The sequence below is a fragment of the Leuciscus leuciscus genome (assembly GCF_965113295.1).
Source record: "Leuciscus leuciscus genome assembly, chromosome: 23".
Classification (NCBI taxonomy): Eukaryota; Metazoa; Chordata; class Actinopteri; order Cypriniformes; family Leuciscidae; genus Leuciscus; species Leuciscus leuciscus.
The window spans coordinates 13322677-13831691 of record NC_138747.1 but is presented as its reverse complement, the minus strand read 5'-3'; the positions used below and the strand labels follow the sequence as shown (position 1 = coordinate 13831691).

General features: G+C 37.4%; 9 protein-coding genes and 2 long non-coding RNA genes across 35 annotated transcripts; 4 read left to right on the top strand and 7 right to left on the bottom strand.

Moving 5' to 3' along the window:
* Window positions 1-59284: 59284 nt before the first annotated feature.
* Window positions 59285-95967, bottom strand: tfeb (transcription factor EB). Of its 6 annotated transcripts, XR_014202012.1 has the most exons (11): window positions 95745-95967; window positions 81180-81272; window positions 73528-73781; window positions 69047-69334; window positions 68211-68303; window positions 65148-65265; window positions 64242-64298; window positions 63647-63722; window positions 63395-63542; window positions 61046-62850; window positions 59285-60994 (listed from the first exon to the last, which is right to left on the bottom strand). XR_014202012.1 is itself a non-coding variant. In XM_082156138.1 (10 exons), the coding sequence occupies exons 3-10, from the start codon at window positions 73714-73716 to the stop codon at window positions 62341-62343; spliced, it is 1479 nt and encodes a 492-aa protein (XP_082012264.1). In that variant the 5' UTR covers window positions 73717-73781; window positions 81180-81272; window positions 95745-95967; the 3' UTR covers window positions 59285-62340. The 6 variants fall into 6 exon arrangements, 5 of the variants coding, with proteins under 5 accessions (XP_082012264.1, XP_082012267.1, XP_082012265.1 ...); XM_082156138.1 differs by having other exon boundaries at window positions 59285-62850; XM_082156141.1 differs by having other exon boundaries at window positions 59285-62850; window positions 64242-64289.
* A 1639-nt stretch (window positions 95968-97606) lies between these two features.
* On the bottom strand, window positions 97607-104173 carry tmem183a (transmembrane protein 183A). Its single transcript, XM_082156645.1, has 8 exons — window positions 103962-104173; window positions 103775-103864; window positions 102550-102714; window positions 101460-101619; window positions 100848-101028; window positions 100659-100739; window positions 100422-100577; window positions 97607-98988 (listed from the first exon to the last, which is right to left on the bottom strand). The coding sequence occupies exons 1-8, from the start codon at window positions 104023-104025 to the stop codon at window positions 98803-98805; spliced, it is 1083 nt and encodes a 360-aa protein (XP_082012771.1). The 5' UTR covers window positions 104026-104173; the 3' UTR covers window positions 97607-98802.
* A 684-nt stretch (window positions 104174-104857) lies between these two features.
* On the top strand, window positions 104858-199999 carry ppfia4 (PTPRF interacting protein alpha 4; the record flags this gene model as incomplete). 11 transcript variants are annotated; one of them, XM_082156088.1, is made up of 30 exons in its annotated part: window positions 104858-105814; window positions 162476-162577; window positions 163648-163812; window positions 165050-165124; window positions 167900-167983; window positions 172092-172313; window positions 173351-173485; window positions 174872-175006; window positions 177086-177169; window positions 179606-179737; window positions 181266-181328; window positions 182207-182298; window positions 182456-182588; window positions 182946-183172; window positions 185567-185795; window positions 185933-185968; window positions 186229-186359; window positions 188411-188529; window positions 188655-188736; window positions 189883-189964; window positions 190160-190360; window positions 191161-191223; window positions 191603-191629; window positions 192301-192476; window positions 192565-192662; window positions 193304-193479; window positions 193606-193674; window positions 194705-194885; window positions 195148-195244; window positions 198044-199999. In XM_082156088.1, the coding sequence occupies exons 1-29, from the start codon at window positions 105566-105568 to the stop codon at window positions 195207-195209; spliced, it is 3630 nt and encodes a 1209-aa protein (XP_082012214.1). In that variant the 5' UTR covers window positions 104858-105565. The 11 variants fall into 11 exon arrangements, with proteins under 11 accessions (XP_082012214.1, XP_082012216.1, XP_082012212.1 ...); XM_082156090.1 differs by having other exon boundaries at window positions 173339-173485; window positions 182967-183172; XM_082156086.1 differs by having other exon boundaries at window positions 173339-173485; window positions 195151-195244.
* A 211-nt stretch (window positions 200000-200210) lies between these two features.
* On the bottom strand, window positions 200211-202732 carry myog (myogenin). Its single transcript, XM_082156157.1, has 3 exons — window positions 201914-202732; window positions 201057-201162; window positions 200211-200901 (listed from the first exon to the last, which is right to left on the bottom strand). Exons 1-3 carry the CDS (start codon window positions 202448-202450, stop codon window positions 200783-200785), a joined length of 762 nt encoding a protein of 253 aa, XP_082012283.1. The 5' UTR covers window positions 202451-202732; the 3' UTR covers window positions 200211-200782.
* Window positions 202733-213868: 11136 nt separating this feature from the next.
* On the top strand, window positions 213869-222007 carry LOC309488086 (uncharacterized protein). Its single transcript, XM_082156113.1, has 6 exons — window positions 213869-214132; window positions 214462-214907; window positions 215365-215429; window positions 216598-219188; window positions 219675-219772; window positions 220314-222007. Exons 1-5 carry the CDS (start codon window positions 213952-213954, stop codon window positions 219740-219742), a joined length of 3351 nt encoding a protein of 1116 aa, XP_082012239.1. The 5' UTR covers window positions 213869-213951; the 3' UTR covers window positions 219743-219772; window positions 220314-222007.
* A 300-nt stretch (window positions 222008-222307) lies between these two features.
* LOC309488098 (uncharacterized protein) lies at window positions 222308-422665 on the top strand. Of its 3 annotated transcripts, none has more exons than XR_014202013.1 (6): window positions 222308-222622; window positions 222952-223397; window positions 223770-223834; window positions 225697-225813; window positions 226746-227779; window positions 422267-422665. XR_014202013.1 is itself a non-coding variant. In XM_082156144.1 (6 exons), the coding sequence occupies exons 1-6, from the start codon at window positions 222442-222444 to the stop codon at window positions 228919-228921; spliced, it is 1326 nt and encodes a 441-aa protein (XP_082012270.1). In that variant the 5' UTR covers window positions 222308-222441; the 3' UTR covers window positions 228922-229555. The 3 variants fall into 3 exon arrangements, 2 of the variants coding, with proteins under 2 accessions (XP_082012270.1, XP_082012271.1); XM_082156144.1 differs by lacking the exons at window positions 226746-227779; window positions 422267-422665 and adding exons at window positions 228267-228403; window positions 228542-229555; XM_082156145.1 differs by lacking the exons at window positions 225697-225813; window positions 226746-227779; window positions 422267-422665 and adding exons at window positions 228267-228403; window positions 228542-229555.
* lrrn2 (leucine rich repeat neuronal 2) lies at window positions 292876-342889 on the top strand. Its single transcript, XM_082156131.1, has 2 exons — window positions 292876-293250; window positions 338675-342889. Exon 2 carries the CDS (start codon window positions 338988-338990, stop codon window positions 341154-341156), a length of 2169 nt encoding a protein of 722 aa, XP_082012257.1. The 5' UTR covers window positions 292876-293250; window positions 338675-338987; the 3' UTR covers window positions 341157-342889.
* LOC309488114 lies at window positions 308168-311215 on the bottom strand. Of its 2 annotated transcripts, XR_014202018.1 has the most exons (4): window positions 310116-311215; window positions 309748-309804; window positions 309184-309252; window positions 308168-309105 (listed from the first exon to the last, which is right to left on the bottom strand). It is a non-coding gene; the product is annotated as an uncharacterized lncRNA (long non-coding RNA). The 2 variants fall into 2 exon arrangements; XR_014202019.1 differs by lacking the exon at window positions 309184-309252.
* mdm4 (MDM4 regulator of p53) lies at window positions 348135-358520 on the bottom strand. 4 transcript variants are annotated; one of them, XM_082156135.1, is made up of 11 exons: window positions 358153-358519; window positions 357677-357774; window positions 356443-356517; window positions 356202-356335; window positions 355685-355734; window positions 355154-355218; window positions 353899-354004; window positions 353633-353793; window positions 353303-353491; window positions 353147-353215; window positions 348135-350272 (listed from the first exon to the last, which is right to left on the bottom strand). In XM_082156135.1, the coding sequence occupies exons 2-11, from the start codon at window positions 357758-357760 to the stop codon at window positions 349709-349711; spliced, it is 1497 nt and encodes a 498-aa protein (XP_082012261.1). In that variant the 5' UTR covers window positions 357761-357774; window positions 358153-358519; the 3' UTR covers window positions 348135-349708. The 4 variants fall into 4 exon arrangements, with proteins under 4 accessions (XP_082012261.1, XP_082012260.1, XP_082012262.1 ...); XM_082156134.1 differs by having other exon boundaries at window positions 358354-358518; XM_082156136.1 differs by having other exon boundaries at window positions 353303-353476; window positions 358354-358518.
* Window positions 362427-492889, bottom strand: atp2b4 (ATPase plasma membrane Ca2+ transporting 4). Of its 4 annotated transcripts, XM_082156097.1 has the most exons (22): window positions 492258-492889; window positions 435307-435650; window positions 415200-415397; window positions 411676-411933; window positions 411057-411182; window positions 409557-409676; window positions 407546-407581; window positions 403879-404058; window positions 402774-402988; window positions 402350-402592; window positions 400502-400746; window positions 397311-397539; window positions 393261-393440; window positions 393093-393180; window positions 392784-392890; window positions 390007-390198; window positions 387493-387706; window positions 386542-386753; window positions 385626-385733; window positions 384125-384307; window positions 373511-373600; window positions 362427-367428 (listed from the first exon to the last, which is right to left on the bottom strand). In XM_082156097.1, exons 2-22 carry the CDS (start codon window positions 435500-435502, stop codon window positions 367186-367188), a joined length of 3663 nt encoding a protein of 1220 aa, XP_082012223.1. In that variant the 5' UTR covers window positions 435503-435650; window positions 492258-492889; the 3' UTR covers window positions 362427-367185. The 4 variants fall into 4 exon arrangements, with proteins under 4 accessions (XP_082012223.1, XP_082012220.1, XP_082012221.1 ...); XM_082156094.1 differs by lacking the exon at window positions 373511-373600 and having other exon boundaries at window positions 492258-492888; XM_082156095.1 differs by lacking the exons at window positions 373511-373600; window positions 492258-492889 and adding an exon at window positions 488523-488711.
* LOC309488112 lies at window positions 370206-373384 on the bottom strand. Its single transcript, XR_014202016.1, has 2 exons — window positions 370983-373384; window positions 370206-370939 (listed from the first exon to the last, which is right to left on the bottom strand). It is a non-coding gene; the product is annotated as an uncharacterized lncRNA (long non-coding RNA).
* Window positions 492890-509015: the final 16126 nt, after the last annotated feature.

Genomic DNA, 509015 nt, shown 5'->3' with positions numbered 1-509015 from the left:
ATATTGTTGAGTTAATTTGAATTACAACACAAGTACCAGAGGAACATCTTAAATTAGATATGAGGGCCTTTGAATATTGCCTTTGGTCAAAAAGGTCTTTTCATGCAGGGAAATACATCAGTTCTCTAAACGGTGTCTGCTTTATTTGCTCATAACCGAATCACATTATCCCTATTGGCATCTTGTTAGCATTTGTTACGCATAATCCTCATATTTTCATACTGCTGCATGGACAGGCATTGCTTCCAGCCTCTTTTCTGTTGCCCAAGAAAGCTCTGTGAGGTTTGGGCAACAGAAAACAGTGTGGTTTAATAGGCTCTAAAAGGGCTGCCAAAGTCGTTGAAGAGGAATGTCTGTTCCAGGCAACAGTGCAATATGTGATAAGACCTTCTCTGTTACATCTCTTCCTCACTTTGCCTTTCTCTCTCTCTCTCTCTCTCTCTCTCTCTCTCTCTCTCTCCCCTTGTTTTTTCTCTTTCAAGTGTATGTTCTATAAATATGGTTGTGGGTGGTAGATTCTATCCCTGGTTGAGTTTTAACCACACACATTTATAGATAGGCGAGTTCACAGTTTTAACCTGGTGGTCAGAGCTCTGGTCTCTAAATGTTTGCATGAAACAGAGGAGCCAATCAGTCGAGAGGAAAGGTTAAACATATTCTTGAACATCTGCATCTGTTTTGAGGAATCCAGTGTGTTCATGCACAATGCATTTGTACAGTTTCTCGTTTTCTCACGACTCGCGTATTCATTCTCGGACACAAATCCTGTCCAGATATTCTCACAATTCAGCAACAGAGGACAAGTGGCTATTGAATATTAACTATGAAATTACAAAGAGCGCATTATAATGGAGGTGAAGGGGTCGCCAGCTGTGATGAAAATCCTAGATTAATAACCCTGGTGTGAAAACGCCACGGAACTCAAGCTCTGAGAAAATTCTGATTCTCTTTTCTTTCTGAAGTCACAAAGATGCCAAACAGAAGACATAGTGTCTGTTTTATTAATGCAGGGGTCAATAGAGGGCAACAGCGGCCATATTTCCATTGTTTTTCCAAGTAGTCCAGTTCACGCTGGGAGTTTGACTGTTTTATGAGAGTGAACACTTTATCATGACTTTTTTTTTAACTTTTGTTCACAAAATCTCCAATTGCGATTTAAAAAAAATGCAACAGAGAATTATTAGGGCCCGAGCACCGATGGTGAGAGTTGGCCCAAAATTGAATGATTTTATATCAATGATTAAATAATAATTATTACTACTACTACTACTACTAATATATATATATATATATATATATATATATATATATATTTTTTTTTTTATAATATTAATATAATAATATAATAAATTGTAATATTTCACTGTACAATAAAAAATAATTATTTGAGAATTATTATTTATGGCTGTCTTAATTCATTTCCAATGTTAAACAATCAAGCTTTTATTTTGTTGGAAAAACTTTAGGAAGCCCTTAAAGCTTCTCTTTTGTTGACAACAGCCAGTTTAAGTTTGGGAAGACAGCTGGCTTCTCTGACACATGGAAAACACTGGATCATAAGCTGTTAGGCTGCGTAAATATGATATTTTACTCGCATTTGACACAGATCAGAATTTGTTGCACACGTATAAACACAAAAATCCGCACGAGATCCGATTTTTCCGCATCCGTTCTGAGCCACTTCCAAATGTGTTTTTAAATCAGATACATATTCGATATCTGGACATCTTACCGCACACACACATAAACATTCAGGAGCATAGAAACTGTTTCAACATCTGCCCTGTGCATTTTAAAAATAAAATGGCTTCGCTACTGAAAGCTATGACGGCTATTTCTCAGCTATGAGGTGATAACTTCATATGATAACTAGTTTTTGTAAATAAACTAACAAGCTTTACTATTACATACAGACGCACACAGGTAATTCACACTCACATTCTCTCTCTCTTGTTAATTTCTTCCAATTCATTCAAATAAATGAAATGTTAGTTTATCCTAAAATAACAAACGAAAATTACCATAATTTTTTTCAGTCTATATCCGTTCAGTCAGATTTTGCGCTGCAAACTTCCATGACAGCTTTTAACATATCCATGCTGGCAAATAATCGTGGCCACTCAACGTGAATTATAAAATCATTTTAGTGCAGCCAAAACCCAAGGGTCAACCATGTCTCATAGTAAAGCGATCACCAACAGATTCATTTTGGGCGGCGATTAATATAAACACAGATATAGGATACCAGTCCTGTCTAAAGTGAATGTAAACAGGCGGGACAAAAAATCGGATATGGTCAAAAGATCAGATCTGTGCATTAAGACCTGCAGTGTAAACTCAGCCTAAATGAACACAGTGCCATGCTTCACTCTGAAACATGCAGCGCATATATTTATATAATTAAATCGCAGACGGCAATTTGATAATTGCACTAAGCCATTTATTCCGTTTTCTTTCGGTTAATCATGCAGCCCTAGTTCAGAGTGTTAGTGAAGTGTTTAGAGGATACTATAGAGCACTTAACAGTAATGCCTGTGAAACAATGGTCTCCTTATTTTTCACTCTGCTCATCCAAACCAAACCGGATCAAATAGAGGAATGTCGGTTATACTTAATGCATCCGGCCTCACTAATCAAACCAACTGCAAATGTATATCTAAGAGAGTAAAATAAATGTTTTGCGGAGAGAGTGGGTATATTCAGAGCGTAATATAATATATTGGTCAGGTTCTTTTGGTTTTTCTTAATGAGGACGGCTCTCAATGGAGCACATCTTTCTGTTTGGATTTCACTAATACCCAAGGTTGAGCACGGTTGGTGGTTTTATGATCATTTTGTGGGATCCATGCACATGTACTGTACACGCAGAACCACAGTCACACATACCACACACACACACACACACACACACACACACACACACACACACACACACACACACACAGAGACAGAGGGATCTGTGCTGAAGAGGCCTGGTGAGTCACCAGATATGTGGGACCAGAGCCAGTTGCTCTCTCTACAGTGAAGCATCTTGTCCTCCCACTTACACACTCGACTCACAGGCCTGTCTTCAAGCCATCGTTGTGTCTCAAACACACACTGTAGCGAGATTCACAATCACAACAGCATGTGAATTTACAATAAATCATATTTTAGAAACAATAATTGTTTATTTTCTCAAAACGGTCATGTTTTTTTGTTTTGTTTTAATTCAACCACAATTTTATTTTTAAATAATTAATTTCTTTTTTCAGCAAGCACGCATTAAATTAATCAAAAGAATCAAATTAATCATTTTTTGAATATGGTTTCCACAAAAATATTAAGAAGCACAACTGTTTCCAACACAGAAAATAAGAAGAAATGTTTCTTGAGCACCAAATAAGCATATCAGAATGATTTCTGAAGGATCATGTGACTCTAGAGGATCATGTGACTCTGAAGACTGGAGTAATGATGCTGAAAACTCAGCTTTGCTTCACAGGAATAAATTAAATATATTAATATATAAATATATTAAAGCATAGGAGGCAAGAGACAACATTTGGAATAGTAGTGTATTGTTTACAAAAATGAAATTGCACATTCCACAAATGTACTATATTCTTAATTCCTAAATAATAAAAGCTTTTTTGTTTTTACTCTCTTCACACATGCACACATTACACCCATGTAGACAATAATCAGATCAGCCAACGAAATATTCATGACTGCGTTACATATATATATTATTCCAAACTGAAGCAGTCAGGAAAGCACAGCTGCGTACTGTATGCGCAGCTTCAGCACGACACATCACATAAATGTGCTCAGAATTACTTCACACACAATGGAGCTTATTACAAGAAATACATCCGAGAAGAAAATTATTTAAAATGAAAGGGAAATGTGTATTTTATTGTGGCTCCTATAAACTGCCTCAGCCTGGCAAAAGTGATGGATTTGATTGGGTCTGGATTTGTTTAACTTGCACAATGAAGCTTGAACATAACATGACGGACTGAAATGGCCCCTTATGGACTCACTTCTGCGCTGGTGTTCAATTGACTTCCAATAACAGGTAAATTGGCTTATGATGAAACTATTAAGTGGATGTCTGGACTGGACGTTTGGACATTGACATAACTTCCTATTGTTTATACTGAAAATGAATGACATCGAATCTAATTCCTACCAAATAGATGAATTTCCCATGGCACCGCATAGTAGCACTACTGCAGAAAGAAAAATTAGATCTGAAAAGTTCTTATTGAGAGCTCAACTTCCTCTCTAATGACCTCAGCAGAGAGAACAAGAGATGCTCTTGTGTTCGACGAGACGAGTTCTGCAATGTCATAAAGCAATGAATATGAAGGAATTTGCCTAAGGAAATCATAAGCTTTTGTAACATGCCTCTTTTGCTCTCTCTCCCTCCCTTCATGGTTGTGTCACTCTCAGTTTGTTTCTGAAGTTCTGCGGTGCGCTGATGCCTTGATCAGAAACACATGTTGAGCACAATGCTTCCCTTTAGACCCAGCAAACAATGAGGCAGCTTCTGCAGCTGAGGCTTCAACGTCAGCAGAAATACGTCTTCGCCTGGTCAATCCAACACATTTTTCTCTGATAATGCCAACGGGCACCGCACAAACACTTAAATGCAATCAAAGATGATAATAAGATGGAATTTCACCCTTTCGATTTGCTCTAAAACAATCATTTCAATCTGGAGAATGTGATTCAGAGCGCTTTTCGGAAAACCAATCTTTATGAAACTCTGGTGATGCCTTGATGATGGTTTTTTTCTTTTCTTTTTTTGATATGTAATCATCATATATCTTTATAGATGCATGACAGAAAGATTAATCAACCTATCCAAATAACCACGATGGGAGACGGATTGCAGAATAATGAATCAGTTGATGAATGCCCAGATATATTCGTCCTCTTTTAATTGAAGTTTGGTAGTTGGACAATGGGGCTACGTGACTGCACAATAAGAGCAGGGGGATAACAGTGGTTTGAAGATGAAGGGGGAAGATTATTTCCGGTGGACTGGAGCAACCCAACACTGCAAAGTTAAATTAAAGGCAGAATTTGCACAACAGATGGGGGGAGCGCAGTCAGACGAACGGAGAGGAGGGACCGGCTGGGTTTAATGACCTCTCCTCTGTGTTGATTCAGCTCTCGCATCAGACCCATGCAATTAACAGCCATATCCATCCCTTCGGCTTTTTATTTAATCAAAAACCAGCCTCAAGAAAGAAAGAAAGAAAGAAAGAGAGAGAGAGAAGGGGAAAAAATTAAGAAGCGGGAAAAAAATTAAAAGATGGATGAGATTACTGTAAGTGGCTTTAATAATGAACCTGCCATACATCCAGTGAATATTAGAGATAATGCAACAATGAGATGAGTGTAAGGAAGCTTATGGAGTTCAGTGACGTTCTGTTCACTAATGCAACTTTAAACGTTTCTCAAACAAACACCTCAAAATAACATTCTAAACAGGAATTTTGTTTTATTTGAGTTGAGATTATGCAAAATAAAATAATTGTATGTATGTATATACAGTATAATATATTAGTGCTGTCAAATCGATTAATCGCGATTTATCGCATATAACAAACGTTTTTGTTCACATATGTGTGTATTACGTATATATACACAGACATACAGACACACACGTATAATATATATAAATATAATACATATATGCACACACATATTATGTAAACAAACTTTTGTTAGATGCAATTAATCGTGATTAATCAATTTGACAGCACTAATTTACAGTACATATATTTCTTATTTGTGTTTTTATTTATAAATGTACTTTTGCACAAAAAAACTATATTTTAAAATATTTTTAAGTATTTCTTTCTATTCACAAAAGACACTTTATTTTACTTCAATGGGGCCGATATTTTTAGATCACATGACCAGTTGAAATCTACTCACTTTGCATCTGTCACAAAGCTGAAAAAGATGAAGATGAGAATCCACAGGTTCCAATGTCTTTAATAATAAAGTAAACTCAGGTAAATACATAATGCGTAACACAAACACGATTAACAAGCGACCACTGGGAGTGAACAGCGAGGAACTTAAATACCTGGAGCTAAATGACAAGCAGCTGTGAGAAGAAACAGTGTCCATAGAAGCTAATGAGTGGCGAGAAACAAAGACAAAGAAACACATGACTAGTGAAAACAAAACTAAAAGCCCTTGAAAATGAAAATTACTGAACAGAAAAGTGACAGTATCAGTAACCCTTCGGGTATTGGACCCAATTGCTCACAGAATAAATGAATCTGGCTTACTCTGTGTCTCCACCGGACGCGAGCGGAGAGACGCGACTGAAGACAATAGAAACCATTATAATGAGCGAAGCTGTCTACACTGGATGTGGCGTGACACTACAAATCTCTGACAGTAAACTGATGCCGCTTTCTATTTCTGACATACTTCTGACACAAAGAACAAATGGATTTCCAATGATGGCTTTGTCGCATTCAGTGTAGACAGCCTCAAGCTGTTGTGGCACTTGTTACTGTGAATAGCCGCTTCTACAATGGCATCGACAGCTGAATGGCATCAGTAACTAAAAACAAAAACGTTTGTGTGCATCCAAATCACTAGGTGTCAGTATAATTTGACCGGTGCATGCAACAAACACAATATTAGTGCCTAGTCTTCTTTTATGGTAGTGCTAAATAAGAGCATTGTAATATCTGAATGTGTTGAGGATGCTTTAATGAGCTGATGAAATCCATTAGAAAATCCCTCTAAAAATTGCTTTGAATTTTATAAACTGATTTATTTGAAGGAATAACATTTTTATTATTATGCATTAAGTTTTTACATCCACAAAGATCTCAAGGCATTAAATATGAAGTCTGGTGTGTATTTCTGGGTTATGAAAAGGAGGCAGTGGTGTAAAAACAGACAGAACAGCTTTGATCTTGGTGGGTGGGTGTTCTCTGATGTAAGGTTGTCTGCTTCACAAACTTCCTCTCAGTGTGTCTGCCGTTAACAGACGTGGATGTCTGCGACAAAAATGCAGTTCAATAAGCACCCTGCTGTTTTATTATACTGTTACGCAACTGCTGGTCTACAGCCAAAACTGCATCAGCGAATGTAGCAACACCGGCACCTGGTGCATGAGTGCCCCCGTGTCCCGAGTGCAGTGCCCTCTTGTTCTGGACCGCCCTAATGGACCCTTTTCACATTTATAGGGTTCTCAGAAGCGGAAGTCTTAGTTGGGTAAACTTCTCTAGTGGTGAATGGAAGACGACAGCAAAAGTCATTTTTGTATTCCCATTTGCTCCAACAGCAAAAGAAAAAATACACGATAGGGATTCCACGAATTTTTAAAAGAGATTAGTAATATAAAATATAGGGATATTGATTACAGCAGAATGATGTGAAATCTGGTGTCATTCTCTCAGATGTTATATTAAGAACTCATGCAGCAGTGTTGACACAAAGTATAGCATTATAAATATACTCTTTTGTATATATATATAGTTTGAGGTCGTTAAGATTTCTTAATATTTTTTTGAAAGAAGTCTCTTATGCATTTATTTAAACGGATTTAAATACAAAAATAGATTTTTACTAATTGCTACTAATATTTTTTTAAATGTCTTTTTTGCCTGTGATGGCAAAGCTGAATTTTCAGCATCATCACTCCTCAGTGTCACACGATCCTTCAGAAATCATTCTAATATGCTGATTTGATGCTCAAGAAACATTTTATTATTATCAATGTTGAAAATAGTTGTACTGCTTAATATTTTTGTGGAAACTGTGGAACAGCATTTGAAGATGAATGTCTGGTAACACTTTATTTTACAGTGTCCTTGTTACATATGTTACATGTACTTACCATAGTAATAACAGTAAATGATGCATAATTACATGCAACTAACCCTCAGCCAAATCCTAATCCTACCCTAACCCTATAGTAAGTACATGTAGTTGCTTAATATTACTCAGTACTTAAATATATAATGACACTGTAACAATGACACCTTAAAATAAAGTGTAACCGAATGTCCTTTTTTTAATCAATCAAATGTTTTGAATAAAAAAAAAAAAAGTCATACTAACCCCAAATTTTTGAACGGTAGTGAATTACAGAAGATTATGCAAAGTTTAAAATGATCATCAAAGACCAAGCCTTATCAAAATGGAATCAGCAACTAATGCAAGACAACTGATCATTTATTTGCTTTAAATAACCAGTACTGTAATCACTGTACTGCAATCTCATATGGTATCGTCCCCTCAAAAGTGTGCTTTGTGAGAGTCTAAGCCCAACAGAACACAGCATTTTATGTATCAGAGCTAAATGTCAAAGGGGTGCTAGGCAGAGCATGAAAACAGCCCCCTGTTTAACCCACAGTGACTCAGTGCAGCTTGCTCAAATAAGGAGCACAGACCGTGGCCTTGTAGGACGTCGCAGCCCTTCATGGAGGCTTGCCACAAGTAAACATTTTTCAGGGCTAACTGGCTCTCTGATTTCACCTTGAACTCCAGCTCATCTTAAACACTTGGAGATTTTTGTCTTCTCTAATATTTACACATGCTTGATTTGAAATATTTCACTGTGCGAAATGCTCACCGGACTCCAAAATGGCAAACGAAATATACCAGGTGAGTCAAATTAGCATCTGTCTGGCTAGTCTGGCACACAGGCCGGTACGTTGACTGGAGTGCTGTGTATTGATTCTGGAAGCGTGAGAATGAGTTCATTTCTTTCAGTCTTGAGGTCCCAAAACGGTCTGAAATTAAGCATGTATTTGCACAGCTTGGTGAAGATGTGTCTCAGATCAGCAGCATGTGAAGCCCAGCGCAGCGAGACCCGGAGCAGGTGTGTCTGCAGCGGGACAAAAGCACAATAGGAACCCAAGCATCAAGGACGCCCCTGGGAGTCTACAGGAAGAGGCTCCACATCAGTCAAAAAAAAAACTTCTTTTAGGATGGCGGAGGAAAAATAAAATAATTTGAAAAATAATAAAACAAAGTACAGTTCAGTGACACCCTGTTCACGAACACACTTTCAGACGTTTCTAGATTTTATTTCATTTTCATTTAATAATTTATTATTACTATAATATATAATATATATATTTTAAATATTTGTTTCTCACAATCTCAGTCACTCTCCGTTCACTAATGCACCTTTAGACTTTAATTCAAATATACATTTAAAAAAGAAACTGTTATAGAGATTAAACTATGTTTAATAAAATATATTTTCAATATGTTTTTCATATACAGTAAACACCTTAATTCTTACTTTTTTAATAATTTAAAAAGTGAAATATTTGTATATTTATACAGAAGCATGACAATATTTTTGATTTTATTTATAATTGTAGTTTTACAAATACAAAAAAAATTGTAACAAAAACGAAATATTAAAATTAACTAATAAATAAATAAAATGAAATGGCCCCTGGGACTCTAAAGTAAGAGGCTCCACATAAAATCCTGTTGCCTTTTCCTCCAGTCTCCTTTTAGGATGGTTGAGGGATAGGCATAAAATACAATAATTTTTACTATTATTTTATGGAGTCCACTAAACTGCAGCATGGTACATTTTAGTTTTCAGAAGGGGCCCGTCATGACTCTTGAGCACCCCTTCTATGTGCTCTCGTCCCTTTTCCCGAGCCTGCCCGGAGCAAAATTGAGGCATTAGTTCATCAATGTGTGGCGGACCACAAGGCCGTCCTTTGAAGAAAGCTATAAGGAAGGAAGGTCCGAGGGCTGAACTGATTATCAGGGTCTCTCTTAATAGAAATCTCCACTTTATCCCTCACCCCCAAAATACTGCTCCCTCCTCTCAGATTTAGAGGGGCGCTGGGAGAGTGTTTGGGTCATTCAGAGACTCAGAGCCCAGCCTCCTGCTGTCACCCCATTGTTTTGCTACAGGCAACACGTGAATAAACAAAACAAGAGTGGAAATTGATTATTAAGACAATTTAACAACATTTGCTTTTATTTACATAAGAATATTCTACATGGAATATTCATTTGACACGTTAATATTTAAATATCTTCTAGTTTAAGAAGCTACTAAGTTCATACCGAAGTCCACCCAGTGCCAGTCAAAGGGGATGTTTAATGGTAATATCAAATATTTGGAGCACATTAATTTTAAAGTATGATCAATGTCTGAATGGAAGATTTTGTGGGAAAATCAAATAGCAAATGGTAATATAGCTGCATGCAGCAATTATCGGGGCGAAGCGCAAGAAGACGACAAGACATGCCAACATGGCTGAAAGTGTCAGACCAACTGCAACAATGAGCAATTAAAGACATTTAAAGAGGATTTTGGGCAAATGGCTGAAAAATCATATACAGTAACTTATAAGATGATTTAATGGATTATCACTTTCGACCAATAGATGGCACAGTTACTAAATCGATGTGATGTGGCCAGAGTGAAGTGACAATGACACATACAAAGTTTGGTGTCAATATGTGAAGGCATTGCAGAAATAAAGCCTGAAAAGTCATTTTGGCGTAATGCTTCCACTTTGCTGCTGCGCTATACGAAAACTGTTTCGTCTATCAACACGAAATCCATAACTTTTAGTCGGCACAGTCTGGAGATGATACTATTCAATTTTGGTGAAAATTGGACAAAACGGTCTAGGAGGAGTTTGGAAAAAGTAGGTATTGAATGAAAATCAAGATGGCGGAAAGGAAGTTCGGGCAAATAAGGTAAACTTGGTATCTATGTTCTCGAAATAATTTTGTTGATAGGCCTTAAGGTTCAAAAGTTATTATCACAAATATGAGTGAAACTTTGGACAGGTGGTGGCGCTAGAGGGAATGAGTTAGACACACCAAAATTGGTGTATTTAATGTTGGGACTGTCCTCTATCAGAATGTCAAACCGTTACAACTTTCCCGCAAACGGTTCTATTGGCTGCCATAGACTTCCATGGCGGAAGAAGCGGAATAATAATAATAAGAAGAACGGGAACAGATACAAATAGGTGCCTACACACCTTCGGTGCTTGGCCCCTAAATATAGTGTTGAGCATGAGACTGGGTAACAGTGGCCTAAATATTGCTCTTTCTGGGAACAAATCTAATAAAATCATACCTTAATTTTATTAGACATCTTAAATGAGAGTAACGTAGATGTGTGTGGAAAATGCTGATTGCTGGCATCTGTCCTTCTGTGCAAATAAATGAATGACAGCTGGCAAGTGGAAGCCAGTGCAAAAAAGACGGAAAAAATGTCAGGACTCAAGTTTGCGCAAGAGAGATAAACACAAGTTTATTTCTCTCAGCCTCACGTGTCAAATTTCGTTCTGCATTTGGTACAATGCTGCCAGACTAAAAGTGCAGATTTGGCAAATGTTTTGGAAAATGTGGGCTCAATGATATTAGAAAGAACTACTGACATTGAACATCTTGTTAAACAAGAAAAAGTGTCACTAAAGGGCATCTGGAAAGCATCATCAGCGTCTTAGCCAATAAACTTGTAGCTAATGCTATCAAATGAATTGATAATTGAACAAATTTTTTTTTTTTTTTGCTGATTGTGAATCGTAGCTGGAAATGAATCACAACTCCCTTTGCAATAATTCTGCAAGAGAAAATGTGACAGCCACAGTAAAAAATGGACCACCTATCAAAACATGGCAGTGTAAACACAAACAGTACAGTAAATGAAGTTATCAGTTTAACCCTTCAAAAGAAAGGTCTACAATGCTGGTTAACTTCATTATCTGTACTTGATAGCTCTATCGCTTAAGGAAGTTCACAAAAGACCAGTCCATATTCTGTCTGTAAACTGATCCCATAAGCTTGCTTGCTTAGCTGTGTTTCGGGAAACGCATACACATGGGATGGACTATTCATCTTGTAGGGCCATATAAGGACTAAGAGAAATTTCAGACTCAATTTTTTTGGCAGTATTGCACTATGGCTATCATATGGCACAGAGTAACTTTAATATATAACAATACATATATTGCAATTCAATAAATTACATTTTACATTATAGTATTAGTAACTAATAGGCTACTATAAAAATAAATAAAACTCTGTATGATACATCAGTAAATCAACTATTTAAAACCACACATGAGGTCAATAATGCTGTCACAAATGGTCAGAACAGATGCAAAATACATTTATCACAGTCAAAAGTTTTTGATCGGTAAGATTTTTAATGTTTTTAAAAGAAGTCTCTTTTGCTCACCAAGGCTGAATTTATTTGATTAAAAATACAACAATAAAAACAGTAATATTGTGAAATATTATTACAATTTGAAACAGCTGTTGTCCATGTGAATTATGTTAAAATGTAATTTATTCCTGTGATCAAAGCTGAATTTTTAGCATCATTACTCCAGTCTTCAGTGTCACATGATCCTTCAGAAATCATTCTAATATGATGATCTGATGCTCAAGAAACATTTCTCATTATTATTAATGTTGAAAACAGTTATTTACATTTTTATTTCAGGATTCTTTGATGAATATAAAGTTCAAAAGAACAGCATTTATCTGAAATAGAAAGCTCTTGTATCAATAAGCAATACCGTTCAAAAGTTTGGGGTCAGTTTTGGGAGAAATAAATCAAATAAATCAATAATTGTATTCATCAAGGATGAATTAAATGATTAAAAGGTACAGTAAAGACATTTATAATGTTGCAAAAGATTCTATTTCAGATAAATGCTGTTCTTTTGAACTTTTTATTCATCAAAGAATCCTGAAGAAAAAAATTGCACACAACTGTTTTCAACATTTATAATACTAATGAATGTTTTTTGAGCATTAATCCGCATATTAGAATGATTTCTGAAGGATCATGTGACACTGAAGACTGGAGTAATGATGCTGAAAATTCAGCTTTGATCACAGGAATAAATTACATTTTAAAATATATTAAAATAGAAAACAGTCATTGTAATAATATTTAACAATATTACAATTTTTTTGGTGTTGTTGTTTTTGTTGTTGTATTTTTAATCAAATAAATGCAGCCTTGGTGAGCAGAAGAGACTTCTTTTAAAAACATAAAAAATCTTACCGATCAAAAACTTTTGAATGGCAGTGAATATATACATCCAGTTATATTCAGTTAGAACTTGCATGAAGACGACCACCTTCCCCAATTCTCAAAACTCTGGAAAAGTCTTCAAGGTTGTCCAGAGGAGGAATGAGTAATGACAGCCATTGTCCAACTTCACATTAGAAATGACTCTATGGTATTCAGCACTATCTGGGGCAGGGCGAAGAACATATCCAATCTGTCCCTTTGTCAGGTGGGAATTAGGCTTTTCTCACCTCACAGAGAGAAGCTCCAGAGAGCTGGAGGAGAGAGATAATTCACATACCTCCCCACCAGAAGCCCTGACCCATGATTGTCTCTCATATGGACAGTTCCAATGGATCAGAAAATCATCCTTAATCAAATTTATACCAAAAATGGCCTGCTTTTTTTCCCTTTTTATCCTACATATCTTAAATATGATCATTTACTCTTTGCACTTGAAAATTACAGGCATAATTTAGCTGTTTGTGCGAGGCGTCACTGATGCTGATAGCAAATTAGTCGCAGCGCAGTTGACCAGAGGTTTTAAATTGGCCAGCGAGGGCATATCCCTACCTTTTAATGAGGTCTGTATTGTTGCGGATGTCAAGCCTCTTGAAAGGTAAGCCACTTTGTGCCAAACCTCACCCCTCCCCAACCCCGCTCTCGTTGGTTCAGGCTGAATGGCTCTGTGATGTGCGCTGCTCTAGTGTAGTACAGAAGAATTACTTTGTCTTATCTTCCAGTGGACAGGGGTGACCTTGTGGAGAAAAGGGAGAGGCAATTAATACGGCAATCACTTGTGCCGCTCAGTGAGTGCCTCGTCGAGTCCTCTCTGTTAACCTTTTAAGGGAACAGGTAAAAACAGAGGAAAAACAGGGTTGACGAATGCTCACCTTCACACTATTGGTGAGATCTCTGTGTGGTAGAGTTTCTGTTGTACAGGAATGGTGCTGTTGCAAGAGTAGGGCAAAGCATAATGTTCTGATAAATTAGTGTTATAAATTGCTTCTTTTTTTAACAGTGCAACAATTATTTTATAAATTATTATTTTTGGGCAAAAAATACACTATGTAACTTTTTCCCCTCTAGAGGTTTAAAAACAACAACAACAAAAAGACCATTGTTTTGGTTGTGCATCCGCGTGAATGAGCGGATGAATATGGTTATCTTTTTGCTCATAAAACATTCACTACTAGGCTTAAGAGATCTAACCAGTTTAGATGGGAAGGATCTCAAGCTGACTAGCTAAAGACGTCACTGTACCTTTACCCATTAATATACACTGTACTTCCTTGAAAATAAATTCCAGCACAGCGCTACAACAACCATAATGAAATGACCCTTCACTACACAATAGATAATTCTTTACAAATGCACTCTGCATTAGCACTCGTTTTAATAAAATAAAATCGCCATCTCTGAGTCGTTTTTACAACATTTCAAACCCCTCAGTTCTCCAGAAAGCCAAGCCAATGTTGATTTCTCGCATTCTCTTTTTACCAGCAGACTCTTCTTTGTTTTTTTGTTTTTTGTTTTTTTTTATGGGTAATTCCCCAGAGGTTTGAGATTTAGCGGGTCAACTTTTCTCATTTGTATATGCCACTATACTGTACATGCATCAAATTAGCCGGAGCAACTTTTCTCTATTTGCGAATATGACAAGGCACACATCAATGACCATTTTTCAGAAAAACATAATTTGAAAAGATGATGTTTTAGACAGAGATATATTTTTGCTGTGGTCAGTCACTCACAAGTGTGGTCTATCAATACCTGAGGGTATTTTGTAAAACTGTAGAATGAACGACTTCAGTATAATTTCACTCTGAACTTAAGACTGCTCATGTTACTTTCGACCCCGTCAGTTGGGTCAAAAGTAACACAACAATATACAAGCTAGATTTTTGTGTTACTCTTGTTTTTGTTTTTTAATTAGCCTAAATATACCTGAGTATGACTTTGTTAACATGTAACTGCAAACATATTTTGGCCTTTATCTTTGCAATGAATTATATGAAAATGTAATTAAATTAGCATGATATAAATTCTCAACATAATGTAACAATAGTCATGTTTCCAACCAGCTGTTTTTATGCATACATTTAAAATGTGCATAAAAACATCTGGATGGAAACCCTGCAAATTCATAGGTGGAGGTGGAAAAGCGATAAGGTATGGCTAAAACCTAAATGTGACTAGGGTAAATGTAAACAGATTGAGGGAAAGAAATGGTGACAGAAATCAGCTGATTTAAATGTGACTTAAGCTTTAAACGCCCTCTCATTAACATCTGGCTGAATCAGACTTCTATCTGTCTTTCTGACCCTCACTCTTGCCATATTCTGTTGGTATAATATGACATAAACATGTTTTAATAAATGCTGCAATACATAGAAAGTCACCACATTAGCAGCAGGACAAAAGAAACACTTGTTTTCACTATAGTGGGACAAAAGTAACAAGTGCAGGAACTCCTGACATTTAAACCCGATTTACTTTTATACTGAAAAACTTACATAAGTTACAGCACTTAATAACCTGTAGATTGATCATTACTGTGTGACGAAAAACACAACTTGTAATTAGAAAAAAAGTACCGCTTCAGTAAATTACTTATCGTACTCGAAAAATGCTTTCCGGACCTAACCGCGGGAAAGGATGAAGTAACCGCGTTACTTTCGCCCCGGTTCTCCCCCACCTTTAATCAAGATAAATTTACTTAAACAAATTGCATAGAATCTACTTGTTTTCAGAGAATGTATCTTGACAGCCTAAATGTAAAACTGGCAAACCATTTTTGTCTTTTATAAGCATATGATTAATCTATACATGTTTATTTTATTGTGAAAATAAGATAAATGTGTTAGGATGTCCTCTTTCCCATAAAAAGACATCTAGATATTTAAAAAAAACAACATTATTTGACTGCACTGACACTACAGAGCTGCTTTATGGCTAAATTGAAATCATTTCATAATTGATTATCTTTACACAGTTATTAAACTGAACTTAATCAACACTGAAATTATTTTAGCTGAACAATGACTTTGAACACTATTGACTTTTTGGAGCTACTTTACAGCAGAATTATGTTTGCAACATTGATCATTGTATTCCTGTGTATTACTGTAAAGCTGCTTTGAAACAATCTTTACTGTATAAAGTGCTATATAAATAAAGACGAATTGACTTAACTTGGATTATTTATTTATCTTCAGTTTAACTATTTAATACACTACAGTATAACTATTTAGTATTTTCACTGTAACAACGGTCTGCAGTTAAATGAAAAGGTGTCAAGAGACAAATAGAGAAGGAGCCGTTGTGGCAACAGTCATGGAATACTGAATACCGTCAGTCTTGGGAAAGTAGTAATTTTCCAATTGCCAGATATACCCAATGCTGATTTAGATTAAAATGATCCATGTAATCTGTCATGTTCTCCATCTTTAATGCTGTTCAATCTCTGTTCCACTGTACTCCCCAAAATAAACACACTCTCTTATTCAACAGTCCCTAAGCGACACTACACAACACTAATCTCTGAATGCAGACAGCACAGATCAGGTATGCATCGACAGACACCGAGATTATTCCCTGTGCACACAGAGGTTCAGTCGCTTCGCTTCAAATGAGACACAATCACACCGAGGGGAGAGAAGATGAAATGTATGAGAACTGAACTGCATGCTTTTCACAACAGAATAATAAGCTATTTAATGCACAGTTTTTATTTACTGCATCCTGTTGGTTAGGATCTATTTGAACCACGTACTGAAGTGCTGGCTTTGCTGTAAAAAGGGTCAATTTCTAACAAGAGAAGATTTTACTTGCCCTGTGTTTACACAACTGTACAGCAAGGAAATGTGAAGCTATAATAAACCTGTGACAAGGAAAAGAGCACAGAAATAGACCAGTTTGAAGTTTCAGAGTTGAATATCACACAAGCAGAATTTCTGTTGTTCCAGTATTCACACACAGTCTAAAATTGCTGATCTTACAAATAAAACAGCATGATTGCAAGTGTGATATTGCTTTTGCAACAACAGATCAATACACATACTACTAGGTATCAGAGTTTGGAGCTGCAGAGCGGCTGGGTTGGGGAGTTATAGCCAACTACCGATTACTTTTTAGACAGAATATTGCAATATTGTACCGACAGTACCGCCAATGAAAATAGTTCCAAAACAAAGCCACAATCCAGATGTTACACATCTCTGAGCATCACAGTCAGCGTTTTTGACTGAATTGGTAAAAATAAATGATTAAATGACTCGCTCGTTCCTGAAAGAATCGGTTGAGTGAATATTTCAATGACTCACTCATAAAAACACTTCTTTAGTACCTGAATGAATCTGTATTTTTTAAACTAATTGGTTTAATGAATGATTCAAATGTTGAGCAAGAGTAACACTAGCATACTTCCTGTGTAGTAGTTGTTTTTGCTCTTAACTAGCCACCATTAACTAAATAACCATTAGGTATAGACGTTTGACTAAGAGCTCAGCACTCATTGCTAAATTGAGCACAATTAGTTCTTCAGACCCCACATAGGGTCTCCTAACCCAAAGGCCACATAAAGCTGAGCGAGGCAAGCCAGCTCTCATTAATCTCAGCCCACTGAGTGCTGGCCTGCGAGCGGAAGTGACCGTGAAACACGTGTGTCGGAGGAACACAAGCTGGCGCTTTTGCGTGACTGAGGAGAGCAAGAGACTCAAGCCAATTATCCAGTCCCCACTCTGCCTTTAATTTTATGCAACGCATGGAGCCCATGAAACTGCGTCTCCCTACCAGGCGGACACCCAGGGCCTGTCTAGATGATTGCAATTAAAGGCAATTCCACTACATTGCTGCCGTTAGGTGGAAACACTGCTGGGGAAGGAGATGGGGAAAATACTCAAGGTGGTCTTAATCATTGACCGGTGTAACAGGCTATTCTTGACATCCTTTTTCACATGCTTTAATTAGGCTCTGTGAAAAAGAGAGATAATTCTATGCAAAATCAAAGAAGGATGGTAGGTAATAATGCTGGACGCACTGGTGAAGGCAGAAGAACATAGTGTGTAGTGCATAGTGCTGTGGTGCTCATGTGGGAAATGCAGGTTTGAATTAGCTATATTCCCGCTCATCTGTTCCTAACATGTTTGTAACCATCATTGAGGACATGTCTCCTTAAATGTTCGCATGAGTGGTTAATCAGTAGTTTTTAAGGCAGTTTTACATCATTTGGATGTAAACAGAAATTAAGGATTGAATATTCATCCAAATGGTCAGAATTTAGCTGGTTAGCATTAGCCCCTGCTAATACCTATAAGATAAACTTTCTTTCTCCACTGATGGCTATTTAAAAGTAGCTGTGGATTCTGGTCTTAAGTTATTAAGTTAAAATTAAATAATAATAATAATAATAATAATTTTTGATTTTATTCTTCAGATTTTATTTATTATTTAGGCTAAATAATTTTTTTGGGGGGATTTTAATTTTATTTAAAAATTACCCAAAAAAATTGTAAATGTTTTTTTATGATATATATATATATATATATATATATATATATATATATGTATATATATATATATATATATAAATAAAACATAAAAAAAGCATTTAAAAAAATATTTTTGTAATTTTTAAATAAAATTAAAATCCCAAAATTTGTTTTATTTAGCCTAAATAAAATTTAAATATATACATAAAGAGCCACGATTCATATATATTTTAATAGTGATAATTTTTCCATCTATATATACACATATGTAATGAGTAATGTCAGACTTCTGTAAGCCGTCCTAAAACATTAAATTAACACAAAAAATTTAAATTTAAAATAAAAAATTGGGGGAAAAGTGGCAGATTTCAAGTTGCATACATCCAACTTCTGAGTTATTGCCACTGAGATTAATGGAAATACTAATGCATAGTTTTCTCCAAGTATTACATAGATGGGTATTACTTAAAAGTGGCTAAATAAAAAATAAAAATGAAATAGATAAAATAAAGTGTACAGTTGTCATTCAGATGAGCCCCATATGGTTTGGTAAACAGAAACGCACTTGCTGAATATGAGCTCTAAACTCTCACCTACTAAATCTATGATATTTCTGAGCCTTAGGAAGTTTCCACCCAACCCAACTCTCTCTTCTCCAGTGCCACTCTGATCCGCCACAAGCAGACACACTGCTCCCCCTGCCGGGAGAACAAAGAAGCAGAGATGGAAAAACTAAAGGTTGCCAAGCCCTGTTTCAATATTCCTTCAGCACACTGCCCCAGCTGTTTCATAATTAACACTGGTGTAGGGAGATGCTCTTCATCTGCTTGATTAGATAATTAAATAATTAATTAACCAGAGGCTTACACAACCTCTTCAGATCTGTCTTTCTCTGTAGAGAGAAAAGAAGCGGGCGGGAGGGAGAATAAGAGGAGGACAGATGAGCGTGCAGTTAGCCTCCCATCCGGAGAGCTTCTCAATGGACAGCAAAACATGTTCTGCTGCACCTCATTTCATTTAGTTAGTTAGTTATACTCACCCAACAAAATGTTAGAACGTATAAAAACATTTGTCTTTTGTTGTGAATTGTCTTTCCAATTGGAGATTTACTCATGTCCACGAAGGGAGATTTGCTGGGGGCAAAAAAAAAGAAAAGGAAAAACACATTTAAAAAACTTTGCAACTAACCCTGATTCAAATTATATGATGATAAAAAATAATACATATTATTTTTAATACATTAATATACAAATATTAACACATAATAACATACAATATTTCTTTTTTAATTTAATTAATTATTTTTTATTTAATAACTATCAAAATTGCAACTAATACCTCCTTTAATAACAAATGACTTTGGAGCAACATGAGAGTGTAAAGATGAAAGCAGAATTTTCCAATTAAGGCGAATGATTTACAGAAGGTGCCACTGACCAAATTTATACATTAAAATGTGATATTTAATTATCGAAGACACCATTCAATGTTTTTCGGAAGTTGCTTTCAAGAGGACGTCGTGTAAGTGATGTAGAAATTCGCTCTCGACTGTTTTGGTTTTACTCACAATGATCTAGATCCTCAGCTGACATTTATGGTTTCAACGGAGGATGTGACCATCGATATTCTCCTAAAAAATAAAAATCAAGGCATGACCAATGTTTGAATTGCCAGATGCTTCTCATAACAGACTGTCAATGTGAGAAGACACATGGTATATTACATACCTCATTGTTTAATTAGGTACGAGAGGGTGGAAATCAGTTTTGAAAGAGAGAGGAAAAGTAATAAAGTCAATGTTTCTGCCTGGTTGTCGGTCTGGAAGCTGAAAACCAGTAAAAATGTAATAATAATAAAGGAGCTCAAATGCGGATGTAATGGCCTGTATTTATGTGTTTCATTTTATCTTCAAAGACGGGCTGAAATTAAACAAACGTGCAAGTATAAAGGGCCATTTTAAAAATAGCCCCTTTTTTTCAGAGAGCGATCTCATCTCGGGTCCCACAGAGAATATTGCTACCGTCAGCACTAGCGCACATTAAGGGATGAATCAGAACAGAAGGAGCGAGAGAGAGGGGCGAACAGTGACAAAAAGACATTTTAATCACCGTTATTTCCGCCAGCGCCCAGGCGAACGAGGGCCGTGCCAGGGGTTGCGTGATTGAACAGTACCCTGCACCTTTAAACAAAGCCCACACAACTTCCTCACCGGCTTCATTTTAAAGACTCCTTTAGCCATAATCATTTTCGTATAATTCACTTTCATACAATTCTTTCTCCTAATCATTATCAGGGCCACTAACGTCTTAATGACTTCATAAATTTAAGCTATAAAAAGTAATGGAGAAAGACAAATGAGATAATTAGGAATAAATCTTAGTGGAAGCCCATTTATCAAAACATCGAGAGCCACTGAATATTCAAAATCATTAGGCCCTGTGTGTAATTAACAAAGCCCCTCAGTTATGAAGGAAACCTGTTTCCAAAGATATTAAGATCCAAAAGACTGCATGTTATTAAATTGACCGATGAATCTACGGTGTATAATATGATGTGGATTATTAGGATCCTTTTTAATTAAAAAGTGCGTTCGTTTTCTCTCTCTCTCTCTCTCTCTCTCTCTCTCTCTCTCTCTCTCTCTCTCTCTCTCTCTCTTTTTATTATTTAAATTTTTTAACACTTTAATGGGAAGTTGAATTCGGGTCTTTAGTCACAAGGCAGTAAGAGACTTATCTCTCTCTCTCTTTCGCTCCTTCTCTCTCTCCCTCATGAATAGGATGGAGATGATATAATGGACAGAAGACTAGCCCTCAGTCCCAATATTTTATTCTCCTCCAGTACTGTTGTATAGCACATGGATGGAGAGCGTATTTTAATTTAACACACTTTGAATTCCTATTATCTTAAAAACTATGTGTAATGAAATCATTGGGCCTGATTAGCTAAAGTGAGAGTAAGACTCATGTTAAGTGTCTGCGGAATTAAAAACAGATTTTTTTTTTTTCTGAGGACAGACCGAGCTTAACAGCTAATTTAAAAAAAAGAAGCTATTTCCTGAATTTGAGCTATTATTACTGCTACTGTCTTAAAATAAAAAGTTGATATTGCCACACATATGTGATAAGAAGTTTGATATGTGAGTGTGTGTGTGTGTGTGTGTGTGTGTGTGTGCCTAACTATATTTTGGGGACAAATTTGTACCCAGAAGTGACCAAATCCTGACAAAATCTCCAAAAACCTTTAGGGACATCCTCATTTGTAAATCTGGTATAAAAATAAAGTAATTAAAGGTTTTTTTTTATGTAAAATGCAGAAAGTGTTCTGTGACGGGTAGGTTTAGGGGAAGGGTTGGTGTAAGGGGATAAAATATACAGTTTGTACAGTATAAAAGCCATTACGTCTATAGAATGTCCCCAGTTAGATAGCTAAGTAAATGTGTGTGTGTGTGTGTGTGTGTGTGTGTGGGAGTCAGTAGAATATATTTTAGCATATTAAAATATTTTCTGAGAGAACAATTCAGCTTTGCCATCAATAAAAAATTATAAAAATAAAATAAATAAAATAAAAATATTTTTGATCAAATAAATGCAGCTTTCAAAAACATCTTTACTGAAAGATTAAATATTATTCATTATTTATATATTACTGACACCTATTTTTGAACAGTGATGTACATATATCATTAATTATTACATTTCTAAATATTAATATTGTATATCTTCAGGGGATGCAATTTGCCATCTCCTGTCAAATAAAAGATGAGCATTTTTTCTGGATCCTCATCAATGCCCAGACCTTCAAATCAAATTAATCAGAATAATTATTCGAAATGCAGACAACATGGAAAATTCTGTGTTGCTTGCCTACACACAGATCCATGTGGCCGGGTCTTCAGTGGTCAAGGCAGACGTGACTCGTCTATCTGGCTCTATTTACCTCGTCAGGTGTGAAATATTATTTCTTCGCGTGCCATTATCTCCCCTATCAGCCCCCTTGACACATAGATTATACATGCTTATCGCCAGAATACACAACAGTTCGTCATTAGAACATTAATTGAAAAAAGTGTAATTAATCTGCCTCGGTCCAGCTCCTGGACCCCTGCCAGCATCATCTGGGTAAGAACTGAACGCAAAAGATGAGACGGCCACACAAACAGAAGAAACTATTGTGACTCAATACTGCCCCCTGTTGTCCATAAGCAGCTCCATCCACCAGGGAGAGGAATCTCATTTGTTCATCGATGGCAGCGAGCACGCCTCTGTTGGGCAGACTGACACCCCAACGGCCTGCAATTACCCCACAGCAAAACCTATTGTCTGCGTGTCACCCCCCTGATGAGTGCACACTGTAAGCAATCGTCTCTTTTCTCTCGCAGCATCTGTACAAATAGCTTCCAGAGGCACTAAAAGACAGAGCAATTTGGTATTTTCTGTCATTTGACAGGTGAATAGAGAATGCTGGCGGATACACTAACAGAATCATTTTGCGTCCGTTTAAAAGGACAACGGGAAAAAGAGAATGTGAAAGAAGTATCGGCGGAGAAATTAGTGTTGCTAAAACAGCGGTTCAGAAGACTTCAGTCACATGGATGGAAGCTGTGATTAGTCCAATCTGTCATTAGTATCTCACTGACGGAGAGCCATTAGCCCTGACTCAGAGGAGTAAAACGCTGCTCGTGAGATCTTTACATCAAATACCTCACCCCTTCATCTCTGATCTAGGACAATGTATCAAGGAATAGTTCACCTAAAAATTTACGCACTCTCTTGTCATTCCAAACCTGTACAAATGTGAAGCAAAAAATGAGGTATTTTGAAGAGTGTGCTTGTTGCTCTTTACAGTGCAGTTACAATTAAAGTGATATTTCACCGCTGGAAAGTTGAATGTGTATTTAAATTGGGTCATTTATGTAGTAGAATTGTGAAATTATTTTAGAAGTTGGTGCCTTCTAGACTGAGAAAAGCCAGAAAATTTATTTTTGGCTCATGTGGATGAAAGACAACAACTCCCAGAATGCACTTGCTTCACTGCCCTGCGAGGCCACTCCCAAGCCACGCCTACCGGTTACAGAGGGCAGTACGGAAGAAATGATAGAACTACATGTAGGTTACTAGTTGATTTGTAATCCATCAGCCGGAAACCGGAAGCTTCCCCGGGGGCCGCCATTGATTAGCAGACCATCACCTGTGGTTAGCATTCCATTGACTCCCATTCATTTTGGCATCACTTTGACAGTGAATAACTTTACATCTGAGGCGTTTAAAGACTATTTATCCATTGTTTATTTCTAAAGAAACACGACAATGTATAAAAGGCTCCATTACCTTGTATCTTACGTTATGGCCCCATAGAAGCAGTTTTTGTAAAAATAGGCTAACGATTGCGTCCTAACCACGTGACTCTCTGTCGCACAGTAGAGAAATTACCGTATGAACAGGAGGAGAAGCTCGCGGGCAATCGGGAGGACGTGGAGGCAAAATGACAAAATAATTAATCAGAATACTTGGCAAAAGTTGCTCCTGCTCCTTCTCACGCTCTCCGTCTCTGCAAGTTTCGGAAGGGAATGATTCAGATTTCTCTTGGCACAGCTAGTAGAAGACAGACGGGTTGCTCACGTCACATCTACGTCGTCTAGCTCAGTTTGAGTCTGCACAGTACGGCCAGCCATCAGGAAGTGAGTGCTTCTAATTGAATTCACTTTTCTCCGTTGAAGTCTATGGGGTCGGTGTGTCCATTTCTTTTACTGTCTAGGCTCGAAACAGAAAAGACGGCGTTTTATCGTGAACCCCCTATGGGCGGGTCGAAAACATGCGGAACTAGCTCCTACTACTGGCTGTAGTCTCTAGCCTCTGGCCAAAAAAAGCCTCCAATGACACAAAATGATGATTTTTGCGTCATCTGAGGTTTTTTTCCAGACACAAAATACAGAAATCTCTCGTCTCAGGGGGACGTGAGGGAGGGAAGCACGGTCATTCGACAATACTAACGGGTTTCTACTGATACAAAGCTTAATGCTAATCGGTGAAGTATCCCTTTAATGTGAACTGGGGCTTACAAGCTTCAAAAAGAGAGAGAAAAAAAAAAACATGCACCATATAACTAGTGCACTATATGCCAAGCAGGGTTTCTGCAGGTTTTATGGAGGTAAATTTTACGATTTATTAGGAAAATGTAATTAATAATTTGAAGGAAAAACAATATATCAATATTTTCTCTAAATGTAAATGTCTAGGGAGCAACAACTTAAGAGTTCAGAATACAACTTCCAACAGATATCTATTACTTTTTAATTAATTTTACAATAAAAAAGTAGCTCTAATTGCTCAGCTCCCAACCATTAGAATATGGAAATATTGATGTTGAAAAAGTGATGTTCTTCCTCAGTATTTTTGTCTTGTTTTTTTTAGATTCACATCTATTTTCTAAAGAGCAATTGTCTAAAGATTCTTAAATCAAGATGCATTTACTGAAGATACAAAATAACATAAAATGTGAAGTCTTGTTTTCTGTGAAATTTATCAAATTGATCACTAGTTTATGATTACAAGTACAAAAAAATATGCAAAGGGGCTCATAAAAATCTACTTAATTCAAAGGAAAGTTTTCATAACTCATTGACAGATGTTTGTTTTAAGCATACATTTTTCCAAGACTTTTTTTAAACATTTGCATGTGATTTAAACAGGTTAAGATATCTGTATTGGTAACAGTACAAAAAAATATACTGAGGAAGATATGATTTATTTATAATTTTTTTTGGCAGTGTATGCAACATGATATTTAATGCAATGACTATGAATTTAAGATTTTCTGCTCAGATTTAAGACCTTTTAAAGACTTTAATTTGTGTAAGGGTGAATTAAGAATTAAGACCTTTTTAAGACCCGCAGAAACCCTATCCAAGTATTCTGAAGCCATACAAGGTGTATGAGAAAAGAAACTAAATTTAAGTCATTATGCAGTGATTCACCTAACGTTTTCAACAATTTGTGAACGAATCATTTAGACTGCTTTTGTGAATCAGATCAAATGATTCACTGAAAAGTTTCTACTCAAAAGAACAATTTGTACCGTAATCATCTTATGAATGCAGCAAGGAGAGCTAGATTTTCAGTATGGATGACATTTATGATACTTAAATAGTTTTTTTGTGTTGTCTTAGAATCTTAAAAGCTTCACTCCGCATTTACTGTAATTGCATGGAAAAGAGCAACAAGCACAATATTTCAAACATCTTTGTGCGTGCATCCAGTGTTTTTGGGCATTGGACTCGGTTACTGTCCGTTCAGTGTTCCCATCCTCCTGTCTCCCTGGAGAACCCTTCATAACAGACGCATATAGATGAGGCTGTAATTGGCTGACCCTGGGCATCTTTCCCCAGGCTTAATTAGGCTGCCAGTCTGTCCCCAGATTGTCCCTATTCTCACCCAGTTTCAGAACTTGGAAAAGAGAAGCAGGAATGTGTGGGATTTGACACCCATGAGGACACATTCAGAACGATTCTTAATATAAGAGCTGTTTTAAGATCTCTTTTGCAGCTTTAGCACATGACAACATGTTTTACCATTAAACAGAGCAAGTTCATGTAGTTCAAAATTTAAACGCAAATGCAGTGTGAATGAAGGTTCCTGTGGTTGAGTGACAGTTTGATCAGGTGCAGTGATGAGGTGATGTCATATCCAGTCTTTATGGATGCTTGCTAATGAGGTGTCAAAAGTAATCTGACACTTGGCACAGTCCAGCGGTAAATGTGCGCTCTCATGAACTTACTGCAATCTACCTGAAATGGACAAACTGAGTGATTCATTAAAACTCACATTAAAGGATTACAACTTTTTACTATCATTTTTTGTAATGGATTAACTTTATAAAAAGTGAGTATGTCAAGATGGTTTCAGTGTAACTGCACAGTAGGCTACATATAGATTAATTTGAAATATTCCTTTATTTTATGTCATAACTTTTCTTTGTTTTGCATCATAAAAAAACTATATTTTAAACAAATAAAATAAATATATTCATTTTTCCATGACTTTTCTTTGTTTACTTTTAAACCTGTAAAAAAAAAACAATTCAACTAAATATTTCATAACATTTCTTTGTTTTGCATCTTTCATAATCTTAAAACTTTCATTTAAAATTGAAAATAAACAAAAAATAACATTTGATGCCTTCTTTGTTTTGCACCTTTTTTAACAATAATAAAATGTTTATTTTCAGGTTTAAATTAGAATAAATTCAAATGGATTTTAGTGTGGTATAAAGACGTAAAATTCTCTATAATGTAACCGTTGAAATAATCACTTGTTATGGTTGTGAAAAATAATTAACACTCTTAAGGGAGAGTATCCATCTGTGATTTAAGAAAGAGAAAAAGAGACTAAATGAGATCGAAAGACAGAGAGAGAGAGAGAGAGAGAGAGAGAGAGAGAGAGAGAGAGAGGGAAAAAAAGAAACAAAGAAGACGTTCTTTAGCCAATGTTCCTGAGTTCCTTGAGTAAATTAGTGGAAGAGCAGGGTGGCTTACTTTATTATTGTAATCCACAGTGCTAGCGCCGTGACCTTTAGCAAGATGATTGTTTCTCATTTATGAGTTTGAAGGTGCAATTTACTGAACGGTTTGATCCATAGGACCTGACCTTTGTAAATTGGCTGTTAAGCATATCAGGACTCGACCAACCTGCCCCACACATGCTCCAGAATGAACACAACATCCGCCCTCGCCCGCCTTCCCACACACACTCATAAAGTTAAACTTACTGTTACAGATGGAAACTTCCTCTAATTCTAAATCAAAGACTTCAAATCAAAGCACAATGCGTTATTAATGAGAGACATCAATATCTGCACATTTAAATAGCAATAGCAATTTGCTCACTCAATTTTGTTTCTCAATTTAATTAAAGGGTTAGTTTAACCAAAAATGAAAAAATTGTCATCAAATACTTACCCTCATGTCGTTTCAAACCTGTTCACACTTTCGTTCATCTTTGAAACACAAGTGATGATGTTTAAAAGAAATCTGAGAGATTTCTGTCCCTCTATTGACAGTCCATGCAACTACCACTTTGATGCTTCAAAAAAATCATAAAGAGATCGCAAAACTAATCCATATGAATCAAGCGGTTTAGTCCAAATTTTCTGAAGAGACACTATATGCTGAACAAATTTAATTTAGGCTTTTATTCACACTGATCGGCATTTGAAACATTGATCAGAAAACAAAAACAGAAGCTCAACTGTACTTGCTTGATGCGTGAGAACAAACCTCATTGGTTCCTGCGGAAGCTCAAACATGCTGCGTAACATGAGAATGAACCTCATTGGTTCCTGCGGAAGCTCAAACGTGCTGCGTAACACGAGAATGAACCTCATTGGTTCCTGCGGAAGCTCAAACGTGCTGCGTAACACGAGAATGAACCTCATTGGTTCCTGCGGAAGCTCAAACGTGCTGCGTAACACGAGAATGAACCTCATTGGTTCCTGCGGAAGCTCAAACGTGCTGCGTAACACGAGAATGAACCTCATTGGTTCCTGCGGAAGCTCAAACGTGCTGCGTAACACGAGAATGAACCTCATTGGTTCCTGCGGAAGCTCAAACGTGCTGCATAACACGAGAATGAACCTCATTGGTTCCTGCGGAAGCTCAAACGTGCTGCGTAACACGAGAATGAACCTCATTGGTTCCTGCGGAAGCTCAAACGTGCTGCGTAACACGAGAATGAACCTCATTGGTTCCTGCGGAAGCTCAAACGTGCTGCGTAACACGAGAATGAACCTCATTGGTTCCTGCGGAAGCTCAAACGTGCTGCGTAACACGAGAATGAACCTCATTGGTTCCTGCGGAAGCTCAAACGTGCTGCGTAACACGAGAATGAACCTCATTGGTTCCTGCGGAAGCTCAAACGTGCTGCGTAACACGAGAATGAACCTCATTGGTTCCTGCGGAAGCTCAAACGTGCTGCGTAACACGAGAATGAACCTCATTGGTTCCTGCGGAAGCTCAAACGTGCTGCGTAACACGAGAATGAACCTCATTGGTTCCTGCGGAAGCTCAAACGTGCTGCGTAACACGAGAATGAACCTCATTGGTTCCTGCGGAAGCTCAAACGTGCTGCGTAACACGAGAATGAACCTCATTGGTTCCTGCGGAAGCTCAAACGTGCTGCATAACACGAGAATGAACCTCATTGGTTCTCGCACGTCAAGCGAACATGCTTTAGCTTCCGTTTACCATATCTGATGTGTGAGATGATGAATGTTTATATGTTAATAAAAGACTAAATCAAATATGTTCATCATATACAATCTTCAGAAATTTTTGACTAAATCGCTCGATTCACATGGGTTAGTTTTATGATCTCTTTGTGAACTTTTTAGAAGAATCACAGTGATAGTTGCGTAGGCTGTAAATGGAGGGACAGAAATCTCTCAGATTTCATTACAATATCTTCACTTGTGCTATAAAGATGATCGAAAGTGTTACGGGTTTGGAACGACATGAGGGTGAGTAAATGATGAAAGAATTTTCATTTTTGGGTGAACTATCCCTCTTAACTTTTTGTCCATTTTTGGAGCATGACAGCCATGATTAAAATAAAAAAACTAAATAAATAAATAAATACTATCAGTAACGAATAGAGCTTTACCGGATGGTTGAATGAAATGCTTCATTAATTTTTTTCTTCGTTTTTATTGCTTTAACGAATCAAGTTTCCATGAATAATGCTATTTGATTTTAAATGAATCATTGTTCATTATGAGTCAATGGAACGCTTCACATGTTCACCTGTATAAGTGAAATTTAGATAAAAGAAGATCATTTAATGCTGTTGATGTTGCGTTGAGTAATTCGAGGAAAAGGGTTTCATTATGCAAGAATGCAAAATTATCATTATGCAAATCAATCTAGATTTAAATGAGCGCTCTTTTACCAACACGCTGTGGAGCAGAACATTACCAAAGCTGGAGGCTACCTATTTAAAACACAGTAGTGAAATCATTTAACTGAGCAATAGATTCAATTAACATCTGAGTCTCAATTCCACCGATCCATTTGAGAGGATGCCAGTGTCTGACCACAATTAAATCTCATCATCATTCTCATTCTGATCAAGGCTGAGTGAAGGATGGTGACAGTTATCCTCTTCAACCATCTCTTTCTAGTGGTGACTTGTCAACACCAGCACATTTTCTAAATGGGATCCACACATCCACAGATCTCACCTAAAGCCGCTAGCTCGGCCATCGCCTGGGATAAAAAGACATTATTTTATTATGAATCCATGGGTGTCAGATTTCATTTCATGGCTTAAATTTCACAGATTAAGCTGTTAGAGATATTCCAGCGCATCTCATTAATATCTGAAAGCGGTAATGTGTAATTTGTGGTGGTAATCATTTAAATAATTTCTGTGAATGTATGCAGCAGTACAATTCAGGCTTAGGACGCTGCGGGACCCTTATATTTGACAATTAACTTATAATTCCAAACAGGGATTTGTCCTCTGTCCACGGTTATTTCTCAGACAGACAAGAGACCCAAGGCCATCGACAGGGGGTTACGAATAAGGGGGAGCTCACTATGGTCCTCGATGGTATTGAACCGTTTTTTTAATTCATTTATTAAATTTCAGATACGGTATATGGAAAATATGGATAATATCTTAACGATTTGATGTACTGCAATTACATTCCAAAAATGTCATTTTGGAAGCAATCATTAACTTTAAATTATTTACAATGTTTTCTTTATTATTTTACATTGTAGAAATCAAAAAGTCTTTAAATACCCCAGTATAGCATACTCGTTCAGCATTTGCTGCCCTTGTAAAAATGTTGTCCAGTGAGTGACCGTGAATTTTTGCGACCACCCAGCAGAGACCAATATGTAGGAGAGACACATCACTGAATGACACTCATCCAAACAAGGTACATTTCAATATTCACACACCTACATGAACGGCTGCAGGCAAACATCAGATTTCCTCCCCAGACATTGAGACCTTCGGACTTTGTCCCCCTCTGTGACGTGACCCTCGTTTGCAGCGGAGCAAATTTTCCTGACTGGCGTCCCCTCCATGCTCTCGCGTGAAGGACAGATGAGAGATGGAGCGAGGGCAGGAGGGAGGAGAGAAGAGGCAGTGAAGCCGCTCACTTGTAGGTTGTCTATAAAGAAGCAAAGGCACATGAAATTAAAGATGATCATCCCAGTGTCAGAAACAGAGCTCTGCTGGCGTATTTCGGCCCATTCTAAGTCCCCATAGAGATATGTTATAAGGCATATGCCTCTTGCCAATCAGAGCAGCCCCGAGCTCTATGGGATCACTGATGAAATATGGACAATGGCGTGCAAGGTGGGCACAAGGGGAGGCAGGCAACTTAATGAGGCAATTTCTCAGATAATAAGATTGGAAGATATGCTAATATTTCTACCTTAAGGAGATAATTATGATGTAGAAGATAGAATATTTTATCTTAAAGCGACAGTGCACTGGTCCCAATCCTGATGCTCTCGTGCAATTTATTTTTTTGGTTGATGTTTTCTACGTGTGCACTGGGACGGGGGAAAAAACAATGCTAGCTAGGCCAGTTTTTTCCTCTTTGTGCTTTCTTCGATTGTTTTGATAGGGACTTTATATCGAATGTTCACTTGGGACTTCAAAAGAAAGCATCAAAGCTTATAAATATTTATGTTGCTTGGGAATTAAGTGGAAAAGAATAATAATAATAATAATAATAATATATAAATAAACTCATACACATAGATCTTTATTTTTAATTAAAACAAAAAATAGATAATTGAAAATTAATGTTCTCAACCTCACGAGTTTTTTTTTTTTGTCATAATCATAACTTTATTGTTTGCCCATTTTGAATATGTTTGCCAATTTTCAAATAAGATGCAAGGTTGCTGTATGGGAAAGAAGGGCCCGGGGCTTTAGAGTATTCCCCAATTTTCTGCTTATTTTATTTCTCTTTCTCTCTCAGAGGATACAGGCACCTCCAATTACAGCTTATAATGAGCTCTATCAGATTATTACAAGCTCAGCTGGCCTGAAAAACAAGTTAATACATATGGCAGTCCGTGGCAGCCACAGAGGAAGTTTCAGTGTGAACTCGCAAGGTCTGTGAGTTTTGTCCCTAGACAGGGAAACTCGAGACCTGAACAGAGATGGTCATCAGGAAGTATGTTTAACCACATGTCACTGCTGAACAAAAGTAGGACACATCTGGAGGCTTTAACCAGGCAATCTACAGAATCCACATTTTGGCTTTCTGAGGATGGAGGAGTGATGAACACAATGTTCCCTTGTCAATGACTGCTAGACATCTGGCTCATCTCTGAACTTTTCTGTGCTGTTACCAATGAAGATTCAGCCAGAGATAGTATAAGGGGTAGAGAAGGACCAGTTAATGAATGGGACCAGTCTTAACACTAAAAATAAAATAAAATAATAAAATAAAATAAAATAATAAAATAAAATAAAATAATAAAATAAAATAAAATAAAATAAAATAAAATAAAATAAAATAAAATAAAATAAAATAAAATAAAATAAAATAAAATAAAATAAAATAAAATAAAATAAAATAATGTTGTTCCAAAGCTGTCATTTCCAACAATCCACTGATCCACTAAATTTAGGAAAATGACATGAATATTCATAATATCATCGTTGTAATTCAGGATATGCTCAAGTTAAAATTGTGTTTGTTGATATCTCTAAAATATTTTTTAGTAATTGACAAAATAAAATGTAACACACAAACTGGATTAAAAATGATTTACAACAAATTAAATTATGCTGGAATAAAAAATAAAACAAATCTTATTCAGAAAAGTATTTAGCATTTTCAGCTTCTTTTTTTTATTACTTTGTTATTCAGCCAAGAATAAGGGTAAAATGCGACACATGTACATGTTAGCTCCCTCTTTAGCATACTGATTAATCTATGCCCAGTGTGGGCGTCATGGACCATCTGAATAGTGGGTAAATGCCATCTCCGGGCGGGCGGGAGTCTTTGTGATATTTCTTCTCTCTGTCAAATAGAATTCATGTATATTTTGCTATCCTTGCATCCTATTATGTGCAATAAACTAGGTACTTTATCCATGACAGCACCTGGCTGGCGGTAAAAATATGCAGAAGCCAATCTGCCAAACACACCCTTTCAAAATCAAATTTATTTAGTTAGAAACGGTCTCAACGACACTCTTGTAAGCTATCATGTAACATTGTGATTAGAATACAGACAAGCAGAAATTTAATTCATTTCAAATTCAAACCTGCTCCGCTTCCTATTATGCCGCTGTATCAGTAAATTGTAAACCCTCCGTTGCGGCATTACAATTCAAACAAGGTTAGTTTTCAAACACCTGATTTGAATATGCTGAAAAAAGGAAAGGAATATGAAGGAAGAACTGCTTCGACAGCCTTTGTGTCAATGCACGGCGAAAGATGAAGAAGTGAAGGCATGCGAGCAGAGGAGAGGCACTTTTGGATGCGATGGCTGAGCGATAACGCCCTAGGAAGTGTCAGCTAATTTCAATGCAGCACCTACAGCACAATTATTATTATTATCACCAAATCATGGAAATAAATTAAAAGAGCGAGATCCGAAAATAGCACATCTGGGCCTTACACTTCACAGGTACACCCAGTGGGGATTCAGAAGGAGATGACTTTGCCTCATTATGTGCTTGGGTGGCGTGCGTGCGTGTGTGTATATGTGTGAAGGGAGATGGTGGACTCGCTGTAATGCCAGATCTCAACAGATGAGATAGGGTCTGTAATTTGAATGCCAGTGGGAGGCAATTTAAACACATGGCAGTCAGAGAACGCCTGAGTATGGTGACACTGATCAGCGGCAGGGCTGTTCGGGTCTCGGCAAGGTCAGTGTTTGGGCCTGCTCCTCAGAGAACACTGTTGGTCAAAGAAGGAAAGACTCTGACAGGTTTAATTAATTGGCTTGAACTCTGACAGAAATTACACTTCTACATTTCTTCATAAATGATTTCAACACTTGGGTGACATTATTGAGGTTGAAAGAATGCCAAATGCGTCGTAAAACAAACTCATAGTGTCACTGCGAACCGATCAAGCAGAACAAACCAAAGGAAATGTGGAAAGTATAGCGTTAGCCAAGTGCAAACAAAAACACCCGTCCTCTGTGTGAACTAAAAGCTTTCCCAGTTTATAATGTTACTCCATTTGACATGTCCTGGATCATCTGCCAGGGAACAAGAGTGACAGGATATTCCTGTAACTTTAGTGAGGAAAGCAACCAAGTGAAGAATCTGGCATGAGATGGACCGACATAACCAAGCAGGGTTCCTTCCTTCCCTCTGAAACAATGCATATCTCAATCAGTGTCATTGAACGCTGATTTGAACATCACAAGTGCTACAATCATATCCGAATGTGGATGATAACCAAAGTACAGTAATTTCCACCAAATGAGAAGCAGAACAAAAATCAAGCGATTTCCTAATCAAAAATGCTTAACGGCGGACGATGCGAGAGGTGCAGTGGGGGCCCTCGCTCTTCTCCATCCAGGAGAGCCAGTGACTCATCCTTCACTCTTTCCATCCCTCCTCCTGTCCTATGATTCATGGGCTCGGGGGGGGCCCCATCTCCCTGGAGAAATTAACAGTGATTTTAATTGCGTAGACATCTCCAATTCATTACTGCCCACTCGCACAAATTTTCACCCTCTCAGGTGTCAAATGGCACTTAACATCTCTGCCAATCACGGCAGCACTAGAGGAGAGCTGAAGGAGATGGGAAGCGTGTGGCGGGTGCGTCGGGCCCCCCCGGTGCCGAGACGACGTGGAGGACCCCTCTTATCCCCTCACTTTGACTCCTGCAACCCCGCACACACACACAGATCAGTCTAAATGGTCGTATATGTGTTGAATCAAAAGACATGTGCGGCGCCCACTGTAGCATTTCTTTCAATTACATCAATGATTAAAGCTTTAAGAGAAGATGATGACATCAATTTTATTTTCAGTCTTGAGGCAGACGCGTGACTCGCTCACACCCTTATTATCAAGATCCTGCCAGATCGTAATATCCAAAACCGAATATGAAAATGACGAGGGGCAGTCAGCTTCACGTGGTGAAAATCCCTGATGTGCTCGTGAGTCTATTTACAGCAGGCTGCCCTCGGGGCTTTGATTAATTTCAGATAATCAGCGGCAGCTCCTTGACCTTGGAGTTCAATATGAATGCTCCTCATATCCTGACAATACTTCCACAAAACACCACTGGGAAATGCCAGTTTGGTGGTTGTTTCAAAAATAAGATATTAGTCCTTCCTTCCTTCCTTCCTTCCTTCCTTCCTTCCTTCCTTCCTTCCTTCCTTCCTTCCTTCCTTCCTTCCTTCCTTCCTTCCTTCCTTCCTTCCTTCCTTCCTTCCTTCCTTCCTTCCTTCCTTCCTTCCTTCCTTCCTTCCTTCCTTCCTTCCTTCCTTCCTTCCTTCCTTCCTTCCTTCCTTCCTTCCTTCCTCATCCATGGCCCTGTTTACACCTGTTACTAAGATGCGTTTTGGTTGATTGGATCACAAATGGATGACGCTAAATACAGGTATAAATTGGGTCTAAAATGTTTTGAGCTTGTCCACTTTCGACCACTTCCAGAGGTAGTCGAAGACGCATTTGACCGGATTTCTTTCGTAGTGTAAACGCTCATATGGTCGGATGTGTTTGAACAGCCACAAAAGACCGCCTACTCTCCGCCTACTGAATTAATGCGTACACATTATGGGAAGCGAGCTAGCCATACGAGATTTAACCTTTGTCGGAGGTAGATTGAAGACCAAAAACGTACCAATCACAATGTTCTCTCACCATTCCTAATTTCTAACACGCACTCACAAGCATTCGCTGTGGTCTTGCGACTGCCAGAGCAGAGATCAGTGTTTTCCATCATCTTCCGTCACATTCATATGTAAATTGCGTGAGCTTATTTCATCCATTTGATCAAAATATCTGAAAAAGGCCATTCATTTACTCACCCATAGACCCTTCCCCTCGAAGAGATCGGGACAGAAGTGGTTGAAAGTGGACAAAAGAGACAGATTTAAATACCAGGTGTAAATGTGTCTGCCTCATCTACTTGGGATCCGATTGACTAAAACGCATATTAATAACAGTGTCTGCCTATCTATCTATCTATCTATCTATCTATCTATCTATCTATCTATCTATCTATCTATCTATCTATCTATCTATCTATCTATCTATCTATCTATCTATCTATCTATCTATCTATCTATCTATCACAATACATGTAATGAGATGTTCATAGCACAAAATCATAAACATTGTAATATAAACAGAAATTTCATGACACCTCAGCTGATGTGGAGTAGAAAACTGTGAGATTAGTGGCCTAATTGAATGAATTTAATTTGCTGTAATGGGAGAAATATGTCACAAGAAAAAAAACGGCTGTCGACTGCCTTTTTCTCATTCAAATGTAATTTTTTTTTCTTAGACCTCTATCCCCACCCCCACCCGATCATCTTTTTTTTTTATATATAGTCTCAGTCATACTTTTGAGTTACATAAAGAGATTTGTGTAAAGCAAAGAACTGAGAAAGTGTGCGTCAAATTATTACACTGTAATTACTAGGATTAGACTTGGATTTAAATTTGAGGGGGGAAAAATGAAATGAAGGCATTATTATTATTATTAACATGTGATTTAAAAAAAGCCAAACTTAGAGCTTGTGTATATTGCATATACACATTATTCAATTTAAAACGGTCACGTTCACAGTAAGAAAAATAATAATATTTTATTGTTATTATTTTAACATGTGAATGTGACAGTTCACATTAGGCAAGTAGACTGACAACAGATACATTTTTTTTTTTTTGAAAAGTTGAGCCGTTAAATAACATCAAACCACCCCATTATTGTCTGCAGTCCAAAGTCAAGTTTTCTATTGTTTGCTCTGAATTCATTTTTTAAGAATTACATACTAAGTACCTGCAATGTAAATGTTGCCTTCCAAACAATTCAACCATCAAAAATGACTCATAAAAACTTGTTTTGTCAGGTCTCTTTCACAATATGTGAAAGACCACTTAAACTATGAAAATGGCAGCTGGATAAACAGAGTGACTCATATTTAAAACTTTTCTGACCTTCTGCAACCTTTAAACAAAATATGCATAAAAAAACTGAATAGCTACACACAATCTATCTATCTATCTATCTATCTATCTATCTATCTATCTATCTATCTATCTATCTATCTATCTATCTATCTATCTATCTATCTATCTATCTATCTATCTTTTTTTTTCTCTTTTAATAAATGGAAGCATGTAAGACTGCAGAGAAAACTTCAGTATGTCTGGATAACTGTACTTTCATTGTGGTCTTAACCGCCCTCAAACGCAGAGGAAAATACACTTCTCTAGGGTGGCTTTGAAAGGTCATGAGGTGTTTGTCTTGGAGACAAATTTTTATTATTTCCTTCATTAGTAGGGAAAGGCATACTATTTGAGGTTCTCAATTTAAAGCATCTAGTCTAATGGAAAGAGCTGTTTCATGGACTGTTTACAAAGACATGTCTTTCATTTGAACAATGCTGACATGCATTTTTCACTTTTTCACTCACACAAATAATATTATAAATATTCATCTTTTTTTAACAAGCTACCATCTTCAAACACAGCTACATGGTTAAGATGGATTCTTAACACACACGTGATGGACACACACACACACACACACACACACACACACACACACACACACACACACACACACACACACACACACACACACACACACACACACACACACACACACACACACACACACACACACACACACACACACACACACACACACACACACTCCTTTCTTTGATCTTGCCAAATAATCAAACTAATGCATGTGTATAGATGGCTCCTTTACAAACAATATCGCACTTTACTGTGGGTTTAATGAAAGATATGAGATCTCCACAGTGGGCGGTAAGCAGTAATATGTGGTGCGGGGCAGACCAAGAGCATGCTGGGACTCAAAAGCGGGACCACAAATGTGGTAAGTCATAATAGCTTAAATAGTACTCATCCAGAGCTGAAGGAGTCTAGCAGAATGCACTTTGTAAACATCAACCCTTCTCTCTGTTATCCTGCTATGGTACCTGCCTCTGTGCTTGACTTCAGAAGGAACTGATGACATGAAAAAGAATCAGAGCCATATCATTTGAATCACACACAACTACATTTGCTTTTCTGAGCTTTTCAAAAAGCTTTTTTAAAGGTTTAAAAAAAGAGGCAGCACCTGCAACAGTTCATATAACATACAATTGAGTATGGCTTTTTAAATTCTAGTCTATAATATCATGCCTATTAATGTATTTATTTTACTTTATGATACACTGTAAAGCCATAACTATAATTAATTTCAAATACTTGTCAATTTGTTACAAAAATTAAAATAACTTTAAAATCTTAATTTCAAATGTGTAACAATGTAATTATAATATAATTAAATATATATATATATATATAACATTTTAAATAGTGATTTAATTATTTTATTTGCTTTATGTATATTATATATATATATATATATTAATTACATATTCAATATTTTAATAACTTTAAATTATATAATTATTGGTGGCCACTAATATGTTTTTTTTATTTAAAAATGATCAAAATATTAAATATATAATCATCCATCCCTTGATGTTCTTTCATTTTTATTCTTTATTCATTATAATCTTATATTCTTGCTATTAACAATGAAAATGGAACATCAATGCACAACAAAGTGCACAACATCATAATTTCTATCACACATTTCATTATCACTCCAATCTGAACAAAGAATATGGACACGGCTGACTGTGCTATACATTTAAATGGCACTTTCCATTTGCCCTTCTAACCCATTACTGCCAGTCAATTACTGTATATGTGAATCCATTTACCCCTGAACCTCAGATGCCCTGCGTGTACATGACACATCAGCGTTCTTTAAAGGGGACCTTGTGGATTCTCTGATGGTGACCTCCCATGGGCTTACCAGCTAAAATGTCAGACCCCTGTATGAAAAATGGCACCCCTCACCACAGAATGCCCTGTGGGAGGAGCGCGAGAAAGCAGACGACAGAGAGGCCTCTACAAAAGTCCGCCAAGGTACATCCCTGACAACAGACGCCTGCTAATTAACCATTGTGCGGCACTTTTACAATTAATTAGCCCCTTAAGCTGCTTTTGTCAAAGGCGGTAAACAAGGCGAAGTGAAGTTAATGACTTACTCAGATCAAAGGATGAGTTATTGTCTTTATTTTTCAGCAGTACCTGTGGGAGGTTCAGTTGCGCTCCAGCAACATGGAGATGTTTCCTTTCATCAGTTCGTCATCAGGGGCAGCGGAGCCACTTCTGGGGGACAGGGATGCTGGATGGAGAGATTTCTAGGGAGAGAGGAAGAACCAGCATTGAGATCCAGCTCAAGGGAGGATTTATGAAATCTTATTTTCCTCTTCAATTTAACTGTATCAATTCCCACGGGCATTCCTCAAAAGTGAGTTAATGATATGATGCAAATAATTTTTTGATCGGTTCAACTGAAGGTATAAACAACAACAAGGACACGCTGGCACATTTTCGGTGGATAGCTCTTGAGGGCCAAGTATTTTTAATTCCAATGAGAGCAAATCCAAGGTCAGACTCTGAACTTCCTGGCCATTAAGAGATCACAAAGACTAGCAAGTGAGAGTGCATAATATCCACACAGCTATTTTTGGCCTCAAATTAAAATATATGACATGTTGAAATGACTGCAATGTGCAAGAGAGGTATTCAAACTAGACACTAATGATGCTTATTAATGGCGTGAATGAAGTCTTGACAGGTCGTGTGTCATTTTCCAAGGAATGCTTCACTGGCATAATGGCTAATGTAAGTGGGTGTAATTATATATATTATACCCTGTCCTATTGTATTTTGGCAGCGGTTTGAGGGAGTCAGACAGTTAGGATGAAAATCAAAGCCGTTATGCGGAAGGAACAGGAGAGCTAGAGGAATTGTAGGCCGCTGCCAATTTTTGCTCGTTTCATGTGGACAATGTTTAAGCCAATAGCATCTATTAGTGGTCAATTGCAGAGTTTGCCAGAACAGGTTTCACATATACATGCATAGAATTGCATAGTATGTTGCAGCATTAGTGGAAACTAAACGTCACAGATTAATCTCCTCCAACAGATGACAAAATCCTATAGGCTCTTTTTAGCAAAAAAAAAAAAAAAAAAAGATCTCTAATTGGAGGCCCTGAGGTAAAGCCTTTCATTAATCATTAAGCTTTGCAGTCTTGATAACAGATCTGGGAAGCTCAAACACCTCTCTCATTTATTTTTATTTACATATTTCCCCTCTCTCTCCTTTTTTATCCAAAGGGAACGAGGTATGGAAAACCCGTCAAAAGAACAGACAGGCAAAAGGGTCGGAAAATGGTAACTTATGCTCACTGGGAATTACCAAAGCACTTAGTAATTAAATCTAAATTGACATTCTAGTAATTAGCCCCTTAATTACGAGGAATAACACAATTAGCCACCGAGTCTTTGCTAATTGTTAATTAGCACAGGGAAAGTTATTGTGTGTGGCAGAAAGAAGCACGCAAAAGAACAAATGTTCATTTGTCTCATTCAACATCCTTTTTTATTCTGTTCATTCACATATTCTACATGTTCAATTTGAGTAGTGATTTAAAAATGATCATTATCATCATGAACAGTTTATAAAATTTCTATTGTCCTGTTTCTGCTTAGCTGAGAAAGAAGAAAGTTGCCGTCATGTCCAGACAGTTTTTGTTAATAGATTGCACTTTCTTTGAAAAAGTGATATCAATACAATATATGTATATACAGTGTGTGTGTATATATATATATATATATATATATATATATATATATATATATATATATATATATATATATACTCATTTTTAATCATTATATTTCGTATTATTATTTTTTATTTACGCATGTTTACCTGATGTATGGGTGGTGGAAGAAAAAACACCCCTGAAGGTGTCCTGTGATATCTGGCTCCAAGACGTTAGCTGCAGATCCTTTAAGTCCTGTAGGTTGCGAGGTGGAGCTGCAGTGGATCAAACTTGTTGGTCCAGCACATCCCACAGATGCTCAATTGGATTGATTAAACCATTCCTGAACAATGTGTGCAGTCTGGCAGGGTGCATTATGCTGCTTAAAGACGCCACTTCCACCAGAGAACACCTTTATCATGAAGGGGTGTACCTGGTCTGCAGCAATGTTTAGGCAGGTGGAATGTGTCAAATTTCCTTTTGCAAAATGTCCAGATGAATGGCCAGATCCAGGGTTTCAAAGCAGAACATTGCCCAGAGCATCACATTCCCTCCACCGGCTTGTCGTTGTTCTACAGTGCATCCTGTTGCCATCATTTCCCCAGGTAGACGTACACAACCATACACGTTATGTAAAAGAAAACGGGACTCATCGGACCAGACGACCACGGCTCTAAGGTCCAGTTTCGACGCTCGCGTGCCCATTATAGGTAGTTTTGACGGTGGACAGGGGTCATCATAGGCGCTCTGATTGGTCCGCGGCCACGCAGCCCCATGCGCAGCGGAGTGTGATGCACTGTGTGTTGTGACACATTCCTCCCATAACCATCACTACAATTGTATGTGACTTGTGCCACAGTAGACCTTCTGTTGGCTCAGACCAGATGGGATAGCCTTCGTTGCCCTCGTGTATCGATGAGCCTTGGGCGTCCAACACCCTTCCGCCGGTTTGTCCCTAAATACCTCCTTGGACAACTGTTGGTAAATTCTCCCCACTGTTGACAGGGAGCAATGCACAAGCCTTGCCATTTCAGAGATACTCTGACCCAGTTTCCTTGCCATATCAATATGGCTCTTGTCAAAGTTATTCCTGCCCATTTCTTAACATGTGGCCTTAACATGTGGCCTGGATAGAAGATGATCAACCATATTCACTTTACTGTGACTGGTCATGTTTTGGCTCATCAGTGTACACACATACACACATAATCTTACCACATTATTTGGATCTAAAATAAAAACAAACATAAATAGAATTAGAATACACAGCAAAACAAAGGGCCTGCTTGCATTTTAGTCTACCACAGCACCACCATACCAGCACCCCATTGCAAACCCTGAGGTTCCTTTTAAAGTGGTCTCAAAGAGTGGATTCAGCCCTAATGCCTCATGGTTGAAGCAGTATTGGCAGTGCAGAGGATTTAACCAAATGCTGTTATCACAGGGTTCAGCATGCACACAACCTCCTGCCCTCCATGACTCCAGTGTCCTTCCTTTCCGGTGGCAGCTTCAAAGATAAGTGTATGTACTCAGCCACAGATTACCCCGCTGACTCACAACAAATATTTGGCTGGCGGATGAGCCATCTTAGAATCCAACCGAACATGAAATTAAGCGGTGTGCAGACGGGCAGGGGTGCAGAGCAACCAAAAACATGATTTAGGCCTCTGTAAATACAACAGAGTGGGTGGCAAAGGTGTGGAGCAGAGGAGGTCGAAGGTGACATATGAACATGGCTGTGAACAAAAAAAGAAAAAGAAAAAAGAATTAACTCATGTAATGCTATGACATTTTAAACAAAAAGACTTTAAAAATAAACAGTTGTGTATCTTAAAAGTTACATTTCAACAGCACGTCAGAGCATATTGTGGCAAACTAAGCGATTCCGCTTCTTTATCTCACTTGCCCTCGCTGCAGTCAGAGTGCAGTGTGAATCTAAAGCCCCCACTGCTCTTTTCCTACTGTGTCTTTAATTGGATCCTTATTACCATTCCGGCTCCCTGAGAATGATGAATTTGTATGTGTGAGAATTTCATTAATCATTCTTATTCACAGTCCACCCAGACGAGAAAAGAGACGGAGAGAGTGAGAGGAGATAGAGAAGGAAGAAATTAATAATTTTTCGAGACTGGGATATATTTCGTAATGAATATTCATGCCTGTAGGATATTTGGGGTCAGCCATAATCAGGCAGGTAATTTGTAATTTGCTGTGTTTTCACCAAGGACCTGCCGCATAGGTTAATATGCATCTATTTGAACAGAACTAAGGGGATTTTTGAAGTACTGCCTGCCTTACCTGGGCTATTTATTTATTATTTATAGTGCAATTATGAAATTTCAAAAACTTGTCATTTGACATTTTCACTGAGTATGTTATAGAAAATCAAAAGATTTTTAGAGGTTGCAACAATTGGCCAGGTTATTATTTAGAAATGACACTGAATTGCTTATTGTAAATTCAGGATCCTTTTTTCAAACAGCATTTTTTAATCTGCACAAATTGGATTTTAATGCAATGTTGCAAAGCATAATAGGATTTGGATTTACTCTGTATTGAAATGAAAAGCAGCTGAAATAAACTAAAACACAGATCCACAAATTATATCTATATCTACTACAGTATAGATATACAGATATACCTAAATTACAGTATAATGTTAGTCTGTTCTTTTGAGCCTATTAAAAGATTCCTGAAAAAAAAAATAACGGTTTCCACGTAGATATTAAGCAGCAGAACTTTTTCCATCATTGATAATAATAATAAATGTTTCTTGAGCACCAAATCAGTATATTAGAATGATTTCTGGAGGATCATGTGACACCAAAGACTAGAGTAATTCAGGTATCATTACAGAATTAAACTGCATTTTAAAAAATATTAAAATAAAAAAGTTATTTTAAATTGTAATAATGTGCAATATTATGCTTTAACTGTATTGACTTGCATTGATCAAATAAATACAACCTTGGCAAGTATAAAATACTTTACATTACCGACCCAAAACCTTTGAACGGTAGTGTATATAAAAGAAAGAATTAATTAAAAATGGCTAGCATTACACAAATAAAAAAAAATAAAAAAAACATTCTTTTATTTAGGCTTCAACATTTAAAATGTAGATTATAAGGACACCTTCAATTAATTGGGGGCAAAATCTGCTATCATGTATGTATTTAATTTATTTGGGGGGGGTTGACTGTAAGTACTCATTTCAGACTAGATTAATATCAGACAAGTTCCCATATTCACATATTGGCTCTCAGTGGCACCTGTTAAATAGTACAACTCTGCCATTTAAAGCGAGTGCACTCAATTTTAAATATATCTCAGGGCTAAAAGCGAAGAACTCGCGCTCCGTGCAAACAAGCGAAAAAAATATCCATAGTTAGTCTCTTCTGTCCAAACAAGACCAAAGACCCACTTTAGGGAGGAAAAAAGTGTTTTTGAACATGAAAGAAACCAAACTGCCGACACTTGGTTCATAAATTCACAGCGCCTGTACTTTAAAGTCTTCACCCCCAAAAGGATTTTTCCAATTCTTTTTGAAATTATACCCACCTGGCATCACTTAAAGTTACTTAATTAATAATTAATCGATACATTTTGGGATGATTAAAATTCATGATGAGAAAGTGTTTTTAAAATAATGTCCAACCCCCCAGGGAGACTAATCAGTTTGAAGCAGTCGCTAGATCTCGCTGAAATAATTAATTGCACCTGAATGTTTAGCAAGGTCAGAGAATGGTAGCACAATGCCTGAGGTATAGAGGGATGTTTATAACATCACTTGATTGCGCTAAACCAACATTTTCATCTGGAAATTAATTCAGGAACCGAAGCTGGAGGCACAAACATTGCCCCTTAGCCCCCTCCTGTGTGAAACGAGCATCGTTTTAATATGACTTTGATCATAACCGGTGGAAGAAACCTGATGTGTCAGATTTAGAAAGTGGAGGAGAGAATGTGTGAGAAGGAGAAGGAAAAGCAACGAATTTAAGAGCACATTCCCAACTGTTTTCAACAAACGCTCATTAAAAGGAAAGCAGTTTATGACGCCAAAAACATTAACCCCTGAACTTGGCGAAAGGATGATTTAGAAAATCACTGTGTGCAATGTCACAGAGACATCCTTCGCTCAACAAAATACAATTTCCTGTTTTTTTTAGCCCTCGTATCTGGGAACGTTTCGGATAAACAGGCTACCTGCTCCTCTGAGATCCATAAAAAAGGTGAATAGGAGAATGGCATGCCTCTAGCCTTCATAGTCTATTTGTACCTAGCAATCTTACCTGACAAACAGAGAGATCAAGTTCTCAAAATGAACGCCGACAGAATTCGAACCGAACAAAGATAATTGTTCTGTAAAGCTGAAAAACTAAAAAAACAACAGCATTTCAAAAGCAACTGTTTGATTGACATATCACTGGTTAGGGAGTGACTGACGCGTTTGCCAGTCTGAAAGGGAATGAGGGAGGTTATTTTCCTGCTGGACATGACGCATTATGAGAGGTTGATTGGGGACTGTTGGCAGCAGGTTAAGGAAGCTGTCATGTTGCAGGTCTTTGTGTAACTCTCCCCAGGGCAAAGCAATTGACAGGAAAGGGGGCCTGGGACAACACAGACCCCTAAAAGGGGGGTTCGTACAAGGATGGAAACATAAAAGTAACATCAAGGAGATGCTTTGCTGTATCTGAATTTTTTGAAATGTGACAGACAGGACTAAATACATAGGTTAGATTGGTCTTGAATATTAAGTTTGATTATTAAATGAGGCGTCGTTGAGTTTGACACTTCCACAGTTGAATGCTAAAGTTTGATCACAAAGTTTGACAATAACATTAACCTAACATTATAAATTTGCCAATTAAACACAGGGCTTTCAAACTGGGGTCCACAAAAATTCTCCCGGGGACCAAAGAGAAGATATAAAGATTAAAATGTACAGTGTTTCTGTCTAACTTATGGTGTGTAAATCATTGTAATATGTAGTGATGAATCAAAATAATATTATTATTATTATTAATTTTACAATCTGATATACTGTATTCTTAATCAAAGTTAATATACTAATGAAAGTGTTTCTGAGAAAATCTGGGCATCTCAGGGTTCTGACCTAGAAAAGTAATTAATATTGACTGCAAACAGAAAACAACATTTAACATATTGATATGGAAACAAATAATTGTGGAAGGGAAAATGAATCAAGGAACTATACATTTGTCCAGATGAAGCTGAAGAGAGTTAATGGGGCAAAAGAAATTAATCTGAATAATTGTAGTATCTCTCTGATGGAGGTAAGATCACATTTATGTATAGCCTATTATTTCAGACTCATGCATTATATATAAATATATATCTTACACCCTGGGTTCAAAGGCACAACACCCATGAGGGTTTAGGACTCTTTTAAAGATATGTGCTCGCTTAATCACTCAAGAAAGAGCCCCCATGAGTGAGCCTAATATTACAATTAATTAATTCAGCAAAAAAGGGTATTAAATTTCCTCCCTCTAAGGATATTATCTGAATTCATTGACCTTTTTGGAAATCGCCCTCTAATTGTAACCAGGTTCCATTGCATTTAGCGACTAACTTGTTTCCCTTCCTCGCTCTCTCTCCATATCTTCTCCTTTCTTTTTTCAAGAGCTGTAATAATAGTTGAGAAGAGCTTCTTGGTGCCTTATGTGGTGTTAAGATCTCTCCGCCACAAAGTCATTCCAGGGCTTTATCTCCTGCGAGCGGTACAGACGAAAGAAGAAACTTTTCTTATTACCTGGAAAGTGAAAATGGAATCCAACTTTAAGTCTCCACATATCTCAGAGGAAGACTGGATCCAACCCAACACTTTCAGGACACACTGACTCTCACTGAAGTTCTGGAGGTTTGGCTTCTAGGCTCCTCAGCAAAGAGAGAGGGGGTTTAAGTGGGATCCCAGCAGCGGCAGCATTGTCCAAGACTTTAAATCGGCAGAAATAAGAAAGGCATTATGTAGGCAACTATATTATTCTTCATTTTATTCCAGGATTAGTACTCAAATGAGTCAGATCTATGACTGTAGGGGCAACTTCATATTCCAGTGTTAGTACAGTATCAAGGCTGAATGATGTATTGACCTCTAAGAGTATTAATTCTAAAGAAGGATATTATGAAATCACATTATTGCAGAAGGGAAGCCAAGCATTGAACAGACATTACAACAAGTGGTTTTAGAAATCAATAAAGCACGCAATCTCACGCCACAAGTAATCACAGCCGTGCTGATATTCAGACCCAACAGAATTGCTAGCGTGATATTGTTATTTTATACAGCAGTTCAGCAAACAAGGAGTTAATATTGAGTAGCTTACATTAAGACAAAATATCCCCACTTACTTCGTCTGTTTTATGTTTTTGCTCCGCAAATGTTTTGCTCCCAAACGAAATCAAAGTAGAATCACGCTGGGCGTGTCCGAGGTACGTTAGGCCTACACACTACATTTGCAATGTTTCGTCACTGAATGAATCAATAATTTAGACAAATCAGTTAAATTAACGATTCGGTGACTTACTCAAAAAGACAAGGGCTGAATTCGAAACACCATGATACTATTCTACTCCTTTCCTGAAATATCTTTAAATAGCAGAAATAGTCGATCCCTCACAGGCTCGCTTTCATACCTGTTATGGCGCTGCTCTGAGGCCATGTCCACACTAATACGGTTTCGTTTGAAAACGCATCTTTTTCTCTCCGTTTTGGCCTTCCGTCCACACTGAGACGGCGTTTTTATTAATGAAAACGAAGCTTTTTGAAAACGCACTCCAAAGCGTATAAATTTGAAAACGCCGTTTTTGCGTTGTAGTGTGGACTGTGAAACCGGAGGGATTTAAAAACGATGACGTAAATGTAGTCATGTGACGCATATTGTACCAATAGATATTCATGTACCAGTATTGCGCCTGTTGTGTGCGTTTCACTTTCACACTGTTGCTAAAAATATTCTACATTGCACACTCTTCATATCACAGTCCTGCAAAGATGACAGAATTTACCAAGCGGCAACCTCCCCGTCTCTCTCTTGAAACCAACACGGAAGTGAGTTAAACTGCAATTCATTAACTGGCCGCTTGGCCTGGCTGCAGAAGTGAGTCAAATCTGTATCTCCCTCATGTTAAAATTGCCAACTTTACAGCAGAAAAAAACATGTTTACAGCCTGGATCTCTATGTGGCTTTGGTCTATACAGCTAATTTTGCCCTTCATAACAACTGTGAGGGGGGTGAATTTTTTTATAACTCGTCCGTTTAGTTGATTAATATTTAAATTTAAGGGTGTGGCCACTTGAGTGACAGATGGATTGCCGCTGTCAATGCTAGCCGTTTGTCTGCTGTTACTAGCCGTCACTTCACCTCAGCAAATGTTAGCTGCTGAACTTGCCTTCTCTGCAGTGTTTGTGCTTTTTTTCGGGATTATTTCATAAAATGTAATACTTGGGTACAAAGCCCACGTCTTTGGATTCCGTCGTTATCGTTTGAGAGAACAACCAGCGCTGTATTTCAGTTGTTTTCCTCTGTGAACATGGATGGATGTCTGACAATTTCTTTGCTTTTTGGGGTTCTCAAATTTAAAACGTCAATAAAGGCTCGTTCATTCTGCTATCATGGAACAGATGGATTATAATATGCTTATGTACTGTCAGATGAAATCATGCAGGCGTCGGCGCTTTCTCCGTCCGTGCATTAAATGCACATGAATGAGCGCGGATTTTCTAGCGCATTTACTTGCACTTCAAAGGCAATATATCTATGGTTTAACGGTTTAACCAATTTGAGAGGCGGCCAAAATCAGAATTTAAAATGGACTGAATAAGCTCTCTACGAACTTGAGCGATGCCGCGCTGACGGTCCATGAAAGAGTGACTGACATGTAACGTTATGCACATAAATCACTGTCACGCACAAACACTCTCGAAGTAATACACAGTCTCACTTGTAGCCATGTCTTTTAACTATTATAATATTTCGAAGGGCAAAAATAGGAACTTTTAATTGGCTTTACATCATCAGCTAACTCGATCACGTCGAGCTAGGTGATTTCAGATAGCCAGGCTCATATCTATGGCCAGGCTTCTTAGCTCCACTCACGCCTGTTTGCCTATTTTCTGTTATCCGGGAGTGACGCAAGGCCAAGACGGCGACGGCCGGCTCCGCCCACTTTAGGCTTCAAAAATGCTCTTCAGAAACCTACGGGTGACGTCACGGACACTACGTCCATATTTTTTTTACAGTCTATGGAATTTACTCACATTTGCTGTCCTGCGGTAATACATGAGAGCAGTCGCGTTTTAGACCAAACGTGTCTGCGTGCGACCTGGACGCATCAGTGAATGGTGAGATATTTTACTAAATAAAATTATCCTGTTAGAAGAATTGCGCGATAACTTCATTATTTATTTTTTCCATCTGAATCATATCAGTGAGCTTTTACACATGCGCAGTAAAGGTGAATTTAGCGTTTTCAGGCGTTTTTCAAAAGTTTCTCATCCACACTGAAACGTCCGAAAACGCTTGAAAACGCTAGTGTGGACGGAGAGCGTTTATAAACGAAAACGCCGTTTTCAAATGTATCCGGATTAATGTAGACGTAGCCTGAATAAGGTCTATTCATTCGGCTCGCGACTCTCACAGTGCATTATGGGTATTCTGTAGCCTTTGAGATTGAATGAGTGCACTCGATAACGTCCACTATGGTTTCGGAAACCACTACAAATGGCTGTCTTCTCAAATAGTGCCCTATTTAAGGGTATACATGAATATCAGATGATGTCACCAAAGTCTCCTCACTGACGTCACTCACTTCTAAAACTTGTCTGCCGCCATCTTGAGAACCTTATTCGGCAAGATCGATATGTCAGTTGCAAAGGAACTAGCTAGCTATGCTTTCACAACACGGTAACATAAATATAACTTAAATGTAACATAACATAAATCTGTAACGTTCGTTATTTTGAATAGAAATCATCACTCAAAAAGCATTCATTCACGTCTTCTCCGGTTTATTTGTGTTCAAATACATGCAATACAGTATCCGCCAGGGCTATTAGTCCAATGGTAATCAGTGTTTGGTGTAGGCAATCAGTACAGTGATTGATATGACCAATGAAAACTTTAGAATCAGCTGCAGGGCGGGATTTCCGCTGAAGTGGTTTAAAAAAAAAAAAAAAAAAATCACGCTTCTGTTCTGCCTGCGGTCCTGCATGACTTCCTCATTCTGACATCCGTGATAACAAAGCTAAAGTAACATCTCTTCACCTGAAACAAGAAGCTAATAAATGCACGGTTTGAAGTATATGTGATTTGTGTGTGATTTTCGTGCGATTGGGGAATTTTCATATGAATAAAGAATGTTTACAGTATGCATGCTAGGTAAGGATAGGCCATAGCTTCATATAAAATGTTAAATATAACATATTTCAAAATGTTTTTTTGACTTGAAACCATTTTAAACCGCGACCGGAATATGATACAAATCCTCGATGGTGTTTTAAAGTGAGTTAAAAGTAAAAGTGTAATATTAATCAATTAAATTGTGTCATGTAACTTTATGCTACCTGTTGTGCTAATGCACCTGCTGCAGGAGCTATTCTATTCCATACAATAATTTTTGTTAAAGAATTCAAATAATGTTTCAAGAATAGTTATTTTTTTGTTTGTTTTCTAACAAGACTTGAGATAATAGGTTTGTCAGTACCATAGACAGTACTCGGTAGGTACTCAAGATGGCGGCCGTCAACTGGAAAAAGAGCGGATGACGTAAGAGGTCACGTGACTGATATTCATGAATAGGGGGCGATTTCGGACACAGACAATTTCCTCAATGAATCATTAAATTATTTTTAAACAGTTAATTGTCGCCACCTACTGGCCTGTGTTTCGTCTGCAATGCTTTTTAATTTTTTATCTATTAATGTACAGTTCAGGGGCATAATTAAGTAAGTGTTTTTATTTTCTTTGATTAATCACACTAAATTAAAATGTTAAATTGACAGCCTTATAATTTGATATGTGTAGGCCTATGGGCCAACATGTTCCATAATGTGTCCTGCTGTTTGACATTCGTGAATTTGATTCAGTTTGGACAGCTGTTTCTCTTTTCCATTTTGATATGGTATATCAAGCAGTGTAAACAGTGATTATTGCACAAGGTTTTTGCAACAGAATTATTGTGAAAGACATTTTGTGTGTTGGTGTTGTAGTTGGCAAAGGCATTATTGCGTAACCATTTTCTTGCATTCTTCATGCAGTCCTTAGGGTCAAGCACCAACTGAAAAAATATGAGCACTCTCTTCTTTCTCTATCTTCCTCTGTCAATTAAATTTGTATGTGCTGAGTTGAATTTTAGATCTCTATATATTTCTATAGGCTATTTCAACTGGATAATAAGCTTTAAATGAAAATATTTCATGAAAAATGTTATGTTTGGTGTCTTATAAAACCTCCGGTACCCCAAACATACAGAAAATTAAGTCAGCCTCAACAGAGCCTGACAGTATGTTTGTTTCCCCAAATACCCACAAAACAACTAATAATATGTACAGTTGCAACATACAGAACATGAATTTTGCTCTCAGGCTGCAGTCTGCTCTCAGGCATCATTTACTGACCTTAAAGACACGGTGAAGTGTGAACCACTGCTTCCCCCTGTTGGTTCTCTGGGTTCTGGTTTCTGCTATGTCTTCTGGTTGCTGGATGGTGTATTTAGTCTCTCATCTGCATATTGTTCTGGTGTTCAGGTGAGGAGATCTGTAGCAAGGCCCACAGGGAGGAATATGGGTCTTAATCAGGCTCTGCTCTGGTTTATTTAGTTTGGAGATTCATTCAACCAGAGCAGGGCCCAGTAAAACACAGCTGGAGGCTCATCAGAGAGTATACAAACATCCATCATGTAACATTTAAACACATGAGCGTGCAAACAGACACACAGACAAACAAACATGCACACTGGACTGCAACATTTTAATAATTACATGTTTTTAATAAACGATCAAACATAAATAAGCAATTTGCTTATTTATAGCCTATTGTTTTTTGTCAAATTGACATTTTGGGGTACATGACCTAAGGTTATACCTACAAATAAATACATTTTCATTTATTCTAAATGGTATGCAAAATATGTAAAATATGTATATAAGATTTGTATTGAATTAGGGGAAAATATGCTAAATAAGATTATTTTTTATATATGTGTCAGACTATTGGATTCTGCTGTATTTTTGGTAACAGTTTACAATAATATTTAATTTGTTAAAGGCCCACTGAAGTGCCTTGAAACTCGCAGCATTATTCAATGTGTTGACGTAATTTCCACTAGAACAGGAAGACAGGGCGGGACATATCGAACAGCTCCTCCCCTTTTTAAAAATAGCCAATAGCATTTAGTTTATCACAGCTCGGCCAGAGTCGTTGAGCTCGGTTCTTTCCACTTTCAACAGCGTTTCTCAGAAATTGCTTCCTGCACCTTTAATAAATACTGTAAAAATATATTGTTCATTGTTAGTTCATGTTAGTTAAATGTACACTATGTAACTTTTTTTTAAATGTAACACAATTTAAATAATGAGTCAATACATCATCAATCCTTCTTCCAAAACATGTTTTTGTCTTACTCTGATTCACTACGGTAAGTGTATTATAAGAGTTTATATTTAAGACCTAGCGGAATGGTTTTCACTCGCCCCTGAATGTCTTGTCATGTCCGTAACTAGAGAAAAGTTGCTCCGGCTACTTATGTGCTTCTCAAACAGAAGGCTGCATCCTAGTGAGGCTGCGTCCTTCCTAGTCAAATCCTTCGGAGGCTTGTAGTCCTCAGCGTTAAATGCTAGAATGAGATGGTTTAGTAAGTACGCATGGCTGCATCATACACGTTCCCACCCCCACTGTCACAGCATGAAAATACTATTAAAACTTAATTTTGGAAAAATACTTTGTATTAAAGTCTTAATTGCTTTCTATTAATACAATACAGTGAATGATAACTGCTGTGGTCCCCCTTGTGGTTTAAGTGTTAAGTGATTCATTTACACCAAAACTAAAGATACCTTTATTTTCGAAAACATTTCCACCGGTTCTTTTTGTGTGAATTTGAATGTGTGCAAAGGATTGTGGGTGATTGAAGGAAGCAAAGGATACACTTGAAGCATCCTTCAAAATGAGCTGAATGAAGGACGCAAAACAAAGGCTGCCTTCCAAGGATCCTTCAAAACCTTCAGATTCAGGTTTGATATTTGGCCCATTCTTCGTTTGGTACATGTTGCTTGTGCAGGTTTCAGATGATGGCACTCAGTTGGGTTGAGATCACGAGTTTGTCTGTTTAACTGAAGTGTTCACTGGTTTTCAAAAACTTGAAGCATGAAACGATTTTAAGAAGGAAAAGTCCTTTCATTATGTATGCACTTTAAAACCTTTCAGCACTCCTTCTGTAAACGTTAGAATGACAGAGGTTGATCAGCACGGGAGCTCACCGAGCAGAAGAACCCCAGCCGGAGCTGCCGTGGGCCTCAAAGGAAGCTCAGATCCATCCTTGGGGCAGCCTAGATTGGTTACACTGGGACAGAGTGGATTCTGCGTGGGGGTCTAATCTTCAAGGTCATTCCGTGGTTATAGATGACCTTCTAACTAATCCTTTACAGCACTAGCACTAAAAGAGACCGTCGGTAGCAGAATCCCATCTTTTATTCTCACTCATTCCCTTGTTAATTACCAGCGAGTTGATTTGATCTCTCCATTCTATAAGTTGTAAATTGACCTCTTATTTCCTGATTTTCAAGCCCAGCTTACTTAATTAAGCCTATATGAAAAGAAGAAAGAACCTTGTGAGACATCGGCAGGTCGCAGGCGACGTCGCGAGGGAGAATTGTGATCTGTGCCGGATTAAAGAGTGATGGCATTCTCAAGGCTGAACAATGTCATTTTCCTACCTTCTCTCACCTCTGCTCCTTTGGCCTCGACTCACGTTCTCTAGACGCGAAAGGGCAATCAGTCTCCCAACCATGTTAATGCAGAAGAGAATTATTCACCTTCTTTTCTCACCCCTGCCAATTTGGGCCTCCGTCTGATGGTGGATTGAAATAAGTCAGGAAAAAAAGTATTAAATATGTAGTGGAGTCTGCAGCGAAGGAAGAGAGGAAGATGACAGGGTAACTACCTGAGAGGAAGCTGTCACCGAACATAATTGACCTTTCTGGGAGGAAAAAAGAGCCCCCATTTACTTCTCTGACACAATCCTCCATGTGTCGATTGTCCAACTTTATTATTCTCTTTTTGAGGCTCTTCTCTCAGGACACAGAGTTTGGTCTCATTTCCCTCATTAAAATAGGCCACTGCAGACAGGCGGAGGTTACAATTGATCATCTCACCATAAAGAATACATAACCTTCAATTTTGCACCGAATCCACACGTTCAGTGCATTGGCAGAGAAAATGAGCTGTCAATTTCTCAAGACAAGATCATAAAAAAGCCCCTGATGAATAGTGTGGTAATGGATAAGTGTAGGATCAATAAGCAATATTAGAAGTTTTAAAACCATCCAGTATGCATAAACCTTTACGAACTTCACAATGTCACTTTGTGTTCATAAAAGTTTTTTTTACTGTCTTGTGAACAAAATGTGATAAATTTATCCCAATCTGTCAGGTTTTACAGCCTCCAGCCCCCTCCTCCTTACTGATCTTGACACATGCCTATTAAAAAGGATAGAGGATAGATAGAGAGATACATGGGGCTAAATTACCTCAATCAGCCGATATTTGCCCTCTGCTCTCTGGGTTTAACCCTGATGATACACTGCCCTGATAGGCAGGGTTCAGGAGAAGCCCTTGGAGGAACAGAACATGATGGAAAAAGCACAGACGCATGTAAGGAGATGTCATCTGATGGCGGAAAGTGTCAGATAAAGAAGTCATCTTTCCAGGTTTTAAGGGAGCAAAACAACTGTGGTTACCTGGGGCATGAATGGATGGATGGATGGATAGAATCCTGCCATGTGCACAGCAAGAGCAAATACCACAATTTTAAAGATACAATCTCCGACACCTTTTACTCTGACAGATGAAAAATAGACCACACTTTCACTGTTGGATATCCAGACCTTATTTTAGTGAGAAGAAAAAAGCACGCAAGCTCCACATAATGGGCCTTTCCCCCCAGTTCAGTCTCCTTTCAAAAGTGCTGCTCTTTGACTTTTTCTTTTCTTTTCCTTTTTTCATTGTAGACCGCACTCCATGCACACAATCTATTACATACAGTAGGCTACCCTCTGATTGATAGTTCATACTTTTTTATTTTTTCAGATAAAAGGCCTTTTATAATTGTACCTAAACATCATTTTAATGCAAAAATTGTCCATTACAATCTACAAAAATAAATTCGTCTTAGCAACAAACACTGCAACAATATTGAACTCCTCTGATATAATTTTCACTAAACTCTATAACTGAGACGGAAGACGGCGCTAGCTGCATTTGTATGAAACAAGAGGATTCTGCGGAGTGATACGAGAGACATGGAAGTAGCGCCGGTTTCAGGTACACTGTTTGTTGAGGCAATACAAGGACCTATATTTGATCATCTTCCCTTTTTTCTAGTTTATGTGCCGTTATTCTCCTCCACCCCCCTTCTGCATGCCATCTGAAAGCTCTTCCAGAGCACCAAAGAGGCTTTTCTGCAAAGCACCAGAGCGGGCAGGATATGTAGAGCCCGCCCAGGCCACCTCCAGGGCAGACATGCTTCAGCAGTGCTAAAACCTTGTGGCGTAACACTAGCCCTCCTGTACCTTAATTTATGTTTCCACATTTGATTTTTCTCTTCCTCAAACTTACAAGGTTTTTCGTCAGGAAACCACGAGGAAGTATGTGCTGGTCAGGCATTTTTGCATGTGTTTTGACGACGACGAGCAGGGGGAGGAAAATAAGCCGGAGGGTGAATTAAGGAATAAAGGTGTATGTGTATTGAGGGGGGGTGGGAGGAAGGATTCCAACAAGCGGGCCATAACATCTCCACACTTCAAATCTACAGGGATTTATTAGATATGGAAGTCCATTAGCATCATAAAGAACAGGCAGTGAATGGCGCTTCGCCAGGGCTGGGGCCTGAGGAAGCTTAAAGACACATGGACGTCTGGATCTGAATAAGCCGATTTGTCTTGATTTAAGCACAAGACGGGCTGTTTAACCCAGATATGCATCTTCAGCTCTCAGAGTCTGAAGGAAGGTGAATAATCATGGGGCAGGACTTGAGAGAAGGAAGACCACCAACAGTCCACACTTGCACGGCACTTTCTTTATGCCAGTGCCCAATTTGATGCAGATGGTACCTTGGCGAATGAGTGTGTGAGTGTGTACATGCATGTGCACAGCAGAAGCAAATACGGTCTTAAAGATACAATCTCCAGCACCTTTTACTTTGACAGATGAAAAATAGACCACACTTTCACTGTTGGATATCCATTTAGTGAGTAGAAAACTACATGCAAGCTTCACATTCAATGGGCCTTTTTCCAGGTCCAGTCTTATTTCGAAAGTGCTGGTCTTTGACTTTTTCTTTTTGTAGTTTTGCATTGTAGACCATACTCCATGGGAATCTGGTCAAATCGCAAGCTTGGGTATGCCTCAAGTTTTTATTCTCATCATCAAATTCACATTGCTTAAGCCTATAAAGCCAACATTATCATATTTGATACATTCATTTCTAAGGCCCTTTAAATAATTAAAACCTGTTGCACACAATCTGCATGCCTTCTGCCCAATGATTGATAGGTCACACTTTTTTTGCAAGTAAAAGGCCTTTTAGTTTAATTGGAAAAATGTCCACCTTCAGGTCGAGGTAAATGCCTTTTTGCAGTGAAATCTTTAATGATTTGGGGATTTGTTCAAATATGAATAACTTTTATACTGTTAGTAATATTTGTGTGTTCAAAAAAAAGTTTTTCTGACTATTTCATGTTTTAAACATCTTTTGGACGAATGTATTTTTTTTTTACAAACAATTTTGGTAGTATTTAATATTAAAATGCAATATATAATAAAGAGCACAAATGAAGAATAATAAGTTATAAATGCATTAGATAAGTCTTTTGGAGTGTGAACTGTGTGTTTCTGTATTTTATTAAAAATGTAGTGACTTTGTGTGCTCTTTAATAGTTTTATTTAGTTTTATTAATATTAAAATAGCCAATAGCTCCAATATATATATTTTTTTTATCACAGCTTTATTTCTATTACCGAAAATTATTTTTAATCATTTTAGTTAACAGTAACAATACTACTAGGTAATTCAGGTAGGCTATTCCATTCATTCATACAGGAAATAGACTCTGCTGAGTATGCATTCTATAGACTGCAGAAACTGTAGTAAAGTAAAATGATAGCCTACACTATTCTGAATGTTTTCAGCTTCCAGTAATACACACTTTTAACAAAAAAATCTAAAAGCATCCATATAGTAATTAAATAAAATATATTTTGTATATCAAAAGGTCGGCTTAATTGACGCCAATCATAAAGAGCAAATTAATTCTACAGTTGTTCTCAGTCTCTGTTTACAGTTCACTCGTTTTAATGAAGCAACACAGTTCTCGGACAGAACGTTTCATATGCGTGAGGTGGCAAGATGACTGCAAGCTAATTATTCCTCACCTCGTCCTATTTTAAGCCTCTCTTTATCTGGGATAAACCGCCCTAATAAAATTGTATTTAAAAATAGGTTAATTGCATTGCAGTGCTGTTTCTGTAATTGTTACAGGAAATAAATGAGGTTGCACTGAGGGAGTTTCACAGTTCTCTGGTGCCCCCTAGAGGATACAGAGTGTTTTTTTATTTTATTTTATTTTGTGTGTGTGGTTTTTTTTTGCGACTGCTTTAGTCATACTTCCCAGTTCCCACGGAAGATAATCTCTTGATTCACGAGTGTATGGGGAAATTAAGTGGTTATGGCAGATTAGTCAAGATTGATGCTTGAGTTAAGTAATGAGTCCATGTTCACATTTAATCTATTTATACCCTTGAAAAATTTGTAATTTGTGCCAAACCAAATAAGTATGGTGCTAAACACATCAAGCTGCATGCTGTTCATGTCATTGATATAAGAAATCCGATATAATACAAGGTAGGCTAATATTATTGGTGTAAGACACAAAACAAAGAGGTCAGCTGAGCTCATCTCTGATGAAAAAACATTTCCTGTTTTTTTTTTTGTTTTTTTGTTTTTTTTACGGCCTACTTTTGCATAAAACTTCAAAAATGTTTGCCAGGGTTTATAGTTATTTCTTCCTTCATTGTTGCATCTTTCCTCTCGGCAGAGATCTTTTATTTAATTAGGCTACTATATGGATGCTTTCTGTGTAAAAAAAAAAAAAAAATTGAAGTGTGTATTACTGAAAGCTGAAAACATTCAGAATAGTGTATAGGCTACTATCATTTTACTTTACTACAGTTTCTGCAGTCTATAGAATGCATACTCAGCAGAGTCTATTTCCTGTATGAATGAAAGAATGGAATTCCTGAATTACCTAGTAGTATTGTTACTGTTAACTAAAACTATTAAAAAATAATTTTCGGTAATAGAAATAAAGCTGTAATAATTTTTTTTATTGGAGCTATGGGCTATTTTATTAAGAAAACTAAATAAAACAAAAAAAAAGTACACAAAGTCACTAAAAATAAAATAAAATAATATTAAAATGGAAAATATAAAAACTAAATCTAACTCAAAATAGTAGCTAATAAATAAGTAGTAGGCTAATAAATCCTATAATAGCATACTAAAATGCAATTCAACACCTCTTTCCTAACGAATTTGATTAAACAGCCAGAAGTTGAAATTTGAAATAATCTGTAGCCTATATTTTAAATAAATAAATAAAATTATACTACCGTTTCAAATGACTAAATCACTATATGAATTTAACATTTAGTGTAATGAGATTAATTCAGTATGCTGGTGTAGAGCGCCCTCTCATGGCACTTTAGAGAAACGGTCATATCCTGAAGACCATTAAAACCCATGGCTACATCCGAAATCTCATACTTCATGTAGGCGAAAAACAAAAGAAGTGTGTACGAATTCACACTAATAAAAGAGTAGATAAAAAGTACCCGGATGACCAACTACTTCCGGCGAGATTCTGAAGTGTGCTTATGATGGACACTTTACTATCCCATGAGGCCACGGGGGAGGATTAGTGAATGGCAGTGGTGCGACAACTTACTGGTAGGACACATATTCATAATGTTATTAGAAGGAAAACGGATATTATATTCAAGTTAAATAATTTTGATATATGTGGGCATATTATTCCAATGAAAATAATAATGATTGTATTTTTCTTGTACAACTTTTTATTATTTGGGGGAAGTTCCATATACACAAGAGGAAATTGTCAGGGTCCAAGCTATTTTTTTACAGTCTATGGGTCCAAGCCAAATTTCATCCACTTTCTCCAGGAGATCAAAGACTACAGCACTTTGAATATTGAGAATATTGACAACAACAAAAAAAAAAAAAAAAAAAAAAAAAGGAAGAAAGAAAGCTTTTTTCATTACTACAGCGGTTTGAATTAATGAATGGATGTTCTGCACACTGCCATTTTTCTGTACATTTCTGTATACTGTTGTATATTCTGTTCTGTTAATAAAAAATAAATAAAGGCTGGTGGGTCACATGATAATGACAATATGGCGGATGTAGTACGTCCCGGCGGATACTACACACATTCATAGTAATTTAAGTAATCACTTATTCAAAATAAGTACCTATACCTACTCAAGAGAAGATGAGATTTCAATTAATACGCAACCCATTATTAAGTGCACAAAACACACAAGCCAGTCAATATATACCATCAACTTAAATACATTTAATGTGAGGTGTCATTTACTTCCAGAGATTTATGAAAGAGCAAATCCCATAAACATGACACATCCACAGTACTGAAACATTCTCAATGCCTTCAGAGGGTTTTGGTAAAAACTTGAGACACATTCTGTTTGTATTGTCTTTCAGCATGCTGTATAATGAAATGCCAAAGTGTTTTTTTTTTTTTTCTTCTTTTTAATCATCAAGATATTTTACCAAAGCACACTCTTTACTTCAAGTGATTTATCTTCTCAAACCTTCTCATTCTTGGTGCATGGCTAAAACAAAACAAAACAAAATGTCACACAAGCAAAATTAGAAGCCCCTTCCTGCTATGCTATCCAAAATGCCCTTGCTTATTTTGCAACGCTATGCCTATTCTAACTAACCAAGTCAAAGATTTGCATAGAGTAACAAACTCTTAATACGAGCTGTTGGCTGGTTTTTAACTCAGCTGAATTCGGTGTATGATCCAGTTAGTCATACACCTGCAATAATAATGGATAAAATACACTATCACAAAAAGTGTCTCTAGTATTTTCAATACTAATTCATGAGGTTTGAATGGTGCTGTTTCAGCACCTAAGTACTGTACCTTTAAAACAATAAAGCAGTAAAACAGGGAGAGGTGGTTAGGCAATAAGACACTGGAGGAGCATCGTGCTGTTTCTGAGGACAGCGCATAGGTTCTATTAAAGCTCATGTTCAACACAGCCACCTTAGTTTAACTGTACAATACATAAAATTCACATTCTCAATGTTTTAATTAAAATTGAATGAAAACAATGAATCACTACTCAACAGTATCACTTTTCCTCAACTGTCTTTTTCTTAAAAAAGGAATAAAATCAATATAAAAACAACATTACACATTGTTCTTTAAATCTCTTAAAAGTCTAATGTGTTTTAACGATTCTGTACACACACAAAAAAAAAAGAGAAAAGAAAAATATAATATGGCTCTGCACTTGCCACTTGTATAATAGTATGGCAGAAATATATATTTTTTTTTATATTTTAATGGCTCGGCAGTGATAGAAAAAAATAAAAAAAGGTCAGGTAAAGTACATTTAAATGGCTTAGTGGCATAAAACATTTGAAATAAAACTCGCTTCATAAAATCTTTATAATATCAATAAAATTAAAATAGTATTTTTTCCAGTGCTTTTAAAAAAAAAGAAAAGAAAAAAAAAAGAAAAGAGAGCGAAAGAGAAAACCTATAATAATACATGTACATTTTCTATATATTAAACATCCTTCAGTGTACAGCTCAAAAGCTGGATCAAGTTTCATGTTGATCCAGGTTCCCTGAAAGGCACCTTGGGCTGTATGAACTTCAGTTGGACAAATGGGCGCTCACAGCTGTCGGCTTTATTTTACAGCGTGCCAATACAAGAGGGCATTTCAGTGTGTGCTTGAAGAATCCGGCCTTGGCTTTAAGGCACCTTACTAGGAGTGTGTGGCAACAGGACTAACTAGTTAATTTATGTTGCATTCTGCTGCACTGTCCACTGAACGTACTGTCACACTAGCACCTGGTCTGGCCTGCAAACAGAAGCCTCAACATTGCTTAAAGCAGCTATCTATATCTATATATTGTTGTCTATATATATATATATATATATATATAAATAAAGAGGCTTTTGTTTAAAACTAATGCTAAAAGGTAATAGAGCAGGTTTCTTTGATACCTTTATTTCCAAGTCTCTCCATATTGGTGGAGAGTCACACCTGAGTATGACCTGTCCTTTTTCTTCTTGCCTTTCTCTGCATGGACATTACAGGGCCCTACTGGAGTTCCCAGACACTTTAACCAATGAATTTTCCAGGGCCTTTCAAGTTTCAGTGTCACTTTTACAAATTGATTTAAATTCAGACTGATTCACTAATGAATCATTCAGACTGTTTTGTGAATCTGTATAACTCATTAAAAAGAACCAAAAAATAAAATAAAAAATGATTCACCTCTTAGGACTAAGATTAACTACAACTAAGATTGTATTAATGTATTAATCTGAATGAATTCCTTGATATTTCCAGGTTTTCCATGGCTGTGGGAACCCTGTCCTTCCTGCGTTTTGATAAACTGTCTGAGGATAAGCTGCCTTTGCATATTGCTCTGATAGAGCAGGCACTGTGTTTAAGAGCTCAGATGTGGCGGTATAAAAAAATAAAATGCTCCAATAATCATTTCTGTCTGGATTTAGAGGACATTAAGTGTGACAGTCTCACTTGTGGGAAAGGCTGACATATGTCAAAGCGAAAAATATATAATTCTACAGATAGAGAATGTGAGTGTGTGGTTTGGACTGTGACAATTCTAGGGTGAATAAGTGTATCTAAAAGGCAGATTTCAATTTGTTTGGACTATTCAAAATATATACTGCTATATTGCAGGGAGTGTAAAAGTTCAGACTCAAAACAGCACTATTTCATAGCCTTCAAGACAATCTGTGTGTATCAGAGTACATATTTTTGTACAGTCACTCTGGTTACCCGAAGATTACCGGTTCGATTCTCAATACCGACAGGAAATGACTGAGGTGAGCAAGGCGCCTAACCCCTTATCGCTCCCCGGACGCCACAGCAAAATGGCTGCCCACTGCTCCGGGAGTGTGTGTTCACTGTTTTTAGTGTGTGTGTGTTCACTACTCACTACTCCTAATGTGTGTGCTGTGCACTAACTTGAATGGGTTAAATGCAGAGGACAATTTCTGAGTATGGGTTACCATACTTGGCCTTCACATGTCACAAAAAAGTTTGTATATAGGACAATTCTGGGTGACAGAATTCAAGCATATCAGTTCTCTTTGTTTAGTTGAATGGATCAACGTGCATGACATTTGTGGAGCAAAAAATGTCAGATAAAATTTTTTTAAATGAGCTAAACTTGAATTTCATGGAGGCAGGACGCATCAAAAACGCACCTTTCCCCGTTAACAGTGTGCCAGACTAAATGCAATATCTGTGTGTGTGTGTGTGTGTGTGTGTGTGGCATCATATGAACGTGGTGCAGTGGCACCCAAGGCTGTCCAGGTCACAGTATGTCCGAGTCCTCAATGCTGAAGCTGCTACGGCGGCTGCTGTCAACAGAAGCATCGGGGGACATGGCGGACAGCAGCGGGTCTCCTCCCAGCGGCGACAGGGCCTCTTCCATCAGCAAGAAGCCTAGCTCGCTCTTCTTTCCCATCGGCGCGACACCTCCGCCCAAAGAGCAGAGATCCCCCATGCCATCCTGATATCCTGGGATGCCGCCGTTGCACAAGTCCAGCGACTGGGCATAGTCAAAGTGCTGGGAGCTGCCCACTGCTGGGTACTGCAGTGGGGGCTGGGGGTGGAGGTGCTGGTGCTGGTGGAGTTGAGGGTGGGACAGGGGCTGCTGCTGCTGATGCTGGGGGTAGTGAGGAGGGAGATGGGGCTGATGCGGGAGGTGGTTCTCTTCAGGGCTGCTCTCCTGCTTGACGAAGGGGTTTAGAACCTCAGTGTTGTTCAGGCCCGATGGAGAGGTGCTGGGGAGGCCGTGCATTCGGGCCTGCCTTTCAAGCTCCTGGAGAATAAGCACAAGAAGATCACAATAAGATGGTCAGTTTAACATCTCTCAAAATACCAGTTCTCATTTTTAATGTATTTTTGTATGATGAGTGGGGAAACACAATATATTCATACCATATTACTTATGTGTCGATATTAGATTGGTTTATAATTAATTTTTTATTGTTCTATATCAGTGTTATTTTAGGATCATTGAGATCCTTGTTTTTATTAATAGTTGAATTTGTTTTATTTTAATATTTTCCATTACATTTTTGTTAAGGTTTTCAGTCAGTTTTATATATTTTTAATATGTCTATATAATTTTTTATTAAATTTTTTGTTATTTTAGTACATCAAGTTAAACTAAATAAAAAATGAGAAAAATAAGTAAACGTTATTTTATTTTAGTAAAAAAAAAAATGGACAAACAAGGAACTGATATGGTTTAATATGGTTTTCAGTGTTTATCTTGTTGCTAGGCCAACAAGCGGATACTTAAGGTTTTATTTTTGTAATGACTATATTATCTGACACATAAGTCCTGAATGAATGTTCACCTGAATACGAATCCACAGCTGTTTGTTTGCCATCTCCATCCTCCTGAAGTTGTTCTCCACCTCTCTGGTTCTATGGATGTCTTTCTGCATGCGTTTAATATACTCCACAGAGGCCCTCAGAATAGTGCCTTTATTCCAGCGCACATCCCTGAACACAAGAGGATCCAGGGGGTCAAGTGCTTCTCAATGAAAGAATACTACAGTTCATCTCCAAGTCTACAAAATTCACATAAATAAACAACACAAACTTACAGGTCATTGGTTTTGGGAATCATGGTGCCCAGCTCCTTAATTCGATCATTGATGTTAAACCTTCTCCTCCTTTCAACTAAAAGAAAAAAAAAAAAAAAAAATTGTCAGTATGGTAGTACTAAAAATTAGTAGTATTAGGAGAAAAAGAGGAATCCACCCCACTCTTTCTCATACAGACTTTCATTTCTATAGCATGATGTCTGACCTTGACCATCATGTGGCTATCGTTTTTTATTTTTATATTTTATTGACTCAATCTAATGAGGGGAAATGAGATCGGTTCTGGTGTGTAAATTGTTTATAATGCACTAGCAATATATATCCTCTTATACCAAAGTACTTGGGAACAGGCCAAGCTTCTTATTGTACAACTCCAATACTTGTGAAATGCCACAGGCAATTACATTTTAATGCCACGGCAGCAGGATCTGTCTGAGTTAACGATAGACCAAAGTATAGTGCGCTGTCAGCTAAATTTGCCCAGAGGTGATGGTGACAGGGGGTGTCAATGGCAGGGCACTAGCGGAGATAGTGTACTTTAAACTGTGAGGGGTTGTAAACTGAAAGAAATGAGGGGGGAAAAGCGCATACTCACTCAGGTTGTGGTTGTCTTTCTTCTGCCTCTCTTTAGCCATTGCCCGAACTTCAGCATCTTGCCAAAAACAAGAGGCAATACTGTCAACTAACATGTTTTGCTATACACGCAAATGCTGTCAGAACTGGATTTATGAGGCTTTGCAATAGTGGTGATAAGTAACATTGCCTTGGAATAGTGAAATGTGCTTACATTTTAACCAGCAAAGTTTCTCTCGTGTCTTACAGATGTTAAGAAGTGTCTTTTAGGCTCTGCTCAATTTCCAGTTTTTTTTTTTTTTTTGGTTCGTACGGCAACACATTACTCAAGACACAACACTCATGATATAAAAAATTTAAAACAACAAAAAAATTTGAGTATGATCTAACATTCTCATCAATTTGATGTCAAAATGATGTCATGTTTGCTTCCCATAATTCAGATCACTTACATACACTCTTTTTAAGGGTATAACCTACTATATACTACCAGTTAAATGTTTAGACACTCTTGAATGTATGTTTTTCATGTCATATAAATTCTGTAGATGAATTAAATCAATCCTGCATTTGGATTTCTTAGCAAAACAAATGTTTTCAATATTTATATATATTTTTTATGGTTTTTAATAGGGAAAAACAATAAGGTGACACAGGAAATTGGTTGAGAAGTTATTTACTATTATTTAATTTGATACATTTTTATACATAATTCCTATTCTTTCATTTGTTTTATTTCACATGGATTATTATTTTTTACCACCATTTTAAAAATAGTCTAAAATCTGGGAAGTAGTGCTAATAATGTGTCTAAACTTTAGATTTTTGCTGGAACTTTTGATGCCATTGCTGGAATTGTATGTGGTTCCTAACTGTAATGTCTGTATGTGCAGCAGTGCTTTGTTTTGTAGATTTCTAGAAAATGTACCTGACAGCTCTCTCTTTATGGCCAGATTTGCAGGACAGGAGTTGCTGGTCATGGCGATAGCTGATCCGGACATACCTGGCCCCGTGTACACATCCAAATGGCTGCTGGACAGCGGGAGCTACAGTGCAAAAAGAGTTATATGTGAGTCTTGGTGAGTAAGACGACAACAGCTGTATTTAAAGCTACTAAGACAAATATCTTTCATACCATTGAGTATCAATTAAACTAAACCATGGGTACAGTTGACAAACATATTCCCCTTAATTTGAAGACTACTGCATGTCCTTACTGCAATCTATGCTTTACTTACTGGAGAAGATACAACTAGTTTGTCTTGCAAATGGCATTTTTATGAAGCTATATTCAGCGTAACCCTGGTAAATCATCACAATCACTAGAAACCCAATAAACACTCAGCTTATCTCTAGAGCAAAGCCATAAACACTTGAGATAATGGAGATAAAACAAAAAAATATCACACTCGGCAATTGCTTCTAGGTGAGAGAAATGATTGACTATGTTCTTTCTTATCTGGGTCTTTATAGTTTTATACCAGTTGTATCTTTTATTCCATCTTAGTGTCAGAGTATAATTGTAAGTGAGCTGGCTATGAGCTCCTAATGAGCCGTGACAGATAAATCAGCTCAGATACCTTATCACAGAAGCTACTGTGAAGCACGAAGGCAAACAAACACAAATCAACAGTAAAAAAAAAAAGTGGTGCCCGTTATGCGAAGCCATTACTTTTGGATAAACGTGCAACCACCGTTTCATAAATTCTTACGATTTTCTTACGATCAATTTCTCGGCGAAGCACGCCTCAGTGGCATACTGAGTAAACAGAAACGGCTCATTTAGCATTTCGGATGCGATAAGAGAAACCAAGAGGAAAGTGTATAAAAGAGGGTGTGAACTTATAAATGCTGCTTCCTGACAAACAATGGCGATGATTCAAAGTATGTGTATGCACAATGCAAAGTGTTTGATGCCCTATCGGTTTAGGGAATTCCATCCTTAGAAGTTTTTAATCACTGATCAAAGAAACCGTGATCAAAGAGGGACATGGTCAACAGGGTCAGAGGCGGCCTTTGCGGCCTCATTAGGAGTTGAAACCCCACCTCTTCACCCCAAAGTATTTTCCGACCCTAATGCCCCACAGAAAAATATAGTTTGCACACTAAATATTGAGCAAAGTGGTCAATGTAACTCATCAAATCTGAGACTATTTACACCATTTTGCTTTTTCAATGGCCATATCACAAATCCACCAGGATTAGGGATTTAACTGTTCTGTGGATAAGCATAATAACATCATTTATCAAGGAAAACCTTTGCATATGGAAAGAATGGTTGGGAAAAATGGCAAGGTGTGTGACTCATTCAGGTAAATATGTTGCTGGTAAACAGAAGAAAACCAACAGTAGCACTTCCTTATGCGTGATGATTCCTGTATGCAGGAGACCAAGTCAGAGAGTCTGGAACCAAAGATCAATCATTACAATGGAAAATAGATCCCTAAGAACACTGATCAATAGGAGATTCAATCAGACGCATTCACTCAATATTGTAAAAATTTAATTCTGTTAAAAAGAATATAATATAATTAATATAATATAATATAATATAATATAATATAATATAATATAATTCTGTTATCATGTATTCACTCTCATATCGTTCCAAACCTGTATTGCTTTTTTTCTTATTCTGTGAAACATATTTTGAAGTTTTGTCTGTATAATGAAAATCAGTGGGGTCCAAAACAACAATGAACCCCACTGGCTTCCACTGTGTGTCTATGTTTGGAACACCATGAGGAAATGACAGAAATTGTAATTAATGGGTGAACTATCTCTTTAACAGTTGAACCAGTTGTACTCAGTTGCTCCCCTGCAGGTCCACCTAAACAACAGCCATAAACAACGAGCCATTTACAGATATATGAGCACAAGTTGCTATAAGTGTACAGCTAAATGTGTGTGACAAGGTTACCGGTGTCCTTAAAGTGCACATGGCATTTGCATTTTTCTTTCTAGTCCCTCTAGTTTCAAGGAATCAGACGCACAGAAACAAATAGCAGCAAGACTAAACAACCCCACCCCCCTCTTCGGCCTGCAGAAAGGAGAGTGATGGGAAAAAGTCGGCCTTACCAGCTGAATCTTCTCTCCATCGATAACCTCCACAATAGCATAAGTTTTATTTGTGTCTTTCATATTGGCCTCTGAATCTTTCATTGCTGCACACACTTGTCGTTCACCCTAGACCTCTCCGAAGAGACTAACTTGAGCCGCCCAGGGACCTTCTCTCTTCTACTTTCTCCTAACCACTAAACACTGAACTTTCCCCTATCTGGACTTTCAGCCTCCCCTCCCCAGCCCTCTCTCTCCCAAACCTCCCCCTGCTCCCCCACCTTCACGAAATGCCTTGTAAACAAGTTGAACTCTAACTGAGAGCGGCTTAATTGTTAATGTTGGGCAGTTACTTTAAATACAAAGCACAGTGCTCCCACTTTCCTGATTTCTAACGCAATGTCTTCCCTTGAGTAAATCAGGCCACGATTTTAAGTCAATTAAACATTTTAAATACTTAAAACATTTCCCCCGAGACATGTCGAAAGTAAGCTGGCAAGGTCCCAATATCAGTTATCCAATAAATCCAGCACAAAAAATTCAGCAGGCAAAGTTCTTGATGAGTCTAAACAGAAAATAAGGCATTTTGAGGTTGCATGAGAGAAAAACAGTTGCTTCATTTTACTGAGATGGTGCTTTGCTATAATTAGACGTGACTTTTGGAAATCAGACAAAGATGCTTTTCATCCCTATAACCCTGATAAAAAGCAGCACAACAAATGGATCCAGCATAATTCCTCCATTGTCAAAGTAAGAGGTTGCGGGGGTTTCAAAAATAGACCTATTCATAGACAAGACGACGCAGACTGTGCATCACAAACAGGAATTATTCACTCAATTTTCCACTTACCTTCTGGGATTCAGTGATCTGTATTAGTCACAGGCGGCAATATCAACGACTAAAAGGCCTGAACTGAGTGAAGTCTTTACTTACTGTGTTTGGCATCTGGACCACGGGGTCAATATAAGCCTGGATGTCATCATAACTGGACTGCAGGCTGATGATGTCATCAATAACCTCATCCATCTTGTCCAAAACACATAAGGAGAATTTAGACACCTTGTGCATTTGCATTCTACAAATTATGTACACTTGATTACTAAAGATTTTTGCTATAAATTCTCCAAAATAACTGTGCTGAGTAAATATCTAATTATAATATCACTGAAAATTACTGATGAAAGATGTATTCCTCTAAAGAGCCGTACAGACATAATCCCTCTGTAGCTTAGCTCATAAAGGTTGTTAGTGTGCCACAAGCAAACATTCACTTAGTATCCCATAGGATTTGGTGGCATTGGGAGCGGAGGAAGGAAGGAAGGACCAAAGTCTGCTTCGTTCCAAAGGGCCATCCTGCCCTGGGTTCCCTGTCACTCTTTAATCTGTAATTATACCTCAACAGCCATAATTGGCCACTTAAACTCCAATGACAATGGAGTTAAGTTAGTTAAAACTCTGACCTTTATATGCACCTGGGCAAAAAAACACCAACCAAGGGTGAGAAATGGAGAAAATCATAAAGCGTATGAAAGACGAGCAAGACATTGTCATTTACTGAACTTAAGGTTTCTGTGAACTGAAAGAGGAACTATGGTGCTAAATATAAAACTGTGACAGATATACAAACTGTAAATCAAATGTGTTGAGACATCAAAATTAATAATTGATGATTGTGAAGATATGTTATGGGAAAAGTATAATTTTTTCATCATTTCAAACATGCCTCGACATGTTTCCAACCCACAACTGTATGAAAACTAAGAAACTACCTCATTCTCATGGCTGGAGCCGATGTTGAGCATGGCCATGGGACTGTTGGGTGCGCTGTTCCCAGCGGAATTCATGAGCTGCTCAGTGCGCATGCAAGAAGAGGGCATGGTTGGTGGGACGTTTCCTGTCTGACCCTGGGGCATGGTGGGTGGAGAGGGCTGTACCAAGCTTGTGACAGCGTGTACTACCTGCTTGGTGGCATATGTGGTGGACAGGTACTCCTTGACTTGCTGCCGTTGAGACTGTCGAATGTGGTAGTCTGTGGGGTTCTCAAGATGGGTCTGCACCTGTAAAATATAATTATGATATGATATGATATGATATATGATAAAATTCTGTCATCATGTTTTCACTCTCATGTCGTTCCAAACCTGTATTGCTTTTATAATATAATAGAACAGTACTAATAGTAATAGTACACTAATAGTACATAATAGTACACTTATGTTCAAAAGTTTGGGATAAGTAAAAACCTTTCTTTGAAAGAAATTAATTATTTTATTCACAAGGATATATTAAATTGATCAAAAGTGACAGTAAAGGCATTTACATATGTAACAAAATTTCTATTTCAAATAAATGCTGTTTTCTTTTGAACTTTCTTCAAATCAGATCAGCATATTAGAATGATTTTTGAAGGATCATGATACACTGTGATAATGGCTGCTAAAATTTTAAAATATATTTGAATAGGAAACTTAAACCTCAGAGAGACTTCTTTCAAAAACATTCTCCAAATGTACGGTAGTGGAAATATATTTTGACAGAAATGCAAGAACTGTAAGAATGCAATACCTTGCAAAAGTACACAAAACAAAAAAGTATTTAAAAAATGTGTGCATCATCTGGCAATATCATGTCTCATGACTTACTATTCCAGTGGAAAGTACAGTGTTTTTACTGTCACCATTACACATTAGAAAAAAAACAACAAGCCAAAGCCTTCAGTCTCATCAACCAGGTATGTTTCAGAGCCACAGTCATAGATGGTTATGCAACTGTGGGGTTTAAATCTAGGCATGTACGGAGCACACAGGGGCCAGAAAGAGCCTCTAGAGAGGTTCAATGAATCACACAGGCACCTGCTGGTGGAGGTTCAGAGCGGGGGTGACGTCTGACTGGACTGGCCTCATTCTTTCACTTCAAAGCCAGACTGTCTTTAACTGAGTGATTTAGTACACAAAACTGACATTTGATAAAATGTGTGATAGATGTGCAGTGATGAAAAGCAAAAGGATTTAAGTGCTAGCAAAGCAACATATTGCCTGTGAACTTTTGCGTGACTGTGCTCATATTTGAGCGAGCATGCATATCAACAAAATTGAGTTCCAATGCCTGTATACTGATGGAAAATATTAGCCACAATACATCAACCACATTCCTGAATGAAAACAAGCCTCAGGATTAGTGGATGAAAGCCTTTACTCTTCAGCTTGCAAATTATTCAATTTCAGTCCAATCACTTGTATTATTTAACTGAAAGATTAAAGAACATGATGGAGCAAGTAAAACTTTTATAGGCAGTGTAAGTGAAGGATACAGGACTCCAATTTACACACACAAGCTGTAAACCAGGGACAGTGTCTGGGAGGGCAATTCCCTGTTGTTAAACCTCTCCGTGAAGGCTTTGTAAAGGAATTTTGGGTAGAGCCAGTTGCTCTGAGCTCTCAGAGGTGAAATTACAGAAGGTTAGTTGTGGTTAGAAGTGCATCAAGCATGGAGCTCTTCATTACATATTTTTATTCAGTCTAGGAACGGTGGTGGTAAATGTCCAGCTAAATAATACGCTCTGTGTGAAACATGAGCTACTGTTGCTTAATCCTGAGGTAACACATGGTTGGCCGCATGGGAAATTAGCAACAACATGCTAGTGCCACAAGTTATTGCCACTTACACTCAAGAAAGTAATACTACTTTGGTCTGAGCAAAACAGAGGTTTGACTATGCAAACAGGTTCCGTTTGGCTCAGTTAAACATTATAACTAAAGACCGAGTCGACTAATATTACTTTATGATCTAGATACAGATTATTTTAATGTTTGATTTATGATAACCAACATGCCAATTGTCAGATGTCATTTTATTTATTTAATTTAAACTGAATTTAAATGATGCACAACAGTTGAAATGTTTGGGGTCAGTACGTTTTTTCAGCAAGGATGCATTGATCAAAAGTGACAGCAAAGACATTCATAACATCACAAAAGATTCCTATTTCAAATAAATGCTGTTTATTTTAACTGTCAATTCCTGAATAAAATGTATCATGGTTTCCACAAAATATATTAGGCAGCACAACTTAAATGTTTTCAATGTTTCTTGAGCAGCAAATCAGCATATTAGAAAGATTCCTGAAGGATCATGTGACACTGATGACTGGAGTAATGATGCTGAAAATTCAGCTTTGCCATCACAGGAATAAATTACATGTTTAAATATATTAGAATATAAAAATATCTTTCCCAAATATGACAACTTTTGATCAAATAAATGCAGACTTGGTGAGCATAAGAGACTTCTTTTAAAAACATCTTACTGACCCCAAAACTTTAGAACGGTAGTAAAAGTAGTTTTATTTATGCTTTTAAACACAATTAAATGACCTTAAAGTAAACATTAACACCATAATTTGCATAATAGTTAATTATTAATTATATTAATATTAGTAGTAGTATTGTTTTTTTATTATTTGATACAATTTACATATATAAACAGTCAAACTGATTTTGAGTCTATCTCTATTGTTAACGGTTCCTAAGTAATTTATCAGATATTATTGTCTTAAAACCTTAATGTTTTTAGTCGCCTACCACACACAAAGTTGTTGAGCAAGTAACAAAGCCTGTTACTGTCTATTCAAAGAAGCACAAGAAGTAACTACAATAAATGATTAAATAACTCTACAATAAATTCCACAACCTCAACTTTCTAAAGCTTTACAGATCCCCCCCCGAAAAAAAACTGTGGGGATGTTTTGTCAGGCTCTAAAAAAAAACTAAAAAAAACATCCGGATAAAAACTTATTGTAGGTGAAGTACAAAGTTTCATAACATCGCACACACCTAAACTCAAAATTCCATGTATGTACAACTGAGCACAGAGTCGCTTTCTTTAAACAAACTGATAACAATCCAGGATAACAGATGGAATCAGACAGAAACATGTCACCTGTAAGAATGTCTTCCTGTGTGTTATCTCTGTATAAGTCATGTCAGAGTCGCCCTTCTTTTCTGTCTCTTTCCTCTTACCTGGCTGCCGTTCCACCGCATTCTTCTACAAATATTCCTCACTTTGTTTTTGATCTTGGTTGAAATGTAATCCGGCACAACAAAGCCGTGGTCAGTCCTGCACGACCCACTGACTTCTGGACTTTGCCCACTACTCTTTCACCGCAATACAAGAGGAGATTACCAGAGTACTTAATCTTGCCTAATTTGGTCTTCGTGCACTCCTTAGAACTCATTCATCCAGTTGGGACCACTAGGGTGGCCGGAGCACGGCTAGACTACCCAATGGAAGGCAAGATTAGGGTCTCATGGGGGAGCTCTTTCATACTACAGAACACATAGCTGCACAATGATTAGATGGAATTTGGCAAGATTTAAGGGAGAGGGCATTTCTTATCTTAGCAAAGTATTTCCCACAAACACCTATCACGCTTTTCATGAAAACCAAAAAAGGTTTTCAACTAACAGACATTTTTCACATTTCTGGGGTTCTCAGGAGCAGAAGTGTTCATAGTTGGGTAAACTTCTATAGTGGTGAACAGAAACTACAACAAAAATAATTTTTTGGATTACCAATTGATCCAATATCAATAAATAACATCTGAAAATGAATGTCAAGGTACTAAAACACAAAGGGCAGATTTACTAATAGCTTGTGCCCGTGCAAACCCTCTTTTGGCATTTAAAACTGCTATTAGGATTTACTAAAGACACGCAGTGAGAAATAGACACTTTTTTTTGCACTTATTGCATATGAGATTATTGTATTATTGCACCTGTCAGACAGCAAAACTTATGGGCGGAGATTATTTATTTTGGTTTGCACTTTGCAGTAGTCAATTTAGTGGTATTTCCAGCATTAGATGAGTATGTGTTAACTGATTTTGCATCTGACATGGCATTGAATTTGCTGAAATTTCCTCCCATCTGAGTTTTTATTAGATTGCGGGTCCGTGTTAATCTGCCGTTCAGTAAATCTTTCCCAAAGTAGTCTTTAATGTACATTAAAAAAAAAGAAAATATAAAAAATGTTTTGCTAGACTTTATATTAATTGTGTATTAATAACTGTGGAAATGCATCAATTGTGTATTAATAACTGTGGAAATGCATCATCACAGTGTACGAAAAGGGTCCATTTAAACCTTTATGATTATTGTTGGCTCTTTGACAAAGTGCTTTTTTTCCTTTTTGTTAATTCGCTTCATCACACCCAAATTCGGATGAGCACACACAGGATGGTGGATGTACCTACTTTTAGCACTTCAACAGGCACCTGCATGGGCGCCTGGTAGTGAGTTGGTGCGCTGATGGCTAATGAGGGTGCAGTTTGGCGAGGCTGCATGTAATGCATGGGCGCTGCCTGTTGTTGCCGCTCCCGCTGCTCCTCCTGCTGCATTTGGTCCCGCATGAGCTGCAGGCGCAGGCCGATGCGTGACGACATGGCTGGGGGACGCGGGGGGCGGGCTGCTGTCGCCGCGCAGTCCAGCCCGAAGAGTGGTGGGGAGTCTGCAAAGGAAATAGTTACAGTAAGTGAATATGAAGTAAATGGATCCAAAGAATTATACTTTATATTTATACTGTTTTAAAAACAGTATCAGTAACAACATTTTAATAAAAATTTTTTTTTTTATATATATATATATTTATTGATAAAATAAATTAATGCTGACCCCGAATTTTTGTTATCACAAAATAAACCCTGTCAGGGTGATCAGGGATATTATTATTAATAAATAAATTTATAAATAATCATCTTTTTTTAACAAGCTACCATCTTCAAACACAGCTACATGGTTAAGATGGATTCTTACACACACACACACACACACACACACACACACACACACACACACACACACACACACACACACACACACACACACACACACACACACACACACACACACACACACACACACACACACACACACACACACACACACACACACACACACACACACACACACACACACACACACACACACAGACACACACACACACACAATGTATAGACTGTAGCTTAACATATTTATAAGGTACAATCACAATCTAAAGCCTCAAGTTTAAATTAATAACAGAATAAAGTGTAGAACCTAAAGACGAACTTAAAAGATAAATCATGTAACTTGGCATTTCCCCCCAAAAAAAAAAATCATTGTGTACAAACAAATATTTTAAGAATTTTAGGAAGCTATTATACCCACATTTCCCATTTAACCACCATATGATACATCCATAATGTCATTTAGGTGTCTTCAAATTGCCCGTAAGAATATCAAAAGCCTCAGGCATTCCTATGGTACCACAAGGCAAGGCAAGGCAAGGCAAGTTTATTTATATAGCACATTTCATACACAATGGCAATTCAAAGTGCTTTACATAGAAGAAATTAAAATAATAAAAAGAAATAAGAATAATTAAAACAGTTTAGTAAAATTAAAAAAAATACAGTACTTATTAAAAAAAAGAATATTATTATAGATCTTTCCTTCAAAAGGATTCCCACAAGGAGACCGAAGGCTCTAAATAAATACAATTCAGAAGTAACGATGAGTGTGATGGGGAAGTCATGTGAGGGTCAGGTGGTGTTCTTCTTTTCTTTTAAAGCTCATGTGAGTTGCCTTTTTAATTTGGAAATGTCTCCAAAACAGACATGTCCATTACCCCACTATAAAGGCCCACACCCTGTTTCTTCTGTGGTCCAGGGGAGTCCCTATTTGAACGAGTTCCTCTTTTTGGGGTGCCACAGAAGACCAATATGCAAACAAGCATGACTTTGCTAACAGGAAGTGGAATTTAAGTGTCCTTAAGATTGGGTACCAAGCATGCACACTATGCTAGATAAAGCCATCTGAAGTCTGCCAAGCGCGTCCTCTCTTGCTTCACATCACAAACTATACTGTACATAGCCACGGGGGGAAAGGACAATCCAGAGGGACTGGGCCGCCTATGGAGAAAAGCTTATTGTACTAGAGGTACAATAAGCAAAGCAGCTCCTATTGAGATAGTACTGAAGCAGTATTTAGCCCACAGTGTACATTTCAGCGGTGGAGGGGGGCAAACACACTACAAGCTTTGTGGTTCATGCTGGTCAGTGGACACTTTCAGGCTCTGTCACCAGGGCAGTTGCCAGAGGTTGACTCAGTTCCAGGAGAGCAGAGTTTTGGGACGGGCTGTCTCGCAAACAGCTGGACTGATATACAGAAGAACCGGACCACAGGGGTGGTTCATTACCTGCTGGTATTTGATTTTAAAATGAGTGAGGCGAGATCAAATTTGAAGGTGGCACCAGACCATTTGAAAAAATGACTGTTATGATACTCGTGGGCAGGTGTTATTATGTTGCTTTAATGCTTGGAAAGATATTCTGGGAAGTTTCTAGAGCAGGAGTTTGCAAACCTGCTCCTGGAGGGCCAGTGACCGAAGAGTTTAGCTCCAACTTGCTTGTTGCCTCAATACACCTGTCTGGAAGTTTCTAGCGCTGCGTTTGAAATCGCTTACTATAGTAGTACTACACTTGGTTTGAAACTTACTTCAGGACAGATTTTAAAAAAGTATGCTCTATATAGTATGAAAGTTGGACGTACTACATCTGCCATGTTGTCATTGTCACGTGCCATACGACATCGGTTGCGTCGATTCACTTCCATTTAGAGTGATTTCCACAATTTGCTTCGGGTTCAGTTGATAATGTGAATTCTCTTTGTTAACCAAAAGAAAGCTGCTTGGTTTGAAAGTGACTTCTGTCATTGCAACACTATAAAAAAAAAAGAAAATCTAAGCAATCTGCCATTGGCCTTACAGCTGGTCCCACCCCAAGTTACACCATTGGTTGAGTCAGTGTTGTTGTGTCGGGCTGATCGGGATTCAAGCAAACAGAGCAATGTTTTGATAGTGCCACACAGCCACAGTATTTATACTTTTCAAAAAGGATGCACTTATATTAAAATTCTGTCCAGTACTGGTAACCCGATAATTATTTTCATGTTATGATCTATATTAAAATTATATATTATTTTGAATAAATAAAAAATAAAATAATAGAAACAATCGTTTTAAATTCTACAAGTGAACACAACACTAATGCACAGTATGAATAATGGATATTCATTTTATATTTTGCTAAATATTACATTTAACTGTGTTTATATATTAATTTACCATTTACCATAACTGAAAAGACAGGAAAATACCAATATTTAGAAAATCTCTAATATCAGCCAATAACTACTTTTCAAGGGAATCAAACTATCAATAGCTTGCATATAGTCATATCTGCCTCTTAAATGGGAATAGGAGTATTTTAACATTGAAAAATACTTAAGTTGTAAGTATGAGCAATAGCTTTGGCACATGACTAGGTGGCAATTTATAACTGGTCAGATAACTGGTAAACATTTCCCAGTTCTTCCAATGAAGAAACAACCTGATGGCTTGATTGTTTCTCAGAAGTCCACTGAAGAGTCAGAGTTGGACGTTCTCATATCTTGTATCAACAAAACATTTCAGGCTCAGCCCTGAACATAGTGACGTATATATCCGGCATATACTGACGCTGCTCTATGCGTAAACCACCTCCTTTTGTGACGTCGCTCTCCCACACCGCCCATCAGCGAATGCCAGGCATACACTGCCCCGATGGAGATGCATCCAAACAGAGCCAGCTATCAAAGTGCTCCATTGTCACAGTAGCCAGTGAATTCATGGCATCTCTACATCAAATGATGAAGAAAAAATTGAAAAAGCCACAAAGCTTATGCACATACACACAAACAAACCTGCATGCTTACAAAGTCTCATAGCATTCAATATGTCACTATGCCTGTGTGCCGCCTTTAACACAGCAAAGCTCAATACTGCTAAATATTATATATCTATTATATATTCCAGAATTGGTTGCAAACAAACATTTATTTGCATGATGGAAAAGATAATGCATGTCTTCCTTAATTGGCAAAGACAGTGATAAAGAATAAAAATCAGGAAATGACATGAGTCAGACTCAAACTCGCATTGCCTACACAAACACCATATGTCAGAGCACATGGCATGCACTAACCACCAGGCCAATACTCAAACAAATGTCCTAAACATAACAATTCTAGGAAACATGCAAATCTGAAAATGCCCTCAGAACACCTGTGTGTGAATACTAATGCAAGAATACTAATACACTGGGTGGGTCAAGGTTTGCCAACTAGCCCCTGCTACCAGATAATGTAACTACACAAAATGGATACAAAAACATCCTTATGTATTAACGGCCATTTAAAAGTTTATTCGGACAAAAATAAAACAATTTGCAGGGAATCTGAAACATATGGCTACTATTTCATCATAGCATGACAGACATTTTCAGGGAATGGAATTGCTTGCTTAGGTCATCATTATTTCCTAGAATGCAATGAGCATTAGCCAGAGTAGCTAAAAGTGATCAGTTTGTGTTCAGAGCTAGCGTCTGCAATATCAGACATGAACTCATTCACAAATCTGAGATTTGGTGAGTAACTGCTGCTTATATGCAAATATGAATATACCTCGTAGTCGTGGGGTTTTGGACACTGCAGTAACCTGCACAGGAATGGTGGGCAGGGGTCTGGTAAAGGACCAGATTATGTTGGCTCTTCAGTTTCTCCCCACACTTGATTTACCATCCGCCCTCTCTAGCAAAGCAGCGAGGCAAGCGGAACCAAAAATAACACCCACACTTTCTGTTCCTGTTTGCTGAGACACCCTGTTCCCTCAGGGTAATAGACTGCTGCAGTGTAAAATGACTCTGCAGCACACAGTGAACTTTCCATGCTCTGGCCAAGTTATCCAGCATGTTCTAAGGATTCACACTCGCACATGGGATTAACGCTCGCCGGGATAATGCTAGGTGGGATGGGTAAGGGAAGGACATCACTCAAGTAGGAAGTTGAACCTTTTGACAGTGTCTTCACAGCACCCTTTTCCTTCCTCTTTTTCCTCAAGATAATCAAGAGCTCAATTACTTTGAGTTTTGATTTGGTACAAACCAGGTCACAAACATTACAAGGAATTCAACTGGAGCAGATAACGACAAATGGCAGATATTAAAATTCTATGCTATTGTCAAAATAAATAATCTACAAGCAAATGTAGGCATCACAACTTTATAGTGTAAAGTATAAACTATAAACAAAATGGACATTCATTTTGAGATTTGCTAAAGATTGCATTTAACAGTGATATTAAAGTAATGTTTTTAATGTTGAACTTTTAAGTTAGCCTAATCGTTACCGATATGCTAAACAATATATGATAATTTAAAACAATTCTGCATTTCTTCTCTTGTTGGTTTCCTAATCTAGTTGTGTAATAAACCTAGCATTGTGTACTACAATGATAGTTGGCTCTCTGATGAATCCTTTGTTTTCCCTCTGTAAGTCGCTTTGGATAAAAGTGTCTCCTAAATGCATAAATGTAAATGTAAAAAACATAAACAACAACTTAAATATAGTATTGATATATTGTGCATCATTTTTATAAATTCCGTACAATAATCACAAAGATGGCAGAGATTTTTAAAACAATATGGAGCACTTCTATTGATAAACTGAATATCATCTAGGGTCTCATGATTTCAAGAAAATAAAAACAGAAAAATCCCCAAATGATGCTTGTGTCATGTGCAGTGTGGTCATGCCTTTTGGGCTCCCAACAACACAGCGATTACCTCACTCGCAAACTCATGCAATCAAGTAAATAAACATCACTAAGACTTCTGCTTTTAAAGTCACTGATTCTGCTGTCCTCATTCCAAAACTGTTTCATTTCACTGTTGATTGACAATGAGAATGGAGAAAATGCCAATTTACTAAATATCAAAAGAGAACAAACACTTTCAGGTTTCCCTGCTTTCACGTGAACAAGACACTTCCATGACCTCCCATACTTTTAACTCTTTCCCTGCCATTGATGGAGTTTTTCTGTCATTTATTATTAAAGCTTTCCCGCCATTGACAGATTTTTTTCCGGCAATCCATGTTTTCACTGTTATACGGTAGGGGTGCTATGACACATCTTCTTAAAATGTACAGAATCTCCGGATCCAAAAACAAGCAAAGAAGAAGCGATAGAAGCATTGCTTATGCACATGTAAGCTAACATGATCATCAAACATTAAACAGCTTAGAAATGTTACTGAATGAAAGTCGAACCCAGGAAGAGGTATAGGACTTTGAAGCTCTGGGAGTGTTGATGGACTCAATCTACTCAGTCTATATTTTGATCATTGTTTTGTATCTGATCCGAACAGAAGCAGTGTTTGACAAAAACAAAATTTTCTCAGCTTTTTGTTCAAAATGTTGCTTTTTTATATTTATTATAAATAAATATATATATATGATCAGATATTCATTCAACAAAATATTCTGGGTTCCATGACATTTTGTAAAAATAATCAAAAATGCTGTCGCTGTCTGGCAACTTTTCAAAAAAATGCTGGTAGGGAAAGAGTTAAGTGGTCATATGCTGGATTAAACGGATTGCTGGATTTAGTCCAAGATGCAAGACAGCTTAATCCTGACACAGCTGTCACAATACATTACACACAGTATGTTTACTTTCTACAACACAGCTGGTTTTTCCAGACAGTTTTAAAATATAATGTGTGTGTATATATATATATATATATATATATATATATATATATATATATATATATAATTAAAATATAAGTATATTTTGTTTGGCTGCATTTTTTTTTTAATCAAAAATACAGAAATATTATTACTATTTAAAATAACTGTTTTCTATTTATACATATTAAAATGTAAATTTATTTCTGTGATGGCAAAGCTGAATTTTCAGCATCATTACTCCAGTCTTCAGTGTCACATGATCCTTCAGAAATCATTCTAATATGCTGATTTGCTGCTCAAGAAAAATGTCTTAATATCAATGTTGCAAACAGTTCTGCTGCTTAATATTTTTGTGGAATCTGTGCATTTTTTTTTAGGATTCCTTGATGGATGACTAGAACGTTTAAAATAATAAATTTGAAACAGACTTTTTTGTGACTTTTTATCAATTTAATGCATCCTTACTGAATAAAAGTATTAATTTATCTAAAAAATGTAGGCCTATATATACTTCCTCTCAATACCACCAGTAGTTATATTTACAATCTAGAAAAAATAATAGTGGAAATACAAAACTGAGGATGACACTCCTACATTCCTGAAATGTCACTGTTGTACAAGTGTGTCAAGATTCTTGATAAAATCTAGAGCATTGTCAAGCTCAAATATGTGCTAGTGTGTAGACTAACTTGATTAGATTCTAACTTATCTAACAACTGCAATGACCTGTGGGTGACTTCTTTCAAAATGTTCAAAACATACACAAACAACATGTCGTTTCTACCGTCTTTGCCATGTCAATTACTATGTGACCTCTTGACTCTGAAGCAGTGGAAAATATAATTGTTTATTATTATCAGACAATGCTGCTATTGAGAAGTCTGTTTTTAAAAATAAATCATCTAATATTGCAAACGCTGTGGTGTGCAGTCAGAGCCACGTGCAAAGTTATTCATGGACTTGGGAAGGATCATAAAAAGTTTCTGTTAGACCAAGTAAGATTTAAAAACAATGTTTATTATATAAAGCCCTTTCATTTGGGTCATTTTATTATGAGGGGGCATTATATTTACTCAACCCATGTCACTGATTACTCACTCGTTCAACAGGAAATCATAACCCAATACGACCTAATGCAACTTCCAACTTTGTCGGCACTTACGGGAAAATACACAAACGACCCAATGGATTTTCCTAACAGACAAGCCCAGCTGCACTTGGACACACGCTGAATGCTGTATTCTCCACGGCTTTCTGTGCCTTTATTCATTTCTCTCTGTGAGAAATATCTCACAATTACCTCTTTGTGTAGAAAGTGCTGAAAGTGATCTGGGTGTCCTCCACGCGCTGCTCTCTACATGACTGGGTGCCTGCCTATGAGTGGGCTGAAAAACTGGAAGAGAAACACAGAGATGTGTATTAGTGGCCATGCTTTGTCCAGTGAGTAACATGAAGAGGTGTCCGGTTGTGGATGAATCGGAGTGATGAGAATACTGCAGATACAGTAGCTGCGGCTGTGCTGTTACTAGCGGTCAAAGTAACAAGGCAACAGGTGTATCGCAGATATTTATATTTATATGCACAGTTGATATCTGGGTCAAACCATGAAACGTCTAATTAAACTTCTTACCAAACTGTGAGAATTAAACTTGTACAGTGCATTCATTCTTATAGACCCAACAACTCTGTAAAGTTATTCTGCACAATGACGTGTAACTCTGAGTATCCATGTTAAAGCTGATGATAAAGATTTTATAATGTGACCACAATCTTTATGTTCAGTGTGATCCAATGATCTTGGAGAGATGCCTCCAGTACAGGAAATGTTTTTTTTTGTTAGCCATAAAGCTCTTGAAATGCTTTTATACTGCTAATATTTAAATGCTAATATTTATTGTGATGTGAACTATCCCTGTAAAAATAATAAAATAAAATAAATACTACAGTTGAAAAGTAGCTCTTAAATAATACTGCTAATATTCACATGCTAATATTTATTGTGAACTGTTCCTGTAAAAATAAAATAAAAAATAAAATAGGGACTGCAGTTGAAAAGTAGCTCTTAAATAATACTGCTAATATTCAGATGCTAATATTTATTGTGAATTGTCTTTGTAAAAATAATAATAATAAAATTAAATAAATAAAATTAAATAAAAACCACCAGACCATTTGAAAAAAATCTTTTGTTTGTCTATCTAATGTTTTGGCTAAATATATTATGCTTTATAATTTTACGCAGTGGTTTTTAAATGTTATAGCCCTATTGTGTGAGTGCCGTGAAACAGCATTGAAACTGCACTAACAACTATCGTTCTCCAAAGTGCAACAATGGAGGTAAACTCTGAGCTCTGTTAAACACACTTTACTATATTTAAACCTAATCTGCAGATTTATACCTCAAAATCAGCACAGAAAAGTCCAAAAAGTCCAGTGACTCCATCAAGACCAGCTTATGGGTCTCTGCCACTGATTTATCCCACAATACTATGACCATCATAATAAAAGTACAAGTCAAAACGCCCTATAAACTGTTTAAAAGAGCTCCACAAGTATATCTCTGTTAAATGTGAGACTTCCAATAAAACACATTTCCCAACCATTGAGATGACTTTCACTAAATATGTGTGCCCATTAATATTCAAGCCCGCTATGGGTCGTTGATGTCAAATTACACAAATCTCGGTAATGATTCACTCTTTATACCTTATATGCAGTTGTAGACAGGCAGTGCAAATGAAGAAGGCCGGTCAATGATTATCTCGTCCTATTCACCACAAATACACAATCCTCATGTAAGTCCAAACCCAAGTGGCGTCCTAACAGAATGCTTAGCCTTCATGTTGAAGCGTGGCTCTTATACTAGAGACTAGACTGTGCTGGCTGACAGCGCCGCCACTCGTGACCAATTGCCACAGAGAAAGAGAGAGGGAGAGCGATCAACAGTCACAGGGAAATCCTTAGTCATGAAGCCTTACAGTACAGTGTCCACAACTTCTCTTCTTCTGTCTATTACCTCCTCCAGTTCCCATAAATGACCCAGACCCTGTGAGCTTCTGTGAGAGAGGAACAAGGGAACTTTATTGTCCCTTATCCCTTTCCTTAAGTCCTCTTCAGTCTCCTCTGAATGTAATGAGTCTGGGGGAGTGTGATGAATCACTGGTTAGGCTTGGTCAGCAAAACACTCATGTGGACATGCGTGTCAACACACTTCACATGACTATATCTGGACTATATACCGTGAGTGAGCTATTAGGGAAGTGACTTAAAATGTGATAACTGCTGCACGATGTTGTCCCTCAAGATCTTATCTTCACCGCAAGTTGAAGCATGCAGATACACTTGAACGTCACATGAATGTCTACTAATTCAGTGGTTCCCAACCTTTTATTGTCTGAGACCCCCTTTTCCCCAAGAAAATATTTTAGGGCCTCCCTTCACATTTAATGATATTATCGCTCTTGTAAGCTTGCAGCAAGGATGACAGAATATGTTGTTTTCAAGCAAACGGTATGTTTACTATAACCAGATATGTTTATGCACAAATAATAGCCTATAATATTGAAAATACAATAGCAAAAACATCAGTAGGCCCTTTGTAATTAAAAAATGTAAGCCTAGGAGTAGCCTATAAATTGGCCCTATTTGTAAAAAAAAAAAAAAGCATATAGGCTATTACTAAATGACTGCTGTCTGGGACCTCAATACTTGCATGTTATTTGTGAGGCTTTATCAATGTGAGGCTTTATTTTTGACGCTTTTGGCGCTATAGCGAGCGATAATAAACTTGCGTTTATTAACAGAATAATGCGTCTTTCGGAAGAACATTGTAGCCGGAACTACTTCTCTCTGTGTACGTCTATGACGAGTAACGCAGGTACTGGGCTACTCCGCAGCAGCAGCGATCCGAACCAGTGTGAAATAGTCCCAATGTAAACACTTATTATAGGTGTAGGCTACCATAGTGGTTCAGGATAAGACAAAAACACGGATTGGAAAATGGATTCATGATGAACTCGCTCATTATATACATTTTGTACATTTTGAACAGAAAAAAGTTAAGGACTTTTATTTAATGCTCATTGCTCAAAACTATTCAAAATACGACGCGACCCCCCACAGAGCTCGCTGAGGCCCCCTTGTGGGCCGCGACCCCCCTGTTGGGAACCGATGTACTAATTAATTCGGCAGGTTTTAATCCAAAGCGACTTGCATTCTTGTGTTTTTATAACCAGTTCCTGGGCATTTAAACCATAACCAGGGTGTTGCTAGCATTATGCTCTACCATTAGTACATGATGATGCTCTGATATGGTCTTCAAGTTTTACATGATGATGATGATGATGGTTAAGGCTTCACATACACTACTGTTCACAAGTCATCATTCTTTTAAATATTTTTGAAAGTCTCTTTTGCTCACTAAGGCTGCATTAATTTGATGAAAAATACATTAATATTTTTGTAGAAACCATGATTCACTTTTTTTCCAGGATTCTTATTAAACAGAACAGCATTTATTTAAAACAGACTACTGACACTTTTGACCAATTTAATGCATCTTTTGTTGAATAAAAGTGTTAATTATTTTTATTTATTTTTAAATACTGCCCCCAAACTTTTGAATGGTAATGTACAAGATGTCACTTTTTAAGATAGAAGCACCTTAAACAATAACTGTTCGATTTAATGATCAAAGTAATTTTTTTTGTTAAAACTGTCTAAAATACAGAAATCCCCATTCACATGTCTAAATTCAGTCAGTCAAATTGAGTCACACTTCATAAAGATCATTTGCTTCCTCATGTCAGTCAGAACCCATTTTCTTGTGGGATACACAATGAGTTAATATTAAATTATGTCATCATTTTCTCACCCTCATGTTGTTCCAAACCTGTATTACTTATTTTATTTTTTGGAACACAAAAGAAGATATTTAGAAAAAAGTGTTTTTCTCAATACTATGAAAATGAATGGGGTTCAGGTGTTGTTTCGACCCCAACATGCTCCATTTTGTATTGAGCAGAAGAAAGTGTCATAGACGTTTGCAATGACATGGGGGTGAGTAAATATTCTGGCAAAAATATGAACCTTGAATGAAGCTTTGGATAAATGATTCTGCTAAATTGCAAATGCTTCGATTCTTGTCTTTTAGGGTGTGAAAAGTCAAATGTAATGGAAGGTGAATTACTAGAAAGCAAAAAACATGATACAGCGAGAGCTTTCCTAACATGTTAGATCAAGCCAAAGACATTAAGAAATGTTCCATGGTGCTTTTTAGAGTAAAATAACAGCTGTGAAACTGTGTCTCCCCCTAGTGGTCATAAAAATAGTCTAAAATATTATCTAAGCGGTTTATATTAAGTGAAAAGTTCCAGTAAGTGCCTTTGGTAAAGGCCAGATGTGCAATTTAAGGAATGACACCACGATTTTGGGCCATAAATTTACTAACTCAGCATGTGTAGTTAATAAACAGAGAACTATATCAACCATTACCACCAAATTTATGAATCACAATCAGACAAAACAAAGACTGATGGAAGGGTGAGTTTAGAGGAAGCGAGATGTCAGTTACAAGAAATGACTATTGCATTATGCCTGAATAATTCCCACCTCTGCTTTAGATCATGTGCACATATAAAAAATAGATTTCTGCATTATGGGGTTCTGTGACATTTAGAATGACATTGGAGGACCAAACTTTGCCAGAATACCATTGGTTCTCTATAGAACAAAATTGTTATAATGAAAGATTTAAATGTGCTAAATTTACTATAAGCTGCATACATTTTTTACACTTTTATTCAGCGAGGATACATACCATTTATCAAAAGAGACAGCTAAATCATTTATAACATTTCAAAATATTTCTGTTCCAAATAATTGCTGAGCTTTTGAACATTCTATCCATCAAGTAATCTTGAAAAAATGTAGATCATGGTTTCCACAAAACATTTAGCAGCATAACTGAAATATTTATTGTGCATCAAAGCAGTATTAGAATGATTTCTGAAGGATCATGTGACACTGAAGTCTGGAGTAATGGCAGCTGAAAACTTTATCTGCCCAAATTTGGGGAAAAAATGAAAATAAAATGGCAAGTGCTTTCACTTGTATTTTCGCTGCTTCCCATGACCCATAGCACTCATCCAACAGTAGAAAACCACAGTTACAGTATATACCATATTAATGACACATTATTCCAGTCTGCTAGAAATGTTTTGTAATTGTATGCATGCATTACTTTCTATAAAGGTTAAACAAGCATCTTAGGGTGCACATGCAAAGAAGACTAGCAATAAACCAAAGTTACCAAAATAACAATGAGACAGCAGAGCGTCTGTGGCCATTTATGGAAGCTTACAGATTCTGTTTTGATGGCAAACTAATGTGAAAGTGCCTATCAGAGCTCCACAACAGGGCCAGACTGGGCTAACCCAACATAAGTCAATTTTTAACCATTTTTACACAAAAATACATGCATTTTCAATTGCGTCTGCTCCTGTTTATTTGTTATCACATGACTACTTTAAATAGCTCCATTAGGGCTTTTAGTCCAAAAGAGTGCACATTTAGAAAACATAGAAATATAGATTTTTCATGTTCACATCACATTTCTTTAGAGAGAATGATAATTAGTAGTAATTTTATGCTAAATTATGCCATCTGAGAAGCTTTGCGCACTCTCTCCCATCTCACTATACTGTTACCCATCACATTATACTCACATTGCTCACTCATAGAAAAGTTGTAAACAGCAGATCAGCTGCGTCTCTGAGCAACGAGCGGTTTCGTTCCTGAATGAATCAGCGTTTTTGAACGAATCAGTAGAGTAAATGATTCAATGACCCATTCATAAACACATACTGAATTCGGAATCACATACTATTCTTACTATTTGTGATGCGATCTGGGAAAACCCACCACATGGTGAAATTTTACCTATTACAGGTTTTGATATCATATTGAAGCTGGTATCAAGCCCTTTCCAAATCTGTTTTTATTTGTATCATAGCTTGTTGGTAGCAAAAGTTATGTTTATCTGAAGTCGGCTGATCGCTATGATTTTCTGGAACGGAATTTTGAGAAAAACAGGTTTAATAACGGTCACCGTCGGGACGCTTGGCACTCTTTTTTTTAAACCGGATTGGCGCGAAATGCGCACTAATACACATTCACTGTACATGTTATGTGGTTTATTTTATAGGCTAGGTAAACTATCTTTGTAGTGTTAAGAGACGGACAGGTGTATGGGATATACGGCGATTGTTTTGTTTTTTCACCTCTGCGTGCGTTAGACGCGTTTTGAGAAAATGGTCGCATAGATTGCATTAGAGAAAGAGAGTATTTTAAGCTTGACACTATCGCTGTTTTTCTGCACTAAACAAGGGAATTTTGCCAAGATATTTTCAGAGATAAGAGAAAAGATGTTATAGAATAATAATTTAATGAAAAAAAAATTTGACAAAAAACTGACATTCAAACTATTTTGGAATTTACTGAAAACGGCCCAGCGCGACATCCGACGGGTTTTCCTAGATCGCATCACATTTATTAAAAGTAGTATGCTAGTCTGCTGTTCAGAATCCGAATTTAGTCACAGTCATTTGCTCCATTCCTGAATGAATCAGCGTTTTGAACGAATCGGTTAAATAAATGATTTAACTCACTCAGTGATTTGCTGCCACCTACTGGAGGTTTTAGATTCAAGTTGAAAAGAATCATACTTTTTTTTTTTATTTCAATCACTTCCACAAACTTCAATCTCATAATATCATTAATATTATTGTAATTGCAGTGTAAATGCACCTCTGTGCCACCTCTGGCTTTTGTTTACTGATCTCATTTGATTGGTAATAGACCTATTTTGTCTTTTTATTCTTTTTTTATAACTGAATTTATTGATTACATTTAAGAATTTGACCCAAAAAAATAAAATAAAAAATACTTCTAGTAGTAGTTTTGATATTATATTGTATTGTAATGGCTATTTAATATTACCTCTAAACTTTGACTGGGCTTGGCATGTTGCATATTAATTGTTCTAGGAACTACAAAGCGTAGGCCTAGTTTACTTGTGCTACTCTATAATGATGTTGTTCTAGTTGAGGTCATTTGTAGAGGGCCTGAACCGTGACTAAAGCCCAAGGGCCCACAGCCCCCGATATACTTAAAAAAAAAAATCGAAGAACGAACTGATGATGTGATGTAATTTCGAACAAAATCAGGCCGAAAGGAAGTTCGTGTGGAGTTTTGGGAGTTTGAAACAGCTTGCCAAAGCAAACTTTCTGGAAAAGTTCGCTACAAACACCTTCGTACTACGATCGGTCCTTTGCGATTATACATAATAGGTAGGTGTGCGTGGAGGCTCCGCCTTCTTTCACGTGGAAATCTTTTCCGATTTGTTTCTCCTGTTCAGTCAGTCGAGATCAGACGTCTGCGAGTGAAAACACTGAACACACTGAAGAGCTGCTTTATAGCAGAAAATGAAGTTGTACTTCTGATGAAACGAGACACAAACTGTTGCTTGATTTTAAGCAATCTATTGTATAAACTGTTATATAAATTAGCGTTATATGACATCACAAGAGTGCCGAATTGCAGAGCTGGTGCAAACATATCCACGTTGCTATGATCAGATGCTTTTCTTATGCTTTATTAAAATGCTTGCTGTTTTCTCAATTTTGTTGTGAGTTTATTTTGTTATTGAGAGGAAAGCGTGAAGCACATATTTACATATTCATCTAAACTTCGCTCTCATCAGAGTGGGCGGCGTCGGATGTTCGTTTCGCTCTCGGACTTGGTTTCACCCCTAAGAAAAGAACGGAAAAGAACTTCGCCGTGAGTATATCGGGCCTTAAGTCCTGTCCTGCTCAGCAATGTCACAAACCTTTGATTATGATTAACTGAAACAAGCAGTTTATTTTCAAATGCATTTAATTATTCTAAATTTGATTCTTAACATTAAAAAAATATACCCCCATCACCTTTAAGCTGTATCTTTCTTTCTCTGTGGGCTTCTGTGATCAATTCAAAGCTCTGTTTTTTTTTTCTATGGCTTTGTTTGGAAGGTGCATGATGGGTAATAAAAGGCTGGACACCATGCATTTCCATTCAGGGGCTGTGACCTCTGCAGAGTACTAAAACCACCGGTGACCTTTCCTCTAAAAAGACCTCGCTAGGGGGCTTTTTAAATGATAAACAGACAGAAAGAGTTACGCAGATGCAAACTGTAGCAAAAGCGATTTAAATGGCTTGTTGACGCTCAGCATGCGAGACAAGACCAGCCTTGTGCGCACACACTGAGGCAGTTTAATAAACTAAATACAGACAACAATGTATTTATTTACAGTAGTATTTGGGCCATGGAAGGAGTGTTAGAAACAAATCTGCATTTCATTGGTCTGAACAGCTGCGGGCCTGTTGCAATGATCCAGCTCCTGTGTAGGAGGCCATGTTTATGACCAAGGAACTGTTGTGTTCCTGACAATAGCCTATGGAAAGGAGGATATTTCTAGACCCTGACTATGTCTAAACCAGCTGGTCTGGCATTTCTATTATTTTCCCTCAGTTTTTCTGATCAGGAGGAAACTTAAAACTTGTGCATTTTGCAATGACATTAAAATGTATGAGGGGGATCCCAAAGTTACATATTCACGGTCTGCTTGTGGAGTGTTTTTGTAATAACATAGGTGTTATTTAAGCCTGACTGAATAAAAAGTTTAGAACGTTTTTTGTGACATTTTGAATTTTTCCAATATTATATAATAATAATAATAATATAATAAAAAATATAAATATATATATACATATACACACACACACACACATACACACACAAAAAATGTATATATTATATTTATATAAATATATATTATAAATTATTTTCTTCGGTCTGTTTCAGGCGTCAAGTGTAACCTCTAAGTGAGGAATACCAGAGGGTTAAATTGTTGGTGAGGGCTTAAACAAGAATGCTTGGAGATCAGCCATCGGGCTCTTTGGGAGATATGTTGAGAGATTAGGAGCGTTGGTAGCGGTAGAACACTGTTTGCGATTGTCAGTGTTGCTTATTCTGCATTACATCGCAGGATCCACCTCCCCCACTCAAAACTAGCAGCATTTACGTGACAGTATGGCAACTATGCCCGGCTTTGGCCTATCTGGCATGTGTGTGGAGAGAGTAAGGTTGAGAAAGAGAGACGGGATGCTTTGGGACCTTAGTCACAGGGTAAAGAAAGCAACCATGTCCATGTTTAGCTGTGTGAGATTTACAGGCCAGGGTGATGCTGAAATAAACATTGTGCATGCTGTGAGACAATATGGGAATGAGAACAAACGAATGTCATTTCATTTGTTATTATTACACAATATGGTAACTCAGTACTAGCGGAGGACAACTGTACACAGATGATGCCAATTAGACTAAACGGCACAATGTCTGGTCATCATTATAGCTTATTTTGGTCAAAGGCTCAAACACAGTTTGTTTTAATTACATAATCAGATTGGAACTGGAGATTACCCAACACTTCCCATGTTTGTACGCAATATGCATCAGATGGTAAGTAAATAGGCCCTGCCACATGAGTCTAGAACAGTGGTTCCCCCATTGTCAAAGCCCCCCAAGATATTTCTGAAACTACTGTAATGAAAAAGCTGCTAATTTTCAAAATAAATAAATAAATAAAAATACAAAATTACAGAAACTGTCTCAATATATTAAAATAAGTTAAGTTAACTAAATAAGTTAAATTAAATATTGATTATTAAAGCATCACACACATGACCAGCGTCGGCCAATAGTGAGCCAGCGTTCTGACGTACAACCCAGAAGGGGGGTTGCACACAAAAAGTATTTTCGTCGCTTGATAAACTTATGGTTGAGCCACTGTAGTCACTAGGACTATTTTAAACATTGTCTTTACTAACTTTCTGGGCCGGCAAGTTTCAATTACAGAGAAGCCTATGGAGGAGTGAGCCAGCTCTCAGATTTCATAAAAAATATCTTAATATGTGTTCCGAAGATGAACGAAAGTCTTACAGGGTTGGAACAACATGACGGTGAGTACTGATAGAATTTTCATTTTTTGGTGAACTTTCCCTTTAAACAGGATATTGCGCTTCTGTATACATAAGAACAGGACCGCCTGGTCGGGTTTCAGGTTGGATTGCACGGCAACAGCTTCCTGAAGTCATGAATTAGGCTGCTACACCACTAGAATAGAACTATTATGAAATGTGCACATTGTTGCAAATTACATAATAGATCAAATCAGGTGCTTTTGAGGATTGTGTCCAATAGTTGGTTTAGCATTTCAATAATAACGTTAAAGTTTAGGATAGATGTTTAAAATGGATAGTTCAATTAAAAATTCCAAACCTGTATGACTTTTTTTCTGTCTTTGTATGGACAAAAACAGTTTGTTTCAATGAAAGTCAATGGGGTCCAAAACAACAGTGGACCCAATTGACTCTTTATTTTATGGACAAAAGTAACATTAAGACATTTTTCTATATAATTTTGTGTTTGACAGAAGAAGAAAAAAAGTCATCCAGGGGTGCGTTTCCCGAAAGCATTGTTAGCTGCAAGTTCCAATGTTACTAACATAGTTCAGCATTTTCCCGAAACCATAGTTCCAACGAACATTCCCAAACAGCAACACAAACTTATGTGTTTGGAACTACAGTTCTCAACCTGTAGTTAGAAGCATAGTTTCTTCCTAAATGACATGGCACTGGCACAATAAGCAAGCTAGCACTCAGTATATTCTATATACTTCATTCGATTTAAATATATATACATTTTAAGCTATAACTATATTTTAGTGTCAGCATCAGCACCGTTTTACAGAGTGTGTAAAATGCGCAAGGGAACTCCGGAGTATAACGAATGAGGGAAACCGTGATTAACCAAACATCAAATAAACCAAAATGACACGGCACATAATGAGTACTTCACTGTTTATGTTCCATGTATGTAACAGCAGCATCTCGGATATCTCGAATAGATTATTTAGCAGAAGTTATTACTCCTCCACCTGAGTGTGACGGCATAAGGACAGTCCTATATTGTTGAACCAATGTGGTTCAAACCACAGATGTAGAAACAGTTTCAGAAACATTACTTCAGTTTCAGGAAACAGTCATGACTAGTTGGTTTGTAAAATGATGCATCGTACTATGGTGATAATAAACAAGTTACGAACATCATTGGTGAAATGCACCCCAGGTTTGGAATGTCATGAGGGTGAGTAAAAGATGACAATGTTCATTTTTGGGTGACCTAGCCATTTAAGACCACTACTAAATAACTGCTTTGCAAACAGCCTCTTTTTTTATGGATCATTTTATAATTTTGCAGTGTCATGTTATTAAAAACGGGTCAAGTAGACACTACCAGAATGTGTGTCTCATCCATTTTGAATCTTCAGTTTTGCTAAGTTACAAATCTCTGCCCATGCCGAACCGAGAGGCTTGCTATTGGTCGGTGCTGCAAATTCATGTGTAAAAGTTCTCAAAAACTTGAACCCAATGAAATTCACATAAGGAAATTTCTTTGCCACTGGAACTCCCTCAGGCTGATGTCATCAGAGAAGGAGCGCCATGCACCCTTTTCACATTTCCGGGTGGAAGCGTAAGTCGTCATAGTTGGGAAAACTTCTATAGCGGTGAATAAGAGACTACATAAAATATATTTTTTGTGTTCCCATTTGCTCAAATATCAAAAGAAAAACTCCACAATAGTGTTTTCACAACTTTCAAAAAGAGGGCAAAATAGAGAGAGATTGGTAACGGCAGTCAGAAGAGAGAAAGACGCCAATTTTACCATCACTCCCATAGCCACTGTATTAGAAACACCCTCACAACAGCGTTAACTAGTTTCTTGTAATTTGATGCAAAGGTAATATAATACAAAGTATAGTGTTATAAATGACAATGTACATACATATTTTACAAAAAATGAAAATATAAAAAACATTGCAGGATTACGATGTTGATGAATGTTTAAACGCATCATCACACTCTGTGAAAAGGGTCCATTCCAGAGGGGGAGCAATTTTGACTAAAATTACAAAGACAAACAATTTTGTCTGTGGATTAACTTGCACTTAATAATGTGAGCTAGCAAATAGGGTCCATTTTGATTCCAAGCAGAATTTTAGGCTAAGATTCATCGCAAAAGTCGTGGCCATGTCACGCTAAGCTGACCAAGACTGCAGATTTTACATAACCAAAGATTTCTTTTAAAATTCCTGAAAATGTTCTCAGACAGCAAAACCATGGCCAAAATCTGTGCACCAGACTTTAGAAACAGAACAGAGAGCTGTATTGTCCATCGTACATTCTACTTTCTCAGTCAGTAATGCCTCCGTCATTGTTGAGAACAGCTGTTGCATTAAATGGCCCACTGCTTTTTCTCTCTCCACGCTCCATCAGCTTCAAGTATCGCCTCAGAGTAGCATTGTGAAAACAAGCAGAGAGGAACAAAATTTGGTTTCACATTTACAGGAAAGGGTTACAGCTACAAAGAAGGCTTTTGGCGCATGATTTGGTGCAAGAGTTGGCTAAAAAAAGGCACATCTTGACCTTTTCGTTTTTGAAGTGCTGGCCTGAACATAGGGCGCAAGTTGTTCAACCAAACAATACTGAATTACAGTTAAATCAAATGATGACTATAACAGTCATTTAATTTAATTTTCCTTTTGACTTATGTCACAGCCTATACATGAAAAAGGGAAGGAATTTAATCCACTGTTCATTTGTGTACACCAACGTATTGTTCCACTAAAGTTCCAGCAACTCATTTTAAGTCAAGACGACGGGGTCATGTCTAGAATTAACACAAGTGTAGTTTATGTTCAACTAAAATGCTTGACTCAAAGGCAGCGTAATGGAAACAAAGAAACAGCAAGCCAACCCAAATACTCAAATGCACAGTAACACATGTGTTTACCGTTGTCCTCGCTGCTGGGTGTTTGTGTGTCCACAGGTGTGCGGGAGAGGTGAGTGTTCTGGAGTTACCTTTCATCAGCCATACTGTCTTCCTTTCAGTGTATATCTGATTCAAGTCACTCAGTTGCATCAAAATAAACACATAACTGCCGCCTAATGCCCTGACTTTGTTTGGATGACATGCACCGGTCAAACGTGTCGGCGCGTGTGATGGACAAGGCTGTGGTGCCACACCTGTGACAAGACTGTGTGTTTATCTCTTACCATCAGAGAGGATAGATAAAGCCTCCAGATTTCTGCTGCTCTCTGATATGACCTGCGGGTGAACTTGATTTTCTGGCATGTCAGAAAATTTCTCCTATGGATGATTCAGCTGAACTACAAGAAGCAGCGGAGGGAACGGACAGGCCCATTCAATTTAATGCGAAACACAAGAAAGTCACTTTTCACTTGTGTGAAAGTCAACAAAATCAAAGAGAAAACTAACTTACCGAACCTAAATAAAGTTAAACACAACCGTCCTGTCATGTTTAATTCTCACAACACAAGTATTTTTTGTGACAATTTTTTTTTTTTTTTTAAAGATACATTTTAAATATTGCATCAGCTGAATGACTAAAAGAAAAACTATAGGCTATATATTTCTCACAGCCTCACTTTTTATTTGAGAAAAAATTAAATATGCAGTCAACATTATTTAAATGCTTTTAATTTTCCTTTGTGAAGTTTTGTGTAGGATGGCAGAAGGGAAAGACACAATGATAAACAAACAAGGGATTCGTTTGATACTATCAGTTTCACTGAGGCAAAAACCTTCATACATTGTTCACTTTTTCGCTTGACTAAATCTGAATACGGGATTATACTGTAGTCATGTACTGGTTTTTTTATAGTGTGGGTTATCTGATACTTGTACCAAACCAACGCTATCATAAAAACACCTAGCTACTACAACTCTCAAACAGATTATAATGACATTGTGGTTGGGATTAGTGACGGAATGACTGTTCACTACACAGTGATTTTGTCACCATACTGAAAGTAAGACCATAAATGACTGCATTCACATGCACAACAATATTCAGATTAATATTGGAATATATAAATTACTATAAAACATTGCAAAATATTTTTTTGGTGAGTACGTTTATTCAGAATATGCTCGTTTTCGTAAGAAACTCTTAATGACACTAGATGGAGCTCAATCAGAAAACTAGCATGCGCATATAAATGTGCGCATCTGGTTAATGTGTTCTCTGATACAGATCTGTATAGCCATACTGAAGTTGTCATGGTCTCAGTTAGACTAGGAAGTATATTCAGATGCCTTGCTTAAGCTCCCTATAAATAACTTGCGCGCTATATTTGTACATTATGTGTAAATAAATAGCTTAAACTTTTATAGGGGACGCATATGTGGGTGTTTGCGCACGCTGCGCTGTTCGCATTACATAAGACGCTGTTTATACATATTTAGAGTTTATGCAGATATCAGCAGTAGCCTGTATGGCTCTGTGCCAATAATATAAGCACATACAACTTGCAATAACCATGCGTTATGTCAATATATATAAACACTTGACCTAGTGAACAGCATCGAAAATAAATATATATTCAATAACAAAAATAAAGAAGTCACGGAGCGTAGACAACTTGAATTTAAGGCAGCTATAGTCATTTCAAACATTACTAAGTTTATGAATATACAGTTTTGAGTCAATTTTCGCTCCAATAAGAGTCAATGACTTTCAAAAAACGAGAAGCATACGCACCAACTGCGTTTCTGCCTATTGTTAACATGTAAAATATGTATGTAAACACTGTCGCTGTGGAATAAGCTGGAAAAGAATGCAACTCAAGCAGAGGCAGACTTATTTAGACACAAGAGTGGAGCGCAATGGGCTGTATCACTTACCCGCTGAAGGTCAGAAAGTACAAAGTTGGGACGTAGTTTTTTGGAAAGGAGCGGCAATAGTGCAGACTTCAAGTCAACCTGGTATCAGTTCCCTCTACATTCGTATGGAAGCGAAACTGCGAAAGAGCACCGTTTACAACTTCTCGATAATTTCTGCAGAACTCACTCACTCCCCTGTGTGATGTGCGATTTGTTTTCTCACTGCGCTGTGATGTGACAGCGCTGTACACCAGTCACCTGTAGGCACTTGTGACAGCCGCATCCACCAATCACAGCGCGCACAGTGCATTGTGGGAAATGTCGTTCAGTTTGGACAATGGTAAAGGATGACTGTAAACATAACTGTGCGTGTGTGTGTATTTATTATGTAAACCTTTGAAAATACTGTTCCGCAGTGCCAAACACATTGTATACAAGCAATTATATTCACTTTCAATGCACTTTTTTGAGCAGTTCATTTTTTTTTCAATTCCATGGCATTAAACATTATATTTAAATACCTCTTTTTAATGTAGTTTATATGTCTGTCGTGTTTTTACATATGCTTTAAGGCATACCATGTGCAAATTCATAAGTCAACACCATTGCAGAGTATTAATTGCCCAATATATATTTTTCTGTTATATATATCTACGATGTTATGATGAACTATATGCCTTTCTCCACTGACATTCTAAGTGGTTCAAAGCATTTCTATTCATTAGGATACTGATTTTTAGAAGGAAGCTGTCTGACTCTGAGATGGCAAACGATAAAAGTTTTGTGTAACATAAGCAACACATTATTAGCTGTTTGATAGCAAAAGGCTAATAATATTAATCCCCTGTCCTAAAGAGCGATACATAAAAAGCATTACCATTCTAATACATCGACTTTTTAGACGAGCCTGTATAATTCACTCTTACCAATCAGTTTCTGGTTCAAACATATATGGCTGAATTAAAATAGTATTTCCACTTGCCATTGTGCAGCGTTTACTACAGTAAAGTTGACTGAGTGGATCTCTAAACTGTTGTGAGTGAGTGGAGGCGGAGCTCATTTGCATATTCATGGTTCCGTGTATACTAAACGAAGCAAGGGTGTACTTATGCCGCGTTCCAGGCAACCTGTAACCCGTGTTTTTCCAACTCGTAACTGGGAGTACATCGATCTAGTACGAGTTCACGGGTGGGAAGTCACGGGTTTGACTGCCGTTCCAGGGCACTTTCACGGGTATAAGGTTGGAAAAACACGGGTTACAGGTTGCCTGGAACGACGTACTCCCAGTTGCGAGTTGGAAAAACACGGGTTACAGGTTGCCTGGAACGCGGCATTACATTCAAGATATTTTAAGGCATGAAGAAATATTTTTCACAAGAAAAAGTTGTTTACATAAAGACAAGATGTGTTAAACAAGATGTTTAAATATGTAATTTTGGTGATCAAAGTTGAGTTTTAAGGGATAATATTGACTTCCGGAGGACTTTAAAATAATTATCCAAAATGGAACTAGATTAAGATCAAATGTTGTTTTACTATTATTTAGAATCTTATATTGTCTATAAATTAAGGGATAACGCACAGTCAGTCGGTAACTAGTGCAAATAAATTTAGCCAGAATGAAAAATAAAAGCAGAGGCAGAGCCGCTGACTCATTACAAATATATAAACTTCATTATGATTGGTCATTTGCAGCATTCAGTTGTCAAGCATTTGTTTTATGCACAGCTGTTCTTAACTCCAGCAAGTATATAATCATACAGTGTGTAATTCAGTGGTATTACAATCAAAAAGTAGCAACATAATCAGACAAACGCCACTGTTGTTTCAGCTTGACCCACCGGGTGTCAGTATATTTTCCCATGCAGGACAGAACCACAAAACAGATTACAGCTCATTTTATTTAATAGTGCAAAACATCAGTGCCCTCTGATGCAACTTTCCAGTCTAAAACAAAATGCCTCAAGGCTTACAAGAAACTGAACTTACTTCACAAACTTCTATGATTTGATTATAAGGAAATAAATTACCTGATTTAATCTATAAATTTAATAACTTCTTTATCACAAACAATATCATTCTTTTAACCAAGACACTTTAATATCTACAACACTTAGGAACTCCCTCGCCAATGCAGTCAATTAGAACCCCTTTAACTAGGCAATCATGCACCGTAGCAAAGTTGAACTCATAACGGCCCCAAAGAAAGCACTGAATACATGAATTGCCAGCTTTTCTTCCCTAAATCTAACACCAATCTAAAAGTTATTCAAAATGGGTTAAGTTACACCTCTCCAGCGCAGCCTTAAGAGATTTTTTCTTAACACTACGATTTTTTTGATAGATTTGAATGTTCATCCAGTTTACCGAATCACAAATTTGCAGAGAGACAGAAAAAAAAAAAAGAAAAAAAAAAAACTACAGTTCCGGTGAATCTTGGGAATGCTACATAGGACAGACAAAAACCACCAACTATAAAAAAAATATATAATAAAAAAAATTAAAAAAACCACAAAACAAAAAAAACACATATGATTCAAGATTAGAGTCATGCAAATCCGACTATGCAACTGTTACGATGACATGATGCTAAATTACTAAATCACTTTCAAAGGAAAGCACAGCACACCATGTACTCTGATGTAGATGTCATATTTAATTAGATTTTTTTTTTGTGCCATACACGAAAACTGAGGGAGGCAAGTAGTCTGTTCAGAAAGTACATTTGTGCACTTGGAACTCGATCATTCAAGAATTTTTTTAGTGGACTAAAAAAAAAGAAACAGGTTGAAAATTAACAGTATGACATCCCACTTTGTTTTCATTTATGTCAAATTAAATATGGCAGCTACCCGAACTATTAAGGCAATTTCCTCCAATGTCCTGAGACCTTGAGTTAGGACTTCTGATCAAACTGAAGTGTCCATAAAAGCAGTACACTAAGCGCAAAGCCTAAAAATCTACAGAAAAACAAATAGTGACTGCCAAGCCGACTCAGGACTTTATGATTGGTTGAAACAGGCCTGAATTGTCTTCTGCAATATTTCTATAATCCAGAAGGTTGGTGGAGTTCATCAGTCTAATTATATGAAGATGTGGGGTACTGAGGGTGCCACCAGTCCAGGAGACGCACGCTGTGGACAGGGTCCAGCACTACCTGCACCCCCTGTTCACCCCTGAGCTTCCTTCCTCGAATGACTGGTGAATCCTGGAACTCCAGGCGCACTCGGTGGTGCCTCATGTCTGTGCTCACATTAATGTTGAACTGAAAGACAAGGAGCGAAATATTCATTGTCATTTATGACATCAGCATGACTTGTGAAAATGCAAGTAAAAACTTCCGCAAAGATGAATGTGGCAACTTCACCACTAGGCATAATGCTGAAGTTCCTCTGAGGCTATAGATTCAACACTACAAATATCAAGTGACATCTAGCTTAAATAAAGGAGCAGATTACTAAAGGCTGGAATTTACTACACAACTTTTAGGGAATCATACATTTGCAGACTTTGTAAATGGCTACAGAAAAACTGGGCATCATTCAATAATAGACAGAGGATCAAACAAACATATCCGTCGTTCTGAACCCGAACACAACAAACTCGTGCAGAAAAGGAGTTCTCGGAAACGCACAAGTAAAAAAAAAATTATCCCAGAGTCTGAATATACCTACTGCCCTACTATTAAGTGTGTGAAAAGAATTGTATGTCCAGTCCAAATTCACAGTACTCATTAAACAGTAGGTGCAAAGAACCCGGATGACCTACTACTTCCGGCAATACTCTGAAGTAGAGCTGAACGATTAATCGCAATAAACTTGAAATCGCGCTTAAACCGATTTGGCTTATTGCGATTATGAAATTGCAAAGGCTGCGATTATTTGTTATGCGCAGCTTGTGAGTGACGTACGGCTCTGTAATCAGTAGTAAATGCTGCTCCATCTGAAAGCACTGCGAGTTTGAGTCACTTATAACGTTACTTTGAAAAAGCAACACACACCAAAGATGAGAAGCATTTATGAACCTCTTGTCCAACAAATTAAAGCTTTTCAATCTTCTGTTTATTCAGCTACAGCGATAGTATGACCATAGGGATTTCCTGGAATGAAGTGGGTTATCTACTTCTATGGGGCATATTTGAAGTTTCTGCACGAGAGCGCCCTCTGGCATCAGATGAGGCAGCATTTACTACTGAACTGCGCATAAAATAAATGGCAGACTTTACCAAATCACGTGCCTTTTAATATTGATAATCGTGCAGCCCTGTTCTGAAGTGCGCGTTTGAGGGACACTTTACTATGGGAGAGGAGTTGTGAATGGATTTAAAGCGACAACTGATGCCGAATGTTGTATGGGCGAATTTCACTCACTACATACATTCACAATATATAGAACATTAAAGGGATAGTTCACAGTTAATGGGCCCCATTAACTTTCATAGTATTTTTGTTTTCTTTTTCGATACTACGGAAGTCAATGGGGCCCATAAACTGTTTGGTTACACATATTCTTCCAAATATCTTCTTGCTTGCATTTAGCAGAAGAAAGAAATTCATATTGGGTGAACTAACCCTTTAATGATCGGATGATTAGATTAAGCAAAAGAATTACAGATATATAGTATAGCCTACTCCTGTAATTAAACAATGTTATATATACATAATCATAACATGTTAAATAGATTATCTCATAACTCACCAAAGTTAATGTCATGCCCATCACAACAGAAGTAAAAATGAAATTGAGGGTAGTGACCCGCAGTAGATAACAGTCTGAGTCTGGATTAGTGTGAACATCTTTATACTGCTTGGGCAGCTGAAGTCCCATACTACATCCATTTTTGCCCTTGGTTGGCTGAAAGTTAAAATACAATGAAATTAAAACGATGCAATCATCTCATATTCTGCTTTTACAACAATGTTGTTGTGGGCATACCAGTTTCACAAACTTGAAGTTGAATTCCCACATCGGCTCTGACCTACTTCCAGAAACTTTGTGGATCCAAAACAATAAACACTATAGGAACAAGAAAGGCATCAACAGAAAAATCCTCACATTAAATGGGTGAATTAAATGAAATTAAAATGAAGCATTTAAAAGAGAAAGTACATCTATTCTACACACCTTGGAATTGAGGAGTGTAGTAGGTGTAGATTCAGGAAGAGGAGGGCTTTTGGACACCCGCGAGCTAAAGGGCTCATATAAGTGAAAAAGCGAGCGAATCACACGGGCACGAAGACAATGCATCCTTGCGATAAAATCAGGCTGAAGGCGATCGGGGAGGTCTGCATCAAGATTATAGTGCCTGGGGAAAGGTAAAAAACATCAAGAGGGAATTTAGTCATGCATAAATGCCCTGGATGAGGAAAACAAATGTCTAATAGTGCACAACAGTGCCCGTATACATTTTCAGCAAGCTTGGTTCCGAAAGAATCTTTCCCATTCATTTTTCTCATAGGGATTATAAAAAAGCCTTTGTTAAAGAGTTATGACATGAAAAAAAACAACCAGCTATGAGGTGAATCAACATTACAAACTTGAAAAATGGGACAAAAAGACAAAGGTACTTGTGCACTTAACAGCTTTAATGAGGGACAAAAGGACAATCCCATGAAGCATTGTGTGAATAACAACACAAATAAAAACTAAGGAGAAATATAAAATTATTAATTTAAAGATTAACCGACTGTTGCAATTTTACTAAATATGTTAAATAATCTTTTTTTGGCAGCCCACCTTTTGTAGAGTCGTTTCCAAAATGCAGCAGTGCATGTGGCAGTCCACGCATTCTTGCAGATCAAAGAGAATCTGCAGACGTCTTCTGGACGAATGTATGCAGCAAGCACAAGCCAAATATCAATGGGATACTCCTCTCCATCTATGTTTTCACTGTGTTCTGACATTCATAATGACAGGGTTTACTTATCTCAACAAACAAGAAAATTAATAATATTAGAATACATTAGAACAGGGATTCCCAAACTTTTGGTCAGCCAAACCCCTTTTACAAATGAAGTACCCCTTAAGTTAATATTTAAACTTTTAATTTAATATTTAAAATAAAAGGATAAGTTCACCAAGACATTTTTAATTCTGTCAATTACTCAACCTTGTGTTGTTCCAAACCCAAGACTTTCATTCATCTTCAGAACACAAATTAAGATATTTTTTATAATAATAAGTCGTAACATTTATATAACGCTTTTCTTGGCACTCAAATCGCTTTAAATATAAGGGGGGAATCTCCTCAACCACCACCAATGTGCAGCATCCACCTGGATGATGCGACGGCAGCCATACTGCACCAGAACACCCACCACACACCAGCTTATTGGTGGAGAGGAGACAATCAGTATATATGGGGATGATTAGGAGGCCATGATGAACGACAGAGGTTAATGAAACCTCAAATATTTATATCCCTCTTTTGAAGGTCTTTTCAATCAAAACTCTGGATTTCTTTTACAGTCTTCTCTTGAAGCATCAAATTAATCAAGTGGTGTAATCAATCGCTTCATATCATGAACAGATTTAATTTAGGCTTTTATTCATATACTGTATTAACAATTGATCAGTGAACATACATAGAGCACTCAAATATGGTAAACAAAAGTTAAAGCATGCTTGTTTGTTTCGAAGTCTAGAACTTGAGAGAGTAATTAATGAAAGAATTTTAATTGTTGGGTGAACTAACCCTAATAATAATCATGTATAAAAATCACACAAAAAAAATTGTGAGTGTTTTCATTAACTCACAAACCCACTTCAGTTCCCTCATAAACCCCAGTTTGGGAAACTCTGCATTAGAAAACTCCCTAGTGGTTACCTTTGCGTCTTTTGTTTTTCTTTTTGCAGGACCCTTTGATTTCATCCCCTTCCTCTGAGTCCAGTTCGTCACTGCTCTCATGAACTGCGTTACTCACACCGACTGCAGACGAGAGCACTTCCTGCACAGGACCCTGTGATGCCTCGAGTCCACGGAGTAATTTCACTGAAAAAGAATAAAGATCACTGTTTTTTTTATTTTTTTTATCTTAAAGTGTCAAATGTCATCATAGCAATTTATACTGATAATCTCAACATACTGGATAACAGCATCTTCTAAATAATCTGAACTAGAGGTGTTCAGTCAAACTTTTGGAGATTTAACATCCTGAAGTAGAGTTTAGTTTTGTTTTAATCAAACACACCTGAATCAGATAATTAGACTGTAATTGTAAATTACAAGCAGGTGTATAAAAGGGATAGTTAACCCAAAAAATTCTGTCATAATATACTTACCCTCATGTTGTTCCAAACCAGTAAGACCTTTGTTCGTCTTCGGAACACAAATGAAGATCTTTTTGATGAAACATGAGAGCTTTCTGTCCCTCTGTTGACAGCTACGCAACTACCACTTTGACGCTTCATAAAGTTCATAATAAGATCGTAAAACTAATCCATATGAATTAAGCGTTTAGTCCACATTTTTTGTGGACGTAGGCCAGTCCTGGTATATGCTTTCCCCCCCTTTTTCAGCCTGCATTATTTCAACTTTTGTGTTTAACATCAGAATTTGTGGTGAAAAACTACATTACCCATGATTCTGTACAGAAAATTCCACCAATTAGATCGATGTAATAGTGCCTCTCTGCACTTTAAAAATACTTGAATATTTCAGGACATATTATATGCATATTTTGCAATAAACTTAAAATACATTGTTTCATATTTAATCAACATGTGTCAATGAGAAGTTTTTAATTCAATTATGCTTTCTGCAATGGTTGATGGGATTGTAGTTCTTTCCCTCACTAAAGCCTAAATAAAATTGTGATTCACCTCGTAGCTGTATGGCTTTTTAATGGTTTAAAACTCTTAAACAAAGACATTTTAAAAAGTCCTATGAGAAAAAAGAATGAAGAAAAAAAAATACTTCCGGAACCAACGCCACTGAAAATGTGGGTGGACACTAATGCACTCTATTGATATGATCTCAAATGAGTGACAGGCTGTCCCGCCATGATTGCAATTATGTTATGGTGACTTTAGTATTTCTGAAATTAAGTTACCTTCTTTTTCAATTGCATTAACAACAGCCTTTTTAACTCTTCCTGACTTCACGATGGCTGGATCAGCGTTGGCATAGTCAGCCACAGTTACTGTGAGAAAAAGATGAAGGAATACAAAAAATTAAGTTGGCATTAAAGTGGACCTCAACACACATCGTAACATCAGCCCGTCTCGCTCTATTTTTACCTGACTCCGAGCAAACATCCTCGGCTTTAAATTTCAGCCGTTTTCGGTTCCCTTTCTTGGGCATGACGAGAGCGGGGGTCTGTGGCCGTTTATCGAGGCTGTGTGCCCTGCCATCTTTCCAGCAGAGGTAACGAAAACCCGATAAAAATGAGGGTGAAATTAAAGAAAGCTCCTCCAGGATCTTCAGCCATTATGGAACTGACACTCAAGGTCGCGTACATTCTCGCGAGATCTCAGAGGGCAAACGACTCAGAAGACTGGACGCTAATTGGACGCAGAAATCATATGTGAGATGAATCGTCCAATCAGACGGTGTATATTCATAACCCCAGGCTTCAGAGAAAAATATGTACGTTTAAAACCGTGACGTCATCTCAGATGTTTTGTTTTTTTCTTGTTGAAAGTTCTTGAAGTACTAATATTTAGACAAATAAATATATTGGAGAGACACTAAACATTAAAAAGACTACTGAACCTAATTTTAGGAAGAAGTTTAAACGGAATCCTTTTAGATAAAAAGGACAACCAGTTAAAAAAAAACACTTTCTTTTTCTCAACAAATTTTCTCTTCTTTTATTTGTACTTTATTTAATCTAAACCATGTTTTAATGTTCTTTTTTTTCTTTTCTTTTTTTACTTTTAGTTAAACTTGATGCCAGTAATGTTAATTAAACAATGCACAAAAATGCAACAAAATTGAATAAAATACTGTATAACATTTAAGAACAATATTATAAATATGTGATTTGCTACAAAAGATGCATGAAAAAAAATCCCTTTTAGTTTTTTTAATTTATATTTTAACACTTCGTGATAGGTCTGTCATTTCTGTGCACCTGCCTACCGCCAGAGGGCGCTGCGCGTGACAACATTTCTCACACTGGCGTCTCGTGCTTGACAGTCATGTAGTCGCGTGGTGCTGATGTGAGGAACTCCGATTTTACGCTGTTTGCACGAGCTTTACAGAGCCACGCCGAGTGGATATGATTTTCGCCGACGACGTGGGAGACGTTTAACCTTTACATCCACCAAAGCGTCGGTGCATTCATATTTTAAAACATGCGCGAATGTTTGTGGAGATAGCGGAATAGCTTTGTTGCAAGCGGGAATGAGCTCGTAGAGGGAGGAGCGCTTCGCTCGGCTCGCCGTGAAGGGAGATGATGATGATGATGATGGTGGCAGAGGGATCTGAAGGATGCGGCAGACGCGAATTTCAACGTTTTCTGAAAGGTTAATGGCAACTGGTGGATGTTAAAGCTAAGGGCGCCGAGGTTCAAGCAGCTGAAATCGGAATATGCATGTGGCGAGCGCTGCGATGAGCGTGCATCGAAATGCATTGAGTTCCAAGTCAAACTAGGTGGATAATGTCAGAGCGGAAAAGGCCGACAGTCATGGACCAGAGAGGTCAAGGTGTGTGAAGAATCCAGACAGGGATGCAATTAGTAAAATTAGAGGATGCATTTTAAAATACATGGATATTAATGTGCATTTAAATGGCACTAAATATTAATAGTGCACCTCAATCCTGAAAAAAAATAACACACAAAAAAAATTTTTCCAAGCAATTTCTAATTTGACTTAGACTTCATAGTATACCGAGCAATATGATGTGCGAAGTGATGCCGACCATAAATGAAGGAGACTCGGTGAGTTCCCAGAGAGGCTCTCAGAACGGCACGGATGCCGAGGCTAATTTTGAACAGCTGATGGTGAATATGTTAGATGAGAGAGATAAGCTGCTGGAGTCTTTACGGGAGACACAGGAGACCCTCATCCAGTCGCAGACCAAACTCCAGGATGTTCTTCACGAGAGAGACGTGCTTCAGAGACAGCTCAACTCCGCCTTACCGCAGGTAAACACACACACCTGGCACAGGTACACAGGAAGTTGCGTGATGGCTAAAATGGCTTCTTCTTTTTTTTTTTTTACTGTAAAACCCGCAATAAATTAAATGTGAGATCTTTGATCAGCGAAGAAGCTAATTTGAACGTCTATTTTTTATGTGTCCAAATTGACAATAACTGTAGCAGCTATTTTGAAAGAAACTATGGTTACTAGCCCAGTGAATTCAAAATAGTTTTTTTTCCAGCCCATTGATATGTTTAAAGACCCCATGATATTGCTTGACCAGTGTTGACATATTTCCTGTGGAAACAGGAAGTAGGGGCAGGACATGCCAAAGGGCTCCTCCCATTTTGTTTAGCCCGGCCCGTCTACTTTTTCAACGGTCTTGGTTCTGGAAGTATTTTGCCCATAGGGATTTTTAAGACATAATTTTTTTCCCAGAGGGATGTCCTTGTTTAAGACTTATGAGCCATGGACCAACTACGAGGTAAATCACAACATTACAAACTTTGATTTGAAGCATAATAGGCATAGTACTGATTGCATAGTACTGATTGTCTATATCACAGTGCTTAATGGGAGTGGATGGGCCTTAAAGAGTTATTTTGGTGTGATTTGCTAATTTCTTTGCAGAATCATGGGCAATGTAGTTTTTTTTTTTATTTTTTTTTTAGAAATTCCATTGTTGAGCATGATTATTAAAAAAAAAAAAAAAGAAGAAGAAGAAGAAAAAGTTGATATAATGCAGGATGATGGCTTCAACAAAAGCATGTACTATCGATATAAATATCATAACCCACAGTAGGCCTGAGGAAGTCATCTTCTGAGGAAGTCTCAGGACCAAAAAATGTTTGTCCAATCATTGCATTCGGTCCGAATGCAATGATAGGATGTCCTACTTGCCTGTCAACGTATGTTTTTCCATACCTCCACGCACCCTGCTTGCGCAGACATCACATGTCATCAGTGCTTTCCATAATATAGAGAGTTGTGGACAGACAGTCACCAAGCACCACAAAAAAACTGCAGCCACCTTTTACAGTTCCTCCTGAACCAAAACAACAAGCTTATGCTGCGTTCACGGCATGTCAAACCGTAATTACGAGATGGCAACCCAGACTGGGATTTATGCGATTCTATGTCAACACTATCAACGCCAAAATGAATCTGTAAGTTGTTTATGTTCATTATCTTTGTATTGTTATGTGCTTTGAGACATGAGGTAATTTAACGCCTTCTCTCGTCTCTTGCCACTTTGCAGACTCAGCTGTTTTCGTTCATGTGTTTTTGAGGGAGACGTGGCTTTGGAGACGCTCTGAAGGGAGGCTGGGAACTCATGCTTTCCAAGCGAGCTTGCTATTGCTAGCCTTTCCAAAATTGCCTACCCTACCTTTAACTGTTAGGTGTACACTAACATAGTAACTTCAAATCTAACAGACAATGATGATTTGATTTTGTAAGATCTTCCAATGAAGCTTTAAAAGTTTCCTCATTGTTTATGACTTAAGTCAGCCTTTCTCAAACTTTTTTCAGTCAGGGCACCTTTCAAAAGTGCATAAAATCTCAAGGCACCCCAGTGTAAAATATAATTTAAAAACACTGCATAACCCAAATGTAAATGCAAATTTTATATATATATTTATCTAAAATGAATTTACAATTTTATTAATCCGATCATATGTTTAACCCTTTCACACGTACATTTAAAATATTCTGGCTGACCCGCCAGCGTGAGTTTTTCAAGGTGACCGTTATTTAGAATGTGTCACTTTATGGTTTCCATGGTGACGCGTCATTGCTTGTCACGTGACACACCGCAGCAACAACAGAGCTGAATGAATGATGATCTGCTTTTATGTCATTTTTCCTTTTTTATTCAAAATATTCACAAATTTGTTAGATATGGCATGAAATATCTGATATTCCGATTGTCAAATATATGCAAGTGGAAGTGTTTTGTTTTTTGAACACAATTATTACGATCGCGTTAGTTGAGCTGTATGCGCGATGGGCGCCGCCATGTTAGTTTGTGCCGCAGACGCAGTTCAGAGAATCGGATCTGTTTTGGATTTGTCGGATAAGTGAATTCATCCACTTCTCCCGAAATACATAAAAGTAAGTGGCAGGTGAACTGGGAGAAGAATAGAGTAAACTTTAAAGTTACTTACACAATGTGTATCTGATATGAATAAAACTAATTATAATGGAAAGGATTATTATTGCCTCTTCCTTTGACATCAGTGTGTATTTTACAAACTCTAAATGTATTGTTTTTTTTTGTACTTATGTCTGAAACCTAAAACAAACATTATGTGGATGAAAACACTGAAAAGTTGTGATATATGACAGCTGAGCGCGCCTGTCTCTGGCTCAGCTCCAGCCAACGCGCGAAAGCACATTTGAATTTAGCAGTTGATCACGTCATGCACTGACCGTTCTAATCACACCGGTGCGCGATATTTTTTTTCACAGGATGGTAGGGGAAGACTCATGAATATTCATTAGGGAAGTCATCCCTGATTGGTCTTAACCCCAGTGACGGGTAGGTTTAGGGCGGGGTTAGGGGTAGGTCATCAGACCCCCAGTGGCGGGTAGGTTTAGGGGTGGGGTTAGGGGTAGGTCATCAGACCAATCAGGGATGACTTCCCTAATGAATATTCATGAGTCTTCCCCTACCATCCTGTGAAAAACAATATTGCCACCGTGCTCCAGGGACCAGCCTAGACTGATCACACCGGTGTGAGCGTACGTGCGAAAGGGTTAAAAAGAAGAAGAATGTATTTATGTAAATTCAAATATATTTCTATATGAAATGTCCGATTTTTTTTTATTTATTTATTTTTTTTAGCCTTTTTGGCGGCACCCCTGACACAGTCAGGGGGCACCCCAGTGTGCCGCGGCACCCACTTTGAGAAAGGCTGACTTAAGTGACCATTAATATGGTATTATGGTGGATTTTTTTTTGCAAATGTGTAGTTATATGAACCAATAATTGTCCTCAGAAGAAATGTTCCCAGATGAATTGTTTTGGCAAAATAGCTAAAACTGATCTATTATTCATTTTGTGTGTGTTCTGTTAAGTAGCTTCTTGGACCCACACAATTATAGGGGATGCAAGGTGGAACTGCTGGTGGCATAAACACTTGTTTCCACAAAGGTGCATCATTTACTTGAATATCTGTGTCCCAGAAATGTCAGCGGTTGTGATTGTGCATGCATCCCAGTCAAATAATGGCAACAAGGTTACAAATCCTACCCACAATTATGCATATCAAAAGCATTTACTTTTTTCCCTTGTGAGGTGTATGAGGGTGGGGGTTGGTTAGGCTTCAGAGGAGCAGAGATGAAGAGGGCATCTTCTAGTGTATCTTCCTCTGTATCACATTGCTCTTTTTGGTCATTCGCCAAGGACACAAGTGATATTTATCGATTCATCTGAGTATCCTGTCCCCTTCCTTTCCCCCCGTCTCCCTCCCTCTAATTTTGTCTTTCACACAAGTGATGCAAAAGCAGCTTACTTCTCAGTTTACGTCATCCTGCTCATCCAGACTGCTAATAGGTGGATCAAGAAATCTCTTCCTGTGGGAAGATTTTAAGACTGTTACTTGCAAACTAGTTTTAAAAGGTGACTGAACCCTGGAAACAGAGACCAGGGGCCTCATGTATCAATCTTGCGTACGCACAAAAACGTTGCGTACGCCAGCTTTCACGCTTACGGTCGTATGTACTAACAGTGAAATTAACGCGAGAATGTGCGTTCCTCCACGCCAGTTTCATGTCTGGCTTACGTACATTTCTCATTGTTTTTGTCCGTTGGCGACTCTTACAGGCAATGAAGTGAAGTTACAAACATTACACAACGAATTTTCGTTCTACAAGTCTATCGCACCACCACCTGTGGGAAGCATTGCTATTAATTTGCAATTTATAAAATAATTGACATATATTGTGGAGCCTTATGGGAATATTCTATCAATTTTGCAATTAAGTGAGAACATATAAAAGCATATGCAAATTGATACAACCCTTAGTCTATGGCAATGGCAGCTTTGGTGTAGTAATGTCCACCTTTATATCAGACCATTTCTTTTTAAGGTCATTTAGGGTAGACTGTGTACAGTTGAGACATGTGTACAGTTGAGACACCTTAAATAACTTGCGTTCGCAGCAAGCACAAGTTGTGATTTTTGCTGTGGGTGCGTATAGTGTCCTCTTTGATCGTGGGAAATTTGAACAACGGACGCATCTCCGATCCGAAGATATCGGGGAAAGTTTTTTTTTTCTAAGATATGACGTTCACTTCACCATGCACTCTCCACAATGAATAGCTTATTATCCTTATGTGACTGTTAAACGTAACTGGTATCACCACAAACGTTATTCTGTATTTCATGGTACTGTGTCATGCAAGGTAATTGCAAAATCTAGAGAAATGTGCGAGGTGGCCAGCGGGGGATTGTTGAGACACATATCTACTGTACCCCCGATAGAGTTCTATTAGGAAACACATTGTTTAGTTGTTCAGTGTTATGATAACAGTTTAAACGCCGTAATTAGCCAGCATAGGATGCAAATGAAAATAAAATGTGATATTTGTGATATTTAAACTGTGTATTATTAATAAATATTGTTACATATCTTGTTCCTGCTTTATACATTTTAACCAGTGCTAATTTAAATAAAATGAATGAATATAAATGGATGAATAAACAAAAATGTTGCCCAATTGTTATTTTCTTTATTTGTCTTTATTCTTTTTATTTATTTACAATGAATGGTTAGTTACCTTCACATCATTAAAAAAGGGGGTGTCTCAACTGTACCATGCACTGTCTCAACTGTACCATGCACCACATGATATGGGTACAGTTGAGACAAAGCTGACACAAAAAGCACCTTATTTTTATGAGCTAATTGTGGAAAATATAAACTACTTGTGGGTATTATTGATTGATAATATCTTAGTCTACAAGGTAATGAAATGTCATGTGGCGTGTCATGTGGAAATTCACTTCTTTTCAGTGTCTATTTTTGTGTGAAAAAATCAAAACGCAAAAAGTGTCTCAACTGTACTCAGTCTACTCTACAGTGCGACTTTCAGATCCCACCGCATTGACGGCATCAGCCAAACTCTCCCACTCATATTTTTTCCTTTTGTTATTAATTCCGGAGGACAAAGTTCCAAATATTTTTTTTTTCGTTTCTACCTCCGATAGTAGCACCTCCAATTCACTCTCTGTAAAGTTTCGTTTCTTGCCGCCATTCTCTTACTGCTTTCTTTTGCCAAAGTGGACTCATTACCATATTTAAATTAATTGAATTAAGGGAGGAGACTGGGTGGGGCGTTGTGCTCGTGCATGTGCGCTCAATTTTACGTTAACTGGGATGTACAAAGAGAATATGCGTGGGATCCTTCGTACGCAGAGATTCATACATCTGGGTTTTTTTGTGCGTACGCACATTTACAGCTTTGTCCGTACGCAATGTTTTAGTATGAATTCAACGCAAGTCTTTGTACATGAGGCCCCAGGACCAGCGTATGTAGTTGAGAGATGCATCACCATTCTGTCTCTAGAGGAAAATTGGACTTCCTGTCTTGCGGCTTGCATGTCTAGGACTGTTCAAAGGAAAAGGCCTCCTTTCATGTGATGCTCTGGGGTATGTGAGACTGTTGCTACGAGGCCAATTAATCTAGTTAACAGCCAACGTTTACATTTTAAACCCTCTGATTTAACTTATTGGCTGTATACTGTAGTATTATCCTCAAATGGCATGTAACCTCAGACCTCAGACTGTTAGCACTTTCTTGACCTGGCAAGCTCTAATTTTATTGGCTGTCTCTGGGAGTAAAGGTCTTATTTATAAGGTACTGAGATGAAGCATGTAATGAATGCTTTTGTTAGGCACTCATTAGCAAGTCATCAGATATTCAGATTTGCTCTACAGAAGTTGGGGTCAATAAGTTTTATTTTATTTTATTTTGAAATAAATTATACTTTTATAATGTACAATTATAATGTTACAATGTATTTTTTTTAATTTATTTTTTTATAAATGATGTTCTTAAAAAAAAAAAAAGTATCATGGTTTCCACAAAAATATTAAGCAGTACAAATGTTTTCGAGTTTCAAATCAGCATATTAGAATGAATGATCATGTGACACTTAAAGGTGCTCTAAGCGATGCTGGGTGACGTCACTTCTTGTTGACGTTCGAAGCATTGTCAAACAAAACGGAGGCTAGCTCGACTCTCCCTCCTCCTCATCCCGTCCCGCCCCCCTCCCTTCCGTGCTTCCTAAAACATTCATGAACCATTTAGAAAAAACAAACTGGATTTACCCACCTGTCCAGCAAAAACAGAGCCACCTGAATGTCGGATTGGAAGCCCTTCTGCCGGCGGAGTTCTCGCCACCTTTTGAAAGCTTTTCCAATGTAAATTCTGGACTTTGCGTTCCTTCTCCTTTTCCCTATTCTTTGTTATTTGTTCATCGTAACGTTGTCTCTTTGTTCGTGTTTCGGCCATATAAAAATTCTCAAGAATATACAATTTTAACGTTAGTCGTTGTTAGGACATCTCTCCTCTAGCTATCTTCCTTCTTCATGCTTTTCTGTCCTCCACTCCCCACACACTGATTACTCTTTCTTCATGTGCACGCGCACTAACCCCCCAACCCCCACCCCCAAATCATTCTTGTCGGTTATTGGCTGGAACACTGTTTGTTATGTTTCGTGGCCAAGGCTGGGCCAGTTTGTTTTTCTTGCCGTTTGTGGAGCCTGGGCTGTCTACAGAGACCGCGTTTTTTTTTTTACAGTGTGTTCAGGGGACAGGCAGCTAGCAGATAGTGAGGAGATGTTTGCTGGATGTTACAAAAAAAGTTTTGGTCTAAAAAACGCGCCACATCGCTTAAAGCACCTTTAAGACAGTGACGACTGCTGAAAATTCAGCTTTGACATCACAGAAATAAATGACATTTTAAGAGATATAGTTATTTTAAAGCTGCAGTCCGTAGTTTTTCCTCTTTGTCGCCATCTCTGTTCGAAATGTGCTATTGCAGTTAATCGCGGAATTATTAACTTTACGTGGGTTTTGCCTCGGCACAGCACAGCGCGGATGAATCCAATGTTTTGAGGAGAATGTGCGGCTGTCAGTCACCGCGCGGGTGTGGATACTGTTATTCACAATCACAGATTCTACTTTTTGGAAGTATGACCAACATAAGAATTTCACTGGAAAATGTCATCTGAACAAGTAACATCCATTTTTGTTCTGACCAGCTAAGGGAAAAAAAGCATTGCAGTAAATCACGCTGATTAAATCACTTATCATATCATGTCAAACCGTGCAAATTATACTTTGTTCTCAAATTGTTAATGCTAACAAAATCAGCATTGCGTGACTACATTTAATGCCCTTCCGATATTTATCCTTGTTTTCGCATGGGCCCGGATGCAGTCTCTTTTTTTTCTGTAGCCGCTCCGAAGTCCAAACAAAGTCTTTTGCATTTTACAATGGGTGAATCTCCAGTTGTCCCTGATGATTGTCGTTTGAACCTTTCTGGATCCGCCATCAAATTGATAAGTTTAATTATATCAAGTTCTGCGAGAAAAGGGTACAAATCTCCACCTCCATTTACATTTACATTTACATTTATTCATTTAGCAGACTGTTTTAACCAAAGCAATTTACAAAGGAGAACAATATAAGCAGTTAAACTAACAGTAGGACAACAATATGCAAGTGCTATGACCCTTCTCAGTTTAATCTAACGCAGTAAATGTAAAAAAAAAATATATATATATATATATTTTTTTTTCATTATTATAGAACAGAATAGAATCGAATAGTAGAGAGAAAGTGTTTGTATTACTGGATCAAGTGCTGTCGAAAAAGAAGCGTCTTCAGCCGTTTCTTGAAAGTGGCTGTGGACTCAGCAGCTCTGGTTGAGTTCCAACATCCTCACATGCAATATAGCCTACTAGCCGAGACACCTTCTTTATGTGTACAGATGTGACGTAATGACGCAAAGACATGCTCGAATTTCCCGTGGAAATCCACCAGTACTACTGGAATTAAAAACATTATTACAAGCTTACCGTTTTGAATTGAGCTAAGGCATCCAGATAGTTTTGAACACTGGCTGGTTATGTACTTGCTCAAAAATTTATTTTGGATAATAATGCTGCTTTAAATTGTACGAATATTTCAAAACACTACTGTTTTAACAGTATTTTTGCACCAAGTCAGCCTCGGTGAGCATAATAAATTACTTTCAAACATATTAAACAAACTTACTGTAACCGATCTTAGTGTAAAATAATTGCTGGTGTTTCATTTTTAATAATAATGATAAAATATCAGTTCTGTCAATTTAATATCTTTATGATTCAGTACCTTTAACTCCCATTTGCATTGTATTGTAATTTCATAGGCCGCTGTAGGTGCAGTAAACTGTTTCATTGATATTCGTTTAGTGCACACCACCTTTCTTTCTGTCCATAGTGTATAAAGCTAATTATACCTTGCCATGGTTGATCACTTCTGTTTTGGTTGGTGGTCTGTAATTGCTGTTGAGCAGCTAGTAAGAGTAGGTTTTCAAACACAAAGATGTGCTTTACATCCTTTAGTTAGGTCCTGGAAATTCATTGGCACTGTGTGATTATGAGTGTATTGTTAATGCAGAGCATGAAGACAGTATTGAGGATGGTGATGATACATGAACAGTATACAGACTTGATTCTGCAGAGTCATCTTTAAGACAACTGGCAAAGACAGCTGACAGATATATGTGTCCTGCACTCATGGGGTTTACCTCAGTGCAGAGTTAGCATCCTCCTCCTCACTCTTGAAATTATAGTCTATCAGGGATGTTGGCTTGTCAGCAGTGCCGTCAATCAAACATGTTTGTCCATTCAGATCAGGGAGAACTGGAGTGGGTATGAGGGCTGGGGAACTGGCCGAACGCCATGCATGCACTGAGTGGGGAGAAACGCCAGGCTGTCTCTGTCTGCTGTGGGGAGGAGCTCCGTACCCTGTTGATCTGAGTGATGTTTAGAGGAACTGGCATGTGGAGATGGTTCTTGAGTTGAGCAGTTAAATCCTGAGTCATCTGCTCATTCATGTAGAATGGAGGTCAAGTGTGGGATTGTTTAATTTGTCCACCAAGCAGTTGTTCCAAGAAGACCTTGAATAATAAGCTCTACTAAATAGCAAAAGGGATCCATTTGATCACCCTAGCACTGTGTGTGATCTGTGGCGGGGTGGATTCTGTAGCAGTGTGTGAGACATGAGAATACTGAGAAGTCCTGTCTGGGAGAACTGAGACGTTTCTGCTTCTTTGTGCTTGTGTATCTGATGAAAACTGTCTTTTGATGTCTTTTCCCGTTTTAAGCTAGATTAATATCTATTTCTTTTTAAATGGTTGCCAGTCAGGGTTTTTGATTAAATTTGATGTTTAATGGCTTCAAAGGATGACTGCTTTCAATCAGAGGATCCAACATTTCAACCAAACATCCAGTATAGCCAAGCAGATTCAAAATGTTTAATCAAGAAGAAAAATACAGTAAAAAAAATATATTCTAATTCAGAATTATTCACTCCTTTTTTCCCCAAATGAAAATACAAGGGAAAATATTTGTAAACAAATTCTTGCAGCTGAAAAATAAATAGTAATACACACTACTGTTTAAAAGTTGGGGGTCAGTAAGTTGTTAAAAAAGATACTTTATAAAAAGTAATGGCATAGTCTTTAGGAAAATTAATGGCCAAATAAAAAAAATATTGTCAGCAGAATCTCAGCAAATATATGATAGCTTTTCGATATTGCTTAGCCTTAGTTTTCACTCCGATTTTTATGGATGTGTCATGCAGTATCTTAATCCTTACAATCATTAATGCTACTTTTCTAAAATAACAGACCCCAGAACAGCTCCCGTCCTATTAACCCCTGAAATAAAGTTTGCTGTGCTTCACTGACAACACAACGGCTCTTCGTCTCCCGTCATTGAGCGACTCAGCATTCCCCAGCTCTCAGTGATAGATGAGCCTGATCAATAAATGCTATTTTCTCATCACTGCCTCACTGGAGGATGTGTCAGTTTTGCAGAGTCTCTGAAAATTTACACTCTACTTTCAGAGAACAGTGCGACCCTGCAGACAGTTTAATTTTAGGCAGCTGGGCCAATATTATAGAAATAGCATGATGCATTTCCTCATTTGTAAGTCGCTTTGGATAAAAGCGTCTGCTAAATGATTAAAATGTAAATGCAGAAAATGCCATTGCTGGTATAATCCATACACTGATATTACACTGATAATTATGTTTCATCAAATCAACAAATACAGTTTGCATTTGTTTATTATATGCGAAAAGAAACAGTACTGGCTTTGTTTTCTTAAACTCACACCATTGCAGACTGGTACCGTGCCAGCACAGGTGTAAAAACAGCATCACATGGCTTTTGGCAGCTGCTGTAATCTCCAGCATGACACCTCTGAGCTGCCGGACCCTCCCTCAGCAGCTGCGGGCCATTTGTTGAGTTAACCTCACACATGCACACATTTCACTCTTTTTCTTTGTTTTGGACAAAGCAATGCTCTTGAATTTTATATTATGTACATTTACTGATATTTCAGTCATCTGTCAAACATATATCAATCATTTGTTTAACGTATTCTTGTTTATTTCAGATGGTTTGGTTGTGTTTTTCTTTTTAAAGTGGACCACCCTGACATTAGAGTATCTCAGGCATTTAGCACCGGATTTTTTTTGGTCATCTGCTGGTTCATGGTCTCTATTGCAGCTGATTGAAAGGAAAATAAATTTGGATCCGCCCCTTCACATCATTTTTGTTCTGCTGCATTTTTGTGTGTGTGTGTGCATGTAATTAAATTAAAATGAAGCACCCCGAAGCGTGTGGCCGGCTTATGTCTGAAGTCATTTGCGCACTCGAGCTTGTAGCGCACAGCTGACTGTACAGAAGTGCCGGAGAAAAGGACTATATTCTCACATGATCTCTGACAACACTTTCCCATCAAGGTCTTTTACCCAGACGGCTTTACAAATGCAGTTAAATTAGAGGAATCATGCTTGTTCCTTAACAAAATAACTCATGTCAGGCTGCTTTTATCAAGTCTAACTCCATGTAAAGATATTACATTTGGACCAAATACAGTAATGATTGTTTCATGCAGGGTTCCCAAAGGAAAGATTGGAAGGAAGGGGCTGTAATCCAAGATGTCTTTTCTTTCTCATGTTAGAGTATAAAAGTCATTTTTTATTATCTATAGCTTTATGTTAACAGCTATGAAAGAAGACAAGAACCCTTGATATAATAGAGGGGAAATTGATTTGCAATTTCTCAAGGACCTTTTCCTTCAAGACTGAAGCTGAAGGCAAAATCTGAGGGTCTCTTGTAGGGGATTATGAGATCTTGGGTTGTAGAGTGAAGAACCAACCATATAAAAAATAAAAAAATCTGGAAAAGTCTTTCATGGTGGTCTGGGTTTATGATTGTCATGCCAAAGTTTGTCATGTACGAAACCTCAAGAAATATGTGTGGAATTGGAATTGGTCCGTTATCTTTGGTGTGTTTTCCTCCAGGCGTGATATAAGCGTAATGCCACTCAGATGCTGTGGCAGGGGATTAAGAAGAGAGCTTTGGTGACTTGACAAACAGTGAAAGAGTATTGCAAAGTGAGAGGAAGAGAGTCACAGAGCAAGCGAGAGAGTTTTTGAGTATCTTAAGGGATTAGTCTGAGGGCAGTTACTGTGTACAGAAGGGGAATTTTTTTTTTGAAATGTTGGAGACAAGGTGAGAATTACAGATTTGGGGAAAAAGTGCATGGAGGTTGACAGCTTTTTTTTAGGTCATGCTAAAATGTAGACTTGTGTCACGGGCTAAACATGAAAGTGTTTATGTATATTTAAAGGAGACTGCATAAGCGAGCAGAGAACTTCTGGTCTATTTTTATTTTTCGAGATGCTGTGACTTTTTTTGTGTGTGTGACTCATTTTGTGCTAGCTTTTGTATAGTTAGAAAATAAACGGACACAGTATCTATTTGCCTATTTTGACATTTTTAAAGTGATCAAATACTGGGGAAAATCAAAGATCATTGTGGATCCTTATTGTGTCTCCTGTTTCAAGCAAGGGGGCGGATAACCCATGAAACGCATGAGGAGACATGTTTTTATATTTATTTTCATTAATGCCTGAATGTGCTGTCAAATCTTTGAGGTCTTATTGATTCAAGAAATGCAAAATCTGAATGACAGTTCCTGGAATACAAATTAGGAAAATAAGCCTTTTCATTTGTGAAGAATTGGCCCTGTTTGAAACGGTCTGAACACTCTTTTGTGGAAGCAGGAGGTGTTTGCTCAGTGAGATGGCAATTTTTAAACATAGTCGAATGTGTGGTGTTCTTGGCTGAAAAAAGACAGAAAGATTGTTAAAAATGAGTCCGTACCATTCCCATTTTAATTTATAATAAAAACGCATATATACAGTTTGGGGTCTGTAAGATATTTTTTCAAGTTATTCAGCAAGAATGCACTACATTGACCAAAAGAGTCATTAACATTTATTATGTTAAGTATTTTATAATGTTAAAGAATTTCTTAGTGAAATAAATGCAATTTCTGTTTGAAATAACTGTCTATTCTAAAAAAATATATACATATATATATATATCACGATTTTCCACTTACATATTAAGCAGCACAACTGTTTTTAACATTGCATTTCTTATCACTATCAAATCAGCATTTTAGAATGATTTCTGAAAGATCATGTGACGCTGAAGACTGGAGTAATGATGCTGTAAATTCAGCATTGCCGTCATTGGAATACATTATGTTTTAAAATATATTAAAATAGAAAATGTTTTTATTTAAAATTGTAATAATACTTCATATTATTATGGTTTCTATTTTTGATCAAACAAGCGCATGGTAAGCATAAGAGACATCTTTCAAAAGCATTTAAAAAATCTTACCAACCCCAAACCTTTGAAAATAAATTTGTATTGTTAGTCTTATCATGACAGCACACCTCTCCTCAACAAACCACAAAGTTTCATGTTTATTCATAGCAATTTTGATACTACTACAAAAACTAAAATGCCATTAAAAACAAGTAAAGTAATTAAGAATGATAAAAAACAACTGAAGAAAGATGAATAATTTTTATTTTATTTTATTGTATTGTCAACTAAGTATCAAAGTACTAATACTTTAGACATCCTGAATTTTAGGGATCATTCATCTCCATAGCACAAACAGTGCTGGGCGAGTTAGTTGCCAAGGTTTAATTGTTAAGGTTAAGGTGGTTCTTTTTTTCTTTGCTGTTCTGCCACCTCTGTAGTTTACTGCCACAACCACGGCTAGTGTCTTGTGATGTCCCGGCTGTGCTGTACACAACCCTGACCAGAGTTCACTCCTTTGTGCGTTCACGTAAAGATAAGACTCTTGAACACTAATGAAAAATTGCTGTGAGTGCTTTCACGCAGCATGATGCCGTGTCTTAGCCTCTGTAGGTTTGCCAAACCATCTGCCACCAAAGGCTCTCAGCACGATTAGCTCACCGAGATGCCAATTTGTCCCTTCTTGCCATCACACGGGGTGAATATTAGCTGCAACATGGAAACTGTCTCCCTTGAATGCAGAGTAATCATTTGTGGGTTTTTAAAAAATGAGCACTTTGCGTAACTTTTTAAGAACCCTAATATGCCAATTTAGATTTAGCAAAACATGTCATTTTTGCATGTATTTCTTCATACAGATTCTTCCAAGCATGAATGAATGCAGAACTATGGTGACTAATTCTTCAATAAAACTCCAGCTCTGAATACTACCAGTCCTGACACGAGGATCCATTGATAAAGCTTTCATCTTTCAGCACTCTCTGTTAATATAAAGTGTTAGAAGTGGTACCTAGATCGCTATAGTAAAACAGTTTTTCTTCTATAAAGAAAATATGCTGCGTCATTGTTGGCCGCTCTGTCTAAGCTTGCACTTGCAGTGCATGATCTGTCAGTATAAATGTCCAACTCTTTATTACAGAAACACATAATATGTCAGGCATGTTGATCTGTGTGCAGGACATTAACTTCAGCTGTCCGTCACTCAAGCCAGGAACAAGAAAGCATTTCCCCTCGAGGGCTTGACTGTCAGTTTTTCAGGAAACAGCCCATTTCTGAATCTTTTGCAATACTCCCACAACATCACTGGAGTGCCGAACCCTTCTGAGGCCCAGCGCTCTTTAAAAAGTCATAGCGGTAGCATTAGCGCATGGTGAGGAGGCTGCATTTGGTGTATTTAAGGATATGATGTATAATTAATGCATATTTGATTTAGCATGAAAGATTCTGAGAGATGGATGTGGAAATCAGAGGAGGATATTTGGCTTATGAGCATTTCATGGAGATGATTTTTCTCTTCTTCCCTTCCCTTCCCTTCCCTTCCCTTCCCTTCCCTTCCCTTCCCTTCCCTTCCCTTCCCTTCCCTTCCCTTCCCTTCCCTTCCCTTCCCTTCCCTTCCCTTCCCTTCCCTTCCCTTCCCTTCCCTTCCCTTCCCTTCCCTTCCCTTCCCTTCCCTTCCAGTGTTTGACAGGACTGTGAATAATCGCTCAATGTAGTCATTGAGGCAGTCAATTTAGAGTCCAGTTACTGTAACATCATCAGCCCTCACACCCGCCCTCACGGCTAAGCCAAACACGGATGTGATAGCCTCATTACATTGAGGAGCCAATGAAAGCGTTGCCATTTGTCACTGGACTGAGGGAAGGTGACAAGGAAGATTTCATGCACAAGATGGAACGTTTGAAGTCGCTTAAGATCCTTTTAGGGGGTCGACCGTGACTCATAGTGGCGTCTATTTTAAAACTGGATAAGTGGAGAATGGGTCAAGGACAGTAGGGGATAGTGGGGAAAGATGTGTAAGTGGGTAAGCGCCCCTAAATTTAGCAAACTGTGCACATACATGACCTTATGTTTGGAAAAGGCCCTTCATATACAGCTAAACGAGACACTTTTTTTAATGTAATTTCTTACATGAAAGGTTAGACCAGTTTTATATCAAAGAAAATGTATACAGATTAAAAAATATTACACATGTTGGTGAATTGCTAATGTACAGAACCATGCAATTATTTGCCTAAAACTTAGTCATTGATAAATTAAGGATTTTTCCCCAAAATGCTACATGTAGCTAGTGTGTCAGATTCTTTGATATAAGCTCTTTTTTTTCCATGTAGAAAATAGTATTAAAAACACTCCTACAAAAAAAAAATCATTTTAATATTCTGAATGTTAAACCTAAAAATGGAAAAATTAAATGTATCAAAATCCGTCCATTTATCCATCCATCCATCCATCCAGAAATATAACTATTACTTTAAACTCTTTCTAATTTCTCCTTGTTGTTCTCCTTGTCAACTTGAATACAACTTGAGTGGCACAGTATACAATGTAACAGTAATGCTTTCCTCTCTATATAGCATCTGTGTTATTTTCTTACACGTTAACAATCCCTCTCCAGGACAGGCTTGTGTTTGTGTGCGTTTGTGAGTTGGTATTATCTCCCACCAGCCTGTCCATTTACAGAGCTGGTTTACTGTGGCATGTCGTGGAAGACACAACAATTGGCAGCCACAGCTGAATAATCAATTAGACGCTGTCTTATTTCCTTCATGACTTTCACGGGGAAAATAATCCAATTTAATTACATTTAGGATGAGCTCATTTTTTCGGTTGTCATGGACATTGTTTTGCTCATGCATGCAGTAGTAAACACATTCACTTAATGATATTCTAGTATTTTAAAGCATTTCCAAATCCTCGACTAATACGCGTAGCTCTGGCATATCCTTGTGAACACCCCCGAGACGTCAAGACATGCACGTTGCCAAGAAGGTGCCATGCTGGACCCAAAAATCAATGGAGAGGAAAATATCTCAAGGAGGTTCAAGTAAATTCGCCTCTGTCATGCTAAATAGGTCATCCACTGAGCCAGACAGCTAAATTTTAGCATGCCCAAAAGGTACAGTATGACATGAAGAAAATATGAGCAGTCTGTTAGAGGAACTGGTCGGTTTATGTAGCGTAGCACTTGTGTGGACCATTACATGGGAACATGGAAAGCATAGATTGGGGCCTAAGATGCTCAATGATAATCGTTGAATAATTTAATTCTGTAAAGTCAGGCTAAAGAAATTAAATTAGGCAGTCAAGAAGACTTTTAATGAAGTCCTAACTAGGTTAATGATTCCCATTGGGAGAGAAGACGTAGAGGAGATGTTACCACTTCTGAAAAACTTCGAAAGCAGTTTTACATAACTTTCTTTTTTATTGTATCTGAATCAAAGGAACTTTAGCCTCAAAATAAGTTTATACTACCGCATCATGGAACGTTTTCCTGGAGCGCCCAGTGCTGCTTTTGCACTTACTGGCAAGAAAGTGCTTCACTTGCAGCCAGAGCCAGTAACACGCTGCTGACCCACCAAAGCTTCAACCTCCAACTGTCCTCAGAAAAAAAAAAAAAAACACTTGGCAAAATGTAATACTTAGTTTTTCACTGTAACAGTTACTTTCTCTGTTTCACATGCACAATGATGGATGCTTCTGTTCATGCCAAAGCAGTTCACTGCAAAAAGAACTGCCAAAGTCCAACACAGTCCCTGTAAGCCAAGTCGCCACCTCTTGGCAGCTATTTTTCATGTGGGCAGTAGACATACAAGTACAGCTGCTTGAATCCTCCAGACTGGTCCAGCTAATGTGCAGGTTTGTTCTAGAGTTAAAAGAAAAAGAGAGAGAAAAAAACATTGATGCCACTATCAGAAAGCATTTGGCTCCATTTCGACATCCGTATTGAGCATTGTGACTTTCCTATTCATTTTTCTTTGAATGCTCCATCATTTCCTCCTCCTTTCTCTGGTATCACTCACTAAGTGGTTGAAGACAAAGTCCTTTTTAAAGCAAGTCAGTCCAGCCAGTGGCCTTGGTAGTCTTGGGCAGCCATTTCCATTCATAGAAACAGTACAGCCCCTATACAGGCAATTTGAATAGGCTGAAATTGCTTTCTGTTTAAACTGTTTTCCGAGCTTGAGTTTCGATAATATGTTTTGTCAGATGACAAAATACCAATAAAATATTAAATTTTTCTCCAAAATATGTGTGCCAAAATTATTGCCACCCCTACATATTCTAATAAGTACAAATCTAACTGAAGTATATTCCCAATCATATGGTAAGTTTTTAAGTTCACCTTAGTGATCAGTAATACTTAAGTGATAAGTCATGACTTCCTGTTTCACTGGGCTCTAAAGATGGAGTGACACACAGGCCAAATTCCTATAGTTATCCATCACTATCGGAAAGATCTGAGAACACATAATTAATGTGTGACAAAAGGTTGTTGAGCTGCACAAATCTTGAAATGGCTATAATATAATAGTTTACTTGTTGGAATACAAATTTTCACTATCTGGAGAATTAAGTAATAGGCTAATTAATAAGTTTAAACCAACTGGAGATTGTAACATTCTACCTGAAAAAGGATGTGTGTCCTTTGAGTAAATGATGACAGATTTTTCTTTTTTGTGAACTATTCCTTTAAGACACTGACAGGCTGTTAACTTTATATTAGTCATCATTTGATTTCACTCAGTCTTTGTGACTGGAGACATAGGTCTTGTCAACTAGTTTTAAAAGACTTAAAAACAGCTGAGATTAAACTCATGTGGCTTCACAAGCCTCAAGAAACCGAGCATGCCAACAAGAAAGGGAAAAAAAAGAAATCAACTTAGCTAATGAGACTTTTAACCTGTTCCACTAAACTGTGAAATAAGCCATGTGATTAATTTGATTAGGGCTGTAATTGGGATGTGTAGCACCCTTTGCTGTGCTAGCAGGACTCCCTGAATGTCCCCAGCACAGGGCTTTTGCTAAGAGAGACAGTCTCAGTAAACAGTGAGTCAGGCCAAATCATGTGTCCTGAGAATTCAATTTGCTGCAAAACTTCACGATTTTTTTATCTGCATTCTGGTCAAAATTTGACATGAAGACATAAAGAGCCACTAAAAGATTTGATCCAGCACATACAAGTAAATGCATAATTTTTTTTTTAGGGCTGTCAATTTAATACATTAAATGTGCTGTATGTTTTGACTGTACTAAAGCATACAAATACCATAATATGTTTGCAGATTTAGGAAACATGTTCAAAATAAGAGTTCATATACTCGTTTCTCTGAAAAACAGTGGCACAGCCAGTTATTTTACTTTGAAATGTGTGTTCCGTGTCGGAATGTCTGTCTTTGTTTTGGTCTGTGCGATACCGCACGTTGCCAATTTACCCAATAGTATTTCGCCACCACAGGTTGCCAGTTGGCGGAAAACACAGCATATTGCTGTGTGAACAAACTGGGTCAGAGATCACAGATACTACCCGACCTAAAAAGCCTCTGCGCCTGCGCCCATCTAAAAATCTCAATGAACAGGAGCATATTAAAATGCGATATCAACTCAGCTTAAATCAATAAATCCACTCATCAGCTTACACGTAAGTCTCCTCGCATTCCATTGTCAATTGCGCTCGTTCCTGTTGCATGTCCCCAATCTGGCAACCCGTGTGAGCGTTGAGTCTGTGGAGGAAGGGGCAGGGGAAACGACTCTCTCCAATATTTTGAATTTGGACTGCAGTACCCATTTCAATCGCTAGCTGTCAATCTCACATACTGCACCTTTAATTTAGTTCCGATTTTTAGCATGTAGTAATGAATTTTTAACAATTATATCACAAAAGTCATAGTTATATAGGCTAATATAAAATAGAATATAAAATTAACACAATATAATCTTTTTTCCCCCTCCATCACTTGATTTTAGTACAGTACAACCCTAGGCAACATGAGCCAAACACTCAGCCATATTTACATGTAACTTTTATGAGATGTTTATTTTGGGTCTTCTCCTTCAGTATGCTATTTTGGACCTCCAGGCATGCCCAGAAGATCAATACAAACCCGTTCATTCAATGTCCAGCTTGGGTCAATGTAGACCTTAACACTTGGCTACAGTCCTCGATGCAAGAGAGGGAGGACAATACAGTCGGAAAGGAGATTAGGGTGGAAAAGGCATACATTTTGTAAATAACAAATATTAGTCCTTGAATATTTAGTAATCCCCATGTGTGACAGATTCCCTGTCCCAGAGCCATGAATGTCAATGTTGTTTTCCACCGTGTCCCAGTCACCCGAAACGGCGGGCCTCTGTTCTGTATATCTCAAGCTCCCTACACTCTTGTTAACTACCTCTTCAGATGTTTTGCTTTTAATAGAGGCACAAACATGACCGCTCCTGCTTGTGGTTACACTGTGATCTCCGTGGGAAAGAACACTTCAAACATTCCCTATAATTTCATTAATCACTACTAGTATGCTACTTAATTGATAGTTAGCATACATAGCACACATCTATAATATGAGATATAAAGACCTTTTCTTTTGGGCCCGTGTGTCTTCAGGGCACTATCTAAGGTGGGATAAAAAGATGATTTTAAATAAATAATATGATAGTTATTAAAATCAATATATAAGGAAAATATTAAATGGCAATATATTCCAATTTAAATGCACACTAGGGGGCCTCAGCAAATTTGTAAGGGGGCCATGGGATGACTTGATTATTTAAATTCATATATTATTATTAAACTGTATTATTATTATTATTGTTATTATATAAAAACAGTTAAACAATTAAAATGTTACACAGTCATCGTCATACACTTGTATTCGTGTTTTATTTTTATATTGAAATGTACAAAATAAATTATTAAATAAATAGAAATCCAGTATTCAGCATATTCCCTGTCATTATTAATGTAATACGGCACAATCAATATTCATTAGGTCGTGCAACCATGTAATTTCTTCATTTCAACCAACAAATAATAGGTCAAAGTGAACAAATGGCTGAAAACTCAATTTTGAATAGTTATTTTAATCAATTATTTTTCTGTCTTTAAAAGTAAAGTTACTAAATATCTGGCTACTAGAATGTGATAATTCTAAATGAATATGAATAAAATACACAACCACAAAATAATAATGTGTTAGGCACTGTAGTCATCCTAAGGGTTACTTTGCTAAGATTTCACTTAGAAATAAAATTAGGAATATATACAACTATTTGGTTGTACCGCCTGACATTTTTTAATGGTAAAAAGTAACCAAATAAAAGTCAAAAATGATTTTCAACACTTTTTGTGTAAATGTTATTTAACAATAGCCTGGAAATCCAGACCTAAATCTGAAAGATTAATGGTCTGGCATCGACAAATGAAAATCGGCCAGCTCGAGGGGCGGCACCAAGCATGCATTTGAAAATCTCACTGCACGCAATTGGATAACACTACGACCAATCAAAACAAGCACCATACACTTAGCTACCAGCGGAGCTAACTGGTAGATTAGACTATTGCCTTATCCGGTCGGCAAAACAACAAAAACGCCCTTCTTGCAAAGGAATGATTTAGATAAAAAGCCAAGTCTAACTCGTTCATTATAGCGGCCAAAGCCGTTTCAAACAACTGGTATTCATCCATTGCCATCTTGCAATGTTTACTAATGACTTCGACGTCACAGCTCTGTCGTCATCTGTTTAGTTCGCCTCTATATCAGATAACCCGATGTGATTGGTGCAGCTCGGATACAAGGGGCATATTTAATGAGCATCATTACTCGACGCCAGGGTAAACTCTGAGCAAATTCAACTTGTGCTCTCGTGAGAACTCTGGATTTCCAGGGTAATTTAACAAATGAAATTGGATACCATTTTAAAAGCTTTATTTATCAATGACCTGCCTTTGAAACCTTGGAAGTTTACTGAGGCCCCCTGGTTCAGAACCACTGCTCTAGAAACCTCCAGTGTTTGTTTTCAATGTCCGAAAAGTTCTGAAAGCTCTTATCAGTGCAGATTATTCAGCGAAATCAACAAAATGCCTGACCTCTACTGAAGAGTGACGGTCGGGTGCACTTCTTGTGTCTTTCTTGTATTTCTTTGGCTCTTTTGCATCCACATTGTTTTCCTCTGGCTTTCTCCAGGTCTCTCAGGGTTAATCAATGTTTTCCTTTTTGTGTGCACATGCATCAGGGTGTCCTTTATCTTTAGGGTGGACACGCAGGCTCCACACACTCTTTCTCACACACATACACACAGGACAATGCCCTTTAATTGTTCAAGATTGGATGCGGTCACTGGCATGTAAACTAAAGACACTGGCAAGGCGCTGAGAGGAATTGAAGCATTCTTCTGATCAGTGCCATTCCTTTCCACTCAGTTTGCCAATCATAATTGGCGTTCATAAGACTCACGTGGCTCATGTGTGTGTGGTCCTATAACCGTTACACTTGAGACTGAAATAGATCTGTTCCAATGTAAGCATATGTCTTCTTGCCCATATTAAAATGTAATGTGTATAAACGTGGCACGTTGACTGCCTGACATGAGCACCTTTACTCTTTTGTTAAAAATAGATCACGTCTGATCCTCGCAATTCCAAACTGTTTCCATGGTAGCCATCTTAAGATTAATATGGCTCCAGGCATTCTCCACAGCGTCTTTTGAGAAAGAGAACTGCGAGAAAGTGTGGTGGGATAGGTTTCTGCACACCATTGCATGTTTGAGATCACTTTAACTGATGCTTTTTTGGAAGTCAATGCTAATGATTATGCATTAGGCATAAATAAGGATTCCTAGGAGAGATGCTAAATCTTGAGTGGTGGAAATCGCTGATTTTTAGGTTAGAAAAAGGATGTTGTGTTATTTATTCTTAAGCCCACATAAGTTTTGGGAGAGTGACAGCAGCATTTGAATGCAGGAGGAAATTATCTAAATTATCATGCTGTATTTGTTAGGAGTCACTCCTGAAATCGCAGTGGTTGACAGCTGCAGTGATTTAGTAATGTTTCATCAATATTTTTGTTAAACAAATCTTTTAAGTTAATAAATCCTTCTAGTTTACTTTAATGAGCATTTGAGTGTGGGCTCTGTGTTTAAGGTGTGGTCCATTAGTGAAGTTTCGCTTGCAAAAAGGTTCATTGTCTATTGAGATACTGTAGTGATGTATGAAGCACAGCTCACACAGAAATCACTTTCAAACCAAGCAGCTTGAACAATTGACCACTGAATATGGCAAACTCACATTACCAACGGAACACAATGTGAACCCCATCTGTATGGAGAATTCTTTCTTGGATTCCAGATCAATCATGTGGATTCCTTTTGTAAAATGACTGAATTCTCCCCTCGAAGATTTGCAGAACAACAGAAAATCTCTGTACCTTTAATAAGTAGCATGAACGCTTCAATGACTTGTGTAAAATGATTCAAGACCCAGATATACGGCATTTTCCGCTCCGTCTTGTGCACAGTTGAGCGCTTAAACCTTTCAAAGGATACTCTAATGGTGAATGTCCACTACAGCTGAAAAATTCAGCTTAGTGCCGCTGACAATGCTAAAATGCCTCAGCTTTAGGGTGTGTCTGTAGCAAATGTGTTCATCACAAATACAAACGATTACATTTGGAAAGAGGTAAGCGTTGCTTCTGAATGCCCGAAGTAAAGAGATTCTGGCAATTTTATAAATGTTTGTAAACCCAGCCAGTATAATGTGAAGGCCAAGTATAGTAACCCAAACTTGGAATTTGTCCTCTGCATTTAACCCATCCAAGTTAGTGCACACACATGAGGAGTAGTGAGTAATGAACACACACACACTGCAAACCATGGACACACACCCCGGAGCAGTGGGCAGCCATTCACTGCAGCGCCAGGGGAGCGATTGGGGGTTAGGTGTCTTACTCAAGGGCACCTCGGTCGTTTCCTGCCGATATTGACCCTTGACCCATGATATAAGAAGTCCGACTCTAACCATTAGGCCACAACTGACCATAATCACAATGAAAGCATCCAGACTGCAATATTTAACATATAAACTTTTGCCGCTCTCAACACTTTCTCCGGTTCGCTGTCAATCCCACAATTCATCACGTGAGCGTGAAGCTCAACTTTCTATAGGAATGAATTGAAAACGTTCTGCTACGCTCCGCACATGCACCAAAATGGCCATAAATGACGGGTGAATGTGCTCAGAGTGAGCACACTATTCAGTCTTCCTTTCTTTTCAAGCACTCAAATCATTCCCACATGCTGTTGTCTGACACAAAAAGCAGACTGCACGCAAAAATTGTCACGCAGACTTGAGCTTGACGAACGGAAGCACATTTTTGTCTTAAAGGGGTCCTATTATGCTTTTTCACCTTTTCAACTTTAGTTGGTGTAATGTTGCTATTTGAGCATAAAAAAGATCTGCAAGGTAGCAAAACTCAAAGTTCAATCCAAAGGGAGATATTTTACTTAACAGAATTCACTTTCCAAGAACTACAACAAACATCTCGTTTGGACTACTACAACGCATTTTTTCCCGGGCTTTGTTTATTCATAGTATTACTCATTTAAATAATCCCCATCCACGGAATACTCAAAAAAGCAGACGAGGCCCGGTTGAGCTGCTGCTATGTCAAAGAGACGCTGTTCTCATTTGTTTGACCTTCCTAAGTCTGACAAACATAAAATTTATTTTAAACACTGTTCCTGAACATTATAATCCCAAAGTTTATCTGTGTGCTGCACATTTTACGGAGAATAACTTCCAGAACCACTACACACTAAAGCTTCTCCTGAAATGAAGCAGTTTCCACTTTGTCTGGACAATCTGTTGTTTGTGGATCACAACTTTTAAGGATGTCTTATTATTTGTAGTTGCATTTTCTATTAACAGTTCCAATTATAAGTTTTATCTTGTTGCTACGTTTGCCTGCTTGCCAACATTAGGGTTGATATAGTGTTTCTGTAGCTTTTGTAAGCTCTTGCTTTTGTAAGGCTGTTCACCAGCCCTTAGGAAAATTAACCATGTTTTTGTGATCAGTTACTGTTTGTTTTACTATAGTTTTGGAGGGGCAGGACATTTCCCGAACACACGCCAAGCCATGCCAATCACAACACTTTGGGCCAGCAAACCAATCATAGCACATTAGGATAAATGATTCACAATTTAAACCTTAAGATATAGTTGAAGTAGTTGGCGGTTTTTAATTTTCCCACTATTTGTTTTAATTAGAGATGCACCGATTACAATTTTCTGGGCCGATTCCGATTTCCGATTTTTCATTAAGTTTGACCTGCCGATACCGATTTTAGCCGATTCCGATTTCATTTTTTCTGACCACTTTACAGCACACACAAATATTTATTTTATATCTTTTCTGTAATAGAACATTTTACAATTTGCATAGTACATATTTTTTTGAACAGATAAATGCTATAAAATAGAACTATATAAATTACTCCAGGTGTGGGTAATTCACACACATCTAAAGTGCAGTGTTATGGAAGAACCATTTCCTTTTCACATTCAATATCCAATCATTTTTTTATACATGTATTTAGCAAACTAAACGTCTGTATGAAAACAGGGAATGGCGATAAAATAATATATAAATAAAAAATTAAATAAATATAGCCTTGCAGTATAAAGATATTTCTCAAAGCACACACACAGGCCTATTGCAATCACTTGTACAAACTGAATAATAAAACAAGTTTTTAATGGGTACATTTTCTATAAATATTGTTCTTCGTTTTCTTTTCTGACATTGCCAGTTCTTGTTAAAACACAAAAATTTCTGTGCATTTTGGGCACTTTTTTGTGAAACCCTATTTAGGCTATTTTGTCCATCAAAAGTGTGCTTTCCCTTTAATTGAGCGTGAGCAGTGCAGCAAATAGACTCGGCGCCGAAACACGCGCTTCACTGCTCGCGACGCTCCTGCTTGACGCTCACGCGCTGCTCTGCTCCCGTTGTGAATGCACTCATTGATTAACATGCACGCCGGAAAAAAATACGCGCTTGCGGTCTGAACGGACGTAATTCACGAGGTTTCCTACATGTGTGTTGCGTGTGCACGTGTGATGCTGATGTTGCGCGATGTTAATCATGCGGCGCCCGAGTGCATTTGACCGGCATAAAATCGGTGTTTGTCAGACTGACCGGCCGGTCGCCGGTCACGGCCGATCACGTGAAAATCGGCCAATTCCGGTCACCAGCCGATCAATCGGTGCATCTCTAGTTTTAATGTCAAAGTGGTTCGCCCCCTGAAAAAAGCTGCTCGAAATCCTCCGTGTTGCTCAATTAAACGGTTAAATACAGTCAGTTCTCTTTCTCTTCCATTCCTTCCTTCCCCAGATCTCTGTGACTAATGTTCTTTTACCACACAACAGTAATCTCCATTGTCGGTGTAATGGTCTCTTGTTGTGTTTAAGTGATAGTGGGTGTACATCGGTGTGCCAGACTGGGACGGGCTGTAATTAAAAATAAGGGTCATGTGTGGCTCCACAGGCCGTTCTGGAATGGCCGTGGCTGTCTGGGCCAGCGCTCACTGGGACTCGATGACAGGGTCATGTCATTTGTGCCGCTTCTGGGAAATAGTGCAGGAGGTTATGATGACGTCATAGCTTGCCAGGGGTGTTTTTGGAGGAGGTTTTGGCTGGGGATTTAAATGTAGGCCAAGTAGAGTCAGTAAAATTGGAAGCAGTTGTTGGGTTTTGAAATAGCAAGGTGCATATATGGTCTAATGTTTTCTCTTGAGGAAAGCATTGTATTGTGTTGATGGAACAGTTGAGCGCTACCCTTATGTGCTTTTTAAAGCTTGTGACAAAGAGGGGCTCGTCTATTTAAGTGTATGCAGCATGTAAACACGACCGCTATAGCTCGCTTGTGTTTACACTGTGTATATTGGTTGGGTATGCTGACCGTTTTCCATTCAGAAGTCACATTCGGTAACTCGTGCCCTGCCTCTTTGCTCTCTGGACATTTTGTCTCTTTCTTTCCTTGTTTAAAAACAAAAAATGGCTCATGTCCAGGGGCCCTGAAAATCCTGTCTCCTTGGAAACAGCGAGACGTTGTGGCAGCTGAAGTCAACTTTACATCTCCCATCTACCCCAAGAGGTGTAAACAGTCAGCGACTTCCTTTCACAAATGCACACACGAGGAAACAACCTCACCAGATTTTAGGATTGATGGGTTTTTTCTTGGTCTCATTCTCCAGGCAGGTGCAAATACTGACCAACAACTTGTCTGTTAGAAAAGTACAGTGAGTTATAGGTATAGTTCAACCAAAAATGAAAATTCTGTTGTTATTTACTCATGTAATCCAAATGTGTGATGTTTTCCATGGTGCTATTGTCATGAAATGAACATTCATAGTGACCAGTTAACAAGCTCCTTAAAATCACCAAAAATGCTACAAATGTAAAATAAATGTAGTCCATATGAATAATGCACTATATTTCAAGTCTTCTGAAGCCTTATGATGACTTTGTGTTAGGAATATACCCACATTTAAGTCATATTGACAATTTTTGAATTTGGACATGGGTACAAACTTTGGCTGAAGTGAAGATATTCAGCGAATATTTTTTAAAGTTATTTTCTTACACTTACACATGGCTTATATTAGAGAATGTGAATGTAGTTTATGAGTCATATTAACTTCTTTTATGCTGTTACAAAATTTCTCTTTTGTGTATTCCATGGCAGAAAGATAGTTGAAAAACACACTGTCAAAAAAAGAAAAAAAAAGAGGCGATAATTGTACCATTAAGGCTTGATACTGGGGCAGTACCCTTAAATGGACAAATTTGGTACCTTATCTACCCCTAAAATGTGCACATTTAGTACCTTAAAGTAGTGATATGTACCTTTAAGGTAATACTATGAACCTTTTAGGGGTAAATAAGGTACAAAGTTATCCCTTTGAGGGTACAGTGACAAGCTACAGTACCCATATACAATTTTGTTTTATTCTGAAATTGTAAACTGTAAAAAAGAAAAAAGAAAGAAAGAAATAAGACAAAATCTGGCAATTCAAAAATCTGGCAAATCCAACAATCGGTAAATCCAGTCATTCCAACATTCCTTTTTTTTGTTTACTTCCAAAAATGGTACATTTAACAGTATTTTACTGTAAATTGTCATGAAATGTGCATATTTTTTCACAGTGTAAGTTTGAAACTATGAAGGCGAGTAAAAATACAATTTTTAATAGAAGATACAGTCCTTTGTTTGTAAATGTCGAGTTTTAAGGCAGTTTTTCATTATATGAGCAGAGTGAATTACATCATTCTCTTTGTGTCATTGTCTGCCTCTTGATCCTCAGCCAAATTATGAGTGCATTTTTGGGACATGGTCGCAGTGAATTGCTCGTAAACTGTGAATGCTATAGAAGAATATAGTTAAAGATCCGTGAAATGTTTGATTCACACTTCCTAAATTGAACACTTAAACTCAGAGGGACTCATGAATTATTCAAACAGTGATTATTTATACTGTAAGACATTTTCCTTAAAGCGTTTTTACAGCTAATGCCAAGAGTGCATTGCATACGCTGTTTATAAATGTGTCATCTTAACCATGTTAGCCGACGGGCGCAATCATACATGTACACAGTGGAAAGAGCAAATAAAGGACAACCTTGTTTGGGTCTGTCAGTCAATTAGACATACTACAATTTTTAGTATGCCGTTTCTAATGTTATATCACACCTGTTCCTTAAGTGGGATTAGTTTTTTCATCATCCTATATGGGTACTGGATCAATTCTGTTTTTGTAGCTGTCCTGTCGTGACTGATAGTCAGTCGTGCATGGGTGGGGTGTGGTGTCTCTAGTTTCAGACACAAAGAGACGACACTGTCTGCCATCTACAGTGCCATGCCAGCCCAGTAGGGGGTGACTCGAGGTTGGCACGTGCTCCAACTACACCTCTAGCTCGGTGTGGTCTTGCTCGCACACAGAGGAGAAAGTTGTTGTTTTGACATTGTGCCAGTGGATATTAAATCTGTTTGCACCTCATGAGGTGGTGTTTGAAGTTGCTACTCGTTGATATTCCAAAAACAGATTTTGTAGCTCCATTTGTGTTATGTTGGGAATTTACAAAGTAAAAATGCCCAGGATTGGAGCCGACAGAGGGAAATTGTTCTTCCAGACTTGTGAGATGAAGACAATGTGTTACATAGTAAAAAAAAATATAAAAAAATACTAAACCGCTCCAGAAGCATTACATCATACTAATGCTAATCCACAGTCTGGCTGAGTAGCGTGTCTCTTCATTATTCATGGAGTGAGTGCAGAGGCGCTAGAGCTGTTCATGGGCTGTGCTGTCAGTATCGCGAGCTAAACCAATCCTGGGCCAAAAATACCATCCAGATGCCTCGGTTAAGACCTTGAGGATAGAAAGAAGCTCACATTTATGATATAGTCTTAAAGATGAAATTCAAAGGAATGTCCATATCTGTTCTGTGATAGAGACATTTCAACAGTTCATTGTCATCATTTTTAAGTTGCACAAGGATAGCATTTGCATATTACATTATTTAAATTGATTGCTCTCTGTCGATTTGCCTTGGTGGGTTAATGTGAACATGAAATTAAAACCTAACTGGCCCTATTTAATTTTTAAATGCAAATTCTTGGTCTTATTGGTTTATATCAGATATTTATTTGCACATGCTAATTTTCCCTATTTTTATTATGTCATCTAACACTCACTTACAGTTAATCTTTAAAAACACTAATAAATAAATAAAACTAATTGTAATCTTTATCAAATCTTAAAATTAATATCTATTTTTATACTGTTCTTTATAATGTTGTGATTTCTAAATTTGTATTATTTATATACTATTATTAATAATATTTTGAATATGATTAAATTTTTTATATTTTCATTTGAGGTTTAGTAATCTTTTCATTTCTTTTGTAATTTTTATTATTATTATTATTATTTAATTTTTTTTGTATTTCTATTTAGCTTTAATTTATTTTTTTATTTTAGTACTTCAACTTATTTTGTCAGTTAGCTACCAAGGCAACATTTCACATTTTTGTTAATTTTTCTATAATTTCTATTCTGTTTTTCTAAAGTTTCTATAAGGTCTGGTATTTATATTGTATTTTTATTTTAGCTTTTTTCAAATAGCATTTTTATTTATTTATTTATATATATAGTTTTAGTTAACAGTAATGACCGTCCTAGATTAATCTGTAGCATTTAAAATGAATTTTTTTTAAACTAGATTAAACAATATAGAATTTTAAAGGACCATTTATCAGTTATCAGCCTTATTCTTTTCAGCCATTATTTTAATTTCAGTACATCCCTGTTCATAATATTTATTTAATCTTAATATAATTTATATAATCTTTATAAATCCAAGTTTCACTCTCAAATCCCAAAGTAAAATGCATTACAAACTGTTTTTAATTATTTCATTAATTTGTTTTATGGACATATGTTCTATAATATATAACACTGAACTGTACCCGACATATGGGAGACGCTACACAAATTAATGTATTTTTATTATTATTATTTTTTACTTCTCCTTCTTTAATGAGAGTTGTTTTGACTGGTCTGCTCTCAAGGTCACTAAAACTCATCACCTGTCCCGAGTGGAGCGCTTCTTTGAGACCCAGCTCCTCTACTTGGCCGTCCTGTAACAGTGTAAGGGCTTATAGGATCACTTTGCACAAGTTCACGTTCACATATGCGGTCGTGAATGCAGAAATACATGCACACGAACATGCTCATATTCTCTCTCTCCGTCATGGCTTCTCTCTCACCCAGACTCCATGTGCCTCCCCCAGCCTCCTCCCTGTCATTGGACAGACACACACAGCTTTAAATACAGCTCTGAAGTCATAAGTCTCAGATGTCTCTGGGTGGCCGTGGCGGATCTCAGCAGCACCGCTGTAGCTCTCTCTCTTTCAGGGAGCGTGTCTGATTTATTTATGAAATGTGTGTTTTTTTTCTCTCTTCCGGCTGGGGAACTGAAGCTTCTCGCAGGTTAATGCTGTTGTTTAAAGGCTGTCCGGCGTGAATGCTGTTAAATCAAATAGATTAGAGCGGTATGACGGACGCTGTGAAACAGGAAACAGCCAGGCCGTTGTGGTCAGTGATTTTACTCCCAGTTACAGTAGAGAGAGGGCCATTAATATTCTGCGGCGTCAACATAACTGCTTTTTATTGATGTAAGAAAAGTGATATGGGTTTTAATGAAGCTATTTCTTTGAAAAACGATACAGTGTTTTGTGTTAAAAAAAAAGCCTGACTATGAGAAAGACGACACAATCACTGAAATAAATGAACCTCTAATCCATCTATCTATCTATCTATCTATCTATCTATCTATCTATCTATCTATCTATCTATCTATCTATCTATCTATCTATCTATCTATCTATCTATCTATCTATCTATCTATCTATCTATCTATCTATCTATCTATCTATCTATCTATCTATCTATCTTTCTGTCTTAGTCTCTATCCTTCTGTCACTCATTTTCTTTCTTTTGCTCCCTCTCACTCTTTGTTCTGTTCTCTTTTGCTTTTTCTTTTGCATTTCCTTCACTCTTTCTCACTCTTTTGCCCCTTTGTTTCTCTTTTGGTCTTTTTTGCTCTTTCTTTTGCTCTTTCTCTCATTATTTTCCCCTTTTTATTTTTCCCTCTTTTTATTTAGCTTTCTTTCTTTCTTTCTTTCTTTCTTTCTTTCTTTCTTTCTTTCTTTCTTTCTTTCTTTCTTTCTTTCTTTCTTTCTTTCTTTCTTTCTTTCTTTCTTTCTCTGTAATTCTTTTGCTATTTCTTCTTTTGCTCTTTCTCTCACTATTTTCCCCTTTTTATTTTTCACTCTTTTTATTCAGCTTTCTTTCTTTCATTTTCTGTAATTCTTTTGCTATTTCTTCTTTTGCTCTTTCCTTCTCTGTGATTGTCTTTTCCTCTTTCGCTTTCTTTTATTCTTTCTCGCTCTTTCTGTTTCTTTGTTTTGCTCTTTCTTTCTCTGTTTCTTTCTTTTGCTCTTTATTTCATTCTTTCATGTCTTCTTTTTCTCTCTATCTCTATCTCTCTTTCTCTTGCTCTTTCCTTTTCTGTTTCTATTTTTCATTGTTTCACTCGTTTGCTCTTTCTTTCGCTCTTTTCCCTTTCTCTCTCTTACTCTTTCATTTGCTCTTTCTTTTATTATTTTGCTCTTCTTTCACTCATTTTTCTTTTTTCTTTTGCTCTATTTCTTTTTGCTCATTCTTTAATTCTTTTGTCTTTCGCTTTGTCTCTTACTTTTGCTCTTTCCTCGCTTTTTTTATCTACTTTGTTTGTCTCACTTTAAATTAAGTGATTGTGAATGTGATTTGAGAACTACAGTGATTTTCACCCAGTAATGACTTAAATTTTGCTCTTTTCTTCACAAGCCTATGGCTTTAGAATACTTATCTATAGACAAATCTATAGTTTTTTTTTTTTTTTTGCCAGAGAATATATAGTACATGAGGTTTTGGAGTGACGTGACAGGAAGGTTGATGTGTTGTCTAGTCATGACAGGACCAGAGCCTGGACAAAGAGCAGATTTGAACAGGAGTGTGCTATAGTGCTGCAATGTCTTAGAAAGGACACTCGGTCATCTAGGACGTCTCCTGGGGTTATATGAAGGTGATGACTGAATTACTTTTAACCAAGATAGAAAAGCGTGAGAGGGGAAGGTCTTGGCTGGGAGATAGAGGAGCTTAGTCTTGTCAAGGATAATCGGGAGGTGATGAGTAGTCATCCAGGTCAATATGTCAGGAAGGCATGCCAAGTCCGCCTCTGAGAATGTAGAGGAAGGAAATGAGATGCACAGTATTGGCGGCTTAACGGTGATAAGATAATCTATACAGCTGGATAACAGTGCTAAGATATCTACTATAGTAAAATGAACCTTTCCAGCTAACTTTGTGTGATCTGATCTAGGCAATATACCAGGAAAATGCAGATTCAGTAATACTCTTTGAGCACTGAGATGAATTTCACTCAATACTCAATTTAAGTTTTATTCATGCACATAATTTTTTCATTCATGTGTCCTCGTAATCTTTAATCAAAAACATTAATGTCCCCTTGCAATGATATATCTTCTCTGATGACTTTGTGTGCAATATGATACAATAATTCCTCCCCTCCAGAACCGCATGAGAACACTATTATCAAATAAAAGTCAAAAAATTCAATCAATTCCAAGTGGACTAAAATCTACAAGAAAATAGACTATCGCAACTTTCGTAGCATGCCAACTTTAAGCATTTAATAAGTCATATTATATTATATTATATTATATTTAGTGCTGTCAAAATTAACTCGTAAACACATGCAATAAATTTTTTCAGTTTAACGTGTTATTGTATAATGAGAAAAGCTCTTGCATAATTTGTATATTTGGTTTGGTATTTCGGATCTGATGCAATGGCATTTAGACAATATTTTAGTGTCCAGAATTTATTGTCTCAAATACTTTTTGGCCCACAGTATTTGTCTGCCTTTGTCTGATGGGACATTATGCCATAAGCTATAGGCCTATATATATATATATATATATATATATATATATATATATATATATTCCTCATGAAACTTGGACATCTGGTCACCCCATTCAATACTGAGCTTTATTTAGAGTAAATCATGTAAACGTGACTAAATACACAAGAATGTTTACAGTGAGATGACAGAGTGTTAGCATCTATATTTTATTAATGAGTAGGAGTGTGATGCGCATAGCCGCATACAGGAAAAAGGTCAAGATTAAGGCTGTGGCACCACCCTAGCTTCCTACCACATGACCTTCTCCTTTCTCTCCCATTCAAATCCCAGCGTCCACCTTAAGGTGTAAGGTTTCATCTCTCCACTGCTGAGATATTCAATCAAACACATACACGTTATTTTGGTGAAGATGTGAGGATATGAGTAGCTGTGGCCTTGACCTCTTCTTTATGTTCCAGCATTCACTTCCATAAACATGACTTTATAAAGGCATTAGTCCGCCCATGCTCACTACATACTCACAAACTCTGCAAAATGTGCCTTAACCACTCCCACTGGAATGAGCTTCCACTTCCTCTCTCTCACCCTTCCTCCTGTTTCATCTCTTTCCCCTCCTCCTCTTGATAAATGTGATGCAGGTATCAGATCATGTCCCGTATTAGATTACACAGGCTGTTCACTAATAGCACTCACAGATTACATCGGAGAGGGCGTTCAGTGATATTAAAATCTGATTTAATAATGAAATTGAACGTCTGGGTAATAAAATGATATTTAGAGTGACACATAAAAAGCTGTATCAATGGAAAACAATTATCAATGTACAGAAATCATGCAGAATTGTAAAATGTGGTATTGAGATTCTGCCTGACACAGATAAGAATTTTGTCATGTTATGGCCAGTAAATGTCCAATATTAAAATTCTATAGTATTTTTTTAGAAATAAATATAAATTAAGAACATAATTCCTAAAAACTAAAATCAGACATTTAAAAAAATACAACTAAATGTATTAAGAGATATGAGATTTTCTAAAGATTAAATTTGACAATGTTATTAAATTACTGTTTAAAGATTAATGTTAAGTGAGTATTAAATGATGGCAAAGGCAATCTTAAATTGTAAAAATTGTGGAAATGAGAATGTACATTAAATATCCAATATCCACAAACAAGTCTAATACATATACACATACGTGTGTGTGTGTGTGTGTGTATGAGCAAAATCACACTAGTAGTGTGATATGGCTCTATATCAGCATGGCTTTGAATCGTCCGTAGGCACGAGACGAGGTCGCTGGCCAAGTGCTGTATGCAATCACAGACGTGCTGATATAGAGCCATATCGCCCTATTATGATTTTACAACAGATTGACGGCACAAGTGTGTAAATAAATAAGGACCAACAACGGGGTGTCATAAAAAACTCCAAACTTGTGTGTGGAATTACATCCTTCCACCGCAGATTCAAATCTCAAATTGACAATTTAACGGTTGAGCCCAAGTCTCCATTACTTGTGAAACACGTAATGGAAGAGAGATCAAATGAGCGAGTGTGATTACCTGCATCTGATACAGCATTTATTCTTCCGGTCAGTCTTATATTCATAATAGGAAAGCTATATCTTTGTCGCAGTATCCTTTCAACGGTTATGGGGATGTCCCATGGCAACGCTGGTTGTTGAAAGTAAAAATAATGTCCTTGTTTACAATCTTGTGTCAGTCCCTTTCAATATAAAAGTCTTTGCTAATGATTTTGCGATAAAGACAGTCTCTAACAACGCCCCTTTGCTGTTCTAAATTAATTCACGGCTTCAAGGGGCTTATTGCTTTATTTTAATACATTGACCAAGTTTAGTGTATTCTTCTTCCCAGTATAACATACTCCTCACATTTGGATTGTTGAATAGAACCTGAATTGTCATTAAAAGCAAATATTGTGCAAATATCCCCTCCAGACATCACTTTTGGCCACTACTGTACATTATGTGGAAACTCGTAGCTTTCCGCAGAATTCTCTGGGCGCAGAGATTGCTTGTGATCCTGTCAATGGGGGGAAAAATCTGCATAACAGACCTCAAAAAGCAAAAATGGGCATTTCGCATGCATTCCTGTGCTCAGAGATTTTCATTGATGTGAATAAGCACTTGAAATAGAATGGCTTTCCTTGTTGTGCTATCTTGTCTACTGATAGCTCCTTCAGCTTTGTTGTAGGCTTTTCCATGATTGAAGCTTTGAATGAGGCAATTTTACTATTTGGCATTGTGCATGACTGACTAATGAGGAAGGAGCTTGCAGGCACATGACACTGACATGCAGCAAGTTAAAATGTGTACAGAGATTCAGAGAAGGAAAGGAAAACACACATTCACACACCCTTGAGAGCTATAATGGCATGGCCATGTACATGAAAGGCTTTGTTAACAGATGACACAGTATGCTTGGAAAAGGAGGCAGACTCAAAGAAAGAGAGAATGGAAAGACATGATAGCAGAGAGACGGGTGAACCAACTATTGTAATAATTGCTTGTGACAACTGTAAAGGAGGGAATATGTCATTTGCTTAGATGTGTCTGAGCTGTTTTGACTTATGTAGTTCATTGTGTGTGTAATAAACATGTATAGGCCTATGTGTTCATGAGAGCATGCGTGTTTTTGTGGTTGGCAAATATACAAAGTCTGAGACTACAAGTGCAAAAAAAAAAATCTATTTTGCATTTCTTTAAATAGAATTAAAATGTTCTTAACAAATGTATTTTTACATTTTATATCTATATATCTATATATATATATATATATATATATATATATATATATATATATATATATATATATATACTGTGTATATATATACACACACACACACACAAATAGTTAGCATGATATTAAACACGCACACAATATGTATATATACATATATACACACACCACACATGCAGCATGATATTCTAAAGACATTATACACACACACACACACACACACACACACACACACACACACACACACACACACACACACTATCTATATATATATATATATATATATATATATATATAGTGTGTGTGTATAATGTCTTTAGAATATCATGCTGCATGTGTATATGTATATATATACACACACATACATACATACAGTGTGGGCATAAATATATATATCATATTCAAATGTTGTCTTTATAATATTAGTAAATAATAGTAAATAGTAATAGTAACAGTAATAATAGTAAAAATGGTGTGAAAAAAAATATTGTCAAAAAATGGTGTGAAAAAATATAGTGACTGTATTAGTGAGCTATGTATTTTAGTTTAGATACGTTTATTTTAAGAATTATACAAAGTAAATGAGGGGAAAAAAAATTCAGAACATTTTAGCATTTGGATTGTCTCTGTTTTGCTGTAAATAGCATCATGGATAACCTTCTCATGCTAAAATAAAATCCCTCACTCACATTCTGTTCTCAGCACTACATGGTATGAGTGATTAATGGTTTGCTTATGCCATTTTGCAATGATGGATTAGAGCTGTAACTCAGCATCAGGTTAACCAGCACCTTTTCTGACAGATGTTATGCACAGAAATCTTACATTACGAGAAGATATAGAGCTTGAGTCGTCCCTGAAATCCCAGTGGTGATTTTTTTTGGAGGTGAATTGACCTCACCAGGGACACCTAAGGGTGTGGCCGCAGTTATTGTGTGCTTGTGAGAGCTATATATGTGGCTGAGTCTCTGTTTTTGTGCTGACACCGGCAACTGGGCGTTAACGTGCATGTGCATGTACAGTATGTTCCTCGAGAACCGTGCTGAGCTGTAAAATGGCTCCTCGGTCATGCAGTCACCCAGTCCAACATAAGGAGATTATCTGAAGGGGTGCTTTAAGAAAACCGCAGGAAAGAAAGATGCATGGTGTGGGGTAAAAGAGATGAGACAGGGTGGGAATAGATGAGCGAAAGCTTTTTGGTAGAGCTGCTGACATCATTGTGCCCTGTGGGGAAACCCTGTCTTCCTTCCAGAAATGTGTCTCTTTCTTCACTTTATGGTGATGAGACAGAAAAGGGGTGATGGGATTATCACCAATGTTAATGCAACTGAAGCAAATACATAAAATATTTGTAAAATGTCAGCTATTCTGTCCTTGTCATAGTGCTTTGTCTCTTCATCATCTAGGTTAGAAGTTGTGTTAAACATGCCATATAATATTTTGACAAGCCCTCTCTGCTTTCCTGTGCCTGTGTGTTTCTACTGAAAAAGTCATTTTTGAAATGCTTTTATTAAATATTACATTTCCTGGAAAAGAAAGACTTATAGAAATTTTAAATGTGTTTATCTGCTACAAATGCTATTTTTTCCATCAATTTTTATAAGTGCACAAGCACAGGGGTTGTCAAACGGGTGACTATTAATAATTAAAATAATATAATATAAAGCAATATTAAATATATTTTATTAAATGTTGTCTTTATAATATGCTAACTCGCGTAGTAAAAATGCATCTTAAAACATAAAGATGGCTACAGTATGTATGAAAGAAGTTCTTCGACAGGGGATCATCATTAGTGGGTCCTTCACATCAAACAGATTTGGAAAGCAAATGGGACACAATTGTAAAGGCCACAAATTGCAGTCACACATTGGACTACACGTCACATAACTCTAATTGTCATGTTTTTAGAGAGAGTGTGTAATTTGAAATTCAGCTGCTCTTCATCAAGCTGTTACTGAAGAACATCTGTTTTAGAGCATCATGGGAAATGCAGTCAGAGAAGCGGCCCCGCTCCAGGTCAGCACTTACACCTCCTAGTCACAAGGGGGCTCAGTCTCATTACAAATGATGGAGCAGGCCTCCAACAGTGGCTTGTGGGGGGAGGCGAGACCTGAGGGGATATTTTAATTTTTCATGTCGGAACTTTCACTTCACTGTTTTTCAAAGTGAGGTCATCATGATATTCTCATCTCACCCATTGCCTTTGAGTGTCCAATGACAGCAATCTGTTTTACTGATGCATTAATGTATTGTGTGTGCCAGACCCCTCCAGTTTCAGTCTGGCCTCCAGCCCGAACGCACTATTGTTATTTCTCATTAGAAAACTTGCTGCTTAAAAAACTCTGCTGAGAATCTGTGGTTAAGATGGCTTATTCAAGCTCAATTATTCCTTCAGTGACTTTCTAGAGCTCCCATAAGAAGTGAAGGATAGAGCTGCTCATTTAGCTTGGTGTGTTCATTGTGTCGTGTTTAATAGTGACCGTAGCGCTGCTCTCCTGTAATCTCTTCTCCTCAGAACCAGATTCTTACTTGGCATAGATATGTTACTGTTTCCTTGACAACTGCATTTAAGTGCAGTGTGTTTGAACCGACTGAACAAGTGGATATGAGATTGGTAATTAGTTCTCGGTTGAAGATTAAAGACTTCCAGACAGGGAACAAGAACATTCAGCATGTGTGAAAACATGAAGTCATAAAGAGCAAAAATATTTCTCAGAGGTCACTCTTTCATAACACCACTTGAGTGGTGATAGTGTAGAGCTATTTGTGAAGTTTTACAAATGCACAATTTTATTATTTTTTTTTTAGAAAACATCACTCCTAACTTTCTAGTTGATAAATTAGCAGACATGTTATTTTATGTTTTATATAAGTCTCACTCAGTTTTTTCCTAAACTATTTGAGGAGACATGAATGAAATGGTTTTTAACAGTATGTGTATTTTGATTATTGCATATTTAATTGGATATGCTAATTTCCTTATTTTTACATTTATCTTTGCCGTCATCTAGTCCTCACTTAAAGTTAGCCTTTACAAACTAACAACAAATATATATAATTTAATCGCGCTGTTAATTTTTCATACTGTACAGGCTATTTATTTATTAAAAAAAAAAGATTTTATGAAAAAAATTATTAGCTTATTGGTATCAAACCTAAATGTAATGTAGTTTCCATAGCTCAGATAACTTGGTTTTGGGAGAATTAGATTAGAAATATTTGAATTCATAAGGAAATCTCTGCTCTTTTTGACATATGTAATATTTCTGTTTCTCAGAGAATTGTTCTCACAGTTTTACACAATCAGTTGTGGGAAAGCCTGTGTTTATATTCAGTGGCTTTGATTATTCAAGTGTGGCATTTATAAATTAGGTCCCATAGACACATATGCAAATGTGCTTCTGTTGATCAGAGGTGGTTCTTTATTTGTGGTCTGAGAGCTTAATAATTCAGAGATTGATCTTAGCTGGTACAAGGATTGCTCTTTTCTGGATCTGGATCTTCACCTTTAACTGCATCTGCTGCAGTTGTGCTGGGATACCCCTGTCTTCACCGGAATTACGTTGGCTTTTTTCCATTGATCTGGTTCTAAGTGCTTGTTCTTGTACCGCCATGATTCGAGTCTTTGTGCTTTCTTTTAGTCCTGCCATTATGTCCTCCCACGTGTGGGACTCTCCAGTCAGTGTCAACCGCCTGTAATACCCAGTGCTTGTGTTGTCCCATTGGGTGTTTTGTCTTGCCATTACACTTCCTGTTCTTCTTCCTCCTCATCTAGTGTCTTCCACAGCACGTCTCTTAGCCTAATCATGTCTCCCACGGTCCCAGCAGATGTCTGTCACTCTTCTTCCTCTCACTAACCAAACACACTGTTCCCAGATCAGTTTAGCTTTTCAGCACGAGTCTCGACAAAAGGATTTTCTGTTTTCCCTTAAACATCCAGACTGTCCCTATTAATTTTAAAATGCAAACCACCACACAAACTGTGAAATCCCAGTAGCTCTATGTCTGTTGGGTGAAATCTTGTGGTTTGAGAGATGACGATGAGAAAAAAAACAAAAACAAGAAAAAGTAGAAATGACAAACACACACACATATAGAGATGAAGGATGTGTGTTTTACAGAGCGAGCTCTGCTTCAATATACATTCACATCTTCTCTGTGCCTTGAGACATGGTTTGGTTTCTTGAAAACTTTTCTTGGTAAGGCTTTTGGGAGAACCAGTCACTTTTACTCAAAAAAGCCTTTGAGCTGTGTGTTGTGAGCTGAACAGTGGCTGTATGTCTAACCCAGAAACAGAAGAATATGATGCTAATCCCTTCCCCTTTATAGCAGCCTCTGTTTTTGTTTTGCGTCAAGTTGCATTGTTATTGGCTTATATTTCAGTGCAAGTGTAATTCTTGCTATAGAACTAGCCCCTAATATCATCACTATGAGGTTTTTATGAAAGCGATTTAGTGTTAATTGACTTGGCTTAGGGCTTGATTTGTCTCAGACCCATATATCACACCCTTGAATACATATAGTAAATTCTTGGACCGCTTAATGTGCTTAACACCTTCTGAATGTTAGGGTGCACATTTTCTTTTCCCTTTATGTCCTATTATGTAGGACAGTGGAGATTTGGCCAGGAAAACAGAGGGAGCGAGAGGGGGAATGGCTTCAGGACATGACCCAGGTCAGATTTTGAGTGTTATCACTCTTTCGTTCCACAGACTATTATTGTGGTGATATCCATTTCAGATTTGCCTGCCCCTAAATATCACATAAAAACAGGTCATTTTATATGTGCAGTTTCCATTTATACTGTAAAAACTGCCCTTTTTTGCTGCTTTGGCTTTTATTTTGTCATTGTCTTACATCCAAAGCAAGGTCAAATATTTGTTGTCTGTGATGTCATATAAAATATGATTTCCAGTGCACACAGACAATTTCTTTATTTGTGAAAATACTTTAATATGATTATTGATTACAGAATCAAGTTTATATCTGAAGTATAAACCTTTTTTATTTTACAGATTTGTTTCTTTCAATTAGAATTTTTATGTCATGTTGAATTTTACCATCTTGTCACATTATTTACTATCTTTAAATAAAATATTGTGATATCACATATCGACTATATCTGTCGACCACCCTGCTCCTTGATATCGGCATCAGAAAAAAACGAAAAAAAAAACACATAAATAGACAGACAGACAGACAGATATATAGACAGATAGACAGACAGACAGACTGTGGCTGTCAATAGAATAAGATAATTATGGTTATTATCTGGATATCTGATCTTATGAGAGCTGATTAAAATCATAAGATCAAATTATCTGAAGTTAATATTTTATCTTAAAAAACATTCAGTAAAAGTGATGTTTCATTTGAAAAACCCTGATTAGACCAGCGTAATATTGTGGTTATTAAATGAAGCCCTAAACACTGTCAGGTTAAGATGAACAGCTCTCAGCTAAACACCAATGCCTCAAATGCTAGTCACATGTCTTTTTCTTTGGCTCATCTGCTCTTATTTAACAAATGTATAAAGCTGACAAAGATGGCCCTGGTATAGTAGCTCTTCCATGTGAATTTTTTGATGAAGCCATTACGAGGTTTGGATGACAGGTGGGCTGATGTCCACCATATTTTGAACCCTTTCTGTCTCCATAGCCCCTTTGACACAGAGATTCCGGAAAATACACTGATAATGTGTCCCGGGATTTGTCCCGGGATAGTTTGATTTTGGTTCATTCACACTGCCAGTGATTTTCTGGAATCTGTGCATGCGTTCTCACCAAGCGGCAACCTCCCTGTCTCTCTCTTGAAACCAACATGGAAGTGAATTAAACGGCAATTCATCAACTGGCCGCTTGAGGCAGAAGTGAGTCAAATCTGCATCTCCCCCATGTTAAAATGCCCAACTTTACAGCAGAAAAAAACATGTTTACAGCCTGGAGAAAAAAGTGGCTTTGGTCTATACAGCTAATTTTGCCCTTCATGACAACTGTGAGGGGGGTGAATTTTTTTATAACTCATCCATTTAAATTATATTAAGCCTTAAATTTCTGCATAATTAAGGGTGTCCACTTTTGAGTGACAGGTGGATTCCCGCTGCTGTGGCCATTAGTCATCATTAGCCGTTTGTCTGCTGTTTGTTAACGGTCACGTTACTTCTGCTAATTGTCTGACTGTAAAAATAAATAAATTCGGGAGTGACGCGCTACCAAGATGGCGACAGTCGGCCATGCCCACTTTAGGCTTCAAAAACGGTCTATAGAAACCTACGGTTGACGTCACGGACACTACGTCCATATTTTTTTACAGTCTATGGTTCTCATACATCCATTTTTTTCTGATTCGATCATAAACTAGCGCATCGCGTACCCGTTCCACTAAGCTGGCAACGATGTCAGCTTCAGCGTCATCACTATGACACACCCTCTACGGCATTGGTCCTGCTTTTTGTTCACACAGGCCACGTTCTAGGACTGATCCCGCTAATGTTACCAGGTCCCCATCCCGGAATCAATTCCGGGATCAATCCTGGGACGTGTATGCGTTCACACAGAAGGCACACCAGCAATTTTATGGCAATTTTCTGGGATCAACGCTCTGTGTGAAAGGGGCTCATGTAACCCCACATGCGATGCCTGTAAACGCTCTATCCAAACTATCTGTTAGTGTCCCTCCCATCCTCATTCTGTTGCCTCTCCCATTTCCTTTTCTGTTTTGCACTGTGTAGCATCCTTTTTTCTTGCTACACTCTCTCTCCTACACCCCCCACCTCCCCCCATGTCTCTCTCTCAGTCTCTCTCTTTCGTTTTCATGTGGGTCTCTGTCCGGAGAGTTGTGTTGCACCGCTGTCTGCTGAGCAGAGCCGGCATCGAAGACTTTAATTTATTCTCTAGCTTACTGTCATCCATCAGGGATTTAGAGACAGAGGGAGACTTGTGTTCTCTCTCTCTGTCTCTCTCTCTCTTCTTCCACCCTCCCCTTCACTCCTCGCTGCGGGGGGGCTCGCAGATCCAAACCAGGTTCTGATATGATTCTTGCGAGATGAACCTCACCTCTCCGAAGATCCAACTAAACAATGGGATCTACTTTAGCACATACATGTATCAGGTAGGTGAAGGGCTGTGACCCATCCTGCCATTGGCTGGCTGTTTAAACATGTACATCTGCGTCAGCTGTCCAAGGTGTTTCTTGTTAGAGCCTTTGCCTACGTGGGAATTCTTGTGCAGAGTCATTCTGTAAGTAAATCGCAGAAGGGAACACAGACTAAGTGGCTGTTTGACTTGCTTACATTGCAGGTTTGACGGTGCATTAATTAACTCAAAGCAGGGATACAGGCCACTCTCAGTGGCGTATTTAAACTTTAGTGTGTGTATGGAAGCGTATATACGTATGTTGCTATTTTCAAGTGTTTTGTGTTGAGGTATTTGTTATGTTTGTATTGTTTCCCAGTAAAGATCATCGTTAAATGATATACATTTTCATGAGAAGTTAATAAGACTTGTATTCCAAGAATATATCTTGAATTTGTTTGTTCTTTTATACCCAGTTGGCAAATAGTTGTTTTAAGCATAAATCTAACTAAATTATTTAAGATTAGATTTATGCTTGAAACAGACACAAACTCAATATTTATGTTCTTGTCTTAATATGTTATGCAATTTTCCTTTTTAATTATTTATTTTTGTTTTAAGGATGCTTAGATGTTTTACTAGAAAAAAAGAAAAGAATACTGAGTTGGGAAATGTTGCAAATATATATATTTTTCATATGTTAAGTAATATTTAAAATATATGATTATTTATTATATATTATTATTTTACGTATTCTTTCTTTTTATATATTTTAACACATTTTTATAAAGACTATTTCTATAAATATATATCAGGTTTTTTTTATATTAGTTTTTTTGTTCACAGTGTTAATATTGGGAAATTATTTAGTGCCTTTTTGGGTGTCTGTACACAGTGGTCCACAAAGCTGTCCCCATCACAGTGGCAGATCCACATTTATGCCCAGTACAGTGGCATCTTTCAGTGCCCCGCACGTGTGTTATCGCTAATTAAAGACAAGCTGTTGTCTTTGGTGCTGTGCTGCTGAATGATAACTGCCTATATGTGTCTGTAGATTGTATGCATAGACTAATTGCAGTGTTTGCAAAACATTTTGCAGTTGGTCTTTTCATTCTTGCATCTTTAAACTTCTGTAGCCTCCCTTACACTGAACTGGTATTGCATCACTTGCCTTACACAGCTGAAAACAAGATACACACTGATGAGTGTCATGACATCAATGGATGCAAAATTTCATTTACATGAAGCAAAAACTTTGAACTTGAAGGTAGCTTAAACTTGTTGGCCGATACACTGTTCTTGGACTGACACTGACATGTATATTTGTAGAAAAAAACACATCATTATTTTATGCATTATTTTAAATTAACTGAAATTGTTCAGTAATCGGAGGGTTACCAAGATGGTCTATAAAACGTAACTTAGAAAGTAAAAATGTCTCTGAGATTGGAATTTGCAACCATAATTGTATCTTTTCCTTTTTTTCCCTTTTTTCCTTCTTCTTAATTTTAAGTTAAATGTTTTGCTTATAACTTGCTTTCATTATGCTATGGCTCTAATGGGCTAAGCCACAAATGTAATTTATGTTTAGCGATGCCCTGGGTGGTATAATGCTTGTATATAATGTTCAACTATATTCATAATAGCTTGAGTAAATCTCCAAGCTGCATATTTCTCTACATAAAACAGTGTCCTGTTCCAAGATGCATTCTCAAGCACTGACTGCAGTGAACTTCTTGAGCTTTTGAGCTTTTTCTGTCGCCTGGTTCCCCAGAGAGAGAGAGAGAGAGAGAGAGAGAGAGATATTTGGAGGGACTCCAAGCCAGGTTTCTTGAGACATTTTGTTGTTTGATAATGAGGAATACATGAGTGAAGCTATTTTGGGTTGAGGCACCACAGAGAACAAGAGAAAGAACGATAGAGGAGGTGAGCTGATGTGAAAGTTGTTGTATATAACTAACTTTGGTTCTGTCAGGAGGTGCCGACCGACACTGTCTTTTGTGTTCTCTTGTGTATCTGATGATAGATATTCTCTCTATCTCACCAAAGGCACTTTTGAGCTTGTCAAAATCAGACTGTCTGTGATGCATGAAAGAACGAAACTCTGGAAGAGCTGATGGTGTGGATGTGACGGTTCCCTTGGTCATGTTATGTCACATCACCTAAAAGATTCACTTTCAGTATTGAGGCTCAGTTCAACTCTTGTTATATCCTTACCCAAAATCCTGTCAGGCTGGCTAGCCGTATATGTCCTTTGAAATGTGTCGTATTTATGTTCCTGCCGAATGCGAGTCTGCTTCCTCTCGTTCTCGGTGAGCCTGATGACTGTGCTGGACGTTACTGGAGTTCACCGATGAAAACGACATCTGTCCGCACCTTCACAGCATCTGCCTCCACTAGAGTGTGACTGACAGATTCGGTCTGATGAGAGATGTGTCCCTCGGTCTGTTTGTGAACTCTCTGCTTTTTTCTCTCTATTTGTTTATCTGTCTCACTGTTTAGCTTACTTGCTACATCCAAATTCATTCAACCTGTTTACTCGCGATTAACCCTAAAACCCATACCTCGGGTCTTTAGTGCCACGGGACGTCATTCACTACCCTCCTCCTCATCAACCTTCTTAGTATTCCTCAATCAATTAATTATAAACAATATAACAAGAAAAAATTATTAAAGAATGCTTGTTTTCACATTATCTTTTAGTAAAAATTGTATAGGGTCACTAACAACCTGAGGTGTGTAATAGAATAGTATATTTTCCTGCTCAACAATAATTGAATCTTTGATGACTAAATAAGTGTAACTCACCTTTATTCCACAAGGTGGCAATGTCTGAGACACAATGACGAAGTGACGTTTCACTCATAGTTACTGCAGGCAGAAAACAATGGCTCAGCGATTTACTGGAGAGCAAGTACTGAATGCAGTCTAATATTGGTGTCACTTGATGCTGGATCTGGTGAAGCTGACAGTGATCAAAATATTGATTTTTAATGATGTTGAAATTTTGAGAATTTTTTTGAGATCGCGATTATGAGCTTGAATGTATGAGCTGGGCTGAATGTACCGGGAAATGAGCTCTGACGAGGACAGTGATGATGGTATAAAACATCATCTCAAACTAAACCCATCCAAGCTCCAAAAGGTAACAAAATATGCTTTATTTTATTCTTCTGTCGTTGTTACTCTATAATATCAGGAGAGTGTTAATATTATTGTGACAGGAAGTGATTTATCTGTGTTATATATAGATACGGGTCGCTAAAGGCCCGAATTTAGGCATTTAGGGTTAAGTCTTACGCAAGTGATACGCAAAAATTCTTGACTGAAACCAAAATTTCTGGACACACTGGGATAAATTGGGGGTTATACTATATATTTTTCTGAAAGAAGTTGTTTATGCTCACCAAGACTGAATTTATTGATAGAAAAAACTGTTATTATATTATAATTTAAAATAACTGTTTTCTGTTGTAATATATTTAAAAATGTAATTAATTTCTGTGATGCAAAGCTAAATTTACAGTATCATTACTCCAGTCTTCAGTGTCACATGATCTTTCAGAAATCATTCCAATATGCTGATTTGATGCTCAAGAAACATTTATTATTAGTTTTATCAATGTTAAAAAACAGTTGTGCTGCTTAATTTTTTGTGTGCTAATCGTGATATTTTTTTTTTCATGATTCTTTTTAATGCATTTATTTGGAATAAAATATTCTTTTATTCCTTGCATCCTTGCTCAATAAAACTATTAAATCTTACTGACTCCAAACCTTTGAATGGTTGTGTAATTGTACTAATTTTTGTCAATTGGTGTGATTACAAAAGCATATTTTAAAATACTGCTGTTAAAATAAATGTATAGGGGAAAAAAGATTAGTTATGCATCTATTGATGAATGAAATTTGTCAGAACTTTAGTTGTTTTACAGTATATTTGGTCTCTTTTCTGTGTGATTTTTCAGTTCTTATCTTCTCGGTTTCTGTCAGTAATCTTTGCTTTGGGCTGTAGGATCAGAACCGGTCCCACTGAGCCGTGTCTCCTGTCTGTGACACACTTCAATGTGTATTCTGGCATTTTGTCAACTCAGCTTTTGTTGCCTTTGCACCTAATTAAATTTGTGTACGACTGATTCATACTTTTGGTCCTGTGCCAAAACCTTTTTTCAGTTATCGGGTGGCTGCTTCTTCTGACATTTTACAATCTCCAAGGCCCTGTTTACACCCGGTATTAAGATGTGTTTTGGTCGATCGGATCATAAGTAGACGAGGCAGAAACATACCCGTTTACACCTGGTGTTTTAATCCGTCTCTTTTGTCCACTTTCAACCACTTCTGTCCTGATTTCTTTGAGGGGAGGGTCAATGGGTAGGTAAATGCAGTTGTTCTTCAGATCTTTCGATCTAATGGACATAATAAGCTTGCGCAATTTACATATGAACATCTAACTATGTATACTATCCTTATTTATAGTATGGGGATGTTGAATGCTTGGTTCTGATTGGTTGAAGAACATTCTAAGGTGTGCAGTTATTTTTCAGGACATGCACAGCTAAAGTAGTTCCAGGCAAGTCTGTATTAGAGTTCCATATCACTTCGCTAATTTTTTTTTTGTTATTTCAAGGTTCTTACAGTCAACAACAGCAAAATAACCAAAACCCAAGTGCATATATATATATATATATATATATATATATATATATATATATAAAACAAGTAATTTGATCAAAAATGACAAACTATTTCCATTATATATTACTATTTACACAATTTCATACTATTTTCCACAAAATTAAGCTTTATTATCTATGGAAAAGTCAGCATTGGCAACTTTATCAATAAAACAGTTTTGCATCTAAAAAGCTACAGGACATTTTTCAGAATGAAAGAAGAAAAGTTTCTGTACTTGAAGCAATTTCGCTGTTAGTAGAGACGCTGCTGCTGGATACTGCTGAGAGAATTCACATACACTATATCTCTCTCCCTCTTTCATAACTGCATTAGTCTGCATATCAGTGGCTCAAGTCTCCATTACTACCTCTAAAATGACCTTTTGGAATTAGCAACGGAGGCTTAGGTGATATTTCATCAATTGTTCCTTACTAACCAGCTACACTGTAAGAAAAATAAATAAATCCATAGCAGAAAAAAACTAATAATGTCCTGGCAGAAAATTGCCTGTACTTTTCCGTTAAGTTTACGGACATTTAAAACAACACAATGCAATGCATAATTCAAAATACAGGTAAAACATCGAATTACTTCATATTAACATGGTACAGAGTGATATGAGACACATCACACTATAGCGCTGATGTGTAGGAAATTGGATGCCTGGGACAACAGTAATTTATCCAGATTTACTGCAGAGTCAGAATCAAGTATTCATGAGAGCCCTGTTATAATTGATTTTTTAAAAACTGTCTCTTTAAACAAGCCCAGTTGTATATGTTAGGGTGTAGTGTAGTAATGGCAAAGGCTTGTCTGTGTTTCTAACACACACAAAGTTCAGGGGTGCATCGCTTTCTGCCTCATTGGCAGAGGTGATGACAACGGATGTGTTCGAGCCATCGTTACCATGGTACTGATATCACACCTCAGAGGGAAGTGGAGGTGCTGGAAACACTAATCTGTATTTACTTATGCATTCTGTATGCTGATCAACCGAGTCTCTTTAGTATGTATTGAAGAAGATCACGGGTGTTATGGAAAAATCTGATCCTAGATTCTCTGTGTTATCTGGTACTTCATCCATAAATCTGCATTCAGATGTGAGACTGGAGGCCCATTTGAAATGATAAATGAAATGGTCTACAAACACTGTGAATATTATGGTGTGATGGTCCATACACATGCTTCAGACATTTGTAGAAGAACTGTTTATTGTGATCTAATGTTTATTATTAATATATACAATTATGTATTTTATTATATTGCTATTGCTGCCACTTTTTAAAAGCAATAAGCCACTCGAGACAATGCATTGCAGGGATTTTATCATATCTTTGCTTCATGTCACGCCAATGTGCCCATGGTAAAATCACTGTAATACATGACCTTGAGTGACTTATTGATTTATTCTGTCCTTCAGTGACATTTTGTATTTTTTCTGCAACATCGGGTTTGATTTTACTCCGTATTGTCACCCATGGGACTCCCTGTGGCCAGTGATTTATAACTTTTCTGTGACCCTTACCTGGAATGAAGTCTTTGTTTAACTACTGCATTGATGAGTGATTGGTATAATTTTCACATTGGTTTGTCAGTGAACCCATCTGTGCTGCTAGCAGTTGATTTGATAAAACAGCGTTAACTGCTTTGCCTTTACTCTCACTGTTTTTATTCACATTTCATATTTGCACTGTTATAACTGAGCCGGCATAAGTTTACTTTCCATGTGTCATGTCAGAGAGTGAGCAAATTGATAGAAACTGTTCTTTTTTTTTTTTTTATAAAGTCTGAGAATACAATCTCTTTGTGAAATGACTGATAAAGGGAGTGGTGAATCTGCAGGATGTTGGTTTCTGAGTGAAAATTAATTATTTGTGGAGTGCCTTGATCAATCAGAATGTTTTGGGACTCTTTAAATGCCAACTTAAAAGTCTAGCCCCTTGCCTCTGCTAGGCCTGTTCCAGTGCCCACAGGCATCCTGTCAGCATTTAGGCCACTGCTGTCCAAACCTCACATGCCTGTCTCTGCACTCTTCCCAACTGATTCCAGCCCTGGAGCGCATGGCCCTAATCTGTCCTGATCCCACAGGAGATGCCGTGTTTTAGAGGAACCAATCCATTAGCAGCTAATTAAGCACCAGGTTCTGCATACTTTCCAACAATTCCCTCTTTGCATTGGGCCAAGGGAAAGATGAGCCAAAAAAGAGCAGCTGTGGTATGAAATAAACCAATATCAGTCCTTAATAACCCATCAACACCAAGCCAAGAGATTCAATCTGCTTTTTGTACTCTGACATGCCCACTGATGGACCGTCATAGTGTATAGATGTATAAAGCAATGTTTATTCGCAATATAGTCACAATTTTAATAATAGTAAGCAAAATGTAATCTTCCAATGACTTCAATGTTATTGATGATTCATTAAATTCATGATTGTTTCTTGTATTGCAGCTTGCATGTATGGTGATGTTTCAATAGTGCCTTGTCTAAAAAAGCCTTTTTTTAGCTGCATCGTCCTATTCAAGCACACTTTGCTAACAAGGTCTACATTGAAAAGATAGACCATGTGGTTTCTGTGCTATTGCAGTAAGATTGATCATATTTCACATGCTTTCCAACATGTAAAGAAGCTAATGAAAGCAGATTCCCACTAAGCAAAATGAAGATGGAATAGATTACTAGTATGAGCTGACTGTCTGTACATTGTGCCTGAGAGCCATCTCACAGATAGCTTGAGGTGATTAATTAAAGCTAATAGCGTTCTTTCCTAGATTTCTTCCATCCTATCTCCAGACGTATTCACTTATTCAATTAGAAAACTGTTAGATGTTAGATTATTTTTTTAATGAAAAGAAATCATGTTGATTTCTAAGTTGTCACATCTTATTTGCTAGAAGTTTCCGTGCGCCACACGGAACATTTATCAACTCGGCTCAAAACACATCTTGAACATGCAGCCACTAAACAGCGCTGTGAGATCCAGTGAAAAAGTGTTCCATTTTGGTGTTGTCCTATACAAACAACAAATCAAATGCCTCGTGATGTAAACTAGTTAAAAGTCAGATGAAACAGCGTTGACATTATCACCAACACTGATACGGAAAACAGGAGAAACATTGAGCCACAATGATACAGTTTCTAAGATTTCTAAGACGTAACATTTAATATTAATTTGTGAAATGTTTACCTGTTTGGCAAGTGTTTGTCATGTTCTGATAATAAAACCACAATTAACTGTCTGGTTTTCACTCAAGAGCAAAAATCTGGCTTTAAACTTCAAAGAAATAAAGATTTGACGTTTAACGTGATAATTAAAGGTATCAACTGATATTAACAATTTTATTGTTATTTTTCGGGCCTTTAATGGGCCATATCGTCCAACCCTACTGACATTTATTTAGTGTAATATAAATATGTGATGTGGGTTGTGATGGTATTAAATCGCAAGTCCAGTTTGACATTTATTATTCTTTATATCATTTTTTTTCTTATTTTTTTTCTATTGAGTGCATTTACACGCATTTACATTTGCATCAAACACTGGTTAGGGTTAAACCATCATCATATTCTTTAATTGGAGAAAGGTCACTAATGATGTACGAAAACCCAATGGACATGTTTGTTGCCCATTACCCTGATTTAGTTTATTTATCAGCATCATGTCTGGTTATTAAATATGCACAAATCTGACATGCATTTTTGGTTAAATCATTTCCCTGTAAATTTTTTTATTTATTTATAATGAGCTGATTTTTTCTAGTGATTATCTTTTTGTTGCACGTGTAAAAGCACTCATTGAGCAGGAAGGCTTGACTAAGCGGTCTCAGTCAGCAACAGAGAGCGACTAAATACCAGAACAGATGTTTGCTCTTAGTTGTGTGGCCTTTCTTCAATACTGGATTTTCAACATGTTTCTTTATTCAGAACCCATTTCATGTGTAAGACATTGGACATTGTTATGGATTTGGGTAGACTAAGAGAAATCGGCTTACTGTAAGCTTGTCTGGTAGAGGTGGGGAAAAAGTTTAAAGCTGTTTGTGGCATTTCTGAATGAGCGTCTGTGGAGCATTTATGGAAAACTGAAGTACTTTGTTTTTAATGCCGATATTATATGTTGTGTTTCAAGCCTTTAGGGTCATTCAGTGTCATCTCAGGTCCCTGGTTCAAATTTGTGATTTTATTTTTTATTTATTTTTTTTCTGTACAAATACAAACATAAAAAGTGATGAAAGCCAAAAAAATTTATGTCACAGATATTTACTGGGTAATCTACTATTTTGTAGAGGGAGGTCAAAATGACAATTTTCACCTGAGATTTGGAGCCAAATTAGAGGGGGGAAAAAATTACTTTGGAAAGATGGCAGCATCATTATTTAAAGCTGTTGACTTTAGCAAGCTTTGCTGCATTATATGCCAACAGTGACAGTTCAAAAATTTGCATGCCTGACTGTAACTCAAGAAGTATTAAAGATATCTTGAGTATTAAATCAACAATACTGTTAAATCTGTTGTATACTATGGAAACCATTTGTAGCATATTGAATAGCCTCTATAATGTGTGTGTGAGTGTTGTCTATTGGTGCTTGTAGTAATGCGGGCTGCAGAATGACTTAATCCTGTGCTCAAAAACGCTGCTGTATTTGGCAACATTCCTTCCTTTCCTTAATCCCAAGGCTTTTACCAACCAAACACAGAGAAATCCCTGGAGCTGTCTGAGCTCAACACTGCTCACCTGCCGACAACCGTCTCTCAAGGTCACAATGCTGGCCGACATGTTGTGGATTTTTCTCTCTTTTATCGGTACAGCAATATTTGGCATTTTAGAAACCCCTTTGTGAGTTTAGATGCCATGCAAAACATTGTCTTGATTTGAAAGAGTATTTTTGCCTTATACATTTTTAAAGTAATTGAGGATGGTGGTTTATAGCCATCAAAAATAACAGAAACATATAGGTTAAGTTTGTATCTAGTATTTTAAGAGCTAAATAGGCATTAAAAGTGTTCACATGAGACAAAAAGATGGTATAAAAAAAGCACTCACACCTCATATGTTATCACCTCATGAAAACACACAACTATAAGTTCACTGTTTTTACACGATAGATGTCCATAAAATGACCTGTAACAGCAGTGTTCCTTTCCTGTGGTGCCATTTCTTTCTTTCTTTCTAGGAAAATGGTAATTATGTCAGCCTTATAATTTCCTCTGCTGATAAAATGGTTTTAAAACACACAGCAAAGTTAACCGTGGTGCCTACATTGAAGCCTAAATGAAGAAAGTGTTCCCAGAGGCTCAGCCTATGAATTATATCTCAGTTGGACTGATTTGCTTTTCACATAGTATTCACCTGAAGAGTTTTAGAAGTTCTGTGCTTATGACTGGAATAATCAGAGCTGTTGCAAGTGTTTAACACCAATAGGGCTTAAAGTGTATGAATGCCAATTAGGCTGCATATGTACAGTATGCACATTGCATATTATACTGGTACCATATCCGTTATCAGCCAATATTGGGTATTTCATTATGCATGCTCATTTCCCCTAATTTTAGGGGAAAGCTCTAAGAATTAGGGGAAATGCAATCCTTAGCAAAAAAAAATAATAATATATACTTTTAAATTCAATCATTGCAGTTAAAACTAATGATTACAATTTTTGAGACAAAATGCAGATTTTTAATATTGCCCATTTTTTGATATGGCATCACTCATTTACACAGTGTGAAAGTTTCTGGATTAATTGGAGAATCAGGTACCAGTGTTTATAACCAGATATTATATCTAATATATTGTTACCACATTTGAAAGTACCCTATATCAAATACTAAATCTGAAAAAAAAAAAAAATGCACTTTGCAGTTTGAAATATTATTTTTGTAAAGACTCATTTATTGCATTAATAGTTGTTGGGTTGAGTTCAAGAGCTGAAAAGTTTTAAAGCAACCACTTTTAAGCAGAACCACAAGCTCTAGATGAGAAAGTAAGTCGACTACTAACTGGGGGGATTTCAGCTTTTCACGCTCACAAGTCACAATACAAAAATAATCCAGGGTTTCAAATGCAAAACCTCAGCACAGAAAATCCTCTTGTGTTACTTCTATAGTTCGGGAGATGCAATTTACCTTTGAATTGAGCACTGAAACAGCGATCTCTGATGACAAACCCCAAATGCTTGGTTTCAATTCCTTTTTTGTTTACTCTCAAGCATTTATCGAGGAGCCGTGACCTATTGAAATAGAATTGCTTTATTTGATACAATGTGTTTTAGTTTCTTTTTTTTTTCACTCATGCCCTGCTATATCAGAGAAATGCTCGAAAGGCTGTTGCAGTGATTGAAAGAGGCGGGAAGAGCCAACATCTGTTTGTGGATTTGAACGTGCTTCCTGCCTATTCCTTCACTCCTGTGAAAAAAAATCAAATGAACGCACTGACCCATTTTCCTTTTTCTCTTCCCCCTCCCAGTCCTTTCTGCCCCTATATTTCAGTCAGGCAGCATTATTCAAAAAGCAGAAAAACAGTGCACTAACACAATGTGTGGCCTTGAAAGTATTCATTAAGCATGGCAATCATAGCTGACCCAATAGCCTGAATACAGTGTGTTAAACTCATTTGCTGCTTCTGAAATTGCTTACTATACTGTAGGTACTACATTTGGTTTGAAACTTACTTTGCGACCGTTAAAATAGTATGTTGTATATAGTATGAATGTGTGTAGTTAGTATGAATGAAATTCGGAGGTACTACATTCACTATGTTGTCATTGTCACGTGACATACGGCGGCAGTTGCGTCGCTTCACTTGGAGTTTGTCCATTCACAAATCCTCTCCTGTGGCCTCATGGGATAGTCAAGTGTCCATTTAATGCGCACTTCAGAATTTCGCCGGAAGAAGTTGGTCATCCGGGTACTTTTCGTCTACTGTTTTATAAATACTATGAAATCAGACATACTGCGTGCTCGGCTCACGTACTGTGTTTCACCTACTATATTGTATGGAAGTATGCATTTTTGAATGCAGCGATTGTCAGTGTGGTCATCTCTACATTAGCAGGAATCAAGAGTCATTAAGACAGCTCTCAGAAGAGAAACTTCCATATGGAACATGTGACGGTCAATTAAAGTGATAGTTCATTCAAAAAATGAAAGTCTTGTCTTCATTTACTCACCCTCATGTCGTTCATTACTTTCTTTTTTTCTGTGGAACACCATAGAAGGTATTTTCGTTTTTGCCCACATATTGCAAGTCAATGTCCAAATTAACACCACCATTGACTTTTAGGCCACATTTACACATAGCCGGGTATTTAGAGAAACGAATATTTCTCCCCCTCCGTTTTCAAAAATAACATCGTGCACACAATATCGTTTTCAAAAACAGTTGCCGTTTACATCAACCCGCATAAATACAAAGGGGCGGCAGTGTAAGGAGAAGGATAAAGCCATGCAAGCCAATCAGAATCCTCAAAATCGACAACGACGAATAGCACGAGCGACTTCCTGTTCCTTTCAAAACAATAGACATGGCGCGAGGTTCGTTCGTGTGGACAGACAGCGAAGCAAATGCAAACAGGCCAAAAGCGTTTTCACAAAAGTAAAAATGAGTACCACTTTAACAGCATCCATGATCAAATAGTAGCCAAACAAACTCATAGACAGTATGGAACAAACTCTAAACATAGGGCGCTCACATGACGTAAGCATTTTCGGGCGCATAATGTGACGTTTGAGAACCTAAAACCCCGTTTCTCCCAGTTGACACGGCAACACATAACCGGCGTTTTCAGAAATCTCCACTTTGGCCGGAGTTTTTAAAAATAATCGTTTTCTGGGATAAAAACGGCGTTTTCGTGTAAATGACAGGCCAAAACGCAGGGAAATATCTGCGTTTTCCCATCGTGTAAACGGGGCCTAAGTGAATGTGCAAAAAACATTCTTCAAAATATCTTCTTTCATGTTCCACAGAAGAAAGAAAGACATAGACATAGGTCCTTTCCACCAATAAGCTGGTGTGTGGTGGGCATTCTGGTGCAATATGGCTGCCGTTGCATCATCGAGGTGGATGCTGCACATTGGTGGTGGTTGAAGAGATTCGATTTGAGTACCCAAAAAAGATAAAAGCTAGGATTGTTATTGCTCCGCCACAGCAAAATAATTTCATATACCCCTGTTGCCGCTCAGCAAGGATGACAGTTTCTCCTGTCCATTTCACCATCTGTGGAAAATCCATGTGACCGTTTTTTTCAGCCCCCTAGTATTTTGTGCACTTGAATTAAAGAGCGTATGAATGCATGCATGCCAAAACAGGAGGGGGTATTGACATGCTTCAGCAGTGCCCTGAACGTTTCCCAAAAGACCACGAGTAACAGCTGGGTTAACTGGGCCTAGTGCCAGAGGCCCGGCCAGGGCACTTCGCAGAACAGAGCAATTGAGCCATGCAAGACTGCGGTCCTGATGCCGGCGGGACTGAGAGGCAGAGCCCAAATCAGAATGTCGCTGCCTTAATGAGAAATGCAGTGTAAATGTTAGTGGAATGTAATGCATAAAATGGCTGATGTCCTGTTATAGATCCATCTCATCCTTGAAATACAAGGTTTTTGTTTTTGTTTAATGGACGTTCTGTTATATTAACTAATCATGAAACACAATATTTCTCTTGCCCTGAAATAAAATAATTTGATGTACTACGTAGGAGGTTCATTCACAGCAAATTGGTGTGAAAATTTTGAACCTATTCCAATAACTGTGGGGGAATTTTTGGACTGGATTTTGTCCGTGGAATTTTGCAGTGCAAAGGAAAATATGAATGCACTATCCAGAAATGGTTATGATGTCATGACCATGAGCCCACATTTACACATCAGTACCTATTTAGTAGTACTCGCAACACTCATGATAAACTGACAGCAGATCCAGATATGCCAGTAAGAAGAGAGCAGCGGTCATTCACATATACTGTATATTGTAGAGGTCTTAAAGCTATAGTTGCAAAAACTAAACCCTTTACAATTATAATGTTCATCTTGCAAGTAAACATTACATTTGTTTATTTGTTGCAAAAATAACCACAAGTTCACAAAAAAAAAAAAAAAAACGTTTTTACAAGGATATTTTTGGTACATCACCAACTTTGATTAATATTAATAAATGGAATTAAAGAGGATAAAATAAAAAGATAAAATAAACAAAGAAATGAATAAAAAAAAATATATAAAAACTTAGAAAACATCTCTAAAAGTAACAAACTGATCTTAAAATGTGACTGGTGTTTTGGCATTTGTGCTGGCTGAATGTACAACTCACACCACAAAAAAATAAGTGATGTCCATCTGTGTGGTCCTGTGTTCAAAATGTGTGGCCCTGGTCAATAAAAGGCCAGTAATTGTGGGAACAGGACTTGAAGCTTCACTAACTCTGGAGCTCTATGGGCTGTGAGCATTCATTCTCATAGCCTCATGAGGAGACTGTAAAGATAGATCAGTAAATAACATACAGTATGAAATCGGACTATTTGAACTATTTGTGACAATTGGTTGTTATAATTTTTTGAGCAGATATGTATAGTCCTGGAAGAATATTTATGGAAAAAAAATAAGAAATGTCAAACCACTGCGTTGTCTATTAGTTTGGTGTAACAGTAGCATATTGGTGTGAATTATTTATATTGAATGAAATAATTAATTTCCCTCCTTTCTCTCTCTCCTGACAGGAGTTTGCTACCCTGACTAAGGAGCTGAATTTGTGTCGAGAGCAGCTTCTAGAAAAAGAGGAGGAGATATCAGAGCTTAAAGCAGAGAGGAATAATACCAGGGTAAGTGTGTGTGTGTGTGTGTGTGTGTGTGTGTAATCAAATAATGCTGTTCTTTTACAACTTCAAACTTCAAATAATCCTGAAAAAACTGTATTAAGAATTTCCACCAAAGAAAATATGCAGCATAACAGTTTTAAACACTGATAATAATAAGAAATATTTCTTGAGCACCAAATCAGCATATTAGAAGGATTTCTGTGGAATCATGTGACACTAAAGACTGGAATAATAATGCTGAAAATTCAGCTTTGCCATTACAGGAACAAATTACATTGTAAAATATATTAAAATGTATATATTGTAAATTCTTATAATATTTCAGAGTATATCTGTTTTTACCCTATTTTGAACAAATAAATGCAGCCCTGGTGAGCATAAGTGACTTAAAAAAAAAACATACTGAGCTTAAACCGTTGAATGGTAAAATCACTCATTTTTCAACTAGTTGTCCTGAAATGTAATCAGTGGGTTTGTAAATGTTTCATGTTTATGTAAATGCTTCACTTAATTAAATGACTTGCCATACATCGTGCAGAATCAGCGGTCTTTATGTTTCTAGCAAAACCAATGCTGCTATAGTATGAATGGAGAGGATGTTCATACAGCTGAGATGATGCGGGTGACAAATGGAAGTGTGCATATCTCCATTGCCAGATTCGTGCTGCTACATTGTCATGAACAATGGAAAAGATGCCCATTTGCTTGTAGACTCTCTCAGCCTCTAGGCAACACTTGATTCGCTTCAGGGCAGTTTGCAAGGTTTTTGACTTGTATGGTATAAGCACCCCAGATGAACTCAGACCATTAATGTCGCAGTGCCAGCTAAATTCACTGACGACATGCTTTTCCAATTCAAAGCACCCAAAATTCACTTTATTTTCACTCTTGTGTGATTTTAATAATGTATTGTGCTGTTACATATAACTATACAAAGCTAATGAGTAGCAGTGTGTGAAGAGAAATTTTCTTCCTGTTAGTGTAACCATGTAAAGAACAAGCTTAGCTGAAGTTATGTGATACAGGACTTGTCGATGGATGTGCTAGCGATGGATCTTTATGTTGTTGTATAGCTTCTTTTGGAGCACCTGGAGTGTCTGGTGTCTCGTCACGAGCGTTCGCTGAGGATGACTGTGGTGAAGAGGCAGGCTCCTCCGCCGTCCGGTGTGTCCAGTGAGGTGGAGGTGCTCAAGGCTTTGAAATCCCTCTTCGAGCATCATAAGGCCCTGGACGAAAAAGTGAGACTTTTTAAATTCATATTGTATTATAACATTCAATTTTCAACTTTTTTGATCAGATTCCAATCGGATTTGCATAAAAATCGGATTTGGACTGACAGTCTGAACGAGGCCTTAGAGACAGGAACTAAACAGAGCGTTACTGACAGTCTGGGAAGAGAGGTGTAGCAACAATGTAAAATATGTGGGAAAAATTTTTTTTTTGGAACATTCAAGCATAAAAACCTATTCTAGTAGACCCCGAAAACAAAATCAAGACTTTGTAAAAGGGCATAAAAGGTCCTCCTTAAAGGGATAGTTCACTTTGAAATTAATTTTTGGTATGTTTTAGCTTACCTCAAGGGCATCCAAGATGTAGGTGTCTTTTTTTCCGCAGTAGTTAAAATTTTTATATTTTTAGGTCAAACCGTTCTTGTCTGTCAGTCATAATGCACGTCTATGGTCATTATCTCAAAACACAAGCACAGAGTCCAAATTAAAACAATTCCCCGTCGTCCAAATTAAACAATTCCCCATCGTAAGTACACATTGATGGCCTAAGACACGAAACGAGCGGTTTGTGTGAGAAAACGAACAGTATTTATATAGTTTTTACCGCTTATACACAGCCATGTCCGAGTGATCTGATCTGACGTGTGGCAGACTGGTGCATAGATATATACACACTAGATGTCGCCTTGTCTACGGCAGTTCATTGAACGAATGTCTTTAAGGCGACATCTAGTGTATATATCTATGCACCAGTCTGCGTACACGTCAGATCAGATCACTTCGACATGGCTGTGTATAAGAGGTAAAAACGATATAAATACTGTTCGTTTTCTCACACAAACCGCTCGTTTCGTGTCTTAGGCCATCAATGTGTACTTACGATGGGGAATTGTTTAATTTGGACGACGGGGAATTGTTTTAATTTGGACTCTGTGCATGCTCTTTGAGACAGTGACCATCGACCTGCATTATATGACTGACAGACAAGAACGGTTTGACCTAAAAATATAAAAATTTAAACTACTGCGGAAAAAAAGACACCTACATCTTGGATGCCCTTGAGGTAAGCTAAAACATACCAAAAATTAATTTCAAAGTGAACTATCCCTTTAATGCTTTTCAATTAAGTCTGTATGAGCATGTAATATTAGTGGTAGTTCAAGTGGAATACAGTAGATGCTGACAGGGCTTTGTTGGCACGTGTACATTTGGCAATTAATGTCTCTTTTGTTTTTCATTTGCACAGGTGCGTGAAAGGTTACGGGTGGCTCTTGAAAGGGTAACTACATTAGAAGGACAGCTGGCAGCCGCCAGTCAGGAGGTACGGTTGTTTTGTTACATGTGTGTGTTTAGGTATATGCATGAACACTTGTATAGATTTGCTGATCTCATCTCATTAACTTCTGTCCAATGAGCACCTGCCCCCTGCTGTCAACCCATGCAGGAAATGCACGCTGTTGTTTCCATAACTCATATGCCACTGAGAGTTGCATGCACTTGGCATAGCATAGATTTACACTAAGAAAAAGCATTGAAAACACAATTACTCACTGCACTTAATTTTCAATGCATTCTGTTTTTGTAGCTTATACGAATAATTGAATGTGGTTTTTGCTTACCATAATTCATGGGGCCTAATTGGTTTCTTTGGAACATCACACTTTTTTTTTTAATCTTTGTTAATGCATGTTGTTCATTAATTGATGATTTGTGAATTTGCGAATAAAACTAAATATACTTTTTTACAAACCAATTATACTCATTATTTGTAACTTACATTTTAATATTTCAGTAACTACTAACTACTTTTTTTCTTTCTTTTTTTTAACAAAAAATGCCCATCATCTAGTTTCAGCAGTAGTTTCTCTTCATTTACACAGAGAATATATTTTAGATGCTATTTGCAGTAACTGCCTTCAGCAATTCACTGCAGCTGCTTTAGAGACTTTGTGCAAACTATGCAAACATCAACAACACTTTCTAGTGTCACCTTTATAAAATCTAGTTCAACGGAAATTAAAATTCTGTCATCAAAAATGTTGATTACATTTCAGTGGATGGACAAAAATGATGAGAGAATATTAGTAATATCTTAATTTGTGTTCAATGAACTAAAGGCTTGTGGGTTTGGACATTTTTGTGTGAACTATCTCATTATTGTTTAATTTAAAAGCTTAAGTAGGATGGATTTATATACAGTATATATTAAACGCTCATTATGGTGCCTTTATTTTACAAAGACACAAAGTTTTCTTGTTATTTTATGGAGTAATTTAAGTTGTTTCTGATCGCGCTGGCGCCTCCATGTCATGCAGTAAGCGTGCAAATACTTTAGCTTCCACACTATACACAAACATTTTGATATGTTCCTAATAATAGCTCATATTTATCTAGGTTAACGTTAGAGCCATGTAAAGTTGCTACTTGCATGTTTCAAATGATAAGCCATATTTGAGGTCAATGGATGATAGGCGAACATTTGGATTTCCTGACAGACATACTGTAATTACCACAAATAACCATCGTTAACGATCTGTCCAGGGCCAGACTGCGCCACACGTTTTTTTTTTCTTCTAAAACTAACCGACTAACGTTTAGTTGACTATTAGGGGGCAGCCCTAGAAAAATACATAAGAAATGTCAAATACATGTCCTTTGTTTAAATAGGCCTACATGTTTAAATACATGTCCTTTGCCTTAATATCCCAGTTTTTACACTGCCCCATTGAATACATCTTCACATCATTCATAACTGTCTAGTACAGGTCAGTCAGCATGTGTGAACACACTGACAAAAAAGCTATTTTTTCATCATCCGCTGAGTAAGAGGAGTCTTTGGCTGCAGCCCGCACTGCAGAGGCGGCATGAGAAGTGGCCTCTGGGTGTCATGATGCTGCATTTAGACCAACGGGAAGATTTTATGCTGACAAACAGGACCTAATGCTGCAAAGGGAACAAGGGAAGTGGTCATCACTAGTGTTGGGGTATCTACTCTGAAATTCCCAAGCTACAAGCTAATCATAATTTTAAGTAGTTAAACTACAGCCAAGCTACCCACCTTATTTTTACATAAGAGCATTTTTTATTTGAGCATTTAAGGCTTCTGATTTGGTTTATTTTATATGTACAAAAACTGTTTGTTATGCTGCTTGATATTGCAAACTGTTATTTTTTATTTAGAATCATAATCATAAACACGCTGGTTTGTACTGCAAGATAGTTTTACCTTTTATTGCATTATTGCTGCATGTTTGATTTTTACCTCAGCTCAGATATTAAAACAGCGATGAAGCATTTGGTCATGTTACTCTTTGGAAAAAGCTACACTACTTTGAAAACCGATATTGCTATTGCTACCATTACCTAGTTACTCACCATTAATGGTCACTGTGTCATAAAACTCTAAGAACACAAACTTTCTTTCATTTCACTCTCCCAAACCTGATTTTATTGTTCTAATGCTGGAGAAAGAGAGTCTGTAATTCTGCCTTTTCTTCAGTCTATTTTGTAACTGTGTTGAAAGTAGTTGGTTTTGAGGTATTATAACGAAGCGGTATCGCTCACTTTGTATCGCCAGCCTGCTCTAATATTCTAATACAAACGAGCTGTAATAAAGAGAGCTTTGCGAATATGTAAATCAGATCCCTTCATCCAAATACTGGCATGCAAATGAATGTGTACATATTTTAATTGTCTTCCTCCAATTTTCACATTCACTGGTCCTGATATGGCAGGATTCAAATGCAAATGGCCTACCAGTATTTCATTAATACCTTAATAACATGCTGCTTTTAAGCACAATGATAAGTTAATTCCTCAAAATGGGTAGTTCGCATAATCTTATCTCCCGCAAGACTCCTAGCCTGCCTTAAGAAGACAGGAACAGCGCTCAAATGCTATTAAAAGGAACACTATTAAATCCCACTATCACTGAAAATGTACATCTTCATAATGTGCAATTGGGAAAAAGTGCATCATTGCCTGTGCTGTGCTTTGTGAACAGTGATTATGTGGTATGCCACATTAATGTATTTAACATGAATGTTATTTGTTTAACACTTTGATAGAGTGACTTTTTTGCTGTGTTTTTGTTTAGGTGATCATGTTGAGACAGAGAAAGGATGGACGAGCAGATGGGGATGCTGTGGACAGGATGGACAGCTCGAAACCTACTTGGAAGGTATGTTCGTGTTTGCTTAAAGTTGGATTAGCATGAATTTAAATATTTTTATTTAGTCAGTGCTTAAAATAGTCACTTGTGCTAAAGCATTCTAAAGTACATGTTTCTTCAAACTTTTAATAATCAGTTAGAATTTAGATTTTATTTAAGGGGGTCAAATCACGGGGAAACATAAAAAAAGAATAATAATTAAGCTACATTAGTGACCTTGCTGAGAACGTGCTTTACCTCATTCTGTAAATTCTGACCTCCTTGAATCCCTAAGAAAACAATGCAAGTGTCATGCCAAAATACACTAACTTTCAGTTAGTGGGTTTGGGGTCAGTTTGGGGTCAGCACAACTGTTTCAATATTTATAATAATAAGAAATGTTTCTCGAGCACCAAATACGCATATTAGAATGATTTCTAATATGATCATGTGACACTGAAGACTGGAGTAATGATGCTGAAAATTCAGCTTTGCCATCACAGGAATACATTTCTTTTTAAAATATATTAAAACAGTTATAATCAAAACAGTTATTTTAAATTGCAAAACTATTTCACAATTTACTGTTTTTACTGTATTCTTTATCAAATAAATGTAGACTTGGTGAGCATTAGAGACTTTCAAAAATATTAAAACATCTTACCAACCCCAGACTTTTGAATGATAGGGTATGACCCCATAGGTTTTATCATTAATTAAACTTTGTTACTGTTTATATCTGAGGCATTGGTCCAAAAGGGATTCCTCCTGCTCTGATACCTCTCTCACAGATGGCATTTTCTTCGCTACTGAGAAACAAACTGCATTGATTATGCGCCAAGTGCTTTTGCCCTTCAACCTTCAGCAAAGGCTGCTAAAGTGTCTCCTGTCTCTTAGTGTGACTCACTTGTAGCAGCCAGCCAACTGGAGTCTGGTCAATAGGAGAATTGTAAATTGCTCTTCAACTTTGATCCCGTGGTTCATTGTTTAAATATCACCTTATCTTTTATTTATGTATTTGAAATGCTATTGATTGATTTTCTGTAGTAAGAGATTTTTTTCAATGCAGCAGTATCGATTTGTCCATTAGTACACAAAATTAGTTTGGGAGCAGATATTAGCTTGTGGTTTCATTATAAAGGTCTGTCTTTAAAGTCGGCATGAAATGAAAATTCACCCTATTTGCTAAAGGCATGTTATAGATCTTATTGTGAATTATTCACCCATGTATGTGTTTCGTAAGAAAAAATAACTGACCTCGTATTTTTTTCAGACTTTTCTCTGGTGACAAATGCAAATTCTTCAATCATTCAGTCTGCCTCCCCTTTTAGGTGCAACGTCCACATCGGAAAATGTATTTTTCGATAATCACCTACAGTACACTCGCATTTAAATCACAATACGGAAGAGCTGATGCAACTTTAGTTTCATTGCGACCTACTCTGATAGACTTCACGAACACAGATTTCTGTCCATGTTGATGCATTTCCTATTAAAACAGGAGATTATGGCAGGGCATTTTTTAAGATATAAAAATATTACATTTAAAGAAGTTAATACATTCTAAAGTGTATATTTACTAAAATATAAACTATTTTTGTTAGCTTTTATGAGTGCAATAGCATATAGATGAACTTTATAGTTGAAGTCGGCATGAAACATAAATTGCGATAGTCTTTTCTTCATTATTGCGTACAGTATATCCAAGTGAAACAGCTTCTTGAACAAAAAAAATGTAGGACGGGACTTTATTTTGTCCATTGCGAATTGATTGAATTGATTTTTGTCGGTAAACAATGGTGCAAATACCAGTAAATTGACTAGTGCAAACCTTAGTAAATTACCTTGCATGATTCATTTAAAATACTGTCCTCCAATAGGTTTTGCTGTCTGACAGGGAAAATCCTACAAATGCATATGCAATAACCACACCTTTTCAGCGCAATTTTTTCACTGCGTGTCTTTAGTAAATACTGACAGTAGTTTTTTATAACACCAAAAGAGGGTTTGCGCTGGTGCAAGCTGTTAGTGAATCTGGCCAATAGGTTTTTTTAAGGAGCTAGTTTAACATAATTTTCTCCAATTTTGTTGATTGCCAATGTTCTGTGTCAGCGTTTTTCTGAAAGGTTTCTGACTCTGAAAAGGTAACTGAAATGTTACCACTCCTAATGAGGAAGAATATTGCCACGCTGACTGTTTGATACCTCACAGTGTGTGATTCACTGTCTCATCACCAGTCTCTGAAGCTCTTTAAGTTCTCTACTTTTGCCATTTATCAGTGGAGCTCCTCCAGGTGTCATGGTCTGGCTCTTCTGTACTTTTTTTAGATCATCACTGTCAGGTATTTAAGTAGTCAGAGACTAAGAAAATGTGGACTGAGGAAGCCAAGTAAATTTTTTATATTTTTTTTTTTCCAAAATACAAGTGCTCTAATCACTCTGATGTTATGGTTATAATTTCTATAATTTTATTTTAATAGAACAAAGCAAAACATGTTCTGGCAGGTCTCCTCTGGGAGTAGTTCGCACCTGAAAGGTTGCGCTTTATAATATTACACCTTCAGGGGAAGATAATTTTTCCAAACATACCTTTCTTGAAAGTTAGCAGAAAATCGGACGTTTCTGTGAATTGTACATTTGAATCTGCATTTGCGATTAGAAAGGATGAATCATATCGAGCTGGATGGAGAGGATGAAGGCAGACAGAAGTAGATTCCCAGACACGGCAGACGTGGTCCAGACTGTGTCTCTCTGGAGAGCTGGCTGAAGCCTCCCTGGAGGGCAGAAATATGGCTGATAGTCCCTGGGGTTCATGGTTCATCAAATACTGTTAGAGGCCGACGTGGGTTTCTCAGCGGACTCCCAGTAGAGTGACGGAGAGGGTTTCCACAAAATTTCAAATAAAGCCATAGTTTTTTTTTTGTCACATTGAGCCACATCATGAATCAGTCATTTCCAACTTACTTTTTTTTTCTTATTATTATTCTGAGAAAACTTTATTATAGATAAAATTGTTGGTCATGGTAGAAATACTATATATATGTTCACTTTTTGTTTGGATCATTATAGTTATAAAAAATAGATTTTTATGACATTTTCATATTTTATGTTTGTGACAAGGTTAAAACAATGCATATGAAATCAATACATAAAGCTGTTTAAAAAGGAGCACAAATATGTTGATGCCATAGTATAAAATATTTTGTTTTATAGCTAAAGGTAATACATTGAAACACGTAAGACACGAAAGTGCCTGTAGTTCAAGTGCCTGTTCTGTTCAGAAAGTAGGCCTATTAAATTATTTAAATGAAAAAAGAAGAGGTTTTAGTGGCAGTGTGTTAAATTCGTATATTAAGCTATTGCAAATGTAAATATAAGGGTTAAATGTCATATAGATGCAAGAGACAAGAAACTGTAAATTAGTTGGCTGCCGGATTGCCTGCTGCCCTTCTGAATCTGGAGATCTCTCTGAAGAATTATTTAATTAACAGCATGTAATTCATTTTAAGGCCGAGAAGCGCATCAAATCATCTGCCAATCAACATTACTGACATCCACAAACACATATGTACAAAAACACTTCAGGCAGGGCTGTTAAAAAGTCCCTGTCTCAGCTTTCCTGTAGTGATATAGAGCCAAGCATATCAGTAAAGCAAACTCCACTCACTTTTGACAGTCATGTAAAAGTGTCTTCATTAAATATGCCTCATTGGAATTCTGTCAGCCCCGAATTGGACATTTCTGTTTTGAGGAAGCTGGTCATTTAGGGGGCAAAGATATGCATCTCACCCAGGTCGTATTTTTGTTCCCAATAATGTGCTGAGGAACCCTGAGTTTCAGGGCTGGCAAAATGACAAATCTGGAGGTTTTAATTTGCTCAGCTGTTTAAAGTAGATTGATGAAATGCACGGTCACAATGTGATGCATGCGAGAGAACCTCTGAACTCCTGAGGCCATAATTGCAATGAAGCTGCTTAACTTGCTGACCGTGTTCTTCAGACTCTGACTCAGCATATTTCGCCTCTCTGAAGCTTATTTAGAAGCTTATTTAGGACCCTGAGTGGAAATCAGGGGACCGCTAAACAAGTTCTCAACTAGCCCTCCATTGTATCTCTAACATTTCTTTGTGTTTGTGACAGAGGCTTCCCAATGGCTCCATCGATGCGCACGATGACAACAGCAGGTGTGTGGAGCTGCAGGAACTGCTGGATAAGGCCAATAAGGAGCTGGCCCAAAACAGAGACCGGATCAGCAGCCTGACCAATCACATGTCCGAGCTTGAGACGGAACTGGCTACCGCCCGCAAAGACTTACTGAAGAGCGAAGAGCTGAGCACTAAACACCAGAGGGACATACGCGAGGTTAGAATGATTGGGGGGAGAGGAAAGGGACAGAATGGGGACAGACCGACGAGAGCTTGTCTCAGGGAAGATACAGCGTCAGGCAGCAAGGACATTTTCTCAGCTCTGCTTTATTTTTGCTGAGAGACAGAAGGTTACAAAAAAATACAATTGTGACTCATTCCTTGACAAGGTCTAAAGTTAGGGTATTTAAAAACAGCTCTCCCCAAAAACAAACATTTACTTTGCAAACCAGTATCACTTTTTTTGGTGGAACATGTTGTTATTTTCCATACATTTAAAGCATATTCACATCATGTTGCTCCAGGTTTGACATCAGCAACGAACAAACTAAATAATATAGGTTCTTGTGTCTTGTACCCAAATGTGACAGGAACCTGAATGAGATTTCAAAGCTACAGCGGAAGTGATGCTTTTCAGTGAATAATGGCTTAAATTTTCCTCTGTTCTTCACGTAAAACTATGACATGGAATAAAGTGCACATAGATTACTTTTATGATACTTTGATGGTGTTTTTGTCATATTTGGAGCTTGATATTATTACCGTTCACTTTCATTGTATAGAAGAATAGCTTCAAGATTCTGGTAGCGTAAGAGTAGCTTGAAGATTCTGTTTACCACCAAAAAAGAAAGTCATATTGGTTTGGAATGAAATTGAAATGAGTACAGAATTTTCATTTTTGGACGAACTATACCTTTTTATAATGATTGTAAAAATTTCTAGTAAAGTCACAATGTATGAGAACTGTCGACAGAAACTGTGACACATCCAAGCGAAACAGATTGTCGAAAACATGTAAGGTGGGGACTTGGTTCTATCTGTGGTAGTTGATTGAATGGAAGCAGATTTGATTGTAAGTAAGGGGAGTGGTTTAAGCTGACTAAATACATTTCTATTTCATGCTGACTTTAAGCACCATTTCATGGTTTAAAAAAATCTTTCCCAAATGTTGTAGTAGTCTATTAAAGGTTTTCAAACTTCCCAAGGGTTTTTGTTTTCTCTTACTATGTGCCTGTTCGACAGGCGATGGCACAGAAGGAGGACATGGAGGAGCGAATCACAACATTAGAAAAGCGTTATCTGGCCGCCCAGAGAGAAACCACCTCAATCCATGACCTGAATGACAAGCTAGAGAACGAATTGGCCACCAAGGACTCACTTTACCGACAGGTACGTCAACCTTGAATCAGACCTGGGCTGATTTGAAGTTCATTTCAAATGAACGCCGCAAGTCAATGCTGGTTGATGTCCCATAATTCAGTTGAGATGTTATGAGAGTCATGTTCCATCTGTGCGTATGAAGGGTATGTGTTAGTCAGAGGGGGTTTAATTAGACCTAAAGCAGCAGACTCATGTTAGAATCCTTCAGAATCCTACAGCATGCTGAGAAGAGGCATGCTGGGAGGAAACAGGTACCACCCGACTGTTTTAATATCCAGATCCATCATCTGGAGAAAGAAAGAGGATTCCCAACTGCATTGATGGTGGTGCCAGTTTGGACAGAGTGTTTGTTTTGAATGCAGTGGGTATAAATATCTCAAAAGAAATAGATAAATCAAGACATCTGCTCTTGTTTAGACAGCATAAGTTTGTGATTTTGCACTCCAGGCAGGGCTATCGTCAGTGGGGACATCCAGCAACGTTATTTGTTGGGCCCAGGGGAGAGTGGGCAGACCCAATAAAATGTTGAATATTAGCCCTGTTTAATACTGCATTACATTACATTAATGTACAATACCATTCAAAAGTTTGGGGTCAGTAAGATTTTAATACTTTTATTAATCAAGGATGCATTAAATGGATCAAAAGCTACAGTAAAGACATTTATAAAGCTGCGGAAGGTTTCTATTTTAAATAAATGCTGTTCTTTGGAACTTTCTATTTATCAAAGAATTATGGTAATATTAAGCAACACAACTGTTTTCAACATTGATAAAATTAGAAATGTTTCTTGAGCAGCAAATCAGCATATTAGAATGATTTCTGAAGAATAATGTGACACTGAAGACTGGAGTAATGATGCTGAAAATTCAGCTTTGCCATCACATGAATAAATTATTTATTAAAATAGAAAACAATTATTTTAAATTGTAACAATATTTAACGATATTACTGTTTTTACTGTATTTTTTATCAAATAAATGCAGCCTTGGTGAGCATAAAAGACTTCTTTCAAAAACCTTTTAAAATCTTACCCCTTACTTTTGAATGGTGGTGTATAATCCAAATTTTGATTTGGATACTTTTATCCTGTCTTTATATTTTGTGTGTGTTGTGTATATACGTACACTGGTGGTTTGTTTTTATGTGCACTTATTTATTTCATATTGTATGTGTGCTTCCTTTTCATATGTATGGTATGTTTTTCCGTTCATGTGTGTATGTTGTGAGTACCCTGTAACCTTGTGTGGACTTAATATATTTGTGTGTGGGAATGCATATGTTGGGTGTATACTATCTCTAAAATGGGTGTGTTTATGGTGTCTACATGAGTGTACACCCTCTGTTTGTCTTATTTTCGTGCGGTTTGTGTGCGTGTGTCTTTTTTTTTATCAGAGTGAGGAGAAGGTACGACACCTCCAGGAATTGCTGGAGTTGGCAGAACAGCGTCTGCAGCAGACTATGAGGAAGGCAGAGACTTTGCCCGAGGTGGAGGCTGAACTGGCCCAGAGAGTGGCCGCCCTCACCAAGGCGAGTACTCAATCACTCCTCCAGACAACAGCGACAGGAAACAATGAGAGAGTCAGTTCATAAGATTCTTTTCTGTCAGGAAAACACCCTCTGAGATGGTGATGAAACAAAATGATAAGGTAAAGAAGGGCGGAAACTGACATGAAAAGATTAGATTACACAGCAGGATTAGATAAGAGATAAACAACATAGGCTGTTCAAAAGACATTTTAGCCTACTGAGACATGATTAGAGAAACACAAGTTCTGTGATGGGTAAAGACCCAAATTTGGGTTGCAAATGCAACTGATTGCATATTAAACATATACATATAAGTTAAACAGTTAACTTATTAAGCAGCCAAGGTTTTTTTTTTTTTTTTTTTAGAATTAGAATTAGAATTAGTTTTAGTCCTTTAAAAAAAAAAAAAAATTATTATACCTTTATTTAACCAGGAGGTCCCATTGAGATTCAGAATAGAGACCTGGCCAAGGTAGCAGCCAAATCACAACAAATGCATACATAACAAACACCAAATTACATTTTCACACAGTCCTGGTTCACACTGTCATTTTTTAAGAACCTAAGGATACAAAAAAATAACTGGCTTTAATGACATATATTTTGCGAAGGAACTTTTCGAACATCCAGAACAATGCTCTGTGCTGGGCTAAATGCGCACGTTGTATGATAGTATTTTTCAGCTGAGAAGAGCTTATTAAATGTGTAAAAGAGTCAAAACAGCAGCAGGAATTCCTCTGTTGCACACAAACTGCTGCAAGTAAGTCGGCATTTCTGAAACCTGTACCAAACTGTAATGGGCAATGTAGCTCCTGTGGCGAGAACATTTTTGAGCATTTTGTTCTTTTTAGGGCTGCATATTGTGACATCATGTCCTGTTTTTGGTTCATATTTCAGTCGAGCCGGACACCGGGGTTCAGATGGCAGCGTTCACACTTATTCAAATGAACCAAAATAACAGAGCAATCTCACCAGAGTTTTAACCTGCTGAACACAACACACCTTTAAACTTATTTTATTTCAGTTAGCAGCCGTTTTAATTTGAATCTAGTTTAAATTTGTAATTTAAATTTAGTACATTTTTATATTTTATTTTAAATTTCAGTTTTATTTGTTTTTGATAGTTTAATAGTTTAACAACACTGACTCAACAGGTCAATCACACATCTGCTATTGTTTATGCATTTATAAAACTTAATTATTTGAATAACTTCCTATTAATCTGTTATGTATATTTTCTTTAAGCAAATTTGGTTTGTCTTACTGTGGTGGATCTGCACTTGATGTCCAATGTAAAATCTGGATCCTGAAGCAAAACCATTTGAGGATCACTGATTCAAACCATTTGTTTTGGTCAGACCTGTGGCCTAGCAGTCAGGCAATGAGTTTTGGTGCTCATGCATGTTTGAGTCTGGCAGTATTTCTTTATCTCGTTCCAATTCCTCATTTCTGCAATAAGTTCCAAAAAATACAGCTGTACTGTTCATGATAAAGCGCTCCATCAAACATGCACAGGTAGAGCAGATATTTCTCTTTTACAGGCTTCCGTCTCCTTTTCTTGCCAGTTTAGATAATCCTCACTCGGTTGCAGTCATGTTCCTTCCGAACATCAGCTGGAATTGTAGATGACAGTGTTTTTCCAAGGCAGCCAAATGTCTTGTCAGTGTGGCAGAGAGGCAGTGGGGTTTTGTTTATTGTCTCGCTAATGCATCTAATTAAAAATGGCAACATTTTGTCATTCTCAGTCAGTGGCATCCTGTCACACACCTCATGCTCCTAATGATACATATCCAACATCCTTCCTTAGATCCCATTTATTATACACAGCACATGCCATCATTGGTCTATAGACCTTAGTCAGGGAAGCTGAACTGTACAATAATACGCACTGAAAAAAACTGTACATTCATGACAAATATTCATTTAAATATGGTTTATTCAAATATATGACAAAAAAAAAATTATCCAACCAATAAAATATAAGCAATTTCTAAACCTCTTTCTTCTTGAAGGTGAAGTGTCTAATTCTTGAAGGTCTTTGCTCTGCTCTCTTTATACTAATGTCAGTGTTTCCTACAGGCGGAGGAGCGTCATGGGAACATCGAAGAGCGTTTGCGCCAACTAGAGGCTCAGCTGGAGGAGAAGAACCAAGAGCTGGGCAGGGTGAGGATTGGGTTGGGGGTCAGGACACCAAAAGGGAATGGGATATAGAGTGTGTCATTGAGAGAGTGAATGTTTGATAGAGAAATTATGAGATTGCTTGAAGGATGATTGGAGGGAGAAAATGAGGAAGTGTGAGTGGCTTTGGTTCATTATGTGTGGTTTTGATTTGTTTAAGTGCACATAAGAATGAACACTATAAAGAGGCACCAGTGTTTTTTTGTGTGAATGTGTGGCCACAATGTCTCCTCAAAAATTTGAAATACCTGTTTCAAATGGTTCCTATTAAGGAAAAGGCTTAATAGATTTAAGGAAAAGACTTGATAGATTTACTAAATTAACAAAATTTAAAAATGAAGTATAGTATACAAAAGATGTATATGAGTTGTGTTTATGGATTTAACCAAGGGTTGGAATAAGGGATATTAGCTCAGTATTAAACAATTCATTGGAAATGTTTGTTAAGCCATATTGTTTGTAGTATTTTATACAATATATATATGAAAAATATATGCAAAAGCCTCTAAGTGCCATCTGAAATTTTCTGATTTTCTGAAATGATCATTTTTATCAAGCTCGTATATTTAAATTCAGTAATTTCACTTAAATGACGCATTGCCATTTAAGTGAAATTACTGAATTTAAATATACGAGCTTGATAAAAATGATCATTCTAGAAGAAAATTTCAGATGGCACTTAGAGGCTTTTGCATCAGAACTCTTCATATAATAAAATAAAAATTCCATTTGTTAACTAAATACTGTACGTTATCATCAGTTAAAAAAAATAATATATATATAATACAATAAAATTCCATTTTTTAACTAAATACTGTACGTTATCATCAGCTAAAAGTTAATATTAAGCCAAATTAATAGCCAAATTAAGTTAATATTAATTTCAAAAGTTGTATCTGTTCATATTATTTAATGGACCTGAACTTATTGAACAGGTAGGCTATATTTTTTATTAACTAACATTAACAAGGATTAATAAATACTGTAACAAATGTATTCCTAATGGTTAGTTAATGTTAGTTAATACATTTAACTGTTACCTAATGGGATTTTTATGCAAAGTGTTACAATGATGTATTGTAAATATATTATAATGTATCTTTAAAATAAAATATATGATTTATTTATTAATATTTATTTATTTTTTATTTATTTCATTATTAGCTCAGTGTCAGAAGTCAATAAAGTGGAAATCAGTCCAAATGTTTAAATAGCCATTGGTGACAAATTAGTCCCTAATAGCAGTTTGCATTATTTAATGCTAAATGTATTCAAAAAAAAAAAAAAAAAAAAAAAAAATGTTCTTGTAGTTTGGGTCAACGTTAGACTGTAGTAATTTTCAATGTATTCAATTCAATTCACATTTATTTGTATAGCGCTTTTCACAATACATATTGTTTCAAAGCAGCTTTACAGAAATATAATAATAACATATACATTTTTTAAGTATATGGTCCTAATTAGATTGTAAACGTGTGTGTGTGTTTAAGAAGATGTGAAGATGTTACCTGTTGCACTATCGGTCTTGACCAGGCCTTCAGGCGGTGTGTTTGACCTCACAGTAGGGACTCCGATTAGCCTGTGCTGCTTTGCCCGTTCTTGCGTTTCTAACACACAAACTGAGGCATACAAAGGTCGATATGCTAGCACTCCTGTACAAACACACTCACACACGCATATGCCGCTGCTCTGTGAATATGGGCCATTTTTTAGCTCATCTTGCAGATGAATTTCCCCACCCCCAGTGAGAGCAGAGCTGTAATTGGCTGCTATATTTGGATTTTGAATAATTCATGCATGGTTAATTTTCTCTTGCATGTGAGCTGATGGTTGTAATGACTTAAAGCAGTCAAAGAGAGTCCGCCTTAATTAAACTTTGATACATCCACCTCAGACTGAGCTTTAGTTTGAATTCTTCCCCTGACAGTCACAAAGCTCTGTGTTGATTACATTTTAAAGGCTGTTTGCCACCAAAAGAAAATTAAGATTTTGTTGCCAGGCAACTGAGTACCCACATCCCACCACAACTGTGTTTAAAAGTCATCACCCCTGCATTCAACTACAAGGACTGTCATTATTAATTTTCAAGAGGGATGGTCACAGAATACACACCTTTAGAAATATGTGAGAAGTTAGTATTACTTTCTGAATCAAAATGTGAACCGTCAGAGTCAGCTGGGTTTTAATATCATGAACCAGACTTAAAAATCAGACGTAAAACTCCTAGAATATGTTCACAGAGCTTTAGGGTGTAATACTGCCCTCTATTGGTTATACTGTGCATACGGTATATCATCAGAAAAAAAAATCCTATGTTACATTTTCTTCTAAACATCTAGTTTTACTGTGAAAATAAATAATGCTGTTTCATACTTCTATTTTTTCTTTCTCTTCTCTATTTACTCCCTCACTCTTTCTCAGGCTCGACAGAGGGAGAAGATGAATGAGGAGCATAACAAACGTCTGTCTGACACTGTGGACCGTCTCCTCACCGAGTCCAATGAACGTCTTCAGCTGCACCTGAAGGAGCGCATGGCTGCGCTGGAGGACAAGGTATGGATTTTACCATGTCTGCCTGCACATATACTGTACACACTTATTATAACCTTAAACACTATTATCATCTGATGCTTAATGCATTCAAGCAGCACACAGCCACAAACAGGCATTCAATTTTCATCCTTAGGACTAAAACAAAAAAAGAAAGGAAAATTGCATAAGATATTAAGAGCAATCTTCAGAAATAAAATTTTAATTACTTTTGGCAGATAGTTTTTTATTGTTGCTTTTTCTTTTCTTAATAAATTTACTTAAAAATAAATGTTATTTAAAATAAATAAATAAAAGAATATACATGTACTTAATGTACATGTACTTGATTATTTAAATTATGATTGAACCCTTGCAACGTATTAAAAAAACTGTATTCCTGTGTCTTTTTGGACAAGATGGAGCATAAGCTTATAAAACAGTCATAACTTAATATGTTTTTAATATTATACATAACTAAAACCATATTGTATCTGATCAGTAACTTCTCATTAATGTTACCATATTTTTTACGTTATTACTGCATTTACCCCATTTCTATAAATTAATTATTTGAAATTTAAAATGTTATGAGAACTACAGAAAAAAAACAACGTGAAGAAAGAAAATTCTCCTTTTTAGGCTGCAACGGTTCATCGATAGATGGCAACAGATTGAAATGTGGACTTCTCCTTTTTCGAACCCTCTTTCCATTTTCAAATTTAGAATATTTGGTCTATGAACTTTTGATCTACAAACAGACATTAATTTAATTTGTCATTTTATTTTAATTTCAGTGTGTGCGTGTACAGTCATGTTTAGAAACAAAATGCAGTACCAGTTGGAAGGAAAAATGTGTGTGCAAATGTAGGAAAGAGGCTAAATGTTCTTTACAAAAGTCATTTGAGAGAAATTTAACTAACAGATGTACTAAACAGCATAATTTCGTGTGTAAAGCCACTTCCGGGTCAAATGGACCCGAACGAAAAATTTGTAAAATCTCTATGGTTATTATTATTTTATTTTTTATCTGAAAAATATATAGATAAATGATGCATAATTTAACAGTCTTAAAACATATCCAAAGTTTCTTTTTCATACTAAAAACTGGATTTTTTTTTAGAAATGTGTAATAATGATGTACCTCTTCCTAGTGAAAACGTACCCAAATGCATTAGAAATGATTGAAACTAAGAAATGATTGAAAATAATTGTTTAAAAAGAAATGAGTGAAACAGAATATCTATATTTATACTCTGCCTACTATACCCTAGAGAGTGCAAGGCCATATTCTAGGCATATACTGAAATGGCACAAGGAATAGCTTGTAAAAAAGAGATGTAAAGGTTCCCTATTTAGCTTGAATTAATAGAACCCAGTTTGTTTCTCTTTTGAGCTGTAAACCGAGAGGACAGAACAGACTGAATGCCAAATGTGAAGAGACAGGCTGAAGCACCACATGTAGAGAGAGAGAGAATGTGCAGGTTATTGCATGCACAACCTGCTGCTTTAAGCTTATTCTCAACTTTCTTCTGTCGTTTCTCCCATAAAGAATTCACTCATCCATGATCTGGAGAATTCCCAAAAACAACTGGAGGAGTTCCATCACAATAAGGTACCACTGCTCATTAATATCACACAGATCTGCAAAGCAACAGCAACAGTCAGAGATGTTGCAATTGCAAGAAATATCTGAGTAGCATAAAGTATTAACATTAAGACTTTAAATTAAGATATTTATATCAATGTATAAAGAAGTGTATACGTCTGTATCCTGTGAACTGTCACTATTTCATTTGTTTTTTAATATTTTTAAACAACTTTTCGCCTTCATTGTCCTGCGTTGTAATAATTTTTTAAAGGTACAAATATTTATTTAAAAAATATGTACATATATACACTACCGTTTAGATGTTTGGGGTTGGTAAGATTTTTTATGTTTTTGAAAGAAGACTTATGCTCACCAAGGCTGGATTTATTTGATCAAAAGTACAGTAAAGACAGTAATAAGTTGTTTTCTGTTTGAATATACTTTAAAATGTTATTTATTCCTGTGATGGAAAAGCTGAGTTTTCAACATCATTACTCCAGTCTTCAGTGTCACATGATCCTTCAGAAATCAGTATATTATGCTGATTTGGTGCTCAATCAACATTAAATATTGATAAATATTATTAATGCTAAAAACAGTTGTGCTGCTTAATATGTTTTGTGTTAATATTTTGCAGGATTATTTGAAAATGAAAATGGGATTTTTTTTTTGTAACATTATAAATACTGTCACTTTTGATAAATTGAATGCATCCTTGATGAAAAAAATTATTAATTTCTTTTTTTTTTAATCGTACTGATCCCGAACTTTTGAACAGTAATGTATTTTTACAAGGTATATTAGTCTCAATTGAGTACATAAAAGCAATTTTCCTTGTAATTCTAAAAGAATTACATTGATTCGAGATTGCTGGACTAATCAAGTGTTTTCTGGCTGTGTAGGAGAGGCTCATTGGGGAGATTGAGAAGTTACGGGCCGAACTCGATCATCTGAAGCGCAGGAGCGGGGCATATGGAGACGGAACACATCCTAGGTGACATCCAGATTTAAAATGATGATTGATTTAAAAAAATTAAAATTATTAAATATGAGCCCTGTTTTTATTTGCTCATTTAAAAGTGATATGTCTGTAAACATGCCAAGTAAAGTATTTGAGCCTCTTTTTCGTGTCTCTCTATGTGCTGTATTAGGTCTCATGTTGGCAGTGCCACAGACCTGCGGTTCTCAGTGGTGGAAGGTCAGGGGGATCATTACTCCTCCACAGGGGTCATACGACGGGCTCAGAAAGGACGACTGGTGGCACTCAGGGATGAACCAATGAAGGTGTCAATGTCACACATCTCACATCTGTCACTGTCTTAACCAAAACTTCTCTTCCTGTTCTCTTCTCTGTACTAATAAGTATGAGCAATTGTATAACTGGTGCAAGTCACTGACAATCCTTGTTCTAATCTAATAGACATGAACAATGTTTATTGTTTTAGTCATATCTCTCTCTTTCTCTCTGTTCTTTTCTTTTGCCTCGTTGGATGTGTTCATTGTAAGTTCCGGGTTCTCAAATCCACAACAAAACATGTTTATGGCACATTAGATCTTAATGAAACACTAAAATCTGGAAGCCTGATTCGAAAAAATCCTCAAAATATTAGTTTGTGCACTGATCCATGTCTTTATTCCCAGATCCTGCCAATGGCGGAGCAGGATTGGGATCGCTCTCAACCTTCCAGCTTGCGGGCCAGCCGGACTCACCTGATGGGAAGTGACACTGAGCTGTCTGACTTGGACGATGAAGACCGCGATACTATATTCAGCTCAGCCGATATGCTGTCCCCCAGCGGGCACTCAGACGCCCAGACGCTTGCCCTCATGCTTCAAGAACAGCTGGATGCCATCAATGAGGAAATCAGGTTGGAAATATAGACTATTAAAGGAAGACATAACATGGAAAACTGGGGTTCAGTATGCAACCACCTTGCAGAAGGTGTTCCTAGCAGTGCCAGGGCATGGGCAGTGGGCAGGGCAGTGCCACCTAGAACCACTCGATCAACACATTATCATGTGACCACCCACATTTATATATCAAAACCTATTCAGTGTTCATTGTTATGATGGGGGCGTTGTTACTCATTTAACTTGTAAAAACGTTAGCCAATCAACAGAAGGCATTTGCATTAGTCTTAAAGGTACAGTAGCTAAAACAGGCTATTTAATTTATTTTTAGTTCAAGAAACCTTGACTAACATTAAAAGAAAATGACATGCTAGAAAAGTGTAAATTAAAGGTGCTTAAAGCTTACAATATATAATTTTTCGCCACCAGAAGTGGCATTTTCAAAACAATAACAAAGGCGAAGCTAGATGACGCTATGAAGGAGAGTGGAACGATGGGAGATGTTGTTTTCACCATCCAGAGATGTAATTTTTGAATCATGTTCACGGATAAAGTAATAAATTAGTTTTTGTATTACCTATACGTTTGATCACACTATTTTATGTCATCGTAATGATTTAGCTGCAAGGAACGTGAAATAAATGGGGGGTTTCTGTACTCGCCATCAATAATCGTGAACCATGATGACTGAACGACACAACAGCGGCGTGCGAGATATTATATCATAGATAAATAGATCCTCATTGGTGGCTTACGTATAGCGGCCCATTGAAACGGCCACTGATGAGGCATATATATATATATGGGCATATAGATAAGATATTGCGTCATTGATAGGCGACAATGAGAAGGGACGAGCCATTATTTAAAACTGGAATTTTTCTGGATTTACAAATCCTTAGGAACTTTTGGGATAATGAAAGTACACAACTGTATGAAATATATCACACTGTGAAAGTGGTTTTTGAATATTTTATTACAAAAATCTTACATATTGTACCTCATCTCACTGATGTATTTCTCATCAGTTTGAACAGCTTTTCATAAAAACTCTTTTACAGTTAAGGATTACACTTTACAATATTTGCTTTAGTATATGAATACTTGCATTAGACCTAGTTATCTGCCTCGAGTATATCAGCTTAGAGCCTTCAAATGTCATGTTCATTTGTCTTATTGATCCAAGCTTGTGCTTTTAAATGCATGCTCTGTTGAACACAGTATTCAGACTGGTGGCCAGTTAATGCCTGAGTCAACTTTCTTCTCAAACTCACTGACTTTTTTCGATTTCAGAATGACTTGAGTAAAGGAGCTCCTCTGCTTCTCTGTGCTCTGACAGACCGCAGATATAACTAGAACGGTAACAGAACCTGTCAGGCAGGCCGAAAACTTCAGTCTAAATCCAAACAGTCCTCTGAAGCTTGTCCTGATACCGAGCTGTCTGGATTCCTTTCAGCTGCACAAAGCACTGGCGGTAGAACATCTGTCATATATGGCAATAAGCTGAACAGTCTGTAAGCTGAATCTGCCCATCTCACAAATTGATTCTGAGTTGTGGATGAATATAAATGCCAGACAATAGCAGAGCTATCACCTGAAATGTGCAGATAGTGATGACTCATGACCTGAGCTGTGGGTGAAACTCATGAGGGTTCAACAGACAAGTTCCCCTTCCACCGCATGAATACTAATAGATATCAATAGTAAGCGGAGTCCTGATGGCATTTGAAAGTTGAATACATAATGCCCCATAAGGCTATTAGTAGTGCATTTTATGGTTTAACAATGAATTCTAGCCACTGCTATAATATATTATAATATACAGCCATTTATTTTTCCACATCATGCACTTATAATTAATTTTAAGATGTAACATAAGACATGAAATTGGATGATAATGCATTATTTACATAATTTATGTGTATAACTTTATTTATAACTTTAAATATAAAAAAATGGGTAGTCGACATTGAATATTGTATCACTTTAAAAGTACTTTACAAGTACTTGCTATAGTAAATGCAGTAAATTATGCTCAATTAATTATTGAACTAACCCTAAACAAGCAAAAATTGTGTATATATATATATATATATGTATATATATATATGTGTGTGTGTGTTTATTTTTTTATAATATAGTCTAAATTGTTTTTGCAGGTCCATTTGGTTATGGGGAAATAAGAAATTGTGCATTTTCTCCTGAAATGAAAAAATTAGCAACAAAAGCTTGGGAAAGGATGGCAGATGTGCTTACTGCTCTTCAGACACACTTGAGTTTGGCTTTGATTTGAAGTGTATTCTGCAGAGAATATGTGCTGTCTAGGGATATGTGTGTTTTATGTAGGAAGTTTGAGTTCTTGCTGTCCATGTGCTGAGTGCTCTCTTTATCTCTCTCGTCTTCTGTTCTAGAATGATCCAGGTGGAGAGGGAATCAGCAGAGCTCCGGGCTGATGAGATTGAGAGTCGAGTGAACAGCGGCAGTATGGACGGCCTCAATGTGACCCTGCGCCCGCGCTCCTCCATCCCCACCTCCGTCACAGCCCTTTCTCTGGCCAGTTCATCGCCTCCCGTCAGCGGCCGATCCACACCAAAACTGACATCCGGTTCAGCGGCCCACGAGTTGGGCATCATGACCCTGGTGATCCTTGCTTCACATTGCAATGCTTTTATTTTGTGCTAACCCTGTTAAGTCTCCCTTTTCTAACACTGACAACACTTAATCATCTGTCTCCCTGTATTTTTCCTCTGTCTCTTTCTTCCTGCTAACACTTTCAGCCTAGTGATTTAAGGAAACACCGCAGGAGAGTGGCTGTAAGTGTGTCTTCATCTCTAAATGACTGAACACCAGCTTGCTTGTTCTAATTCAGTGCGTGTGTAGCTTCTGTGGATAAAGAATGTGAAGGAAATGAATATGACTCTGTATTTGCAGGTGACAAAGTACAATATAAATGAGTTTCTGTTCAGAGGAGTGGGAAAGATTTGGTGTCATTAGCTTTTTGCTAATGTTAGGGTATATTATGACCATGTTGTCTGTTTGTTTGTTTGTGTGTGTGTGTGTTTGCTTGTCCCAGTCCCCTGTGGAGGCCAGAGAGGACAAAGCCACCATCAAGTGCGAGACGTCGCCCCCTCCCTCCCCCCGAAGTCTCAGACTAGACCAAATGAACTTCGCTCAGCTAACAGGAAGCCTTGAGGATGGCCGAGGGTAAACGCACACACAAATCCATAGACGATCACGTCTCAGGTGCTAATAGATTCCTCCCTGATTGAACTAGATGAGACATAATTTACCCAGCAGGCATACTTGAGGACAGATGAGAGTTTGTTACTGGCACAGACTCTCCCACACACACTCAACTGCTCTTGAGACTATGGATCTATAAAGTAGTTAATTACTGTCAGTTTGCCTTTGTTCAAGTCACATGCAAGCCACATTTGTCCTGTTATACACCTCAAGGTGTGTCATGCACCCCCCTCTCCGCACACACACACAGATTTTTGAGCCAAAAAACTTTAATCATAACTTGTGTCTAAAACACAGTTACATTTCAAAATTTCAGCTCTTTAATAAAGTTATACCTTGTGCAGTTCATTTGCTTTAAATGGACCATTGTAATTATCATCTACACGCCCTAATGTCGATCTAAACTTGTATAATGTTTTTCCCATGAAAGACGATGTCAAATATATATATATATATATATATATATTCAAACATTTATCAACGTCCGATTATTTGTACGATGGGATTGGCAGTATACATGTTTCATGAATCACACGTGAACCTTGTCGTAAGATGATATCTGCGCTCGTTTCTACGTTAGATTGATAAATCAGCCCCAGTGTCTCTACATACTTTCCAATCTTACACTTATACAAAGAACAAAAAGATTTCCTGGTGGGCAGCACCATATTTAGCTGAGTTTTTAATGATGTTCCTCCAGATGTTCTCTCTAGAGAATCTTCTTCTATTTGAGCTCTGTGAGGTTTTAGCTGTGTGTGATGTTTTTAATGATGAACTACCATGGGCATTGTCAAATAAAAATCACACTTCTGTAGTCTGGCTAATTTAATTTAAATAAGACCTGCACTCTCAGACTAATACACATTGATTTGAATCAAAGCAATAAACCAAACCTGATGTGCTCTTTTTCAGTCTCCCTCTGTCCTTTCTACTTTCACATCATTGTTAGGGAGTTAAACGGCATCTCAGAGCAGCCAGACTCTATCAGAACGTAATGCTTCACACAAATTTATGGTGATGTCAGGGGAGGAGTGATTTCATTATGATTGAATTGGCTTCAATAGATCCAAATGAGAGTGCATGAATAACAAAGCATTTCTCTGCAGGGCAGGCAGATAAAAAGGTTACAAACAGAAATGATCATGCATGTTATAGAATATAAGGTGATGTTCACACAGGGCGGGTTTTTAGCATTTTATCTGCACTTTTTTAAAAATGTTTGTTTATACACAATCATTCAGATGAATGTTTTTAACCACTGCGTCCAATCTTGCTGTTTTTTTGTTGTTGTTGTTGTTTTTTTTGTCGTTTTTTTACGACACTGTGATGCATTCGCACTAATTTCCATCCAAATTTGCGAATTAAACACTGTTTCCATCCAATGTGTTCAAGAGAACAAAACGGTCACTTCCTTAGAAATTGGTGCAAAACATCTGTAATTAAAATGAAAGTTGCTGCAATTGGGGAAACCACTGTAGTGCTGTTTTCCTATAGAGTAAATAACTTGCGGCACAGACCGCGCAGGCAAAACACAATAAATGCTGTCATGTTATCTTGCGTTGGGAGCCGGAAGCCAGTTCTGGAAGGTAATTATACCAAATCATTTTGATGACAGATTTTGGCTCAGGCATAAGGTCTGCTGGTTAGTTCAGTTATGCCATCTCCCATGATCTGTTGAAGCAAAGTTTGTTTGTTTTTGCGCATTGAGAGATTTATTAAGTAAAAGTGTTTCCCTCGTAGTTTATCAGATTAAAAATTATCCGTCAAAAATTGAGCGCATATGTTTTTAATGAGAATTTGTACAGTTTATGTGCATACTAAACCCATTTGCAATTCCCACATTGCTTTACTTCTCATTTGCATAAAATTAAGTTAATTTACTATTGCTAATAGTTGCTTATTCCACCAGAAATTATGACACCACAAATCTCTGTCAGTGTGAACACCCATTACAAAGCTAAAAGTCACACAATGTTATCTTTTTCTCACTTTCTCTTTTTCTCTCTGCTTAGGGGCAACAAAAAGAAGGGCATAAAGTCCTCCATCGGCCGTCTTTTTGGCAAGAAGGAGAAAGCGCGTTTTGATCAGCCTATGAGCAGGGACGGCCAGGTGACACCACCTGTCATTCCAGGTACCATGAAACAAACACACACACACATTACACGCAGGAAATCTCATTTTTATTCGATTTTAGATAACTAAGTAAATGAAGATCATACACTCCTTAACTAACTATTTTAATATGTTGTGTCACAGATTTCGAGATGGGTATTGGAGATACCATGACGTTGAGCAAACTGGGCACACAGGCAGAGCGAGACCGCAGGATGAAGAAAAAGTAGGTCGTCCCTTCTCTGTGATTCTCACTCAAACAGCTCCTTCACACTGACGCACACCAAATCACCCTGAGACATTCAATAATCTGACCTAATCCTTATTACCTAATTACACGGCTCAATTAAAGCAAATGACCAATCAATTCAATGGCAAAGTGCCATTTCCTGCAGATAAACAAGTTACAAATAACGCTTAATAGTAGGCTAATACCAGGGCCTAATTTAAGTGTACTTTACCATTCTGTCGAGTCTGTCCTCATCTCCACATCTTATCTCTGTCCCCTGACCATTAGTGTGACAGAAAAAGATAGGTTTCCTAATTAACACCTGCCATGTGGATGTGTGTGTGTGTGTGTGTGTGTGTGTGTGTGTGTGTGTGTGTGTGTGTGTGTGTGTGTGTGTGTGTGTGTGTGTGTGTGTGTGTGTGTGTGTGTGTGTGTGTGTGTGTGTGTGTGTGTGTGTGTGTGTGTGTGTGTGTGTGTGTGTGTGTGTGTGTGTGTGTGTGTCCATTTTTTGGCACTGTGCTAAGAACAAAATGTACTTCTTGTTTGGGTGTAAGATGAGGAAAAGATATTGAATAGCCTTTGCAGTCTAATAAAATGTCAGTAAGGGTGCATTAAAGTGATCAAAAGTGACAGGAAAGTAATTTATAATTTTACAAAAGATTTCTAAATAAATGCTGTTTGTTTGAACGTTCTATTCATCGAAGAATCCTGAAAAAAATGATCCGTTGCCACGATGGATTTCCATCAATTGATTTGCAGAGAGGCCATGTAGATGATGTTTAGAAGAATGTCGGTAACCAAACACTTGATGGACCCCATAGACTTCCATAGTATTTTTCTTTCCATACTGTGGAAGTCAATGGGGCCCAGCAACTGTTTGGTTACACTTATTCTTCAAAATATCTTATTTTGTGTTCAGCAGAAGAAAGAAATTCATACAGGTTTGACAGCCATGGTGAGCATAAGAGACTTCTTTCAAAAATATGTATATTGGTTGATATCAGCTAACCTTCTCTCAAGAGATTGTACAGAACATTGGACGGTGAAAAGCCTATATGTTTTAACTACTTCACTCTATGCTGATGTTGATGTCTCTGGGGTTGTATTTCCTCTCAGCTCTGACCTTTCTTTGTCTTCTATTAGGCATGAGCTACTGGAGGATGCCAGGAGGAAAGGGCTTCCTTTTGCTCAGTGGGACGGCCCCACTGTGGTCTCCTGGCTCGAGGTACAAAGACATCAGCCACCATCCCTCCCACCGTGCAGTAATGAGCACAGCACTCATGATCTCCATGATTATAATCACACAAATCATGGGGGGGGGGATTCGGATGACAATAATTAGGATAATTACTTACTCGCTCTGATGATGACGGAGATAACGAAGATGCATCTTGACGGTCTTTTCTCTGACATCCTCCAGCTGTGGGTGGGCATGCCAGCTTGGTACGTGGCAGCGTGTCGCGCCAATGTGAAGAGCGGCGCCATCATGTCGGCTCTGTCGGACACGGAGATTCAGCGAGAGATCGGCATCAGTAACCCACTGCATCGGTTGAAGCTGAGACTGGCCATCCAAGAAATGGTGTCACTGACGAGTCCATCAGCTCCTCTCACCTCACGCACAGTAAGATGCCTGCTCCTAAACTGCTCATTTTCACATACAGTCTCAAACTGAAAACAAATATGAATCAAAAATTTGTCAGTGCAGATCCTTTCCTTTGTCTTTGTAACAATATTACATAAACATGCTTATTACATTATTGGCTTATTGGTAATATGTGACCTTTAGACAGATGCTGTGTTCATATGGGAGTTGCCGGTTGCAATGTAGCATTAATCATGTCCCAATCCCATTCCTTTCTCTTTGCTCAAAATTTTCCTCCATATTTTTAAATTTAGAGATATATTATGTGTATTTTAATGTAATTTTTTATCTTTTTTTTTATCAACAATTTATGTAACAATTTTTTTTTTATTAAAACATATTTTAAATATATTTTATTAAATTGTTGTTTTAAAAAATATATTTTATTTAATGTGATTTTTAATCATGATTTTTAGCATTTTTTTATTTTCTTATTGTTTTAATCATTTATATAAAAAATGATTATATTAAAAATCTATGTAACTTTAAAACTACATACAAATATATAATATACGACATAAAAATAATTTAACAACAATTTGTGTGTAAAACATGTAATTAACAAACACTTTTAGAGATTTTGGTCTTTCCCCATTTAAACAGCTTTAAATAGGCACCTGTTCGCCTATTACATACATAGAAAATAGTTTCCCGGGGGCGTTAGTAACATGGCTGCCAAAGTTACTTTGCTGTAAACACTCACTCATAAAGGTGTTTATGAGGAATATGCAATGTGTGATCATTTATCTGTGTGTGTGCGCCTCTTTTTCTCCGTGCAGTCTTCCGGAAATGTGTGGGTGACTCACGAGGAGATGGAAAACATGGCAACCTCCACCAAAATGGTTAGTCCATCTGGGTGACTCCCTTGTGCCCGCGGTGCCATGCATATGCCACGCTTCCGCAGCCCTCACAACCCCCAGCCTGCTGCCCCTGACTCTACCCCCATCCCCCTCTGCCCTGCAATCTACCCAAAGAGTGCGCTTATTAAACCTTTTCGCATGTTTCTGTGTGATTCATGTCCTGTTGCTTTGCTAAATGAATCCATATTTAACTGCATTTGCAATAATTGTTACCTAGTAACAAGCACTGATGCTGTTGCTTGGTGTGCACATCATTTCCCGACTGAACTGAGCTAAGTGAGCTATTTAGCTAGAAGAGAGTATTGCTAACACTGTCTCCTCTGTGCTCTAACACGCTGTCACTCTGACATTTGACTGACAGGAGAATGAGGAAGGAAGCTGGGCTCAGGTGAGAGAGCTGGCTGTCTTTGACCAAACAAAAGCCTTCCACTGACTCTTATATGTGGTGTTCACTTGCCTTTCCATTAACAATTATTTTTCAAAGTCTGTTATCGACTTGGTTTATGGCTTAGAAAGAATGCATTATCTTTATATGGAATGAGATTTTATTGAAAATGTGTCACGGTTTGTCACATTGAAATGAATGCAGTTATACTGTATGTGGAAGGTAACATTTTTCATATTTGGTAGTTATGATGAAATGATAGATTATATAAATTTTTAGTGGGCAAAATACATATTTTTTAGATTATTAATCTTTAATTATCATTCAGATTTAATATAAGTTTATTATATTATGGACAATTTTAAATGTATTTAATGCTATAACTAAATAGTTTTATGTTATAATAAAATGAAAATCTTAATTATAAAATATAAATACTGATATATATTATAAATACTGTACTATATATTATAAATACATATTTTATATATAATCGATTTTGTTTATTATATAGTTATTTACTATATATAAATGTATATTTTATATTAATTTAATAAAAGTATATTTTTTTACTCTATGTAAAATCTAATTAAAATGACTGTTTAAACTAACTAAACCCATTTAAGATTCAGTTGTCAGAGGCACAGTAGAATAATTTATCTTTTCTTTCTTAGACGTTAGCATATGGTGATATGAACCATGAGTGGATTGGGAACGAGTGGCTGCCAAGTCTTGGACTGCCTCAGTACCGCAGCTACTTCATGGAGTGCTTGGTGGACGCTCGTATGCTGGACCACCTTACTAAGAAAGACCTGCGGACACATCTCAAGATGGTGGACAGCTTCCACCGGTAAACTATAGCAGTGATTGCTCATTTTTAACAACCGCAGTGTGAACTAGACTTTACATACAATGGTACGTTCATTATATTCTTACAGGGCTAGTTTGCACTATGGCATCATGTGCTTAAAAAGGCTGAACTATGACAGGAAGGAGTTGGAGCGAAGAAGAGAGGATTTCCAACATGACATTAAAGGTACAAGTAAATTATCATTGCACGCTCTGGATTCATTACTTCTAACTTATGAAGGGAAGAGCACTATCTAGTGGCCGTACCTGTTACTTGCATTTCGGTGGCAGGAATGTGTGAGGTCAACAGCTGAGCTTTTTAGTGTCAAATCCATTTAAAGGGACGGCGCCCGGCTGAACTTCAGCATAACACATGAACTTGACACAGCTGTCACAGCTTTTTTAAATCTTTCATCTTCATAGCTAAAGACACACGCACCAACTGCTTAAGACACACACACACACACTTAAGCACAATTACGCACAGGATTGAACACACAGAAAGCAGGCTAGCCAGCTGTGCAAAATGATCACACTCCACATATACTATTACCTAAACACAGATATTTCCAGTACAGTTGTAAACACAGCCCCTTCGAAGATTTGCTTTATTAATGTTTGCTGTATGGGTTAGAGGTGGTCTGACCGAAATCGTTTTATATCACGATAACTGTATATACTTGTTGTTGTTGTTAATTCAACAATTTTACATGTTTTATAATATGGCTTTATAATGCAAGTACTATGAGTCAGTTTAATGTGAAACCAATAAAGCATTTTGTGTCTAGCAAAAGTAATAGCAAATGCATGTACCACTGTCTGTTCCAGATACCCTGGTGTGGACCAATGATCACGTGATGCAGTGGATTCAGAACATCGGTCTGAAGGAATACTCTAATAACCTGCTGGAATGTGGCGTGCATGGAGCTCTCATTGCCCTAGATGAGACATTTGACTTCTGCAGCTTGGCCCTCATTCTACAGATCCCCATGCAGAACACCCAGGTGAGGACCGCACAGATGTTAAAGGACTTCTGTAATGTTCTAACATATAAAACTCACTTATGTGATATGGTGGTTCAGCATACTGAGGGTCTTTCCAAAATCCTGTATCTCTGATGTGTCTTCCAGGCCAGGCAGATTCTGGAGAGGGAGTTCAATAACCTCTTAGCATTGGGAACTGACCGGCGCCTGGAAGAGGTAGGTGATGATTTGGATTCTGGTTGGATTTCAGCCAAAATTCATGGAATTTTCCAGGTCATCAGAAGTGACCCTTCTGCAGTGGAGCTGGAAATGCACTGTAGTCCACTTGGGTTGGTTTTCTTATGAAGCCAGAAGCATGTAACAAAAGATTGTCATGGTAATTCATTATGGTTTTTCTTTTGTTTTAACTGTATTCTTTTGAATGGGGGAAATAATGATTGCAGGTGCAAAATGTAGAGCTAAGAACGACACTGTCATGATTTATCTGTTACTTAGTCAGCGCTGGTCAAGATGGAGCAATCATAATCATTTTTGATTACATGATAAGGCATCTTATTTAGTCATTTTATAGAAATGATGGGGTGGATATATTTTTATTTATATGTTAGGTATCAATCATTTTATTTAATGTTTAAATAATAGTATGTATACAGTATATATTTTATATATAATTTTATTTTGTATTAATTTTATCTGTTTAATTATAGCTTTTTCAAAATAAATCAAACATAAAATAAACATATATTTGTTTATTTTATGTGTAACAGCTTTTTTTTTAAGTGAAACAGTGAAACAGAAACAGAAAATATATTTCTAAATAATATATAAAATACATATTTATTTTTTCCTTTTTCTTTTCTGTGTAACAGCTTTTCAAAATTAAACAAACTAGAATTTTTATTTTATTGTTTATATATATATAACAACTTTTTCTATAAAGATAATAAAAAATGCGAAATAGTATGAAATGTGATTTTAAAATGTCATATAGTTGCTTTTACATTTGTGAACATTTGAGTGCATGTCTGCAGCGAGACCCTTCTGCAGAAATAGCCAGGATTGCTCTTCTCATCATTAACGTTGACATTTGTTCACCATAGAATGAGAAAATTAGCTGAAGCTTTTATATCGTTGTGCTGTCATATGCATTCTCTGTTGCCATATTTGAAATAATACGGATGTGTGTGCAGTTACACTTTTGAACAAGATCTGAACCCAGTTGTTGTGATGTCATCCTTCTCATCAGAGTGATGACAAGTCATTCCGAAGGTCTCCGTCGTGGCGCAAGCGCTTCAGACCGAGGGAGGGCCAGGGTCTTGGTATGATGCCGGGGTCCATAGAGACTCTTCCCGCTAGCTTCCGCCTCAACACCATGACCATTCCCGCTTCTATGGCTGCTGTGCCCAAGAGACAGCTGCAACCAGAAGGTAGAAAGGGGGGCAGGGTGTTTTACAAGGGGGAAAGGAGTTCAGCATTGCCATTAGCACGTTGCTCTTTAATGGTTGCAGTACTGTACTAACAATTAGTGCCTTCTCTAACTCTTTTACAGTATATCTTACGACACTAATTGCAAAACATGAATGCATATTGACTGAAAGCATGTGTTAAAAGTTACTAATATGAATGGCACAGGTCGGGGTCACAGTTTATGTCATTGCATGTTTTCTCCCCTCTGTGTCTGTGGTTCAGCAGCCGGTCCCCCGGCCCCGCAGAGACTAGACCCCTCAGCTGTCAGGACTTACTCCTGCTAACTTGCTTTTACTAATCACTGCACTTACACTAACAGGTAAGCTGTTCACTTCAGCCTCTCGTCTATAAGCTCTGATGGCTCAGTAAGAGATGTTTAACACCTTCTCCTAACCAGACGCGATACGATTCCTGCGTCAAGCAGTCTGTCCACACGAGTCCACACTGTCAAAAATCACAGCCAATCAGAAGAGTGAACTGCACTCACAATAAAATGAATAAGTACATTATCAAATTCATAAATATTACACCATTTTAACATTGTTAAAAAACACATACTGAGTGACTGATACTATCTTTGTCATAGAATACACTTGTTTGTTTGCATTGAGTTCAAAGTTTGAACGTTCTTGTTTCCTGTAAAAAAAAAAAAAAAATCTGAGTTGAATTATCCTTTGTCACTTTCAGTATGGCTATACAGGTCATGCAAAATGATATTCAAACTCACATTAAATTATTTTAACATTAACCCCTTAATAATAAATAAAGCACATAATCAGTAGCTGAGATTATCATTGTCATACTTTGTATGTTGTTTTTCTAGCTGCAGCATCTCAGAAAAATAGAAACCGTATCTAAAATAGAATGGTTGAGTATCGCCGTTGCAGCTGGATAGGATTAAAACCCTGATTAACATGGAAAAGAAACCTTTTATCGCATGCCGCAGCATCGCGTCGCATCTGGTTAGGTAATGATGCTCAGATTTGTTGCTTGGCTTTTTTTCTTCTTTTTGTACATGAATGGTCAGTTGAGTTTCTTTTGGCAAGGCAAAAAGTTGAAAAGTTTCTTTTCAAGTGCTTGAATTCAAAGTAGCGTAAACTTCTATAAAACGGAATTGAATGAAAGTTCATATAATCCTTTCAGCACTCCTAGGAACCACCTAGCAACCAATCAGAACACATTAGAAACTACATAGCAACACACTGACATCCATATATGAAGTACTGATTGCAATGGATTATTTTTATTTTTTTTTTCATTTAAATTTTCAGTGTCCTTTCATTTATATTAATTCAGTCTCATGGATTATATGAACATCTGAATTTATTATATTTTCTGTCTTTACATGATTTAATCAAGTATTTAATTTGTGTTATGATGTATTAAAATGTGTCATATTTTATAATTATTGCACTGATATTGGTAAAGTGTTGTTCTGGGTTTGATACAAGTTAAGCTCAACTGTCATAACTTGTAGCGTAATGTTGGAGAACTATTTCAAAGCAGATGTTGCAGTTAGAGTAAGGGGCCATTCACACAGAACACGTTTTTGCATTTCCATTGTTTTTCAATGTTAATCTGCTCTAGACAGACGTGTTTGACTGTTGCGCTCACGTCTCACGTCTTGCTCATAGCAAGCCGTTCTAAAATGCAGCACTCAAGTTAAAAGAGTTTCAACCTTTAAAAGAGAAGACCTTGCTTCAACCTTTAAAAGAGAAGACCTTGTTTGTTTTTTCATTCCACTGCCTGGGATCTTGCATTTTTAGTCCGACACTAAAAAACACATTTTTGCATTCCACTGCACTGCTTAACCATTGTGTTTCTATGTAAACATACACACATTGACAATTTGACTGTAGCGCTTGTGTCTTTTGTAGCATCTGCCGCATTGCACATACAAATCTGGCTCTCAAGTTAAGTTGTTAACTTAAAGGGATAGTTCACCCAAAAATGAAAATTCTGTCATTATTTACTCACCCTCAAGTTGTTTCAAACCTGTATGAATTTCTTTTTTCTGCTGAACACAAAAGAAGACATTTTGAAATATGTCGGTAACCAAACAGTTGATGGACCCCATTGACTTCCATAGTATTTTTTTTTCCTACTATGGAAGTCAATGGGGTCCATCAACTGTTTGGTTACCGACATTTTTCAAAATATATTCTTTTGTGTTCAGCAGAAAAAAGAAATTCATACAGGTTTGAAACAACTTGAGGGTGAGTAAATGATGACAGAATTTTCATTTTTGGGTGAACTATCCCTTTAATGGAACCGTATGTAAGATTGTGGCCAAAACTGGTACTGCAATCACTTTCAAATTACTGTAGAGCGGTGTATCCCCTCCCCCTCCCCCCTGACTCGAGGTTGCCAGATAGGCTGGCATTTTTTATCCGACACGTTTGTAGCTGCAGCTGTGGTAACTAGAGCAGAGCTGGCAACCCGGATGCCGAAACACTACTGACTTCGTGATTGGTAGATAGGTGGAGGGTGGAGCATCAGGCCAAAACACAAGATGACAACATCAACATCAGTTGAGGGCTGCAACTTCACTTTTAAATGACAATATCCTGGCCGGACTACTGTTGTCAGTGATATAAGTATTTGAAATGAACATGATTTCTTAATGTCTAGTGACATATCAGGGCCATTTTATGATTAATTGAAATAAATTTCTTACATACAGCTCCTTTAGAAGTAGAAGAAGCAAACAAACAACACAAGACACAAGTGCAACGGTCACACGTTGCACTTAGGTCTTGTATTGTTTGTTGCATTCTGAAAATGTGCCGCTCAAGGTTAAAAGCCCAAATAATAAAATAAAACGCTTTTTTTATTTATTCCAATGCCCTCCATCTCACACTTATAAATGCATGCGTTCTGTGTGTATAACCCCTTACAATGGAACACACAAAAGCTAAATGCTAAGTTGATCATTTTTGCGTGAATTCTTCCATAAAATAACTTCTATTTACTTGCCATTGATATGATCATTTGTAGGTATACTGACTGCTTTTTTATGCCCTGACATGCCCGAACCCGGAACAAATTGTTTTTAAGACCCCGTAAATATGATTTTGATGATTTCTTGTGATTTTCTATCCTCTCATTTCCCTGCCAGTGCATTCCCACTACCTGTACGGACACATGCTTGCGGCCTTTCGACAATGAAATATGCCAAAATCTGGGGACACCTTGAAAAGATGAGGGAAGGGTTAACCTCCGCCCCTCCCCTGTCCTGAACCACACCAGAGCTTTCTTGGACACCGTGCAATAGAGGGGGACAGAAAGACGAATTTTGAACTCTTCAGCGCGTGGAACGCATCGCAGCCGCAAAGGAGAAATCTCGTCATATCAGTCGTTTCCCAGTAATCCCGGTTATATAGTCTTTGTGGTGGTCGTACTTAACTGGTGTACTTGGCCCTGTAGTCTGTCAGTGCTAGTCTGCTCCTTTGGGTGTGCCATTGGCATTTTACTGTATAAGGCTTTCTTCCCTTTGGTTATGCAAATTATTAATCAATGTCTATGTATATATGAAAAACAGAAAATTATGCGATTATGTTTTTTATGGAAATATATATCAGACTTGTATATCGAGATGAATATATCATTATTATATGAGTTTTAAAGTCTCAGTTGTGACTGTTTCCTGTCGGTTAGACAGCTCCGTCTGCTAGAAAGGGTGTTACACTTGTAGTCGGTGTTGACTGAAGAAACGTGCGTTTGTGTTCACATCAGCAGTGCTTATCCACGTAGAGTTTCGGTCCACACACTTCCAGGACATCGAGATCGTATGAAGCCATGATGCTAAATATTGTCAAGCATCAGGGAAAGCAATTGACTTCAGTTCACTTAGCATCAGGAGGAAAAAAAAAAAAAGGAAAAAAAAAAGATTTCCAGCACGTAGGACCTGCAAATGAACATATGATCTCCTTTGGTGCCGCCACTTGAAATTTAAACACTATGGGAGCAAATGATTCTTGAGCAACATACCTACCAAACAAGCTATGAGCGCGTTGGGCTTTTCTTCTTTTTTTTAAGACAATATTTTCTGTATAATTCACAGGATGTATCGTGCTATTGTGGCAGCTACTGTACTGTGTGTGAAAACGTGTGTATGTGTATTTTAAGTGTTACACAATGCTGACAAATCATGTTCTTACTTTAAGAAGTGCTCTCTATTAAAAAAAAAAGTATTAATATAAGTGACTGTTTTTTCATTTTATACGCAAAAAAACCCATCATAATCATCATTCTTAATATCCTTTGAAATGAATGAATGATCTTGTTTGTGCTGTGTGGGTCACTGTTGGCATCGGGGCGTCCGGTGGAGCATGCATGCCACTAAACTTGACAATCACTGTAGCATCTATTGCCTCTCTTTCTCACTCTCAATCGTCATTACCACAGATCTAAAGGAATATATCACCACGCAAACACTTGAACTTGAAATCCTGTGGTGTGCTGCTCTTTTTTTTAAGCCTCGGTCTGCCAATTGTGCCTAGCCTCTCACAGCCAGTTTTAGTTGTTTCTGTTTCATTTATAATGCCTCTTTAATGTTCAGCACGCTCGCTGAATAACGATTTGATCCTTTAGTGGCTTGCTAAAAAAAATGCCTTGACGAGGACCAAGCGTTAGTACAATGCCGAGACGTTTCCCTGATGCGACAGTGGTGGAGTAACTGAAGCCTCTTGCTTTGCAGCGTGTTCTCCTGTGATGGTCATTTTTACGCTAATTTGTTTCTGTAGCTCTTGACAGTAATGTGAACTGTAAAACAGGTGCAGGTCTCTCTCTCTCTCTCTCTCTCTCTCTCTCTCTCTCTCTCTCTCTCTCTCTCTCTCTCTCTCTCTCTCTCTCTCTCTCTCTCTCTAGCCCTCTCACAAACTCTTTCTCTTTTGTGTGCATGTAAGGTTTAATGTGTGTGTAAATAGATGATTTATGTATATAATTCTGTATAGAATAGATGCAGATTCCACATAAAGCATGTGGTTGAACAAGTGAGAATTTTTTCTTTTAATGTGATGTTTGTTTGTTTAGTACGTGTCAGATACTGTTTGAGTTTTTCCTTTTTCACCTTAAATGTAAAAATCTGTCACAAATAATTATATATGAATATATAAAATAAATATTTACCTTATGTATTATAAATCATTTCTTGGATTTTTGGGTTGGTTTTGTTTTTTGCACACAAGCTTAAACTAAAGCATATTTTAGCGATGAATGGGAATGCTGGGAAAGTACTTAATTTTGTTTTATGAATGTGATAACCAAATCAGCAAAAGAAAGAAGGAAATCGTTTTTTTAGATGATGATTAGAAATGAATATATATACAAATACACAACAATCTTTATTATAAAAGTCCAAATAAGTTATTCCAAACACACAGGAAAAAATACAAAATAAAATAACAAAACCACTCTGTAGAAAATAGGAACATATTTACATAACTGGCATTCGGAACTAGTTTAAATTAAGCAGAAATTGGTCAAAACCAGATGTAAAACATTGGACCCACAAATGTTTCTTTTTTGTTGGTAAGCATAAAGCACACACAAACAGAGTGAAAAAATAAAGGAATCAAGAGGAAAAAAAGGACAAATTATGAAAATATGATTTGCCCAGCCTGACTGTCTTAAGTTTCAGCAGGAATTAGGCTGATCTGAAATTCGTTCTTATTCCCACAGAGATAAGAAACATTTGGAAATATAATCATATGTACCTCAAGATTTGTCTGGAAATTAAGCCCCCAAGGCTTTTATGACTTTAAAAAGGTTCTTCGTTCACCTTGGGTGTCATAGATAGTGCTGTTATGGTCGTTGAAAGGTGGTCTGAACATAACGGTAGGGTCACCCCCCTCATTTATTTGCTTATGTCCACTGAATAGGGCACGGGAGTCACCTCTGTTCCTGTAATGCTGTCCACAATAGAGGTCAGAGACCTCAGGTTGGTCTGCTCTGGGGAGTCGTCATTCAGGAGATCTGAGGAAAATGTCACTGTCACATGTTTGCCAGGCAAGTCGTTCAAACCTCACATTTTAATGTAAAATTCACAAATAAGGTTTTCTTGATGCATTATTTTGATCCTTCATATTTGTCATCGGGTTAGTTAGTGTAGGTAGGTGTGGTGGTCTTACCCTCGTGGGTGGAGCTGTAGACGGGGACGCAGTGCTCCGATGCGCTGCTCCACTCTGGACTGCTAGAGCAGGTGCTGCCAGAGCCCTGCTCGCTGGAGGACGACACCTGTTACACACAAACACACACACACTACTGTCAGTCATATCGCCAGCTACCCCACCCGACCACTGGACCCCCAACACCCTCACGACCGTCAGGAACAAGCACTGCTCTCGGCAACCTATTATCGTCTTTTACACATTTGATTAAAAAAAAATTTATAGGGGTTTTCGTGCTTTTAAAAGTTGAAACATGCAAACTACTGACATTTTTATACTATTTAATTGATATAAAAATTCATTTAAATTATCATTTTTTTATTACATTTAAACAAAATTTCAATTTTAACTTTTATTCTAATTGCTCGTTTTTTTTGTTTGTTTTTGGAATGCATGCTGCATTCTAGGCTCTATTTAGTCTTCAATTTAAAATTGTATTCATATATTTTTATTTAAATTAAAAAAAAAATCTTTTTTGCAATGCATGCTGCATTTAAGGCTGCATTTGGCCTTCATTTTAAAATACAATTTAAATTAAAAAAAAATACTTTTTTGCATTGCAGGCAGCTTTATCATCATTTTCATATATTCACAATTAATGAATGAAAAGAAATGAAATAGGTATTGTAATAGAAATAGGTAATTAAATACCCACAAAAGAGTGCCCACTTAATTAATGTGAAGTGCTTTCCAATAACTTTTGCTTTGAGAAAAAAGAAGAAGGTGCAGGTTTTGGAAGTACAGTCCTGTTTGACAACATCTAAGTCATTGCTAAATCCCAGCATACACCTGCCCCTGTTCCCCCAAGCTTCACTCACCCCTTGAGGAGCTGCGGCTCTATAATGCAGGTTTCCTTGCTCATGTTCCTGCTGGTTGAGGGAGCTGACCAACGCTTGCAGTCTCTCGATGTATTGGATGGCGCTGCGCAGGATTTCCACCTTAGGCAGCCTCTGGTTGGGATTCATAAGCGTGCTTCTTTTAAGAGCCTCAAAGGCCTCGTTGACTTTCTTCAACCTCCTCTTCTCCCTCAAAGTGGCGGCTTTCCGTCGATCCATAGTCACCGACTTGCGCTTGCACACCTTGCAGGCCCAAGGCAGACACTGACCCGGACAGTGCTGCTGCTCCTGATGAGGAGACATGGACAAACCGAGGCTAGATGATGGAGACGGTTTGTCCTCCAGTCCCACTCCGTTGGACAGCATCCTTCCGTCTCCACACAAGCCCATCATGGAGCTTCTATCCTGATATCCTGCTTGGTCGAAGCCTCCGGCCAGCCTGGACTGGAAGAAGTTATCGCCGCCTTCGTAAAAACGCTGGTCTGCGAAGAAGTAGGGGTTGGTCTCGAAAAGCTCCATGTCTCGCTGGAATTAGAGTCCACCGGCTCTGCTGTGTCTTCTCTGAAAGCGTTATAGGTCCTTTACGGTCCTTGCGAGCGTGTGTGGGTGTAACCCTCGGAGCTGAGCTCGTGCTGAAGAAGATCTGTGGACGACAACTGCTCCACACCAACTGCAGTGGTGGCATTTAAACTCTCTGCCTGGTGTTAGATCAGTAGGTTAAATATAGCCAGGGCTCTGAGAAACCTGACCCTGCGTTTAGCTGTTGCCACACATCTAAACTTTACATCTCTTTTCATTCCCCAATCTTCTGGGGATTTGGGACCGGTTTGCTTCAAGAACGGCGTCAGGCCGCTGTTGAAAGTGCAGGAACATGATCTGGGTGCTGTGGAAATCAAACAGACTGCAGCAGATATGAAAGATCCACTATGGCTCCTTAATTAACTGATCTAAATTCTTGTCAGACAATATCACCTTCTCTTCTTAAGCAGAATAATGTATTATTAGCAGTTCATTGTTTCTATAGCTCGGCTGGAGCAATTCATTATTGAGGGTGTCTGTTTGGAAAAAGAAGCTAAATGGCTAAACGATTATTGGGAAATTATTGGGATCCTCTGGTTTTATTTTTATACTCTCTGTTGTTTCAGAGACTATAAATGCAATTAATATAACTAAATATAATCAAAATATAATAAATAATATTGTAAAATAATTTAGAATAATAAGTAGAATATATTAATATATACAAATAAAAAACATACAACAATATTACATTAGTTATATATATTTATATTGGTCATTGGTCATATATATATAAAGTTATATTGGTCGTATATATATATATATATATATATATATATATACTGTAACTAAATTCTCTGTTTATATTTAAACTAAAACCGATGAATTTACAGTTTACAGTTTACATGCTGACCATTTTCTCAATCTTTTTTCTAATTTCAAAAAGATTTAATCAAAATTCAATAAAAAAATCTAATTTTTGATAATAATAATAATACTTGCATTTTAATATTATAATAATAGTGTTAAGAATGTATAATAATAATAATAATAATAATACATATATTAATAAATAAATGTATGATCTTCTAAACATTTTTATATTATTCTTAAAATAATATAGAAATAATAAATATATATATTTTTTATTATCTTCTTAATCTTTGTTCAATTAACTGATAATTTGGTTTTGTTAATAATAATAATAATAATAATAAATATTATTTTAATATTGAATAAAATATAATAAACAAATACATTAATATATTTAATATTTAAAATGATCATGTTCGCAATCTTTGTCCTATTAACAAATTAATTATTTAGTTTTTTTGCTGCATGTTTTTCTTAAAATCTTTGTGGTATCTACTGTGTGTCTATACGTTTACCTGTCCTGTAATGTCTGGCATTGGTTCGGTAAGGTAGACCTTTCTTGTCCCTGACCCCAAAAAGTGAGGTAGGCTCTCCGGATGCTGGAAATCCCTGATGTGCTTGTCTGGGCTCATAGCTCACATGATAATTCGGAAGAGCTTCCGCTATGTTCCCTAATGAATCCACAGGCTTATTTATGGTTACTGACACACCACAGCTATTCAAGGTTCATGTAGTTACATGGTGAAGGGGGTTTTTCACTATGATATTTTCCTTGAGTGACAGTATGCTGAACACTTCTACAATGTCACTGATGAAAGAATCCCTAAAATACTTGACCGTGTCCTTACAGATCTTTAAATTGTGAATGTAGAAGTGGAAACCTGTTTCAGAACTTAAAGGTACTTTCTGCCCTTGTCCAGCACAGGTCCGAAGCTGGAAGCCCCGTGGTGCTCTCGTCATGGTAACCCAAGCCTCCATCCTTGGCAGGATTAGGAGGCTGTGCAGTTGGCTGTCAGGTTAAAATGTGATGGATGATCACTGATGGTTGAGGAGCACAATGGAGCCTCTGTGGCTGTCCTGGCTGCAGGGCAGTCATTCACCCCGGACCTTCTCTCAGCCTACTGTCAGCAGAAATGGAGGATGGCAGGGTGACAGGTCCATGCAACCAACCACACACGCACACACACACTTTGGGTTTTCATGTTTTATGGGGAGATAATGAGTTTTACACTGTACAAACTGTATGTTTTATCCCCTAACCCTAGACCTACCCCTAAACACAACCCTCACAGAAAACTTTCAGCATTTGCATTTTCCCAAAACATTTAGTGTGATTTAGAAGCTGGTTTCCACATGGGTGCCAATTTTTATTTTATTTTTGTCCCCACAACTCAGGGTTTACCATGAGCACACACAAGACACACACACCACCCAGGAACTCTTCCTGAAGAGGAAAGCACTTTCTCAGCATTTTTAGTAAAGGTCAGGTTACCAATGTTATAACACAGTTGTCTTGTTCAAAAGGTGTATCACAAAGAGGGGTGTCCATGACAAAAATCTTTTGAAAAAAACTATGTATGTATGTATATGTATATGTATATGTATATATATATATATGTATATATATATATATATATATAGCCTATATATGTGTGTGTATATATATATATATATATATATATATATATTTCTTACAAAATAATTATTTGTGTTCACACTGGCATCATATGTTTTTGAAAAACAACACAATTATCCATTAATTAACAAGAAAGTTTCAATGCAATGACTATAAATATGCGGTTCACCATCTAGTAAAAAGTAATATCATTGATCTTAATCATTATTTTCAAACATAAATGTATTTCTTTTTGTATCAATAACCATAACTAATACTTCATAAATGTCATTACATTTTTGGTTAGTCACACCACATGACATTTCACAAACATTTCCTTGTCATTAAAAGTAAACTTTGCCAGCTTGTGGACAATATTTGGCAACCCCATGCAGTATCTTAGCATTGTGAAAGAACATGGGCAAGAACTTCGCATATTTTGCAGAAAATGTCAAAATCTAGCTTAAAGGGATTGTTCACCCAAAAGGAAAATGACCCGATGATTTGCTCACCCTCAAGCCATCCTAGGTGTACATGACATTCTTCTTTCAGACAAACACAATCAGAGTTATATTTAAAAATGTCCTGGCTCTTCCAAGCTTTATAATGGCAGTGAATGGCCGTTTATGTTTTGAAGTCCATCAAAGTGCACCCATCCATGATAAAAGTGCTCCACGCAGCTTAATAAAGGCCTTCTGAAGCAAAGCGATGCGTTCGTGTAAGAAACATATCCATATTTAAAACTCACAAGTAAACTGTATTTACCAAAAGTTTTAAACACTTTAAAAACAGTATTGTAACTACACTGCCCACCCAAAAAAATAAAAGTCGCTGTTTGGATTTAAATTGGCAAATGATTAAGAGTCTATGATTGGATCATTATTGCAGCGATTATTATGTTTCTAGCATGTTATAAGTTTAATAATTGATGGAGTGTGTAGCTTTTCATTTCTTAAACAACCATGTATGAAGACATATCATGGCCATATTCCAGGATGACAATGTCAGGATTCATCAAGCTCAAATTATGAAAGAATGGTTGGGAGTGAGCATGAAGAATTTAATTTTCACACATGAATTGGCACCTCTGAGTCAAGACCTTGAATTCATTGAAAGTCTTTGGGATGTGCTGGAGGAGACTTTACAGAGTGCTTCACTCTTGCATTGTCAATACAAGATCTTGACCAAAAGGTCTGGACTCAGAGGTGCCAATTCATGTATGAAAATGATTCTTCATGCTCCCTCCCAACCGTTTTTTTGCCAGATTTTTTTAGCAATTTGAGCCTGATGAATCTTGGCTTTGTCATCCTGGAATAAGGCAATGGTGTGTCTTCCTACATGGTTGTTTAAGAAATGAAAAGTAATAACGCAATCCAATCATATCTCTGCAATAACAGTCCAATCATAGACTCTTAAGCATTTGCCTATTTAAATCCAAACAGCAACTTTTTGGGGGGTGCAGGCAGTGTATTTTGTAAAGAAAAATATTATTTGGGTCTGTGCAGCTACCTGTGCTGCTTTTGTGTCTCTTTGTGAATTGGCTGATTGATTGTCGTTTTATTCACCATTTTTTAAAACTCTTATACAAGGTACCAATCACCATGCAATCAATCTTTTTCATAATATGACTTCAACTACTTGAAGTCACTATGATCCGTTTCAAGTTCAAGTGTCCCTAACTACCGGTAAGCACGCTAGAAACAAAGGTTTATCACGGGGGATTGAGTAGATCCTCAACCAGACAGATGATATCAGTCTGTTTGAGTGGGTCTTAGGTGTAAGGCGACATGGTGTGCTGCCCTGTCACTGAAAACAGTGCGCTACTTCTCTTCACTGACAAGCAGCAGCACATTGCAGGACAGCTGGCAGAAAGGGAGGAGGAGAGAGGGGGAATTGGCTTCTTGTGAAGAAATGCCCAGAACGTGGCTGCATTAGCCATGGAATGCTCACTCTTCGCTCATATTTGGCTCTCAAACCCTAGAAAGATATTATGAGCTCTGTTATTGCTGTTAGGAGAGGGAGTAGCGACTGGAACAGATGCTTGGATCCTCTGGACCGCATGCAGCGCTGAGCTGGCCTAGCAACAGGTTCAAGTCTCATCAGGGCTGTTTGTCAGGGACTCTCTCTTTTCAAGCACCTCTGTTGGACTTCTAAGCATGCCTTATCAAATGCGGCCCAAGAAAGTGTTTAAGACGCACTTATAAATGAATGATTGCATTGCATTAGATATACAGAAGGACATACAAGTGAAGTGTACCGTACAAAAAAGTGTAGAATCACGTTTGCAGATGCCATATTGATGTTGCAACACTTTATGCAATAACATTTTTACATTATTAAAAATGATTGTGTCCAAATACTTCTGGGGTCACACTCTTTATTGGCATTTATGGTTCTATGAAGAACCTTCAACATCCATGGGACCTTTCCATTCACAAAAGGTTCTTTATAGTGGAAAAAAGTTTCTTTAGATTATGGAAATGTTGTTCACAAGAATTTTTTTTTTTTTTTTTTTTTTTTTGAGTGCACTTTGTCTGCCCCTTAGTCAAAACATTTGTAAATCTGTAAACCTTTTTATCAGTTTGTTTACACTTCAAAAAAATGATTTGCATAATACATATTTTAGTCTTATCCACCCCCAAATAAAAGTAAAGTTAAATAGAAATAAAGTGACAAAAGCACATAAAATGAATATAGCACGTAATGAAAATATTTTAAAAAGCTAATTCAAAATATGACTAAACACTATATAAATAATTCTAAAATAACACTGACCAGTACCTGTGTTTTTACTGTGTCTTTAGGGCTCTCGGTCAGAAAGAAACAGTAGTGGACAGGGCCTTACAATACGATAGTCACTGGTCTCTTTTATCAGGTTATAATCCTCTACAACAAACAGAATGGAAAGCATGTGCGTGTGCAGCTGTCGATGTCTTAGTGCAAGTGGTGTCATGTTTAGTCACAGGAATGATCCTGGCTCTCGGAGCACCATGACTGCCTCACCCCTCCATGGCACGCTACTCACTGTTAGTAAATGCCTCTCTCCAAGAGACCACAAACAAATCTGCCTCACTGTAGGAGTGGAAAGAAGAATACCACATAAAAACAATTTGGTGGATTCAGTCTACCTGAGAGGCTGACCAATTTAACCTTCATAATCTGTTGTGATTGACTGTTGTACTGTTTGGGGTCCCTGAGAAGAATGTATGTGTAAAAATAAGACATTTTGAAATTAGCCTTTTTTATTTTTATCTTTTTTTTTTTTTTTGCCCAACTTTTTAAAATGTGTCCTCTGATCTAACAAAACCCCTGTATGCAGATATTATTGTAAAAGCATCAACTTTGGGTCCACCTGACCCAAATTAAAAGTAAAACACATTTGATTATAATATGTTTTTCAAACGCCAAACAACACACTTGTTAAAAAAGAGAACTCTTTGAGTCAATTCCAGACTCATATTCTGATTCTTAAAAAAATGGAAGGTAATGAGATCTTACAGTAAATACTGCAATATAATCTATACTATTATGATTGATATTGTCAAAGATATTTTGACAGTTTCTATCAAAAATGGAATATAGATCCACTCTTTATAGAGAACTTTGAAGTCCATGTCAGCTGAGAAAGTCTCTGTAAGCAAGCATTTGCCATCAGTGTTACCGATATGTTTTAAGTTGATCAGCTAGTTCTTTTTATTGTTGCCGTTTTATTTGATTTGCATATCTAAATGTTGAACGTGTTTTTGGTAAACAGAATCAAACGATACGCTGAGATGAATCAAAATTTCCAATACTAGCTGTTGGCTCTTTTAATGGAGTCAACTCTCCTTCAAATTCGACTCTCAATTCTCAAGGCCTCAGAATGGAAGAAGTGATTCTTTTTGCGATCTACATATTTTCTCATTTCTAAATGAAGCTCTAGAAAAGTAACAGTGCAGTGCCAAGCAGGAAACCTTCTCCAATTTTTGGATTCATTTACAAAACTATACCACTTTTATGATACTGTTGGGGTCATTTAACATTTCATCTACACACTATACCATTCAAATGTTTGGGGTCAGTAAGATCTCATGCCCACCAAGGCTGCATTTATTTGATCAAAATTATTAAAATATTATAATATTTTATATTTAAAATAACTTTTCTATGTTCATATATTTTAAAATGTAATTTACTCCTGTGATGGCAGAGCTGAATTTTCAGCATCATTAGTCCAGTCTACAGATTTGGCGCTCAAAAAACATTTCTTATTGACAGTGTTGAAAGCATTTCAGTGTAGCATTTTCAGGATTTTTTGGTGATTGTCTAATGACACATTTTTTATTAATTTAAAGCATCTTTGCTGAATGAAAGTATTAATTTCTTAAAAAAAAAAAAAAAAAATAATCTTACTGACCCCAAGATTTTTAATGGTAGTATATGTACTATGTAAAAACAATATAATTAAAATTAGGGCCTAATTCCTTTCACTAAAACATCAGAAGTATTAAAGGGTTAGTTTAAAATGAAATTTCTGTCGTTAATTTCTCATCCTCGTGTTGTTCCAAACCCGTAAGACCTTCATTCATCTTCAGAACACGAAGATATTTTGGTGAAATCCCAGAGCTTTCTGTCAGAACGTCGCCTCACTATTGGCCGGCTCCTGCTTCAGCATCACACGCATGTGTCGTAGTGCTCACGTGACCACCGTCGTCCAATAGTGAGGCGCCGTTCTGGTGCAGAACCCAGAAGCGTCGCACTGTGTTTCCTACGTCAACAGCGTAGGACAATGACGTGGGAGAGAAGAGATTGTTGAATAAAGTCGTTATTTTTGGGGGGGTTTCCGCACAAAACGTTTTATCGTCGCTTCATAACATTAAGGTTGAATCACTGTAGTCACATGGACTATTTTAATGATGTCTTTACTACCTTCCTGGGCCTTGAAAGTGGTTGTTGCATTGCAGTCTATGGATGGTTCGAAGAGCTCTCTGATTTCATCAAAAAAATATTCATTTGTGTTCTGAAGATGAACGAATGTCTTAACGGTTTAGAACGACACGAGGGAGAAATTGAATTTTTGGGTGAACTTGCCCTTTAACCTTGCTTTCAGCTCATTCAGGGATAGATTGTTTCCATAAGTCATATGTGCCCAATTAGCATGTATTCCACAACAGTATCAACCTCACAAGGAAAACTATCAATCATCTTCTTAAACTGTGGCAGTGCGACTGCGGCCTCTCATGGGTCATTTAAATAGACCAGACAAGCCGTTAACGATACATCACTTTCTAAGTGCACAATCATGGCGGCTGTCCATGTGGGAAGCTGGTGGAAACACCTCTCGACAAGAGCATCATAGAACAGCTGACAAACCCATTAAACCTCATAATATGCTGCATTGCCCTTCAAGAGACATCATGGAAAAAAGCACCTCTGCATGTAGGCCTATAACTGCTAAAAATGGATCACCTATGACCTCCCTATGAATTGCATCAGTCAAAATCAAGATTGGATATCTATTCTGTTTTTTCTTCTTCTTCACATAACAGGGTGTGTGTTCCTGTTGAATTCCATTTGGTTGTCACCCACAGACCTACACTGATGCCTCAATGCCACGAACATCCAGGAATGCTTCTCAGAATAGCATCCTTTAAATACCTTTTCTCTGCAGTTTGTGGACCTAATATTAGTCTTTGGAATTCGAAATATAGATTTCAAAGACGTGCATATTTTTCATTCTCAGCAGTTAACGGCGATCATTCCATGGATGAATGCATGGAAATCGCCACGCTTTTCAATTCAAACATTTGTGATCATTACTTGTATATGACATCCATTCGAAAAGGTGGGGCAGGGATGGGACCGCGTTCAAATGTTCTCTGCGGAAACTATGTCGGTAATGGTCCTAATTTTGTTTGTCTTCCATGTCTGGATTCCAGTTGGGACGTTAAGGAAAGTTGAGCCCCGTCCCAGGCTTTATCTGCGAGTAAAAATATGGCCTACAAGCTTCTCTGCTCGTCCCTCTCTGTTTATATCTGACTCTGGGCTCCAGTGACCTTCTCCCATGTCATCAGGAGCACAAATTTAGCGCTTCGGTTTCTGGAGCGACCAAATAGTTAGACAACATTGAAGACGGGGTGAGAATGCCCATGATGCAGATACGGTTACTCTTACTTGAAGAGACATAAACGGAATAGTGTAAACATCCCAGTCACTGGAATGCAAATCTAGGAAAGTGGCACAGATACCAGGCATATCCCTGACTTCAATGACTTGATAAACAAAGACAGGTTCCAGTCAAGGCGGCTTCCTGCATAAACATACCACAACCTTCCTACTCTCCGTGTTTGAAAGCATAAAGGCTTGTTTACGACAGAACTGTGTTTTAGGAGTCGCCGGTTAGAGTGGCATGTTGCAGAGTGTTTTTGTGGGGCGTTGGGATGACACGGAATGACAGTTATGTTGTAGTTGTGCTGACATGTCTGTGGCATGTTCATGCCAGCACAGTGGCATCTGATGTGTCACTGTTTTTTTTTTTTTTCAATCTTGTTTGGATCACTGTGTTTTAAAAACCGAGTTCTGACTGATTTGCAATGCTGATGCAACATGATCAAAAACAACTTTACAATTATCCAGTGATCATTTTTAAGATACATTAATTTAAGATACATTCTTAGCAGTTTTAGTTAATTTGAATATTGTGATATGATTTAAAAATGTTCATTTATTTATCCATTATGAAATGTGTAAAATGTGCTATACAAATAAATGGCTCATATAGATTAAATATTTTTTAAATATTTAAGTATTATTTTTCTTTTTACTTTTGCATTTTCATAGTGCATACATATTGTTATTTGTTCCATTTCTTCAGGTTTAATTTGTATACTATTCAAAAGACTTTTTTTCTCTTATGGTCACTAAAGCTGCATTTATTTGATCAAAAATACAGTAAAAAAATGTATGTTACAATTAAAAAATAACTGTTTTCTATCTTAATATATTTAAAACTGTAATGCCAAAGCTGAATTTTCAGCATCATTACTCAGTCTTCAGTGTCACATGATCCTTCAGAAATCACAAATATGCTGCTCAAGAAACATTTCTGATTATTGTCAATATTGAAACGGTTGTGCGGTTTAATATTTTTGTGGAAACTATGATACACAACCGTGACACTTCAGCATTGTTTGATTTACAAAAAACAGGATTTATTTAAAATATACATTTGTGTTGCATTTTACGTATGTCTGTACTGTCACTTTTGATCAATTTACTGCATCCTTGCTGAATAAAAGTATTAATGTCCTTTAAAAAAAACTTGTACTGATCCCAAACTCTTTGAACGATAGAATATTCTGTAAGTCATGTAAAATAAATTATTGATTTGCTATAAGGTCAAATATCTAAACGGCTCCAAATGGGCATTATATTTGATTCTTTGAGAAGAGCAACTGGTTACTTTTTTATACTGAACAATACAAAATGGCAATTAGCAATAAAGTAATGTGTTTTGGCACTAATCTGAGGTGGTCTGAGGAGAGAGTTTGTGACCATAGATGGAGAATAGTAGGCAGGTGGCCATGCAAGGCCTGTCGTGAGGAAGAGTGGAGCTGACAGCTGGCCCTGTCAAACAATGACTTATTCTTCACAGCACTGTAAATCTGCTCTTAACCGCACACACACTCCAAGGCCCATGTGCGTTTGACCATATGTGTAATTATTCTCCTCTGATATTACTCTGAAAAAATAAGTTGCTTACATTTTTTAAGTACAGTCAACTTAGATGTTTAAGTAATTTCAACTTACTTTCTTCATTACCATTAAACTGACTATAAAAAATGAGTTGAATCTTGTATAACCTCTATAAAAAAGTTGCAAATTGCTTAACTTATTTTGATGAGTTAAAGCAATGTAAAAACATGTTATCATAACTTATTGATTATATTCTTTTTTAAGTTCAGTATCAATATTTCAGAGTATTTGAGGTTGGTTTCTAATATTTGATGTTGATGTTTTTCAAAGCTGTTTCTAAAGACTTTTGATAATAAAATCTTTTTTTTTTTTATTATTGCAGCATTATAGTTTCTTAATGTGTTTTGGGTCCTTTTTTCATAACAAATACCATTATTAAACACACTTAGAAAAAAGGTTAAATGGGGTTATAGAACCGTAGTGCTGAAAGGATGACATAATTTTGTTGGCCAAAACCCATCGTCCTGAAGTCAATGTTTGATTGTTTTTTGAAGGGGATGTTGGTTAAAAGCCTAAAGGTCTGTGATGAACACTAACTCAAGATTTTATTCTACAACACAAAATACACCCATATACCCCACTCGAGATTTTATAAAGCTGAATTGAAAAAGGCGGTGATGCTAAATACAGACGTTGTTGGGGACGTTAGAACCTTTTCTTCTAAGAGTTACATTGCTGTTTCCATGGTAACAGAAAGTGATCCTTATTTTAGGGAGAAAGAAGGATGTGAGTGTTATTTTGCAGGTGAAAGGATGTGAATTGAATTGAATTTGTTGAGGGGAGAGATATGCAGCATATATTAGTTCCTCAAATCTTGAACTCTTGAATCAAACTTAGGGAAATGTCCACTGTTATCTATAGGATTTGATGTATAGTTTGTAATAAACAATTTATTTATTTATTTTTAACACAGATTAACACTGTTGTTTAAACTTGTTTAAAAAATCTCTGGATTATTTAACATTCCAGTCAGATATTTTAACTTTTATAGGCTGATCATATTTTATTACAAAGCTGTAATAAAATGCTAAAATTAAACAGTTGCAATTTGCCTTTAGCAACTGTCAAATAATTAATTAATTTTTAATTCTAAAATTACATTTTTTTGTAAGGATGAGAAAAATGTTTTTTATATACGCTCATCCAGACCGGCAGGTGGCGCTGATCATCATCGAGCTCAGCAGGATTAACGCATACAAAACAATAGACGAGAAATATCTGTTATGAATGTGGAAATAATAGCTTGATAGAGACTTCAGTGATATTTTATGAACACACAATGTCCAAACTGCAAATTTTAAGGATTGTTCTGACAGAGCGATTAACTTTAGCTGCGCAGGAGATATTCAAGGCTGTGGAAGACATATTTTCAGAGTATAATGAGGAGATGTGTCGCTCCAGACAGGAGATTGAGCTGCTCAAGAGGAGACTGCAGCAGGCAGGAGTTCAGATGGACTCTGGTTAGTCAATTCACCTTAAATCTGACTATCATACTTATTTATTTTATGTTATGGTTTTTATGAACACGAAATCTCGATAATTAGTCTTTATTTCCTTTACCATAGCCATTTAAGTCAACCATGATCCTTTAAATAGTATACATTATTAACATTAGCTTATTGAGATGTTTAGGTTGTGTCACTAATTTGGCATTTTTATAATGCATTGTTCTTTGTTATTCACGTATTATTTTGACTAATGTACGCTTGGCACATTGTACACTTGACATTAACTCCCCGTTTATGATCTTTAAGAACTAAAGTATGTTTATTTTGTTTATTCATTATAGAATTGCAGCCCTGTTCCTCTGAGACTCACACTCAGAAATACACCCAGGCATTTTCAGAGGAATGGAGATCTGAACATGACTTGAAGGATACAGAAATGCATATGAAGCTTGAAGTTTATACACAGCAAGAGGAGAATGAAGTGCAAATACCTGTGTGCCACGAATCAGCACCTTTATCGCCATGTATGGACATTTACCATGATCAGATACCCAGCAAAGACACTGAAACCCAAATGATGGACAGCAGCGAGAACACTTTTCCATTTATTAATCAAGCACCTCAAATTAAAAATGAACCTGAGACTAATACTGAAACAGGTACCACCTTTCAGGCACAACAGCACATCACAAGACACGGCTTGGATGATTCAGGGGCCAGTGATGCATCCAGTGATGTCAGCAAAATCAAAGTTGGCTCCCCCAAACATAAGACACGAGCATTTAACGTAAGTCTGTGTTTATGCAAAACAAACAAAACTATGGAAGATTGTTTCCGCCACTGTTTTAAAATATGTATAAAAGAGGTAATTGTGACTTTTTATCTCACAATTCTGACTTTTTTTGCACGTTTAAATCTAGCAATTCAAACTTCAGAGAAAAAAGCCAGAATTGTGAGATATAAACTATTGGAATTCAGATTTTTTTCTTGTGGCTGAGTTTATATGTCACAATTCTGGTAACTTGCTGTCTCACAATTCAGAAAAAAAAAAAGATATGACTCACAATTGCAAGAAGAAAAAGGCAGATTTGTGAGATAAAATCTCCCAATTACCTTTTTTTATTTTTTATTCTGTGGCTTAAACAAGCTTGTATTGAAAAGTGGAGGACTAGGACTATTATTTTTATTGAATTGTAAGACACCTAGCTATAAATGTGAGCTGATGGATGTCGTTGTTTTTACAGCTGCCCCTCAGAAATCAAGAGATGTTGACACAGCATAGGATGGAGCTGGCTCAGATTAGAGAGAGGTACTTGAATTGATTCTTTAGTGTTTCATCTGTGCTGACTTGATTTGTCTTATTCTAGTTATATGAAATGTGCACAAATCCTTTGCCTGTCATACATGTAATGTAACTACTGTTAGTTGCTAATTTCAATCGGTGACTCTACTGTTGCACATGAGTCCAAATCTTTAAAAAAATTGTACAACAGTTAGTCTTTTAACTATTATTTACAACAGGATCTGCATTTTCATGTTTTTTGTTTTTGTTTTTGTTTTAAGAGACAATAAAAAACATCCTTGTGCATAAAAAACACTGAACTTGAAAAATGAGCCAAACATGTCAGTCTCTGAGTAATGTTATTTTTTTAAGCCACGAAATAAACTTAATTCTGTAAAATAAGTATAATGAGCCATGCAAAAAACATTTCTAACATCTTATAACGTTTTGTAATTACCCAAAAATCAAACATAGTTCACCCCTCACATACGTTTTCACATCCGTCAAAAACTTAGGCTGGCTGTCGGTTGGAATATTAGAATTAAAAACATCAACATAACATACTCATGGCCATCAGTCAATTCACTGAATATTTATCGGCAAAGAAATAAAAAAAATTATTACCTTACTATCATTCTGTTTTCAAATTCAAACATTTTAAATTTCAAAAACATTGATGTCTATAAAAAAATAACGTGCACAATACACGGTAGTATTTATGAGAAGCAGAGGTCCAGGTAGTGCACACATTTTCTGGAAAACCCTACACCCACTATTGGATGTTTTGACCTTGTCATTGCTTTCCGAGAAGAGGGAGAAAATGCCGGCCTGAGCGGTCTGTCAGAGACGATAATGTACCTAATACAATTTTCTTCTAGAATGATCATTTTTATCAACCTTGTATATTTAAGTTCAGTAATTTCACTTAAATGGCAATGAAGATTACCTATTAATTGTCATTTAAGTGAAATTACTGAACTTAAATATATGAAAATTTCAGATGGCACTTAGAGGCTTTTGCATCTGAACTCTTCATATATATATATATATATATATGTATGTATAATAGAATAGAGTAAAATATATTATTCTCTTATATTATGTATATTCTCTATATGTTACCTTTTTAAAACTCCCTCCACTGATGTACATATTTGAATAAATCAACTAAATGGTGTAAATATTTTCATTTCAGAATGTCTTTCACAATCCAGCTCCGTAACTCGGGGCGTGAAAGTAAGAAAAGTCAACCGTTTGTCTGTCAGGATGAAGTGTCAAAATATGACAAGTGGAAAGCCAAAAATGCGAGATACAGTCAGGCCTGGAGGGATCGTTTGAAAGAAGATCCTGTAAAATTTGCTGAGTTCAAAGCTTTGGAAGCTGCAAGAGCAAAGGAGTATAGAAGAAAGAGGGCTGCTGCTTCTATAGAAATTGATAAGGAAAATAATCGTGAGCGACAGAGAAGATTCAGAGCCAAAAAGAAGTTACAATGTAGAAGAACAGATGAAAAGCAGTGTAAAGCGGATGAAGAGCTTCCGCCACCTAAGAAAAGAAAAGTCTTAACAAGAAATGAGAGGATGAAGAAACGAGAGTATGATAGGATAAAGAAAAGAGAGGAGAGGGAGAGGATGGGAGAGCTGAAGAAAATACTAATTCGTGAAAGAGATGCGTCCCGAAAGAGGGAAAAAAGAAACAAGACAAAAAAGCGAACTGACACTCCACAAACAAATGTTGGCTCTCCAATTTGTACAGCTGGATCTACAGGCTTTAGAACTAAATCGGCAAAACAAATGGCAGTGTCACGGATGTGCAAAAAAATTCCGGCTGATGCAGAAAAGTTTGCGGACATTGTAATGGACTTCATCCATCACTGTACTCCTCGTAAACAAGCAGCTTTAAAAGCCAGAGGTCTGAAAACAGCTTGTCGACGAATAGATTTTGATGAGCCATCTCAAGAAAAACTTCGATCCACGATTGAAGCTCTAAAGAAGAAGAAGGATGCAGCATCCTTGGAGAAGAGGCGCCTGATTGTCACTAGTTTGATGGTTGCCAAAAAGTACAGAATGCAACATATTTTAGCAAGGCGCTTTAACCTCCGTCCAGCATATCTCACCAATTTACCAAATTCCTCATTCAATGAAGGTTTAGATAAAAAACGCAAGTCTGATGCCACTTGCATGGATGTTGTGAACAATATAACTGCTTTCTATCGTAATTCTAAGGTAGCTCGGGAACTTCCTTACATGAGGACTGTAAAGAAACAAGAACAAAGATTCCTCATGGAGATCTCTCTACAGGAAGCCTATGAACTTTGGAAGCTGGAAAATCCAGAAAAGAATGTTGTGTCCTTTCCGGTTTTCTCATGGCTTCGACCTTCATGTGTTCTTCTTCAGAGTCGGACAGACAGAAACCAGTGTCTCTGTGAATATTGTACTGGAGTTTTACTGAAGCTTCAGAGCCTGAACAGAATTCTCACTGCTACTAACAATGCCGAGTGTATAAAACTCAAGATCAAAAACAAATATGAACTTATCAGTTTTTCTCTATGTCCCAAAAGTGGCAACAGCAAGTACCATAATCTAAAGTGCATTAACAGAACCTGCTCCGACTGTGGTGTATCACTACTCAAGGAAAAGTTAAAAATGGTAGTAGATTTGTATGGCAAACAAGAAGTGTCCTGGCAAAATTGGGAGAATAAGGCTTTCAACCATGATGGTAAACAAAAGACCAAGAAGTTTCAATCAACTAAGTGTGGCACATTCAAGACAATGTTTGACGAGTTATTGCGCGAAACAGACTTTTTGGCTAAACATCTGTTTGCAGCCAACTGGCAGCACGAACAGTTTTCCCTTATCCGGGAAAAGTTGCCCAACACTTGGTCTTTGTTCATCATGGATTTTGCAGAAAATTTCTCGTGCATATCCCAAGACGAAATACAGCCGGCACATTGGTCCACACAGCAGATAACCGTTCACCCGATTATTTGTTACTACAAGTGTCCCACAGAGGGTCATGAATACACCATCCAGGAAGCTATGGTTTTTGTCTCTGATGACCTCAACCATGATACCAATGCCGTTCACCACTTCGAAACTCTGGCTATAAAGCACCTAAAAGAAAAGCGAGGACTGAAGTTAGAGCATGTAGTTGAATTCACAAATGGTTGTGGCGCACAATACAAGTCAATGGTGGCATTTGCTGACATTAGCAACTCCAAGGCTTCACATGGTTTGTCTGTTGAAAGATGTTACTTTGGATCCCACCACAGCAAGGGGCCCAGTGATGGTGTCTCTGGGTTTGTAAAATCATCTGTTCAACATGCTATCCAGTCACATAGGATCACTATCAAAAATGCAGAGGAGATGTATAATTTCTGCAATCTAAATTTGACAAAAGATGGCTGTGATGGGCAACTCCGTACATTTTACCTGGTTAAACGAGGTGAAATTCAGCGTGACCGTCCAATAACACAAGTGAAGTCTGCCCTTGCTGGAACTCGTGTTCTCCATTCTGTACGTTGTGTTTCCACTGGGGTCCTGGATACTCGTGTGTATTCATGCTTCTGTGATGGCTGTATGAATGTTGATGATGGAAGCCAGTGTTCCAACTCAAATTATGTCTTTCCCTGGCAACGACGTACCTTGAACATAGATGCTGAAATAGTTGATTTATACCAGCCTGTGACTGAAGATGAGAACACCGTACCTGCTAATTCTGCTACAAGTGAATATGACCAACATCCTGGTGAACAAATAGAAGATCTCTGGATGAAACTTACTAACCCAGGTAAGGGCTCCATTTGATTATAGTATAGCTCCAACTTAAACATAAAATTGTGTGTAATGTTCTGTCATTTAGAGCCAATAGCTGTAGTTTTGCCTTCAAAAACTCAAGTCTCTGTAAAATTAAACAAACCGTTGTATGAGTGGCATGCTGATTAAAGCAACAGGCTATAGCTTTGATGATTGTTTGATCAAATTCAAAGTGTTTAACCATGTGATCTGTCCAATGTTCAAAAGATTCCTAATAAAATCCAATGTCCAAACATGCCAAAAATGGCCAATAGGGCTTGGCCCAGGAATTGCTGCTAGAAGCTATTTATTTCATTGTAGTTGTAAAAGATCTGACTCCAGGTTGAAGTCACTATTGCTGCTATGTCTAAGTCTTGAAATGCTATACTGATTTAAGACTTAGATATAGCTGCAGCAGCAATTTTAACTTAAAGTCAGACTTTTGAAAAACGGGTCATTATCACCATTAATCTCCTTTCAGAACTTCCAACTGATGACTTGGAAATGCATTTGTTTCAAGAAGATAAGGGACAAGAAACAAGTAATTAAACAAACAATGAAAGGCCTATTGAAGTGCAGGTGGGTAAAAAAAAAAAAAAAAAAATCCTTTGTTTTTTACTTTATTATTCAATCATTAGTCCTATATCCATGTACCAGAGTCCCGGTTTCATAAAGCTGACTTATAGTTGAGTATTAGGGTTGAGGCCATTGATGTACTGTTGTCACCATTAGCATCTTAAGCTGGGGACACACTTAATGACTGTAAGGCCGATTATGAATGTAATTTGATACTTACGACTGATCATATCCAAACGCGCCAAGTCGGAGACTGTTGCGTTCAGTCGGTGTTTAAAATCTGCTCCAGTCATTGGAAACAATAAGTCTGTTCATTTCAGTCTTAGAATGTTTCAGCTAGTGGTTAAGTGTGTCCCTGGCATTAGACGTTTTACCATGAAGCATACTTTATGAATGCAGAGCCCGGGATCACTATTAATTGCACTGTTTAATGTATGGAAGACAATGGGCTGGGAACTTAAGAATTTTGTTGGAATGGTGCCCAGGTAAAAAAAAAAAATAGGCACTTAGTAAAGCAGTATTATTTATTATTGTGTTATTTCAGGATTTGCAGATGGAATTTATTTGGGAATATGTCCACCTGTCCACCCAAGTGGTGCTTGGGCAGAGTTCTTGAATTACCAACTGACAAAGGAGTCCGGATGAAGAAGGAGCAGCGTGGAGTAAGCAATTTGTTTTCCTGACCCAAGGCTCCTGATGTTCAATTAGTGGATACAGTCCAGAGTCCACATATTTCATGGACCTGTAAACTTGATTGGACACCATCCATTCTCTGTTAATGAAGAGGAGTTTAAAAACAGACAATAAAAAGACAATAAAAAAAAAAATGCATTTTTGCATCAAAGAATGCATCAAGCATAATTGTAATATGGAGTGTATACTGACTGTCTCAATAGTTATTCGTGTTGAGTTTAATGTTACATTTTATTACCCTTTGTTTGATTTTTTGAGAGAGGCGCTTACTTATCTGTGCTGATTTGATTTGACTTATTCTAGTTAAATGAAGTGTGCACAAATCCTTTGCCTGTCATACATGTAAAATGCTATTAATGCTCAAATGTGACACTCCCTTGTCAGCTCTAAACTAAGTTTATATGTAAATACAAACAAATTAAATATGACTTTCTTTTTTAGGCTGTCTACAGTCAGTGTTATACTAAAAACAGTATCTAAAAAAATGAAATATATATTTTTTTCAAATAAAACTTTTTGATGCTTTTGATCAGTTCTCATCTTGGGTGATTCTTACATACACATCAGAACATATTCTGGTCAACCACACCAAAGTCATGTTAACTATTACTTAAATAAGGCTGTACTGTAACTACTGTAACCATTAGTTGCTCATTTCAGTTGATGACTCTTTTTGTTGCACATATTTCTCAGAACCGCATAGTTAGACAGTTTTAATTTGTAATGTGAACTTTATGTTAAAGCATAATTCATATCAATACTTCTACCAAAACAGTTTTTGGAAAGCCAAGGCTGCATTTGTTAAATTAAAAATACAGTGTTAAAATAATTGTTTTCTAGTTAAACATATTTTATAAAGTAATTTATTCCTGTGATGACTAAGTTGAATTTTCAGCAGCCATTAGGGATGACGTACATATTTTTGTTGGCCAAAACCCAGAAACGAGTCCACTCATCCTGAAGTCAATGTTTTTTTTTGAAAAACAACTCAAGATTTTATTCTGTAACACAAAATACACCAGTATACCCATCTCGTGATTTTTTAAAAAAGCTTTTAAAAGTTGCTATATGGGACTACAGACATTGTTGGGGACGTTAAATGTCATAACACTGAACAGGTAAACTCATCTAAGTTTAGAATCACTCTCTTGCAAACTATTTTAACTCATATTTTCAGGGAAAATTGGTTCAATATGGGAACCCATTAAGGTACTATGAAGTGTATGACAGAACCCAAAGGTTCAGGGCCTTTTCTTCTAAGAGTTACATTCGTGTATCCATGGCAAACAGAAAATTATCCTCAGGGCAGCATAGCTGTATCCTTCCCTGCCTTTGATATCCCACAATCCTGTGCTTCCATTCTGTGATAGTTGAACTTGAAAAAGAAAGATGGCGTCTAAAAGTTGTGGTTGGTGGTCAGTTTGTATGTAAATGTACATTTTTGACCGACTTTTTTAGAAGAAATTATTATAGTAACAATTCGCTTAGTTATCACCAAAACTCTCTATTTTGTTGCAGGTAATGAAACCGTTTTGCTGCCTCAGAAGTCTGTCCGAAATCAGTTTCGTGAGGTACCTTCATGTGCAAACACTGCCTGCAAAGTCATTGCTAAGTCAGCTGCCTAAGCCAGGGATGGGCAAACTCAGTCCTGGACAGCACTGTACTGTAGAGTTTAGCTCCAACCCTGATAAAACCCACCTGCCTGTAGCCTTCTAGTGATCCTGAAGACATTGATTAACTGGTTCAAGTGTGTTTGATTAGATTTGGAGGAGCTAAACTCTGCAGGACAGTGGCCTAAGCAGTGACCAGGACCGAGTTTGTTCAATGTCGGACGCAGCGTTCATCCAGACCGGCAGGTGGCGCTGATCATCATCGAGCTCAGCAGGATGACCGCAAACAAAACAATAGACGAGAAATGTCTGTTATGAATGTGGAAATAACAGCTTGATAGAGACTTCAGTGATATTTATCAAGGAATAATGTCCAAACTCCAGATTTTAAGCATTTTTCTGACAGAGCGATTAACTTTAGCTGCGCAGGAGATATTCAAGGCTGTGGAAGACATATTTTCAGAGTATAATGAGGAGATGTGTCGCTCCAGACAGGAGATTGAGCTGCTCAAGAGGAGACTGCAGCAGGCAGGAGTTCAGATGGACTCTGGTTAGTCAATTCACATTAAATCTGACTATCATACTTATTTATTTCATGTTATGGTTTTTATGAACACGAAATCTCGATAGTTAGTCTTTAATTCCTTTACCATAGCCATTTAAGTCAACCATGATCCTTTAAATAGTATACATTATTAACATTAGCTTATTGAGATGTTTAGGTTGTGTCACTTATTTGGCATTTTTATAATGCATTGTTCTTTGTTATTCACGTATTATTTTGACTAATGTACGCTTGGCACATTGTACACTTGACATAATCTCCCCGTTTATGATCTTTAAGAACTAAAGTATGTTTATTTTGTTTATTCATTATAGAATTGCAGCCCTGTTCCTCTGAGACTCACACTCAGAAATACACCCAGGCGTTTTCAGAGGAATGGAGATCTGAACATGACTTGAAGGATACAGAAATGCATATGAAGCTTGAAGTTTATACACAGCAAGAGGAGAATGAAGTGCAAATACCTGTGTGCCACGAATCAGCACCTTTATCGCCATGTATGGACATTTACCATGATCAGATACCCAGCAAAGACACTGAAACCCTAATGATGGACAGCAGCGAGAACACTTTTCCATTTATTAATCAAGCACCTCAAATTAAAAATGAACCTGAGACTAATACTGAAACAGGTACCACCTTTCAGGCACAACAGCACATCACAAGACACGGCTTGGATGATTCAGGGGCCAGTGATGCATCCAGTGATGTCAGCAAAATCAAAGTTGGCTCCCCCAAACATAAGACACAAGCATTTAACGTAAGTCTGTGTTTATGCAAAACTAACTATGGAAGATTGTTTCCGCCACTGATTTAAGAAAATAAATAAATAAATAAAACTTATATATATATATATATATATATATATATATATATATATATATATATATATATATATAAAAAGAGGTAATTGTGACTTTTTATCTCACAATTCTGTATTATTTCTAGCAGTTCTAAATTTATATCTCAAAATTTGGAGAAAAAAAGAGATATAACTAGCAGTTGCGATGGAAAAAAACTCACATCCGTGGCTTAAACAAGCTTCTATTGAAAAGTGGAGGACTATTATTTTTATTGAATTGTAAGACACCTAGCTATAAATGTGAGCTGATGGATGTCGTTGTTTTTACAGCTGCCCCTCAGAAATCAAGAGATGTTGACACAGCATAGGATGGAGCTGGCTCAGATAAGAGAGAGGTACTTGAATTGATTCTTTAGTGTTTCATCTGTGCTGACTTGATTTGACTTATTCTAGTTATATGAAGTGTGCACAAATCCTTTGCCTGAAAATTTGCTAATAATTCTCAATTGTGACACTCCCTTGTCAGCTGAGCTCTAAACTAAGTTTGTATGCAAATACAAATTTATTAAATATGACTTTCTTGTTTCAGACTGCCTACAGTCAGTATTATACTAAAAACAGTGTCTCCAAAAACGAAATATATTTTATTTTCAGATGCTTTGATTTGTGCTCATCCTGGGTGATTCTCACATACACATCAGAACATATCCTGGTCAACTACACCATAATCATATTTACTGTAACATACATATTGCTGTACTGTAACTACTGTTAGTTGCTTATTTTAATCGGATGACTTTCTTTACTTTTGCACATATTTCTCAAAACCGCATAAACGCATTAGACAGTTTTAATTAGTAATGTGAACGCTACATTATGTCAGAGAACTTCATGTTAAAGCATAATTGATTTCAATACTTTTATCAAAACATTATTGAATTAATACACTACCATTCAAAAGTTTGGGGTCAGTAAGATTTTAATTAAAATCTCTTATGATCACCAAGGCTGCATTTATTTAATAATAAAAAAACTCTGAAATATTATTACAGTTTTAAATAAATAATTTTTATATTTTAATATATTTTAAAATGTAATTTATTCCTGTGATGGCAAAGCTGAATTTTCAGTATCATCCTTCAGAAATCATTCTATATGCTGATTTGGTGATCTAGAAACATTTCGTATTATCAATGTTGAAAAAAGTTGTGCTGCTTAAAGAGAGAGTTCACCCAAAAACGAAAATTCTGTCATCATTTACTCACCCTAAAGTTGTTCCAAACTTGTATGTGTTTTTTCTTCGGTTTAACACAAAATAATATATTTTAAGGAATGTTGGTAACCAGACAGTTAACAGTAGCCATTGACTTCCAAATACTATGTCTAGTTACCAACATTCCTTAAAATATATTCTTTTGTGTAAAACAGAAGAAATTCATACAGGTTTGGAACAACTTGAGGGTGAGTGAGTAAGTAATGACAACATTTTTATTTTTGAGTAAACTATCCCTTTAATATTTTTGTGGAAAACATTTTCATTTTCAGGATTCTTTGACTAATAGAAAGATCAGCATTTATTTAAAATATATATTTATATATTATAAATATATTTACTGACATGTTTGATGCATACTTCCTTAAAATAGATATTTTTTCCACAAAAAAGTCGTACATTTAAGCAATAAGTTGCTATATTATGATTACAGTCACGCTTGACTACAAACTCCATTCCCCTTCAGTCATACGCATGTGAACGCAGGGCATCCCACTAGCCAGGTGTTCAGCAGATTTCCAGGTAGGTTTTTGTAGCTGTATTTTTATCTCTCAGGTAGCAGGTGGGTGTTAATGGCCCTGCTTGGTCTCCGACAATATCCAACGTCTGATTTTATTGCTCAGTCGGACTTGGAAATTACCATTGAAACAAGTTCTATTTGGATCTGGCAACTTTTTTCACACGGTTTTCAGAGGTTTTCCTACACATCTACGGCAAGACCTGGATGGATAAACAAAATCACACTCATTCAGGGCAAAGTCAGAGGCAGTGATTTAGCCTGTTACAGCCTCTTCTTTTCTTAGCCTGTGCATGTGACAGAAAAGCTCCAACAGAAAAGGGTGAGATCTGTGCTGAAATAGTCTGCAGGTGTGACATCCCCTACCAAAATAGAGTTGTTCTGAGTTGTCTAGTGGGACACCGCCCTAAAGAAGCAAATACATATGATAGTTCCTTTTTTAAGGTCAAATCTTTCTTGTTGTTTAGATTGGCAGATGAAGAGCGAAAGAAGGCTGCAGCAAGCGCTAGAACCCAAAAGCACAGGCAGAAAGTGTACGGGAATCCTGAGCTTCGTGATGCATACAGGAAAAAGGAGAGAGAGAGGTATACTGCAGCTTACATGAGGAACTATACTGTTCAGGAGTGACTGTAGGTTAGATGCTTTATTACCAATGCAAGTACATAATGCATTGGTGTAGTAACAACTGAACATGTATTCTTCATAAATACACTACCGTTTAAAAGTTAGGGGTCAGTGAGATTTTAATTTTTAAATGAATTAATACTTTTAATCTTTTATTCAGCAGTGAGGCATTAAATTGATGAAAAATGACAGTAAAGACATTTCAAATGTTACAAAATAGATTACTATCTCAAATAAATGCATGTTCTCTGTGTCACTGTGTCTAATTATGTAATAATGTTTTATTTATGAATATAGATATATAGATAGATAGATATATAAAAAGATAAATATATATATATATCTTCTTTTGAACTTTCTATTCATCAAAGAATTGTGGAAAAAAAATTGTACACAACTGTTTTCAACATTGATAATAATAATGAATGTTTCTTGAGCATCAAATCATCATATTAGAATGATTTCTGAAGGATCATGTGACACTGAAGACTGGAGTAATGATGCTGAAAATTCAGTTTTGATCACAGGAATAAATTACTTTACTGTATATTCACATAGAAAACAGCTGTTTTAAATTGGAATAATATTTCACAATATTACTGTTTTTGTTTGTATTTTTAATCAAATAAATGCAGCCTTGGTGAGCAGAAGAGACTTCTTTTAAAAACATTACAAATCTTACTGACCCCAAACTTTTGAACGGTAGTGTATATATTGTCAGATAGAGCTGTCTCCCTTATAATATCATCTTGCCTCCACACTTTGAGAACCACTGCTTTACAGGTTGCATGTGACATGTTGCAGTGTATTTAGAAATGGGGTCTTTATGTGAAAATCAGCTTTAGATTGAGCTTTTTAGACACTGACTCGTTGATATTTCTCATTTTTGTAGATATCAAAGACGAAAATCTCAGGGGAAAGTGAAATTCGCTAAAGATCTGAGCCCATTAGAATTGAGAAGGCAACAGAAAAAGTGGAGGAACAGTTCTGCTGCATACAGGAAAAAGAAAGCATTTCAGGAGGTTTTAGACAACATTAAAGAAGACATTAATCAAATCACCCCAGAGCCAGTGCCGACCACCTCCTCTGCTCAACATTAGTGCTTTTTAGAAATATGTGCAAAATATACTTGTATTCCTGTAACTCAACTGGTGGAGCATGTCCCTAGCCAATGCCAAAGTCATTGGTACTATTCCCAGAAAATGCACTTGATGATAAAACTATGTATTTAATGTGCTTTTTAAAGCATCTGCAAAAATGCAAATATTTCATAAAGTAAACTGTGCATGCAGTTTCTGACAAAAATGCTATCAAATACACATTAATTTCATGTCATCAGTGTAATAATTTTTCTTACTGTACTTTAGATTTCAGAAAATGGACCAAGTATTTTGATTCATGAATTTTTATGCTCTTTGAATTTTTAAATAAAAAAGTGAATTAAGCAGTTCCATGCAGTTTGCTTGCTCTTTTTGCTGTGTGAGTGAAGATTTGCCATTGCTTTGATAAGTGAGGGGAAAATACTCTAGAAATTATAAATAAAATATGGTGGATGTCAACATACAACAACTTTAGGAAAATACAAAAATGCTTTTTTGTTGTTGTTGATAACTAGAAATATTAATTGTATTTTAAAGGACAAGTTCGGTATTTTACACTTAAAGCCCTGTTTTCAGATTGTTTCTGATGAAATAGAACGGTTAAGATTGGAATTTGGACACATGCTGCTGTCCCGAGAATTTTCGGTTTCTGTTGTAGAACCCCCCCACCTCTGCAATGGTTGCATAGGTGCACTGGAACAATCCTTCCTAAAACACATTAAACTTTCGTTTACAAAGACGTGAAACTCACCGAGTGGTCCAGGGGTGTTCACTGATATGCTCACACAAAAATCGCTGCAAAAGATGCTTTCCAACAGGTTTTATTGTAGTTTTTGTCCAACTCTATTGACTTGTATTGGATGTGCTGTGAGGTACGGTATTACTCCGCCGCTGGGCTGGAGTGTCTATTATTCAAGCTCTCAATGGAAGAATGTACGGGTGTGAGGCGTTTGGAAAAATAGGTCCACAGTTTTACAACGAATGGTAAAACGCCTGTTGGAAAGCATCTTTTGCAGCGATACCACAGAAACCGAAAATTCTCGGGACAGCAGCATGTGTCCAAATTTCAATCTTAACAGTTCTATTTCATCAGAAACTATCTGAAAACAGGGCTTTAAGTGTAAAATACCGAACTTGTCCTTTAAGTACAGAGGTTTGCCAAGTAGAAATATTTATATTATTTGGACATTACATTATCGTGAGAATAACCCCATGAAAATAGGCCTATAGTATTATAGGATCCTTTTTCCCGATAAATCTCATCAATAAATACTGCTTTAATCCAAGTAATGTGTATTTCTTTTTCCCACAAGTAAATTGCAATCACAGCGGGAAAGAAACAAGAGGAATAAGAGTGAAAATGAGGAAATGCACAGAATAAAGAAGATCCGGCACATAGAAGAAGTGGCACTTGATAAAGAACAACAAGCACAACAACAACAACAAATGCGTAAGGACATTTTAACTATACTAATTAAAAATCAATGTAATAATGACATTTTGAAGAAGTATTGGTCAGAAGTGGCGTTTTTCTTTTCTTTTAGATGCACAGGATAAACGTAAAACTGTAATTTCGCCTCTTCTTTAGAATCCAAGACAAACCTGGCTGACATTTGTTTGGAAGACGTTCAGCATGAAGAGGAGCTGTCTGAAAGTTACCCGCCGCATCACGACATTCACGGAAATCCACACGGTACAGGAGAGTATTTGTGTTTCGTGTGTCGCAGAAGATTCAGCTCACCAGGACTGTTGAAAATTCATCTGAGAGTTCACTCCGGAGAGAAACCCTACCACTGCAACTTTTGTGGGAAAAACTTTAGACAATCCAGCCACCTGAACACACATGTCAGGATCCACACTGGAGAGAGACCTCACATCTGTCAGAACTGCGGGAAGACGTTTATTGACTCGAGTGCAAGAAACAGACACTTCAAAAAATGTGTTCTTATCTCTCTGCAGGGACAATGAAATCATAAGGAGCATCTGTTGAAGGTCTTTCCCGTTGTTTGCTGAAATGGAAATGTCAAGGTAAATCATTTTAAGGCTGGATTTTTTTAATGGTTGTGTATTAATTGATTATGCCCAATCCAGTGTCATTACAAAAATGAACCATTAAATGAGTTATGTGTCATAGTGTGGAGAACAGCTCCTCCTGTCTTTAAAAAGATTTTACCTGTTTTTTCCAGAGAAATTCCACTTGAACTCTTTAAAGCACTTGCAATGGTACTTTTTCCACAGCTGGACTAATAGTATTTCTTGACATGTATGGCTCACATTTTAACCATGTAATGCAGTGTTCATTTAATGAGCAATGATTCTTTTTTTTCCGAAAAAGCTGTTCATGCCCCAAGATTTGATCTTGTTTGTTGCTTCTACATTATATTAAATGTTTATTAGCTAGCATATTTATGAGGAATTTTGCTACTTTATTTATTACTGTTTTCTAATCAAACAATATTTTATTTCATTTTAATACATTTCTTTGGTCTCCTCTTTCACTGTTAGTATAAAATGTATAAACATTACTGCAGTTTATAGACAGTTGTTGTTTTTTTAAAAGGTGAATATTGTCTGTAAAGTCTTATAAATTAAAGTTTATGCTGTCTTTTATTCTAATTTGTTTATTTCTGAGGATTTCTCTTGGCATGAACGGTAATGTTTACAACTGAAATATATATATATATATATATATATATATATATATATATATATATATATATATATATATATATATATATATATATATATAAACCAGACAAAAATAAAAATGACATGCTAGTGTAGTAATTGTAATTAAAGATACAATATGAAACTTTTTTGTTCAAAATGAACAAAATGTAAATATCATCAGCTCACTATGGTGAGCCTATTATAAGTTTTTATATTTAGACCTAGTGGGATGGTTTTCGCGGGAAATTACGTATACATCACTCACCAGTGCATTGTAAAGCATTATCTATTGTGTTAGTGAAGGGTCATTTCATTATGGTTGTAGCGCTGTGCTGGAATTTATTTTCAAGGAAGTAGCCTTCTGTGTATAGGGTATTAATGCGTAAAGCTACAGTATCTTTAGCTAGTCAGCTTTAGATTCTTTCCATCTAAACTGGTTATATCTCTTAAGCCTAGTAGTGAATGTTTTATGAGCAGAAGGATAATCATATTCATCCGCTCATTCACGCAGAGTCGAAGCACAAACAAAATAATGTTCTTCCGCAAAATGCACGCAATCTCATTGTTTAACCGCTAGAGGGCCAAGAGTTACAGCGTACCTTTAAATTATGTTGAATTAACGCGTGAGGATTATGAATTTATCACTCCATAAATCTCACAAATTAATTTCATTAGAAGGATTACAGCAATGATGACTTGTCATATACAATGTAATCCAAAAGAAAAAATTAAACGGTTGTGATTTTTCAGAATATAATTAGTCAATTTGCAATCTATTTTTGTACATAAAACAGTAGCTGACTTGGAAGTATTTTAACATTAAAAAGACTGGTGAAATGGCCTGGGTTGCTGCCCTTCTGATGACTGCTTTGACTGAGACTCTAGGTGGCAGAAGTGATCCACTGTCCTTTTTATTATCAAAAGAAGCTTTTTAATGGCACTTTCTGTTCATTAAAAAAAAGAACAATCTCAAAAAGCAGTTTTTTTTTTTTTTTTTTTTTTTTTTTACGCCATACAGGCAGCCTTTTTTCCATCCACTTGTTTATACAGTTGCTAATTCAATTTATTAGAAGTCAATTGTTGCCACCACAACACTGAGACCTTTTTAAAATGAAAAGCTTTGACTGTAAGAGCTAACACTACAAACAATCCACACAGCACACATTTGCATTCACGCAGCTCTAACGTCAATAGGCAAGTCAATAGAAATCTACATTACGATTAGCCTTGCTAACCCACATTCCTCCCGGCCTGTGAATGATGCCGGAAGAGTCGTACAGACTGTGTTTACAGAGTAATGAATACACTGTATTAGTAAACCACTGAAGCGCAGTTCACCTGCAGCTTCTTGAACTTTTTAAACTCCCTGAATGAAAATCGTATCACTCTGCAAGCATTACAGTGTTATTTACTCAGCTTTGTGGTATTCCTTTCTGGCAAGTCAATTTTGACCTTCGTGAGAGAACAAAGAAACAAAAAGGCTATACAGAAACAAAAAAAATTGTATATTTTTCAAAAGCTTGTGCAATTACCCATCCTAACAGTTGAATTATTGTGAGGGTCATACAAAACGATGTGAGGAAAGATGCCCTTGTTTAATGCCTGATAAAAAAGTATTTAAATGATTCTATTAAACAAACAACAAACATTGCTGTAGGGATACAGATAGCTTCACACTGGTCTGACCACATTATTTATTTTTTTTCTCACGAAGAATGGAAGAATATTCGGCTAAGCTCATTAGTTTAAAATAACAAGCTCAGATAATAACACAATTTGTTTTGTCGTGTCGGTATGAAGAGCACATTGGTTCCTTTTGTTTGCTAGATCATTTTGTTTTCAGTCTAGGACTTCTGCCCAAGTGGAAGGTCATTTGTATGTTTTTTAATACATTTATTTATAGCTAAATGCCTATTTTTTTTTTAGAAGTGTTCTGACATTTTGACACTTTTCAACTATGTGCATAATTTTGAAAATATAAAGAACACAAATACCGCAGTAAACTCTTGGCCTGTATAGCTCATTGGTATTTTCGATAGACTCTTGGCTGTGGATCGCCTAAGGCACAGTCGAAGGAAAAAACACATTAAAGTCCTCATAAAGTAGCTTTCTGAATTCTATATGTTCGGTTTTTTTCCTCTTTGAGAAACACCTACTATAACACAACTGATGTGCTAAAAGATATGCATAGCCGTCGTCAAGTATTACATGGGCTATGTTGAAGTCAGTTGTGTGATTTATTAGCTATATGATAATATGCAGTATTGGAAGCTCTATAGCTGCATGTGGTCAATATCAAGCACTGCAGTATTTATAATCTGGTCTTGTGGTTCTCATCTATCCTTGGGTTTTCTGTAATACATGAGTTGTGTCTGGTCTCTTTCCCCTGCGGTCAGACCTCCAGGCCAATCAAACCCAAGGCCTCTTGCTCACCAAAGCCTTGAAGTACTTTACCGTTTCTATGGCAACATCCGCCTCTTTGATAAGTGGAGGACTGCGCCTATTTTTTCTTGCAATTAAGAGTTGAACTGCTGTACACAAAAGCCTTGCAGGCTTAGTAGTGAGCTCATATCTCAAAAGACTCATGTTGTGCTTCACCGCTGTTGCTAGACTGACACTGGATCAACACTGAAAGAAAAATCCACTTCATTTAGTACTGTCATGTGAACATACAATGAAAAGTGACAGTAGCTGTGGAAGAAAAGCACTGTATGTTACCTTTCCAATGTTTGGGGATAGTAAGATTTTTTTAATACCTTTATTCAGCAAGGATGCATAAAATTATTCAAAAGTGACAGTAACAACATTTGCATTGTACAACAAATCTATTTCGAATAAATGCTGTTCTAATTACTAATTTCTAATTAAGATTCTAAAGAAAAAATGTATCACGGTTTCATAAAAAAAATAAGGAAGCACAACTGTTTTCAATTGCCAAAGTCTTTCCCTTGTTTAAAGCTGGTGATCCTTGTTGTTTTACTAATTATAGACCCATTTCTAATTATAATTAGATAATTTTTCATTTAGATTCCTATATGATTCTTTATAACCACCAGTATGGTTTTCGAAAAAATCATTCAACTTATATGGCTTTACTTCATCTTGTTGATAAGGTTTTTTCTGCACTTGAAAATAATGAGTTTGCTTGCAGTATATTTTTGGATTTTTCAAAAGCATTTGATACAATAAATCACTATATCCTTCTTGCTAAATTATACAAATATGGTTTCCAAGATATCACCTATAAATGGTTATCAAGTTATGTTTCAAATAGAGCACAGTTTGTTTCTTTTAAGGGTTATTTTTCCAATAAAGCTAAACTAAAATGTGGGGTCCCACAGGGGTCTATTCTTGGACCACTGTTGTTCCTCATTTATATAAATGATATGTTTAGTGTTCTTTCCCCTATCATGTTTGCGGATGATACAACCCTTGTTCTTTCACATTCACATTTTAGTACTTTAATGAGCAATGCAAATGTTGGCTTAGTTGCTTACACTGCTTGGTTCACGTTAAATAAATTATCTTTAAATATTAAGAAATGTAATTTTGTTGTTTTCAGTGGCAGAAAAGCATATAACAAAGAACTAGTGCAAATTAGAATTGGGCCTGCTGAGATGCTTCAGTTAACAACAACAAAATTTTTGGGAGTTATTATTGATGAAGGTTTGAGTTGGAGAGGACACATAGACTATGTTTGTGGCAAAATTAACAAGTCAATTGGCATAATAAGGAGGATTAGTCATCTTGTTACTCCAAAATGTCTCCGTACCTTATATTACAGTTTAATTTATCCGTATTTGTCATATTCTAACATGGTGTGGGGGAGCACATTTCCTACAAAGCTACATAAAATTTTAATTCTCCAGAAACGGTTTGTCAGGATAGTGGCTCGTTCAGGTTCCTACACATCTTCAGCTATGTTATTTAAGAAACTGCAGTTTTTTTCAATTTTTGACATTAATACCTTCCAAATATGTGTTTTCATGTACAAATTATTTTCATCGGAAGGAAAGATTCCTAGTCAGTTCATGTTATATTTTAAAGCAAACTCAGCTGTTCATGCTCATAATACCAGGCAGGTAATGGATGTCCATCCTCCAAACTTTACCACATGTAGAGGCCAATTTTCAATAAGATTTAAAGTCAAGTCAAGTCAAGTCAAGTTTATTTGTATAGCGCTTTTCACAATACAGATTGTATCAAAGCAGCTTCACAGTATTACATTTAAATAATACAACAAAGTTTGTTTCAAGAGGAATTTATTGATTGATAAAATTAAATTAAATATCCCCAAAATATCCCCAACTGAGCAAGCCAAAGGCAACAGTGGCAAGGAACCGAAAAACTCCATCAAGTGACCTAATGGTGTCCTAAAACTCCATCAGGTGACCTAATGGAGAAAAAAAAAAAACCTTGGGAGAACCCAGGCTCAGTCAGGGGCCAGTTCTCCTCTGGCATTTATGAGCTAAAGGTGCACAGATATGGAATAGATTTTCTCATGTGGCGAGACAATGTACCTCAGTAGAGAGTTTTAAAAGAGTTTTAAGAGGTCTGCTGATAAACTTTTTTTTTTTTTTTTTTATACATTTTTTTATTTTATTGTATTTTCATTTATTGGGAAGTGTTTGTTGTTTTATCATCAATATTATCATGACATGTTTTTTTCTTTTACTAATGTTTATATGAGTTGTATTGTGTTTGCATTCTTTGGTTATTTTTATCTTTCTTTGGTGGAGGCTTTAGATAAGCCATACTGGCTTTTTTGCCTTCTCCAGCACTGTATATGCATCAGTATGTCCTTGGTGTTGTATTTTTTTTTCTTTTAATTTGTGCAAAAAAAAAACAAAACAAAAAAAAAATTACTGATAATAATAATAAGTGTTTCTTGAGCACCAAATCAGCATATTAGAATGATTTCTGAAAGGATCATGTGACACCGAAGACTAGAGTAATGATAATGAAAATTCAGCTTTGCCATCATAGAAATATATTACATTAAAAAAGTATTAAAATAGAAAACATGTCACAATATTACTGTTTTTGCCATTTTAATTGATCAAATAAATGAGTGAGTGAGTATATAATGTATGTGTATAGGTACGTATGCAAATTCAAATTCTGTCATCTTTTACCATGTTTTTCAACACCCAGATGCTACATCTAAATAATATTATAAAATTAACAATAAAGTGCGCAAGCCCACTTTTATGGTGCTTTTGTGTCTGTTTTGTAGCATGAAAGCCTTTTATTTTCTTACAGAAGAAAGACTGGTTTCAAAGTCTTTTGTTGTCGTGTAAACGTACGCTTAGCTTGTCTTTTAACTTGGAAGCCATTTATTGTAATCTTTGGTTAATAAAAATAACAAAACATAAATATATTTAAAATCTACAGCTGTGCAGAGATGTTTGCAAAACTAAGAGTGCAGGTTGGATACCAACCGAATGTTGGCTGCAACCCAAACACACGGTTACTTTCTATCACAAATAGATCGGAAGCCTGGCACTTGTAATTGTCAACATCTGCTCTTCCAGATTTTTGTTTTTGAAAACTATTCAAAATTCAAAAGATGTCTGTGTGTCATAAATATACCTTTAACATTCAACATTAACATTCATAAGCTTGGTGTCAGATCAGTAAGATTTTTATTAGTCTCTTTACGCTCACCAAGGCTGCATTTATTCAGAATACAGTAAATACAGTCATTTAAATTAATTTACTGATTATATTGAATGTATTTTATCCCTGTGATGGGAAAGCTGAATTTTCATCATCATTACTCCTGTCTTCAGTGTCACATGATCCTTCAGAAATCATTCAAATATACTGATTTGCTGCTCAAGAAACATTTCTTATTATACATGATTAAGAGTTGTGCTGTTTAATATTTTTGTGGAAACCGTTTTTTCGTGATTCTTTGATTAATAGAAAGTTCAAAAGAACAGTATTTATTTAAAATATATATTTTTGAAAATACATCAAAAATGTATTTACTGTCACTCTTGATCAGTTTAATGCATCCTTGCAAATGAGGTATTAATTTCTTTAAAATAAAACTTATTGATCCCAAACTTTTGAATGTTAGTATACATACAGTATATCTATAATGTTGAATATTATTCCTACACAGGAATTTTCTGATATTCTGAAATTAAGCCATCCAAGGTGTATATGACTTTCTTCTTTCAGCCAAACACCTTATATTTAAATATTAAATATATATTAAATATTAAATAATATCCTGGCTCTTCCAAGCTTTATAATGGGAGTGAATAGTAACTGAGATTTTGAAGCCCACAAAATCGCATTCATCCTTCATAAAAGTAATCCATATGGCTCCGGGGGCCTTCTGAAGCGAAGCGATGTGTTTTTGTTAGAAATATACAGTATATATATATATTAGGGCTGGGAATCGATTAAAAAAAATTAACTAATTAATTGCACAATTTCTGTAATTAATTGCAATTAATTGCGCTTCCCCCAAGCTTGTAATCATCAATATTTAAACTTAGAATCACCTAATTAAACAACACAGGAAAAAAAGGGAACAGAAAATAGCCCTATATTAAAATATTAAACATCAATATATCAATATATTATTCTTTTTCAATAATCAATCAACATAATCAATTTAACAGATTATTATTATTATTATTATTTTATTAATTATTAAAACAAAATATAGTCCTACAAAGCTATTATTACCAGAGCATGTGATCAGAGCAGGTCATTTTACCATTGTTGCCCAGCATGACTATACCAGCTCAGCAAACAGAAGTCAACAGAGAAATTTCACGTTACTTGAGTGGACTTTACTTTTCCAGTGCTTAGTACATGATTGAAGCCTTTGGGCCGTTAACGACAGAGCCGCCGACACACACACACACACACACACACACACACGGAACGGAGAGCTCGCCGCTGCTGGGCCATTAACGACAGAGCGAGCCGACACACACACACACGCACGCGCGCGCGCGGAGCACAGAGCGCGCCGACCGACCGACCGACCGACACACACACACACACACACACACACACACACACTCACGCGCGCGGAGCACAGAGCGCGACGCACATACCGAGCGGAAAAGACCCGCTCATGAAAGCTGCCCGAGAATGAAACCTGACCGCCGAACATGGAGGGGCGGGACGGCATATTTCGGCCTTTTTAATAGCAGACGCAACAGGAAATCATTAAAACGAGGCAAAAAAAAAAGTGCTGCGTCAATTGCGTTTTTTTTTTTTTACGCGTTAAACATTTCAAATTAATCGCAAAGATTAACGCGTTAATTCCCCCAGCCCTAATATATATATATATATATATATATATATATATATTTATAACTAGAATTACTTACTTCCGGTAACGGCCGTATACGCAAGTCAAATTGCGGCAGAAGAGTGACCTCTGACCCTGAACTAACCCTTTAACATGAGTTAAATCAAAATACAACTGGTTCATGTTGAATAATCATGTATTTACCGGTAACTAACGTAAACGAATGGAACCTTACAATAAAATGTTAACATAATATAATAATTATTTTATTATATTGTATTATCCAATGTAAATATAATATATAGTCTAGCTAGTCTAAAAACGACCAGAAGCTGGTTTGATTGTTGGTTGAATTTTGTCTACCAGGTTGTACCAGCTTCTGATCAGGGGCGCGTTTCCCAAAACCAACTATGGTCGCAAGTTCCGTTGTTGCCAACAGAGTTCAAAGAAACTTGCGACCATAGTTGGCTAACAATGCTTTTGGGAAACGCACCCCCAGTTGAATGCTGCTAGAAACCAGTTACAAAACACTACCAGCAAAAGACCAACAGTGAATGGATTACAGGTCCCGGGTGTTGAGTAAAAGCAATGGGGCTGGTTATAGCCATCTGTGTTCAGAGTCTGACTCACTTTGTACTTTAAATGGATCATGAGTGGCATGACTTTTTGCCCAAACAGCAGCACTGTTAGATTTTGGTGTATTTGGCCTAGCAGTGGTTTGGGTGGCTCGCCAATGTATTAGATTTCTCCAATACATAAAATAAGTAAGCTTGACCAGAGTTCTTGTGGGGAGAAGAATTTATTGAAGGTTTGTAGTGTAGCAGTCCTTCAGCAGCGATGTTAGCATGTCGCCCTTCAACAATCTTAACCCAAAGTTCTGTGTCTGAGACAGAACTTTATACATGAAGACAAAAGGGCTACAAACAAAGGAAAACTGTTAGGACCTCCCACAGGAGATCGATCTATACTGTAATCTACCTTGAGCAATGTGGTTTCACACCCATCAGCTTCTATGGGCCATTTGTCTGTATGGGCCATATGACTGTGGGCCATTTGGTTCACACCTTTAGACACTGTTTTCAGTTGATTAAATCTAAGTCACAATGTAGATGAAACTGATGACTGAAAATACAAAATCTTTCAATCATTTAGTTTGTCCCTCACACATAAGCTTTCACTCCCATACTGGCAAGTGGGAGACAGTTGCCATGGATAGTTGCTAGGCTAGTGTGCTGGCGGAGGCCTGAGGTCGAGGGCGAGGGGTGCAGTGCTTCTGTTGGGACGGGCTGACCTCTTAACTCTGGCTGATCATGAGCGGTTTGCCTGCTTTACTGCATTATGGAAAAACAGGTTGCTGAGAATTATTCTGTTTTCTAGATTCTGAGTCGTCGTTCTTTGTGTGGCTTTTGTGACTTATTTAAATTTATTTCAATTAACATAAATGTTTTAATAGTTTTAGTTAACTATAATAACCCTGGTTACAGCTTATGGTAAATCCACTATTTCCTCATTCTACTTAGGAATAAACAGGAAACATTTTGACATGTTTTGATGTAAAAAAATAAAATAAAGAGAAAACCCAAATGATGCTTTATAGTGGGCAAAAAGACATACCCCTAACTTCAAAGTTGGTGGAAATTGAATTCATTTGACATACTGAATAATTCATCTGCCTGTGTGTATCTGCCTGATTTTATGCTAACAGAAAAAACCCAACATCACTGAAAGGAATTTACACTGATGCCACATTCATATACCAAAACACAAGACTCAGATTATGTGACCCATGGGAATGGTGGCATCTAGGCGGATTCATGAGCTAAAATCTTATTTATCCAGCAAATGACAGGTACTGTTACAGGCTACGGTGACATGGGATTTAATGTCTGGAAATATGTCTCTTATGAAGGCCAGTCGAAGTGAAAGGCGCTTTTCTTTGTAAACGTTATAATCACACTTTACATTGCATGTGCTACATAATACATGTAAATAAAAGTCAGTACAATAATACCACAATCATCAAAATAATTACATATTGCTCATATTTACATTACCGTTCAAAAGTTTGGGGTCACTAAGATTTTTTTTAAAAGAAATTAATACATTTATTCAGCAAGGATGCATTACATAAAAAAAAAAAAAAAATTTATTAAATGCTGTACTTTTGAACTTTCTATTATTTAAAGAATTCAGAAAAAAATGGTTCCACAAAAATGTTAAGCTGTTTTTTTTTTTTACAATTAGTACCCACTTTCTAATGCCCCCCTTCCCCCCATAGTTACAATGAATTTCGGCCTGTTCCACACAAAAAGCTCTCATATGCTTCAAATTTAGATCAAATGGGGTATGTTCTGTCCTTGTATGAAGCAGCCATTTATTGCTTGGATATTAAAGACTAGCATAGTCTTTTGAATGTAATCTTGTGAGTTCCACAGAAAAAAGAAAGTCACTGAGGTTTGGTACGACATGAAGGTGAGTAAATGATGACAGAATGTTCTTTTTTCTTGCTGTTATTGTATGACACAAGAACAGACAAAATAGATAAACAGATTTTAAAATACCTAAGATGGTAGGCCACATGAAATATATTGACACATAAAAAAAAAAAAAGATATTCAATTCCGTTTCCAGCAAAGCCCAAGTGCCAAGTCATATCTGGAGATGTAACAAAGGAAATTCCATGGACACTGAACAAAGCTTCAGACATCAGACAAGAACAGAAAAAAACGTTATACAATTGACATTTACTTACCTTGCACAGGTTGCAGTACCAAATAAAATACCCAGGGGGAGCTGTCATTCAAAGTACAAAGTGATTAAATCACTCTAGCCAATGCTATGCTGCAACATGAGTTTGTGACATGCCTTATTTCATGGTTACATCAGAGCAAAGCACTATGGATAAACAAGTGTGACTGCGATATTGCAGAGTAGGACATACTCATCAGACATCCTCGTTGATCTTCGAACAACATTCCTAACAATTCGTATTTTAGTAATAAATCAGGAAAAGTATCTGAGTTAAGGGGTTCAACATTATCTCTGATTTGATGAGCAGTTCATGGTAAGGTTTGAGAATCTTTGATAGGAATGTTCTTCCAGTGAGAACAAAACAATTATAACCCAGTTAAAGCATTACTTTTACCTTCCAGTGTTCTCTCACTGTCACCTGTTTGCACAAGTGACTTGTGCACACAGCAACATGATTTCTTCCTCAATTCCCTGAGAAAATGTCATTATGCAATAGACCTGCAAAAACAGATTGACTGAAAAACACTGTTTATTGCAATTGTCCTTCCTTATACTCACCCCTATGGCCATTTCGAAAAACTCATCGTGCTACTGGATTGCAGCAGGCACGCAAGCCCCTCCACCTGAGAAAGATTCTCTGCAATTGCCATGGAAACTGTCTGAAAAGAAACCAGCAGAAACCTGTTGCCATTTTCTCTGCCTCCTACATCTACATCCACATAACGGTAGAAACGGCAACAACAACAACAAACTCGCATTGGCAAAAGCTCCAGGCAGCTGCTAAGCCAAACTAAGGTTACACATATTAGGGTATGTGAGGGGGTGGGCCTTGCTTTAACACGATAAGCAAACGAACAGGTCAGCTCCGATGCTGGTGGTACCGATCATGCTGGTAAATCCAATAGCCTAAACACTCTTAATAGGGAATAAGAGTACTACGTTATCTTGCTTGAAATTGGGAGCAGGCAAAATTATTCCCAAATGTTTTTATCATTACGCGAACATATATCTATGCTTGTGGCATACAGCTACTTCCCGAGAAAATTTAGTTCAGGGTTTCACCGCCTCATCTCCCTAATAATGTGAAACATTCATTTAATCCTTAAGACAGAATCCTCCTCCAAATCCCAATCCTCCTCCAACATCAGCTTTTATTTTATCATATTGTAAATGCTCCTCAGTGGAATTTGTTATTACTTTACCTGGTTATTATGTACTCTGTGGCAATCTGGAATACTTGATTCTGATTGGTCAATCTCTGCATTCAGCAGTCTGATATGTCCTAATGTTCTCTGTCATCCATTGCAAAATACTGAAACATGTGCCACTTTAATGTGTCTCGTACTGTATCATACGGTACGGAGCCCGTAAAGAGACATGGTGAAGCAAAAAAAATTGTCAATGCCTTTACGTTCTCTCGCAAACGTTCTGCGTTTCCCCGAGAACCTTTGTGTTCTCTTGCAAAAACGTTTGCGTTCCGCTGGGAAACTTTGCGTTCGCTCGCAAAGAGCTCATAAGGTTTTGCGAGGGACCGCAAAGTTTCTCGGCGGAACTTAAACGTTTTGCGAGGAAACACATAGTTTCTCTGGGGAACGAAAAACATTTGCGAGAGAACGCAAATGCATTGATTTATTATTTTTCCTCATATTGATTTAATATTTTTCTCATATTTGTTTTCACCACCATATTCCCTTTAGGGGGACATACTAAAGGAAACTTTGCATCTGCTCGCAAAACATTTGCGTTCCCCAGATAAACTTGGCTTCCGTTCGAAAAACGTTTGCGTTCCCCCGAGAAACTTTGCGTTCACTCACGAAGAACACACGAAAGGAAACGCGAAAGCATTGAAATATTTTTTCCTCCCCTCTCATTTTTTTTTTCCTTCACCATGTCCCTTTAGGGGCTTTGTACTTTGTACCCAGTCAAGGTGACATTTACATCAATTGATTTTAAGCAACTCAATATATGTGGATAGTTCCCCATCCATAACTTATACACTCTCAAAGGGACATACCTTATTTACCCTCAAAAGTTCAGATAGTAGTAGTATCTTAACCTTATAAAGCCTATGATATCATATTTTATATGCAAGTTTCTAAGGTCACTAAATTATCATCTGCTGAATAAAAAGCTGTTGCACACAATCTACCACATGGTTTCTTTTGTCTGATTGATAGTTCATACTTTTTTAGCAAGTAAAAGGCAAGTAAAAAGTATAATTCGAAGACTGTGGTATACACACACAGGTCTTTGTGTACTGTATTTTATTACATTTAATATTGTTAGTAATATTTTGTGATGAACATTTACTGGACTGAAACATCTTAGGTTTACTTGATTACCAATGCATCATTTTTTAGTCAAGTCATGTTAAAATGTATCAAATATGATACAACGGATTTTGAGGAGCATTTATTTATACATCTCTCAGTCATCATTGAATTGCATTGCATTATGGTTTGCCCCTCACAATTAAACACTACAGAGCTTTGATCATTAAGCATTTAAAAATCATCTTACTAGGACTTATTATTTTATCATTTTATACAAGTCTGCTATACGGTTGAAAAAAATCATTGATTAACATTATAAGCAATTAGAATTTCATCTTACTTTTTGGTTATGTAAATATCAGCAACTGTTCCAGATTGCATATTTTTGAATCTGAATAAAACTACGTTTATTTTTTTTCCTCAAGTAAGCTCCATATATATCATACTACTGTAAAGCCATAAAAGCCTGGTGTATCAAATATGATACTCAAACCCCCCAAAAAACAAACATATGCAGACATTTTAGATTTTGTCTAAAGGTTCGATAAACTTCCTTTATTATTATTATTGATTTTTCAGACTATTATATAATATGTCAGGTTTTATGGGGTATATTTCTCAGATAAGATAAAACTAATGGTCACTTATACTACTCTAGTGCCGATGTGGGTTTTTTCTGACAGGGAATGTGTGTCCTTTACTTTTGGCCTCATCTGTGAAAAGCTAAACAATTTACAGAAATTTTTTTGTTTTTCAGAATACTTGCCCAAGACAATAAGTACTTAAAGGATTTATGTGCTCACAGGATTTTTTTTAACCCACATTATCTCATGTATTGTCTTCATTCAGTTTTTGAAAAGCTAATATACTTTGGGCCAATTTCAGAGCTCAATGTATGCAAGTGTTCTGGCATGGCTTGATATTACAAGTAAGTGTTTTTGGGCACAGGTACAAGTACAGGTCAGCGATGAAAGGTCTGATTGATGATGTCTATATAAATGATGTCTAATCATCAAGGCTAAATTGACCAAAATTCCCACAGCTTAATAGAGTAAATATACACTATTAAATAAATGGCATAATATTTCTTTTGATATTCCAAATAGTAGTTTGATGTTGTTCATAGGAACCATCTCATAATGTGATACGGGTCAACATATCTATTTGTTGTAATCCAAGCTTTCTGTTCTCTGCACCACTTTCATTTTCCAGCAAATGTGAGGTAGCTGTTTAAATTAAATGAACAAACTGCAGATGGTTTCATGAGAATACAAATTGACCTCTCCGTGTCTATCATGTTTATGAAAAATAAATACTTGATTCAATCAATTATTTGAATATTTTAGGTCAGTCACCTTCCCTAAAAACCACCGGCAGTATAATTCTTGTATGTGCAGAAGCACAATTCTTAATGCGTTTCTTCTCTAAAGAAAAATGGGGTCTTATTTGTCAAACTGAACTAGACAGATCCACTTGACTATGTGGGTTTAATTATGTGTCTGAATATATCAAATCAAAACGTTTTTCTCAGTTTTTATATGAAAAAAGTAATACAACTTTAACCATAATTAGTTGGGGTAACCATAGTTCATCCAGTTGGTGTAATTTCCTAGTTCCAAAAAAAAAGTTACTACTTTCTATTTTTTCTTTTTCTATTCTTTCAATTCTCAATTTCCTAACAGCCCATGTGTTGAATTGTGCTTAAAACAAAGTGACAGATGATTTTTTTTAATAACTGGAAACCTAAAAGAATATAGTAATGTCATATAGCCCAATCTTTATTTAAAACTGAGTTCGGGTAAATTCATAAATATATGATAATTAATCATTGAATTTAAAAATTACCGGTTATTTATTAAAATATTTTAAAATAAATAAACCCCACCCCACCCAACCCCCAGATTTTGTGGTGCCGTTTTTTTTTTTTTTTTCATGCCTTGTTTTTTTTTCCTGTTTTCATTTTATCCTGAAAAACAGATTACTGTGCCAGTTTGTGTGGAATACCATCTATCACATGGAGGCTTGATCAGGTATATGGATCGATTCAATTCACTTTCATGCCCTTGTTTCAGTGACCTCCATGATCAAGAGCTTTGTAGTGTAGCAAACTCCATAATGCTGTGAGCAGCTGTAGCTTCAGACACTTTATCATATCAACTAAATTACACAGCAGAATTACTGGGCATCCCAAAAAAAGTGTATGCATCCAACAATAATGTACAGTGTATTGTAAATACAGAAAATATACAGTATACTATTTGCCTACTTAAAAAAAAAAAAAAAAACTGTATCAATGTCATACAATTAAACTGCATATATATCTCCAAATAATATTAAAATAACATGGTCTATAAAATCAGTCACAATTTGTGTATTTGATTAGTGAACAAAAAAAATGGTGCAGAATCTTATTAGTATCTTATTAGTATTACTGTCACACTTGGTTGCAGAGAGTCGCACGAATACAAGGAGTAACTAAAACCTTCTTTAATGAGCAGAATCCACAGGAGAACATGTAGGAGATAACTCTGAAATAACTGACAGTCAAATAAAACATAGATGACACTGAACAATGAACTAAAAGAACTAAGGGCTTAACACAAGAAGAGTAATCAACAGAGAACAGAACAGGTGTGAAAATTAATTAACAACCAAGGAAACTAACGATGATCAGGAGCAGTGAAAACAAAGCCAAAACAGACACATTACAATTACATCATTTAACATTTTCCAAAATCCTAAACTCCGAGTGTATGAGTCTAACCAAGACTATAAAGATAGATGATGGTTGGATCCCATCAGCAAGAGCCAAGACAGTGTCTCAACTACCCTAAATCTTTTTCTCTCTCAACTCTTCCAAACCAAGAAGATTCATGTCTGTCTGCATTAAAGAGATGAGGTAGAAAGGGACCATTTGAAGTTGATACATGTTGCTCTTGTAGGAATGCCGCCCCTATGCAATTTAGTAGAGAAAAAAAGAAAGAGAGGAATAGCAGAACAAAAAGTAGAATACATTTCCATTTAATCTGTCGATATAGAGTCATCTCTCCAGGGGAGCCTTTGATCTGAGATGCAAAGCTTTATTTCACTGTCAGTAGGTACTGTGTAATTATGTCTGGGTAGTGTGGAGTGAGATTCAGACAGGACACACACACACACACAAATGCTGGGTTTCCAGGGGGAACTATCCTTGTGAGCACAAAACATATAGGGAGATACAACCACACACACACGCACAGACCAAAGTTCACGCCGATGTTGGAAACTAAAACTTTTTTAAATACTGAAGGTCAAATTGATTCAGTCCTGTGACTTTATTTTCGAACAATAGCCTTGTTCAGACTATCAGTCCAAATAAACATTTTGTGTATATCCGATTCAAATCGGATCATATTTAGCAAGTGTGATTGACAAATTGTTGTTGCTGAAACAAGGTTGTGTTGTTGTCGATGTGCAGGTCACGCAGAAAATTATAATATAATGGAGACATATCCGCTGCCCAGTGATGAGGTATCTTCAATTCTTTCACTGTGCGGCGGAGACGGCAACACGAAATAAAGTCGTGCATTCCAGCCTCCTATGTCTCTGACAGGCGCTGTGCTACTGGGCTACCACGCCTAATTAAGCAGCCTTCATTAGACGTAGTAGCCTAGCGCACAGCGCTTTTCATATTGCAAGACAACATTGCAAACCCATCCTAGTTGTTTTGGACGTAGGCCTACCAATGCAACATTATTGCCAGAGAAACCATAGAAACCAACTCAGATATTCCAGAAAACGTAAGACAAGTCGAATCTAAACAGTTGCGATACAGTGTTAATCATTTAGATCAGATTCGAATTGGATACACAAATAATCGGATTTGGACTGACACTGTGAACATAGTCTATAGACCCTTTCACACATACAGTGTTTACTGGTAAATTACCGTTAAGAGATCATGTGAGAACAGGACATTTTCAAAAATACTATAAATCAAAAAGCAATTTTCCGGGATGAGAGGTTGTAACATTACCAGTAAGTTACCGGTATGATGCTATCGCTGCATCCGAAATAGCAGACCGTATAGTAGGTACTACTTTTGGTTTGAAACTTACTTCACAACCATTAAAATAGTACATTCTATATAGTATGAATGTTTGTAGTATGAATGAAATTTGGACGTACTACATCCGGCATGTTGTCACTGTCATGTGACCTACTGGGTCAGCTGCGTCGCTTCAACACCATTCACAAATCTTTTCCCGTGGCCTCATGGGATAGTAAAGTGTCTATCGAATGCGCACTTCAGAATCTCGGCAGAGTTATGTAGGTCATCCAGGTACTTTTCGCCGACTCTATGTATTCGGACATACTATCCTGTTGGTGTAGTTTTACACATACTTTATAAGTTAGTAGGGAAGTATTCGATTTCAGACGTATGTGTGAACAAGAACAGGAAACCCGGTAAGCATATACATTTTAAATGTACCGGTATAATATTAAATTTACTTTAATTTGACTGAATAGTTGCTAATATATAGTATAGGCCTACTAACATTTGATCATCATCCAATAAGAGGCTCAATATCAAGGTGTACTTTTATATTAATGATGCACTTGTAATATTAGTCTTGACACTTTTGTCTGTACTCAACACACTTAACTAGATGTTATAAAATAAACTGTGATTCAGTATTGCCAAATAAACATGTTCCTTCTACTAACCTAACATTATTTTATTGAACAAACCCACATATATGGATCTGTGTAAACATTTCCTATCCTGATAGCATCTGTGACCCTGGATGTTGTTCAGTCATCTATTAATCCATTATGCGCTGAGGAGCTGGTGATTGAACTTTTAACAAGGTCTGAAATCACCCAACTAAAGCCATAGCGAATTCCATCAAAAACGTAAATTGTCCTGAGAGTGGGAATGTGTTATTTGAGAATGAGACATCTACCACAGTAATCTTAGCAGACACAATTGGAAATTGAATCGTAAATTAACAAGATGGTTTAGAGGCTCACAGATTTCCAATGCATGTTGAAGGAAACAAACAACAATACTTTTGGAAAAAAAGAGAGAAACAAATACATTTTAAACTTACATACAGAAATCCTGTTGGTAACAATAACAATTCAATTTAACCATGAAAATGTGCTGTATTAAGCAGACATAAATGAATAATGAATATTGATATTTAAAAAAGAAATATTATTTTTTATATGAATAACATCATATATTATGATAAATATCCAAATATTTATAAAGTATTACAAATATTTTTAGAAATGTGATGTTGAATTTAATCTGATTAATTAAGTACAATAAAATTATCCTAACTGTATTAACCTAAAAAAAATCCTAATAATTGTTTTTATTCATTGTTGTTCATACATAAAATGTCTACATTTTAGATGTTGTCAACATGTTAAGTACTTAAGCATCTATAACAGTTAATCTGTGCTGTAACCTTAATTCACAAACACCTATGATTATTAATAAGATCACATTAAAATGTTTACACTATCACTGTGCAGCTGTTTTGATATCTTCTAATCTATAATGGTTATAATATGAATACATAACATGGTTCCCGAAGTCAGCAGATACATCTTTATAAATTTTGCCGAATGTATCCGGAAAATAGCCTTAATCAACTCATTGTACTCGTAAATTCTCACTCCTGAATTCTGAGAGGAAAATATTCAGATTATAAATGAAGTGGTTCACATGATGGTCACATTACAACTCATGCATTAAATCACAATGTAAGCGTTGGTTTGTGGTTAACATAATGGCAATGAAAATTACCCACAATTCTATGAAATATAAGAAGGACACTCTAAACGCTTTGCGTGGGCTCTGTGGTAAATCAGAACAAGATATGCAAAATCTATTCTCTTGCCTGAGGCATGAATAACAAGCCTTTTTCTTGACCCAGAATGTGTTTGCTTATACAATATATATAAATCTCAACATGAGAAAAAGATGCATGAAAATTATTAACGTAGCACTACAGCACAAGATCATAAAGCAATAAATCATCCGCAATGCAAACTGTCTGCGCCGAACTGTACACAGCTATGCAGGTGTACTAACATAAAATATACTTTCCTTACAACACCATAGTAATTTATCATAATTTTAAATAGTTCAGTAAAATTACAATGATTATTACAGTTATAATCATGTATGCCAGTATTATTATGTACATTGATACAGTAACATTTTGTTTTGTTCCCAGAGGAAGTCATGATGAATTAAACAGTGTCTTTAGCGGTGGTTCTATTCATTTGCCACTTTACTGTATTGATGCTTGATTTAATATGCACATGCAATATGTAGCGTGTGTGACCATATGTTCACATATGTCTTTTACATGTTTAATAATAAAACACGTTCAGATGTGACAGATGGTGGTGGTTTGAAAGCTATTAGCGGTCAAAGAAAGTGGTAATCTGTGCCTCCACTGTACACAGCTAGCTAAATAAAAAATAAATGTGTTAGACGTGTTATGCAAGGACTTTATCACTGGATAACAAAATTAGAGATTTTCCCACTGTGGAAAATCATTGGACCCATTGCTATTGTTCATATTTAGTGTTAGGGATTTTAACCACTGCTATTAAAGTGAAATCATGAAATCTATTTATGGAATATTGTGTTTTTTATTATAAACAAATAATCTGTGCACATCATTTTTTTTATTAATGTTCCCTCATAATCTTTAAACAAAATAAAAGATTTTAAGCATCACATCAAACTACCATCCCATCAATTCCATGATGGACAAAATCCCGCCTATATTTGTTCTTGTTCGAGAAGCAGTTTCACTCGGATAAACATTACAATAGGGAGGAAAATACTATTGAAACTTAGCCTGGTTAAAACCAGACCATTCTCAGTAGTAACTGAGTTATGGTCTGGCAAAGCTGCATTAATAACTCATTTCCAAAGGGGCGTCACCAACGGACGTCGCTCAAATGCCTCTGGGCGCAAAACCAATCAGAGCGATCGTCATCGTGTAAAGCCATATGCTGCGTCCTAAGTTACACTACGCCATAAAAGTATGTTCTCTTTTTGTGAAGAAAAGGTATTTACTTTTGAATGTGTAGCAAAAAAGTAGGCAAGCTTTGGGACATAATACTTCGTCATCTTTATCAGACGGATCTGTCGCGTGCATCCTGTCATGTAAACTGCCCTGTCAATCATCTTGTCACAGTTAAAATCCTCTATTAAATCTAATTTAATTTCCTACCGTTTCGGAGAGAAATGTAGTAGCACGTTCATCTGCCAGTGGGTCTTCCATGGAGACTGTCCTCATATGTTTGCAATTTGAATATAATAATGCATTTAAAAGTTGATGCGCTTCACCAACGGACGTCGCTCAAATGCCTCTGGGCGCAATTGGATAGACCTAAAACCAATCAGAGCGATCGTCATCGTGTAAAGCCCGCCTCAACGTTTCTGACTGGTGCCGCGATTTCTAGGCCATGGAAATGGGCTTGAATGGGCTCTTTGCCAGACTTCTCGAGCAAATCTAAATTTGCCGGAAGTTGTCTGGGTTTTCCCAGGCTAATTTAAACTCCCATTTCATGCTGACTTTAAACTTTAGTGCATAACTTCTAGTGCTGATTCTACTTTTGTATATTCAGGCTGAGCTTGTACACTAAAAAAAAAAGAAAAAAGGATTGCTGCTTTAAATTTTTAAGTGCAATCAACTTGGATGTGTAAGACATTACACTGAATCACTTAAAAAGGTGATTTGAATCTTGTAGAACTTGTAGAATTGTTTAACTTATTTTGATGAGTTAAAGCAATGTAAAAACATATGTTGATCATATATGTTTGTACAGTGTATGCTGTATCTTTATTCTTATATTGCATAATATGCTGAATCATATCAATTATTTACTAGTACTATTACTTCCTACTACTATTCACTTTTTACAACAATCTTATATGCACAAAAATTCTAGTATGCAGTACAGAAGAATGCACTACAAGTTAGTATGCACCGTATTTATTCTGTGATAACACACATTACCACATTTGTTAGCATCCATTATTACTTACGCAGGGCTGAAATAGTGTTTACTTACTGCACATTGTTGAGTAAACAAAGCATTAACCCAAATATTTTGTTGCATATACTGATGGGATGATGGGGGGGAAACACTATATTTGAATGCTTGCCTGAAGCTTGATGTTTCACATGCTCTTAAAACATTTATTTAAGTTCTAAGTGCATTGATTTAGTGAAACTAAATACTGTCATTATGTAATATGCTGTCGAGAAAGAGGGACGCTCTGGTGTAGGATTGAGTGAATTAATCAGAAAACAGTGTGAGATAATTCACTATTCCAGAGATATGGCTACAAAAATCAGATCATTAGCTTCTCTGGATGGCCTTTGGAGCCACGCTGCCCGAACGGATGCAACCTGCAGTCCAAACGCAGACCAGCACAGTGGTAACATGCAGGTTCCCTTTAGATTTGGCAGGCAGAAAGAAATAAGCACCAGGCACCCATGGATCATCACGTGTACGGTTGCCTGGAGCTTTCATTTCCACTTTAATCATTTTTTATATGCCTGTTTTAAATTGCTAAGATGCATTCTTCTATGTCTCTAAGTACATACTGTAGTACTGGAGAGCACCTAGTAACCGATTCAAACTTAGAGTTTAAACTCATTTGTGCTAGGCCCATAAAAGAGAGGATTTTTTCCTGAAGGAAGGTCAAACTAAAGGCTTAGATGAATTAGTATTAACCTATGTGGGATGGTTTAACACTTTCTTCTCCGGGTTGCACTCATCTATGTTCGTCAGTTCTGCTTTCACATCCCCCGCAATGTATAGTTATTCCTCTGGAAGGCACATTTGTATTCTGTGAAAGTCTGTTTATGATGGCGTATCCTGGCAACTGTGGGCCGCTGGCACCAGGAGAGCAGTGTGCTGGCAGAGGCGTCTCTACTGCAGCACAGGCAGCGAGGAGAACACTACCTGCACAGGAGGCGCTGGGTTAAACACGCTAAAGCGTGAAGGAGGGAAGGCCACCTAACAGAGCTAGGGCTCTGTTTGCACACAGCCTGGAGAATGGTGACACACTGACTCTGGCATAATGGAGTATCAGCGTGAATGGAAAATGTGGCACCGGTGACAGCTGATGTGCAAATAAGGACAAATTTGCATCTAGATTCAACATGCTGAAGTGGGCTTTACAGCATTAAATCAGACAAAAAGATAGGCATGCACGCATATGCACATGAACACATTTTATTTAAAGGTCCAAGCGGAACTTTTTCTGTAAATACACAAAAAGGTTTTTTTTAAGAATATAAAATATTATATTATTAGAATATAAAATGTGAAATCAGTGTAAATGTTTGCTGATATACGCTATTGTATAATAAAATTGTACACAATATACATTACAAATTGTAAAATGTAACTATCAATATATATTTATTACTATTATTGCTATACTAATTAATTTATACTAAATTAATTTATATTATATATTTAACTTTGTTAAATAATTTAAATATTATTCAGGCCAGATGTCTAAGACCAAAAAAAAAAACACTTTAACACAAATGTATTAATTACAACTTGTATTAAATATATTAATATTAAATGATCAGTTTTACTATTAGGTGCAATTAATTGCAATACAAAATATAAAAGTAAGAGATTTTAATTTCTATATAATCCTTAAAATAACAAATCATTGTACGTGCCCTCATTAAAGAAACCTATAGGGAGGCTCTCTCCCTTTGCCCTCATTCTTCTGCAATCAAAAAAAGCATTAACCAATGAAACCCAGTTAAAATTGTAGGGGTTTCACAAGAGCTTTACAGTCTGTGTCCCTCAGGTAATGAGCAGCATCACGGTCAGGAGACAGTGGCTATTATCGATAACAGTCCACTCAAGACTGAACGCTTGCATGAGCTGAAAGTGATGTACATAAGGTGGAACAAAAAGACCCAGAGAGATAAGACTATATGATGATATCTATGAATAACTGATGGCTGAACAAAATTAACTGATTTAAATAATAAAAAATATATATAATAATTCCACACATTACAAATATGCACTGAAATAAACTGAGCTATACTTAAACACACATTGGGTAGTGGAAACCGTACCGAAGTGGAATTAGACATGAAAGCAGAACTACTGAATCTTGTTATCTACTAGCTAGAAAAATTCAATAAGCATGCTAAATGTAACTTTTTATGATATGGAAAGAAAAATAAGTTGCTACATAATGTATGGTGTTGCTGGGAAGCATAACGAAGAGAAAACTCATCATTATACTGACATTTTCTCAGTACACTATAATTAAACCTATTAAACCATTATAATTTTGTAGCCCACCCTCAACCTAAGCACAAGCTCCACTCCACAATCATAACCCAAAAACTCCAACAAAACAGACACTGTAAAAATACACGAACAACTCATTTTGCTCAAAAACATGTAAAACAACACAACAAAACACCAAGACAACCATTCTTCTTGGCAAGTAACAGACATTTGGCAGAGATTCTTTTTGTTAGCAAATTGTCTTCAGTGGTGGCCTGGCTTTCACAAACAAGTGAATTTATAATCGAACAGAGCACAGAACAAGGCAAACTTGATTTTTTTAAACTAAACTAAACTTTTATTAAAAATTTTTGTTGTTGTTGTGAAGGGTGAACTATATTAAGGCAGATTTTGACAGAAAAGCTAAATTGTGTTCTCAGGACAAAGGTATTCCATAAATGTCAGGTCAGTTTGTCATATTTTTTATATGTCATGTTTCGTGTTTTATAAATTTATACAGGTTAAGTACAATATTTGATGGCCAAAGCAAGTTGTGCCACACACATTCCCAGAAGAATCTACAAAAACAAAAGATCTGTGACATCTCTCAAACAGCCGTCTCTGTCGGAGAGACCAGAACATGTCAGATACCTCATCTCACCAAGTTCAGGAATGTCAGAGCAACCTCCACTTTCAAAATGTAATCTCAGCGTCTTGGTATTCTTTCAGCAATCCGTCAATCATAGCCATTGGCCCTGACAATGTCTCTTGTGTGCATCAGTACCTTGAAATCTTTCCTATCTTCAGGCAGTAACCTCATGCCCCTCATAAACTCAACAATATGAAGTGGTTATACTACTTGTGTTGCCACTGTTCCCTCAAAAAGTTTAATTTCTCTTCTGATTCTCTGTCAGTTCACTTTAAGAAGACAAAAATGAAAGGCATTATTGACCAGTCGTCCACCACTCCACAATATAACCATCTATCCAGCTCAATGCAAAGAGAAACAATCAATCAAGCCTGTAAGGTCAGTGATCCCATGTCTGATCCACTCACAATCAACCAAATTTGCACTTTTCAGATTCACACACATTAAACATGGATGGAAACAAGGTCAAGGGTGTTTCATCACTCAGTATAGAAAATGCAAGAGTCATAGGAAAGAGTTTTACGGTCAAAATTGGACAACTATAAGTCAGAAGAGTTACCATCTGTCTCTATTAATCTACCGTATGTAGAAGGATAGAACTACTGTATAGTATTTCAGTGCTTTATATCAAAATCCATATAACTGCACTTGTAGTAAACATTATGCTATTAAGTTTAGTAAATCACAGAATGGACCTTGCTAATTTCTTAATCCATTTTGTCTGTATAAGAATCAAATCAATGATCATTCTCTGTTCTTAATCCTGCAGTATAAAGCTGGTTCAGTCACCTCTCAGCTCAGGTATTTTACCACAGTGGGGTGTCTTTTTATTTTAATTTTTATTTTTAGGTATTCTGAGGTGAATTTCTCTTTTAGTGCAGCTATATTTCATTAATTGATGTTACATAAGCCGTCACCAATAAAGCTGCTTTGTGTCTGTCTACTAAATCCCTGTTGGCTTCCCATCATAACCCAAATAGAAATTGTAATTGAACCCAGATCATGGAGCCTGTGGGCATATATGTCTTTAAAAGAACCCAACTGTCCTTGTCCTGTCTAAAAGGTAAAGGAGGTTAGATCTAAACTCATCTTCTAAGGTAAATAAGAATTTGTTTCAGTTCAAGTCAAAGCAAAATTCAGCACAAAAGTTTCTATTCTCTTCTGTAGAAGAGTTTCTCTGTTACTTTTATAAAACACTGCCAGTCTTCTTATTTCTTCAGGCTTCAGTATTTCAAAAAAGTTCTTTGTTAGGATTAGATATGGATACTGTTAATTATTTAGGCAAATAAATGTTTTACTTTTTTTTTTTTTACTTTAGCAGCATTACTCTCCCCACCAATTCAACTATTGGTGGACTTTATCTTTCAAAGGTTATTTCTAAACGCCATTAAAATTCCCTTTAAAATCTGAGCTGAAAGGTAAATTCTTCAGAAGCATCTCATCAACACATGTATGAAAACTTTACTGCATGTTATGTTACGTTTCTGAGCTATTTTGCAAAAATGTCAGTCAAAAGATCAGACAAACCTTTTCGTTTTTTATTATTAGTGCTGTCAAATAGATGAATCGCATCTAACATAAAAGTTTTTGTTTACATAATATATGTGTGTGTGTGTGCGTGCGTGCGTGCGTGCGTATATATACACACTCACCTAAAGGATTATAAGGAACACCATACTAATACTGTGTTTGACCCCCTTTCGCCTTCAGAACTGCCTTAATTCTACGTGGCATTGATTCAACAAGGTGCTGAAAGCATTCTTTAGACATGTTGGCCCATATTGATAGGATAGCATCTTGCAGTTGATGGAGATTTGTGGGATGCACATCCAGGGCACGAAGCTCCTGTTCCACCACATCCCAAAGATGCTGTATTGGGTTGAGATCTGGTGACTGTGGGGGCCATTTTAGTACAGTGAACTCATTGTCATGTTCAAGAAACCAATTTGAAATGATTCGAGCTTTGTGACATGGTGCATTATCCTGCTGGAAGTAGCCATCAGAGGATGGGTACATGGTGGTCATAAAGGGATGGACATGGTCAGAAACAATGCTCAGGTAGGCCATGGCATTTAAACGATGCCCAATTGGCACTAAGGGGCCTAAAGTGTGCCAAGAAAACATCCCCCACACCATTACACCACCACCAGCAGCCTGCACAGTGGTAACAAGGCATGATGGATCCATGTTCTCATTCTGTTTACGCCAAATTCTGACTCTACCATCTGAATGTCTCAACAGAAATCGAGACTCATCAGACCAGGCAACATTTTTCCAGTCTTCAACTTTGGTGAGCTTGTGCAAATTGTAGCCTCTTTTTCCTATTTGTAGTGGAGATGAGTGGTACCCGGTGGGGTCTTCTGCTGTTGTAGCCCATCCACCTCAAGGTTGTGCGTGTTGTGGCTTCACAAATGCTTTGCTGCATACCTTGGTTGTAATGAGTGGTTATTTCAGTCAAAGTTGCTCTTCTATCAGCTTGAATCAGTCGGCCCATTCTCCTCTGACCTCTAGCATCAACAAGGCATTTTCGCCCACAGGACTGCTGCATACTGGATGTTTTTCCCTTTTCACACCATTCTTTGTAAACCCTAGAAATGGTTGTGCGTGAAAATCCCAGTAACTGAGCAGATTGTGAAATACTCAGACCGGCCCGTCTGGCACCAACAACCATGCCACGCTCAAAATTGCTTAAATCACCTTTCTTTCCCATTCTGACATTCAGTTTGGAGTTCAGAAGATTGTCTTGACCAGGACCACACCCCTAAATGCATTGAAGCAACTGCCATGTGATTGGTTGATTAGATAATTGCATTAATGAGAAATTGAACAGGTGTTCCTAATAATCCTTTAGGTGAGTGTATTTTTAATGGTAAAAATACAGCATATATTTTAGCTTCTTCAAAGTTTCAGAAAGTGCATCCTGTAATAAAATAATCTGATTAAAATGTAAGTTTTGTAAATATATTTATAAGCATAATATATATTTGTCTACAAACCTATAATGAATTTAAGCATTAGCCTTTAGTTTGTAAGATCATGATTCTGTTTTATTCAAACTTGGTAGTCTACTGGTGACTGGTAGTGTATTTTCAAAACAAAACCATAATCAAGTTTAATAGAAGTGCTGAGATGACTCAGTTATAACAGGGACAGACCTGTGGGAGCAACCATGTAAACATCTAATGTGGCTTGTTCAGGGGCACAATGGTAATAAAGCAGGATTTTGAAACTGTAACTCTGGACACTAATCTGACCACAGCTCAAACATCTACTCATGCTTGCAAATGAAAAAGAGGTTCTCAAGGGCAGGGTTTTAGAACAAACACAAATTGTACAGACATCACTAATATAGGCACAAATAAATTCAGCAAGCAACAGATCCTCTTGTTAATAAGGTATGGACTGAAATAAACAATAAACAGTTATACCACACAGTTGGAATATTGTAATGATAACAAACCACAAGGACAAAAATTGGTAAAGCTGGTTGCAAGTAGACCAGAACATCGGTCCAGTCATTAGCACAATATGCCCATAATGCCTGCTCTTAATTATATGGCAGTTTACCAGCACTTATTCCTGGGTGTTAAGCACCCAAAGAGCATGTCAACAATTATAGCGAAGAAGCATGATGGATACTGAATGAGGGCTCGATATACATGAGAGGTATCTTTCTGGCACACAGACATTTTTAAAGGTCCCATTGCATGAATTATTTTATTACTTTAGAATGTTTCCTGGGGTGCCCTTATAATGTTAGTATGTTTTTTAGATCAAAAGTTGTTTTAATTTAGAAATAAAAGGCATATTTCAGAGCCTGATTTTAGCCTCTGATTTGAACGCTCTGTTTGAAGGGGCGTGTCTGCTGTGAGACTTCAGTGTAAACACCCACTGCTGTGATTGGCTGACATGCTTGCATATGAAATATTTAGCATTACATGTGGAACTCTCTCGAAAACTTTTACTATTACAGCTATTGGGTCTCATTCATGAAACACGAGCAGAACGAATTTTTGTGTAAATTGTGTGTAAAGTGGTTCTGGCGTAAATTTTCGGATTCATTAAAATGTTCGTATTTTCCAAATGTTAGTTGGTACGAAAGAATTATACACCTGCTCCCAGCCGCGCGTAAATAGTGCGTTTAACATCAGAACGTTTTGCTCATTAATAAGGCTGTATTTTAATTCACCTTAATCGGGTACATATTTACACAGCATTTTGAAAAAATATTATATATAGTAATTACAAACGGTTTTTCTTTTTACTTTTATTATGAGAGCTAGTAATAGCATCTGCAAACGGAACACAAGTCCGCAAGTCACAAGTGTTGCAGTCAAGCTTCATGTCGAACCATTTTCTTTTCACTTCTGGGACTGTTCGATTAACAGATGAAACTCCATTAACTGCATCTGTAATATGCTGCCAAGCTTTCTTTTTTTTAGGACCTGATACGCCAGCCCGATCTCATCCCAAGTCGTCATATACTGACGCTTTTGACATTTCGTCTACATCAAACGCACATGGCACCCTTTAGCGTCAATATGAGATGCAGATAGATATGGGCCAGAAGGCACCTCCTAGCGGTCTAACCCTAACCTTACCCCAGACCTAAACCTACCCATAACCGAACAAAGCTCTGTGCGTCTCATATTGACGCTAAAGGGTGCCATGTGCGTTTGATGTAGACGAAATGTCAAAAGCGTCAGTATATGACGCCCTAGGATGAGAATGCGTTGGATACGCCACTATGTACGCTTGAAAATAAAATGTGGCGTTTTGAATGAACTTCTGATAATAAAACTTCAATTTCTGCATCTGAGAAATTTCTCTTTTTCATTCGCTTTTGAGAAGACATGTTGAAATCCTTCGTTTGGTGTCATAATATGTTGCCCATATATAGTTGTCAGTCGGATTTAATGGCCGTGATTTATGGTAATTGAGAATGAGCGTGCACGCGCGTCCCATTTACGACTGATTGGAATTCATTAACACACACACACACATTTCACTATCACATCTGACGTTTACGAAGTATTTGTGAATCAGGAGAAGAGTTTTCGGGAAGGTCTCTTTACACGCAAATCACTCACATATTTACTCGTATATTTACGAATGTTTCATGAATGAGACCCATTATACGTTTTTACTATTACAGCTATCGGGAATAACGAATCGTGAGAAGTTTTAAGTATTTAGATCTATTCCCATCACATAATAAAAGGTTCGCAGTGATGAGCATTGAGCAGATGACAGCCTGTTGACTGCGTGAATGAAGATATTATCATTGCAACGCAGTTTCTGCACTCTCACTAATGCTTTCACCAATGCAAACATGAGGTAAGTACAGTAAGAGCTTCGTTGTGCAGCGTAACAGCGTCATTGATTTCATAACAAGTGTCCAGATAAACTCGCGCTGTGTGATTGACAGCTTGGACGATTGGAAAGGGATTATTCTTTGATCGCTTTCTGTATATGTATATTAATCACAGTTTAAGTATGATTATTTTCATCCTACTAAGAGAAACGACGTGAAGTTGATCGTTTAGTCACTGGCTTGATTTACTGATGCATAAACAGTATTGAACGATTTTGAGAGAAAGATTATCTGTCTGAACTTGAACAATTACACATCAGAAATTCACATAACCCACTGGTTCTTCAGAAGCTCGGATGAAGGAACTAAAAAATTATTTTGTGTTCATTTGTACATCCAAACACTGAGCAACTGCCATGCTTCGTTCGTTTGCAAGCCATGATGTCTCTCGAGGAAAAACCAATATCGCACTCGCGCAGCTCATTTTCTCATGGGCGGGCCAAATTCTTTTTGCGGGCAAAGAAGAGAAAGGGGAGGTAACCTTTCCCCTTATGACGACATAAGGGGAAGATTTCTAGATTCGCCCGTCTGAGCTTTCATTTTTTCAAAAATATCCAGGGCTTGGTTTACATCCATCAAAACGGCTAGCCACTGGGGGACCATAGGCAGGGAAACTCATATTAAGGTTAAAAAGCTCATAAAGTGAAATTTTCATGCAATGGGACCTTTTAATATGTGCAATTTGATCAAACACGTCAATCGCAGGCATGTCTTCTGCAATATACATGCAATGTGGAAACATGCCTGCCAGACACGGAGTGCTGATGAATAATGTACCATCAGAGACATCCATGCATGGATATATATGTTGCACATCTTTCCTTGATGTATTGTGTCTGGCTATGCCAACTTTCACTCATCAACCAGAGGAAACTCCATTAAATTATATACAAAATCTAATTTACAACAGCCAACTGAAGAAGAAATTGGGCATGATTCATAGAAAAAGTAAATGTTTGTTACAGAAGAGCTAGTTATTTAAAGTTAAAATTTAGCTTAGTCAGCTCACCCGTAGGCACATCCTGTCCTAGTATAATATAAAAATAGCCCCACAAATTATTAAAACAGTTTCCTAAAAAATGAATTATTTGGCGTTCTTTGGCTTGTCATAAAATATTTCTGTCCTAACAACAAGATATAGCTATACGTAAGCTTTCCATTTACAATGTGGCTAACCAGAATTCATGGCAAGTCTAAAGGCATGAAAATAACACAGCTCTATAAAACATGATGGTAAATAAAAAATTTCTCAACACTCATTTTTCAGTGAACATGTACGGTCATGATTTTGACACCATGATTTTGTCAATTAAGACAGACGTCCCTGTCTGAAAGTTTTGTCCCAACCCTATTCCTACCCCTGAACCTAAACCTATCCACATAACTTATCCCTAAAATCAGGGGGAAATTATATGTGAGTAACACTGATGTAGAAGCACCTAACCCTGGTTGTAAGCCTAAACTTAACATAAACTTTTCCCTCAAATCTGACTGGTTGATTGGAATGTTGTTCCAAGATGTTGATACAGAAACATGTTGTTCTTGGTGAAATGCACGTTCACCGAACAAGTCCGTATACCAACCAGTATGACAAAGTATGACAAAAGTGTTATGATATGACCACAAATTGTGACCTACAATACAGTTTCCACTAAATAATTAACGTAGCACAAGGGATTATGTACAGAACAGTTACGGTCACTATCGCAATATACACCCAAAATAAACGACACTGCAGACCAGAGCGCGATCAATAATTATATAATATTAGTTCATTACATTTATATAGAGCATTTCTGGGTTCTCAAAGTGCTTCACATATGGAAGGGGGAATCTCCTCAACCACCACCAATGTGCATCATCCACCTGGATGATTCGACGGCAGCCATATTGCGCCTGAACGCCCACCACACACCAGCTTATTGGTGGAGAGGAGACAGAGTGATGAAGCCAATGAGTATATATGGGGATGATTAGGAGGCAATGATAGAGGCCAAAGGGCTAATTTGGCCAGGATGCTGGGGTTAAACCCCTACTCTTTTTACGAAGGACATCCTGGGATTTTTAATGACCACAGAGAGTCAGGACCTCGGTTTAACCTCTCATCCGAAAGATGGTGCTTGTTTCAGTATAGTGTCCCCATCACTATACTGGGGCGTTAGGACTCACACAGACCACAGGGTGCGGAGCACCCACTAACACATCTCCCAGCAGCAAGCTGGTTTTCCCAGGAGGTCTCCCATCCAGATCCTGACCAGGCTCAATCCTGCTTAGCTTCAGTGGGCAACCAGTCTTCATGGGCTAGAGTGTGAGAGAATTTCACAGCATTCGCAGAGATGAAACTGAGATGCTAGATGTCGCCTAGAGTGCGTCCATGATGTGAAACACCAGGTGAAACAGTTGTCGCATTTCGTTGCGACAGCTTGAGGGGCCATTCACACAGAACGTGTTTTTGATGCAAGGACACATTTTTAAAAGTTGAACAACTTCTAACTTGAGCGCTGCATTTTTTATAACATATTCATATTTAGTTTTTTATAACGCGACACGCTGCAAAAGACACGAGCAATCGTCAAAAACACCATGTTTACATAGAAAAACGATGAAAACGTGTGCACTAGAATAAAAAATAAAAAAACAACTCTTGTGTGTAAACCGCTACTAGTGAATGATACAAATTAATTGGTTGTCAGAAGTAGTGAAACCGACTGGAGTACATAAAAAATAGAACGGGACATTAGTTTAGTACGGGCGACTCGTTCCGCCACATTTAGTTTAGACCGAATCACTGCGCTGTGCCACTCATGTCCGGTGAAGACACAGTGTAAGTGACCATTCACACAGAACGTGTTTTTGCAGTTAAAACCATAGACTGTATAAAACAACGTCACCTGTAGGTTTCTGAAGAGCATTTTTGAAGCACAAAGTGGGCGGAGCCGGCCGTCACCATCTTGGCAGCGTAGTATTAGAGAGACACGCAATAAACAAAATTAAATATACAGTACATTAAACAGTGTGCAGATGACCTTCCCTTCAACTTGGCATGTCAAAGGAAGCATGCCATACTGTGCAGACAGGCAGACAACATGTCTGTTCCATTCAGGTAAGAAGAATTGCCTCGTACACCCTCTCTCTCACCTGTTACTAATCAATTTGTCTGCATTAATTAGGCATTCCCATTCCCCACATTCATGAGCTGTCAAATGAATCAACTATGGTGTCACAGAAAGCAAACTGAGCTTGGTTGACAGACACCAGGTACAAAACGGTTCTTTAGTTTCTCTGCTCTTTGGATCTAATTACAGCTCATTGCTTGTTACACTTACAAACAGTAGTTTAATTTTACCATGCAAATTATCCAAATGAGATTAAATGTGTAATGATAACATGAGCTAATGCAACTGATTCTTTGCCCTTTCTCTCGTTTGAGAATTGGAAATTCAAGCTTTATAACATAAGCAATCTCTGGCATAAAGGTGTTAACATTTGGTGCACAAACAATAGGCTATTTTGTGTGTGTGTGTGGGCTGCACTTCACCATCAGCACTGACCAAGGCTACTGTCCTTAACAAACCTCCCAATTTATAAGTTTGTCCAACCTTCCCCACATGAACACAATGTTCAAATGCATTGCAATCGAACATGCCAATCAAATGAAAGGAAACGATGCATCAGTTTGTGAGTGAGTGACTCTGTGGTCAAATGTCAATACCTCTACTTACTCGCCTGTGTCATTTTACATGAGCACATGCATTATGCTCTATTCTACTCAGCCTCACGAAACTGCAGTGGCTCCCTAGCAACTCGTTGCTATTAGATACTGCTGGGCCAGTCACCATGGCAGCGGATTCTCACTCATTTTCTTTCCCTTTGCACTGTAAACCCTTGCTCTCTCTTCTATGACATGAAAAACGAACAGTGCGTGTGTGTGAAATGGGGATATTCTGTGAAATCATGTGGGCATTCTGTGTAAAAATACTGACATTCAGCATGTGTATAATGAAGCTCCACACACCCACACAAACTATAGCAATACTGCAGTGTGAGTATGGAACCTGTATAATCCTGATCCATTAGTCTGTTCCTTTCCAAAATTACACTTACAACAAGCATAACAGCCCATAAGTGATCATACACAAGAGACACTAGAAACTGTGAGAAAAAGTGTGTATACACTTACTGTTCATGGCAGTGAAAATATACACTTACTGTTCATGGCAGCTGAAATCCTGTAAGGCAGGTCCTTTGAGACAGAAACACAGATAATATATATATACTAATTTGTTAAATAATACAAAAGACATGCATTGTATAGTATCATCTCTGTGCATTTAAGTTCTGCTCAGCATCCATTACCAAAAATTAAATTCTGTCATTATTTAATCAGTTTTGTGTTAATTCATTGTAATTGCAATAAAAGCAACATTAGCTCAATGGGAAAACATGCCTAGACCTACATTTTTGTAAAACTCAAAAAATATAGCAACTGTATACATATAAGTCTCTGCAGTTTTCAGCTGAAATGGCAGTAAAACAGGAAGCCAGTCATTACAGTTTATAAAGTTAGAATTATTAATATTTTTCTAACAAAACGCATCGCTTCGCTTTAGAAGGCCTTTATTAACCCCCTGGAGTCGTATGGATTACTTTTATGATGGATGGATGCGCTTTTCTGTGCTTCAAAATCTTCAAAAAAGTTACTATTCACGCCAATTATAAAGCTTGGAAGAGCCAGGATATTTTTTAATATAACTCTGATTGTGTTTGGCTGAAAGAAGAAAGTAATTTACATCAGGAGGGCTTGATGGTGAGTAAATTATGGGATAATTTACATTTTTGGATGAACTAATTCTTTAACCTGTCCTGACTGGACATTTCATTTCCAAACTGCCACGATACAACAACAAAAAATTATAAAATGTTGTCAGATTCACAATAATCTGTTTTGGATGCCACACACTGGGCATTTCACTTTGACTTTGTTGTGAAACATGCAAGAAGCAACATAATATCATTTTGCAGAAATGTCCTCATGTTTTTCCAAAGAGCCTGGGTTGATTAAAAGAGCGACCACCAGTGCAATTCTTCAAAATCTTCCTTTTGTGTTCCACTGAAGAAAGTAAGTCACACAGGTTTGGAATGACATGAGGGTAAGTAAATGATGACAGAATTCTCATTTTGGTGTGAACTTTTCCTTTAAAAGTGTGAATAAGCTGCAGGGAACCACAAAATGTTTATATGTACCACAAACATTTTTTTAATGCAATGAGTCACAATGGTACAATTACAATTTATAATCAGATCTCATTAATAACATAATATATTGACCTTGTCATTATATTAAAGAAAAACGCAATGTTATGCCTATTATGTGTTTAAACATGAATACACAAAAAAGCAATGCTATTAGGGAAAGGACAGCTGATTTTGATGTTTATAAATACAGAACAATAACCCAGGGTCATTTCTTCTGAATTGTAAATAACACATTTGCTAATATTTGGCATGAAATGAAGAACTGTCTCATTTAAGAAACCCGAATGAGGAAATAAAAAACAAAAAAACAGCAGTTTGAACAAATTTGTGTCTGTAAGCTACAGTCATTTGTAGGTGCTTCTTTTAGGCTGTGGAAAAAGGGATATAATGTATAGCAACTTTTTAATTACAGTTAAAGTGAGAGTTCAGCCAAATAGGAACATTTTCTCATCATGTATCATGTATAATTTATTTTTAAATTGTGACAGCCACATTTGTTTTATGGAAACAAGCAGCCTGGGTATTCTGCTAAATATCTTTTGTTCCTTACGAAAAATAAATAAATATATTTTTAACATTACAATGCTTTTTTTATTTCACTGTCCCTTTAAATTTGTAGGCGCTGAGCTGAATTCCCTATATTTGGCACAATCAGCAGAGCACACCAAACAGGTGTGTGGATCCTACATCCTGGCCCTTCTCCCACTAGCTGGCAGCGCCAGCTTGACCACATGGAGGTCACTATAGCACAGATGGGCAAATGGTATAGAGGTCTGTTGTTTTTCTTCTCTGGCATCCCCCTGTCGGACAGATATAGAGTCAGCTTAATCCAAATTCAAGCTTTAACGATTTCGAATGGAACCCTGAAGGTTTAACACCAACTTCTCAGCCAAAAGTCCTCTTCTGTCCCCAACCTTTGCTGGCCAACCAGATGCATCTCTGTCCTCCCTATTACCTCACAGTTTGGGAATGAAGCCCCCTGCAGTGACAGCTGCTGACAGATTTGACTGCCACTTACAGCGTCAAGGTCAGAAACACAGCACTCTGTTGCTGCCCCAGGTGAGGGTTCAGTGCACTTCCACATGATTGACAGGGTTCACAGGTAGGTTAAAAGTCTTGGTTGTTTTTTGTCCTCTGTGTAAACTTCTCCCAAACAAAGGCAAAAGTATCTGCTGTATCTAGATTTTAAATGAGAACAGATTAGTTAGAAGTTAAATCCTGGGTGTAGCAACTGAGGAGGCTGCTCCTTCTTGCACTTTCACTGAGGAGAAAGACACAGGGGAGAATTGAAACTCAACATATCTTCTCTCTAATTTCACCCTAATTGGATTGGTTCTCTGTTCTGTGTTGGAAATCAACTCCTCTGGCACCTAGCCACTCTCATCAAACCTTTGACTACATCTCAAATGCACATCTGGGCTTCTCCTAACAGGAACACAATTAAGCAATGGTACACTCATCTATCAGTCTGCTAACATTCCCTGATGAGCAGTTTTGTTGGCTATTTCTTTTTATTTTCTTCCAGCAAGGAATTACACAGCACTGGACCCTCTCTCTGACGCTTTTGTAGCCCACAGTGTTTGATTGCAATATTGTTGGTTGTGTTTGGAGACTTTCCAAGCTTAAACGAGGCATTACAGAGACATTGTACCTTTTTACAGAAACATTTTCCTTGCTACTTTTCTCGTATTTCCTTTACAGCTTGAGTTCTGAACGTCAGTTTTTATGGTAAAAGCAAGAATACATAAAAATAACTAAATTGTAGAAGAAAACATAAGTGGCATTTGTCCACGCAAAATCTGTCGCCATAATGATTGGGTATAGAGAGTGATTGCTAGGGGTGTTCTAGTTGGTTGTTTACTGGCCAAAATCAAAATACCTAAATGTGGCTTGGGTCCCTCCTTCTCGTCAAAGCAATTTTCCGATGTTTTTTTGTCTGCTGGGTATATGTTTTGATTGCTTAAAAGAGAAATAGCACACCTCAGTCAGCCTGCATGTTTTGAGGTATCTTTCATATCCATTATAGCACATTGCAATTACACACTCAAATGTGACAAATCAGGGTAAGATGTTTGTTCAAACCTCTAATGTATTCTGCCTTAGCAAACACCACTAATAATAATAATTATAAAGTACATTTACATTTATTTAGAAGATGCTTTTATCCAAAGCGACTTACAAAGGAGGAACATCACAAGCAATTTGTCAAAAGAGCCATCAATGCACAATGCCAAGTATAAGCTAGATTAATACACAAGCTAAAAGATAAAGATTTTTTAGTTTGAAAAAAAGTTATCATCAATGAGTACTAATAAAATAAATAAATAATAATAATACTAACAAAAGGCGCAATAGCTTTGAAGTATGTTTCTAAAAGGATACTTTCTAGCTTATAAATGCAGCTACATGTGTTGTCTGCTTGTCATCTCTGTCAAGAAAACAAATAATTCATGAGGAATCTCTTCCCTGTTGTAAAACAAGGTTGGCAGAAACATCTTGCTGCTTTTCCAAAAACATAGTCTCATCTTTGGCTGACTGAGAGTGTTAGCCTTCATCTGCCTGAAATCATATCAGAAACGGATTAAGCTGTCGCTCTGTTTACCTGACTGTGGACAACAATACCAGCAGCACTGGTAAATGGAACCAAAGTCACGTCTTAGAGAACTGCTCGCTTGCTCTATACAAGGTAGGCCAGCTTGTAAACTAGAAAACATCACGACTGGTTTAGGATGAACAAAGCTCCTTCATCTCCAATAAATGCATTTGGGAGTCTATAGCAGCAGCAGGCATTCCCACGTGACACGACGCAAAGATGAAACGTATTTCAGTCATATTGTTACCGTTTTTACATACTGTTGTTGAGTAAAAGCTTCCAGTAATGGTCCACTGAGGATGTTTAGATCCCTTCACCCCCTCCCCACTTCCTTTGGAGTGAAAGTGCTCTGAGCCTATGGGATAATGGGAATGAAGTATAGTGGTATCATGTTACCTGAAAAGAGAGAGCCTTAGATCTTTCCCCATTCAGGCTTCCCGCGGTGCAGTCTGCCAGCATCTCCTGTCGCCTGCCTTCTTTTCTACTCTCTCCTCGCTATTTCAGTCAAAAAGTTAGATAGGTAGCTTTCTTCAAAGGTGTCTCATCACTTTCCCCTCAAATCTAACTTCTTTGACAGCTATAGAATGATGACTAGTCCTAATTCCTCAAAGCTCGAGAGTTCGCCTTTGTATATGAGAGAACCTGTGAGGTTGGAAAGGTGATGGGATGCTCTGCCTAAAGTGACACTATAGCTGTAAGATATGCTCCTGTGTAGATTCTCACTGGACAGACTGTCAGTTTGGAAGTAAATTATCCATTATGTGTCAAATTGTAGAGGCAAAGTGACTTTTTGTGAGAGTGGTCCAAGAAAGCACTTTCGGACAGTGAAAACCCCCAGGTAAGTCAACTGCAGGGAGACCAAATGACAAGTTTTAGTACAATGACACTAGAACTGTGAAGCCTTGGTCTTCAGTCCCACTCCTTTTCTCAGCTCAGGTCACGGCAAATGTTTTGACCCTGTCAACTCAATGAGGCTACTGCAGGCCTTATAAATGAATTCCTCTCACCTCACAAAAACAAAGATAAAGATCCAATTTTCTCTGCAATACCCTGGAAGGGGTTTTCTTTGAAATATGATCAGGTATTCAATTAAAACCATAGAGCAAAACCAAGACAACTTGCCAGACATGGCCCAGAGATGTTGAATATTACATGGAAACGTACTATGATACTGGACTGATCAAAGACAATGATATGAGAGAGTGAATCTTACAGCATTATTAAAAGGGCCATTACATTTTTGGGAGTAGAAACCGGACACTTGTTGATTTATGACTCGAATTGATGACTTTAACATTCTTTACAGCCACAATAAAGAAATCTGCAATTATGGAGAGCAGAAATCTATTTCAAGAACTTCCAGTGAAGGGACAAAATGCAATTAGCAGTGTCTAGAACACAAAGTGCTTAACGTCTGCAGAGAGTGAGAGACGGGGGGGAGAGAAAGAAGAGGCACAGCCGAAGGGAAACGAAGGGGAAATGGAGATAACTCATTCTCTCATTTGAAAAAGGAATGCTCCCCTAGTGTTGCCATGGCGACATGTCCTCTCAGATCCTCGTCGACATGCTAGTTCTCGGCCTCAGTGCTTTCTAGCCTCCAGGATCGGTGTTGGTGGGGGCGGGGGCACTGCCATCCTGAATGAATCAGGCTAATGAAGGAGAAAGTCATTAGAGACACAGAATGTGCAACAGAAGTCAGTATACTGGCCCTTGTTGCCTCAGGAACAACAGACATTCAAAAAGAAATAGTTTATGGTATATGCCTGAGCAGGAGCCAGGTGGTTCATATGTCCTCAGATCTACAGTTGGACCAAGGGCGTACAGCAGAAGCGTACAGCAGATGACCTGGTTTAGATGTTTGACGATTGCTTTAATACTATATCTATTCATCCACCCATTCAGGTTTTCGACAATGTTAGCATAAATCCTCTTTTTGGTGTAAATGCATTTAAGTAACTAGCAAGTACTAAATAAGAACCATAAATAATTTTTTTTTAATATATTATTATTATTACATACTGATGGACAAATAAACACCATCAGACATGCTCATTTGGCAGTTGTGGTGCCTGATTATTGGATTAAATCTTAATCTTTTTAAAATATGATTGGATCAGAACATCTTTATAGCTTTAGAGAACAGATTGATTGCCAATAAAAGATTAGTACACAACTGACCAATTACACAGGTTAGAGAGGTTTATCAAAGGGTCTAGTATATTTTTCAGATTTTTTTTTTTTTTTTTTTTCAGTAATCAATAAACAAGTATTTATGCTGATATATATGAAGAGTTCAGATGCAAAAGCCTCTAAATGCCATCTGAAATTTTCTTATAGAATGATCATTTTTATCAAGCTTGTATATTTAAGTTCAGTAATTTCACTTAAATGACAATTAATAGGTAATCTTCATTGCCATTTAAGTGAAATTATTGAATTTAAATATACGAGCTTGATAAAAATTATCATTCTATAAGAAAATTTCAGATGGCATTTAGAGGCTTTTGCATCTGAACTCTTCATATACACAGATGAGCCAAAACTAAATGACCACCTGTGCTGTTGGTCCTCCGTGTGCTGCCAAGACCTGCAGATACATGAACTCTACAAGACCCCTGAAGGTGTCCCATGTAGGTTGTGTGGGGAGTTGCCGTGGATAGAACTTGTTGGTCCAGCACATCCCACAGATACTCAGTTGGATTGAGATCTGGGGAATTTGGAGGCCAGGGCAACAGCTTGGACTCTTCACCATGTTCCTCAAACCATTCCTGAACAATGTGTGCAGTCTGGCAGGGTGCATTATCCTGTTGAAAGATGCCACTTCCACCAGAGAACATCTTTGTCACAAAGGGGTGTACCTGGTGTGCAACAATGTTTAGGTAGGTGGCACTTGTCAAATTTATGTCCAGATGAATGGCCAGATCCAGGGTTTCCCAGCAGAACATTGCCCAGAGCATCACATTCCCTCCACCGGTTTGTCATCATCCCACAGTGCATCCTGGTACCATCATTTCCCCAGGTAAACAGCGCACACATACTCGGCCGTACACGTGATGTAAAAGAAAATGGGACTCATTTCTTCCACTGCTTCAAGGTCCAGTTCATTAGTTTGTGGTTTGTACCTCCTCTGACCACTGTTGGTAAATTCTCACCACTACTGACCGGAAGCAAAGCACAGAAATACTTTGACCCATTTGCACTGACATAACAATATGACACTTGTCAAAGTCACTCAGATCTTTATTCCTGCCCATTTCTCCTGCATCCATCACGCTGATTACAAGAACTGATTATTTGCTTACCATCTAATCTACCCAAACCTTAACATGTGGCCTTGATAGAAGATGATCAACCATATTCACTTCACCTGTGACTGATCATAATGTTTTGGTTCATCAGTGTATAGTCAAGTCAGTCAATTTGATTCGTATAGTGCTTTTCACAATACAATTTTTTTTAAAGCAGCTTCACAGAAATGTGTGATGTTACTGTTTGTAATACCTTAATGTCTAATTGTCCACATTTAGCCTTTAGAGCCAATTGTTTTAAAATAAATTAATACCTTTGTTCAGCAAGGATGCATTGAACTGATTATAAGTGACAGATTAAACTTTGTTACAGAATATTTCTATTTCAAATGCTGTTCTTTGGAACTTCATTAAATATAATGTATTATGGTTTCCAAAAAAAAAAAAAAAAAAAAAAATTTGAATATTAGAATGATTTCTGAAGGATCATGAACACTGGAATAATGGCAAAATGGAATTTCAGTAGCCATTGCAGCATTGAATTACATTTTTAAATGTATCAGAAATCAGTTATACTTTAAATTGAAATAATATTTTACGATATTACTGTTTTACTGTAGCCTGGTTAAAACCAGACAATTCTCAGTAGTAACTGAGTTATGGTCTGGCAAAGCTTCATTAATAACTCATTTCCAAAGGGGCGTCACCAACGGACGTCGCTCAAATGCCTCTCGGCGCAATTGGATAGACCTAAAACCAATCAGAGCGATCGTCATCGTGTAAAGCCATATGCTGCGTCCCAATTCGCCTAAGTTACACTACGCCATAAAAGTATGTACTCTTTTTGTGAAGAAAAGGTAGTAACTTTTGAATGTGTAGCAAAAAAGTAGGCAAGCTTTGGGACATAATACTTCGTCATCTTTATTGGACGGATCTGTCGCGTGCATCCTGTCACGCAAACTGCCCTGTCAATCATCTTGTCACAGTTAAAATCCTCTATTAAATCTAATTTAATTTCCTACCGTTTCGGAGAGAAATGTAGTAGCACGTTCATCTGCCAGTGGGTCTTTCATGGAGACTGTCCTCATGTGTTTGCAATTTGAATATAATAATGCATTTAAACGTTAATGCACCAACGGACGTCGCTCAAATGCCTCTGGGCGCAATTGGATAGACCTAAAACCAATCAGAGCGATCGTCATCGTGTAAAGCCCGCCTCAACGTTTCTGACTGGTGCCGCGATTTCGACGGATTAGAAATGGGCTTGAATGGGCTCTTTGTCAAACTACTTGCAGAGCAAATCTAAATTTGCCGGAAGTTGTCTGGGTTTTCCCAGGCTAGTTTTACTGTATTTTTGCTCAAATAAATGTGACCATGGTGAGCATAGAGACTTCTTCCAAAAACATTTATTTTTGGCTAATATAAATATTGCAATACAATTCTGTGCTTTGTCAATTATTTTCAATTAATGTTTAGTAATACTATAATACTGAGAAGTAACGTTTAGGAGCAACCCTGCAGACATGAAAAAAGGAAAGAAATAGATTTGAGTATACATTATGCCACTGATTCACCACTAGTTTGTTGATATTAGTGCAAATGTTGGAGTTTAGAGAAAAGCATTCACTGCAATTAAGAGAACATAAACTACGATCAAAGAATGAGAAAAGTACACAATTCACAAAGAGGTCTTAACAGACTGCTACATGATTAGGGCGGGATGGAGGGAACACGACCACTGCAACGCTTAAGTTCAAGAGAAATAAAAAAATAAAACACCTCCTTCTAAAGAGCCATAGACATGACTATTTCAGATCTCTTTCATGTCAGGGATGAAAATAGTTGAAAATAGCAGACAATAGAAAAAAAATTACTTTGTCTGACTAAATGTCAACATGCTTTTAAACATGCTCAGCGATACAGAATACCGAGGTAAACAGAGGCTGGATTTTAGTTTTATTCCTTTTTAAGCTAATTGTTCTCTCTCTCTCTCTCTCTCTCTCTCTCTCTCTTTTTAGTCCTGTATTTCCTACAGGGCAAATTGAATGACTGGCCCCGCAGACCTTTCAATAGGGGTCAGACACCTCCAAAATGGGAATCAGTACCTCCCCATGGTTCATCAAAGGGAGCATAAAATAAAAATAGAGGGTGAAAACAGCGAGAGAAAGAGCTGTGCGAGATATGTATCGCTGGCTGAAGTGGATTCAGCGGCGAGATAGTGAAAGCGAATAAACCTTTCAGATGGAAATGAGGGCACACCATACAAACCAAGGCCAAGCACAGCCTGTGCATCGTCACCATGGCAATCCGCTGCGAAACAGAGAGGGACCTGTGAAATAGGACCACAAAGAATCTCAGAGGGCCGGGCTCGTCGTTTAAAAACTCAAAGTCACTTTTCTTATTCAAAAGCTTGAGGCTGTGTAGGAGTCATGGAGCTGCCGTACAGAATAATCAAGGAAACTGAATAACTCTGCATATATAGCTTAGAAATGGCTGCAAATCCATTTCCTCTTTGTTGTTTATTAGGTCACAGGCCGCATAAAAGCAACCTGTCATTTCAAGACACATCAAATAACGCCCAGCACTTTTTTTTTCCCTCTGTTAACTCATGCATTGAGAGAGACTGGGGGTAAAATCACTCTGAGTAGACAGCGTCTCCGCTGCCTTTGCTAATGTATTGCATTCCCCATTCTCTCTGTCTTACCCTCTTTCTCCTGCTCTGCAATGTCCCACCGAGTTCAGTGACCCTAAAGAGAAATCAATATGCTTTCTTGTCATGCCACTGAAGCTATCTCCTCTGGTGCTGTTTCTCTCCCCTTCTGTTTTCCTTCTTGACACACTTGATGTGCTTTCCCTGTAGTTACAAAAAAAAAAAAAGAAAAAAAGAAGAAGACGTAAAAACATGAGGGGAATGGAAGGCTTGCAGCTTTATAGCATTAAATAAATAGCCTCGTATCTCCCCTGTACCTGTGCCATATGCTCCATCCTGGGAATAAAATGCACCCCTTTACTTTTACCTAAACTCACATTAGGAATGTACACATCATTACAAGTGATACACAGCTCAAACTGAGGTTTAAAGATTTCTCTATGCCTTTCTGGTGTTTTACTTCCTTATGAAAATCAATACCTTATTAAGTGAAACTACCAGGATTACCATACTTAAATTCTGACATCATTTACTATATATAAAACATGTTTTGGACCCAATTGACTTTCTTTATATGGACACTAACAGTTCAAACATTTTTCAGAAAATAAAGAATGTCATACAGGTTGAATTAGTTCCAGCCCCCCCCACAGCAAATGACATTTATCTTGCTTTTGGCAATATTACTGATTTATTTAGCAATTATGCATTTAAACAACACAAAACATGAAAATGATCTGACCAAAGACCATGATACAAGAGAGATTAAATCTTACAGTATCATTAAATGGTCCATTAAAGACATGAGAGTGAAAAATGGACTGATTTACGGTTTGAGTCAGAACATTTTTTTTGCAGTCAAAATACAGAAATGTGTAATCACAAAAGAAAAACTCAAGAGAGTCCAGGGAAGAGACAACATAATTATTTATTTGATTATAAAGATGATGTAAATATTTACTCAGCATCATGTGACATTTTCCAATCTGTCAAGAAGTAGAGGCAAATTTTTCCCTGTGATTTTTGGCTGTATTCAAATTGCGCTCCAGTTAATTTCCAGCTCACTGCTTGACTTCTGAATGTGAGACAAACAGGAGAAAGAAAGTTTGTGCAATTCATAGTTCAAAAGACTGTCAACAATGGCATGCGAATGGCTGAGAGCATAAACATACAGCACATAGTGGAGATCCCAGGGGTTGTCATAGCTTGACTTCAAAAAGGCGAACCACGGAAAGTGAGAATATCTGGGAACAAAGTGAATGCTGCAGCCTCCATGTGGAGAAGGTTCGGGTATACTACTGTCATTCAAGGTAAAGTGACAGAGAAATGTTTGCAGTGGTTGCAGACACGAACCGCTCAAATGGTTGAGATTTGGTACTGCACTCTTGGAGACTATGTGTGAATAATTCAGAGCCTCTGGGGATGCCAATAGAAGAGGAGCTCGGGGGGAAGTCACTGTACTTCTTCACCTGCCATGTCTGTACAGGTAACACATCAGGGCAAAACAGCTTGGAAACACTCACATTTTCAGGGTTCTGCCCTGACAGTCTTGTCTCCATTCAATATTTCTTTGTTTGTCTTGTGCCTGAGCACATGGCTTTGTCTTTGTTTGTGTTGGCCATTTGCTCCTCTTGTACCGCCTCCTTGTTTCCCTTTACCACACCCCCTTGTTTAGTCTTTTCTCAATATGCATTCTTGTCTGTACTTGTGTTCTCGTGGACTTGTGAAACGTCATCAGTCGCTGCCCAAGTACTGTTCCAATTCAAAGTTCACATTTAGCCAAGTCCAGTTCAAATCCCCGGATGTGTTCTTGATCCGCCCCATTTATCGAGGATGCATCGAGAGATGACTTGTGCGGACTTGAGACAGCCAGGTATCCCAGAATGCATCTCGCACCAACCAGCAAGGGTCAATAGCAGAGGAGGAACCCCGCGTAATTTAAAAATACTGCTGTTATTGTCACGAAATGTAGTTTTAAGAGTTTTTCAGGCGAGAATGTAGTTGATTAAAGCTCAAATATGTAGTTTATTTATAAAGATAGCGCCTATTTTAAAATTTGATATGATGTTTTCGCCATTGTGAGATCCAGGTGATCACCGGGCGCTCAGTGCTCATGTACCCCTCCTGGAACAGCCCTTCCTCGACTAGTCCTTCTGACGTTTGCCGCTGGCTCTGATGTCTCTAGTCTATAGTCTCTATAACTTGTATAGTAGTCTCGAGATATAATTCGTTCTTGTGTATATCTAACAGGTGATCTTTGGTCTCATTAAACTATAATTTGTTCCCTTGCAAATCTTTTGGCTGAGGGCAAAGTGAAGTTTCATAAATGTATATATTTAGGCGGCTATTTAACTTTAACGTTGTAGACTACTAGAGAGGTGACTTATGTTTTACTGAATCGTTTGCTTTATTTCTTATTGTATAGCTTCACCTTTTAGGCTACTTATACTTTTATAATGGCTATTATTTATCATTAAAATTGACATTTAACAAAAAGGTTTTGTCATTTTATTTTATATATTTAAAATATTTATGTACATTCTCTTCACTCTATGTAGGCTACAGTACATGTATAATAAAATAAAATTACACAACACTGTCTCTTTTTGTTAAATGTAGTTTTAATGATCAATATAATAATGTTTCATATTTTTTTTAATGAAAACAAAAAAAGGCAGGGTTGTGTTTTATAGTTTGTGTGAAGATAATCATTGTAGCTACTCGTTACCTGAACCACATTTGTGTGGCTATTAATATGTTTAAGATTTTTTAAATGAAAAAGAAAAGAGGAAGAGTGGTGTTTTATAACATATTTTGTTTTATTGTAGCCTAAATATACATAACCGGCTAGAGCGAGCTGAGTGACACTATCAAGAACGCTGCTGTTCCATTTGCAGAATTACCGGACTTGAGTCCTCGGGAGTTCGTGAGTCGAACTTGGCAAGTCCGAACTAAGGATGCAAGTCCGAAGTCTGCGTACTTGGTAAACGGCCCTTGTTTGGTCCTTGTTTCACTAATGGTGCTCACCTGATCCTCATGTGCTCTGATCCCTTTATATTGTGCTCCTTTCCATCATGTCTTTGCTGGTTCTTTGTGTGTGTATGTGTGAGATTTGTCTACTGATCTTTTTAGACAGTGTTCCCTGCCAGTTCTAGTTTTTACTTGTTTTTTTTCTATCTGCAGTTAAATTAGCTTATTTCTTTTCTCTAGTTGCTGTGTTGGGTCAGTTTATTTCAGTTTTTTCTTCTCTCTCTCTATTGTTGTGTTCGTTCCTGTCCTCCATCCTGATCCACCCTGGCTGCTACTCCCTAGACCAGGCAGTAAGACAGATACAGCTTCAGTTGCAGCTCAAAGTTTCCAGCCTCTGGTTCCTCAAACTACTGCCTGATTTCCAGTGTTGTCATTATCTGGTCCATCTCCTCAGTTCTCCTGCCTAGCTTATTCTTTTTATATTCGTCATTTTATTTCAAGCACACAATGAAAAAGTGTACAGTATGTACAACATAAGACAATAATCGAAAGAACACTGATGATCAAACAAATAAAATTCACTCCCTTGTGCTGCGTTCCAGTCCACTTTTAGACACGCACTCGCAAACTTCCCTAAGCACTTCCCCTCGGGGGAATCCCCGCCGCCATTTTGAAGTGCGTTCCACTTCGTGAAGTGGACGAGGGAAGTTTAGATGGACAGACCCTCGTTCCCTCGATTTGGACAGAGGGAGCGAGTCTACTTCATATGTACACTTCAGGCACCTATATGTCCCACAATGCAGTACGATTGTGACGTCACCACAGATCTCGTCTAATCACCACCACAACAAACAACTCTATGATATATTAATTCTTTTTCTTTTTTTTATTGAAAACAACCCAAAAAACATATATACATTTGGATGCTGCATTAAACAAATTATTAAAGGGAAAACAAATGTAAATAATAAATAAACTCCACAGCTGATTCCAAGTGATCAAGGGCTTAGGACGTTCCAATTCAGCCCATTGCAGTTTCCGCCAGTAGTGGGCACTCGCAATGATGTACATCCGAGTGAACGAGACGGAGGGAAGTTAGCAAGTGAAGGGCATGACAATTTTGGACTGTAACGCAGCCTTGGTCATTCTGCATCTGGGTCCTCTTTCTCCATAAGATTGCCATGATAAAGCCTGACACAAATCTTCAGCACTGAGGCTTTACAGATTTTAATACACTCTTTAAAAGCATGGACGCTCTAAATAATTGTAATGAAAAAATATAACTGAACCGTTGTTACATACGGTGGCGTCCAAAAGTCTGAGGCCGTGTCTGGGATTCAAAATGTTGATTTGAAACCTTGAAATAAAAAAAGTTGTAGTATTTAGGAGAAAAAATATGATGACACAAATAAGGAATTTTTACTATTCTCCACTATTTCTAGGCACATTAGATGCTCTCAAATCATGTTGAAATACTAAGACATTCTGAATTTCATGTGAATTTTATCACACACATATGTGTGATAAAATTCACATGAAATTCAAAATGCCAGTATTTCAGCATGATATATTCTAAAGAAACTTTACATTTAAATACACTTTAAAAGAATGGTTCACATACATTTAATTATGTCATAATTTACTCACCCTCAAGTTGTTTCAAACCTGTATGAATTCCTTTCTTCTACTGAACACAAAAGAAGATATCGTGAAGAATGTCGGTAACCGGACAGGGGTGTGTTTCCCGAACAACGGCGTAACTCGCTGCTTAACTACCGAAGTGCGATGCATCGTTGAAGAAATCACCTAGCTAGTCACGACTGTTTCCCGAAACGCAAATTGGTCATTCAACCACGTTGGTTAATGTCACGCATGTGGTGGAGTAGCCTAATACCTTCGAGTTCGAATTAACGCTAGATGTTTTGATATAAATTACAGGCATGGCATTTGAGGACTATTTCTCATTTTTCTCAGTTATTTTTATTTATTTCCAGATTCAATCATAGGCTCGTTCTTAGTCGAGCACGTTCACACATGCGCTGTCTTCAAAAACGGTGGTTTAAATCTCTTGACAAACTAAAAGACGTAAATTACATTTTCACGTATTCTAAATTAAAGACAGGTTGTTCTGAATGTCAGCTTGCTTATTTGGCTCAAGATAAGGATTTATTAAGTCCACATGTCATGCAAACTAGGTGGAGAGCTGTCGTTCCAACCACACAATTTTGCGATGCTGTTTGCGAATGTTCGTTGGAACGATGGTTTCGGGAAACACGGACTCGTTGAACTATGCTGATAACGATGGAACTTGCGAACATAGTTGGCCAACGATGCTTTTGGGAAATGCACCCCAAGTTGATGTACTTGATACTATACTTCCATAGTATTTTTTCCTACTATGGAAGTCAATGGGGCCCAACAATTGTCTGGTTACCAACATTCTTCAAAATATCTTCTTTTGTGTTCAACAGAAGAAAGAAATTCACACAGGTTTGAAACAACTTAAGGGTGAGTAAATGATGACAGAATTTTCATTTTTAAGTGGATTATTCCTTTAAATTCATTCATGTTAAACGATCAATAAACGTTTGGCTGCCCTGGCTGCCTGCTCCAAATGTCTGTGAAAAACACTCTGCTTGTATAATACATTTATTTTTAGAAATTCTCAATTTCATATTTTAGAAAACAGAAGATGGGCATCAGTCCGGAAACACAAATAATTTCCTATACTCCATTTTCTTTTTTCCATTCTGATCCAGACCTTGAAATTACATTAGTATTCCATTCTTGTCCATAATGGGAGCCCTAATACATGTAAATTTTCTTTCTCCTGTTCTTAAAGAGCTAAACTGGTGGCAAAGATAGTCGTGCTATGTAGGTCGATTTCTCTGCTGCGCTCCGCTGTGCTCATCTGGAAATCAAAAGCTATGAAAGCCGAGGGAATGACCTGTGTCAAAGAGGCGAAGAATGAAATCATCAAAATGGAAGCGGCAGCCAGCCACACTGCACTGACAACAGCTTTGTTAGAGCAAGTGCATGGCAGCCTCTTTCCCCTTGAGCCACAGGTTGGAGTCCTGCAGGACATGTTCCATCTGATGAAAGGCCCATCTTTGTCCCAGAGAATATTGACTGAGTGTGCTATCTCTAGTTCCTGAATATGCTCTTCCCAAAACACTACACACAATGATAGATATGCACAGGAGAGAGAAAGAGCAGCTGTCCACTAATTGGTTTGATTCATGCAAAATGAGATGATCTGAAATATCTAATGTCTCAAAATCAGGCAGAGCTTAATTCATGTCTTTTGTGAAGATGGCAAGTGTAAATGACAGCAGACTCCTTGAGGAGCTTTGCTGAGAAACATTCCTCCATAAACTGTCAACGACATAAAAATAGGATTTCTAAAACTGAGAGTTTTTTTTTTTTTTTTAAGGCAATGCTGTTAAGCAAGTTTGTCATGCCGACTATAGCAGGTGCTAGAAGCAAAAAGCAAGCTTTTGCCTGGAGTTAGGCACAATTAATTAGTGACAGAATTATACATACACATGTGTAATTTATGCTTCCAAGACCTGTCTGGTGATTCAGATCGCCTGAGGAAAAAGAAAAATCCCAGAAATCTTCAACAGCCTCGCTCTTGGATGAGCCGTTTGTGAAAACAGCCACATGCTGAGTTTCAATTGGCAAAAACTCGGAAAATCAGTCACATATAACAATAATACAATCATTAAATCTTAGAACGATGCATTTTGATGAAATTTCAAGACTGTTTCTCAGTATGTCCTTCTAAATCACAAGGGTATTTTAACTTCACCTTGAGTGTCTGTATAACCCCAATTAAAACCAAAAGAGCTGTTAAAGTTCTGGCTTGATTTGAAATTAATTAATGTTAAGCAGCAAAATAAGAAACTTTTCCAAGAGGCTAATTAGTTCTCTTAATGGTCAAATTAAATAATTAGTCTGAACAATAGGGAATATTACAGAGAACAAAATTTAAAAGCAGTCCATGAGTTTAGAAATGTGCGTTTAAAGGCACACAGGGGTCAGTTGGAGTTTTGCTGCCAGCTTTCGGATTATTTGAAATGGAAAAGTGTAAGACAGTCTGACTCCAGGCAAGTAAATGTGAAAAAAAAGAGGAAGGATTAGATTAAACCTCTAGAGATGATTCGTGGGCTTAATTCTCCTCTAATTCCTTGAAGTTTACAATTTGTGTGGTGCAGGAGAGGTAGATCTCTCTAATGAGGTTGGCACTAGTAGTCAAGGGTTGGCGTTCGGAATGCCGTTTGGTTCCAGACGTGGGCATGTCATTTGTACGTATCGGAGATCAAAGTACATGTATGTGCTGACAGTGTCCTCAAAGCATCTTAATTAGGCAGTGATGTACGCTGGGACTCCTCATAATTCACACCAACGCGAAAAAAAGAAAAAGAAAAAAAGGAGTTCTCTCAGGTTTGCCAGATCCTGTAACAATAGAAGGAGTAGAAACATTTTGCATCTGAGAGATGACTTCTAAAAAGATGAAAACAAACAAAGACGAGCTTTTTAAACATGGAAAGCGTTAGCAAAGATTGTCTGGGGAGGTAAGCCTGTATGATTCATCACATATTTGAAATATTTGAAACATGAGATGTTCTTGGCTCGATATTGCTGCAGTTAATGACTGCTGGTTCATAACAAATAACTAGAGGAGGAAAAGGAAGTGAGATTGATGAAGAAAACTCTTATATTGATGCACACCTCTGTTTGGGGTCGGCAAAGGTTTTCAAAAAAATAGGTCTTCCGCTGCAATTTGTGGGTGAGAAAAATTGTTCTTATCTTTTCCAAACTGCTCACCGTTGCTTGCTAGTCAGGCAGTTTCCTTGTGGTTTATAACTGGTGAAAAGGTTTATCCATGCAAAAATATTCTCTGTCCAGATATAGTATCATCCAAAGATGACGATTTGTGAAGCCACCCTCACCAATTCTAGCTGAGCTTCAAGTGTCAACACATATTTACATCATTTTCTTTAGCAAACAGAGTGTGAATAGTGAGGGAACCCAGCAAGCAATAGCCGCAATTTCACGTCTAGGTTAACTATAGACCTGTCACCCGATTTAGTCCGGCTATGAGTAACCCACTTCTAGCCAAAATAACCTTGAATTTGGTTTCATGACGTTTTGTTCTATGCGTAGCCTGTGCGTCTATTCTTGGGCTATTGTTAGACGTCTATTAAATTTTCACTGACAGCCCAAATTTTTCCTTGTTTTAGCCTAGATGTCAGGGCTGTGTTTGGACAGCTATTAGACGTCTTTTTAAATGCAAAATAGCTTTCTGGAAAGTCCTCACACAGCCAGGGGTGTGTTTCCCATACAACGACGTTACTCGCTGGTTCACTAGTACGATGCATCGTCGAAGAAATCAACTAGCCAGTCACGACTGTTTCCCGAAACCGTATTGTCTCAAATTGGTCGTTCAACCACGTTGGTTAATGTCACGCAGGTGGTGGAGAAATAACTTTCTTTAACAAATCTGTTTGAAATCGAATTAATGCTAGATGTTTTGCTATAAATTAAGAACATGGCATCTGAGGACTATTTCTCATCTTTCTCAGTTATTTTGCTTTATTTCCAGATTCAATCATAGTCTCGTTCTTACGTGGTAGAACACGTTCGCACATGCGCACTCTTCAAACACGGTGCTTTAAATCTCTTGACAAACTAAGGACGTAATGACATTTGTATGTATTCTAAATAAAAGATACAGATTGTAATGAATGTCAGCTTGCTTATTTTGCTCAAGACAAGGATTTATTAAGTCCAAAGTCAAACTATGCTTCTAACCACAGGTCAAAAGCTGTCATTCCAATCACACAACTTTTTAATGCTGTTTGCGAATGTTCGTTAGAACGCTGGTTTCGGGAAACAACGACTCGTTGAACTGCTGATAACGACGGAACTTGCGACCATAGTTGGCTAACGATGCTTTCGGGAAACGCACCCCAGACCGACTGAAGGGAATTGTGTTAGTCAAAAACATCCTTGCACTTTCCAAACCTTGAAGTGAATCCGAAGCCCTTTCTGTTTTGGTTTATGCTGTCATTGTGTCAGTCATTCTTTGCTAGGGAAGCTTTGTAATAACTTCCTGTTGGATCAAAAAGGGCAGCATCAGAGAGATGTATGACTGCAATCTGCACTGAGCTCAGCTCTACTGCTCACGATAACAATAGAAAGCAAGAATGAGGATTTGCAAATGTGTCAGATGTGTCTGTTAAAAGTATCAACTCCTAATCTTTTCTGCTGTTAATTTTGCAACATTCTCCGGTTTTCAGCTAAGCTACCCAATATTACATGTTTCTGGATTTTGATAAATACCACAAATGTTTTTTTTTATTTTATTTATATGTTTCATTTATCAAAATGCAAGATTTAAATGTCATCATTCACTAATATCTGGAAACATAGTGCAACAGTGCAATGGATTATGGATATTTCTGCACACAATGTTGATGTTTTTAAGAGAACTTTGACTTATACTAAACTTTTCCTCTTTTTTTTTTTTGTTTTATTGTGCATTTAGTCTTTATATGCATTTGTCTTGTATTTGTGCTATTAAAGGGATAGTTCACCCAAAAATGAAAATGGTCATCATTTACTCACCCTCAAGTTGTGGTTTAAACCTGTATGAATTGCTTTCTTCTGTTGAACACAAAAGAAGATATTTTGAAGAATGCACAGTAACCAAAGAGTTGATTGGTCCCATTGACTTCCATAGTACTTTTTTCCTTACTGTGGAAGTCAGTGGGGCCCATTAAATGTTTGGTTGCCCATATTCTTCAAAATATCTTCCTTTATGTTCAACAAAAGAAAGAAATTCATACAGGATTGGAACAATTTGTGGGTGAGTAAATGCTGACAGAATTTTCATTTTTGGGTGAACTATTCCAATAACACATTCATTTTAGCTATTGGCAACAAGCATTGCAAAAATGAGCATGTGAAAAATAAACTTTGTACTTTGAAGGCCTGGGGTGCTTGTCAAATGATGCCCAAACCTGCCAGAAGTATCAAACCATGTCCCATGAAATGAAATTAGAGTGATGAGTAATTTTCTAGTTTTCTTTCCTGTATTTACATTTTGTAAATACACTTTGGGATTGTCCTGACTAAAATTCAGCCAAAATAATGATCACAAAATGTTTTTAAGTTTTTTTTTAAATGCATATTAATTTATTTATAAATGTTAATCTCTTATTCCTTGCATATAAATACATATACAAATGTACTGCTTTAAGAATGGGTAATATTTGAGGGGACTTGACTTTAAAAATTTGAATCACAGCCATGATTATTTGTTACTCACTAGTCGGTTGCAGGTGATATTTGGAAGAGGGACCTTTTCATTCAATATTCTGACACAAATCTGCGTAGTGCAGGATTAATCAATTGTCCAGGAAGAGAAATACTTTAAATGTTAAATGTGTATCTGCTAAAAGTGAATTTTGTAAACTAGCATATGTAGATGGGTTCAAGGGCCACAAAATACTCATTTTGATTTTGTGGGGTCTTAACTTGTGCTTTGATGACAAAAACAGAACAAAGCAAGAAAGTTTGGCAACTGTGAAACTGTCCAACCACACTCATTACCGAGGTACATCCAGAAACTCCTAATCTAGTTTCAGGGATTTGTTTTTAACCCCACAAATTCAATGATGATTAGAGGGCAAAGGTAGTAGCAGAAAATAGATAGCGGGGGAAAAAAGAGAGCAAGACAGGCTTTCTGAAGTAAAAGAAGGGATTATCATAGTAAGACCTTTAAAAAGTGAGACTGAGGATTATTTCACCTTCTCATGGAGGGATGCATAATTCATGTGGTCTGGAATCCTCAGTGAGTGTAGTGGCTTCTTCCTCATTTCTTCTATATCTTCTCTCATTCTGTTCTTCCATTCCTTCTGGACTGATGATTTTCCTGCGTTCCCAAAGTGTTAAAGAAGGCTGCTTTATCTGCTTGTCTGCAAGGAACATTTTAATGTCAGTTGCAGTCTGAATTCCCCCTACTGCCCATCTGCTCATATCTTCAAACTTCTACAAACTTTATAGTTCTTGCTGAACTCCTTCATCGTCTTGATTCTATATTTTAAAATGTAATTTATTTAAGCTGAATTTTCAGCAGTCATTACTCCAGTCTTCAGAGTCATCAGAAATCAGAAATCGTTCTAATATGTTGATTTGGTGCTAATGAAACCTTTATTATTATTATCATCAGAAACAGTAACTTGCATATTCTTAAAAACAGTACATACATTTACCTGACGGTAAAGCAGAGCCATGTGCTCTATTTAAATGGAACCTTTATGTTTACCATAAACACAAGGACAATGTGAAGCAACCTGTCCATCATCAGCCCAATATCCTGAACATCACATTCATTTTGCTTCTAAATATTTAAAGGGTTGGTATCAGCACTTTTGTGCATTATCCTTTCTTGGGCCCCTGTGACATTTCCTGACAGTCCGGCATTCTAAAGCTGGAGATCTCCCAGTACCGCTAACCATTAGCTTCAATGCCACTATAAGTGAAATTGTACACAGGTTCCTATCCAACATGTCACTTGTAATGTGCCAAACAGTATTCACAATACTAAATACAAAAGATGTGCATTCATAATGTTTAATAAAATATGGAATAATTATTAATAAACCATATATGTAAACATCATTTATATTTGTATGTATAACTTTCAAGAGGAAATTTTACTTCAGACAACTGAGGCTATAACTTTTGCATGACCCACTTGTAGTATTTCTCCTCCCCAAGAGAAGTTTGTCTTCAGTGTTTATCGTGCAGGTTATTTGGAGCTGCATATTTTTCTAAATTGAAAGAGGCACTACATATCAGGGACAAAAAATACTGCAATCATTTGTCACTTGCCTGATTTAAATGAGAAAGTGGATGAGAGAGTGAGAGAATTAACAGGAGAATGTATCCTGTGGACATAACTGATCTTCAAACACTGAGATTCATTTGAAATTCAGATTTGGGTTCTATTTTTAGGCAGGACTGTGACGAGCGCCAAATCATGGCAGATTCAGCTGTTCAGTTTTTTTTTCTTTTTTTCTTTATACCTCTGGGTCCCTGAAGGCTGAGCTTTCATGGCATTGCCATAAATTCTGCCATTAATCCATGATGCAATGTATGCTCATCTCAGGTCTGGAGATTGTCCAAAACGTCATCTCTTCTCAACTGTTCTTACCTTCTCATGCTGCATTGAGGGCTGGAGTTGAATCGAACAAAAACGTAATCAATAGTAGAGTTGTACATGTGTTTGGTTAACTAATTATTTGTTAGTAAATTACAAGCTAGACACGATGCAACTGCAAAGACGTCCGTCTGCATATACACAGACCAACGTTTAAAAATAGTGAACTAAAAGGTGAGTTTTTTGGTTTATTTTAACATCCTGATCGTATGTGCATTGTAAGTATTTGCAGCGTCTTTGTTTGGTTGCGCTGTGAGTATTTGCAACATAACACAATCCAGTAACATTAAACATAAAGAGCTATGTCCCATTTTTAAGAATGGAAGAACTATGGAATTATGAATCATAAAGTCGCAGCATTGTATAATGTTTTAAACATCAGACTTGGTAGAGAAACAATAGAAGCTAAGTGCAGATAACATGAAAGCTGTTGCAGGCAGATCTTAGCCAAGTAAACAGTAGGAGGTGGGCATGTGTAGGAGTAGAGGATGATGGAAGGGGTGGGTTTGGGGACGTCAAGACTACAAAATTACCCTCATTAGTCTAGTGAATGGGTCAACAGGGAAAGGTCTTCTTCAAAGGGATTTTAAACAGCAGAGGAAGAACTGAAGGACAGGAAGCAACTCACACATCCAACACGCTGCTAATTGCAGCCAAACTCCTGATGCGTTTTGATGATAATATTTCTCTTAGTTACCTTAATTTGGGTCCCAAGGCTGCATTTGGTTTCTGCATGGGCTTGATGTTGAGCTGCTCGGACTGATGGTGTGTTAAAAGAGTGAATCCTTCGCGTACACGTGGGAATGGCTTAACTGAGAGTTTTCTTTCTTCTACAGTTTATCTCTCTCATTCAAACACACTATTGCAGAAAAGAAAAATTGTCACACATTCTGTTTGGAAGAAGGAGGTTGAAGCGTGGGCAAGCGGCAGACAGACCTACAGTTCGGAGAGGACTAATGTAATTAATGGAGCTTGCTGGGCTAGGCTGGCGTGGGACTGATCCAGCTGCAATGTGTGTCACCGGGCAATTAATTCACTTGACAGGGCCTCCCAAAAATTGCAAAAGGTCAGGGGACCAGGATCTGGGCCTTAACTGGCAATAAAGCCTTGAAAAAGCCTTGGAAAGTTGCTCACCGAAGGCCTCAGAAAGTTAATTCGCTGTTAACCTGCTGTGTAGGACATTTCAAAGTCTTTAATGTCAGGGATAGTTTTTAATCTAGAGGTCAAACCAGGGAAATATAATTTAAATAAAGGATAAATAGAAGATAAGTTATTGTTTTTGTACAGTTTTAAAGCAGCAGCATGTGACAGACTTCTCTTCTGAGTTTTTAATCCAATGTAAATACATATTTTATTTGATGCTTTTCTAGGTAAAAGACATGCACTTTAAAATAATTTACCTTACACTTGATATTGTCAACAAGCACGCAGAATCATTTATTAAAGCCAAGTCACATCAAAGCCTCATACATTTTTAAATATGTTTTGCATTGCCTCAAAAATAATACTAGTATATAACAATAAGAGGCATATTCTTTTTTATTTATTTAACTGTTGTTTGGCTATCATTGTTTATATTCACCTTCTATTCGCACCATTAGTCAAATCTTCAGTAAACACAATAGGTGTTTACTGAAATAGTGGAGACAGGCACAAAGGTGCATCCAAAAACCAACTATTCACAGATCATTTCATGTTTCAAGGGAAATTGCACTTCTGAAGTCATAATCAAGAGTTTGTCGTGTTCAAGTGCTTTTTTCAAAAAGAATAGGAATCAAAGACGCCAGGTTAATTTTTGCTTATATCTTGAGGAAATCAAAGCCAAAATTTATGTAAGATGTTTAGACGATTCTGGAGTTTCAAGTAAATGTTATTTTCACTGTGTAAAATACAAACAATCATCACAGCCATTTTGATATCCAGACCAACAACACGAATGCAAGCGATACTGATTTTATACAACAATACATTTTAGACACAAAATATACCAATTAGTTAATATGTGTTCTTCTGCTCTCCCAATGAAAGTAGTTCCAAACAAAGAAATGGTGAAAGCAGAACCGTCTCACCTCACGTCTCCGAGTAACGCAGAGTAGTGGTGTTCATTCAGGAATGAATTGGTTCTTGAGCAAATCTATTGAGTGGATGATTCAATGACTCACTCATTAAGACAGCCACTTGTTTCATTGAATACTGGGTATTTTTGAAGGAATTGGAAGATAATGAATCAATGACTCACTCAAAAGACGATGGCTGGATCCGAAATCGTATACTTCTCTACTATAAAAAAGGTGAAAAACAGTATGTAGCAAAATAAGTATTCACATAAAAGAGTAAGCAAAAATGACCCACTACTTTGGGCAAGATTTTGAAGTGTGCATACAATGGACACCTTACTATCCCATAAGGCCACAGGAGAGGATTTGTGAATGGCAGTTAAGTGACGCAACTGACGCTGGTTGGTCACATGCTAATTACAACATGGCAAATGTAATGTGTCCGGATTACATTTATACTACACACATTCATACTATAAAGAACATACTTTTTAGTGGAACATAGCCTAATTTTTACTTGTTTCGTTCCTGAATGAATCAGAATTTGTGAATCCTTCACTCGAGTGAATGATTCAAATGACTCACTGATAAAGACAGTAGTGACTAGTCGCCATCTACTGGCATAACTTTAATGCCATGATGTGACGATGGTTAGAGTATCAGACTGGTAAGAGTAGAGTATCAGACTGGTAACCCGAAGGTTGCGGGTTCGATTCTTAATACCGGCAGGAAATGACTGAGGTGCCCTTGAGCAAGGCACCTAACGGGCACCACAGCAAAATAGCTTGCCCAAGGTTTGCTGTGTGTGTGTGTGTGTGTGTGTGTGTGCTACCTACTCCTAATGTGTGTAACTTAGATGGGTTAAATGCAGAGGTCAAAGTATGGGTTTCCACATGTCACTATATAACCCTTTAACAACCATTACATAATATATTAAGTTCAAAATAGGCCTACAGCTAAGTTTGCTTGTTGCCCTTAATTAAAGATTATCTCCTCATGTACTCAAGGGTCCTCTTGACATCTTACGACTTTAACTAACCCATAAGCATTTAAAGGAGGCATTAGTTTGACATCAAGAAAGCATCATGTCTCAAGGGAGGCAAAATGTACGCTTGTCCTCACTCCGAGAACACTATATAGATCAACCGCTACATAGTTTCTGCACTCAAGCGATTGTAAACGTCAATAATTTAAGCATAATGGCTCACATTTACTGATATAGAGACAATCGTTCTTTGTGCCTATGAGATTCATGATAGGCTTTGTTCTTCTGTGTGAACACTAAAGAGTCTTTCACTGTCTTGAACAAACATTTTGCACAATACAAACAAAATAGCATATTCACAGTAAACATTATCCATCTTATTCATATCACCTCATTTCAAAAAGATCAGCAATACAATGGAAAATGACGAAACACTGACTCAAGCTCTTCTAATTGAGAGAAAAACACAATAATTGTAAAAGTTCAGGCTAGAAAGTATAAAGTGTGCCCACACAGGTAATGGCAGCAAGGAAGAACCTAGTCTGAAAAATCATAAGTGGAACAATCAGCACTCTAAACATAAATGTACATGCAGTACCAACAAATAAACAGTGTTGTCTTACACAATCGAGCTCAAAAGGGCTATAAAATCTAGTAGATTAATTGGCCATTGGAATTAAAGTAGTATGTTTTAGCAATAATACAACTTTTGATTTCTAACAGAAATTATACAACATGCAGGTTCTGTCATCACATACGTAGACCATTTTGAGATGCTTGTGAGATGCTTGTGAATATTTTTGGATGAATTTATGTTAATTATAACACAATCATGTCATATCTGCAGCTTTAATATAAACAATGTCAATGTTTACTGATCACTCTCAGCCTTTTTTTGTGTAATGCTCTTTGTAGGTTAGGCTAGATAACACCTAGATTCACAGTTTTTACAAACGGCTGACAAAATCTAACCCTTGATCTGCACAGCATGATTATGTGTGAAGTCCTGAGCTGACTAAGAATGCTGTAATACATATGCTAAGTGCACGGCATGCATATTCTTACCAGATATGTGAGAAGAAAAAAAAGTGTTGTCAAAAGTGAAAAAGACAGGCATAGAGAAGGATTTTAACAGTATCAATATCCTCATTTTCACATTAACAAAAAAATTGGATCAAAGTCACCATTAGCTGGCCATAAATGTGGTTTTATTTTCACAGTTTCACTTGTCAGAGCTTATAGAATGCATGTCATTTTGCATGCAATACATGGAGGGAGCTACTTTTGGAAGGATGCTAAAGTGCTGGCTGTGAACGAGTGCATGGCCTGCTGACATGCCTTTGGGCAGCGGATGAGCCCTCAAAACGATATTGCATGAGACGGTGGCAGGATCAGTAGAGCTATGGGCCGAATCAGACAAATAGAGCAGTCTGGGGTAGTGGAGCTTGTTGTCACACTTGTTACTCCAGTGGGTTTTACTTGGGGTAGTTTTATTTATTGAAAATCACTTTGTATATACATTAAAGTCTGGACTACAAAAATGCTATTGAACATTTCAACTGTCAATACCTAGAAAAATATATAGGGGGAGACAGGTTATGGTTGTAACATGGGGAGTTGTAACACCACCAATACCACCAATACCACCAATGAGGGATCAGCTAGGAGTCCTATGATCATTTCAGTTTTTACTCACTTCCTCCCATATCCTACTGTTTATGAATGGTTGTAAAGGCTGGAAATAGGCATATGAAGATTTTATAAAGAAAAAAAAGATTTTGAGGTAAGAATGTACATTTTGAATGAAAATTTTTTTTTGACCAAAACTATATTTTGTTTAAACTTTTGCAGATAAAATTATCTAACTTATATTAGATTAAAATGTAGTTTCTCAGACAAAAAGTTTTTTTATTCAGCTAATTTCAAACTATTATGCTAAAATGGTTAGCTAAACAATGGCTGTGATTGAGAATGTTCACACACTGACACAAACACACAACTTCACTGTGAGTTTACATTAAGCATAAATACCATCTAGTTGACTAATTTACACACATATGCACACACTCATGAGTCAAACAGTAGTGAATTTGAGCTGTGGTCAGTCACAGAATGAGAGACATTATTTTTGATTGTTTCAATAAACCTGTTTTTGAATAATTTTGCATGGTGCGGCCGCTGTTTTTGCTTCTTTTGTCTTATTGTTATAACCTGGTAGTGGGGTAGATTGTACCATATATTTGAGGGGCTGTGATATTCTTGCAGAGGTTTGAATTGGTGCATTTTGTAGGAAACAAATGTTGATAATTTGTATGTAGGTTTGAGCACTCAAATATTAAGTAAGTTACAGATGCTGAAGCAAAAAGTGTTAGGCTACAACCTTACCCAGTCTTCCCCCATACACACACTATTGTTCAAAAGTTTTTTCAGCAAGAATGTCTATTACTATTAAAATAACTAAAAAGGACAGTTATTTGCTTTATAATGTTACAAAATGTTTTTATTTCAAATAAATGTTCTTTTCAATTTTCTATTCATCAAAGAATCCTGAGACAAAATGATATCTACAAAAATATTATTTTTTAGCACCAAATCAGAGCATATTAGAAAGATTTCTAGAGTAAGCTAAACATGACTCTACTTGACATTCTGTTTACTCAGATAAATGAGAAACTTTAAAGATCTTTGTACAGAGAGTGAGTTTTTTTTTTTGCAGACATCATTGAATGTTTACATACAAAAAAGGGCAGTAACGAGCATTGCCATGATCAAAATATCATCTTTGCAATATAACAAAATGTTGCAGCATTCAGTTGAATGAGAGAAGTCTCTTTTAAGAACAAAGAGCATCTTCCTCACTGAACGATCAGCGACAGCAGCCGTAACCCAGGACTCTTCTTCAGCGAAAAAAAGGAAATGCAATCTGAACTGGGCCATGAGTAAGATGAGATGGCTCTTTTATCTTAGTCACAGAACCAAACCGATACCCTAACCCAACATCACTCAACCCAGCACTCAGTCAAGGAGGATGATGGGAGAAAAAGCAGATTTATCCATCATGCAGAAGGTTTGGGCTCTCCAGCCGCCAAAGTCTCTGATGCATGATTTCTGTCTCTACCACACTTGCCCTTCCAACCTAGAAGAATTTCAAATCAAGTGTCGACAGAGGGAGCAGATTTGAAACCAGAAACAATCAGTATAGTATCATGCCTATGAAGGCAAAGAACAATGAGGCAAAAGTTTTAGCCAAATTGAAACATGTACACAACAAATTTGATAATATAACAAATGGTTCCCATCACTAAACTTATGTATTCACCTTCATCTTCCATGGAGAACAAAAGGAGAAATCTGAATATTGTTTTGAAGCTTTCAAGCATTAAAATAGATGCAAAAGCACCATAAAAATGTCATGAAAAACATTCCATATAACCTACATAAAAATGACTTAAATTTCAGACATGCCTTCAGATGACTTTCAATAGTCATCTAAAGGCATTTAATAGTTTGCCTTTTTTTATGCCCTACATTTTTATGACCCGTCCGTATGTAAAATAGCTTTACTGAGAGAATTAGCATTGTGGTGCAAATGACCTATGTTCTCTTCTCTGTCATGTCAGCTATTTTCTAATGCACCCATGCAAACCAAAGGTCAACTTGACTATTAAGAAAAATAGCATTTCAAAGACATGACCCATCGCTCTTTTTAATTGTCTGTCTGAAAAACAGCCTGCTTTGCTTCCTTAGGACACCATTTCTCTCACGTTTAATTTCTGCCATGGCTTTCTGCCCTGTCATTGACGTCTCAGCCAGTGATATAAGACGCTCTGTTGATTGTTTTTATGTGATATATATCCAAGCGCTGAAATTGGCACAGATTGAAACCTCATCTGCTGTTCGTGCTACGTCTGTAACAGCTTTGATTACTAAGCCCACTGTGTTGTTACAAGTTTTGAAATTACATGCTTGAGATGATGGCAATGGAAAATGGGAGACTGAGGATCACAGACAGCAGCTTAGCCTCATTGGTCCCCAGAAATCATTTTCTCCAGTATAGTGTCATGATCAGCCGCTTGACCACTTTTAAAATGTAATGGTGAAAAGGCCAGGCTGGTCAATTTTGGCCAGTAGCACTTGTCAAATAACGGGTTTGCCCATCATCTATATGAGCAAAAAGCAGACATACTGTATGGGTTTTAGGAGAGCTTGGGGTTAAAGCTCAGCCACTTCAAGAACCTTGCTCTGGCTCCACTGCCATTCAATTTCCACACTCATCAGTCTTCACACTCACATTTCATATTACACCCTCCACCACCCTGTTCTCTTTTCTTTGCCTGCCTCCTCTCATCCATTCAAATAGACATCAGAATAATGATGGCAAGGCACGGGTTATCGATCAAACACTCACGCTCAAACTGGCGCAGGACAAATCATCGTGCCATTTTGGTCGTAGAAAAGGGACTTAGTGGACTGTGATCCCTCCCGCTCTCTGATCCAACCCCCTCGGGTGATGTGTCCTCGTGGAGAAGAGCGTTTGGCTGCTGTAAGGCTGTTTAATTGATGTCAAAGCTGGTCGTGTGAGCATTTTCTACAGCGCGGATCTGAGCGTCTTGTCACGGCAGTGCATAATGGATATTCCTGTAGACATGCCATAGACACATCCATTCATCATGCCAGAGATGGCAATAAAAAATTCATTATCACAAGAAAACTTGTGAAATGCTGCTAAATTGAGAAAAGCTCTGCTCTATCGCTATCTCATTGAAATTTAATACAGCATGCCTGGTGAAAATATTGTGAAGCTCTGACTATATACTGTATGGCTCATATAGACTATAACGCAGTGCATGGATCTGAAACAGTCAGTCCGACGGTACATCTTTATACTGATAAATGTATCTAGAAAAGGAAAAGTCTTGCCTAAAAGTAAGACAAAAGAAAAAGTCTGAAGCTTTCATTGGAAGTCTACATGATTTTTGTGATTTATCAAAATCTGTACTGGGAGAAAAATCTTGATCATTAGTACAATAAAGTCAGAACAAACTGAATGTCTCTGCCCAGTTTGGTGACGTTAAGGTTGTGAATCATAGAGATTTGAATTGAGAATGCCTTTTAAGTTCCAATTCTATTGCTGAATTTGAACTTGCATTTCAGTGTAAGAAAGTAATTAAAAAGAAAAAAAGAAATACACAATTTTCAACTTGAAAATACGTTTTTTGGATGGATGGATGGATGAGTATATAACTGGACCCCTAAACCTAAGCTTTAGAGGGCCATGAGCAGATCTTGCAAAAACACACAGATGGGATAATATAAAAGCTCAAATTTTGCTCCCGGGTTAGTGACTTATAAAAAGTTCTAACAGAGTGGTGCTCAATCCATTAGATATGTCATCCCTGGTCCACAGGAAAAGTGAACCTGAATGGATATGTCTATGAAAGCATACCATTAACCAAACAAAATCAAAGTCAGTCTTTCATATGCAAGAGCTGCTGGAAGGCAGGGGACCATCTAACAGTAGCTGCACTTTAGAAGATGCACCTGACTATAGCAGCCCAGTTACATGGCAAAGGGGCAAGTGAGGCAACAACAGGTTTCATATACTGTTCTGACTGTGAGAAAGAAATGAAGGAGAGGTGGAAAAATAGAGCAGACAGCAAAGGGGTTGGGGGCAAGAAAGGGAGACTTTTAAAAGGAGGAGGTGGGGCTACACGGTAAGGGCAGAGAGAGAGAGAGAGAGAGAGAGAGAGAGAGAGAGAGAGAGAGAGAGAGAGCGCACACAGATCCGTTCTCTATAGATCGCCTACACAGTGTCAGAAATAGAGCTGAGTTTAAGGCAGGTGCGTCTGTATGAAACCCTAGGCGATGCGCTAATACAAAGTGGTGAGAGAGGATACAGGTTGATTGACTAACGTCAAGAAGGAAAACGAAAAGAAAAACGCAAAGAAGAAAAAAGCAAAGAAGAAGAACAGACCGAGATGTACGCTGAAATGACCCATCACTTCACGGTAGGGAAGTTTATCATTTTCTCTTTAGGTCGAAACATTTACGCGTTGCATTAGAACGCGCACTGCAGTTGCTTTTCTAGTGGTGTTGACACAAGAAGGGCAAAAAAAAAAAAAATGTCTCGACCAACCTGTCAGAAATCATCATAAGCACGTTATTCTTCAACATTTAAGGATAATTTGACTGTGTTTGTGTGTCTCAAAATCTCGTGCGGTAAAGTGTCGGTAGTTTGAAACGGAGCTCAAGTTGTGCGATGCACTGACAAGTCGAGACTTTTCCACGCTCACGCTGCATGGCAGTTATGGTCAGCATGCAGAGCACATCGGGATAGAGTAGCACTGACTCACACATTAGCTTGGCCGAGGAGAGAGAGAGAGAGAGAGAGAGTGAGAGAGAGGAAAACGCTTCATGCCGCATTGAAATTCCACAGCTTTGCGAAAATAAGGAAAACGCAGTGTGCGCGCGCGTTTGTGTGGATCATGTATGGGGACGCATCTGTCATTTCATTGAAGTGATTAGCGTCCAGAAACTCTCCCTCCCTCTCTTCCTCTATCCTCCTCTTCCTCCTCCCTGCTGTTGCCATCCGTGTCCGCGTCGCTGCCGCTGTCGCAGTTGAATTTGCAAAAGCTAGCTTGCGCGCTCTGCTTCTCCACAGCGAGCCTATTGTTGTTGTCCTCCTCCACACTCTCCTCTGAGGGGTGTCAGCTCACGGTGCTAATCATCCTTCTCGGCCTCTTCATGTGTGGGGAGGAAGTGTGCGCGTGTGGGTGTCATCCTGGAAGACTGGACCAACACACGTGAGAGTGTTGGCAGGTGTCCGGTGCATTATGCGGCTCGGAGAGAGAGAGAGAACGAGTGTGCAATGAGGACAGATTGGGTGTGATAAATACATTAGATGATGCTCAAATGTATTTCGTATTGGACGTCTGTGTGGTTGTTTCTTGTTTGTGCATACAGGCTATATAGAGTTGAACTAAACCAAATAGCCACTTGAGGAACCGCATTTTAAAAGCTTAGGTGGTCAAGGTGCTCAACCTATTTTACTCCACAAAAGTATTTTAGAGAAAACAAAAACTTTATTTAATCCATCAAAAAAATTTATTGGATTGTGAAAAGGGATGTTACACATCGGAATGTAGCCAATTTTAGGAAAGGAGGGGTTGAAAAATAAAAACACTGAGGGTCTTAGTGACGTCAGTCAAAAACGATAGTCGTTTTAAAGGCGGATCAAGTTATAACATTTTGTTCTATGCTTTATAACATTTTAAAAATGGAAATAAAATCAATAAGGCTATACCAAAGAATGTGCATTAAGAAAGTAAAGAGACAGTAAAGAGAAAAAGAAGAAAAAAAGAAAATATTATGGGCCTAATAGTTTCTTCCCCAAAACACAAAAAAAGAAAATCAGCCATGAAATGAGTTTTGGACATGGTGATGATGATGTGTTGATGACAGTGAATCACGCAGTCCAATTTGTTATGAAGAATATTCTGACAGCTCATAAAAATGCACCCAGACATCAATGAATAAATTCTTAATAAGTCATACCAAGAAATTAAACACATGACTTGTCCTGACAACTAGACTGGAAAGATAATTGCATAGTTTGTTTATCACAATGTTGATTAGCCCACAGTGTTGTGTATGGGCATGATTACTGAATGCAAATCTTGCATGAGGGAGCTCTACAGTCCTGACAGTGCATCACTGTAAACATTATTATCTTTACAGTTCCTCGTCATTTAGTGGCTTATATTAGTTCCTCAAGATAGGAGTTTTTTATAAGGCAAACGTTAGCCAACCCAATGGAATATTGTTATCTACAACAATAAATTTAGTGGCATGGCTTATTTCATTCAATTCAATGAAAACTAATACCATGACCCTTAAATTACTCCCAATTAATGATTTAGCAAGACTTTAACCAGATTTACAGTCCCAGTGGGCTGTATGTAGCTATAGAATGTGCTGGAGTAGATAGTAAACCATAAATGTTCTCTTATAGGATAAAATTATTTTGCCTGTGCCGAAAACTCATTTGTTCAACCCAAATCCACTTTGAATCCTCAGATGTCTTGATTCCATAATGCTCACATCTATTGTTCTCTAAATCAACCTTTATCGTGCTTCACATCTAATCTAGATCCAAAGGCAATCTAAATGAGAGGCAATTTATTTGAGTTCAGCTTAGAGTTATTTTGAATGTTTCCATCGCAATGAGAAAAGTATCCAAAGAAGGGCGCAAAAGATGATGTCTAAGAACAGCAGAAAAAAGTGAGTTGCCCATTAAACTACCTAACTAATGACTAACATGAGCTATGATTTATTAATTCAAAAAGACTGAATAATTTCATTTTATTCAAAATATATACTGTATATATATATATATCCCATAATCTCAGATGTAAAAAAAAATATGTTAACAGTTAGTCTTGCACTCTTAAAAATAAAGGTTCCAAAATGGGCGTTTTAGCATCAATGCCATAGAAGAACCATTTTCAGTTCCCCAAAGAACCTTTCAGTCAACAGTTCTTAAAATAACCATTTATTCCCCCTTAGTGTGAAGAAGAACATTCTAAAAATCATAAGAACCCTTTCCCCCTATATAACCTTTTGTGGAATGGAAAGGTTCCATGAATGTTAAAAGTTCTTCATGTAACCATCAATGTCAATAAATAACCTTTATTTTTAAGATTGTGGAGAATAAACTGTAATCACAAACACTCCTACTTGACATGTTCCCTACCGGTTCCCCTATAGAATAACACGCTTGACCACTAGTGTCTGCTCTGCCTTTGAAAAACATTGGGATTGGCTCGTTAAAAGGTGACAGCGGCGCGTGTCCAGGCCTACGGTGCACTGTCAACAACCACTTCACATTGAGCATAAGACAAGAACCCCCACCGAAGGGCGAAACGCTGCCACGGCTCTGCTTTCTAAAAATAAAAACACTAGGGGCTGACTGTACAGCTGCAAACAATTACTAAGGGTTACCTTGCTTGCAAATACAAATAAAACACAACTCTGCCCTCTATGCCACCGTTTCGTGCTGGCTTTGAGGCTTGTGTGGTCTGTTAGGAGGAGTTTTTAGCTTTTAATGTCTTCATCCTGCAGGTAAGTGTGAGCTGGTTTGTTATAAACATCTGTTAAATCCTCCTCATGTTAGCATGGCTAATGAGGCGGAGGGTGTGACAGAACAGATGCCTCCGAGTGCGAAAAAGAGATACAGAGGCGAGAATGGAAGAAACGGAGAGAATGAAAGGGTGAGTGATGGGAGAAAATGTATGCAGCACATCCCTTCATCCCGTACAGATGAGTCTTCAGTGAGGGCAGATGTTTCAATGATTAAGAAGTTGAGACAGCCTAGGTGCTGCTTGGCAGATATATTTGCTGTTGCAAAGACATGCCCATTTGACTATAACGGCAGGGTCGATTATGTTTATCGATCTGCCACAAAGGAAACAGTCTTGTGCTATTTACCACATGCACACGGCTCTCTCGTTCCATATGGTTGACAATGACATGCAAGAGCCTCAAACCAAATTAAGACTTGTGAGTGTGATGCCTTGTTTAACTTATCATCATTCCATGAACGTCCCTGCCATCTAGCTGCTGTAATCCCCTTTTATTATCATGGATCGGCCTGTGAACAATTTGAGATAATCCCTAATAAACTGGTCTTAATAAAAATGTATAGCAATAAAAGCCAATGGATTTGATTTGGAGAGACATAGGGGAAAAACTCCTAAAAAGAAATATAAAGTTTATGTGTGTGGTTCAGCAGAATATAATATGATGACACATAGGGTTGGGAATAGAGAACCGTTTGTTTTTCAGAACTGGTTTCATACTGTAACTGTATGATTTATGACATCAGTTCTGTTAATGGATCTTAAACATAAAAAAAAAAACCCCCAAAAAAAACCCACAGATGTGAATGATATATGTATTTTTTATTTTAGTTTGAGTTTGCAGTCTTTCACTGGTGCTGTTAAATTATACAAAAATATCTAATATAATAAAATCTAAATAATGTAATTGTAAATGATATATGTCAGTAAGATTTTATTAAAGAACTTTATACTTTTGTTCAGCACACATTAAATTAATCAAAAGTGACGGTAAAGACAATGTTACAAAATATTTCTATTTGAACTTTCTATTCATCAAAGAATCCGAAAAAAAATATATATCATGGTTTCTGTATAGATTGTCTTTAACGCTGATAATAATAAGAAATGTTTCTTGTGACTTGTGGCAATGAAGACTGGAGTAATGGCTTCTGAATATTAGCTTTGCCATCAAATGAATAAATTATCAAATACAAATCAATGCAGACTATTGAACATAAGAGAGTTCTTTAAAAAAATTTATAAAAATCTTACAGACCCCAAACTTTTAAACTGTACTGTAATATATATTTATAGTACTGCTTAGTTTGGACCAGTTTTTGGGAGGGGACTTTTGGGAAAAGTACTAAATGAATCATTAATGGAATAATTAGGAAACCAGAATAGTTTTTCTGTATGATTCCCAATCCAAAGACATGTACAAAAAGTCTGTCCGCATCCAAGTGGATTCCCAGTGGCTTTACTTTGATGTGTATAATCTCACATAGCTTAATTATGTACAGCACACCGGACAGTCAGCTTTAAGCACACACCTCTCTCTCTATTGCTCGGCTCGGTCATCCCCGGGCAAGGACTCCAGGCCATGACAAACAGCAGTACTGCAAATGAGCCTCGTGTGTGTATGTGCAGATGTGCACAAATGTGAGCGAGCATATGCGTAATAGGGTCAAAAGGACTGTTGGACTTCACCTCTTGTACTCGCCGAAGAGGGCAGATGAACTCAGGGCAGGAAAGATCACAGACATCTGTCTGACAGAGAAAGAAAAAAAATTGCACTGTCACAACACAGCCCATCACCACACATGCACCCAGACGCACTGTTCTGTCTGTGCGCTGGATTTCTGTAAGCACATATACAAAAAAATCAGCTAAAGGAGCTGAGAAATCCAATTGAATCAAAGTAAAAGACAGGACCAGGATGTGATGTCTCCTCTGTGTAGCTCATATGGCTCCAAGGCTTCAGTCGCCTTACAGGCACCCTACAAAAAGACAAATAAGGCTGAGTATTTTGTGCATCATATCTGCATAGGCATATAGTATGCATTGCTGTCAGAAATGAATATGTTTTGTGCAGAGAGTGGTACGGATCCGTCTGAAAGAGGAGGTGAAGACAGAGCACTGCTCACAAACCTCAAGGGCATATCTGTGAATAAGCAAACACATCAGTCTGCCATCTTGCAGCACGATGATGAACGCAAACAGTGACAGTGAAACAACTCGAACAGATTTATCAAGCAGTCGGCCATTAACATTTCATTTTGTAGCTCGACAGAACAACGTTTTCGTACATTGTAGACATACTGGTAAAGAGCAAAAAGCTCATTGAACCAGTTTTTTGGATTGCTTACACTGAAATCTGCAAAGAAAATCATTAAATATTGGTATTTTTTATATATGAAGTATATATTTGATTGCTTTTAATTATATGCATTTTGTTTTTGATAAAACAGAAACGTTTTTCCTTGCGTTTTTGGCAAAACAATTCACACGGATCCACAAAAATGATTAAAAACGCTGGATTCTGCTGTCAGAACCGTAATTGGCAATATCACTTAAGAAACATTACGCTCCTATAGACTGAACATGAAATACACATGCACATGACGTCACCGTTTTTTTTTTATTCTCATTTTTGTAGTTTACACAGAGACGATAATGGTGTTGTTTTCAAAAACGTGCACATTGAAACACAATTTCAAAAGTTTGCCCCCATTACACTGTTGTCGTGTAAATGAACGGCCAAATGCATACAAAGTTTTCATATTTGAATAACAAATAACTAATGAACAAAAAACTGTCAATATATTTAAAGGCAAGAAATTAGCAGCTATTATAGGACTGTAAATTGTTGTTTTTAGGCAAATTGAAAAGCTATTTTTCAGTGTGTAATTTTAACACCCATCACACTGACTTAAAAGGCATGTATGCCATTTTAGAAAAAAGCACAAAAAGGGAAAAGAACAGTAATGACACATCACTCTGATTTGACAATCCGTTTTTAATCTTATCCTGTACTGCAGCAAGCTACAAAGATTTTGAGTTACTTTGTAGAAAATTGTTTACTCTCGCCGCTGGTTGAATCAAATCCTTTATGACTTCAGTTTTCAACTCACAATGCTTATTGTCTGATTCACAGTGTCATTTGTGAGCATTACATCTGAACTCATTTGGACATACAAAAAATGCATTTGCCTGTACAAACAAGAGTTTTTTTTTTTTTTATGAAATCCCTTTGACTTTGTTTGTGTGGACATACTTTAACAATGTGCTTCAGAAAAACAGAAAAGTAAGGAGGAAAAAACATGCAGTCATGAGATAAAACTTTTTTTATATAAAAAAAAATTAGTGTCTTAATGAGGACGTCAAAAGAACTTGCTTCAGTAACTACATTATGCATTTTTTCCCCTAAATTCTTAAATATATCCTTGCAGGCCTATAGCAATAGAACAGTTCATTAAAAAGGGCTGCCGCTAGAAAAACAAAAATAGTCTGCTTTGTCCTGTAAACTCTCTTCCTGTCTTCTCAAGCGAGCTCAGTTGTGAATACTAAGGCATCTCTTCTCATTAATTGCTCTCACAGGCAGCTTAGCCAGGGTCATCTCTGCATTTTTGACTCAGTCCAATTAATACTAATCACAGCATCAAACTGGCTGAGCGAGAAGATTGCACTGTCGGAGCAACTGATCATTTTGGAAAATTCATTAACAAAAGAAAGAAAAAAAGTGGGACTCTGAGTGGATATGGCAATCTGTTTTGAGATTTCATTTTTCAGCCTTCAGCTTTCAAAATGTTTGGACAATTTGTCATTATCATTCATTAAGGTGCCAGTTCCAGAAAACAAACCAGGTCTTAAATGAACAGATGGACTTTGCCTTGTAGAATGGCCTAACATGGAAGAGGGAGACAGACTGGCTGCTGTCTGCTCCAACGGCTCAAGGCATTCGTGAAATATCAGAAGGTATGCAGCTGAATTATTTATAAGATGGTCCCGTATATTAAATTAAAAGGAAGCAAGTCATAAACAGAGGACAACATGATAGCAGATCAAGGCTTCTGCAAAGCAGAGCACAAGAAGACAGCGATTTTGTTTGTCTTCTACATTTATGCTGGCCAAGTCAGACTTGAAGGTGTCTGCTTGCCATGGCAATATATTCTCTAACCCTTGTGAAAATGTTGGTATTTATTGGCCAAATAAAATAAAATTTCACTCAAAAGTGAAAAATTCTTGATTATATACTCACCCCCAGGCCCTCCAAAATGTATGATTTTCAGCATTCCAGGATTTTTCTCCATCTAATGAAAGTGAACAAAGATAACCTTAGTCCATTTTTAATGTTCCAAAAACCATTTTTAGGCAGCTTCAAAGTAATCCACACGACCCCAGCTGACCCCAAGAGTCTTCACTTGCGAAACGATCAAAAATGTATATACTTTTAACTACAAATGTTCACCTTGGTACTGCTCTGTGGTGCGGGTCCATAAAATGGTTTAGTTCACGACCTCTCGCGCGACCTACACACATTGGGAAGGTCATGCTCCTTCTCCAGACTTGTCAACAATGTCAAGCGTAACCCTTCCCAATGTGCATACGTCACATGGGAGGTCATGAACTAAATCAAAGACTTAACTATCTCGTGGACTGGAATTGCAGAGCTGAATATTTGTAGATTAAAAAGTATATTGTTTTTTTTTATTCAGTATCATATGCATCATTAGAATTCACAAAAAAGCATTCAATATCAAAGAAAAACAAATATTTAAGTTTGCACAACATTAATACGTGTACACATACTGTAAGCAACAGAAGTAAAACAAAGTGTCAACCCAGCAAGCAACACCTCCTGTAACTGGCCTGAAACAATCACACCACCATTGACGGCCTCCATGGAGACCATATTTCTTAACATCCGCTGGAAAACAGACATGCATATGTATGCATCCCTTCATGGCAAATAATTCTACCCCACAATTCAGTAATGAAAAGTCTAAGCATAAAACACCGTTTACCAGGAAAGACATTTCCTAACGAAAACATATGACTTTCTGCCTATATATGCAGGTTGCATAATATATTCTTTACATGGCATCCTGCCACGTGCATGAATTTTCTGAGCTGCTATTTTAGTCCACATCTCACTCAAGTGTAAAATTCACATCTCCTCCTATTTTAGAGCCTAAGTGGAAAACACGCATGTTGATAACCATGTTCAGACGTGCCCCTGCCCAACCATAGAAATGCAATTATTCCCACAAGCCAAGGCCATTTAAGTCATAATGGTCACACTGATATCCATAAATTGGATGGCCGGTCTCATGTCGGCAGGCTAAGTTTTCCATTACCGTGTTAGTCACGTTTCAAGGTTGGCATGTGCATTATGATATCAGAACTCTATTTTTTTTTCCCGCTCGTGAACCATTGCGTCTCTTAATTTCCTGATAAGAAACATAATTGTCGGATTTAATATGAATTCCTAAATAATAAGTGCTTTCCTGGGCAAAATATAACCGGAAAATGATTACTTCAAATTAATTTTCCATAACATTTTTAACTAAAATGTGACATTTACCAGTTGATCTTACAGTGTATGTAAATGCACAAAAAGCCCAACACAGCCTCTCATGCCATAAATATTATTACATGAAACGATAACCCTCTGTAACCAATCAGACCATAACGGCATAGTAATTATAAAACAGGTTTTGCCAGACGACATGCTTAAGACACGCGAATACAGCATGAGACAGGATTTTTCCTGCATCGACGGCCCCAAGGAATCCAGTCAGCTAAATTTATCCGCTGCAAAATTGTTCACACCAGTATAAAAACCAAGTGGACAGTGCTAAACGCCTCCCTAGACAGCAGGCAGTTATACTTAGGTCTCTCAGAATGAATAAATGTTAACAACTTGGGGCCACACGCTCTAACCTTCATGCACATGCCATCCTCTCGCTTTGAGTTTGGCATTTCTTTCTGGGAACGATACAAATCTTTCTTATAAAGAGTAATTCCCATTATTGCGAGCAAGGGCACAGTGTGACCCTCTGCGGAGTGTCAGTGGGAATAAAACGCTTAATGAGTGACACAAATTGAATGTTGTTCCTCTTGGTGCAGGAAGGTGGAGGAAATTGAGGCAAACCTAATGAGCAGTCCGTTCCCTGCAGCGACACCTGACATCGATGGCTGGTGACAGGTCGCACGGCGAGAGAAGAAGAGCAGGGAGGGGACACCTTGCCCCCCTTTTCGCCCGGCGCCATGTGACATGATCCAGGCTGCCACGGGCCATCTGCGCCCAGTGAGAGACTAAGTGGCACTCCTCCCTGCATCTCCCAAAGGAATGGAAGCCTTTAATCACCACCATCAGCGTCATTGCACGCGCACGCACGCGCTCATGCATTCGCACAACCCCTCGGCCTCTTGTGGCCAAAGAGCATGGATAAAATGGAAGAGATGGGTCGTTGCGCATTCAGTGAGACTTCTGCGTGCAAGAGCAGTAGCACTTGTTTGTTATCCGAATGCATGTTTATGTCCCCGCAGACCATCAAACGCATGTCCATTAAGCTTCTGGGCCAAAGTGTAAACAAACTTACGTAACTCTGTCTGTGCATGATTGAACAAATGCAGATATGTACTTTACAAGGGAATGGAGAAGCAAACATCTGCAATTCATTGTTCATCAAATATTTAGTTGAATGAACCAGCTTTAATATCCTCATCTGCCCTATAAGACGATACAGTGGTCACTAATCTTAAAGCCATCTTTCCTTTACCTACAACTGTTATCTGATCAGCAGCAAAGGGTAATGCCAATTTATTGTACATAAGAAAATAATTATATGCAATACTTAGCAATATTCAATTCGGTAATTATTCAGCAAGGATGCACGGAATTGATAAAAAGACAGTTAAGTATTTTACAATACAAAAAAAACTTTCTTTTAAACTTTTTTATCAATCAAATAATCCTGAAAAAATGTATCACAGTTTCCAAAAATATATCAAGCAGCACAGCCATTTTCACCAGTGATAGTAATAAATAATAATTTCTTGAGCACCAAATCAGCATATTAGATTGATTTCTGAAGAAGTATTGGGCAAAGAAAATTCAGCTTTGCCATCACAAGAATAAATTACATTTTGAAATACATTAGAATAGAAAACAATTATTTTACATTGTAAAACTCTTTTACAGTATTATTTTACTGTAGTTTTGGGATGGATGGATGCCCTTTTGGTAGGTGAAAGAATTAACAAATCAAATAAAAAAGGGACTTTTAGAATTTTATGGTTACTTTTCCAATTCTGTGGAGCTTTAATCTAAAAGTGTGTGCTGATTTTACAGTTCTCCACAGAGGAAAGTGGAGCAGTCCTATAAAGAGAGATACTGTCACACATCTGCGGTTGCAAAGCATGTTGGCGTTGATAGGTAGTGCATTGATTTAAATGACATGCCTGATGTTGACGTCCCCCCATTTTACACTCCTACCTTCCTCCGCTTCCATTTAATTTCAAGTGCCATCCTTTGCCTCCGAGCGCACTACTCTTATCTGATTCATTGAGCCATTTAAACGAGAAATTAAATTATATTCTTCAATACGTACTTCAATACGCTTGTTTCCCAAAGAAAAGTTATGGCCAGGCCATTTATTAAAAGCAGACAGTTCCCTTCTTAAACTTCCTCTGATTTACGGAGACTCATTGCCGATAAAAAGCCCAAAATTGGATCAGCATATTCCCACAGTTCGCAAAAGCTGTATTTTCTCCTTGAATGTTGCGATGATAGAGAAACCCCTCAAACACAGCAGGGCACTGTAATAAGTCTGATTACATACAGGAAGTAATTGGAAGGATCTGGATGGATCCACACACTAATGTAAACTAATTTGTCATTTGGGGATTGTGCCAAGATAATTTCCCAAACACCTTTCTGCAATTAGACTGAAGATGCAAAACAGTGAGACTGAAGGAAGAAAGAAAGAAGACTCTACACTGACGGTGATGCTTTGCAGGTTAACGTTTCGTTTGCAGGGGGCACGACCCACAAATCTCACTGAACGCTCGTCCGTTCCATGTGGCTGTCGGCAGAGATCTAACCAGCTTTTATTGATGTATAGACAGACACGACTAGGGTCATGGCCGGAGTATTTTACTGCCCTATTTATGGTCAGGCATGTAAAAGGATTGAGAAGCCAGGCACTTTAATGGCCTATCGTGTAAAAGTCAAGTGTTGGGTAAAATAAAGACAGACATACTCACAGGTTTCTCAGTTGAAATGTGACGGACAAATGGAAAACGGAGAAAAACAAACTTTATATCAGTCAAGGACTTTCTAGAGAGTTATCATTAGCATTTTGATTCATGCTAGACTAGCACTTACAGCCCATGAAGTAAAAAACAAACTGTATGCGACTGTGATAACCCTCAAAAGCAATGTAGTCTGCAACTGCCCAGATAACCAAAAATGTTCTAAGAATGTTTTGCTAACACTTTGAAAACATTTAACAAACGTTCTATTAATGTTACTGGAGAAACGTTTGTTTAAAACTCTGAGAGAATCTTGCCAGAACATAGGCAGGCTGCACATATTTATTAGTAACTATGAAAAACGAGCCCAAAATAAAGTACAAAAAGAGGATATGGCAACACTGAAATGCATTAAAATTAGAAAAGGGCATAAATGTATCCCAATTTGTCTGTTTAAAATAAAGCTTTTAGGCATACTGACAAAATGTGCACTCCTGTCATTCATGTAGGACCGGGAAAGATTTGGTCTCAAAATCAGGCTGCTTATGGTGATGGTGTCAGTCTCCCTCCTTCATGTTTTAGCACTGTGTGAGACTTTTCCTCACTGCATATTTAAAAGCAGCTCCTTCAAGCTTAGCACACTAATAGCTATTTAGGCCTGCTATTGCTTTCTTTACCAGCAGTCTGAGAGGAGGACACACACACTGACACGTACGCAGCTCTGTAAGTCACCAAGACAAGAAAGCAACTCTTGTATTCAATCACATGCTTTTCATTCTCCCTCTTTATCATGTGCTAATCCAGCATCTTGCTTGCTGTATTCAGGCTTTTATTTACAGAAGTGGTTTAAAGAATAAGCACACTCCTACTCCTATTCATATTTATAGCACCCCAGTCCTGTGAGAAGGAGGCACGGGACACTGTAAAATCAACCCTGCATAAAATGCATATGCAATGGCTGATACTCTAACGTGTGATGTCTGTGCGAGCAGGGTGCGCAGAAGTATACAAATACTTGGGTGTGAATCGTCACTGGTCTCACGTTTCAGTTCGATTACGATTATCGTGTCAATGATTCGATTCGATATCACGATGCGTTGCAATATTACTGCACACGGCTACATTTGTCAATGAATACAAGCAGTCAGATAAATGAACTCCCTTTTTATTTTATCTGCTCCAAGAAAGTTCACTTCCTGAATGTAGTCAAACAAAACTTAAGTCTGAACACAGCAGACGACAGGAGCATTTAGAACTAATACTAGTAAATACTAAAGGTACATGAAGCTGTCAAGTAGTACTTAAGTTACAATAACGCTCACACACACAAACACACATTGGCACGCACGCACACTCGCACGCATGTACACACTCGCACATGCACACACACACACACACACACACACACACACACACACACACACACACACACACACACACACACACACACACACTCGCACGCACGGACGCACATGCTGTAAATGTTAAAATAGTCATTTTTGGTTTCACCTTCCTCCGCCATTTTACGCTAGTGAGACAAGCACATGCAACGAATGACGTGAGACAAGCACATATGCAACGAATGACGTCAGAGCAACGTCTATAATCGATTATGGTCTATTACTGAATCGATGCAGAATCATAGAAACGCAATGCATCGTAGAAACGATAAATTTCAACATCCCTAATAAATACATGGGTTGACTGACAAGTACGACATCCTATCATTGTATTCAGACCGAATGCAATGATTGGATGAAAATGTTTTGGTCTTGAGACTTCCACAGAAGATATGTACATTTTTTGGTTTTATATTTATATACCACTTATATTATTGATTGCTATTAGGATGTTTTAACCAGTATAACAAAAGTGTTTCTGAAAAACATTGCCTATACCCTATCTCTAAGCAACATTTCACTGACTATTAAAAAAAGCTAAAAAAAATTACCCTATTCAAGTAAAATGCCAGGAACATACATTCTTTGGGATTTTTTCAGGTTGCATGAATAAAGTTTCTCATTTGCATCTCTGACTTAAGACCTACGTCATCTCTGACAAAACCTGAAGGCCGCGGTTAAAAGCTGAAAAATTCCCATAAGTCTTCTGTTATAAGTATTGTTAACGGTTCTCTAGGGTGAGTGAAGGTTTGCGCTAGGTCAGTGTCTGAGTTTTTCTTTGCCTGTGAACTAAAGCTGGTGTCCTCTTTAAATGCAGGAACTGCATCCATAATATATGAGGAAGCAGTAGGCACGAAAAATGAGCTATGGGCTTTTACGTTAAAGTTTTAACCAATTTTTAAAGTTTAAGTTCTAGGAGCTGATGGAATTGGTTCAAATATAGAGAAATAGGTCAGCAGATAGTTCGACTGTCATTTCTGCCAAGCAGTTATTCAGCAGGGTAATCGAATGGGAAAAAAGATGAGAAAAATCACATATATTACAGTGCTATGTATATTACAATATGCACACAGAAAAAAATGCTCAGACAGGAAATATTACCATTAGATTACTCTACTAAGTCAGTGATCTTCTAAATGCTAAGCCTCCTCCCATCATGCATGAAGCCCCTCTGTGAGCTAACATTTCTAAACTTTCCCTTTGGTATGTTTTGTACTACGGCCAGTGGAAAGTAGTCAAATGTCCCTTCGCATGATAGCTGATCAGAGGACGGAGAAGCATCTGAGTGACAGCTGTGACATTTCTAGTGAGCGCTGCGAGAGAAATAGAGAGATGCAGATAGAGTGAATGAGAGAGCCCTCGGGTGACCCCTCTCACTGAGCACTAGAGAGGACCATTTGCATTTAATTGAATGCTACGGACATACGGCGGCTTCACTCACATCCACCACCCTTTTTTCTTTGCCATGTCCATTTCCATGTGGAGTCCCACTCAAATCGCACTGCATAAATCTCCATTGGTTAGCGTTAGGTGGCATAGAGAGCTATAAGCACAAGAAGTCTTCAGAACTATGGCTTGGCGTTTCCCCTTTAGCATGAATGCTGCTTAGCATAACAGATGAACACTGACTAGGGTTTGGCCATCATTGCCAAATGAAAGCAAACAAAAGTTGAAGAAGCTGATTTTGTTTGGCAGATATATAACAAATCTCATTTCACTGGTTAGTTTGGGATCACTTTTAGCTTGGTGTATGATCCCTAAGAAACAAACACAAAACCTCAGTACAGTCTTCACTCTACACTGTAAAAATAAAAGGTGCCTGGAGGAACCTTTTGGGGTTCTTCACTTTGCCACACCGGCGGAACCGTCTGTAGATCCTCTAGGCACCCTTTAAAAAGGGGCGGTTCTCTGAGGAACCACACAGGTTTCCTGAGGAACTCTTATATAAGGCACAGTGTGGAACCACTGTGGGTGCCTCCAGGAACCAAATTTCAATTTTATTTTATTTGTATTAAATTAATTTCATGTTGTTACTATGGTTACCACCATTAACTTCTATTATAATAAACAAACTGAACCAAATACAAAATAAGAATTGTTTATTACATATTTTAGATCCATTTTACAGTAATACATACACTTCCATGCACTTGAAAAAAAAAAAGTAACATGAATAATCAACCATGTGTATACAATAGGCTACACAAGAAAAGACATCTCATCAAAATGCATGGAAAACACATGTTCCATGTAATAAATCAATGTAAAAAATTACAATTTTGACTAATTAAAAATGTCCATCTTCACTTAATTTTAAAACATGTGTTTCAGTCCGCTTGTTAAGTCTGACGTCACTGTTTCCAAGTCCAAAAGCTCTATCAGATGCCAAAAACAAACAACAAACAGTGCTAATATACACTCATTGTGCTGTAATATTCCTGAAAATTAGGATCCTAACCTTTATCTCTATTCCGAAATCTCAGATGGTTAGTTATTCAGCTATTTTGAATCATAAAATGTTGAAGTCTGGGACGCCGTGAGACTGGAGACTGAAATGTACACTATGCCTTTTGAAAAGCTTAAATGTGTGACTTGAATCAACAGTTCCCATAAATGGTTGTTGAGTATTCTCAATATCTAGAAACAAGATAGGAAGTAGAAGTAGAGGTTTCGACCTGGAAACAGTATTCCTTATGTCACAACAAGCAGAAAACATTTTCCATTTTAACAGAGTTAAGGTGCAGTAAAATGATCTGTTGTTCTGTGAATGTTCACTGGTGAATTCAGTCATTTCAATAAGAATCCACACGATCAGCAATTTTGTCTTTTTGCCTGTGTAATTTCACGAAATTCACAAATGTGATGCACCTTTACTCGCTGCAACATAAAATGCAATCAATTATAAAATCTTCAGAAGGGACACGTGAGGTACTTAACAAGTTAGAAAAGTGAAAAGGTGCATCAGCTTCATTTTCTGTTTGCTTTTCCTCTTTTCTGGTGGATGGTCCAGGCACTTCAGTGATTTTCAGGTCTACAGGAGGATTTTTATTCTTGATCAAACTTGTATTTCAGCTTACCGAGATCCCTGCAAAGTACAACATTTACTGTTAATAAGGTTATTAAAGTTATTAAATAATTCCCTCAGCCTTGTGACGTTCCAAACCTGTTTGACTTTATGTCTGTGGAACCCGAAAGCAGATCTCATAATGCAACCCGTCACCATTCAATATCACTGCATGAAACACAAGCATAATTTTTTTTTGTAATTCATTCAAACTATTCTTATGTACACTTGTCTAGTTCAATTCAATGCAACAATTTATGTAAAAAATGGTTAAGCTCCAAAAATGTCCCAGAAAAGATCCTAAAAATAGTCAATGAGTTCACAACTCATGTGTTATGGGTTGTGTTGTAAGTCTTCTGAAGTCATATAATAGCTTTTTCCTTTTTTTTGTCGAAAAAGACTAAACTTTAAGTTATAATTCAGGGTTCAAATGTCTTATATTCAAATGCATATGATTAAGGTATAGCCTATAAAAAATGCATAGCATTATTAGCTCCAAACCTGTGATATTATTTTTCTGAGTAACATGAATGAGATTTGAGAGCATGAGGGAAGATTTTCAGAGAATAACTTATTAAAAAAGTACACAGTCAAACAATACAATTTCACACAGAGAAAGTTCATAGTAATAAAGTACTTGCATGTGGTGTATAGGTAACTTACTGTAATTCAATGTTGCCTCTGAAATGTTCAGATTATTTTAGAAATGTACTGGTTGTACTGGGGAAACAAAAGAACAAAGCTGATTATTCACAACATAATATTTATTGACCAGTAAATGGCTTTAAAATGGTATTTGAGAGAATGAGGGCACCTGTAGTAAGTAAAGTTAGGCTAAACAAAAACAGACCAAACTATATTAACCTGCTTTTGTTATTCATAACAAACGCCAATGACGACAGCAGGAATCAGCTACATTAGTTAGGCTATCTCAGCAATTTGAAGACACAGTTTTACAGAATATGTTGAATTGAATGACTAAATCAATCTAATACAATAAGTCAATAATTTCCATTTGTTCATTAACTTACGTTAGATCAACGTAGTTAGCATCGCGGCTAAAACCTTCATACCAGATACTGTGCAATAAACGAGTGGTAAACACTGTAAAAAAGTAGTAATGTATAATCAATTTAGTTTATATATATGTGTGTTTGAATATATAGTGAGTAGACTCTGTATTTATATTTATTTGGCGAGTTTACAAACCTTGTAACGGAGAGCCGATCAAACGGCGGAAGCTTTGATGAGAGGACGGAGCCGTTACCCGATGACGTCGATCAGCTGAGCTTTGTTGCGCGCGAGCAGCGCGAGGATCACTGAAGCGACGATCACTGAAGCGACGACAGCAGAGGAATAGCAGCAGTTTCGTGACAGAATAAAACTTTTCTCCTCCTAGTTCTTCTTCTTCAAATAATAATTTATGAAGAAGTAGGTAAAAATTATTATTTGATTACTATTATTTATTCAATAATAATTAATGAATTCTTCTTATTAATATTATTATAATTTAGTGTTGTTGTTTAAGGTTTAAATTAATCAACAAAATAGGCCTATAGATACTAAATAAATGTAAGCTACCTAGGTGAAAAAGACGTAGGCTACTGTTAAATGTATTAAAAATGCATTAAAGTATATTTGTATTGTAGGCCTACTAAAAACACACTCAAGTTCATTTTTAATAGTACGTCTTTTTTCACCTGGGTATGTAGGCTATACTGAATCAAACTTAAGTAGCCTATAATAATAATAATAGGATAATAATATTCTCATTCTGGCCTCACAGAACCATTGGGTTCCTCCAGATGCTGGCTTTAACATAAGAGATCTTCCAGGAACCACTTAAATGTTAAAAGATCTTCCAATAACCCTTTTATCGCATTCAAGTTCCTCTATTTTCCCCCAAAGCACTTCGAGGTCTCATGGTAATGAAAAGGTGACTCCAGAACCTCTGAACTAAATACAAAGTGCTTAAAGGATCCCATAAGTTCCAGCAAGAACCTCAAAGAATGTCAATGCTCCTCCAGTAACCCTACTATAGGAGAAAGAGCTTTGAGGCACTTAAATTACATTTTGAAGTTCCTTGAGTATCCGACAGGATATTTGAGGCTCCTTTAGTTTTTACAGTGTACAGTCACGCGATCCTTCAGAAATCAGTCTAATATGGAAACATTGACTATATTATCAATGTGGAAAACAGTTGTGCTGCTTCATATTGTTATAGGAACTGATCATTTTTTGCAGAATTCTTTGATGAACAGAAATCTTTTTTTAACATAAATGTCATCACTGTCTCTTTTAATCAATTTAATGTATCCTTGCTAAAAAATATGGCTTTACAATGTCCCTGTTAGACATCTTGCATACTTACTACAGTAATAACAGTAAATGATGCATAATTACAAGCAACTAAACCTAAACCAAACCCTAACCCTTAAGCACATTAACATAATTTAGTATTCATTACACTGTAACAATATAGTGTTTTTCTCTGAGAGCACTACCCTCCAAAAAACCCCTTCTGTGCAGAATGTCACCTCTTGCACTCTGTTTGGTGAATCTTCTGACATTGTGATCAATTTGGCCACGATATGAGAGAGAGAGAGAGTGAGAGAGAGAGAGAGAAAGAGAGAGAGAGAGAGCAAAAATTGCATTGTGAGGAGAACCTTGTCCAGCCAATTACACAAATGCCATCGATCCCTGTGGCTCTTTTGAGGCATAAACCATAAGGATGGACCTTCTGGATGGGTATGGATTTTTCTCCATGGGTTTTCCTTCTTTCCTCCAAAAGACGGGATTAAAGGTGATGAGAGAGGACAGGCAAGCTGACTTACTGGAGGCAGGCTTGTTACAAGGTCTGATCAACTCTGCAAATACACACTCTCGGCCAAGGCCTACTGCAGAACTAAAAGTGTAGAAATATACACCCATATTCCTACAGCTTTTAAAATTAAGATAGATATCCCAGCATGACTGTGGACAGCAGGTCAGTCCTAGGTGAGACATCTGCGGGTGGTAGATCTACCCTTGTTATCATTATCTTCAGCACCACTGAATGTGCATATAGCATGATCCATGAGTCCAGCTTTCCCGCTTAATACTGGTTTCTGATCCAAGAAAAACCACAGAAATGATATCAGTTTGCATCAGGGTTAAGGATATGCTGTGCCTTTTGCTGCTATAGGGGAATATGTCACTTCTTCTGTTGAATAAAGGCAAGCATAATGCTTAATGTAATAAATGTTTATGTTTTAAAGTAAATGCACTCGCTAAATAAAGTCTTTATAGAGCATGTCAGAGGTGAGTTCTGTTCCGGATCGTTCCAGGCTAATATAATTCCCGGGAGAACCCTTTACAGAAAGATCAGTGACACATCAATGTCTTAAGTCAATTTACACTCACAAATCCTAATTATTTATGAATCATTAAGACCACAGATCTACACCAGATCTATACATTTACACCTTTTAAGGGAGGATGCGGAGACCTGGAGTTAATTATTTTTAGCTATTTTCAGCAACAACAAAAAACAAACAAAAAAACAACAACATTGTTTTATTAACTTAATGAAAAAGAAAAGTCTATGTTTTCTAAATCTAAAATTATATTTACAAATATTTGATTAATTATTGAATTGAATTTAATAATTATTATTGAGATGGTGGATGTCATAATTTTTGTTTAAACATGCATTAAAAAATGAAAACAAAAATAGCAGGTTAAGAAAAAAATATAATACATTTATAATATTGTGCATAGATTTAATATTATATGGTTTGTTTATATATATATATATGTGTGTGTGTGTGTGTGTGTGTGTGTGTACTGCTCGGAGACGCTATACAATAAGCAATACTGTATCTTTCAACATATCTTGCGATTTTCATGACTAGTATATGACTAGTAGTAAAGAGGACAAGACGATTGGTTTACTGCCGCTCTGTACTGCCGATAAATATCACACCACATTAAATATATCTGAAAAATGACATTTATTTTGCAAGATGTTGCTTTTTTAAAATACTTTTTTTTTTCAAATGTTAGAGATCAGTGAGATTTGTATTTAAAAATATATATATATATTAAAATAGAAAACAGTTATTTTAAATTCTAATAACGTATTACTGTTTTACTGTATTTTTTTAACAAATAAATGCAGGGCACATTTTGCATTTCACATTTTAAAATGTGTTGCCACTCAAATTCAAAAAGTTATATTAGGCTTAAAGAGTTTTATCTTTAAACCATAGTGTGTGGTGGCAGTTAAGACTAATCTCTTTTCTTCCAGAGAATGTCAGCTCATTACTGGGCAGTCATGGTAAAATGTAGTGCTGTCAAATATTGGAGGCTGCAGACAGGGGCCGTGTGCGGCAATCCAACAGCCTTCTGTATAATTCCGGCGTGATGTGCGAAGGATTTGATTCATTCTGCAGAGCAGCCTCGGTTAAAAATTCCTACTGCACACTAATGATTAATAATTGTGTTTAATTAGCCTTCGACGGTTAGCCCTCATATCTTGGTGAGTTGATAAACACACTTGCTCTGGCCCAGACAGATTTCTTCATTAACCTTCCATGGAACATGTGTGAGCCAGGTGACGGCTGGTGAGCCTAAAAAAATGCTGGAAATGTGTGTATGAGACATTCTGCAGTGGCAGCCTACCTCAACAGTGTCACAGCGAGGTGAAGCTCTTCTCTCTCTCATGCTGGAGTTCCTCTATCTCAGGGCTGTTCCTTTGCCATTTGATCCTTAAAGCAAAGCCGCCAAAAGCTCCTGCAGACCTGCCTCTCTCACCTCAGAACTGTCACCTGAAATGATCCACGTTTCACTAGGATGACATTTTCAAAACTCACAGTAGCGTTGTGACATCCTATGTGGCCTCCAACCATGCCAGAAGGCTGCTGTGCTGCCATTTGCTAGTTCCAAACACCTTAAACAGAAATAATCCAAATGAAAAGTAAATGAACATCTGCAACATTTCATGTGATTTGCAACAATGCTGTAAATGAGTTTAGCCTAATTTGTTAACTTCTGTTAGAGTTTACATCCTCGCATTGAGTTGAGTCCATCTATGACCCCAAAGCGATTCCGTAAAGTGCAACAGTGATTATATAAGTCATAGTTATAAACCTTTAAAGACAGACTTGATAATCAATTCTGTTCAAACGAGGATTTCCTGGTGAAAAACTACATTACCTATTATTCTGTAGAGAAATCTACACCAATCAGAGAATTACAAGCAAATCATGACAAAAGAACTCTTTAGCACCCACCCACTCCTATGAAGCGTTGCGAATTACTACTTATACTACTCAAACTACTTAAATATTTCTATGCCTAATATGCATATTTTGCAATAAACATACATTTAAATCAATAGTTTTATATTGCTCCATTGTTTTTAATATGACTATGTCATTTGCAATGCTTCATGGGATTGTAGTTTTTTACAGTCTCATACCTTTATCTTTTGTCTAATTTTCAAATACTGTTTTGCTTGAAATCCAAGTTTGTAATGTTATGATTCACATCATAGCTTAGCTGGTTGGTTTGTTTCATGGATTGTAGCTCTGAAAGACTTTATTAACCACCTATTTCAGTGATGTCTAAGCAGAAACATTATATGCGTTTTGTTGTAAAAAGCAAAGCAAAGACTACATTACAGATGGAAAATTTCATATTTTAGAAACCTCCAGCTACCTCTCATGCATCTTTCAGTCAATTACCCACTATAATGCAACCTTAAATTACATACAGTAGGCCTATCACAGTCATGTTACGGTTTAAATAGGTCGATCTTTATAGTCAATAGAACATTTTTGTTCTGCATTACAAAACGTACGTCAGCATTGGCCTTTCATATTCATGCCCAGGCCTGCTGAGTCTGGATTAAAGCTTTTAATCACCACTTACGCTCTTTTATCTCCACAGTTAGCTACCAGCATAGCTGACAACAGCATACAATCAAGTGATGCAGTGCAGTGCATCTGCTCCTCTTCCCAGAACCAATCAACATGCTCTCTAACCCTCAAACATCTCATGAAAGTGAATTACTGCACTTTACTCAAAGATTAATTCAATCATTGTCATTAATTCAAATATGTTTAATAAATTGTTGGCTGTAGGCTTCTTATCCAGCGTTCCTCTGAGACTTATCAATATTACAAGCTCCAAGAAATGAGAACTCTCCGAAGGTTTGCTGTTTTTTTGCGCAAGGAAATCCAATTCCATCTTCTAAAAAGCTGTTGGCCGCTAATAGGATCATCTCATTCGAAGATGTCACAGACCAATTTAGACCTCATTAAACGCAATTACGACACACGCTGCTTTATATATGCGATGCGTTCTACAGAAATGCATCCGAGCGAGTTCACAAGTGCCTGAATCACAGCTGGTCTTTACATTAGTAATATATGCATGTCAGGCTCTGACTTCTGCGATATTCTGTAAAATTACAGTCACCATTCGGAGGTTGCAAGGCCAGAGGGTCCTTGTGCTCTGGTAATTCTCAAAGCTTAATTGGCCCGAGTGGTCATAGCTGGCCCGCATGTCAGATTATTGCACGCTTGTCAGAGGAGATCCAAATGACGATGCGCCACGGTCTTGTGGCCGTGCGTGCCGAGGTCATGCTTACAAAAGGGGTGCAAGTCATCTCATTTGCCGTTTCAGCTCTGATTAATGGATGTTACATGATAAGCAAAGACATCTCGTTTCTGATGAAGCAGATGCGTTTTGATGGGAAGCCAGTAATGAATAGGCTTGCTGGCTTTCCGTGGTCGCCATCTGTTCTCATTGAATGATATCCTAATTCAATGTATAAGACCTATACAGTGTTTACTGGTAAGAATAAGCATTTCAGAAGAGACTTCTGGGGACTCAGAGAGAGGGAGAGAGTGGTTACACCCAAGTCCGCGACTCTGTCATCTCTCTAATAGCCTCGTCCTTGTGTAGATAGATGACTGCAGCTGAGCAGTGGGTTTTACTGCTGCACTCTTCGTTTTTTCTCATTTTCTGAGTGGGGGGGTGGTGTCTGATTTATAGGCCTCTCTCCCATCTTCGCAATCTCTTCTCAACTTCAGGCCATCCTTTTTCCTTTGCTCATTTGTCTGTTTCTGAGTCTTATAAACAGCGTGTCTTGATGCACTGCACTGAGGGTCACATTGTGCCACTCAGTCATATCTAATGTGACATGTTGACCTTAAAGGGATAGTTCACCCCCCCAAAAAAAGGGGGGATCCGGGCTGTTGAGCTCAAAACAGGAGCATAAAATGACAAAACAGCACCATATAAGTGGTCCATATGACTTGCACTATATTACAAGACTTCTGGAGCCATACGATAGCTTTGTGTTGTGAAAGGGCTGATATTTACAGAGTTATTAGTCACTGAAAATCTGTTGTTTGGATCTGAATGATATGCATGGACACCCTTTTCCATTAGGCACTTTTTACTTTATATCTCCCAATTGCAATTTTATTTTCCATAATTGCAACTTTATATCTCACAGTTATGATTTTAATTGTTGTAATTGCGACTTAATATCTGACTTGTGATGTGGCTATATCTCACAAAAGCAACACTTCATAACATTTCATTGTCGCTTTATATCTCGTGGTGTAATCTTGTGGTATATCTCACAAACGCAACTTTATAACTCACAATGTGACTTTATATTTCACATATATACATCTTGTGATGTGATTATTTACTGCTATTGTGACTTTATATCTCACAGTGATTTTTCTTATTTTAAACTTTACCTTTCAATACTGTTTATTATTCTTTACACTGAGGTGATACTACAGGTAAAACATTTGAGATCTTTTCCTCACACAAAATTATCTTATGAATATAGAGCCTGAGTTGTACACCCACAGATATACTGTATTTCTAAATCAGCATCAAACCTGAACATGTTAGGTATCTGTCTAAATATCAGGTCATAGTACTGACAGTAAAGCTGACTGAGAATGCAGAGCCCATTTAATTCAGATCACAAAGCGAGCTGACATGCACACACACTGAGGACCTGTGTCTACACCAGAGCTGTAAACACACCTCAGAAGGTCCCACTGGGTGATAGCAATGGCTTCCTGCCATCTCTTTCTGCTTGCTCCACCCTCCCTCTCTCTTTTCCCACTTCACCTCTCCTTCACCTTGAGGGATGAAATCTCTCTAAGCCCAGCATTGGATTTTTCTGGTTGATGCAAATTGAATTTTGGCCCAGTTAGGCCGACGGGGCAGCACTTACAGCCAGCAGTACTTCTCTTAACAGCGAGAGTGATCTTGGGCCTTGGCAGCGGCACAGACAAGAAATGACACCTTTGTTAATTCATCTCCTCTACTTCAGTCAAAGTCTTGTGCCATAGAGAATCTGCCTAAATTAATGACTACAATAACTAAAATGACTAACTAATAAATAAAAACTAAATTTTAATTGAATCTAAAACTAGAAATTAAGAAATTAAACCTAAATAGTAACCTAATGATTTTTTAAACAAAATTACGAAGGCACCTGAAAATATTAAATAATATTTAATTCAAAATATTAATAAAAACTATATTAATATTATGCTAAACAACTCTTGGCAAGCTACAGATTCAAAGGATACCACTATATTGCATTTGTGTAAAAAAAAAAAAAAAAAAAAATCTGAATACAAAATAGCAATGTGTAGTGTGTGTCTGAGAGGGAGAATTCATGTCTGTCTTGTACTACACATTCACATGTTGGAAATAAATGTTCCTCTCAGTTCTGCTTAGTTTACTGTTCTATCGCTTTAGTTTCACATATAAAGAGGGTGTGTTTATTCAACAGCTAATGGGGGCTATAAATCATTTCATTGATGAAATGCAATTACCAAGAGCTGCCAAAGCTATTTAAAAGCCCCGAATGGAAGTAAATGCATGATTTCTTGTGGCTATGACAAGTCTCAAGAGTCAGTGTTTAGAGCATAGCTGAAGATGAATGGTATTGATGCTATGATTTATAGCAAAGCAATTTCGGCCCACAATGTACCTGCCAGTGTGTCTTTAGGCCGAGTCATCACTATTTCAGAGGGGATACTGTGCATCACTTCAGCACCAAGCAAGAAAGAATATACTGTGAAGGGAAGAACATGAATTCATAATTGCCCCTGAAATCTAGCGAATCACCTAACAGCCGGCAGCAACAAAAATGCAACAGAACTGTCAGAGGGAGCTTGTAATTATGCTGGCTTCAGCAGATTTTTGGAGACGCACAAAAAATGATCAAAATGAAGACCGCATGACAGGCAAGCGCAGGGAATAATCTCTGTGCACCTCTTTTTCAACCTCAGAGTGTCTGTTTTAGTTTTCCATGACAATTTTCCAAACTCTTTCTGACTGTTAGAATTAATCAGGCTATGCCTTTAAGAAAAACACTGATATAGTTTTGAACCACTCCATCATTCAATAACAGCCTCTTTGCAAACCCTCCAAAACACTGACAGATTTGCACAATATGCTTCACAAACTGTTAAGAAAACCCCCCAGAAAAGATCAAGGACTATGATCAAATAAAGAAAAAACGAATGTGACCCTTCAGATCTGTAGAGCTGCAGATGCTACACACAACTAAAGCACATAGTTTGACCTCATTTTACTTTTATTGTTAAAAATAAACTTGTTTTTTATGAATAACAGCATCTATCCTACTTCCTCATTATCTCATTGTGATTTGACAGGCCAAGTTTATGAACACTGATCTTTAAACATCAACGCCTATTCAAAAGTATTCTGCCCGACAACAGAAAGTTGTAGAAGTACAAAATTTGATTCGTTTTTTCTTTCACGTTTTGAGTTCTGAAATTTACAGTATGTTTGGGTAACACTTTATTTCGATAGTCCACTTTAGACATTCTACTAACTATGAGTCATTTATTGCAACCACAGTGTATACAGCTTTCCTGTAGCTCAGTGGTAAGAGCATTGCGTTAACAACGCAAGGTTGTGGGTTCGATCCCAGGGGATTGCACATACCTATGTATAAATGAATAGGATAATGCAATGTAAGTCGCTTTGGATAAAAGCGTCTGCCAAATGCATAAATGTAAAATGTAAATGTATGTCTACTACCAGTCATTAGAGTGTTATTTTGATGCTCCCCCGATGGACATTCTATTGACTATAAGTAACTATGCAAGTTACTGTACGTCAACTTACTAACCGTAACCTCACATCATACTAATACTGTAATGAAAGTTAGTCGACATGTAGTTGTAAAGTTACTTATTATGTCTAAAGTGGACTATCGAAATAAAGTGTAACCATATGATTTAATACTATAATTCTCTCACCTCAAAAGATTAATGAAAATTTGCTTCCTCATAATATGACACTTAATAAATGTATCTACTGTATGTATGTGAAATAAACCAATATAGCAAATTCCCATACTGTACTGTTACATTGCAGCTTTCCAAATAACACTGAAAAAAAATGCTATCGAGGTACACCTATAATAATAAAAAATAAAAAAAGCCATTCCCCTTTTGGCAACTTAATTTATTTATGGCCTTGGATCACAGCTAGTTAAATACAGTAAAAGCATTATGAATTGACAATGTTGCTTTAAGGCTTAGATGCAATTGGATTTATAGTGTTTGTATGTGCTTAACTAAACAACACTCAACTGAAAAGGGACATAACAAATGCATTTCCAAAGAACTGAATACTGTTTCAGTCCTTTATGATCCATTATCATATAAACCTCAGTATGCTAGAGCAGATGAAAGCTCATTTTCAACATACGTAATTAATGCCCTCTGTTATAGACATCAACCACTCCAAGGATACCATAGGCTTTTGTCACCAGTCACTGAAGTTACTGCAGGCGCCTTGAAATACCACACACCATCACAGCGTAATGCATAATGAAAATCAACCAAGGGGGTAAATCAAATAAATACAAGCGGAAGAAAACTAAGCGGTAACACTCGCGAGTGACACTTCTGGTTACCATGAGCCTGCTATTGTTAGCAAACTGTGGGATCTACTGCAGAATGCATTAAAAAGACAAAATGCAGCTCCTATTTCCTTGTACCTGCTTTCGCTATAATTCGCCATACTCCGTATAACTTCAAACTATTGAGCGAGGTGCAATGTTGCCGTTCTACGCACAAACACGCTGTTAAAGGGCTGAGAGAAAAGTAAATGGAATCCAGTCTCACACTCTGGTATTATTATTGATTTCTCAAACAATCTGTGAACAGATCGACCCCCCTGGGTTGACATTGCTTTTATGTGCTAACTCTAATTAACATTATAGCACAGAGACTGCAATCCAGAGAGCCCTGGATTAAAAGAGCAGCTTCAGCAAGCTAACTTAATTCATCCTTGGCTGGGGCAAAGGGTTGTCAGATCTTCTGGTCCCGCTCTGACCCTCAGTTTTTTTTACCAGGGGGTTCGGCCTGCTATCTGTCAGGCTTCTCAATCGATGACCCATTTGCAGATCACTCTGCAGTGTGAGCTAAGCGAAGGTTATTTACTGGAGAGCTTCAAGAGCCAATCTAATTAACAAAGGCACATCTTCACTAAATGCAGCACCCAAAAGCATTAGGAAACATTTGCATGTTAAGTTTTTTTTCCCTTTGTCTGTGCAGAATCTTTTCCTCCGTAACTTTAAATATCAAGATTTCACCTTTAAATAGAGAGAAAACAACAATTACATGGATGTATCACAGCTTGCATATAAGGCGACACATGCCCAACTTCCAAAAATCATAGTGTTTTCATTTCTTTTTTTATTTAATTTTTAGCATAAAGAATTTAAATAATTACTTAAAGGGTTAGTTCACCCAAAAAATGAAAATTCTATCATTAATTACTCCCCCTGATGTCATTCCAAACGTATTGAATGATATATACTAAAATTATATATATTTGTATATTTGAGTTATAACTTTGTATACTGTATTTTGAATACATTTTTATTTTTGTATTTTCAGTTTCATTTTATTTAGTTAAAAGTTTTAGTAATTTGTGTGTTTTGTCATTTTTAATAATTATTGTTTTTTAATGTCTTCATAGTTTAATAGTTTCATAATAATCCTCGTCGATACAAGAATACATGTTGTGGTTTATACTACAATGTCAGAAAATTATGTATTTATAGCATCATGCATGTATCTGAAATGGCATCTGATGTACTTTTACCATTCAGCATTTAGGACGCACTAATCTGAATATCACACATGGATAGTATGCCATCTTAGATGGCTGAAATAACTACTTTTCTTCTGTTATGGCCAATGATCATATAACATCTGCTTGACGACGGACAATATGGCATCTTGTCTCAAATGTGAGTCTTCAGTCTAGTATCTTGTCGATCTTCCCCTTAGGGTAGCCCAGAGAGAATAGAGCCTTTAAGCATTACCAAAGTAGGCTGATAGATGGCTTTGTTTCAATTATCTTAGGTGATGGGATAACACACACCCTTGGTCTCAGAGGAGGCATAGAAACAGAGACTGCCAGGAGGGCAGCAAGCAGACACAGACAGGGAATGATGAAGAGATTTTCTCAAGGCACAGGGAAGATTTGGTTTCAGTTCACAGTGATTTCAGATTTATGTGAGAGACAAAGCAAACTATTTAATAATTGACAACAACATAAGGTGGGCTATTATTTTAATCATTGTAATGCTATGAAAGCATGTTCAGCTGTGCTGAAGGTGTATAGAAAATAAAGAGATAAATAAATGTACATTTCCAATCTCACAATAGCCGTTTTTTTTGTGATGCTGTCGCAGTTCTCTGAGATTCTATCCCCTGTTGTAAATGAAAGCCGTCTCCTCTAAAGCTAATTAAAAGTTTATTAGTGGCAGCGCTTGTCTGCTGTGCGTCAATGCCTGGAGGTTTGAGAGGACCATATTGCATGCTGGGATTATTGCCACATCACTCTGTAGCCTACTCCAAAATGGGCACTGGAAAAGGAAAGGGCGTCATTTACTGGAGGGAAAGTACAGAGGGTAAGGAAGAGGTCAGCAGCCTCCAAGCACCAGTAACACGTCATCTAAACATGGGGTATTCTACAGGCCTACATATGGTGACATAAGAAATGATAAGAAATTAATCTACTTTTACTACTGATCCACAATAAATAAATAAATGAAGGATAATATCACAAACTAACACAACAGTTAATTTGAAAATCTATTGCGCATATTTAAGCGACTGAAAGTTATAATAATAATACAAGTTAAGTCTGTCATGTACTGTATAGGGGAATAATGACCATCTTTAAACCAAACCAGATCCTAAAATGAACTACTATACTGTATATTAATAGCATAACATACTACATTTAATTAACAAATAATCATCACGGGACATGGCACATTAAAACACAAGTATATTGAAGAATACATAATATACTGCAAGAAAACAACAGCAATTAACTTTGCACAAGGGGATGCATGAAAACATGAATAAATCAAAGTGTGCTTTTCTTTCTTCTATTGCGAGACGCCCCTTGTAACACACCGGGCATAATGATGAAATTCAGTGTATTTAGTTTTAGATCAATGCACCACACTTAAATTCATTGCCTGTGGTGTATAGATGCATTCAAATGCCTGGATTTCTGCATTATTATGTAGGTGGAAGAAATACATCTTGGAAAAAGCTAAACAGAAGCCATTATGAAGCATTCAGGACTCTTACAGCTCTTGAGAACATGGTTCAGTCATGGACTGTGATATCCAGAATGAGCCAAGCGTCTCATATGTTCTCATCCAAAGTGGTCTTCTGCAAGCCAGTTTTGCCTTGTACCCACATTGTGTTTCCACACACTCTGCCAGGGATATCACACACACTGGCATGTCAGCACAGCCAGTCTATAGCTGGCCAGAATAGACACACAAACAAAGCAAACGTGACATAAGCTCAGCGTTTGACATGTGTTCTGCAGTATTTCAAAGCGAAGGTGAAGTGTAAAGGTCTATTGAGTGGTTTTCACTCATGGCTACAAATACACAAGTGCAGATACACAAACTCTCTCACACACATCCTGAAGGTTTTGAGAGATTGTGTAGGTCAGTAAATGGCTGACTGGGGTTCATGGCGCAGCAGTGGAGGAGTCTGGCTCTCTGTGGCCTGCAGGAGGTTTTAGTTAATCAAACTTAAACCCCTGCGCTGAGACTGAACTCCATTAGTGTATCCATCAGCACAATGGAAAAACGGCTCATCAATCAGTGTCAGACTCAATCGATGGCCGCGGCTTCTGGAACCTCCATTTGATTTTATTACGAAAATGAAAATAAATACGGAAACAAAGGGCGCAAAGTGGGCTTGTGAAGTTGTGGATGCAAGCATGCAGAGGGGATGTAAGCTTCAGTGCATAAATATAAGTTAAACTCGTAGGTGGTGATGAAGTTGAGACCTCACACCAATGAATCCGTCAAGCTAAACGACTGCCAAAAAAACCCATGGAGGCGAAACAAAGAAGGGCGAAGCACTCTTAAAATGAGGCAATCTACAATGCTGCTATACTTGTAAGGAAAAAATAAATACTTACCCGGCAACTTGCAAAAAACAATCGATCAGTCTCGTTCACTGCTGACCCTCATGGAAAAAAAAGCTCAGGTTAATATTATTCTGCATATTTGATGCATGTTTTGCCTCCAGTGCAGTGACATTCTGTAGCCTAGATTCACAGACTGAATAACATCAGATGGGAAGGCAGAAGCAGGGTGCGCTATATTGGAAAGCTGAGTTCTGGCTAGAACATCTAACATAATGCAGTAGCAGAAGATTTAAAAAAACAAAAACACACAAACAAAAAGTGCTGAACTTAAATTTTTACAACTGTCAGGTGTTTTGTGTGTATGTGCTTGTTTGAAAGAGAAATGTGGGCACTGAAGCTTTGTGGTGGAATGGCCCAGCAAGCACAAAACACTTTTCAAGTATTTCATATGTTGGACTTTGGTTGCATTGCAGTAGTGTTTGGAAAATTCTCTAGAATACAAATCTAAAAAACAAACAAATAAAACCTGATGATAATACCAAAAACGATAAGTAACAAACTGTAAATTTTTGAAAAGTTACATTTGAGAAGAAAATATCACATTTCAAACAATTTGCCACAATTGTTAAGTGAACTATTTCAGATTTCTGAATTTTAAAAGTGACTTTTAATTGTCACAAAACAATTTTAAAGTTAAAGTTAAAATGTATTTTTCTTCATGACAAAATATTATGTATTGCTAAAACAACGCTAACGTATAACTGTATTAAACCAAAATAAGTAATGTCATAACATTATGTTTTAGTTTTAAGGTGGAGAAAAAAACATTACTGTTTCAGTATTTTTTAAGCTGTTCAAATGTATTTATTTTATTTTGCAAGAAATTAATTGTTTTTTAAGCAACAATGCATCCAATTAATCAAATATGACGGTAAAGATATTTATATTGTTACAAAAAATATATATTTCAAATAAATGCTGTTCTTTCCATCTTTCTATCATCAAAGAATCCTGAAAAAATATTAAGCAGTATAACTGTTTTCAACATTGATAATAATAATAAATGTTTCTTGAGCACCAATCAATATATTATAATGATTTCTGATGGATCATGTGACACTGAAGACTGGAGTAATGATGCTGAAAATTCAGATATGCCATCACAGGAATAAATTACATTTAAAATATATTAAAATAGAAATAAGTTATTTTAAATTGTAATAATACTTCACAATAAATAAATGTATTTTTTATCAAATAAATGCAGCCTTGGTGAACATAAGAGACTTAAGAAAAAAAATCTTACTAATCTAAAACCTTTGAATATTAGTGTACTGTATATATATATATATATATATATATATATATATTCACACACAGTATATGACATTTATACAATGTTTATTCTTCATTGAACCATGTTGAACTGAATCCCTTTCACAGCCAAAAACATTTGAAAAAATCCAACCCCCAAACTTTTGAACGGTAGTGTATGTAGACCTGATACATCCCTTCAGATTTACATAAATCACATTATTTCACCGTAGCCTATATTATCATTTAAATTTGGACACTAAAATTGGTTATGAAAACGCATACCTCGGGTCTTTAGTGACCCGGGACATCATTCACTACCCTCATCCTCATTCATTTTTTAAAGTTAGACATCAACCTTCTTAGCATTCCTCCATCAATTAATTATAAACAATATAACAAGAAAAACATTTATAAAATTATAAAAGAATGCTTGTTTAAGGCAGAAAACCATAGAATAAAAGTATCATCAGCCAAACTTGAAATGGCTCAGCGATTGACTGCAGAGCAAGTACTAAACGCAATTAGTGTCACTGTCACTTAATGCTGGATCTGGTGAAGAAGCTAACAGCGATCAAAATATTGATTTTGAAGATAAAAAAAAAGAAGTTACAATTTTTAGTTTTGAGACTGTTTGAGATTCTGAATGTACTGGGAAATGAGCTCTGCCAAGGACAGTGATGATGGTATAACATCTGCTCAAACTGATCCCTTCCAAGCTCCAAAAGTGAACAAAATATGCTTAATTTTATTCTTCTGTAATTGTTACTCTAATATCAGGAGAGTTTTGTATTATTGCGACAGGTAGAGACCCATCCGTGATAGATCCGGGTCGCTGAAGTAATAATAATTGGTGAAACATTCATGCTGTGTTTAAACTCTCAGCAGGGTCATGTTACGGCAGGCGGCAGTGTGCACATTTCTTGATTGTAGGCCTACACACAGCTCATTTAAAGCACCAAAGGATAGCATTTCCGTTTCGTTTTTCTGGGTGTGACAGCAACAGTGGGGAAGGGATTGTGTAAAGAGCTAGAGAGACTACCAGCGTGAAGTAAAGATAATCCTTACCTGTTCTGACCTCGCTGAAGCTGATAGGGATACACTGATGTGCGGCAGAGCCCTGGTCTTCAACCGTAGGTCCCACGCTGACCACAGGAGATGGATGACTCTTTCTGTGCAGCGAACGTTAACATACGCATGCACTGTACAGACTAGGACATAAATACTGATAAAGTAACTGCAACAAACAATGTAAACACAGGAAATACATGAACTACGCAGACTGAACAAGTTACAGAAAATTAAAGGTATAGTTCACCTAAAAATTTCTGCCATCGTTTTTTCACCCTCATGTCGCTCCAAACCTCTATAACTTTTTTCTTCTGTGTTACTAAAATAGTGAAATTAAGAATAATATCTAGGTCCTGAAGAACATCCAAACATTATTGGTTCTTCACTTGTTAAATTCCTCTAATGTCACCAGATTTGAGAGCTGCAGTAGAGGGGAGGATTTCAGTAAATAACAATTTCAATTTGAGTTTGTTCCTCACAATGAGTTATCATACAGCTTTAGACGACTTGGAATATATACTATTGTTCAAAAGTTTGGGTAACTTTTTATTTTAAGGTGACGTAGTTACAAGTTAGCCCATTACATGCACTTACTACAGTAAATTATGCATAATTACAAATAACTAACCATAAACCAAACCCTAACTCTATAGTAAGTACATGAAGTTCATTCATATTACTCAGTACTTATTTGAGTTAGTATAATGTAACTATGTCACCTTAAAATAAAGTGTAGCCAAAGGTTTTCTTTTTTCTTTGAAAGAAGTCTCTTATGCTCACCAAGGCTGCATTTATTTGATAAAGAATGCAAGTCAGTCAAGTTTAGGATGAAAGGGTTAGTAAATTATGACAAATTTAAATTTTAAAGTGAACTATACCTTTAAGCAATTATCTTCCTAGATTGATGTTTTCCTCTGCTTTGCCCTAGTTTTCCAAAGTAAAAAGGGCAGATTGCAGGCAAACATGTCTCGGATGATAGTCTGATTGAGCTCCCTCTAAGCTAAGCAATGGCAGGAAGAGGATGAAAGATGTGGCGACTGGGGCAGACAGAAGCAGAGATAGCAATGAAAGCCTCCCAGGAGTGGACACTGACATTGATGCTTAAAGCCAAGTGCTAATGAAGATGAATGTAAGGACCACAGGCAAGCCTCTGTCAATATTATTGAGGGTGGTATGACAGAAGGTCACTCTGAGCATGAGTCATCCTCCCACCAGCAGGGGACCAGCATGGAAGACTCAACCACCAGAGCTAGTTTCAGAGGACGCTTGAGGATACACTCTCTTTCATGATCTGCAAACAGCACAGGCTGATCCCTCGCTCTTGTTCTCGTCACTTTCGGTGAGGTTCGGTAATGGCTGTCTAATTGAGCTGCGTATCATTTGAACGTATCAGTTTGCGTGTTTAGTTTGTCCCTTCTTTCAGCTGGAGAGGGATTTATCCCTTCAACGTCACCATTTTGCCGTTATCCTGGTGAAAACAGAGAGAGAAGAGAATAATAGAGAGACTTTGAGTTTAAACAGCGATACAAACACATGATAAGTGATATCACTAAAGTGTTGGTCCAGTGATATTATTCTGCCATTTTACAAGAACATTTACTGTAAAAGTTTGGGGTCAGTAAGATTTTTTTAAAAGAAATTCATACTTTTATTTAGCAAGGATGCATTAAATTGATCAAAAGTGATAATACATTTACAATATTACAAAGATTTCTATTCTGTTTCTGTTCTTTTGAACTTTCTGTTCATCAAAGAATCACGGTTTCCTCAACAAATCGTGTCACTGAAGACAGGAGTAATGATGCTGAAAATTCAGCTTTGCAGACACATTTGAAAATATTAAAATAGAAAACAGCTATGTTACATTGTTATAATACTTCACAATATTACTGTTTTTATTGCATTGTTGATCAAATAAATAATACTTACTGAACAATGTTTCTTTCAAAAACATTATTCACATGTTTAACATAAAAAAACAAACATTTGAACAATAGTGTACATATACTGCATATATTTTTATATAACTCAAAATTGCTAGTACTGTACATATCATTGGATGTCTACCAGAATTTTTTTTCTTTCAATTTCACTGGAATGGAAAACTGACGGGCACTGACTAGAAGCATAATGTTTAATGTAATGTAATGAAGGTTTTTCGAGTGAGTACACCCACTCAATAGAGATGGAACACAGCTCTGGTTTGCTCCAGTTCAATTTAACCCCTGATTTATCTTTGATATTTAAGTTTCACTTTCTTTGGCATATCCATCTGTCTCTCAACAACACCACTGCTCTTAACAGACATCCCAGACAGACCGAATGAAAAGAGAAAATAAGATGTCAGAGACATGAACACATTTATAGAATTACACAGTGCATCAAGCGGCCACTGTTAGTAAGAGAGAAAATACTGTAATCAGCACACCCCCCCATCCAAAAACAATAAAAATTCAAAAAGGTGCAAAAATGCTGATCAAGAAAATGCATTCAGGAATCACTGCAGGGCTTTCCTGAAATATAAAAGATGAAATACGAGCTGATGTTTACTCCACGTGTGAAAGACTTTCCCATTAATGAAAAACCTCAGGCCTCTTTTGTAACGGAAACAAATACTTAGCATTGTATCTTTGAACTAGAAAGAAGAAGAGAGTTAAAAGAGTTCAACCAGAAAATGAAAGAAAAATGTTCAGTAACACTTTATTTTAAGGTGATGTATTTACACATACTTACTACAGTAATAACAGTAAATTATGCATAATTTCAAGTAACTAACCCTAAACCAAACCAGTAACTCTAAAGAAAGTACATGTAGTTAATTAATATCACTCAGGACTTATTTGAGTAAGTATAATGTAACTATGTCACCTTAAAGTAAAGTGTAACCAAATGTTCAGTTTTACAAAAAAATAAAAATAAATTACTTTACAACCGACATCACTTTAGTTAGGATAAAATGTACACTGTAATAATTTTGTTCTAAAACAGTTTAAAGACCCCCAGTGGTGAAAATTTTGGTTTTATATGTCTATGTGGTATTTTTAATATGCTTTAAGACAAACCTTATGAAAATTCATAAGTCAACACCATTGCTGAGTATTTTCTCTCTCGTTGTTTCTGACGTCACAAACTACCTTGTAACCAATCACGTCAATGTGTGATCATCAACGAGTGGATCTCTGAGCTGGTGTGAGTGAGTGGAGGCGGGGCTAATTTGCATATTCATAGAACCGCGGATATTAAACGAGGCAAGGGTGTAGAGTTACGTTCAAGCTATTTTAAATGAAACATGAAGACATTCTTTTTTCAAGGAAAAAACTTTTAAATATGTCATTTTGGTGATCAAAGATGAGTTTTAAGGGATAAAGTTATTGACTACAGAGGGACTTTTTGGGGCATAAAGAGATGTCAAAAGACATCTCTTTACTTTCTACAAAAGTCAAAGTGGCTGTTGTTTGAGAGAAAAAGCGTTTGATAAGCCCTGCTGTCATTCTGCATCTCCGTCCAGGAAACCTGCCTCGTTCATGCTTGGACACTTGTGGTCCCTCTGATGAGAAATGCCAGTTTAGGTTGTCAGTTCTCTGTCATCACACACTGTAAGCTATAAATGAGGCCTTTACAAAACACCTACATTTTTCAGTGAGATAAATTGATCAAAAGTGACTGTAAAGACAATTTTAATTTGACAAAATATTTCTATTTAAATTAAATGCTGTTCTTTTCTTCTTTCTATTCGTCAAAGAATCCAGACAAAATAATTCTAACAAAAGCATTATTATTTTCAACATTGATAATGTGTAGTAGTGTTTTTGTTTTGTTTTTTAGAACCAAATCAGCATATTAGAATGATTTCTGAAGGATCATGTGACACTGAAGACTGGAGTAATGATGCTGATAATTCAACTTTGCCATCACAGGAATAAATGACATTTCAAATATATTCAATATATAGTTAGTTCTGGTTCTCAAATCTGATAGACCGAGCATCAGCTCCAACTCCAGCACCAGCCCGGTGAAAAATCGAGCAATGCGCTATTCGACTAATATCACACATTAACTGTTTCACAATTTGTATCACTCCACTTGTTTCTGCTGGATATAGCTGCAGCATTTCTCACAGCGAACAACAATGGCAGAAGAGCAAACCCACTATAATTTTACAAATAATAATATATTATTGTGTCACGGAATGTAGTTTTACCATTCTTTTAGGCAAGAATGTAGTTGTGTAGACCTCAAATATGTGATTTATATATAAATAAACTTATTTAGCCATTTTCGGAGTTGCGAGCGCAGCTTCATCTCGGCCAGTCCTTCAGGAATTTGCTGGTGGCTCTTATATAGATAGAGGTATAACTCATTTTGGGTATAGGCCTATCAAAAAGGCAATCTTTGGCCTTATTAATCTATTATTTGTCCCAGGGCAAATCGATTTGACCAAGGACAAAGTTAAGTTTCATAACTTTATATTTTTATTTAACGTAAATCCCGTATAACTAGAGCACTGTTTTTTGTTGTTGTTTTTTTTACTTTTGACGAACTGTTTGCTTGTGTTTATTTCCTCTTGTACAAACTTCTTATACTTTTATAATGGATATTAGTGTTCATTTAAATATCATTGTTCAATAAATAATATTTTATTTTATATAAATAATATGCCATATTTGGTATTAAGAAAGGGGTTAGTGATTGTGATTTCAACTTCAGTGAACGTCACATTATTTATTAAAATTACTTATTAGTCCCACACAAAAGATAGTTTTTAAAGATACTGTAGCTGTTTCTTATTTAGTTACAGTACACACTTCTAAAATGGCCCTTTTAAATGCTGTAAACTGACAAAATGATTGTAATAATACGCAAGTATATGTGAAAAAAGATAAAAGATCATGTGGAAAAAAACAAGACATCTATAAATATGCTATCACCACTACATTTAAAAAACAAAACAAGTATTTATTTATATTTTTAGTGGGCTGTGTGAAGGAGCAGACCTGTTATGCAGAGCTCCTTCAACTTTCACACTGACCTTGTGGAACACGGAGGCAGATCTCCATGGCAACTCTGCAGCGAGAACTGCAATAGCTCCTTCCAAGAAATAAATGACGGTGGCTCTGCAGAGGGTTACAACAGAAAGAGAAAGAGAGGGAGAAGGAGATCTCACAACTTTTTTTTATTAGTAAAGCACATAAGACATTTAAACACACACACAAAAACAAACAGCTGGTCTAGATTACACATTCTTGTAGTGAACTGCCTCTTGTCCCGCTCTGAAAAGAAGCTGTTATCAACTCGCTGCCGCAGCACTCATCTAATTATTACAAAGGTCAATATTCCTCAGGAAGGTGAATGAGAATATACGACACTCTCCTGAGATGCAGGTGGGGGGGATGCTGCGGTAAGGTTGGAATAATTCTTGGTCATATATCCTAGTTTGCATCTATCCAGCATATAAAACTGCTTTATAAAGAGCAATGTGATGGACATATGGGCAATAGCTATTATATATAGGTATAGTCAATATGCAGCGCTGTCAGTTAGTTTTAATTGATGACCAGTGTGCCTATCAGATAATATCTATTCGTAATATATATTAAACCTGTCGCTTTAGTATGAAATCTTTTATATGGAGGATAATTTTTTGAAACTTTCAATAAAACATGAAGAAGAAAGGCCAATGGCATTACATGTTACTGATCAATGTCTTTTACATTTACATCACCGTGATTTGAAGATGGACAGACAAGCAAATCGGTGTAATTTGTGATATGTGAGAAGCTATTCTGCACAGCTTTTAAGGACAATTTTTTATTCACTCTCTAAATGACTCCATCATGTTCCATCAGGTGCATTATAATTACACAAAGACGCTTATGAAAGGGGCTTTGAGGTCGTTCACACAGGACAAGCTCTTGCATTCAAAAACAGCTGCAACTAAACAAAATGCGCCATGGTCAAAGACGTCCATGTACATGAAAGCCATTATAAACAGCCTTCTCGTTTCTCTTCAAATGCTGGTGGGCTCGGTGCCTCATCCCAAATCATGTGTCTAATCACATTTTTTTTAAATGGAGGCAGCGAAGTTCCTTTGAAGTCATGATAATACAAGAGTGCTCACCCTTCCGTCCCCTGGAGGAATTGCCCAAAGCCTTGGTAAGACAGACTCACACTGATGAAGGCAAAGATAACAAGATGAAAATCCCCAATCAGATTCCATCTGTGGCGATGGTGGATTAGCCTGGCTTTGAGTCACCACGACACCAAGTCGATGTTTACGAAGCAGTGGTTGATGCTGGACAGCCTTGGGTAAATCCAATGCTGACACGCTCAAGGGCCCTTCTCCCTGCTTCTCTCAGCCTCTTCTGAAAATAAAGAGGAATATTCAATTAACTTGTGCAGTTGCAGCTTCAGGTGTTGTTCCCCTTGTTATTATTCAAACGCTTTCTTCTTTGTCTCAAGGGTTACTGAAACCAGGTGTGGATCTCACTTTTTGGCTTAAACCAAGCTTGCGTATGCATAAGTTATGTGTGTGTGCGTGCACATGCCTCGGAAACAAACAACTCTTGCAAAGACTGGAACAAATAAGGATTACTTGCGACCAAATAAACACAAACAGATACTGGGAAAGCAGTAGCTTTGGATAATATTGGAAATCTGGTCACTATTGCACAGGACATTAGCATAGATGAGTCCCCATCACAGTTTGCCATAGTAAATTTTGTCACTACTACATTATGAATTTATGATTGTGTCATCTAATACAGAACAAGCATCTCCAATTGTTGAGCAGGAGCTTTTATTTTGTCAATGCGTTATAATGAGTGGCAATATGGTGCTGGAATTTATTTTTTAATGCTGTGTTGTTGTTATTGTTGTTATTAACAAGACAAGTAACAGGGGCAATATGTTCTCTCAAGCACACAGCTGTCAGGCTCCAATCTATTGATTTTCCATTGTTCCATTTACAAAAAAGCACACAAATGTGTAAAGATGCAATTACTTTTTTTTTTTTTTTTTTTACCACTGCTAGATGTAAGAATTTATCCTCTGATTTACACACACACACACACACACACACACACACACACACACACACGCACACACGCACACACACACACACACACACACACACACACACACACACACACACACACACACACACACACACACACACACACACACACACTTATTCATTTATTTAATAAAACAATAAAAGATCATGTTAGATTACATATGTATATAATTCATATAATGTAATGTAATATAACAATATACAATCAAGAGCTAAGACTTTCCGTGATATAAGAGACTGTGCAAGTTACTCCAGGAAAATTCAGGGCCACCGGAAGCAAAAGGGGTCAAAATAAAGTTTTGAGAGGCAGAGAGACACAGTATGTGTGGCAGTAGAGTCAGGTTGTGCTTTCAGAGCCTGAAATTAAGTTGGCAGAAAACATTCTGGCAAGGTCAGTGCAGGTGAAAACAGAAGGAGACAGACAGTAAAAGTTCTTTCAATTCCAATGTTACACACACACAAACACACACTTACAGAAAAACACACAAGACAAACTATTATCTTAAAGATATCTACGTTTTTGGACATTTAAGCCACACTTATGCATGTATGTATAAATGTCATTGTATAGACCTTAGTCAGGGTAGTGCCATGTTTAATTTTTGACAGGAATAAAAATGAGGCTGTGAGGGATAGAAGTACAGTGCATTCAATGGATTGTACTGTTGTTTAAAAACAATCCAATTGTTCAGCTGATGAAACATCTTTCTGAAAAAGAAAAAGAAAAAAGAAAAGAAAAAACTTGCAGGAGACAAAAACTCCATGAAACCATTTTAAAAGTTGTGGGTTGGTTGTGAAAATTATGTGATCTACGACTTTTATACAGTGGATGCCGTCGTAAAGACTAAGACTATCCCTCATAACCTCATTTTTCATCAGTGTCAAATTCAATATGGTGCTAAACTGACTAAAGTCTAAGTAGAAGTAATTGGACTAAAAAGATGGCCAAGAAAGATTAAGTTAGTTTTGAGAAAAGCATTTTTTGTGTGCAGATGTCACTTGGTTTCATATTTTGTATCTAATGTAATTGCATTTAAGATTATAATATGTCCATAGGTGTTCGAATATATCTTGGGGTCAGGATTGAGTTCGTGGTAAAACAAATTCTAAAGTATTCTTTTTGAGTCTTCTCTAATGAATTAAGACTGTCTGGTCCATTTAGTATCTGTGAACATCATACACTCTGCAGCGTGTTCTGTATTCATGTGAAAGAGAGGACCATTTCACATCCCATAACAATTTATGGATTCTACATTGATTCAGATATTCCCTTTTATTTCTTAACCTGAAGCATGCTTCATAAATGATGAATACTGCCAGTCAATTCAGTCCCTTGATGAAACATTAATCAGCATACACATTTTTTTTTTCAAAGAAAAATGGCTCGAAGAAGAAAACCATGATAATACACGAGGATAAGATCGTTTTTGTTTTGTTTTTGTGATGGTATGGATTGTGGACTGGAATTCTAATGAGATAAAAGCATGCAAAAGCAAAGGAATTAAATAAATAAAGCAGGTGTGAAGTTATTACTTTGGCACAGAAAAAACAAACATAAATAGTGTTCGACCCAAAACAGCCGTTAATGCAATGTACAAACTCACCTTTGAGGACCGGGCAATCGTTTCCAGGTGTGTGCAACCACAGAAGAATTATTCATAGAGTCTGGCAAATCTGCATTACTACTAGAGTGCAAACAGACCTTTTTTCTTTTCCACTCACCGTTAAGCTCTGAAATGAGTTGTTGAAGGAGGACAGGAGGAGCTTTGGCACAGAGATCCAGGCATCAGCATGCAGCCAGAGGTGGCTCGTAAACTCGCCTATCAGCAATCATGCCATGAATGAACATCAGGGCCGTAAGGAAACCGGCAGCAGCAAATTCGGTTAATCCCTGCAATCTGCAAAGCAAATCAAGAACATAAATTGAGATTAAACTGAAACAAAGCACGGTTTTATTTGGGTTTTAAAAGAATCTGACAGAAAAGAAAGCTTTTGCAGGAATGCATTTGTCAGGGTAGTGACAGGATTGTATGTTTCATTGGTCAAATCACAAGATGGTGTCAAAATGTCTTTAATGTCTTGCCATTATATTCCCAGGAGAGATAATAGTAGCTTGCACAATCCATTGTTAAGGTCAACAAAAGACGATTATTATGAGCAGGAAGCTTTCAGGGCCACATTGAAACATGTCAGATCCATTCTCATTTGTGCAGACTGCATCAGACATCACAGAATCTGTGTGTAGTAGTACACTCTTGTAGTAGTACACTCTTGTAGTAGTATCGAATGGATACTTTGACAATTTTCAATCTGGTTTCCGACCGCACCACAGCACAGAGACAGCGCTCATAAAGATAATAAACGATATTCGCTTAAATACTGATTCAGGCAAATTATCAGTGCTGGTACTACTCGACCTCAGTGCTGCATTTGACACTGTCGATCATAACATACTTCTTGACAGGCTGGAAAACTGGGTGGGGCTTTCTGGGATAGTCCTAAAATGGTTCAGGTCATATTTAGATGGGAGAGGTTATTATGTGAGTATAGGAGACCATAAGTCTGAGTGGACATCAATGACATGCGGAGTCCCTCAAGGCTCAATTCTTGCGCCACTCCTGTTCAACCTGTATATGCTCCCAATGAGCCAAATAATGAGAAAGAACCAAATTGCTTACCACAGCTATGCAGACGACACACAGCTGTACTTAGCCCTATCGCCTAACGATTACAGCCCCATTGGCTCCCTGTGCCAATGCATTGATGAAGTCAACAGTTGGATGTGCCAAAACTTTCTTCAGTTAAACAAAGATAAAATTGAAGTCATTGCATTTGGAAACAAAGATGAAGTTTTCAAGGTGAACGCATACCTTCACTCCAGGGGTCAAAAAACTAAAAATCAAGTCAGGAATCTTGGTGTGACACTAGAGTCAGACCTTAGTTTCAGTAGTCATGTCAAAGCAATAACTAAATCAGCATACTATCATCTAAAAAATATTGCAAGAATTAGATGCTTTGTTTCCAGACAAGACTTAGAGAAACTTGTGCATGCTTTCATCACCAGCAGGGTGGATTATTGTAATGGACTCCTCACTGGCCTTCCCAAAAAGACCATAAGACAGTTGCAGCTCATACAGAACGCTGCCGCCAGGATTCTGAGCAGAACCAGAAAATATGAACATATCACACCAGTCCTCAGGTCTTTACACTGGCTCCCAGTTAGATTTAGGATTGATTTCAAAGTATTATTACTGGTATATAAATCATTCAATGGCCTAGGACCTCAATACATTGCAGATATGCTCACTGAATATAAACCCAACAGATCACTCAGATCATTAGGATCATATCAGCTAGAAATACCAAGGGTTCACTCTAAGCATGGCGAGTCTGCTTTTAGCTATTATGCCAGCCGCAGCTGGAACCAGCTTCCAGAAGAGATCAGATGTGCTCCTACAGTGGTCACATTCAAATCCAGACTCAAAACACTTCTGTTTAGCTATGCATTTACTGAATGAGCACTGTGCCGCTGTTCGTCCGAATGTACTGTACTGTACTGTATTTCATTTTATTTTTCTAAACTGTTTTAATTATTCTTATTTCTTTTTATTATTTTAATTTCTTCTATGTAAAGCACTTTGAATTGCCATTGTGTATGAAATGTGCTATATAAATAAACTTGCCTTGCCTTGCCTAGTAATTCATGAACAAATCAAAAACAGAGCGCAAACACTATAGCCACATTGTCACAAACGAAAGATACTTTTGAGCCAGTCCTTTTAAGGACTCGTTGAGAAAGACTCAGTAGAATCTGAATGAACTTTATATATTTATATACTTTATGTAAGCAAAATGGACACGAGACTGAACTGAATCTGTATTGCTATCCAGCCCTGATGACATTATGACAGGAAGAGGTGAAAACACATTTATTTTAGAGACGATAAAATGGTACCTACAAGATGGGACCACCTGTTGCATGGCACCACAACAGCTGTTTCCTTCAGGAGGCCTCCTGGATGCACTTTGTCTAGCCTAGCGTGCTTTTTTTCTGGCCAAAATTAGAGCTAAAAGCAGTGAAAAGACAGATTAGTGGGCGAACTCTGCAAATGCATTATTCAGTATGCACAAGCGAGCAGCCCACATGCAAACGTCTCCGTTCTCCTCACATTAGGGGCACTCAAGACACCCTCACAATTTATTACGACGCAGGCAGGGAATTGACAGTACGCAACATGTCCCAGGACCAGCTGGGCCAAGGTAACGGGGTGCATCAAGGGCCAAGCTTCTGCTTGAGAAGTTGACACTTTGTAAATGAGCTTGAAGTTGATGTGCACAAGCCGATGGCTGGCGGGGGAGAGATCAGGGCTTGCTCACATGGGCCCGTTGATAGCTATGGATCGCTCTTCTATCCCTCCACGCCAGTGTGCATATATGAGAGAGAGCAAAGAGGAAGCACAAATAGTCTCTGAACCGGCAGGTAGATCCCTGGGGGACAAAGGAGAGACAGAGAGAACATTACGACTAATTGGGCATTCAGGAGAAGGATGGATTACTGTGGCAGAGCTTTGAGGAAGGGAGGAAAAGGGTGGATACTATAACCAGAGCTAGTATTTCTGCCATTCTACCATGTAGATGTGGTGTCTAAATGACGCATGAATATTGCATCGCTGTGGTGCATGAGGTGCTGTGAAGGGGCCAAAGTCATCTCCAGAAAAGAATATAATATGCATTGTTGTCTAGACTTATGCAATGCCATGCATGTTATCTGAACCCTAATGAAGATTTTTGTTTAAAAGATACAGTATGGTTAGTTTGAAGAGTGTGAGGTGAGAGCATACACTAATGACAGGAACTAAACCAAACCAGGCAATTTATAGTGCAAAAATAAAATTGCATTAACTCCAAAGCTGATGTTCTGAAAGTTAACTATGAAAAGGGTTTCTACTCTTCTCCAAAAGTAGAGAAGCTCTAAATCCAAAGACGACAGTTTTGAAAGATTTCCTCTACGCAGCGTGTCACAAAGTTTAAACAAAGTAGGTTAGACCACAGTCAGAGTTTCCTTTCTTAATGCATTTTTATGTCCCCTCTGAGTCCGAGTCTTGTGAATTTATCCAAAAACATGTCATATTTTCCCCATTCCTTACCAGCCTCCAGCATATGAGTAATACCAGGGCCCTGATTATTTGCAGAGCTAAATCCTAAGCCATGAATTAGGCTCACTAAATTTCAGCCTGCATTTCTCTCGTATTTTCACAGTAGTCATTTTCCGCCATCTACAAGACGTGCAGAGAAATTCAACTGCAATGTCCCAGAACTAATTTAGAGGAGCTCTTTACAATATACAGTCTGAGAAGCATGCAAAGTGTGTTGAAAGCAACCAATATATTTTCCATTCTTTACAGTAACAATTTATAACAATGACTTAACTACTATATTGTATTCTAGATTTATTTACAAAAAAAATAAAAATAAATGCCTGTAAGTGTAAGGGGATTATTGAAAAAGGACAACTGTGGAACAAGTTTGTTGCAAACAAAGTGAAAAGTGAAACAACATATGAAGCTACTGCAATCATACAGCATGCTCTGGCAAATGGAATTATAAAATCTCATGAAATAATTGTTTTCTTTTTTTCTTTTCCAGGTGTGCCCCTAAACCAATCCTAAACTTACTCTACTGTGCTAGGATGTAAGATCACTGGAGTGAGACTGGAGAGAATTAAAGCCATCTGAAGGAGACGGAAAGGGGATTTTGAGATACTCGTGTAACTACTTCACAAGACTGGAGATGAAGAAACGCTTAGTCTTTGAGACAACTTTCTTTGCAAAATTCAACTAAACCCTTGGCTCTCCTGTTACATGAACCTGAGAGATAAGTGATAGACTGGTATTAAAAGCAGGCTGAAGGGTCTAGCTCACAGTGAATCTACATCAAATTATATCAGTTTATATTAATTATGAAAATGGGACAGATTGCAATATTTCTTCTGCACACACATCTGCTGCTTGGAGTCGCAAGCTCCCTGGTCATTCAATCCATGCCCTGGAGAGTGCCCTGCCCTCACCAGTGTGTCTGCCAGATCAAGCCCTGGTACTCTCCCCAGTCTGTGTACAGAGAGGCTCCTACAGTAGACTGCAATGACCTGCTACTTATCCAGCTGCCCACTTCCCTCCCTCAAGAGACACAAACCCTCCGGCTGCAAAGTAACCTCATCAGTTCTGTGGACCAGAGTGAACTCCAGGGCCTTGTCAATCTGACAGAGTTGGATCTCTCACATAACAGCTTTACCAGTACCCGCAACCTGAGAATAACTGACCTGCCAGCTCTTCTTAGCCTACACATGGAGGAAAACCAGCTGAGACACCTCCCAGAAGCAGCTTTCTTTGGTCTCCCTAGCCTGCAGGAGTTGTACCTAAATCACAACAGGCTTCGAAGCATCTCCCCTGGGGCCTTTAAGGGTCTGGATAAACTTATAAGGCTTCATCTTAACTCTAACCGACTGGTTGTAATTGACCGGCGCTGGTTCCATGCTATGCCACAACTGGAGGTGCTCATGATTGGTGGAAACCTTGTGGACACTATTCAGGACCTAAATTTTAAACCACTGGGCTCTTTGCGTAGTCTTGTCCTGGCAGGCATGGGCTTACGTGAGATCTCGGAGCGAGCGCTAGAGGGACTTCAAAATCTGGAGAGCATTAGCTTTTATGATAATCACCTGATAAAGGTTCCAAAAGAAGCATTGCAAAAATTGCCAGGTCTAAAGTTCCTTGACTTGAACAAGAACCCCATTCAGCTAGTGCAGAGGGGAGACTTTAGAAACATGCTTCACCTGAAGGAGCTTGGCTTAAACAACATGGAAGAGCTGATCTCTATCGAGCGCTCAGCAATGGAAAACTTGCCTGAACTGACCAAACTGGAAATCACAAACAATCCTCGGCTCTCCTATATCCACCCTCAGGCCTTCCAAAAGTTATCGAGTATGGAAAGTCTAATGCTGAACAGTAATGCCTTGAGTGCCCTGCATAGCCAGACAGTAAGGTCGCTGCCCAGCCTTCAAGAAATCAGCTTGCACACCAATCCTATTCGCTGTGACTGCCTGATCCGCTGGGTGGGAGCCGACAATGACAAGCCAGTCCGTTTCATTGAGCCTCAATCCACATTCTGTTCTGAGCCTCCTGAGCTGAAAGCCAGGCGAGTTAAAGAAGTATCATTCAGAGAGATGGCAGACAGCTGCCTGCCCTTGATTGCCCCAAGCACATTCCCCTCTTACATTGAAGTCAAACATGGAGACAACGTAGCCTTGCACTGTCGAGCACTTGCAGAACCAGAGCCAAGCATCTACTGGGTCATTCCCCAAGGCGTGAGGTTGACTCCATCCAGCAGTTATGGGCGTTATCAGGTTCTCACAGAAGGCACATTAGAGATTTTTGGAGTCACTGCTGAAGAGGCCGGCTTCTACACTTGTGTTGCGCAGAACCTAGTGGGAGCTGATACTAGAAGCTTGACTCTACAGGTGGAGGGGGGTGACATGATTCGGGCAAATACTCAAAAGACAGAAGATAGCTTTGAAGTTCAAGATGTCAAAGAAAGGTATGCCTTACTGACCTGGCAAGCAAGCCGTAACATTCCAACTGCCCATCTATCTTGGGTGGCCAATGGTAGTCTAGAAGGACATCATAGGTACAGCACTCGAATTCTAGCTGGTACCAGGAGATTCAACCTAACCCGTCTGCAACCAGGCACTCATTACAAAGTTTGTCTACACTTGGGGCCAAATGACACCTCATGTGTCCATCTAAGGACCAAAGAGGTGCCCATGCAAGATCCTTTACCAGACCTGACCCCAGCAGTCCTGTTGGCGGTATCAGCTCTGCTCCTTTTATTAATGGCCCGAGCATGTAATGGGGGAGCCTCATTCAGTTGGAAAGACCACATGCTGGAATTTGAGAAACCCCACACCACCATTATGACCCAGGAGGCGAAGGCTTTCATGACTTCTCCAATACCAGTTAAGCATCTGAATCAGCAAGACACAGACAAAGTCCTATCAGATGGCAGAGGGAAAGGATTCACAAATACTTTGCTGGGGCAAGATTCTCGGGGGCTAACTAAAGAGGCATGCTGAGCAGAGTTCAAGAAGGATGGACATAAATCTGATCTGATCTGACAGTCAAAACTACTGAAAGTCTGAAATAAACAATACTATAAATTTACATAGCAGACCTGCTTCACATAACAGCGACCCTGTTTCAAGTATAGTATAATAACAAAAAGAAAGAAAAGAAAAAAGATATTTGTATTTATTTTGTAACAAAAAAGATACAACACATGTATATTAAAAGCATTTGTTCATATATTCACATTCAATATATCATCGAAGGACACTAAAGCTGTGCTGCCAATCATAAATAACTGTTCATATAGAATCTGTTTATATGCAACCACCCACCTTTTATGAGCCTGTGTCAAAACAGGCCAAATGGTTGTAGAAAGATAAGCACTTATATATTTTTAATACTGAAGACGACAATGACTTGACACAGAAAAGCAAAGAAAGGTGAAAGGTGGTTTTCTGAAAGGTGGTTTACAGGCTGAGGGCAACAATTCACTTTTCTTTTTTGTGGTGAAAAATTAAACTGACTATCTCAAAGCAGGCATTATGAAAAGTGCTGATATAAAGGGAGATGTCTTAAATGTTGTATAACTAATGTTGTATGTACTCTCTCTTTAACAGTGTGTTAAATTGTGCTCTGTACAAGGACCCCAAAATAACACTCCAAAGTTAAAGACCCTCCCAGAGAAAGGGAACGTTTTTAGCGCATAAAAGAAAAATCTTGTTCTCCCCTAAATATAGACTGCTCTATACATCGACAAGGGCCACAAACCTATGACCTAATCTGCTCTGTGGGATGTTTGCCTATGTTGGTTCCCTCATTCCTGAAATATGGCAGACCCTTGGTTAGAAAACCAACCCAAGTGAACAGATGTTCCAGTGATGGACACACAGCCTTGACATATGTGTCAGCCTCTTTGTTCAAACATGTCAAACAAGAACAAAGGGTCACGGAGAAACCTTGAGGAAAATGACGCCATTCCTTCCAGCAATGAAGGCAAACATTTGGTGACAGGGAAGAGATCCACGTCTACATGCACACTGTTTTGTACAAAGCAAGCACGTCAGAGATCCCATCTCTTTCAGTACTGATGAAAGGAACGGATCCTGTCAGGCTGCTAATGGGACACACTTCATGGAAATGTAGTGACAACTCTTTCTGTAAAAAGAGAAAATTGAATTCAAAATGGGCTTTTTCTTTACCCATTTGTCAGGTGACTATTCAATGCACAGTACATGAGCGCTGCTCTGACTGCTGGACAGCTACAGTAATGAGAGACATATCCAGTGAAAGAATGGTCAGAGGGCACCGGTGAGCCCCTCTTTTATCCGGGGAAGAAAATAAAGCAGCATTGGGGATTGTGAACGGTTCTCTTATATTCTCAAATATGGGGAAATCCATTTTTACAGGCTGTCATTTTACAGTAACTTTGCTTTGATTTTTTTTGTTGTCAATTTGTGGTTGATGTGCCCTCCTGTTTCAGTGACACTCTCTCTTACTTGACTGTCTCGTCCTAAAATTGGTTTCCTTAAATTTTTTGTTGATCATTGGTCTTTTCCCAACCCCAAAGCTGTACATAAGTCTATCTGAATTTCCTATTCAACATACCACTTTCTGAAATAATTTAGATGACTGTGTGTTAAATTCTATTTTGAGCTATTATTAAAACATTTTGGACTGATATCAAGGTTTCATCAATTGCAGGACACCTAGTGTGTTTACATGCACTTTAAAAGTTTGATTTCAGTCAGTCTAAAGTAATAATATATATTTTTTAATGTCATATAAACAATCAATATAAGTACCAGTCTGGTTTTTGTTAAGTCTCAAAAACAGAACTAGACAATGTGATTTCTTTTTAGCTTGGCTTCATCTAGCATGCATTATACCTTAATCGGACTACAATTGGCCTTTTGCACTTAATCCAAAATACAGTGTGCAATCAGTGCGCATTTAATCTCCTTGTCAATTATACTTGGAAAGACAGTTTTTGCATGTAAACATACTTAATAGTATGGACATCATATATCACCTCAATGCATATAACCTTTAAATCATGCTCTTAATCAGGATTTTGGGCTACGTTTCCATCTGTTATTATGTTTCATGGAGCCATATGCTGTTGGTCTAAAAGGGGCATCATTCCACAGAAAAATATCCTCCACTTATAATATGAGCAAATATTCAGTCTTTTGAAATGGAATCACCACAACGAGCTACTCCAGTTTCTAGAGATTTGCAAAACTGCCCTCGGCTTCTTAAATTCACTGAGAAAAGAGCCTCAGGCTAGTGATGCTCTTCTTCTCAGCAGCAAATGGTACATCCATCTTCAGTACTCCCCGCTCCAGTGCTCTTACATACCTCAGAATTACTGCAAAGAGCCTGTTGTCTAAACACAGGAACTTTGAGAGATTGATTAATGCCTGAAGAGGAAAAAAATTGTGACACATGTTTGGCAGGGGGCAGTGGTTTATAGGCAACATAATAGCATTATGCTTTGCAGAAATCATACATAATTGTGGATGACTATAATTGCACATTCCCATTATTTAAGGGAATATTGAAAGTGGGATGGCAGGGTTCTGTTTTGTAACACTTACTGCATCCTTCACACTCAAGTGGACCCTCTCCAATCTATCAAGGCTAGAAATGCCAAACTATAAAGCTCAATGCACCACTGAACAGTAACTTTGCCATTTAATGGAGGTAAAAAAAATAAAATATATATTATAAAAGGAATATTCCAATCAAGTGAGCTCAACTACAACACTATCTGTAGCCAAAGTACATAAAAGGTAGGTTTGCTGAATTGTGATTTAATAAATGACCTTCTCGATTCAATTTTCTGATCAATAAGAGATAGAAGTACATTGGATTTCATTGCCTCAAGCTTGAGAATCGTTTATTTATTTTTAGCCCAAGTCAAAAAATATAATTCACAATTAAATGCTACACTAGTCAACTGATATAATGTGACATTTGGTCTATTACTGGCTCAGGTATTAGGATGAATATATATATATATAACTTTAAAGGAAAAAAAAAAATCTCAAGCACATTTACATATAAGTGCCTTACAAAAACATTTTTGGAAATTGAAAATTCCACAATGACAAAAAGACAAGAAATGTTGTATTTACAGAAGCATGCAGTCCCCGTGATGCAAGAGGTCACAAGTTTACATTGATGAAAAAATCATCTTTAATGAGGACACTGCTTGGCCATTTTCTATAAAAACTCCATTCCACTGTTGAGGAATCATTACTCACGTATTGACAAATGAATGTTTGGATGTCACAGCGGGCACTGCTGGTTGAATTATCATGAAGCACAAGCACCATCAAAGCACTGCCTGAAAATGATTGTCCATCAATACTCTCTGCACAAACAATGGGAAAAATCACACGTTCTTTCAACAAGACAATTACACCAAACATATTTACAATAGAGGGACTCCAGAACAAGTATTAAACATCAGGTTTTGATTTTTTTTCTTCTTTTTAAAAGAAAAGATTCAAATATTGTTATTTTAAAAGTCCTCAAAGTTACACATTTTTAAATTTTAACATTGAAGGCAATTTTCACGTCACACCACAGATATTCTACATTGTTCCATGACAAAGCTGTACATTCTAAAGCAGATAATAGCACAAACAGCCTACAACTGTGCTCACTTGTCTCAACTACTGTCAAGAACAACAGTTTGAAGAGAATCTTGCAGAGTATGTTAGATCTCACAAACAATTTATTACTAACCCAACTAAATAACACATTCAATTAAAAGACATACTTTGCTTTCGGCACACTACCGCTTTGAGTCGGTTTTGAATGTTTTAGAAAGAAGAGATTTATGTTCTTTTATGCTCACCAAGGCTGTATACATTTGATAAAAAATACAGTAATACAGTACTACAATTAAAATAACCATTTTGTATTGTTCTATATTTAAAAATGTAATTTATTCCTGTGATGGCAAAGCTGAATTTTCAGCATCATTACTCTCATTCTTTCTTATTACTATCAATGTTGATTCTAGATAGTAAAAATAACAGCATTTATTTGAAATAAATTTTTTTTAAACAACAATGTGACTTTTGATTAATTTAATCCATTATTACTGTATAAAAGTATTAATTTCTTTAAAAAAAAAAAAAACACACACACACTTAACCCCAAACTTTTGAACGACGGTGTATACAATCCTCGCCATAACTGCTAACTGGCTTATAGCAACACTTCTAGCAATGTTATACACAACATTCACCTAAAAACTTTTCAGACTACATACTACATACACCCTTAACCTCAGCCGTTCAAGACCAGGCCAGCAGGAATCTGAGCACCTTAAACATCCTGTTGCTCTCTTTTTCCTTTCCTTTAAAGCGTTCCCATTTTCAAAGCCAGGAAGCAGTTTTGTGGAACGATGATAGAAAAATTGATTGTGAAATCTATTTAGTGTGGCTATCGATTTCCCCATAAGGGGAAGGAAGGCAGACCGTGTGAGTAGGATAATGGAATATGGAACGGGGGAGCAAGAGCCCATAAATGGGAAGTGACACTGGTTAATGGAGTAGAACTGGGCTGTTTTAGGTAGGGCATGTGAGCGTGTGCACATATATCCATGTGAGAGGTCTCCACATCTACTATAACACTCCACATTCAGCTCTGCATTTCAACTCATCTATACTGAAGGAATAAATACAAATTTGGTGATAATTTATGCACTCATATTTCAGTTTCAAATAAATGCTGTTCTTTTGAACTTTCTATTAATTAAAGGATCCTAAAAATAAAATAGCATTTGTAATAATAAGAAATGTTTCTAGAGCACCAAATCAACATGTTAGAATGATTTCTGAAGGATCACGTGACACTGAAGACTGGAGTAATGATGCTTAAAATTCAGCTTTGACATCATAGTAAGTTTCATTTTAAAATGTTCAAACAGAAAACTTACTTTAAATAGTAAAAATATTTCACAGTATTACTGTCTTAATGTATATTTTATCAAACAAATGCAGCCTTGGTGCACATAAGAGATTTTTCTTGGCCTAGGCCTTAAACTTTTAAATGGCATATTTGAAAGGGGCAGCAGCCTTGTTGTACTTTAAAGGGTTAGTTCACCCAAAAATGAAAATTCTGTCATTACTCACCCTTGTTTCGTTCCAAACCTGTAAGACTTTCATTAATCTTCGGAATTGAGAGATTTCTGTTACTCTGTGGCAGCAACAATCTCTTTATGAAGTTTTTGAAGCATCAAAGTGGTAGTGATACTAGTAATCCATGACTTGAACGGTTTAGTCAAAATTTTCTGAAGAGACACGATCGCTTTATTTGATAAACAGATTGAGTTTTGACTTTTATTCACATATAAACATTGATCAGCGAACATCAACGGAAGCTCAACCAAACCTGCTTGACCTAAATTGAATCTGTTCGTCATATAAAGCAATCGTGTCTCTTCAGAAAATTTGCACTAAGCCACTCAATTAATATGGATTAGTTTTACGATCTCTTTATGAACTTTTTGAAGCATCAAAGTGGTAGTTGCGTATGGAGGGACAGGAATCTCTCAGATTTCATCAAAAAAAAAAAAAAAAAATCTTCATTTGTGTTTTCCGAAGATGGAAGTCATAGGGGTTTGGAACAACATCAGGGCGAGTAATGACATCATTTTGAAATGGATTTGAAATCATTTGCAGTTATTTAAAAAGTCTGACCATGACTGTAGCCTATAAGTGAAAACAATGAGACGTCACTCCTCCTGTGTGACTATGGTGTATGACTCATTGTACAGGCAGATCTAAGCTGTGCCATTAGCAGCCAATGCATCAAGCTATTTCAGGATTTCTAATAAGTATTTATCATTAGGGGAATCTTATTTAATGAAATTCACGTTATTGTCTCTGCATTCATGACAGAAATGGATGAATCTTTGAGCCTGACAGCGCCAAAAATATGCAACAGCCTGAAAATGCTACCAAGCAACTTGGGCATATGTGGTCGAATAGTTCCTTCATGAATTGTCAATACCAATTTCTCAAACAACACACCTTCCTTAAAGGCACACAATGTAAGAAATGTTGGAGAAAGATACCTAAAGACAAAGCTCATAAACATGTCAGCCTGGTGCCTGCATAAACACAGCTAAAACAACGGCCTGTGTGTGTAAAGGAGAGAGAATTAGTAAACCAAAGAAAGAAAGAAAGAGGAAAAATAATTACAATGAGTTTCTTCTTCATTATGAGATCACAAAGCATGACAAATGCAAAGAAAATGTCAAATTGAAGCTTGAAACGCTGAGGACTCCTAATTGTCTCATCCTTCTACTAGTGATATGGCAAAGGGCACTGAGCTGATTATGTGTGAACCCCCTCAGCGACCAGCTACTGCCAGTTTAACAGATCTAACCTGATGGTAGGCCCATTAAGACAAAGACCTGAGATGGTGAGAGAATAGAGGTGTGATTAGAGGAAGAACCCAATTATCCTTCAGCATGGAGACTCACCCCTCGAGACACTTTCATTATTGATTTCCAGTTACATCACCGCTTCTATTGGACAGGCCTGATAGACAAAAACAAGCAGAATGTCATGTAAAATTCATGTTCAGTCTTCAGACAACAACAAATTCACTTCAGATTTTGACCAACATTTCAATGTCCAGAATATGCATCATGAACAAACTGGATTTTATGTTTATAAAAATGAACAATTTAAATGGTAGGGTTATGCAAAAGCTCCAAAGGCCAACCTCAAAAGGCAGCAGAGCATTATGTTAGCCTCCCAAAGATTTTCTAAATGATTCTTAAGAAACTGAAAGACTGTTACTGCCTCCTTGTGGTAGAAGTAAAACAACTTATGTTTCTTTTTTTTTTTTTTTGGTAACAGATGTATAGTACTATAGGTTTCATAACAAATAGTCACAAATGCATGGTTGTAGTCAAAATAAAAATACAGCAATGAGGATGAGTAAAATGAAACAGAGCATCCTTTCCATTGGTTTTATTTTATTTTACAATTTAAAAACAACAACAACAAAATTACTGCTCAGACTAAATCTAAACAGAAACAAAGTTTGGAAAACAAACAAACAAAAAACTTCATTTATAACACCATTGGCTTAGGATAAACTTGTTTTAGGTTCCATATTATGAGGCATAATGGCAGTGAAATAGCAGTGTTTGTACCACACAAGAAAGTTCAGGTAAATTTGGATGGGATTGTAATACAGCCTCCACATCCTCAAAAGGTAAATAACACAGTATTAATTAGATACAAGCAAAGCTAGTCCCATGCGTTTGCTGCATGTGAAAAGCTATTTCGCCCTCTGGTGGCAGAGGACAATAGAATTCCTTTTCAAAGAGTCCTTTATGGCTGCACTTAAAACACAACAGAGACCGAATCCACTTTGTTACGGGAAACAACGCATTACTAAGAAAAGCAGAGGACAATAACCCTAAATTCCCACATAACAGAAGTGCTCTGGTAAATTTCACAGCCAACAATACAGATGACCTTTCTGCAAAATAAAGCACTATTTAAAAAAGTATGACAGACATTGCTTTCAAAACACTTTTTTTGTCCCATAAACATCATCTCACCTGGCAGCTCTGTGGAAAATAAGAAATCATTCCACTAATAAATGTTTCTTAACCTTCATAAAAGAAGAACACTTGTGTGTGTGTGGATGACAGGAAAACTGAGGACAGGCAGAGGGTTGAACAGATAGAGCACAAATAGTCCTCAATCATACATCATATCTGTTCAGGATATAGAATAAAAAAACAAAACAAACAAACAAACAAACAATGGAACAAGGAGGAGCCGAGCATCATAAGCAACCAAAGGGTTTGGAAGGAAAAACCGTGGTCATTGGTCTAATTACACTTTTCTATTGTACCGCCTCTACATCCAAAGGTGTTTCAATACCTCACAATCTGTAATATAATTGGTTCTTCTCATTGCACAGGAATGACTTTGACCTGTTGACTGGTCATTCTAGATGCCATCTACAAAAACTAAAGTTTATAAATAAATAAATATTTCTATTTAATCTGTTTCAAGCACCCGTCCAAAGAAAAACCTTTCACCAAGTCAACTTAAGTGATGCTTTAGCTAAGTGCCAGAAATCCGCAAGAAAATCTTCTAAAATAAAGTAAAACCAAAGTTGGTCAAGTACATTGAAAGGCGATTTAAATGTGCTATTACAAACTGAGTGGACTGTACAGAGGTTAGGATTTTAATTATGCATATCTTCACAATAAGGCCGTAGCATATTGTGGTGGCAAACTGTCTTTAGCCAAGTTAGGCTAACAAAACAATGGCGAACTATCAATACGAGGCCAGTTTCTTTAAGTTACATTCTGTACATTATTTATACTCAATTTGTACTGAACAATAAAATTATTATAGATACATTGTACTATTTTCATTTCAGCCCAGCAACTGTTTGTCAATTTTCCCTCCTCCTTGCGTATATACTGTGTATAAACATTTTTTTAAGTCCAACAAGTAGCAAGCGAGTGCGTGTTTAATACATGCGTGCCTTTTAGATGTTTTGGTCATGCTATGAAGGTTTTGATGACCTTCTGTATAACCTGGCCACAGCCTGGGCAAGGAGCATGAAATTTGTGCAGCTTGCGGGCACAGGGAAAACAGGTGATCAGGTGAGCTGTGCGCCCATGGATGATATTGCCGTTTCGCGGCCGCACTCGGCACAGCTTGCAGGGTTCTAGCAAGGCCTCGGGTTGGCATTCTGTCTCCATGTCCAGCGTGTCCTGGCTGTCACCCTCTGAACTCTCCTGTAAGTGGGGGTGAAGCTGGGAAGGACCCTTTCCTTTTGACGACGAAGCGGATGATGGGGGGATGTTTCTAGAGACGTGGTGCGAGGGGAGGACGACAGGGTCAGACACAGTCCTAAGGCAGTCAGGCATGTCGATTCCATCATCCTCCTCGTCTTCCTCCCTCTCAGGACGTGAACTGCAGGCGGGGATGTCTGGAACAGAGATGGAGTGTACGAGACGAGGACAATCCTTGTACCAGTCTTTCCGCAGAGCCCAGCAGCGCATGCAGTACCGTTGAAGAGGGGTGTTAAATTTGCGGCACTCTGAGCACTGCCATGCATCCTGTCAGAAGATAAGGTCATTTGAATAAGTTGTGCCTTTTATCCATGTATAACTATTTTACAAAATAATAATAAAAAAATAGAAACATGATCAACTTAAACACAATCAAACAATATTTTTAACACACCCTATGATTCTTAATTTTTTTCATTATTCTCTACCAATCCTAATTTTAATTTTAGGGGCATTAAATTGACCAAGAACTTGAATTTCAAATAAATGCTGCTTTAAATAAATCCTGAAAAAAAATGCATCACTGTATTCACAAAAATATTAAGCAGCACAACTGTTTTTCAACATTGATAATAAAAATAAATGTTTTTTGAGCCCCAAATCAGCATTTAAAAGGAACAAGGTATACATACTGGGAACTATATTCTCAGAAGGTGAAGCAGTTCTGCTTCTGCGGAGTGATTTACTCCAACTCTGAGCGAACTCTCTTGCTCCTCACCACGGGGCTTCTCAGGTGCTGCGAGTAAATCACTCTGCCCAAGTAGCAGTGCTTCGCCTTCTGAGAATATAGTTCCCAGTATGTATAAGGTTAGAAGATGGATGTGTCTCATGTGACCTTGTTATTTGTACACGCTGTGACTATACAAATCACAACATGTAAATAGGAAAATGTTGGCGTTATTTTGTCACTTATTGGGAGCAGTATGCTAGCTGGAGCCATTTACCTCCAGTCTTTGTGCTTAGCTAGGCTAGCGGTGGGTGCGTCAAACAGACTTACAGCACGCACCGAGATGAAAAGGGTATGTATAGACTTATCTAACTCTGGGGGATACGGGGAATAAGCTAAAGTCCCCAAAAGTCGGCGTGTTCTAGGGATGGGCATTCGTTTAAATTTTCTTAGTCGATCGTCGGGAGAATTAACGATCGACTATCGATTAATCATTAATATTTTTTATAATAAAATTAATTATTTAACTTCTATAATTCAAAAATGCAATGAATACAAAAATACAGCGTGTTTTTCCTCAATGAGACCTTTATTACAAGATTAACTTGTGGCAGACAGTTAAACTACGTTCAGTTAGGCAAACCGAACATATATGCGGTGCTCTAAAGCAGCGGAACCTGCAGCTGCGAGCCGGCGTTCTTAAACAGAGACCTAATTTGTTCCAAAATAATAATAATAAAAAAGAATCATGTTAAACAATAACTTAAACAAAAAAACATAATAATACTTGACAGATTTTGTCAAAATGTAACTCAAAACTATCCACGCCAGAAGAAAGAGGGTGAGAGAACAATTAGGCTAACTTAACAAATGAACGTTAGGCTAGTGAAAAATAACTAACTTTAGTAACTCGCAATCGCATACAACTTCTGCACCAGTCTACTGATTTTTGTTGAGAAACAAGAGCATGTTGACATGATCTGGGGTCAGACGCGACCGCAACCTGGTGACCGTCAGTCCAGCCGCCGAAAACACCCGCTCTGAGGGGACTGACGTTGCCGGGATGCACAGGTACCTCCGCGCTAACTTGGCCAGCGCGGGGAACCTTATTCCGTTCACTTTCCACCAGTCTGTAGGTGTGCAATTCAGGGGTGGGGGAGTCTCCCTCAGAAAGTTCTGAAGTTCTGCTTCAATACCAGCCTCACATTGAGTGGTATAGTGATCCCCAAGGAGTTGTGCCATAGCAGATGACTGGGAGGTCGCGACTTCAGCATCGCAATGTTTGCAGTGAACTATTTCGCCTTTTAAATCAAAATGGTCCCACGCCACACTTCGCCGTGACCTCTTCATGATTATTTTGAAATCAAAACGGAAGATCACAGATAACCGAGTATAGTGTCAAATATTGCCCCCGGGTGGTAAAATGTTTAATTGCTGCCACACAGTGAAATTCATTTAATTGCTTCAAGACTCACACTACGTAACGCAACCTGCATTAGATAAAAAAAATGCATTAGATTAATCGATAACAAATTAACGTGATCGACGAAATTCTTAACGATCAATTATCGATCGTCGATTAATCATGCCCATCCCTAGCGTGTTCCTTTAAGAATAATTTCTGAAGGACCAGGTTATACTGAAGACTGGAGTAATGATGCTGAAAATGTAGCTTTGCAATCACAAAAATAAATATTAAATAACATTTCACAATATTACTGTTTTACTGTATTTTATCACATAAATGCAGCCTTGGTGAGAGTAAAATATTAATAAAAACTAGGGCTGAACATTTAATCGCAATAAAACCGCACGCGATTTGGCAAAGGCTGCGATTATTTTATGCGCAGCTTGTCAGTGGAGTGCAGCTGATTGGTAGCAAATACTGCCCCATTTGAACGCCAGAGGGCGCTCTCCTGCAAACACGATAAATATGCCCCGCCGCAGAAGTACAATAATGTGCATCATTCCAGGAAATCCCTATCGCTGTAGCTGAATAAACAGAAGATTGAAACGCTTTGATTAAACATGACTTATAAATACATGACTGCCTTATTCTGTGTAAGAAGGCACATCATCTCAGAGAAGGATGCTCAGCTGTCGTTATGAAGTGAGTTTGGAGTAAATGCATGTTATTAAATGTTGTCTGTTGTTGGACAAGAGGTTCATAAATGCTTCTCATGTTTTGGAAAGATGTTTGACGCGTGTTGTTTTTTCAAATGCACGTTATAGGTGACTCAAACTCACAGTGCTTTCAGATGGAGCAGCGTTTACAGAGCCGTACATCAATGACAAGCTGCGCATAAAAAAAGAAAAAGAAAAAGGAAAAAAGAAAAATCGCGATAAGCCATCTCGATTTAAGTGTGATTACATGTAAAGTGCGATTAATCGTTCAGCCCTAATAAAAACAAAACAAAAAACAATGACCACTAATATAGAGCACAATTTTCCTGATGATTTCCTGATATGTCTACCTGTGTTGAGATTTCAGTATCAGTGTCATCACTTAAACACTGAGAGTCATCATCCTGTTCTTCTTGCATCTGAAAGTGCATTTTAAGCAGCTGGTTATGATGAGTCCATCATCTTAAACGATAGTCAGTGAAGAAGAAAAAAGCAAGTAACATTACCTTCCTGTCATCTTTATTGTCTTTCCTGGTCTCCTCTTCTTCATGTGGGGACTCTGCATCACTTCCCTGCTCAAGCACCGCCTCCTTCATCTCCACACTCACTTGCTCGCTTTCTGCCTCATTTAGGAACCAAAGATCATCTGTGGTGTCAGAAACGATGGCCGTGTCCTCATCCTGTACAGGAGAGAGCTGTTCCCTCAGTCTAGTTGTGTGACAGTCTCACTACATTGACTTGACTACAAAAAGTGTCAAGTGTTTTTTTTTAAAGTTCTTCTTCATGAATAAGAAAATAGCCATATGAATTATTTTCTGGGGAGCTTGACCTCTTACTTGATTGGTGTGAATATCAGTCGAGCCATTGCTTCGGCGAGTGTAATTACTTCGCAGATTACCCAGAAACCACCAGGGCAACCCAGAAAGGTCCCACTCTTCCAGAGTCACGTCCAGCTTTGGCCGTTTGCAAGCAGATCTGGGTAAATCGTCTGAGGAGTCTGTCAGGATAGAGAGGTGTCTGATCTTTAAATACAAATTACAATTGCAAGTCATGTAAGTCTTTACACTGTCTAAAGTGAGTGCAGTGTTTGTTTCATGATGACCTTCATCAGGATCGCGTGGCCTGCGCTGTGAGCAGCTCTGTGTTGCGCCAGTGCTGGTACTGCCAACAATGAGAGCCTGTCCAGAGCTAATCGACCCACTGGACACCTATACAGTAAAGAAAAAGCCGAATTAGCACAGAGTAATGGCATGACACTCGGTAGGACGGCAGTTCCTTCACAGCAGGTGCCCGTGGTGTGGCGACAAAAGGCCACGTCCTCACAAGTAGAGGGAAGGGGAAAATAATAGGAACTTTCTAAAAAAAGATATTAAACACCATTGCTGCTGTATTGTTTTGTAATATAAATTGCAAATGGAGTGGCAGCAAACAAACAGACATCTGGTACCTAAATAATATCACACCACTAATACGTAATATCGGATGGAAAAAAGCTAATCCAAAATCATAACACTTTTTAAAGTTCATATTATTGGCATAAATCACAAATCACATTTCTATTTAAAGTCCTGTGAATAGCACAAATGCATGACGATACCAGTGACCTCATCCCAGACTACTATTCCCAACCCCACCTGACTTCATTCTGCCAACACACAACCATAAGGTGTTAAATGTGGATGGGTGTATGAGGGGTGAAGAGGGCCAGTGAACTGAGAAGGAAGCTGCAGTCCTTCCGAAAGAAGCAGCGACGCAGAGAAGGAAACTCTGAGCGACAAACAGAGACAGGTACTCTGTCCCCCAGCAGCCAGGCCCATGCTGGTGGCTTCTCCAGAAGGACCACCAGGCCAGGCCGGCAGTGGGGAAGTACAGAGACGGTGCCACTCTGTACAGATACGGCTGGTGGAGACAGCTGCCGCCTTCCCCTTCATGGCAAACAGGCTATTGATCATGATGCAATTCTCCACACAAAAATGCATTGTAGCAAAACTTTGAGCAACTACAATGGAAAGAAAGGATGTGAAAGTTTGGGGAGACAATCACTACATTTAAGTAACTGGTTGATAAGAGCGTAAATAAAAAAGGGGAAAAGCTAACAACAAATGTATAATATGGTCGCTGTAAGTACTGGATGTGGAAATAAAGCAATCACTTGATAACCTGAATCATATTTAAAAGCAAAAGAAAAATACATTTGGTACCCAAAATGCCCTGTACAATGCACTTTTATCAGCCTTAACAAAATAAATCAAATTACATATATCACGAAAGGATTACATTTGATTTTCTGATCAATTGTTTGCCATGAAGAGGAGTAACGGACACTGTTTCTCCTGTGCACCATGCTGTAGTTTTACCTGACCAGGATCTTCACTTGGAGACTCATTAGAATCCTTGCCGACAGAAAGATTCTTTGCAGCATCTGTATTTCAAATAAGACACAGTAACAAAACAAAACAAAAGAAAAAAAACGCCCTTTATTCACCAAGCACACGTCAATCACACTTGGCCCAGACGTAATGCCTTAATCAGTGGTGAAAAATGCAATACTGTTGCAGAAAGTTTTGCACTGTTTTTATTATTATTTTATTTAATTTTTTTTTAAATCAAGTTTATTAAGTTCCTGTGTGAAGATTACACAGTACACTAACCTGATAACACAATGACAAAGTTGAAACCATAAATAAACAAGTTTTTACATACCTACTGTAGCATAAACATCACATTCAGACAACACACACACACACCTCAAAATGAAAGGTGGGGCTAATCAAAATGAGAGAAAGCAAGAGAGTGAAAGTGCTAAAAGACAGAGTGACAAGTCTGTGAGACATTTTTTTACTACAGATCATTCAAAATAAATTCAACAACAAGAAGGATGGACTTACCCGAATTATTCAAAATAAACAAATTCCTCTTCAACATCTCATACACAGGGCTACAAAAGGCAGAAAAGAAAGACGTAAACACCTAAAATATGCTGATTTCTCTAAATAACACAAAAGTTAAGAGATGGGGTGATGCATCAGCCAGAGCAATTAATCAGCTGGTATACTGTATGTGGTATATCTAAGTTTTCAGAGTTGGTTGTTAAAGTTCACTCACACAGGAAAAAAAAACCCAGACATTTCTCAAAACATAACAGTTTATGATCCATCCACATTAGAAAAAAATCTTACAGGTTTGGATCAACATCAGGGCGAGTAAATAGTGACTTAATTAAAGGTGCAGTAAGCAATTTCTAAGAAACACTGTTGAAAGTGGGTAGGCCCAAGCACCAAACAATATAACAAATTTATACCTAGATATCGTCAGCCATCAATGTCACCAGCTGACTTGAATGAGAGAGAGCCGACTCTATTTTCTCTTCCATTTAAATCTCCTTATTGGTAGCTATGAGCTCACCTGGGGTTCTTAACGGAAAAGCTCCCCACTTCCAGTAGCTCTCCGAGTGGGTCATCTTGACAGTGGACGATGTGTTGTCTCTGTTTGTCATACAGCTGCTTCATCATGATGTACTGACCCAGGTAGTGCATGACCTAATAAAAAACACTGCCATTATTAAATATACCTTATCAGGCAGTTCAAACTCTTAATGCTACAGCATTTGTCAATCTGCATAGGTCACTTTGTACACACTCCTCACCTCCTTCAGAGTAAACACCTCCTCCCGAGCACCTGCTACTCTCAGGATCTGCAGTAGAGGAGCTCTGGGGTGGACCTGCGGGGGGCGGGGGATATGGATATGTTTAACCCTGGAGCATATGTTTAACCCTATGAAGCCTACTGTATCATACTTGATACATGAATTTCTAAGGCCTCTAAATTTTCAACATGATCAAATCTTTGCTGAAAAACCTGTTGCATACAATCTACTACATGCCCTCTCATTGAGAGTTCAGCATTTTTAGTAAGTAAAAGGTCTTTTATAGTATAATTGTAAGAATGTGGCTGTGGTATATATGTATTTTTTTGCTGTGAAATCTTTAATAAGCTTCATAAAGTAAACAACTTTTATGTTGTTAGTAATATTTCAAGTACTGGACTGCAGAAATTTAGGTTTACTGATAACACTTTACAATAAAGTTTCATTTGTTAATATTAGTTAACCACATTAGTTAGCATGAACTAAGAATGAGCAATAATTCTACAGCATTTATTAATCATAATCAATGTTAGACTAAGCATTTACTAATACATTCAAGATCAAAAGTTGAATCTGTTTAAATTAATGCACTGTGAACTAACATGAACATCTGTGTTAACTAACATTAACAAAAGTTAATAAATGCTGTAAAAATATTGCTCATTGTTGGTTCATATTAGTTAATGCATTAATTAACATTAAAATGAGACCTTATTGTAAGGTGTTGCTGGTTTAATATCTATACATCCCTTTTTTAGAAAAATCATGTTAAAATGTAATTGTATTTATACAAATTATAATACAATAGGTTTGTAAGAAAAATGTATTGTACATCTCTCAATCATCATTGTATTGCATTATATATTTTGCATCCCAGAAATTGAAACAATTTAAATACAATCTTTCTAAGATATAGTGTGTGATAAAACTGCTTATTTATATGCATTTTCAAGTGTCATTGATTTACATACAAGCTCTCAGAATTTCAATAGACATCAGCAATTGCAGCAAATTGTATATTTTTGCACAGTTTGGGCCACATTCGCGCTTTATCATACTATATGGGCTATAAAAGCATCATGTAGCAAATATGACAAAACGTAAAACACATTTGCAATATTTTTTTATACAAAGATTTTTATAAATTACCACGTCAAAGGGTTCAATAAACTGTTCTATTTGAAAAAGAAGAATGAGAGTTGATATAGAGTGAATGTGCATATTTGTTGCTCACCTGTGTCCCTTCCCCGGGAAGAGTCCTGCATGAAGAGCTTGACCCCGTCAACTGAGATAATGACGACGATGACAGCGAGGTCATGATTGAATCAATAACTGTTAGGAAAACCATTTATATATTTAAAACAAACAACGCCAACGTCTAATGTGTTAATTATACCAACATAGGGCTGTGTATCAAAACCTAGGGAGCTGTCTATGTAGACAACATTTTGGTTATCATAGGTGCATCTTCGTTCAAAACGAGGTTGACATCTCAATAGAAATACAATACATGTACAATACATCCAGTGCACTCAAGCACCTGTTAACAATGTTTAAAAATGAAAATCCCACTGTATTTCTATAAAAACTACTGTATTTCCATGAGGGCGTCACAATATAACGTTAGCTGTTAGCTAACGACATAAAACTAACATTTCTGTCATTTCACGCGCATAGAAACACGCTTGAGGTTAAAATGGCGTTACTTACCATTATCCTAGCTCGGGCATGTGGATAATAAGATAAATTGTGATAGTTGGTTGGATTAGTTGGATAAGTTTCAATTATCCATTCCGTGGCTGAAACGATAATGCTAAGCTAACGTGCGCAAGCTATTAGCCCGCGACATTCAGAAGCATAAAGAGCCGTTAAGACCTCGCGTGATAGTGCTGGTATTGTCCTCACACTCACCGTGTTATCTGTGAACGATTACATGGTTTCCAGATTTTAAAAAATAAGAGTTTGTGCAAAGGAGGGAGAGGTGTGAGTTATTTTTTTTTTTTTTTTTTTTAAGAACAGTTGCAGTCAGTTGAAGTTGACGTGGTGCGTGTCGTCAGCACGGTTGCCAGTGCCAAAAGCAGTTCCCCCGTTTCTAAATTCAAAATGTTATACGTTTCGCCCAATGGCGGCGCTATAAGGACCCTTGTGTTTATTTTACAGCATAGCCCTCACCGGGGCTCATCTTCAGGTTTTTCCATTAAATGTAATTTTATTTATTTACATTATATTAAAATATATTTTTATATATATAATATTATAGATTTTTTATCTATATTTTACAATATTCTATTGATGCTTAACCCTTTCATGCATGAATAATGATAACCTCAGTCAGGATATTTTTCCTATGTGTTTTATTGCTCTTAGGACATGAAAAACAAGATTTGAAATGGTTTTTTGTTTTTTTTACACATATTTTTCAAAGATATTTTCAGAAGTCCACTTGAGTGGACAGCATGCATTTATGGTTTAAACTGAAGAGATACTGTATTAAACATAATAATACCACAGTAATTGTGTGTATTTAACGAACCAATCAATGCAATCATGTGAAAACTATAAAACATATACAAAAAAAATATAAATGTGATGTATTGCAAAGGCAATTGAACTCTACAAGTTGAACTTCGCGTATCTTTGATATCAGAACATGAGGACGTGACTCCATCAGAAATCTCTACAGCCTGTCAAAGGTACAACAGTGGAAACCCAACTCAGATGCTCTCTCCAGTGTATCAGAATATGTAAATTTACCCTTATTAGCTGATAATTCTGATTATATGTTCAAGATGGACACATTTCTAACATAGCTCTTCTCTGAGAAAACCTAGCAGTGTTTTCAAACTCATCTGAAATGAGCAGTGTTGGGGGTAACGCATTACAAGTAACATGCATAGCACAACCGGATTACTTTTTGGATGTTACGAGTAAAGTAATGCGTTACAAGTAACGTGCATTATGTTTTATGTAATCAGATTTTTTTTACTGTTACGAGTAAAGTAATGTATTACAAGTAACATGTATTACGTAATCAGCACGTATTATATAATCAGATTTTGTTAATGCTACGAATAATGTATTACAAGTAGCCTAACATGCATTACGTAATCAGATTACTTTTTGATCTAAGTAAAGTAATGCATTACAAGCAACATGCATTACGTAAACAGCATGTATTATGTAATGAGATTTTTTTAATGCTACGGGTAATGTATTACAAGTGGGGGGATCGACACACCTTGCCTCTTGGTAACAATGTATAGGATGATGCACCAGGGTCCACTGTAGAGGTTGATGTGCAACTATGCCATTAAAACCCATGCAAATGCAAGAAAATGCTTTTTTAATAGCTTTCCACTGTAGTGACCTCTATGCATAAAAGGGTTCATGTGTTTCTGTGTTTAGTGGCTCTACAGACTCCATAGTGAGTGTGTGTAACCCGTCAAATAGGCTACTAAGGGGCAAGTTTTGTTAAATATATAGCTAACATTTTTGTGGTTTATTTAAATTAATTGATTCAGACTTAATTTGACGAGTGTGGTTTTATATTATAATACAAAATACAAGTTCCTTGAATGTCATGAAGAAAATAGTAGGTCTAACCCAATATCCGCTAAATGAAAAATAAAAAAACATAAAAAAGTTAATGTATTATATAGGCTAATATGTGTTAGATATAGGTATATTAGGTACTAACATATATATAAAACCTAATATCTGACACGTTATATTGGAATTCAAACTCTACTGTTAAAGAGAGACACGATGATAGATAGATTACAGCTGTAAACTGGCATCTTCACCTAGCTATCATCCTTTTTTTTTAAGGGGTTTAAAAATGACAAGAAACAAGGACTTGAGCCTCACTGTATTTCAAATTCTAATGGCTTTATTTATATATATAGATTTGTGTGTATATATATATATATAGTTTATATAATAACTTTGACTTCAATTGCTTGATTATCCCTTTTTTTTCATTTTTGTTGTTAAATTTAAACGACAGGACATAAAGAACAAGGCATTCCACATGATCATATCTTACAAAAAAGTAACGAAATTTTGAATGTGTGCACATCACACACATACATTACACAGATAATACACTTGAGTTAGTATAAAGTGATGAAATATGGGCATGACTGAATTCACTTTGACAAAAGAAAGCAAGAGTACAGAGAAAAACAGAGAAAGGAAGAGAGAGAGAGATAGAGCATTGTTATGACAACTGATAAAATTATAATTCATATTTTAATCAAATGAATCTGTTGCATAGTTTGAAGCAAGCAAGACTTGATATTTCAGCATGATAATGATTCTCACAAAAGGAGGGCTAAACAAAATCTGAATTTTTACCCCGCCAATTAAAACACACACTGACTGCAGACACTGTTCATGAAGGTCTGATAGGATGGGGCGAAGATCTTCTTTTCAAAACACACACATTGCTTTCTGAATCCAAAACACCTACTCGATGATTCACTCCAAGTGCGTATTGACAATTAATGAAATGGTAATTCAGCTGCTTATGGAGATTTTTTTTCCATCATGCAGCATGAAGGTTGACACAGTTGGGTCAACTTTACATGAATATAGCGTGGATCAAAATGAGCTCATCTCACACTTTGATGATGGAAAACAAACCAAATAAATGTACTCTACTTTCCATCAAGAACATTTTGGGTCAACTTCTCATCGTTAGACACGGATTCAGTAACAGTATATCCCCCATACTGTCACAGTATAGCCCTTAAAACTACATTATATAAGGTGAGTACATATTCTGTCATCTAAAGAGACTGTAAACAGACAGGACACAGAGCATGAGGCTTTTTAGATTAACCCGTCAACATTTTAATTAAATTATTTAAAATAAATGCAAATCAGATTCACTTTCAGTCGGAATCAATTAAGGCCGCCACGCTTTCCAATACCCAATTATCAGACACAGTTTTCTCATTTTTAATCAATTACTCTGAACTAAATCAGACACAGTGGTGCAGGTTGTCCATGTGGTCCAATGGCACTTCTGTGATCCTAGAGATTGCATGCTTAGTGTAAAAAACACAAAACACTACATTTCTGTAAACAGACCCCCCCACCATTTGTCCCCTACTACTACGCAAAGCCCTTATCCTTCAGAGATCTTATTCAGCAAAACTATTAAATGTACCACAGAAGCCTAATTTTAATAGCCAAAGATATTTATGGCATAATTCTGATGAATGCCTCACATTTACAATAAATACAAAGAATAATTAACATTAACAAATGAGCTGCGGTTTTGATTTTAAGACTACACGTTCACTGGCTGATGTTAACAACTAAACCTAACTTAGATAAGTTTATTAAACAATGCTCTCTCTCTTTCTCAAAGCCCTCAATTAGAGGAAAAGGGTGGGAATAAATACAGTAAAGGGAATCAGTGCATTTCAGGAAAGTGAAATGGGGACTCGAGTACGACTGTAGCCTACCTTGAAAATGCAAGTCCTTCAGCTTTACTGCGCTAGCGTCTTTCATCTTTGATGGATCATGCATGGATGAGAGTGAGCTGTCTGGATGGAGTTGGTAACCCACACAATAAGGTGATGGAACATCAAAGCTCGTACCACTCTGCAATTGGGCAGTTCAATCTACAGCCACAGCTTATGACTATAAAAAACAAAACGAAGCCAAAGCGAAAGCGTAACTGGTAAAAATAAGACTAGAGATCTTTCAAGAACGTACTCTGGCAGTCATTCCCCAATTCCCACACCCCAGTAATTAGGAAATTTAAATGGAGCAATGCTCTCTCATGATGTCTAGACAAGAAACGAGAGACTTTAATTTCCTCGTTGCAGAACATTCTTCTCTGAAATGGCATCGAGTCAGTGTGTGTTTCCTTTGCAGAGTCTATTGATAATGTGCGAGGGAGTGTGTGTGTGTGTGTGTGCGCGTGCATGTTTGTTTGTGTCTCACATTCATTCTGGAAACAAACATTTGGGGACAGCTCATTCCATATGTAATCATGCAGAACATTGAACACATATATTGAACAATTACGATTTTTTTTCCAATGCAGTTTTTTCCCTAAGTACAGCATGGTTTAAGCTACACAGGACATTAAAAATACCAATCGCACCAGGTTGTACATATTGCTTTGAACCACCAATTTGTTTATAAGTAATGCATGCCACATAGATGATATTATGTTTATACAAAAATAACACCAGTGTATATTACTGTTTTATATGAATTACAGAAATCGGATGTTCTATTGACTGCTTTCCCCCACAATCAAATACAATTTTAATTTCACTCAACATCAGATGTAACTGAACTATATGCAAAATAAGTGGTTATAACTTAATGTTACATTCCAGTTTTGAAACACAATCTTTTATTTACAGCTGTGGTGAATCATTACCTCCCGAACAAACAAACAAGAACTGTCAGACAACTTCAGTAGAGTAGTAATGCGATAAAATTCAGTTATTGCACAGCACCTTGAAGCGATTCTCGGTTTACACAATGCATGAGAAACATGTGCAATAACAGAAATTGTTCTAAAAAGCTATTAAAGTGAACCAAAAAAAGAAAAGAAAAATTACAATTTGATCATTTCCCCCTTATATCTGCATCAATCATGTCCAAGCAATGAAGAAATAAAACGGAAGGGGGCATTTTTCAGATCCTGGAGGAAAAACAAACATTAGGGATTCAAATAAGGATGAAATCCAGTTATAAATTATTCTAAATGAACAAGAACAATGTCAGAACTGACTGTACAAAGCAACACTTTGGCAGAATTTATATAAAGCTCTAAATGGAAAACATTTGACTGCTTCCACATTGAAGTCAAATACATTGTGTAACATACAGTGTGTGTATGCTTAATTTGTATCCAGAGTATGAAAAAAACCCAAAAAACCCAAAACAAAATAAATCGAAGTTAAAAACGACAACAGAGAATAAGTAATAATCTCAATTATTTTCCATAACCGACTCTTTGCCACTTTAATGGGTCATTCAGAAATCGCACAGAAAATAAATTACGATGTTTTCAGTCTAAAAGAACACAGAAGTTGAATTTGAAGACCTCAAAACTTTTAATTAGCATTTCTATGAAGGTAATATGATGTCATAAAGAATCGCATGCGCAGGGTAAGATTTGTGAAAGTGTACATAAGATTGCAAGTGTAAATTAAATTTGCATGCGCAAGAGAAGATTTGTAAAGGTGTAAATCGCCTTTCAAGTGTAAGAAAAAACTATTTGCAGCATTTTACTGTTATTCGTAAATGTAATTCATGTATTGTGAAACTGCAGCTTCGTGCTAACGCAAATTAAAGGGATACTTCACCTCTGGGAAGATGAATGTGTATTTAAAATAGGTCATTTAAGTAGAAGAAATGTGAAGAAATTTTTTAATTTGGAGCTTTCTAGACTGAGAAAAGCCAGAAAATGTATTTTTGGCTTATGTAGATGAAAGACAACAACTCCCAGTATGCACTTGCTTCGCTGCCCTAGGAGGCCACGCCTACCGGTAAGAGAGCGCAGTTGAAAACAACAAGGCTATTAGGCTAGCCTACGTGATGAGTTTGCCAGGGATTTAGAGATCGCCCAAAATGTCTGGGATTAGGCTTTTGCGTTCTACAGTCGCCATTCATTATGTTTACTGTGGCGAGCAGGACAAGGCTGACGGCCGCGGGAGAACGGCGCGAGGCCGGTGGCGTCATTTGAGACGCGCTGGGTCTTGCATCTCTCACGGAGGAGCGGGAATTTTCTTAGCAATGGTAAAACGCACATTAACCGATTACTTGTTTAGCGTTCATGTAAACACTACATTCAGACTCACCAATCGGAATGAATTCAGTTAGATTGAAACAAAAGGTGTGCATGTAAACAATGAATGGCGACCGCAGAACGCAAAAGCTGAATCCCGTACATTTTGAACGATCTCGCCCGCCGGACAAGTCCGGGAAAAGGAGGATGGTAACCCCTACTACTCAGCTTTCTCCACAGAACAAGAGCCTGCTAGCTTAGCTTCCAAAGAAAGACAGCTGACACTGTGTACATTCTGTGAGTGAGATCCCTCTATGGGCGGGCTGAAAACATGCGGAACAACGCCTTCTACTGGCTGTAGTCTTTTGCCTCTGGCCAGAAAATCCTCCAATGACGCAAAATGACTTGCAGTGCCTTTTTGCCGTATTTGTGCGAAGAAAATGTGCCAAAAGTGTAAGTGCGGAAAAATAGAAGTCAGAATACAGATCCTATTTATTTTGCGTTAGCACGAAGCTGCAGTTTCACAATACATGAATTACATTTACGAATAACAGTAAAATGCAGCAAATATTTTTTCCTTACACATGCAAAACGATTTACACCTTTACAAATCTTCTCTTGCGCATGCAAATTTAATTTACGCTTGCAATCTTATGTACACTTTCACAAATCTTACCCTGCGCATGCGATTCTTTATGACGTCATATTACCTTCATACATTTCCCACAGTAGCCTAATAGATTCTAATCAGGTGGCAAATAATATATTTTAAAGACTTTGTACGGCCAGCACATCTATCTGTGGCTGCAGGTTTGGAGTACACAATTCGGGATAAGGCCAATAAATGCTCACTCTTCTGTTGAGAACTCGACCAGACCGCTTGACTTTACAGTAAACACGTAACTTTCTCAGCTCGGACATCGAATCTGACACCGCATGTGGTTACAAACGTGGCATAAATATTTATATTTATATATATATATAACTGCAATATGTACTCAACTGCTTATTTAGCTAATTTGTCATGTCACCAAACTCTCTGGCCTATACACCTATATTTATATTTTTTCCAAAATATTAAAAAGTACTTAATATAAAAATACAGAACAATTGTAAAAAAGGAACAAAACATTGAGTTTTATATGAAATTCATGCATGCCTCCCCACAATAACATACCATGTTCCACTTAAGCGAGATAACAAAAACTGCCAGTAGGGGGAAGTGCAGCATTAGCTGACTGCTGTGGAACCGTTCCGTAAACATTAAAGTGGTCCATCTAGTTTTTTTTTTTGTGTGTGTGTGTCCCCTCCCTCCCTTCCTTTCTCCCTTTTTTTATATTTAGGCAGTGACTGTGTTTTTCGAATTTGGTTGGAAATACAAAATAAACTGCAAAAACAATGGGATATAAAAGAACAATTTATAAAATATGGCTCTGAGCAAGTAGAAAAAGGTGTAATTGGAGGAATCCATTTAACCTAGACTGGTATGAGCGGAGGGTTGGTCTGTGGCAGTAGTATGTTTCGTCTAATAAAAAGCACATGTCGTTGAGGCCGCGCTTTTATGAAAACAGTCCGGTCTAGTTTGTCATCCAGGTTTCAACAGAGCTCACAGGGTCCAACTGAGGCCCTAGCTGCATGCTATGGTGTTTGAGTGTTTTCTTTCTTTTTTTAAATGGCAAAAGCATGCTTACTACGTGCAGTATCCTTACTCTCGCAGGCTAAGCTCAAGGAGGGGATTTTGGAGCTCTATCAGTGCTGTCTGCGTAACGTGGAGCTTATGAGGAGCACAGCCTGATGTTAGATAAAAAGGAGAACACCTAACTGCAGAACTGAGGTGAGAAAAAGGTTGGATTTGAAAGTACACCCATACAGAATCACTTCTATCGCAATTTTTTTTTTTTTTTTTTTTAAAGAGGAACAAGTAAAAGGAAAATTCTAGTTATTAGTCGTAATCCCATAAAGATTAGCATTACAATTCCCATTCCTATACAATCAGACACAGATGAACCTAAATACAGATATATGCACACTATGGTGAGGTGCTGTACCTTTGATAAAGTACTTGGTCAATCAGCCGGGGCAATCGTTTTGAGGCAGATGAGCATTAACAAGAGACTAGAGATGCCCAGTGGGTGTGATTTCGATGAGATGATGTGTTGGATGACCCTCCCTGCCCCCTTAAGAGCCAATCAGGTATTCTTAACTCATAGCTATCAAATACGTTTATTATAGTCTTTTATTCTGCTAATGTTCACTATAGCAGCCTTAAATCTGTACATATAAAGTGACAGAACACCCAAAATGAGCATTGCATGGGACAATGTCTGAAAACATAAGAATGTAGTGTGTCTGAACTACTTAAAATGTCCATTAGAGCATAAAATCATTTTAAAAACTAAAAGAACATGGGTAACTTCACTGCCATGTTTTTCAATCCACCTTAGAACTAATTGAGAGAAAAAATAAGAAATCTATTCAAACAGCAATTGAGTGCATGAACACAATCAGCTGTATCAGCAAAAAACTAAACAACAACTATGTAAATGAGAGTCCTGGGACAAATAACATAAATGATTACAGCATTACACAAGACCAGAGACATAACAATATAAAAATGAGAAAAATCACAACTGTAGAAGAGATAAAAATGTCAGTGACAGGCTGAGAGAGGGCGTTTGCCGCAGCATCGCCCTCTAGTGTGTAGGTTAGGCCATGTATCACATGGGCTGCAGGACAGCCGCATGTACTTACAGAGCGCTGCTGCCGCCGACACAGTGCAAGTCGAGAGGGGCAGAGGGGTGGGGGAGATGGAGAGGAGAAAGGGATCATGGTCACCCCATCAGCTGCTGTAGGTGCTGCTGTCTCTCAGATGTGTATCAGCAGGGCTCCACCGGTAGAGTGGTGCACAGGTTTTAAAACAGAACAAAAAAAGATGATGATTTTGGGGCAGTTGCACTGGAGCATGGAGGATGGTGGGAGGGTCACACGGAGAATTCCTGGCTGTGAAGAGAGCGGCCTGGGGGTTCGCCGCCACCTCCGTTTCTGGAAGAGGAGGGGAGCAGCTCGATCTCTACACAGCCCTCGTCTATCGTGGGGATGCGGTGTTCCTCCTCGGAGAGGGGTACAAACCCAGGTTGGGACATGAAGTTATGAATGGAGCTTCTGGATTCTGGCTTCTCTAGGCCCTCGTACAAGGAGCTACGGAATGCGTTCACCACCTTAATCTGCAGAGAGGAGTTGGGAGACAAAAAGAGAAGAAGGAATTAGTGGGATCGTATTTGCATGATGTCCGCTTCAGGGTGGGATGTACTGGATCTGGATGGGAACGAAAATATGGTCAGTGGTGGGAGATGATTTCCTTTCCACAATAGCACTCAAGCTCCTTATGAAATATACAAACAAATAAAAACCAACACAAAAACAACAGCACAGACAGTTGAATAGAGAAACAGGAATAACATGAAAACAAACCATGACTGTAATGCAATTTCCTATTTGGGGCAAGTGAATGAGGAAATCAGGCATAGGATAAAACTGTAAGTGGGACACATCAATCACAAGCTTCAAAACGTTACAAACAAAATTACGACAATCACAGAACCACTGCAAAATGAGACGGACAAGCAACCAATGTTTGTTTAATAAGCCATTTAGTTGCCAAAAACAGCAGATGTTCAGCATCTCTCAGTAGGGGTGGGCGATACAGCAAGTTTGAACCGTAAACTGGTACAAATTGTCAACCGCAGACATTGAATATCATGGTTTTTGTAAAACATCACTACATGGTAATAAAAAAATTAAAATAAAAAAATTAAAAAAAGGCAAACATTTCAATCAGGATGAAAATTAGGGAAGTTACTTGGGTTGGGATACACCGAAATGAAAATTCTTGTCCGAAACCGAAACTTCTGAATGCCCTTGGCCGAAAACCAAAACTGAAAATGACATTTTTTAATAATTACTAATTTCTTTCTTTTTTTTTCTTTTTATAATTGTATTAATATTGTATTAATATATGTATTAACTTTTTAATTAAATTCAATAATTTAATTGAATCTGAATTTAGAAAATACAAGCCATTAAAATAAAATATATTAAAATGAAACCTGAGAGTGAGATGTTTCTTCCTCCATACAAATAGACACAGCATTAAAATGCATAGCATGTGCATCCAGTCCTTCAAAACATATGCTCTGGGCCTCTCAGAGGCGCTGTGTTGTGCGGTAAAACACCAGAAACTAATCTTGCTCTCTTGCAATTTTTATGGTTTCAAACTTGAGAACGACCATAAAGACAAATGTGAATTGGTATAACTTGTTTTGCAAGGGTCTGGATGCTTTTCCCTACAATAAGCTTATGGTAACAACCATGTCTGAAGAACCATCTTCCCTGCCAGCTCAGCCAATCAGCAGTGGCTTAGTCTATTAAATTCCTGTTTATTTCTCAGGTTTACATTATTGTACAATGCAGCTATGTAATTTTGGCAATTTATTATTATATTCAGATTCTGTTATATAAGACCAAGATATTATTATTATTACCACCATATGTATGAACAACTACTAAATCAATTCTAAAAACTGTGGGTAGGCTCTTTTGACTTGAGACAACCACCTAAAGATGATCTAGCAAACGCAGAGCAACATGCTAAAAACACCACATTTCTGCAGAAAATTAAATTTGAGTTAACATTTTAATACACTGCTTGGAAGGATATAGATCTGTCCATACATATAGACATATAGATGTATATATACATCTGTCCATATTTACACTGCTATTTTAAAAATGAACTAATTGAACCTTTAATTTTTCTGTATATTTGGATCGCTCCCATCTATGGTTAAATGAACCCTCTGACCCTATATATGCTTTGTGATCTGCCTAACACACATACACACACTTTTAATGTGTAATGCAAAAGGAAACCTAAATAAGGAAGGCAGAAAAGAAATAAATAATTGGCCCTCACTCATAGCTTCTTCTAGAATATCAATGAAGAGAGATGGAGACAGAGTATAAAGTGTCAGAGCAGAAGACACAAGGTGTGATGAGAGGAGCTGAAAGCATGAGAGTGAGACAGAAACAGGTCTGCAAAGGAAGGAAGGGGGAGAGAGGGGGGGGGGGGGGGGAAGAGAGAGAGAGAGAGAGAGAGAGAAAGAGAGAGAGAGAGAGAGAGAGAGAGAGAGAGAGAGAGAGAGAAAAGTGTGAGCAAGTGTGTGAAAGCAGTTGTGAAAAGAGGGAGAGGGCTGGTGTTAAAAAAAGAGAGAGTGAGCCAGAAAAGAGAAAGAGGGAAAATTCAATAGGAAGGTGAGCATCACTATAACCCCTACTCCCTCCACAGTGCAGAGTAATGGATAATTTTGAGAAAATTCACACCTGTGGAGACAATGACCCCTCCCCAAAATGGCCTATCAATGAAGAATGTGACGGGAACTACAAGAAAAAATCTGAGGACAAAATATTTTTGTTTTTTTTGTTTGTAGTTTATTTATAATCTAGTTAACAATACAATCCAAATATAAATTAGGGTCAAAAGCGCATTTTGATAGTCATACCTGGAAACAAATCCAAATATATAAGTAAACATCACATACCTGGCAAATCCAAGGTGTTTGGTGTTTCTATGCATTGGAGATAAAAGCTTACCTGCTTCCAGTCAGTGAGCTCACCTTCACCATATTTACGTAGAATATCAGTCCAATGTAGCTGTACAGCTCACTGATGCTCACATTTGTCCATTTGACTCTGTGACATTTAGCATTTGCCCTGGCAGCCTGAGCATTTTTGTGCACAAAACCGAGACAACACTCTCAGGGGGAAAAACAAACATTTGAAGAGTCTCATATGAGAGTTTGTGGTCCAAGTTCACATGCAGGCTGGTATCTGGTCACTGTCATTCTCATCTGTACAAAAAAAATTATAATAAAAAAAAATTATATATATATATATATATTTTTTATTATTATTCTTTTTTTTAGAGAGAGAGAGAGAGAGAGAGAGAGAGAGAGAGAGAGAGAGAGAGAGAGAGAGAGAGAGAGAGAGAGAGAAAAAATATCTGTGAGCATGCTGATAACAGGATCATAGCAACAGCAACTATAGGATTAACATTAATATAATGTCCACTCATAATAGAAAACATGATTTTTGTAATGTCATCCATGCTTAAATTATCGTAGAGTACATAGTACACGATTTTTATATTATATCATAGAAACTTTTTTAGTACATTCAAAACATCTACATTGAAGCAGAAATTCACGAACAAAAGCTTCATTGATGAGGCAGTATTTTACAGTAAACACTTCATAAAGTATCCAAAATAGTCCAATAAAATCTTGTCTAAACATTCAATTTACCTTATATTACTATACATTTTCATCCTAGTTTAATACATTGCTTATATCAAATACATTTTATTTCAACATATTTCATTCAATTTCACTAATTTCAGCATAGCAATATGGTTTGGGAAAAGCCAAACTAGTAAATATGTAGATTTATGTCAAAAATAGTGCTGCACGATTAATCATATCGCAATCGCGATGTCAAGCCTACGCGATTATATGACGCAAAATGCTGCGATTTTATATTAAATAAACAAATTAGCGCTGTTAACGCAATTAACGCAGCATCTGTCAATTTTTGCCATTCTAGTGTTACATGATCCCGCTCTTATTCATGCAAATGCTTTTAAACCATTCATGCGCGATAAGACAAAAAAGAACGCGCTGCCTGTGAATGTCCTGACTGTGACACACAGAAAGACTCGCGCTGCCTGTGAATGTCCTGACTGTGACACACAGAAAGACTCGCGCTAATATCGTGCGTGCGCACAAAACAGCATGCCAGAATACAGTTCTCTTTCGAGCTTGAACGAACAATAACACACACAATTATGCCAAAATTTCTTTCTGTCGAGTATCTTCATAACATAAGAGTAGTCTTATGATGAACGTGAAGAGTTGTGACTCGTGAGAGAATGAGGCGCGTGTGAGATCCGCGTCTCTGACAGCAGCGGCTGGTCTTAAAGGGACAGTACACAGTAGCCACTAATTATTATCTGTCGCTAAAGTTAATCAAAGAACAAAGGGAACAGAGAAAAACACTCACTGCTCTTGACTAAAGCTTGACTCAATTATCGCAATATGACATTTTCCCCAAATCGTGCAGCCCTAGTAAAAAATAGCATGTTTTATAATGAGAGAGTAACAATAAGTAACTTACTTGTCAGAAATGATATCCTCAGCTGGATCAAGTAGCTCCACAAAATGAAACCGAAACCAGTCACGCTTTTCTTCTGAGGTAAATTCTTCCAGGATTAGTCCTCACCGCATCTCAAAACAATGTGAAGTCAAATGAATCTGATGAAACGTGATGCGTTTTATCGAGATGATGTGGGCTTTGACTTTACATGGATCGCCTCAGATCATTACCGTATTAATAGCGCGTGCTGTCTGTAGGCGTTTTCACATTAGCAGTAATGAGCTAACACGAGAACGACTGGACATCTCTCTTTTCATACAGATTACATAACATTTGTTTATATATTTGTTTTTGTCTTTAATTAGATCATTTAAAAGTAAACACGTAAATGTTTCTATAGATATAACTGTCTGTGTGACAAGTATTCGCTGAGTTTTGTGACGCGCTCCAGAAAAAAGTTCACGGAAGCCGAGACGGCAGAAGGCACACCCTATTTGTTTTGATTGTACGTGGACACAAATAATAGTAGACACTTTAAGGTTTTGAATGATGTATAACCCATAAATGAAGTATTAAGTCGATTTTGCTGCTATGTAAAAAAAAAAATATATATATTAAAAAATATTTAAAAAACACACCAAACCACGCCGTGCGTTTGACCAATGTTTAAATGTGATTAAAAGCCTAAATTGTATCTGTTCATCATATAAAGTGATTGTGTATCTTTGGAAAAATTTGACTAAACCGCTCAAGTCAAATGGATTAGTTTTACGATCTCTTTATGAACTTTTGAGGCGTCAAAGTGGTAGTTGCGTAGCTGTTAACGGAGGGACAGAAAGCTTTCAGATTTTCATCAAAAAGATCTACATTTGTGCTCTGAAGATGAACTCAATTCATAGGGGTTTGGAACGACATGAGGGTAATTAATGATAGAATTTTCATTTTTGGGTGAACTATCCTTTTAACACTACAAAATTTAAGTGTAGAGAGGGTCCTTCGTGAAGGGATTCAGTTGCTCACTTTCATTTAAAACAATCCTATGTGTGGCATCCTCTTACACTTCAAGGGCACAAAAATTCCAATGAATAAAATCATAGGGCATAATTCATTAATATAATGAATTTCTGTGCAAATTGTTTGTAAAACCATTCTTGCAAAAGTTGTTGCAATGAATTTCAAAGTTTATTTAAGAACAGGTTTTTATGAAAAATGGACACAGACATTAATCCTGTTTGTATTTCATGAATGTGGCCCATTGTGTGGATATTTACTCATCATATTTACTTGATTTTGGCCAATTAGATATCACTGTCGATGGGATTACATCATTACCTAGCATCCGTCAAAATGTTCTGATGCACAACATTGCTGATGATCATAACTCTTACATGGATTTTATCGGTATATCGTTTTACTCTACATTGAGTAAGGGGTAGTTAGGAAATTGTGCTACTGCAAACTGAGCATTAATAAAGTAAATAAAAATATATATAATAAATAAAAAATGATATAAAAATCTTAAAACAAACAAAAAAATATATAAAAATGGACTCTCAGCTGGACATTTATTAAGCATGTTTGTTTGACCCGAAAATAGCAAAAGGAAAAAAAATTAAGAGGATAAAAAAAACCATATAGCCATTACCTCTTATATATATGTACAAATAAAACTATTTCTCCTAATAAAGGCACTGGTAACTCGCATGCAGACAACAGCAAGGCCTTCCATATTCAAATCACACATGATGCACTGGTTCAGGCGTTGGAAAAAATGCAAAGTGAATGAGAAAGAGACAGAAATAATGCAGAGAAGGAGCTTTAGTTGGGAGATTGTGAAGGACAGATTGGGAAAAAAATTTAAAAGAGAGAGGAAGAGTGGTCTAAAAAGGGTGGTTATTGGTTTACTGGAGGTTAACAGGCAGATCATGAAAGCATTCAGAATGGCCATCATGCAATGGCAGTGCTACTTTGTGTTATGTGGCACTCACTGCCTGTAGTAGAAGAGGAAGCAGGGGCGGGCGGCCCAGCAGCTGCAGCAGAGTTGGCAGACAGAGAGGAAGAGGAAATCCCTACATGGGTGGGGCTAGAAACAGTTTTTGCGTCGTTTTGCTGGCTGACCACGGAGGGCTGGCGACGCAGGGCCCCAGGCACCGCCGTTTGGCCTGTCTGGAATGTATAAACCACATCCATCTGCAAAGAACAGGGAGAGGACGGGGGGGGGGGGGGGGGGGGGGGGGGAAGAGGAAGAAGGGGAAAGGGAGTAAAACAAAGACCAAGGGCCAAAAGGAGTGGTTAGAGCAGATAAATTTGTTATTTGAAAGGGAAAAAAGAGAACATCCCCTGAACCCCACAAATAAAAAGTTCAGTTAGTACCAAGTCAGTCTGCCAGGAGAAGAGCTGGCACAGGAAGATAAAACGGAAAGTTTTATGTAAGGAGCTACTTTTTTCAGGAGAAAGGAAAGGGAGCACAAAGGAAACTAGTTCTATAAAGTACTGATGAGTCTGAATCGTACTTGTGCCAATTATTTCTTTCTTTGTGTACCACTAACCATGCATGACAGATATAAAATAGAAATCCATGAGGATTTTGAAAGTGGGATGGTGGGAATGGAGGGGGAGAGATAAGGAGCTAATTAGTAGAGTAGTGTTTTTGCGGTCAGTTCATTGACTCCTAATCAGGAATAAGAGTGAAGGGTGGGAGGAGGAAAGAAGAAGGACGAAAAGACTGTTTGGCCTCTTTCATCCAAGCTTGGAGGGAAGCTTGGTAGATTTAGCAGAGATGGTGATCTGGAACCACAGGGGGTCTGGACGTATCCAGGGCACACACACATTAAAACTATTCCTCCCCTTTCACCCATTACTGTCCAACTGACTTGCCCAGAAGACAAAATAAGATTAGACACAACATACAATGACATGAAAAGTACACAATTTAAGGGTGCTTTCACACTTGGTTCGATTGCCTGTTCCGAACCTGAGTTCGATTGCTCCCCCCTCCCCCTGCCCCCGATGGACTGTGTTCACATTATATTATTTCTATCCGAACCGCGGTACGCTTGCGTCATCAGGCTGCAGCTGGCATAATGGTGTTGCTTGGTGACCGCGAATGAAAAGGCGCCCAAATGGATAGACTTGCTCGGTTGACATTTGTTGTTCTTTTTTTTTAACCTTTGGTTTTGTTTTCAACATAGACATACAGAAACACACTTGCGTCTGTCTGCCGCAAAAATTCTGAAAACGTTTCAAAGACAGCGGGCTGTCCGCAGAAGACACATTATACGTCATCAATAGCGATTCACTTCCGCGGTTTGGTTCGATTGCGTTCATATCAGCAGCGAACCGTACCCGAGTTCACATGAACCGTACCACATACCACCTTTTTAATCGGACTCGAGTACGGTTCGCGGGTGCGCACCCGAGTTCGGAAGACAGCGTTCACATCATCCAAACGAACCGAACTCTGACGTCATTCGAACCTGGGTGCGCACCAAAAGTGCCAGTGTGAAAGCGCCCTAAGACTAGGGTTGGTTCCATTTTAGAACCGGTAACAAATTTCCAAAAAACGTGGATTCGATAAGACGCACACATTTTGATTCCGCTTATCGATTCCTGACTTTGTGGCCATTCACATATCACGGTTTTTGTGCGTGCAAATTTGTTCTTTCCAATGTAGGCGTGAGGCAAGCCGCAGGTCATATGACAAAAAAACAACAACCTTTCCGCAACAACATCGAAAGCTCGGCCAAACAGCTGATCGTGGCCTTTTTATTTCTCATCTCCATAAATATATCTAGTAGTAAAGCTAATGCAAGGTCTAGAAATCAATTTATCCTTTGCTGATGGTTGCATAGCAACGAGACGCCACGGGAGCGCAAGCACTTGTGGAAAGAATGAGAAAGCGGCTTTCCACGCATTTTTAGACATTTAAAATCGTTTTTGTTTTGTTTAAAATGTAGATCACGATTACATAAGACAACTACACAGAATAATATGTTTCAATGTATTAAATAAATAAATAAATAAATAATCATTTGAATCATTAATTCATACACTTTTAAAACTAATTAATTCAGTATCTCATTCATAAATACCTGTTTAATCAATGGATGATTGACCGTTTTTTAACGAATCTCTCGAGTCTTCTTGAATAAATGATTCAATGAAAAAAATTTAATAAATTAAGTCGATTGTTGCCACCTACTGGAGTAATGTAATCAACACAATCTTTATTTGAAGAGACTCCTTTCACTTGAGCCATTTTATTGGTTATTGGTTAAAATTGGCAAGAATAAAAGGTAGAAATATTTATTCTTCAAGTATTTGCCCTTTTTATTTCTCTCCAAAAAATATTGGAATCGGAAACAAGAATCGATAAGAACCGGATTCGATAAGCATAATCGGAATCACTCAAATTTAAAAGATACCCAACCCTATTTAAAACTGTTTAAACATTCATGTTAATATGGGAACAATATAGAAGGTGGTTATATTAGAATAATTGAAAATGAAAAAACAAACAAAAAAACAATTAGATAAAAAAAAAAAAATCTTAAGTATGTCTTATCTAGTAAAAAATATCTAAAAACAGATAATTGATTTTACTTGAACAAAACAGTGTAGGATTTTATACATAGAATGCATATATATCATCTTTAAAACAAGAATCAATTGTTTGATAGATCTTAGTAACTGCAAAAAAAAAAAAAGAAAAAAAAAGGAAAGATTTGCCAATGGCATAAATTATTTTCAAATAAAGAACATATAAATAGTTTATGCCAATAGCAAATAGTTTTTTTTTTCTCTAAATTAATAAATTAACCGATCTGTGAAAATGTATTCATGTTTTAAGGATGTTTAAATAATTTTACTGATAATATCGATATATAAAGTTTTCAGTTAATTCCTAAAAAATGTCCTAGTAAATTCGGAATGAACTGAAAACGCTCGCTCTGTTCTGCTCGCTCCGCGTCCGTTGTGAATGGCCATGCGGCCTTGCGCATTTTAGTGTCGCTTTCAAATTAGCGCAAATTAGGGGGCGAATTGCTTGAATGGTGAGTTCATTAGCCTATTATTCTTAATGAAAAACACAACAACAGTATAGTACAATGACAAATACGCTTAAATAGGCGCTTTTACATTTCACTTTGACACGAAATATCCCTCCATCTTGTCAGTCAGTTCCTCGCTTTCGTGATAAATGAAATCTGACTCCTGCTGCTGATCTGTGCTGCGACTCTCGTTTAGCTCACGATTTAGTAAGCAGACACGTTAAGTTTTTAATTTTAGTGTCTGTTCTCAAACTGAACTAAATTATTTAATTATTTTTTAAAAAAGAGAAGCAAATCGACGGTGGAGGCGGTGCCGCGGTGGGCAAGTGATGTAACCGGTGCTGAACACCAGTAACACTGACTATCGTAGCAAACACATAAATATATATATATATATATATATACACACACATATATACATTGGGGAGAACAAGTATTTGCTACAATGCCGATTTTGCAGGTTTTCCCACTTACAAAGCATGACTCTTCAACTGTGAGTGACGGAATCTAAAACAAAAATGCAGAAAATCACTTTGTATGATTTTTAAGTAATTAATTTGCATTTTATTGCATGACATAAGTATTTGATACATCAGAAAAGCAGAACTTAATATTTGGTACAGAAATCTTTGTTTGCAATTACAGAAATCATACGTTTCCTGTAGTTCTTGACCAGGTTTGCACACACTGCAGCAGGGATTTTGGCCCACTCCTCCATACAGACCTTCTCCAGATCCTTCAAGTTTCGGGACTGTCGCTGGGCAATACGGACTTTCAGCTCCCTCCAAAGATTTTCTATTGGGTTCAGGTCTGGAGACTGGCTAGGCCACTCCAGGACCTTGAAATAATTCTTACGGAGCCATTCCTTAGTTGCCCTGGAAGACCCAGCCACGACCCATCTTCAATGCTCTTACTGAGGGAAGGAGGTTGTTGGCCAAGATCTCGCGATACATGGCCCCATCCATCCTCCCCTCAATACGGTGCAGTCGTCCTGTCCCCTTTGCAGAAAAGCATCCCCAAAGAATGATGTTTCCACCTCCCACCTGCTTCACGGTTGGGATGGTGTTCTTGGGGTTGTACTCATCCTTCTTCTTCCTCCAAACACGGCGAGTGGAGTTTAGACCAAAAAGCTCTATTTTTGTCCCATTCCTCCTCTGGATCATCCAGATTGTCATTTGCAAACTTCAGACGGGCCTGGATATGCGCTGGCTTGAGCAGGGGGACCTTGCGTGCGCTGCAGGATTTTAATCCATGATGGCGAAGTGTGTTACTAATGGTTTTCTTTGAGACAGTGGTCCCAGCTCTCTTCAGGTCATTGACCAGGTCCTGCCGTGTAGTTCTGGGCTGATCCCTTACCTTCCTCATGATCATTGATGCCCCACGAGAGATGTTGCATGGTGCCCCAGGCCGAGGGAGATTGACCGTCATCTTGAACTTCTTCCATTTTCTAATAATTGGGCCAACAGTTGTTACCTTCTCACCAAGCTGCTTGCCTATTGTCCTGTAGCCCATCCCAGCCTTGTGCAGGTCTACAATTTGATCCCTGATGTCCTTACACAGCTCTCTGGTCTTGGCCATTGTGAAGAGGTTAGAGTCTGTTTGATTGAGTGTGTGGACAGGTGTCTTATATACAGGTAACGAGTTCAAACAGGTGCAGTTAATACAGGTAAAGAGTGGAGAACAGGAGGGCTTCTTAAAGAAAAACTAACACGTCTGTGCGAGCCGGAATTCTTACTGGTTGGTAGGTGATCAAATACTTATGTCATGCAATAAAATGCAAATTAATTATTTAAAAATCATAAAACGTGATTTTCTGGATTTTTGTTTTAGATTCCGTCTCTCACAGTTGAAGTGTACCTATAATAAAAATTACAGACCTCTACATGCTTTGTAAGTAGGAAAACCTGCAAAATCAGCAGTGTATCAAATACTTGTGCTCTCTCTCTCCACATATATTTATATATATATATATATATATATATATATATATATATATATATATATATATATATATATATATATATATATATATATATAGACACACACACACACACACACACAATATATTAAACTGATACCCTTAAAATGATTTTTGCAAGAATTGAATCAGAGGTGTGATTACATATAGGAATAACAAAATGGTTTTAACACCACTTTGTAGGCTGTTAATTTTCATATTCACTTCAAATCTTATTTCTCTAACACATTTATATATTGATCTACTACTTCAATATATTTATTCCTAAACCCAAACAACATAATGAGAGCTGTTACAAAAAATAGAGAAGGAATAAAAAAGAGAATAAAAAAGGGTTTGAGATGGTCCCGCATCGCAACATGATTTCCCCATGACCTGGCACATTGCTGAAAGGCAGATTACACATCTCTTAACGATACAAAACAAAGCTAGGAGTGAAGGGAAGCAAATCTAGAGGGATAAATCATTGCCCGTGGAATACATTGACAATCTTAAGTGGGTGGTTTACCATAGTGTTTTATATAGAATATTCTTAATAGAACACCATCTCAGAATGATCGCCCACCAACACACAGACACTCCTGGAGGATTCAGATAAATACATCTGTGAACCCTCTCACTGAATCCACTCATTGTTCGTAAGCAGCAACACTGTGTAATGTATGAAGGCAATGGTAAGTGAAAGGAGATCCTCCCACACGGCCTCCACAAAAAAGTCAGTCCCAGTCATTTACTTGCACATCTTCAGATGAAAGAGAGCGAATGTTGCATTTCCAGAGACAGAGTGAAAAGGATTTGTATCCAAGTCCCTGTGAGCACAGTCCCCTGATATCTCCAGGCAGGTTGTGCATATAGTCAGAGAAACATTGGCTGCTCCACTGGCCTTTTAAGAGTGTCATCTCCAGGGCACATGCTGCTTTTCAACCTGGGCCACCAAAGCAGCTCACAAGTCCCTGCTCAGTCTTAAGAGACTTGCTTTTCCACAAATTAACCCATGGAGAAGCTTGAAGGCCACTAGGGTGATGTCTACATAAAAACAGCCACTGGCTGTCCAGAATGTTCACTAATAATGCCATTCTGAGCAACGTACATGCTGTTTTGATCTCATCCAATTTATTCAGATCAGCAAATTCTGATTATGAAATTGGGCAAAATAGTACAAACCCTGACAAATATTTTTTAATTTAGCTAAACAAATAATATATTGTGTAATTTTCACATTTTTTGCTAGGAATGTGCACAAGTAATCGGACGTCACAGCGACAATCAATCATGAAAGCACTGATTGCCATGACAATTTTTTTTAATCTGATTGGTTATTGCGGCATTTTGGGCGGTACCTGAGGTCTGACCGGTTAGCGTTAGGAACAGCATGATGTCCAGACCAGCAAAATAAAGTGAAAACTATGGATTTAAAAATGCACAGTGCTGCCTGAAATCACTTTGATCATGAAAATACAGTTAAGTGCAAGATGTGCAGCACTAATCTGCCATATACATAACATTATAACGAGAACACTGTTGTAATAGAATGTCATCACTTCTTTGTGCTTTAGTTGCCTGTGTTTCAGTGCGTTGTTACGGGAAGAGCGTATCCACATCGGGGGTTATTATACATTCAGACAAGCATGGTCAAGTTCATGTGCGCATTCGTGTCCTTTTGTAAGTTGTAATGTTACTTTTATGTTGCTTATATCTGGGACCGTATTCACAAAATATCTTAAGGCTAAAAGTAGCTCCTAACTTGCTGATTTAGGAAAAACACTAAATTTTTGCTCTAAGAGTATTTCACAAAGCATTTTAATGCTAAAACCAGTTCCTAAATCTGTGAAAAGTTAGGGGTAGTCAAGAGGACTCTTAAAGGTAACATATTATGCCCCTTTTCACAAGATGTAATATAAATCTATAGTATCCTCAGAATGTGTCTGAAATTTCAGCTCAAAATACCCCCCAGATCATTTATTATAGCTTGTTAAATTTGCCACTTTTTGGGTGTGAGCAAAAACGCTCAGTTTTTGTGTGTGTCCCTTTAAATGCAAATGAGCTGCTGCTCCCCGCCCCCGTTCAGAAGACGGCCGATCCTTTACACAAGCTTCGGATGCAATAACAAATAATCTCACTCATCCAAAATCTCAAATATCCAGTAGCGGAGTGCAGCCTTACAGAGAAAACCCAGGAAGAGGTTGCAGCTTTTAGACTGCACCTGGACATTTCTGAATGGTTAGTGGATACATGTAGTTGTGGAGTTACACTGATTCATCTGATTCTGGGGGATTTCCGTAAAAAATTAAATTAATCCACTGCTCTCGTCTCATCTGAGGCTGGGACTCTAAGTGTTCAGTGCTCATTTGTGCAGCCAACAACAGAACAGTTTGCATGATTTGCTCGAACTTTTGCCATTGCGTTTTAACTGGTTACACTGCTGTAAACCAAATGGCGGCACCGTGGGTGGAAATGCACAGATTAAAGGCCATTGCACACTGAGTCCGAAATTTTCGTATGCGTTTTTTCGTGTTCGTCAGCCTTAAAATTCGTCACGCACAGAAACCTTGCACACTGAGTCCGATGCGTTTTTATTAAACCTTTGCGGAAAAAAAACGCAAAAAAATACAAAATGGATTCATCAAGCAGTGAGGATGATTTTGACTTCTTAAAAAGAGAAAAAGAAAGAGGAAATATTGGGTCCATCCAATCCTGAGATTGCGCCGAGAGGAAGGAGAGTTTCACCTCCTTATCAAGGAGTTGTGAAAATATCCCGAGTGATTCAAAATTTACCTCAGAATGTCAGTGGAATAGTTTGATGCTTTGCTAGCGATACTGGAGCCACATATTAAAAAGAAGACCACCAATTTCCGTGAAACAATCGATCCTGAACAGAGACTGGCAGTATGTCTAAGGTATGGACACACACACACACGGCCGGCGGAAGCGCTGGGCGGACAGAACAGCTGTATACAGGTTATATTTTATACCCAAATAATGATGGATTTTGTCGTTCGCTTGTACGGTGGCTCTATATTGTCAAAAAACATCTCAAAATACTGGCTGTGGATGCGAAAAACGCAGAAAATCGAACCCGATCCGAATTTTTTTATTACGGACGAAAGTTTCGTAGACAGTGTGCAAGCGTGATTGACATAACGTGAGGTCGAATTTTTTTTTTTACGTCCGAAAATTTCGGATGCGAATTTCGGACTCAGTGTGCAATGGCCTTAAGGGGCGGTAATATTATAGGAAGATCCCCTTCCTACGTCAGAAGGGGAGCGAAATCTGATCGGCTTATTTTTTTTTACATGCCTGGAGTAGGAATGTGATGGTGAGGATATTTTAATCGATGGTTAATCGACGTGTGACAACATTGGTAATACCGGTATCACCGGCGGGGGCTTTTAGTAAAATGCGCGTGTCCGCACGTGCATTCATAATGATGCTGAGCAGAGCAGAGGAGCTCTGTTCTGCTCGCTCAACGCCATAAATATTTAAATTTCAAGTAATTGTGACCTCAGGATGTTTGCTATTGTCGGTAAAGGTTTTTATTATGATCGCTGTCTGTTACGGGCTTACTAGATACTATAACTTTGATGTTAGCATTGTCATTAGCAAACACGTTTGATTTCTGTAGTTGTTTGGCCGTTCCTCTGTCGGTTTTATTTGTGTAACTTACACTTATTTTATGTCACTAAGTCAACGCGTCTGATAATAGGCAATAAACGTTGCACATATCATGATCGAGCTAAAAAAAACGTTCTGATGTTTTCTTAGACAAGCAAAGGTAAACCGTCATTCTACCAGATGAATTTATAGACCTTGCTAATTTAACTTTAGACAAATATTAGCCTCCGATATATATATTTTTTATGCTCATGCCCACTCTCCCAAAAAAACACACAAAAAAACAAACACGAAAGCAGTAGTTCGCCTCGTTCATATCGTTCATTCCCGGTAAAAATACTAGTATGCATGACAACACAATACATTTTTAAACAAATCGCCATCAGCAAATATTGCTTTACTTAACTCGGTAGACATAACTGGTTTTGAAATAGCCGGTTCCTCTGCTCAGCTGGGTTGACAGCTGATCAGCTGGGTTGCTCGTGGCGAGGAACAACAGTTCGTTTTTACGACAGAGTGTTTGAAAGCATTTACTACCAGACACTAGGGGGGAGCTTCGTAGAGAAAAAACACTCAGGCTTGCCTGGTGTCCCTTTAATCTGCGATCACATAACAAAGGTTAATTTATGTACAGCCTTGTGGGCAGCTCGGGTGACCCGAGTTCGAGTTCCGGCTCGTGGACCTTTCCCAATCTCAGCCCTCCTTTCTCTTTTCCACTTTGCTTCCTGTCTACTCACAGTACTATCATAATAAAAAGGCAAAACCACCAAAAATAAATCTTTCAAAATAAATGAATAAAAAAGAAAATAATGTCAGATTACCTGTGGCACTTACAAATGATCGAATAGAGTAAAATAATTTAGCGTGCTGTCAGAGGGGAGGGCTCCGAGTTTGGAATCGAGCCCAAACCCAGAGTGCTCTCCTGTATCCCCGGCTGGGAATAGGAGGAACCAGCCAAGAGCGAGGAGTTGGGGTGGCGGAGGAATGCGGAAAACTGTCGAGGTAACTAGGTAAGTCGGCTGTGTATATATGTCTCCTCTCGAGTGGATTAGATAGACCATTTTAGCATGCTCCTCTTTGTTTATAAAGCATCATTTGTCACTCTGCAATCTCTTGGGATGCAGACATGTAAGAGGCTGACAATTAGCTGAACATATACTTGTTTAATAAGTGACACTTAGCCTACATAAAAAATAAAAAAATAAAAAATCTTTATCTGAATTTGACAACATTTTCATTTTAAAATCTCTATTTGAATATGGCAACATGATACCTCGCTCTACAATATTTCTGATTAAATCACTGACAGAGACCCATCCCCCATCAGCCAATCACTGTGTGCATTGTTAGTAAGCATGTTGACATCATCCATAGCAACGAGGTCAACCCCACCCTTTCTCTTGGCTTAAGACTTCTCTCTATTTCTCAGTAAAAGTTGGTCCCAGCAGTTTTGTGAATAGGTAAGAGTTAACCAGTCAACCTAAGAACTTTTCTGCTATTTAGGAGAACTCTTAGTGGTAAGATAAAATGTTTTGTGAATACGGCCCTTGTTTAATCTCATATAGGATGCATTTGGTTGAGTTTATTAACCCACTGGCAAAGCGCTTTAGTTTCAGCTCAAACGGCAATGCCTGACATTGACTATGATTGGGTTAAGACAGTCATATTCCTTTTATATTTTTCTTTTTCAAAAACATATATTATATAATTAATAATCCAGCCGTGTTATATTTTTCTCGTCATTTTTTTCAACAGTAGGTTGTAGTTTTTTTTGCATTGTTTTCTCTCCAAATTGTGGTACCCTTTGAAATGAAGAACAAAGTGGCATTGCAATTGTTAAACATTGAGAAAGGATATAAGCGTCAAATAATTGTATCAAAGTTAGATCTAAAACGCCAATAAACCTCACGTATTTCAGCAGTAAGCTGCCAAAGAGCAAAGACGTTTCTCTGGACAACATCTACAGTGGCAAAGTTGTGTGTAGGTCACTGCTGTTGTATTTAAGCCATTAATACGCTCTCCTGGGACAATTGCTGGAAGGAACGAGAAGGAAAGTAGAACCAAAGAGCAGCTTACCTGAGTCTGGATGCGGTTGAGTCCTCTGAACCACAGAATCTGTCCCCTGCGCATCTCCATCTCAGCGTGGTCAATTTCATCAGCACCTTCAGGTAGCACCTCATTAGTGATGTCCTCTTTGGGGATTCCGTGACCAGCCTCCTTCAGGAACTTGAGGCGGTGGGTAGGGACGGCAGTGACGAACTGGAGGAGGATGAGAAAAAAAAAAAGCTCATCAAATAGTGTGTGTATTTGAAGTCGTTTCATTTTAAGTCAATCATATCTTTAGGATAATTCATTCATTTCAATTAAATGGTTATAAAAATTCACTGATCAAATATTTGAATCCCAGCTGTTTTCAATTCAGTTATATCAACAAGGGTGTTTTATTGGTTGTATTTAGTATAAATGTATAATTTCTCTCTTCAAATTTTATTTTTAATCTGATTGAGATCATTATCATTTTTGTCAGATGAATACTGTTTTGACTGAAAATAAATCATGCTGTTATAATGTTCAAAAGACATCGGCCCCCTTAGCTTAAATGTAGACAGTTTCTGCTAAGAGTCTCACTGTAATTTAACCTCTTTAAATTCTAAAACTACAGTTTCAAAGGGGCATTCCAATACAGACACACATACACAAACACATGCCAGTCTCTACCACCTATGGTAGCTCTAAAATAGCTCCTGATATTTATTTGCAATCCCCCATGTAGGTGGCTCTGTTAAAGCGGTTTGAAACGAGACATCACTGAGACAACTTAAACATGGAGAAGAAGTAGTGTGTATTCTCTCTTCTATGTATCAAATTCCCAGTATCTGGTTTGTGAGGCCGCGCGTGTATGCGCACAAACAAATGCTTGCATGCACAAACACCAGCTGAGAAACCCAGTAGGAAGTGGCTTATGTGTGATGCAACTGCCAGAAGGAGCAGACTGCTTGCAGCTTTAAAGACTTTATCCGCACTTGATAACTTCCTCGGCCTTTTGATGACCTAACATGATGCGTCAGTCCTGCATACAGAGTTTTAAATGTACTGTAAGCATGGCTAAATGGAGGCAGAGGACCTTTCATGTGCTGCGGGGTTGATGAAGCTCTGTCCTCTTCTTTCTGAGCTGAACTTTGAAATGGCAGCAACCACTCTCTGGAATTGTGCAGCAAGTTGCCGTCTGCCAGCCTCCCTCGTTCCCTCCCACAGGTTTGAATTCACACACAGCTTCACCTCCCCCTCCCCTCCCCTGCCCTTCCGGTGGGATTGAAGAGAGAACTAAAGATGTTCCACATCACCCACGCGTGTGCATTCTGCTTTGTGCATAGTGATGTTTTCATTATTTCACCACTGACAAGCTTGTGGATCACTCTCTTTCGTGACTTTCGTCACCTGTAAATCTAATCTAACTTACTAGAATGCTAGTTTTTACTCTGATTTTTTATATTTACTAATGTTGTTTAGGCTATAAACAATCAACAGAGCTACTGATTAGTGATAAATAATGACGTACTGTAAGAATTTGCCTTACCTGGCCCCAGAGCAGCTCACCAACCCCGATGAACACACACCAGAGCCACTGATCGAGGGTGAGGGCTGTGCAAGAGAACGGCTTCCCTCCAAACTGCACAATGATGATCTGTAACAAGGTGTACTCCATTAGTCCAGCTATACTGTAGTAAAGCAATAAGCAACGAGAGACTGATTTATAGCGATTTCAACGCGCTTAAGCGGTGTTGTTTGGATTACTTTAAACCTCTGTAGTCAAGATGAAAATAGTTGTAACATATGGCCTCAGGTAGCTTTTTTGCTTTTATAATACAGAAGCAACAGAAGCACAGTTAAACAGTATATCCATAATACTATATCCATTATAAAAAAATCTACTCTACTATATGTAATACAATAAGCTTCAATGAAGAGACTCAAAGTTCCTTCGTTACTAGTTCTATAGTGACGTTTTAGACTCTCTTTAATGTGGTGTGACAGATCACTATATAGGCGCTTCAGTTTAAGCAGCAGCACACTAGTGAACGCGATCATCTCTTCCTAATAAACATGAATGAATATCTGAAGGCATGTTGAAAGATACAGTACAACTTACTGAAACGTATTATATTTTGTGTAATCGCTAAATCAGCGTTTCAACGGCAGAAAGACATCAGTAAAACAGCTTGTAAACAATGTCATGTAGCATTAAATTTACCTCAAGCAAGTAATTCAGCGTCCACAGCTTGTTAGTCAGCTAGAGAAACTCTTTCGCTGAATGTACGCACTATATTAGTCTATATATTCATTATATTTAACTTAACCTGTTACTGGTGTCTTGATTATTTAATGTATGTTTAAAAATGATGTCATGAAAATGACAGCCAGTGTGAAAATTATTATATTTCAACAACGAATTGGAGTAAAATCATAACTAATTAGATTTTTTTTTTTATAACCTGCAGAGCAAATGTTCCTAGTACGACCAAACAGAAAATGGGGTTCCGGTAGATTCCCTCAAACACATTCCTCTCTCCGTGGATCTTGCGGGCATTGATTTCGTTGAAGAGCTGCATCATGACAAAGACGTTGAAGATGATGGTGTAGTGTTCAGACGGCGGGGAGTGGAGAGGGGTGTTCCGGCCGCTATCAATGCTAAAGAACTTCTCACCTTTGGGGACAGAAAAATGTTTTCTGTAAATAAGTGATGTGAAAGTTCAAAATGCATAGTGTTGTATGTCAGGAGTGGCACTGATGGGAATGAGCAATAAATATGTGTTACTGTTCATAAAATAAAACTCTCCTGAAGCACTATGACATGCTTTAGATATAGTCTTTGATGTGATCTTGTAGGGAACAAAAACCAGTATAATACCAGGATCTACAGATAGGCTGTCTATTACTGGCAGGTTTTCACTATGAACTTCGGAATTGGGATGGAGGCCCGAAACTTTATTTATTTAACTTGAAAGCTTAACATGGAAAAAAATACTCTGCAAGAAAAATAGTTGCAATAATGGCCTTAAATTTTTATTTCTAGATCTACAAGAACTCAATATATATTTAAATTTTGCATATGGATATTTTAGAAAAGCCATGTCCAGAGATGACATGTAAACCCTCAGATCCATTTTTCTCTAGAAGGTTTTTCCATATCATGTCCAATACTGTAAAACATTTTATGGTAAAATGTATGGGTGCTAGAGGCAAATTCTGATGCTTTGAATATTGCAAATATAAATGCTAGTTGCTAAGCAACCATGCATCACATCAATCCTTTACACAAAATGCAATTAGCCAGTCCCTTCCTGCAGGGAGTTTTTACTATAGTTCAAAATGCCATAAAACTTAATTTTAACTTAATTCATCAAATTTGCCTAAACCTCATCATGAATACGGAAGCCTCTTACCAGCAAAGAGAAGAGTAAATGTGATGGTAAGTTGGTAAACGGCATGACCTAAAATGTTCTTCATCATAGTCCTGGAAATGAGTGGTTTGTTCCGGCCGTAAGGTCTTCTCAGTAGGAGCGATTCTGTTGGGGGTTCCGTTGCCAAAGCCAAAGAAGCCAGTGTGTCCATAATCAGATTTACCCACAACATCTGAACGGCTTTAAGTGGAGAGTCCTGCAGACACAACAAACCGAAGTGAGACTTCACAGAAAGGACATTACTACAGTTTTGTCATATGTAATGCAGTTAGGCAGGGACACAATAAGACTGTCCGGCTCCAGATTAGCCAAAGCCTGGCACCAGCTCTAAATGGCCACAGTATGTTTCAATAAATATAAAATACTTTGACTTTGCTTGAAGAGTTCTGTTATCATGGCTTATTATGAGGAATCGTCTCCCTAAATGTCATCCTTAGCCACCAAATACTCTGGTGTTTATTTTCCTGAAACCCAGCAATTTATTTTTAAACTTCTCTAGTGGTTATTTCTCTGAGAACATTTATGCATATTTTTAAGTCCTGATATTTATATTAAAGAGGACATCTTGGTATTTTTAGACATGCAAGGATAACGTTCTCTCCTTTGTTTATTTTATTTTTTATATTTTAACTATTTTAATTATAACAAATTTTGATCTCATCATCTAAGGAAAAAACTAAATTAAATTTATTTACAAGTTAATTACAGATAATTATATGAATTTTCAGTACTTTTTTTTTTTTTTTTTACCTGTAGCATCTTGCTTTATTTTTTATAAATGACCTGATGTACTCTACAAAATAAGTGAAATATCCCTTTTAAATTAATATTTTATTTCCTTCCCTCAAAAATCTGTTTTTATCTAAAAACACAAAATAATGATATAATGACATATAAAAAAGGAAATGCTGGGTCCCAGTTAAATTAGAGGATGTTAAATCAGGGTATCTGCACAATTTTTAAAGTCAAATTTAAGGCTTTTTAAGACCTTTTTAAGACCTGAAGAAATCTAAATTAATACCGTACATTAGGGATGCGCAATATTGACGAAAATATGTATCTAGATATTTTCAAAGTTTTGTTGATAATAATTAAATTATATTTTACTGATTGTATTTTTGTACTGGTACCCTGGCTGGTTTAGGCCTGTTGCTGACAGAAGACTCACGAAGATATTCATATTTTTTTATATTCTATGCAGTGGTCAGATCACAGTAGTGACCGAAATTAACATTTTTATTAAGGGGCAATATTTGCCACCTTAAATTGATTTCCAGGGGCATTTTCACCTATATATGGACATTGTTTCTAAACGTATTTATAGGTATGCATCACCTTTTATGTCAAATTCTAACATTCAAATTAAATTATATTAGAATAACACAGTACCAATGTCAAAATAAATCATTAAATTAAAATCCATCCTTGCAGTGCAGAGGTGACACAGAAGCGGCATCAAAACTGGCATTAGCCTACTAAATTTACACCATTTACAATTGCATAAATAAAGCTATTCAATATTTAAATATGAAATGATTTATAATTTTAACGTTTTAATTAAAGGATACTTTAAATATGAAACTGAAACCACCAGTAGGTGGCGGTAAGTCACTGTCTTAATAAGCGAGTTGTTGGAGTCATTTATTCAACCGATTTGATCAAACGGCTGATTCATTCAGAAAAACAAGTGATTGTTCATTGAATCGTTAAAATAATTCGTTCAAAACGCGGATTTCAGTAAAAAAAAAAAAAAAAAAAAAAATCATCGGCTTCATTATGAAATTCTCGTCGGCGATATAAAGTGAAAATTGACAATATTGTGTCCAAAAAGTAACTCACAATGTTAACTTTATTGTTAATTTAACTGTTGTATAAAATAAATAGCACATTTGCAATTGTGCAAAGGAAAACGGCACTCTTGCTCATGTGATATTCTAATATAACAACATATAATATAAATATAAGACAAAAACTCATTTGGGGACATCTATAACTGCACTGACAAATCACGCAGTGAAAGCAAGCCTGAGAGAAACGCGATGTCAGCTCGCACTCGCAGTGCCTCGTACATAGTTAAAACAATGATTACAATATCATCATAGTTCATAGACAATATCGCACACTCCTAAGCACATAAAGAATGAACTTACAATTGAACTGACATTTACTCGTTTTCTTCTCTCCTCTCGCGTGCAGGAGACAGACGTAGGCTAATATACTGCCGTAAGTGACGCGAATTGTCACATGAACAAGCAAATCCACCAAGATAGAATAAAAAAAATTATAAGAGCCGCTAATTAGATATTTTTAATTTCGAAAGCATTTAGATAAGTCTAAGTCAAAGTGTCATCTAAAATTTAAGACCTTTCATAAATAAAAATAAGACATTTTAAAAAAAATTATATTTAAGACTTTTTATGGCCTTAAATAAAAAAAAAATCTAATTTAAGACCTTTTAAGACTTTTTAAGGATCCGCGGGGACCCTGTAAATGTACCTGTGTGATGCAGGCCCCAGTGAAGGCAACAATCACAGCCACCACATTGACAGTCAGTTGAAACTGCAGAAACTTAGAGATGCTGTCATAGACATTACGCCCCCACATCACAGCTTTGACGATACTGGTGAAGTTGTCATCGGTAAGGATGATGTCAGAGGCCTCCTTTGCAACATCTGTCCCTGCAATTCCCTGTAAGATAAAGAACAAAGCTGTTTTTAGAGCGTATTTGTAAATATCAGAGCAGTCTAATGACTGAAGATGCAGGCTCATTCTCAGGAATGAGATGGATCCCATTAACAGGAAGGTTGAAAAAGGAAGAACCTTACCTAAGAACCTAATATAAATGTAAAACATTATTAAAAGTAAGTTTGCAGGTAGCGACATTTAATAAAGTAATCAAATGTAAAATAACACTGGCTAGTCTTCACTGTATAAATTAAGCATAGATTGATCCTTATTAAAGTCTTAAAAAGTTATTTAGTCAAGAGCAGTGAGTGATTTTCTCTTCGTCTTTTGTTCCTTGATTTACATTAATGACAGTATCACAAAAGCTGGCTTAATAGGCTGGTGTCACTTTAAGATCTGAAGCACGTGACGAGGATCCTGATCTGACATGCATCCGATGTCCTCACCACTCTTTGCATTCATTTAACACCCTTTAACTCATTGAAGTCTGTGGTTACGATGATACTCGACAAGCAAACATTTTGGCATACCTTTGTGTGTTTTTGTCGTTTAAGCGTGAAAGATAACTCAACTGTCGTGCTGTCTGAAGCACATTCTGTGCACATGAGTCCTATGTATGTGCATGTCAGACAGACAGAGATTCACAGACCTTGAATCAGTACAGTACCAGTTCCAGTACAGATTTAAGTTCTTATTTTTGAGTCTTATCGCGCTTGAATGGTTTATTAGCACTTGAATGAATGATAGCGTGATCATATACTGTAGCGCAGCCAATGAATGGCAGAACTGATCCTGTGTTAATTATTTAATTAACTGAAAAAACAGCCCTAATTTTTATATAATCAAACAAACATACATTATATGTATTTATTATATTCTTTAGCTCACTCGGTTCCTCTCCGTCCACACCTGTGCTCGTCATCAGTTGTGACTCTATGCTTGCTCGTCCTTTCCACCAACATCATCACCCTCCACACTTTGTTTTTTTAAGTAATCAGCTATTGACCTCTTCATTTTTAGACGATTTAATGCCTAAATTTCCTGAATTCCTAATTTGCGAGTTTTATCATCCGTGTACGTGACTGATAATAGGGACTTTAAGCAGCAGCTGCTGACACAAAGGCAACAGCGTTCTACTACGGGAGAGTAGCAGATTTGCCGAAGTCGATAATACGTGACAGATTAGATAAGTCCCTAATGCAAGTGCAGGTAGGCAGACACCGTTTGTGTGCGTGACCATGCACTAGCACAAATGCAACCACGTCAAATTTCAAACTCGCACATTCTCAAAAATGGTCGCAGTCTGGAGCCCTGCCTGACCATGCGATGATTAAAGTTAATTTTAAATATGCAAAAATGTGGAGCTACCGAGTCTAAATGCGGAAGCAACCGTACGTCGAGTCCATTGCACATAGAAGTGCAGATTCAAAGAGAACTTAGAAAAAGTGAGATAATAACATTGTTTTAAATAATACAATTTTGTTAAATGCCTGACAGTTAAAATAATTCTGGTCTTCTCAGGTCCTCTCAACCCGACCCGTGTCCGAGCGCTCAAAGTTTTGGACCCGAACCCGCTTGAGTCTCAGGTCAGACCTCACGTTTTTGGATTGAAGTGGACCCAAGTGGACCTCTAGTGCGCACACTAAACTTCCCACACAGTGCTTGAGTAAGTAATTGAGTTCCATTTCACGTCTTCTTGAGTTTGAATATTTAAATAGGCAACTGTCCTGAGCGTCGTTCATGTTCTCACAACATTGCACTGATAAAATTCATAAAAATGTTACCGGTCAACTGGCTCTTGACATCTTTTCAAATACTCACCAACGCCGCTTTTTACTCGCATTTGACGCTTGTCAAGTGTTCATTTTAGGCCCTGGTTTTATATAAAGATATTTCAACTAAATGAAGATTCGGTGAAAAGACTGAAGAGGTATTTATGCAAACTCAAACAGCACAGCAAAATGATGAACCAAATTAAAACCATATATTTGAGCTTCAGGGTGTCTATTTCTGAAACAATTAACCATGCCTGCCCTCATCCTAACCTAATGTCCTTTAGTCAGTTGTCTGCACAATTGCACCACCTACAGCTTTTGAAAGAGACACTTCTTAGACTTCTCAGACTCTCTATATAAGTGTTTGAGTGAGAAGCACAAATTAAAACACATTTTCTGGAAGCACCAATTCATTTTATCATTGCTTAAGTTGTGGGGTCATCTGAGCAACAAGCAGGGGTCAGCCACTTATCAGCATGCCGCGATGATGCCCTGAGGCATTCTGGCTTGGTGCAAAGCAAGAGATATTGGGTAAGGATTAGGACGTAACCTCTGTGGTTATTAAAGCAATCTTTGCTACAGTATAACATTGGCTGACAAACCCTCATTGAACAAGCCACTCACCCTGCAACAAACTCTCACAATAAAAAGACAAATTAGCAACAAGGCAGTCATTTTATTAGCAAAACAAAGTGGCTTGAACAGACTAGTGAAAATCAAGAGTATATGCACAATATGCTTGTATTAAACCAGTATCTTTTATGCGGTAACGGTACGATTTGAAACACACACACACAAAAAAAAAAGATTTACCATAGCAAAGCCAACATCTGCCTTTTTAAGGGCAGGACCGTCGTTAGTGCCGTCTCCAGTCACAGCCACCACCTGTCTTGTTTCTCCAACTGTGCTGTCAATGATGCCTAAAAGACAACAACATAGGAACTGCATCAGGGTAAACCAAAATATATGTGACATAGGGCTCATAATAATGGGAGGAAACCCCAACTCCCCTCCAGTGGGTAACTTATTTAATATTATAATACATTGGTGTATTACAAAACAGTGAGGTCAGCTGTGAAAGTGTGGACTAAAATCTCACCTAACTATTCGTAAAAATCTCACCTTTAACCAGAGTGTGTTTGTCTGTTGGGGAAGAACGAGCAAGAACACGCAGTTTGGGCCAGACCTTGTCAAGACGCTCTTGCTCAACCTAAAGATAAAGGCAACACTAAAAAAAGCACTTTCTATGTCGCTTCAGACATCTGTAGTTAAAGTGCTGCAACATTTTACCTCTCCTTGGTCATTGCGAATCTGCTGGTTGAACTCTTTACCCTCCATGCACAGGAAGTCCTCCCCAGGCAGCAGGATTCCACATTTGGTGGCGATGGCACGGGCTGTGTTGATGTTGTCTCCAGTGACCATACGGACCGTGATGCCTGCTCGCTGACATTTAGAGATAGCCTCAGGAACCTGCACACCAGAGGAATAGGAGGACCATTATTTGGTTTGGTACAAAGCAGGTTGGGCAGCCACTGCCATGTCATTATCCATTCAGACACTCCAGTGTAGAATTTGGTGATAAATGGATTTCTGGCAAAAACGAATAAAAATATCAATGCAAAATATTGGATTATATAACTTAGAAATGACTTATCAAGAGTCAAATAAAAAAAAATGTTCCTAGTTGCTCAATAATGACGAAATCTAGGATAAAAGAACGCATCAACAAATAATCCAACATATTCTTTGTCAGGGATAGCTGAGCAGGGAAATACAGGTAGGTAATAGTACAAGAACTTCATGTAGCCAAATGTGCTTCAGCAACCTAAGTTTTAATTCACACCTCTAAATTTCTATCATTTTAGCCACTTTCCACCACTTCTTAAAAAAACACACACACACAAAAACCCCAGGAAGAATTAATTTTAAAAATAAATATAATAATTGATATGATAATTAATATAAAAAATAAATGCTGAGATCAGAGCATTTTCTGTACTGCTTAATTTTGTGATTTAATTGAAATTAACACAAAAATAAAAAATAGTCACCACCACATTGTTCTTCACTTTGTCTTAAAAAAATAAAAATCAGGATGGATGGATGGACAAGGGTTGGTAGTGGGTACCGAAACCTGGTTTCGAAAGTTCATCTCGGTGCCACTTAAATGCCTCAGCTGACGGTTGAAATATTTGCGCTGAAATATCCAATATCCATTGCCCTCTGGTTCTCCGAAACGGACGTAAGCAGCACCATCATCGCTAATTAACCCTTTGACGCGTACGGTCGATCACACTGATAAGCAGCACCAATGATTAGAACATTCAGATCACGTGATCATCAACTTCTAAATTCAAATTCAAAGTAGTCTAAATACAAAACACAACAAGTTTACATAAATTCACAATAAAACCTAAGCCACCTAACCCAAATACAATAATTTAACACAAAATAACACTACAGTACTAATAACAGCAAAGTAGTCTGTATTCTTGGTATGCTACAAACCAGCTTTAAATTTAAGAAATGTGAAATTACTTTTCACATTTTTAGCCTTCTCTGGCCAAATACGACACATCTCCTGACTTATTGTATGTCCTGCACAAGGTGAGCATTATTTTAGAACGCATCACCTTAAATGCCGTGACGCGAAACCCCTCGTGGAAGAAGAACGCCGTCATGTTTACAACTGTGACAATGAGCGTTCATCAGGATCAACTGAATGCTGGATTTTCAAAAGTACGTGAGGTTTGCGGCTCTATTGTTGCAGTAAACTTGCACAACATTCTTGAATGAATAATTTATTAGATGTACGCCGGTCTGTTATTGTATGGACATCGACTTTACATTTTCACACTAAACATGACGCGGAACAAATAACGAACTGTGATTGGTTGCGTTATGTCATTCAGTCCTTGGCTGATATTTTTATTCTTAAATACATGTAACCCAGGATTTCCACCAACTGCGGAACGGCTCCGCTGCATGTCGGCTCCGTGCTCCGCCGTCCTTCAATACCCACCAGGTCCGGATTTGTTGCGGAACGGCTGCGGCCATAACTGACAGATAAAGTCACGAGGACCCACGAGATCTCGCGAATTCACGTATGATCGCGCAATATAAGTGCTGAATTGCTGCGGAGCTCTCCGGCATCCGGCAAAAATAGAAGCTCTGCATATCTGCTCCGGAGGGCTGCGGATCGCCGGAGTCAGAACGCAGCCGTTCCACAGTCAGTGAAAATACACACATTGACTTTAATGGAAACCTAATGACTCGCAGCCGTTCCGCAGTTGGTGGAAATTAGGGGCAAGTGAATGTGTTCAAATCTTTATAATGATCATGATTCATGTTAGTTGATCTATAACGCACAATGGGCGTTAGTAGCCTACGCACCGCAGTTCATAGAATTGTATCTGTCAGGCTACAACGCTTCAATTCATCCACTTCTCACATTATACATTAAAGTAAGTGGCTGGTGAAGTGTGAGAAGAAGAGTCAATTTTATAGTTACCTACACAATGTGTATATAAACACATCATCAATTTATAATTGAAAGAATTGTTATTGCCACTTCCGTATACATCAGTGTGTATATTGTATGTTGTTGTGATATAATATGACAGCGCTGAGAACGTCTGTCTCTGGCTCAGTGCCAGCCAACGCGCGAATACAGATTTGAATTTAGAAGTTGATGATCACGCGATCTGAACATAAAGCACACCAGTGTGAGGGTTAACTAGCAATCACATGCGGTGATGATGTTTCGCACGTCCGTTGTGGAGAACCAGAGGGCAAATATTTCAACCGACAGCAGAGGCATTTAAGTGGCACCGAAATGAGGCACAGAAATCTGCGTTTTGATTCTGTCCGGTTACTTAGGTACAGGTTCCATATCGGTGCCCGGTTTCAGTACCCAACCCTAATCAGTTGTCATTTTTTTTGCCATACCAGCATCTATGGCTATTTTCATGGCAAGATCGATGCATTTTAAAAGAAACAAATAGTGGTAACATACATTTGTAATGAAAATCATCTTGTGTAAACAGTCTGATCATGTATACACTCAAAAAGATAACTTGTAAAAAATATTTTATTTATGATTGGATTGACTTCATATGGCATATTATTAATGTAGCTGTGGCATCCTGCAGTAATAAATTATATTTATGAAATGTTTTTATATATTATAAAGGCTTGTCCCCATGGAAAAGAGACCTCCTGCATTTGGGTGTCATTATGGACTTTATGGCCAAAGGCAAGACAAAATTCTTCCTCAGTGTCATTCCTGGCCTCAGATCAGTGAGAGTCACTGTTTGTCAGTTTGCGGTGCTTGTTAAGTCGTAAGGGTACCAAGACTACCGGTACTTAAAGCATGAAGGTAAAGCATGAAGGGGCTGGATCTAGAGGTTTTGTGTGTGTGTGTGTACGTGTGTGTATGCTGGAGTCCTATGTAATTATCCTCACTCAAGTCTTGCAAGGAATCACATACCCGTAATTAGAACCAATAAGCTCATTTATTTATAGATAATTAAAAACCTCCCAATGTTTCCATGGACAGAGATGCTGCACAATTAATGCATGTGAAAAACATGTTGCATGATGCAAAGAAACTAGTGTGTGCATTACTACAATTTTAGAATTGGCTCTTGTCTTGCCCGTGACAGCAGAAATAAACTAGACAAGCTACAGATTGCTCTGATCATTACTGCAAGAGAGTGATTCTCACTAGGGTAAAAACATTCAAACCCATCTTATCATCGCTACATGACTCTACTATTCCATTTCAAAGCTGTAAATGGGAGAGCGCCACTATCAGACTGCTACCTTAACATAATATTGTCCTCTGCATCAATTCAAGTCATAAGTTACAATCTTTTACTGGCTGTGCATTAAATTCAATAAAATAAAAATAAATTTAACCTAAATATCAGTCATGCGTTCAATTATACAATTATATATGCCACCTCATTTGAGGGAAGCCGACGTCAATTCTGCACTGATCCAATATCCATAATCAAAAACAGCACAATCATGCTACCTGTCATACTTATTTTAAAGGAATTAGGTCAGTTTGTTGCTCCACCGATGAGGCTATTCCTGTCCACACTTTGACATAGTGTTAGACACTCTACAAATAATTCATCATCATCACATGATAAGCACGGTCAATACTTTTTCATTACATGAAATGTGGTGGGTTGCTCCTGTCGAGACAAGCCGTCCCCTAATGCTTGTCATGTCTCATTACTAATGGAGGCCTGAAGTATACAAATGTCCAGCCCTGCACTATGGACAAGCACATTGCTATCAGCAAAAAGCAAACTGGATAAATTTTCTCACCTCAGGACGGACAGGGTCTTCAATGCCCACAACACAAATGCAGGTCAGGTCATTCAGAATGTCAGCCTCGTTTTCCCAGTCTGGCTCAGTAGTGAAGTCCCTCATGGCTACGCAAATGGTCCTTAACCCGTCACAGGCCATTGGCTCGATCACTTTCTGCACCATCTCATCCCGATCTTTGGCCTTGAAGACACGTTGCTGTCCTGAAGCATCAATGATATTGGAACACCTGACAGACAAGAGAAAGGTTTAATAAACACAACAAACAATCATTACAGTTTACTGCAGGAGGAAGATGAAACTATCTTTTAAAAAATAACTCAAAAAGGTAAAAAAAACAGAGGAAGAAAGGGAAATAAAGGGGTCATATAAAACAATTAAATTTGACTCCTGTCATGACCATTTATAATAAAAAAAATAGCCAATTCTTTTGCTGCTGTTCCTTTAAGAAATTCCTCTTAAACCGGCAACACACTACACACGACTGTCAGGCAGATTATTAATGTAATTTGGTCGATACGACTGATCATGCTCAAACGGACAGAGTTTGTTCCAATTGTTTATAGTCATGTAGTGTGCGGTGTCTAAAGATTATAGTCTAAAATGTAAAACCAGCTGTTGCCAGTCATCCTCACAAAGATTTTATTTTATTAAGATTTTAAGATTTATTAAGATTTTATTAAACGTTTAATATTAGCGACTGGTGCCGATAACTATGCTGTGGAAATGCATTCCCAGTCAAACATCATTCATCCTTATTTTTGTAATATTGTCAAACATATATTTTTTATAATATTTAAAGTTTCTTTCAGAATATTTCATTAGTTAACATAGCAAGTTAATTGTTTTCAGGCAATTCATTCAGTTCTGTAAAAATTCTGAATAAGCAGTGATTTCTCTCATTTAAAAAAAATAATATTAAGAAGCTATCCTTTTATTTCAACCTGGAGTCTAATAAAAGTTAAACAGAAAAAAATGAATGGTAGCTTATGTAGGCTATATAACTGCACTTGTTTCTGAATCACAAACATGACATTTGTAAATAAAATAATTTTAAATATACGTTAATTATATCTAATATATTTGAGGAAATAGTTCCTTGAATATCTCTGCAGCTCTTCTGTCAAATGAAGTCATGCTTTCAGAGTTTCCAGTGTCGGCAGTTCCATTAAATAGTATTGGGGGAGTTGTACATTTACTGTAGACTGATAAAAATGAAATTAAAATATACAAATAACCTTCTGTTTCAGAATAAATAAAGCAATATTTTATCTTTTTTTCCAACCACTAACTGGTAACACTGGAATTGGAACAAAAAAAATAGCCTAGCGTTTTTGCTCAGAACAAACCAATTCCTTTTCACAGGATTCATACACCTTTTCCAAGGTCAAATTCAAGCACTTTTCAAACACTTTCAAGGTCCATTTTAAAGCTTTTTCCAGCACTTTACATCACCGTAAATTACCAATACAAAGTCAAAATTATTATTTAGTGTTTTTATCACATTTAAAGAGATAATGCTAATAAACAGCCAAAATTGTGTTTCGTAATAGCAGAAGGATCAGATATTTAAGCAAATAACAGCAAAGTTTTATTTTTCAAAATGTATCACTAAGTAGATAATGCCTATGAATACTACTTTTCATTATATTAATGTCCAAATATTGCTTCCCAGATAATGTGATTCTCAGGCTGTAAAACTGAAGTAATTTCAAGGGCTGAAAATATAAAGACATAGGATTTGAACAGAAATATTTTACAGGCCTTGGTTTTAGGACACATTCTTGAGTTAGACAAGGTTTGAACAAAATCTGAGACACTGCAACAACAACCTGTAATTCCATTTTAACCCAGAAGACTAATAAATAGACCTGCCTGATAAATAGCCTATATTAATTGAAAGAAAAAATGATGTATTTTCATTGCCAAGACTATCTACTGGAATAAAGCAGTGTGAATATTGCATAAGCCCATCCTCAACCTTACAGTAGGCTACTTGTATGACACTCCATCTGACACGATTTCTGTTCAGCAATCTATAATTGTTGTTATGCACTGGGCTAACGTTTGCAGGTTTTAAGTTGCGGGTAGTTAACATTACATTTACTGTGCTGTAACTTTGGCTATGTTCACTGCATATTCAGGACGTTTTGTTGCTGGGTCGACCAAAGCGGAGTGCAGCACTGGCGAGCTCGCGCCCACGCCACGGTCAAAGTTAAAAATAGTTCAACTTTTCCCGCTGCGCTCTGTGACGATTACTCGCGCGGCCAATAAAAACAGTGCATTCAAACAAGCGTGGAAATCAAAATGAAAAGTCCGCCTACTTTTGCTGTCCAGCGTAGCGCAAATCGCTCTGTATCTGAAGGGCTACATTTTATTTCTCCATTTAATAAACAAACTATTCAGTCAGGTAGGTATTTGTTGTGAAAGAAATAGTTACAATTTCAAGCATTTTATCCAAAATGTACACAACACAAAACACAACATCAAAATGCAAGCATTTTCAAGGATTTCAAGCACCCATACGAACCCTGTTTTTAATGCCTGATTTGAGAATAGCAGTCTACATTACTGCTTTATAGTTTCTTTTTTTTTTCTTCTTTTTTTTACAGCACTAGAAATGTTGTAATTAATTAAATGAATCAGGAAATACATAATGAAATGTGTCTATAGGCAATGACGGCAAAAAGAAAACGTGAAAGAGAAACGAAATAAATGAAACCACCAGTGTTGTAGGCATGGTTTTTCCATTTTAGTTTTTTTGCACAAATTGCACTGCAGATAAGTAGTGGCAGCTGTCTGTTGACATCAATGTTTGTTTCGGTACAAGATCTCGCACAGTTGAGTTCGCCAGAATGTTCCATCATGACTCATCAATCGTTAAGTGTGTTGTGTAGTATAGTGGACTGACTAGGTTTGTGCTTCTCTCTGACTGTCAAAGACTAAAATATGCTCCAGTCGATGGAAACAGTCTTTAAGTGTGTTAAGTTAAGTCATAGAATGTCTCAGCTAGTCATTAAGTGTGTCCCCAGCTTTACATGTTTCGGGTTTATGACCCAAGGACTTCAGAAGTAATTTTTGCTGCTTTATTTCAATAAATGGTATTTTTGGATTGAGAGTTTATCTCAAAAGATCAAGTAAACTTTGATATGACCCCTTTAAGAGTGTGAAGATTAGTGTATTTAGCATACTTGCGCAGAACAATCTCAGAGGCGCCCTTGCTGTACATTCGGAAGCCGGGACCATTGGCATTCTTTAGTACGGTGCTCATACTCTTCCGGCTGGAGTTGAATGTGTAAACCTTATAAAGCTTCTCCTCAGGAATCTCATCTCTAATAGGCTGATAGTCCCTCTTCAAGTTCATCACCAGACCAAGAAGGGAACACTCTGTCTTATTACCCACGTGCCTTGGCAGACCTCCCTCCTTCTCTGGGGGCTATGGGAAAGAAAGATAAATTGTGAATAGCAGGCAAGAAAGGTTCAAGAATAGTAATAAATGAATTAAGGCTATCAATCGTTGTAAAAAATCTCTGTAAAAATAATGAATCCCGAATTGATTTCATTAAATATGACAATTATTTTATCAAATTAATTCTATGTAATTACATGTTTTATATATATTTGCTGAGAAAAGGCCCCAAACGAAGATAACTAAAATATATTGTGGCAGACAAGTCTAGCTTTGAACAGACATGTGTTGGTACCATACAGACAGTATTGGCTGAAGACATAAATCTGTCTAGCCACAATGCATTTCACAATTTGTGTTGTCAATCTGTTTCAGGTGGACCAAGTCATTCAGACCAGTGTTTTTTTATTAACATTTTTACTTTTCATTTTACTTTCGTTCTTAATTTAGTAACGTCATGTGCTTTTCTCATTTTAATTTTTCATTCATTTACTTTTTAAAATATTACTAATTACGTTTAATTTAAGTTATAGTTAATTAATTCCGTTTTAGTGCTTCTACAAAGTTTGTTGTCAAGGCACCCTTTCAGATAATTTTTTTATCTTATATTGATATTGATCATTTTATTTCAGCTTTATTCCATTTAACAATAATAAAAAAATAAAAAAAATAATAATATATATATATATAGTTTAATTTATGATACCCTAGTTCAGACAGGATGTGGTGTTGTATCCCGTCTGATATTTGCTTTAAAGGGATAGTTCACTTTGAAATAAATTTTTGGTATGTTTTAGCTTACCTCAAGGGCATCCAAGATGTAGGTGTCTTTTTTTCCACAGTAGTTTCAATTTTGATATTTTTAGGTCAAACCTAAAAATTAAAACAATTCCCCGTCGTCCAAATTAAACAAACATCTGGTGTATATATCTATGCACCAGTCAGCGTACACGTCAGATCAGATCACTTGGACATGGCTGTGTATAAGAGGTAAAAACGATATAAATACTGTTCGTTTTCTCACACAAACCGCTCGTTTCGTGTCTTAGGCCATCAATGTGTACTTACGATGGGGAATTGTTTAATTTGGACGACGGGGAATTGTTTTAATTTGGACTCTGTGCATGCTCTTTGAGACAGTGACCATAGACCTGCATTATATGACTGACAGACAAGAACGGTTTGACCTAAAAATATCAAAATTGAAACTACTGCGGAAAAAAACACACCTACATCTTGGATGCCCTTGAGGTAAGCTAAAACATACAAAAAATTAATTTCAAAGTGAACTATCCCTTTAATTTTTGGTCTATGTACACAAAATGTATCTATATGGGCATTGTGTTCCATCTCCATCTTTTTAGCATCTTGCACAATTACAAATTTAACATGCTTCGAAATGAATCTCAAGGCCCCTGTGTTAAGTTTTATTCTGTTGTGCTCTGTCTAGCTGCCCTTTAAAGTGCCTTGTGTGAATAGCTCCTTAGTCATTTTGTGCTGTCTGCTCTCAATTAGTGTGTTTTGGCTGGGGCTGACTGTGGACTTTTAATTTGACAACCCTATAATTAATAAACAAACAAAACAACAGATCACTCATTCATTATCTCATTTACGTAAGGCTAGTTCTTACCAGGATCTTGGTAGTGTATGCTGAGTTTATGGAGATGCTGTTCACCAGTAGCTCCAGAGTCTGTGGATTTATGGCCTCTGGTTCAGGAACGCTTTTATAGTGTGTGTCACCTATGTAAGCCTGCACCACCGTCATGCGATTCATAGTCAGCGTTCCAGTTTTATCAGAGCAGATGGCAGTGGCATTACCCATGGTCTCACAGGCATCCAGGTGCCTCACCAGGTTGTTGTCTTTCATCATTTTCTGTCGAGGAAAGACAGTTAATCTGGTTTTACTTGGGGAGAGGAGTGTGTTTTAGCCCTTGAACATAGATTAGCAAAAATGTAGAAAATCATGCAACATTTACTAACTTATAACCACCTGAAGGTCCTCAAGATGAACAAAATACAGTTTTGTGTCTGTAAATTAACCCAAAGGCTCTCACCTTGACAGAATAAGCCAGGGAGATAGTAACAGCAAGAGGCAGCCCCTCAGGCACGGCCACCACCAGCACGGTCACACCAATAATGAAAAACTTCACAAAATATTGTATGTAGATGGGAGTACACTCTGCTGTCCACTCACGACCCTGGACGCCAAATGTATCAATTACAAAGTACAGGATAAGGATAATGACGGTCACTGCAGACATGATGAGACCTGCCGGAGGAGAGGGAGTTTCAAGACCAATACAGTAAAGGGGAAAGCAGAGCCTTCTAACTTTTGTTCATAATGGCAACAGCTGTGGTCTGATGTGCTCTATGTAAATGTTATTTGATTGGGTAATTGTAGGAAGTCGGATAATTAGGTGGAACACAGGCCAAAGGGACAAGCCTGTTTCCATATTGGGTGACACTGTTTCTTTAAGCAGTCAGTAAAACAAACCTTGGGAAGCAAATGAACTAATTTACTGTTCATATATCTGAAGAAATATGTGTGCTTTGCACAAGCAAACACATGGCTAATTAGTATAAATATTGTGCAAAATTTTGGAAAGTTATATTGATTTCTTTGTGTAAAGAGTTTAAATAAAAATAAAAAAACAAGAACAAGAGTGCACCTTTAAACTAAAAACAGTTTTTTTTTTTACTTCTGTTCACAATTGGGGTTGGCCGACGTAGGTTGAAAAAAAAATAAAACAATAAACAAGGGTATTTCTTTCTATGTTATAGAACATAGATTCTATTCCTTCTATCAGAGGAAGCACAATTTCTGCCATTACTGCCAAGTAGATTAAAAATGTCAATCAATGTCAAATGTCAATCAGCATTTCAGAGAAAACTAATTAATGTAAAAATTGATGTACTCAAACTTACCAACAAAACCGTTTTTATTATTTAAATTAGCAGTTTTTATTTAAATTAGAGATAAAATATCAGTTTTTACTTTCTTGAAGGATCCCAAAAAATGAGACATTTTTTTAAAATTTTATATATTGATCAATATGTTGTCCAGTCCTACATTAAAACTGTAAACTTGTGCATCAGTATTACACAATATACTAGCTTAATCAGGCACCCTTGACTCTCAGTTATGTGTGGTTTTCTAACCTGCTTTTCCAATCTGAACCGCTAGCCTGGTCAGCTTGCCCTGAAGGACTGACTTTTCTTTCTTGGTGACGTTGACCTTCTTTTTCTCCTTTTCTTCCTTTTCCTCCTTCTCCTCTGACTCTACACCTTCCTCGCTCTTCAGAGGTTGGATCTCCAGGGCGATGCCATCCTGGGTCTTAGCTGTGGAGGTTGATTTCAGGAGTGGTTATGGGAACAAGGGAGGAACATGCCAAAAAGGATGGAGATGAGAGGTGGGGAATTGGGAAAATGGGAAGAGGGGAGGAGAGAATGGGCAATTCAGTAACAGCTAGAGGGCAAGTCATACAGTGGGTTCCTAGAGAATTATACAGAAGAATCATATCAGAAGCACTTATTTATTGTTAGTTGACTTTGCTTGAGTGAATTTAGGCTGGTGAAGAGTAAACTATAAATTCATGGAGCCATTCCCCGGCAGGTTAAGGTGCGCACAGTAAATCTAAATTGGATTCAAGCAGCACACAAGACATTTTGATAATACCGGACCCTACATTGTCAATAGCCAATGAGCTTATCAGTACTGTTATGAAATATAACATAAAAATCATAAAAATTTATTAGTTGTGTAAACTTTTGTGTAATCTTCAAGTTCAAACCATAATTTAATTTTTTTAAATAAATTATCTTAAACTGGCAATGAAAATCTCTTTTTTTTTTGGATTGGGGGTTTGTTTATATTAGGCTGAAATTAAATTAGCCTTTTATTTCTCTTATGGTTTGTATTAATGTGCCATCATGGCTACTCTGGTAGTCGTATCTGATGACGTTCAATTCACTTTTAAAGCAACTTACTGAACTTCTGCAATACTGTAATACCAAATAAATGTATATTAACTAAACCAAACTGGAAAATATGTTTAAAAAAAAGTCCTTTCAGTAAAGGGAATAATACATTTACAGAAAACAAATATCAAGGCAAAACATCGGCTAGTTTTAACATTTCTTTTTACATCAGTAACTTTGATAGTTTTAATTCAATTACACAACTGGCAAGGATAAAATGGCATATTATATTGCACAATTATATTACTCACTAAAATAGAAACTTAATGGAGTTGAAGATCAAATTCAGCCAATTTGCCATGGTTAGGCATTGATCCCTCAGCCCCAGTTCCCATTAAGTCTTTTTAAAAGATACAGAGAGGTCATTTTCTTTTTGCCGTTAGCCTATGTATCATCTCAAACATGGTGTGCAACAGGCTGAAACTCTGTAATAGTGGAGCTCTGAGGTTGAGTTTGAGAAACAGTCCAAAAGCCTACCTGACCACCAGTCACAACAAACAACTGACCAGAACTGACAGAGCTGACCAGAACGACCACACATGAATCAGGGATTGATGGACGGACTGACTGTCTGACTGACTGACAACACGAACAGCGGCACGCACGACGAACAGGAGAGTGATTTACAAACAACTTAAACAGAAAAACAGTCCAAACAGCCAGAGATACAACCACCACAAGAAACAAGGATCAAGAGGAAGACGAAAAAAGATCTGAAAGATTTTGGTTTATTTTTACGCTCCCAAAAGAGAGAGTGCAGTAAAGAGAAAGAGGGTAAAGGTGAAAGAAAAGGCCAAATTTTGACCAAGAGAAGAGTGTACAAGACAGCATGATGTCCTGAGCCACACCCTAGAAAGAAGCAACAGTGAGAAAAACAAAGAGCTAAAGTAAAGAAACGGACAAAAACAACAATCCACAGCCTGTCCATTTTGTAAGGGTGCAACTCCCACATAAGCCACGCCCCTAAGCATTACATTAACATCATAAACCATCAATGAAGCTGGGATTAATTCTTGCACGGATAAATGTACATCTCTACAAAAGCTCGTGGCTGCATTTGAATGAATTATAAGGCAATGTAAGACCCTGCCCGTAACCCACTATACTTGCAACATATTTCCAAGTGAAACAGGATATTCAAGAATAAAGAGAATAAAAAAAAAAAAAAACAAGGGTTGAACTTAAATTTATCTATCAGGAATTGATTAGATTGTGGAGAGTGGGTGTTTTGTTCAAGATCACAACATGGAGCAAGGTTAAATACTCTTAAATAGTTCTTGGCTATCATTTTAAAAACGGAGGAAGACACTAAATACATATACTCGGAGTTGAACCAATACCAGCTTGTGTTTTTGTGCTTGAGACCAAGGGCAAAAGGAAGGAGATCTGTGCAGACAAACTGAGCAGTTCTGTCTGGAGCAGATGCTCAGTCCCCAAGCACTACAGGGGGTGGGGCTGCGGAGGGGTTGTTGGGGTCAGCAAGGGCAGAGTGGGCACACTCTGAAACACAGTACAAATGTTCACAGATGACCCGGACGAGCACACAGAGATAGTTTGTTTCTGAAAAGGAGAGACATCTAAATGTCATTAGTGGAAAACTAGATCTACAAAAAACAAAAACAAAACATTTTATATATATATATATATATATATATATATATATATATATATATATATATATATATATATATATATATATAAAATCATTAGGGTTGCCGATGTTAACGTGTATACTTACAATAAACAAAGTTTTTTAAGGTGTTGAGTTTATCAAATACAAATTGTACGGTAGAAATGAACAAAGCTCAAAGTTTTATAAAAATATTATTGGAGCAAAAAAACACTGGCAATAACAGGGATAGGTAAGATGGTTATTTAGTCCAGGAAATGACTTAGCAAGTCTAGTCATAGCTATGACTCTCAACATGAGTCTTGCGTTTCAAGAACGACATACGTCATTAGAGGTCGACCGATTGATCGATTTTGACTATAAATTGCCACCGGTAACTGATTGCTTGAACACTCGGTTATCGGCAAAAATCCATACCAAGTTTTTCCGGGTTGTAACAGTCGCTGGAGCGGCTGAGAAGGGTGCGCTGTCATTACACAGCACGAGAGCAGCCTCTAGAGGCTGAATAAAAACAATCACTGACGCCTTGTAGTGTTTGTTTTGACACACGAGGCTGCGGAGGGGAACAGAGTGGGACACTTCATATGCGGATTTAAAACGGTATGTTATACAGCACACTACCATTCGTGTTTTCATATCATTATAAAGTAATTCATTTGTTGACTAGAGTAGCCTACCTCAAGTAGTTAAAACAATGTGACAAGTCCGACCCAAATGTTTAATTTCACTGTTGTTACCATCTATTTGCATTCATTTATATCCATTTGTACGCTTTTATGCATTCTTTACACAGCAAAGTTGCATATTTAAAGCTAGTGACATGAGCAAGGAAATTTTTTATTTGCTCAAAAATACAGTAAAAACAGTAATATTGTGAAATTATCACAAATTAAAATAACTATTTTAAACTACTATAAAACAATATAAAACTAATCTTTGATAACCGTGATTTAAATTGACTGACAAACAATGAACTTGCAAAGTCTTCTGGCTGCTTAGTGCCGTTTCCAGCAGGTGAGAGTTGCACCCTTTAACAGTAAAGCGAGGCGAGAAGCTCCCCCGGGCTCAGCAGGAAGGGGTAAGCAACAGCGTGAAAGACAGAGAGAGAAAGTGAGCAAGTGAGTGAGTGGGACTGACACGAGACTCCGAGACTTGCTGCTGAATGGGGAGGGGGAGGGGAGGGGAGGGGGAGAAGGAAGAGGGAGTGGGTAAGGTTACCTTTGTTGCGATTTTCGGGGGGTCCTTGTTTTTTACCTGTTTAAAACGAGAGAGAGAGGGCGGAGGGCTGATATAACATGGCTCAAAGTAAATAAACCAAAGACAGAAAAAGAAAATAAAGAAACACAACAACAAAAAGAATAAGAAAAAAACTAGATAAGTAACACTACATTACATGAGTATATGTGGGATTGGATGTTTCATCTATAGAAAAAGACAAGGACTGGAGGGTCTTTATGCAGGGTACACTGACGGCTCGGTCATTGTTTTTGACTGTGGCACACAACTGACATAACCTCATTACGATTTGGGGTTTTATACATTTCCTAGTTTTATTCGCTTGCTTCACAAACTATGGCAATGCCAACAGGCTTTGGCTGAAACCAAAAAGCAATTCTCTCAATTTTTATTGGCAAACACATTCGACAGAAAGATGTTCTTGAAACCTGAGGGAAAAGGGAAAATTACTGCAGAAATCTGACTGTATATAACTGTCATTATAACAAAATACAGGAATCAAAATATTAAACGTTTTAGAGCTGCTCTTTTAACTTATGAGGCAATGAAAGAGTAAACTATTTAGACCAGTCTGACTGTTGAATTAGGTGCCGACCCAACTATCAGGAACACGTGAGAGACTGAGAGCTGACAGCAGGTGTTGTCAGGTTTTGACATACCCTGGAGGACCAGGAGAGTCAGTGCATGCAGAAGGGACATACTGCATGCTAAATTGGAGGCTAAAATAACATGACAAGAATGAGTTTCTTTGACCATTCAATTATCATGATAATCTCATATATATAAGGTTATGTAGGGCTGGGGCGATATGGCCAAAAAAATACACCACGATTCAATTTTTCATGTCAGTCAATATTGCTAATTATCGTGATAAATGTCAAATCTTTATTTCCTTTAAGTTTAAAGGAAGATTTTTCCCTAAGGGGAAAGTTAGCTGAAAGGCCGTTAACTGTGATTTTAAATAATTTCTTTGTGATTACGCTAGCCTATAGCATTTGTGCATTTATGCTAAATATAATAAATGCACAAATGCTATAGGCTAGCTTAAATCACAAAAAATGCTGTATTTATATTCTATTACTCCTTTAATACATTTATATGTCTACATTAATAAAATTCTAAATTAATAGCCCCACATTTCTGCCACAATACCATGGTGCAGTTAGTGTTACTACTACAGTAAATCCATGGTAAATGATGGAGATTTGTAGATTGAAAAGTCTTCTGACGGTATCGTTGCGCACAGTGTTTCTCCTGTTTGTCAACGCTGTTTCATCTGGCTTTAAACTAGTTTAAATCACCAAGACGTTTGTGTTCTTTGCTGAATTCAACCGTTTAGTTCTCACTGGATCTCACAGCACTGTTTAGGCCGATCAGCTAGTAAACGCATTTGCTTTAGTAAGCGTGCCAGCGCTGCAGTTTGAACTTTGATCCGAGCGGATAAATGGTCCGTGTGCCGCGGTTCAAATGAGTAGTGCCGTTTCGTTGCACTTGTGGCGCATAAACATTATATCAAACATTCATCGAACTCTTGCTGTCGTTTTATCAAGGAAAATCATATAGCGATAATTATAATTAACATTTTATCGCCCAGCCCTAGTGTTTTGTGTGAAAAATAAATAAAAATACATTTACCCAATTAGAAATAACTATCTCAAATTTAGCTTGAGCTAACAGAAAAAAAGAAAGAAAACAAAAAGTAAAGAAAAACTTTAAAAGAGTTAGTAAAATGGAAATTAACTGAAGGGATATTGTACGTCTCCATCGACATACTGTGATTATTCCCCAAATAAATGTTGAATTTTACCCATGGCAGAGGGTTTCAGACCAGCAGGCATTTTTGGGGGAGGGAGACAATTCAGCAAATCATGTAAATGGATCTTACCTCTGGCAGGCTGATTGTAGGTAACCTCCCAACTAGAGAGGTAGACTGGTTTACTCAAAGAGAGAGGGGAGTTATCCAAATGAGCCTGAAAGTATGTTAGATTCTCACCTTTCTTCACCTTCTTCTCCTCATCCTCACTGCCCAAGAGGGTGAAAATGATTCCAGTTTGAGAATTCAGGCCCACAGCAGTGACCACCATTCGGCCAGATCCCTCCATCACATGAGTTCCTGAACGAAATCAGAAGGAAAGGTCGTCACAACACCGGTCAATACCAGTCAACAGTCCTTTATTTTATTTAAAGTTACATTTGAACAAACATGAACTAAATATCCTATTCATAAAGTAAGAATTTCAATTAACAACCTTTGAGTATTTCTCAATTGAATGTTTTTTTTTTTAACTAGTCAATAATAAAGCTAATTAAGCTTGGCCATTAAACTAGTATTAGATTAACATTAAGGCAGTATGCAATCTAAATTTTTAAATAAATTAAGAAGTACTGTGCTGTCACATTAACCAGGTTTTATCCTAAAAAATGTGGTCAAATATCACAGCTGGAGTCTTAAATCTTTCTAATGATACAAAGTTTGTCAGGATCAAATAAGAGTGTAATGGTAGTAGCGTGCAGTTAATGTTGAACAACAATAATCTGGGGCTATTAGTGATAGCAAGATTAAGAGGTAAAAAAAATAAAAATAATTGATAGTAGCATGGTATAGCCTAGTGGCTAAAGCTCAAGGTAGGTAACTTGGTTCGAGAGGCATGAGCTATTTCCACCCAGTTGCATCCAGGTCCAAACGCTCCTTTAGATTCCAAAAGCAAACAACAAACGGTGCTAATATACACTCATGGTGTGCTGTAGTGTTGATCCTATCCAGATGATCATGATCCTAACCTTTATCTCCATTCCAAAATCTTAGTTGGCCAGACAGTTTTAATTTTTTTCATTAAAATATTGTTGTCCAAGACACTGTGAGCCCGGAGACTGTGGTGTACACCATCAATTTTTAAAAGCTTAGCTTAAAGATGTGCCATAAATCAATAGTGCTCATAAACGACTGAGTTTAATTGAGATTGTATTCTCACTTAAAACAGAGTAAAGGCTTGCACCCGGAAACAGTATTATCTGAAGGTCGATGTGTCACAACTTCATAAGCAGACTGTGTGCTTGAGCAAAGCACTTAACACCAAGGCTGCTTCAGGAGGATTTTTTCTGTAGTGTAGTGTATTGTACCTCGCTTTGGATAAAAGCATATGCTAAATGACTGCTTACCTTCTGAATTACAATACTTCAAATAAGAGCAAAGCTGCTAAGTGGTTTCTAGAAAGAGTAGAGCATACATGCCTAGCCCATTAATGTGGGGTCTAAAATTAACCATTTAAAAATTACACTATCAGAATTACAATCTGACAGGATGAAAAAAATATTAATATTACATTTAAAATATATATATATTTAATGACAGCAAATTATTTTGATTTTTTTCATCTTTTCTAAAATCCTAATACTTTGTATATATTTCCACGTTTAAACCAAGATTGTGGTCTATTTTGCACCCTACAACAGAAGCTAACATTTTAAAGAGGATGTGGAAACTCCATCTCACCGGAAAGGAGCATGGGGTCCTTCTCCAGAGATTTGCGGACATGATCGGCCTCCCCAGTCAGAGAGCTTTCATCAATCTTCAGGTCATTACCCTGGATCAAGATACCATCAGCTGGGAGAAGGTCACCTGATGGAAGAGAACATGGGGAGGTGAGTGACAGTGGGATGACAGAGAAATACAGAAAAAGACACATTTCAATTTCCAAATCAGACACAGAGGCTGATTTGGCGACCATGATGACAGATCTCTCCTGTGGCTCTTGGACACCCCACGCGTCGCCCACATAGCAGGCACCACAAGCAGCAGCACAGTGACTCATCCAAGCCGGTAAGCATGAGTCATGAGCCATGCTTTGTGTCTCAGAGAAGACTGGCAGTCACATATGATCTATCACAACCGCTGGTGAATTCAATGAGGAACTGGCTTCTGAGGTTTAACAAAAAAGCCAAAGGGTTTCTGGAGGGAAAACTATACTTTATAAATGCCACAGCATTCATAAAACCCAAATATGACAGAGATCACTGAATCCAGTGACGTGTCACATCTAAATCCGTCATATTGTGGAAATAAATAAACATGTTTATACCATATTTTCTCAACTCTCAGATGGAACCCTCACCATATTTGATTTGTGCGATATCTCCCACAACGATCTCAGCAACAGGGATCTGGATGACCTGACCCTTGCGGATGACTGTAAACTTCTGCTCCTGTTCTATGCGGCTCTGCAGCCCACGGAACTGTTTCTCTTTGCTCCAGTCATTGAAGGCAGTCACCAGCACCACGATTATAACTGAAAACAAGATGGCAGCACCTTCAATCCATCCTGCCTGGGCCTCGCCCTCATCTTCAACACCACCAGCTGCTTGGCCACAGCCTGGAATAAGAGAAAAACAATTAGAGAAAATCAATCCCTTAAAACATCCTGTCAAACGTCTGTATCCAGGGTTCCAGACTGCGACATATGCGACCATTTTTTGAGAATGTGCGAGTTAAAATTTGATGTGGTCGCATTTGTGCGAGTGCATGGTCATGTAGCCTACTACTCAGTTAAATTCACGCATATATTTTCCTGCATTGAACTTGTTTTAGCGCCCGCCAAAGTGATTTTTTGGTCCCGCCAAAGTCTTATTTGATCGGTGAGTAATGTAGATGAACTGCTGCGCTTGTGACAGGGCGCATGTTTAACTAAAAGAACGAGCAGAGAGAGAGAACACCGGTCGCGCGCGCGCACACTCTCTCTTCGGAGACAGGCGAAAGTGTAAACAAGACTTCACCGTCTCCAAACTAAGTGCTGTCTTGCTCTCTCTCCCTCGCACATATTAATCAAAATAAATCAACACGGTGGTTAAAGGTCGGAAGACCAAAGTTTCATGTGGAGCATTCAGAGATTACCGCTGGGTGTGAATTGTGCTAAATAAGTTTCCTTATCTTCTCTGAAAAGCGTTCCGCACATTCAGCTGACATAAAACAACACTTTAATTAAACGAAAAAATCTATCCAGTGATGAAATGTTTTCTGTGTTGACAGAAATCTTGGATGTCCATGTCCTAACTGCTGGGAGAATCATACAACGCGCATGACACGTCCAATTCGCGAACTAATGACTCCTTTGAACCGATTAATTTTAATGAATGGTTAAAACAACTGATCTTTCCAACAGTGAACTCAGGAGACGTCTGAATCGGTGTATAACTAATCAGTAACACTTTACAATAAGGTTCTATTTATTACATAAATTACATAAGTAGGCTACAGTTTGCTTACTCAAGCTTTAAAATAAATAAAACCACTTGTTTTTTTGAAAAGCATATGACTACATTTTTCCACACAGTGCTATCAATAATCGATAAGAGAATCGTTAAAGAATCGGATCAATAAGCAGAATCGTCAGTGGCATTATTATTGATACAATCTTATCAATTCCCATCCCTATGTGAAGACAGTAAAATTATAATCAAACATTAAAGAACATACATGTTTTTTTTGTGGGTTTTTTTTTTAGAGTTAAAAGATTAAAACATTTTGTTAACATGAGGTCTTGTGTCACTGTCAGTCTTTTTACATCAGTGCAAAACTAGGGTATGCAGATTAAGACCACTATTCATCAGCATGCATTGATTAATCCCATAGCATGTAGCAAAAAAAAAAAAGAAAAAAAAAAGAAAGGTGCGACCAAATCATTTGCTGGTGCGACCAACTGAGAAAGTTGGTAGCACCAGTGCAACCAGTGGAAAAGTTAGTCTGGAGCCCTGTCTGTATTTTACAAATCTAAACTATACATAACCTTTAAATAGGTTCATACAACCTTTAGAGACCATTAAGGGGTCCAAGCAATTACAACAGCAGCTGCAAAATTCTGTTTTATCAGAGTCTCTTCTTTGGAAAGTTTCCTCTTGCTAGAAGCATGTTTTATCGCAGATTTACACTTCATTGACCTAATTTCCTCCCAGAGATCTTGAAGACTGTCTAAGGTCATCCTTGTGGTTTGAGCCATATGGGTAATAGGAAGAGCCTGCAGTCGCAGCCAAATTCAAGTTCTTCGGCATTCAGAGCGGTGCTTATAAAAGCAAAGTCCCAAATGAGGCCGTTATTAAAACGTAAGCCAAAATGTTGAGTCACTAATAAAGTCGGAATCAAAACAAAAAACATTAGACTACTTTCTGGACAGTAAAGCAAAGGCAGAGGCTCTACAAAACGTTCCACTTTCAAAAACATAAAAAATAATAATAATAATCGTACTGACTCCAAACTTTTAAACGGTAATGTATTTGTTCTATTTTTTCATACCGTTTTATTCAGATTGTAAGACGAGGTTTTTTTAGTTTTTTAGTTTTTTTTTTTTTTAGACATTTTAAGACCATAAAGATTGAAATTTAAGACCTACCAAAAATAATAATAATTCAAATCAAAGAATTCATTTTATTTCAATGAATTCAGTAATTGAAAAAGCATTTATCTAATTTACAAATAAAGCAATCACATTAGTAACCTTCCACACCCAACAACGTGTGTCAGAGAAAAGAACAGAATCAGATAAAAAAAAAAAAAATAAAAAAAAAATACTTTGCATATTATACTTTAAAAAACACATTGATTTTAGTTGATCATAGTTGATCATAACTAGAGATGAAATGGCATGAACATTTTTATTATAGTGACAAAAATTATCACGGTTATCACAGTAATCCTGTTCAAAAAGTACTAATACTACACAATGAAATCAATTCACCAAGCTTTATATCAAAAACCAGCAAATAACAAATAAAATTAGCATCAATATGCACTTCTTGTTTACATAAACATTAAAATAATACCATTAAAAATGATAGCCAGATTTTAAAAATGTCTTGCAACATGTTATATACTAACATGTACAAGTTCAAATAAAGTTTTGACAAAAAAGGGTTTTATAAAAAGATAAACCTCACATATTTCAGACTTTAAATCATTTTTATTTAATACATTTACAATGCACTTTAGCTTATCTTTTATTTTTAATAGTAAAATTCGGTCCGATTTTCCCGTGGCGTCTGTCGTTGCTATGCAACCATGCACTGCGCTCTCCACAATGACAAAGAAGTTTTAGTGGCTAATGGATTTCCACGACCGAAAAACGCTTGCTGTAGCTCTGCCACAAGATTTATTTACGGAGAAGAGAAAACACCCGTAGTGCACACAAATTATTATTTTTTTTATCTCGTTGCGCCTGGTAAAAAACGAGCGCATCGCTTTAATTATGAGCGCGCTTACCGCGCGCCTACATTTGAACCAACTTGAGCGTGCAAAAGACGCGATATGTGAACGGCCTGTTGGCGAGCTACCTCAAATCAGGCCATGAGCTACTGGTAGCTCGCGAGCAACGTGTTGGAGACCCCTGCTCTAGAGCTCCGCTTTGTAGGCTACGACTCAATACTTTTTTTGCTACTTTGTAATAACTTTCTGCGGCTAGCATTTCTGGAAATAAACGATGGTAAAACAATTTTTAGACCTGACTAAATGAAATTTAAGACCGCGGATGAAAATCTGGCCGTTTTTAAGACGTTTTAAGGCCTTAAATTTAAAGTTCAGAATTTTTGACTTTTTAAAACTTTTTAAGACCCGCAGGAACCCTGAAAAACTCTGTTCAAAGTCACTACTTACTGTCGTTGCCTTCCCCTTGTGGGTGGTAGAAGGACAGGCCCAAAGAAATAATGGCTGCCACCTCCAGAATAATGAGGGTGACATCCTGCAGGGCCTCCCATACCAACTGCAGAAAGGTCTTGGGCTTCTTGGGGGGGATGAAGTTTTTACCGAATGATGTGTGCCGCTTTTCCAAATCAGCAGGGTTACCAGAGAGGCCTGCAAAACATACAAACACAATTATTATTACAACAGAAGGTATAGTTCTGTCTAATTGGATGATACCCATTACTGCAAATCAATGGAATTAATTTTAATGCAGTAGGTTTATAAATGCTAATTAACTATTACTGAACACATGGTTCACTGATTTATAAATACAATACATATATCACCAAAATATGGTAAAATTAGCTCTTGGGCAACAGGTATTTTGAATCACTGATTGGATTGTACACTTAAAACAGTCTGTTCAACTTGACCTTCAGTGTACCACTTTATTTGTGGTTCATTTGCTTTTTAGACCATAGTGGTCGCAGACAAATGAGATGTATTGATGAGAAGCCAGTGTCATTTGTTTTTGTGCGTGCATAATTCATAACAAACATTAAAAACAAACTCAGAAGTGGCAAGGAAAGCAAGCCCAACTAATCGTACACCCTGATTCATTTAATATGGAAACAATTAAGCATGCCTGGCTGGCAACTATGAATTTTAAAACATTCTCCTTGCCATGTCAACTTTCATCAGTGCTTTGTGGTAAATGGTGTTGGAAGAGTCATCACACATGTTCATGGGGTTATTATTTTAATACACGCTCACTAACACACACAATAAAAGCAGTCAGATATTTCCGCGTTTCAGGTGGATTATCATGGATGTGTGTGTCAAGGTTTATAGGAGCAGCGGAACAATTAATCAGTGTTGAGAGCGGGGAGTGCTTGTAGCCGATAAGCCCAGAATATTGAATGAGTTTTAGCCTTTGCTTTAATCAACCAGAAACTAGTGCATAGTGTATGGGAGGGTTTAGGCAAAATAGAAATTTCTTTAAAATGGATTTCTCACAGAAACCATTTTGAAACAAGGCTAGTCATTGTTCTCCTTTTATCTGCTATACTTAGCTAAAAATGTGCCCTGCCAAGATGTCCCTCGCTCACAATCAATCCTCATTTACAAATTGCAGACAGATCAGATATGATTGACTGCTTTATGCCAGCAGCAGGACTTTGAAAAGGCACTGAATCTTGTCAGTGTTTCTAAATACATTATTATGCAACAAGAGAAACATTGGAGAGGACGACAGTGTGTGTGCATTCTTCCTCAGACATGCAGCTGTCAACTGACCAGCCTGTTGATGAGTGACACTGTAGCAAGGCTTCCAGGGGCAATAGAGAACCGAAATCTAGCAACTGGGATTTTAGATAAGAATCAGAGGATAGATGAAATAAGATCTTGGTCATGTAGAGGACAATCCTAATTTACTAATTCATTAAAGAGATTGTTCACCATAAAATACAATTGCCTTGTCTTTTTTTTTGGTCCATACAATGAAAAGCCATCTGTTGTTTTGGACACCATTGACTTTTGACAATTTTTCAAAATATCTTCTCTTGTAGCCTACTCCACAGAAAGAAAGTCCTACAAGTTTGTAATGACATGCAGGAAAGGTTTAATGATGATTTTCCTTTTTAATTTTCACTTTACAGATTGTCGCTTGTTTCTTACATATTCTTTTCTTAAATATTTTGACATTATAATTTGATTATGCCTTCAGTTACCAGTAAAAGTATAGCAGTCTCAGCTCAGTTAAGCACATTTTACCATGTTTATTATAATTCTTACTCAAAATCCGCCAAGAAAATGTAAAACCTCCTGTAGATTGCACCGGGGATTACTCATAAGAATCATTGTGACCAAATATTTCTCTATCAGTGGGATCATGTTTAGTAATCAAGCAATCCTTCTGTTTGCCCTCTACTCTAAACAAGCTGAAGGTCAGAAATGATTGTCCAGAGATTGCCCCCTCTCTTTATTTCTCCCCATCTATTTATCTCTCGGTCCACTCCAGACCGGCCAATGAGTGATTTGTATATGTGTCGACATTTACGGGATTGGGAATTAGGCCAAAAGCATTCTGGGCCTCTCTGTGGAATATCAAGTTGACGTGGCATTTATTTAATCATTTTGAGGATTCTCTACATTATTTTGAGTTCTTTATTTAGGTTGGATGTTGTTTTTCATGCCCTGTCAACATAAAGACGCTGTATTAGGATGTTAAACCAGGTGCATTCCCACAAAACTCCTGACTCACTTCAACAGACAGCATCTGGCCCTGTCAAACAGAATTGTTTCAATTTGGAAGAGAGCAGTCGGTCATGCAAATCAGGCAAAAAACAGTCCCGATCTAGTCTAAGGATGGAAAGTTGGAGCACTCAGGCCTCAGAAAACACTGTGTGGGAAAAAAGTATGAAAATGTTCATCTTGATGCCTTTAAATCAAAAAGTAAAATAATAATAATAATAATAAACAGTAATAACGTGATTATGTAAGGACTTACAGATGGAGGTCTCCATTCAAGAAATCATCATATACAGACACCCAAACATTATTCATGTTTAAACGCTAAAGGCTAACAAGAGCTGACTGCCTTCAAGACAGCTGCAGGCAAATCTATGGATGGGAGGTTGTTGCTGGGAGGCTGGTGTCAAGGTAACTGAAGCAGAGGCTTTGAAAGAGGATGCTGAAGGGAGATGGTTGTGATGGTAATGGAGGAGATCATTAACAGGGCCGCAGAGCTCAGCGGGGCCAGGCTGACAGCCAAGCACAACAAGCTGCATTCCAACTCGGAACACAAGTTACTTTACGAGGGAAAGACTTTCATCTGTTTCATAAAACTATACTACCCACCTTGATTTGTGCTATATGGCATTTTAATATGAATACAATAAATGTGACAGTAATGGAGATGATAAATTAGGGGAAAAGAGAGCTTTGAGTCAATGTGTCATCAGCAAATATTTGCAGTCACGAGACATCTTCACAAACGTCAACATGGTGATGCGTCAAACACAGAAAAAGAGGGGGGAAAGGCAAAGGAAGGGCAGGAACATCACAAACCATTAAGTACAGGTCCAGCCTGTATTATGGGATTCAATCCTTCTATTTTTAGATGTACAGATTGTACCCAATGATTACCAATGCAATAGTAACATATCGGTCATAATTATTTCAAGCTAAATCAAACTATTATCTTGTCATGAAGACCTGAGATGGTATGATGACATATGAAGTTAACATGTTCATGTCCTCATATAGTGAGACGACAGGCACTGAAAACACCCCAAGAGTCACGCAAGCTTCAGTATAGTAGAAAGCAGACAAAACTGTAGCACTCATTCACACAGACAGGCAAACTTCAGCCAAATATTTATGATGCTGTCTGTGATTTTAATGTTAATTAAACAACAAAAGACAAAGGTAAAAATCTCTCACTGCTCATGACTGAATAACTTTTGTTATCTGTTTTTAATTTACAGTGAAGACTATCCAATGTAGGTCTGCACGATTATTTGAAAATAAACCGAAATTGCGATTTGGCTTAGTGCGATTATGAAATTGCAAAAGCTGTGATTTTTTATTAAATAAATATATACACCGTGAAGAGTGGCTCTGACTTTAGCAGTTAATGCTCCATCTCTGACAGCACTGCGAGTGTGAGGCACTTATAACATGCATTTAAAAAAGTAACATGCGTCATCCCAAACTTGTAATACGAAGTGCTAATAAGCCTGTTGTCCAACATAAGACAACATTTAATAAAAACATGTACTTACTCACTTCATAACTTCAGTCGAGTGTTTGAAAGAACTTGAAATACACCATATATTGCGGCAGTCGTGAGTTTGTCTTCTTGATTAATCAGTCAAAGCGTTTCTTTTTATCTTTTTATTCAGCTACAATAGCTTGATGCCTTTGTCCACATTAGGGATTTCCTGTGACGTCATAAGTTACATTACTTCTGTGAGGCATATGTGGAATTTCTGCGCAAGGGTGCCCTCCAACTTACAGTATGAATGAAACAGACATGTGTTTAGCGCTCAGTAATGCTCAGTCCATTTTATTTTGGGTAATAAAAAACAGGAAAGATAATACTTTTCTCTAAAGAAATGTATATAATAATCCTCCATATGCTTTTCTCCAGTGTACAGACGTGTACAGGAAGTTTTTTCTTTCCCCCATAGTAGATGCATAAGAGGCTCATATTTCATATTAAAGACATGGAGTCAGTTTTTGATTTTGCATACCTCCTAAAAAGATTAAGAAATTGGTCACATAATTGTATTATTATAATATAATATTTTATAATAAATACTTAAACCTTTCTAATGATCTTTCTTATAGTTAGTCTGCCTGCATGTTAACAGGTAACCCTGCAGTTTTTCGAAAATGTTTTCTGTAAAATAAAAATATTATCATTATTTTCTTATTATTATATTGCTATTTATTCTTAAAGCTGCAGTCCGTAGTTTTTCCTCTGTCACCATCTCTGTTCGAAATCTGCAATTGCAGTTATTCGCGGAGTAATTTACTTTACGTGGGTTTTGCCTCGGCAGAGCACAGCGCGGATGAATCCAATGTTTTGAGGAGAATGTGTGGCTGTCAGTCACCGCGCCGGTATGGATACTGTCATTCGGAATCACAGATTCCACTTTTTGGAAGTATGACCAACGTAAGAATTTTCTCTGGAAAATGTCATCTGAACAAGTAACATCTACTTTTGTTCTGACCAACTAAGGGGGGAAAAAAAGCAGATTAAATCTAATGATCGCTCATCATATCACGTCAAACCATGCAAATTATACTTTGTTCTCAAATTGTTAATGTTAACAACATCAGTATTGCGCGACTACATTTAATTCCCTTCCGATATTTATCCTTGTTTTCGCATGGGCCCGGATGCAGTCTCTTTCTTTCTGTAGCCGCTCCGAAGTCCAAACACAGTCTTTTGCATTTTACAACGGGTGAATCTCCAGTTGTCCCTGATGATTGTCGTTTAAACCTTTCTGGATCCGCCATCAAATTGATAAGTTTAATTATATCAAGTGCTGTGAGAAAAGGCTATAAATCTCCACCTCCAACATCCTCACAATTAGGGATGCACCGATACCACTTTTTCCAGACCGAGTCCGATACTTTAATTTTTGGTACTCGCCGATACCGATACCGTAACCGATACCTGTATTTTTAATTTTCAATTAATTTTTAATTCATGCATTTGTCATTTTTTAAATGTATTGGTAGAGAAACCAAAAGCATATCAATCATATTAGTTGTTTATTAAATTTAAACTTAATTTGTTCATCAACTATATATTTAATGCACCGCATATTCATTACTGTATAAATTAAATATAGATGGATCTTTTTGTAAAGTAAAAAAAAGGTAGCCTATTTAGTCAAGAGCAGCGAGTAATTTATTTGTCCTTTGTTCGATTAACATTAAAACACAGCAGCAGATTAATTAAACTGCTGCACCTTTAAGACCGAACGCACGGACCCCATTTGAATTATACCAGAGACAATTTACTGTCTACGTTCACTTGAGATATAACAGACTTCGTTTACTAGGATACTCGCCAACAGTGAAAAATTAATTCATCCGTACAAGCGCAAGACGTGAAAGACTTCCATTCAGTATCGCGCGCTGTCTGAGGCGATGGTTTTCGGGGCGCGCGCTTTGGATGTTTGAAGTTCATGTAACTTCTTGACCTGCAAATGTCTTGTAATAATGTAGGCAACCACTCGTTAAACATAAATAAGGTAACAGTTCATGTTTTACTTACATATACGATTTAGTTTTAATCCAAATAACACGTGCTGAGTGAACGATCAGCAATCAAGAGCATTCAACAGAAGTGCTCTCTCTCTCTCTCTCTCTCTCTCTCTGGTCAGTTAACGTTAATAATAAGCTACATGCCTCGTTTTACTTTCTTTGCCATTGACATCCGACTGAACTACAAACTTTCCACTGACGTCTGATGCGCTCGACCAGCTCGCGCGTAAAACTGTGCCGCTTGCGCGCTCAATCCACTGCGTGTTTTTCTCTTATCAGCAGGCGTTACTATATTCTGTTTAATATTTCACTAATAAGATATATTTACCTCATAGACAGCCTTCTTTTTTTATCCCCATTATAATTTCTGTTGTCAGTGTTTCTTTGTCTGGACACAAACACCGTACACACGCGGCCTGATATCGGTTGTTGGTATCGGGGCTTTTTTACGAGTACGAGTACGAGTACATGAGCTCAGTATCGGCCCGATACCCGATACTGGTATCGGTATCGGTGCATCCCTACTCATAATAACGCAATATAGCCTACTAGCCGAGACACCTTCTTTATGTGTACAGATGTGACGTAATGATGCAAAGACATGCTCGAATTTCCCACGGAAATCCACCAATACCACTGGAATTAAAAACATTACTATAAGCAGGTAGTTTTGAACACTGGCTGGTTATGTACTTGCTCAATTTATTTAGGATAATTTTTAACCCCAAAAAAGTTACGGACTGCAGCTTTAAAAACTCAATTTGTTATTTTTTATTAATGAACCTGTAATCACAATAGAAATATTTCTTCTGTTTAAAATGTTTATTTAGCAATAATAATAATAATAATTATTGTTATTGTTATTAGTCATTAATATATAAGCACAAAATTTTGGTCCAAATTGTGCAGCCCTACAAGCAAGCACAACAAACCGTGTGTGTGTGTGTGTGTGTGTGTGTGTGTGTTTATAATAAATAATATCTTTTTTATTTTAAAGGTATAATCTGTAAGATTTTTGTAATAAAATATCCAAAAATCACTTGCACAGTGTGATATATTACCTAGAGTTGTGTACTTACAATATCCCAAAAGTTCCCAAAGATTTTTAATTTCAGAGAAATTCCAATTTTAAATAATGGCTCATCCTTGGTCATTGTCACCTGTCAATGACGTAATATCCGCGTTATCCCTGGTTTCCGCTAGTATAGCCATAGTAACCATGGCGACAGACGAGGACAACTGCATCACGTCTAGAGCATAGACTGTAAAAAATATGGACAAAGCGTCTGTGACGTCACCCATAGACTTTCTGAAGAACGGGTTTGAAGCCGTTTATGGGGGGTATGGGCGGCGCCATCTTGGAAAATCTCGGGAAATCCTAACCCCACCCACCTTCTGGCCAATCCATATATGGGTAAAAGGGCGGGCTTTGTGTGAGACTGGAACGATGTCATTTTCGCGTGAAGAAAGCAACATAAACAACAATGGATGACATACAGCAGATCTTGTTCTTGCTTCCCGGCGTGTTTGTCACAAGAAGCCAAGCGCCGACATTAGGCGTTTCTCGATAGCAAGTACGCAAAGTTCGGACTTAATTACCAGGTCCGACTCAGGAGAATGACTCCCGAGGACGCGAGTCCGGTTATTCTGCGTCACTCAGCTCGCTCTGCTACTCCGGTTATCTCTGTATGTATATTTTAGGCAACAATAAAACGAAATATGTTATAAAACACCACACTGCCTCTTTTCGTTTTAATTTAAAGAAATCTTAAACATTATAGCCACACAAATGTGGTTCAGGCAACGCGTATTGATTATATTCACTGCATAACGTTAGCCTATTTATAACAAAACGAAATATAAAACACAACCCTGCCTCTTTTCGTTTAAATATAATATAGAAATATTAAACATTTTAATATGGTCCACTCCAGGCAATATGTGCATTTACTAAACAACAGATCATCTTCATTGTATTAAAATTTAAAATGACAAAACTCAACCCAGTCTCTTTTTGTTAAATTTCAGTTTTATCAATATTAGCCATTATAAAAGTATAAGTGAAAGGTACAAGAAGGCAGCTATACAAATAAAGCAAACAATTTTTGCTGTTGTTGTTTCGTTCAAACATTATGGACCATGCCAAGCAGACTTTGGGACAAAAGGAGAACTAAAACGAGGATCAATATCAGCGTGGGGTTTTCGAGATGCCAAGAGCTCCACCTCCGCGACTAACTTCGACTTGATAGAGACAGCGCTCTTGCATGTACTTTATTAGACAGGTGAGCAAATGTACATAAAACTAATCAATGTTATATAGCTCAACATGATGAAATGTTATATATGATCAGTGTGTTATTCCAATGTTGATCTAGCTTACTGCTAGTCTCATACAGCCAACAAACTAACACATAGAATAACATTATAACTTTCAACACACACAAATGCAGTTTAGTGTGATAGTGTAGACCAAGTGAAACAGCGCTGCGTTACATCACAAGTTTAATTTGTCAAATAAACTGACCTGTGTGAGTAGTAATTCTGCACTTGCTTGCGGGTAGTTCGGTAGAATGAAATGTCCTCATTCCTTTATATCCGCGGAACTCGCGTGTGGCGCTGATATATGTCTCTCATTAGCAATCGTGCCATGCTTCATACAACAGTCATGTTAAAAACATCAATGTATTCACTCCTCCATAAACATTAATAGATCCATCAGCATGACGACAAGTTCCATAATTCCCCTTATGCGTCATCAACCAACGCCTTTGTCATTGTAAGAGGTTAGCGACCCCTAGCAGCAGCAAAAAAAAAAAAAAAAAAGACATATTGTAGCTTTAAGGACATATGAAAAAAATAAAAATAATAATAGTATATATATATATATATATATATTAATTATACAATTTTAATATTATATATCTGTATTTTTTTTATATTATTATTATTAAATATATAGTATTTTAAATCGCAATTTTAACCAGAAAAAACGTAATTAGGTTGTCAGTTCACCTTTACACACACAGCTCAGTAATTTACTGGAGTGACAACCGTATCTTACAACTAAATCAACTCCTGAAAAATACAGGTAGAGACAACAGCATTTAAAAAAATAAATATTTTTTTTGTTTATATTGTTTATACAGAACAGAAATGAACAACTAGTTGTGTTAATGACACTAGTTAATGACATACAACGAGATTCATAAAAGATGACAGATGCATCTCTGACAAATGTTAAAATACGTATATTTTAACGTGCATCAGAGATGTAATCTCTCGTCTTGTTGTGCAGTGCAAGAAATCACAGGAAGAGCGGCATTAGACTGACTTGTGTTGCCAGATCTTGCAAGCAAATCAGCAAACAAGAACAAGCCCATAAAAAAAAAAGAAATAAATTGAAATGCTTTGTGCTGGAAATGTAAATAAGCCCGAGATATCACGACCACTTGTAATAAGAGGATATGGCAACACTGCAGGACCACACTCTGTGAAGCAGCCTTTACAAGCATAAACAAAACACGACACCTCCGGCAACTGCTATATTAGTTAAAAATGTTGAACATAAGTTTTTTTTGTCACTGTAATATTACTAACCAAACATGCGAGATGCCAGAACGTTGCTATGGTTACCACCACTGTGTCAATCATCGCATTTAAATGGAATCACCTAGATTATTGTTCCATGTGTGTACAGAACAAGACTCACTCCCCCATTTAAATGCGGTTGTCACTTCTGACACTTTACAGTGTGTACGTGGCCTTTGTGTATCTGAATACTACTGTTAGACTAGGGCTGGACGATATGGCCAAAATTTATATCACAATATATTTCTTAAATTCGGTCGATACAATATAATACTGATATCGATATGAACAACATAAAATCCACCGAAAAACTGCCAAAAACACCAACAACAGATGTCTGTACAGTCTACAAACTTCTGAAAAATGAATTTGCCAAGTCTATGAAACCTCCTACTTTAGTTTATTAGTTTTTATTTTAATGTTTACCTTTACATACAAACAAGAAATATGAAATCACCGTCAAATAAACATAAGACTCTCAACTAGGGCTGTGCAATTAATTGAATTTCGATTTCGATTTCGGGTCCCAACGATCACCAAAATAGCACAATCGAGTAAAAACGGTTCAGTGATTCACACTCATTCACGGCCCATATCCATAAACTCGGCTCACGCCGTGTGTGTTTTGAATGTGGAAAAGGTGCCCGCTGTACAGCGCTCATCCCTACACACAAACACGGGCTGCTCTGTGATAAGCACTCATTCAGAGCCCCCGTCAATAAACACAAAACGTGTCCCGTGTAAATCACCCTCTACCAGACCCCTCGTCGGCCCAGATATTACCACTTACGTTTGTCCCCGGGCACATGCCCTTGGGAACGTGCATGTGGACCTTCTCTAGCACGCACAGCGTTTTACATTGGGTTCCCGTAGCGTAAGCTAGCTTACGCAACACGAGAGTACTCTCGTAAGAGAACGCTCTCGGTTACTAACGTAACCTCGGTTCTCTCTAGATGAGGGAATGAGTGTTGCGTAACCCTGCCGTGCTTGTGCTACTTCTGGTTCGCTTCAGATTGAAAAACCTCACGGGCCTGCTTTTATAGCCTGTAGCCACGCCCATTCTGGCGGGACGTGACGCGCACGGGCGCCCGCGCCCTCATTGGTGCTTCGTCACGAGCAGGCCCTGGATAGGTTGCAGCAGTTGCTGCTGAGCAACCAATAGGCGCGCGAGTCGCTCTGCCTAGGTCTGCTTATGCAGCAATGCGTTTTAAACTAATGCAAAATTAAGGATAATTTTTGGCTTCAGTATTCTCGAGAAAAGGGTTTTTCCCGTAGCGTAAGCTAGCTTACGCAACACTCGTTCCCTCATCTAGAGAGAACCGAGGTTATGTTAGTAACCGAGAGCGTTTATGTGCACATTTATATGTCTTTAGCTTCAAATCTGACTATATTTTTGGACATGCGCACACTGCACGAATATACAGTTTCCCGCTGTTTGCGCATAACCATTCTCTTACATTGGTTCATTATTTGTTTTAAAAAGCAGACTTAATATTTATCCATTTCTGATCATAATTTGGAGACAATGAGCATATGAACCGTTGTGCCGTGCTGCTTATATTTCTCATGCAGTAAAAATGCCCATCCCGCACCCAAAACCGTTGTATGTGGATGAAAATCCGAAAGAACAAGGACTGGTAGGATGTTGCCCTGCTCCACTTCACAGATGCTGAGTGAAAGGAGAATTTTATAATGACGGGACACACATTTATATGACACTTAATTCAACAGGAAGAACAGCTCGTTCCGCAAGTCATTACACTATTTCTACGTCATTGCACATGCGCAATCCTTTCAGTTTTCCATCCGATCAAGTTAAAAAAAAAAAAATTTATTGGATTAGAAAATGAATAAACCTTCCCTTACAATCCGATCTAAATTTCAAATTTCAATCTCAATCGGATCAATTGTGATGTTTACATTAAGGCTTTTCAGCATTACTAATGGGTTATTTGGTTGCATGCAAACGTAGCCAGTGACAAATGCTGTAATGTTTATTGAAATATCGGAAATCACCGTTATTAAAAAAAATTATATCGCAATATATATTGATTTTGAATTATTGTCCAGACCTACCATAACATTTTGTATCTTTATTCTATTCTATTTATTTGTGCTCCTGCTTGTAATTTGTTCTTATTTTACTTACTGTTCACTGACTGTTTGTAAATTCAATTCAAAATTTGAAAACAATCTTCTTTGTGCTGAGTAAGCAATTGAGAAAAAAAAAAAAAAAAAAAAAAAAAATACACCATTCAAAAACACAAATACATAGTGTGAGCAAACATTTAGGATGTAGATGAGTTGATTGTAATTTTAAAAAAAAAACTCCAACTCACCTAAGTGGGGATTCACCCCATTTTCCAACATAAAATTAAGGCCCTGCTGAAGACTGGAGTAATGTCTGTTGAAAACACAGCTTTGCCAGAATAAAATTACTTAAAAATCTATTCAAATTGAAAAAGTTATTTTAAATTATAATAATATTTCACAATACTACTGTTTTATTGTTTCTATCATCAAATAAATGCAGCCTTGGTGAGCATAAGTGACTTTTTTATTTAATTTAATTTTTTACATTAAAACTTTTGAATGCTAGTTCATGTCTGTTTAATCAATTATTTGTTTATTTATTTTCTAATTTTTTGGGGGGATTTTAGCAACCAGGCTCATTTTATGCAAACAAACCTTCACAAAATGCAGGATATTTAAGGTGGAATTCATAGTTTTTGCTCTAATGGCCAGAATAAGAGAGATCCTGAACATATGGAGAGCATAAGTCACAACCCCTACAGATAAACAAACTCTCTTTCTCTCTGAACAACATGGCCATTATTCTTTCAGAAAATCTGACCTGAAAAACCTGAAGAAAATCCTTTCTCAGGCTATTTAATGTAACCTGTGTTAGATAAATATAATAAATATAAAAACTGCCTTATGTGCAACTTAAATGTTTTATACAATTCAGTTTTAAATAATTAAGTGTTGATTATTAAATAAGTTTGATTAACTGATTATTTTAATTTATATTACGTATTTTCGGTTTCGGCCAAATGCATCCTGAATTTTCGGTTTCAGCACAGAATTTACATTTCGGTGCCTCTTCTATAGTCCAACTATTTGGACCTACATAAACATGCTGCCTCACATCTTTTGTGGTCAACTGAATGAAGAAAGTCTGAAATTTGGAACAACATGACAGCGTATTCATCTGCTAAAATGCAACAGCACTGGACAGGTAAATCATTTCATATTTAATGGTTGTCAGCTCATCTCTCCGCTGTTCAACAGGGAATGGGTTTTTTTCTTCTAAAATCATCTTGAAAATCTAATTAATTAAAAGTACAAATCACAATTGGTGTATTTTAAATTAAAACATGATGTGTGCTTGTGTTATAATTGCCTACTTATCATTTGATAAAGGTAAAACATTTATAGCTTGATTGCACCATTTTAATGTTTTACCCTCTTTTCCCTGCTAAATCTATTTGCTGCTGCACCGTGAGACTCAATTCCTTAATTTATCTTGCCATTGAACTGCTTAAATTTGTACATCAATTTGTTATTCAAACTATGCATTTGAAAAAAGTCATTTTTTGGCCAAATTGACTTAGGCAATTATGCTATGAGGCTAACGCAATGCTTTCCCACATGACATTACGAAGCAATAACACCCTCTAGTTCATAGCTTTTTTAAGTTGATTGTATGACCCCAAGGATGACTATAGAAGCTTATTTGAATAGATAATTTCTACTACATAAAACAGCATATTATTTTCACAACATTTTCAAGCTACGTGACATTATATCATATGCTATCTTCAAAGCATTTTGTTTGGCCAACCTAAAGGCTAACATTACTACTGGGACTGTTGACCTTGGTCCCATGTAGTTTAAGTACACAAAAATAGCAAGGAAAGACCATTTTCAAATCTGCTTATTTCCATCTAATTAAGCAAGTGTTCATCAGCTCTTTATGATGTGTAGGGGCGCTCAACTTGCCTGTGCAGTGGGATAAAAGCAATAACTATTGCTAACAGGACACAACACTCTTGCTGGATGGAACACTTGAGGAGAATTTAAGGAGGTGTGCACTTAATAAAGGTCTTAGTTTGTCATGCAAGACTGGTCTTCAATTAGCATTTAACTTTTTTTTAAAACACTAGGGGAGAAAAAGACAAGAAAAAATGTGTCGTTTTAATGTGTTTTTTTTTTTGTGCTTTTTTTTCAGCTAGCTCACATCTGAAGAAAGCCCCACTTTAATACACACCAGGCCTCATGCACTTAAAGAAAACCACCTCCATATTTGTTTTCATCTATGTCTGCTTTGCACTAGTAATTCTTAATTGCATTTCAGTAATGCATTTCTGCATAGAAACGTCTCAATACACTGCTGCTTTTTGGCCAAAACAAATGATGAACCATGCAATGTGTATGCATATTAATGCATCTGTCCTTCTCAGTGTGTACTGCCTACAATATGATTTCACACAAAAAGTGCTCAAAATGCACCGAATAAGCATGCCTAGTGTGTTTTAACAAGGAGTATGTCAGAAAAGAAAATTAAAAATTAAAAATATTTATAGAAGATTTACCCATTTAAACTTGTTTTTAATTATTCAGTTTGGGCGAAAGTATGTTGTCTTATAAATGAAATTAGCCAGAAAATATATCATCTAAACTTTCTTTTAGTTATTTTGTAATTCACAGACAGGTAGCCTATATAGGCTCTAGCACTATCCAAATCAAACCTGAGTGTCACTGTGCATTTTTCGCAGTTTGCTGTCTTGTAAACATACCGAAGCATGACTGAAATGACATGATCTGATTTTCTTGGTTGTGTTTGTTCTTGTTCACCATTTACATGCGAATGTTACACCTCTCAGTGTTAACAAACTTTCAAGACTATCAAGTTTATAAAAACAAATATAGTTGTCACTATAAAAAATGCTCACTTATTTAGCTTTGGAGACGCTACTGTGACGCTGTACAAACACTTTCAGTGTGAACTTTCACGTCTGCAGCTTCAGTAACGATGTAGTTGTGAAGCGGCCGAAATTCGCACATTCACAACAGAACGCCAGTAATTTAAGTAATTTTAAATTTTAAGTAAAATTACTTAAATTAAAAATGAAGTAATTTTTTATAAATAAATATAAAGTCAACTTCATCTTCAACTTCACACGTCAAATACACAGGAATGATTATCGGCCTTTTCACATCGGCCCTATTTTGACATCGGAACGATACCGATGTGTAAAAAAATCACCATATCGGCCGATATTATATCAGCGGCCGATATATCGTGCATCACTACGAATATGTGTATCGTTACACCCCTAATAAAAATAAATAAATAATTTTTTTTTTATGGTTTAAGTTTGATAGTTAAAGATTAAAACATTTTGCCAAAAGGAGGTATCGTGTCACTGTCAGTCTTTTTACATCAGTGCAAAACTAGGGTATGCAGATTAAGACAACTATTCATCGGCATGCACTGATTAATTCCATTAATTCCATTCCAGCCTTAACAATAGATTCTCTCTTTTTTAGCAACAGGCTCTTAAGTTACTATGGATGGAAGGATCCTCAAGTCATTGGAGAGGAGGAGGTAGATGGAGAAGATTTGGGGTCCAACAGTGTGGCAAGAGGGACTTTTGATAAATCTTTGTCCCCTGCTTCCAGTGCCCTTTCAAAACACCACCTCTGCATCTCCTCTTGGCACGCAAGAACCTCAGGGGGTTTCTGAACAAACTCAACAGGTTAATTTCACATTGAACAAATTGCAACTAAGAGTTTGAGTTTCACTCTCTCAACAGATATCATTAATTCTACAGAAATTAAAATAATTTCACATCATCATTATAGTGCTGTTCACTGTGAAGATATAACTGGATAACATTACGGTGGCTGTGAGATGTGTTGTAATCACAAATCTAAGATGCCATTTCACAGCTAAGGGAGAAAAGCAGAGAGGAAATTGTATCTGCCATAGGCACTAGTGCATAGGCATGCTGTCCCTCAATTTCTAATGTGTAATTGTTTAAACCTGCTGAATAGATGGATGGCATTTTAGCTTTTCTGTCAGACTACTCAAATGAGCAGGAAATATCCACATTAATTGACCAAGTAAATATATGTAGTTATTACATGGCTTGGTTGAATTCCAATGTAGAATGCGGTCTTATTTCTTGATAACAGACCGCTGCGAAGTATAACACACCATTGCCATGAAAAACAGAGCGTTGCAATGGACGCGGAACGGACTATTTTCTTTAGCGGAAGCAAAACAATCGTTTTTAAATCAATAAAATCCTTTTTAAATCAATATTTTGTGTCAAATTATTGATTTATTTTGTAGGTAGCCATGTAATTAGCGGGATAATGTATAGCGAGGCAGTTGTTATAGTGAATAACAACCCCTTCAGGCTGATTTAAGACCCCGTCGGAGTTGTTATTCGCTATAACAACCGCCTCGCTATACATTATCCCTTACATATAAACCTGCAATTGGACTTAAAGGAATAGTTCACTTAAAAATGAAAATTCTGTCATTATTTACTCACCCTCAAGTTGTTTCAAACCTGTATGAATATCTTTCTTCTGCTGAACACAAAAGATATTTTGAAGAATGCCGGTAAACAAACAGTTGATGTACCCCATTGACTTCCATAGTATTTGTTTTTCCCCTAATGGAAGTCAATGGGGTACATTAACTGTTTGTTTACCGGCATTCTTCAAAATATCTTCTTTTGTGTTCAGCAGAAGACAGATATTCATACAGGTTTGAAACAACTTGAGATGGTGAGTAAATTACAGAATTTTATTTTTTATTCCTTTAAAAGTGGGATGCAATATGCTTCTGCTGCCATTGCAACTTGCTATAGTGTATTCAAATTGCACTTTAAACAGATAGGCTCTTGACCACAGTATTACATGGTCAATTACCTCTTTTCATTCATATGTATGAATGGCACTTTTTAGTTACATTATAGCCTTGACACATTTATTATATTTTCAAATGTTTGGGTCTGTAAGATTTTTTAAATAAATTAACACTTTTATTTAGCTGGTTTACATTAAGTTGATCAAAAGTGACAAAGTTACATGTTTATGTTACAAAATGTTTCTATTTCAAATAAATTATGTTCTTTTGAGCTTTCTATTGATCAAAGAATCCTGAAAAAAGAAATCTTGTGACAACAGTAAAGACTGAAGTATTAAATGCTGAAAATTCAGCTTTGCCATCACAGGTATAATTAACATTTTAAAGTATATCCAAATAAATGCAGTCATTTAAAATTGCAATAATATTTCACAATATTACTGTTTTTATTGTATTTTTGATCGAAACAAAATGTAGCCTTGGTGAGCATTATAGACTTTTATTCAAACTGTAAGAGAAGTTTTAATTCAATGTCTTATAATACTAACCTGTTAGTGACTATAGTGACTAAGCAAAATTATAATTGAACTTTACCAACTTAACATATCCTTAGTGATGAAAATATCCTAAATTATCATTACTTGTTTCAGGCCGTGATTGAAACAGCTGCAGAACCCTTGTCTAATATTAACAGGAAACAAATGAAAGGAAGTGATAAAAGCCAATGTTGGCCATCCAGCCAAATAAATAAGGGAATACCCTCCAAAAAATTCAAACAAAGTACACTGAGAGCCATGGGTGTGAAAACAAGTTGAATTGATTTAGAGTGGAATTTGAGGAGTAGTTGAGTACAACCTGCAAAGTCTAAACGCTGAGATAAGAGGTTGAAATTGTCTTTTGTCTTTATGATTTTGAGTCTTCATGGGAGACCACAACGTAAATCGACCATAAATAGGACACAACCATTCATTCTTGAATGGACTGTAATGGTATTGGCTTTAGCGGTCTGTGTCATGCTGTAATGCAAACAGGAGTGGCCTGGATTTCAAAAAATATTACAGCAGACCAGTGATGATTCATTTTCCCTCACAAGCCAAGAATGCAACAAGAGCTAACAGCGAGTCCAGTGCCAAACTAATACACCTCTACTGTCAATTTCAGTGTTTTTACCTCTTTTAACAAATGTATGAAAGCAGTCAGACTTACACACCCCAGACAAAACCTGTTTGTGCTATGTGATAAGATTGTAAAACCACATCAAAAGGTCTCCTTTAAAAGAAATGCTACTTTGCTTTTTCAACCCACTCCTAAATTTAAGGGTGAAAGAGAAAACATTATTTGCATATTTTATAAACATATTTGCTTAGTGCGATCACGCTGTTCATTAGGACGACAGCAAAGTCTAATCTCAACTTGCACCAACGGAGGTGAAATAAGACAGCCTTGATGACGTGACAAACTCGTTTATGATGAAACATCACTAAGGTCATTGGGTGGGAGGACTGTAGAGCCATTCTGTTAACTGGACTGCATATTCAGTGAGTGCTCGTGAATAGCTTATCTAAAGAAAAGCTGAACCTTAATGCTGACCTTTTAAAGATATGTCACCTTCAGTGCCACGTAAGCATCCTAAATCCAGAGAATTGTTCAAGGGTTGACGTTAAACAACATTCCTGAGCCACGAAGCAAAACAAGAGTAGAATTATCTTGCCATCAAGGTGTCACTTAAAGTGACAATTACTCAAAAACACACAGTACATATGTAACACTTGATAAGGCTTTTCAACTTCAAATGCTTTAGATGCTTCACTAAAACTACCATTACACTGAATTAAAAATGCACAAGCTAACCACTAGACCATGGTAGGGTGCAGAGGCTTTGCAGGACAGTCCCTCTGTAGGGCTTATACTCCACTCAGCATCACAAGTGAAAGGAAGAGGGCGGACATCTGTAACAGCACAGAGGCCACAGAGAAAGCCTCTAGGTGGCTCTGGATCAAGAGAGCAGATCAGTGGGAGTGTGCTGCTAGGGCACAAGCTGAGGCTTGATCAACCTTAGCTGAGTCACCCGAGTGAGGGTGTATGATGTTCGAGAGACCCGAAAACACCTGAGGTCACTAATGATGTGCCCTAGCGTAGCATCAGAACATGTTTCATTACATCTTGGCTGTCTGTATGAAAACATTTTCAAAGCACTAAAAAGTACCATGATATAGGGATAAAAAAATGTATCTTAGTTTAAATAATATTATGGGATTTGTTTGTAAATAAATCAGTAAATAAGTAAACAAAATCCGTAAATAAGTAAACAAATGAAATAAGTAAATACCTAATAAATACATTAAATAAAACATTAAATAAACAAATAAAAGTAAATAAGTAAAAAGAATAAAGTGAATAAATAAGTAAATAAATCATTACGTAAACAAATAAAATAAGCAAAATAAACAAACAAATAAACTTTGTAGGTGCCAGAAAAAGAGCTCAATTACCCAGAAGTAGAAACATCAAATTACCAAAACACTATCTATAAAAGCCTGTCCCCCAAGACACTGCTTGAAAAAGCAGACTGGATGTGAAACCATAAAGCTGTGAACAATCACAGAGCTCACTAGAAAGGAACAAAAAGTAACCCATCTCAAAAGCTCTGCATAACACTGGCACGTATCTGAGGGTGGCACAGAAGCAGCCATTAATCTAAAAGAACCATGCAAAGCACGTCCGAAGTCTTGGCTCCAAATGCCCATGTGCTCCAGCTGTGATGCAAGAAAAGATTTGAATGATTGAACTTTTCCAAAGCAAATGTAAAGCACAACACACAAACATAACACCATGTTGAGCGATTTTTCTGATTTTATATTTTTAAATCGAGAAATCGCAGTTTTAAATCAATTTTTTAGCAAACGTTATAATTAGACATGCTGACAATACAGCAATAATAACAGTTAAGAGAAGAAAATCTTAAGTAGCTGTTCACACAGAATGCGATATTGTATTGAAAAAACAGTGGAAAAGGAAAAAAGCAAAGTTATTAGATGCAAGTTGCAGATACGCACCGCTTTTTTAGAAAGCCGATTCATGGGTGAGACGCTGCAAAAGATGCTCATGAGTGCAACAGCCAAACACTTCCACCAAACATAAAAACAATAGAAAAGCAGCGCAATGGAATGCAAAAACCAGTAAAGAAAATAACAGCACCTTTCAGCCTGTCACTATCATGCAAACTGTAGTTACTGTATGTTTGATATGTCATGTTTGCATGATAGTGACAGGTTGAAAGGTGCTGTTATTTTCTATTTTTACAACCTATTTGCTGTTAATAATAGCCGATTACTGTTTTTAAACAGTCATTTTTTAAAAATATTATTTTAAATCTTTATTAAAATTTATAGTATAAAGGATATGTTTAAAGTAAGTTTGTACAATATTTGCATTCTTAACTCTTGCATAATTTCTGCAAAGATACTTAACTAAGTCATTTGTTTTACATTTACACCATGTTGATCATACATACATAAAATAAAAAAATAAAAAAAATAAAAGAGATATATATATATATATATATATATTATTATTATTTTTTATTTTTTTATGTATGTTTAACTTAAAAAGGTAACTTCAATATAATTTAAGTAACATTCTCTTTATATATATACAAATTAAAATTGTAATTTAAATCATGAATTGATCAATAGGTCCAAAAAAAAAAAAAAAAATATTTTTTTTTTTTGTTGCCATATCGCCCAGCCCTACGCACCAGTGCTTTCACCCCTCTGTCAAGTGGTTGTGCATGTGTAGGTGTAGATCTTCACGGCTTCTTACCCTCGATAGGTGAGGTCTTGAGCCTGCGGCAGATCCCTTGCACGTCTCCATAGCATTCTGCAATCTTGTTGACCGCATCGCCACTGCGGAGCTCCATCAGGTCACGGAGATGCATTGTCGTGCAGCCAAAGTCCCCATCGTGGTCAACCTCGGTGACCGAGTTCCCCGGTGGGTGGTCTGCAGTGTTGTTAGCCATTTTGAGTTTCAGTCACGGCTCACGATGTGGGACTTCCAATCAATTAGCTTGTAAACGTAAGACTGAGTGATGAAGGAATGCTTCAGGTTGGTGATACAATGTTCCCAAGTTCAAGGGGTCTTGCTGTGCGAGATGTACCACAGAGAAACTGGAACAGAATGAGACAGACAGGTTTTAAATTATTTTGTAAATTAGCTGAAAAACAGTTTGAACATTTTGTGACAGAACAGACAGGAAATGTTGACACCATCTAAATGCAGAACACTTGTGCTTGTGAATGAAGCATCATGTGATAAAATGGTGGGAAAAAGACAATGTTATGAAATACAGATTTTGTTTATTTATTTTTTTTCCACACAGCAGTTCACACAACCTTGCTTGTGCGCTTTAACACTCACAATATACAGATGCAACCTATACAATGTACCAAATTTGCACATCTAATGGGAATCTCCATCTCAGATCCAGTTTCTATCCTTTGCAATCATACATAATTTACTCCTGGAGCAATCCATAGTTTGGGAGCAAATAAGTGTTTACTGTTTTGTCACCAGTCTCCAAGCCCACAAAAAAACAGAAGAAAGAGAGGGCACTGGGTTCTAAATAAGCTGGCAGTAAAAAAAAAAAAAAAAAAAACTCTGGCAATATCAGAGATAAGGGGTTCTGTGTTGCTGTGAGATACGGGAGCTTCCAACTCTGTCGGGTTTTCTTATGCACACAGAATATGAAAAATAGAGGTCACTCTTTGATGTGTGCTAGCAGTGATCCGAGTTGAAATTTTGGACTGGGATTCATCTACCAGTGCTACGGCCAATTTCCCACTATCACACTTGTACAGTCAGTGATGGTAGCCATAAAAAGCAAAGCGCCGGATACTGGAAAGCCCTGAGGTGGATTTTAACCCAGATTGAATTACGGTCCACTCCTTCAGCATCAGTCAAGCTTTAGCCTCACTGTACACTGCATTGACCTCTTAACCTCAGAAGAGATATCAGACCAGGGTGGTTTTATTCTGAGCAAAGTGACCTGATTCTTGTATTTAAGCATGAATGAACTGCCAAGGTCAATGATACTTCCCTCTCTTCAGCATTATTTTATCTCTGCCGCTAAAGGTCTCATCATAGTTTAAAGTACCTAAACTGAGGTCAAATTTTAAAAACACATCTTCATTGTTCTGTTTTATGAACAAGTGTGTGTTTGAACAAACTGAATTAGACAGGAGAGAGTACAGCTTATTGAGTTTAGTTCTAACATTAGTACTAATGTAACGGATGTCTGTAAATGTCTAAATGCCACAAGAACAAGCTCTACAATGTTTCCAAACAAATGTCATCCATTGCCCAAGGCATTGAGAGAGGTCATTACCAAGCCTTCAGATCAGCAGAGCACATAAAATGTTTGAGTGCTTCTGTGGAGGAAAAAAATGAAATAAAGCAATGTCGCATGCCATGATTAAGAGGACCCGCCCAAGTTCATCTCATAGGAAGTTCATAGTAGGAATAGAACTGAGAACTCGATTATTACATTTTATAAGGAAAAAAGCCTGTGCAAAACTCACCACTACGATATTAGTGTTGCAGGTGGTTTAGTTTGTTTAGGTTAATGTTTCTATGTGGTTGTTTGGGTTTAATTCTACCTAAGAAATATCATCAGTATTCTTTCCTTTCAAAGTCTTCAACCAAAGTTTGAACCAAACAGAGTTTTGAACATACAATTTTTCAGTTAATATTTTTTCAGCTGTTACTCTTTAATAAAAAATGTATTTACATCTGCATCCCAAATCAAGTTTAAGCTACTGCTACTGTCAACTCAAGCTACTGTCAATTGTGCATTTCCAAGAGATTCATCTTTGCAGCATGAACACCTTGGATGAGTTACACACCAAAGTTCTAATTTTAGGAGTTTGTTCAAGTTCCTAAACATAATTATGAGCGATAGTAATAGTGATGCTTGCCATAGCAAACACCACTTATGTAAAAGCTTCGCACTAGGGATGGGAATGTTTTGGTACCTCGAGATTCGATTCAAATCGATTATTATTAATCAATATATAGATTGATATGATATATGCATAGATCTGATTCTAGTTTACGGTTTTGCATTACTTTTCCTATTTGACTGTGGTAAACAGTTTAATAGGGCTTGAAGAAAAAAAACCCCACCGAATTAAATGTGAACCTTGAAATTTATCTAGATTTTCTGGCTATTTTAGTCAACCAAATATTATTATTAAGCTGACTTTATATGACTTTAAGCTGATTAAGCAATCATTACACACATGACTGGCAGTCTTCTGTAACAAAGTTCTGTAACTTCAGTAACTTTTTTATTTTTGATATTAAAAATAGGAACAAAGAAACAAATTACAAACAAATTTTCCGGTACAGGTTTATTCAGTAAGAAATTCTACAGAAATTGTATAATCAAATGTAAAAATAAAACAGTCTTCACTGTATGAATTAAATATAATTTGATTCATATTAAAGATACAAAAGTGATTCAGTCAAAAACATTAATTAACATTAATAAAAGAGACAACAACAGTTTATGAGGCTGCTGTCCCTTTAAGAATGAATGCACGGATCTAATATACAGTTACATATCTGATTTTCTCCTAACCGTTTATGCACACATTAGTGTTGGGCGATATGCTCCATTTCCATATCGTCAGCCTGTGAGATTGGCGATACACGATATTACCGTGAGGGGGGCGGGGCTTACTTATTTGATTATTAACTTGCTTATTTACTCATTAATTTGCTTGTTTTATTACTTCATTTTATATATGAGAATCGATTTCTATTTTGTTAGCAAAGGTTGAGTGTTTATTAATAGGCTAAATCAGGTTATTTCCCGGTATAGTGAAGTAAAAAAAAGATCCTAATCATTTTTAGAATTTTTGAGTATTTCAACATGTCAGCGGGATATATTATCCTCTCACACCGTTACAGATGCAGCATTTTGACTGTACTTCTGCACGAGATGAGAACACGTTTTAATAATTTCTTCAGTCAAGAAAGAGTCGGAGTTTGCGATATATGTCCTCCTACCAGTGCTCTCTCTGTCTGGATGCACTTCACACATGCACACTTTAATAAGTCCAAAGAATGCGGGTTAATGTGTTTTAAATGCCAGGAGAAATCAGAGTCGGCTAAGGGGCAAAAATCTAGCTGAGTCGATCGGTTTATACTTAAACTTATGACTTGACTCCGATAAAGGAATGCGTTTACATGACCACATGCATTGTCAGTTTATTCAGCATAATCGGGTTAAGAACGTGCATGTAAACGCGCTCATTCCCTGAAAGTGAAAGCAGAAACGGACTGAGCTTTCGGCATCTGTCGCTGCATTAACGCCTCATTCTCTCAGAGACGACGATGGATATAACGGTAAGGCAACTATCTTAATTTACTGGCTTAATATTTCTCTTGTGGACCTACATTAATGACAGTGAAAAAAATAGAATAATATTTCTTGTTCATCAAGTGTTTGAAGCTGCTTTTGATTTTCACAGATGGCAGAGTTGTGCTGGGTTCGTGAACTAAAGACTGTTATTAGGCCTATATCATTTTGGTGATATTATTATTAATATTTTGTAATTCTATTGTTTTTAGTGTTATTAGTTATTATATAATTATTATTATATAATCATATAACTATATGTTTTGTTAATGTGCTATGGAAACAAAAGACTGAGGAACAAAAATGCCGTTTTCATCTTGGATCTAAATGATGCGTCTGTTAAAACAAGCACTCTTGACAATTTGTGAATGGGTCACCTTGCAATTCAATTTTGATGTGGGATGTAGTTTTTTAGTTAGGATGTAGTCATTTTCTTAGAGGAGTCCTCATACACGCATGTCGGTGATGTCGCAAGTGTTAAGGCCAATTTATACTTCTGCGTCGGGTGCGCGTAGAAGGTACGGCGTAGCATACGCATTGACGTGTACCATACGTCGTACCCTTCGTCGTACCCTGACGCGCACCTCCTCAAAAATGTAACTACGCGTCGCGGCGACGCGGACCGCAAGATCTGTGATTGGTCGGCTGGATAGCATCGCGTTTCCTCCTACGCATTTCCGGAATGATCTTCTGCACTCTGCACCCGCCGCCCACCATTTTTAAATTCCGAAGATCAGTGAAGAGCCATGGAAATAGACCAAGTGACCGAGAGATTGCTTGAAGAAGTGCGGAAATACAGCCATCTGTATGACTCCTTCAGTCGCCATTGCTCGTAGAAACCTAAACTCAAAACAGCCGCGAGGAATGTAAACACAGTGGAACATTAAAACCCACCCGCGCCAACTAGCGTTTCGGAGGTGTAACTGCAGAGAAACACAGACATTCGCAGAAGTATAAATGCTCACGACGGCGTCGCCTACGTGCGTAGCTACGACGTACACTACGGCGTACACTCGACGCAGAAGTATAAATTGGCCTTTAGGCTATGCGGTGAGGTTGTTATGAATTTAGGCAAGGCAAATTAATTATAGTTCCTAATATTAATTTAATAACAATACTAACTTTATAATAGTAATAATAATAATAATAATAATTTAATACATTAATGGTAAAACGAGCCAATTATCGTATTGATATCGTCAAAGGCATCTGCCATCAGCGATACCTCTGACTATCATCGATACACGATACTATCGTCTATCGGCACAACCCTAGCACACATAGGACATAACAGACGGTTTACACGAATACTCCACACAATGTGCTTTTTGACATCATTGAGTGTGTATTTGACCATGCAAGCACAAAAAGCTTTGAATGAGAACTGAATTCAGGATTGCATGCATCTGAGAGGTGGCATCTGTGCACTTAGGCTGTGTCTTTCAGCGTGAGCACCACATGGAGTCCTTTTTCGCAGCTTATTGTGATTAATAACACTAACATGTCAATAACTTTAAGTAGTACTGCTAAATCGAGATTTGAAATTTGTGAATTAATGCGAACGAATCAGATATATGGCTTGCTACGATAGTCGGTGTTACCGGTGTTCAGAACCGGTTACATCACTTATTTGATCAAATTTGTCATTGTACGGTTTTGTTATTGTGTTTTTCATTAAGAATAATAGGCTATTGAACTCACAATTCCCACCACAAAAATGGCACTAATTTAAAAGCTAAACTAAAATACGCACGGCCATTCATAATGGTGCATGGCCACGGGTGCGGAGAGAACAGAACAGAGCGAGCGTTTTCAGTTAAAGTAACACTAAGTAGCTTTTGCTCTCGGGGTCCCCCTACAGTTGGGAAACAGTATTGTCTTCTACTACTGTCGTAAAATCTGTCACGGTTACACCAGGGGATACACGTGCATTTGTTGACAAGCCGATACCCCCGAACTCTGCAGAAGGAGTTCTCACGTCTTGGGCAGACTGCCTGCGTTGCGTGTGAAATGTCTTCATCCCAGGTACAGTGGCATATATTTCAGCATGTCATATGAATATAATTTCATGGGTTTTATTTTTTTTCAAACGCCAAAAGATCGCGTAGCTCACGTTTACAAGCCAGCATCATTATAGTAGCCTATTGGCTACTGTTTTACAGAATGCTAATTCAATTCAATGTTTGTGTGGTAGGTAATAGCCATATATCATCAATATTATAATATTAAGCTACCATAGATGAATCTGCAAAGTGGAAAAATCGATTTGCATTATAGCCTGAGGCAAGACACTTTCACCAGAAAAATAAATAAACAAACATGACTATCAGTCTGCAGTCATTAGGCTACTTAGCCTAAAGTATAATTTTGTCCGTCTAATCATGTATTATTTACTTGCAAGAATGTAGCTCCTACCAAACTCCTACACGCTGTTTAGACATAGGCTTACTTCTGACTTTTTTTTTGTCCGTTGCTGCTTTGGCCATGACAAAAACATACGCACGAAAGCCATAAAACAAACGCTGGTTGGCCTCTCACGTCCAAATTTGACGAAGTGGTGGGGGAAGTGACGTATGCCATAAAGCAGTCGAATTTTGTAGTTCTTTTTGTGCTCGGGTTCCTACCCGAACCCCGAAGTTACGTAGTGCCAGTAAAAGTGATACAGACCCCGTCAGGCTATGGCAGATGTGTCATTCAACCTATTGTAAGTCGATGTACCATCACAAGGGTCTTGGAAATATATTATGAAGGTTGAAAAGCTACATAGTGTTGCTTTAATTCCTACTTCCATAGAAATTAATAGAAAACGCTCGCTCTGCGCCGCACCATTATGAATGTCATGCAGATGTTTCTGCCGTGCAGTGAGAATTCTTACCGTCACATCCCTAATATATATAGGGTAAATCAAATAATCGATCAATCAACATTTATTTATTAAGCACATTTAAAAACAACACAAGTTGACCAATGACAGTGTAGTCTAGTAACATGGAGCCAAAACCACACGCTAATACAAAACAATCCACCCTTCATCGCCTCCGTAAAATTAAGATTCTCATGCCACCTTTTTATACCGAAGAATCACCCATGAAAAAACAATGAAAAATAGGGCTGTTTCCAACAACATCATACTATACAAGTGGGTGGTACAACATTCTATGAAAAATACTACAAGATAACCATTCGCCAAGGTCATACTGCTTAACCAATCTAACAACAGCCCTTTTGTGTTGAGGCCTGACAGTTGCACTGACTTTCACAAAAGAACGGTGCATTTATCACACAGTCCCTGAGGTGCATTTAACAAATCATTTTAAATGCTTTGAGCTTTCTTACAATGAATTTAGAAGATGAGCTCAGCCCAAAAAGCCATTTGCATGCATCAAAATGAAACAGCTGCAGGCTGGTGTAAGAAGTGCAATAGGCCTGGCATATAAAACCAGCATTTTCGCTCTGGGTGTAGATTTGGTGAATGTGCAACCAAATAGGTCCAAAGGTTGTTAGCTGACACAACATGGTTGACAGTTTAATATATGTGGAAGAAAAGGCCTACTGTGGGCCATTCCATGTGAGCACAACTTAAATATTTATGTCTATTTTAAGGCTGGGTAAAATATTTTGAGATTATGTTCTGCATTTGAATAATCACAATTAGGGCTGTGCGATATAGCTAAAACATTTATCACAATATAATGTTTCATATCATTCGGTATCGATAATTATTGCATTTTTTTATAACCTCTTACTTTAAGACAAGCAGAAAAGTTTGAATTTAAACCACTGTTTTTTATTTTATTTATCCACATTATTAAGGCAAACAACAAATATTAGTTTTAGCAGTCAAAAACAAAAATATGTAAACAAAAATATCTTCTTTATGTCTTATATTAAGATAAAAAAGTAAGTGTTAAAGAAACTCTTGAACTTAAATAAAATGTTACAAAATGAGTACAATGTTAAAGTGTAAACGTTGAACAAATCAAGGTAAACTTTGAGGTAGATCAACATCTGTAATAAGTAGGGGTATAACAGTTCACAAATTCACGGTCAGTGGTGTCACTGTTCGGTACGTTTTCAATATAGCAAAAAGAAAGAAATGCCAGAGAAATTTCCTTGATTTAAAAAAATATATAATTAAAAGAAAATTATTATTAAATTTTTTAAATAAGTGTGAGTTTTCCTACATCTTGAAACTTAAGTTTTATAAATGGGGGTAAACTTTGAAAGATGAACAAATAATGTTTTGGTCATCATATTAAAAATAACATTTAAATGTGATAATATTTGAGTTTTGAAGTGTTGGAAAAAGATGTGACACATACTTGAAAGCATTTTATTATTCCTGCCAAACTTCCATGGTTACAGTTTGTGTTACTACATTAAATCCATGGTGAATGTTGCAGATCTGTGGACTTAAAGCCTATAGTTCATTCATGGCACAATGTTTATCTTGGTTTCCACATCAGCGCTGTTTGATCCATTAATAACGGAGAAATTTGAATGTTTCTCACACGATCTCGCAGCGATGTTATTACTTCAGTGGCGAATTCAAAGGCTTTCTTTACTGGATCTCTTATCGTTGTGTAGTAACAGTGTCGCTTGATCAAGATCGGCTGGGGCTACACTGACATTAGGGCTTTGAATTTTGCCCAAAAATCATATTCGAAGTTTGTTTGTTTATTAATATTCGAATATTTATCAATAATATTTTGACAGAGATAGCATGGAGTCGATTCTGGCCAGCCTCACCCCCAATCCTCCTCCTCCTCCTCCTCCTTGTAACTTGTAACTTTAATTGTAAGAATAAATCTGCATTTTTTTTTTTTACAATAAAGACTATCCAGTGTTATTTTAGATTTGCTTACTTTGTTAAATTGATGTGGTATTTCTTACATTAATACTACTGTTAGACCTACCTGAAAAACTTTAGGCACTGTTTATTTGTTATTTTATTACTGACAGTTCACTATTCAATTAAAGGTTTAAAAATCAAGCTTCCTTGTGCTGTGTGTAAGCTATTGTATACTGAGTTATATATATATATATATATATATATATATATATATATAGTGGTGCACGATATATCGGCCGCCGATATAATATCGGCCGATATGGTAATTTTTTTACACATCGGTATCGTTCCGATGTCAAAATATGGCCGATGTGAACAGGCCGATATTTGACGTGTGAAGTTGAAGATGAAGTTGACGATGCTGACTCGATCTTAGCAGTAGTGAATGTGCCTGAGATAAATACACATTTCATACAGATGACATAAGCAGAGAACAGTCTGTTTTCTTTCGTTTTGAATTGTTCTGTTTAAAAATAGACATTTCAAGCTTTCTATATATGTCTCCGGTCTGTGAGGCAGGTAGATTTCGGTTCATTTATGAGACGCGCTCCAGGTTCACGCGCCCTCGCCTCCGTGTCCTGATTAAATATTTTCTACTATATTTACTTCTTATTTAATTCAATCCAGGCAATTGGTTGATGAAACATTTATCAAAATTAAGATACAATTAATACAAAACGAAATTACATTTAAAGACAGGCTTTTTGTGCTTTCTGTTTGAGGTCTCTGTGAAAGTTTTAAAGCAGTCTTAGTGGCGCTTTCAGAGCGCTCACGTCAACTGTCCCGTCCGTAACATTGTTAACGCAGTCCAGTGCGACTTATGTTTTTTTCCTCTTCATGACACATTTTTGACTGATCGTTTTTTGACTCGTAGATATTTGAATATATTGCTTGATATTTGATACCCGTTCGAATTAGATTTTTCTCAAAAGTGACAGCACGTGTGATTTGTGGATTACTGATAAGCGCGAGTGGAGAAACAGGCGTTTATTGATTCATTCTCAGTGTTGAGAAACGTAGCCTTCATGTGTTACGTTATTGTATTAATTATAACTAAAGTAGCCTACCTAATTATGTTACATATTTATTTTGTATGAAAACTAGCGCGTTTGTTACTTATGGATTAAAAAGTAGGCTACCGTTGTATCAGTGCTGCGCGAGCTCTCTCTCTCACAAACACGGACGCGCGCACACACAGAGAGAGAAGATAATTGTAAAATGAAAAAGGCTAAGTTAAAATTTTGTTCTTGCTTGTTTTTTTTCTGTCAAAATATCAGAAAGTATTTTGTATTATCCATCCGTGTTTTTAAAATTCGTTAAATGACGGACGTTTTACTGTTAACACAGCCCATGTCGGATTCGTCTTATAGCCTAGGCTACTTGTTATTATTTTTTAGAATGATTCGTTATGCTATTATTGGACTCCTGTCTATTCATTGTCAACTGTTTTCTATAAATATGTTTGTATTGGCTAACATTTATTCAGTTAATGAGTGTCCTGTTTAAAATGTGCAATGTTCAAATGCAAAGACAGCACGTCACAAATAGAAGCCCTTTTCCCTGTGGTATTTTTTAGTATCATATTTGGATATTGGAATAATAAATAAAGTAGCCTATCTTAATTTTACACAATGTTCCTGTTTTTTTTGTTTTTTTTTACTGTTTTCTAAGGGTTTCTTAATTTTAGACAAGTTGACCAGCACACATTACTGTATATGCAATGCAGTATAATGCATGTGTGTCGTATGTGACATATTTTGCACACAGGTAAAGGTGCCCAATATCAGTCATTTCTAAAGTAAAAAAAGAAAAAAAAAGAAAAGTGTTTTGGAAAATAGCTCTTTATTTAATAATCATTAAAATTTGTTTTCTATACAGAGATATCGACATCGGTAAATATCGGTATCGGCCATAACAGCAATATTAATATCGGTTATCGGTATCGGCCACAATTTTCACATCGGTGCATCACTATATATATATATATATATATATATATATCATGTCTCTTCAGAAGACGGATTAAAACGCTTGATTTATTTGGATTACAGTTAAAATGTGTTGCACTTTTTGAAACTTGAAAACACAGATTGACAAGAATTTCAATGGATGGACAAAATTATTAAGAGATATTAAAAGTATTTATATGGCAGTATACATGACAGTTTTTCCCTGAGATACCGAAAATGGTGTTGAATATCAATATTTTTTAAGGTATTGTATCAAAGTTAGAAATGTCAGTATCGTGACAACACTAATCCCTACATGGCCTTCTCATTTTCATCAATAAGCATACATTGGCACAAACTGTACAATAAAGTGGTTACTAGGGTATTTTTTGTGGTACTGTTTAAGTATATGTATGTATATCAAACTAAACCCAGCACTTATTGTATTTATTAGTATTTTATCATAAATTACTTAAAGCATATAGAATAGCACTTTACTGGTTATATAAATATGTATGTGTATCTTATATCTTGTATTTTGTATTAGATGCCCTGTCTGAAAACTGTGGTATCTCGTATCTCGTATAATATGTTTGTTGAATTTTATGGCGTCTTGTAATTACGTTGTACTATATTTAGTGTCTAGTCTTGTTATTTGATACTGTGATGACCTGACGGGGGACTACAGATGTAAAGTAGCCCTACGGGCTAACTCTGGCATATTTACACTGCTGAAAAGCTAAGATGTTCATTAATATGCATTGTCCCTCTTAAATAAACAAATAAATAAAAAAATATAATATATAAAAAGATGCTAAAACCAAACAAAGAAAGCCTGACTAAAACAGACACTAGTGACAACGTCAAGGGAGGAGTTGGGTGACTTCACTTCCTACAAATGGGTCTTTATGCATCCCTTCACCATGACCGCAGTCTCCATGACCTCATATGAAGCTGCAAACATCTGATTGCAAAGCAGAATGTTGTACTGGCAAGATGACACAATGGCCTGGAGGTCCTCTTGCTTTGATACACATTTACTATAAAAAGTTATAGCCTTTAGAAAGTTCATCAGTAAATTGTAGTGCACACAAAGTCAAAATAGATTTTAAAGCTCATTTGGCTAGTGATGCTCAACATAAAAGCATTCATTCCCTGTAGCAGTCACCAGACACTTGGTTAAGAAAAGAGAGGTTGGCGTCTGCTTAATCTCAGCGGTGGTGGAATAACGTGGCTGTGTAAATGGAGAAGAGGGTGCACAAAGTAGTTCACACTCCACATCCCAGTGTGAGTTTGAGGATGGTAAGACACTGAGAGGATTAAAGCATCTGAGCTCGGGCTGTATCGCTATGGCTGACCGTGTGGATCAAGCTGGAGAATATGGAGGATGGGGAGTGGTTGTGGTGGTGATAGAGAGGGGCTGCGAGACACCGGGGGAGTGCAAAAGTGGGCAGGGACATCCGGGTGAGTGGAAGATGCCAAAGTAAGGGAGGGAGGAAGGAAATAAGAGTCAGGCATTGCTGTGAGATTAAAGTGTATGAGCAGTCACTGGTAGGCAGCAGATGTAAATCATGGCCACATCTGTTTCCTCTGCTGTCCTGCAGCAGTGGTGCCAGCGAATGCCTTTAAGCCCCATATCCGCCTCCACTCCGCTGGGGCTCTGCAACACCACAAAACCTGCGCTGCCCCACCACTTCTTCTTTTCTTCAGTCTTTGTCTTTCCTCTCTCTCTCTCTCCACCCTCATTCTCTGTCTCTATTGGCTTTTTATAAAGAGTGACTCATCAGTCTACATTGCATCTCAAAAGTTTCAGAGTAAAACATGCAAGTTAGTGCACATCTAAAAGACAAGAAAACATCTCAATTCCCTGCAGATGAAGCTGCTTCATGCAGTCAATGTCTAACAATAATGCTCTTGTTCACCGCTGAAATGTCTGCCGAGTGCAGTCTTTCAGCCATTACCAAAAACCCAATAATGCTGCTTTACCGTTTTAGACTGAGTGTGGTAGTTTTATCTGCCTTTAATCAGAAAGTGAATCAAATTAGGCAGCTACCTAATTCACCTATCAAAATCATGTGGTAGAGAGCCAGGCGGAAATCTCAACTTTACATACTATATGGCTACAGGGAGATGCAATGAAGCAAAGTAGGCAAGTCCAAGCCATCAAAGCCAGAGGGGTGAATCAAACAGTCTGATGCACTCCCAATAATTAAAGGCGGAGCACAGGAAGGAAGCAGCTTTTAAATTACCCCTGAAAGGATGAAGTTCAATTCAGGTGAGGCGGAGGGGAAGCCGTTTACAGGAGTATGCTAAAAGGAGGACGGTTTATTTTTGAGCATCGGCTTCATTTGTAATAAGCGAAAAACATCCATTTGTATCATGGAACTGGCTTGGAGGGCTCACAGACAACCAGCAGCTCCCTGGGGAGAGTGAGACACATGGTGTGCAAATAAACAAACCACGGCAGGAACTTGTGAACTCTTATTTTGTAATGTTGGAAAAGCAACAGATGCCCAGCACAGAGTACATAGTTAGTCATTTTTAACCCACAAAAGGGGGTGCTGACCAGTCAATAGCACAGCAATAGACAGGTCATCCGTCTTTGCTTCACTCAGCTCCTAAATTTCAGCTTTTCATTCATCAGCTGCCCCTAGATCCCTGACAGGGAGAGCGAGAACCAAATAAGCTGTGGCTGAAACGGATGACAAGGAGGGTTGATTGGAAAAAGGATGATCGTGGATGTTCATCAAAGTAGACAAGGGATGTCTTTTTTTTTTTTTTTTAAGGCATGGCTGGAAAACAACTGCAAGAGATGGACGAGGAGGCATTTTGACAGAGAGGGAAAGACTGGGACGTGAGATGGAAAAGGCGGCATGCCGAACAGACAGATGAGCTGTATTAAAAAGGGAAAGAAAAAAGGACAGAAAAGGATTGTGCTTGGTTGTGTGTTTGTGTAACAGGGGGCGTGTAATTGGATGCGGCCGGGAGTGAAACACTGTGTCTGTGTGTCGAGGCGTCAGCCTGTGCCCACCCTCCCTCTGACTGCAGCCACACCTGCCTTGAATACTAAAGCAGCAGAATGCGGAGTCCTGGACCCAGCTGCTCGCTCTGCACCAATCCAGTCGACTCACACTTGATGCACACACAAAACCTTTAACCGAAAGGATGTAACACACCATCAAGTTGCAACATGGCATTGTAGTCTTTACTGAGTTGTGTATCCCATAATTCAAGGGTGTAGTATACTAAAAATAACTTATACTGCAACAGTGTGGTAGAGTGTAGTATGCAGGAACTGCTCCAAGTTGCTGTTAAAAAACAGGGTACAGTGTCTTGGGTAAAAATTTGGGCAAAACACTATTAGTAAATGAGCACAACAACTTTCCCTGTGAAACTGGAAGTTATTTTTATCTAAATAAAGTTGCACATTCAACAAACAAGCCTCACATAAAAAAGCTTCAGGTAAACTTTGTGCAAACACCTAACCATATTTTTTTAAATTTAGGCCTGTAACTCATCTCACACAGTGTTGGGTGTAATAGTTTACAAAGTAGGCCAAATTGATTACTTTAAACAGGATGCACTATAGTGGTGCAGGTATGACATCACTTTCTTAGGCCAAAATGCGGAAGCGAGTTAGCATTTTAGCACTTCCGGTTCCATCGTCCCAAAGTCAATGTTTTTTTTGAACGGGGTTTTGGTTAAATGGATGAAATGGTGAATAGAGTTGTTGGAAGCTTAGTGGTGGTGACGCTGAACTGTGGGACAGTGGTGTCGTTTGTTTATAGCCTACCTTTAGCTTTTTACTTCTGGCGATTGCATTTAGGCTTCAGAATTTGTGTTCATCTGTGATAATTATCTTGATGGACAACACGTGCAAGTATCATAAACTTTTGTTGATCACAGAGCTTGTTTTTAGCGATAACCCAAAAGCCTATGGGAAAATCCTATTGGGTTTTTTCTCGAGGGAACCAGTTTGATGCAAACTGCCGGTTGGCCTACAAAGTGACGTCATACCTGCACCACTCTATATACGCCATATGTACAAAATAGTATAGAGCATAAAAATATTATATCAGTTTTAATGAAATTAATACTTTTATTTAGCATGGATGGATGCATTAAAATTTATCTGAATAGATACATTTTAATGCATCTATTTAGATAAATTTTTTACGTTTGTCCATTTTGCCATCACATAAATAAATTAAGTTTTAAACCATTAAAATTGAAAACAAGTTTTTTTTTTAAAGGGCACCTATTATGACTCTTATCACAAGATGTAAAATAAGTCTCTGTTGTCCCCAGAGTATGTATGTGAAGTTTTAGCTCAAAATATGAGCAAAGCATGTTTAATTTGTCATTTTTTGGAGCTCAGAAAAAAATGCTGTTTTAGTGTGCATCCCTTTAAATGCAAATGAACTGCTGCTGCCGGCCCAGGGGGCGGAGCATCACGAGCTCACGCTCAGAGGCAGGACAATCTCATCTGATAATATCAGAACAGAAACTCTCAGTTGCGGTGTTCATTTCGACTCGGAGTCGGACAATAATGCCCACAGAGCCAGAGAATATATGCTGTATGGAGATAGAACAGGCATAGTTTAGTTTAATTATGGTTATAACTTATTTGTCATCTGCTTTTATCCACTATTAATACAAGCCTGCTGTAGCAAACCCCGTCTGAATGATGACCAAAATATACTGACGAGTTCAGTGAAGTTTATTGTACATAACACAAAAGATGAGCGTTAGTTTTACTCCAGAGAATCACTGTAAGAGCTGAATAAACACAGTAAAAGAAGTGCGCATTAAAGTCTTATAAACTCTCTCTCTCTCTCTCCCTTTCATTATCATCAACATACACAGCGAATTACACAAAACACTTGTTACAACTAACAGTAAACAAATATATACATACCTTTTCAGTGGGTGCTTAATAAACTGGTAAACCTTATATCCGTAAAATGACTCGATGAGCTGTCATAAAGTGCGTGCTCTCACTTTCATTTCTGCCGTGGTCAGTAACGTTAGGCCTATCGCTCCAGAGACCGTAAGCTGGATCACAAACAGTACTGATCCATCCTCGAGTAACAACGAGAGTAAATGAAGACTGATATGTTCATTCTTACATCCAACAACAAAACACCTCAATCGCTTAGGAGACATTCTTGTCTACAGCTGCTCAAGGGTCAAAACAATGGCAGACTCTGTGTCCAGCTCACTCAGGGCGGGTCTATGCTCAAACTGCAGTGTCAATCAACAGTCGTGGGAGGGGCCTGTGCAAAGTTACGTCACATTGCCCCGAATCTGAGAACAGCTTGTTCTGAGACAGTGCTTATGATTTATGGGGATTATAAAAAAAAGCACTGGGTGGATTTTTATCATTATAGGGTGGGTGTGTACACACACTGCCAACACACATTTATGTTCAAACACCATGTAAAAGTGAATTTTGCATAATAGGTGCCCTTTAAATTGTAATAATATTTTACAATTACTGTTTTCACTGTGTTGTACTATTGTTTTTGATCAAATAAATGCAGTCTTATATTAGGGAGCATAATATATTTATTTCAAAAACACAAAATCTTACCAACCCCAAACTTTTGAACATTATAAATTAGGGCTGTCAAAGTTAGCGTGTTAATAACGCGTTAACGCAAAATCATATTAACGGCACAAATTTTTTTAACGCGCGATTAACGCAGCGCGTATTTTCTGTTTGACCTGTGGCCCAACCTCTAGTTGGAGAAATGGAGATACACAGTGTTGCCAACTTAGCGACATTGCAGACCCCTTTAGCGATTTTTTTCCCTTCAACAAAGCGCCCAAACCTTATTTAGTTTCTGAGAATCTACCGGTACCGCTGGTACTGCTCTCTCAGCACGCGCATGCACCTCTCGCTCTCTCTCTCTCTGCGTCTCGCACGGAGGAGCAGCGCTTTAATTCAGTTAAGCACAGATATTATGTTGCTTCTCTAATTTTACAAGTATAGCCGAAATCAGAGCACAGATATCGTCTTTATCTTATGTGAATTTGATTTCACCAGACGACGGCTCGATTATCAGAATTGTTGTGCAGATTAACTTAACACCTTGGAAGGGAGAGCTGGTTATGTCTTAATGGGTCGCGTTTCAGTCACCATTTCAAATTCATTCCGTTGTTTGACAACAGAAACAGTAAAATATACCAATGAAAACAGTTTTATTGAGAATTTAGCTTCATCAAAATGGGCACAGAGAGAGACAAACTACAATGTAATAATAAATAATAAATGTACATTTAGCATTTTCAGAAGAGCTGCTTGTGTTAGTAAATTGCTCAGTGCAAAGAAAGAGAAGTAATGGTAACCTGGCTTTTTTTTGTTCTTTCTACATGTGTCTAATAGACATGAACAAGTTCTTTGAAAAACATCTACGACCTTTGAAACATGTCTCGTCCTTATGCTCTACATTGACTATGGTTTCAATAATAAACATACATTTGCATAAAGCATCTATATTTATCCATGCCCACGTTGATTAGAGTATTACAAACTTGAAAAGTATTAATTTAAGGTACATTTAGAACAAATAAAAAAAGTGCGATTAATCGCGAGTTAACTCATGACAATCATGCGATTAATCGCGATTAAATTTTTTTATCGATTGACAGCCCTATTATAAATACTAAATTATATATTATTAAGCGAGTCTTAAAGGGTGGCTAATGTATCATAGGTAATAGACAAAAAAGACAAAAAGCATGCACACCTAAATGTCCAAAATCAACCAATACACTGATAAATAAAGTCACTTTTATTGGCTGATTTTGAACTGATTTTGTGCATAATTGTGCATAATGTGACAGTTGAAAGACGCATGCCCCCTACAGGGATGCAGCGATTAACCGCGATTAAAAACGGCTCAGCTACACCGACTGTTTCTGTTTTACTGAACGGAACTGTTGCAACTTGCACAAAACGAAAACAAAGTTACACCAGCGGTGCACCAGCTTGAAGTGCTTATCATAGACAAGGAGGCTACTACTGTACACACTTGATTAACTTATGGTAGAGGGACTCAACAGCGAAGCTTTATTTCCACCAAAGAAACACCTAAAGTCAGCAGTATATTTTCTAACTGAGCCCTCAACATAAGTTTAATGCGACCGTTATTTTATATTTCCATGCCAACACGTCATGCAGCCACACTTAAGATATGTATCACGTTTATTTCATTTTTTATTACAAATATTTTTAAAAACTTGTTAACTATATCATGAATTATATGATATATTCCGATTGTCAAATATGTGTTTTGTATTTTAAACAACTTTATAATGATCATGTTTGTTAATATAAAGGCAATGAGTTTGCAATTCAAGAGGATCTGCCGGATCAAGTAAATTCATAAATTTTTCCCGAAATTCATAAAAGTAAGTGGCCAGTGAACATGAGAGAAGAATAAACTTTGTTTCATACAAAATGTGTATCTGATATGAAAGAAACACTTAGTCAAATTATAATTGAAAGGATTATTATTGTAGCTTCCAAATACATTGGTTTATGAAATTTGAATTTAAACTATAAAATGTCATACATATACACATATATGTATATGTATGTGTGTGTTGAACATTCTAAATCGCACCGTGTGATCATATGCGTCAATTAAAATCAATTGTGTTCCAGGGGTGAAAGGGGCAAAAATTGAAAAAGAGTGTTTTTCACGTGGCTCCGACTCTGTTAATAACTCTGCCTAAGAGATGTTCTCAATTTCTTTCTATATTTTTTTCTAAAGCTTCAAACAAACAAACCAAAATAAGAGACAATTTTCTCAGGCCACATGTAGAATTAGATGAATTATTAAAAATATTATTAAACTGAATATGACAGTTGATGACAATAACAGTTCAGTTTATTCCCCTCATACTGTCACGGATGTTTTACTTTCTTTAATTCCAAACGGAGAGATGGAAAATTGTCTCTATTATTATTTTGTGCTGTATTATTTGGTTACCGTGTTATTTCTGCTTCAAAAAGCAGCAATAAATAACACAAACATTTAAAAAAAATGTCATGTGATTTTATACATTGTTGTGAAATTAACGAATGCATAATTACAGAGATAATCGTGAAACCGTGATTATTCCTCAGACTATATTCCTCCCAACAAAATCTGTAATCGTTGCATCCATAGCCCCCAACAAGGCATTGTAAGAGAGATGCAGTCACCCACCAAACACCAAGAATACCCATGCAACAAGCTACCAATGAAAGAAGAAAGAAAATACTCAGAAGCCCTAGCAAGTTTTGCATTTGCCAGTATCACTCACTTTTTTTTTTTTTACTGTACCTTCAACTTGAAATGGACAAAGTCATGTTTATATGGAGTCTAGATTAGATGGGAGGTAAATCCACACCCATCTCTTTCTGAGAGAATACTGTGAGAGTCTGTGTGTGCTGGGATGGTGGGGTTGGCATGAACACTGACTCACTGACACAAACAGCTTGATTGCCTGAAAAAAGCCACACACTTTCTGCAGTCATGTGACCCAAGGGAAGTAGGAAATCCCTTACACAATCTAAGAATCTCTCATAGCTCGACTAAAAGACGGAAGCAAGGGAAAACGGGAGAAAGAGAGAGAGATAGAGAGAGTGTGGGGAGGGGGATAGAAGAAGCAAGGGTGTTTTGGTTGAAGAGGAAAAAAACAAAAGCAAGCACAGTTACATCAAAAGCTTCAGAATGCAGAGAGAGCGTTGAGGAAGAGAGTGAGCGGTTTTGCTTTCTTGTTATTTCATGAGCAACATGCTGAATTCATTGAGGCGTCGAGCACAGATATAGAGCTGCGTACAAAATCTTTGTGTAAACAACCAGGTCAGTAGAAAGCAATTAAACCCACCATTAGCAGAGCGTGGGTAGCAGAGAGATATCATGCCACAGGAGTGCAAGTAAGAATAAAGACACAAATCAAACATAGAAGTGAAAAATTACATAAATACATTTAGCCAGCCAAAAGGCCTGGGGGTAGAGGTGTAGTTGGATTCGGTGAGATGGATTGCACACAGGTGCAAACAAGGCAAAGGCACCAACTGTTTCTTCTAATGCTAAACTCTGCTCTGCCCATAAAACTGAGAAAAGAATTTGTTTCGCAGTCTAACACCACGTCCTAACAAGCAACACAATAAGATTCCTGTGACAAACACTTTGTCTATCCAAAATGCTGCATGAGACACAATGTTTTATCTGATGATTATCAAGTGTAATACTTTTAATCATTTTTGTTGTGGAAATTCAGGGATTTGTCATATACCGTACTGTTCCGAATATAAGACTAATTTTATTCTTGAAAAATTAGGTCATCTCATATTCAGGATCTAGACTTGTACATGTCAATAATAAATACACAACAACAGAGAGGGCGCAAAATGCGTGTAAAACGAGTGTGCCCCTCACGATAAGGTTGGGCCGATAGACTATGCCATTGTCGATGGCTGACAGACATCACGATGTTGAGCCGGCATCGTGATTTAAAATACTCTAGCTGACCCCCCAGGAGGAGTTTTTTTTTTTTTTTAAGGTGACCATTATTTTAGAACGTTTCCCCTTATTGTTTCCATGGTGACGCATCATGCTTGTCACAGTTTTATCATTTAATGATGTTGATGTCTCATCGTCTCGTCTTAGTCATGGGGAAAAAAGGTCTTCAACAAACATTTTTTCATCATAGATTTCGTTAACGAAATTAACACAAATTTTAAGGCCATTACTCCAGTCTTTAATGCCACATGATCCATATTGTGTGATGTCACATGATCCATTTCTAAAATGCTGATTTGGTGCACAAATTATTTTTTTCTTATTATTAAATGTTGAATACATTTCTTAGTATTTCTTTTTATAAATGTTGAAAACTTACAATACATTTCAAAACAAACTTTCAAAACAACAGAAACAATTACTGACTCCCAACTTTGAAACTGGAGTGTAAAATGTAAAAATAGAGGAAATGAGCTAAATTAAATATCCAACATCTGTCATTATTGTTCTAATAGTCACCGATAATGACCAATATTGTATTGATTTTCATGTGGCCCTAAATTATATTTTAGTGTAGGCAAGGCAACCTGCTTTAACGATGCAAAATTTAAACCAAGTGACTGAAAAATAGAAGCACTGTAATGGGGGAAATGTTATGGCGATTCTAAGGGCCCTGATTTGAAACTGGGGGAGCCCTGCATTTTCTCACGAAGGGACCTGGAACCATGGCAATAATCTGCTCTGAGGGCCCTTTAGTGGTGACAAAACACAGCGTTGCTGGTCGTTGTCACAGTTAGTTAGAACAAAAACTGAATAACACAGAAGCTTGACTTTATCGCGTCGCATCTGGTGAGTCACACCAGAGTTTAACCTCATGCTCCAGCTATGGACCTTCCTGACGAGCTACACTTATTTATGGGAGAGGAGCACAATCATTAGAAGCATTAGTGGTAATGAACCTTATTACAACTGTCATTAGAGTCTGCAATATGTTTGTCTGTTCCTGGAGCTACAAAAAACCCTTTGCTGGCCCTTGAGGAGAGTTTTAACCAGAATTCAAGGGTCTCTCAAAAGAAAATGTATTAATTTTCACAACAATAGCACAAGGGCTCAACTAATAGGCTCTCACAAGATGGCAAACACAGTGGTCATTTCTTGTTTCTCACCTAGATGTGCAGACATAATACAACCTGAGCCACGAGTCTCTCTGGATTCCCTGGCTGATGGAAGAGCAAACAAGGCTGAATGACAGAAGAACAGGCATCAAGAAAATGAGCACAATTCTGCGGAGAGCAGGAGAGATGATAAAGTTGATGCTGCCGACAGAGCGTCATGTTTTGGAGCCCTTTTGATATCACAGATGATGAGGACCTAGGCACACCATCACTGGTTGTTTGTAAAATACTCTTTGCACATTAGCCACATAAGATGTAGAAGGAAAAAGAGAAGCAGAGGGGAGCAGTCATGTTGATCGACACCTCCCGGCAGAGAGTTGGCGCATCTTGCCAAATTCATGAGGCTTGTGACCTGCATCAAGCCTGGATGTGAGAGTGGTTTGTTTCAGAGGAAGCCAGTTATGAGGATAGGACAGGGTACTCCTCAGGCTCTGAAACTGAGCATCAACATCTGACTATAATCCTATTGAATGAAATCAAGTCTGTGATAACTTGAGTTTTTACTCTGCTGCAGAAAGTTCTGAGGGTAAGAAATACTACATCTAAATCAAGTAGCAAGTCGGTAGTGGTCACTTCTGCAAGCTGTGAGTTTAACGTAAATCTAAATTACTGAGAGACATTTTAAGCTCTGGATTGCACCGGTACATAATGGTCAACAGGAGAAAATGAATACAAGTTTTGGTGATTTCTTCCAAGAATTCCTAAACAGCTTCTGCAGACCAGGAAAATAAAATAACTTTGCATGATGAGGAGCTGAACGATGCATTTTTAAGCAGAGCATGTATAATACAGAAATCAGCCTGGCCTATTCAGTTAATACATGTCGAAATTAATCGTTTCTACGATGCATTGTGATGCAGACAAGGACGATTCGGTATCGGTTCAGTAATAGACCATAACCGATTATAATGTACTGACGCTTTTCTGACGTCATTTGTCACGTACGTGCTTTGTCGCGGTAGCATACAATGGCAGAGAGAGGTGAGACGCGAGTGCGAGTAAACAAAAAAAGCTCCAACTACTTTAAAAGCCTACATCTGGGCACATTTCGGCTTTCATGAACAACCTGGTAAGCTCGACCTGCCGAAGACACACGCTGTGTGCGCTCATGTCACGCACAAATAGAATATGCAGGAGGTAATAACTTGATAAACCACATTAGCCGTTTTTTACCCCGAGCTGTTAACACCTGGCAGAGTATGACTGCTTTAAGCGGATGAGCTCCAACGTCACCCGAATCCGCAGCCAAAAACAAATCATCCACCCACCCCAATAATTTTCTCTGATTTAAGTATACGCACCCGATGGTCAAATTACAATTATTCTGTGTTGTTATGCGTGATTATAAATGGATGATCGTCACCTTCAACAGCGGACTCGGTGACGGTTGATGTGCGCATCTTTAATGGTAACATAATAGACTGATTAATGAGCGCTGCTTTTAAATGAACATTTCTTTAAAACAAAATTTATTTGACACATTTTCCTTTTCTTAATTGGATAAACAAGCTTTACTCTCTTGAAACTTAAACTGGAATGTCACTGTGACTTCCCGAACAGGCGAGCACACGCACACACACATCACTTCTCAAGTAAAATTTAAAATTGAGGATGCAGTGCATCGTGATATCGAATTGAGACCAGTGTAGATTCACACCCCTACTAAACAGACAGTGTTATATGTAAGAAAGTACAGTACCATTTAACAGTTTAGAGATCAATTAGGGCTGGGCGATAAAGCGGTATCGGTATTTATCGACGGTACACCATTGTGAACTGGCTCTCCACATCATGTTGACTGAAGGTGTGTTCCATTCAACCATGATTCGTAAGTGGACTGTGAAGTTAAAGATGGCGCGACCACCACAACGTTGGCCAACATTAAAAGGCAATAGTAATGAAAGCGGAACGAAAACTGCGCTACTCATTATTTTGTGCTTCACGCTCAGTTTGGATCAATGTCAGTGCAGCGCAAGCCGATCTTGATCAAGCAACACTGTTACTACACAGCGGTAAGAGATCCAGTAAAGAAAGCATTTGAATTCGCCACTGAAGTAATAACATTGCTGTGAGATCTAGTGAGAAACATTCAAATTTCTCTGTTATTAACCGTAGATCTCTATTAGATCAAACACCGCTGACGTGGAAACCAGGAGAAACATTGTGCCATGGATGAACTAGTTATAGGCTTTAAGTCCACAAATCAGCAACATTCCATGGATTTAATGTAGTAACACAAACTGTAACCAAGGAAGTTTTGCAGGAATAGTAAAATGCTTTCAAGTATGTCACACATCTTTTTCCAGCACTTCAAAACTCAAATATTATCATATTTAAATGTTATTTTTTAATGTGATGACTAAAACATTATTTGTTTATCCTTCAAAGATTACACCCATTTATAAAACAATATATAACAATATTCAATATGTAGGAAAACTAATTTTCTTTTAATAAAAATGAAAAAATAAATTTAAATCAAGGAAATTTCTCTGGCATTTCTTTCTTTTTGCTGTATCAAAAACGTACCCAACCGTGACACCAGATTGTCGTATCAAACCAAACCGAACCGTGAATTTTGTGAACCATTACACCCCCACTTATTTCAGATGTTGATCTACCTCAAAGTTTGCCTTGATGGTTCTGCGTTTACACTTTAACATTGCACACATTTTGTAACATTAAGTTCAAGAGTTTCTTTAACACTTACTTTATCTTAATTTAAGACATAAAGACAATATTTGTTTACATTTTATTTAGTTTTTGACTGCTAAAACTAATATAAATTGTTGTTTGCCTCAATGTGGATAAATTAAAAAAGTGGTTTAAATTCAAACTTTTCTACCTGTCTTTAAAAAAAAAAAAGGTTATAAAAATGTCAATAATTATCGATACCGAACGATATGAAACATTATATCGTGATAATTTTTTTTTGCTATATCGCACAGCCCTAAGATAAATACAAACTTTTTTATTAAAGAAATGTATACTTTTGCTCTGCAAGGATGCAATAAATTGATCAAAAGTGACAGTCAATATTAGAGATGCACCGATTGATCGGCTGGTGACCGGAATTGGCCGATCTTCACGTGATCAGACAAACAGTGGAAGTAACTATAAAGTTTACTCTATTCTTCTCAGTTCACCGGCCACTTTCTTGCATTTATTTCGGGAGAAACTGATGAATTCACGTGCTGTAAATCCGACTGACAGGACAACATTGCGGCGCTCATCTCATGTTATAGATCAAGATTATTTATAAAGGTTTTTAAACGACCAAACACACTCACTTACACGTATTTGAGAATCGGAATATCAGATAGGTTAGTTGATGACATGGTAAGCAAGTTTGTGAATATTTTGAACAAAAAAGGAAAAGCGAAATAAAAGCGATACATCTGTCATACAGTATTATTGTGGTTGCGGTGTATCGCGTGACGCGTCGCCATGGAAACATTAAAGGGAACGTTCGCCTTGAAAAAACTCACTCTGGGGGTAGGGGGTGGGGGTGTCAGTTAGAATATTTTAAACTTATGCATGAAAGGGTTAAAGAAAAGATCGAAAATAAATATTTGTGTGTGCTGTGTAAAGTGGTTAGAAAATAAATAAATCGGAATCGGCTAAAATCGGTATCGGCAGGTCAAACTCAATGAAAAATCGGAAATCAGAATCGGCCTAGAAAATTGTAATCGGTGCATCTCTAGTCAATATATTTATAATAATTGTAACAAAAAAAATCGTACAAAAAAAAATCCATTTAAAAGAAAAAAAAAAGAAAACTTTCTATTTATCAAAGAATCCTGAAAAAATATATCATGGTTTCCACAAAAATATTAAACAACTGTTTAATCCTGCTTTTCTTGCTTCAATGCATCTGTTAATCAAAATACATTTTAAATTGCGATATGGCTTAGGGCAGCCCAGCTTAGTCCTACAAAATTCTGTGGGAAACACTGAAGTTTCACAAACCGTTTCAGATGCAGCCAGAATGCTACACAAACATCAGATTTAGACATGCCTTGATGCCTTCCATCGTCTGCATACTGCCTGCTAATTTTTTCACCTTTCGGACACACCCAAAGAAAGCATCAGTCTTACCTGTGTCAAATCATCTGAATATGAACTATTTTTAATCTCACCTCTAATTATTCAATGAAATGATTAGCAGGAACAGTGATTCGGCAGGCCTAACCGGAACGCCGAATCCCTGACAATATTCAAGAAACAGCTAAAAACCCATCTCTTCCGTTAGCGCTCAACTGCATCCAGAAAACAAATCTAAGCTTTTACCATTCCTTAATTTATCCCTGTTTTAACTTGTACTATTATAAACTATGACTGAATCTTTGTATTACCTACATTTCTCATGTTTATTGCCTCTCTACAATGAATCGCTTGTTGTATTCCTCATTTGTAAGTCGCTTTGGATAAAAGCATCTGCCAAGTGAATAAATGTAAATGTGATAATTACCTGTAGGCACATTATGACTTACGTGAGCACTACAGAAGTGTTATATTGAACCACAACATTACAAACAAAAATCTGATGAAAAGGATGGTTTAATACTTAACCAAAATAAAACCAAGAAGGCACATGACTTGTTTTGCTGGCATCCCAGCTACAATCAGATTAACACACTCATCTAAACAATAAATGGACCAAACACTTACATTCTTTGTGAAATTTTTGGAAAGCATTTGAGGATATGCATTAGAGTGCTATGGAGACACCCATGTAAATGTTTATGCAAAATGTGGAACAGCACTGCTTTGCAATAGTCTATATATGTGGGGGGGAAAAACATGGTGGTCCAAACTACTCCCCTGGTCATTTACCAGCGTGCATTTCCCACCCTCATGCCCCCTGAATACCAACATCAAACAAACCGAGAATAGTTGCACAGCGAGAACGCTGCACGGCAGCTGTCCTAAACCGCCGCCTCTGCCCTGATCATGTGTCTATTTGATAAATACTCCAGTAACTGAAGCTGAGAGAAGCAAATGAGCAAAGAGTACATGTGAAAAAGCAAAGCTCTGTAGCCCAACGAGAGTGAAGACATTTCTAACAACCCATGACTGATTAACAAGTCATTGTAAAGCATATCAACAACAGTGCACCTCAAACCATCACACAGACTATTCTCCAGAAACATCAGCAAATGCTGGTCAAGTTTACAAAGGCTCTGCTCTCAACCTGATCTCACCAGAATATTTGAAATTCCAAAATACACACACAAGTCAAGTGAGTGGTGCCTGAGGTCTATCCCAACGTCAGTTTGAAAGAGTCAGGGGGCAACATGACGGGAGAGCAGAGGCAGATGTATCACCTGTTCTGGAGTCATGGGAAGTGGGGTATATCCGGAGGCTGGAGGCTAGCTATTAATAAAGTGATGATGAGTGTAAAGGGAGGGGGATCCCTGAATTACCAACTGCACTGGGTTAATTATAGTATGACTCACGGCAAATACTGATGTCCCATCAGTCTCTGGACGACTAACTACAGGAGGGGGCCAACATTTCTGTTTCTTCAACAAGCATGTGCATGCTGCTCATGAAACGTGCAGGATTAAATGGGTGTGAACTTGCAGTCAGGTTTGGCCTGACTATATATTTGCAGTGGACATGGCTTTGTGGTCTGCTACGCACTGATTACAATTTTCTAGGCCGATTCCGATTTCCGATTTTTCAGTGAGTTTGACCTGCCGATACCGATTTTATCCGATTACATTTTTTCTAACCACTTTACAGCACACACAAATATTTATTTTCTATCTTTTCTTTAATAGAACATTTTACATTTTGCATAGAACATAGATCATTTTTTTAACAGATAATCGCTATAAAATAGAATCATATAAATTACTCCTGGTTTGGGAAATTCACACACATCTAAAGTGCAGTGTTATGGAAGAACCATTTCCTTCTATTCATATCCAACAATTTTTTTTAAATATATATTTAGCAAACTAAACTTCTGTATGAAAACAGGCAATGGAAATAATATTATATATATATATATATATATATGTGTATATGTATATGTATATGTAAATGTATATGTATATATATAGAGCCTTGCAGTATAAAGATATTTCTATATTTTCTGGCTAGTTTACTTTATTTATTTTTTATAATCAGAACCATACTTGCAACCAAAACTGAATAATGAAAACAAGTTTAAATGGGTAAATCTTCTACAAATATTTTTGAGTCTTTGTTTTCTTTTCTGACATACTCCAGTTCTTGTTAAAACACACTAGACATACTTATTCTGTGCATTTTGAGCACTTTTTGTGTGAATTAATTTTTAGTTTGTCCATCAAAAGTGTGCTTTCACTTTAATTGAGCGTGAGGAGCGTAGCAAAAATAGACCCGCGCCGAAACCCGCGCTTCACTGCTGCTCCTGCTGCTGGTGTGAATGCACTCATTGATTAACATGCACAACGAAAAAAACAATGCGCTGCTCACGCGCCGCTGACATTTGCGGTGTGAAACGGCCGTAATTCACGAGGTTTCCTACATGTGCGTTCCCGTGTGCGCGTGTGATGCTGATGTTGCGCGATGCGGCACCCGAGTGCATTTGACCGGCATAAAATCGGCATATGTCAGACTGACCGGTCGGTCGCCGGCATCGGTGCATCTCTAATTACTAGTGATATACTAATTGTCTGCCAGTCTCATATTTGGCCATTTTTTTTTATTATCGGCATCAGCCTTTCAGTCCATTTCACTGATAAAAAGTGCTATTTTTCTCTTGTAACATTCCAAAAAAGTAAATAAGTGTGACTGTATTCATTTAATTAGCAATAACATTATGGATTACAAATTACATAAATTCCCCATAATCAATCGTTCCATTAATCGATGAATTGTTAACCTTGACCTCTTAAATCTGTAGCTGAAGGTCTCTTTAAAAAAAGTGTCGCCTTCGCACATGTAAACAGTATACAAATTATGCTTTTGTGCCATGTTTTTGTTTGTAACTTTGCGAAACATTAGTAAACCATTAGGGATGGGGCCGATCCGATCCAGTATCGGTATCGGGACCGATACCAGCGTAATTCACGTATCGGATTTTCCCGATCCAACCTGCGGAGATATCCGATATCCTTGAGTCATGTCTGCGCTTTAACGTTGTCTGCTGAAATGACTCCAAAAGTGATTCCCGCCGGCTAGTCTGCTAGCTGGCTGCAAACTGCGGAATGGATTTCCTGAACGGAGGCGCGGCTCAATGAGACACAGAGTTATGAGACACGCCACCGCTCAGGAAATCCATTCCGCAGTTTGCGGCCGCTGTGTGGAAATACTTCACACTGGAAACACCGCAGAGCAAGACAGCAAAATGCAATGTTTGCAAAGCCGTAATTCAGAGCTCGTTGAAGCTCCCTCGCGTCGTACAACACAACGAATGCAATCAAACATTTAAAAAACACCACGTTACTGTGCGTTCACACCAAACGCGAATAGCGCGTCAAATTCGCGTCTAGTTGGACGCTTGAATATTTTGAATCCATTCGCGCGCCCAGAGCGAAATTGATGCTCGCAAAAAGCAAACGTTTGAAGCGAAATTGACGCGCGTCTGAGGCGAAATCCGCTTGTCTGTTTGCACATGGCTGATGTTGATCGAGCATTCATCGAGAGAGTTACAGCATCGGAGCGAGGATCACCCTTTAGATAGTGTGTGTGTGTGTAAGATGTTTACACTTGCACTTTTCTTATATTTCAAGACTCAAGTATTTGACATTTTGGGAATGTAATAAATATTGACATGACCTACAGTTGCATATTTGTTTTCAGAATGGGATTTTTCCTGTTAACAGGATTTACTGTTTTTCTGACTTCCTTTTCTGACCTTATACTTACCATACATGCATAAATATGTAGGCCTACATATCATACTTGCCTGTTGAGAGAGGAGTTTATTTCAGCATCATATAAAATAAACAATAATGATAATAATAATATTAAAGCAAACACAGCTCTGGTATCGGAATAGTATCGGTATCGGCCGATAACCAAATTCAGGTATCGGGATCGGATCGGAAGTGAAAAAATGTGGATCGGTGCATCCCTATAAACCATAGTACAGAAGTCAACATTTTAAGTGTATCAAAACCTTTCATCAAAGCTATACATGAATTTTAAACAATACCCGTTCTTGTCTTAGGACAACTTTGATTCACTTTTTTGATCCACTTCAAATGTTGACTACTGTAGATCACATATCTTTGTTTAGAGCAGGCGGTCTAGAACGAGCCCAAACACAACATTAGACAATGTGTACATCACAGAGTGGCATGGCATGCTCAAGACTCGAAAACTGCGACCATTTTGGTCACATATGCTCCCGAATTTTATCTCTGTGATTGTTGAGGTGCAACAATACAGTCACCAGTCCACCGTTCTATCACATAACCAATTAAACTTCATCTTTACATTCATAACTTTAAAGCAGATTTCAGGTTGGTTAATATTGGTCGTCAATCACTTCCTTTGTCACGTGCCAAGGAGCTAACTAGCGTGCAAAATGTAAAGAGCTGAAGAAAGAAAAAAAAAAGAACACTGTTACATATCACATACCCAGCACTTGATTAGTCCTGGTTAACAACTTCACTAAAATGCTCCCACAAGGTAGTACTTCTCACAAGGTTCTTCTTTCTTTCCTTTTTTGAAATTTCTCTCAGATCGGTTTTGCCTCCATTGCTGCTTAAACAAGTGGACCCTACAACTGCATAGCTTAATGAGAGTCTTCTAATTAGTGCCTGATGGAAAAACTTTAATATTCTATCAGAATCCATCTCCATCTCTCAGAGAGTGTGCGCGAGTACTGAACAGTTTAAAATAACTAATATTTTTTGAGAGAGACAGAGAGAGAGAGAGAAGCAGCACCACTGAAGCACCACTGAATCACTGTTTGTGAAACGAATTAGATTTTTAAATAATGGCAATAAGCTATATTTATGGTGTTAATTGTGGAAATGTGTCATCATAGTCTGTTAAAAAGGTCCATCATGCTGTTGTACAGACAACTCAGAACTCAGTATCTGATATTCAATACAATGGCTCTCTTGTTTGTATAATATTGCTAACATATCCGCCACAGTGCGGTGTATTCACAGTGCTCGACATTTAGCCTTTTCATGCACTCTAGATATCGGTATGGGCCATTTAATATATATATATATATATTAGTCCACCTCTAATTATTACAGCAGACTACTTCATAAATACAGAAGCAGCAATGGGCTTTAATCACCACAACTGTGTCCGACAAATTGCTAGTCAGTAAAGATGCTTCAATACTTGGTAAAGAGGATTAGTACTTTGTACAAATTTAGCACATTCCTCAAGATCTGAATCATTCCCAACTTCGGTCACAGCAGATGTTACGACTGAAATAAAACAGCTGGGACTGTGTTGTCTTGAGATTACTGGTGCTGTCTTTTTAAAACATTGCATTTTTTCTGAAGAATATAATTAGTACAAGCAAATCAAATTTGCAGTGCATGTATGCCTTTCTTAAACAGGACAGGCATGTTTTGGAATCTGCGTCATGAGATGCTCTCCTAGTTGCCTGGAATGCCACTCAACAAGTCTGTAATTGTATAGGAATTTATACAAGTACAAGTGCGCGAGTGTTTGTTATAAGAGTTCATCTCTGCAGACCCTAACCAAAGATTGAAATAAATCTAATTCCAGGCATTCCAGTCCTGTCTTACAGTCCAGACACAAGCCGAATGCAAAGACAAGCAGAAATATGCCATTCCAAACTATTCAGCAAAACAGTCCGAGGCACACAATGTGCATTCCTGCAGTTCCGTTGCAAGAATTTTGAAATTGCTAGCTTACAATCTGATGTGAAAAACTTTCCACACAACAGCACATTCTCTCTTCCTCTTGCCTTCCCTGTTCCCCTTTTCCATTTCTCCTCTCCCCAGCCTGGCTTCTGTACCGGTCAGAGAAAAAAGACTGAGCTCTTGTGACCGTCATGCCGAGCCACTCCGAAAAACCTACGTGGGCCCAGCCTTCATTTAGAAATTATTCCATGCTGTCAGTCGCAGAGAAGAAGGTGGGAAAATACTACCAACAACAGACCCACAAAGTAAAGCGAGACTGGAAAAGGAAAGATTCCAAATGACTTTAGGGAAAATTAAACACATTGGGAGAGAAACACCACCCTGCTCTCATGTAGGCGGTTAAGTGGTTGTGTGATATTTCTTCTTCCAAAGCCATATTTGTCAAACCACCTCCATGCTAATGACACGCTACACAAGTTTAAACCCACTCCGAAGCTCAGCGCTAGGAAAAAAAATAAAAAAAATAATGCAGCCATGCAGATCGCCCATCCTGGTCGCTCTTATTGAATTAACATCTTGTCACTCCTGTGACCTTTGCATCGAGAGTGTACCTTCTTGATGTGTACTTGTTACAGAAAATTGACTACCAGATGGACTGGATGAACTTCAGATTCATTAAACAAAAAACAATCAACACAGATCCTGACATTCATGTTGTGTGACGGCTGAGCGGCAGTTGAGCTTTAAAATAAAATGCCACAATGAATGTTGCGTAACCTCCCCAGCACCCCTGCTCTCCCTTAACCGAACACACAAAGAGCAACAAGCCTTGGCAAGAAGCAGAGATAAAAGGCGTCTAGCCCAAATGTTTAGTATATGATGAAAATGGGAACGGAAACTGTTTGCGGAGCAAAGTGAAGCCTTCAGAAGCTATAGGATCTCAAACACCAGCTGACAGTTGCATTACTGCACTTGAGGAAGTATTCAGATCCAAGTTAATGGCCAATATCTTTGAAACCCCTGGGTAATACTACTGACAGATGACTTGCATGTTTCGCCAAAAAAGATAAACCAAAATGACCTAGTTTGCAGTGTGGCACTTTTCTAACTGCTTGACATTGTGCTGTCTCACCTGAGTGAGGACTATGAGGGCTTTAAAGTAAAGTGCTTTGAAATGCAACATCAGATGTGAGATTTCAGTTTTGTAATTGCTGAGCTGTGTTAATGAGCAGCAGCGTTCACTATGTGGTCTGTGCTTTTTAATTTTTTTTTAAATCAGGTCATGGGTGGGGTCTTTAGCACATAAAGCCAGGTAATGAGAGTAGTCAGTGCACTAGAATGGCTTCCGGATGCCTAAGTGTGAGTTCGCATGTGCTGTTAACATAATTTATGGGGTTTTGAAAGGCGTAGACAAAATAATAATAATAATAAATAATATAGCTGCAAGCAGCAATTATAGGGGGCAAGCAGAGCAAGGAGCAATTAAAGACATTAAGATAATTTAAGGCAAAATAGCTGAATATTCAAATACAGTAACTGAAAATATGATTTAATGAATTATCACTTTCGACCAATAGGTGGCGCAGTTACGAAATTGATGTGGTGTGGTCAGAGTGAGGTGACAATGACACATACAAAGTTTGGTGTCAATATGTCAAGGCATTGCAGAGATAAAGCCTGAATAGTCATTTTGTCATCATGCCTCAACTTTGCTGCTGCGTATACAAAAACGGTTTGGTCTATCGACACGAAATCCATAAAATTTAGTCGGCACGGCCTGGAGATGATACGATAAAATTTTGGTGAAAATCGGACAAACGGTCTAGGAGAAGATTGAAAAAGTATGTTTTAAAAGAAAATAAAGATGTCGGACAGGAAGTTTGGCTGACTATGGCAATTGGTATCTAAGTTTTCGGCATTACCCAAGGAATCCATTAAGACCAGTGTCATTACAATAGCCAAATTTATTCAAAAGTTATTAGCATTTTGGAAATTTTGTTATAACTTTTTTATCACAAGGTGGTGCTGCCACAAAACTTTGAGTACCTTCAAGGCATGGTTCCGATGACTCATACCCAAGGGGGTAATATTTCAGAAAAACCGGAAGCTTCCCCGGGGGCCGCCATTGATTAGCAGACCATCACCTGCTGTTAGCATTCCATTGACTCCCATTCATTTTGGCGTCACTTTGACAGCGAATAACTTTACATCTGAGGCGTTTAAAGACTCCATTTGTCCATTATTTATTTCTAAAGAAACATGAAAATTTATAAAAGGCTCCATTACCTTGTATCTTATGTAATGGCCCCGTAGAAGCAGTTTTTGTAAAAATAGGCTAACGATTGCGTCATAACCACGCGACTCTCTGTCGCACAGTAGAGAAATTACCATATGAACAGGAGGAGAAGCTTGCGGGCAATCGGGGGGACGTGGAGGCAAAATTACAAAATAATTAATCAGAATACTTAGCAAAAGTTTATCCTGCTCCTAGCTCATGGACACCTCCTACTCAAACTCTCCGTCTCTGCAAGTTTCGGAAGTAAGGGTGTCAAGATTCTCCAAATCCTCGATTCGATTACATTTTCGATTGTAAAGTCACGGTTCGATTCGATTCTCGATTTAAAAAAAAAATTTTTTTGAAAGCACAAGCTATGCCATTTTTAGACTTTTATGCAATGTAATAATATCTGACCTTTATTCGCAATGTACCACACACTACATTGTCAAATTTAAAACGTTTATTAACAACATAATGTAACAATAACTTATATCTTCAGTCAATTGGAAACTTAAACAACATAACCTATTACCTATTATAGTCCCGGGGCTCCCTGGACTCCTCAGAGCTGTCACAGGCGAATAGCACAGCGTTTTAAATTGGGTTCCCACAGCGTTTGCAACGCAGTACGAGAGAACGTTCTCGTAAGGGAACGTACTTGGTTACTTGCGTAACCTCGGTTCCCTTAGAGATAAGGGAACGAGTACTGCGTTGCCTTGCGGTGCTATTTCGCTCATATCAGGTACTTCGCTTCAGTCGATTTAAACCTAAAGTCCTTTGGCGAGTTTTCTCTGAATTTATACACTTCAGCCGCGTCCAAATTGGCGCGCTCGAGGTTGGCAGGGCGCCAAGCGCTCCTACTCGCCATAGGTTCGTGCAGTTGCCGCAGCACAGCCAATCAGCTCGCTCATACGAGCTATGATGCTCTCGCTGTGCAGCTGCAATGCGTTTTAAAGGAGACATATCATGCTTTTAAATTGTTCCTTTTTACATATAAATCATACATTTGTAGTCTATATAAAACGGAACTGCAATGCTTGGGTCTGAATTCCTCATTATTATAGCTCCACAGGCCCCTTTTTTACCCCTTTTCTAATGTGCTTCTGAAAGCAACTCGTTTTGGTGCGGTCTCTTTAAATAATATTGAGACACTTCATACCCCGCCCCCTCTCCAGGTTGTAGCGGTGACACTCGGTTCAACTCCACCCCGTTCGGCCATTTTTGTAGTCTGGTAGCAGAGATAGGATTATCTAGCGCACAGAAACTTTTATACACACGTTATTAACAAAATGTCAACAACGGAAGACTTGTCCAGCCAGCCTTACATGTTCGAGCCAGAGCCGGAGCGAGATGAAAATGAAGACGACGAACCTGCAGAACAACGTCTTCATATGGATGTATCGCAATGGTGTGTACTGTATTTACACATGAAACTTTGGTCTTCCGACCTTTTACCACCGTGTCGATTTATTTTGATTAATATGTCCGAGGGAGAGAGAGCAAGACAGCGTCTAGTTTGGAGACGGTGATGTCTTGTTTACACTTTCGCCTGGCTCTGAAGAGAGAGAGTGAGCGCGCGCGCGACCGGGTCTCTCTCTCTGCTCGTTCTTTCAGTTAAACATGCTCCTGTCACAAGCGCGGCAGTTCATCTAAATTAGACGGTGTAATGAAGCGTGTGGGTTACTACATCCAACAACCGAACATTTTAACTTACCCTCTCGTAACTTCTGCATCCTTTAGCTTGGACTACAAAATTGCAGCGAGAAATAATAATGGCGGATTGCTCGAAGTGTTGGGCCGGAAGTCAATGTCCTTATTTGGCAGTTCCGCTGCAAATACTGTGACGTGATAGTTCAAAAAACGTTATAGATAACAGAAAAATCTGAACCGGTTGAAAAATATGACCAAAACAGAATATAAAGATATCAACGAAGCACCTGAAGAGAATAATTTAATCTTTTCTGTACTTCTAAACACTCCAAATATACAACAAAATGCATTTAAGGGCTAAAAAAGTGCATTTAGCATGATATGTCCCCTTTAAAATAAAGGCTTCAATATTCTCGAGAAAAGGAGTTTTACCTATTACAGGCAAGCCAAGATGACGTGACATATGGGGCGTGGCAGCATCGACGATTCCATTTTTTTATTCGATAATCGAGATTGAGCATTAATTTCGATCGATTTCGATTTAAAATCGAAATCGTGACACCCTTATTCGGAAGGGAATTATTCAGATTTCTCTTGGCACTAGAAGACAGACAGGCTGCTCACGTCACATCTACGTCGTCAAGCTCAGTTTGAGTCTGTGCAGTATGGTCAGCCATCAGGAAGTGAGTGCTTCTAATTGACTTCACTTTTCTCCGATGAATCCACTGTGTCCATTTCTTTTACTGTCTTTGCTCATACTGGGTTTCGTGACGATACGCTAATGCGTTCATAAAGTATAGCATTTTACATCACAATACTGTAATGAAGTCAATGCCAATTTCATGTTTTGTTCCATTATAGTGCAAACAAGAGGCACAATTTTTTTTGTGTGTCCTCAGAGTGCCCATACATGTGTGTGTCAAATTTGGAGAAAATCTCTCATTTCGTTTTGGAGTTATAGACATCTGTATAAACACACACACAAAAAAATACCCACGCCTGACTTTGTTTGCATTTTCTTGCCACTTACTATTCATATTTTGACATTTGGGCATTAGCGTATAGCCAACGACCTATGTTTCCAAACTTCTGACGGTGTTTCATCTCGATCGGTCTAACTGTTTCGAAGATATTGGCAAAAGTTTTTAAGCACTAAATCACCATGCTACACAAACTGCAAGGCGAAACCTACTCGGCAAGGATTCAGGAATCTAAGGATATGACTCCTGTGAAAATCAGTCAACCACACCCAGAGTTATAAGCATTTGACAATCTCATTTTACCACTAGGTGGCGCTGGTTCGAAACTTCTCAGGCTCCTTCAGGGCGTCGTACTGATGACCCATACCGAGTTTCGTAACAACACGTTAATGCGTTCATAAAATACAGCATTTTGGTACGAAATTCAAAATGTCCGACGCCTAAAATGGTCGATATGGAAAAATTGGATATCAGTCGACTCAGCATGTTGTCCTGAATCTAACAAGACCACTTTTATGATTTCTGAACAATCCGTTCAGAAGTTATAAGCAAAAATAGCCATTTTTCGTATCTCCGAACCAGTAGGTGGCGCTGCGCCAAAACGCAGTATGTAGCCTCAGGTCATCTTACTACTTTGAGGAAATATTTGTTTTACCAAAGTTTATGTTGCATCAGATCATTCACTCTAGAGCTCGGCTTTTATCTTTTAAAGGGCCCCTATTATGGATTTTTGAAAATGACCTTTCATGTAGTGTGTAACATAGCTCTAAGTGAATGAAAACATCCTGCAAAGTTTTAAATCTGAAAGTTCACCGTATATAAAGTTATTGTCTTTCAAGAGTCGACTCTGAGTCAATTAAATAAATCGTTTTTCAAACGAGTCATAAGCCGTTTCGTTGTGACGTCAAGACGAAACATTAGCATATTGCCCACCTACTTATTGCATGCACACACCAGGGAGAACTTGAACCTCAAACCAGCAGCTGATTCCTGTGGATACTGGATAGCATCATGTCGAGAAGACGCTGTGCTCTACACTGTGAAGGTAAAGCCAGTTTTTTTTCAACTGCCCAAGGACGAGCATGTGAAGAATCAGTGGTTAAAATTCATCTTTACCACGATATCACAGCAGTATAATACTAAACTTTTTGCTTCTAAAAGCCATCCTTGAGATGGAGGTTCGGGTTGAATGAATAGTTCTTCCAATGTTTCATCATCGGACTCGCGCTCGAATTGATATGGTCAAATCGACGTCATTGTTCGTTACTGTGTTTAGTTTACAGTGTAGGAAGCCTCAGGACAAGCATAGCTGACGTTGTTATGGGGTTGACGCGCGCTGTACGCGGTAAGCCAATCACAACAGACTGAGCTGTCTGGCCAATCAGAGCAGAGTAGCTTGTGGAAAGGAGGGATTTAGAGAGATTGATTCATCTGACGAGTTTTTTGAGAATCATTGAAAATGTTTTGATGTGCAAATGTATACTGAGGAAATTAAACAGTTTTTTTACCTTTGATGCATGTAAACATGTTGTAGGAGACTCCAAAACAACATTAGGAAACTTTAAAATAGCATAATAGGGGCACTTTAACATGTTACTTTATCGATGTGCGATGTGTCAAGTATAGGGATCATAGTTGATCAGTGATCCGTACGGGCCAGCTGGAACATATATCACAGAAAAACAAAGTATCGCAAGTAGGGATGCACGATATTGTTTTTTGCTGATATTTTTCAACTCATTTTGGCCGATACCGATATACATTTATTTTTTGAAGTGCGGGTGGCATGACATCAGTTGATGTAGTCTTTAGCTTCAAATAAAAATTCTAAAATTATTTTAAACCTTGGATTCAAGTTATTTTCATCATCCATTTGATAATTTTATTACAGATTAATAAACTGTATATAAAATTATTTAATTTACAAGTGTAATGCTTGTGATGTATGACATCAATTACTGCTTTATTTATTTAGAAACAGAAGTAACTTCAAGTTATTTGTGTATTATACTTTTCGTTATTAGTATAACAGTGCCCCCACTAAATAAATATAACATTCTACCGGCCAGGCACTAGGACCTAGAGGAGGCTTCTGCAGCTGTGGAGGCTGCTGCACACCCTAGTAGTAGAGAGTGACTATTGATGGGCATCACACAACGGACGCGTCCTTATGTACTTGCATTCACAAATTCAAGGCTGCAATCGAAAACTGTGAATCTAATCACCATTACACAATATACACAAAAGTTCACTTAAAAAATGAACACGCTGCTGACATGATCTTATTGCTAGCACTCCTTCTGCATAAGAGTTATTGCAGGCCAGGCCCATATCAAAACATTATCATATCGGCATAAAAACTGCTAAAAACCTTCAAGTATGGCACTGGCCAAACCTTCTCACTGGCACGCCCCCCAACTCATAAAGATCGGGGCTTAAAGAAAGTCCCGAGCTTCCCACTCGTATTTACGACATTGTGGTGGCGTTCATGCGCACCATTAGTCCTTATAGACCTTATGTAGCCCCACCCCTTTTCAGTGCTGCACTCGATGTGCGTCTTCCGGTTTGTATTTCCATACCATGAAGGCAAGATCTTATGGATTTATGAATGAACAGCTTGTTTTAAAAAACTTCTCGGTCTACTGACATTTGTTATGACACCCGCTTCAAACATTGCAATGATCATGATAACTTTAGTTAACTCTACAATAAGTAAATCCACTTCACCAGCTAATTACTCTTCAATAGTGATGCCATAGAAATATACAGAGCTACCACAAAAACAAAAAAGTTCAAACACAAAATTGAATGATGTCTGTGCGCTTCTTTCTCTGACGCATAAGGTCTATACATTTAAATAACTTCTAACCATGACATCAAAGCCAACCATTTCTGGTCTCTTAATACGACTGCTACCAGTCTGATCTGATCGGAAATTTTTTTTTGTGTCTGCTAGGTATTAAAAAAACAGCTCTGATAAACTACAAAAAGCATCAATAACAGTGCCAATAACTTCAACTCAAAACTCATGGTTGAAACAACAACTGTACTCTGTTGTAACTGTTCAACAGGACCCTGACAGAGAGCACAATCTGGATACCAATCCCAGGTAATTTGGGACCCCTGGTATAAATGGTTTTCCAAATGTATCTACCCAATGTAAAAGTAATTATTTAGCTAAATAAATGATTCATTATAAAAAGCAAACACAAATGACTACCATTTAGCATTGAAAATAAACAGTGAAGTTCACAAACATCAGACCAGGAATCACAGACATTTTCAGCTAATTGCAGCCCAGCATAACTTGTTGGTTATCATAGAAACACTGCTGAACAAATCCCAGAGTCATTATAATCACTTAATGTAGTCCAATAATGTTTTTTAATGAAGGCACTGATGCAGAGTTCATAAACGAGCAACATTAATGGGAAAAACTGCTTCATAAGGGAGTCAGTGCTATGTTATCAGTGGTTTTCTACAAGTACAGCTGCATTATAGCAGCCAATGGATAATACTCAGTTTTTTCTGCATAGAGAATTACGAGGTGGCCGCCTCCGTCAAATTTCGTGCCGCCTCCGGCTCTCGACAAAACTCAGACAGACACATGCTCAGATACACTTTTTCCACCGTGACGGTTCTGTAACGGGTTCCCGGCCTGTGTCCATTCTCAAACCGTATAGTTTGCCAATAGTGCTGCGCGGATCATAATCCACAGGTCGGGCAGGCCAAGGAATAAAAACATTACATTCCAATTTATCGAGGGTGGATAACAGATAAATCATTATGATGTGTTGAGTTTAATAAAGACACGGAACTCTCATCACGGTAAAACGCCATGAACGTGCGTCACTCTTTTACTTTCGTTTTCAACAACGTAATTCTCTTCAGGGAAAACCAATCAAGGAAACATATCAGGGCTCGACATTAACGCTTGTCCCAGACAAGTGAAAGAATTGTACTTGCCCAACCGGACAAATGCCCTTATTAAAACAATTTTCAATATCAACAGTTGTAATTTTTCAATGCATATTATTTAATTTGATTGGTAACAGCCTTAGTGTCTTACTATTCTAATTGAATGTATTGATCAAATTTAAGAATTTGAAATGAAAGATGGAGCATACATTAAATAAAATTAGGGGGAAAATGCCCTTTATAAAAGTAAAAAAATGATTCTGATAAGAGTGTTTTCCAACAGTGATGTAATGAAACATTGACAATTTAAGTTTGAAGGGAGTACAGCCTCTGTTAAGGCAATTAAGTAAATGTAATTTTGCCAAAAGAAGAACTTTTATTTTAAATAAATGTTAATTTTAAATCAGCCTACTTTAGTGTGATATTTTACCATATTATCATGCTTAACACTGAGAATTTGAATAATTGTAATGTGATGATCAGATGCAGAAATCTAAATCAAAGAATATCATAGATTTGGGCGATTGGCGGGTGGATTATTTCTTTTTAACAACGGATTTCGGGTGACTCAAAGTGCACCAGATTAATGAATTTATATTTAAAATGTAAAAAAAATTCTTCTGGGGGGGCATGTCCCCGGACCCCTCTAGAGGTACAGAGATACACCCACAAAAATACTGTGGGAAACAAAATAGGCTATATGTTGGTCTACGAAAAATACACATTTTATTATCTTATTATTAAAATACATGATCAGGATTTTACCACCTCCGCCTCATTTTGAGCCAGGGAAAAACCCTGATACTGAATGACCAAAACTGTCCTAAGATAAAAAAAATAATAATAATGCAGATACTGAAGAAAACAATTACAATTGTGACAAAATGCTATGAATCATGGAAAAAGATTCCACACCGTCTTAATCATTCATGACGCTCCACAGGGTTTTTCAAGAACTAAAATATTCTATTTGTGACACCTCAGCAATTTCCACTCTCTGTGATGGCAATTAAGAAACATGTGACATGCAAGCCAGAAGGCTATGATTTACATTCTCTTCCTCCATCTACACATCCTTCCCTATCTCTTGCGCTAGCTGAACATGCCCTCTCTCAACATAGAGCAAGTTCAAGACCACTGCAGCTTGTGAAAATTATATACCACCAGCAAAACAAGTCTAAACACATTGCAACACTGCCTGGGATTTGTCTGTGCAATGAATGTGGCTCAGTTCACATCAACAGTTCTGCCAATAACTGGAATGAATGTCATGTGTTCTTGTCTGAAACCATCCCGCATTTTTTTTTTTTTCTGCCGAGCCGCTTCTTCAAATCCAGTGTCTGTTTGGTCCCAAGATGTATAGAGTCTTGACAATATCAACAGATGTCACATTCTCCGCTTGTAAGACCTGTTTTGCTCTGGAGGGAAAAAGTATCTTCACTGGGTTATCTTCACTCACTAGACAGCTTCTGCTGAGGCTCCCTTTTATGCTACAAATTATTAGACAGTGACAGAGGCTTTTTAAACCAAATGTTAACAGCTGACTCACAGACAGACACACACCCTTGTGACTTTTGTCTTTTGTTCCATTCAGCAGGCCTATCTGCATAGAAATGCTTGAGTCTTGTTCTCAATGGACAACAATCAAAACCAAACCCAACACCACACACACACACACACACACACACACACACACACACACAACTACAAAAAAGCCTGCTACTCAATGAGAAGTTTAACACCATGACAGCTTTGGATCAAAACACAATCTCTTCCGCTGAGGATCATCATCTCGAATGAAAATTGTGTGTTAGAGCTCTGACAATACAATAGACAGTATACAACTACAGTAACATTCTAGATTCTTACATTTTCTGAAGATCTGTTTTATCCAATCGCTTAGAAAAGTAGCACATATCACTTAGCACATCTCTCCTCAACAAACCACATGATTTATAAATAGATGTTGCCATGTAGTTTCAAAACACAGTGATTAATAGCTGTTAACAGCAGGGTCAACAGTGTGAATGGAAAGTTAACTGATTAAAGATATTTTACATTTCTGTATCTAACTCTCCACTAAAACATTTTTTTTATAGAATTAGCAAGGGACACTTAGCCCACCTCAACAGTTTTATATATCTCTTACTTCAATGGCCAGATTATGTCAGATTTTGTTGACAAACACCACATTGTTCGAACATTCTAAAACCCTACAAAACCAATCGAACGCTTGGATTGAACACTTCAAATGATTAAACAGAACTTAACCAAAATATGTTTGGGCACAAAGACATTTATCAAGGTACTTAACAGGCAATTTGCCCAATACTGCTCTGTTCTGTAAATCTTAAACACCCTGGTAGCCGACACTCTCCATATGAAAGAGCAGCAATTTGTGTTGGGAGGCAATCCAAACATCCAAAACAAGCGCACAGAAAGCCACCTCTCGTACTGTATACTGCACGATACTGAATTGAGTTCTCTTCAGCGTCTTTTTGTACTTGAACAGACAAATACACAAAAATATGTCAAAATATTATTGTAAACAGTCAGTTATGTCTTAAGTGAACATAAACCGTTGACAAAGGAAACATGAGAAACAGTACAATGGATTTGTGTCAGCACTTAAAGTGACAGCAGCCTAATACAAATGTTGCTGTCTGTCACTAATGCTAATCAAACAACAAAGGACAAAGAAAGTCCCTCGCTGACTAAATTACTTTTGTAGCTTTAATAAGGATTAATCAATATTTAATTTATACAATTAAGACTATGCAGAGTTATTTTATATTTGATTATTCAATTTCTGTTGTATTTGTTATTTGAATACTACTGTTAGACATACCTGAAAAACGTACAGCACTCTTTATTTCATTTGTATTTATATTTTATTGTATTTATTTGTGCTACTGCTTGCAATTTGTTTATTTGTTATTGTTTTATAACTGACTCTTTAATCTTTACTTGTCTTTCTTGACAATTCATTTTAAAGTCTGAAATAAAGCTTCTTGCGCCGTCTCTGTAAGTTATTACAAAAAGCATTACCCCATTGTAAAAAACACAAATACATTAAGTGAGCAAACATTTAGGTGAGAATTTATTTAAAAAAATAACCAAATGTGATTTTGGATGACTACCTACTATACTTAAAATAGCACAGCCTGCCTTTACATTTAATTGATGGCTTGACATGATGCCTTAGCAACTGAAAAGTTTCACAATAGCTGTCAAAGAAAGTCTAGGCTGTTTTGATATTGTAAAGGCCTTCCGCTTTGACATGCACCCTAGTGGCAACTCAGAGGGAGGAGGTCAACAGTTGACACATCTGATCTCTGTTGTCTCTCTCGCTTCATCATGACTTGGGATTGAGCTGCAGGGAGCCTCCAAATGACCATAAGCTTGTTCAGTTGAAGACCAACTGCAGACCATGAGCTCCCATCCATCTTGAGGTTTGTCTTTGACATCTGCAGGGAAATTGGCTGATAGGAGGCTTGACCACAGAACCACACCCAATGTCAGCCAATGAGCCCTTAGGAAATTCACCTCAAAGCAATCCATCTTCTGGCAGACGTTGTGTTGCACTGCATAAGATCAGCTACATGAAACATGCATCACTTGCAATACAAAGAATTGAAAATTGTTTCACAAATTCAGTTGAGAGGTTAGGAATCCTAAGGTTAGGGAATCCCCACCCACCCCCACACCCACACCCACACCCACACCCACACCCATGAATGCATGTCACAAGATGCTAGCATATGCAGAACACACAAGTTTGATCTCTTAGCAACTTCTGCTCAAACACAGAACATTTGGGAACCATAATGGGGCTTGTTTTAAATGGGGTAATGGAATTTCTTGTAAAGCCTTTTTTTTCAGTGGTGATGAGGACAGAAAACACACAAATTCTTGTCCGACACTAGGCGTATCTTACCACATTCTGCTATGCTGCTTGTCACACACAAAACCACATTAATAGTCAGCCTTACGCAGCAGTGGAAAAAGTTGGGAAGGAGAACGCAATCTACAAAGGCTCCTTCTTCCACTCCTCTCTGACTTGAGACTCACATGGTCGCATTTTATTCCTACTGAGAGTTCTTGTGTGGAGAGCGAGCATGTGGGTTTCAGAAACTTGCACATTTTTGACCCCTTTTACCCTGCATGTGCGGTCCACAACCTCCACATTCCCTACCAAACCATGAATATATTGGGTGTGTCACACTGCATGGAACATCACAACAGTTTCCACCCATGACAAAGCTAAGATAGATTCTAAACTTCCCCAAATACCACAAGAGGAAAGTGGCTGATGACATGAAGGAAAAAAACCTGGAAAAATTAAAAAAACATTCCATTCATCACTGATACTATGGAGATTAACTGTCATCAATGAGTCAAACAATAAGGTTTTAAAGGAAAATGTCTCATGTAAACACAGAAAATATAAATTTGTGTACACCACACCCTCATCCACTTACCAAATAAGCTATTCCCTCTCTGTAGGAATGTGACGGTGAGGAAATTCTCCCACCGGTTAATCGCAGAGCGAGTTTTTCAATGAATTACTATGGAAGTTTCGAATTAGCAGCAATTCGAGGGCAGCAATTGCTTGAATTATTTATTGAATTATTATTCTTAATGAAAAACACAACAACTAGAAAAACACAACTAACCCTTTACAGGTTCCCTAATAGCATTGGTTTAAATCCAAAATATTGCCAAATAGCCTAGGCGCCGTTACATTTTGCTTGGAAACCAAATCTTCCACCATCGTCTTGTCAGTCAGCCTGTGACCCTCGTCCAACACTATAAATGAAATCTGACTCCTGCTGCTGATCTGTGCTGCGACTTGTTCAGCTCACACCACATTGAGCAGACGAGTTCAGTTTTTAACTGTAGTGTGTGTTCTCTAAATTATTTTTTATTACTATAAAAAATCTAAACGACGGTTGGGGGCAGTGCCATGATGGGCAGGTAACACTGTGTAACAACGATAACACAGACTATTACAGAAAGCCTACATCTCTGTGAGAAATATGATGTGGCAATGTACGTCACTGCCAGGCGTTGAGAAGTCATGACACAGTATTTTGCATCCATTATAAGGAACAGCATGAGATCAACAATTCTGTTTCAGATTGCAGAGACCGATATCCAAGTTTTACACACCTGAGGATAGTCAAATGTTAGTCATTTTGTGTATTTCACAAAGCACTGTAACTTTTAGAACTCTTAAAGAACTCCAAAAAGACCATTTATTAAATCTAGCCTGCAAAAACAGATCACTTTACATAATTCTTGACATATCAGGGCTCAACGCTAAGGATTTTTTCTACTGGCCCGGTAATCAACAAAATTAATAAAGTAAAAGAAATGAAAAGAAAATGGGCCTATAAAACAAAGCCAGGTATTGTTCTAGTTATTTTTTTATACCTGTAACCATAATAAATAAGGTTATGACATAAGCATATGGCATATGACATAAGCAGACCAAGGAGCAGAAAATGCAAAATCAACAATGGCTCTAAATTATCTTCCATTTGATTCTCATTGATGAAGTACTGAAGTTAAAACAGATACAATCTCATAATAACAACTCAAAGAGAAACCGACTTTCATTTATTCCTTATGCAAGTCAAAAACCTATTTGAGAAGCATCAGTTTTCGTGTGCTGTAGCCAACCTGTAGGACTGTTCATTCCAAATACCCTCAATCGGTTCTGTAATTGAGCACTCCCTCAGCCTTGTCTCTTAAAACTTTTAATTAAGAATCTGACAGAATCTGTTTAGGGTCTGTCATACTGTGAGACATTAATCCCCTTCACCCCACTTCTCTCTCTTCACCCGTATCTCGTTCTCACTACCTCACAAGGGCATCTGACACCTTTCATCTTTCACCGTATTTCACCGTTTTCTGTTTGTCAGCAGCTTTGATTACAACACAGCCACCAAATAAATTGAATCTCTCTTAATACAAGTGGAATTAAATATGGGCCAATAATAACAAATAACAAGTTGTGACAGTTCACACATAAGTTTTGGGCCTGCAACTACTGACAGTAATAGTACACAAAATCCCTTTGGCTGTTTAATTTGCCCTTGAAGAGTGTTACCTCTGAGGCTCTTGCTCATCTGTGGCTGTTGATACAGATGGCCATATCACCAACTACCCCAGGCTAATACCACATTCAATTAATACATTCTCTTTCTTAAATATATCACAAGTGGGAACATGACGCGTCTCAACATGACACACTGAATGCAATCTCTGTAAGCTGCCCTGCTTGGGAATTTTCTCTACAAAGCATGGTCATTGTTGTCATGTTCTTTTTCCATTCAATCTTCCACCCAGGCTCGAGTTATTGACTATGCCGCCCACCATGGCCCACAGTATAAGGCCAGCAGTGGAGGTTGAACGTGGGACCTGTCGATTGACTCAAACAGTTGTGCGGGGAGACATCAGTGATCGTTATGTAACTGCCATTGCTGCGTGGGCTGCAGGAGCAACGCTATCATTCTGATAGAGCCAGGAAAGCTGCCGTCTCATTAAGCTAAGACCAGGTTCTCTAACTGTTATACTGGTCATGTTTCTGAACTTGACATATAATCTTAAAGTGTATTCTGCCCTCTAAGGCACTGCTTCACTGGGAGTGTAAACTGGGTCCTGCAAACTTGCTTAGCTGCTTTGTGCGTCTCCAATTTTGTTTTTATACTAAACACCTTATAAAACCCACACAGTACACAGCAAAGTGTTTACAACAGTGTTTTACACTACAGGTCTAATAAAGCCTTAAGACAGTGGTCTCAAACTCAGTTCCTGGAGGGCCAACGCCCTGCAGAGTTCAACTAAGGCTGGGTATCGATACAGGTGACCCAATTCGATTCGATTCTCGATTTGATTAAATTAATTTAATTATTCAATTTTCACTGGCCCCACCACAAAAAAAGTAATAAATTAACAAAGTTATTGTTTTTGACCCATGTCTCCTTGTACTGTAATAAATAAGGTTATGACACAAAAAAATGTTAGATACTAGTGTAATTTAACAATTCTCGATTACAATTTCAATACCAAAGTTGAAATAAAAACAATTTGGTCATAAAAAAAACAAAAACAATATTATAATACAAACTGCCTTTATGCAATTTAAAAATGTGTATACAAATCAGTTATGTATTATAGTAATGTATCAAGTGACAGGGTTCCCTGTGTATTTTACAGCATTTGTTCATAGAGAGTTTTTTCTTGAGACAAAACTGACATTTACTGTACCTGATATACAGTATATCCAAATAAATCTATCGAATCGAGATCGGAAGTGAATAAAATTGCAAGCTTGTGAATCAAAGTCTAATCTAACCATGAAATTTGTGTCAATGCCTAGACCTACTATCTAACGTTGATGCAATAGCAAACACAGTTAAAGACTGTGTTGGATAACCAGCAATCACGCACACTCAAATATCACTGTACACACTGCATTAAACATCACACAGAAGTGGGAGGGTGAAAAATAAATAGAGTCAGAATAAAATAGGGAGGGAAACAAAGTAATGGAGAGAGTGAATGTAGGAAAGAGAAAAAACGAGATGAAGAAAGTGAAAGCACATCTTCAGACTACTAGTTTGAGAGTGGCTGATGGGGGGGGTGAAACCATCCTCCACTAGCCCCAAGTGATAACATCACAAATGTTGAAGCTCGCTGTGATTGGAACGTACAAATAAAAAAGCATGTTTGTTTTTCCAGCCGAACAAGTATGAGCATCTGTTACAGGGAGGCCTCTCTCTTTATCTCTGTCAGCAGAGATCTTTCTCAGAGCAACCTCACATCCACATGCATCCACGTTCTGCAATAACCAACTGCTAATGCAAAATGACTTATTCACGCATTCATCATTTCGCCCAAGCTGAGCCAATGTGACTCGTGGCATCCCTGCAAGGTTCCTTTGGTCGCGCTGTTCTGCTGTCGAACCCAAGCACACACGCAACACCGTCTGACAGGGGAGAGGAAAACAACATGCAGATGCTAAGAATCACCTGACCTCTGTAATCATTACACTGCCACACTTAACCCTGGTATAAATGTTTTCCTATTTAGCGGTGCTACTGTTCTGAGTACAAGCAAACTATAGGGAAAACGATGCAAAAGAAATTTGTGTAACATGCTATCAGGAAGCTATCCAGGAAAAAACTTTTTTAGCGCAAGACAATGTTAATGTGTAATAAAAAGGCAGAATGCTTCAGGACAAACATGCATTTGAGTGTCTGCCCTAATTGTACAGAAACAACTAAGAAAAAAGCAATTGTTCTTTCCATATTGCTCTGTCAAAGATTTATTATTGCATATATTTTCATTGCAGGTTTACTTGCCCGTTCTGTGTTTTTGCTTTACATAATAATGGGTGAATCTAACAAAACCATAGGCGTAATTTGCGGGTGGGACAGGTGAGACATGTCCCCACCACTTTTTGCTATGGGCAATATTGTCCCCACCACTTTTGAAACAAGTGATCAAAGTGCTCGTTGCCGCTGCGATCGGTGGCGCAGATACTGTTCTCTTGTGGCTCACGCACAGTCTTCACTCGGACGCGCGCTTCAATCCGTTGTGGAGACTCTCTATTCGTTCCGGTGAAATTACAAAACAAAATGCACACAAACGTGTCCCTGCCTGATATACAACCACTGATAAACAATCGGTTTTGATGAGAAAAAAAAAAACCTATATGAGTGCGGATTAGAACCCAGAACCTCTGACACGCTTGGCAAAAGTTCTGCCACTGGACCATTTAAATACACGCTTAAAATAGTCGGATCTATGTATTTATTCACGTGAAAATTGTCACCACTAACAACATGTATTAGACCTCATTAAACAACAAATTAAACCCAATGTACTATTTAAATCGATTGCTGGACATCATAATGTTATTGTACATACATCTGATTTATGATTTAGCATTGTGTTAGCAACGCATGTGCTAACACATTCATGTGCCCTGTTAATCTTTATCAAAATAACTTCTACCGCTTATAATGACATCTCATCTATTTTGATAAGTGCACGAATGAGGGACAATGATTGCTCTCCTCCAGCAACCTGTCACACACATGAGATCTCAGCAATTAGTAAACCACCAAGATCCATCCAACAATCCAATCAATTCCCAATGGTGACTTCAAATCACTCCCTGCAATTCTCATTACCACAATGAAGAAATTTATGCTGACTTAAAGGATAACTCTCGCCAAAATGCAACCTAGGGTCTTTTTGTTTATCTACCCGAGGCAAACTTTCGTTTAAAAGCATAATTAGAATGGAAACGCCACTTTTAAGTTTGACCGTATTTTCGTTTTCGGTCAAATTGCCTTTTGAATGGGAGTGCTTGGGGCACGACTATGACAGCATCAAAAATCGCTATTTTTAAAACTCTAAGAAGGCTCGACACAACATTAAACTTTGCTCGAAGTATCACCAGGGGCTCTACACATGAACTCGAGCATTGAGAACATTGTTTGTGTACACAGAGTTTACTAAAAAGAAAGATTTTGAACAACTCACTGTAGCTGTGTCCGCCGGCATTTTGACAGTCAAAGTTTCATGTTGTGTCAAGACTTCTTAGTGTTTTAAAAATAGCGATTTTTGATGCTATCATAGTAGTGCCAAGCACTCCCATTCAAAAGGCAATTTGACCGAAAACGAAAATACGGTCAAACTTAAGTGGCATTTCCATTCTAATTATGCTTTTAAACGAAAGTTTGCCTCGGGTAGATTACCAAAAAGACCCTAGGTTGCATTTTGTCGACAGTTATCCTTTAAAAACTGTATTACAGTTATGATAATCAAATAAAATTGGGAATTACAAAATATCCAAACACACAATGGTAATTAGTGCTGAATAGTAACTGATTATATGTAATCTGGATTATGTAAACAGACACCAAAAGTTAAGTGCTTGTAGTTAGATTACTACATTTACATTACATTTTAAAATACTCGCAATCAGACTAGTTAGCCTACTTTTTTATTGATTACATGTTATTCTCACAATGCCAGTAAATTATGATTCTCCATTCTTTTTTATCTTTTAAATTTTCCTTTCTAAAAAAGCCTACTGCTTTTAGACCAGGTTTGCGGAATTGCGCACACAGACCAGCCACTAGTCATGAGCTTATCACTGGAAACTGAGACCTATACAGCATTTGATCACTGGATTTCAGGAAATCATTTCACTTAAGAAGTGTTTTTCAACATTGCATATCTAATCAAATTATTATTATATGAATTATCACTCAGGGAGTCATTCAACCACGCGTTACTGTCTTTGGAAGGCTTTTGTCTTTCAAACACTTTAAAATGTATAAAATCACGTCATTTCATATTTACATCTTTGTATCTTTAATACATCTTGTAAGTTCCATAACTTAAAACGTCCTCGTCATCAATAAAATAAAATAAAGTATTTAAATAAATCAAGCTGTAAAAAGCTTTGTTTGGATCCGAGGTGGCATGTGACGTCACAGGGGCTCAATCATTTTCATAAGACTGCCTCTTGAGCAAGACAGCAACGCTTACTTTTACATCATCGCATCGTTGTGCCCGCCCACTGGTGTTCAGTCGATGAGCAGCGAGTGGATCTAAAGTAGTTGTTTACGATAAGATTGTGAAAATAACAAGATTACGATGACACTCAGACGTTGTGTGGTTCCTGGCTGTAGAAAAACATAATCTTTGCATTAACTGCCAAAGGATCTCGATGTCAGAGAAAAATGGATTCAGTTTATTTTTAACAAACGTCCTAGTCACGCAGTGCTGACTTGCGTGTTTGCACCGTACATTTTACCAGCGACTGTTTTGAGAACAAGCAGCAATACAATACTGGCTTTGCCTTCTCACGGTGGATTTGCAGAGAGTCTGGAATAAAAAAAAACTATGCTGTGCCTTCTTATATTGGATCCGACAGGAACGGCGCAACACTGCGAGTAAAAAAAGTTTTTACTGTGTCACTATTTCTGAGATGTAATTTGTGTAGTCAGATGTTCGTGCAGAAAACGTGTTAAAAGTCTACGAGAGTTCCACATGCATGGCTCAAATTCTGGCGTGGGATTGCGGGTATTGCGCATAATTTTAATTATTCCCGCAGGTCTCCCACTAATGCGGGAAATTCCCGCAAACATTGATTCACTTTAGCATGTAGGCTGTATGAGCAAATGAATCCACACAGATTATAAAATCAAATCAGTCATTTTAAAACTTTCTCCGAGATGCAACTCTGGTGCTGCATCTTCTCTCTCTGCACAAGGCAAGCGTCAAGCGCGCTGCAGGCGGCGAAACTACACGCTCACGTTTTTCGGGAGTCGGGACATGACGGAATTGTCACTTGTGACTTGCACAATCGGGGCAGCATTGTATCGTAACTAACGTTTATCATTTTAGGTACTTCGTCTTTTTAAGTCTTACCAGTTTAAACATTCAAGTGATTTTAAACTATTCAGTACTATTTTTCTTTGCGTGCATACATACAGTAGCCTAAAGCCGCCTCACAAACAGCTCGCCAGTAACAAAAGTTATTTTTTTCGGATTATATCGCTTTAACGATCAAAAACACGCAAAATTAAGTCAAAACTCTGGTCTTGGTGAGTAACCTCGTAAAGACAGTTGGTTATGTCTTAAATAAGCATAAAACGCATGTGACAGTAATGGATCCGTGCACTATAGTTCTTAAAGTGATAGCAGCCATATGTGTCTGTCATTCATTTTGTTGTCAAAACAACAAAAGATAGCTTTAATTGTAAGGAATCAGGATTAATAGCCTATGTATTTAATTTAGTCAGGACTAAAAGACTATCCAGTGTTATTTTACATATCATTACTTTATTCAGTTTCTGTAGTATTTTTGAATACGTGTTAGACCTACCCAAAATCTTTTCTTTTTATTTCTCTTTATTTGTATATTTATTCTATTGTATTTATTTGTGCTACTTTTTTTCAATTTAATTCAAAGATTGAAATCAAGCTTCCATGTGTTGCATTAACTCTTAACAACAAAATTACCCCATTGTAAAATCGCAATGAGTGAGCAAACATTTAGGAGATAAATGTAAAAAAAATGTAAAAAAAATGCCCCTCCCCAACTCCCCCTCAAACAATCGATTAAGCAGGTTCATGCACGTGTTTTAAGTGCAACTAAGTTTGCGTGTGCATTTGCATCCTTTTGTTTTGAGCAAATGTAAGTTGTAATATTGTGTTTATTTTGTGTAGGCCTATCTATATCTGATTTATCTCATATAGGATGCATTTGGTTAAGAATTAACGCTTTAGTAAAGCGTGCAGTGATCATCTTTAGCGTACGCAGCTCAAACGGCAATATTAGAGAACAATATTTTAATAAAACATTGTGAATTATTTGGGTTTAGTTGCTGTGTTTCGTCACCATTGCTCCAGGAAGAGCGTGTGACACGTCCACAACATGAATCATTCTGAATGGCATGTAACTTAGTTCAAGTTCACTTGTGCATTCGCGTAATTTTGTGCAGATATAATTTGCACAGAAAAATAATAATTTTAAAGTACCTAAAATACATGCTTGTAAAAAGTGTTTTCTTCAGCCGTGATCAGGATTTTACCACCTCCGCCTCGTTTTATGCCAGGAAAAAAACAAGTTAATTTAATCAGCATCTAAACTCAAGTTCAGAGCTTTGCTGTTAAATGTGCCTAAGAAATAAACATGTAATATTATTAGTTACTGCACTTATTAATGTAAAAAAAAACAAAAAAACACTTATGATTAATAACCCCCCTCCCCTTCTAAATCAGGTGTTGGCACCACCATCTGTAGAACTTAGTGGCACCGGTGCTGCTGCTCTCAAATGTTATTCTGGAGCCCTGAGCTATCCCATTTATAGCCAGTATTCACACCATGGAGACCTGAGTCACGGTACAGGCTGATGTTACCAACAGCACCCATGATCATGTCTGAGGAGGAAGGCTGAACAGTACAACTCTCCCCCTAATTAGAGGGAACAGATGCTCTGCAGGGTAAACAGCTTGATATGCACAACAATAAATTGCATCAGTCGGCTGGAGTAATCACTAGACAAGAAAACTTCTCGATAGCTCCAAACACCCCCACCCTGCAGGTTATGTAAAGTTTAAAGCATGCACAAGCACACCCACTCACACATGAACTCGTACACAAGTGGTATTGTTCGGCCGTGATATCTGCTTACTGATGTCCTCGAGCTGGTTCTTCATAATTACTAATACATTATCATGGAAAATGAGCTGTATTTGTGCAAACACACACAACGCTCCACGTTTGAACACGGAAAGAACGCACTGTTTGCAGATCTATCGGATGACACCTTGATCTATGTGAGTTTCAATCACTCTCATTTGGTTAACAGTCCTTTAGTCATGGATTGAATTCTCCTGGATTAAGGTGGATCTACAGGGATAAGCTTTAAAAATGATCACAGCATATTTCATAATGACTGACCTTTCTCTTTTGGTTATTTTGTGAGCACAAAATGTCCACAAAATAAATCGTCCTCACACCAGCATAAGATTAGCTTGCGAACATCACCTGTGGGAAGTAAACAGTAAGGTGGCTTTCCCGTTCCACACAAGGAGACTTTGTAAATGTAACCTGGTAAACTAACTGCTAGGATGTGTCACACAGGACTATAGGGACGTCCCGCCATTTGGAGAAGCCATCTTGACGGAATAGAAAATGCTAAACCGCCAGTGATACTCGTGATACTACAGCTCGTTGTGAAATATTCCTATCATGCCCGAGCAACGCTGTGCAGTTGGATGCGATCAGATACGTGATCATACAAAAGGAATATCTTTATACCGTATCCCAAAAGAAACAAAACGGAGAAACAAGTGGTTGGCGGCAATAAACAGGCAAAATGCTGATGGTGGTGTTTGGCTTCCAACTGTTTGTGATATAAGGTACAAGAAGTAAAATGTAAACAAATTATAAAAGTGCATGTAAAATATACAATAAAGTTTAGATGAAATTATACAAGGTTACTTGACTTTTTACGTCTATTCAGTTTTTGTAACATATCCATGACAACCAGTTATGTCCATGACAATTTTGTCCATGACAATTTTAGAACTCTATTCTATTCTGTTCTATAAAAAAAAAAAAAAAAAAATCTGCGTTAGATTAAATTGAGAAGGGTCATAGCACTTGCATATTGTTGTCCTACTGTTAGTTTAACTGCTTCTATTGTTCTCATTTGTAAGTCGCTTTGGATAAAAGCGTCTGCTAAATGAATAAATGTAATGTAAATGTAAACCAATAGCCTGCTAAGCTTTTGTATGCTCTTAATGAAGCTCCGGTGTAGCGTGATGGGAAGTGAATAAGGTAGCTGTAAATGTCACCTAACTCAATGTCAGGAAGTTTTTCTACACATTTAACGTTAATGCCTTTAAAAAGAACGTGGTGCTTCATATGGATCTATGATTCCTAATTCCTTTATCTTCCTCTTGTATATACATGTATTTGTGATGCTAATAAGTGCGATGACATGACGTGAAGAGTTAGCTGACGGCCACTGCGCTAATAATAGATAACTTAAAGGACAAGTTCGGTATTTTACACTTAAAGCCCTGTTTATAGATCGTATCTGATGAAATAGAACGGTTAAGATTAAAATTTGGACACATGCTCCTGTCACGAGAATTTTAGGTTTATTTAGCTTTTGTGGACCTATTTTGCCAAACGCGTCACACCCGTGATTCTTCCGTTGAGAGCTTGAATAATAGACACTCCAGCCCAGTTGGTGGCGATAATGCACCTTTGCCAATTGCAAGCAAACCACGGGCATTTCATTGAATACACAGAAGAAGCAGAAGAAGAAGCGGCGGAGTAATACCAGAGCCCGTCTACGGAGAGCCTTGGCACTCCCTATTTAGCCCCATTGTATTGATTTTGGTTGCAGTACCATTAGAATTCCACTGGGGGTGATCGCGGGCGAGTGCAGATTGAATGGGAGTCAATGGGGCTAGATGGCTAAATGTGTCTCTTTCACCCGATTGCCGTTGAGAAATCTCAGATTTTATTGTAGGTTTTGCAAGTTCAACATAGGTTATAGGTCGAAAGTTGAATGAACCAGTACTTATGTCCTTTCGATTTCTTACAGGTTGGGCCGTTGTTGGCCGGAACAAGCTAGCATTCTGCTAATGAATGACGTCATCACATTTTTGAACGCTTTTTTAGAGCAGATAAGTGAACTTAAAAATGCAATTTTCAGCTGAGTGTATTATCTTAGCCCCCCCTTTCGAATACAACATTTAAATTACTAGAAAAAAATTTATATCCTGAGAAAAGTGGGTTTTGATGGGTATTTCGCCATAGACCTCCATTCATTCTGCACTCGCCCGCGAGCGCCCTCGCATGGATAGAGACGTGTTACTGCAACCAGTCCAGAACCCGGAAGTAAGCAGAGAGTGCCAATTCTCTTTATATTAGACATTCTCTGGTAATACCGTAAAGGTGCTGCGGTCTCACAGCACGTCCTATTAAGTCAATGGAGTTGGACAAAAACTACGATAAAACCTGTTGGAATGCATCTTTTTCAGCGATTTTTGAGTGCACATATCAGTGAACACCCCTGACCACTCGGTGAGTTTCACGTCTTTGTAAACGAAAGTTTAATGTGTTTTTAGGACGGAATCTTCCAGTGCATATAGACAACCATTGTGGGGGTGGGGGGGTGAAGCGAAATAAACCGAAAATTCTCGGGACAGCAGCATGTGTCCAAATTTTAATCTTAACCGTTCTATTTCATCAGATACGATCTGTAAACAGGGCTTTAAGTGTAAAATACCGAACTTGTCCTTTAAGTTAATGGTGGGGGGAAAAATCGATTCTGTTCAGTATCGAGATATTTTGCGCACGCAATTATATCAATGCTGTAGCGCAAAGTATTGCAATATTTAGGCTAATTATAAAATAATTATACTAATAATTATATTATTAGTATAATAATATACTCTCTAATATATGACCCACCCCTAATAATAGATCCATTGCAACTGAGTAGCTAACTGATGTATTCTGGGAGATCCCTATTAGACACAGAAACCATCCACGGTGTGACGAGATTACGTGCGTTTCAAACAATAAACATAACCTGACCTTTTTGAGGGTCAGACGCCCTTAAGATGGCCTCAAGAGAGTACGGTTTACGAATAATGCAAAATACCAGTTTGTACGTCGAATAGTTCACCCATAAACGAAATAATTTCGCCAAAATGTCGTTCAAAGCAGATTTGGCTTACTTTATTCTGTGAAACACAAAAGATGTTAGTCAGATTGACAGCCTCAGGTTCACTCACATTGTATGAGAAAACATACAATCGAAGTCAATGTTGACTGAGGCGAATTGACCGTTTATATTCCCCTCAGGCTGCTGAGGCTAACGGTTACACTTACAGGACACCTGAAGCTGACGTTGATAATCACACACGAATCTTCACTTAACATTCATACTTGAACATAACACCAACCAGAAAACCTAACGTTATGTGCCTTGTGTTCTTCTCTTTCTGACACAACTGGGAATGTTTTGTTCTCCTCACAGGACAGGGAATCGAAGCTCCTCACAGAGAACAAATTGCAGGGTTTCCCCTTCGACGCAATAGCGCGAGGACACACCCAGAGAGGCGCGAGAGAGGCGCGGTGGACGTTACCCAAGGGGGTGACGTCAGATGGATCGACTGATTACCTCTTTATCAATCAGCTAGAGAGCCTCTTTACACTTTACATGAAATGTACCCGTTAATGTATGGCAATTAAAAAGACCATATTAGCTAGTAGTGCGAAACGTGCACACTTCGACGTTAAATGACTGCGCTGTCATCAATGATTGTGAAATGGTATAAAAATGCGCTAATACATACATAAAGAACAAAATCGTGAACACTAAGCGTAGGGTTTACATGTAATAGACAATTATATGCGTTACTGGAATGGCAAAAAAATAATAATAATTCACAGTTGAAGTAACGTAAAAACTGTAACGTTAAACGATTCAATTTTTCACCGAAAAGCTGTGCAGAAATTAATACTTGGAACAGGCAAAAAAAAAAAATGTCTCGTGAACAAACACGGCGCGGCTCTGATGACTGTTTGCAAGATGGAACATGCACGCGCACACCTGTGGACAGAAAAATCAAAGTGAGTAAAATAAAACAGGAAAAATAACAAACCTACCTCAGGCTGAGGGTTGTCAGAAAGAGTGAAAGCCGCACATGGGACGTTCCTCCTCGTTCAGTGCATCGAGAAACAAGCCCTCTCCTCAAAACTCCCAAAGATTGAAGACGCAAAAGGTCTCTTAAGTAAACACTTACACGGATAGGCAATGTCTTTCGTCGCTTGCGAACCGTGTTTGTTTACTCTGCATCTGGAAACTAACTTTAGAATTGGTGCCAGTCAGCCAGCAGGATGGAATTAGTCGCTTTTCCTACATGTAAAATGTGACCTCCGCGTTTAGGCTGACAACATATAAACTTCTTATATCACGTCGTTGAAAAGTAAGAAGCCCGTCTGCTCGAACCCAATCCAACAGCCTTTTCTCGTACAGAGAAAAGAGGAAATAATCACAAGAGGGATTGAGGTATGTTCCGCTTTGGCTACGGAACGCAAACGCTACAGATCCAAGTTTTGTTTGGTTTTCAATCTTGTTTTCTACGTGTTAACTGCTCTATTTGTTGCCCCCCGTTTAACCGCCGGGAAAAGTGCGGATAAACGCAACCTTTCACCGCGCAACGAAAAAGACAGTTTCAATCACTGGTTGCCGTGGCTGGAAATCGAAAGAGGGAGATAGAGATTCAGTCTGAGGGTTGGGAGAGCTGCGGCGGAGAGGGAGGGACTTGTGTGTGGGATCAGTCATTTAAGGTGGATCACAAGGAAAATTGAAGCAAATGAATGGTCGGATCCTAGAACTCCCAACACCTCGACTTGCTAGACGGGTAAATTATAAATAGTGCGTGGAACAGAAATATTTGTATACGTGATTGAAATTGTATGCAAAAAGTTGAAAAGCCACCAGGCTTCAATCATAAAGCAAGTGGTGTCACTAAATAGAGCTCTTAATTTTGTAGATCTGATAATCAGAAGATCATTTGGATTATTTTTATATTCTTTTTGTTTTTGATGGCCGTTTTGAGTTTATGAAAAAAGTTTGTGACTGACACTATGTGTGAGACGTAAATAATTTAATATCATAGTCTCCATAAACCCTACTTAAAATGTTATTTTTTAAAGCTGTTTAATGAAGTTGCTAACAAGTTTCTACAGAAGAACTACAACTAGGCCTACCACAAGGATGGGCGTTGTTTATGTGCTTGATGTTGTAGTAGCCTAAATAGCAACTTGTATTGCGGTTTCAAAGTTAATTTCACTCCAGTCCATTAGATGGCGGAAATGCATCTTAAGCTGTTTTGCCATTTATTAAATACAAATGCAAAATAAGGACTAAAAGCAATGATGCCTTCATGTGCTATTGAAAATGTCCTACTTCCCACGTCTGAAGTTGTGATTACAAGCTCGTCGCATTCAAGTAGGCCTACTTGTCGTAAAGGACGGGATTCATGGAGGACACCAGGTTTATTCTTGCCTATTTATTGGAATTTTTTCTATTCATTGACAACCAAACATTCACCGCGCTGTCTAGATAGTCCGATGGCTGACAATTATGTAATTTCTGTCAAATATAGGCTATTTTTGCTGTGTATAAAACAATACACTTAAAACGATTATTCATATTATGTAAATTTGCACTATATTTTAATGACAATACAAGGCGATGTAGGCCTAGCTGTTGTGGAAAATCAGCAATCGTTCTCCCCTCCGCTATGTTTAAAGTTTATGACTCGCCCAACTCGGAAACTTAGATTCCCAGTGGTAAATACGACTTGAGAGGGCGTTCATCATGTCCAATTTTTAACTAGGAAAATTGTATTTACGATAATTCCGATAGCACGTGAAAATCCTAGGTTTTAGTCTGTTTATTTCAACACAATATTTGGGCTTTGGAAATACTGTCTATTTGGTGTCTGCTTAAACTACTTATTTGAAAATTAGAATAGGGAGTTTTCTAACATTTCACACCTCTCTCTTGTGTGACTAATGTAAAGACATGAGAATTGTAGCATGATACAAGAGAACTGTTGTCAAATAGGCCTATAGTGGTTAACAAAAATCATTTTATTTTGTCCAGACATTTGATCTCATCAGTATTTTGAAACTAAGCTCATTCCGGCTTCCTCACTGAACCAGTAGCCCACAGGTGGCCCATTACTGTTAGGCAGCCATGGTTACCTATCATTTTATCATTATTGCATTCTCTTAAAAGGGTGACTGCACCATGTCTTTTGAGATTTCATGGATGTTTTTATTCCCTGGACAGTTCTGTGACTGTTGCATCTATATAATGAGGCTGAGGCCTTATGAGTTTCACAATTATAGTGTGATTGCCACTGTTTAGTTTACATAGAAAGCTGTAATCCTTAGAAAAGGAAAACCTCTGCCTTTCTGAAATAAAAGTGCTATTGATGCTTAACAGATAGGAATTGAAACATACTAGATAGGGCAGGGCAGATACTCACCTGAATGTCACATAAATATGTATTTGTAAATAATTCACCATTGTAAAAACTATCCCCATTCACACGGATCCGCGAAAACGACTAACAACCCTGTATTCTGCTGTCGTGCCATTAGATGGCGATGAAACACTATAGACTGAACACGTAATACGCATGTGCATGATGTCATCATCTTCAGAGATTCGCGTTTTTGTTGTTTACACGTTTTCACAAACTTGCACTTTGAAACCCGTTTTCAAAAGTTTGTGTTTTCAGGCACCCAAAACACTGTTGTCATGTAAACGAACGGCCAAAACGCATTAAACGTTTTACGTTTTTAGTTGAAAACGGTGCTGTGTAAACAGTCCCTTAGGCCATGTCCCATGTCAGGTAGAGATGTCGGCCTCAATGCAACCAACATGGATCCAACATGGCAACCAACAAATTTGAACCTTTCAGCCCTGATGAAAACCAAAAGGTTGAAATGTTAAATTGGTGCACGGACGTTTACTTTTGATCATGTTATAAGATTAGGTCCCCAATGCTGATGAAATTGCGACATCAGTTGTGTAACTGTGCAGTCATCATTTATTTAGATGCTAACACGAACTAAAACTATGTGTCGTAATCCTCTTCTCATGCATCTTGAGTCACCGCTCAAACGTTCACATCGCCGAATAACGAGTTGCAGAACTAATATCAGTGTTCCTTCAATGGTATAATTTTAAATCATCTTAAATTATCTGGCTGTATTTGGTTTTCTGTTGTTTGTTTGTTTACACTTCACATCCTTGCTGAAGGCTATTTAAATACCAGTATTTACCCATGCAGGGTGTCAACAGATCTGAAGGACTACATTAAGAAAGTGTAGACTCCCAAAATGTTCCTTCGTGGAGAGCAGAAACTTGACATGTATGGTGTGAAGCGAATGGGGAGGCATACCAAAGGATACTGTGTGCCTCATTTTTACTCCTATAACTCAAGGATCTGACTGCAGAATGGCATATTTACATATGATACAAGTGGTGTTGTGGCAGCAGTGCGGCAGAAGGCTGGAGAATGAAGAATAAACCGTTGATTGTCCTCCTACCAAACACGGAAGGAATGGATGATGATGAATGACTGCTACAGAGAAGCTACGTTGTGCAGATGGTCAAAGATGTTGTTTAAAGTGACGAGTGCAATGCTTTCTTTATGATGTATCAGAGGTGGACGAAGTACACAACTTCCTTACTTGAGTGAAAGTACAGATACTACTGGTCAAATATTACTCCGTTACAAGTAAAAGTTGTAAAGACCTATTTTTACTTAAGTAAAAGTACAGAAGTACTCGTTTTTAAAAATACTTAAGTATCAAAAGTAAAAAGTAAATGTCAATGCATTGTTTTGTTATTGTTGCATTGTTGTATGTAATACTTAAAGTACCGTATGCCTCTGAATCTATGCCTGCATACCCTCATATCAATATCACATTTATTTCTAGAACACAGTTCAGTAGTGGGATTGAATGTGAGATTGAATAAGTGCACTCAATAACGTCCACAATGGTTTCGGACACCCAAATGGCTGTTCCCTCAAATATTGCCCTATTTAAAGTTTTTTGGCTTTTAGTATGAATATGTTAGCCTTACTGTTATCTATAAGCTAGTGTGCAAAAAAGTGACAAAATTCGCATTTAGAAAACCAATCCCAGCGTTGAAAATGAAAATCAGGTTTATGTCAGAATCCAATGTCAGATTGACGTTGATCTCCAACGTTGGACATACGTTGTATTGTGGTTGAAAATGAAAATCGGGTTGACGTCAGAAACCAACATCAGTCGGGTTCTGACGTCAACCCGACTTTCATTTCCAACCAAAATGCAACCCCTGCAACCAAAATCATCCACTGACTGATGTTACTTTCTACTCAAGGACCTTGACAGAATTGTAGTGGAGTAAAAAGTACAATATTTGTCTTCCAAATGTAGTGAAGTTAAAGTAAAAAGTTTCCAGAAAAAATAATACTCAAGTAAAGTACAGATACTCAAAAAGTGTACTTAAGTACAGTACTCAAGTAAATGTACTTTGTTACTGTCCACCTCTGTGATGTATGGACCGTCACTGCTAATGGGCTATAAGATGATTCATCCGAACCTTATGGTTCATCTCAGCTGTGCCACAAAAATAGTCTTGCCTCTTTTAGATCTCATGAACCAGCACTGCAAGGTCAATTAAGTAAACAATTAAGACAAACAGTCCTCACTCTGTTATAGTAATGATATTCATCTCTGTAATGGAGTCTTTTAAACAGATCTCTCCAATAAACAGCCTGCTTTTCCTTGCACTATTAAAGCACCCAAAAGACAAATGTGTTGATCAGAGCTGTTCAAGAAACAATTTAGTAGATATTTAAGTAATCCAGATATGAAAATAAAAGTATTGCATGCATGTTTGTTGTGATATGTGGAAGCTATGGGAGTTTAAAAACGGCAGGCAAGTCCGAGGGCAGAGGAAGCCGATAGCACCATCCAGAGACAAGGGGAAATCTTTTGAAGTGAGAAGAAATAGTCAGGGTTGCTTTTCAAATGTTAATGTTGCGGAGAGATGGCAGACAGTAAATGAGATGTCTCCTTGCAGACTGAGAGATAACGCCTAAAGCTTTAACAGCTTTTCTCACTTTTAATTTTCCTTTGTGTGTTAAAAAACAAAACAAAAATAAAACGCTCTTACATGCCCATTGGCCAAAGATTAGAGAAAGAAAATGGATTGTAACAGTGCAGGGTCATGAGTACTGAACAGGAGAACATAAAATCAGTTGAAATGAACACTTTACATTTCTACCGTGACGTCCTCTTGGTGTTTGTTTTTGTTGTTGTTGTTGTTTTTGCAACATTCAGTAGGCCCATCAAAAATTATAATATTTAAACTAAATGACTGCATGGGCTATTTTTTTAAATGACAAGTAAAAGTATCAATTCTAAAGTACTTTTAAAAGTATATTTTAGAAATGCCATATACATGCATATAGGTTTTTTAATTTTTATTTTTTATTTTTTTTATTACAGCCACAAGGTCAAATTCTGATATTTTAAGAGACTTACTGACCTTAATACACAGTCATGAGGGTCTGCAGGTGTCTTCTCTAGTATGATGTAATCTGTTTTATGTATTTTTTTTATATGCCATTACTTTTATTTAACAAATGTTTTTTTTAAACAATAAGAAATTTTGTTAAAATATTAGAAAGACAGACAAACCTTTTTCAAATATTAAGTACAGCAATAATAATAAGCAATTTTGTTTAAATATTCTTTCTAAGAAATAACAATAATAAATATAGCTGCAAGCAGCAATTATCGGGGCCAAGCGCAAGCAGATGACAGGATATGCCAACATGGCTGAAGGTGTCAGACCAACTGCAACAATGAGCAATTAAATACATTTAAAGAGGATTTTAGGTCAAATGGCTGAAAAATCACATAAATTGTCATTCAAAATATGATTTAAATGATTATCACTTTCGACCAATAGGTGGCGCAGTTACAAAACTGATGTGATGTGGTCAGAGTGAAGTGACAATGACACATACAAAGTTTGGTGTCAATATGTCAAGGCATTGCAGAGATAAAGCCTGAATAGTGCTTTTAGCATCATGCCTCAACTTTGCTGCTACGCTATACGAAAACAGTTTCGTGTATCGACACGAAATCCATAACTTTTAGTCGGCACGGTTTGGAGATGATACGATTCGATTTTGGTGAAAATCGGACAAACGGTCTAGGAGGAGTTCGAAAAAGTAGGTTTTGACTGAAAATCAAGATGGCGGACAGGAACTTCGGCCAAATAAGGAAAACTTGGTATCTATGTTCTCGGCTTGACCCAAGGAATCTATTAAGACCAGTGGCATTTCAAAAGCCAGATTTATTCAAAAGTTATTAGCCTTTTTGGAAATTTTGTCATAACATTTGATCACTAGGTGGCGCTGTCTCGAAATATTTTGGGTACCTTCAGGGGATGGTGCTGATGGCACATTCTGAGTTTCGTAATATTACACCAATGCATTTGTTTACTATAGCATTTTAATTCACAAAACTGTATTGAAGTCAATGGGAAATTCATGTTTTGTTCTGTTATATCGCCACCAAGAGACTCAGTCCCACCATTTTTTTTATGTGTCCTCAGAGTGAGCCCATGCATATTTGTGTCAATTTTGGTGAAAATATCTCAATTCGCTTCGGAGTTATAGACATTTATATGAAAAAACACGAAAAAAATGACTGACACATGACTTTGATTGGAATTTACTACCCCTAAACATCAATATTTTCACATTTGGGTATTGGCGTATAGCTATCGACCTATGTTTCCAAACTTTTGACGGTGGTTTCGTCTCGATCGGACAAGCGGTTTCAAAGATATAGCCAAATGTTTTTTAAGCGCTAAATCACAACGCTACACAAACCATAAGGCGAAACCTAACATGTTTGGTATCGTTGGACTCGGCAACGATTCAGGAGTCTAAAGAGATGAGTCTCGTGAAAATAAGTTGACCACACCCAAAGTTATAAGCATTTGGAAGCATTTGGGGAAAAAAATTCACCACTAGATGGCACTGTTTCGAAACTTCTCAGACTCCTTCAGGACATCGTGCTGATGACCTATACCGAGTTTCGTAACGATACGTTCATGCATTCCTAAAATACAGCATTTTAGCACATAATTCAAAATGGCCGACAGCCAAAATGGCTGATCTGGGAAAATTGGATATCAGTCGACTCAGCATGACGTCCTGAATCTAACGAGACCACGTTTATGTTTTTTGGGCAATCCATTCAGAAGTTATAAGCAAAAACAGCCATTTTTCATATCTCCGGACCAGTAGGTGGCACTATGACGAAACGCAGCATGTAGCCTCAGGTCATGCTTGTGATGATATGGACCAAGTTTGGTCTGAATATGATAAAGTGTTGAGGAGATACAAGCTTGTGTCTGTTTTCGTTAGCGCTACGTAAAATTTGTTTGCGCGGTATTCGAGAACAGTTTGACGAATCAACACGAATTCCATAACTTTTTGTCGGCATGGTCTGGAGATGATCTGGTTCAATTTTCGTGAAAATCGGAGTAACGGTCTAGGAGGAGTTTGAAAAAGTATGTTTTTCGGAAAATTCAAAATGGTGGAAAAATTTCCATGACGGAAAATGACGTCATAGGGTGCAGTCGAATCGTCCTGAGCCAAGGAATAAGAGGAAAAAAGAATTTTGTTTCTAGCCCTTGTGGTTCAAAAGTTATTAGCATAAACATGAGTGCAACTTTGGACAGCTGGTGGCGCTAGAGGGAATGAATTGGAGACTCCAAATTTGCTATGCTGATAGGTCAGACTCTCCTCTATCAGTGTGCCAAATTTGATAACTTTCCCGCAAGCGGTTCTATGGGCTGCCATAGACTCCCAGTCGGAAAAATGAAGAATAATAATAATAATAGGAACGGGAACAGATACAATAGGTGCCTACGCACCTTCGGTGCTTGGCCCCTAATAAAAGACAGGTATCAGGAAAGTATCCCCCCCAAAATATATATAAATATTTATAAAAGAATAAAAAATATGAAAATGAAATGCATGTGCATCATAGATGAGGTGTATTCACTGTATGAATACATGTTTATGTGTTTGAATAAATTAATAGATAGGGCAAAACGTTTTGTCAGTGGGTTAAATTTTACATGGAGTCAGATATAAGGATGATTGCAGAAAGCAGGCTCACTGTTTATCTGTCAGTTCCAACGCACTGTAGTTTGTTTTATTATTTATGATTTTCTCTAGAGGGAGTCTTCGGTAACAGGGCTCTTGGGCGTTAGGGTTTTGCCTCTGCTATGCACACGTGGCAAAACTTGAAGAGCTAAGGTTAAACATTTCCTTAGATGTAACATTACTTAAACCTTTTTTTAGATTCACATATAAATCTGTCTACAGAACAATGCATGCAATATAGCTGTTCTTTCTGTTTTAGATCAGCTAGTTGATGAGGCAGACCTGTCAGCCTTTGGAACTAAAGTTTCCATCAAATCACTCTCAACAGCACTTAACACATACTGAATGGGTTTACATAATGTAAACATACTGTAGTCCCACTGACAGGATGCATATTATAAGCCGTTTTCATGGAAATATTGACACATTTGCCGTCTTTATTTGTATAGTAATTTTTTGGGGGGGGGGAAGATTTATCTTCCAGTTTTTTAACAAACCTCCAAAGTACCATATACTGCCATACTTACAAAAAAAAGACCAGTTCTTCTTGGCAACATTTATTTGCCTGACAAATTCATACACCTACCTCTAAAGCACCACAGCATGAAGCACATAGACACACACACACTGGTTTCTGCCCAGATTAACACCTCACCTCAAAGTGTGTCATCCTTGGTGTGTGAAAGCTCCAAGGTTAAAAATTCCTTCCATTAACACCCTTTCTCATATCCAGTTTGCATATGAAAGTCTCGGCTATCCACAGTCTACTGATTGTGATAAGTCATTCTGCAGTTTTATTTACAGACTGGAATACCATTGTGAACAGGGATGGATAGTGAATGTGGGTTGCTAACACAACCTCTGCAGATTTCAGTAGGGGTTACTTGAGAACAAGAAAGATATCAAGGTCTGAACCTGTGTGGACTATTCCCTTGTGCTAAACGCTTGATACTAGGTTTCTCCAGAGGGAGAGTCGCTGCAATCGATGTACGTACATGAATAATGTATGTCACTTTGAATCAAGTTATCTACTAATAGGAAGCTATGAACCTAGCAGACTTCACACTAATGGGGATTTCTTGATTTTACACATTTACTCTTATTTTATATTTACTGGTGATTCTACCATGCAGGAAAGGGCACTTGGGTGGGCCTGTAAAATATGTTCTCATCAGCCTTAACTTGTGGAATTTAGCACTTTGATATTTGAGTTCATTGACTTTGAAATGAGTTGGCTTAACGTGAGCAGAAAATTTGAAGCTTTGAAATGTGCAGGTTATTAGCCACAGTCAGGACAGTGTGTCAGAGACTAATTTCTTAATTTGTGAAGCCACCTCTTATCAGTTACAATGAGCATTTAGTGCACCTCATCACACGCTACTTTCACACCGAGGCTCAATTCAGTAATATTTCAGCTAACATTAAATAATGGACACTACTTTTACAGCATGCTGTTCATTGAAACATGAAGCATTAACTTATTCTAATGAATTGAAACTTATCATAAAGTGTGACCATATTTTTTTCTTAATGCATTTTCATTTTCAAACAGTATTTCTTGCAATATGAAGATTTCACTGTCAGCCATATCATTCCTTAGCAATCAGGTAAATATTCAAGACAATTTAAGCTAATGGTTGTGATGATACAGTGTCTATAATTGTCTATGTATAAGTGGGAGGGTTGTGGGAGTGAGTGTGAGTGTGAGCGTGCGCACCCAAGAACACGTGCGACAAGAAGTCTCCATGGCTACTCTGATAGGCAATCTATATTTCTCCTGCAACTTGCTATGCATGCTTTGACCTCTTAAAGGGATAGTTCACTTTGAAATAAAATGTTGGTATGTTTTAGCTTACCTCAAGGGCATCCAAGATGTAGGTGTCTTTTTTTCCGCAGTAGTTTCAATTTTGATATTTTTAGGTCAAACCGTTCTTGTCTGTCAGTCATATAATGCAGGTCGATGGTCATTATCTCGAAGAGCATGCACAGAGTCCAAATTAAAACAATTCCCCGTCGTCCAAACTGACCGTAGCCAAGGCGACTTCTATTGTATATATCTATACCCGCCCGCGCTCTCAGATCACTTGGACGTGACTGTGTACAAGAGGTAAAAACGATATATATACTGTTCGTTTTCTCACACAAACCGCTCGTTTCGTGTCTTAGGCCATCAATGTGTACTTACGATGGGGAATTGTTTAATTTGGACGACGGGGAGTTGTTTTAATTTGGACTCTGTGCATGCTCTTTGAGATAATGACCATAGACCTGCATTATATGACTGACAGACAAGAACGGTTTGACCTAAAAATATCAAGATTGAAACTACTGCGGAAAAAAAGACACCTACATCTTGATGCCCTTGAGGTAAGCTAAAACATACCAAAATGTAATTTCAAAGTGAACTATCCCTTTAATGATTGCCTTCCGGGAATTTTTTTTTTTTGTTTTTTTGAAGAAGAAATGAAATCTAGTGATGACAACCGATGGATGTAAAATAAAAAGAATGCATAATAATAAAAGATGTGGACAGAAATGTTGTCAATAATTGTCAATATATTTAGATTAGACTGCTTTAATGTGCAAAATTCACATTATTTCAGTTTATGAGTTGGAATTTAAATTGCTTCTTTTTTTTGGAATTTAAATAGCTTTTTTTTTTCTTTTTCTTTTTTTTTTGGAATTTGAATTGGCCACAAAAAAAAGCTGGAACCTTTCAACTTCAAGGCTTTGTTTTTGTTTTTCCCAAGTCCACATTCAAAGACAAAGTTCTTGACAAAATAAAACTTACAATTAAATGTGTCATGGGTTGTAATCAGCTCACAACAAACGAACAGGAAATCAAAACATTTCCTTTTTATTTTTATTTAAATCCACAAACTAAAAACTCAGGAAATCACTGGAGAGAAACATAATACAACCACTTAAAGGTGCTCTAAGTGATGTTGGGTGACCTCACTTGTTGACGTTCAAAAGTATTGTCAAACAAAACGGAGGCTTGCTAGACCCTCCCTCCTCATCCGCACACAAACCCCCCAAATCTTATTGGCTGGAGCAGTTTGTTATGTTTCGTGGCATACAGAAATTATCACAAGGATGATAAATGTTTTCGAAGCCTTTGTGTTCAAAGGTTTTGACATTTTCTTAAAAGAAGTAAAAAGGGACTTTATATCAGAGGAGAACATTCTAAAATTGGGATTACAGTGAATGGTTCTGGCTTTGTGAAGATGAAATTTACCTAGAAGAACAAGTAATAATACAGTATTGTCAAGATTAAGATCCTTAGAATGAAAATCGGACAAAACAAATGATAGATTTTATAATTTGTGTAGGCATGTGTGTTTGGCTCGACTGCACATAGTAAAAGAATGCGTATGTGCGCAGGCGCGTAGTCTTTCTTTACAAAGTGACATTGACAACTTGTCTGGCATGCATAATCCAGCGTTATTAGTCGTTTTCACAGACCTTTGTGAACGGGGATCGTTTTGATGACGTTGTCATCTGTACAAAGAAAAAACATTTCAGTTTTTTCCCCTAAGCCAAAAAATAACCTTTGCCTATTGCCTTTGAATTTCAATTCATTTTCAATTCATTTTAATTCTTTAAATGTGAACAGAATTCTGTTTGCTTCTTTAATTCAAATTCAGGAATTGATTTGGACTTTAAAAAGGCATTCTCAATTCAGTTCAACACAGCTCAGGATGCACTTTGATTTAGCCTAGCAAAATAATGTATTTATGATTAAACGCATTATTCAGAATGTCTATACTAGTCATAGGCGTAATTCTATGGGGGGACAGGGGGACACGTCCCCCCCAATATTCAAAGAAGGACAATTTGTCCCCCCCAATATTTGATCGTAGGCCTACTGTATGATTATGCGGGCAATATCGATGTGATTGCAAATACGTCTTTCTTTCCAGCTCCGAAAATATAAAATCCCGGCCGGTCCATTTCCCAAATCCATTCGACTGACCTTACAATATACATTAACAAAACCTATTTCTCCTGAAATCCATGTCATGTTTTCCCTATACCTTTTAGTAGCTCGTGCACCGTCAGTGAGTTAGGAAAAACCAAACAGAAGAAGAGTTAGGAGCGCGAAATCTGACAGACATTTGGCACATATCTATGAATGGTAAAAAGCTCCAGTTCAGGCGCCGGCTTGATTATATAGGCTATATTTAGCCTACTTTTTATTTAGGCTATTAAATCCAGGAAATTGGTTAACGGAAAATGTATTAAAATTAAGATACAATTAATACAAAACGAAAGTCGATTTAAAGAAAGGCTTTGTGCCTTCTGTTTGAGGTCTCTGTGAAAGTTTTAAAGTCTTTTAGTACCGCTTCTGTAATGGAGAACTGTCACGTAGCCTAACATTGTTTTGTTTTTTTTTCTCATAAATGCGAAAACGAAAAATAAAAGACAAAATACTTTTTTTAAAGACAAACGCTTTTTTCCCAAATCGCTACAAATCCATAATTTTTTTCCAAAAATGTATGGATTTGTAGCGTTTTGGGAAAAAATTTATGGATTTATAACGTTTTAGGGAAACAAATGGATGGATTTATAGCGTTTATAAAAAATTAAAATATATTGGCAACTCGTAGCCCCGGGGCCCAGTGAGGTCTTAATGCGGCCCTGGCCACTATATGTTTATAGAAGAATATAAGAGAGAGATCACTGGCCGCTTTGTCGTCAATTCAGGCTTGAAATTGATGCCGATGCTGTAATCATTACAGGGTGAGTAGGCCTATACGTTGGTTTGACGATCAGATGTAATAAAATTCCTTGTCGTGTTATACAATTACAAACATTCGGACTCTGACTTTTATTTTATTTTGATTAAAAAAATGTGTGCATGCACCAACACAAAAAGTCCCACAGCTGTCCCCCCCAATGTGTGATTGACAATTTCGCCCTTGATACTAGTAGCCCCTAATGCACCTTGTCTTTTTCTGTAAAGCATCTCTTTTTTTCCCACTTAATATCTTTCCTCATCTCCAGGGTTGACTTGACTCCACAGACAGTGTGACACCCTCAGAGGAATATTTTTTCCAGCCTGTAGGCAGAATTGTTGCTCTTACCTTTCACTGCTGGCAATACAATTATATGTGGTGCCGGGGTGATTTTGAGGCTCAAAAATACATGAGCCCTGTGGTGCAGCTCTGACAAAGCTTTTTCCAAACATGCTGCATAGAGACACTTGGAAATAAGCTTCTGCACAGTGCACCACCTTTAAACATGATCATATCCTACTACATATTCCTGAGTCATTTCTGGTGAGGATGTCAAACACTAATTTGCAAGTAGTTACCTCAGTTTATGGACTTTTTAGGTGAATCTACTATGATCAGAAAACGAGCGAGTGATTACAGTGTGTTGGAGACTAATTTTCTAATTAAAACTAATTTAGTAGAGTTCCAATGAGCGTCAAGTGCACTGCATCACACGCAACCAGCATTGTCATGCCCCTGCTTTTGGCCATCCCGTCCATGTCATTAGCATAAACTAGCTCATACGTTTTTAATACAATATTGCAATATTGACATGTAGTTGATTTATCACTAATTTATGTTCGCCATAAACATAAGCTTTTTACCAATTTATTGATTTCATGAATGAGTAGTGACAATCTGACTGCATTGTGCATATACATAAGAAATCCTTCAGATGATGAGATACCTTGCAAGCCATAATATGAAATTGTGAAGCATTTTGATAATGACTGTCATTTTCAGAGGAATGTTATATGGAACGCCAAGAACAAAGCATTTGGATACTTTAGCGTTACTATAGCTACGGAAGAGTGCAAGACTATTTCCGTCATTATGTTCCAGTCAGGAAAAAGCACAGACATTTTATGTGATTTATGACAAGCATATTTCTCATTTTATGAGCTTGCAGAAAACAAAAGTGACTGTTAGTGCTAGTAAAACCAGTAAAACGGCAACCATCTCCACTTCTGACCCAATAGTTTCTCCATCTGGATGATCTTCTACCTTTATCTTGAAGTGGTTGAGACTGAAACATAAGAGGATCTAAGAGAATTAATCTCTTTCTTTGTCATGATGGTTCTCTGTGTCATTCAAAAGACATCCTGAAGCTCTACTCAGTTGAGACAGGCTAAACTGCTGAATAACAATCATTACTTTTGTCAGTTCTGAATTAAATCCTCCAGTTTATACAGCTGAAGTGAAAAGTGTTTGCAGTACCACAAATTTGGTTTGAATTATGATATGTTTTCTGAAATATGTAATCCTAAAAGGAAAGTGTGAAATTGTGTTTCTGCTGCTGCAAAGCCTCTCTTGAGTAACGTCATCAACGTGGGCTGTGTTAGACCTTTTTCCCTCTCTCCCACGCTTGGTACCACTGCCTCATCATTAGCATGCAAGCCACAAACACTTACACGCACACACACAGTCCTGTACCCGGGCGTTCACTTCAAACACCGGCGCAGCTTCAGTCCGCATGCAGCCGGCAGCATCAGAGCCCAGGATCCTGCAGTTAGGAAAGCATATCGCATTCAAAACATGTAAAAGGCATGTTTGCAAATGACATAAATATAAACAAGTTCAATTAGCCAAATCTGTGTGAAACAGATAAACTTGCTTGTCTGAACATATGCGTGTAACAAATCCCACATCAGCATATGGCCTCAACTGCAAAATTTGAGTATACAAAGAGGTAGGTTCCAAACATTTTCATGAATCGTGCTTTTCTTTCACAAATGTAATGTACCTCCCAGCATTTACATGCTTGAGTTTCACAGTGGTCTATTTCAGACCGAGCTGTTCTGAGAGAATTCTGCTGCAGAACTTTTAAACTACTTTTAAACATAATAAGTTCATAGAGCAGAGGGAGTAATCCAAAAAACGCTCACTTAATATCAGCCAGAGGGACACAAGAACACTAGTTCCTTTATATGCTAATAAGACCTCTGTGCAGTGCTCATACATTCTGCCATTCCATCATGCACTTTCTATATTTTTATATATGTATAATTACATGGTGCATAACCTTAGCAACACTGCCTAAATGAAACTTTGAACTAAATTCATATTCAAAATGTGCTGTTTTATTTTTTGCAGCCCTAAAATTTGGTAATTGGCATAACATTTGTGGGTCTTTTTGTAATTTTTTTAGCCATAGTAAAAACGATTCTAGCAATCCATAAGCATCAAATTTAAACAGATTAAAAAATTCAAAAGAAACAACTACAGGATTGCACAGGCGTAAATTAAGCCATCACTATAGGGACTAATAGTTTGCTATGGGACCAAATGTTGGTAGTTATTTATAAACTTATGTTTACCATAAATTAAAGCCAAATATTTGATAGGCAATTTTTCTTACAGCAGGAATGAAGCTAGAGCTTGATGGATGCAATAGACACCATTATATTTGTAAAAACTGAGAATGATGGGGTGGAGGGGAGGTCACAATTTTAAGAAATGTAAAAAAATGTGTAATAGGGGATAACTACCTGGTAACAGGTTTGCACAGAAAATGTGGATCACAGCAAATCATTATGTTTTTGGTCTTTGCAATTTGTTGATTTATTAAAGCAACACCAAGTAACTTTTGCTCTTGGGGTCCCCCTACAGTTGGGAAACAGTATTGTCTTCTACTACTGTCGTAAAATCTGTCATGGTTACACCAGGGGATACACGTGCATTTGTTGACAAGCTGATACCCCCGAACTCTGCAGAAGAAGTTCTCACGTCTTGGGCAGACTGTCTGCGTTGCGTGTGAAATGTCTTCATCCCAGGTACAGTGGCATATATTTCAGCATGTCATATGAATATACTTTGATGGGTTTTATTTTTTCATCGAAAACTAGAATGTTAGCGTTTACTAGCTACCAGATTGATAATTCGCTCCTCTACTAGCATTACTTGATTCATGTAGATAAATGGAGGACCAGATAGCTTCCGTAACATAGCTAGGCAGACAACAAATTCGAAAAACTAGAGATAGTATGCAAGCAATATACTTACTAGTCCAACAGCATGACGGCCAAGTCAGCATCGGTCGGGCACCCCTCCTCCTCCTTTAGCTCACGCCAGCGAGCGAACGCTGGACCAATATTGATCCTTGTCCGGTGAAGCAGTCGATTCTGTTCCCTACCGGAATTCCTGTTCCCTTTACGCAATCATACTACAAATCATGCGTAGTTGCCGAGTTACCATACGTACCATAAGAACTGAATACGAGCAAGAAGCACAACTGGATGTACGGGAAGCCAAAAGGTTAAAAAAGGATTGTATTTTTTCCTGAAATTTTTGCGTTTTTGAATTATTATTTATTTTATTTTATTAGAAGCGAGTTTTTCCCCATCTGTCAATTCAATCCAGATTATTTCTTTTCAAATTTAAAACGCTATTACCGATTTTAATGTAATGTTTATTAAGGCTTTGATTTATTAAGGTTTATTAAGGCTTTGACGCATGCACTGTCAGCAGACACGGCTTGTTGAGGGGGAACAGGAATTCCGGTAGGAAACAGAATCGACTGCTTCACCGGCCTTTGATTTTCTCACTCTCCCTTTTTCTCTTCCTAGTCTCCTCCGACAAAACCTTTTCCTTCTTCGGTTTCGTTGCTGCTTCGGCCATGACAACAACATACACACGCTATACCACACGCTATACGT

What these genes read in the sequence shown, in the direction of transcription:
- lrrn2 (XM_082156131.1), top strand. Translation starts at nt 338,988, where the DNA reads ATGAAAATGGGACAGATTGCAATATTTCTTCTGCACACACATCTGCTG.
- tfeb (XM_082156138.1), bottom strand. Translation starts at nt 73,716, where the DNA reads ATGTCGTCACGCATCGGCCTGCGCCTGCAGCTCATGCGGGACCAAATG. An exon ending in TGGTCCAGATGCCAAACACA is followed by an intron (nt 65,266 to 68,210) that starts GTAAGTAAAGAC and finishes TTTGCACTGTAG; the next exon opens with CTCCCGCTGTCCAGCAGCCA. An exon ending in ATTCCCAAAACCAATGACCT is followed by an intron (nt 63,543 to 63,646) that starts GTAAGTTTGTGT and finishes TCTTGTGTTCAG; the next exon opens with GGATGTGCGCTGGAATAAAG.
- mdm4 (XM_082156135.1), bottom strand. Translation starts at nt 357,760, where the DNA reads ATGACCTCGCTGTCATCGTCGTCATTATCTCAGTTGACGGGGTCAAGC. An exon ending in CAAGTGAAGATCCTGGTCAG is followed by an intron (nt 354,005 to 355,153) that starts GTAAAACTACAG and finishes TTTACTGTATAG; the next exon opens with GTGTCCAGTGGGTCGATTAG. An exon ending in ACAATAAAGATGACAGGAAG is followed by an intron (nt 353,216 to 353,302) that starts GTAATGTTACTT and finishes ATGCACTTTCAG; the next exon opens with ATGCAAGAAGAACAGGATGA.
- atp2b4 (XM_082156097.1), bottom strand. Translation starts at nt 435,502, where the DNA reads ATGGCTAACAACACTGCAGACCACCCACCGGGGAACTCGGTCACCGAG. An exon ending in CCCCGAAAATCGCAACAAAG is followed by an intron (nt 404,059 to 407,545) that starts GTAACCTTACCC and finishes CAACCTCCACAG; the next exon opens with CTAAGACCCAGGATGGCATC. An exon ending in TAGGAACATTTGCTCTGCAG is followed by an intron (nt 385,734 to 386,541) that starts GTTATAAAAAAA and finishes ACCTTGTTACAG; the next exon opens with ATCATCATTGTGCAGTTTGG.
- myog (XM_082156157.1), bottom strand. Translation starts at nt 202,450, where the DNA reads ATGGAGCTTTTCGAGACCAACCCCTACTTCTTCGCAGACCAGCGTTTT. An exon ending in GAGCCGCAGCTCCTCAAGGG is followed by an intron (nt 201,163 to 201,913) that starts GTGAGTGAAGCT and finishes TGTGTGTAACAG; the next exon opens with GTGTCGTCCTCCAGCGAGCA. An exon ending in CTACAGCTCCACCCACGAGG is followed by an intron (nt 200,902 to 201,056) that starts GTAAGACCACCA and finishes CATTTTCCTCAG; the next exon opens with ATCTCCTGAATGACGACTCC.
- LOC309488098 (XM_082156144.1), top strand. Translation starts at nt 222,442, where the DNA reads ATGTCCAAACTCCAGATTTTAAGCATTTTTCTGACAGAGCGATTAACT. An exon ending in ATAAGACACAAGCATTTAAC is followed by an intron (nt 223,398 to 223,769) that starts GTAAGTCTGTGT and finishes TTGTTTTTACAG; the next exon opens with CTGCCCCTCAGAAATCAAGA. An exon ending in AGGAAAAAGGAGAGAGAGAG is followed by an intron (nt 225,814 to 228,266) that starts GTATACTGCAGC and finishes TTTTCCCACAAG; the next exon opens with TAAATTGCAATCACAGCGGG.
- LOC309488086 (XM_082156113.1), top strand. Translation starts at nt 213,952, where the DNA reads ATGTCCAAACTGCAAATTTTAAGGATTGTTCTGACAGAGCGATTAACT. An exon ending in AGGAGTTCAGATGGACTCTG is followed by an intron (nt 214,133 to 214,461) that starts GTTAGTCAATTC and finishes TATTCATTATAG; the next exon opens with AATTGCAGCCCTGTTCCTCT. An exon ending in ATAAGACACGAGCATTTAAC is followed by an intron (nt 214,908 to 215,364) that starts GTAAGTCTGTGT and finishes TTGTTTTTACAG; the next exon opens with CTGCCCCTCAGAAATCAAGA.
- tmem183a (XM_082156645.1), bottom strand. Translation starts at nt 104,025, where the DNA reads ATGCCCAAGAAAGGGAACCGAAAACGGCTGAAATTTAAAGCCGAGGAT. An exon ending in GGATGTTTGCTCGGAGTCAG is followed by an intron (nt 103,865 to 103,961) that starts GTAAAAATAGAG and finishes TTTTTCTCACAG; the next exon opens with TAACTGTGGCTGACTATGCC. An exon ending in TAATGCAATTGAAAAAGAAG is followed by an intron (nt 102,715 to 103,774) that starts GTAACTTAATTT and finishes ATTCTTTTTCAG; the next exon opens with TGAAATTACTCCGTGGACTC.